This window comes from Paroedura picta, chromosome 7 (genome assembly GCF_049243985.1).
Source record: "Paroedura picta isolate Pp20150507F chromosome 7, Ppicta_v3.0, whole genome shotgun sequence".
Lineage (NCBI taxonomy): Eukaryota > Metazoa > Chordata > Lepidosauria > Squamata > Gekkonidae > Paroedura > Paroedura picta.
The window spans coordinates 70,804,938-71,329,147 of NC_135375.1; the positions used below are offsets into that span (position 1 = coordinate 70,804,938).

Sequence of the window (524,210 nt, forward strand, 5' to 3'; positions counted from 1 at the left end):
GATGTACTTTTGATGTTTGTCTAATTTATACGAATACATTTTAGCTTTTGGCACCTGAAGATGTGAACAGGATCCTTGGAGAGGTAAGGCCTACCACCTGTGTCCTTGATCCTTGATGTTCCTGCCTAATAAAAGCTACACCCAGTGCCTAACCAAAGTGGGGATACAAGGTACATCCTTCAAATGGCTGCAATATTTTCTCCAGTGCTGGGAACAAAAGATGATACTAAGGAAAGAATCTCTGAGTGGCATGCCCTGGTATGTGGGGTTCCACAGTGAGCTATTCTCTCCCTGGATGCAAATAATTATGTCACTGAGCCCAAGAGAAATAGAAATGGGCAGGTAGGAATTCAGAAGGCTATGTTTACACAGCCAAATTGTTGTAGGGTCGCCAGCCTCCGATTTCACAATTGAACAGGTGACAGATCAGCTGCTTTGGAAGGTGCACTCTAAGCCATTATACTTTATTATCATGTTGTTGTATTTATTAACCACTCCATAAGACTTAGGTCAGTTTACAATAGAGGTAACACATATAAAATTAGCATACAATATAAATTCCAATCAATATTACATTATAATATTAAAACAAATATCAAACAGCTCCCCCATCTCCTATCGTAGGAGAGAAATAGGGGGCTCATAAAGGCTGAGAAAGGCCGCTCGAAACTTTTCATTGTAGATTTTCCTGTTATTTTAAGACCGTGTCATGGCAGCTTATGGTAGATCCTCTGGCTGGCAAAGAATAATATGGTTTCTAATTGCTGCAGGCATTGGGCCATAAAAGCAAGAGAGATAATAAATCAATTAAACTGCATAGCAGCACTCCCCCCCCCCCAATGTCCTTATGGATCAGTGAGAATCCAAGTCCCTTTCTGATGTTTTGTTATGTACTGTACTCTTTTCCTGGGCCATTGAATATTCAGTTATCTATCACTGTTTCATCTGCAATGGGATTATAAATGACTATCACTGCAATCCTAAAAACACTTCCCTTGAAGTAAACCCCACTGATTAGACCTGAGTAGGATTATGAATAGACCTGTTAAGAACAGCATTGTATACCTCTGAAATAAATAAACATGTAGCTATTTTTTCTTTCAGTCTATAGGTTGACTCACTATCTGTACAAGCAAGGTTTGAGGGAAAATAGCAAAAGACACCCACATTGTAAGCAAAGTTGTACTCAAATGCAGGTAATATAAATCTGTTGACTAGGTAAGAAGCTCAGTTAAAGCAGCAACAGATGGTGTGTTAACATTTATTAATTTTCACACATATATATATTTACAAAAAAAAATTCTGTCTGCCTTTTCAGTAAAATATTCCCAAGGCAGATCATAATACTGACAGAAGACAGTGGTGAATACAATACATTGGTTAAGAGAGGCGGCTTCTAATTTGGTGAGCCAGGTTTGATTCCCCACTCCCCCAGATGTAGCCCACTGGGTAACCTTGGGCTCCCCACAGCACTGATAAAGCTGTTCTGACTGAGCAGTGATATCAGGGGTCTCTCAGCCTCAGCCACCTCACAGGATGTCTGTTGTGGGGATAGGAATGGGAAGGTGATTATAAGCTGCTTTGAGACTCCAAAGAAAGGGAAGGTGATTGTAAGACGCTTTGAGACTCCTGGTAGAGTCACCTTCCCTTTTCTCTGCTGCTCAATACAATGGGCAAGTGGAGAAAGAAAGGAAACTGATCACAGATATGGGGATTCTATTCCTCCTCACAGACTAAGGCCAGAAAAAGCCTTAAAGCTTTACAGGGAGCACAAAAAAGTGAAAAATAATGGTATTTCTTTTTGTACATCTTCTGTAGCACTTTCAGGAGGAGTCTGTATATCATCCCATAGAACAGTGGTTCTCAACCTTCCTAATGCCATGACCCTTTAATACTGTTCCTCATCAGAGGCAGCTGTGATGCAGTAACCACATAGCTCACAAAGTTCACCTAGATGCTGACTGCCAATTCGGTTCGGGGCCCAGACTGAATAGTCTCCCACCCCCCACCTGATGCATATAAGGATCCCACTATAAGTTAATACACCAACCAAGGACTGTGACCCTACCAGCCAACTGGGCAAGGGGGAGGGATGGTCCCATTATCAGTCAATGTTATACTCCCATGATGTGCTCAAACTGTGAGCCCAGTGAACCCTTCCTGTCAACTGGATGGGTGAGGGAATCACGCTGCCTCTAAAAGCCCCCCACAACAGAGCATGGCCTTGCCAAAAGATTGCTGGGTTTCAGGCAACAGCCAACTGTGGGTGCTGAGGACAGGCTGCCATAGTGTCTGCTAACAGTCAGTGCCACTTAAGCAGGGACTGGGTGCAGCTTCTTACATCCCCATTGCTTGTGACTGGCCATCTGATATTGGGCCCCGGCCAAACTCCCATCCCAAATGGTCACCAGGTTTCATGCCCTATTCCCTGCCAGGATCGCCCACACTGCTGGGGTTATGAAAATAAAAATGCCTGCTGCTAGCATGGCCCATCCACTGCTCCATGGCCTTGCAAACAGGATGCCCAGTCTGCAGAGAGGGTTACACATGTACACAAGAGGCCAGCTGTCCCAAGGCACCTATCACTGCACCTATCATTGCACTGACCATGCCAGCTGACCTCTGAGGGGAGGGGGTCCTTGGGCCCACATTACCACCCCAACTTCCCCTGTGCCTCAGTGCCCAGACCTAGCTGGCATCCCTCCTATGGGGAGCAGCTCTGGTGGAGAGTTGTGGGTGCCACCTAAGGTTAAGTGCCCCTGTAACCTACCTCCTGTGGTGGGATGTACCTCCCCCCAGCCATCCCCAGGGGATGGCCAATGAAGGGTGAAGGTATGATGCTTTTTGCTGGACCAGGCTTTTGGCCAATGCCGCCAAGCTTATCTGATGTTGGAGACAATTCTTCTTGGTGTCTGGCATGCAACCCATTCTCTGGGCTTTACTGGTCCTGATAAATGGAGGTGCTGGAAAGCAAACCAGGGTCCACTCCGAGCCAGTAGAGAAAAACTCTTCCTTGTGCTTCTTGACTTCCCTACTTAATGACTGTGGGCTTTGCACAGGAGCCCTTCCTTCTGCTCCAGGAGTGTAACCAGGCCCCAGCTAAGCACACTGCAAGCCCATGTTCAATCCTCAGGACCACTTCCCTTCTTCAGCAATGGCAACCACTGGAGGCATTGGGCTGTATATAAAAGGGGGGGCAAAGGCTATCACAACCTGGCAATATCATGACCCCCATCTTCAGGACATCATGGACATCTTCAGGGAAAGATATATTCAAAGGAGATTCACTTATACACCATAATTCTGTTAATCCATGAGGTTGCCCCCCAACTGCTGGCCAGGTCCGACCCCAGCTCAGATTCTGGGATCCCTTAGATTGTGCTGGTCTGAGCTGTACCAGGGGCCCCTGACCAGAATAAGCATGCAGACACTGCTTAGGAAGGATGCAGCAGAGACTCTGTGCTATTTGAACCTGCACTGACACTGACCGGTCCAGGCATGTCACAGCCTCGTAGCCGATGACACCCTGCCAGCTGTTCCTACCCCAAGCCTGGGCAAACTACTCCACAGGGACCACCATGTGCCAGGTCACCCAGCAAGTGAAGTTATGGCCAGGTGGTGTGTGTGTGTTCCCAAACAGCTGAGGAAGTCTGTTGAAAAGGGGATGGCAAATCCAAAGGTTTGTAAATCAAGATACATTCAGAAGTGGTTCACCATTTCCTGCCTCTACATAGCAACTCCAGACTTCCTTGGTGGTCTCCCATCCAAAATAGCAGAGCTGACCCACCTGGCCCCCCAAATGCTCTAGCCATGGAGCTCACTGAGCCTCCATTCCCCTGGTAAGACGTGAGGTGGGTGTGGGGTAAAGAGGCTTGCATCTCCGTGAGTTCCAACTGCCGCAGAGAGCAAGCTGCTCTTTGTAGCATCCTGGGCAAGAGGCCAGGACCCACACCTGTGGCACCTTTATAGGTGATGTGGGTCCCACCCTGCCAGCTGACTTAATGCAGCATGCTCCACAGACGGTCTCGGCTCCATCCAGCTGCTCTCCACTGCATCAACAGTCAGCCAAGGTGTATCTCAGTCATGTTTTCCCTTCCATTTAGATATTTGATACACTAACTAACCAGGGGGAAATTTTGTTGATTTGCTCCATCTACTGATAGGTATCCCAAGAATTTGGCTTGGATATCAAAAAGCACGGCCGAAATGGTCTTTTTTAAAGTTAACTCCCTGGTCCTCCTCTGTGTTAACCAATTCTAACAGAAAAAGGTAAAACAGCTGTTTGTCAACCTTCCTACTGTTTTATTATATATAGTCACTTTTTTCTCCAGTTGTCAAAATGTTTCACTTTAATTTCAAGTAATGAGTTGTTCTGTGGAAGAAAAAAACAACTCCTGTATGGCAATACACTGGGGGAATTGCCTGAGGAATCCAACAAAGTTCAATCAACAGAGCTGCTCGCTCTATAAATAGTCTCAGACCCAATGAATTCTTGTGTCAGAAAGCATTTCACGCCATTATTAATAATTGGTGTAGTTCACAGAACACTTAAAAAGCCAGCTAGGATAATTATCACCAAGGCTGAAAATAATATAAGCACGTAAATAAAGGAAATTAATCTTTTTACCTCAAGTGACAGATGGTGCTATCCTCCCCCCCCCCATGAACTGATTATCTCCACAGTTGACAAAACACTGGGGTTTTACTGTCGGAGTCAGTTTAAGGCATAGGGTGATTAGTCTTCATTTCCACACCTGCATCTCCATAGGCAGCAATGTCACAAGAGAGAGGGTCAGCCAAAGCCAATCACTCCAACCTGTGGCAGAAGCAACTCACCAGAAGTCTGCCAGCATTCCCTGCTCCTATCACCTGCACCTCTGCAACAAGTTCTGTTGGCTTAGCCTGTACCTTTCCCATTTTCAGAGAATGAAGAGGAGTCAAGTGGATTCATACGGGTTGAACTGCTGAATGAAGCCTGATAGTCCCAATGAAGAACAAACCAGCCAATTTGGTGAGTCTTTAATTTTTTTTTTTAAGGGAGAGAAAGTTGTCTGATCTGGTACTTCTGGACCTTTAATAATTAGCTTTTCAATAATCAGTATTTCAGCACTTGTAGCATTTCCAATAGCAGCTGCTCATTGGGTAGAGAATTCAAACATGTATACATTCCTGTTCATTAAATGGGAATTAAATGGGAATTTAAATTTTGTCTGGAGAGCTGGTGTAACATTTTTGTGGGTTTTCAAAACTGTCATGACGTGTCACTCGCACAGTATAATAAAGTGCATTTAGCACTGGAAATAAGTAACTTGTATGGGGGAAATAAGAAAATGGAAATGGGAGAGTTTCATTCAGTGTAGCTTCTTTTCAGTTTTGATGCAGTAGGAATGAAATAGCTGTAAAACTACCATGGGATATGATGTGCTTTTAAAAAGGCCCTGCAATTAATATGTGTAAAACAGTTTAAATTATTATTTTCAAATAATACAAAATATATTTGATAGGGTCATGCCAAAGGTATCTTCCAGTTGTATACGGATAAAAAAACATTTATAAATATTCAAACAAATAATCCAGTCACTTTTATACACTATCAAAAAGAAATTTGTCGACCTTGGAACAGTCTCTAAGTAAATGAATAGAACAATGAAGTATGGGTTCAGCTGCTGGCAGACTTACAGTGTAATTATGTCCTGTTTCCATCAGTTTCAATGAATGGGGTTACCCCAGACTAAATTTGCAAAGGGTTGCGCTGTATATATGGTATCACTGAGTGACTACATTTCACTTATGTGATGCATTGTTTTTGAAGAAACATAGTTCAACTCCTCTTGAAACTTTCTTGAAACAAAATATCTTTTGTGGGGCAATAATAAAGTTTTCATTTATAGGAAGCTTTCCCCCATAATTATTTAAACTTCTGATGAACGCCTATACATTTTTATTACTGAGCTATTTAAAGTCAACATCATGATCAAGTCAAAGATAATTTTTAGCATATAATGAATTTAAGAGAAAGTACTTTAAATTTCTGCACTCGCAATCAGTGGGATTCTTAAAGTAATGCCTAGTTTTGGTAGATTATACCCTAATAGTGCCACCCTAAGCAGATTCATCCTTTTCTAAGTCCATAAAGGGTTTGGAAGGGTACAACTCAGTCTAGGATTGCATTATTATTTTGAAATATTTAGATAGCATAACTGATTTTGTTCCTGGGAGTGTTGTTAGCTAACATGAAGATATTTAGTAGGAAATACATTGCTGAAAAGTTGTGCTAAAGTTATACTTGTACCTAGCTTGACCTGCTGCTTTATTTCATTTTAATGCAGGTAGAATATTCTGAAAATGTTTTTATTTCTTAGTCATTATCCTAGTGTTTCAAATTCAACCATTGTGAAAATGAGCTAGCAGGATATATATTTAGTTATATTATTGTAGATCAATAAAATACTTGATTATTGGTGGGAGTTGTCTCATGGAACAATTACAAAATAATCTTAGAATTAATCTTGAGAAACTATTAAATAGTTGTAAAAGAAATCATATACATTTGTTCACTTTTTCTTGGTGCATTTAATCCTACTGGAAAATATTGTATGCCCCTTTTCTATTAATTCTGTTGTAAAACTGGCTGTGTACCTTGCTACATACTCAGAACTATTAGGTGCTTTGAACTTTAAGGTTTGACTCTCTTTACTTTCCATATGAGTCTTACAATGAAAACTGCCTGTACTGAATTATGGTTGTGGTAAAAGTTTGTGATGGTCTTTGTCAGCACAAATGTGTTTTCGATTGTAATTTCATGCAGAAAGTAGAAAATGCTGATGGCTTTAACATAAATTGTATCTGCTCATTTCATCAGCTATTTACAGACTTTTGCCAAATATTTAGTAGCTGGAAACACTCTTATAACTATTGCTTTAGGTTCTTTGATAATCTCTGCAGCAATTCCTAGTGTTTAAACTTCAAGTGACAAGTAGCCAGCAGGAAGATAGCATGGGTAAGCAATAAACACTATCTCTGGAGAGATTATTCTTGGCCATATCACCATAATTTTGTTTCTTGGTGATCTATTAGTGAATTTTAAAAAATCTTTACTTTTTTTTGTATGATGTCATATATCCCCTGATATCCACTTTAGATTCCTGTATGCATTAGATTTGGAAAAACCCAGATCAGGTTCAGAATAAATGCATGTTAATGGTAAATTGCATTAAAACATGGCTCCCCAGTATTAATCAGAAGTTACATAAAGCCAATTTTTTCCTGACTTTTGTTTGATTCCCTAATTCCCTGTATCTATGATGAACAGTTATTTTAAGTATATTTATGTGCTGTTAGTCTTACTGACAGTTAACTAATTTAGTTTTGTTTACATCACAAACCTTATATTATAACCGACCGAAAACCAGAGCTGCTTAGAAACGTTAAAGTAATAAAATATATGACATCATGAAAAACATCACTTTCCCTTTTGACATCGTAGGCTCAGATTGGGAAAGGCACATACTGATCACAAAAACTGTGAGGGCTTTATCATGGACGTGAGTAGTTTCAGCAGTCGAGCAATGTGAATTAATAAGATTTATTCTTATTTTAAAACAGGAAAAGTTTTTCTTTCATGTTCTCTTCCATTCCATCAAATGTCCTTGAGCAGGTAAAGAACTCTTGACTGAAATATTTAGACAGTCATATTTAATTAAGCAGGCTTTTCCCGTCCTGGCCCCTACTTGGTGGAATGAGCTCCCGGAGGAGATCCAAGCCCTGACAGAACTGATACAGTTCTGTGGGGCTTGCAAGATGGAGCTCTTTCACCAAGCTTTTGGTAGAGGCCAGTGATCCAGTAACAACTAATGGGGCCCTCTTTAAAAAACATTCCCACAATAGACATATTCAAAGGGACCGCTCAACAATGCAACACAAAAAAGGGACAGCTCTGGGAATACTAACTGTAATTGAAATTGATGTTAGTTAAAGATGGTTTTAAAGACAGTTTTAAGGATGGTTTTATGTATTATGTTAACTGGGTAATGTTTTATTGATGTTGTACACCACCCTAAGCCGGTATACGTATGAGTAGTAAATAAATGGGATAAAAAAATAAAATAATAAATGTATACTTGAATGTGTGTAATAAAATATACTGCCAATTTTGGGGCTGAGATGTGGAAGGAATGTTTGGTGCACAGAAACATGTTTGGTGCACAGAAACAGGCCTTGGAAGGAAAAACATGGTTATTGTTGTCTCCTGACTACTTCCAGATATTCTTACAAACATAGTCTTCTTGCGCTCTGGTGCTATAGAAGACATTCTGCATATTTCCACACTGACTCATGTCTTCCCCAAAGAATGAGGGAAATTATTTTTATTCCATAGGGATTTTATTTTGTCCCTTTGTGGAACAATTAAATATAAGCAATGTAGCATAATTCTTAAGAATTTTCCAGAGTTGAGTCTTCACCAGTATTTTAAATAATGATGTGTTAAAAAAAATCACATCAAAATGCTAAATCTCTTTTCAATGAGGGACAAACTAAACATGATGTGGGGACCTATTCACCTGCCCTCACCCATCCATATATAAATGGGAACTTGCTTATTTTTCCCAAGGAGAAAATGGAGAGAAAGCCTGCCCCTCCCCTCCTCCATATTGTGTTAAGCATTTTCCCCCCAGCCTGCTTAATTTCTGATTAGGGCTGGGACAAAAATATTTAAGGCAAGACAAAAGAGCCCAATTCCCCAGGAATTTGCACGTGAATGGGCAAACACCTGAGTATGTGGACTCTCACCTTTCCCTTCAAGTCTAGTTTGATTCAAATGCCCTGTTTTCTTAAAATATGAATTATCCCGAAGGAGATTTTTTAATCCATCCTGTAGCACTATAATGTTTGCGGCAGTGTGGTTTGGAGGTAATTAACAGTATATATCTGATCTCCATTTGCTGTGTTCTGGGATTAGGTGACCACAGAGTGGCATTACAACCTAGGGAGATGATCTTTCCAGATCAAAATATTAACACCCACAGTGGCTTAGATGCAACCAATATTTTCATAAAGAAGTAATATGTTTCTTTCAATATGTTCAAAAAAAGATATTCAAATAAACATGCCAGCAGAAATAGTTGTTAAAATATTTTAAGGGAAAAAATATAAGTAATACAAATGAGAAAAAGGGTTACATATAACAAATCATATTACTCACAATACATTGGGTATATAAAACAAACAAGCAGGAAAATTCTCCCAACATCCTCGTCCTCATAATTTTTACAATAGTCCTTAACTTCAGATACTCTAATTTCTAAATCATATAATTAGCCTATTTTATCACTATATTATTAATTTTCATCATTACTACATTCCATATTATATACCTTATCACTTCTATATGTCAACTGTAACATATTAACTGTCAATTAATATATAAAACTCAAATACATTATATCACAATAAAAAAGACAAAAATAATAAAAATAGAATAATAGAATCATAAAGTTGGAAGGGAACTCCAGGATCATCTAGTACAACCCCCTGCAGAAAACAGGAAATTCACAATTACCTCAATTCCATGTGACCCCAATTCCATGTCCAGATGATGCCCTCCTTCAAAGAAGCCCTGAATCCTTGGTACATCTGGTCTGGAGGAAATTTGCCTTCTGACCCCAGTCAGCATGTATTCATTTATTTTAATCAATTTCTAGCCTGCCTTATTCCGAAGCTAAAGGCAGTTTACAGAAAAAGTCATTTCCCTTTATAAACCCCTCTCCTAAAACCAACACCCAAATAAAACATCAAGATAATGAAGTCCCTTCTCTCTCCCACAGTCAGCAATCAGGGAGTCCATTCAATGATATAGCATAGCCTGAGGGGGACCCAGTAATCTTAAGAGCCCAGCTGCCAACCAAAACTTGGTGGCAAAGCTCCATTTTACAGGTCTTGTGGAATGCTGATAGTTATTAGAGTCCTCAGCTCTCCCAGGAGATCATTCCAACAGGATGGGGCCAGGGTTGAAAAAGCCCTGGCTCGGGTTGAGGCCAGGAATATTTCTCTGGGGCCAGGGGCCTCTAATAGATTGGTACCCGCAGAACGAAAAGCCCTGCAGGGAGCAGATAGACAGGGTCCAAGCTGCAGACGGCCTTAAAGGTTAAAACCAAAACCCTGAACCTGACCTGAGTCAGAAGTGGTAACCAATGCAGCTGCCACAGCACTGACTGGATATGGGCCTCCAAGGTACACCACAGCATTCTGCCACAGCTGGAATTTCTGGGTCAACTCCACATAGAGTGAGTTACAGAAGTCCAGCCTCAGGCTGACTGTTGCATGGATCACTGTGGCCAGTCCGAGGACAGGTAGGGTGATAGTAGCTGTGTTTGTCGCAGGTGAAAGAATGCTGTGTGCACTACTGGGCCTCCATCACCTGGGCCTCCATCAACAGGGAGGCGCCCATCATTACCCACAAGTTCCTGGCCATGGGCAAGATGTCAAGCTGTGTCCTGGCAAAGATGGGGAGGTGTGCTTTCTGTCCTGCTCCTTTCCTGCTCAGCCACAGGACATCCGTCTTGGTGGGTGGTCCATGAGGAAATAGAGCTGGGAGTCAGAGCTACCCCAGCCTGTAGCTCTGGACCAGCTGAACTCGAGGGCTCCCTGGGCATGTAAGAAAGGGCCACAAGAGCCAAGCTCAGACACAGTCCCTTCTGCCCACCCACTTACAATCTGCCAAAATTGTCAGTATCAACATTTATGTCAAATGGCTATTGAGTATCTGCTTAAAAACTTCGAAAAATGGAGAATATACCACCTCCCAAGGAAGCCTGTTCTCTGAAGAACTGCTCTGTCAGGAACTTCTTCTGGATGTTAAGCAGAAAATTCTTTTGAATTAATTTCATCCCATTGGTTCTGGTCTGACACTTGGGAGCAACAGAAAACAACTTTTCTTCATCCTCTATGTGACAGCCCTTCAAGTACTTGAAGATGGCTATTATATAATCTCTTAGTAATCTTCTCTCCAGACTAAACAGGCCAAACTCCTTCAGCCTTTCCTCATACATCTTGGTCTCCAAACCCCTCATCATTTTGGTTGCCTTCCTCTGGATTTGCTGTAGTTTGTCTACGTCCTTCTTCAATTTTGGTGCCCAAAACTGAACCCTGTACTCTACATGAGGTCTTACCAGAGCAGAGTAAAGTAGAACCATCACCTCGCACAATCTGGACACTATTCTTCTTTTGATACAGCACCAAATCCCATTTGCCTTTTTAGCCACTGAGTCACACTGCTGACTCATGTTCAGTGTATGTTCTACTAAGACTCCTAGATCCTTTTCACACATGCTACTGCCAAGGCAGTTCTTCTCCATCTATAATGATGCATTTGATTTTTCCTAACTTCATGCAGAACATTTTTCTCTATTGAAATTCTTTCAATTCATTTTAGCCCAGTTTTCCAGCCTGCTAAGATCATCCTGTATCTTGATTCTGTCTTCTGTTGTTGGCTACCCATCCAACTTTAGTATCAATAGTAATAAATACTATTTTTCAAATTCTAATTCTTTATATATTTATGCTTTAACATTGTAATATATATTTAGGTCATGTTGAAATTGGTTTATTTTTCAGATATGACATTAATTTCACCATGGCCATTTTTTCTCCTGTGCCAAGAATATGTTTTTAGTTGAAATTTTCATACATTTCATAGGAGACTTCCATTCTGCTGCATAGATCAGTCTTGAAGTTCCAAGATTTCAGTTCTTTGTTTTGATTTCTCATTTTCTTGTTTCATTTTAATACTTCTGTTTAATCTTGTAGTTTTACTTTAATTGCTAACAGCCGGTATAATACATCTTGAGATGCTTCTTGAATGTTCTTTTGTGTCCTTCCTGCAGATTCTTGAATATCCCTCTGGATATTCTGAATATTCTTTTGAGTTCTTTCCTCAAATTGTTGCATTTGATTCACCACTACTCATTATAAGAATTTTACATTTTTTTATCTGTTTCAGCTTCTTCTATTTTCCTCTTATTCTTTTGTGGTATTCCGGTTGCCATTATTCATTTTTCTCTTCTATTTCCAAAAATATTATTCAGCAGGACTAGTTCTGACTTACTAGGGTATTTCTGAAACCAGGTCTGTAAAGGAAAACAAAAAATATGTAACTGTGATAGGTGACTAGGGAAAATGGGAGGCATGATAAGAAATCCTTCATAGAATCATAGAGTTGGAAGGGGCCATACAGGCCATCTAGTCCAACCCCCTGCTCAACGCAGGATCAGCCCTAAGCATCCTAAAGCATCCTTCACCAGATGATATTCCCTGTTTTATGTACTTTTGCACTACCTGGTCTACACTGTATCTGTTAAAATCACCTTTCTGGCTCAAATTCATAAACAGCTTTCAAAACATCTATTTTTTTGAGAAATTCACACAGAGATAAATTAATTTCAGTTTGATACAAGGCAGATGCTATTTAGATGTGTTACTTATCTCACCTTTTCCACTTGCAGCAGAAATATACACATAACTTAACAATTCAGAAAATATTAGTATTGTGTTTCTACAATAGATGTTTTGACTTTTTTGTTACTCTGAAATTATGGACAGTCATCAGTGTTTAGCTGTAAGCATATCTACCTACTCTCTCCTCGCAGCATTGCACCTGTTAGAATTTATTCTTCCTCTTCACACATGCCTTTCTATAACACATCTAGGCGTTAGACAAGAAAAGTGACATAGAAACAGAATTAATTGCAAAAACCTATCCCTTCAACTGTGGTGAATTTTCTAGCTGGTCCTGCATTTAACTATTTCCTGTGGTTGCCCATGCTTCAAGTTTCTCAACCGTAGGACAGGAGTCAAGAATTCTTTTTGCAGTTTTAACATCACTAGGGTTCAAATTAAAACAATGCTACAATACTGCACAGTTTAAGACTATCTACCTAGAACCTTCCACTATATGTACCTACGTTGCAGCAATGCTAGATTTGTTAGATGTCACAATCATTTGTGTTGGAGTTTGTATTGGCAAGCCATGCATTGAGAATAAATACAAAATTTAAAGATTAAATATTGGCAACTTTTTATATGTATGGGAAGTAGACAGGTAAAAGGTATGGCTTTCTGGTACTTTGGGATAAATGTGAATAGTCTATGAGGTGATAAAGAAATGGCAGTGCTTCTTTCTTAGATGCCTTATCTCTGGCCATCTTTAGTTCAGATTGCTGCAGACTTCACTCGGTTTTGACTGTGATTTGACAAAACTATACCTAAGCAGTGTTTCAGGATTCCTTAAAGGTTTCAGGTACTACTGTGGAATCTCTAGCTCAACCGCCCCCCCCTCCTAGGCCATGGAGAAGGAGGAAACTTGAACTTTAACAAAGCAGGGGAGTCTTTCACTCAGATCTTAGCATGCAGGTGCCACTCACCAGGCAGGGAATGATGGGAATAACAGGAATTACAGCTCATCTTCACATAAAGCAGTTCCCATCACCTCCTCTGGAGAAAAGGGATGTATTGCAGAGCTGCAGGAGAGAGCTGTGGCTGGCTAGCCGAACAATGCTTTGGTGCCAGCCTCCTGGTGAGATCTGGAGATCCACCAAACACCACCGCAGGCAGAGGGGAGGAGATGCTGCCTGCCTGTTATTGGTGGTGTTTGCGTATGTGTGGAATCTTTGCAACATACCAGGACTCTCTAGGGTTGTCAGGCATCCAGGGGGAACCTGGAGGCCCTCCAAACACCATAGCAGGGGGTGGTGCTGCCTGCCTGTTACTGGCAAGGGATGTGTGTGTGTGTGTGTGTGGGGAATCTGGCAGCACACCAGTATGCACAGAAAGATAAGCCTCAGAAATCAAGAGGGGTCATGCAACACGGACTCCTTCCTTCTCCTCCTCCTCAGCAGGATCAGCATGCACGCAACCCTCATCGTCCCAGTGGAGGAGCTCTTGGTGGCCTTAGCACTGAATCCATGCTTCTATCATCTCTCACTTCCATCCTCCCCCACACCTTCAAAGGACAGTCTAGAGGAAGACTAGCTGGTCTTTATGACCCCACTTTTCACTACCCAAAGGAGTCTCAAAGCAATTTGCACTTGCCTTCTCTTCCTCTCCCCAAAACAGATTCAAGTGGGTAGCCATGTTGGTCTGAAGTAGCACAACAAAAATTGAGTCCAATGGCACCTTTAAGACCAACAAAGATTTATTCAAAGGGTAAGCTTTTGAGTGCATGCACTCTTCCTCAGACTAAATGGAATAAGGATCACAAGTTTACAGATATTAGGCAAAAGTAAATTGTGGCAAATTCATAAATTGTGTCACAATATTGAAATTAAGCCATATTATGCATATAATAATTCTTTGTTAAAATAGCTAATCAGTCCTTTTGAGTTGAATGTAGTTCACAAAAATATTGGAGAAATAAAACTGTCCATGTTAGTAATTAATAGCAGACAATTTCCCAGTTGTGAAAAAAATAATTAAAAGAGATTAGTTGCTTGCCCCATCCATCTCCACCTGGCAGTCATGGGCATGTCAAAGCCCTTAGCATATATATCTACATTATGGCAGTGGACCGGCGGTGGCAGGGAGGGCAATCGCCTGGCCACGCATGCTATGCATGCGCGGCACTCCTGCGCGCATGTGTGTTTGCGCCATATGCGGCCGCAAACATGTATGTGCGGCTCTCTCCGCGCATGCATGTTTGCAGCCACGCATGGCGCAAACGTGCATGTGCGGGAGTGCTGCGAACGCGCGTTTGCGGCCACACATGGCGCAACCATGCATGCGCGGCCCTGCGGAGGCAGGGAGCTACAGCCCAATGCCAGGGTCTTCATGGCCCGGCACCAGGCTGCGGCCCGGTGGTTGGGGACCACCGCATTATGGTATATAACTGCTGGATTTATCATAGATAGTTGGAATAGGATTAAAAATATCTAAACATAAAATCTGTCTGGAACACAAACAAGATTCAGACACAACATTCCTGGCTATACTTTCCTTACTCCACCCCACTTGCAGAGCTTTCATGTGCAGCTCTGCTGTCACACCTGCTCCCCCCCCCTCCAAAAAAACTTGCAGATGCTCTTTGTGACTCCAGTACAGATGCCACATGCCAAGAATGGTTCTGCAAGTTCTGGGAGGGTGGTGGAGTGGACATGATGGTGGCATCTGTGAGCAGCAGAGCCACAAATGGGGGAAGTGACTGTGAAGCATGGCCCATTCTGGTTTAGGGGCAAAACTCTATCATACCAGAGTATCACCCCAATGTTTCTGATGTGCTGATCATGTTTGTGTGATCAGTATATTGGGAAGCTCCCGGGCAATGTCCCCAAATCCCCCATCCACCAGTCTGATTCCACCTGGCAACCTGATTTTAGAAAAGTGATTCTGAACAGACTTTTTCGTTGTTGTTCCTGTAGTCTAGTCATGTGTTGCAAGCAAGACTGGCTGGTCAGTGCTGACATGATATTTCTAGATTCCCAGCACATTGTTGAGAGCCAGACTGGTATAGCAGTTAAGAGTAGTGGCTTCTATTCTGGTGAGTTGGGTTTGATTCTCCACTCCTCCACATGCAGCCAGCTGGGTGACTTTGGACTAATCACAGCTCTCCTAGTGCTGTTGTCATAGAACAGTCCTGTTAGAAGATCTCTCAACCCCACCTAATTTACAGGCCGTCTGTTATAGGCAGAGGAGACCCCTTTGATTAGTGAAAAGTGGGGTATAAAAACAACTCTTGAACGAGATGCACTGGAAAATTAAGTCTTCACTTTAAAAAGGGTCCTTGGTCACACAATACCTTTCAGAATGTATTCTTTCCTTGAGTTTCTGTTGGTTCTCTTAGCTGCTGAGCTTATTTAAATGAGACCCTCTTTGTATAGCAACTGAGTTGGAAATGATGTGCAAATTAACAGTACATTTTTGAGTTTTGCTCTTCCTGCAGTCTCATCATTAACATTTATGGAGGAAATAATAGGTCAGAAATTGCTCAAAACCTTCATACTCTTCAAGAAAATTTCAGAGGCAGATGTTAACATGATATGTAGAATCAGAAATGTGTTAGAGTTGTTAAATGAAAACTGAGCTGTATATATTTGCATACAAATAAGTCAATAGAGCTTTCTTTGTGGGGGTGGGAACTAAATGTAAAGAATAGAAGAGTTTTGTATTCTATCTCTTCCATGTCCTTAATTTTTTCCTTCTGATTTTCATCAGGGGTTTTTGTGCCAGTATGTCTTTGCTGCCTGTGTTTTTTTCCATAGCAGTTTTATTTTTTCACTCGTCTTTCTTATTACTTAAACTATATCTTTGCTACTACTTCTAAGAGCAAAAAAACCCCCATTCTGCTTTAGACATGTAAAAGAATGGTAATAGCTCAGAAAAGGAGGTTATGCAAAAAATAGTGAGTGGCATCATGAAGACGATGCATGAAAATCAGGGAACAACAGTTTTAAATAAATACAAAGATGTTGATTGGGGGTGGAGGGAGAACCCAACTAACTTCCAGAACTTCCATTTAAAATTTCTAATTGGATTAATATGTCAATCCCAAAGAGTCCAAAATACTGGCTAGGATCAAAGAATGGGTTTAGATCAACCAGCTTTTCCCTTGGTGACAGCAAAACGGTTGCGCTCATATCATGGGACATGCATGAGAAAAAGACATGTAGGATGGAGGCTGCAGTAAGGAAAGTAATGAGGTGAAAAAGCCAGTTGGATCCTGCCCACAGAGTTGTTGCAAACACAAGCAAGATAATAATATGCGAGAGTGGTAGCATTTTGCTTCCTTCTGTATTCTGTAATCCTAATGCTAGCCGTGAGGTCCAATTTTAATATCAAGTGGAGTGACAAGGCACATGAAAAGTTGCACTATGGTCTATATCAGCGGTCCCCATCCTTTTTCAGGCTGGTGACCTGGGGGGGGGAGAGAGGGAGGCCCCGGGAATGGGAGAGAGAGGGAGGAGCGTGCCTGTGACCAATTGCTCCCAGTGCAGCAAGCGAGCACTGCAGGGGGGGGTAGGGAGGCATGCCTGCTGGTGCGCTGGTTCCCACACCTCCCTCCCCCCTGGCTGCAGCCCGGTATCGGGCTGCGGCCTGGTGGTTGGGGAGCATCAGCCTATATAGTAGCCTAGGGACCAGGGAACCTTCTTGAGTCTTAAGACTAGTGATTTTCCATCAGATAGAACAGAAAGGGCCTTCTGGTAGATCTATGATGGACTTGGGAAGAAGAGAGCAACTCTGAATTGATGTGAAAAGGAGAGTTGATTTTAGGATAGAAAAGTTCCAGGAACAGAAGAGACCTGAAATAAAAGACCAAGGAATACCCAGGAATTTCATTTACCTTGATTCAGTAGGTATTAAGACAATTCTTTTTTCTTCACTATATTCTTATCTTCTCTGTAATCAATCACAGCAAATACAAGAAAAGTTAATTATTTTCCTTTTATGATATTACTAGCTTTAAAATAAATGGTCTTTGAAAGAGGAGAAGTGGGAAGGGAAGGAGAAGCCCCCCCCCCCTCCAGCAGCTTACCTGATCGTGGCTGTCTTCGGCGGTGGAGAGGTAGGTGAACCCGGGAAGCCTCTTGCTGCAGTGAGGTTTTTCGGGGCCCAGGAGCAACCAGGAGGGTCCTCCCTGCCAGGTGTGCCGATGGAGAGTTGCCCCTGGGCTCAGGAGGCCTCCCCCCTGCAGCGCAGCTCTCATCACCAAGCACACATAAAGAGCTGCCACACCCGCACATTTGTGCCTGCACCTCCCCCCCGCCTTAGCACGGCACTCATTGGCGGGCGCAAATGCGTAGGCGTGGAGCTGCTGCGCCTGTGCGTTTGCGCCCATACCTCTCCCCAAAGCAGCCGATCACTCCCAGCACAGTGGGCACTGCACCGTGGTGGGGGAGGCGCGCCTGCTGGTGCACCAGCGCCCGCACCTCCCTCCCCCCTGCCATGGCCCGGTACCGAGGGCTTCGCGGCCTGGAGGTTGGGGAACACTGTAAACCAGGGGTAGTCAACCTGTGGTCCTCCAGTTGTTAATGAACTACAATTCCCATGAGCTCCTGCCAGCAAACGCTGGCAGAGGCTCATGGGAATTGTAGCCCATGAACATCTGGAGGACCACAGGTTGACTACCCCTGCTGTAAACTACAGGGCACTTAGTAAGGAGGATGGGAAGAAGACAGTCCCAGGATTCACCTGAGTTAGAGAGCCAGTTTCTCTGGTTCTGCCAAATCTGGTGACATGCTGGGTATGCTGGGGGAGGGGGGGCTTCAGCTGTTGATTTTGTGTCTTGTATACCCTCTGATATTTAACCTTCTGGATAGTCCAGCACATAACCTGTGCTGTGGGAAAGACACATGAATTCCAACAACACAAACAGTCCTAAACCAGGTACTTCCTGTACCCTTCTGGACATCTTTGAGGAATGAGACTGGGAAGCACCATTTTGTAGTGATTGGTACTGGGGACCTGGTGCTTAGTCTGCAATGCTCCTTATTTTTTGTGTCTAAGTGAAGTTGGTGGGAAAGGTCATATAGTTATTTGAGCTGAATTGCCACCAATATGCAGATGACAGAGCTTTATATTGTATGTCCAGCAGATCCCAGAGAGGCTGAGGAAACTACAAATGGCTGTCAGGAGGGAGTTTTGAAATGACTGAGAATCAGGAAGCTGAAAATTAAATGGAAGTGCTATGGATGGGGTGAAAGTCTGACCTGGAAATGGGGACATATCCTGTTCTGGATGGGGTTGCATTTCCTCTAAATAAAACAAAAGCAGGTTTGTAGATGGTGGGGGTCCTCCTAGATACTGGGCTTCTGTTTGTTAAACATGTGACAGGGAAGGACAGCTTTGGCTGGTGAGGCAGCTGCAGCAGTTCCCAAGCAGGAACAATCTTGTCATTATGACACTTGGCTTGGAAGTGACATCATGCTGCCATCCAATTGGTACTCTCCCATTTCCCAATCCTCTCTAGACTCATGCCAGTTGCCAGACTGAGAAAGTGAAAAAATCAGAGAAGAAAGTAGTTGACCCACTACAAAAATGATTGCGGTGGTATCAGCTGTCTTCTCTTTTGACACTTCTTGAAGGCTTCCCATTATATTACTATAGCAGCAATGGTGTGTGTGTGTGCTTAGGATTGCTATTATTAATGGAAATGCTACTCTTCCCTCCCCCTGCAATTTATCCTGTGCACCGAAATATGTTTTTGTTCCCTACAGATAGTCAGTTTCTTTTCTTTCTTGAGTGTGCCACTTCATTGTTTGGTGTAGTGGTTAGGAGTGTGGACTTCTAATCTGGCAAGCCAGGTTTGATTCTGCACTCCCCCACATGCAGCCAGCTGGGTGACCTTGGGCTCGCCACAGCACGGATAAAACTATTCTGACCGGGCAGTGATATCAGCGCTCTCTCAGCCTCGCCCACCCCACAGGGTGTCTGTTGTGGGGAGAGGAATGGGAAGGCGACTGTAAGCCGCTTTGAGCCTCCTTCGGGCAGGGAAAAGCGGCATATAAGAACCAACTCTTCTTCTTCTTCTTGTAGGGACAATTATTGATATAAAGGTAGTTCTGGTATCTCCAAAGTAGGATGAGGCACTTGAGGTGCAAGGAGTGTGTGTGTCCCCACTTAGAGGTATTCCTAGGTCAATGCTGCACAACATGGTAAATGAAGAATAAAGAACTTGCCCACTGGAAAAAAAAACACAAAAAAACTCCCACTGTGGTATCAGTAAATTCTATCCCTGTACTCCCTGCAGTACAACAACATTATTCTGAGATCATCCCCCTACTATGCCAGCCAACCCTGGTGTTCTAGGCTTCTGATGCTACCTTCTTAGCCTAACCAACATTGGCTTTCTGTGTCTTGGGCACTGGCTCAGTCCTTGTAAAAAAAGAGATGTCTGCCATCCTTAGCCACTATGGCAAGGCAGTGCACCCTCTTTGTACCACCAGTTTTCAGCCTTGAGCCTGATCCAGGACCAAGCCTAAAATTTTAGATGCCTTGCTTATGAAGCTTCTGTTGTTTTGATATAATGCTTGATTCTGTTAGATGAAAACTGGAGAATCCACATTGCAGGACACCATGGCTACTGATAGTCTGCATGCACTATATCCTTCCATTCACCTGGTGGTAGCAGTTGGATCTGGAAGCTCCCAAGTAATCATAGTTATGCCCAGTATGTCTGGCAGAGCAGTGGGAGTGGGGGGATTTTTGTAGGTAGCCTAGGGTGCCTGGTGAGGGGTAGTTCCTGGAGAGACCATAAGGAGATCTGGGGACTCCCTTCCTGGAGCTTAGATTATTTCTCTGTATTAGTTAGGGGATGGTGGGGGGAGGGTCCTTTTGGTTGGTGGGTGGTTAGGGAGGGGGTGGTTTAGTACAAATTAGGTTTAGACTAGGCTAAGCATTAGGTAAATGGCTCTTCCTTCTTGCAGAACATGTGAGGGGGGGTGTTAGAAGGAGGGGCCCAGAGGGGGTCAGGGATCCCAAGGATTATGGGCCAAGGGATATATAGCAGTATTCTCCCCAACACTGTTCCAACATCTTTGTGTCTTCTTTCACAACTGGTTTAGAGTTACGGGTTGGGTTGACATCAATATGTGGATGACACCCAGATCTATCTATTTTATGGATGGCCACCCAGACTCCCCCCAGATATATTTGCCAGATACTTGGAAGTGGTCACTGGGTGGTTGGAGCAAAGTCACCTGAAACTTAATGCCTCCAAGATGGAAGTGCTGTGGCTGGGCAGAAAGGTGGGTGGACAAGAACTGCATCTACTCACCTTGGCTGAGATGCAGCTCGGCACTGCTCCCTCAGCCAGGAATTCAGGAGTGATCTTGGATTTCCCCCTTTCAATTGAGGTCCAGGTGATAGGTGTAGCCTGCATGGCATTTTACCATCTTTACCAGGTGAGGCAACTAGCACCCTACCTGCCCTCAATCAGTCTGACTACAGTGATCCATGCAACAGTCACTTCTAGATTACACTTCTGTAACTTGCTCTACACAAGCCTGCCCTTGTCTTTGACCCAGAAATGGCAGCTCATGCAAAATGCAGCTGCTAGAGTCCTCACAGGAATACCTTGGAGAACCCACATCCAGCCTATGCTGAGGCAGCTGCTTTGGTTACCAGTCAAAGCCCAGATCAGATTCAAGGTGCTGGTATTAACCTTTAGAGCTATCTGCAACTTGGGCACTGCCTATCAGAGGGACTGCTTATCTCCTTATGCCCCCCCCCCCCCCCCCCGACAAGGCTCTTTGCTGTACAGGTGCTAATCTGCTTGTGGTCCCTGCCCCTAAAGAAGCACACCTGGCCTCGACCTGGGCTTTTCGGGTCCTGGCCCCAAGCTGGTGGAATGAGCCCCCAGAAGAGCTGAGGGCCCTGACAGAGCTGTATAAGTTCCACAGAGCCTGTAAAATGCAAGGTCTTTGGTTGAGGCTGGGATCAGGAAAAACAGGAGCCCTTCCCCCAGACAATGCATACCATAATGTGAATCCACCCTGTGGTGCTGTCTAAGGATGAGGATGGGGGAAAGTAGTCGAGGGATTATGCCGCCTTCTTGGGTTTGTTTTAAGGTGAGTGCTGATCAGTTTAATTGGGGGTTTTATCCTTTTTTATGTAACCCATCTCGAGTCAGCGGAAAGTGGCAGGATAGAAATTCAATTGATCAATAAATTAATACTTGCACTATTTTTGATGTTATATGCATATACACAGAGACAGTGACATAAGAAAAAGGGAAAACGCTGTCCTAAAGCTTACAAGCTACATTGGGAGCAAAAGTTCACATACTGGAAACTAAAGACAGAGTTAAGGGCAACAAGACAAGAATATTTATTTAATTTGTATTCCACCCTGTCTCAAATAATTCAGGGCAGATGCACCAACTTTGTTAACAGTTTCTCAATACCTTCTACTAGAGATTGCTTAATTAGAGATGCCAGGGGATGGACCTGGGATGTGCATAGCACAAAGAGGAGGCACATAATTGCTCTTATGATACTTCAGAGAGCCCTGGCCTTAAACAAATGACTCAATCATGTCCTGAAACTATGATACAAATTCCTATGAAAAAATATTGAGAAACAGGTTAAATGGTACCAAATTTTCACCGCTTATTTGTAAAAGATGAAGCACTTCATCATAAGGGATTTCCAGAATCTCTATGTTATTCTCACTGATTGATTCCCATTGGAGTATCTCTTGAGGCTGTATCTGAAACAAAATAACTGCTGAGATTTTAAAAATAAACAACCTTTAATTAAATCTCAGTACTTATAGTGTTCTTGACTGGGACAAGAAAGGCTACAAGAGATGAAAATTACAACTGCTTAAAATAGTAAATTATTCACAAGATTCAACAGTGATCTATCTCATAGCTATACCAACTAGGTGCTGCCTTCATTATCTTGACATATATTTACATTTGTAAACCCTCAAAAGAATCAGACTTTAGCTTTTCAAACTGTTCAAATAGTATGTTATAAAATGTGAACATGGTCAAGTCTGTAATAAAGCACAAGTTTAAAATGAATACATAATACATGTAATTACCTAAAAGTATACACGGAAGAATTGAGTATTACTAAGAATATACACAGAAGCATTGTAATTACCAAGAAAGAATGTTGCATAATAAAAGTAGCTGTTACTTTGCTGTAAAGTTTAAAATTATTTACTAAAGGAACAAATGTGCTTCTCTTTATGAAGTAAAGAATGAAAACATTATGGGTATGCATGCTTTTCTGGGTGAAGTAGGGCAGAGATGAAATAACAATAAATAATTACTCAAAATATTTGACAGCTACCAAAGTTCTCCCAAGTTGAGCTGTAAAATGGGATAAAATTCCTCACATTGGCAAATAAGAATTGCCTAAATTCATATAGAGTAGGACAAAAAAGGGCATTTTATATTCGCTATAAATACTAGGGGCAAAGCCCATTGAATTTGGGAATAAAACAGGTGCTAGATCGTGTGGAGTGGAAGAGCTCTGCAGAAGGCCTCTCCCTCCCCCCAGGACCTGGAAAGGCTGCAGCCTGCAGAGAATTCACTGGCAGGGGCAGCTCTCATGCGGCAGGGATCTGCAGCCTCTGAGCCTCAGAGAGAAGCGGAAGGAGGAGGGGGTGGTCAGGGGTGGTGGATGGAAGGCGATTGGCTAGTTGCTGGACAGACAAACTGGATGGAGGAAGAGGTACTCAGGGGCGGGACAGCTGCCCTGAGCGGGTAAGCACTGAGTGGCACTTAAGCCATGAGACCAACTCCTCATCCAACCCCTTACCAGAAATATTAAATAGAAGATATTAATTACAAATGTTTATTTTAGACCCCTTTGTTATCTGCAGTTACTTACCTGGAAAATTAATTGTATTAATTTACCTGGGACAGTTTTTCTTTATTATTAATGTACTCACAAAGTCTTCAATTAAATTTTAATATTAATTTTACACTCTCCTGTTTTCTGTCTGCAGTCCTTTCTGGACCCTGTTTCTTGAATTTCTACTGTTAGATAAATTGATAATTGGTTGACAGATCACACCCAAAGGGTGCTTGTTAATGGTTTGTCATCCTTTTGGAGAGGGGTGATGAGTGGAATGTCGCAGATTCCAATCTTTACTGCGCCCTGTGTTCTTCAACATATTCATAAATGATTTGGATGAAGTAATAGAGGGGGTGCTTTCCTGATGACACCAAACTGGGAGAGGTAGCAAACACACCAGAAGACAGAATCAGAATACAAGTTAATCTTGACAGGCTAGAAAACTGGGCTCAAATGAATTTCAATAGTGATAAATTTAAAGTTCTGCATTTAGGTAGGAAAAGCCATATGCATCACTACAGAACGGGCGAGACTTATCTTGGCAGTAGTATGTGTGAAAAGGATCCAGGGGTCTTAATAGACCAGACACTGAACATGAGCTAGCAGTGTGATTCTGTAGCTTACCACTTTACTCTGCTCTGGTAAGACCTCACTTGCAAACAAGAATTCTTCTGTTTAAAGTAACAAAACTTTATTCAAGCTGTTTCATGCTAAAGCCCAAAGACAGTTCTGAATAGGACAGAGCAAATGATACATTATAACAGTGGTCCCCAACCTGTGGGCCGCGGCTCGGTGCCGGGCCTCTCCCCACCCCACCCCCCGCAGTAAAAAACTTCCCAGGCCGCAAGCTTGCGGCCCGGGAAGCTTCTTACTGCGGGAGGACAAGGAGAGGGAATCAGGGCCGGGCCGCGATTCGGCCGCGCATGGCGCATTTGCGCATGCGCGGCCCGATGCCCTGCCGGTCCCCAGCCTCAGAAAGGTTGGGGACCACTGTATTATAAGACCCAAAAGACCCCCCCCCCCAATGATGCAGTCAGTACAGTGGAATCAAGTTCAAGACAAAACAAGAAACAACCCCAGGTGCAGAAACTGACCTTGTTCTACAGACAATAACATAAATCTGGAAAATTACAGAAGACAGGCAAAATGGCTGCAGTTAGGCTAACGAGCATAAAGCATGCAATCAATCCTGGCAGAACCAACAGGATTCTGACAGAGTAGTGTGTTCAGTTTTGGGAACCACAATTGAAGAAGGATGTAGAGAAACTGGATCATGTCTAGAGGAGGGCAACAAAAATGGTGAGGGGTTTGGAGACCAAGATGAAAGAAGAAAGGTTAAGAGAGCTTGGTCTGTTTAGCCTGGAGAGAAGATGACTAAGAAGTGATAAGACAGCCATCTTGAAGTACTTAAAGGGCTGTCACATAGAGGATGGAGAAGAGTTGTTTTCTGTTGCCCCAAAGGGTTGAACCAGAACCAATGAGATGAAATTGCTATTTTAATCAGAAACTTTAAAAAGTAGAAAACAAAGCCCTTTAAAGCGGGGGTAGTCAACCTGTGGTCCTCCAGATGTCCATGTTTACTTCCTTTCCAACAACAATCCTTTTTTGCTAGTTAAAAGACTGCTTTCTGCCTTGATTTTCTTGAAAACTGCTCCACTATTATCTTTAACATACTGGCTTCTTTTTCCTAAAGAAACTTTAAAGTTTTTATTAAAGTCATTATGGTATTTTTCTTGCTCTGCATAAACTGCCACATCTATTACATCGCTCTTCTTACACAGTTTGCCCTGTTCACAGGACAAATGTGAGCTCATTGAACATGCAGAGGAAGAACAAGGCTAATGATAGATTCAAATGAGTAGCCATGTTGGTCTGAAGGAGTACAATAAAATCAGAATCCAGTAGACTGACAAAGATTTATTCAAGGCATGAACGTTCGAGTGCAAGCACTCTTCCTCAGTCTGAATAAATCTTGAATAAATCTTTGTTGGTCTTAAAGGTGCTACTGGATTCTGATTTTATAAGGGTAATGATGATGTGCACTATGCAGAAGAAATGATTAATCTCTAGAGTTCTGGGACAGGATTCTACAATCCTCCCTCTTCCCTGGGGGTAGGGGGGTGTTATACAATATAGTTGGATTTGTTGAAGATATAAACAAAAAATATAAAACACAAAATATTTCCCTTGCATCCACTTTGTTATAATACTTAAGGTATTGTCTATAATATATACTAGTTCTTACTTCTATTGGGTTTCAATTATATTCCATGTTTTAAATGTAAATTTCAGACTTCATAATTTATCTATTAATCATTAGTTTCTTCATTACTATGAAACATCATTAGTTTCTTCATTACTATGTATTCAGTATTGCAGATTTCTGCCACATCTACATATTCATTAGAACCTACCAGATGAAAAATATTTTAGAGCCTATCAGATTAAAGATCTATTATATATCTCATATGAAGAGTCTCTTTGTATTCATGATTACATTTAAAATAGATTTTAATTCTACTTGTCTTCCATTACTATACATTTGTATAAAAATATTAGATTTCTTCTCATTCTTAGTTTGTCTCCTGCCACCATAGTACACATAATATTCATTCCATCTCTCAAATCTTGTAATAGACTGTTTCTCAAGTAGTCAGTTAATTTTGCCATTACTACATATTCAGCAAATTTATTTTCCCACTCTTCTAAATGTGGAAGGATGTCTAATTTCCATTTTGCAGCATAAGTAATTCCAACTGCTGTCACCATGTATTTTAAATATATCTTCTAAAATGTTAATTTGTTAGACTGAACATCTAATTTGCTTGGCTCATTCCTGTACTGTGATTACTTTTCTTCTTTTTGCAAGTATACCTCTATTGCAAATGGTATTAATGGTCTTATGGTTTCATGGTATTTTATAGGAAACCTGATTATTTAAATTGTAACTCCTCATAAGACAGCCTGGTTTAAAGTGGAAGGGAATAAATTGAAGTAATAAATAAAATAAAATATTTTCCAGCAATATTTTATTTGTTTTGGAAAATTTGTCTAAAAAAATTAAGTCTTTCCTCTTCTTATCACACTTGTTAAATCCTGAAAGATCTGCGCTTTTCTCCCGCTCCTTTTGTTTCTCATGTTTTATTACAGGTAAACTGAACCAGTATATCTCAAGGTGGCTTATTCTTGAATGCAAATCTTGAATTCACTCTAAAAAAAATGGTTAATATCAGGAAAGTCTTCTTCAACTTTCAAAGAATGTTGAGGTAAATCACAAAAGCTTTGCCCTCACAAATTTGGTCTCCCAAAGTCTTCTGGGATTCCTCTAAAATGCAAGTTATTAGATCTGCATTAAATTTCCAGGATTTCAGTTTTGTTTTATATTCTTGATTGAATAATCTTATTTTTCTAAATGTTTCTAAATTGTTATATCTTGCTTCTTTTTTATTTTTATAATTTCTTGGGATTGTTCTTGCAGTTCTAAAATTAATTTCTGATAGTCCAGCCAATATCTCTTGATACAATTCTTGAATATCCTTCTGGGTTCTTTCCTCAGATTCTTGAATGTTTCTCTGAATATTCCTTAGGGTTCTCTTTTCTGACAATTGAATGGACTTTTGTGTTCTTTCTTCAAACTGTTGCATTTGGTGCACTGGTGTTTATGATCATTTTTCCACCACAGTTATGTGGTATTCATTTCTTTCATATTTTTTTTCTTTTCCCTTTGATGTGTTCCAGTTGTCATTTCCATATATTATTTGCATATACTATTTTCGATGCAAGTATGATGAGTACAACAATCAAAGTTTATACTGTTAAAATAATTCAGAATGCGTATTCATTAAAATACATGAAATCAGTGCTCTGTGAGTACATAGTGATATTATCTACAGTTCTTATTTTTAAAAACCTAAATGTAGCAAGTAATGAATATTCTGAATGAATATAGTATAAATGAAAAGGTAGCTTATCTTCTAATCATTAGTTCACAAACCAACAGAATGAAATTTTTTCTATTAAGGTCCATCCACCTCCAAATCTCCAAAAAGTTCCCAATCTGGAGTTGGCAACCCTTTTCTGGTAGAAGTGAACATTCTTCCTCCCCCTCCATTTTGTTTCTGTCTGACACCTGTTTCTTCCTCGCACAGTGATAAAGCAGTTAAGATAGTGCGCAGGTTTGAGATGCTCAAAGAAGCTTAGCAGAGTTTTAAGAGGTTTCATTAAAAGACTGTATGAGTCGAAAGAACCAAAAGCTACAAAAGAGGTTAGTAACATTAATGAAAAGAAAGACTGCAGGAAGCTGAAAACCTGCAGTTGTTGGCCTGGAATCTAAACTACCTACTCTGTAAAGGAAACAGTGGGATTTTGGCAAAAGATAAACAAACACTGGTATGGGTTCAAGGTTGCCAAGCAAAATAAAACAATTATAGAGCCCCCTTACCTGGCCCTCAGTCTTCATTTGGAAAAGGTTGGTGTGTCCCATGTTCCCTAGCACAGGGGTTTCATTTCATTGCTTGTAGTCATCCAGGTGAATCTCAAACATTTCATAACAAGTCAGCAGGCCATTTCAATGCACAGACCATGTTTAATTTATTTTTTATTGTCACACAGGAAAAAACTGAATGTTAACTGCAGTACAATTCAGAATTCTAATAATGAAATATATATTTGATTGAAATGATTGGATGCCTGTAAAATGCAACATGATAAATTAAAATATGCAAACAGATGTATAACTGAGGGAAAGGCAGTAAAGGAGGATAGCATTAAATGAGAATTAACAGTATGGTTTAAATATGTGACTTTCTTTTACAAGGAATACTGACCTGGATCTTTCTATAGCTTGGCCAATGTTCTAAGCTACAGAAACATCCAAGTTTTGCCTTGGACAGAACATCAGAGATGTTGATTGACAGTGAGTTAAGTGGAAAGAAGCAGAATGTTCATTAGACTGTTGATAGCCATGATGTTTTAGGTAATTATGCTTGTAAGCACTGCAATGTGTATGCCAATTGTGTAAAAGCTTGAACTCCTAAGAGTCTGGAAATAGGGAATATAACTTCAGAGAATAATGGTGGCACGGCAAAAGTGATCAGCCAGCTTGCTGTGGTGGTTAAGAGCAGCGGCTTCTAATATGTCTAGCTAGGTTTGATTCCCTGTTCCTCCACAGGCAGTCAGCTGTGTGATCTTGGACTAGACACAGTCCTGATAGTACTATTGTCACAGAACAGTCCTGTCAGAGCTCTCTCAGCCCCATCCATCTTACAGGGTATGGGGAGAGGATGGGAAGGTGTTTGTAAGCTGCTTTGAGACATCTTCTAACTCTTCTTCAATATTTTTGTTTGGTCATGTTGTTTGATTGATATTGTTACAATGACTAGTAAAAATTCCAGTATTTATTTTTGGAATACAAAAGCCATGACAGAACTGGGAAAGCATAAGCACCTCTTGTGAAACATTTTGAGGAACTGAAGGATATTAATATATTTCAATGTACCTGTCTAATCCTAACTCAGAAGGAAATCCTGAAGTCTTTAAAAAAATCTTGCTCCTTGACTGTGCGTAAAGTGCCATTAAGTTGCTTTCAGGACAAGTGAGAATCAAAGATGGTTTGTATGGTCTTTCTTGGTGGTCTCCCTTCCACGTTCTGGCCCTGCTTAACTTCTGAAATCTAATGAGATTGGGCTATACCATGCCATCTTCCCTCCTTAGAAAGTGCAAATATTGCAGCAATAGATATATTGAGGTAAAGATATGATTGATAAATACACAAATAACCTTGTATTGAGGTATTACCTTGTATTGAGGTATTAATTAATCTAATGTGTCAAATTGGTTTTGGATATCTGAAGAAACATGTAGCTTGATATATTGTATCATATCAGCTTGCCTACAGGTTAGGGATGTTGCAAATTTCATGGTGTCGACAGCAAAACTTCATGCATTTTACTGCCCGGAGCACAGATCAGCTAGTCAACAGATCTGTTCAACAACAACTCCAATAGTTGTGAAGAGCAACTGCCCCTCAGACTTCTAGCTGAATCCCCATCTTGAAGCAGCCTAGGGAGAAGTCTGGAGGGATAGATCCAAATCAAACTCAGCTGACATCAGTTGAGCAGCTCCATCTGTTCTCTATCTGCTCCCAAGCTTCTCTGATTAGAAATTGGGAGAAGCTTGGGATAGAAAGACCTGTCGTGATTGGCCTCTTTTCCCTTCCACCCCAAACAGTCAGTTCGGGTAGACAAGCCAATTGGAATGGACTTGGGGAGAAGCAGGATCTCCATCCCCATGATGACAGCTCATGCTGCATAGAATAGAAGCAGGGGATGAAATAAATGCTTTTATCCCCTTCTCATAAGTGACACAATAACTTGAAGAGTATATAGTGAGCTGCTTCTTCTACCACTCCCTTCAAATTAAGAGCTTGGGCTACAAAGATTGGGATCAGATCATGCCTGTTCTTTACAGGCCAATGTTAATTTTGGATGGACAGTAGCAATAAATAGCATCTTCCATCTCCATACAGAGCTGACAGAATAAGCTGCAAAGAATACAGTGATCTGCTCCTATTCCCTGTAGCCCAAGCTGAGTGCTGGGGAGGGGGGGGGGTGAGAAGGAATCTGCTTCTTTCCCCACAAATCAGCACTTGGGCTGCAAATTGTTTCTATTCCCTTCTAGTCCATTCTGTCAGTTTTTGAGTGATGTGGGAAAACACACTTCTATCACCTCCATCCAAATTTGATGAATGGCTACCGAGAAAAGGAATATCTGCTTCTGTTCTCTGCACCATCTTGCAATCTGCTCCTCCATCTTAGCTATACTCTGTCAAGAGATTTCTTAATAAGTTGAAGTTGGTCCTTAAATATAAAAAACGTCCCTTGAAAAAGCTGTAGGCGAAACACGTCGGGACATGTGTGATATAAGAATAAAAGAATTACTGAAACTGAAGAGGGACGACTCTATATAAGTCCAATTTGGATATTTTTTATTGCCATATTGGTTTCCCAGTGCGTCTGTACTATTCTATAACAGAAAGAATGGCAACCCTAGATGACCTTCAGGGTATAAATATTTTATTTATTTACTATTTTATTAATTGGACTTTTATGTTGCTGCTGTCAGACTAGCTGGCCAGTAATGGGTCTGGAACACACATATGTTTCTTTGCCATGTGAAATCTTCATTTACTAGTTATGCGCTTAGGGAGCATTAAACCATGACGGAACTTTTCAGGACTCGGAATTGACGTTTCCATTTAAACAATAGACCACCATTTCTACATAGCAAATATACTTCTGTAATTGAGCATGACCTGATGCACTGATTTGTGTTAATGCACTGATTATAGTTGCAACTGTTGGTCATTCAGTAGTAATTACTTCTATCAGATCACATGAGTGGACAATGCTGCCAGAACATTTCCAGCAATATTTCTGGTGAGCCTCTAGCCATCCCACCTGCTGCTCTTTCCTATGCTGCATCTTTGCAGATAACAAAAGCTCAAGTTCTTCTTATTGTTTAATCTCACAAATCTTTTATATGCCCCTTAGGTGACATCTGTGTGTTGTATCAGTGTTTGCTGATTTTGCATAGTGCAGGGAAATATGGGTAGACAAAGCAACAGTGTTGGGTGTGCCACAATTCAAAAGGCAGCTGCCATTTCAGAGGTGACAAATGAAAAGCTTTCAAATGGTTTCCACAATGGCAAACTCAGTTTGTAAATTCAGAGAGCACATTAGAGGTTTATGTAATTCTGGATTAGTTCTTGGACATATTTGCATTTACTCTGCTCTAGTTCGGCCTCAGAGTTTTGGCCTCAGTGTTCAGTTTTGGGCACCACAGTTGAAGAGGGATGTAGACAAAATGGAGTGTGTCCAGAGTAGGGCAACAAAGATGGTGGGGGCGGGGCTTGAGACCCAAGATGTATGAGCAAAGGTTGGGGGAGCTTGGTCTGTTTAGCCTAGAGAGGAGACAACTGAGAGGGGATCTGATAACCATCTTCAAGTATTTAAAAGGCTGCCATAAAGAAGATGGAGCAGAGTTGTTCTCTCTTTTCCTGGAGGGACAGACCAGAACCAATGGGATGAAATTAATTTAAAAGAAATTCCGTCTAAACATCAGGAAGAAGTTCCTGACAGAGCGGTTTCTCAGTGGAAAAGGCTTCCTCGGGAGGTGGCGGGTTCTTCATCTTTGGAAATTTTTAAACAGAGACTGGGTAGCCATCTGACGGAGAGGCTGATTTTGTTAAGGCTCAAGGGGGCTGCAAGTTACAGTGGATGAGCAATAGGGTTGTGTGTGTCCTGCATAGTGCAGGGGTTGGACTAGATGACCCAGGATCTATGAAAGGGCCCTGAGCTGCCCCTCTCCTTCATCCCAAAGTCAAGGACTGAATTACAGATAATTGCCATCATCATCACTTTCTATATTTTTATCCCATGATCCTTCCAAAGAACTGAGGGTGGAGCATGCAGTTTCCTCCTTCTCCTGTTTGTCATCAATACAACCCTGGGAGGTGTTTTTAAAAAGCAATTGGCCTAAGGTCACCCTGTGAGTTTCATGACAAACAGGGATCTGAACAAACATCTCTCCAGGCTTACTTCAACAAAAGTATGCCACTCTAGCTCTCTTTATGGTATAAATAATTTTGCTTATGCTCTGCACTAACCTGAGAATGGTACAATGAGTCTAAGCCTTAGAAACAGTAGATAGCAATTACTAATGAGGACTATTTCCCCATAATAGTTAGAAATAATTGTATGGCTGAATATAGGGGGGAAAGGGGGATTCAAATAATTTTCCAGGGTGTCTCCTGTTCCTTTAAAAATTAACCTTTCAATTATATTTTGTACTACAATAATGATGCCCATTAGCTGTATTAGACATTGATTTTATATAAATTAGGCTAGATGAAAATTGATTTGCCACTTTTCTAATCTAAATCATTTGGCAATGAAGGCATAGCATTGAGAAGGAGCTAAGTATATAGAAGTATATAAAAGGCTTTAGACTTCAACATAATATTTGAACATACAGTCTATACATGATAAATCTGTGATGGGTAATAAAAATAAACACTTTCTGGGAAAGGTAGTTGAGATGGCCACCAGCTCCTGGCATTCCCGGAGGAAGTTTTGGTCCTTGACCCATACCAGTTGGGCTTCTGTCCTGGCCACAGGGTGGAGACCACACTAGTTGCCTTGATGGATGATCTCCAGCAGTTCGGCTATCCTTGTGCTTTTAGATCTGTTGGCCACATTTGATGTGGTCAACCATGAGTTGTTAGCACACTGTCTTGCTGGGATGGAGATTAGGAGGATGGCTTTAAGGTGGCTGCTCTCCTTCTTCCAGAACTGGACACAGAGGGTGGCAGCAGGGCTGGAGTTATCATGCCCCTTTGAGCTTCCTTGCGAGATGCTGCAGAGGGTGATACTCTCCCCCACATTATTCAACATCTATATGTGCCCTCTTGCCCAGCTGGTCCAGAGCTTCGGGCTGGGATGTCACTAGTATGTAGATGACACCCTGCTCTATCTCCTTATGGACAGCTGAGAGGGGGTACAGCTTATGGCTGTACCTTCTGCCAGGAATTTGGAGGTGAACTTTGATGCCTCTTTATCTATAGAGGCTCAGAACATGAGGATGGCCCAACTGGCACTTTAGCATCTCTGCCAAGTTAGGCTACTAGCACTCTACCTGTACCCAGAACACCTGGCCACTAAGCCAGGGTGGCGCCCCAGACTCACAAGAGGTGAATGAATCAACTGCCCTCCTTACCTGTTGGAGGGTTTGAGGTGCCTCCTCCGAGTGGCACGGCTGCAGGAGATGGGGGAGCAGAGGCGTCCGGTTTAGTTCAACTGTCATTATGCCTTGGATGGGTTGAGCGGCCTCCTCCCGTTGACCTATGTGTCAAGTCTGTGGACACTGGGCCGAAGGGGGTCGGTGATTGTGAGCGCCCCGGGGCGTCTGGCCAACATGGCAAGTGTCTCGCTCATGGAACTCCAACCTGGTGGAATGAGCTCCAGGAAGAGCTGAGGGCCCTGACAGAGCTATCACTGTTCCACAGGGCCTGTAAGACAGATCTCTTATGTCAGGCATTTGGCTGAGGCTGGGCCAGGTAGATCAGGTCCCTCCCTGTATAGGCCCTATATGTTGGTTATTTGGACAGAATAACCACCCCTGAGATGGCAGTGTGGGGTTGAATGTGCTTTGGTCGGGTATGAGTTGGAAGGGAGGAATGGTTTTTACACAGGGTTTTGCTGCCAATCTTGGATTGTAGTTTTTGTAATTGCATTTTATATTATTTTAAATTCTTGTAAACCGCTGTGAGCTAGCAGGGTCCATGAGTGGCGGTCTATAAATAATAATGAAAAATAAAAACTGTGAAATGATTGCCCATCTCTCCCTTAATACAGCTGGAAACATTAATGGCATAAGAAATTTGATCTTGACCTTTGTTTAAGTATTATCTGCAAACCTGAGTTCTGGCAACCAGCTAGTTAAAGATATCTGTAACAGCTTATGCTGTATAAAAATAAGCGTAAGGGGTAGGTGGGTGAAGAGTGGGCAAGGCCTGTCCAGACTTTGGGCCAATTGTGACATGATGCATCTATCCCAATTAGCCCAAAGTCCAGACAGGACCCAAGGGCAATCTGGCGACATCACAGGCAGTTTGTCCCTGGACGCTGATGGAGACAGAAGTATGTGGACCTCCTGGGGTGGCAATTGTTGCCAGTCTGCCCCTGACCACCGCTGGGAGAGGAGGTCAGTAGGGCTGCCAAGGGGGGGGGGAATGGAGGCTTGGAAAGGCCGCACCAGTTCTTTTCACCCCAGGGCTGTCCTAACTGTCACATCCAATAACTTCACTTTGCCTCAGACCACTAACAGAGCTGGCAGGTGGCTGGTGAGTGTGCTACCTCCCCACTCCCTTCAGGCCTGCTGTCAAGGAAGCCTCTAACAGCCCCTGCCATAGGAGAGGGAGGCGTTTCTGAGAGCAATGCAGGGGAGTCTGTGGGCGTACTTGTGCTTTCCTTTGGGGGGAGGCGGGAAAGCTTTCCCCTTCTGCCATGCAATTGGCTGACAAGGAGGCCACAGAAAAGCCCCTTCTCACTTAAAATATTGCTCTGGCCTGCCTGGCTGCTGGAGGGAAGAAACAGCCAAGCCATGTGTATTCCTTCTTTGCGCTTCTCTGCTGATTTGAGGCCTACTGCACAGGGTTGTTGTGCAGACGAAACTGGATGCTGTTGTGGAGATTCTTTTGCCTACTGTTTCATCTGTACAACAACCCACTCCCAGACCCAATGAATATTCCAAACCATAGGTTCTTGACACCCATATCTCCACACCCATGCCCTCATTTGTCACCACTCCACTACAACCTCCCACACAACACACACAGTCAACCCCATGCCCTTAAAGACTGGACAACTCCTCCTCTTCTTCTTCCCACCGCCAAGCTCTAGCGCCCGTTGTATTCCAGGATACAATGGGCTTTGCCCTAGTCTATAAATAACATCTTATACTATTGGCTTATTTGTGCAGTTTTCTGTTCATGATCTCAGGTGGGTTGCTCCCACATTACACTACTTAAGTGAATGCTTGTGTGAGCAGAGAATTGTAGAATTCTCTGGCTGGCTCACCGAAAATGACTCTTTCGCTTCATATCAGATTCCCACAAGATGTTCCCCTGTTGTTGGTTTTATTCTTCAGCATTAAATTGGAATTGTAGGAACCAATATGTCTGGAAAGGAGGACTGTACTCAGCATCCCCCTTTGTGAGTAGTACCATATGTAACTCTACATTCCTCTGGAGTACAGTCTGCACTACCCATGATTATAATTGCAATGTGATAGGGTGGCTGATCTGTATGTATGTATGCCATGTCAATAAAGCATGTCATTTAAAATATCATATTCACTTTTTCAGAATTTGTCACTCCAGCACAGAATATCTTTCTTCAAATAACCCTGTATATCATGTTATCCTAACATACATTTTGGGCCTGAAATAAAAGGTCCCTATAAAGTACATATGTAGTCCTGTATCGAGATATCCCAGATAATTATCTACCATCCATCCATTCTTCTTCCCAAGATCTTGGAGTCACATACATGGTTCTTCCTGCTTCCCCTCTAGCCTCACAACAAGGTAGGTTAGTCTGAGAGGTTTGGGGAGAATACATAGTCACTTCTTAGCCAGCTTGGTGTAGAGTGCGGACTTCTAATCTGATGAGCCAGGTTTAATTCTGTGCTCCCCCAAATGCAGCCAGCTGGGTGACCTTGGGCTCGCCACAGCACTGATAAAGCTATTTTGACGAGCAGTAATATCAGGGCTCTCTCAGCCTCACCTACCTCACAGGGTGTCTGTTGTGAGGGGAGGAAAAAGAATATGATTGTAAGCTGCTTTGAGACTCCTTCAGGTAGAGAAAGTGGCATATAAGAACTGTGGGCCTTTCCGCACAAGGACCAATGTTGCCAATTGGTTCCACAAAGCGGAAACGCTATTTTAAATAGTGGAATCTTGGCGTTCTGCATACCTGAATTTGTAGTGGAATTCAGTAGCGTTTCATTCGTTCCCCACAGGTTTCCGGTCTCGCAGGAATCGCTAGAAAAGAAGCGGTTTCTTCTGTGCTTGTTCCCACCCCTGGCCATCAATCAAATGAACAGCCAATGGGCAGTTGTTATCATGCTCCGGAAAAGCCCCTTTTCCTTTATGCGCAGGTTTAAAAACACACACACACATTGTAACGAATATGCGTTGATTTGTTGCAACGGAGAGACCCATCTAGCTGGCGTGTGAGCTGGCGATTCATCGTTACCATGCTCCCCAGAGTGAAAAAAAAATCCCCCCCCGCACGGGTGCAATTTTCGGCCGAAAATAAAAGGAACTTGCAAACAGGGGGCTGTGTTGTGCTTGGGGACTTAGGGGAGCTTTAAAGAACTTCTGTGGAGGGACTGTAGCCGCAGAAGCCTCGCTGGGTGAATGAAGCCTCGCTGGTTCGTTGCTTTCCCCGCTCGCTCTGAGGGGGAAAAAAATGGCGATCGCTTCGCTAGAAGTTCGGAGGAGAGAGCCAGGGGGAGGGACTTTGTTGCAGCCACTACACTGAGAGCGCACAGGTCTTTTTCGCTAGTGTTGCAGGTTGCTGGCAGGAGTGTAGCGATTTTCTGAGGGTGAATCCACTTTCCTGGATTCACCGGAAATCGCTACAACGAAGCGATTTTAGCGCTAGTGTAGCAGGACTGTTGCAGATTGTGTGCGAGGTCATGCGGAATGGCAAATTAGTAGCGTTTACCATTTGTAAGCCTTCTGCTACTTTGAACTCGTGCAGAATGGCCCTGACTCTTCCTCTTCTAGCAAGGATTTGAATATGGGCCTCTCCAGTGCAAGTGCATCATCCTAGCTCTTAGGTCACACTGGATCTCTCACTTGGACTATTTTGGCTAACTTACACCATAAATAAGTGTTTACACATCTTTAAATTGGTCCTGTGGAGTAGTAGGAATAAAGGAGTAAGGGCAAGTGGGGAGGAGTTAGGGCGGGCCCTGTCCGGGATAAAAACTCGGAGGGGCGAATCAGGAGCCATGAAGCGGCTCCTGATTCGCCCCTCCGAGTGGCAATCGAGGGCCAACTGGCCATTGGCTACTTGGCCCGTCCTCCGAGGAGCGCTCCGGGTAGTCCATCAGCAACCATCGTGGACGTCCTGCCGCAGGCCTCACCCGGGTGCGGGGGGCGGCCTTCTCCCAGCCCCAGGAAGAGCCTTACCACATCCCCACGCTGCCCCAGCTAGTGCCCACTGGATTCCATGACTCTGCCTGCCCCCACGGGAACCACACTCTGCCCACCCACTGTTCCGCCGCCTCTGCAGCCTGCCCCGGCCTTCTGATGCCTCGAGGCCGCACTGCTGACCATGGACTCTACTAACGGTGAGTGCTGCACCCGTTCCACCTCGCCTGGCCCCGCATCACCGCGGGGACGACTTCTGCCCCCCAGGGTGAGGGCATGGGTCGGGCTGTGTGGCTTCCCCTTCCCTTTCTCCCCTTTCAAAGCCCATTTTTATAAATGGGCTTTGAAACTAGTTCTAAATAATTCAGAAATACTATTTTGTTAAATATTGTGTCAAAAGTAACTTATAGCATTAAATAAAATATTCTTCTAGTTGTATCTTTTCAGAGACTACAGGTAGTGTTTTGTTCCTTAAACCTACCAAATACACAAATTGAACGGAGAGCTCATTAAATGCCCTAAAGCATCCTCTAAAAGGTTAGCAAAGAAACACGGACAATCCAAGGGAAGGTACAGAATGTACTTTACTCTAGCCTTTCTTGCTTCTTATGGAACAGTGACATTAGTGATCCCCATTCTTTTGTTCCTCTTTTATAGATAGCTGTACAATTTAAACAACCCAAGTTTAATACAAATAAAAATTGTGCTTGTGATTTAAGCAGTGTCATGTTTTTTCTCCTGTGTTATATCTATACTACTTTGAATGATGAAGATTTTTGAAAGCATGGTCTTATTTTGCTGCTGTTCTTTTAAAAAAAGTCACATCTAGCCTCATTCAGTTGTTTTACAGCACCTTTTCCTTACAATTTCCCCCCTGTTCTAGTAATATTTTTTTACTATAGAAATTTGACATAGACCAGGCATTCTAAGCTATATCAAACAGGACAGACAGCAGAGAAAACTTCTTATCAGTTTCTTTTCAATGAATCGTTCTCGATTGCTTTTGTGATTAATATTTTACCAACTTGCATTCTGAAATATTATTCTGGCAATTAGTTTCAGCCAGCAGAATCTGGAGTGTAAAAGACCCCTGAGGATTTATTCCTATTTTTAGTATAATCTTTCATGTTAGAAAATAACAGTGTTTTATAGCATGGATGAGCACCAATCATGATCCCCAGATAAATGGTCAATAATCTGTATGTGCACACTCCCAGCACTGATAGAATTAAATGTACTCAGGACAACTGAGACCAATGTTTTCATCTGAGGCCCAGGTTTTATAGTGTCTTTCTGATTTAGTCACATCCACACCTACATTTATCTTTCTGACCCATGAGGATATTTGAATATGCTGAAATATCAACTTTGTTTAAGCAGGAGGAGTTGAAAATGTGGCTGTACAGTTCAGAGTAAGGGTACAGCTACTGATTCAGAGCGCAGAGCAATGTCTTTTGTTCAGTGATCTATGAGTTGTGGCTGTAAACTGGGCATAATCTTTAAAACTCTCTGCCAGTCCAACATAGATTGGGCATCTGCCTTGAACAAACATCATTTTCTATCTGCAAACAACCACAACAAACAGAACAATTCAAGCCTTGTTCAGATATTATGGTTTTTGTGCTCTAACCTTGTATAATGGGAATGTTCCACTCACAATCCTTCCAGTATACTTAGTTACCATTTTGTATGAACATGGAAAAATGTATTTTACGACTTTGAGGCACACCCTCAAAAATTGGATCGCCAGTCAAGCACATCAAAGCTGGAAAATATGTGCATTTCCTTATTCCCACACAAAGCCAACTACATTTGCCTTGCACATGAAAAGATCTGATTTATTTGGTCTAGCAATGTCAGTATAGTATACTCAGATTGACAGTGGCAGATTGTTCCTATAGTAATGTAAGACCACAATTAAAATGTATAATAATAAGAAATAGATAAGTATAACAAGTATGATGTGCAAAAAATGTCACCTGTAATTAACACTATTTGTTTTTCATACTTAAGTTTCTATTCGCTCAGGAAGGTTCATCCACTTTTATTTTCAATATAGTTGTTTATAAACAGTTTCATTAATTTCTTGTACACTAGCAAGTCTATTGGGGAACAAAACTAATTATAAAAAACAAAATACTCCCAGCAACCTAACTGCCATCACATGAAAAATATCTTAACAAGTTTCATGCATACAGTATATTAAGTGAAGCCATAGAACATGAGTTTAAATGGGAAAGACTATAGCATTAAAAAGGTGTAACAGTTTTGACTTATGCTCAGCTAGCATTTTTGTACCACCTACACATTCTTTGTGCTTGAATGTTTGAAATGTTTTTGCAAATTTTATACAACCAAACACTTCCTACTCATGCACACATTAAAAAAAATTATACAGTGTAACATAGATATGCTAAAAGACTTGTTAAAAACATCTGTCGGAAAGGGTGTCTGTGTGGCAGAAATCCCTCGTTACTGCAAAATAATTGCTTCCCTGGAGCCAAGCCCCGTAGGTGGCTAAATAAAATAGTAGTTTAATCTGAGCAAACCCCTAATGGTGTATTTATAGGGAATATGCTTTGGTTCAACTCATAAAAATATAGTAAAAGTTTGGCAACTTGGCTGTTCAAAACATGACACCTAAAATAGTTGTCTGAATAAAATTTCTTTGTTTTATTGAAAAGCGAATTAAATTTACTTTTCGGATGCAGTAAAGTTTTTGTTTTGGTGATAAATACAATTTCTGGAGTCACTCTCTTAAGGGTAGGTGAAATTAGCAGTAAAGCAGTAAGGAAGCAGTAATATGGATGACAGAGAGTGAGGTGGCTGGATGGAGTCACTGAAGCAGTTGGTGCAAACTTAAATGGACTCTGGGGAATGGTAGAGGACAGGAAGGCCTGGAGGATCATTGTCCATGGGGTTGCAATGGGTCGGACATGACTTCACACCTAACAACAACAACAACGTAAAGTACTATTTAATTACATTGACAATGCAATCTCATATACATAATCACTCCAGTTGAAGACCATTGAAATCAAAAATCCAGCTGAGACATATCTTGGCTGAACATTGATGTGCAGAGGACTTGCTGGGAAAGAGAGGTGACCACCCAGAGGCCCTCTAGTGTGCATGCTGTCAGAACATAGTGTACACAGCGTTAAGGGCAGGGCAAGGCCTGTGACATCTATTTAAATCACCATGAGTGAAATTAGGTTGACACATGGTGGCCTCCCTGCACAGAGGTCGTTTCCCTTAGTGATAGACTTCAGTAGGCAAGGGGATCTGCTCTCCTGGCTGGGAATGGTGTGGGTCCCCAGGGCACCTCTGGACTCCATGGGTTCTTGGTGCAGTCTGCTGACTGCTAGGTCAGGCTCCCTCTCCCATGCTGTGCCAATCCTCCCATGGGGAGGTAAATAAAGCTGTGTCCTTGTTTATTCCAACATTGGTGTCGCATTTTATTCCAACACATAATGGCCTCCTACAAGTCAAAAACCTGGCTGAGACTTACCTTGGCTGAACATTGACGCAGCAGAGGGCTTGCTGGGAGGGAGAGGTGACTACCCAGAATCCCTCTTGTGTGCATGCTGCCAGAATGCAGCACGCACAGTGTAAAAGCAGGGTGGGACCCGTTGCAGCTATTTAAATCACCATGTGCGTGGGTCTTGCCCTCTTCACAAAAGATGCCATGGGAGCTGCTTCCCTCCCGCCCACCCTATGTTGTTGTATACAGAATTGTTCAAGGCTTTGAGGTGGATGTTTTGTTCAAAAATTGTCACAGCTCTGGGTTTTCATGGGATAGAGCCTGTTGGCAGGGAGTCCAATGTGCAATCAGACTCCCTGGGGTTTGGGCTCTTATCTTATTCCAGCACATAATGCCCTCTTGCAAGCTTAGTATTCAGTAACTCTACGTAGAATTGTACTGCTTGTCAAATTGAGTCTTACCTCTTTGTCAAAAGTTCCTTGTGCCATTTTTATATTTTAAAGATATGTGAACTTGTGAACTTTCTGATGTGTGACGATTGCTTTCTCAGATGTCCTTTCAAATTGACTTCTTTTGAACAACCATAAATCATCAAAATATAAATGAATGTATCCAAGACAAATCTATCATTGTTTGAATCTCCTAAAACATTAAAGCTAGTTGGACAACTAGACTAAGACTTAGGACTTGTTTGGTATTATATGTACTGATAGTGAGAATGCCTCAAAGGTCGAACAGATAAAATTTAAAAGATATAGTGTACACGCTAATGTAGTTAAAATCAGAAGACTTGAATATCAGGCTGTATTAAATGTGACCCAGAATCAGCTTTACATAGACTATCATTCCCCATACAAAGTTGACGATAAATATCAAATGACCAACTCTTTGTAATCTGGAAAGGAGATTATTTGTTTTATATCCATTACAGAAACTCTCAGGCTATATTCTGACATCATGTTCTGTAGATTGGAACCAAGAAACTACAGTTCCTAAGTGTAGTTACTAATTGCAATTTGTTATGATACTGGAAGTCACAAACCAAACTTGAACAGTACTAACCCTAGCATGTTCCTGACCAAAGATGCCAATATTGGGAGAACATGTTCCCTGCTGAGAGATGAAACAGACTAGACAGACATTATGAAACCAGGGCTGACAAACAATCTTGAATGTTTTACTTATGCCTGCATAACAAACCATAGCATAACTGAGTGCATTCACAAGAACAGCCTCTAGAGCAACAGCATAAACAACACTTAATATATAAAGGACTGAGGAGAAGACGTTTTATATTCTTCTCCCTAGAACCTTCATCAGTCATCAGTACCTGGAGTGCCTCCCAATGGCCATCGCTACTGTGGCCGTGTCTGGAATGGCTCTCGTTGGCTGCCGCCACTGCAGCCAGGTCTAGAATGGCTTCTGTCATCCACCTCCGCTGCAGCTGGGCCTGGAGCAGTTCCAGTGTCCACTGCTGCGGCTGGAGCAGCTGCCAATGGTCACCGCAGAATCAAGGTAAGTCATTGAGGGGGGTGTTATATATTTTTGTTATGATTTCAGATTTTTCTGCAAACCTGAGGACTCCTCATGCTTGCAGGAAAATCTGTTGTGTTAATATGGCTCCAATATGCAGATATATCCACAGATGGGGTCCACAATTTGCTATTATATAGATATCAAGAGACAATAAGTATATTAATCAAACATAAATTCATGATTCCTGCTCAGTGAGTAGATAATCATACATGTGGCAGTCTCTGCAAAACACTGGAAAGCCCTCCCCGGTAGGGGTGGGGGGAGCTGGGTTTCTATCTTCATAACTAGTTTAGTTGTTTAAAGGTGTTTTGGGTGAAATGGTGGTACTTACTTGAATTTGTGCAGAATTCAGTAGCAGGAAGGATACATCAACATACCTCTATCCTTATTGACGTAGACTAGAGCTCCTGTACTCCGCTCTGGTTTGGCCTCACTTGGAGTACTGTGTTCAGTTTTGGGCACCCCAGTTGAAGAGGGATGTAGACAAACTGGAGCGTGTCCAGAGGAGGGCAACAAAGATGGTGAGGGGTTTGGAGACCAAGACGTATGAAGAAAGGTTGGGGGAGCTTGGTCTGTTTAGCCTAGAGAGGAGGCGATTTGAGAGGGGATTTGATAACCATCAAATATTTAAAAGGGTGCCATATAGAGGATGGAACAGAATTGTTCTCTCTTGCCCCAGAGGGATGGGCCAGAACCAATGGGATGAAATTAATTCAAAAGAAATTCTGTCTAAACATCAGGAAAAAGTTCCTGACAATCAGAGTGGTTTCTCAGTGGAACAGGCTTCCTTGGTAGGTGGTTGGTTCTCCATCTTTGGAAATGTTTAAACAGAGGCTAGATAGCCATCTGACGGAGCGGCTGATTCTGTGAAAGCTCAAGGGGGTGGCAGGTTACATTAGATGAGCAATAGGGATGTGAGTGTCCTGTGTAGTGCAGGGGATTGGACTAGATCAGTGGTCCCCAACCTGCAGTCCGCAGCCCGGTGCCGGGCCGCGAAGGCCAGGGCGCCAGGCCGTGGTTCCCTCTCCCCGCCCCCCCTTGCAGTAAAAAACTTCGCAGGCCGCAAGCTTGCGGCCCGGGAAGCTTCTTACTGTGGGAGGGGGGAGAGGGAATCAGGGTTGCGCCGCGCATACGCGCTGTGCGGGTGGGGCAGTTGCCCTGCCGGTCCCCAGCCGAAAAAAGGTTGGGGAACACTGGACTAGATCACCCATGCAGTTCCTTCCAGTGCTTTATTCTTTTATTTATATCCTTTATCATAAAACTCAGACTACTGGAATTTTGTCTTGTTTCCCCTCAACTTCCCTTGCTGAATTTCCAAGTTCAATTTCCGTGTTAGAAATTGCACAGGGCATGAGCTAGTGAACACAATAGAGATCGCAAAATATTCCCTTTACTTGCCACCTCATAAGCATTTGTAAGTATCTTATAAAATGTTCTTGGAGATTCACCACAAATTTCCTGCAAAATGCACTCTAGCTGTCTCAGCTCCATTTTTCTTTCATGCAGTTCCTGGGTAAACCATTAAACTGGCTTAGGAGCAGAGAGGGAACTGGGAAGCAATCTCATTGATGGTTTCTTGAGGACCCAACCAATCAGAATGCCCATATCTTCATGTATTTTGCTACTGTGAGCACAAAACTAACTGTCAGGGGAGCACTGAAAGGTTTGGGACTATATTGCTGAATAAAAGCAGATATTGTGCTATTACCTTTGCATGAATGACCAGGAGTACCATATAAGTAACAAAATATCTCCCAAAATATGTAACAAAATATATATGCTGCTTCTCCAAATACTCCAAATCTCTAGACCTGCTGGGTTTCTCACAACCATACCAAAGTATAGTAAGAACATTATAGGGGCTGAACAAATTGGCTTTAAAAAAGGTTGTTCAACACTAGACCACTGCGCTGTTCTATCCTCCCTATGCGATTATATAAAGCCTCCAAGAGGTAAATTATTTGTAGCCTTCATAGATCTGAAGATGGCGTTTGACTCTATCCTTAGATCATCTCTATGGAGCAATGGAGATCTATGGAGATCATCTCTATGGAGCAATATTGCCAATCTCAATATTGACCCTTGCCTCCTATTTCTGCGAAAGAGTTTGCACTCCAGTAACTCTTGTCAAATAAAATTTACCCATCAGGGTAATACTCTAACAAACAAAATACCTATAAAGATCGGTGTTAAGCAGGGCTGTTTTTGGCACCTCAGTTATTTAACCTATTCCTACACGATCTCCCTGTGTACCTTGAAGAGATGAATGGTCATCCGCCTATGTGAGGGTCAAGACCTACTCCCCTACTTTTGTATGCCAATGAAATGGTGTTATTATCCAGAACAAGAATTGGTCTCAAGCGTTATCTCATCAAATTTATTGCGTACTGTCTGGAAAATAATCTAAAAATTAACTTTCAAAAGACCAAAATAATAGTTTTTTCAAAAAGGCATTATAAATATTCATGGGTAATTGGTGGAAACAACATTGAACAGGTCTATCAATTCAAATACCTCGGTATCATTTAAAATTTTAACAAAAACGGCTAATGCACAAGAGGAAATTTAAGAGTTCTATGAAAGGTCCATTGGCTCTGTTAACAGAATTTTATTTTCATGACCTCAATGCAGCGCTGAAAATATATATGGCCAAAATGGTCCCACAGATGCTTTATGGGATACTAATCTGGATTGAAGCATTTAATCATGATCTAGAAGCACTTCACGTGTCCTTCCTCGGGTCATTATTCGAAGTCCCTAGCAATGCGGCTAATGACACCTTAATTGCTGAACTAGGCCAACAGAGGCTCGAAACCAGAGCCTGGTCTCTTACCTTTAGATACTGGATCAGTTTTCATTTTAGGGCAGTCAAATAACCTTTTGGCTGCCCTGTTAAGTGATACCCACAACTCCAATTGGTCTCATAGACTTTCTAACAGACTCCTCTCATTGGGCTTAGATTTACACTCTTTGATGAATCTTGAGGAGAAAAGTATATATAAGTTCATAGTAAGGAGACTGGAGGACATTGAATATCAATCCTTACTGTCATTTACATCTTCATCTTGCTCTCCCCGTGTATGGAATATTATCCCGTTATATAAAGTTATCCCACCCTACCTTACCATTATTGAAGATTACTCCATCAGGAAAGCTTCATTCTTGCTCGGCTGAACTCTTTCCCTTCTAATGTTCTCTTAGGGAGGTTTAACTGCATTCATTTAGTGGAGAGACTATGTTTTCATGGTTGTATGGTTCCCAATCTTCTTCCTCATATTATTTTGTTTTGCCCCAAGTTTTCTTTATACAGCTATGTGATATCTGACATTCTATCCTCCCTTCAATTCCACTGTGACGAAACTGTAATAGTTAATAGGCTTGTGCAATTCGGCCGCCAAGGCAGCCATTCCCTCCGGGCGCAGCCAGTGCCGAGACACGGGGGGGAGGGCAGCACGGGCGGCGACGCAATGGTAGGCGCAACCACGCAGGCACGGAACTCAGGCCAAAAGGCCTCCTTAGCTCCTCCCCCCTTTCTAGCAGCCATTGTATTTAAAAGTACAATGGGCTTTAAATCTAGTCAACAGCATAATTAGATTATGACAATAAAATAGACCAATATGAATGCTAAAATAATTAACCATAGCCAAATCTATATTTTGAACAGCAGGTATCCATCTCCATTTCTGTTTAGCTATTTTATTTTATAAATGTTACCTTACTGCAAACAAGATTGACAGGAACACACCATTCCCAAAAGGTTATCTATGATGATACAGCCATGGGGGAAAAGGTGACTCAACATGCTTCTGCAGTGGAAAGGATTTGCTAAATGGTATATATCATTAAATTTTATTAAACTGAAACTGAAATTTTATTAAACTAAAACTGATGTTAAAAGCTTTCTACATTTTGCTCTAAATGAGGTGAGCAGCAGTATTTTGCAGTCTTTAAAGAAGACTTAGGATCCTATTCCCAAGGGTATCAGAATATGAACCATGGTAGGGGAGCATCCTGGACTGCTCCAGTTTGGGCTTCCAAAATTAAGTAAAAAAAGAAAGGAAATCACTCCTAGAATCTTATATAATCTAAGCTCTACTCCTGCCCCAAAATCTATTTTAAGTGCACGTGCTGTTTCTGAGATGTGGCAATGAGTGTTTCTCACTGTATAGGTAACTTTGGGCACAAGAGTATGCAAGAACCTCAGTGAGGTAGCAGCTTTAAGAGGAATTGGGTCTTCATACATCCTCAGCAGGGAAGTGTTGAGAACCACACATACTGAGGTTGGGTACAGGCAGCAGTTATTCATTTCTGTCCGTCCTTGGTTCAATATGCAGCAACCATAGGAGACTACTTGCTAAATAATGAGTGAACTTGGAATAAAGCTGAAGCATATTTTAATTCCAGTCTTTCTTTATTCCTTTCTCCTTCCTACTCCCTCTTTTGGCACAAGTTGCAAGACAGCAGCATAAAGCAAACTTGCCATGCTGAGAGGATCTGAGAGACTAGACTAAATCCTTGACAATAGCTGCTGCTCAGACGCTTAACATTTCCACATTGCTACTTCCTGATTAAAAAAAGATTCTCATACCCTTAATATGTGTGTGACAGAGAAAGTTTTGAGAAATCACAGCACAACATCAATGGGAACTACTTAGAGTTACCAACCTCAATTGCTGCTCCAGAATTTATTAGTAGATCCAGATGCAGTTATGGGTATTCTTTGGCATCAGTGGTAGCCATTTTGTATATGTTCTTCTGAAGAATAAGTTAGACATTCCATAATTTATACATTCCATAGATAATCCATTTTCACAACACATGCTTAACTAGTAGCATTTCATGAGTGATTTTGTTGTTGTTAAGGAAATACATGGTGACTGAAATTTTACAAATAGGATTTCACAATACACAGGATGAAAATATACAATTTGAACAGCTTGTGAATGCAAGCCATATGCATTTCTTTTCTTACACTAGGGTTACTGAGAATGATAGGTCCAGATTAGATGGGTTATACAAACAAACAGAAAACAACAATCCCCACTGGTAAATATTCTTTTTTGAGATATGATAGCCACTATTCAGTACACAGTAAAATAATTTGCTGTTTAGCCAGTTTCTAAACATTGGAATTACACTAGTATATAGATTTTCCACAACAAGTCTAAGATCCTAGAACAAAATTTAGGAACCAGAGGGAACACAAGCCAGGTTTTAAATTCAGGTAATCATAAAAGTCCAGTAGCACCCTAGAGATAAACAAGATTGGGGGGGGGCATAAGCTTTCAAGAGTCAAAGCTCCCTTTGTCAGATACCTTCATCAGAGCTTATCATAAAGATGCTGCTTACCAAAGGACAGGGCTATTACAAAATGTTAAAAAATGATCCTAGGGGGGCTTTGAGTTTCAACCATATAAGTATAGTGTGATTAGAAGTGTATTATTTAAGATGACTTCTAACTTAAAAGATCAGTTTGTTCACACGGTGTGAATTTCCAGGTAAGGTTACTCCAGTTTATCTGTAGGCCATTAGCTTTGTGAAGACTGTACTTTTTGCAAGCTTACTAGCAATATGAAAAGTTTCATTAAATCTTTATGATAATAACAAATAATGTTTTGTTTAAAATGCTACCACATTAAGTTCCAAATGGGTAATTTACATCATAAATGCCCTTATGATAAAATTCAAATTGACGAAACTTCAAGAAAACAAAAAATACACATTCCTGAACATAAAAGCAATATATTCATCATAAAAGAACAGGTGCCTCCTTACTTCACAGAACACAATCATGGTCCCACCAATTTCATATTTCACCATGCATACATCTGAAAACTGCTCAGAAGCTTCAGGTGGTTCAAAATGCTGTATATATGGCACTCAGAACGCTGAGAAAAGATAATGTGTACTAAGACAAAATAGCTGTTTTGGGAGATAGGACCAATCACAAAATGGCCACCATCTGTAAGAAAACTGCAGAATGTTGAGATGTTCTAAGCCAGGCTTTCTCAACCATGGTTTCTTGGAACCCTGGGATTTCTTGATGGCCATGGAAGGGTTTCCTGAATGGGTGGGATTTAATTATCTGTTCCACGTAATATATATCTGGTAAGGGCTTGGAGCATGTCTCATGGCTTAAGTGCCACTTAACACCCGCTTAGGGGAGCTGTCCCACCCCTGAGTACCTCCTCCTCCAACCAGCTTGCCTGTCTGTTCCCTACCCCTGACCACCCGCTCCTCCTTCCACTTCTCTTTGAGGCTTGGAGGCTGGAGGTCCATGCCCTGTGAGAGCTGCCCCTGCCGGTGAGTTCCATAACAGCTGCCTATAGTCTTTCTAGGGGAGGGGGAATCCATCTGCAGAGTTTTTCCACTCCACCTCCCTAATTTTGCACCCATTGTATTCCTGAGTGCAATGGACTTGGCCCCTAGTACTTTATATATATATATATTTAATTTGCTAAACATTTATCTATTTATATGACCACATGTGGTCCTGTCAACCCACTCAACCCCTTCTAAAATGGTCAGTAATGGACTTGGAGTAGGGTGGGAAGGGCAGGGTCCCTGGGTGAGCCTGCATATTCCCAACCATATTTTGCATGATTGTACCACTTCTGGGGTTTCTTGAAGCCTGAGGAATGTTTCAGGAGTTTCTTAATGGTAAAAAAGTTGACAAAGGCTCTTCTAAGCCAACCATCTTTCAGCAATTAGGGCAACTATTTCCCAATGGACACTCCCTGAAGAATCAAATTTACAGTAGGGCTTTGAAGTATCTCCTGCTCCAGTGTGAGAGACAAAATCCAGTGCTAGCTCTTTCCTTTAGGGAAGAAGCAAGTGTACTGCAGGGTACCCCACCTATACAAAACTGAGGATCACTGCCACGGATTTAATAGGCTGCTTGATTCTGCCCAACTAAAACATTTCAAATAAGGCCTTATTGTGTTTGGCCCCACTATGTGGTAGTTAGTTATCAAAGATTGCTGTAGCACTACACTTGTGTAACACCCTTTCCTTAATCTGTACGGCATTTAATTTGTGTTGTTTCCCATACAAGAACAAACCTGGGGGGCTTTCCGCACAAGGACCAAATTTGCTGAATGTTTTCAGTATGCAGAAATGCTATATTTAATAGTGAAATTTCGTCATTCCGCATACATTTAATTTTAGTGGAATATTGAAGTCCCAGTAGCGTTGTATTCGTTCCCCACAGGTTTCCGGTCTCGCTGGAATCGCAACAAAGGAAGCAATATTTTTCCACACTTCTTTCTGCCCCTGGCCGTCAATCCAACAGAACAGCAAATGAACTGTTGTGTTCGTGCTCCCCAAAAGCCCCTTTCCCTTAAAAAACTGTTTTTTAAAAAAGCTGAAAACACCAGTAGCAACGAATATGTGTTCATTCATTGTCTCAGAAAGACCTTTTTTGTTGGCATAGGAGCTGGTGCTTAAACGTTTACACGCTCTTCAAGTAAAAAAAAAAATCCCCCCCTCATGGCCGTGATTTGTGGCCGAAATTATGGCCAGTGTCGAACAGGGGGCTGTATTGTGCTTGGGAACTTTAAAGACACTAGTAGGGAGCTTTGTTTTACTGTTAATCACTTCTGTGGAGGGACTTTAGCTGGAGAAGCCTCGCTCTTTCATTGCTTTTGCCGGTCTAAGGGAAAAAAATGGCGATCGCGTCTCCGGAAGCTCGGGGGTGAGAGCGAGGGAGGGACATTCTTTCTACCGCTACATTGAGAACACACATGTCTTTTTCGGATGTGTTGCAGGTTGTTCTCAAGAGTCTAGCGGTTTTTTTAAGGGGGAATCCACTTTTCTGGATTTCCCGAAAAGTGCTACAATGAAGCGATTTTTGCGGGAGTGTTGCAGGAGTGTTGCAGATTGTGTACGCCATTATACGGAATGTTGAATTAATAGCGTTTACCAAAGGTAGGACTTCTGCTACATTTAAGTCATGCGGAATGGCCCTGAGTGTCCTCCTAGATTTTTTGGATTAGTTCTGGTTTCTTATGGGTTGCAAGAGTTTTTAATGTATTTATTTGTTGTGTTTATTTTTCCACTCCAGACCTTATAGTTGTTGTTACTTATGTTTTAATTTGTTTTTTATGTTTTATTGTATATTTATACGTTTTGTTTTTTGACATAGTTTTGCTTTTGCCCCTCCACCCATTCATGAAAGAGAAGGAATACACGTCTTTTAAATAAATAGTTAACAATGAATATTTGGAACACCTCAAACAGCTTTTCTCATGCAGCTATTCCAGCTATATTAAGAAAGATGTTTGTAAATATGGCAGTACACATGCACTTATCTTTCTGCCTCTGTTGGGAAGTACATATCTTTGTTTTCCAACAGAACAGCATTTGGCAGGCAGAACACACAATTGCTTTTTTTTAAAAAAATGCAAATAAGTCCGATAGCCAATAGGCGATTAAAGGAAATAATGCCAGGTTTAATGCACACCTGCAGCTTACACTGTTGACTTGAAAGCTGCACTGTTATTACATGTTGGCAGTCCTAATGTACTTTCCCTGTGGGTCAGAGCATCTATTCCCCACTTCATCCCTTCACCTACTTGACTCTGACATGTGCAAATAAGTTTTGAGTGGCATCCCGGCCCTCCCCACATTCTGCCTTCGGATGTACACGAGCTTTCCCCTTAGTTAACGCCTCGCTGTTGATGGGGAAAGCCTTCGTGAGCATGAAGGGTCCTGCGGCTCTTGCAGCCTGATCGCATGGAGTTCGGCGCGCCTTTCTGACCACAAGACCAGCAGAAAACTGCCTTGAAACGAGCGCTGCCCGTCTCCGTCCCTGCACGCCGGGCTTGAGGTTTCGTGCGCGGCTCTGACGCCTTCGTGTTACCTCCTCGCACCTGGACGAAGAGCGGCGGGAGGGAGGGAAGGAAGGAAGGAAGGGGGAGCGTCTCTCGCTAAACTAGCTGTCCTCCTCCCGCCCTGTCTCTTGGCAACATATAATTAAAAATAAAAAACCCCACCTCCCAAGCTCGGGCTGCTGTTGGTCTCGGGCGTGTGGCACCAAAGCCACACCTTGGGCTCGGCAGCCGGCTCTGAATCCCAGCGCCTTGGCCAGGGGAGAGGCGCGCCTCGCGAGGCGAGGGTAAGAAGGCTGGCGGAGGACAGCGCAGCTGTGGCGGCGAGGCGAGCCTCGTTGTGGGCGCCGCAGATGGGGAAGAAGTGGCGGAGTCCCAGCGAGGCGGAGAAAGACTCCCTGGACAAGGAGGAACTTGGCCGGCGGAGGAGCAGGAGCGCCAGCCGAGGGAGGTTTGCGGAGTCCTGGAAGAGGTTAAGTTCCCGGCGAGGCTCCGCCAAGCGCGCCGGGCTCCAGGCGCATCAGCCGGCGGTAAGTGTCTGGGGAGGGACGCCGCCCTCTCTCCCTCCCTCCGGAGCTCTGGCGGGAGCAAACAGGTGGAGCCGCCGGAGGAGCAGTAAGCAGAACAGTCCTCCAGCAGCCTCGGCTTCCGTGGCTCGCATTCTGCCCCGGGCTGGGGGCAAGGTCAAAACACGCCACAGGGAGGCCCAGCAGGAGGCGCGCTCCCGTAAGGGCGGCCGGTCTGCCCCACACAAGTGGAAGGGGCCACGGTGGTTGGGAAGTCCTGCAAACGGGCGTCACCACGATTCTCGTTCCCTTGGAATCTGTCGGTCCAAAGGGAACACTGCCCGGAATCCCCTCTGCACAACTTACCTCCGCGACAAGCGTCGTCGCAGGTGAGGAGGCGATTGGTCACCTTAACCCAACCACCTTCTTAGTAGTGAGTAGTCAGAAGATAACAAATGGCTTTCCTTGCCCTACTTTTGCCTGGCAAAGGCACTTCGATCCATTAGCTGGCGCTATGCTAGCACAACACATTTTCCCCAGTGTAAACTTCCAATCTGTTTGTTACCTCATGGCCCTAACACGTGTGGTTATTGGCAGTGCATTATAAAAGAGGTAAGCCATTTTAGTAGTTGGATGTGGTCAGTAGCATGTATATAATGGGAAGTAAAGAATGCCTGTCCTTGGAGAAGAATGTCTCCAGTGACTAGTATAATGGGTAGTGAAATCCACCTGTTGCTTGCATTTAAACACAATGTATCAATTTAACATTCCCACTAAAATTAAGCTAGTCTCTCTTTATTTTCTTTTGATGGCAATGTTTACATGAATAATAACAAGATATGCTAAAATCGCTTTTGGGTTTGCATTGTTATTATCACAACCTGAACTGTGTTCCATTTCCTTGAAGCTTGTTAAACTATGCATAATTATTTTCCATGTGATTTACCTCAAGTTTTTTGAGAACACTGGTTTTCACAGGTGTTAAGCTTTTATTGTTTTCAGCATGATGGTTGTTTTGGGAAGGTACTATTTGATTACCAAACCTGCAGAACATTTAGTCACTAATCCATTATTAAAAGCAACTGACTTAAAATAACATCTGTATAAAACACCTTTTGGATTGCACTTATTTGAGAAGTGTGTGAGAAACTTGAAGGGGATTAATACCAGTGGGTCAATAGCTTTGTAGGTTTTTATGTAATAAAAAGTACTTCCCCCTGAGGTACTTTAGTTCCTCAATAATGTTTGTAGGTGTGTTTTTGTTTCTGAAAACAATATTAGCTTATGGGGGGAAAGAATCATCAACAGGTTGCAACAGTATATTAGTGGGGAGAAAAAAGGGGGGGAATTGATGTAGCAAGGGTGCCATGACAACCATAATCTGGAAGGGCAACTTGGCTATGATTCTTATGATTCTATGAATCTTATAGACCTGAACTAATCTAAATCATAATATTTTAAAATATGTATTTCCCTCAAGTGCTTGTATCTTATCAACTGTTTAAACTGCACACCTGATCATTATAGAACATTACAGAACAGTAAAGTTTGCAGTACTCAGCACTGTTTGCTTCACATCATTATGTACTATGGGTATAATATTATGAAGAAATATTACCGTATTTCCCGGCGTATAAGACGACCCCCCCCAACATTTCCACTCAAAATATAGAGTTTGTTACATTACATTGCAGTACTATGGGCAGCTATGTCTATCCCAACTGAAGTGCACCCGGCGTATAGGACGACCCCCCCACTTGGAGGCATGTTTTTCAGGGGGGAAAAGTAGTCTTATACACCAGCAAATACTGTAGATGCTGGGGAAAAAAATAGATGGGCAATAGGCATGCATCTTTATATTTCCTGTCTGCTAACATCAAACTGGACAAGGGGGAAGATAATCCATTTATACTGTAGGAAAAGTTATGCTCAAAATATGTACCAAAGTTATATAAACAAAATATACATTTTTCTCAGCAGCTGAATAATCAGATTATAAGGTTTAGACTCAAGTAACTCTATAGGACTGTACTGTCAGTCACACAACTAAGGAGTAACAGTTTCTATGAAAAAATGCATAACAAGTGTTATTCAATAAGTGTTATTGAAGCATTAGGAAAGTAAAAGGAAAAAAGTACCGGTAGTCATATTGTAATTGTACCAGTTCAATCTCGAATTATCACCCCGTATTTTAAATTAATATTAAAGCATTATCTATATTAATTTGGACAATCTGTTATAATAACAGGGCTTAACAAAATATCAGGACTGGTAATTGTCTTAAAGTAGCCTTTCTCAGTTTTTTTACCATTGAGAAACCCTTGAAACATTCTTCAGGTTCCAAGAAACCCCAGAGGGTGGTGCAATCATGCAGAATATGGTTGGGAAGCATAGCAGTGTACATGTCCACCTGGGCCTCCTCCCCTCTCCAGGCCCATTGTTGTCCATTTGCGTGGTGGGTCAACATGACCATATATGGTCATATCTCCCAATAAATGTTTAAGACATTTAAAACATATATACAAAATTAACTCCTAACCATTTGGGAAACCCTTCCAGGGCTGTCACGTAACCCCAGTGTTTCATGAAACCCTGGTTAAGAATGCCTGCTCTAAAGGTAACATGTTTCTAATCCTCATTATTACAATGCAAACCATGATAAGCAGTGAGGCATCACAGTTATTGAGTGGCACATAATCTGCCACTGATTGCTTTGCATACTTCCATACCATAAAGGACATACCTTCCATACCATAAAGGACACTGACACAACGTTTGGCATTAAACTGGCCACAACTTTATTTATTGTAGCATTGGACAGCATGGGGGAATGGATCCAGCCTTCTTGTGGCTCCAGCCTTCTTATTTCTTTATCACTGTGATTTCTGTTTTTGATTATGATAGCGCTGTGTATCTTGTAAACAGCCCTTTTTATCTAGCAAGTGTCAGCATTCAGGCATGTCTAGAGTACATGTATTACTGTGTTTCCCCAAAAATAAGCCAATGTCTTATATTAATTTTAGGTTAAAAAATGCACTAGGTCTTATGTTCAGGTAGGTCTTATATTTATTGATGTCCAAAAAAAGTTACATTTATTCCAGTCCCCCCTTCCCTCGGAACCCCGTTAAATCATACCTTAAGTGCAGGGCGCAGCTTCTGTCAAACCGGGGGATTCTGGGATTGTAGGCAGAGCTGACAGAGGCTGAGTGAGCAGGGTCAGGGCTCTGCAGTGTGTATCGCTGCCGGCAGGGAGATGAACGGCACAGCACCACAGTGTCCACGTGTGCTGGCCAGGCACCCTGTATGACTGTGAACACTCCTACAAGAACAACCCGAAGGCCGGTCCTGGCTCTAAGGACCAATTAGAGGTAAGTCTTATTTTCGGGGGAGGGCTTATACTAGTGGTGCATGAAAAAGTACTGCTAGGTCTTACTTTCAGAGTAGGTCTTATTTTTGGGGAAACAGGGTAGCTTTTTTAAAGGTTTCCTGTTCGTCCTACATTTAAGTGCCTTTCTAGTGATTGCTGCCAGTTTACTAGTGGCAATAATTAACTGGATGGCTTATCTTTCCCACTAGATCTACAAGGACTAAGGCTGAAATCTCAGACACATTTACTAGGCAGTATACCTCAATAGACTCAGTGATGTTTTTATGGGTTTTTATGGTATTTTATTGTATTTTGTCATATTGTAAACTGCTCCAAGACCTTTGGAGAGCGGTGGTATAAAAATAAAAAAATGAATAAAATGAATAAATGTTGATTATGAGCAACCTTACTCCGGATTCTGGTGCTAAGACTGAAATCAGTGTACCTCATTTCCCAAAAAATACAGTCAGGATCAAAGTGTTGTATGTTATTGGTCCCACCCCTAGTTGTGTATTTAGTGCATATTTGATACAAAGCTAAGTACTTTGAAGTCTCATTCAGTGCCTAATAGTCTTCCAATGAAATAATGGGATTTTAAACTACTCATTTGGGGGGCTTTTCATGCCTCTTATTTCCATATGATGTTTTGGAAGCCAGTTTTCTGTCACTCAAGTTATATAGCTACCTGGTAGAGTGGAGTGCAAAGAATCTGATGGGTGGATTGCAAAAGATCTTGCCCTGCAGGCCAGATTAGTTTAGATGCATATGTAGTGATGATCAGTAATTATATGAAGGACGGTCCAACTGTGTTGAGACTGGAGCACTTCTGGAATATTGAGAGCAAGGGGGGGCACCAAAAACATGCATCCTTGGGAGAATAGAACCAATAACAAAATATTGAGAGGTTCTAAAAAAGTCACCGTGCTATGCGAGAGAAAGCTATTTCTGAATGGGTACTTCCTACAGGCAGAAAGGTGATAGAATGTTCCAAAGTGCAGTGGATTGCAGATAAGTTAGTTCTTTCCTTTTGGGAAGAAAAGAGGGAGTATCAGGATACACACTGTCAGGTACCATGGCATCCATAAACACCATGTAATATTACTGGTTTGAAGCTTCTTCTTACATTTATATGTAGCAGTTTAGAATTGACATTTAAAAAAGATATACATGTTTATTCCAACCTCCTGCTCCAATAGGCTTCAAAGTATAAAGCTGCTGGAGATTCCTTAAAGATTAATTTCTATTTTGTACTTTGTGGTCTCTGGCATTTCTTCCAGGCTGAAGAATAGTTGGTAGCCTCCTTATTAAGCTATTATATGAGAGCCAGTTTGGTGTAGTGGTTAGGATTGCGGACTTCTAATCTGGCATGCCGGGTTCGATTCTGCGTTCCCCCACATGCAGCCAGCTGGGTGACCTTGGGCTCACCACGGCACTGATAAAGCTGTTCTGACCGAGCAGTGATATCAGGGCTCTCTCAGCCTCACCCACCCCACAGGGTGTCTGTTGTGGGGAGAGGAATGGTAAGCCGCTTTGAGCCTCCTACGGGTAGGGAAAAGCGGCATATAAGAACCAACTCTTCTTCTTCTATTCATACAATACATCAACCAATCTCCTTAGGTGATGATGTATGGAGTTGCATTATGTATGTATGTATGCATTATGTATGTATGCATTATGTATGTATGTATGTATGGAGTTGCATTTACTAGCAAGAAAGCCCATTGCAACCAGGAATGCGATGGGGGCTAGGACCCAGGGGACACCGGCAGGCGCAGATCTCTCTCTCTCAGCAGGAGCCATAAGAGGTAATCAGGTCTCCTTCCAGGGAAGCAAGGCTCATTTGCAGTTTGGGGCTCGTTTGCAGTTTCTCTCTGTCTCTCCCTCCCTCGCAGCAGGAGTTATAGCAGGGAAGCAGGGCTGGTTTTCAGTTTGGCAGGGCTCTCTGTGTCTGTCTCTAAGGCGTCTGAGAGCAAAGTGGCTAGCGTCAAGGGAAGGAGGATGGGAGCTGTAGAGGGAGGGCCAATCAGGGTGGCCCTATTCCATCTTGGACAGCCAGGACACTCTCCACCCCCAGGGCTGTTTCACAAATATTAAGAGGAACAATAGATAAGGATTAGCAATGAACTTTATAAGTGACAAGATTGTTTTTTCTTATAGCATTCTCTATGACACTTCATTTATTAAAAGTTAAGTTAGCAGCTGTTGCTGTGTTGTCAGATTTGTATTTTTTAAAGAATTTTGGAATTCCCTATTCTCTACTTATTTTCAGTAATGCCAATTGTCTATTGAAAACAGAGTCGAATAACACCTTTAAGATCAACAAAGATTTATTCAAAGCGTAAATCTCTGTTCGTCTTAAATGTGCTATTCAACTCTTATTTTTGTTGTACTACTTCAGACCAATACGGCTACCCACTTGAAATTGTCTATTGAGTTAGTATAGTTCTGATGCATTTCACTTTTGAAACCTGAGTTAACAGCAGTTACGCTATGTTCCAATTTGTTTTAAACCCATAAAAATGTTTTGCTTGATAAGCTGAATGTGGTATTTAATTACTTGTACCTTTCTAAAGGATCCCTCAACTGTTCCTATAGTTTAGGGTCTGAGGGAAAAAAAACATGAATCTTAAGTAACTAACTGTGACACCAGTAAATGCCTACACAGGAGAGCCTGTACTCCATCTGTGAAATCCTGTTCCCTTGATAGCTTAATAAGGAGGCTACCAACTATCCTTCAGCCTGGAAGAAATGCCAGAGACCACAAAGTACAAAATAGAAATTAATCTTTAAGGAATCTCCAGCAGCTTTATACTTTGAAGCCTATTGGAGCAGGAGGTTGGAATAAACATGTATATCTTTTTTAAATGTCAGTTCTGAACTGATACTCATTGCTGCAAAAGTTTATGTTGATCCAGTTCTTTGATAGCTAAGCCATCCGTTCTACCAACTGTACTGCTGGTGCAACTTGCTATTGAAGACACTCTGTGGCTTTTCCCCCTATGTTTCAGACACTCCCTATATCATTCTAAATCACAGCATAGTTTCAAGAGAACTGGTGAACAGATCTCTAAAGTCTGGGCAATTGAGTCTGGACAACATCTCCTAGATCATCCTGAAACCATTTCTCAATAGTTCATTTATTCATAGGGGCATATGGTTCATTTATTTTTCCACTCATGTTTCAAAGAGCCATCCAGAGGATAGTTATTCCCCCTACCCTTTAATCAAGCTTACAGAAGATGGTGTGATGGATTTTACCCTCTCTATTACTCAGATATCTACATAACACTGTTTGAAATGGTAATTCCAATTGGATTGAAGTTCCATGACTCTAGGCATGACCTTATTTACCATATTCATGGTTTATTTCCTTTCTTTTACAATCTTTTTGAGTATTCGTCATCTATTCGTTGATTTCCGTTGATTGAGTCTTTTTCTTCCCTTTCTCAAGAGTGACTATGTCTCTGAACATTTGTGATTCAAGTCTTCCTGCTTGCTTATATTTGTTGCCTTTTCCAGATGAGATGTAGCAGATGTTTCCTTGGTTCTATCACAGCATAGATGATATTAGATACGTTCCCTTTTGAGTATCCTATAAATGACTTTATAATATGAGGACCCAGCCTGATATTCCAGCTTCACTAGGCACTGTAGAAAGTGATTTTATTATGGAAACTTGTATTTTCCTACTTTTTCGCTCTGTGTTTTTCTGGCCAGTTTTGCAAAGACTTCCTTATTTTTCATGTTTTTTTTTTTTGCCTGCTTATTTCATTGTTCTGGGCTTAGGTTCAGGTTATAGATAAAACATTCTGGAAATCTTTCTATAAGGGCAATTAAGCTCTCTCGTGGCTCAATGAATAATAGTGATGAATTTATCTTTTAATGAGGTTCTGAATAATTTTGTTCACGATGGAACCAGCTATGGTAAAAAGTGAGACACTATTTGCCCTCTGACAAAGGGTGCTATGTTTCTTGAAAACTCATACTATTAGCCATATATTTGTCCCAATCAGAAAAAAAAACAACCAATGAGGTTTCTGCAGTGAGCAGGAAAATTTTATTCAAACAAGCCTGAATTCCAAAGAACAAATGAAGTTACAAACTTTTTATAATAATACACAAACAACTTTGGGACATGTGCAGATGTCCATTCCCCTTTTTTTAAACATCACATATCTTTCTATCTCACATGTGGCTATCATCACAAAATCTTCATTTATGTTTTACTTGATTAATAATTTCTCTCTTGCATTCTTTTGGCGTTTCAATTACTACAACTGTTTATCTATATTTCCATTAATATTGTCTCTTTAGCTTTAATTTGCGTTTGATTTTTTGTATATCCTGATTTCTTATTTATTTTAGTCATTAATTTGATTTGTAGAGAACCTCTCTCTGGCAATAGTCTTATGGCAGTTAACAGCATGTAAAATCCCTTACATATATGGTTTTTAAAATAATAGGCATTTAAAATAAAATTGCATATTTAAAATATATAAAATGCTCAAACCATTCTTCTAAATATAATTTCTGAGTTTTGAGTCTTGAACACCCAGACTCCAATAATAGGGTGAAGTGCAGAAGACAGAAGGAAAACCTGTTCTGATGTTACCATGTACTTGTGTTGGCCTCAACCATATGTCTGGCAAAAGACCACCATCTTACAGGCCCTTCACAACTTTGGTAGCTCCATTAGGGCCTGAATCTCTGCTGGCACCTCATTCTACAAGGATGGAGCCAGGATGTGTTTTCTTGGGGCTAGGGACAATCAGTAGATTGGAATTAGCTGATCATAGCACTCTTTGGAGGACATATTCAGAGAGGTGGCCTCTCAGATACACAGGGCCCAGACTGCATAAGGATGCTTTTGTCAACTTTTTTCTCATTGAGAAACCCTGAAACATTCCTCAGGCTTAGAGAAACCTCAGAAGTGGCATGCTTGTGCAGAATATGGTTGGGAAGCATTGCTATGTACATAGTCACCTGGGGACCCTCCCCTTCTCTCCCCCTCCAGGCCCATCATTGGCCATTCTGGAAGGGGGGTTAGGTTGACATGACCATATATGGTCATATCACCCAATAAATGTTTTAACAAATTAAAAAAATATATATTTAAAAATAATCAATGCCCAACCTGGGATAACAGGCTGTAAGTGTCTCTAGTGCAGCTGGACTTAATTAGGAGGACCCTTGGACATGAGTACAGTTCACTGTCCAGTGGTGTCCTGAAGTCCTTTGTGCAGATCATATGCTGGATTGGTGATACACTTCCTAAAAGGATTGGACACCACAATAGGAAGCAGTGTGCTTCTGTATAATGGCTGAGAAAGGCAATAGGAGAAGGGGGCCTTTGTACCTCACTGGATTCTTGGAAACATCAGGTTGGCCTCTTTAAGAATGAGAAGCACAATGCTGTATCAAATGGACCTCTGAATTGATCCAGTATATTTTATATGCTAGTTCTAATAATTTTGAGACCTGTACCTTTGTTTAAATACCGTGACAGGAGGACTGACTCCTCTTTAAACAACAAATTGGCATCATCACTGCAATCTAATTGTATTGCTTAAAAGGGACAGTTTATGCTACCTCACAGTACTGGAAACCGATCATAGTAACTTGGATTGAAAAAGAATCCTCTGAGAAGTAAATCTAGAGATGGGTTTTGGTCCAGGCAAGAGAGTAACAATGATATGAAAGAACTCACTGGAGGATGGAAATCTGAATTTATTAAATGTTACCTTAGACTAGACTAAAGCACTAACAGATGCTGTAAATCCTTGTGCACACTGCTGGGAAATGATTTTTTTTAGGCCTTTGCTTTAAAGAAAACAAGCAGGTGTTTGCAACCCCAGCAAACTCCTTTACTTCTATTGTGTAGCAGTGCATAGGTACTGCCTCACACAAATTACACAGCATATTTTCACTGAGTGCGCATGAATTGTGAATGATTCCCACCCCCAGAGTCTGTAAAAGCCTATTTCTCAACATTAATTTAACCGAATTAAACTGTAAACCTGTTTCTTCATAATCCCTGGTATGCAGGTGACTGACAAAATACAACTAGCTGCAAATGATACTGATGCAGATATTTTTGGACTCTGAATTATGGGGAAGAATTTTGGAAAATAGCTGAAGATTGTTATGTGATTGATTATACATGCTTATCAACTATTATTTTTCCTAAATGATAATAACCTATTTACTGTTGATGTTTTTTCAAAGAGACCTAATATACAGGAAAGATATTAAGAATAGAATAGAAGAAGAGTTGGTTCTTATATGCTGCTTTTCTCTACCTGAAGGAGTCTCAAAGCGACTTACAATCGCCTTCCCTTTCCTCTCCCCACAACAGACACCCTGTGAGGGAGGTGAGGCTGAGAGAGCCCTGATATTACTGCTTGGTCAGAACAGTTTTATCAGTGCTGTGGTGAGCCCAAGGTCACCCAGCTGATTGCATGTGGGGGAGCGCGGAATCGAACCCAGCTAGCCAGATAAGAAGTCCGCACTCCTGACCGTTACACCAAGCTGTGAATGCCTCAATACACTTCTTCTTCATTTGCTCCAGGTAAGGTTGCCATATTCCAGTTATCCAAATACAAGCAGCTTCATTTGCATACTACACAATCATTTGTAATCATGCAAACAAAGCACATTATTTGTTGTACTGTCTACCAGTTGCTTTGTGCCGTTTCCTGGCAACTATCAAACCTGAGGGAAGATCAGAGGGACATTTTTATGCCTGACCATTTGCTCAGGCCAAGATTCATTAACGCTTTCTTCCCAGACAGCAGCAAAGCTTGCAAAGAAAAGCAGTGGAAAACTGCTGTGTCTTCCTCCTTCCAGGTCATGGCACCAGGAGTATGCATCTGTAACCTGTAGAGGTTACTGGTTTCTGTGTCCCTGTTTATAGTAGATCCATGGTTTGCCTCCCAGTGGGGAAGAAAAAAAGAATTTTATTTTATTATTCTGGGTTAGAAACTGTGAAATGCATATAGTTAAAGATTTAAGATATTGTTCTGTGCATATATACCACTGGGACTACATCCCATTGTTTTCAGAGAGATGTAATTCATTTCTGTAAGAATTAGGCATGGCCTGCACAAACAGCTGTGAGGCGAAATCATTAATAATCCCTTCAAATCAAATGTCTGAGCTAGTCTAGTCCTTTCTACTACCTCAGTATTGCATAGCAGGAGACCAATCTGAAATTACACAGAAGTATGTCATATGAATTGGAATAGGGCTTTCCCCCAAGCGATATGTATGGTACTGCAGCCCCTAAACACCTAGATCTCTTACACCTGCTGAACTACTTTGTACTAGTAGAAGGCATAGTTAAGATATGAGTTCTATAAGTTCACTCCCAATACTATAGAATATTGTATGAGAAACATTCTGCACTACCCAAATGTGAATCCAACGGCACCTTTAAGACCAACAAAGATTTATTCAAGGCATGAGCTTTCATGTGCATGCACACTTCCTCAGACTATGGAACAGGGATCATAAATGTCCAGATATAAGGAGAAAGTAAATTAGCAGCAAATTAGTAAACAGCATCATAAGTCCAAATATGCAGTATGATAATTCTTTGCTAGAAAAGCAGTCCTTTGGGTTCAGTTGTAATTCACAAAAACATTGGGACAATAAAAATGTCATTAGTGATTAATGACAGACACTTTCCCAGTTGTGAAAAGAAATAATTAGACCCATCCATCCAAGAATGGAGGAATCCCTACAAGTGACAAGCCATGCTAAGTTAGTTATTCTGTCCTGAGAACAGAGAGTTATATTCTATAGCATTGCATACATACTTCCATTACGTAACAGTCTCATAGTCTCAAATAAAATAAGAAGAGGGGATTGTAAGGAATGTGGATATGAGAGTTGAATGAGGTTAGCATACATAGTGAGATTAAGAAACCAATATCATTGTTGAATCCTGGGGATTCCATTATTTTGAATGTTGTAATAGCCTGCATTTCTGCAGTCTCCCTTTCTAGTATGTTCTTGATGTTTCTTTGCAATAAAACAGCTACTTTGAGGTCCCTAGAAGGTTGAAGTGTTCCCCTATAGGTTTCTCAGCCTGCAGTTAGTCAAAATGGCACTCTTAAGTCAAGGTACCAGTTAAAGCACTCTCAGCTTCACATCTAAAAGGAAATTCAAAAGCAAATTCTAGAGCACGGAGACAAGGGAATCAATCATGAATACAGCGTGCAAGATTAGGAACTATCAGACATATTGCTTCCACACAGCCACTCTCTTGTTTGCTGCTTTTACATATCAGGTTAAATACCTGCCAGCCACTTCAGTCCTGCTCCTGCAAACATTCATCTCATTGCTGATGTGGAGCCTATGTTGTGCTGGTAATCTGGCACTGTCCCTTCTTCCTGGCAGCTCCCCTCTATTCTTTCTTCCACGCTGTTCCAACAGCTCTGGTTACAGGCAAGGAGAACTTGATGACAAATGGCTCTCTGTTGCCAACTCAGGGCTAGGAAGCTGAGGGACCATTGTACTGGTATCTAACTGTGGATCCATGTCTGGTTCCTCAGAGACTGCCTCCTCCTGCAGTGTCTCTGTTCCTGTCTGTGGACTTAGGTCAGGTCTGTGGGCTGCCTCTTCCTCAGAGGAGTCATCTGTATCACTAGGTTTTGCTGGAGCTAGCTGGTCTATGACACCATACCTAATTATACATTATATCTGGATTTTTATTGTGAACATCCTTGACTGACTTTAGTCAGTATGGAACAGTTTTGTGTTTAAGTAGGTGAAGGCATGTGTGCATGCTTGCATGCAGTGACTTAATTTTTTAAATATCTGAGGACAGCAACTGTTGTGTCCTACAGGGTGTACTTTTAAGTGGTAGTTTATTACCAGCACTGTTTTGGTTTATTAATTCTGTTACTATAACTACTAAGTTTGTGACTCATTCACCTAATTTCTGTAGTCCCTCAGTAGAAGAATATACATCTGAGCTGTGTGCTTTATTTCTGGATAAGTCTGTTAGCATTAAATGTTCTAAAAGTTAAAGAACAGCGATACCTTATATACTCACCAATACATGTCAAATAAAAATTAGTATACTTATTTACACAGCGTAAAAGAATTCTTCACACAGGTTTCTGAGCACTTGAGAAATCAGCTTCCACTGAATGCAGAGATTAATGTAGTCTTTAATAATGGGAATAGATGTTTAAATGTACATTTAGGTCACCCGTGTGTGTGTGTTTTGGCTGGCAAATAAGAAAAGATTAACATTCTAAACATGCTCATGTTATTTTATGATATTTTCAAATTGATGGCATTAAACTATATGAGCAAGTTAAACTATGATGTAAAACTGAGTCTCTGCTTCAATTCTGTTGATGATGAAGATTGTACATTGATCATCCTATTTGTATGTTAGTGTCAGATGGTCTTTGTGTTGGTCTGCAGTGGAACAGCTAAATTTGGGGGATATGAGGAAGAGAGCTTTGACTCTCAAAGTTCCCCTCCCCATCTTGTTGGTGTCTAAGGTGCTGCTGGACTTGAATCTAGCTATACTATTTTTATATCAGAATTCAAGTCCAGAAGCGCCTTAAAGGCCAACAAAACTTTCAAGGGTATAAGCTATTATGAGTCAAAGTTCACTTCATCAGTCTCTGGCTACAGACCAAGCCTAAAATGCTCACTCAAAGAGGGCCACATAAAATTTACCCCAATGTCTGGCAGTAACCAGATTTTCAGAGTGCTAAATTTAGTTCAAGATTATTCCACGTGGGATGCTAATATAGAAAGACCCTGTGGAGTCATAAAACAAACACTTAATTAACAGTTGTGCTAATTTCTTATCACTGAGAGGCATTCTCTGGTTTGAGCCAAGGCATCTCCCTGTACCTCCAATACCATAGGCCCTAGGGGTATGAGGTTCCTTGGAGGTAAGAGTTCCATGTTTCTGCATAGAGGGCAGTATGGGAGTAACAACAGACAAAGGGGGAAAGTCAAAGCCTGGATCATGGACAGCAGATCAAGATAATAGGAAATATAAACCAAGCATTAGGAACCCTGCCATAGTGAGGAACAAGCCAAGGGCCAGAGTCATTGAGGAATTCTTTCAGTTGCTGAGTGACCTCATCATCCTGTGGCTCCTTTCATTGTGCACACAAAGGAACTTTACTCTCTATATATACTACCAACAGAATCTTTTATAAGCTTCTTTGTAGGACTCCATGTCCCAGAATGTGTATCTCTGTAATGTTCCTGCGGTCCCAACTCATGGGTTGAAGGCAACTTTTCTAAAACACTGTTTAAATTACTCTACATGTTTCCTTAGAAAAGTTAAAGCAAGCTGTGTAAACAATTGGTCAAATGAAAATGTATTCTAGGAATCCTAATCCTTTATAATTAACACCTTCTTTCTTCAGAATAGCGAAAGCTAGAGTTGCAACAGAACACAGGTCCACTGTAGAGTGTCCAAAATATATTTTGAAACTTGAAAAACTTCTTTTAAGAACTTAGGGCTTTGGTTGACAAGTCAATACTGAGAAGAATCTTGAAAGAGCACTAAATCAGTTCCAAAACCTTTTCACATGATAAAGTTATTGCATATAAAAATGATGTGTGACTTGTTTGGATTCCACCCAATACTATACGTGGTGTAAGCATCACCAAGCTAGATCCTGAAGTCATGGATAATACAAATTTGGGGTTATATATCTAATGGAGTGAAAATGTTGAAATCTAGGCCCATATCTCATAGAGTTCATTGGAATAAGAGGCCTGAATCAAGCTTAATGGTGTGATATATTGTGGCCACTGTTTTGCAACTGAGATTGACTTGATTTTCACAATTCCAGGTACTGAATTTTCAAGGAGTTTATAGATGTGTTTTTAGAAAATGTGTTTTTAGAAAAGAATTCAGGTATTCCATGTGGGCAGCTAGATTTTATTTTTAAAATATTCTAAAGCACCATAAAATCTAATCTTACCTGGACAGTAGACAAAAGATCTGGAAGCACTACTCCAACAAAATACCTACTACATCTTTTTGTGCCTTTAATTGTTTGGGGCTCACAAATATAATTCTAAGAGGGAAAACGTTTTTGTAGTGTTTGAATTAATTTGCACCAGAGTTGGCTTGCTTCTCTCAACTGTTGCTATTTTGATTCTTAGCTTGAAGATTTACTCTGGCATGCATCCAGTGTTTTACAAAATAGTTATTTTAAAAATGCCTTCTGGGTTTTGATCTATTAGACCTCAATCGTTGAGAAGTGTCATCTTGAGAACAAGATTCTCAACTTCTGTGATATCACAAGGTGATGCTTTTATGCTGGGGACTTTCAATAAATTCTTGATGGATATGGAAAAAGGCATGCTTTGTGAAAGGTCAGTAGCTCTGCAACTTCCTTCCTCCTGATTAAATAAATGATAAATGTAGTTACCTTTAATGGGTGTTGTAAGTTTGTTGCCCAGAGACTTCCTCGAAGGAAAAAAGAGATTAAATTTGAAACTATGGGTATGAAAACAAGAAAATATTGCACTATTATTATTAATATACTAGATTTAAAGCCCATTTTAATTGAAAATAAAATGGCTGCTTGATGCCATAGTACCCGGGCCCGACTCCCAAAGGCTTCTGCTTAGGCCTGGACTGGGTCCGTGGGGCGGCAGAAGCCTTAATCCTCCTCCCCCCAGCAGGGCTGGGGCTGGATTGGGGGAAAGCTGCCTACCTGTCTTCGGCGGCATCGGGCCCTCATGGGCCGGGAGCTGCGGGGACGCTGGTTACGGGTGGGCCTGAGGCAGCCGGCTAGATGGCACATCACGGGAGTGGCGGCCAAGGCAGCGGGCCCCGGCGGCGATGGCGAGGAGAAGGCGGCGGGCCCCAACGGCGACGGCGAGTTAGCGGCAGCCTTCTCCGGGCCGCTGGAGCGGCCTCGCTACGTCTGCGCCGCAGCGCGGCTACTCCAGTGGCCGAAAGAAGGCAGAGTTGGGCGGGTGTGCGGGTGGAAAGGAGGAGGGCCCTGCTCCTTTCCTCGCATCGAGGCAGAGGCAACGGCGGCCAAGAAGGCAATGGGGAGGCCCCCCATTGCCTCCTTGGTCCAGGACTGACACTCGGAGGAACGAATCAGGAGCTGCTTCGTGGCTCCTGATTTGCTCCTCCGAGTTTTTATCCCGGACAGAGCCCGCCCTAACGGCTCCCCACCAGCCCTTACTGCTTTATTTAGCCCGCGGTGCCGCGGGCGGTTTAAAGATGTTTCACATTCTCTAAAGTGCAAAATGTGGTAGTTGAGTTGGTTACCAAAGAACATAGAAATAATTTTTACCAAACTATATCTCTTGTATTCCTACCTGAACACAAAATCTATGCTGGAGAGGTAATGTTGTTAGAATATTATAATTAAAGGAGTTGTAGGTCTTGTTACTCAGAGTATTATTATTATTTTTATTATTATCATTCGATTTATTCCCCGCCACTCCCTTGCGGCTCGTAGCGGGTTACAACATCTTAAAACCCCATTTAATCCATTAAACAACAACTACAGTTTTAACATTATTAGTTAACTAACTAGCATGGCAAGATCGGTGAATCAACTTCGCCGATCATGAGTAGTTGTTGTCCATTTGGTATTTCTGTTCCTTTTGAGATGTTAAATTTAAATTGATTCAAGCCATATTATTATTATTATTATTATTATTATTATTATTATTATTATTATTATTATTATTATTATTATTATTATTATTATTATGATTAGATTTATAGCCCGCCACTCCCTTGCGGCTCGTGGCGGGTAACAATATCACAATCCCCATTAAAACCCCATAAAAACAATAATAATATTGCCAATATTGCCGGCATGGCAAGAATGGCAGCTCAACTTCCCCCCCCCCTACAGGAAGCCCACAGGTATGAAAAAAACTATCTGCTATTGTGATGGATCATTGAAGGTTAATGCCTTACAGTGTCTGAAAACCTTTGACTGGCAGGCTGTTTGTATGGAATTTTGTTGAGACTTACTTTATGGAATGTTAGTTGGGCATCGGCTGGGAGAGCAGTATAGAAATACAATAAATAAATAAAAGTCTCTGTTCTCATAGTTTTTAAAGGCCTTATAGAACAGCAGAAACACTTGTTAACAAATTACCTGGTGTTTATGTGACTCCAAAGCTATCTCAGTTTTATTATCTGTCCACCTCATACATCCTTTGCCTGATTCCACCTGACTGATTCTCCCAGTTAAATAAAACATTTTGTTTATCTTGAACTTTCAGCCCCCTTGTTAGCAGGCAGACACCTCCTCTCATTGCAGGACAGATTATAAATAGACGCCCATAAATGTCCTTCCTTTAATATTATGGTCAATATTATTTGCAACACACTGCCTGGCCAAAATCACTATAAATAAATTAAGCCAGTGCATAAGTTTAAATACAGTGTCTATCCCAAGAATTTAAATACAGTGTCTATCCCAAGAATTTGTAACTAATTTTGTCATATTCCCAATCTCAATTTCCTTGCAATTAGCAATTTTAACAACTTTCCCAAACATAATAGCTATGCCATTCTGTACTTAAAAGGTCATCAAGAATCAGTTTACGCCTGTAATTCATCTCAGGTGAAGCAATCATAGCCATTGTCTGTCTTGGAAACTGACTGAGGTGTCTCTTAGATCAGTGGTCCCCAACCTTTCTGAGGTTGGGGACCGGCAGGTTGGGCCCGCGCACGTGGGCCGCGCCCACATGGGCCACGCCCGTGCATCGGCCCGTGCCTGCACGGCCGTGCAGCCCAGCCCTGATTCCCTCTCCCCGCCCTCCCGCAGTAAGAAGTTTTTTACTGTGGGGGGGGGGGGGGCGGGGAGAGGGAGCTGCGGTCCGGCACCAGGCTGCGGCCCGCAGGTTGGGGACCACTGTCTTAGATCATTCTTCAGCTCCAGAACACTTATCAAATCATTGTTTTGGAGCTAACACATCAGTTTAGCCTTGGGTAGCATTTACCCTATATCAAGAAATTGCCTGGCCTAGTGTCTCTATGTGTCCTAGGCACAATACATACACCCCTACTTGTATGTGGGTCCCCCTTCTTTCATGAAATGAAGGTAATTATGCTGCTGAATCTACAAACTTTTCCCTATTATGACTGGTGAACCTTTCCTAAAATTACTCTCTCCTCTGTTGATCCTTATTTTCCTTGTTAACTTTGTCTGTGTTTTTTCAGTGTGTTTCATGTGTTTCTTATACCTCTTTAATTCCCCTTAATAAAAAGAATTCCAGTTTAACATATGACTAGTTATCCAAGTTTCTCTAAGTCAGGAACAGTAGACTTTTTGACAGGGCCAGTGGAACAGCAGTTGCATCCTCTCCTAGACACACAGAAATGGCAATAATTATTCATTCTCTGCTAATATCAAAGCTTGATGCAGTGAGTGAGGGTTAAAAATCCTTACTAGGCAGCAGACAGAGCTAGGGATACAGGAGCTTGTAATTGAACAGCAACAGCTGAGTGGGAGTTATACATGCTGTGGACTGGAAGGAAGGCAGTTCAATCTGAGACTGGTCTGACAGAGGTGTGATTCTGACCACAATTATCTAAAACATTCCTCTGAGTGAGTAAACAGAGTTTTCTATAGAGAGCTAAACCACACAGTGTCTGGATAACTAGAGCGGTAATTTGGCAGTGAGAATTTGAGAATTCAAAGTAAATGGTCACTCCTAAGAAAGAGAAGGAAGAATCCTGCCTACTTAGAAAGGGGAAATCAGGGGTGTATTTCCTTGGATATGAGTGTGTGAGGGAGAACTCTAGTTATGTTATAAGGTAGCAGACTACTAAAACAAACGTGTTAGTGTAAGGAAACTAACATCTGAAAGCAAAACCTGTAACTAAGTACTGGAAAATGAAATAAATGATTTGTTGACAGTAAATCAATTCCTTATTTCACCACCCCCTTTCCTTTTTGCAAATAAAATCATTAAGTTGTTTATTGGTAAAAATGCTTCAGTGCCATTCTGATTAGGAGTTTCTTTTGTTTATATAACATGGTTCTACACATTCCCAAAAGGTTCTAGAGCAGAATAAAGCCAAACAGATCTAAAAGAGTCAGGGTGGGACAACAAGCTTCATTTTTATAATAAGGAAAAGCATGCTACCAGGCTAACTCAATCACTTATTTTGAAGGGAAAATTGGGGAAGTGTGTAGTGTTATCCATCATAATCACCAAGCTGCTTAAAAGAATAAAATATTTTAAGAGAGAAACAAGTTTGCATAGAAAGAGGAGACGGTCTAACTGCTCTATTACGTTCATTTAGTCTGTTCTGGAGGCAAACAGGGAGGAATTGTGCTCAAAGGAGCAGGAAGTCTCCAATAACCCATTCAGAACACTGGAAGGGGTTATTTGAAAAATATCAGGAAGCTCCTATTCTAATCATGATTAAATATACATCTCCCTCAAGCCCTCTGCAGGATATTTTCCATTTGCTTAGGCAGGGGGATATTATTCACATCACAATAAGGAATCTAACAGCAAAAATTGGCATAACAAAAATTGCCACAGACACGCAGTAATGGGTTTAAACTACAAGTACAACGATATAGGCTAGATATCAGGGAAAACATTTTTCACAGTCGGAGTAGTTCAGCAGTGGAATAGGCTGCCTAAGGAGGTGGTGAGCTCCCCCTCACTGGCAGTCTTCAAGCAAAGGTTGGATGCACACTTTTATTGGATGCTTTAGGATGCTTAGGGCTGATCCTGCGTTGAGCAGGGGGTTGGACTAGATGTATGGCCCCTTCCAACTCTATGATTCACAGCTTTATTAAACCTGGAGCATGGCATTGCGTGGGAAGGACATCTGCTAACTAGCAGCCAGCTGGGTGTTCATGGTAGTCAGACAGCAGGCCACCGTCCCAGTTCTTCTTGTGAGCCCGCCAAGCACTTGGGACCCAACCAAGCCTGGTATCCTGCAGGAGGTGGCACCAAATGGAGCCTGGTGGGCATCAGCCTCTGTCGAGCTCCAAATCCTCCTGGAAATGTGAACCAGCTGTAAGTCCTCTCAACCAAGTGAGAATGCTGCATGGCTCCACATTCACGCAACCCCATATGGGGGCCCCCTCATCTTGGGGAGGCCAGCACGCAAGCCTTTGGCTATCTCCTAAACAGTCCTTCCCATGCCTAATACCGCAAGCTGTGACAATAAATGCAACCATCAAGTAACACTAACTCACAATATATAACTAAACATCAACCTAGAGAGGAGACAACTGAGAGGGGGTCTGATAACCATCTTCAAGTATTTAAAAGGCTGCCATATAGAGGATGGAGCACAGTTGTTCTCTCTTGCCCCAGAGGGACAGACCAGAATGAATGGAATGAAATTAATTCAAAAGAAATTCCATCTAAACATCCGGAAGAAGTTCCTGACAGAGCAGTTTCTCAGTGGAACAGGCTTCCTTGGGAGGTGGTGGGTTCTCCATCTTTGGAAATTTTTTAACAGAGGCTAGATAGCCATCTGATGGAGAGGCTGATTCTGTGAAGGCAAAGGGGTGGAAGGTTACAGTAGATGAGCGATTGGGATGTGAGTGTCCTGCATAGTGCAGGGGGTTGGACTAGATGACCCATGAGGTCCCTTCCAAATCTATTATTGTACTAGCGATCAAGCCCGCTGTAAAATAAATACAGTGGGCGCTAGGCAAGGGAGCCCCCGGCAGTCACGCGGCGCTCACTGCATCAGGCGGCCGGGCAGGGAGCCCCCGGCAGCCGCGCTCCATGCGACTGCCGGGGGCTCCCTCGGGCAGCGGCCTGACGTGGCGAGAGGCACTTCACGCCTCCTGCTGCGTCAGGCTGCTGGGCAGGGAGCCCCCGGCAGCCGTGCAGAGCGCGGCTGCCGGGGGCTCCCTTGCGTGCAGCCTGACGCATCGGAGGCGCTTTGCGATGCATCAGGCTGGCGGCAAAGGAGCAACTGCGAGCCGCGTGCAGAGCGGCTCACAGTTGCTGGGGCTGCGCGCCTGCCGATTGGTCCCTCCGATTGTCTGTCTGGAGGAAGGGTCCAATCAGGACCCTTCCTCATCCCACTCCAGAACCCCTTACCCTTTTATTCAGTCCGTGATGCCCGCGTCACCATGATGATTCTATGATCAAACCAAACATCAACAGTTTTGGGTGGGCGGGAGGGATTTTCAATGGCCAGGCAGCCAAAGGGGGAAGAGGCAGACTGTTACTAGGCGCTCCCTTATAAAGGGAAGTGCCTGATTCCACCACACGCGCTCCAGCACGTGTGTGAGCAGGAGTCCACTTCATGCTGTGAATCCCCCGCACCAGCAAAAGACGCCAAGGTGAGTCCTGGCTGCCCTTGTTTTTGAATCATGTATCCTACAGATATTGCATGTTCCAAGAGATGCAAGGTCTTTTACGTGGGGCTGTATTTGAAAATTCAGCCATCCAAAACACTGCAGCAAGGGTGCTGACAGGACAGGGATTTCACTCCTGTGAGGCAGAATAGCCCTTACAAGGGTCTTATTTTCTACAATGAGAGTGCAGAATTTTCTCACTTTCCACGCCTCCAAAATTTCTATACCTCAATGAAGAGGTCACCTTTCCAGGATTATTCTGTAACCACTGAACAGAAATAAGAACCTTTTATGATTGCCACTTTATGATTGCCATTAGTAGTATGTATGTTTAGACTCACTGGAAAATAAATAACTTCCTTTAGAGTGTAGATTCAGTACATAATAATTTATGAAAAAATCTTAACAAAATTTTCAGTGCAACTTCCATATAGTGCTAAATAACTAGATTTCCCTTTTCTTTGACAAGAAACATTTACAAATTTACCTGTACTCCAGAAGCAAGCTTGGGTATATTAATAGTAGAAATCTTTTCTTACGTCTCAAAACAAAGCAACACATTGCCCTTACAATTAGCTGTGGCAAAAATGTAACACCATCCCTTCACCTATATAGTCATTCATACTTGTACTTCACTCATACTATCATTCATAATGGGGAGGCAGCTCCAAAACTGTTGTGAGGAAAGCTTTCCGATGGGTTATAAAACTGTACTGTTTAAAGGAATAATATTTGAAGCTTTTCTAAAGGTGAGATACTTGCAAATTGTGATTATGTTCCTGAGATAAATTGTGTTTTTTAAAGTATTAGTACAAGCAACTGCTGCAGTCTTTTTCTTGCATTTCTGCAAAACACTGTAGGTCAGCCATCAGAGTTCCCAAAGCTCAGAGCAAACTGAGGTAGGTGAAAAGCAAATACAAGGTAAAAGAGGCAATACGACACTGTTGAGTGAAAATCAAGGAACTCTGACAGAGAAAAGGCAGAAAAGCTCACTGCTTATTTTGCCTAAGCTTTTTCCCTGAGGAAGAGAAAAGCTGTATCTAGAGATGGTTGTAGGCAACACATGGCATGCTGGTTGACATGGACAGAGAAGTTGTTCAGAGGCACCTGGCTGCATTGGATGAATACATATCCCGTAGGCCAGATGATGTGCACTCAAAGAACTTCCTAGAGTTTCCAGAGTCTTTGTCCATCATCTTCAAGACATCTTGGAGGATGGATGATGTGCCACAAGACTGGAGGTGGGTGAATGTTACCACAGTCTTCAAAAAAGGAGGAAAGATGACTGAGGAAACTACAGGCCAGTAAGTCACAGGAACAGGTGTTAAAATGGTTTATTTGCTAGCATCTAAGTGTCATCGTGGTGATGGGAGATGTTAGCATTGATGTATCTCAAAGAGATCCCACCTGACCAACCTTATTTCCCTCTTTGACTGAGCTTACCAGATCATGAGAATGACATTGACATTTTTTACCTGGATTTCAGTAAAGTTTTTGACAAGTTTCCTCTTGATGTTCTGATGAGTAAACTGGAGGACTGCAGACTGGACTCTAGGATAGTTAGGGAACTTGTTGGAGAACTGCACTCAAAGGGTAGTTGTCAGTGGCATTTCATCTGTTTGAACGAAGGTATCAGTTGGTTCCCCCTTCAAGGATTGCTGCCTTGTTGTGGCAAGGGGGCTTGCGTAGTTCAGTGAAGCTATGAGCTATACCGTGCAGGGCCACCCAAGACGGACAGGTCATAGCTGAGAGCTCTGACAAAAGGTGATCCACTGGAGAAGGAAATGGCAAACCACCCCAGTGCTACTGGGGATGAGCAGACGGCTAGTACGAGTAGCGCCAGAATGAATGAAGCGACTGGGCCAAAGCCGAAAGGACGCTCAGTTGTGGAAGTAACTGGTGGCGAAAAGACAGTCCGATGCTGTAAAGATTTTTGTTCCATAGGAACCTGGAACGTCAGATCCATGAATCAAGGTAAGCTGGATGTGGTCAAACAAGAAATGACAAGACTGAACATCGACATTTTAGGAATCAGTGAACTAAAATGGACAGGAATGGGTGAATTTAATTCAGATGACCATCAGGTATACTACTGTGGACAAGAATCTCGCAGAAGAAATGGAGTAGCCTTCATAATCAATAAGAGAGTAGGAAAAGCAGTCTTGGGATACAATCCCCAAAATGACAGAATGATCTCAGTTTGAATCCAAGGCAAACCATTCAACATCACAGTGATCCAGGTCTATGCCCCAACCACTGCTGCTGAAGAGGATGAAGTTGATCAGTTCTATGAAGCCCTACAACACCTTCTAGAAGCAACACCAAAAAATGATGTGCTTATCATCATGGGGGATTGGAATGCTAAAGTAGGAAGCCAAAAGATAACCGGGATAACAGGCAAGTTTGGCCTTGGAGTACAAAATGAAGCAGGGCACAGGCTGGTAGAATTTTGTCAAGAGAATACAATGGTCATAGCAAACACTCTTTTCCAACAACCCAAGAGACGACTCTACACATGGACATCACCAGACGGTCAACACAGAAATCAGATTGACTATGTGCTCTGCAGCCAAAGATGGAAAAGTTCTATCCAGTCAATAAAAACAAGACCAGGAGCTGATTGTGGTTCAGATCATGAGCTTCTTGTTGCAAAATTTAGGCTTAAATCGAAGAAAGTAGGTAAAAGCACTAGGCCACTCAGGTATGAACTAAATAATATCCTCGACGAATACACAGTAGAGGTGACAAATAGATTTAAGGAATTAGATCTGATAGACAGAGTGCCTGAAGAACTATGGACGGAGGTTCGCAACATTGTACAAGAGGTAGCAACTAAAACCATCCCAAAGAAAAAGAAATGCAAGAAATCAAAATGGCTGTCTAAGGAAGCTTTACAAATAGCTAAGGAGAGAAGGGAAGTGAAAGGCAAGGGAGAAAGAGAAAGATACACCCAACTGAATGCAGAATTCCAGAGAAAAGCTAGAAGAGATAAGAATGCCTTCTTAAATGAACAGTGCAAACAAATAGAAGAAAACAATAGAATGGGGAGGACCAGAGATCTTTTCAAGAAAATTGGAGATATGAAGAGAACGTTTCATGCAAAGTTGGGTATGATAAGGGACCAAAATGGTAGGGACCTCACAGAAGCAGAAGAGATTAAACAAAGGTGGCACAATTATACAGAACAACTATACAAGAGCGAGCTTAACATCCCTGATGACCACAGTGGGGTAGTTACTGACCTGGAGCCAGACATCCTGGAATGTGAAGTCAAATGGGCCTTAGGAAGTCTGAGCAATAATAAAGCTAGTGATGGTGACAGCATTCCAGTTGAACTATTCAAAATCTTAAAGGACGATGCAGTAAAAGTGCTACACTCAATATGCCAGCAAATTTGGAAAACTCAACAATGGCCACAGGATTGGAAAAGGTCAGTTTACATTCCAATCCCAAAGAAGGGCAATGCCAAAGAATGTTCAAACTACCGCACTATTGCACTAATTTCTCATGCTAGCAAAGTTATGCTCAAAATCCTACAAGCTAGGCTCCAGCAATATGTGGACCGAGAACTTCCAGAAGTACAGGCAGGATTTCGAAGAGGCAGAGGAACTAGAGATCAAATTGCCAACATACGCTGGATCATGGAGAAAGCTAGGGAGTTCCAGAAGAACGTCTACTTCTGCTTCATTGACTATGCTAAAGCCTTTGATTGTGTGGAGCACAACAAATTGTGGCAAGTTCTTAAAGAGATGGGAATACCAGAGCATCTTATTTGTCTCTTGAGAAATTTATATGCAGGTCAAGAAGCAACAGTGAGAACTGAACATGGAATCACTGACTGGTTCAAAATTGAGAAAGGAGTTCAGCAAGGCTGTATACTGTCGCCTTGCCTATTTAACTTGTATGCAGAGCACATCATGAGAAATGCGGGATTAGAGGAGTCACAAATTGGGATCAAGATTGCAAGGAGAAATATCAACAACCTCAGATATGCAGATGATACCACTCTAACGGCAGAAAGTGAAGAGGAACTAAAGAACCTGTTGATGCGGGTGAAGGAGGAGAGTGCAAAAGTTGGCTTGAAACTCAACATCAAGAAAACAAAGATCATGGCATCCGGCCCTCTCAATTCCTGGCAAATAGATGGGGAAGAAATGGAGATAGTGACAGATTTTATTTTCCTGGGCTCCAAGATCACTGCAGATGGGGACTGCAGCAAAGAAATTAAAAGACGCTTGCTCCTGGGGAGGAAAGCTATGGCAAATCTAGACAGCATCCTAAAAAGCAGAGACATCACCCTGCCAACAAAAGTGCGTTTAGTCAAGGCTATGGTCTTCCCAGTTGCAATGTATGGCTGCGAAAGTTGGACCATAAGGAAGGCTGAGCGTGAAAGAATTGAGGCTTTTGAACTCTGGTGCTGGAGAAGACTCTTGCGAGTCCCTTGGACTGCAAGGCGAACAAACCGGTCAGTCCTACAGGAGATCAACCCTGACTGCTCTTTAGAAGGCCAGATCCTGAAGATGAAACTCAAATACTTTGGCCACCTCATGAGAAGGAAGGACTCCCTGGAGAAGAGCCTAATGCTGGGAGCGATCGAGGGCAAAAGAAGAAGGGGACGACAGAGAATGTGGTGGCTGGATGGAGTCACTGAAGCAGTAGGTGCAAACTTAAATGGACTCCGGGGAATGGTAGAGGACAGGAAGGCCTGGAGGATCATTGTCCATGGGGTCGCGATGGGTCGGACACGACTTCGCACATAACAACAACAACAATCAGTTGGTGTGCCACAGGGCTTGATTCTGGGCCGAGTACTTTTCAGTATTTATATAAATGTTCTGGATGAGGGGATAAAGGGACGGCCTATTAAATTGGCAAGTAATACTAAATTGAGAGATGTAATGAACAGCCCAGAAGATAGAGATAGTATTCAGCAAGATCAGAACACACTGGAAAAGTGGGTTAATATGAATAAGATGTAATTCAACAAGTATAAGCACAGAACTCTACATTAGGGTAACAAAAATCAAAATGATGCATACTAAATGGGGGATGCAGCTTTGTGTGAACAAAATTGGGGGGGGGGTACAGGTAGATTTATAGCAGGGTTATAACATTTTGTGATCTGGATATTATACACCCCTATCTTTCCAATTGACTGCTGACATTTAGCTTATAATCATATTGGTCAGACCACACCTGGAGTATTGTGTGAAGTTCTAGAGGCCTTATTTAAAAAAGAATGTCCAGAATGGAATGAATGCAGGGAAGGAGGATTAAGTTATTCTGGTGCCTGGAGACCAAATACTAGGAGAAAAATCTGAGGGGAATGTTTGAAGAGAAGGTTGAAGGAGACATGATCGCTCTCTTTAGACCAGTGGTTCTCAACTTTTTATTTGCCGCAACCCCAACTTCAGCGCTGAAGCTCAGTGGGGACCCAGCCAGAGGAGCTGCCAGCTAGTGCTGTGGAGGAGCTTCCGCCAGCCCCCCCAGCCGTGGTTATGGGCAATCCCCCACAGGAGGTGACTGGAAGGGGGCAAGGGGGAGGGGGGCTGCTGCCGCCACTGCCACCACATCCACATTGCTTGCTGTCCCGCTCTGGGACAGGCTTGGGTGTGCAACTTGCTCCTTTGGCTCGCAGCTTCTCTCCTTTCTGCTTTCTTTTAATGGTGGGGGGGGGGGTCCGCAGCAACCCTGCTGTAGAGCATGCGCACAACAATCAAGGCGAGGTGGAGGCAGCCATTGTCGTGGCGCCTCCATTGTCAGTGGTGTTTCATCAGACTGGAGGGAGATGAGTAGTGGGGTACCTCAGGGCTCGGTGCTCGGTTCGGTACTTTTAAACATATTTATTGATGATCTAGATGAGGGGGTGGAGGGACTACTCATCAAGTTTGCAGATGACCAAAACAAGATCTGAACACAATGGAAATGAAAACAAGATGCAATTTAATAAAGATAAGTATAAAGTTCTGCATCTGGGTCAGAAAAATTTCAAGCATACCTACTGGATGGGGGATACACTTCTAGGTAACACTGTGTGTGAATGAGACCTTGGGGTACTTGTGGATTATAAACTAAACATGAGCAGGCAGTGTGATGCAGCGGTAAAAAAGGCAAATGCCATTTTCGGCTGTAAACAGGGGCATCACATCAAAATCACAAGATGTCATAGTCCCATTGTATACAGCACTAGTCAGACAACACCTGGAGTACTGTGTGCAGTTCTGGAGGCCTCACTTCAAGAAAGACGTAGATAAAATCGAAAGGGTACAGAGGAGAGCGACGAGGATGATCTGGGACCAAGCCCTATGAAGATAGGTTGAGGGACTTGGGAATGTTCAGCCTGGAGAAAAGGAGGTTGAGAGGGGACATGATAGCCCTCTTTAAATATTTGAAAGGTTGTGATTTGGAGGAGGGCAGGATGCTGTTCCCGTTGGCTGCAGAGGAGAGGAGACGCAGTAATGGATTTAAACTACAAGTACAACGATATTGGCTAGATCTCAGAAAATTTTTTTTCACAGTCAGAGTAGTTCAGCAGTGGACTAGGCTGCCTAAGGGGGTGGTGAGCTCCCCCTCTCTGGCAGTCTTCAAGCAAAGGTTGGATAAACACTTTTCTTGGATGCTTTAGGATGCTTTGGGCTGAACTTGCGTTGAGCAGGGGGTTGGACTAGATGGCCTGTATGGCCCCTTCCAACTCTATGATTCTATGATTCTAAAGTTTGGCGATGGAAAAGGGCAGTGTGTGATATAGGTCCATGTTTCCTTCCTCATTCAAAGTGAGTCTTTCTCTTAACTGGGCAGGTAACCGTAACAGTGGGCACGCTATTAATGCGCTATGCTTTCCATGTGCAATCTTAGGAAATCGCACAATGAAGTTAAAGCAATGGGGCAGGGGTATGTAGTGGCTGCAACTATGCTTTCCCCATCTATTTTAGGGCATGTATGGTGACTAATAAAAAAATCAGAAGTATCTCGACGTTGAGAATTTCAAATGCCATTCACAATTATAGGTCGTACTTTGGAAAAGCAGGATGATTTTGGTGTTTGCATTTCATTTTGTAATGTGATGAAGTGTAACATTAAAAATGAAAATGGTTATTTCCTTATTTCCCGAGCAAGGCGCAAGAAGGAATTAAGTTGGCTGTGTGTCAAGGGTACATGTCAAGGAAGGGCTGAAAGTGGCAGTAGGGAGCCATGTTAATAAAAAAGGATTAGTTAGTGAGCTGTGGAAGGGAGTAAGGAAGGTAGTAGGCAGAATATACATTAAGGGAAGGCAGTAAATGTGATGAGGGGTCACAGGAGTGAAAATTATATTGGCAGTCAGTTAACAGCTTTAATGAGAGTAGATTTCTACATTGTAGATTGTACACATGAGAAGCTACAGGCTTTTGTTGTTGACATTTAGCACTTATATAGTAACACAACGAGGAATGATTTTTTAAGGGGATATTTCTACAACCGGGGTGTGTGAGTGAGATGGTAAGTAGCATTTGCATCCAAGGTATGTGACAAAGGAGACCAGAAAATGGTGTCAAGGATTGATGTGGAGTAGTAGGACAATGGCCACAGGATTGGAAAAGGTCAGTTTACATTCCAATCCCAAAGAAGGGCAATGCCAAAGAATGTTCAAACTACCGCACCATTGCACTCATTTCTCATGCTAGCAAAGTTATGCTCAAAATTTTACAAGCTAGGCTCCAGCAATATGTGGACCGAGAACTTCCAGAAGTACAGGCAGGATTTCGAAGAGGCAGAGGAACTAGAGATCAAACTGCCAACATATGCTGGATCATGGAGAAAACTAGGGAGTTCCAGAAGAACATCTACTTCTGCTTCATTGACTATGCTAAAGTCTTTGATTGTGTGGAGCACAACCAATTGTGGCAAGTTCTTAAAGAGATGGGAATACCAGAGCATCTTATTTGTCTCTTGAGAAACTTATATGCTGGTCAAGAAGCAACACTGAGAACCAGGCATGGAATCACTGATTGGTTCAAAATTGAGAAAGGAGTTCAGCAAGGCTGTATACTGTCGCCTTGCCTATTGTATGCGGAGCACATCATGAGAAAGGCGGGATTAGAGGAGTCACAAATTGGGATCAAGATTGAAGGGAGAAATATCAACAACCTCAGATATGCAGATGATACCACTCTAATGGCAGAAAGTGAAGAGGAACTAAAGAGCCTGTTGATGCGGGTGAAGGAGGAGAGTGCAAAAGTTGGCTTGAAACTCAACATCAAGAAAACAAAGATCATGGCATCTGGCCTTCTCAATTCCTGGCAAATATGGAAGAAATGGAGATAGTGACAGATTTTATTTTCCTGGGCTCCAAGATCACTGCAGATGGGGACTGCAGCAAAGAAATTAAAAGACACTTGCTCCTGGGAAGGAAAGCTATGGCAAAACTAGACAGCATCCTAAAAAGCAGAGACATCACCCTGCCAACAAAAGTGCATTTAGTCAAGGTTATGGTATTCCCAGTTACAATATATGGCTGCGAAAGTTGGACTATAAGGAAGGCTGAGCGTCAAAGAATTGAGGCTTTTGAACTCTGATGCTGGACAAGACTCTTGCGAATGCCTTGGACTGCAAAGCGAAAAAACTGGTCAGTACTAGAGGAGATCAGCCCAGACTGCTCCTTAGAAGGCCAGATCCTGAAGATGAAACTCAAATACTTTGGCCACCTCATGAGAAGGAAGGACTCCCTGAAGAAAAGCCTAATGCTGGGAGCGATCGAGGGCAAAAGAAGAAGGGGACGACAGAGAATGAGGTGGCTTGATGGTGTCACTGAAGCAGTAGGTGCAAACTTAAATGGACTCCGGGGAATGGTAGACAGGAAGGCCTGGAGGATCATTGTCCATGGGGTTGCGATGGTTTGGACACGACTTCGCACCTAATAAAAAAAACATCTTATCTTAAATTTTAATTCTGTTCTATTACCAAAGCAAAATGAAATCTTAAAAGGTCAAAAATCACGATTCGACACTGCCTCCTTCCTAAGCACATGGGTCGCATTCCACCCAAGAAAAACTTGGGGGGGGGGGGGAAGCCATACTGCAGAATGCCTGACTCTGACTTGCAGTATACCATGGGGATCCAAAACAATGATAAAAAAGTAAGTCAGTAGTGCGGAAAAGGTCATACTGTGTTAAACTTTACAGTCATTTTCTGTGGAAGAAATGTAGACTCAAGGAACAATAGAACAAATGAATATTCAGTCTAAGGAGTTCATAACAATTATTTTCTACACAGATGTCTGTCTGAAACTATGGATTTGGGTAATGAGGTATATGTTGTCTCTTTGTTTAATGGCAATGGCTTCACCAGAGATAATTTCAGGACATAGCTGTGATGAAGGACAAGCAAAGTGTGCAGTCTTTATTCACTGGGAAGGCTTTATTTGCTTTGCCTTCTGTAGCCCTTTCAACACTGCTCGTTAACCCATCTCTTTATATTTTTTCTTGGATTAGCTATAAGCATTATGAAGAACTTGTCTGGGGATCGGACCTTTTTTTGACACAGATACATTGTTATGAGTTTGGTTACTTTGATCACTGTTGAATGAGTCTATTGCCAGGGAACTAATGAGTAAACAGAGACTTGACAAATAATGTGTTTCTTTATGGATGGAGATGTGGACTTTAATATCCTGGAGTTTGTCTTCAGGGTATGGAAGATGGTACCGTCATGCTAGTGGGAAAGAAAAAGCAATGTTTTGGAGAAGTAATAGAAACAACTTGACCTGAAGATAGCCAAAACTCATTTGCAGCCTCTTGGGACTAAGATAGTAGCTCTCCTTGGATATGGTACAAGATTAGCAGTTGTGCTGCCTGTGTTTTAGGATTATGCTTGTGCATTGAAAATAAACAGATAACACAAGGACACCATATGTTATTTCTCATACAAAGGAAACTGCATTCCTAAACCGTGCAGTTCTGAGCGGGTGGCATACAAATGTAATGAATATTATAAACTTTGCTGTATATATCTCTTGTGGAACTATCCTGAACTTCTCACTGGCCGGAATAGAAGGAAATTACAAAAAGAACAACATTATTAAACTTCTAGCATGCCTTAAAAGAATGACTTATTTTTAAAAAATATATTAGTCCGAAGAAGACTTTGCTTGGACTCACAAACAATAGATTGAGCCATATCTGGTTATGCTGTATTCAACATAAAATATTTTGAGCACTGTATTCATAGTAAGATGTCTTAGAAATTGTAATAATGGCTAACTGTGTAGACCAGGGGTAGTCAACCTGTGGTCCTCCAGATGTCCATGGACTACAATTCCCAGTTGCTGGCAGGGGCTCATGGGAATTGTAGTCCATGAACATCTGGAGGACCACAGGTTGACTACCCCTGGTGGAGACTACCTTATAGCTAAATGAAATCATTGTATCAAGAAAATGACAAGCATTGATCCTTGTATCCCCATCTCCCTTTTCTTACTTTTAATTCCTCAAGTGTTTATTTAATGGTACCATGAATTTTAAAAAATGCACTGTTCTGATAACACCACACAGTATAGGTGGCCAAACTATGGTTCTCCAGATGTCCACAGATTATAATTCCCATGAGCCCTTGCCAGCATGCATGGACAGGGGCTCATGTGAATTGTGGTCCATGGACAGTTTGGCCACCCCTGCCCTACAGCTTCATTTCTTTCTTTTCTTCCTCTTGCCTAAAAATTTCCATTTTTATCCCTCCACACACAATTTCATACTACCTCCAACCTTCTTTTTATTTTCTCTTCCCCTGTCTTTCCCTCCCCCATGCATTTTTTTCTGTCATGTTTTCTCACCCATATCTTCCTTTTCACCTTCTTCACCTCTATCCTATAAGTAACTCTGTCACTTCAGCCAATGCTGTTAAATTGCTTGAAGCTTGCTCTGCACTTGTATTACTTGAAGATATGCTTTCATACTGTAGATATTCAGGAGCTTGTGGCTTCATCTCTAAGAATGGGTATGTTTGGAATTATTAGTTGAAAATAATAGTAAGGTATCAATATTTTTAAATTGCATAAATATATCAAACAACATATCTTTATGTGCTAAGGTATGCATTACACCTTTTATGTTCTTGCATTCAAGCTTGCTTTTACTATAATTGCATATTACATTTTTAAGTACTCTATTAAAAAAATCTAGCAAAAACCTCTTCTTACTTCCCCATCACTGCAAATTTTGAGAAGCATTGCAGCTCCAATTCAAATGTTCTTCTGAAAAAAAAAATTCAGGCTCTGTTAGAGTCTTGTAAAGGGGAATCCCTCTTACTGTGCGGTAGCAAAATAACTTTTTGTCTCTTCCTACATTTTTCTAATTCTTTCCCACACATTCCATCTCCTTTGTTTTGTTCTCTTCCTTTAATGACTTTCCTTTTCTCACTTCTAATTTGTCTTTCCCCCTAGACTGTTTGCATCATGAGCCTCTCCTCCTTTTTATAATCACAAACAGCCTTGTGAGGTATTGCAGACTCACAGTGTGTGATGGAGCCAAGGTCACCCAGCAGCCTTCTGTGGCAGGAGTGGGATTTGAACCTTGGTTTCCCAGATCCTAATCCAGCACTTTAACAACTATACAAGTTGAATATTGTGGGACAGGGAGATATGGAGATAACCTGAACCAAGCTATTCCTTTCATTTCCATTCAATCTATTCCTTTCATCTTGACCCTGGAATTCCCAAGATTTTCCTCAATATGGTATGCAGTTTTGAGATTCTTAGTTCTATTTTCTGATGAGTTATGCCTGCCATGAAATCCGAACTTGTGCCCTAGAGAAAAAAGACTTTTAGTACAATCCAGTGCAAAGTAACTCAAATGTAAACCATGTTTTTAGTGTCCTGTAGTACAAACAGAAGTTGATCTAGAATTTCCATGTCAAGTTTTTCTGACCATGGGATTCTACCCAACATAACTTTAAGTTTGTTAAAATTTGCTCTCCTGAAGCCCAGCCTGTATGTGTGGTTACATACAGCTTTTCTCTTCCCCAAGATCATAAAGTCCAAAATCACCTGGTCACTACTTCCAAACACACCCACAACTTTTATCTCATCAGCCAGTCTAAAGCAGACCTCCTGGTTGTCCCTTCCACATTCTGGGAAATAAAGTTGACAGCATGACAAGTCAAGAATTTATTGGACTCATTTTTAGCAGAGCAGGTCTTCCAACAGATATCTGGATAATTGATATCTCCCATAACCACTAGGTCCTGTCTTTCTGAGAACTTTGTAATCTGGTCTAGGAGCATCTCATCCAAATCCTCTGCCTGGCCTGATGGTCTATAGCAGACTCCCTGCATAATACTGCTATTATTTCCTACTCCTTTTATTTTTACCCAAAGATTCTCAGCTGAACTCTTACGCTCAGACACATATATTTCTTCACAAGTATATATGTGTGTGTGTGTGTATCATACAGTGCTACTCTTCCCCCCTTTCTTTATTTGTCTATCTCTTTTAAATAAATTGTACCCTTCAATCCTATTATTCCAGTCGTGAGAGTTATCCCACCAGGTTTCTGTAATGCTTATTAGATCATAGTCCCCTTCCTTTATTAGGACTTCTAGTTCTTCTTGCTGCTTTCCCATACTCTCTGCATTAATGTAGAGACATCATAACACTTCATACGAGTCCCCCAGGCTTTTAGTTTTTGAACTTTCCTGTAATGCATATGTGCCATCCCCTTCAGATCAATGCTACAGCAATGGGCACCCTCTTAGGCCCACAATATGCTAACATCTTTATGGCTGACTTGGAGCAATTCTTTCTAAATGTCCTCCTACTCATACCTCTCTAATATGTATGATAACTTGTTGGCATTTTCATTGTTTGGACACATTATAAAGAAGCCCTGGACATATTCCACCAAACATTCAGTTACTTTCCCCCTACCATGAAACTGGCAATAAAACAATGTATGCAATAAATATATTTTCTGCACAATACTGTAAAATACACAAAGGGTGCATAGAGATCACCTAATGCCTGCACCAGTTTACAAATAATAACAACAATAATAATACTGGCAACCTACTGGCTGACAAACATACCTACATGCCTCCAGCTACCATCCTAAACATACCAGACGATCCATTGTATACAGCCAGGCTCTATACTACAGCTACATCTGCTCCAATCCTTGGGGAAGAGATTTTCATTTGGAGGATCTACAACAGACCTTTTTGGAACTAAAGTAATCACCTGATGAAGTCAAGAAACAGATCAACAAAGTCAGAATACTACCCAGAGAAAATCTATTAAAGGACAAGTCCAAAAGAGATAAAAGAGATCACAACTAGTGATCACATACAGCTCTCAACTCAAAGCAGTTTAGCACATCATCAACTTACTACCTCTACTGGATAATCACAGTTCTTTCACAAGTACCAAGGAGCGAACATTTTCTTGCACTCACACAGCTCTCCAATCTTAAACAACTCCTCTCCCTCAATAACACAACACAACATCTAATTTGAACATGGACACTGGTACTAAAGCTTGCAATAAACCCAAATGCGAACTTTTCTGCCACATACCCCCTATACAACACAAACACTGTACCTAACAACTTGGACGAAACAAACATGCTCATCTTCTAAAACTGTGTATGCCATTATATATCAACAATATTTTAATTGATTTGAATAAGTGTTGTTTTACTATGATGTAAACCATCCTGAGCTCCTTGAAAGGGTGGTATAAAAATGCAATAATAAAAAAATATATAAATAAATAACTCTGGCCTTTAGTTATCTATATTGTTACCTGAAATGTGTGTCAAGAGACACATGTTTGTAGGGAATAGCTAGCGAGAGGCAGGTGACTCTAATGGAGACTCTAATTTCCTATGTAATATGAGGTGATTGTGCCCTTAAGAACTCAAGGCAGACAACATGTATCAAATGAAATAAGTAAGCTTTACTATAGACAAAAAGTAAACAAAATGGACTTTAGACTAATATAGAACAAGCACACAAATACACTAACAAAAGGAAACAAGAAATGGGAATGAATAGAGTTGGGGAAATCGGTCAATGGAAAGAATATTTGCCAATCTTGAGGAGGCAGAGGCAGGATGACACAACCAATCATCAACGTGATGGGCGACCTGGATGGATTCGAAGGTCAGAGTGGCAATTTGGCTTGCCAGAAAGGGGATTTTTATATCCTGTTGAGGAGTAGTACAAGCTATGAACAGTATGTACACAGGATGGGCTGACCCAGAATAAAAGGATGATGGATCTAGTTGGGTGTGCTGATGACTTGGGTGGGACGGTGCTTGCTCCAGAGAAAGGCCATTTGAACATATTAGGAATCTTTCAGGGTCCCCTAGAGAAACTAGAGAAACTTCCCCTTGGCAGAGTGGCAAGAGTGAATCATGAGTAAAGAAAAAGTAACTAGGCAAGGAAGCAATTTATCAAAGGACTCTGTTGACCACTGATCAACAGTACAATGGGAGGGGTGAGCAGAATTGTCCTGTCAGGTGGAAGGTCCATTCATCTTTGTGGCAGATGTTCAGGTTACACCCAGTTGCTGGAACGTGAGATGGTGGTCTAACCAGGCAGAGTGTCTGGAGTGCATGGGGTCTGGCTTGCCTAAGCCTAGGCCAAGTGTGGGTGCCATGGGTAGTTGGGCAACAATATAGGGCAAACAGGTCAAACTCTTCAGCAAAGGATAAATGGACACAAATCTGACATCAAGAATAACATGACTGAGAAACCTGTTGAGCACTTAAACCTTCTTGGACATTCAGTGGGTGACCCCAAAGTACCTGTTTTATTTCAAAGGAACTTCAGGAACAGGCTAGAAAGGGAACTTGCTGAGTTGCAAGTTACTACAGCACTGAGAACAATAGAATCTCCAAGATTTTAATAGGGATATTTCTCTACATATGCTAAGCTCATTCAGCCTTTATATTCTCATGTCCATATGTCCTCTTTATTTTATTTTATTTGGAATAATAGATTATAACTAGGGACCAAGCCCATTGTACTTGTAAATACAACAGGTGCTAGGTGTGCTTTTGGGGACGGGGGAAGGCTTCCTTCCCCACCCCCAACTCCGGGCCCAGAAGCGTACCTGCGGCCTCCTAGAAGTCCCACTTCCAAAACTCGAGGAATATTTCCAACCCAGGGGTAGCCAACCTCCAGGTGGGGCCTGGAGAGCTCCTGGAATTACAACTCATATTTATAGTATAAAGATCAACCCCCCAGGCAGAAAGGGCTACTTTGGTCAGGGTTGTGGTAGAGAAGAAACATTTAAGGCCTCCTACACAGGTTGTTGTTGAATTGAAAGACTTGAGGCCTACTGCACAGGGTTGTGGTGCAGATGAAACAGGAGAGGCCGGGCGGTGGGCGGCCTGTGAAGTGGCGGCATGTCTCTGGAAGGGCAGGGAGGAACTTGCAGCGGGTGGGAGGCAGCTTGCGGACTCAGAGGGCAGGAGGCAGCCTGCGGGCTCGGCACAGCTCCTCCAGTGCGGGCGGGTGAGGTCTTGCTGTGCCGGGTGGTGGCAGCGGCCGCTCCTGACCGCGTGCGGCTTCTTGGAGGGGTCGCAAAGTGAGGCGTGGCGGCAGGCGGCGCTGGGGCGGCAGCCACAGGTGCTGGGGGCGGCTGGAGTCGCAGGCATCCGGCGACCTGCCTCGTGTCGGGTGAGCGACGGAATGGTGGCGGTGAGGCAGCTGCGAGCAAAGTTGATGGGGGGCGGATTGGGAGGCGCAAAGTGCCTCCCGATTCATCTGTCCGGCGGCAAGGGATCAATTGATTGCCGCTGGACTGACAATTGGAGGGCCTGATCGGCAGGCGCAAAGCGCCTGCCAATTGGGCCCTCCGATTGTCAGTCTGGGGGAAGAAGAAGAAGAAGAGTTGGTTCTTATATGCCGCTTTTCCCTACCCGAAGGAGGCTCAAAGCGGCTTACAGTCGCCTTCACATTCCTCTCCCCACAACAGACACCCTGTGGGGTGGGTGAGGCTGAGAGAGCCCTGATATCACTGCTCGGTCAGAACAATTTTATCAGTGCCGTGGCGAGCCCAAGGTCACCCAGCTGGATGCATGTGGGGGAGCGCAGAATCGAACCCGGCTCGCCAGATTAGAAGTCCGCACTCCTAACCACTACACCAAACTGGCTCTCTCTGGAAGGGGCCTATCAGCACTCTTCCTCATCACGGACAGGGCCCGCCCTTGGGGCCCTTAACCAATTATTTATCCACTCTGCAGGAGTGGTTAAAGATGCCTCCATGCCTGAGAGGAGATGGATGGAGTGTAATGGCATGGTCTTAGTTAATTACTCTCAGAATCCTGGAATTAAAGATACATCTGCCCATCTCTCTCCAGTTTTGACATATTTATTTCATTCACTATATTTTCCCTGGAATTAAATCCAAACAAATGGTAATCTTATCAAGTAAACTTGTTATTTCTGTTTGTTTTTGGATTTGATAAACATCTTTATTATGCTATATGCAAATTCACCCTCTGTCTGTATATAAGGACTAGTAATTTCTATTTCATTGTATCTGAAGAAGGGTGCATGTACACAAAAAGCTTTTACCTTGAATAAATGTCGTTGCTCTTAAAGGTGCCACTGGACTCAAACTTTGTTCCTCAATTTCTTAGTAATTCAAAAGATTTCCTGAAAGTCATGAAGGTTTATTGGGTAACATGCAGCTGACCCCTACTATTTTGTTGTCTCAAAACTGGTTTTCTAAGTTTATTTTGATTAATTCTAACTTTGAATACCAACTTGTTTGACTCATATTCGGTGTTTGAGCCTTTAATGTAGTTTGATTCTTATTACACTTCTTAACCTTCATCATAGTAATGGACACAGAACACATACCAGTCTAGTATCTTTAAAAACTATGCGTGTTCATGCAAAAGATGTGATGGCATGGTGGTAAAGAAAACAACTGCAACCTTCTGATTGATCATACAGTTATTAGAGATGGACTATAATTCTACATACTGGTCTGTCCTGGTTCAGGTCTTTGGTTCTTACCAGGCAGAGAAAAAAACAGCCTGCTCCTTTCTGGAATGTAGTTTTTGATAAACTCTGTCACAAAACCAAAGTTTATATTATAGCTGAGATAGTCCTTAAGGCTAGAGAAAAGGAGGTGTGTGTGTGACACACACACACAATTGGAGGTTAAGGGGGAAAGCATGTGAGTAGCTTTTTGGATCTGTCAGCAGTTCCTGGAAGGTGGGTATAAAGGCAGTAGGGTGTTCCTGGGAGGTGGAGTGGGGAGCTAGAGAATTCAGGCTATTGGCTCAACCTGCACGGACATCACTTTTCCCAGTCTCCATTTAACTCCATTTAACTGTAATCCTATTATTCTCTGTGCAGATTTGGGTACTCTGTGGGCCATTCCACACAGAAAATAAAGCCTTATGCCAGCGCAATGGCATAATGCTAAAAAACCCCGCACCTCCTGGAATTCCTCACCTGCTGGCTCCTCTGCTGCTGTCTTGTGCTTCCTGGCATTTCGCACGCCTGCTTGAAATGGCAGAAGAGGGGAACACGCTAGACACGCTCCTCTCTTTGGCCTGTCAATCAGGGGCAATAATCTTTCTCAGTCTTTTAAAGGCACAATGATGCCCGCTATTTTTTTAAAAATGACTTATTCGTTTAAAGCCATATGCGCTTATTCATGGATGCATAGGGCTCCTTTCAGTGCAATCCCTCTTGCAATCCCGAGCCTTGAAGTTTTACAGAAAAATGTGGGGGGGGGGATTTGTTTGTTTTGGTGGGGAAGAGCCATGCTTTATGGGCAAACTGGTGGGGAAAAGTTTCTTTTGTTCTCTACTTGGGCAATTGTGTGTCTATTGTTGCTCCAGGCGTTAAAAAAAAGAAAGCCCCATTCAGGGTTAAGAAAGAGGGAGGCGGACTCAAGGGTGGGCACTGGAGTTGGAAATCTCACTATAGCCACTTTGGTAATGCAAATGTCTTGTGCTGGCTGCTCTCAGCCTGCTAGTGCTACATAGCAGGGGTAATCCAGTTTTGTGGATTCCCCTGCAAGTGCTTTAAAATGGAGATTGTAGCTGCTGGTTTACAGATCTAATTCTGGATATTTATGACATCATGCAAAACACCAAAAATATGGCGTTTGTAAAAGGTAAGACACTCACTTTTTAAATCAGGTGCGGAATGGCCCTGTGTTTATATGTCTTCTACAGTAAAAATATATTAACTTTTTTTTAATAGTGTGATTAATTGGGGCTGCACCAAAGTACCCTAATTAGGCTGTTTGGTTGGCACATGAAGACAGGCTGGTGGTGTAAAAATGGCTTTTGGGAATATTACTAGGAAGTTTATTCTATTCCACTGTGGTGGAATTAATGTACCGTATATACTCACATATAAGCCGACCCGCATTACACCACAAAATGCTGGAAAAGCGTATTGACTCACATATAAGCCGAGGGTGATGTTTGGATACTGGCTTTTTCTCCTTTCCTCCCCTCCCCCTCTTTTGGACAGGATTCCCCCCCTTTTCTTCCCACCCTCCTCCTCCCTCCTCTTCCCCTCTGACCCTTCTTGCCTTTATTCCTTACTCTAGGGACGTTTCCTCCTTCTGCACTCTGTTCTCCCTCTGAGACAGAGGCTTCAGAGCTTCCTGCAGAGCTTCCTGCAGTACGTGCTTGCCTCATTAAGACAGGGAGGGGGGAGGCAGAGACCTCTCTTTCCCTCCGAGTCTTGTTGTGTCTCTGCTGTTCCTGCCTTTGCTTCTTCAGGCAACTGTACTTGTCTACCACCCCCACCCTCCAGTCTTGTCTGGAGGCTGTTTTTTTTAATACCCGCATATAAGTCGAGGGAGGCTTTTTCAGCTTAAAAAAAGGGCTGAAAAACTCTGCTTATATGCGAGTATATACAGTACCTTTGAAATTTGGAAAATGAAATTGTAAAGATAAATTGGTTTGGATCAAAACTAGAGCTTTTACTAATCAGCCACAGGATTGGTGACATGCTGAACCTTTTGTACATAAAAGCTCTGTTCTCTGATTATGTGTATGTGTGGGTCTTTTGCCACAGTTTTCATTTCTACTCTTTCCTTTTAAAACTACTGTCACATTATCTAATCCTCAAGTGCTGTTGACTGTCTGCATTGCTCATGAGCTTGACTACACAAGCCTGAGGATTTTGTACTTGTCGAATTTATATTTACACCGTAGCCTAATCTGTCATAAAAGTCAGCTATTCCTTCAACTAGCTGATTTTGTGACCTAAGGTAACTAGACTGAATCATGGGGTGTGTCCTCTTAACTGTGACAACTTGCAGAAACATTATGACTTGTGTACATTTATGCATGTGCATTTGTGTACTGTACAAGCACCTCATACCAGTAGATTTTAACGTTTAATTTACTAATACCAACCAAGTTAACAACATTAAAACCAAATGCTTACTAGATACATGCAAAAATTATGACATAAGAATTATACTCGATAGAATCATAGTGTTGGAAGGGGCCATACAGGCCATCTAGTCCAACCCCCTGCTCCAGCCCTAAGCATCCTAAAGCATCCAAGAAAAATGTGTATCCAACCTTTGCTTGAAGACTGCCAGTGAGGGGGAGTTCACCACCTCCTTAGGTAGCCTATTCCACTGCTGAACTACTCTGACTGTGAATTTTTTCCCCTGATACCTAGCCTATATCGTTGTACTTGAAGTTTAAACCCATTACTGCATGTTAAGAAAAACAATCATAGAAAGTTTAAACCCATTACTGTGTGTTAAGAAAAACAATCATAGAAAGAAATATCATTACAACAAAACCAAGCACGTTAAAATAGGGCAGGATAGAGGAAACACTGAAGGAACACAACAAAACAAAAGAAATAATCTCCTTTTGGTGGAAATTGAGAAATGAAGGGGCAGGCAAATCTTCCTTGGAAATAATTGTAGTGTTGTGGTGCCATAATTGAGAAGACTTTCTTCCAGCTGGCCACCCGTCTAACCTTAGAACAGACACTCAGACCAGAGCTTCAGGAGATGACCTCCAGTAGGGTTGCCAGCTCCAAGATGGGAAATTCTTGGAGATTTGGGGGTGGAGTCTTAAGAAGGAAAGGGATCTCAACATGGTATAATGCCACAGAATCCACCCTTCAAAGCAGCCATTTTTGGGGGGGAGGGGAGATTGATCTCTGTAGTCTGGTAAAGGTATCCCCTGTGCAAGCACCGAGTCATGTCTGACCCTTGGGGTGACGCCCTCCAGTGTTTTCATGGCAGACTCAATACGGGGTGGTTTGCCAGTGCCTTCCCCAGTCATGACCGTTTATGCCCCAGCAGCAAGCTGGGTACTCATTTTACCGACCTCGGAAGGATGGAAGGCTGTGTCAACCTTGAGCCGGCTGCTGGGATCGAACTCCCAACCTCATGAGCAAAGCTTTCAGGCGGCTGCCTTACCACTCTGCGCCACAAGAGTCTCTGTAGTCTGGAGATCATTGTAATTCCATCTGGAAGTTGACAACCCTATGTAGGTTCATAAGGGGGTAAATTGCAAATATTACCATGATTAAATTGCATTTGAGTTCTACAAATTACACTGTCCTTGAAGAAGAGAAGCAGAATATTATGAGTTTCTTTGATGTCTGGGATTGTTACAGAATAGATGCTGGATGAGCGACTTCATCTCCTCCCCTGGCAGTTTTCTTTCTCCCAACTTTGACACCTGTAGAGACTGTCCAGAACTATCAGTCTCAGAGACTGATTGTTCTGCTTCTCCTCCAAGCAAGACAGGGCCTTTGTCCCTGAATTCCATTCTGTCTGCCATGGCTGAAACATGTTGTTTGAAGAACTTCCCAAAGAAGGTGAGGAACCATTTTGGTATTGGTTCCAGTTCCAGGTTGGGAAATAACTGGAGATTTGGGGACTGGAGCTTGGGGTGGTGTTTGGGCAGGGCCAAACACCATCCCAGCAGGGTATTGTGCTACAGAGCCTATCCTATAAAGTAGCGATCCCCAACCTGTGGGCTGCGGACCACATGTGGTCCTTCAACTAATTGGAGGTGGGCCCCGAAGGATGCCTTCCCCCCCCCCCCGGCCCTTTACTTCATCCCCCCAGCCCTTTACAGCACACTTCATTGTTGTGGCGTGTCTGTATCTTATTTTGAAGGGATGTTTAAACATTACCATAGTGAGCAGAGAGCGCTGGGGCAGTGGTTGAAAGTAGAGGAGTAAACTACCCCCCCCCCCCACCGGGCCTCAGTAAAAGGCGTTGAGTGGTCCCCGGTGATAAAAAGGTTGGGGACCACTGCTTTAAAGCAGCCATTTTATCCAGGTGAACTGATCTCTCTGGAGATCAGTTGCAATTCTGGGACATCTCCAGGCCCCACCTACATATAGATCGCTATTTACAGTTTCAGGCTGTAAATATTTAGATCCAGTTTTGAAGGCACCATAAAACCTCATATTTAGAAAGGATTGGAGGACATCTAAATAGGCAATGGAGTGAATGTGACCAAGATGTCTTAGAAATCTTTTTGTTCTTGTACTGGTAATGTTTTGCTATATCTTGTGTGGAGTGGCTCATACCTACATTTATAAACCACCTTCTTCCACTACTAATCCATGGGGTAAGGTGGAGTGAAATATTTTAATAACTCAAGATGGACAAAGAGAATTGTGATATCGCATTGGAAGCCATGTAAAGGCATCTGGGTAAACCTCTGGGCAAGCATTAACTGTTATTCTCCTTTGTAGTTTTAACCAAGGCAAGGATTGTGATTGCACTATTAAGCTTGTCACTTTGTGAAGCCAATATGTGCGGAGTGCTATACATCGATGTGATTTGTGTTACCTGTACATGGTTGTGAATCAATCCTTTGTGGGCTTTGTGCAAGCATTCTGTTGTATACATTGATAAAGACATGAAGGGTTAGAACTGCATCGCAGACACATCCTATACATCAAGAAGAAGAATAGTGAAAATCTAGGCAGTTATTGTCAGGAATCAGGCTGAGCCCAGCCTGTGGAGCCCCAGGTGAAAGCGCATTCGAAATCCAACAGTCGGTTGCAAATTTCAAAAGTAGCTTTATTAGGCTAAGTCCACAGAACACTAAAGCATGCCAAGATCTTCCTAAGCAAAGATCTTGATAATAACAAAGTATGAGGGAAGCAAGTGGGGTAGTTATAGGGCGCACCAAATGAGGGAGGGGGCCGAAGGTATTTTGGCGGGAGAGCAGAAAAGGTGACAGGGGAGAATCGGTTCCCAAGACGCCAGATGGCCCGGAATCTTATCAAGCAATTGGCGCTTTGTTGAGACTTTGAGTTGTCTCCGCAAGGACACTTACAGTAAGATTGATACATTTGCATGGAACCTCTCCCGCTGGGAAAGGAAGGGAGTAAGAGGACCAGAGGACAGGTTTATTGCTTTATGGCCTTGGCCAGAGCTGGTCGGGAGGAACAGAGAAGTGTGAAGAATGCAGGAATGGAAGGAGCCCTGGATGGCATGAATCGGGGTTCATGACAGTTATTTCTCTTTGTTGCAATGTCTGGTGTACAAGAAACTGTAACACTTATGAAGGGGCCAATATATGGAAAGTTGTTAGGGATGGGGGACCACCTATATCTTCTTCCTAATGGCGAGTGTTATATCCTTGTGTAACACTATGAAATGCTATTTTCAGGCTTTTCCTTGACAGAACTCATCCTTCCTCTACTGTAGATAGCCCTCTCTTTTTCTCTTCAGCAATCATTGTTCCTAACTACATCTCTAGTTCCTCAAGAGAACCAGCTTGGTATAGTGGTTAAGAGTGGTGGCCTCTAATCTGGAGAGCTAAGTTTGCTTTTCCACTTTCCCTGTTCATGCAACCAGCTGGGTGACCTTGGGCCAGTCACAGTTCACAGAGCTCTCCCAGCCTCACCTACCACTTAGGGTGTCTATTGTGGGGAGAGGAAGGGTAAGTTACTTTGAGTCTCCTTCAGGGGATAAAAAGCAGTTTACAAAAAACCCTAGGTCTTCTTCTCAGTTAGTCTGTAGCACTGACATCGAATACTTAATCTTGACATGACATAGACATGATGATCTGCAACACACTTTATAATTGTACATAGTCTTTTTCAGTATATTTATCATAAATGCAGCTAGAGACATCTAGTGGTATGAATATAAAATAAGAAATTAGCATAGCATGTTTTTCGAAAACACTGCAGTCTGTATGTCATGTCAAATTGTTTTATAATTAAATAGTTGTCAATACAGGTAACATAGTATGTTTAACTCTCCAGAAAGAGACAAGTGTTATATAGCTATTTTCTGACAAATTAGAGTGCAACAACAAATTCACTACATTAAGTGACATAAGTATGACAATATTTTTCATGTTGAGAAAGTCTTTTTGGTTTTCCTCCATCTGTTGTTGTGATTTTGTTTTGCCAGGATTGTTTGAAAAAGCAGATAAGCACTACTATATCCTATATCTCTGTCCTTTAATCCCTCTGTTTATAGTGCTGTCTTGCTTTCTTCCACTTTTGAATCTGGCTGAATAGTCATCTTGAGGATATCTTCCTATGTTAACATAATATATATTTTAATTTGTAATATTAATTATAAATATTATTATAGGTTAATTTAAGCACAAAGCAGCATAAGTATCACATACAAAAATTTCCTTTATTATCTACAAATCAAGGGAGCTGCTTTTCTAACCCTACAGTAATTCTCAAATAACAAAGTTTAAATCAAGTGATACCTTTAAGACCAAGAAATTTGTATTCTGGGTATAACTTTTCATGTGCACGCAAACTTCTTCAGATACAACATATAACAACAGAAACAACCTATTAGAACTGCAACATTAAAACAAGCCAAAAACACACAAGATGTTGAAAATTCCTTACAAGAAGACATAACATTGAAGGCAGACCTTGAAGGTCAGTGAAACTAATGTTTTTTATATAGCTATATATCTATATAAATTTAAAATTTTTATTTTTATTTAAACTATGCCATTCTCCCCACTGGAAAACCAATGCAGCTTATCCTCAGAATAACCCTGTGAGGTAGGTTAGATAGAGAGTTTGTAGTTGTCCCAGGGTCGCCTAGTGAGCTTTCATGACACATGGGGCTTGCTGCTTAAGCCATCTGGATCTTCTATAGAAGTGTGTTTCCACAGGTTGCAAAAGAAAAAGCCTTGATCTTCTCAGTTCTGACTCTGACAAAAAAGTTGCACAAAACTGATTTCAGTTAATTATGGAAACCCTAAATTAGGGTTACCTGGCCAAACTTGGCAACCAGCTAGTGGATTGAGGCAGCAATTTTTATCTCTGCGGCTACTCAGAGCATGATTAGTTGGAGCTTTCTCACCATAGTTTGCCATAGCCTCACAAACCTATTATACGATGCTATTATGAGGTTTAAATATCACTATCTATTCAGACAAGGTTGCTTCTAGGGGTGGCCAAACATAATGACCTTATTAAGCCCACAAGCAACTATTTAATAATTTGAGACCTGCAAGGGCCACATGGGGGATTTTTGTTCTAATGTTCAATTTGATTACAGATATGATTACATGTACAATATTATGGATACCAACTCTCTCAATGTCAAAATACTAGTCCCTTTTAAGCAGAATTTTAGTATTAATTTGTACAATCTGTAAAAAGGCATGTGTAGGGAGAATGGAGAGCCCTGTAATTTAATGAAGTGAAGGATCAGAAATGTAGTAAAGCTGACTTAATATGACCCCACAGAGTTTTCAAGGCTAGAGATGTTCAGATGTGGTGCTATTGGCTGCCTGCTTGTGCATCACAACTGTGGTTTTCCTTGGAGTCCATCTAAATACTAGCCAAGACTGACCCTGCTTAGCTTCTGAGATCTATAATTTTTTAAGGACCAACCAAAAAGGTTTCTAGATATACTCCGTTTTCACAATTTTTCTTCTGTGGTTGATTCCTTATACTCTTATCAAGCAATTTTTATATATATAGATAGGCCACCGGCTCTGTAAAGTATTGTGGGGAATGTCAGTCAAAAAACATTCCCCTGAATCTCTGAATTTCCAGTGAAACTTAAGATCATCATCTCTCTCTCGCAGCTGGCTCTAGGAAAGCTTTTAAATAGAAATCAGTAGCAAATCTGTCTTCAGTTTAAACATATGGCTTCCGATTTCTTAACTGGTAGAAGATGTTGCACAGAAGCAAGATCAAAGCAGCATGTTTCCCTAGTGGTGTGAGTCTGGGGCAGAACAGGGAAATTGTGTGATGTCACTTCCAGGGAAAAGCTGGAAATGATGTCATGCCACTTTGGGAATCACCAGAAACTCTACTGTAAACTCATAACATATCTGGTGATGCCTAGAGCTGCATGATATCACTTCCGATTTTTCTCAGAAGTGATGTACTGTCATGGTGACAGGGATTTAAATTGTTTTTTTCCCTTCTGCCAACTAACATATGAGCAGGGATTGACAGCAGGAGGTTTGTGTTTTCTCTGTATCTTTCCACCACTTCTTTTGTTGGCTGAGGAGATATTGGGGGATGAAATAGGTATGTCAGGTCTCTTGTTATAGTGGAAAACCTTCTGTTACCATTCAGTAGGTAGCAGGAGGGGGATAAGGCAAGAATTGTAGTCATGTTACAATGGCAAGATAATATTTCTGGGAACACGTATCAAATGATTGACACAACAGGGTCCACCTGTCTCCCCAGTTCATTGAAGGGGGGTGGGGGAAGCAGCAAAGCCAACTTGTTTGAAAGAAAAGTGGCAGCCCATGGGTAGACTCAACAGAGTTTCTCACATTTTGTCTGAATAAAATTTAACATCATGTTACATTATCCTACTTTGTGTTAGTCATGCAACCTCTGAATTTACATTTGAGTGAATTTTAAGTGGGTGTTACACATTAGCAAGAAAGAACAACTTGTCTTATCACACAAATTGAATATAGGGCTTTGTAAAAAGACTTTACAACCAGGTATTAATTCTCTATTCTTAGGATATTTAAGAAAAAGAACACCTCCACAATTCTGAAATTCTACCAGGAATTTTGATTCCCCCTCCCCCTTGTAGGGGTTTTTCTTTGTATTTTTTCTTTATATTTAAGATCATTGCTTGGTAACAAATTGATGATAATTAGATAGTTATGTTATTAGCTCTGCATTTCAAACTGCAGCTAAGAAGCAGAGCTTCTGCACAGCATATAACTGTTTTTGCACCTGATAAACTACTGTATTTACAACTAGTTAGATAAAAATCCAACCTCTGAGTCTTGTGCTGAAATAATTAAAAGGTTTGTCCAGCTTAGCTGCAGTCTCCCATAGCTGAGGACAAAGCAAATGGCTCTGTTTGGATACAAAAATCTCAGTTACATTCAGTTGGCAACAAAAGTGGCTTCAAGTGGTTTGCTGCACTATATTTCTCCAAAAGATTACGAATGGCTTCCACCCATCCCATGATTATATTGTGTCAATGTGCCTAAATTGAAAAATATATTTTCTTCATACTGGGGATTGAACGGAGACTTTCAGTGGTCAATGCCTGTTGCCCAACTAGGTGAGCTATTGTAATTTCCACCTGCAGTAGGAAAGTGGATGAGTGTGCTATTTGGTGAATCATGAGGGCTCCTAGATTCATGCAAGAGAGCAGTCACCAGCCATTGACATCTAAGAAATGACCGTGAGACACATTTAGCAAAAAAACCAAACAAACTACTCTTTTGATAGACATCATGGGTTTGCACAATTTTTTTAAAAAACAAACAAATACATTTGAAATACAGTATGATGGTACAATGAAGGGAGGATATAACACACATCTTTGTTGCTAAAATGACAGTTCCCAGAGGAAAGGAAACAAAAAGATCTTCCTTCTGATTGCAATGCAAACTCCAGTCTGGAGGTAAGGGACAAGTGCAGTGTCCAACCCCCCCCCCCCATTAAAAAATATAGCTGGACCAGCAACAAAACCTGATTTTACTCAGGGAATGCCAAACATGTAATCTGCAAATCAATGGAACAAAACAGATAAAATACAGAGGTGCAGAGTGAATGCAAATCAAACAAATTAAGCTATTGAAAGTCCAATACAGGCAAAATCTGCAATTAACAGAAAAAGCCGTTGTCTGCTACAATAAATCTGAAGTTGTGGTACTGGTCTACTACGTTCCTAACAGTTTCTGATAGCCAGGATGAGACAATACCACAAGCTAAGGATCTGAGATGCATGGGTTGCAAAATTGTTATATACAACATGTAGGTCAACAGTTTTTATTCTGGAGTGTTTTTTTGTTTGTTTCTTTGTTTTGGTCTGAACTGTGAAAAGGCACTGTACCTAATAAGTTAGTATGCTCTTTTTGTAAGTATTTTTATAGCTTGCTAGCTTTTCAGATATAACCACTAGATGGTAATACAGCTGAATTTCATCCTTCTCTTTTATTGTGCTTTTTTTCCAGCCACTTGATGGCAGCCCTCTATTTCTTTCAAGGAATTTCCTTTTCTTAAAAAACTTGAAACTCTAATGCTTTGTTGCTTTTGACACATTTTTAGATTAAGCTATTTCTTTTTAGATCAAGTTCTTTCTGCAACAAGAAGGGAAGTTCTTGTGTTTTAGCTTTGTTTAGTGGTGTCTTCAAAAATCCTCTTCCTGATAGGACCCTTAGGGAATCATAAAAGTTGCATAATTATAGGAAAATCTGTGTTTCATTTTCATTATACAATGCACGAGAGATAAATATGAAAATACCTTTTAAAATTATTGTAATACATATAAAGTGGCTTCAAGTGGTTTGTTGCACTATATTTCTTAAGAATGGTAACATTTTAAAAGCAGTCTACTCACTTAGCTAGAATTTTCTAACATTGCAGAATACCATTTGGACAATGTGGGATGTCATAAACAGGCAGTTATGCAGTACCCATAACAAAATATGATAATCTATAGATAGACTAGTATCAAAGCCCATTTTAAAAATGGGCTTTGAAAAGAGCGGCAGGCAGGAGGGTGTGAGAGGGTGGGCACGGCTCTCTTTGGCCTGCAAAGTGGGCTAAAGGGAGTGGAAAGCCCCCCCTGCCAGCGACAACGGGTCCTTGCGGCCCGCAGGGAGGCTGAAAACTCCCCCCCCCCCAGCTTCCTCCCAGCAGGAGCATACCTGCAGGCCACAAAGCCCTGTCGCTGCCTCTCTCCTTGTGGGTGGCAATGAAGGCCGCAGCCACAAAGCTTCTAGCTGGCAAGGAGGGAGGGTGGGAGCTGGAGATGGAGGGCCAATCAGGTTGGACCTGGACAGGGCCCTGGACAGTCTCCTCCCAGGAGGCTGTTTCCCAAATATATAAGGGAGCAAAATAGTATGTATGTTTATATGCCTATTTCCAGTAACCTCTTGAAAAGAAACACATTACTGATGAACAGAATTTGGAATATGGTATATTTGTATTTATGCAATTCAGAATCACAAATGCTGAAGTTAATATGAGAAATATGATTCTGGGCTGTAAATGTTTTTAGATTTGGTTTTCAGTAGTACCTTTAAGACAAACAAAGATTTATTCAAGGTGTGAGCTTTTGAGTGCAAGCACTCTTTCTGCACTCAAAAGCTCACGCCTTGAATAAATCTTTGTTAGTCGTGAAGGTGCTACTGGACTCTGATTTTATTGTGCTACTTCAGACCAACATGGCTACTCATTTGAAAATATAAATTCTGTAATCAGCACAAAGATTCATAGCGTGTTTCCAAAGGCTGGACAGCTAACAGAATGGATCATGAATGGCATAAGTAAAGTTCCATTAAATCGCAGCTGACATGATGATCCCAGCAAGTAAGAAGCAGAGGTAATTTGCCATTAGAGTATTGTTTGGAGAACCCCGTTCCAAGTATTGACCCTGCTTAGCTTCTGAGATCTGACAAGATTAGTCTGTACCATGCCACCTTCCCCTCCCAGATAGCTTGATACAAAATGTGAAAATTCAAACGCTTTCTACACTGACTGCCAACTGTTGGCCCAATTTCTATTTTTGAAGGATCATTGCTTCTTTGACTGGCTCTCCTGTTTTGGAGCTATTCAGTAGCTATTTTCAGAGGTGAGGATGTGGAATGGAATAGTGTAGCAAGACCCATATCTCATCAGATCTTGGAAGCTGACTTGGATGGAAAACCAACAAGCAAGACTTTGCAGGGAAAGTCAGTAGTAAACCACCGCTACTTAGTCACTTGCCTTGAAAACTCTATGGCGTTGTCATAAATAGGCAACAACTTGATGGCACTTTACACTCACATTTCCAGAAGCAACTTTTTGCCATAGTTTTCAAAGTGCCATTCAGTATTAGCAAATTCAAATGAGTAGCTGTGTCGGTCTGAAGTATTAGCAAATGCAATTTAAATTCCTAGAAGACTTCTTTTCCTCTTCAAAGGAGCAGCCTATCATCATCATATCATCATCATTATAAATAAAAGCTTACCATCCTTCCAATGTCATGCTGAGCCTCTGATTGGCTCTCACTGGGGGACATCCTCCCAATAGGGTGATGGCAATCTCCCACTGAGAGCCAATCAGAGGCTCTTCCCTGCTGACCTGCTGCTGCTCCTCTTCCTCTATGCCACTTCCTGGCATTTGGCATTAGGAGAAGGGGCCAGCTGGGGGAAACTGTTCTGCCTCACTGGCCTCCTTGGCTGCCTTGGTGTAGTGGTTAGGAGTGTGGGCTTCTAATCTGGTGAGCCAGGTTCAATTCTGCACTCCCCCTCATGCAGCCAGCTGGGTGACCTTGGGCTCGCCACGGCACTGATAAAGCTGACTGAGCAATGATACCAGGGCTCTCTCAGCCTCACCCACCTCACAGGTATCTGTTGTGTGGAGAGGAAAGGGAAGGCAAATGTAAGCTGCTTTGAGACCCCTTTGGGTAGAGAAAAGTGGCATATGAGAACCAACTCCTCCTCCTCTTCCTCCTATGTGCACTACTCTATGACTGTCCTGTACTCCACAGCCTCCTTGCTGCCAGGGCACCCTCTGCCATGATCACCCTGCACTCCATGGCTTCCTTGTTGTGGAATGCCTGTCTAGGTACTCTCCACTGCATCCCCTCCATGCTTCTCAGCCTCTTGGCTGCCAGGAGACCTCAGTGGGGCCATCTGGCCCAGCTTGGCACCTCACCCTCCCTTCTCTGCAGGTGTGGGGACACGAGGATAGAGGGTGAAGGGCTGCAGGCCTCCTTCAGTGTGGTGGCCCAGCCAGTGAGCTCACCTGTCCTGCTCTGCAGGGGTCTTCCACCCTCTGCCTGCCCAACTCCTGTAGACTGTTTTTAAAACAGGCCTTTCTACTAGTATTTTATTTAAAATATATGCCTTTCCAGAAGCACCATTAGCTGGTTTTCTAGTTCCACAACACACAAAATACTAAAGTATGAGAGTAATGCCAGAAACTATTGAAATGGGATATTTTTACAGTCTTAACAAATTTGATATGAATCTCATACACACAACAACAACAGCTAGCAGAATCAAGGTATGCCATATCTTGAATGGAGTGCAGGATTATGGGAGTCCCGCCTTCTACACAGAGGAGGCTTGCAATTGTAGACCCGGATTTGAAATGGTAGGACATGTTCCCAGTATGATACAGAATGGAGTTGATGTTGAAGTTTCCTTCAACATCAACAAAGACTGACAGAAAGGAACAAATGTATGGCTGCCAAATGGAAGGCTGTATTTTCTAGCTGTATATAAATAGATTCAGTGCATTGACCCTGACTAAATGTATTGTTAAAAAAAAGGCAAGATACATTGGATTGGCAATCCTCTGTTCAAATACACATATAAAGAAATTCCCAGATGTCATAGTAAGTTTACAAAATTTACTTTAAAACCACTGTTTGTGTTAGCTTTCTTATTACAGTGGAAGGACAGCTGAATATCTTCCCTGTGGTATAAAGGTTTGTAAAATAAGAAGTAAAAGACCAGGTAAAAGACCAGGTCCAGTCCAAGGATTTTGGAGAACCTAGACACCAAAGAGACCTCCTGTCCTCTTTGCAACCCCCACCCCCACTTAAGACTCAGAGAGGTGTGAGTACAGTCAGTGGATCTTTAACTAACAGAATTCCAACAAATAAAGGAGTTAAACAGGATTGTGTATTGGCTCCCCTCCAATAAACCATTTGAGATCTTCCTATCTAGTCTATCTTTCAACTCATAGTCTCAGAGTAGCTTTTACCTCCATGCGATTTCAAACAATGCCAACAGTTGTACTGAGTGGACGATACCATAAAGCACCAAAAGATCAATGCTTCTGTATTTGTGGAGCTTTAGTCCTGGAGGATCTCCCACATTACATTCTCACTTGCCCATTGTATACACATCCTAGGGCCAAATTTCTAGCTGGCCTACTAGATGGGCTAAATGATAAAACCGACCAGGAAAAACTTGTGTTTTTGTTAGCAGATACTAATTCATTTGTTTCTAACAAAATGTCATTATTTGCCCTTGCAGCAAAGAAAATAAGGGCCAGAGTGGTGCTGCAGAGAGCAAGTACCTAGAGGAGCTTTAGGATAGGTGGACATATGTAGTCTGGAAATGTTTTTATGATGTTAAGTGATTGTTGTCTGAGATTGCACATTCTTTTTATTACTGATTTGAAATGTTTTAAATCCTTTTATATTTTCCTGTACAGTCAGTGACCTGTAGCCCCATCTCCTGCCACGTCACACACTGTGGCTAAGGGAGTCTGGAGGCAAAACTGTTGCACCCTGTCCTCACCTCCACCCACTACTTAGTGGGCGGTGAGGCTGCCTAATTTCCCCTTTTCTTTCCTTTCCCCTAACTGTGCTCAAGGAGGCAGGGTAGGAGCCTGTTACATGTTTCCCTAGGGGGTGGGAAGCAAGTCTGCCACTTGCATTCCTTGTCATCCTATGCATCAACCCAATGGGAAAATCTCTCCCCCTGTACATAGGAGGGAAGGGGAAAGAGGGCCTGCATAGAGCAAGAAGGAGCCATCCACTGAGGATAGGGGAACATCCTGGGTCTGTTGCTTGCTATAGTGAATGCTGCTGCTGTGGGCTTGCAGGAGGGCAGTGACAGGGCTGGTTGATATCCTTTCAGCTCTGGCGTCCCAGGCACTCACCTACCTGTGCCTGGTGGATGGACCAAAAGTCTTGTGGGATTTTGAATCAACACAATACTGACCTTACTTTTGTGCTAAACATTCTTCCCTTCCCAGTGTTTCATATTTGTGTTTTGATCTATACATACACTGTTTATGGAAACAAACCACAAAAAGTCCTATATGTGATGTGTTGGAATATGCATGATCTGTAGTATGCATGATTCAGCAGCATATAAAGCAAATTCTAGAAGTTGGTGCTTATATCCTGCTTTTCACTCCCAAAGAAGTCTCAAAGCAGCTTACAGTCCCTTCCTCTTCCCACATCAGACGTCCTGTGAGGTAGGTGAGGCTGAGAGAACTTCTGACAGGACTGCTCAGTCAGAACAGCACTATCAGGGCTGTGGTGAGCCCAAGGTCATGCAGCTGACTGCATGCAGCGGAGTGGGGAATCAAACCCGGCTTGCCAGATTAGAAACAACCACTCTTAACCACTACACCACACTGGCAGCATAGGGGGCATCATAGGAGATGTATAGTTAGCATATTGAAAACAGGAACATTGTCATGCAGGCCCTGTGGAACTCTTGAGCTCCAACAGGGCCCTGATCTCTCCCCAGAGCTTATCCCACCAAGCGGGATCCAGGGCAAAAAGGCCCTGCTTCTCATTGAGGCCACGTGTATTTCTTTAGGACCAAGGACTTCCAAATGGTTGGCATTTGCTGATCGGAGACCTCTTCAAGGGGTGTATTCAAATACAAACTGCCTAATCCATAAAGGATAAGACCAGTATCTTGAATAGGATCTGGAATTCAGCTGAAAGCCAAGGATCTTAAAATTGGCCAATTCCTTCAGCATGATTGTGGTAATTCCAGGGCCAAGAATTAAAGGAATCGGAATGTCATGACCCAAATTATCTACAGACACTATTTATGCTATTTGCAATGCAAGTTAGGCATAAAAAAATAATGCTACATGTTTGAAAGCTGGACACTAACCTCCAGATTATGGGAGTTGTACTGCCAAAAAATGAAGGGAATTGAAATACTATGAACCGGGCTATCTTCACAACAGGGAACATGCTTTTAAGCAACCTGTCACATGTCTCTAGTACTCAGATCTCCAGTCTGCCATGAAAGGTTGCTGTGAGACGTCGGGCCAGTCACACACACTCAGTCAGATGTACCTCAGAGAGCAGTAGTGAGGATAAAATGAAGCTGCTTTGGGTCCCCCTTAGGAAGAATGGTGTTTGTTATAAGTTAATTTCCATATAGTTCACCAAAAAAAGGATGATTACTCTTGCTGTTGCTTAATCAGGTATTGATACAGCTCTCTCAGCAGGAGGAAAACAGCTCATTCAGAATTCATGCTACTGTTAAATACTGCAAGTATAGCAATCAGGGACAGGCACCTAGTATCTGTCAAAGTCTTCATGATTGTATGAAAGAAACAGGAACAGCTTTCCACCCTCTTTACAGGCAAGATGTTCCTGCCAAAGATTCCCCCACATCTGTTCTGTTTACATAGCCTATGCTTCCCAAATTATGCTCTACAGCCATGTTTCTGATTTTTTGTGCTTTATATTTGTACATACATACCAATACAGGATATACATCTTCTATCTAATGCAGTGAAGTTGAATTCAGAAAAACTGGCACAGCAAATTTTTAGTAAGTAAATCAGTAGGAAATCAATTGCAGTTTATCCTTGTACCTATACAATTACCAGGCCCCAAAACTGGGAGAAATAGGAATGTGGACTTACCCACATGCAATGAAATAATTTGATCCAATTGATAATAAAATACAAGCCTTGGGTATAAAGCTGCTAATTTTACTTGCTCTAATGTTGTTAAACAACCTGATATAATGTTGTTAAACATATTAAACCTTTCCCAAAGAGATTTCAGGATGTTTTACTATATGTAGTTACTGTAGCCAGAATAATTTTCTACAGATATTGAAAAATCTGAGAAATCAAGAATGAACAGAAACATTAACATATTATGATTAAATTAACATATTTACAAAGGAGCTGTTTAACTGAGCTAGACTCCTCGTGATTACCTGTATAGAAAAAATAGGAGTTAACATATAATCATTGTCACTTCTTATACTAAACTGTGTTTTATGTTAACATTACACTTTTTTCTCTTTATGGTTTATCATTATTTGATTTATTTATTTAATCAATGCATTAAAATAATTGCTTTGAGATAATCTTAGTAATTAATGCCTGTCAGAAACCTTACTGCTGCAATTTCCAGTACATGCAGTTTCCAAACTGTCTTCAAACAGCTATAAAGCATACAAAACATTTAAATTATGCAAAGTATGAAATATTAAAGCACATTCCTTTCCAAATAATGCACAGATCAGAGGCCAGAGCTGTCTCATCCTCCAGGGTTCCTTTTTCTTGGACAGGTATCCCAGGAAGTTTCAGAACAGAACAAGAGGATGTTTTTTTTCTCTCTCTCTCTCCCAGTTTCCGTACACTGCTCTGTCATTAAACCATTGCTACCTTCCAAAAAATATCTGGCTCTTTCTGCCTGGCTGCTCCAGGATAAGCCTTTTTAATGAAGAAGAAGACAAGTTGTAAAGGGTCATTCACAAGTCTCAAGAGTGCTTCATGAGTTCTGTCCAAGAACTTTTCATCCTCCTTTATATGTTGCAGTGTATTCAAGCATTCCTCTAATACCCGTACCTTCTCCTCCAGCAGAGTCACTGGGCTGGTCCAGGAACCACTGGGCTAGCTTAATCTGGGCCATGGATGGGTTAAAAGACAGGTAGGGCTGGCAGCCTTCTGGTGGAGCCTGGAGTTCTCCTGGTGAAAATCTCATATTTATAAATTAGAGTATGTACCACTACTAAACTCAATCCCATCCTCAAATTCTACCTTTCCTGGAGTTTGTCCCCACATCTCCAGGAATTTACCTAGCCCAGACTTGGCAACCCTATGAGATGCACTTTAGGAGAGCTCACTCTAGCTCATATCTATAACCGCTTGGTGAGCAGTATCATATTTTGTTAAGGGCCTGATGGGTGGAGAATGGGCAGGGCCAGTCCAGGTGAGGGACCAATTTGAAGGCCCTTTGCACCTTCTGATTGGACCCTCACCTGGACAGGCCAGAGTTCTAGCCAGTTGAACACCCAGGTAGACTGGCTCAGCAGACAGCAGCTGCAGGAGGCAGAATGGAGCCTCAATCAATTGGTTTTCAAGAGCATTGTGTGTTACTTCGGCGCTCCAAGGATGGACCTTTATGCGTCACATCTGAATTTTAAAGTGGAGTCCTTCTGCACAAGGTTCTTCCATCCCAAGGCTGCCCTCATGGATGCTTTGACCGCAAGTTGGCCAAAGGGACTCCTGAATGCCTTCCCTCCGGTTCCGGTTCTACCGCGGTTCCTAGCCAGAGTAAAGATGCTAGGAGCAGAAGTGATTCTGGTGGCTCCCTGGTGGCCAAAACGTCCTTGGTTCTCGTCCATCATACAGATGTCGCAGGGGTCGTACCTCCCACTACCGATCATTCCAGATCTCCTAGTGCAGGGTCCACTATACCATCCTCGTCCAGAATGGTGGAACTTGACTGCCTGGAAGTTGAGAGGAGGGCCCTAAGCAGCAAGGGTTACAGTGCCGCAGTCACTAGTACCATCTTAGCTTCAAGGAGAGCCTCCACAGTCAGGCTCTATAATTGCACATGGAAGGCTTTCGTTCGCTGGTCTCGTAGGAAGTCGATTAATTCTAACAACCCTAAGATAAAGCAGATCCTGGAATTCCTCCAGGATGACATTTCCTCCGGCCTGCGTGCCGCACTCTACGTAGACAGGTGTCTCTTTCCACTGTGTTAGATCTGGAGGGTGGGGTTCCTCTCTTCTGTCACCCACAGATCATCAGGTTCCTCATGGGGGCAGCGCTATCAGAACCTCCCCCCAGGCATCACTTTCCCACCTGGAGGTTGAGTGTGATTCTCAGCGCCCTATCCAGAGAGCCCTTTGAACCCATTAGATCCATCCCACTGTCCAGACTGTCACTCAAGACTATTTTCCTCAAAGCTATCACCTCGGCTAGGAGGGTGTCAGAATTGGGAGCCCTATCCATTGAAAAGGACCTCTGTGTGTTCCAGAGATCCAGAGTGGTGTTAAGGACGGATTCCCTATTCAGGCCTAAGGTGGATTCACGTTTCCACCTATTCCAGGAGATTAATTTACCTTCCTTCTTCCCTAGACCAAATTCTGCTGAGGAGCAGAGATGGCATAAGCTAGATGTCCGCAGGGTCCTTAAGACTTACATCGGAAGAACTGCGGAGTTTAGGAAGACCAAGTCCCTTTTTGTGTCTGTCGTTCCTTCCAGAGCAGGGATGGCCATGTCTAAGGCTGTCATTAGCAAGAGTCTCAGAGCTTGCATAGTGGAGGCCTACAGGGCCGAGGGCAGGATGGTACCAGAGGGCATCACTGCACATTCCTTGCGGAGTGCAGCTGCCTCCGCTGCTCTCGCCAATAGGGCCTCTGTAGAGCCGATTTGCAGGGCCGCTACAACATGTGATGGACTCTGGTTGATTCCCTCCCTGGTTTGGGATTGCTCTTGTAAGTCCCACCAAGCTGTCCTCCTGTTCTAGAGGGAGAAAGATCCCTGGATACTCACCGAGAGGGGTCCTTCTCCTCGTAGATCAGGAGGACAGCTTGTCCCACCCAGTGGTTTACCAAAGTCCTTAAAAAAAAAAAAAAGGATGCGCACAGCGCCCGAGTACTTTAGAGTTCATGGAGACGCGTCCCGGTGCAGGGGTTAGTGTAGACTTCCTGTTTGGTCCTTCCTTGTATGTTTCTGTCAAATAACAGTTTGGTTCTAGAGTAAAAGACAGTTCCTTTGAGGCTCGGGAAGAATCCGACTGAGCAAGGAGGGCGTTTCCCATAAGGGAGACAGGAAGTTCTTCTTTGACCTGCCTCCCTCGAAGAGAGATGGGAAATCACTCACCAAGCTGTCCTCCTGATCTACGAGGAGAAGGACCCCTCTCGGTGAGTATCCAGGGGTCCTTTTCAAGCTTGGCCTGGCAAATAAAAACAGTATAATAAATCTTACTAAGGTCCAAACTGCTGTGCACAGAGAGACCTCCTCTTAAGGTTGCCAGCTTCCATGTGAGGGTCTCTCCCCCACCTCCCTCATGGGGAGTCTGCTATGGGGAGAAGGAGGCACCTGAGGCCTACTGGGTCACTGCGGCCCATTCCCAGTCTTCTCAGACCTCTCACACCCCCACATCCCTCATAGGTTGTCTGTTGTGGGGAGACAAAGGGAAGAGATGTTTGTAAACCGCTTTGAGACTTCTTTGGGTAATAAACAACAAGGTACAAATAAACCAGTTCTTCCACAATTTATTGTTGTGATACTGAGATAGTAGTCACAATAATGTTGTGATTAATTTCTCAGCACCTCACAAGAATAATTCTGTTCCCATTGACCAGTTCAAAAGGCCATATTTTGTATTTATCACTGTGGCCTAAGAACAAGTCTGTATTGTATTTATCTGGCTTCTTTGATTAAGATGCTTCAGGTGTGTGTGTGGGGGGAGATTAAAAGATATCAAGTACATAATAAGATTATGCAAGTGTTCTTTCACAGAAATTAAACCAAAACTGACCAATGGTGTGAAGATCTATTGTTCATGATTGTATATAAATTGTTTTTTTCCCTGGGGTTTCTCAGTTCAGTTCTGCCTCTTGTCCCACCATGCCAATCTCGCTCTTTTCCGCTGCTCCAGACAGACAACGCTATATCTCGATCTACCCCGCAAGGCTTTTTTGTGAATGGCGCTCCGTCCAGCCAAGCTGCTTGCCATTCCGTTACCCCTGTGAAAGGATCGTTCGACTCCCAAAGGGGTCCCAACCCCCAGGTTGAGAACCACTGCTTAATTATTAGTTTTAATTCTTTTACTCAAACCATAGAAACAAAATGTCTGCTTCTAAACCATGAACTGTCTTGACGTAAATGTTTCACTCCCTTCCTGTATACTGTACTCCTTCCACCATACTAAATGAAACTAAACCAGCTATCCAAAACCCTTTTGGGTAATGGCAGGCTAAAAAATAAAATCAAATAATAAATAATAAAATTTAAAAAATCCTTTATCCTATTTTCTTGTCTCTGCTCCTAATTCCCATTTAACAGAAGGAGGTTGGTTGCCCTTGAGATGAAGAACCAATTCTTTAACAATAGATAGAGATTTAGAAATAGTAATTTACCATAAACACCATAACAACACTTGTTCTGTAAATAAATACAACAGAGAAAACTGCTGACAACCCTAAAATAGCAGACTTGCTATTACAGACTTTTAACAACCTTTTGAAATGAATCTATTTTAAAGACTTTTCCTAATCATGTCATCACAGTTTGAGGTAGTGGTGCAGAATTACTGCACCTCATGTTAATATTTCAGCTTTGTTTTTACATATATTTCTTTGTTTAGGAGAATTTTTAAAAACAAAATATGGATTTACACATACTTTTAGATAACTGAAAACCTCATAACCTCTTATATTGTGGTCCTAAGTGCAAGGGGAGGTACCAGGGAGGAAACAAGAGGGGGCTCAGTAACATTCAGAGACCTGGGCAGACCCAGAGCCATGGTGGTGCAAAAAGGGATGGCATTCCATCAATAATTTGTCATGCCCCCCCCCATCAGCACTTGGGTTGCTGTGAAATCTATCATAGAATCATAGAATCATAGAATCATAGAGTTGGAAGGGGCCATACAGGCCATCTAGTCCAACCACCTGCTCAACGCAGGATTAGCCCTAAGCATCCTAAAGCATCCAAGAAAAGTGTGTATCCAACCTTTGCTTGAAGATTTCCAGTGAGGGGGCGCTCACCACCTCCTTAGGCAGCCTATTCCACTGCTGAACTACTCTGACTGTGAAAAACTTTTTCCTGATATCTAGCCTATATCGTTGTACTTGAAGTTTAAACCCATTACTGCGTGTCCTTTCCTCTGCAGCCAGCAGAAACAGCATCCTGCCCTCCTCCAAGTGACAACCTTTCAAATACTTAAAGAGGGCTATCATGTCCTCTCTCAACCTCCTTTTCTCCAGGCTGAACATTCCCAAGTCCCTCAACCTATCTTCATAGGGCTTGGTCCCTTGGCCCCAGATCATCTTTGTCGCTCTCCTCTGTACCCTTTCAATTTTATCGATGTCCTTCTTGAAGTGAGGCCTCCAGAACTGCACACAGTACTCCAGGTGTGGTCTGACCAGTGCCGTATACAATGGGACTATGACATCTTGTGATTTTGATGTGATGCCTCTGTTGATACAGCCCAAAATGGCATTTGCCTTTTTTACCGCTGCATCACACTGCCTGCTCATGTTTAGTTTACAATCCACAAGTACCCCAAGGTCTCGTTCACACACAGTGCTACCTAGAAGCGTATCCCCCATCCAGTAGGCATGCTTTTCATTTTTCTGACCCAGATGCAGAACTTTACACTTATCTTTATTAAATTGCATCTTGTTCTCATTTGCCCATTTTTCCATTGTGTTCAGATCTCGTTGAACTCTGTCTCTATCTTCCGGAGTATTTGCCAGTCCTCCCAATTTGGTGTCATCTGCAAACTTGATGAGTAGTCCCTCCACCCCCTCATCTAGATCATTAATAAATATGTTAAAAAGTACCGGGCCGAGCACCGAACCCTGAGGTACCCCGCTACTCACCTCTCTCCAGTCTGATGAAACACCATTGACAACAACTCTTTGAGTGCGGTTCTCTAACCAATTCCCTATCCACCTAACGATCTGAAAATCCAGATTGCAGTCCTTCAACTTATCCATCAGAACATCATGGGGAACCTTGTCAAAAGCTTTACTAAAATCCAAGTAAATGACATCAACCAAATTTCCCCGATCTAGCAAACCTGTTACTTGGTCAAAAAAGGAAACTAGGTTGGTCTGGCAGGACCTGTTGGAGACAAATCCATGCTGACTTCCTTGGATCACCAAATTGTCCTCCAGATGTTTGCAGATCGCTCCCTTTAATATCTGCTCCATTATCTTCCCCACAACAGAGGTCAGACTCACTGGTCTGTAGTTTCCCGGGTCATCCTTCCTCCCTTTTTTGAAGATCGGAATAACGTTTGCTCTTTTCCAGTCCTCCGGGACATCTCCAGTCCTTAAAGAGGTTCCGAAGATGATGGACAAGGGCTGTGCAAGTTCTCTGGAAAGTTCTTTGAGTACTCTCGGGTGCATTTCATCTGGACCAGGGGATTTGAACTCATCCAGTGCAGCTAAATGCCTCTCGACAACCTCTCTATCCATGTTAACCTGCCACCCAGACACTGTCCTTTGGCTACAGCCATCTCTAGACGTGCCTAAACACTTTGACCTGTGGGAAAAAACAGATGTAAAATAGGCACTAAGCCTTTCTGCTTTCTCTGCATCTTTCGTTAGAGTTTGTCCATCCGCACCCAACAGCGGGCCTATTGCCTCCTTTACTTTACGTTTGCTCCTCACGTAACTGAAAAATCTTTTCTTATTACAGTCTTTCTTTCTATCACAAGTCTTTCTTCTGCCAATGAGGGAAGGCACCTTCCTCAACACTCCCTCCTTCCTCTCCAGCTTTGCCAGTGAGGGAGGGAGCCTTATTCCCTCTTCCTCTTTCCTAGGCTTTCCCAGAGAGAGTCTGTAAGTCTCTCTCCCTCCTTCTGTCTTCCCCAGCTTTCCTGTTGCACTTTGCTTCCTGCACAAAACAGTTGCTCCTGCATGTTCTGAAGCACCAGACCCAGTCCCTTTCACACTTAGCTAGGATTGTGCATGCTGGCCATGAATGCCCCTTAGTAGCAGAACATAAAGTAGGACCTTTGGTGTGGACTTTTTTGTGTGTAGGGCAAGAAGAGTATTCAAAGGTGGCTGGAAACAGAGGGGATGGGTGGTAGTGTAGTTTGGTGTAGTGGTTAGGAGTGCGGACTTCTAAGCTGGCATGCTGGGTTTGATTCTGCACTCTTCCACATGCAGCCAGCTGGGTGACCTTGGGCTCGCCATGGCACTGATAAAACTGTTCTGACTGAGCAGTGATATCAGGTCTCCCTCAGCCTCACCCACCTCACAGGGTGTCTGTTGTGGGGAGAGGAAAGGGAAGGCAACTGTAAGCCGCTTTGAGACTCCTTCGGGTAGAGAAAAGCGACATATGAGAACCAATTCTTCTTCTTCTTCTTCTTCTTCTTCTTCTTCTTCTTCTTCTTCTTCTTCTTCTTCTTCTTCGTCTTCTTCGTCTTCGTCTTCGTCTTCGTCTTCGTCTTCGTCTTCGTCGTCTTCTTCTTCTTCTTCTTCTTCTTCTTCTTCTTCTATGTTCTGCTTTTCACAAGCAGACTTGTGAATGACCCTTTACATTGTGTACGGGCACCTGCTTAGGTGTTCTGAACCTTGAAAATGCTTGAGTGGAGTAAGAGTATGCATCACAAGCCCACAGTGAATCAGAGCATTGCAGCATTTTGAAATCACTGTAAAATTATGCATTGGTGCTGGCCACAAACTTTCCTTCTCTTTTAGCTGGGCTCAGCAGTATGGGAGGAAATAATTGTCTGTAGCTCTAGGGGTAACCCCCCCCAATCTGTCCTTTCCATCTATGTGAAGTACTAAAGCATGCCAGACAGGCTGCAGTTGTAAAGGAAAAAAATTGTGTGCATGTGTTTGTTAGGGTTTAGAACTCCATGTTGGAAAATTCCTGTAGATTTTGTGGGTGGAACTTGGGGAAATTGGGGGAGGGATATTAATTTGGTATAATGCCATAAAGTCTATCCTCTGAAGTAGCCATTTTCTCCAGAGGATGCTGGCAATCCAACTGAATTCCAGATTGTGTTCATGTAGCTACTCTTGAGTCTTCCTGTAACAAGTTATGTGGAACCAAACCAAAGTCCAGAGCAGGACTTTGGGCTTTTGATGGGGAATGAGTCCAGTGGAAGATGGTTTTGGGAATCAAGGGGCCCATCCAAGACAACACACACTTTTCTAAGTTCTGTGAGCAAAGCTTCATTTCATGCTCAGAGGCAAAAACAAACACTTTGGTATGTAGGAATTCCCATTTGGCACACTGCAAATCAGGAAAGTGGAACAAATAATATTGGGGTGGGGAAAAGTGATCTACATGCATCTCTGCTCATCATAAGTAGATAAAGGGACTCTACCAAAGGGAAAAGTTATAGCTCTTTGCTCAGAGCTCACAAAAACTGATAACCAGCTATGCTTTCAGGTGTAAATTTTCTATGTAAAAATGGAAGGAGATGAATCTAGAAAAGAAGCTAAATTAGCAGCTGGCAAAGCTAAAGACTTTTGTTTTTAACAGCCTGTGAATGCGGGGGATTAAGATCATGTTGGAATAAAACACAGAGAGAGATTAAGGAATGAAAGGGTAAAATGGTGTTGTAGTGATTCAGAATTCTTTACAGCATTGTTTTCAAAGGGGTCAGGACCCCTTTGGGGGTTGGAAAACCCTTTCATAGGGGTTGCACCAGGGCAAGCAGCTTGGCTGGGGGAGGGCCATCCACACAACAGCCTTGCGGGGTAGATTGAGATAGAACGTTCGTCTGTCTGGAGCAGTGGAAAAGAGCAAGATCTGCATGGTGGGACAAAAGGCAGAACTGAACTGAGAACCCTGAAAAAAATTATATACAATAATGAAGAATGGATCTTCACACCATTGGTCAGTTTTGGTTTAATTTCTGTGAAAGAACACTTGTACAATTGTATGGTTGGGGGTCACCACAACATGAGGAACTGTATTAAAGGGTCACGGTATTTTGGTTATGGTGGTTATTGTGTATTCATGGTGAGGTTTGTTAAGTCAGGCTTGAAATGAACAATGTATTTGGTAAAAATAGCATGACTGAAAGAGATTTTTTAAAATATTTGTGGGCGTTTGAATTTTGACACTAATATTTTACATAGTGCTTTAATTAGCACAATTTCCTACGCCCTGCTGTTCAAAAATGAATTTTTGCCTCATCTAAATAAAACAGAACATGGTATTTTAAACCAACCAAAATGAACAAAGACTGCATGGGTACCAAATTGCCCTTTCAAACATCCCCAACGAATTTTTAATTATGTCTTGACAAGAATTAAATTAAGAAGATAATGTTTGCTAATCTGCAATCTTAAAGAGTTTGAGGATTTTGTGGACTGGATTTGTTAACTATCTTGTAAATCAGAAGCAAATACTTGAATGAACTGATTCACATTTATACTAAAATATTAGCAGAAATCTTAAATATACCTTACATTTGTTGACAGTTTACTATGAAAGCAAAATATGATCAGAGTACTGAATAATTTTCTAGGCTATTCCTAAAATTATTAACACTGATGCATAAATGCATACTGTGTAAGGCTGCTCTGGTACAAAAAATTGTTAACTCTGAAGTTGTGTTGCTCTTATGCAGGGTATTATTTGTATATACGTTCTTGAACTTGGGCACACCAGTGTATACATTTACTTAATTCTTCATTAACACATGGTCTTGCATGAATTAACTTAAAAACAACTTTTAAAGAAAGTAAGTGGTTGAGACAAAATACCAATCTTCTCCAGCATTCTGGAGAAGGTTCAGCAGTGATAGTCTCCCCAGTTGCTTCTCTCAGACTGTTTATGTACTGGGAACTTCACTGCCCCAGCTTCCATGCAGGAACACAAATTGGGGGCAGATGAAATGCACTGGGCCAATGCTTCCCCATGTGAGTGCAGGAAGAGGTGGGGCAACCTGCCATGATTAAAACTCCAGCCTGCAGCCCGGTATGAAACCTCCAGTGCATAAACAGTCTGCCCCTGTTTGTATGTATCTTATGTGTATGTATCTTATATGTTGTCAAGTTGCTTCTGATTTAAGGCAGTCATATTTAATTAATGACCTATCATTAATTTGGATCTTACAAACCAAGGTTCATGGCTTCCTTGAGTCAATCCACCTCTTCTTTTTCTGTAGCCTTCAAATTTTCTGGCATTATTTTTCCATTGGCTCTTGTCTTCTTGTAATGTGACCAAAGTATAATAGCCCTGGCTTTGTCACTTTAATTTCTAGGGAGACTTCAGGCTTGTTTTGATCTAGAACACTCTGGATTTGTCTTTTTGGCAGTATCCATAAATCTCCCCTTCAGCACCACATTCCTGTCAGCTTTTTTCATTGTCCAATTTTAACACTCCTACATTTTTATATATTACTAGATTTTAAGCCTGTTGTACGTTGAAATACAATTGGTGCTAGAGAGGGTGGAATACAGAGTGTCCTTCGTGTAAGGTCGTTTGGGTCTCTACTTTCTCCCCCCCCTTTCTGCCTGTGAATGTGCCTCTCAGGCTCTGTGTCTGAATCTTGCGGTAGCAATCTGTGTTTGTATGTCTTCCTCTCCCTGCCCCTCGGTGGCTGAGTTTGTGGCATGGAAGGGTTTGAGAGGGCTTTCAAGGGGTGGCGGGAAGGCGTTTCCGGCCAGTGGGGATGGTGGCGGCAGTGTAAGGGGGGTGCAGAGGTGGCGTGGGCAGTCCACGGGGTGGGGGAGAGCCCCCCACAGGCTTTCCCAAAGTCAATCATAGTCTACTAGAGCCTCTTAAACCAGCTCCCACTCATCCGTAGTGGAAGAAGACTCTGCCCTCGTCTGATCCATCTGAACTGTCTGAATGAGGTGGGATGGATTATTTGTGTTTTTGACCACTTGCTTGTTTTATTGTAAATTGGGGTTTTATGGGGTTTTATTGTATTTTAATGTTGTAATCTGTGAACCGCTGCAGGTTCCTAGGAAATTTGGCAGTATATAAATTGAAATAATAAATAATAAATAAAATATGTAGTACAAAGCCCCAGCATGGTGGAAAACAGTCCTTACACAGAACGGGACACCTGCCATTGGGCAGCAGAAGGCTATGTCAGCACGTCACACCAGGTAGTCAAAGAGTGGCATACTTCTTAATGGGAGGGCCACCAGATCTTCCTAGACTGGCCTCAACCATAGATCTAGTGGAAGAGCTCTATCTTGCAGGCCCTGTGGAAGGCCAACAGCTCCCACATGGCCAGTAGTTCTCTTGAGAACTAATTCCACCAAAACCTTGAACCAGATCCAGGCTGCAACTGGCAAGCAGTGCAGGTGCCTTAGCACATGCTGGATATGGGCCTTCCAAGATGTTCCTGTGGGGAATATGAATTCTCTTGTTCTTGGTCACTAGTAACACATCCTTATGCAGTTCATGGCAGCTCCCTCAAAATCTCCTTTGGATTTCTTGGTTGCAATTTCCTTTTTGATTGTTGATGGAGCCAAGGAATAGGAAATCCAGTTTTTATTTATTTATTTTGATTTTTATACCACCCTTCCTAAGAGCCTCTTGTGGCGCAGAGTGGTAAGGCAGCCGCCTGAAAGCTTTGCCCATGAGGTTGGGAGTTCAATCCCAGCAGCCGGCTCAAGGTTGACTCAGCCTTCCATCCTTCCGAGGTTGGTAAAATGAGTACCCAGCTTGCTGGGGGGTAAATAGTACTGACTGGGGAAGGCACTGGCAAACCACCCCGTATTGAGTCTGCCCTGAAAACGCTAGAGGGCATCACCCCAAGGGTCAGACATGACTCGGTGCTTGCACAGGGGATACCTTTACCTTTACCTTTACCACCCTTCCAGCAGACAGGCTCAGGGTGGTGTTTCTTCACCATCAGCCTTAAAGTTGTGTAATTTGTAGACATTACTTTTGTTTATATTCATCTATAATCCTGATTAGGCAATTTCTATTTTAATCTTTGTCATGAATCATTTCAAATCTTGACTGTTTTCTGCTAGTAATTTGGTGTCAGCTCGGTATCTCAAACTGTTAATGTTCCTTCAACTAATTTTCACTCTTTTATCAAAATCTTATTAAATTTTTCTCGTGATACATTCTACATATAGATTGTAAAGATACATCCTTGTCTGAACTCTTCACCAATTGTAAGCCATTCTGTTTCTCCATATTCTGTCGTAACAGTAACTTCTTGGTGCTCCAGTAACCACTGTAATTTTGCAATATCATCTCTAGTTCCTCTTTCTTTTCTGAATCCAGCTTGAACAGTTCTTTTTCCTTGTATGGTAAGAATCTTTCTTATAAAATAGTGAGCATCACTTTGTTTACATGAGAAATTAATACAATAGTCCGGTAGTTGCTGCAATGTTTGATGTCTTCCTTTTTCAGGATTGGAATATAGATTGAGCGTTTCTCGTCTGTGGGCTACTGTTTATTTTTCATATTTGTTGGCATATTCTTGTTAAGATTTTAATGGAATCGGAAGGCGGAGCCATGGCACTTGGATAGCTCGAATACTTCGAGCTCCTGTTCCACTGAGGGTCAATCGCTGCTGTGATTGACAGAATCGGGTTTTGGGTACGCTAACCCACCTACAATCTTCTCAGAAATTCCTTGTGAATCTCTGGGGCCTCTCTGTTCCGCAGGGAAATTAATCTCCCACTGGAACGTAAGCTCAGTGTGCACAGGGTCCAGCAAGCGCCGTCCGCCATTTTAATATCTTTTCCTCCTTTTCCTCCTTTTTCAACTCTGCAATCTACAAAGCTTATTTTAATCTACAAAGCTAATTGGATACCTCCCAGCAAGATCTTCAACTCACCACAACTCCGGAGTGAAAACATCTGGCAGACATCAGATCGAGCCTACAAACAGTGAGTGGGGTTTCCCCCGGCACCCTCTTCTCTGGAATGAACTCTCGGCGTGGAGAGTTGCTTTCGCTAATCCAAACAAGCAAGAGTGACAGGAAGACGATTTATTACAACTGAGGGGGTCGACACTGCCAAATTCCAAAATATTGAGTCATTAATCAACGCAGAGATGCAAGTGCTCTTCCGCTTCTCCGTCTCTACTGTTTCCCCCGTTTCTGGCTCTGCTTGATTCCACCTCATTATGAGGCAGGCTAATTTTCTTTTCTAAGCAGAAGAAGGACATAAATTAACTCAAACTAATAAGTAACAGCTCTTATTGCATCTGTTTTTGTCTTCGGAGATAAGAGAGATTAGAGCCGTGAATCTCGCGAGAACTAAGCTCCAGAGACATTGCTTTATCAAAACTGACTGTTGCTTTCGTCAGGACTCTGTAGGACCTCTACTGGTTATTTGCAAAATTGCAAATATATTTTGGAAACAACATATGCATAATTGATTAAGTCTAACAAAATTCCAAGCCTGGAACATGTTTTCGCTTAAAAAATTTGCATATCTTCTAGAGAAACAAACACAAGACCTGAAAGAATCTATAAATGGCTCGCTTAAAAATATGCTCATGGAGTTTAAAGGCATTAAGGAAGAAGTTTCTAACAGGAATGATGAACCAATAGTAGTGGCTGATGATAGCTCTAAACAAGGTGGAAAATTACCAGCAGAAGAGGAATCTGAAATTATGGAGATGGAAAAGGGGATGTCAGAGTCTTGCAGCTCAGATAAGGACACCCTACCTGAGAAGATATACAGCCACTCCAAAGCAACAGTACACAAGAATCAATTAAAAGACATATGGATCTGCGGTGAAAGCAATCGATTGAAAGGAGCTTCTTGGAAAAACATCTGTACTGATATTGGAGTCCAGGAGGTACAACTGTTTCAAGATTTATCGATGTATACTCCGAGGGAAAGACTACAACTGTACTTTCCCAGCCAAAGACCAATAGGACAGTACATTAGTCAATGGGAGCCACAAGACGTAACAAGCCTCGATATGAGACCCCCTTAAGAAGCTTGGGGAATGGAAATGTAACACAGTGGTTGAAATTCTTTTCCTCTTTTCCCTCCTTTCCGTAGCTATATAGGCAATATAACTAGTTAAGAAGTTAATCTGGGGTCTAAGATCTTCTAAGTAAGCTGAATTTGTATTATTAAATCTAATTTCGTAGTGTCTACCAGCCCAAAATTAAAGCATAACTAAAAGGAGACACCTAATGGAATGGGCTTACATTATAGTGTGGGGTTTTAGATTTCCTATGATAGCTGAATTTGAATTATCTAACATATCTCTGTAGTGACTTTCAGCCTAAACTTAAAGGAGGTTCCTAACTGAGGAGGTGTAAATGTAACTAACGAAGAATTTATTCTACTAATTAATGAAGACTCCATTTTATTATTTCTGGTATTAACAATGTACACTTATATAACTTAATAACCTTAGCAACCCATAAACATATATTTGTTTCTCTTCTTTCCATACAACTAAGCAGGCTTGTTTTTTTCCTTTTTCCCTTTCCCTAGTGGAAATGTGGAGGGCTCTAGGACCACGTTAAGTATAAACTGTTTATGATTGTTAAAATTGTCAGAAACTATGCAAACAAATGCTGAAATGATGGTAACAAAGTAGACTTCTCTTTTTAAATGTGGTGCAAACGTGAAAAAGTCTATAAAAAGTCTATAAGCTTTGGGTAAAAGTCCATAATATTGTAGCCAGTCTTATAATCTTAAATGAAGAGAAGAGGGTTTTTAAGATTGAAACGGGGAACCAAAATGTTTTTCCGCAGTGCTTCCCAACCCACATACAGAGCTTCTTCTTCTACGCGACGACGGCAGCAAGACTAGAATTGGCCAAGAAATGGAAAACGCAAGAACTACCCTCGACAGAAGACTGGCTGAATAAACTAGCTGATTTTGCCAAGATGGCCAAACTGACACTAATAGTTAACGGAAGAATAGAAGAGGCCTTTCAAGAACAATGGGGCCCTTACCTGAACTATTTACAAAGGGGATTAAAATGGGGAACCAAGTGTATCAAATGAAGAGCATAACTCTCCTTTTCTGTATTAACAATGTAGATTGCATGTATCTCACTGTTTTCAACTCTGGAAAATAAAATAAAAACTCTCTATAAAAAAAAAAAGATTTTAATGGAATCCATTTCTGTGACTTGATATAGCTCGATATCCCATCTACTCCTTGTGATTTGTTTCTTCCATCTTCTTCAAGTTCATCTATCATATCTCTTTCTAAAACTGCATGCTCTTCTTCAGTGTATTCCCATCTTTTCTTTATTTTGTATTGTCCGGAATATATTTATGTGTTGATTTTCAGTATTCCTAGCTTTGGTTTAAACTTCGCTTGGATTTCATGCTGTTTTTGGAAAAGCTTGTTCTTACTCTTTCAGCTAGAACACTGCAATTAGACTTCTGGTTCTATTTCTGTCACCTTTTGATTCTTATCTATCCTTAGCAATTTTAAGAGTTTCATCTGTTATCCATCAAGGATTTTTATTTATTTTGGCTACAGGAATGATTTTTGTGCATTGTGTCTTTTGTTTCAACCTATAGTTCTTCCAGTTGATATTCACTTGAATTTTGTAATGCAGATCTATTATTTACATGGTCTTCAAATTGTACTAGAATGTTATTTAGGTTATATTTGATGCTATAAATGTGGTGCTATGAATGGTGTTTTTCTTATTTTTTAAAAAAAATTATATTAACAATCCATTGCCTGTGCCACAACCAGATTTTTTCCAGCTTTTATTTGGACGTATTCAGCAATACGTATAAGTTGACCCTTACACTATTTCTTTGAATTCCAAGTGGGAGGGAGTGAAAGAGATTGCTAAAAGCTAATGGCTCCACCTGTTAGCTGCTAAGTTTAAATGGCTGGCAGCCATTTAAACCCCTTCCCTTTCCCTTTCCCCTTTCAAAAGAGATGAAAGCAAAAGGAACCACTGGAATGGTTGAAGGTATTGCAGCCTTACAGCAGGAGGGTGCTTCTGCCTTGCTGTAAAGCTGTAAACCATTCCAGCAATTCTTTTCACTTCCCTCCTTTTCCTTTGCAGTCTAGTCTATTTTTTATTTTGCACTACAGCTCAGCTCTCTATTAGTGCAACATCATTTCTTCTGTGTGTGTTTTCCAAGTAAAATATTTTGTCATTTTATGACTGAAAATATCTTGTTTTGTATGAAATATTTGCTGTCTTGGGGATCCTGAGTTGTGTTAAAAAGCATATAAATAATTTAAATAATAAATGATAATCTATGTAGCAGAGAAGTGAGAATATAGACTACTTTATTGTAAGTAATTTAATGTTCAATAGGTATCACAGTTTCATTCTACTTGCCACCGGATATATTTCCCTTAGCCATACCTTCCGATTTTTAATTATACTTAGGTTAACTAACAATTAATCTGACTTTTAGTAATTTATTAATCTCTTTACTATTTAAGCCAGTTGTTGTCAGACTGTTCTGAGAAGTTTTATGGTTCTTTGGCAACTGAGCTAAGGTTTCTCAATGGGACTATTGCCAATGGTGGGCAAATACATATGAAAGTCAGCTTGGCTATCTTTACTAATTGTTACCAGTACTGCCCTTCAGCAGAAGAGTGTCTGTTTATTTTTGTTATATCCCACTTTAGGCTTAATGTGGCTAATAAAGCAGCAACACAGCCAGTCAAAAAGAACACACAAAAGAAAAACAGCACAGCCAAATCTACAAAAATGAAATGAAAATGTTTTAAATGCCTGACTGAATGTTGAAAATGAAGGGACCCTCTGCATCTGTTCTGATAAACCATTCCAATGGAATGGACGTATCACAGAAAAAGTGGTAAAATAGGTGACTGAATAGCATTGAGAGAGGTCACCACAATATGAAAGCTTTCTGGAAAGCGCAGCTAGAGCATGCGGGTATATAGTGGGAAATTTGCTTCAATAGGCCCTAGGCCATAAAGGGCTTTAGAACTAACAAACACTACTTCTAATTCATCCTAGAAGCAAAGAAATAACCAGTGCAGTTGATTGTGCACTCGAGAGATGGATTCCAAACAGTTGACATCAGACAGGAGTTCTGCTACTGGATTTCAGCCCAACTGAGGTATCTGAAATGTGTTCAAAGTCAGCCCCACACAGAACACATTATAATAGCCCAGACTGGGTCAGCATGGTTAGGTCAGCAGAATCTAAATTAGGAGCCCTCTTGCAAGTTATGTGCTATTCAAAGGAGGCACTGACTGGTTTATTCATTGACAATCCATGTCCAAGATCACACCAATTTGACCAACTAAAGAAAGCTTACAAGTCTGCCTACCAGTTCTTGCTCATATGAGGAAGAGAGGGAGGAAGCCAAAGAAAATTTTGTCAGATGTAGAGGTGAAGTCTCAGGCTGAAGTCAGCATATCACACCCTCAGTCAACTTTCTTTGAATCACTCTTTTCCATGAACCCCTAGAGCTGAGAGGAAAACCACCCACTCTAGCACCTTGCTTTAAACATGCAAGATTGAAAGCTGGCTGGAAAAAGCAGGCATAAAATGTGCATCATCTGGACATGCATCCACGCTGGCATCTAACTCAGAGAGGATTTGAGCTATTTTCTCTGCTAAATAAATTGTAAATTGATCACAATAGGCCATCGTGTGGTCAGAATACAAATCCTTCATGTAGAAATCACTGAGCCAGACACAACAGCTCAGCTAGATAATTATGTGTAGAAACAATGGTGGCAGAGAAATTCTGTCTTTCCATCATCATGAAAAGCCACAGAATATACTCTAATATGAGCTCTATGCCATGTTCAATCAGTCTCACTCTGAGTTTTCCACCAGCAGTGCTTTAGCCATAGGCCTTCCTGTTTCATTGCCATCAGTTCCCCAGTGAATTAGGGAGATTGATTGGCTGTATGCAGGAGGAGAGGGTGCTTAGTGGTAATAGTGTTAACAGCCCAGGCCATTCCTCTATTCCAGATAGTGGGAAGAGCGTTGATAGAATCATTGCAACCAAAGTGGAAAAAACCTCAAGCACAGATGGATACCTATTTGGATCTCTCCAGTGCTTGGGGCAAACCACCTTAATGGGTCCAGCACCTTCCAGAAACAAGAGGAGGCAGTAAGACTGAACTCTTATCAGGTAATGATACGTCCATGACAAAGGAATAAACTTTAACGCTCCCACCTGTAGATCACCCTCCCTAGCAGTGAAATAGCACAAATTCAGTGAGTGCCCTGCTAAATGTGTGGGGGCAGTAATTACTTGAAACAGGCCCATGGAGGTCATGAAATTGTGTGCCACTCCTGGCAGCCTCATCTCGGCATGGCCCACTAGTCTGAGACCAGATTGGCTATCTCAGGAAGAGAAACAATTGGGCATTGGGGTGGATGGTACACTAACAGAATCTTTTCCCTATCCAGTCACCTACCTTCAGGATCAAACACTCAAATTGCTGGATGGCAGATTGCTGGATGTGGCATCTCACTAGATGGGTGGGATCATGGTCGAGCACTACAACCCTCTCTCCCCTTCCCCCTGGCCTAGCCTGCTGCTGTACAGAAAAAATTGGATTATACACCCCATCCAGGTATCCATAATACATGCCAGGTCAGCCTGCTCATCCAGGATTAAATCGGAATAGCAGTAGTTTTTCCATTCATGACCTGGCATTCAGCAGCAGGATCTTAAAGTCACCTTAATGGCAATTGGGCATTAAATACAGTAAATCTATATATAACATTCTTCTGTTTATAACAAAAAGCTTTCCATATTCTAGTCTCACAACCTACATCTTGATATCATGAGCTGAGATGCTGAGCCCATGCTGACAGTACAGTGATTATAGGGAAAATTGTCTCTGCTTGTTTGATACTCTGTTATATTACCTTTGGTATTCTGCCTATTGAAGCATGTCTCCTAGCCAGTTCATGCTGAAAAAAAATCAGAGTTGTCTTATGCAACATTGAAAATATGCCCTGTCTGAACTGGGAATTTATATATTTATCTTTATACCGCCCGTGGCGCCACGGACTAAATAAAGCCGTAAGGGCTGTGTAGGAGGAGTTAGGGCGGGCTCGGTCCGGGATGAGGAAGGGTGCCGATTGGCCCCTTCCTCTTGACGGACCATCGGCCGAGCCAATCGGCAGGCGTGAAGCGCCTCCGACGTGTCAATCGGCAGGCGCAAAGCGCCTCCGACGTGTCAGCCTGCCGGCCAGGGAACCCCCAGCAGTCGTGCGAAGTGCGACTGCCGGGGGCTCCCTGTCCGGCGGCTTGGCGCGGCGAGAGGCGCGAAGCGCCTCTCGCCACGTCAAGCCACCGCTCAAGAAAGCAACTGCGAGCCGCGCAAAGCGCGGCTCGCAGTTGCTTCCTTGCTGGCGGGCTGACGCGACGGAGGCGCAAAGCGCCTCCGACGCATCAGCCCGCTGCCCAGGGAGCCCCTGGGGCTCCCTGCCCGGCGGCTTGGCGCAGCGAGAGGCGCAAAGCGCCTCTCGCCGCATCAAGCCGCCAATCAAGGAAGCTACTGCGAGCTGCGCGAAGGGTTCCCTGCCCGGCGGTTCCCTGCCCGCGTCAGCCCACCGCTGCCACAAAAACAGGACTCGAAAACAAGGACTCGGACAAAGACTGCGGACGCTCGCCAGCTTCCCGCCGCCGAAAAACCAGGACTCACAAGCCAGCACTCGGACAAAGGCTGCAGCCGCTCGACAGCCTCCCGCCGCCTCCTGCAATATCCACACACAGCCCTGCAGCCAGCCGCTGAACCCCTGGCCGCACTCGCATCCCGCCCCCTTCTCTGCCCACCACGGAGCCCTGCAGCCCGCCGCCGAAACGTGGAATTTACCGTTGGGTCCTCTTTGTGCTCCCTCTTCCGGGAGTGAGAGCCCACACATGCGCACGCACAACCCGCCGTCCAACATGGCCGCGCCGAAAACAAATGCCCCAATAAGCCGCTGCCTGCTCACAGTTCGCCGCCAACATCACCAGCACCGTTGAGCAGCCGCGCCAACTTCCTCGCTGGAATAATTAGCCCCAACGACCAGCCGCAATGGGAGCCCACATCCTGCTCGCCAACGCCACCAGAATGGCGCCGCGGAGCCGCACACCGGCCTCACAAATGGCCCCTCTGCACGGTAAGCTTCCTCGCCTCTCCCTTTCTGCCTAATTGTGCCCCACACCGCTAACTCAACCTGCCTGTCCGCTTCCACGGGCCCCTGCCAGCAACCACCCACAACCACGATAGCCTGCTAGCGCCCATTGTATTCATTCTACAATGGGCTTAGTTCCTAGTATTTATTATATGATTTATATCCCACCACTCCCATTCCAATGGCTCGTGGCGGGTCACAAAGTTCTCAATAAAACCCATTAACCCCCATTAAAAGGACATTCTAAATACAATAAACATGATAAAAAACATAGCAAACAAAGCAAGAAAATAACTCAATTCCCCCACCCAGTAATCTAATAATATACTATAGGGGAATAAAATCAGAGTCCAGTAGCACCTTTAAGACCAACAAAGTTTTATTCAAGGCGAGAGCTTTCAAGTGCAAGCACTCTTTGTCAGACTAAGAACTGACCATCACAACAGTAGGAGTATATAAGCAAAAGTTAATCTTGTTACATTAGTAAACTATCACAGCAACCAAACACATGAGAACTCTCTGCCAAACCAGCCAATCATACAATCAATTGAACGCTGCTGAGAGATCTAATAATATAAGCAGCGCTGATCCACCCCGGTCCAGCTGGCGACTCTGTGGCTTCAGGGCACAACAAGGATGGCCACATTGTCAGTGTTCAGCAATCCACAGGGCTGGGCTGCAGGGGGTGGGGGCTCTAGGGTGAGCAGCTGGATGCCTCTTCCCTCCTTCCAGGTTTGTGGGTCAGGTGGGCAGACCCGGAGACCTTACCTACCTCTAGTTTTTAAGGCAATGGGGACTGATTGGGTGGGGTAGTCCTCCCGTCTGACTCTTATGGCAGTTTAGGGATAAGATGGAACCTTTTTGTTAGGGGTGTAATGCCTGTGTGCCTGCATCCTGCAAATTGGAGAAGTCCCTTAAAGACTCTTTGTAAGCGACAATTCAGCAGCATGCCCAGCTTGGGGGGGGGGGGTGTCATCAGGGCTCTCAACACCAGGTGGCAAGGGAATCATGCAGCAGATGGTGTCCATGCAGCTTCCAGGGGGGTTCCAGGTACACCCCAGTGGGGGAACTGGGGTTTCATGGTTCATCAGATGACAACCAGGTCTCCTGATTCATGATTCATCTCAGTGTTATCCCAATTATCCTGTGGTGTAATCGGTAAAAGTTGTAACTACTTTATTTCTCCAAATCTGTGCGTTCAGTTTCATTTCCTCACCTGTGCCCCTCAATGCCCCCTGGGTCCATAGTTTGTTTTGCATAACTTTGATTCAGGTTAAAAAAATGTTGTCAAAGCATACCCATTAGTTCAAAAGAAACACATTTCTTACTTGAGCCATCTGTAGATTCAAGGAAGAACATATTTGATTTTCTAGCCAAAATGAAAGTAACTATTTTTTTTTATTCTGTTGCAATTCAGTCTACGTTTAATCCCTTGGATACTCCTTGCAGCAATACGTTTCATATTATCTGTAATGGCAAATTGATTTGAAATGAAATGGAGATTTCTTATGTGCTGGGAGGTGGTAATTATTGAATTAATAATTCAACAGGACTGCTGCTTACTCCTTTCAGCTGGAAGACATGAAATTCTTCTAGCAATGTATGTTGTAAAGATATTTTATGAGGCTTTCACAATGCTGACAATATCAATTTCTTTCAGATTATTGAAGGAATTTCATATAGGAGGAAATCCACTTTCAGAGTTTGTTTTGATAATGTGATAAATGGACCCAGTATGCAGTGGTCCCCAACCTTTTTATTACTGGGGACCGGTCAACGCTTGACAATTTTACTGAGGCCTGGGTGGGGGGAAGTCTTAAGGGACGGCTGTTCAGACCTTAATGGCTGCTTTTAGCAAATAGCCTGGAGCTGCGGCCTGGTACCAACTGATCCATGCACCGGTACCGGTCTATGGACCGGGGGTTGGGGATCGCTGCTCTAAGGTATACTAAGTCAAAATTTAATCAGATTTGGCCAAAAAGACAGAAGAGCTGTACTTTTAAGAAAATGTAAATACATAGGATAATGCAAACATCATAGAATCATAGAGTTGGAAGGGACCTCCAGGATCATCTAGTCCAACTCCCTGCAGAATGCACGAAATTAACTATTACCTGCCCACCGACAGTGACCCCAATTCCATGTCCAGATGTTCCTCTAGTATGGAGGCAATTCATCTTCTGACTCCAAAGTGGTGATCTGTATTTCCTTGGGCATGCAAGAACAGGACACAAGAAAAGGATGTTGATAAAGGAGTCTGTATCATCCATGTATATTTCATTAATCACATTCACAAAACTAGAATTTTTCATACATATACACCAAAAGTTTAAAAGTAACTTAACATTAAGGTTTAGTTTTGAATAATGCAAGTCTTTATTAGTGCAAAATTGTCTTGAATGCACAATGGATGCAACATCTTTTTTGATTTCAACTTAGAGAAAAAAGGAAAAAGTGAGTCACAAAGGAAGATTTGACATATTCTACATGTCAACAATTCCTTTGGCCAAATGTAAAGTGGAAAAATGACCTATATTGTTTGTTAACTATAAGTTTGCAGGAAATCATTTGTTCTTTTGACATTTTTGTGATATTAATAATGAGTTGTTTTTTAGTACATCTGAAGTTGTATATTTTTTATTTATTTTCTTCAGTAGAAGAAACATGTGAGATGCTTCCTTTTATTTTTCAGCAGCCCATCCTTTTCAGCGCCTCCCTCAAGCCAACAGTTGTTAAGTCAGGGTTGCTGTGGGATGGTGCCTGTCTGTGATGGACTTGGGTTGGGTGGTATTTGATCTACTGTTACATAGTCTTGTAGTTTCTGCATTTGAGATATCTTCTATATGGGAACTGGCAAATTATCTGCAATGATCACAGCAGAGAAGAAGACAAAGAAGAAATTTGTGGGAGAAATTTCCATGTGGATGTGAATAAAAAGGAAATTCGTTTTGCAAGGATAACCAAACCCAAAAACCTCAAACTTTTAACCAACCTTGAAAATAATGGGGAATTAATTTAGTACTGTTAGTAATCCAAGTTCACTGCTGCATCAAGACATTATTGATGTGCATCAAAAAATAATTTAATTTCAGTTGTATGTATTCAAGATGAATTTAAGGGGAAATTTCCAGAGTATTTTTCTAATTGCTACTCATTTTCCTTCTCAATAAAAAAAATTACATTATGACTATTTACATGTACCATTCAAGCAGCTGATGTCAGGTGAAAGAAGTTGACAAATTAAAAGTACTGTGCAAGAGTTATATTTTAAACTAGATGTTACCAAGTTCTGTTTAGTATTTTTTATTATTATTGGTGACACTTGTCTAAAATATTTATATGTTTGTATTGTCATTATAATTTAAGTTAATTCCAAGATAACACTGAACTGATGAAATTATGTTTGATATCCAGTGATTTAATGAAAGAAGGTTTTTATTTATACATATATATATATATTGGGGGGTGGGAACTATAATTGACATTGTAGCATTGACACTCTATACCTGGTTATCTGTATTCCATTTTAAGAATTTACAAACACTAAGAATTTACAAACACTTCTTAATATCCTGAAATTTACATTTCCATGACTCCTCTTGTAACCTCTCAGGACAGAAAGGGTACTTGCAAAACACCAAGTCTTTCCAAACATAGCTCAAAACCTTTGCTATAGGAAGGGGAGGGACCTCAGTGGAGATATGATGCCACTGAGTATGCCATTCATAGATTTCATTTACTCCAGGAGAAATTGATGTCTGTTGTTTGGAGATTAGTTGCAATTCAGGGGGAACTCCATGTCCCATCTGAAAGTTGGCAACTCTACCCTGCTTCTACAATGAGAACAAGACACAACTACCAATTAATTACCCGAAACCCCCAAAGGCCCCTAACCTCTTGTTGCTCAAAGACACCAGTACACCTTAACTTGCCAAGGCCAGTTCAGGCCTTTTTTCACTTAACAATGCAGTTCCCATAAGCCTCTTGTTCTGATGCTGCCCTGGATGACCTGACCCTCTAAACCAGCCTTTCTCAACTTTTTTACTGTTGAGGAAACCCCTGAAACATTCTTTAGGCTTCGAGAAACCCCAGAAATGGTGCCATCATACAGAATGTGGCTGGGAAGCATAACTGTGTACATGCCCACCTGCCCCCCACCTCCTCCAAGATAATCACTGGCCATTTTTATGGGGGGGGCAGGTCATTATGGTTTTATTACCCAATAAATGTTTAACAAAATTTAAAAAAAATATTAATAAATTGACTCCCACCCATTAAAGATCTCTTCCAGGGCCTTCAAGAAAGCCTGCTGTATACACCCCTTTTTCAGACACTATTTCTTGAACCACATATAAGAACAATAGAAGCCAGTGTTTTGAGGAGTCATGCATTAAAGCCAAAACTACAGAACGTGTATATAATTAAACAATTACAACTCCCCCTACTATTGCTACCATGAAAAAATAATTGTCTGTGTGTCTAATTAAGTAGCAATGGCTTTTTGGTATGTAGATTTCCACCAGATCTGCACAACAGCCATACCCAAGATAATGCTACTAAGAACATTAAACTGTGGGAGAAATAATAGCTACTATTTGCTCACAGATTTATTTTCTTGATGCCAAAGTTTTGAAGGCAAGCTGAGGAAAATAACTTATTAGCTAGAATATCACTTTTATTTTCAACATGGAAAGGCAATAAAATCAGCCAAGGGAATAAGCACATAAACTATAAATTTATGCTTCAGATAAGGACACCTCATCAATGTAAAAGCAAGGAAATTTAGCAAGTACTGTCACTTGTGGAATTACGTTGACAGAATGTGATTAGTCTATTTTTCCTTTGTTCTTTCTTGTTGGGGGACTGCTGCTCAGAACCTTTGCCTGACTGCATGTGTAGGGTAGAATCAAACCCGGTTTGCACGATTAGAAGTCCGCACTCCTAACCACTATACCAAGCTAAATGTCATTCCAAACTGGATGACGCTTAGCTCTAATTTGCACAACCAGCTAATCTGAGAGAGGCCTAGAAACCCTGAACCACTGCCCAGAGGCAATTTTGGAGTGGATGCAGGCTAACAAACAGAAGCTTAATCCTGACAAGATTGAAGTGCTACTGGTGGACAGAAGGTCTTCCTGGGATTTAAGGCGTCAGCTGTTCTGGTGAGAGTCCCCTTGACAGAATAGGTCCATAGTCTGAGGGTGCTCCTGGCCCCAGACCTACTACAGTTGGCAGCTGTGTCCAGGAGTACATTTTATGAACTTCAAATGGCTATAGGAAAGGTGCAGGGTGGGGAAGAACTTCTCAGTCTGTAGTGTTGTGGGTCTGATTAGGATTGGACCTCTGCAGCAACCTATAATTGCTTTAAAATCGCACTGTCCAGTACTGCTGGGAATTAGCATGCTCCTTCTACAGGCAGAAATTCACTGTGCCACCTAAAGCAGTGGTCCCCAACCCCCAGTTCGGAGACCGGTCCCGGTCCATGGATCAGTCGGTACCAGGCCATGGCTCCTCCTCGTCCTCCTCCCCACCTGCTGCCTCGGGGGCTGCCCTGCTACTCTGCCTCCAGCTCACTATTGGTGCTCTCCAGTGTCCGCCATGGCTGGGGCTCCCCCTCAGCATGGCACTGCGGAGCTATTGCTGGCAGTGCCCCCAGCGGGCAGTAGGATATCAGGGACACCAGCAGGAAAGCAAGTGGAGCAGGGACTCAGCGGCAACATCCCATGGCAAAAGACTACCCCTCCCAGGCCTCAGTAAAATTGTCAAGCGTTGACAGGTCCCCGGTGATAAAAAGGTTGGGGACCACTGACCTAAAGGGCCATCCACCATAGCCATGAAGTGTAGTCAATGCCTAGTGAGATGCTGAGGCTTTGATCTGCACAGGAATGTGCTCTCATTCTTCCTTGCATCTTAATTCTTAGGGTTTAGGGAGGAGTGTGTACAGTTGCTCAATGATAAAATAAATACAAGTTATATATACTCAAACATGTTAGTTCACCGTCTGCCACAGAACAAAACTCCTCCCTTAGTAGAAAGGAGTCAGTTCTTGTGCTATGACTGTAAAATGTGCTTCAGTCCCTCAAGGAAGAGAGAGGAAAGTTCCTTAAACCAAGCTCCTACGCATAATGAGATTATTTCACTATGTTACATTACAGTAGAAAATATTTCTCAGGAATATATCTGTGTTGTGACATCTGATTTTCTTTTTGTCTGATTATATTAAAAGCTTGAGAAATAGCAAGCTCTGTGCATGGAGGATCCCAGTAGTGCTTATGAATGCATTACCATGCTGTGATACATTCATAAGCAACATTTCCTGCATGGAATCCAAGAGGGAAAGTCGCATGGGGCTAGCCTGTAGAAAATAAATTCAGGTGTTTTTTGATGGGGCAACACATTTCTCAGAGGGTCAGTGAAGCAGCACAGAGTCTAAAAGGTGCAGTTTAATACACCTTGCCATGCTGCAGAGGAAGTAGCATAACAACAACTTAGAGAAACAAATCTTAAATTATAGCCACTTGAGACAGCTAAATGACATGGGCAAAATTCCAAACTAGTGATAACTTTACCAGAATAAAAGTGAATGTGGGAACTGAGCTTTGATTAGCAACTTGTTTTCTAGAGCTGTGCATATGTTGAGTGGTTGTACATAATTTAAACAAATGATTGAATTAATCAGTTAGGAATATTTTAGGTATGTTTCATGTATTCAGTGTCAGAAATGTCCACTTTTGATCTTTTTAAAACATTGGTATTTCAGATTTCTGTTATACATTTTTAGAAATATGAGTGTCTAATAGTTCTGCTATTCTGGTTGATGTTTCTGTTGTACATTCTTTGTATGTTTTCAGGAACTAAAAACGATAGCCCTAGACAATTGATTTATATCTTTGCCATGGATGCCTTAAGGTACCAAAGCATACTTTAGTGTAAATTATTAACACTTTGTTTTGAAAATTACACCTTTAGGCTACAAAAAGTGATTATATTAATTTGCAAAAAAGATGAAGAATCATTTACCATATATTTTTAAAATTTATTTTGGGGTAGCAAGTCTTGCAAAACGGGGAAGGATTTCATGTACAGTTGTGAGGTCCTACGTACTTGAACATTAGTTGTTTTATACAAACTGGTACGCATATTTTAAAAATTACATTTAGTAGATAGATTAGACATGGCAAAGCTATTTTTAAAAAAACAGAAAGTGCAAGAGATTCCTTTCTTACCATGGCTCTCCAAACTAATAATCATTTTTTCCAGTGTGAAGGAGGATAACATTGTGCAAAAGAGTAAGCAATATACCCATTGCAGTTCCAGTTCAGCTGAATAACTGATTTTTTTTTCTTTAAAGAAATAATCTAGCTATGCTTTATTCCTACCATGCAATTGTAAAAAAATGTACTGGATAGATAGACACTTAGATTTCCATTTTTAGTACAAAGGAGTATATAAGCTTTAGTAAACATTTGTCTGGGGGTAAATATTTTCTAAAACAGTGGTCCCCAATCTTTCTATCACCGGACCGGTCAATGCTTGACAATTTTACAGAAGCCCGGGGGGTAAGTCTTTTGCTGAGGGACATCACTGCCGCCTGAGCCCCTGCTCCACTTGCTTTCCCGCTGGCGCCCCGACATCCCGCTGCCCGCTGGGGGGGGCGCTGCCAGTAGCAGCTGTGCAGTGCCACATTGAGGGGGAGCCCCAGCCATGGCCGCTGCTGAAAGCACCAAAGGTGAGGCGGTGGCAGAGTAGCAGGGCAGCCCCAGAGGCAGCAGCCAGGGAGGAGGAGGAGGAGGAGCTGCGGCCCGGTACCGACTGATCTACGGACCGGTCCCGGTCCCCGGACTGGGGATTGGGGACCACTGTTCTAAACCACTGAAATTAGGTCATATTTTTTCTCAGATCAGAGATAATATGCAGAAATTATTCTGATTTATTTCTAGCATAAAGTTTCTGTCAAGGTAGGAGCTGCTCACATTCTGGGTTAAGTTGTACTGAACTGTTGTTCACAACTAATTATATTTTCCTTTCATTATGCAAATCCCTGAATATAGTAAAGAGGTTTCTTCCCCCCCCCCCCCCAAATTCGCTGGATAGTTCAACATGCCCTGTATGAATATTTCAACATGTGCAATATTGCTTGCCAGATCAGCAACTTACTGACATAGTGTTGTCCTCTGACTTCAGTGCATGAATAAGAATGTTACTTGTCAATAACAACCCCCTTGAGAAGGAGCTAAGTGTTCGTTTTCTATCCCGTACCATCACAAGAGTTCACTATCCAAGGCTGGTTAGCCTGTTTTGCTGCACCAAGCAGCATCTCAGTGGTTCACCTCAAACTCAGCTGGCATGGTGTAGGGCTGAGAGGTGATGATGGGGGTGATAACTGTTACCTCCATTTTTGGTGATGCCAGCAGCACCTCAGTACCCCAGGGGCTCACCTCATACCCAAGTGGCACAGGCTTGGAAGCAGTAGCAGTTATATCCATACCAGTTGTTTTTCCCCATGCTGTCACCAGTTTGGAGCTAAGCAAATCTCAGTGGCATGTCAGTACCACCTTAATCATGTGTCTCCGATGAGCCACTTAAGTAGGCAACCTGATAATGCCCTCCCCTTCCAAAGATAAGTCAGTATGGCATTTTGGGTATTTTACAGTTTGAAGGGTGTACCAAACAGAGGCTTTCATGAGCATAGATGGTTGGGGTTCCTATGGGTTGATGTAGGGGTTCTTATGGATGTAGTGATAGCTATAGAAATAAACTGCTTTAAAGGGGGATTAGATGGATAGAGGATAGGCCTATTAGTGGCTCCTTGCCACGATGACCGAGGGAAACCTCCATATTCAAAGGCAATAAACCCAGAGCTAAGAGGTAACATCAGGGGAAAGTCTTAGCCTCTATGACCTGTTATTGGCTCTCCAATGGAACAAGTTGACTACTGTGTGAGACAGAATGTTGGACTAGATGGATCCAACAGGGTTCTTCTTGTGTTCTTGTGGGTTGAACGTAAATCATTTGCAAAAGGAGGAGGTTCTGTGATTTGGGGTGGGCATGAACTGACTGATAAACTAAAGTTCATCACTAATTCTGGCTGGTTCATTGTGAAGTAATATATATGTGAAGAATCACCACAAACTTCCATGAATTGTAATGCAGTTCATGGCCTTTGATAAAAAGAACAAAAATAGTTCAGCCGTTTGGTTTAAATAGCTCAAAGCCATTTAAACAAAATAACCAAGTGGTTTGGAAACTTCTGTTTTCTTCTCTGCAGGAAAAGCCATGGACAGCAGAAACCAGGGTTTAAACTTTAAATAGCTCATGAACAAATACAAAGTAGTATCAGTTTGTGGCTCAGCCACATGCCCATCCCAATCTGTGATTTGTGTTATTGCTATTGGGGTTTTTCAGAAGCTTACCTGTAGTTTCTCAATTAGAAGTCAACAAGTTAGGATACACAAGAAGATTGCAGGAGGAACCATCCCATTCCCCACACCTTTGTTTCCACCCCTCTCCCCTACTTCTCTGTCTCTCATTCTTCATCTAACTGCCTCTCCTCTTGTTCTCCCTCCCTCATGCCTCTCTCTCCCACCTGCCCTATATTTTTTCTTTCTCCCACATGAATTGCTTTTTCTGTCTTTCTGCCTCCACCCATCATTTTCTCTTCCTGTCTCTCTACCCCAGCACTCTCTCTTTGTTACCCCACCTCTTCACACTCTTCCTCTCTTTTTCTGCCTCACCACATAACTATTTTTTTCCTATTTCTTCTGTCACAATTTCTTTTTGTCTCTTTCTGCCTCCCCATTCACTCTCTATCTTTTTGCCTCACATCACTCTCTTTCGGCTTCACCATCCCAGCACTCTCTCACTTTCTTACCCCCAACTGATCAGACTCTTGCTCTCTTTTTCTGCCTCCCCATATATCACTGTTTCTTTTTCTTTCTGCCTCCCATCCCATCACTGTTTCTCTTTGCATCTTTCTGTCTCACCACCCACATCATTCTCTTTCTCTGTTTCTCCCACCTATCCTACTCTGAACATTTCCTCTTCCTGTCAATATTCTGTTTGAATTTGTCTCTCATCTTTCGATTTCATATGCAATTTCCCCCATCTCCCTCCCCCTCTCCTCCTTACCTTGATCTTCTTTTGCACAGTGGAGGCTGCTCTTGTTCCCTCTTCTCTGGCCTGTGCTTGGCCACGGCAGTTGCAATGTCTGGTTTCAGATTTTCTGCAAACCTGGATGTGCTGCCAAGTTTATAGAACTGTTTTCTGTCAATGTGAGACTGATCCACAGATTTCGATACCAACAGATCAGCCCAAACATGGCATCTATGGCTTTATCATCTATATCTATATTTTACTGAAGGAGGGGCCTGACTGCAAGAGAGCTGTCTGTCACTTCTGACTATACTTTCCAGTATGCAGATGCAAAAGGTTAAACATGTTCTATACTACTCTGGCCAGTGCCTTATGAAAATTGATGTATTTCCTGAAATAGATCCCAGAGTCTTCTGAAATGCATGAATATTCCTTGGCAGTCATTCAAGACAGCAGATACATTGATTTTACCTTTGTGAAGGTAGAAAGTATAAAAGTCTCTGATCTATACCAATATGCAGAGTTTGTCATTTCTCTTTATTTCTCTCCCATTTCCCCCCACTATTTTATTCTGCAATAGATTTCAAAGGGAACCTTTGTACTGACAATTAGATTTTCAATATAGAAAACATCTTTGTTCTTATTTGACTTTGTAGTTATTTATAACAAGCCATGCTGACTTATTTTCAAAGTAAAAAAAAAAACAACTATACTATAATTTTGCCCTAACTTGTCAAACAAAACCAATCTAGAGCATCTTGCCTATAGTCAAAGCCTTTCAGATAAATCCTGGCCCATGTATTTCATACAATTACAAGAGGTATTATTTATTTCAATCAGCATAAATTTCTGATTTGGGGGGTATTGCATTTTTAACTGTAACATAATGGCTTCTCAGGCAATGGTAGTCATTCCATGGCTTATGGAGACCCACTGCGTATGCATGCGCAAATGCACACACTGTCACCAATATGTGCATGATGCTCAGCTCTATATCCTGATGGATGGTTGCCCAGACATCCTCTGGAAACATTTGCCAGATACTTGGAAGCCATAGCTGGATGGCTTGAGCATAGTCACCTGAAACTCAGTCACTCCAAGATGGAGTTCCTATGGCTGGGTAGAAGGGGGTCAGATCAGGAAGCACACTTACCCAGCCGGGGTGCAACTTAGCATCTCACTTTCTACCAGGACTCTGGTTGAACACTTGTCTAGCGATGGAGGTGCAATTAACGAGAGTAGCCAGTCTAGTATTTTTCTACCTATGCCAGGTGAGGCTATTAACACCCTATCTGTCCCCTGACCACCTATCCACTGTGATCCAAGTGACGGTCACTTCCAGGTTTGGTTTCTGTAACTTGTTCTGCATGGACGTTCCCTTTTCCTTGCTCTGGAAATTGCAGCTGGTGCAGAATGTTCCTCACTGGAACACTTTGGAGGGCCTAAATCCAGCCAGTGGTGAGACAGCTTCATTGGTTGTCAGTTGCATCCCAGATCAAGTTCAAGGTTTTGGTGTTAACCTTTAAGACCATCCGTAGTCTGAGTCCCACGTATCTGAGGGACCGTCTATCACATTATGCCCCCCACAGGGCTTTGTGTTCTACAGATGCAAATCATTTAGTGGTCCCTAGCCCACAAGAGGTATGCTTGACCTCAACCAGGGCCAGGACCTATTTGATCCTGACCTCAACATGATAGAATGAGCTCCTGGAAGAGATAAGGGCTCTGAGGGAGCTTGCAGAGTTCCACAGGGCCTGCAAGATGGAGCTCTTCCACCAGGCATTTGGTTGAGGCCATGGTAATTAAGATCAGGGGCTCCTTCTCAGCTTAGCTGGGACTGCAGGCTACATTCCCCATTAACATCCCCCTGAGGCACCAGGTGGGATGTTGTTGTGGGGGTAGAAGAGATTTTAGTGTTTGCTGTCTGGGAGGGTTAGGGGTATTAAGGTGGGGATTGTTTCTATTGCTTTACTAGGCACAAAGCCTGTTAAATTGAGGATTGCAACGGGCACTAGAGAAAGGCACAAAATGGCGGTATACCATTGGTCTGAGGAGGGCCGGTGGATGGCGGGCACCCTGAGGTTGGGACTAGAGTCTGGCGTCCACGGCAGGGGAGGCAGGCATGGCGAGGGCGGGGATGGCATGGTGAGGCCGGAGTGAGGGTAATGCCAGGCAGGGTGCTGCAGATGTACTTCCCCCTGCAGCCAGGCTTGTGCATGGCGAGGCCACTAGGGAGGGCAGGGCTTCCAAGGGTTGGCCCAATAAGGGCATGGCCAGCTTCAGTAGCCACACCCTGATTGGCCCGTGGAGGGTGACTGGGCTCCATTTCCGGCCTCAACAGAGCACCTACCATGGCTGTGGCGGGCCCTCCAGGAGATGGCCTAATCAGGATGCAGCTAACCTTGCTGTCCGTTCCCTGATTGGCTCACAGAGTGTGTCCAGCCAGCTGGAAATTGAGCCTAGACACACTCTGCTTCCGGGACATGCTCCCCAAATATTAGTGCTTCTAATAATAATGGTTAAGATTGTGGGATTTTACTGTTTGTAACTAGGCATGAAACAGTTTGCTGAGAGTGGTGGGTAAGAAATTAAATAAAATAAACAAACACACATAAACACAAACAAATAAATATTTCTACATTCAAAGCTACACCTGATGGTTACTGGCACAATCTCCTGTCTCACACAGGCAAGATAGTAAATCAGCTGTCATAGTCAAGTCAGTGCCTGATGCTTTTACTCTGCCAGGGAATTTCCAGGAGGCCCAGAAGCAATAGCAAGGTGACAAAGCAGTAATAAAATGCAGAATTAGCTAATCAGTCTACAACAGGTCCAGTAACTAGGTGCACCATCCAAGGAAACAGGGGGGCAGGAGCTCAAAGTCCACAAGCTAGGCAGATATCATGAAAGATGTCTCTTTGAAAAACAAACACAATTAGCAACAAAGTACAGACAATACTGTGCCCCACCAAGTATCTCAGAAGTCAGAGCTGTGGTTTGTGAAAGTTTTTTTTTCCACAAATGGCTCAGCCTGACTTGAAACCCAGGTGTTCTTCATTCTCTGAGTCCTTGGTCCTGCATCAACTCAGTGTTAGGAGTCAAGATCAAGTAGTGCTATCCTAATAGTCTGACACTCCAGAATCTTTGCTGAGCTGTAAACCTTTTGTTTGTGACATTGTGCTGTCTCAAGAGACCCGGGGATTGAGAGACAAACTGATTTCTGTCTCCTCCAGAAAGAACATCACTCGTCTTTTGAGGCTTTTTTAGTTGTTGGTTCTGCCTCTAAATCCAGCTGCTCAGACCAGCATTGTACTAGTCAGTTCCTGATTCCTCTACTCCCTCATCCTCAGAAGAGGCAGCTGGTTGACTTATGACAATATAACTACAAGCTTTGTAATTATTTTTCATCATGTAGGGCATAGTCTGAACTTAATTTATTCCATTGTCAATCCTGTTGAATTCAGATCGATTTGAACTTGAGTCTTCCTCTCCCCCCCCCCCATTGAAATAGGAAAGTGTGGTCAGGGAGGCTCAGAAGAGGGGGGGAGGCAAATGGAGACTCTATCTTTGTTTTCTTGAAGGGGGGGAGGATCGAAGAAGGCATAAAAATATCCAAGACCGACGGAAGTTGAGAGAAATTAGGGGCTTCTCCTTTAAGGCAAGTTTGTCACAGGACCACCTGTGGCTAATCATGGGTTCTCTACCAGGGAAGAGAGCCCAGATTCAAAACAATGCGATTTTAAAATATAAAAGCACTCTAAGATATCACACAATAAAGGTAGGGTCACTCCGGATCAATCCTTCTTGCTGCAGAAGGAAAATTTAAATCACCCCAAATCAAAACTGAAATTGCATTCCGTGTAGAGGGCAGGGACTGAATCGACCTGGGATTGGAATAAAAGCTCCGTGCAGTTTACACCTAGGTTTCTCTCTCTTACCAGCCTTTGTGTATGCAGAGTTAGGGGAAAGAGTTTGAAGTCAGACTTATAAGACAAAACAGTGTGGAAGCTTTCAGGTTCTCCATGATTTCTTATTAGACTAGATGTTAAAAATGCTTCCCTATGTTAAACATTATACTTAATTTGAACCCAAGCATTGTAGGACATAGGGTGGATACAACTATAGTAAGGTTTCTACTTTCAGAATGTTTTGTATGTGTGGTTTGCATTTAACAGTGATATGCCCTTCTCAACCATCTTATTTAGCTGTATATCTAGCTTCATACATAAAACCCCTATATCATGATGTCAATAGACTCTTCGTGGACAAGTTGTACTTTTAATCTGTTAGTTTTATCCAGGATGCATATTAATTATGAAATTATCTTAGTATCTAAAGAGCTCTTCTTGCCCTCACTTCCGTCATCTGGGATGGGGCCAGATTCATGAGAAGGTACCAAATTCAAAGCCAGTCCAACCCAGGGACCATGAAGACATTGTCACCCAATACATATTTACTCCAAAGTTAGCCATACTTTGTTCAGTGGGACTTACACACAGAAAAATTAAAAAGGATTGAAACTAAGACAAAGCAATTTGCAAATGTATGAGAATTTAGAGGATCTCTGAATCTCATAGTGTAACTAGCCTACACAGGGGCTTTCCGCACTCCTTCAAAATCGCACAATGGTTGCCAATTGAAAATGCTACTGATTTGCCATTATGCACAACGTCGTTGACAATCTGCCACACACCTGAAACCGATCCGCAAAATGCGCTTCCTTGTAGCACTTTCAGGGAAATCCCCAAAAGTGGATTCACCCTCCGGAAAGCGCTACACTCCTGGAACCAATCTGCAACACTAGCGGGAAAGTTCTGTGCGTTACCATTGTTGTGGTTTCTACAAAGTCCCTCCCCCTGGCTCTCTCCTCTGATCTTCCGGCGAAGCGATCGCCATTTTTTTTCTCCGAGCAAGCAGAGATCAAATCACCGGCAAGCCTTTGTTTACCCAGTGCGGCTTCCCCGGCTGCAGTCCCTCCCCAGAGCTCTTTACAGTCACTAAGCACAAACAACAGAGAAGCCCGTTTGCTGATGTATTTTCCCTTTATTTTTTACACTGTTTTCGGCCGAAAATCGGGCCCGTGAGGGGGGGGGTTCACTCGGGGGGAGCGTGGCAACGATGAAATGACAGCTCAAACACACCTGCCAACTGGATGGGTCTCTCCGTTGCAACGAATCAACGTATATTCGTTGCAACGGGTGTGTGTGTGTGTTTTTTTAAAAGCCTTTCTTAAAGGGAAAGGGGCTGTTTGGGAGCATGCTAATGGCCGCCCATTGGCTGCTTGACGGCCAGGGGCGGGACGAGCTCGGCAATAGCGCTTCCTTTCTAGCAATTTTTGCTGAGACCGGAAGCTTGTGGGAAACGATGGAAACGCAACTGGATTCCACTACAAAGTCAGGTATGCATAATGACGAATTCCACTATTTTAAATGGCGATTTTTCGTTCAGCAAACAATTTGCTACAAGGATCCCGGTGCGGAAAGCCCCTAAGAGTTCAGCAGATTGTAAAAGGGATGAACAAACTGCTTATCTTTTCCTTGCACAGCCTTCTCTGCTTCATACCGAGAAACAATTAAAAAGGCAATGGTGGAAGTAAAAAGTGCCCATGCTTTCCACTGCAGGAGTCTGCTTAGGCCAGACCATGAACTTTCCAAAGAGATGCTCCAAGCAGCTCAGGTGAGAATGAAATGGACAAGGTTACATTGTTTCATGCCAGGGAGACACCTGGAAAGCAACAAGAAAGGTAAAGTGCTCAGGCTTCCCACCCTGAAGCCTGTTCTGAGCCATCCTGCAGCACAGTGAATTCTCTTTTTGCAAGAACTCTGTGTGGCTTCTGCTTGCCTTTTTGCTCTCACTCTTCAGTTTAAGGCACTGCAACTCAAGTCAGAAAGGTGCCTGAAGGAGAGGAAGTCAGTAGTGCAGAACCCACTGTGGCCAATTTGCCCATGTGACTGCCATGATTCTTGGCATGGTTTTACACTCTCTCTTGCCAGCTTGTTCCTCTCACAGAATCTACTTGGGTGCCAGGGTGAGAGTGCAGAGGCTGCAGAGAAGGTGAAATGTTGTTAGATAGGGTCATTTACTTCTACTCCTGGCTGAGGTCTGCAGCTGCTATAAGCTGGCAAGGTGTCCATACTCTAGTCACTTCCTGAGCAACTGTTTCAGTGTAGCAACTATTTGTCAACCAGAAGCTCAAGTTCAGGCTTTGAGGAACACCCTGGGCTCCTTCCCTCCCTATCTCCTCCAGGCCCATCTTTGGCAACTTTGGGAGGGGGTGAGTCAGCATGACGATATAGGGTCATATTACCCAAAAAAGGTTAACAAAATTTAAAAATATATAACAACTAGCTTCAAAAACCATTCCTAAGAATGGGCCTTGAAAAGGCCCCCTCCCCTGGCTCTTGGCCAGGCAGCTTAAGGTGGCTTTGGGCTGCAGCTCACAGCTGGATCAAGTGGGGCAGGCGGGGGCTGGGCAGCTCGTCATCAGGGCCAGGACAAAGCTCCTTAGCAGGCAGCCAGCAGGCCGGGAGGCCCTCATCAGCAGGCCCAGCCTAGCAGGCCAAGGGGCCCTCATTAGCAAGGCCAGCCTAGCAGGCAGAGAGGCCCTCGTTAGCAAGCCCTCCACCACAACCTTTTGCCCAGGGCCTCTCCCCTCACCTGCTGCTGGCTCCAGGCACTGAGACGTCTGAGAGCAAAGAGGCTAGAGTCCAGGGACGGATGGCGGGAGCTGCAGGGGCAGAGCCAATCAGGGCAAAGCTGGGTGCACCCTGATTGGCCCTATTCTAACTTGGATAGCCGGACACGTCCCACCCCCTAGGCTGTTTCATAAATATATAGAGGAACAATAATGGATAAGGACTAATTCCTACCAATTCAGGAAACCCTTCCAGGGTTAACAAAAATCCCCAGGGTTTGAGAGAGCCTGCTTTAAGGAAAGTGTTTTTAAAATTGTACTAAGATTTAAAGTTACAGGATTTGGAGATTTAAAGTAAAAATTATTAAACCATGTAGTTTGCAATTATTTCCTGCTCATTTCAATGTACTGTATACTACTGCAGGATGATATGTACTTTAAAATCATTAAAATATTTTTACAATGTGAAAATAATTAACTATGTTGGAAGACTACTTAATCTTGTCATATTCTTTTAAAGTTATTTATGTAAGCTGTATAGAAACAACTATCTGGAGCTCCAAAAAATAAATCTGTGTTGTCATGGATGCAAACAGGAGGAAGTCTGGTTTGTAAATTAATTATGAGTCTGAAATTTATTTCAGCTGTTGTTTAAAAAGATAGCAAAATTTGTGTCAAATCTGGTAATCTCATTAAATTTAAACACTTTAAACAGAATCTAAAACACTCTAAAGCCATTAAACTCCCGTACCAAAATGTTTGATTAGGTGTGTATAAGGACTGTGATATACTGAGCTGGTTTCCACCCTGAGCTCCAATCATCATTGTTTAAATATTGTGCTTCAACAGCTGTTGCTTTTTCTAGCACCCCAGCAAGAAAATATACTTTGAGATTTTAACATTGTTCTTGCAATTTAAATTGTGTTGCAGGAGAGCAGATATAGAGGCCTACAAAGAGGACACACACACCGAGCTACTTTGGCATAAATAAGGCCACAGCAAGAAAATATATTTTGAGATTTTAAAAACCTTCAAGGCCTTATGAGATCTGGCCCCTGCATTAGGGAGAGGACTACCTCTCTGAAGACGTCACCCAGAGAGCTCTTTGATCTAGTAACACCAATCAGCTAAGGATCCCTGGCTCGAAGGAAATACGCCTGGCCTCAACTAGAGTCAGGGCCTTTTTGGCACTGGGTTCTGCCTGGTGAAACAAGCTCTTGAGAGAGATCAGGGCGTTGTTCAAACTTGCTGAATTCTGCAGGGCCTGTAAAATGGAGCTCTTCCACCAGGCTTATGGTTCAGGCCAGCCAGAAAAACATGCTGGGCCTCCTCTCCATCCGTCTTCCCTCTCCATTTCCCCCCTCTAACCCCCCCCCCCCACACACACACACAAACACATTCAACATCCTGCTGGTCAGAATCATTACAACCTCAGTAATCATTGTTGGTGCTAACACTGGGTCAATTGTGATTTTATAGTTATTGAATTCCTTTAATCTTATGTAGAATTGTACTTGTTTTATTGTTTTACCCAAACTGTTGTTCACCATCTCAAGAGGGCAGTGACTGAGAGGGGCAGTATAAAAATAGCTAAATAAATAACATTTAAATTATCACAACAAACGTCAAAGTACTATTAGAAGTAATATTGGAGCCATATTTTTCATAGTCATGGATTTGGATAGAAGGTATTACTGCATTAGTTCCCTCAGCATTTTGAATAGGTCTGAAGACACAATTTGATACAGTAGAAAATAGGATGTGGGAATGGTGTTTTGCATGGATAGAACTTTGTGCATATGTCGAAGTTCTTATCTTGTGACATGTTTTTCTGTGTTTGTATATATAAGGACAGTTTCTAGCCCAAGGGATATATCTGTATCATAAGTTATAATGTATCATAAGACAGCAGTATGACTCAGTGGCTAAAAAGGCAAATGGGATTTGGGGCTGTATCAAATGGAGTACCGTGTCCAGATCACAGGAGGTGATGGTTCCTCTTTACTTTGTTTTGGTTTAGCCTTCGTTGGAGTACTGTATTCAGTTTTGGCCACTACAGTTGAAGAGAGATATAGACAATCTGGAGCGTGTCCAGAGGAGGGCAACAAAGATAGTGAGGGGTTGGAAACTAAGATGTATGAGCAAAGGTTGGGGGAGCTTGGTCTGTTTAGCCTGGAGAGGAGACGACTGAGAGGGGATCTGATAACCATCTTCAAGTATTTAAAAGGCTGCCATATAGAGGATGGAACAGAGTTGTTCTCTCTTGCCCCAGAGGGACAGACCAGAACTAATGGGATTAAATTAATTCAAAAGAAATTCCATCTAAACATCTGGAATAAGTTCCTGACAGAGCGGTTTCTCAGTGGAACAGGCTTCCTCAGGAGGTGGTGGGTTCTTCATCTTTGGAAATTTTTAAACAGAGGCTAGATAGCCATCTGACGGAGAGGCTGATTCTGTGAAGGCTCAAGTGGGTTGCAGGTTACAGTGGATGAGTGTCCTGCATTGTGCAGGTGGCTAGACTAGATAAGGTTCCTTCCAGGTCTATGACCTGAGGAGGTAGAAGCTTCTGCCTCACTCCATGCTGTGTCTGAAACAACTAAAGGCTCTGTCCAAGATACAGGCACATCTTTATATTGCCAGTATCCACTCTTTCATATCTCTCATAACCTTTTTGGTTTTCTATTCTTTTTGATTTGTTTAAGTTTAACCTTTAACTACAAAATGTTCTTTTCTACTATTGCCCTGTAATTCAGTCCTTGTTTAAATTATCCACTTATCCCATCCTATGTTGCACTCCAACAGAGGGCACTCTTTTTTGAAATGCCCTCATTGGTCGCACATGAAACACGTCCCCATTCTGATGGGTTTTGGGCATAGTTGGGCTCCTTTCATCTAGTAGGGGTCTGGTTATAGGCACTCCTCACCCTACATGACTGGAAACCAGGGTTCTCTAATGAGATTCTAGTACCAGTTCCCAAGCCTGGCGTAGTAGTGTTTGAGCCTGTCCATGTTCTATACCTTCCAGAGTTTTTCCCAAAATACCACTCCTGAGGCTTTGGGAGAGTTCTCCTTCCCCTGCCTTGGATGTTCCCATGCTTATGCGGACAGAAGCTTTCCCAGAGGTCTATGCCTTCCTTCAATTTAGCTGGCTTCCAGCAAATGATCCAGCAAATGATCCAGCAAATGGAAGTAAGACCTGCAACAACTGTTCCAAGATTCATTCATATGTTGTATAAAAACTAAGTTCCATGTATTGTTTTTACATTCCATGTAAACCACCTTGAGACTCAGGGGAGGGCAGTATGTATGTATGTATGTATGTATGTATGTATGTATGTATGTATGTATGTATGTATGTATGTATGTATAAATAAATGAATGAATGAATGAATGAATGAATGAATAAATAAATAAATAAATAAATAAATAAATAAATAAATAAATAAATATTTGATCCATTATGTGCCTCCCATCCTCTATCAGGGCTTGGAGCACATGGCCATTTTCCTCAGAGGTGAAACCAGGGCTCAGGTCTGAAACAGCATGATCTGAAACTTTTTTCAGACAAAAGCTTTTTGTAATCTCATACTTTTTTGTAGTTAGCAGCGTTATTCTTCTCCAAGGTTCTTAACACACTGCCTCACCAGAAAGGTATATACTAAGGATGAAGTTCATTAGGCCCCTGACTGCCTCATTCAGATATCTTGCCGATGGCTTCTACTTCATTCACCAGCCCTAGCTTACTTAAGGGTAAATATGTGCCTCTACCAGGCCTGGACAGGGTTCCCACCCATCCTGGGGGTATTATGAGGGACCCAGGTAGCCTCAAGTGCTCGGCAGAGGTCCTGGCTCAGTGTTGCTTAGGTGTTGTATTGGTGCTGCATTACCTCTTGGTTTCAACCTACTGCCTGAACTGGGTGAGATCCATTTCCCTAGTGGCATGCCCTGGTTGACTCGTCACCCTTCATTGGTCAGACCCTCCCAGCTTGGGTAAGACAGAGAGTACTGATGGAGGAAGCACTGGGTAGCTGCTGACCCAACCAGCCGGTGCATTCTACAGTGGGGTTTCTGTCTGCATTCTCCCCTTAGTTTACACTGCCTTCCACTATCATCAGTCCACAATGGAGGGAAGCTTCACAGACTTCAGAGTTAGCTAGTGTGTTCTGACTATGCAGGGAATGAGAAAAGTTGCTAAATCATCAGGCATTTCCTTGTCAGGATATGAAAAGGAGAAATAAATGTCTACAGAAATAAACCTATTTCTTTAATAAAATTAAAATAGTATATCTCCCACATTCTAACTTACACTGTTTCATATGCATGAAATGAAATCCCATAATAGATAGCTGTTATATTGGGTGTACACACACAAACACACACACCTGTATATGTATGTGTGTGTGTGTATGTGTATGTATATATATGTGTGTGTGTGTGTTTATATATATGTATGTATATGTATGTATATATGTATATATATGTCTGTGTATATATGTATGTATGTAATTTTAAATATCAGTTTCCTGTGGCTAGCATGCATCAGGTAATTCTTGAGTAATACACCTTAGTGCTATTGCCACGGACTTCCCATGCAGCCGCAGAGGAAAAATTGTACTTCTATTTGAAATAAAATTGCTTGAAAACTGAAAGAAAAACTGAATTGTTGCTTTTCTTTCAAAGTGTGAGGTCAGGAATGGCCCTTTGCAATTCAGGTAGTGATTTTGATTTGGATATTAGTGTCCATAAGAGGAAGATTTCCTCACACTTCTAACTTGGCTTGAGAACGTTTACTAGGGGAGTGGTACTGCCTGGGCTAAAGGAACTGTGCGATGGACCTGCATATTACTTGCAAGCCCCTCTTCTAAAGGTTTCTGAGACATATATTTACTTCACGTGCCTTAATTTCATTTATCACCTCTTGCTTTCACCACCATCTCTGAGAAAAGGGAAAGAATTTGCTGATACCTTATCCTTGCTCTCCCGCCTTACACATCATGCATCAGAAACAATATTGAAGGCTCTTGTATATCACTGTGTATCAAGCTAATCAGTACCTTTTTGGAATCATTAGCTAATTATTTGTTTTTCCACACTGAAAATGTTCATCTTGTAGGATAGTAGGTGTGATTTTCTGTAGATAGTGCACTGTGCTAGCCTGATTATAAAGATCAGTGGTATGCAACCCAATTTCTCATTGACAAAGTGTTGAAAAGTTTAATATGTACATTTAGAAATCAGTGTTCTGTTTGTGTACTACTTATGTGGGAGTGCTCAGATAGCCCATTTAGAAAGTGTATACATGAATAAAGGTTTGCTGTTAGTGATGCTGCAGTACTTTGTCATTCCTTTGCCCTTATTTTATGTAATAAGTTTTTGAAGGTAAACCAGTTCTCCCTCTTTCAGTGAAATGAACATCACGGTGTTTCATTCCTAAAGCCGAGAACACACACACAGACACAGAGAGCGAGAGAGAGAGAGAATGCAAGGGAAACATCTCCTTTTCCTCTGCAGCAGGGCTACCCCAAATTAATTGCGTAAGCATGAAATGCATTTCTACTGGTGCAGGAGTGGAGTTAGCACAACCCACAACTGGTCTGTTTAAGATTAAAGCCAGGATTTCAAAACCAAAAATTAGTCTGGAGATGCCCTTTAAAGTACAGCATTGCCTGCTTTAAACAACCGATTGCTGTGTAAGGCTTGACATAGTTTCCTTCGAAAATTCACATCTAAAGGCACTCCAGTTTTATTTTTTCATAAAACTGGTGATGTGGTAGGAGACAGCCCTACTAATATTCTAATAATAAAATGCCCATGGTATTGTGGAGTATTACATTAGTTATAATTTAAAATCTTCAGACAGCATGTCAAAGGGTGCGTAGGTGACATTTTTAATGCTCCAGACCCTCTCTCTCACTGTGAATGTTAGCCCCTCCTCCCTTTTTGAAAGCTTTATCTCTTTTCTTGCAGTGCTCTGCAAGAGAATTCGGGACTACCCTTTTCCTTTGCTCGATTTGTACGTTCGTTCTATTGCCATCTCTCTGTGATAAAAAAGAGTAAAACAAATGGCTTGTACTCTGAAGGGAGAGAGGGAATGAGAACAGCACACAGCTCTTACTGCAGGCATTAAAAAAAATACGGGCTGTCCCTTTGCTTGTAACACAGTGCAGCCCTCCCCTGAGCAGAAGCAAGCAGTTTGATTGCTCCCGTTCAACCACATTTGGTATGCATGAGCACTACTGCTCCAAGCCGGGAGGGTGTTTTCTTAAGGAGGATCAGTAGCAAAGGCAAATTCACTTTGCCAGCCTTTCAGCCAAGTTAGAGGAGGCATCAGTCCACGGATTTGCAGGTGGGGACACCTAATGGATGTGGGATGTCAACAATGTGGAAGAGTGCTTGTTTTGTAGGCATTTGTCCAGTCTGTATTTCATTATTACACTGGAATTTTTGAGGTCATGAGTCAAAGTGATGCTCCCCGGCCACTAAATTGGACTATTCGGAAGCTTTGCCATGCTGCCTTTCTCCCATCTGTCAGACTTCTTAAGGTACCGTAAGAACATTGCCTTTGACTTTTGTGTGTATGTGAAATCCTCCATTTCTCATGTTGTGTAACTGAAATACATATCAACAATGACTTTTGATAACAGTTTAATATATGTATCTTTTCCTTGTCATTCTAGAAATTATATTACCTACATGCAGGCAGGAAAGTGTGTGTGCTTTTTAAAGCAATGAACAGTGTACTTAGCACTGGCACTATTGCCTGAGATGGATTTAATGCTAGATGTTAATGCTATAAATAAAGGATGTTTGATTCAGCCTTTGCTCTGCAAGCAAGAGAAACTGGTTCTAGGCTGTGTGGATAAATTGTGAAAAGTCTCAGTAGCTGTCTATTTCTGTTACTTGATAAGTCTCTAGAGCCACCTATGGGCATTGGGCACTGTACAGTACAATGTTCACCTCTGGCAGTGGCTGCTGATTTCTTAAGGCAGTTTATATAAATGGCTGGTTTAAATCTGTGCATGGTTATTTGAGGTCAGCCACTGAGTAGGGAGGGGACAGTATGAAGAAACTTTAGTTTTCAGAAACGTTCTTAAAAACAGACACTTTCTGTTGGCGTAAGTCATTTAATTTTCAGCGGGTCTTCTTCCAGGAGAATATGATGAGTGGTGAAGGTCTGTTTTGTTTTAAGGAAGCCAAGCGTGCAAGGTGCAGGTAATAATAATGTTGAGTTCATTTCTAAGAAGCAGAAATTAATCAGCAGACTATTTTAATTCTAGAATCTTCAGAAGTTTGCTTAGTTGGATTTACAAACCAGTCCTATGCGTATTAATGTGAAAGCAAGTCCCACTGGTGTTTGCAGTGAAGGAAACTCTTCTTGAAAGATACTCCCATAGTTGATTTTCTTGTCTTTTTAAAGAAAAGCAGCCTTGGTGGCTGCACTTGAAAGTAAGAAGAGCAGAATTCTCTCTCCTCAGTCTCACAAACTGCTTTACCACCAATAAGCAAATGGCAGAAATTGTCAAGGAAAAGCAGATCCCCCAGACTCATGCCCTCTACTCCTTATGTTCTCAGTTTCAACTTCTAAGGCTGCTTTTCAGTTTAAAATAAAACTGTGAGGGAAAAGAGCATTAATTGCATATCATGTATAGCTAGGGTTATCATCATAGCTAAGGTTATGAGTGCACACTATTCATTGTCGCTACAAACATACATTTTCTGAATATGTTCTGAGAAACTTCAGCCCATAGTGGCTCTTGGCCACATGCACTCATGGTCAAAAAGATATATGTAGCCAGCCACTTCAGACTTCACTATATCACATGTGCACACGTTTTACTTTGCGGATGCACAGTGTGTCATGTAGGTCGATAAAGCTATTTTGTTTGATGGGACCTTTAATCTTTTTAATGGATGGAACATATATTGAATATATGTGTTGCCTGTATTTAAATACGAAGCTTAGTGTAACCACTTCAGTCAAAATATGAAGAATATTGTAGACTGGAATATGCAACAATATGTAAATTGAGTCATTTTTAACTCCATAACTGGCTACTGTAATAACTTGTTTGAGTACACTACTGCAGTTATACCATAGCAGTTTTTAACTGAATACAAGAAACCAATTTTACTAAAAACAATTCTGCAACTTAAGTATCTAAGTGTTTTGATGCCAATAAAAGATAATGAATTCAGATTATGTAAATGAAAATGAAAATACAACAACAAATACAAGAATTCATGCGTAGTTTAAAGCATTAAAGCTTTTTCAGACTCTAACATATATAGGAACAATTCGCTCCTTAGGCTTTCAAATATTCCAGCTGGGAGCAAAACATAACATGTGAAGCTTTTTAAGTTCCATTTTTTAAAATTTTGTACAAACTTTACAATTAATTTTAATAACAAAAAATTGAAAATGTGAAACAGTTTGCTTGCAGCTTTTTGTGTTAGAGAAATAATAATTTCACCAATACACTCAACAGATGCAAGGAGAGGGTGTTCGTGAATAGATGGGGTGCTAGCAAAAAGTCTGAATCAGGGTTATGCAAGGTTTCTTCATTTCTCTGCATAGCTAAGAGCATACACCATCCCACAGAGAACAAAAAGGAGGCAGAGGTTTAGGTTTATACAGTTAGCCAGCCAAGCAAAAAAACAACAACATACATATGGCATAATAATAAAAATGATTCTCAACATTTATTTTAAGCAATGAGATCAGATTGTTATATTTCATGGAATATAACATACTGCCTTCTGTTTCTCTCACAGTAATCAGAGAATTGCCATTTTTTTAAGGACTACATCTGTTCATGCTCTCTCTCATGCTCTTTTTAGAGCTCATACCACAAGCCTAACAACCCTTTTATTGTGGCAAACTTGTCAGGGGAGTGAAATAGGAGTTTAGTTTCTATTTCCTCTAATGTGTTTCTCAGATTTTGGATGCAGGCATTGCTGTGTTGCAGTATCTACAAACTAGCTCTGCAAATTCAGTACATTACATGACAAGGACTTTTCTGGGGTGCAAAGGGAACAGGGAGATAGTGTACTGCTGTTGTGTCCCATTTGGTAATGCAGCCATGCCATCTAACAGTGGTATTTCCTCACTTTGAAAAAGAAGTACAGAGAAGTACGGAGCTGTCCAGCTCAGCTCAGCTCAGCTTCTGTTGCCTCATACAAGGCACCATAGCAGCTGATGTAGAGCAGGCTTCTGCTTTCATGTGATTATCTTTGATAGTGTAATACAACACATTGTTTTAGTACACTTGAAGCAAGCATTAAGGAATACAATAAATTGATTTTATTTATTTATTATTTTTATTTATTTTGTTACATTTATATACTGTCCTCCTCTGAGGCTTAGGGTGGTTTACATGGAACATAAAGAATTATATATTGAACTCAGTTTTGCCAATTAGCTAGAATAAAACAATGGGAACAATAATAGTAGTAATAGAAGGTAACATTTTAACGGAATACTAATCAAACAGGCCCCTGGACTAGATTTAGATACATGAATTCTAGGGAGGGAGGTTCAGGGGCCCAGTAGATGTTGTTGATTCCGGCCTACCTCAGACAAATGCCTGGTGGAGGAGCTCCCTTTTACAGGCCCTGCAGAACTGCTTTACCTCTGACAGGACCCTGATATCCTCTGGGAGCTCGTTCTACCTAGGGGGGGGGGGCAGGACAGAGAAGGCTCTGGCCCTGGTCAATGTAAAGCAGGCTTCTTTTGGGCCAGAGATCACTAGCCAGTTGGCAGTGGCAGAGTGGAAGGCTCTTTGAGGGATGAAGGCAGAAAGGTATTCCCTCAGGTACACTGGGTTCTGATCGTGTATGGCTTTGAAGGTGATTACCAAAACTTTTAGCCTGATCCGGAATTTGACTGGTAGCTATTGTAGTTGGTGGAGGATGGGCCAGATGTGGGACCTCCATGGTGTTGCTGGGAAGACCCTGGCTGCTGTGTTTTGGATCAACTGCAGTTTCTGGATCAAGGCTAAGGACAGGCCTGTGTAGAACAAGTTGCAGAAGTCCAGTCTAGAGGTGACTGTTTCAGGGATCACTGTGGCTAGGTTTTCTGGGGCCAAGTAGGGCGCTAGTAGTTTGGCTTGCGAAGGTAATAAAATGCCAGCCGTGCTACCCTCATGACCTGAGCTTCCATTGAGAGGGAAGCATCCAGGATCATGCCCAAGTCTCTGGCAAAATGAGCCACTGAGAGATGTACACCGAACATGGTAGGCAGGCGTGCTTCCTCACATGGTCCCTTTCTACCCAGCTACAGGACCTCCATCTTTGAAAAATTGAGCTTCAGATGACTCTGCTTGAGCTATCTCATCACTGTTTCCAAGCAGCTGGCTAATGCTTCTGGGGGACAGTCAGGGTGGTCATCCATCATGAGGAAGAGCTGGGCATCATCTGCATATTGATGGCAACCTAGCTCGAACTTCGGCACCAGTTGGGCAAGAGGGTACATGAAGATGTTGAACAGAATTGGATAGGGGACCGCTCCTTGTGGGACTCCACAAGAGAATTGTTCTCAGGTTGATGATCTCTCTCCTATTTCTACCCTCTGTCTGTGACCCCAGCAGAAGGAGATTAGCCACTGGAGGGCTGTCCCTTCTATTCCAGTCGGCAAGTGCTGTAACCTGGAGAAATCTGTAACCATTTCTGTATGCTCAGCTGCTTTTTAAAATTGGTTTTCTACCAACAGCAACTGGCCACATATCTTGGCAAAGAACTTTTGAAACCTGGGGGAGTGTTGACAGGTATTTGTAGGGCAGTATTGTAGGCAGGGCATCGTTCAAAGGGGGTAATGTCAAAAGTCTTTTTTTCCTCTAAAGGAGCTTTCCTCTGATAAATAGCACAACTCTAAACTATTGTAAAGGCAGATTCAGTTGGGTAATATCAGTGTGGCCTCCTAATACATTTTATTTTTCTCCTGTAATTGTAGTGTATGGTCAAACCTAATGTCAATTAATCTAAAATTCATTATATTTGTTCTAAATTTTAATTATTTCTAAAGGTACCATATTGACTGACAGACAGTATGTGAAATAGCATTTATCAGTTACAGGGCACTGGATTTAAGTAATTAAATTTATGAAACTCGGAGGGTCCTGACTAGGTAATCTCTATGGAACAGAGTTACACTCTTCTAAATCCATGGGATTAGAAATGTGTAACTGTTTAGAACTGCACTATTTATTCTCATATAGTATTAAACTACTCTCCTTGCATGAACTAACAGTGGATAACATACGGGACACAGTGGCCTGATTTTTATTTAGCTAAGCAAGGATCATTCACAGCTGCTGACAAGTTGGACATTCTCCAACTCTGTTTGTATGCTTTCATTCCAGGCAAATTTATCTGTTCTAACCTACTTCATTAATTAAAGCCATTAGAAATGGTTATATAATTATGTTTCTTCTAGTTTTTCATTTAATTAACAGGCAAAATATTAACTATAAGCACAAGGTATTGTTTCCAATAAACTAATTATCTCTCATTTAGAAGTATGTGAAAATGTGAAGACTGCACATCACACTACAATCACAATTTCTGAATAATGCCTATGCCATTCTCTTTATTTCCACTGTAATAGGCTTCCCAGGCCACATCTTTTTTCTGTTTCCTGAAGTTGATAAGGATGGAAACTTTAATTATAAAAGGAAGTATTCCTGTGCCCAGTGCATAGTTAAATTGTGATACTTGCTTCCTCAGGATATGGTGACAGCCTGGAAGGCTTTAAAAGGGTATTAGAAGGCAGGACTGTCAATGGCAACTAGTTATGATAGCTACTAGGCATAATGGATGACACTTTGATCATAAGAGGGTCAGTCTGATTGGTTATTTTGTTATTGAAGCAGATTACTTCAATTTAGTCGAGAAAGTTAACATGGAATAATATATATAATGGGACCTCTCAGCCTGTGGATAGTCACGTACACTATAAACATTTGTTCCATTCAGTAAGCAGGCATTTGCATGCTGCATCCAATGGTCTTCGGCTATTGAGGAGGCAACAGTCAAGCAGCCTGTTTCCCAAGAATTTCAGGAAAGGAGGGAAAATTTCTCTTAAGCAAGTTAAAGTACTATTTAATTACTATATTCCTTATTTAATATTTTTGAAACTCCATATATTAAGCCACATTTGGGCATTCAGTAAGTCAAAAGACCTAATAGTTGGTTTGATAGTGAGCACAAATTCCTAAAGAAGGCAATCCATGAATTTAAAAGGAAAAATAAATTTTAAGTTATAAGAGAACTTCTGACTTTTAAAGGCCAATGTAGGAAAACACTAAAAGAAAAATAAGAAAGGAAACATACAGGGGCCTCCGGATTTCTGTAATTAATAACAATTCCAGCCTTTTTTGATCACTGACTGCTAATTTTCATAGACCATTTGTCCCATCCTGTATCTCTGGCCCTGAATGGTTACTGTTCTTTAAGAAAACGTTGTTTTCTGATAATAGCACATCATGCAGCTTGACTTCTCCTCTAAGCATGTAAACACCAAGCTGGAAACTATTTCCAGATTAAGTGCTTACAATCAGGGAAAGCTCCAGATCTAGACTAAGTATCTAACAATTACTTTAAGGCTAATCCAACATGATGGGCTATGATCTTAGTTCCAATTTTTTTCCTGAGATCAACATTTTGATAAAGATTCCTCCTCTCCCCAATTTGGAAACAATTGTTCCAGTCTTCAGGAAAGGTTCCAACTCAAATCCAGCAAATTACCACCCTATCAGTCTTCTCCCATTAGTGGCAAAGCTGTATACTTCATATTTTGAATTAGAGGAATGGGTAAGCTTTAATCAAATCCTTGAGTGGGAAAAATTGGTTTTAGGAAGCTGACATATCTCTATTTGATCTTAGCCTATTTAGATCTCTATTTGATCTTAGCCTATTTAGCTGAAAAATACACCTCTTCACATAGAGGTAAACTTTTTGACATATTCATAGATCTCAAAAGAGCTTTTGACACTATACCTAGGAGTAGATTGTGGGGGAAACTGGAATGTTCCTCAGTTGACAAAAGATTGCTCTAGCTCAGTGGTCCCCAACCTTTTTATCACCGGGGACCACTCAATGCCGGGGATCACTCAACGCCTTTTACTGAGGCCCAGTGGGGGGGGGGGTAGTTTACTCCTATACTCTCAACCACTGCCCTAACGCTCTCTGATTGCTATGGTAATGTTTAAACATCCCTTCAAAATAAGATACAGACACGCCACAACAATGAAGTGTGTTGTAAAGGGCCATGGGGGATGAAGTAAAGGGCTGGGGGGGGAGAGGGCGTCCTTCGGGGCCCACCTCCAATTAGTTGAAGGACCACATGTGGTCTGCGGCCCACAGGTTGGGGATCGCTACTCTAGCTAATCCATAGTCATATTACATTAAAACAGAACAAATTTAGATAATTTTGTATCCAAGTTATTACAGTGAATTCTGAATAATACTGAATGAACAAGGATTGAATTACTACATAATTTCTTGTCTATTTCTTACATCCAGTGGGAATAAAACTGATCATGATTAAGTTTGTAAAGCAGACCATCTTAGAATGAACAAAAGTTCAGTAATATGAGCTCAGAGAGTTTTATTGCATCTTTCCATCTCCAACCTACCCAGACTATGTTAAATATTTAACAGTTCCTTGCTACTGTAGAGCATTCATGCTCAAACATCTGAATTCTGCCCCTTCAGCAGTTCTATATGGGAGATATTGTAATCTGCATTATTCAAATAGGCTTTGTCAATATGATTTTTAAAAGGTTGACACCTTATCTCATATGATACTGGAATGGCCTCATAATTTTTATTGCAAGCTATGGAGTGCCCTTATTTTAACAAAATCACCTTCTACTGCATCAAAAGTTAACATAGAGAGCCAAGGAATGCTGGTGGTGGCCAAATATCACTCCAACATATTTTCCTTAAAAGAAATAAAACCACCTTATTAATTGATCAAGATTATTGGATTAAAGGTACTTGAAAAAAAGAAAAGGATATCTACTTCCTCCAGTACCAGAGGTGGCATGCCTCTTTAAATCAGTTTCTGGAGAGCACAGGCAGGATATTGCTGTTGCAATCTTATTGTTTGTGAGCTTTCTAGAGAGAGCTGATTGGCAACTTTGTGAACAGAATAATGGACTAGATGGGACTGACTGTGGCATGGATCGTCTAATGTTCTTATGTACCTTCAAATTCTCAACTGAATTGGCAAAACACTGGCTAAATTCACACAGCTGTATGTAGCTATATTATAGAGAAAATGCTTTCAGGAACTATCTGCTCTCTTCTCAGTCTCCTGGAAAGAGTCAGTACTTTTTCTGTTGCCACAGCAACAGACAGTATTTGTTTGTTTAAACATTGATATCCCACCTTTCAATCAATGGGGTACTCTTGGCAGTTTACAATTTTAAAAATACAGTTTATTTTTATTTCTACAAAATACAAAGAAAAACAGAAAATGGAAAAAAGCCCATCAGTTGTAAATTATTTTCAAAACAATATCAAGTTATCCAATGAAATGTCCAGAATCCAATTCATAGTCACATTAAATTTAGATAATCTTGTGTCTAAACAAAAGATTGCCATACAAAATTAAATTATTTGTGACTCTCCCCCCCATTGATAAGCTCTGTAATTTTTGCTGTTCACACAATATTCCAGGATTTAGTAAACAAGAAATACAACAAAGAAGTTACACACTGCATAAACATTTTTCTATTAAAATTTTAGCTGAGGTTAATACATTCCAAACTAGCTCATAATGTTACTTCTGCGCTACTCTGGGTAATGGTCCAAGAAAAACATTTGAAGGATCTTTTGGTAACTAGCTATTAAATATCCCATAATGTGATTGCTAAAGCAGATGTACTTTACCAATAAGGATTCTTGCTTTTTCAAAAAAATTATATAGATGATCTATTCCTTATAACTCTGTGATCCTATGACTTTGACAATATGAACAGTGTGAAGGTATAGCCTTATGATTAAAGACATGTAGGCCTTTTTTGCTAACTCAATACTGGAGCATGTCATGGAGGCTTGACCCAGCAGCTGCACAGTCTGAGATGGCCATCTAGTTTAGTGAGTTAGTGGACATGCCTCAAAGTTATCTTCAAGTATATAGGGAACATGCAGCCATTTGATTGGCAAGCAGTATGTAGCTTCTGGACTATCTAAGCATGACACAAATTCTGAAAGCTTGAACTTCTGTACTTGTCTGCAGATGTATTTTCAGTTCCAGTTATTAATCCTAGGGATCCTGAAGAAGAGAAAAGTCTCCAGGGCAAATGTACTACATGTGTAACTGATTTCAGCTAATAATTTTAATACCCCATGAAGACAAGGCAGGGCCCACATGCAACACACACTGATTAGTAGTAAATTACAACTATGAGACACCTCTACTTTTCTTCTTCAAAACTGAAGAAGGCTCATAACACCCATCATTACTCTAGCATTGAGTTTGCAGAGAGCATGGAATTTTATTCTCAGAGTTCCAAGTCATCCTGAAGTGGGATTACATTACAGGAATGAAAATTCGAAAATACGGCAAGCCTCATATATAGAAAGCTTCTTCCTTCGCTTACTTTTAATGGTTGTATTTTCTGCAGCAGCCAAGGTTGTAAGCTGCCTCATAAGCATTTCCAACCCCAGTGGTTACTTTATTCAACAGCTTTAAATTATGTAATAAAGGAAGCCTCTAGCTTTTTCTTTGCTAAGTGTTCTGAACAATGCATAATGCATTTGATTATCTTATTATCCTGGAAAAGGAGAAGTTATCATGGCAAATAGGAGTGTTATTTGACCAACAACTGAAGATGTCATCTTCTTTTCCACTGTTGTTTCTCCTGCTTGTCATTTTCTCATATTTATACTCATTCAAAGAGTCACAAAGCTCTTATTCTCCTTAACCTATTTTCAGCTTTTCTTCTCTTTATCCTTCCCCCTCACATATTTCTCGCAGTTGTTTACAATCAACTGCACACGGTTTCTTCTTTATGACCTATATACAAGATAAATTTTAGAGACTAAAGAATTAAGAAGTATGCTCTAAGGTGAAATTGTTATGTTCAGCATAACAGGCTAAAATGCTGCTGAATAATGGAGGAAATTGGACTTTAAAAATGATAACATCTGAAGATATGAAGACAAGGGCCCTATAACAGTGCAAGGACAATAACCCTGGGGAAATGGTTTATTAATTTAGTTTTAAAGATATTGACTTCCTGAACCATTTGCTATTGAGCTCATCATCTCTGGTCATGCTACACTGTTAAGGAGAATAAGTTCAGATGTTATATAATGGTATGCTGTTTATGGGGGGAAAGTTTTGCTTTTCTCCTTGTAAAATAAACTTATTTCTTCAACCATATGATGTTGATGTATTGCTCAAGAACAATATTTCAACACTACCATAGTTATGTCAGTATAATAATATGTTACAAATGAAATTACAATGAGGAGGTATTTCAGGGGCTGTTATATTTTGAATAGTGCAGTTAGGCTACACTGCACAGGCATATAACAGGAATGGTATATTGGGGAGACCCAGGTTTAAATCCCCACTAACTGTCATGAAACTCACTGGATTACAATCAGGCAAGTGTATTTCAAAGCAGTGTTGTGGGGACCTGCCCTGAATTAGAGGACCTACCATGAGTTAGATATTCAGCAGAATGCATGGGAACAGCTATACTGGTCTGTTGCAACCAAAATAACACAGTCTTGTTGCATTTTAAAGACTAACAAGTATATTAAGGTATATATTTTTATGAGCTGTTGTGATGGCCTGCACTTTTTAAAAGCTTAGAAGTGCCATACAAACTGAGTGAAGGGCTGTGAATAGTTAATTCTTCACAAAAATAGAGAGTCATGAGTGACAGAATGGTCCAAGGAATCTGATCAGTTAGTATCAGCTGAACAGAGAGATTTGAGAGCTGCATGCCAAGGAGCCAGTCAGTCAGATTTCTTCCTTGACTGAAGAGGATCTGATGTTAGCCTTAGTTGAGTGTGGTATAACACAGAGAACTGGAGGGAAAGTTAACAAAGAAGTTTGGGGAATAGACAGAGATTCTCATTCAGGCTAAGGAAAGGGGATAGGACTTTGAGAGATAAAAGAAAATTCCTTAGTCAAACAGGAAGATATCTCTGTAAAGTACTGAGATCTCTCATCTGGCATACCTTTAGAGACCTTAAGACTTAGTTAAACACTCAAGAATAGTACTGGTGTTTCAAGAGAAGGGCAATGGGTACTATAAAGAGTGTACCAGCCTTCTGGAAACCAGAAGAATTAGAGAATACTCAGTGAAAGTGAAGTTTCAGTGTTTCAGTGCAAATTCAGCCTGGGTTTGAATCTTTGCAAGGCAGCACCTTTCTCTAAACAAATCAAGGTGCACATCTCCAAACTTTTTGTGGCACAACTCAGGATATCCAAATAGCCATCTATCTTGCCCCTTCCTGGCAGCTAAGCAAATTATCATTTCCATAAGGGAAAACTAATTTCTTCTTCATCTGAAATCTGAGGACTTTATTGTTCTGTTCCCTGGAAAGAATGTTTTTTGGGGGGTCAGAGCTTGAACTAGTTTCAGATTTCAAATACCTTGGAATAGTGCTGTTGACTCCAGATGACAGAGATTTGCTCACCTGGATGAAATTATAACTTTGTAGTGTGGATTGTATAGTATTATACCCTACTGAACCCCCTCCTCACCTCAAAATCTCCAGATATTTCCCAACCCAGAGCTGGCAACCATCACAATCAAGAGCATGAGATCCCAATATACCCTAGCTATCAATCCACTCTTAGGTGTTGGTTGTAAACTTTAAAGCCCTTCATGGCTTGGAAACCAGGGTATTTGAGGGAGTATCTAATCCCATATGTTCCTGTCTGGGAACTTAGATTATAGGGAGAGGTCCTCTTGATGGTCCCATCAATCAAAGAAGCTCTTTTGGTGAGTACACAAAAGAATGGTCACCCCAAAATTATGGAGCAACCTCCCCAGGGAGATGTGCCTCGCCCCCTCACTTTAATTCTTTAGGAAACAGCTGAAAATGGTTTTATTTAGGACTGCATTTAGGGATGCCATCTTTCAGGTGAGATCTGGGTATCCCCTGGGATAACTGATCATCTCCAGCCTACAGAGATAGGTTCACCTGGGGAAAAAAAGCATGCTTTGGAAGGTGGACTCTAGGCATTGCACACCACTGAATTTCCTGTCCTCCTCAGGCTCTATCCTCAAATCTCTGAATATGGCAACCTCACCCCCAGCAGTCCTAAGTGTGCTTCCCTTGCTTGTTGCTTGCTGGCTCCCATATGGGGTGCTATCAGCAGAGTCCCAATAACTTGCTAGAATTTCAACTGGATAAAAAAATATATCAGAAGCTTAGGTGAGGAAAAGCAAGCTGGGGTAAAGTTGCAGATTAGCAGTAAAACATCAACCTGAAATGTCAAAGTTCTGTGGTTAAATCTCTACATCTCTGGTTAAAAAGGAGCTAATATGTCATATGAAAGACCTTCTCTTGATGCCAGTCAGTTTCAGTTGACAATACTAATCTTGATGGATTAATCACCAGGTTCACAATAAGGCAGTTTCATATGATAGTTTATGATACTTTACTTGTGAAAACATGCTTTGCAAAATGAATTTTCACTAGCAAGAAAGCCCATTGCAACCAGGAATGCAATGGGCGCTAGGACCTAGGGGACACTGGCAGGCACAGATCTCTCTCTCCCAGCAGGAGCCATAGAAGGTAATCAGGGCTCCTTAGCAGGGAAGCAAGGGTTGTTTGCAGTTTGGGGCTCATTTGCAGTTTGTCTCTATCTGTCTCTCTTTCTCCTTGCAGCAGGAACCATAACAGGTAATCAGGGGTCGTTGGCAGTTTGGCAGGGCTTTCTGTGTATCTCTTTCAGGCATCTGAGAGCAAAGTGGCTAGCGTCCAGGGAAGGAGGGTGGGAGCTGGAGAGGGAGGGCCAATCAGCCCTATTCCATTTCAGACAGCCAAAACACTCTCCACCCCCAAGGCTGTTTCACAAATATTAAAAGGAATAATGGATAAGGATGAGTAAGGAAAAAAGAAGGCTAATACATGTAACGTTGGCAGTGGCTGCCGTAACATTTTCATATAGTAGGGACAGGTTTTTATTCTTGTCATTCAGGGAAATATTTACTACTGCAACACTGAAAATGTACCTCATATATTTACTTACACATCAAACAAACACTGTCTTTATAATGACCTTTGATACATCTAGCAGCAATAGTATGCAATTACACTAAAGGAAGATAAAATGCCTTCATCAGTGTTTGAAGAAACGGCTTCTTGCAGTGCAGTCCTATGCAGAGTTACTCCAATTGGCACTAGGCAAGACAGGGAAAGAATCAAAGCAAGTTGGTTGAAGCGATCTGAGATTCAGGATCTCTTTCTCTCTGTCATTGCTCTGTCTCTGTGGATCTGATTTTGACTATTGGATCTGTTACCTTTTACTACTAATCTTATGATATTCTGCAGTTGGAGAAGCTGCACATTAAATTTCATGGCAAACATGTCCAATAATTGAACATACCTTCTTTGACAGTCTTCATCTGTAAGCCCAGTGTTTGGTCCATTTGCCTGTCTGTTTACCAGCATAAATAGCAGTCTAGCAGTAGCTATGTTGGTAGAATTTCAATTCTATACTTAGTGGTGGTGGTGGGGTGTTGGTATTTTCATGTATGGTAGCTGGACTCATGGATGGTTGAGCCACTTTACTAAATTATTTTGCTTCCCATAATGCTGTGCAAAAATGTGCCTTGTCTTGCTAGTGAATGTTCCACTCTCTGATATGGACACCATCTTTGGCTTGGTTCCTTCAGTGTTCTTGCAGATGCAGGGTATAATTCCGAGAGGTCCAATACTAGATGTCCCAGTATGTAGCAATGTTTCCGAGGACTGAACAGCCCCCAGAATTGAGTGGGTGGTGCCACGTCCTGGATGGGTTACCTTCCTCTTCTGGGAGTGTTGACTTTTCCTCGCCTATATAGGAAATAGGCTTGCATAAGGGTTTTTATTCGTTGGCAGGAAGTCTGCTAACTCTGCCTCCTCCTCAAAATATGAATTGTCTCAGGTTGTGGGAGTCATGCAGTATGACAACATCAGTTTTTCTACAGGGTTTTTTTTTCAAATTCTGTTTACACTTATTCAGCAGAAATGCTCCCAAACCGTGGGATGAGATTTTGCAAGTTCAAGTATTCAGCGCTTTTAACAGTACAGCACCACATTCTTTCTTGTTTTAAACTTCTCTGGCCATAGCTAGATGCCCCTTCCTTATCTTGATGTATAATACAACATTCATATAGTCCATTTTGATAAAAAGTCATAAGAATGGAATTGATTTCAGACATAACTTCCTCAGTTAGTTGGTCAGATTTGCAAGCTGGTTTTCCAATTCGTCAAAATTTTAAAAAATATCAGAATTTTCCTTTTAAAATTGGAATTTCTCAGATCCAGTCTAATTTGCAAAGGCCCAACTTCTAATTGAAAGCAGTCACACTTCTGCATTACCATTCAGATGATATTTTCTCATTAATTTACTGATTAACTGAATAGTTCAGTTATTACCTGTAATCTACCTTGTGTCCCAGTGAGAAAGGCAAGCTAAAAATGAAAAAAATGTTTGACTCTTATTTTTCCCTCCTTGGGCAGAAAGCTAGTGAAAAATGTATCAGCACTGTAATGGTTTAACCCTTGTCTATGTGTGTGATGAATTTCTGCAATTTCTTCAACCACTTGGGTACTTGTCCAGCTGTTTGTTTCTGTTTAACTGAAATAGCCAGGAGTGGGAATGGGGGCTGTCTAATTGAAAAGTTCCCTTCATGACTGGAATGGTGTATGCAATTTACAACTATCAAGAGTCCTTTTATGAAGGTGCAGTTTTTCTCTATGGCACTGAAGCTTTTGGTAGAATAAGATATTGGCTTTTCTTTCTTATTCATGCCTCAGTATATTTCTTATATAGTGAAATATTGCATTTATGTCAACATTAACTGGAATTTAAAAGCATAGGTAAGCTAAGCCTGGAATATTCACGTGTTGTACTTTGTTCTTGGAAACTTCTCATGACCATTAGGGTTGTAAGTGTCCTGCATAGTGCAGGGGGTTGGACTAGATGACCCAGGTGGTCCCTTCCAACTCTGTTATTCTATGATTCTAAAACATTTCTTCTTTGTTGCCCAACATAGTAATTTTACTGTATTGACAAATGACAGCCCCACACTTAACTGAGACCACTTTGTGATGACAGGGTGAAGGACCAGGAAAACATTTCTTCGGCCATGGAATCAAGTTGGAGCCTCACTGGCGCAGTGGGAGGCTCCTTGGCAGAGTGAGGCCTGGGAGACTCCTCATTGAGCCGTCCAAACATTTTCAGGTTGGGGATTGCTTGGGGGGAGGGCTCAAGCAGACCTAGTCTTCAGTCTTGTTTGCTCCTTCCCTACAATGCTGGGCTTTCCTTGCTCAGATGGGTTTCAAACATTCCATCCCTCCTTTTCTGCATGGTTTTTTTGATTATTGTTCATTTCTCATCACAGGTTTATTGTGGTTTCAGTTACTGGGCCTGGATTCATTTTAGGGGAAGACTGTGCATATGTGCCCATCTGCCCTCTGTGGTGGTCCCCTTATGGGGTCTTGGGGGCTGCCACCCAGCTCCTCTTGTTGAAATGATGCCCAAGTCCCTATTAGGCTGGTTCTGTACTGTTAGCAGCTGTGGAAGTGACACAGTGATCCATGTGATGGTCACTTCCAGACTGGATTTCTGCAACTCTCTCTACACAGGCCTATCTTTATCCCTAACCTGGAAACTACACGAGATCCAGAATACCACAGCCAAAGTTCTCACAAGAACACCGTGGAGATCCCACATTCAGCCTCTGCTCAAACAGCTGCTGCACTGGTTACTAGTTGAATTTTGGATCAAGCTTAAGGTCCTGGTACTCACCATTAAAGTCTTATGCCCCTCTGTATAAACCCCACAAAGAGCTGTATGCTCTGCCACCTTCAACAAGCTGGTGACCCCTGGCCCCAAGGAAGCATGTTTGACCCCAACCAGGGCCAGAGCCTTCTCCATTCTGGCCCGCACCTGGTGGAACGAGCTCTCAGAAGTAGTCTGAGCCCTGCTGGAAATACCACTGTTATGCAGGCCTGCCAATTAGAGTTCTTCCACCAGACATCTGGTTGGGCCCCCAGAACCCCTCCTCGCACACAGATGTGCCCTTGAAACAAACAAAGGGCAATCTTGGACTGACCAACCTATGCAATCAGTTAGCTGGGAATGTTACTGTTAATGTTTCAATTAAGAAAAAATTGTTAACAGTGTTACTGTTACTACTGTTGTCATCCTGTCATCATTATTGAACCATGTTGTATCTGTATTATGGCGTCCAAGTGTTCTGTAAACTGCCATGCCTGAGCCATGAGGGGAGGGCACTAAATAAATACATTAAAATGGACAAATACTGATATATAATGACTTACAGAATAATACTGTGATCGATTCCTCTTGGTAGCACAAAATTGGTGCTGCCTCCTGCTTGCAAATGTGCAGTTGTAGACCACATGATGCAAGCCTTCGCCTGTGTTTTTCGTCTACCTTGTTGCAGCTTTTTGCCTCGCAATGAGGCGGCAAAGGAGAACAAGTTGGACTTCTGTCCCCTGCTCCTCAACTTGTGAATCACAGCAGTGATTGTCTCGGGGACTCAAACCTCTGTCTCCCCAAGCCCCGATTTTTTTTTTAAGTGCACTTCCATGTTGCTATGCAGTAACGCCACAACGTAAATTTATTTTTAATTTTAAAAATCAACACTTCCACGTTGCTATGGAGAAATGTCGCAATGATAAAGCATCTCCTCCCTTCTGGGGATTCATAGTGTTTCAGACTATGTTTGGGTAGAATTGTGAGAGGATGGACATGGCAACTGGACCCCAAAGTGTTTAAACAGTAGGCTTAAAAACAAAGAGCACAGACCGCTAGCCAGTTTGGTGTAGTGTTTAGGAGTACGGACTTCTAATCTGGTGTGCCAGGTTCGATTCTGCACTCCCTCACATGCAGTCAGCTGGGTGACCTTGGGCTCACCACAGCACTGTTAAAACTGTTCTGACCGAGCAGTGATATCCGGGCTCTCTCAGCCTCACCCACCTCACAGGGTCTCTGTTGTGGGGAGAGGAAAGGGAAGGCGACTGTAAGCCGCTTTGAGCCTCCTTCAGGTAGAGAAAAGTGGCATATAAGGACCACTTCTTCTTCCTCTTCTCAGGAGAGGGCTGCTTCATCACACACACACCCTTTCCCCATTCATTCACCTCCACCAGAAAACACAAATGGGATTGTGTTTTGCTGGCCCATCCCAAAAAGTCCATGGACACATTAGGGAAAATTTTATTTTAATTTAAGCAAAGTAGCTGTGTGGTCCCTCAGCAATGCAGGCAGTGCCATTAAAAAAAAAGTTATTGGAGCAGGAAATGGAGAGTTGAGGGCTGGTACAAGGGTGGGCAAAAGCAGCAAGGGTTGTCATGTGTTTCTCCCTCCACACAGGCTTGCCCCTGTTTGCTCCCTGGTGTGAAGTGATATAACGATTGTTTATGCACTGGGAACTTCACTGCCCCAGCTCCCATGCAGGAGCACAAGTTGGGGGCAGTTGAGGCGCACCAGGCCAAATGCTCCCCCATGTGGGTGCAGGAAGAGGTGGGGCAACCTGCCATGACTAAACAGCCTGCAGCCCAGCATGAAACCTCTAGTGCGTAAAAGTAGCAAATCCAGTTTTGGCGATTTCCCTCATCTCAAGGCAAATCTGTCCAAAACTCAAGAAAGTATTCATGTTCCCTTTTTTGCTGTGGTGGGCAATGGTGTCTATCCAGCCGCAGGCCTGTGAAGATATGGAAGAGGCTGCTCTCCCTCCTATGGAGGCCCAGAGGGGATAGACAATGCCCCACTCAGCTCTGTAGTGCTTCATGGCACTATGAGGGCTGAATGGGGCATTTTTTTTTGCAGGAAGGTTGGATTGTGTTCTCATTGAATCCCACCTTCCTGCAAACTCCAACCCCCCCCCCCAAACACACACACGGGGCAGATCTAGGGCAGACTGGATCCACTGCCGAAATGCATTCCCAGAACATGCAGCTCTGCTGCAACGCACTGCCGGCAGCCTGGAGTGGTACTGCTTGTGCAGAATTACCCAGTGAGAAATAGTTAGCTGTTCATCTGTTCACACTTTGCTACCATTAGACCTTCTATAATTATCTGGGGCTTATCATAAATATTCAGCAACAGCACAAACACATGATTTCAAATGCCCACAGGACTTTTCCTACTGTGAAAAGCAGTCTTCTCCACCTCTTCTCCTCTCACCTTACCAGTACTAATTTTTAAGATCCTGTGTGAGAAACAAAAATGATGCTGAATCTGTGGTGGTATTTATTTTAAGCAGAGGCTAAGGATCTTTTACAGTGGCCTTAACTGCCTTTCTATATTCTATACAAAACCAACACTGACCAACAGGCAAGAGTTGGTGGATGAGGTGAAGGAGGTGGGGACCCTAGGGGGAAGTGACCATGTCCTCATAGAATTCCTTTTGAGATGGGGAGCCAAGGAAGCTTGTAGCCAGACGCGGATGTTGGATTTTCGTAGGGCAAACTTTAATAAACTCAGAGACATGATGAGTGTCATACCATGGACGAGAATGCTGGAAGGGAAGGGAGCATGTGAAGGGTGGGCTCTACTCAAACAAGAGCTATTGCATGCTCAATCAATGACTATTCCAGAAATACGAAAACACTGCAGGAGCTCTAAGAAGCCTATTTGGATGAACAGAGAACTTCAAGAGGAACTAAGAAAGAAAAGGAAAATGTTCAGGAAATGGAGGGAAGGACAGAGCTCTAAAGAAGAGTACCTACAGGTTACTAGGCACTGTAGATCAATCATCAGAAAGGCCAAAGCTGAGAGTGAGCTAAGATTGGCCAGGGAAGCCCATTGTAACAAGAAAAGATTTTTCAGTTACGTGAGGAGCAAACGTAAAGTAAAGGAGGCAATAGGCCCGCTGTTGGGTGCGGATGGACAAACTCTAACGAAAGATGCAGAGAAAGCAGAAAGGCTTAGTGCCTATTTTACATGTTTTTTCCCACAGGTCAAAGTGTTTAGGCACATCTAGAGATGGCTGTAGCCAAAGGATAGTGTCTGGGTGGCAGGTTAACATGGATAGAGAGGTTGTCGAGAGGCATTTAGCTGTACTGGATAAGTTCAAATCCCCTGGTCCAGATGAAATGCACCCGAGAGTACAAGAACTTTCCAGAGAACTTGCACAGCCCTTGTCCATCATCTTCGGAACCTCTTTAAGGACTGGAGATGTCCCGGAGGACTGGAAAAGAGCAAACGTTATTCCGATCTTCAAAAAAGGGAGGAAGGATGACCCAGGAAACTACAGACCAGTGAGTCTGACCTCTGTTGTGGGGAAGATAATGGAGCAGATATTAAAGGGAGCGATCTGCAAACATCTGGAGGACAATTTGGTGATCCATGGAAGTCAGCATGGATTTGTCTCCAACAGGTCCTGCCAGACCAACCTAGTTTCCTTTTTTGACCAAGTAACAGGTTTGCTGGATCGGGGAAATTTGGTTGATGTCATTTACTTGGATTTTAGTAAAGCTTTTCACAAGGTTCTCCATGATGTTCTGATGGATAAGTTGAAGGACTGTAATCTGGATTTTCAGATCGTTAGGTGGATAGGGAATTGGTTAGAGAACCGCACTCAAAGAGTTGTTGTCAATGGTGTTTCATCAGACTGGAGAGAGGTGAGTAGCGGGGTACCTCAGGGTTCAGTGCTCGGCCCGGTACTTTTTAACATATTTATTAATGATCTAGATGAGGGGGTGGAGGGACTACTCATCAAGTTTGCAGATGACACCAAATTGGGAGGACTGGCAAATACTCCGGAAGATAGAGACAGAGTTCAACGAGATCTGAACACAATGGAAAAATGGGCAAATGAGAACAAATTGCAATTTAATAAAGATGAGTGTAAAGTTCTGCATCTGGGTCAGATAAATGAAAAGCATGCCTACTGGATGGGGGATACGCTTCTAGGTAGCACTGTGTGTGAACGAGACCTTGGGGTACTTGTGGATTGTAAACTAAACATGAGCAGGCAGTGTGATGCAGCGGTAAAAAAGGCAAATGCCATTTTGGGCTGTATCAACAGAGGCATCACATCAAAATCACAAGATGTCATAGTCCCATTGTATACGGCACTGGTCAGACCACACCTGGAGTACTGTGTGCAGTTCTGGAGGCCAAACTTCAAGAAGGACATCGATAAAATTGAAAGGGTACAGAGGAGAGCGACGAAGATGATCTGGGGCCAAGGGACCAAGCCCTATGAAGATAGGTTGAGGGACTTGGGAATGTTCAGCCTGGAGAAAAGGAGGTTGAGAGGGGACATGATAGCCCTCTTTAAGTATTTGAAAGGTTGTCACTTGGAGGTGGGCAGGATGCTGTTTCTGCTGGCTGCAGAGGAGAGGACACGCAGTAATGGGTTTAAACTTCAAGTACAACGATATAGGCTAGATATCAGGAAAAAGTTTTTCACAGTCAGAGTAGTTCAGCAGTGGAATAGGCTGCCTAAGGAGGTGGTGAGCGCCCCCTCACTGGAAGTCTTCAAAAAAGGTTGGATACACACTTTTTTTGGATGCTTTAGGATGCTGAGGGCTAATCCTGCGTTGAGCAGGGGGTTGGACTAGATGGCCTGTATGGCCCCTTCCAACTCTATGATTCTATGATTCTATGAACACTATAAGGGAAGACCAAGGAGTGGTCAATGATTTAGTTGTTCCCTAGTGATTCCTTTTTTTTTTTTAATGGCCTGCAAAGAGTAGCCTCTGTAGTGCTTTTTAGAGTGACTTTTCTCCATGGCAATCATTGCTATTCCAATGCAATATACCTGACTTATAGAAAATAGATCCTGGTTCTTCATCAGGTTGTCTTAAGGAGTTCTTATAATACTTCTCATTTAGCTGTACCACACTGATACAACCTAGAGAGAAACATGACAAGCTTTGGAAGTGGTTTTCTTTCCAATTTGTTCACACCTTGCTTTCATACAATCCTTTTCAGTCTTTAACTATTATTATAAATAGTTAAAGCTGGCAAATGGCACTCTGAATTTCCTCAAATCTACAAGATACTAAATTTAGTAACTAGCATTAAGTCTTGCATGACTGTTTTCACCTCAGTTCATAATGCTATGGGGGAAGAAGGGATAATCCAGATCATTATTTCATAAAAGAGTATAATCACTGGAAATAAAAAAATTATTCACTTTACAGTTTTGTCCCCCACTGAGTAAGATCTTTGATAGGAATACTATCATGTTTTTTTAGCACAATTTTTTTTGTATCAGTAGCACATTAACAAGAACAAATGCCAAGCCTGTTATGAAATGATCCACTATATTTGTCTTTTCCTTGGACCACTCTGTAAACCTTAATCTGAGACCAGTGGTTATCTTACTCCCACCATGGACTTCATAATTACAGTGTTCAACCTTGTGTCTGATACCGCTATACATGGCATTCTATTTGTTTTCCAGTTTTATTGCTAAACTGTCATCACTGGGGTTGTAAGCACATTCTGAGATGCATTTCTTTTGCCATGTTTCCTGTAGCAGACATACCTTTCGTGTACTGAAATCAGTTAATTGTTGTGGCTAATTTTGACATAGTTTTAGTACTTATCAATTGATTTAGGTTTTTCCAATATGCAAAATTCTATATACAAAATTCTGTAACTGGTCTCAAATGTCATCAGTCTGAGTTTTTGGCCCAGTTGTGCAGTGCCAGCCATTGGGCTGAGTCAAGTTGTGTAGTGCCAGCCGGATGAGGCATGATTGTGCAGTGGGGAGCCTGTAAGCATTTGTTGGGGCATCATTTTCCTATAAACCCCTACTCATTAAAATTCTGGGGACAATAATAGAAAATACTTTTTTTTGCCCTCCTTCTCTCCACGTTAATTGCAGTGCATATCATGCATACAATAGTCTTTGTACTATTCTACAGATACTTCAGCCAATTTGCAGATATCACTTTTTCATATACAAACTGGGAACTGTATTGTTTCCTTATATATGCAAACACAAATATAACAGCATCGTACAACTTTCAGACCATGTTCCTGCAGGTGACATGCCCATCCAGTAGCATTAATAAATATTAGTGTACTTTTATCAGGTTCCTGACCTGCACAGCAATATGTATGTCCATATAATAGTTTTGCTACATGCCTCTGGTGGTGAGAAATCTCAGAGGAAGTTGTCCACTGGCATTCCAGCATTGATGTAAACTGCCCTGAGCCTTCAGAGAGGATAGTATATAAATAAATAAATAAAACAATGGACTGACATCATTTCTGGAAAAAACCTGAAAGTGATGCCAATGCACTCTAGGAATGACTTACCACATAGTTTTTGGCAATACCTGAGAGGTCTTGCACTATTTCCAGTGGAAACCCACTGTGGAACATATGGGAGGCCCCCAACCCTTGATCTTCTAATGGCTGCCATTGCCAGGCAGACCGTGGCAACCTTAGCATTTAAAATTACCTATTAATGAGTGTTGCCGCTCAGCCTAACAGAAAAGCAGGTGATTAACATACAAGCAAAAAAAAAAAAAAAAGTTTAAAACTAGCTGATAAATCTCTAGTGGCAAATCCAACAAGGACATTTCAGAAATTTTCAGGTCCTAATCTAGCTCTCTTCTTGTACTTCTGTAAATCAATGTTGTAACATATATGTTCTTCCAGCCACATCTAGTACATTAAATGGAAATGCCAACAAAAAATGCCACTCCTATGTATGTATGCTGCCCTAGCTGGCCACACCCGGTAGCAGCTGCCTCGGTGAGGCCTGGGCGGCCAGCCCAGATGGAGATAAAGTTCAGTCCAAGTCACCGGGAGTTAATAAGGACAACATAGGGCAAGGCAAAGAGTAGTCAAAACAGTCCAAAGGTCTGAGCCCAGAAAATTCGAGAGTCAACCAAGCCAAAGCACTTTACCAAAAGCCATTGTCGTGTCCGAAGCCGGGGGGTCAAAGATTAAGCAGCAGGTCACGATAGCAGAGCCAGTCCAGGGGTTAGTCGCATAAATTGCTTCCATGCTGGCTAGCTGTTTCTGTCTCCCTAAATGCAGCCCATCTAATGAGCTGCACCTGCAGGATGACTCAGCCCTCCTCTCCCGGCGTGAGTCCAGCTGAACCCCATCGCTTCTGACAGCTTGCCTGCAATCTCTGACTCCTTCTGCGTTCTGTCAGCCCCACCCTTTGGCTTTGTCTGAGACGTACAGCCACTTCCTCTGAATCTGAGTCTGAGTTAGACTCCTGTTGAGGTCTGTTATCTGCCAGCTGCTGGGAACATCCCTCCCCTAGGTTCATCTCATCACTCAGATCTGGCTGGGTTGTTGACCCTGGTTGCTCCGGCAATCCTGGGGAGCCGGGAGGCAGCAGCGAGGGTGTGACAGTATGTTATTGCTATAGCTATCTGAAACATCAGATTGCTGTGGCAGTATTGCTTGGTTCCCCTTCCATTTCTCCTACTTGGTAAGTTGGTGCTTTAAGAAAAGAAAGCCCGTTATTCATACACAAGTGTATACTGCAAATTTCAACAATATAATTTTTCTTCTCAAAAAGCAGAAGGAAGTCATTTGTAAGATTGTTCCTTTGTTTCTACAGTAAGGTGACCAGATTGTCCCACTTTTGGAGGGACATCTGGGGGCACCTGGCAAATTTAACTTATGTTGAAATTAAAATATATATATATTACAATACTATTTTTGCATTCTATGCATTCTATGAAAATTTTTGTTGCTCCATATAGACCAAATTTTTAATCAAGAACCCCCCTGGTCAATGGTGTCCCGCTTTACCAATGTTAAAATCTGGTTACCTTATTCTACAGTGTTTAACTCACAACAGTCTATTCATAACTGTCTCATGAGTTGTGAACAATAAAATAGATTAAAATCAAAGCTCTTTAAATTAGACAACTGGTGTAGCATAGTGGTCAGTGGGAACAGGCCAGGAATCCTTGTAGACCACTCAGAATATAAATATATGGACTTTCTTGTTATGCTTCCTTTCAGCTTTCAGAAATGCAAGGTGGACCTTTAATAGTCCTGATAAAACAAGCCCATCTTCTCATGTTATTTCCCATATGACATCACACAGACTCATATCTCACAAATTCTGTGAACTACAGTGTTCTACATTCTTGTGCTTATTTAAAGAATAATTAAATTTATAAGATATTTTTCTTCTTCTGAGTATCTGGTATCATTTTGGAAGCAACATATATAAGAAATGGCATGAATCCTAAGAATTCTATAAATAAGGAGCCATACAAATTCAAATATTACATATGGACCTATTCATATTATTCTGATTCTGTTTTACTCTTCCTGAAAGGAGTAACAAGTGAGCAATCCAGGCCACAAGACTGTAAAGTGAAACAGTTATATTATTTTACCTGAATAACCAAATAGGCTTGGATACAATGCAGAGGAGAAGCCCTCAGGACTGAATGGAAATTTATGTCAAACTCTGTAATAAAGCATGAAATAAAGTCTCTTTATAGAAGATATACCCTTCTTATGAAATAAAATGATGACATAAAACAGTTGGACATTAATGGCTTTCAGCTCTGCCTATTTAACCTATAGTGAACAATATAGCTTAGAGCAGTATACTAATTGTTTAAAATTAGATTAGATATACATTTCAGTTATATTAATTCAGGAGAATATTTTATGTCTAAAATATTGGATGAAACTCATAATTTCTTTCTATCTTTGGTTTTATAACTTGGAGATAAAAAACCTAATTAATTAGGTATTCAATTTAAGAATATCCTTGGCAACCACGGGACAAGTACTGGATATTTTACAGAGGATAAATTGTCAATTTCTCATACTTTTCAGACTCGTCCCATGCTAATTATATCATGTGTCTCATTTCAATCAATGCACATAATATCCTAATAATAATGTCATGGCTGAATACAAATTGTCCCTTATAATAAATGAATGTTTATGCAAGAAAAATGAACATAACATTGAATAGTCATATGTACTTCTTTCATAATGATGATTTCACATGTGATCTCTCCATTGTTCAAAGAAATATGTATTGTACCACCAAACTAATTAATATGTTCTGCTTAACTGTTCAGTCATATATACATTCGAGGGACCTTCAAATGTACCAGCTGGCACACGTAACTCTAGTTGTAACTGTATAAGCATACCCCTACTGTTGCCTATGTATACAGCTAAGCATAAACCTTCCTTTCTACTCTTAGTACATTTGTTCACCCACAGAAGTTTATCCCTGTGAAAGAATATTTTATCGGTTGCCTCATTTAAACTATTAAATTATTTAAAAACATTATTATAGCAACAGTGCAAAAAGCAAAATGCATCTAAGAAATAGTGACATCTGTGTTCAAACATCAAAACAGTAGTGGCGAGAGTGGAATGATATTCCTTCCCTCTAATCCAGTGGTCCCCAACGTTTTTATCACCAGGGACTGATCAATGCTTGCCAATTTTACTGAGGCAGCCATTGCGCCTTCGGCCGTTCGCCCACCCAATATGAAGCTACTTCCGGTTTTCCCTTCCCAAAGATGGCGGATGAAGTGACCCGCCGGGTGGTGGCGGAGCTGCCGCTGTTGAAAAGCAATGCTGGCCCGAGGGACCAGGAGCTATAGCTTCAACAGCTTAAGAAAGAATACCAAGCCGTGGACCAGTACCGACTGATTCATGGACTGGTACCGATCTACAGACCGGGGGTTGGGGACCACTGCTCTAATCCGAAGACTGTTCCTCCTCTCAAAGTGGTTCATTGATGGATTCCTCTCCAGTGTTTCATACAAAGTTATCTTAGAGCTTGGCCAGTAGGTTGTGTTCAGAAGTGTCTGTGATAGACAAGTTAGGTTCCGTCTCTCCCTAAAATGGGAGCTGATGGAATGCTGGTAAGAAGGACAGCTGAAAAGAGCCATTAGATCAGTGGAGAGTAAGTCTGGATGAATGAAATTGTAGAAGAAGAGAAGCCTAACTCTGACTGAAATTTATAACAAATAATCTCAGATGTCTGAATAGGGAAATAGTTCAGAAGTTTTAAAAACCCTTGTAACTTCTACCTGCTTTTTCTACTGTTATGTTCAGACCATAAATAAAAGTTAACTCCTTGTTTGTTTAATCCTGTGAGCTTGGACGTATTTGGTCTTAGGGAAAGAAGAACACACACATATACAAGTTCAGATCTTGGCCTACGTATAAATATGTATATATTAGAAATAAATGGTGACAGTGTATGAATGAAGCAAAGGTTGAGTCCCAGCTCTGTGTGGTTTCTGAATGATGTGTGATTATTTAATGGGTGTGGACTACCCTGTCTGGTAATGTCTTTGTGTGCAAGAGGGAGAATCTGATATGTGAGATGGCCAAGGTAAGACAGATAGTGAACTATGACTGCCTGACCTACCTGTTACCCTAAACCTGTAGGACAGGAGGTGTAGAGGATGGCAGTGAAAAAGGGCATCATATCTGTAGGGTCAAGTCACACTGTAATCAACAATAATGGTTTATACCAAATTTAGCAAAAAATATTTTCCGTGGCAACTTCAGTATCTTTTGAGGTCAACATAATGCTGCATTATGTATGGAGGCATTCTGCTGTGCAATGCTGTGCAGGAGCAATCATGAAGAAGGAAGCCCAAGGTCAACAGCTGGTTGCATGTGGGTGAGCGCGGAATCAAACCCAGCTCACCAGATTAGAAGTCCGCATTCCTAACCACTACACCAAGCTGGGTCTCCAGTTGCCTTCCCTGCTCTGCAATTATACTTGGAATAACTTAAAATGTGATACACATATTCTTGGTATAATTTTGACCATAATGAAGTCCACCTTGGGTTCCCTTAACATAAAATCATGTGTAGTTTTTAAATGACATGCCCTTCTAGCATCCATATTAACTGTAAGATCTGACCCCCCCTTCTGGGCCATCTGCTGGTGGCTTAAGATATGCCTCTATGTCTACCCCCTGAGGTGATAGTAGGGGGCGTTTTAGTCGGCTTCTTTGCCGCGGTACATCTTGGACTCTTGTAGAGTATGTCATACTTTTAATAAATTTTTAGGGGTAATTTATTGGGGATTTTATGTATCTATATTTTGTAACCCACCACGAGCCTTGCAGGAATGGTGGGCTAGAAATCTAATAATAATAACAACTAGTCATTAGTTTGGTTCTGTTAGGTACTAAAGAATTTTAAATAATTTCTCTTTTATTTATTGCATTTTTATACTGCCACTCCCAATGTAGCTTGCTTGTGGTGGTTTACAAATCAATATATATATCTCATAAAACATCAAGGTCCCCTCTAAAATGTAAGTCCAAAAATGGTGGCGTTAAAAACAATCTCCTCCCCAACAGAGCGCAGCCTTGGCCCTCCACCAGTCATGCCATGTCTACATCACATAATATAACAATGGCAATAATAATACAGGGGAGTAGCTTACCCAGTTGGCCTGGGCAGAGCCCAATACGCTAGCCTAGAGATCCTGGGTGAGGTGACCTGTGGAACCCTGAGAGCTTTATTAGGGCATGCAGTTTTTTCATGGGATGGAGTACTCAAGTCAGGACCCGTAGCCTTATATGTGTTTTCTGGCACCTCACCAATAGCTTGGCACCTATTCTAAGTTGGAATAAATGAGAATAATTGCTTCCTCTCTATTACTTCTTTGTTCTCCTGCCTTCCATCTGTGGGCTAAACTGCTCTACCCAAGGCCTCAGTATGGAACGGGAAGGGAATTCCCAGTCCAATGAGATTATGGGCCCAGGTTGCCTTTCCCAGCCCAGCTGATTGCCATCAGCCAGCTGGGCTCCATCAGGTGTTTCCCATATGGCCAGTCTTGGCTCTACATATTCCACAATGGTCAATGAAGCAGGCCAGATGACCTCTGGGGCCTGCATGGCTACTGCTGCTGCCATCAAGACTTCCTTTGTTGTCAGTACTGCCAGTCACCTGGGAGGTAAGTTACATCCTTGAGCAGTCTTTCATTGAAAAAATGTTGGTCTGATCTGAAGGGTTTGCACTGTGTTTCGGAGGGTTCTGAACAAAATGATCTTCACAACCCCATGGGTTGGTACTTCATGTCATGTGGACACACGCCTAAAGAATTTGAATGTGAATTGAAATAACCTTCATCTCTAGACTTCCCTTCCATCCATGATTGCCTTCCATTGCCAGATGGGAGCAGTGTTCAACAGGAAAGATGCAAGTTAAGTATGGTGAAACTCCTTTGAACCTTATATTGCACACACAGATCCACAAGAGGTTAACAAATGCATGTGTTCTGGGAGGAACAGGTGGAAATACATCACATATTAAAACTTCTGGAAAGAATGTGGTATTTTAAAGCTTCGCCATAAGCTGAATAACCAAGGAAGATCAGGGTAAGGGGGGGGGGGAAGATTTTGGAAATACTACCTGCAGCTTGGTTATACTGTATTTCACAGTTGCTTTTTCCTGCTGCTTAAACCATTCTTAATGTACTGTGGAGTTTTAAAAAATAATGCGTTGAAGAAATGTATGTTTAGGTCTCATGGCTACTGTGTAATGGGTTTTAAGGGTCTGTGAGCTCTTTCATAACAACAAATAATAATGTCTTTCATAATAATCAATCTTGAATAGTTTAGATCTTATGGATATTTATGTATATGTAGAAGCACTTGGCTAATGTATCCCTTCATATGGTTTGACTGACAGTTATTTCATCTCAGTTCCTCAAATTGATTTATAACTGGAAACTTTTCTGAAGTAACCAAAATAAGACTTATTTTTGTGCATGATTTCTGGGTTCATCAATACATAATGTTGTCAGCATATAAAAAAATATACTTTCCTATGGATTTGAACTTATGTAGTATACATTGTATTGATTCAGGTTAGAATACGGTTTCTATGCACATTGGAAATAGAATACTGTCACTTTGGAAGGGGAGTGTTCAGAAGTCAGAAGGCTGCTGAGGATTCCAAAATATAAGATTGCTTTATCTTAGAATTTGAATATCAAACTTAGTTTTTCTGCCTTAATGAAAATCCCTTGCTTCACATTTTCTTTTTTACTTCCCCTTTTGTGAAAGAAAAAGAAAGAGTTGTCAAGTGTAAAAAAGAGAAATGGCTTGGATATCTTGTGCTTTTTAATTAAATATGAGAGATTGCTGGCTGTTACTAGACTGCATCTGTGTTATTACTAAGATAGAAAGAAACTGTATGAAACTCCAGCAGAACAGCTGCAAATGGTAACAGTTGCACAGGAGTGGGCTGGGAGGGATTCTTAAATGGCCCTGGAGCAAGCCAAGATTTGCAAGCCTTGCTGCACTAGAAACCAGTGCTGCATATCCACTCCGCAGCACCAGCAGTGATCATTGGCCCACTCATTGCCTCCTCCAACAAATTGGCAGCAGGATGTGCAGGAGGAGACAGCTGGTGAGCTGACACCAATGTCACTGCTGCTTAGAGTTCCCAACCTCCAGTTATGAGGAAAGGCTAAAGAGTTTGGGGCTTCTCAGTTTAGAAAAAAGACAATTAAGGGGTGGACATGATAGAGATTTATAAACGTATACATGACCTTTTCTGCACCAGTGATGCTGTGCCGAGCTGCTGCTGGGTGTTTTGGCTGGAGCAGGTTATCCACCCAGGACCTAGTCCACCCCAGTTTTGGGCCTCCAGATGAGGTGGCTGGAGCGGTGAGGTTCCACCCTACTTCAGGACGGCGCCATGATTTTAATACTTTCTTGTCCCTTACATGGCACCATAGTCAGGGGAGGAGTTGGGCCTGGGCAGCCCAACTCTTCCCTGCTGCACAGGCCCACCTCGAGATAGGCCTCGATGCGGAAGAATCCATGTTCCTTTGCCATGGGCAATGGGGGGCCTGAGTCAAGCCAGCCCTGGGATGGCACCGATTTCATCTGGAGATTTGGAAAACATGAAACTAGAACTTAAGAACATCAAATGTAGCTGATGGGCATTAGATTCAGTATAAACAAAAGAAGAAGAGTTGGTTCTTATATGTGGCTTTTCTTTACCCAAAGGATTCTCAAAGCAGCTTACAGTGGCCTTCCCTTTCCTCTCCCCACAACAGACATCCTTTGAGGTAGGTGAGGCTGAGAGAGCCCTGATATCACTGCTCGGTCAGAACAGCTTTATCAACGTTTGGTGAGGCCACGGTCATCCAGCTGGCTTCATGTGGGCGAGTGGGGATTGCCAGATTGGAAGTCCGCACTCCTAACCACACATTTCATGGAGAACAGGTGAGGTACCAGATGACTGGAGGCAGACAAATGTTGTCCCAATCTTCAATAAAAGGAGAAAAGAGAATTTGGGTAACTACCAACCCGTCAGCTTGACATCTGTAGCTGGCCAAATTTTGGAACAAATAATCAAACAGTCAGTCCTTGAGCAGCTGGAACAGATTTCTAAGACTTAGCACGGGTTTCACAAGAACAAGTCATGTCAGATCAACCTTATCTCTTTTTTCAAGAAAGTGACTACCTTGCTGGATCAGAGGAATGCTGTGGACACAGTTTATCTGGATTTCAGTAAAGCTTTTAACATTATATTGTTGACAAATTTGTCAAATGCCGCATGGATCCTAATTCTGTTATCTGGATTGATAACTGGTTGACAGATCATATCCAAAGGGTACTTGTAAATGGTTCAGCAAAATAGAGAGTTCAACGAGATCTGAACACAATGGAAAAATGGGCAAATGAGAACAAGGTGCAATTTAATAAAGATAAGTATAAAGTTGCGGGCCCTGCGGGACCTTTCAACATTCCACAGGGCCTGCAAGACGGAGCTCTTCCGCCAGGTCTATGGTTGAGGCTGGTGCTGCTGTGGTACATCGACTGCTCTCCCCCGGGCTTCTTCTGGAACACCGTTGACCTCCTTCTCCTCCACCCCCCCTTTTTTAGGAAGGGGGGTAGGAAGGGGATATTATTACTGTGCCGCCATGCTGTGATATTTTAAAGTCTTTTAATGGGCATTTTAATGGGGTTTTAAGACACTGTAACCTGCCACGAGCCATTTGGGAGTGGCGGGAAATAAATTGAAATAATAATAATAATAATAATAATAATAATAATAATAATAATAATAATAATAATAAAGTTCTGCATCTGGGTCAGAAAAATCAAAAGCATGCCTACTGGATGGGCGATACGCTTCTAGGTAACACTGTGTGTGAACGAGACCTTGGGGTACTTGTGGATTGTAAACTAAACATGAGCAGGCAGTGTGATGCAGCAATAAAAAAGGCAAATGCCATTTTGGGCTGTGTCAACAGGGGTATCACATCAAAATCACAAGATGCCATAGTCCCACTGTATACGGCACTGGTCAGACCACACCTGGAATATTGTGTGCAGTTCTGGAGGCCTCACTTCAAGAAGGACGCAGATAAAATTGAAAGGGTACAGAGGATAGCGACGAAGATGATCTGGGGCCAAGGAACCAAGCCCTATGAGGATAGGTTGAGGGACTTGGGAATGTTCAGCCTAGAGAAAAGGAGGTTGAGAGGGGACATGATAGCCCTATTTGAAAATTTGTCACTTGGAGGAGGGCAGGATGCTGTTTCCGTTGGCTGCAGAGGAAAGGACGCGCAGTAATGGGTTTAAACTTCAAGTACAATGATATAAGCTAGATATCATGAAAAATTTTTACAGTCAGAGTAGTTCAGCAGTGGAATAGGCTGCCTAAGGAGGTGGTGAGCTCCCTCTAACTGGCAGTCTTCAAGCAGTGATTGGATACACACTTTTCTTGGATGCTTTAGGATGCTTAGGGCTGATCCTGCATTGAGCAGGGGGTTGGACTAGATGGCCTGTATGGCCCCTTCCAACTCTATGATTCTATGATTCTATACATACATATACTCATACACACACACACACACCTCATACAGATTTCTTTTTTTATTACATATCCTTTTTAAGGAGGATTGTTTTAATTATATGAATAAAAAAATAGCAACTATTTCTCATACATTTGTTAAGTCTCCTATTTACCTCTTATGTCAGAAAGATTTCTTGCCAACATGTCTCTGTTAAGAAGTGATTTCAGTGTACTTCATGATAACAGAAAGATCCAGATGGATAATTAGGGGCACAGGCTTTATTTAAGCAACTGTGATACAAATGGAAATGTAGATTTAGGTCACAAGAAGCTTTAATAGGTTTTTGGTTCATTTTGTGGTGAGACTAAGAAATAATCAGAGAAACTCTAGATTCTAAATTCACTAACAGTGCAATCCAAAATAAGGTTATGCCCTCTAAGTGCAGTGGGCTTAGATGGGTATAACTCTTTTTAGGAATGAATTCTAAAATTACCACTAATTATGAAATCAGAATTCCTTTCTTCAGTCCTTTCTAAATAGCTGAGAGCTGAGACACAAGTTTTATTTATTTATTTATTGGATTTTTATATCGCCACTCCTAGCAAGCTGGATTGCGCCAGTAAAATATGACATAAAACAATATATCCAGTTATAAAACCACTTACAATATTCTCAATAGTAGTCCTAAAACAATTCCCCACAATCTATAACATGGTGGTAAAATATCTAAAAACCTCTCCCCATACCTCGGAGCCATTGGAGTCTGTCCAGATTATACCATATGACTGGTGATTGAAAAAAATCAGGGGTAGGTCATCCAGCAGCTCCAGGTGTAGTCTAACACTATGCCCAGGAACCAGGGGGTGGGAACCCGATCTCATACCCTGGGATCACCACCCTGCCTCACTCAAATGCCTGGCACAGTCTTGCCTTGAACCACTGACCTCTGGTTGGGAATTCCTGGTATAGATAAATGCCCATTTGATCTGCTTACACTAATAGGTAGTTGTTCATATTTATGGAAAATATAAGCAAAATATTAGTAATAATTTTTTTAAAAAAAATTTCAACATTATTCATACAAATTCTTCACACACGAAAACAGTGACTTTTTGCCAAATAAACATGTAATTCTACTGACTGGCAACAGATACCCTCAATAAATAGAAGAGCTTTGCTACTGAAACTGAGAGAATAATGTTTTTTTTTTTATTTAATTGAACTAATCAGTTCTGGAATTGAAGCAGCACAAGCCTTAATCTTTAACAGATGGTTACACATCCCACAGTAATCTGCTCGAATCAAGGAAATGGGAAGACGAGAAAATGACCTTTAAAGCCACAATTGTACTGTCAACAATTGTCCATAGCTTAAATTTCTCATTGGCTGCAAGCTTGGTTTGTAGGAGTGTAAGTTTTTACATTTCTGATGATGCATTTTGTCATTTTAACATTTCTTTCCTAACAAAGACTTATGCATCAGAAATATTTACTCTAATACCAAGGATAGACTCCATGCAGATTTTTTAAAAACCAACTCTTACAACAAAGTCCAACCCACATGAAGTCCAAGGACTTTGATACAGATTTCTGTAAAGCCAGGGGACCCCTGGAAAATGCAAATCGTTTAAAACTAGAGGTTGTTTTATTTTTGAGGAACAGTCATGGCAATGACTTTTCCCACAATAAAAACTGGAAATCAAAATGCATGCTGAAACCCAAAGTGCCATGCAAGCAAGGAGAATCTGCCTTCTCATATACACCTTTTCATCAGAAATAGAGGGAGAAGTTTGAATTAACAAGGGAGAAAAGGAAAACAAAAAACGGGACATGGGGGCCAGGAGGATATAATAAAATGTGATGGGTGCTTCCAATGACATGCTAACCCTCTGATTGACCCCAAGGGCCACTCAGAAAAACTGGCATGCTGTCAGGAAGCACCAGGGGCCTCTGATTAGCCCTCACTGGGAGGGGCCTTCCCCTGCTGAGGGCCAGAGACACTTCCCAGCCTCTGCGGGGGCCATGAGTCCTGGCAGCCTCCTCCCTTTTGGCTGGCCTCTCTGCCTCCACGTCAGTTTATCTCATCACCATTCATGAACATTCCTTTCTGTCGCTGGGCTAAAAACAAAAACAGTGACTATGCATACAGGAGAGCCGCATTTCTTGGACCGTGATGGAATTTGGACAGGATTAAATAAAGTCAATCCTTTCTTTCCAGGTAGTACAGCTGCCCTCTGTCAGAGTCACAGTGATTTTTGTAACGGTCCCTACTTTTTAGAATGGTCTGCCAGATGAGATATAAAGAGCACCTTCCCTAACAAGATTTAGCAAATTCTACAAAGTTGTTCTCTTCATGTGGGTTTTTTAAAGCTAAAACCAACTGATTATCATATCACATCAAAGCTGTGTGGCCATTCTGCTTTTTGATTTCCCAAGGTTGAAAATTAGTGTACTTTGGAACTTGAAGATCATGGCAAAAGTGTTGGCAGAGTTAAAATATGTAAAGGGATGAGGCACCAGCTGCTAAAAGAATAAATAAATTTATTCAGAAAAAAAGGAACTATGTAAAGAGAGAGGGGAAAGATAATCCAAAACAGTCTGAATGTGGTGTTCTTCTAGAGCTCTCAAAGGTGCAAGAAATCTACAATCAGGACACAGGAGGGGATTATTTGAAAAATATCAGGAAGTTTCTGATCTAAGTACACTAATGGGCAGCAGGACTCACCCGTGCTGCCATTTGAGGGGTGAAGGGCTGGGCGGGAAGAAAGCGCTCCAACGGCCCAGCCCTGGAATGATGGCTTGTACTGTGTGCATCAGCATGAGCCACGCGAGGGGCGGGGTTCAAGTGTCCGTCTGGGACGCTGCCTGCCTGCTCTGTCTCTTTGCAGCCAGGCAAGCAAGTGACCCACCCTCCCTCCCTATTCGCAAGTCGTATTTTGTAGTTATTTGTTGTCACAACAGGTATACACATAGGAATGAGCCTATTTAGGGGAGCCGGTGTGCAATTGGCCTCCCCAATGTGTATGGGGCCTCCTTAAAGGGGTGGTGGTAATGAACTGGGGCCTACTCAGCAGGGTAGGCCTTTCATAGTTCGTTCATAACCAGATGGCCTGAGGTAGCCAGGGAGGTTCACGACTTTTGACCTCCCTGGCTGGGTCATCTCCCATTTAGGGGAATCCAAAAAGGGTACATATTCCCAGAGGGGAATTTGACTTACTCCAAATAGGGATTCTGGGTTGCAGTTGGCGGACTGCTTAGGTCAGTCTCACACCTATGCTGCGCCAGCCCCTTCCAGGGGGAGGAGTTTGAATAAAGCTGTGGCCAGTTATAAGCATATTTCTTCTTGCCGAAAATGGCCTTCTACCAGCCAACTACACATCTCCCCTGTAGGATATTCTTCATATATGCTGTTGAATATACACGTACCATAGATCTTGCATATTCCAATAAAAAGTAGGGCAATTATTGTCCTGGGAGGGCCTATATTTTATGGCTTCTATGAACTATATTTTCTGTGATAATATAAGATTTTTATTACTTTTATTGGTTGGATGGGAATTTGCTGCTAGATGCTTCGTATGATAAAGCAGCAAAAAATTAAATTCCAGGCTAAAGTTCTGGATGCGATGCCACAATGAAATTTCTTCTAGATCAGTGGTCCCCAACCCTTTTCAGGCTGGGGACTGGGGGGGAGAGGGAGGCCCAGGGACCGGGGGAAGGGAGGTGCCGGCGCCGGCATGCCAGCACCCGCAAACCAGCAGGCGCACCTCCCTCCCCCCCCCGTGGTGTGGCGCTTTGTGCCGGGAGGCAGCCGATTGCTCCTGGTGCAGTGCACATGCGCTATGAGGGGGGGTAGGCACACAGGCCCCACTCCTTCCTCCCCCCCCCCGCCGCGGCATGGTACCGAGGCCTCCGAGGCCTGGTATCGGGCCACGGCCCGTGGTTGGGGAGCATTGTTCTAGATTACAGTGCTTAATAATTGGCTTTTTAATGCTGATATATGCTGGACTTTGCAAAAGGCCCTGTCTGTTCTAACTAGAGATGCCATGAAACTGCAAATATCTTCATGGTACACAGAAATTTTATTTCTTTTTAGATATAAGGAGCTATTTGTAGGTGGCATATATGTAGTAAGACCAAATTATTTTGGTCTTGTAGGTTATAACCAACTTTCATATAAGAAAATGCCCTCAAAAAGCTTAATTTTCTTTTAGCAAATACATACAGCAGGGGATCATTTCCAGACAATAAATCATTAATGCACTGCAGGAGTCCTGTAAATTACCTGTATAGATTTTAAAAAGGTAATTACATTTGATTTATGGAAAATTTACAATGTACATCCTTTGTAGAAAAAAGGTGTACAAATAGTGTATATTTCTTCATAGGCACTTGATTCCTGTACCTTAAAAGATTCCTGTGCCTTAAAAGAATTAAGTGACAGACCTTATTTGCTGTTTACTGTATGGACAGGTACATGTTCTAAATTCAAAGTGCAGCTCTGCAAATCTGTTATATTCATTAATGCCTAGAAAAACGACCCCAGGCTGAGCATCAGACTGACAGACTAGATAAGTGATAACATAGTAATATTTATTTATTATGCCCAGTTTTTGAAAGGCTACCTGCTAAGGAGAGTCATTGCCTTAATCTGATTAACTTCTTCAGACAGAATCATCTGTCTGCACAAGGAGCTTTTCTTATCTTGACTAGCAGTTTGTTAGAAGCATTCCCCAAGATTAGGATCTTCTTGGTTCCAGGCTTCCCCCGTACCCCTCAGTATTCAACTGGGTCCTAAGTTTGTCTTGATAGCCTTCAGCTCCTACCTAGAGACAACTTTAGTTTTTAAAAATACATGATATGAAGAACAAATATCTGTCACTTCCCTAAAAAAGAAGAGAAAAATTTACCTAAATACAGTGAAAATAATCGGTTACACATCACACTTCATATATGGGCAGACCTAAGCTTAACACACTTTTCCAAGTTATTAGTTCTTCTAGACTTAGACCTATGTACTGAATAGGTGCTAAGCCTTCATCCACTGATTCTTGCAGCAATGCCTCCTTAGATCCTTTGCAGAGGCATTGCTGCAGTAATCCCTCCTTGCTGAGGATTCTCTTTTGGGGACTTGTGCAGAGCCTGAGAGGCCACCCGTAGACTTTGGAACTGCTTCCCCCATGAGTCATGTTAGGCATCTTCACTACCAGCCATCTAACTGAAGGGGTTTCTTTGTGTTTTTTTTTTAAATTTCGGAAACCTTTTAGTTAGAAGTGTGTTCTCTATTCTTCAGAACTTTCACGGCTTCATCAGATATCCAGTTTCATCCAGTGGCTCTGGCACCATACTTTGTCCAGTAAAGAAGGAAATTTAATAAAACAACACAGTTTATTAGTCTGCCTTTCTCAGTAAGTCCAGTTTATTAGTCTGCCTTTCTCCCTAAGACCCAAGATAGATGGTGCAATTATTAAAATGCATACAAACAACGCACACCAGAAACCATGAACTGAACTGCATTTTTTCAGTTTGTGCCCACCCCTATTAGTGACCTACCATAATCATAGGAATAGATATAAATGTTATTTTTATTTCATCATAGAAGGTACCTAAGTATTCCCAGTTTTGAGCAGTCAAAAACACCTTTCCAGGACAGATATAGACAGAATATATTATAAAGGCAAAATTATTGTTTAAACAAAATAGCTATAAAGAGATCATTTATAGCCAAAAGGCATATAATGAATGGGCCACATGGTACAGGTAAAACTATTATAAACTGTGAGAGGCAAAAAGTAGCAATGAATATTTAATACTTTACTTTCCAAAAAGATAAACAGTCAGTACTAATAATCAAGAATGAGCCAAGATTTATACAAGATTTATACAAGATTAGCATTCCTGTTCCAAAATATGCATCGGAGCTGAAACAATCATTTTGAAAACTGAATTTTCACAAAAATTCCAAATGGAAAGTTTTCACGAGAATTCCAGTAGAACAGCATCTGGTATAAATTGTTTTCAAGATAACTCTTCATCAGAATCTGTTATTGTATCAGCTTCCAAGAGTACACAGAGAAACACAGTCCTTCCATAATTCTCAGAAATCTGTGAAAACTTTCCATCTGGAATTTTTGTGAAAATTAGAGTTTGAGAATGAATGCTTCAATTCTCATGCATATTTAGGAATAGGAATGATACTCTTGTATTAGTCTCTGCTAATTCTTGAGTATTATTTTTGACTCTGTTTCTCTTTTTATTAAATATTCATAATCACTGATAGCCAAAAGGCAGTGTGTTGTGATATTCAGTGCAGTAGATATTAAACAAACAAAACTACCCTTTCGCCTGCCTCCATATGGACCTACAGAGGCCTCAGAAAAAAGTAGTAAACCCTGGAAAGAAAATATCATTTGTAAACAAAGTTTCCAACAAACATGTGATGTCGGAAGAAAGAAAATCTTACTTTCCTTTATGCAGATTTTAGTGCCCCGTCTAGCTATATTCCAGCTAAATATGTTAACCGCACAGTGCCTTGTATGTCATTCATCTGTAAATGTTACTAGATTGGGCTCTTTAAATACCAGCTTGGCTTACTGAAATTAGCACAAGATGCAGATTTGCTTTTCTTAGGGCAATTATTTATAAGAGCAGAGTTAAAAACTGATTGCTCCCCAAGCCAATTAATTTTCTCATAGATTTTCTGAAGTGTCTCAGCTATCAAATGTTTCTGAAGCAAGAAGATTAATGAGTTCTGTCTGTTTAGGATCTATATATCTTGCTCCTGGCAAATTCAGATAGCAGGGGTCCAGTGCTGGACTTGGAATTAAGACAGGACATTTCCTTATCCTTCTCTTTATCCAGGACATTTTCTAGTTGTTCATCATGCTCATCATGTAAAGCCTGGAACCCCTTAGAGATTTTTACCCCAGTACCCCAATACAATAAAGATATCGTCTAGTTTACTCTGTTTAGTTAAGGGAGATTTTATAAGATCCAAAGGACAGCCTCTCTTCTTGCTCATAGTTGTTAACAAATAAGGCCAACTACCTTAATATGGTCACATTCCCACTTTTCCTTCCACTGTTCTTCTCATTCTTGAATGGTGGGGTATAAGAGAATGAGGTGTTTTGATCCCTCTCATCTCCTCCAACCACAGCTCAGCTATGATTGGCAAAGCCAAGACAGAGCCAAGCGGCTGTAATTTCCGTTGCTACATCAAATGGCAACCATAAGGGGGGGGGGGTTGGTGAGAGTGAGCATGTGGAGTGGTAGTTTTCTGATGAAGGGGCCAATAGGAGAAAGAAGGAGGAGGAAGGCAACTGGACTGTCTTGCATGTGCCACTCTGAGGGAAAAGCTGTCCCAGCCTTGGAAGCAAGTAGAAGAGTAAAGGGGGAAATGGGCACTGCTGTGGCTGCTGCTCATTTGAACAGCCACAGATCTGGGAGGCAGAGGGAATATTGGGGAGGGTGGTGTTATCCCAAAAGCTCTGAGAGTAATGGGAAATTGGCTTTTTGAAAAGGGGGATAACAAGCAACATAGTTTTACAAGGTGATTAACATTTTTAAGAATCCAATGATGAAAGGAACAAGTTGATTTCAAGGCTCAAAATAAGTTTAATAGACCTTTTAAAGCAACCAGTGCCAGAATAAGCCCCAGGTAAACCGCTCATTTTCAGAGAAGAAATTCTCTGAAATAAAACCCAACACACTTGTGTGATAGGAAGCCCTCAAGGACATGTGGAGGGGAACTTGCTTTCCCCTATATTCTCCTACTCACACTATTTCCTCTTTTCTCCCAACAATTTCCATATAATCTCCCCTTTCCTGGTCTCATTTTTCTCTGACATTCACCACCCTACCTTTTTTCTGCCTCCCATCTTCAACTGTATTTATTATTTATTTACTTCTGTTATATCCTTTTATACACAGTGGGGACCAAAGCAGCTCATTTTATTTTATTGTCCTTTCTTACTTTTTAGGCATACAAGAACCCAGTGAGGTAGGTTAGATTTAAAGTATGTTAGTGGTCCAAAATGTCCCGGTAATCTTCCAGACAAGGATGGGGGGTTTAAACTAGGGTCCCCCAGATCATACTCTGAACCTTAAAATTCAAACTGTGCAACATAAAGCAAGCCTAAAAGTACTGATAGGGTATTTGGGCTATATTATTTAGACTGGATACAGATCAGAGAATCTTATCAGCTACTGATATAACTGAGCCTGAATAAAGCTGATTTTTTTCAGGTATATATAGATATACTGAAGATAAACTGGAGTGGTGGGAATTGAGAGCTCCACACAACCTTGGCTGAGGCTCACTTGGCTTAGACCAAGCTGCAAGAGGAGCCAGCCCAGCATCAGCCAGGGCAGTGGGAGCTGAGAGCTCTCAGCCAGATCCATGTGCAGTGGGGAGAGATCTCCCCACCACACACATCCCTGGGGTCAGTTTCTCCTGCAGTAGTTTTGACCATTCTGCAGAAGAAGCCAACCCAGACTGCTTTTTTTTTTAATGTGTTTTTTCCCTCAGGTCTATTGAACCTCAAAACATTGGGATTTCTGAAAAATCTCATATCTGAATGCCATAGAGGCTTTAGGATCTGGGAATTTTTTTTTTTTTTTTGGAAATAACAAAAAGAAATGGGCCCAGTAGACCCAAACCAAAAAATACTGCTTTCTTTTTTTCTCACACCTAATACAAATGAATAACATACTGTAGAAAAGATGTTGAATGATAAGTTTGTGAAGGAAGACTTTGAGATGTACTGATTTTCAGAGGCTGTTGAATTTTGTTGAAAGTCTTAAAGCGTCTTCAGAGACATATTGAATGTAATGTTATACAGTATGCATATTGTGTTCAAGACAGATGTGAAATACATTTTCTGTCCTTCAGTGGCCTGCAGTGGTAACGAACAGAGCCACCTTCCTTGGGCAAATAATTTATGGGTTACTTGAGGCCTCCACAGCTACACACTGCCAAGATGTTGTTCCTATAGGCCTTCAACTTGGACTCTACCAAAGGAGTTATTCAACATGTATAGCTAGTTTTTTTTTTTCAAGTGGAAAATAAAAAGGTTTTGAAGTACAAAATATTAATTGCATTTTTGTTTTTTTAATTTTGTTTATCTTGACAAAAGCGAGACTCATAAGAACAATCTAATTACCTTTACAGGAGACAGCACCTCTGGAGTCTGTCACTTGCAGTGTCCCTGAAAGCAACATTAAAAGGACTTGTCAGAAAGAGCTAGCACCACAGATTACTTCGAAACACTTGGCTGCTTTGGAAAGGAGGGATTTTCTGTGTTGCCAGATCCCACCTCATCAATATTGCATTATTTTTCATTCTCTGTGGTTAACTTAAAAGTAGGCATAGTACATCTACTAATTTTGTTCTAGAAAACAGACGGTGTACCACAGCACGCTATGGTTTTTAATGCCATTATAGTAGCTACATGGATATAACACCAAAGAAAATGATGGTTCTTTTTTTCTGCTGCAGCTTTCCTGTATATCTGCAGTAACAATGAAAAATTCAGTTCGCAACTGCAATATTTAACTGTGGAAAACCTCATTCCATAGTATAAATTGAAAGGACTGAGAGAGGGGGAGCAGGTGCAGTTTAGAAGATATAATAGAAAGATAAAACTTCAGTATTTTGTAATCCCGTTTTCATTCTTTGTGAAAATTCTAATCTATCAATTTTAGACCATGTATTAATATTTACATATCTTTGTATGTTATAAGGCATGCAGAACCAACTTTCTAAAAATGCATGAGGGTTACATTTAATATTCTTTATGCACACTAAGCAAGCTGCTGTGTGTATAAAATTTTGCAACACATCAGCACATCACTGAGTTTTTAAAAATGCATTATAAAATAAAAAATCACATTTGTGTCTTAGTACTGTACTGAAGTAAACTCATTTCTGCTACAGTTCTGTATCTGTTACATTTTACTCCAACTTTCCTCAAAAGGTCAGAGTGGTAAGTGTAAGTCTTCCCTCTTTATGGTTCTTTTGAGAAGTATATTGTGGCTTTTTTAAAATCAGAAGTTACTTAGAGTAATGCCTGCCTTTTTTGTTTACTTAAAGGAGGTTAGTCATATACTGATGTCTATGGTCTCCTATGCACTTTCTCTACATTCCCACAGGTGGTGGGAATATGTCATCAAGTCACAGGTGACTTATGGAGACCTGGTATGGTTTTCAAGGCAAGAAATGTCCAGAAGTAGTTTCCATTGCCTTCCTCTGTGTCAGGACCAAGGTATTCCTTGAGGGTCTGCCATCCAAATTCTTTCCAGGGCTGGCAAAATCTGATGAGATCTGGCTACCCTGGGTTATCTAGGGCACAGATTTCCCCAGGAACAGGCTGTATGCTTATAATGTGCTTGGAGAAATACACAGAAACAAATACATACGTAAATGGACATACGTTCTAAAGAAATAATCTGTCACTTACATAAATACACTCTTCTTATATAACTAGGTCAGAGAACTCGCTGATAAAATTTCCAACACTGATGTGGTGTTTCCAAAATTGGAAGCCTCCTGAATTTAATTGGGGAAGTGAGCGAATTACGTAGATTTAGTGAGAGGAGGGTAACAACACCTATGTATATTGGGTTATTCCCTTAAGAAATGCTAAATAAACCAATTTGGGATAAACTGGAAGTTGCTTTATTAAACGAGAACTTAAAGTGTACACACACAAAACTTATATGACCATATACACATAAATTGCCTAAGGAAAAGCGGAGCTAAACGAGAATACCTTTGGGAAGAGGGGAAGCAATAATTACCATTGGGATAGGAATGAACCCCTGATAGTAACTTTGGCAGACGTGCTAGAAAGTGGGAGGGAGTGAAATTGATCCCTAAAATGGCTAGGAGCCAGTTAAAACCTCCATTTTTAAGCCCTCTTCCAAATGGAAGGAAACTAAACAGAGGTTTTAAATCATCATCATCATTTGTATACCTCCATTCCAGTTTTTTGGTACGGGTTCTGGGCAGTTCATAATTGTCAAATTAAAACATTACAAATACAAATTAACACATCATTAAAACATTAAAAGTAGTGGTGTGTAGTCAGCTGGCCAACCAGAGGGAATAGCCAGAGGGGCCAGTAATAGAATTTCAGCACCCAACATCAGTCAAAGGCCTGGTGGAACAACTCCAATTTTCTGGCCCTAAGGAACTGAAGCAAGTCCCATAGGACCCAGATCCCAATCGGGAGCCTGTTCCAGTAGGTTAGAAATAGAGCAGAAAAGGCTCTGATCCTGGTTAACGAGAGGTGCACCTGCCTCAGACCAGGGCCTACAAGTAGGTTTCCATTCTTGCAACACAACTCCCTCCTGGGGGTATAATGAGAGACACAGTCTCGCAAATATGATTGTCCCAAGCTGTTAAGGCCTTTAAAGGTCAATATCCAAACCTTGAACTGGCTCCCAGCCATTTAAAACCTTTGGCCAAAAGGTCCAGGAAATGTTCAGAGGAGACACCTCCTTCATACTGGCCAAATTTGTGACCATTTTAAAGTTATGAACTGGTTATGAACTAGTTACTATCACAGTGTCTAGAAGTCCATGGCTTCATGGAAATGAGAGAAGAGACTACATAGAAATAGGTGGTATATGCCTGGTACCAAAAGAATGGCACTGACTGGTGCGGGGCACACTACTTTTATGGGGAAATCGTATTGTTGGATTATGACTGATGTGATGGCCCTGTCAAACAAGGTACTGATATTATTTCATGTGTATAACAAAGAAACTGGAAGTCATGTGATAGGTTTGTCCAGAACCAACACGAAGGTTTCCCATGAAACAGGCAATAACCATGATTGCTTTACCAGGGCAGAGTTAAAGATGTTAATGATTTCTTGCTGAACCTTAGATTGCTGGACAAGAAACTGTCAAGGCGCAGCAGGCTGTTAGTGATCCCTAATTGAGTTCCATGGGTGTGAGGGGAAGTACAGATTGGGAACTGATGAGATTAGTACCATCGTTTTTTTTTTTTTTTTTTTTTTTGAGAAGCTAAGGAATCCTAAGATTCCTGTAAATGGTGGGGAGAGAAAGCCCATTAGTAAATGACCCTTCAATTCCACATAATCTTATCTAAGTGTCTGGGGATGTCCTGGAGATGTGACACCTGGATGGGATCCATGTTTCCTCCTTGGGAGCAGATAATGCTTTCTGACACCCTTAGATGTCCAGTGTTCATTCTTCCCAGAAAATTAATATTTATGTTATAGAAGGGCATTTATTATTGTACTAACTATAAACTATCCCTCAAGGCAAGGAGGGGCCTGGCTACTGACTGTGGAACAAGTGAAGCTCAGTTATGTTTCAAATTCTTCTATTTCTTTTATAAAAGGATTTCAGCACTGAAGAGGCATGTGGTGTGTCAAAATACTGATGAATTTAATGGGATATAAGCTTGTATGTGTCAATATCTACTTTATCAGAGGTGTGAAGAGTGAATCTAGACAGAGTATATAGGCACTTTGTATAAGCATTCTAAGCAAAATTGTATGTTCAAAAGGCACAAGGCAAAAAAGGACGCGGCTTTCCCAGTAGTTACAAATTGAGGCCAGGGAATCCAGTATTCCAAGACATCAGTGTGTGTGTGTTACATTATATTGCAGAGCAAAGATTAAAACAAGAGCCAGTCAAGAAAGTAAAATTTAGTCAAAAACGGACTGAAGACGTCCTAATTATTAATAATGGGAAAATTAAGTTTAGTAGTAGACTCTCTTGTGGCGCAGAGTGGCAAGGCAGCAGACATGCTGTCTGAAGCTCTGCCCATGAGACTGGAAGTTCAGTCCCAGCAGCCGGCTCAAGGTTGACTCAGCCTTCCATCCTTCCGAGGTCGGTAAAATGAGTGCCCATCTTGCTGGGGGGTAAACGGTAATGACTGGGGAAGGCACTGGCAAACCACCCTTTATTGAGTCTGTAATTTTGGCTTTGGAATCTCTTCCCCGAAAATGTCAAATTGATGTTTTAAACTAGCTATTGTTAGGACAGTATTTCTGAGATCACCAAGTTAATCCTTTAGAGAAGTTTAGACATAGGTGGTGTAACTGCAGCTAGTGGGCAAAGTACTGCTCCTTCAGAAAGCCTAAACATCATGCCAGTGTCAAAATGATCATTAGGCTCTGCTGCAGCATCTGTCCCCTGGAGCCTTTCAAGTTTGACCCTATGGTTCTTGCAAAATCTGCTACAGAATATATATAGTCATAAATGTATCAAAGGGGAGGAAGATTTTGTTTTTCTTACTCAAATGCATAGGATTAACTGGACTGAATATAATTATATTCACATCGATTCTGCACTCATGTTTCACAGAACAAAGAAACATATGAGCTATATGTAAATATATCTTAAATATTTGTTTTCTTTTTGTTTACAACCAAAAAGTTAACTTTGTTTTTAAATATATAATTGCTAGAATTATAGCAGTCTATGATGTTTTATTTAAGGAACTTTCATTTCCGGTTCTGTCTGACAGAGCCTTGGAACTCTGTGCAAATAATTACTAATTAAAGTGCAACACAATAAAACCAGCCACTTAGGACATGATATTAAGCTGTGTCCACAAAACAATAGGAAGCAAATGTAGTTACCGGAACATAAGTTCAATGCTTTCCCAACAATTTACCCTTACTGGAAAGTGAGCTGATTTTTTTCCCCCACAGTGGAAATACCTAAGTATTTGTCAAGGACAGCGTCCATTATATAATTTTATACTATTAAGGTAATTTTTGGGTTTTATTACAGTGAGAAGGGATGTCTGTTTATTACCAGGAGGTGTTGGTGCAGTGTGGCTTAAGAATCACCATATCTGAGGTTTCCAGTATATATAGAACTAAGTCCACATATCTGGATTATTTAGCAAATATGAGCACTGCATTCTACCAACTGTAGTTTTTCTGGGGGGAATGGTTGACCTAAGGACAGTCACTACTTCCTTACTTATATCCATACTGAACCATTAGAATACACTCTATATAACAGTTTTTAAGAGTGTCACACACAGAGAATATTTCAGTCAAGTGGAGCACATTAGTCCTATTTTATGCCTCTGGCTGCCTGTTCATTTCTGGGCACAGTTTCACTACAAACTACCAGTGAGCACAATACAGATGGCATGCACACTATGGGAGTTCAGATCCCCCACTACAGTGAGAAACCTCCCAGGAATTATCCCTAACAGCTTGCCTCAGGTTGCTCACTGCTTGCTCCCCGGTGGAACGCATGATTTAGAGTGGTAAATTCAGTTTTGCTGATTCCCCTAATTGCAATTTTAAAATGGCCAAAACTCGACCCAGCTGTCAACGTTCAAAGGCTGTCCAGGGGCAGATTTCTCATGTGGAAATGGTCCAGGGATGCTATGCAGAGGCAGGCAGTGGCAAACCACCTCTGAATGTTTCTTGTCCCATGGGATTGCCATATATCAGCTGTGTACACCTTGCTTTTCTTCTCAATGGGAATTCAAATTGTATCACTTTACAGCAGTGGTCCCCAACCCCCGGTCTGGGGACCGGTACCAGTCCGTAGATCAGACAGTACCGGGCCGTAGCTCCACCTTGTCCTCCGCCCCGACTACTGCCTCGGGGGCTGCCCTGCCACTCTGCCGCCGGCTCACATTTGGTGCTCTCCAGCAGCCACCATGGCTGGGGCTCCCCCTCAGCGTGGCACTGAGCAGTTGCTGCTGGCAGCACCCCCCAGCAGGTGGTGGGAAATCAGGGGTGCCAGCGGGTAAGCAAGTGGAGCAGGGGCTCAGGCGGTAGCAGTGACGTCCGTTGGCAAAAGACTACCCCCCCCCGGACCTCAGTAAAATTGTCAAGCGTTGACCAGTCCCCAGTGATAAAAAGGTTGGGGACCACTGCTTTACAGAGTAAAATAAACAAAACAGCAGTCAAGCTATGAGTGACAACAAAAGATAGCAAGGGGGCTAAAATGGTAAATCAACAGAGATTAAAGAAGTAAAATATGATGTTGACAAAGGATTTGTGCAAATAGAACAAATTTTGAGTCCAGTGGCACTTTTAAGACCAACAAAGTTTTATTCAAGGTATGAGCTTTAATGTGCACACGTATTTCCTCAGATAAAATGTCATGGAATAAGTTCATACTTATACGCAAAGTGTGAGAATATAAATTAACATAAAGCATAATGAAAATGGTTAATCACTTGCTGACAGCAGCTAGCTGAGACCTTGCCCGTATATATTTGCTCATTATTCTCCTGTGTAGACACTTTTATTGAATATAAAATGCTTCCCATGCAATTAAATCTCAAGTGAATACAAACAAATCCAAATTGCTGTTTTTTTCCTATTTATATCTGGAATCTGTTAACCATTTTCTTTATGCTATATGTTAATCTACTCTCATACTTTTCCTATAAGTATGATGACTTCCATTCCATGACATTTTATCTGAGGAAGTGTGCATGCAAACAAAAGCTCATTCCTTGGATAAAATTCGGTTGGTCTTAAAGCTGCCACTGGACTCAAAATTTGTTCTGATGCTATTTGTGAAAACAGAGAGATACATTTACACTTCCTGTATTTCAGTAGTAAGCTGGGACTAAAGAGTTAACCCAACAGATTTACAGAAGAGGTAGGGTTTGAATTTGGAATGAAAAAATAAATGTAGTTGAGAATTCTACTGGCTTACTACTGTGGTTCACATTTCTTCAATGGTATGACATTCAGTTACTACTGAATCATCCATCAGTAGTTGTAAAAAATGCTAAGACAGTGTTAGCAACAGGATTCAGAATAACTACTATCCACCCGCACAGAAATTGCTGGTTATAATCATGTTTTCACAAGTGACATCATTAATCATTTCATGCACTATATACTGCTGTATCACTATTTCCAACATGGTATATATAAGGCAGTAGGAGTACAATCCTACTCATTAAAAGGCCAGATCCTGAAGATGAAACTCAAATACTTTGGCCACCTCATGAGAAGGAAGGACTCCCTGGAGAAAAGCCTAATGCTGGAGCGATTGAGGGCAAAAGAAGAAGGGGGTGACAAAGAATGAGGTGGCTGGATGGAGTCACTGAAGCAACTGGTGCAAACTTAAATGGGCTTCGAGGAATGGTAGAGGACAGGAAGGCCTGGAGGATCATTGTCCATGGGGTCGCGATGGGTCGGACACGACTTTGCACCTAACAACACACAACAACAAGAAGTAAAATCACAATACAGTTACCACATGAGTCAAGAGTGGAATCTCCAGTTTAAAAATTGAGATTTGCAAACCTTTTTGTCCTAACATATTATGTGCCAGTAAATAAACCTTTAGGATTTAAGGAAGAGATATTATGTCTTACAGTGTAAATAGCACTGTGTCAATGGTATCAATGTGTTATCAATGGTACAGTGATGTGGCTTTCAGCCAGCATAGTGCAAATGTTAACAACTGGGGTGTCAGTTCTGTACTATCTTTAAACTGTACTATCTTTAAATAATTGAGTAAGAGCTGTCAGGGAGGAGTTAGGGCGGGACCTGTCTGGGATAAAAACTCGGAGGGCCCAATCAGGAGCCGTGAAGCGGCTCCTGATTGGGCCCTCCGACTGTCCTTCTAGGGACAAGCCGTCAATGGGGAGCCGCTCAAAGCGCGGCTCCCCATTGCCGGCTTGCCCCGGCCTTGCCCGGCTGCCAGAGGACTCATCGCCCCGAAGGACTAGCCGCCTTACAATGCTCATGGCGCCCTCCCCTCACCCTAGGGAAAGGAGCAGGGACGCTGCGTCGAAGTCCCTGCTCCTTTCCCACCCCGGGGACCGTGAGCATCGGACACATACCGCCACCCGCCGCCATAAAATGGCAGTCCGTCAGCCCCACCACCAACCTGACTCCTTGACGCTGGCCTGCGCCACCAGGAGTGGCCCGCACCGCCACCCACTGCCGCAAGACACCCTGGACTCACCGTCGCCACCGCCATTGCCCGCCACCACCACACCTACTTCAACGTCTGACGCAGCGACCTGTTGCTCCCGCCGCGCCCTTCAATGCTGCCAACAGCCTCCCCGCCCGCCCGGAGCCCACACTGCGCGCCGCCACCTCTTAGCTGCTGCTGCCGCCGCCTCCTGCCTCGCACAGGCAGGTAGGCCGCCCTCGGAAACGCCACCCCCTCCCCGCATCGGCAAAACGACAAGCGGCTGCGCTTCCCCTCCCCACAATGGCCCCGCGCCTCCCCGCACACACAACGCCCCGACCGAGCCGCGCGCCTCTCCGACCCCACTACAGCTCGCCATCCAACACTTACCCCACTACCCGCCTTCTCTCCTGGATTCCGCGCCGCCTGCCTTCTTCCCTGCGCCGCCTTCACCCACAAGCCTCAAGCCCTCCTGTTTGCACCTGCCCACTGGCCCTCACCCCTAGCGCCCATTTTATTCTGCACTAAAATGGACTTCCTTTCTAGTGATGAATGTATCAAATCATTTAGAGTATTTAAAATCTTCCTACCTCCATTCTTTGTGCATCCATATCCTTCTATTTCACTTCACATTTAAAATGTAATGCTCTTATCTTCAGCCTCAAGTAACAAATTCTCATGGTTTATCTTGCTAGAGATGTCTTTATTTTTATTTTGGTACTAATTAACATTCCATCTCCCCCCCCCCATATTTTTCAACAACTAGCTGAATGTGGACCCTATGGAGGTGGTTAATTCATCAGCTTGAAAACAAAAAAACCCATAAAAACGCACTTTTGGAGGGCTGCTTTAATTTTCAGCATCTCTACCATTCATCCTCCGAGATACGATGGATGTCCCTTTGGAATAAGTATGAATAGTTTCACAGATGCCAAGAAAGGCTTGACTGCACCTGTAATAAATATGTATACTATGTACTGGTTTTTAGAATAACTGATGCTAGGGAGATGTGATGCAGAATTTTCTCAGGAACTAATTGCAGTTTAAAATAAACAGGTGGAACAGAAGCTGGAAGCTGGTTTTACATGCAGAATCAAACATAATGTTAATACAAGACTGAAAACTTGAAATGCAATTTTCTCTTGCAAATGACACCCTGTCAGTCTTGAATTGAATATTCCAAACACAGCTGGAAGGCAAATAGAGTTTACTGTAGCAATTGTGTTTTTGAACAGATCAGCATCTGAAACTATCTCTACAGGAAAACATTTGGATCAGTATTATTCAAGCAATTGTTATCTATAAGTATTTGTATATTTATGTAGATATTCATACTCTGCTTTTTCCTTCAATGGAGACCAAAAGTAGTTTATATCATTCTCTTCTCCCCTTTTTGGTGGTGAAATACTAAGAACTGAAATTATATCTGTTGTGTACAGTCAGTTTCATATCTCCAGGTGGTTGTTCCCCCTCCCACTTTTTTAATTATTTAATTTGCTTCAGGACAGAGTAAAAATGGACTTAAGAATAATAAGTAAGTAACATTACTGAATTGCTGTATGTGAGATAACACAAATGTTGCAATACAATGTTCTGCTTGAAATTTGATAAGACTGATGATACTTAATGGCCCATTATGCATGGCTGCCGAAACGGCGATTTCGGGTCACATGGAAAACGCAGAGTGTGAAGAAGCGAAGCAAACCGCTTATGCACAGGACGGGACGCAATGGTGGCAAAACCCAGAGTAACCGATTATGTACCCGGCGACCCCGGCGCCGCTTCTGCACTTTCTTCCGCGTTTCGCTAACGTGGCTTTTTCGGCGGCATGCACCGTATCTGCGGCCGGTTGCAGCCGGCTCCATGCATTATCGGTTATTTTAGTCGTCGCATTTCCATCCCGAATGCGCGCTATCCCCCTGTGCATAATGGGCCAAAGTAAGGCAAAGCACCACTGTTTCCTCCTAAGGGTCAATGTGAATGCTAGCGGACTGGCTCCAGAGTACTGGTGTCCATAATTGGGCCTCTCTGTCTACACTATTCTTATCTCTCTCAAGGCCAGAATCCAGAATGTGACCATTAGTTCTTCTTGTGAACTTGTGGGCCACTGAATAGGAGGGGGGAAGCAGGAGCAGTGTTGTCATCTTCTAGAGGATTCCAGCAAGTGATTGAATCTAGAACATCTCTGATTGGATCTAGAACATGAGCTGATGCCAAATGGCTAGAGACTATAATTGAGCTATAGACCAGAGATAAACCATGCTAACTGTGTGATTTTGCCGGATAGAAACCTTGATTATGCTAAGCTTGCATTACAATAAACAGCTCTGTAATATATGACATTTAAGCTGCTGGCTTGGACTCTGAAACTTTAAGACTGTGTCTTCTTGTTTTTATGTTGCAAGAGATTTTGTTGCATAGCATTAAGTTTATTCTTTAAATATTTAATTAATTTATACATTTTACTAAGGTCTGGTTTATTGGGAACAAATAGCCTTGAGGACCCACAGATTCCAGGCTTTGGTTTTTGATACTTAGCTTTTAGTTTGCCTCAGGCAGAATCCATGTGTGCCAGTTAAAAGTACTTTTCAGTTCCATTTAAAATGAGTATATATCAGGTTTCTAAGTACAACCCTGCTCCCCAGTTTATTCTAGAGTTTTGGCCAACTGCTAGAGTGCTGCTTGTAAGACAATGACATCACTTCCATTTGCATTGGAAGTGACTTTATTGTGCTGCTTGCCACATCACAACATCACTTATGAAGGCACCCCTACTGGTCAGTCTTGTGCTGGTGTTTCAGTTGAATAGCAGTTTTGGAAAACAAATTGTTTATTTTATTTTACAAAACTTATTCTCTGCCCTTCTGATCTCATAAGAGCCACTGAGGTGATTATGCTTTAACAAATCAAAGCATGAACAGTAAAATCACATCTTAACTACCATAAAACCCAGCAAAAACACACCATTCAAACAATTAAAATACATGCAAACATATTAAAACAGTGATCAAAACATTGGGCGAGTAGGAATCACTGAGGGAATGCCAGACAAAACAACAGGAGATGACAACAGAAAAACACAGACAAGTCTCTGTTCATTTTTTAAATTATTTAGATTTATTACCTGCCTCTATCTGAGGAACAGTCTCACAGTGGCCCATTATGCACGGCCACCAAAACGGCGATTTTGGGTCACATGGAAAACGCGGAGGGGGAAGAAGTGAAGCAAACCGGTTATGCATGGGACGGGGCATGGCAGCGGCAAAACCCGGAGTGGTGGGTATTGAGGCATCGATGCGAGGCGTCCGGGGCTGCTGGCTTCTCTGGGAACGTGGGGGCGGTCCCGGTGCCCCTCGCGAGAGTCTGGCCCGGACGCCACGGGGTGTGGTAGGAATGGGCGGTAACAGGGCGCAGCTGGTCACTTATGACCATCCTGCGCACCTGGCAAGAGCGGCGTGCCGGGGTTCGCTGGCAGTGTTGGGCAGTGGAGCTATTTCTACTCCACTGCCTCTCCATGGGCCACGCACGCCGCTTGATGAACAGCCAGCTGGTCAATTGCTTCGATGTCTTCAGGGGGCGTCGGAGTATCTAGAAGCGGCCGGGTACTCCTGGACGCCCCGGGAATGCCGGGAAAAGTTTGCCCGGCTCCAGGAGACACCAGGCGGACACCCCGGGACTGCCTCCACCGCACGAGGATCTCCTGGATCTAATGTGGGCAGAGGCAGGAGTGCCCACATGGATGCTGCATCGGCAGCTGCGCAATCCCGGGCCGCTGGCCTGGGCGTGCGTCGGTGCCTTGCCGTCATGGCCCTCTAGGGACCCCAGCTCCAGCCATCACCCTCACAGACGTCCTGTCTTCCCCTCTTGCAGGGGATGCCTCGACGGACAGCGCGGATACCGGGCCGTCGTCTTCAGTGCCCACGTGAGCTCCCACCGCAGATGCTGCCTCCACAAGGCTGGACTTTGGGGGGATTTGTTTGGCCCATGTTTCCTCTTCCCCTTGGTTTACTCCCTGTTTGCCTCTCCCCTTCTTTCCTGGCCCAGTTCCTCTGCCCCATAGGTTTCCCCTTTCTATTGGTTCCCCTACGTTAAGCTTTGTATTGTATTTTATATTTGTGCTTTGTTCGTTGACACTGTTTTATAAAGTTTTTGCATTTTCTTAGAGACCTCGCCTCCGTTCTCGTTTGTGGTTGGGGTGTGTGTTTGGGAATGGGTGGGAGGTGGGTGGCTGGCCTCTCTGCCGTCCTTAGCTACGGCGATCCCCTTGCCCCCCTCCCCTGTGAGCTCTCCGACCGCCTTTCCGTCCTTGTTCCCTTGGGTTCCCCCCGGCCTGCGCCGCCGCTTGAGCGGTTGCGCCGCCTCCGACCCTCTGGCATCCCCAATTATGCACGCGGTCCACTCAGCGCCGCCTCTGGTTGCGCCCTGGTCGCCTGGGAAGCTGCGCTTTCTTCCGCGTTCCGCTAATGCGGCTTTTTCGGTGGCGTGCGTTATCTGTGATTTTAGTCGCCACCATTCCACCCCGAATGCGCGCTAAAACCCCCGTGCATAATGGGTCAGTGGGTTACAAAGATAAAAACATAAAAGCCCCACATAAAAGAGAAATATTAAAACACTAACTGGCATGGTGGTAAAAATAATTTAAAAAGCTAACCTCCCTGCCTCCCAGTGCCCCAGGGTAAAAAGTCCTGGGGTGCCTGCCATTCCCATTAAGATACTAGCTGGTATTAAATGTGGAGGGTCCTCTAGATCTTCCTTGCCCTGGCCTCAACCAAAGACCTGATGGAAGAGCTCCATCTTGCAAGTCCTGTGGAACTGCAAAAGCTTTGCAGATGAAGTTCCAGAGTTTTGGTTTTCCCACCCAGCCCTAGGTTGCCACCTGCCATCACAAAGGGCAGGGGCATTCAAAGTAGGACCTTACCTGGAAACATGCCTAGAATTGTGCCTGGAAGCACATTGTGAGCCAGTGTACATAGGCCAAGATTGGAGTGATATATTCCCTAAAACCCACACTAGTTGACATCCGGGCAGTAGCATTCTTAATCAGTTGAAGTTTCCAAACACTTCTCAAGGGTACTTACACATAGTGTACAAAAGAGGAGGAGCAGTTGCTTTGTTTTTTGTAGTACAATGCCACTGTTTATCACCTGAGAATAATTCACATACATCATTTTTTTATTTTACACAGAAGCACTACAACAAAGTTGGAGAATGTTCAAGCAAATCTAACCAATTAGGGAACTTGAAATATATGAACTGGCATTGAATTGGGATGGTTTTATTTTTCCCCTCATGAGCAGCCAGAAATATCCATCTGTGCTTGCAGAATGCTATTTACTAGTAAACAAACAAAATGAAGCATCGATAATATCTGTAGACATTACCTTCCTGGTGAAAGAGTAAAGTGGCTTCTACATGGGGTCCTTGCATGTCCTTCTGGAATCTGAACTCTGTTTGGAATCATGGTTTTACAGTAACATTTGGTTATTACTTGTACTATTAAACAGTATTTGTACACATCTATGAGTTTTTCATTCTAGTTTTTATTTAAGAAGCTTGGGGGATCGTCCACGGCCCCCCTTTTCATATGTGAACAACTCAGGATTTGGATATTTGGAAGCCATTAACATTCAGTAGTTATACTTGGAACCAAATGACCACCCAGCCAATAAAAATTAACAGAATTTTTTAACCCATGAGATTCTTTGTTTCTAATGTGATCTTTAAAATTATTTAAATAATTGACAGTGGTAGCAAGGGAAGGAAAGCATTTCTGCATATGTACCGACACAGCTGTACGTTTTTATTCAACTGTGTATAGATATAGATAGGCTTAGACCGGAGTAGTTTTACATAGGATGGTACTATTGGTGTCTTCCCCAAGGGTTGAAGTCTCCTGTTACCAAAATGTGCATAATTTGTTATTGTGGCTATTGATTGCATGGACCCTCTTCTCAAAAAAGATTATCCCATTTTAAATCTATCATAATCATTTTAAGATCAAGAAAAACTAATGAAAGAAATTTTTTTAAACTCTTCTTGTGTTTTCCTCAAAGCCCACTTTTTATAAAAAGTTATGACTGTGTTCATTTAAAACAACTTTGCAATGCAATAAGGTTACATTAGCCCAGTGGTCCCCAACCTTTTTAGCACCGGGGACCACTCAACGCCGGGGACCACTCAACGCCTTTTACTGAGGCCCAGTGGGGGGGTAGTTTACTCCTCTACTCTCAACCACTGCTCTAGTGCTCTCTGATCGCTATGGTAATGTTTAAACATCCCTTCAAAATAAGATACAGACACGCCACAACAATGAAGTGTGTTGTAAAGGGCCGGGGGGGGGTGAAGTAAAGGGCCGGGGGGGAGAGAGAAGTCGTCCTTCGGGGCCCACCTCCAGTTAGTCGAAGGACCACATGTGGTCCGCGGCCCACAGGTTGGGGATCGCTATTCTGGATGGTATTAAGTAGAACAAAAGAGAGAAGTTAAATAAGGGACCTTTGTTCCCTCCAAATTCCCTCTATACTGATAATAAACTGGTTTTCAGAGGTTGATCAGAAATGTTAAAATATCTTACTAGAGACCAACACATTTGTATTAAAGGTACAGCCTTCGTGTGCACGCGTACTTCCTCGGTTACAACGGTGGGTTTGCAATTTTGTGTAACTTTGGTCTATAACATGCCGATTTGTATTCTCCAAAATATGCCATGACAAAACATTTACAGCAGCCTTTTAAAACCAGCATAGGATTACTCATTTTATACACAGATTCTCTCAGGTGCTGGAACTTTTCGGGGTATGACATACTGACTAGCAGTACATGAAAATCCCAGAGCAGAAGCACAATGACCTAGAAAGCTAGAAATAAATTATTGATATGCTGAAAGCTTAACTTTCCCCCAGTTGCTGAGATTCCTTCACTACCTATTATTCAAACGTTATTTGAAATCTTGGATGGGGGTGGTATTCCCTGCAGCAAAGCTGATCTGTTAAAGAACTTCTATTCTAAGGTGCTTAGTAATGGCTCTTTCTCACTGTTTTTTCTTTGTAAAGGTAGAAATGCAGGTTATGCAGGCTAACTTGGACTCTGATCAGTTAAATAATGTTTATTCTAAGGTGCTTAGTAATGGTTCGTTTCTACTGCTTTTTCTTTGTAAAGGTAAAAATATAGGTTATGTTGGTAAATGTGTGTTTTCAAAATTTGTGAGTAATGCTAATATTATAATCCCCTGTCATATGATTACTTCAGGGAAAACAATAAGGTGGTTGTGGTGATAGGAGTTGTGGTAGTAGTAATATTAGTAGTAGCACTGATAACCATGGTGGAGTTGGTGGTGTAACTAGTATTAGTCTGGTCTCTGTCTATTTTATTAAATCATTTACCTTGTTTATACCATGCTTTCCTGACTTGGATATCTAAGGCTAACTTGAACTCTGATCAGTTAAAGAATTTTTATTCTAAGGTGCTTAGTAATGTTGGTAAATGTGTGTTTTCACAATTTGGGATGGGCAGGGTTATGTAATCCTTCTCTTGTCCACCAAGCCACCCTGGAAATGCATACTCAATATCATTTTTATCAAATCAATTTTTTCAAATCTCAGAATTTAAAAAAAGTAAAAATTACCAGAGAAAGGTCATTTGCAGGTGTGGATCAGCAACAAGCATGAAGTACTGGATATTCTTCTGAAAATCTCTCCCCATCATCATATGTTTTATAAGGTTTGGAAATCTCAGGTTGCTTTATAATACTTAAGATTCATCCTTAAGGGCCTAACCACCACCAACAAATCACATGTGATTTATGATTTCCCCAGAGGGAAACCTGTAGGTTCTCCATCAATACATATGGAACCCAACTCGGCCATGTAGAGGGAAAGAGGGAAAAAGAGGGGAAATGGCATGGGGAGAGCATAGGCATCTTTCCTCTGCAGACCATGGTATTCACAATTAATGTCTTATTGAAAGTCATCATAGTGGACCCAGATGAAATATGAGGGCTTTGTAACATGTGGTTAGGCCCAAAGCGTAGGGCCAGAATCTACAATCACCTGAGAAAAATAATATAATAATAGTTACTTGTGTATGAGTCGTCACAAGGGTGTTTGAGTGATCTTGGAGAAAATCAACATCTCATCCCAATCTACAATCTAGAGTTATTCTAAGAATCCAATTTGTACTCACAGCTGCAGCACCACTTTAAAAAATTCCTCATGACAGGGAGTGCCATAGCCGTGTCTCATTTAGAGCAAGGTTTAGCCATTAGCAGACACTTTTATGTCTTTAATAATTAATATCCTTTGGGCACTGGTGTTCAGCAAAATATAAAATGTTAGGTTAATGGAGCACTAAGGAGGAAAACAAGTTGTTTTTTTTACATAAATGAACAAAAAAAGATGACTTTTTGGAAATAAGATGATGAAAATACAGCCTTTAATTTTTGAGATGGACAGAAAACATGAGCAAAAAGTATGCTATGAAGTTGTATTACTTTGTGCTGCCTAATTCCAAGCATGTTTATTCAGGAATAACCCTCACTGTGTTATATAGAGTTTACAGCTTAATAACTGTGTAACAGGATTTTAGTCTGGGAAGAAAAGTCAATCTCCATTCAATAACATGATTTCTCTCTTGGGGGATTTGGTAATTTCAGTTTGATAATTATGGTCATATCTATTCTACATCCTTTAATTTAATCTGAGAAGATGATCATGTGATGATTTTTTCATTCCACTCAGTAGCTAGCTAAAACCAAGATCCAAAAAGAAGGCATGAGAGCTTTTAAAATAGCCCCTTGAGCAGTTGTTTCATTGGAAAGTAAAATCAAAGCTGCACTAATAAGTATGAGTGTCTCCCTTGCACACTTTCCCTACTAGAATCTTAGCTGAAGTGTGTATGGCCAAATACCCCAACTTCATCTTTTGAATTTATCGTCAGCACTGCATGAAGAATCAGAATTAGCATCTGATTGCCTGCTAACTGAAATCACCCCCTAAACTCCACACATGTTCATATTCTCAGCCTCCCGACTCGTCAGCTCGTCAGCTCGTCAGCCAAGGGGCTAATTGGCCCCTTGGGGGCAGAATGGCAAGCGGAGAGCCCAATCAGCAGGCATGTTGCGCCTGCCGATTGGGCCCTCCGCTTGCCATTTCGGGGGGAAGGGGCCAACGGGCCCTCTCCCGCAGAGCGGTTTAAGCTTATATGTGTATATATATAATGATTTATTTGACCAGTGATGAGGATCCTTTTGGCCAAAATGCATTTAGTCTATGGTCATACATTGTGCAATCATTGAGGTTATATGTGCAATACTGTACAGATTCTGACTTGTATATTTTAATGCTGTTTTAATCATGTTAATGTACACAAAATAATAAATATTTGTATTCTAATCTTAATATTTTTGTTTAGCAATCAAGCATATTGGATATTTTAAATTTTGTCATTCATAATTAACTGAACTCTCCATCCATGTCTTGTGCATGTGTGTTGGGGTAGGCTGTCCATGGCTACTGTACATGTTTCAGCCCATTTTCAGAACATGAAACAAGCCCTTACAATACAGCAACATGTTGTTGTTGGCTCTATGGGATATTGGATTTTTAAAGGTTCCTATGTTTTCATTGTAAACTGCCGCAAGCTGGCTGGACCGAGAGCAGTGGTATATAAATTTAATTAATATCAATCAATATTAATATCAATAATAATTCCTCAGGCTCCCAGGGTGAGCTAGACAGATTATTTTTTATTTTATTCTGCATATACAAAATGCTGCATCATAACCAGCATCCGTGATTGTGTTTGGAGTGGTCTTGGGAGGATCAGACATCCAAACTATTCCTTAACAGATGGCAAGCATACTTACATCTGAAAATATATATCATCCACTTGGGCATCTACAGATCCTGAGCTGACATTGCTAGCCATCTGTTTAGTAATTGTCAATACAGCTGCAAATCCATCTGTATACATTTTAAATTTGATTGTTAAATACAATATAGGCAAAGCTATGCTAAGTTACCAATATAAGCTTTGGATTTTTTTCAGTACATTTTAATGTCACCTTTTGCAAAAATCTATTTAACTGGTTGAGTATAAATAAAACAAGAGTATTTAAATTTTGTTATTTGGCAAATTGGAGCTCTTCCGCCAGGTTTTTGGTTGAGGCCGCCAAGGTTCAGAAGATCTAGGGCCTCTTCTACCTCTACATTTACATCTACATCTGAGAATATTCTTAAGAACAAATATATTCTGATAATCGGCACCCTGGGAGTTTGACCCTGAGGTGCTGGGGGAGGGGGAATGATATTGAATTTTTATATATCAACTTATTCTCGCTGTCAGATTATGTTGTGGTTTTAATGTTTTATCTTGGGGGATCTATTTTTATTTTGTAACCCGCTGTGAGACAACTTGTTTGATATTGGTAGGTAATAAACCAAACAAATAAATAAAATAATAGTATAATATCTGTTTTAAAACAGATAAAAAGTAAAAGTGCTACACTCAATATGCCAGCAAATTTGGAAAACTCAACAATGTCCACAGGATTGGAAAAGGTCAGTTTACATTCCAATCCCAAGGGAGGGCAATGCCAAAGAATGTTCAAACTACCGCACCATTGCACTCATTTGTTATGCTCAAAATTTAACAAGCTAGGCTCCAGCAATATGTGGACCGAGAACTTCCAGAAGTATAGACAGGATTTCAAAGAGGCAGAGGAACTAAAGATCAAATTGCCAACATACGTTGGATCATGGAGAAAGCTAGGGAGTTCCAGAAGAACATCTACTTCTGCTTCATTGACTATGCTAAAGCCTTTGATTGTGTGGAGCACAACAAATTGTGGCAAGTTCTTAAAGAGATGGGAATACCAGAGCATCTTATTTGTCTCTTGAGAAACTTATATGCAGGTCAAGAAGCAACATTGAGAACTGAACACGGAATCATTGATTGGTTCAAATTGAGAAAGGAGTTCGGCAAGGCTGTATACCTTGCTTATTTAACTTGTATGCAGAGCATATCATGAGAAAGGTGGGGTTCGATGACTCACAAATTGGGATCAAGATTGCAGGGAGAAATATCAACAGCCTCAGATATGCAGGTGATACCACTCTAATGGCAGAAAGTGAAGAGGAACTAAAGAGCCTGTTGATGCGGGTGAAGGAGGAGAGTGCAAAAGTTGGCTTGAAACTCAACATCAAGAAAACAAAGATCATGGCATCCAGCCCTCTCAATTCTTGGCAAATAGATGGGGAATAAATGGAGATAGTGACAGATTTTATTTTCCTGGGCTCCAAGATCACTGCAGATGGGGACTGCAGCAAAGAAATTAAAAGACGCTTGCTCCTGGGGAGGAAAGCTATGGCAAATCTAGACAGCCTCCTAAAAAGCAGAGACATCACCCTGCCCACAAAAGTGCGTTTAGTCAAGGCTATAGTATTCCCAGTTGCAATGTATGGCTGCGAAAGTTGGATCATAAGGAAGGCCGAGCGTCAAAGAATTGAGGCTTTTGAACTCTGGTGCTGGAGAAGACTCCTGCAAGTCCCTGGGACTGCAAGACGAACAAACCAGTCAGTCCTAGAGGAGATCAGCCCTGACTGCTCCTTAGAAAGCCAGATCCTGAAGATGAAACTCAAATACTTTGGCCTGTCATGAGAAAGAAGGATTCCCTGGAGAAGAGCCTAATTCTGGGAGCGATCAAGGGCAAAAGAAAAAGGGGATGACAGAGAACGAGGTGGCTGGATGGAGTCACTGAAGCAGTCGGTGCAAACTTAAATAGACTCCGGCTAGAGGACAGGAAGGCCTGGAGGATCATTGTCCATGGGGTCGCAATGGGTCAGACACGACTTCGCACCTAACAACAACAACAACATTCTGTTTTAAATTAATATAATCTAAACCATAATGGATGTTTCAGTATTTCCATAAGACATTGTTTCATATATTACGGTCATTCAGTTTGTGCGAACAGAGTTTTATTAATGTCAGAGATGTAATGGTTGTCTCACAATCTGTCTCTCTGTCTCTGTCTCTCTGTCTGTCATAGAGGAAACTCTCATGTATCTAAATCATCTTCTTGCTGTGCCACAGGCCACATCGGCAGAGAGATGATGCATATATTCAAACTTAGTCACAATGCAAAAAATCAGAAAGAGATCTTACTTCTAAAAATTCTTTATTTTCTATACAGATTTTTGTTCAATATATTCTTGGCCATATTTATCTAGTTTTCGTGATATACCAGACAAAAATGTCTTTTCTTTTTTTTTTTTTTGCATGTCAGCCTTATTGCTTATCAATAATTGTGCCCTTCATTTTAGAATTTTGATAATTAATATTGCTTGGTCTCTGAAATATAATGCCCTTGTTGAGCTCAACCCTTCCCAAAGTTCACTCTTCCCAGGCAAGCCTCCCCAAATACCCCATACTTTCCTGACCAGTGTGGATAACTCTAATTCTTCCTTTTGTTTTTAAAAGGGGATGGCTAAACCACAGAATAATAGTGCTGGAAGGGAGCATACTGGCCATCTAATCCAATCCCCTATTCAGTGCAGGATCAGCATCCCTGACAAGTGTTCTGAAATAGACATGTAAGAAAAATGAGGATTAATTTTGTTGTATAGGCTTAATTCTGAAAAAAAGGAGGATGTAAAGAAATAATACAATAGTTCATTGAGACTTTGGTAGCCATAAACATTCTTCAGCTGAGAGGGTTCATTATGAGCCTTAGGATTTTTTTCCATTCTATTTCTTCTCCCTGGGTAAGAGAAGAGATGCATAGGTTTTGCCAGAGAGCTCAGAGGGAGCTGAAAGGATGACTTCTTACCCAATTAACTAGTACATTACTGTGGGTGAGTGGTGTTGATTTTACTCCCTTGTCTCCATAGCCAGGTTACTCACATTTTCAGTCTTGCTCTCTCACGTAAACTACCATGACTCATGCTGAGAAGAGAGCAAGAAGAAAACGCTTCCTCTCACTGCAAACACCTAAGGCCAACTTTCTCAACCAAGGTTTCAAGAAAATCTTTTTTTTATGACTCTGATGGTTTCTTGAATGGGTAGGAGTTATTTTTTATAGATTTAAAAACTCTGTTAAATATTTATCTGGTGATATGACCATACTTGGCCATGTTGACTCACCCTCCCCTCCCAAAATGACCAATGATAGCCTGGAGGTGGTGGGAAGGGGAGGGACCCTGGGTGGGCATGTGCACAGCGATGTTTTCCAACCATATTCTGCATGATCATGCCACTTCTGGGGTGTCTCAAATCCTGAAGGATATTTCAGAGGTTTCCAATGGTAAACAAGCTGAGAAAGGCTGACCTAATGGCTGGCTAAGGTTCAGTAGAGAACTAGATGGAGATAATGCATGTTTAGAGGTAATTTGGCAAATAAAAAGAATATAGTTGTATGTTTCATATGAATAGTTTATAGCTAATATGTTTATGTTTAGTGGAGTGGCACACAGACATAGAGTAGTCATGTAGGTTGATAATTGTAAACGTGGCTGTCTGTGAACTGTGGAGTGTGTAACACTGAACTGGCTGGTGAGGACAGTCAGGAAGCATGCAGGAGGTGGCTGGGAAAAGTTGGTCGGGTACTGCCCTATTTGCTCTGTGGACCATTCTCCACTATGCAACGAGGCACGTAGTTCCAGGAGATAATAATAAACAATGACAGTCTTAGCTGGCATCTTATGAATCATCATTATACCAAATTCCATTTATTCATGGAGCCTTGTACAACACCTGCTCATCAGTCTGGAATATGAATGTTTGATATTAAACAATCTAAGGACAAAGTATGACTAAATTGTTCCGTATTTGATATCAAAATATTTAGTTCATCAGCCATCAGCCTATTCCAAATTAAAATAAACCCTTTAAAATTATATTTCGGTAAATTCCATTATAACAGAATTAAATATATACTTATATGCACTTTTAAAAGTTTTCTGAACTAATCTTTCTACTGGGGAATCTTTTAGAAACACAATCCATAGCAGAAGGTTTGTTGTGAATGTACAGAATCCCAGAACTGTGATATTTTGACCCAGTCAAAATGCATACTCAAAACCAATTCCTTTGAGGTAAGAAGGTCATTATCTGAAATTATCCAAACACACCTATTCATGAAGAGTATTTAACATCCTAATTAATATCTGTTAGATACTTTACAAAATAATAAACTGTTGTTTAAAGCTATTTAGCAAGACTTCAGTCCGTCTGTTAGGTTTACTAGGGTTCATAAGGAATAATAATGGGTTATTAGAAGAAGAGTTGGTTCTTATATGCTGCTTTTCTCTACCCGAAGGAGTCTCAAAGCAGCTTCCATTCTCCTTCCCCTTCTTCTCCCCACAACAGACACTTTGTGAAGTAGATAAGAGAGACCCCTGATATCACTGCTTGGTCAGAACACCTTTATCAGTGCTGTGGTGAGCCCAAGGTCACCCAGCTGGTTGCATGTGGGGGGAGTGCGGAATCAAAGCCAGCTTCCCAGATTAGAAGTCCGCACTCCTACCTACTACACCAAGCTGGCCCACACTCCTAACCACTACACAATTACTGGCAGAATGATTTAATTTTCCCTACCCAATCCCCTTAGCATTTTTCTAAATGTAATTATCTAGTAGTCATCACTACTAAATTCTGCTAATATGGTGTGGTAATTGTTACAATTCAAATTCACTACTTTCTGAACAGATATTTCTTGGTGAGTTTAAACTGGTTATATTCAGTGTATGTGTGACTATAAGATGTCTTTCTAAGTCATGCTAGTCTTTATTTTGTAATTAATATTTGTAAAGATGAATAGCATATTGTGGAAACAGGATCCACAGGATCTCCATTTTGACCAGTTAAGGAAAGTACCAGACTAGTTACCTGTCCTCAAAGAAACTTTTACCATATTCAGCCAAAGAGAATCTTTTTCAAGTTTCTTTTCCCACTGCCAGAAGTAAACAGAGAATGAGCTACTAAAACCCTACTTTAAGCACATTAAAATATTTTTAAAAAATTGTTTTTCAGGCTCTCCCCTAGTATTTCTGTTCAATTCCACTTAGCACTGGACACATTCAGGGAACAGAGACTTTCCTGGCAATTCAGTATCTAAACAGAGATTCCCTCATTGCCCTTAGCTTCTTGCTGGAATGATCAAATGAAACAAGATTTAATAGACTGGGTATTTAAGAAATAATGCCGACCACGAGCCTCTCCACTGCCATTGTCCCACACAAACCTCCCTGCCGTGGCTGATGCATCTGCGGCACCCCAACACTCCACCCAGCCGACGGCGGCAACAAGCAGGAGGAGCTGGTGATGGTACTGCCAGTGAGGAGGCGGCAGTGGTGGAGGCACCACCAAGGGGGCAGCTGTGCCAGAGACCACTGAGAGGAGATGGCGCTGACAGCACAGCACAGCCCATGATGGTGGCAGTGCAGGGGTGGCAGCAATGCAGGCTGGACCTGCAAGGTGCCACCAGTACCAGCGAGGAGGAGGTCAAGGCCATTGCTGCACTGCCTCACTGGTCAGGCATGAGGCAGTGGTGGTGGCAGCAGCAGCTGGCCCCCGGCCCACCCACTCTAAGGACGACACACACTCCACCTTGGGAGGGGGAGGTGGGCGAGGGGAAGATAGGCCACTCCAAAGCTGCCTCCTCCCCCACCTTTGTCCCACTAGCACCTGCTGCATTTAGGTCTGCAGCAGGCTTTCTCCCTAGTGTCTGTATAAAGAAAAAAGGGGCAAAAGAAAAGTATGGTAATATATGTACCCTTTCCCCTGAGCTCTTTAATTTACATTTAAGCCTACACTTGGAATTGCATAATTGTTTCCTTTAACTGAAGATTATCAAGTGGGTGAAAACCTATAGAATCTGCATCATACAGTTTTAGGATTCCCAACTTCAAGTTGAGAATTCGTAGGGATTTGGCAGTAGAACCTTGAGAGGGGAGGTTTGGGTCGGGGAGGATCCTCATTGAGTCATAATGCCTTAGAGTCCATCCAAAGCAACCATTTTCCCCCAGGGGAACTGATCTCTGTCATTTGGAATCAGTTGTAATTCTGGCACATCTCTAGTTCCCACCTGGAGGGAGGCAACTCTTGGTGTAAGCTGCACAGAGCTTTTATTGCAATTCCAGGTTGATTCAGTCCCTGCCGTCTACATGGAATACGATTTCCGTTTTGATTTTGGGCAATTTAAATTTTCCCTCTACAACAAACACAATTGATCCAGAGTGACCCTACCTTTTCTTCATGATTTCCTGGAGTGCCTTTAACCCTCGATATTTTTTAAAATAATTTTTTATTTTTCCAAAAAGATAGAAATAACATAGATATATATAATAAACATTAGTGAAGCAATTGTTTAGAATCTAAGCATATTAGAACCTGATCCTTTCCCTTCTGATTTACTTTTTTAGATAGTTCACATAAGGACCCCATTGTTCCTGGAAAGCTTCTTCTGATTTTCCATTAAACATTAATGTCAATTTAGCCATCTTGGCGAGATCTGCCAATTTGCTCAGCTAGTCTTCTATTGATGGTAGCTCATGCGTTTCCATTTTCTAGCCAGCACTAATTTTACCGCCGTCATCGCGTAGAAGAATAAATTTCTTGTGTGTGTTGGGAGGCACTGTGGTGGTAAACTTAGTAGCATATATTCAGGCTTCATAGGAAAATTTAGCTCCCACATTTTCTGCATTATTGTATGAACCTTAGCCCAGTACTTATATATTTTTTCACATTTCCACCACATGTGATAGAAAGAGCCTACTTTATCTGCACATTTCCAACACTTATTATCACAACTTTTTGCAATTGCAGCAATCACTTTTGGTGTTACATACCATCTATAAAACATTTTATACCAGTTTTCTCTAAGAATTTTACTGTTAGTAAGCTTTGGAATTCTAGTCCATATGTGTTCCCATTGTTCTAAGGTCACTTGGGTCTCTAAGTTTTGCATCCATTTGATCATGCATGGTTTTATCTGTTCCATCTCAGTTTCATATTTCAATAAGAGTATATATTAGTCCTTGTAAGTGTGGTTTTTCTTGTATTAATAGGTTTTCAAATTCTGGTATTGGAGCCTCTAAATTTAATGGATGCTGGAATAACCCTCAATATTTTTAAAATCGCATGACTAAAGGTGCAGCTCTCTGCTTTTTCCCTCAAACTAAAAGCTACCAAGATTCCAACTAAAAGCTGCCAAGCCTTCAAAGCCCTGATTGGTTAAGGCGTCAGTTCAAATGGTTACAAAACTTTCCTCCCAAGATTTATTGTTTCCCTCTGGAATCTGTGCTCCAGAACCAGCAGAGATTTGCCTCTTCTCTGAGAGGCTGCTTGCTTGCTTGCTTGCTTGCCGGCCGGCTGGCTCCCCCCTCCTCCCCTGATCCTTATCGCGGAGCCTCGTGCTGCTTCTCCACTGGCATCATCATGGAGCCTTGTGTTGCTTCTCCCCCGATCAAGTGCAGAGCACTTTCTGTTTCAAATCAGGGGAAAGTAATGAGGAACACCCGAGCTCAAATCCATCTGAATTCAACAGGAATAAACAAAGTAAATGCAGATTCAGCACTTGTCTCCCACCTCCTTCTGCAGAACAAACTTTTAATTAACCTTTCTTTTGCCTCTGATCAAAAAAATGTTTCCTAAAATTCCCTTGCCTTTGTAGTGTAATCATATCTCCCCCTCATCTGTTGGAATTTTACAGGATATTCCAGACATTTCTTGTTTAGTGGTCTATTCCCTCTCCTCCCCAAGTTCAATGGCAGGGTACAGGGTTCTTTGGTTGTTTGTTTTGCGATTGTTGCAGGAAGCTTTGGATGTGTTAGTGATGTCAAGGAGCTAATGTCGGAGTTTTGTAATAACAGTGAAAGATCTCTTTTAATTAGTGTTACATGTGTCTTGTGATACTTTTAATTAGTTATTTTAATTAATATTGCATATGTCTGGTGATTCTTGTATTGTTTCCACCGTATAGTTTTACTGTTGGGTTGTTGGATGCAGCCATGTTCAATAGGTGATCTATATAGTTAGTTTTAAATCGTGTATCTATGTTAATTATGATTACTACTCTTAAGATTGTTTATTGAATTGTACTTTGATGTAACCCACCCTGAACCTTGCTTGTGGAGAGATTGGTGGAGTATAAATGCATGCATGCATGCATGCATACATACCTGATCCAGCTATTTATCACCTACGACAGTGTCAGTTTCACCTCCTGAGCTGATGCAACAATGACTGCAAGACAAAGAAATTAAATTCCTCAACCACAGTTGCTGCACAATTTCAAAGCTTTCTTTTAAAGCTGTTCAACTTGTATAGCAGTGAACAAAATGAATCTGAGGTTTGGCTCAAGATTGACAGCAGCTGTTGAGTATGGCATGCTCATATGTCAGACCAGATGCCACAAAACACCCCTAGTTGCAAGTTGCAAGATAATGCCTTCGTTCTCCCCCGTCCTTCTCACACCAAGAATTAGTCAAATACTAACTCTTGTCACCTATGAATGCAAACACAAAGTTGGCATGGTATAGTGGTCGGATTCTAATCTGGCAAGCCAGTTTTTTTGTTGCTCCTCAAGGACTCTGAAATTGATACAACTAGTGAACTGGAGGCTACTTGGCCATCTTAGGGTCCAAATTTGGACTCCTTAGATCAGTGGTCTCCATCCTTTTTATCACCAGGGACCGGTCAATGCTTGACACTTTTACTGAGGCCCGGGGGGGTAGTCTTTTGCCGAGGGACATTGCTGCCGCCTGAGCCCCTGCTCCACTTGCTTTCCCGCTGGCGCCCCTGACTTCCCGCCACCCACTGGGGGGCACTGCCCGCAGCAGCTGCGCAGTGCCATGCCAAGGGGGAGCCCCAGCCATGACAGCACCAAAGGTGAGCCGGCGGCAGAGTGGCAGGGCAGCCCCTGAGGCAGTAACTGGGGAGAAAGATGAGGAGGAGCCGCAGCCCGGTACCGACTGATCCATGGACTGGTCCCAGTCCCTGGACCGGGGGTTGGGGACCACTGCCTTAGATGATGTGAGCAGAACTCTGAAAGCTGTTCAAGCCCACCACTTGCTTCCTGGATCCATGCCCTTCTTGGCTGGTGAAAGCCAGTGATGAAAAGGTCCAAGGGATATTTTCTGGGATATTTTCAACTTTTCCTTCTTGTCAGGGATCTCCCTGGAGACTTTGAAGGAAGAAGTGGTGAAGCCGCTTTTGAAGAAACCTATGCTGGATAACACTGACCCAGCCAACAATTGCTCCGGATGGTATTTGCCATACATGGGACAGGTGGCTGAGCAAGTTGTTGTGGAACAACAGAATTTTCTGGAAGGAACATTGACCTTTCCAATCAAACTTCAGGCTACAGTTATCCATTAAATGGTCACCTCCAGACCAGACTATTGCAACTCGCATTATGCAAGGCTACCCTTATATCTAATCCAAACGGCCCAATTGATCCAAAATGCCCGAGTCCTCACTGGAACCATGTGGAGAACATTTTTGACTAGATACACTGGCTCCAGGTGGAAGACTGAAACATGTTTATGGTACTTTAAATCCCTAAACAGTCTGGGACCTTGATATCTGCAGGACCATCTTCTTACCTGTGTATCTCAAAGGTATTTACACTCTAGTATGCAAAACCTACTAGAAATCCCTAACCCCAGAGAAATAAAACAGACCTCAGCCAGAGCCAGGCCTGAGCCATCCAGGTGGAAGATTCTCCCTGAGGAGATCATAAATTGTTCATCCAGGCTTATGGTTGAGGCCCAGCATCCAACAATGTACCTGGCCTCCCTATGTATTCAATAGACATCTTGCAACACCATACTTGAAACATCCAGTTTAGCACTTTCTCTCACCAACCACTGTGGGAAACCCTTTCTTAGGTTTTAGGTATTAGACCTACATAGAACCACTGTTTGAACCTTCCTTATTTTCTGTTTTCTTTTTACACCCCAGCTGTTCCATCTCACTGACTCCCCACTGCACTGGAGGCTGGGGAGTTTTTTCTAGTTGTACCATCTTGATGTATTACATTGGGTTTTGTGCTTTTTAGGATGTTTTATTGTTGTATGGTGGAGCCAGTTTACTGGGAGTGGTGGTATATATATATCAAATTATAAATAAATAAATTCAGGCCAGGCCAGGATATACTCTCGAATTTGCAAAAATATATGGAATTTTTTTGATGGAAGGGATGTCAACATATCAGTACAATACCAACTGCACCAGTCTTCACCCCTTAGAACCTCCTTGGGGAGGTGCTGCCTGGCAACCCTAATATGTATTTTATATTAAGAGTAGTTGTTGTGATGATGATATATAAATCTTGCTATGGTGAGACCTGGAAATTGAAAGGTCAGATTTTTCACTGCATTAATTACTTTCTGCTCAGTAACAGTAGGAAAGAAATGTCCCCATACATTTAGTATGTCATAGATTCAACAGCACTGCCTGTGGAAGATGATGCTTTTTTTTCACTTGAAGTTCTCTGAGTTCAGAGAGAAAATGGAAGCATAATTTACCAACACTGTACATAAATAATGGACACCAAAAACAAAAAAGCAAGAGTTATACTACAAATCTTTTTGTTGTTGTTGCAGCAATCCAAGGTAGTAACTTAAACCAGATGTTAGGCCTATTGTTTTGAATAATTTTCCGAGTTGTATTATAAAGTCTTAAAATACCAAATGTAATATCTTAAGTCTATGTAGTTCCATACAAAGCTAATCTTTTAGGCATGAATGGTATGATTGCAGACAACATGTGTTCTGGTACACTCCACCCTGTCTATCGCTACTATTCTTTTCAATCGTGCATCAAGTATATGTTAAATAATTTGGCATCCACAGCTGCTTCTTCATCGAATATGTAAAAGCTCCAATGTTTTATTTAAAATTTCAGTAACTCCTATACATGCAAAGATCCATCTGTTCTTCATTGGGCTTCAGAGATTGTGGATGTTTTCATTTGACAATTATTCATAATAATTTGTTTCTGCATCTGGAGATTGATTTAGAAACCATGCATATACGTATTCCTAGATCCCATTCTTCAGTCCCTCTTTTCCCCTACTCCTTTTATTAATTTCTCCCTTGCTGGTTTGTGACCACATTTATTGTTGTTCTACCTGTGATGTGATAAATAAGAATGAGTATACAAATTACGGATGAACATGAACTAGTTCAGAAGCCCAAAATTCAGTAGATATGTAGCCTGCTTCAGAGCCCCTGAACATCTACCAGGGTTTTGTCTAGTTCAGTATGGTTGTTTGAGCCATTTAAACCTGACAGCTGAGCAGCACGGGTTCACAGCGAGCCATTTCACTAATTTAAAAAGCAGTGAATCATTCCACTAGTCGGTTTCGCTTCCCCCCACTTCCAAGTGGGGAAAACTGAAATGGACTGCTGAAATGGCTCCCAGTCATTTCAGACTAATTGCTGATAGGTGAACCTGCCCCACTATTAGGCTGAAATGACAGCAAGCCATTTTAGTGGTTGGTTTCACTTGGAAGTGGGGGAATCAAAATGAATGGGTGAATTAGCTGTCAGACATTTCAGGCTGACAACTGAGGGTCACACTCGCCCTAGTAAAATGGTTGTGAGCCATTTTATGGGTTGATTTCAATTGGAAGCAGGGGGAAGCAAAAACAGCTATTTGAACCTAACAGTGGTGCATGTCTGCCTGTTAGCTGTGAAGTTTAAATGGATGTAAACCATTCAACACTTCCTGGCCAATCCCCTCCTTTCTCACAGACACAGCAAGCCAAAGCTGGGAGAAAGGGGGATCCTAACTGGCCAGTTCAGTTCAGGGCATTTTTGGTTCAGGGGCTGGCCCAAACTGAACCAGAATTTTTAGGTTTGTGCCCAACCCTTGTACAAATATCCCATGATACTTCTGGAGGTTTTTGCCCACAATCTGAATCTCAAAATATTTCTCACAACTCATCAAGCCTAGTAAGGTTGTAAGCTTTGCTATTCACAAGTGCATTTGTCTCAGAATTGGCAGGTTATCCCAATCAGGCCTTCAGGTTGACTCTATTTGATTCCTTCCTCCTTCCTTCCTTTAAAAAATAAGCCTCTCTCTGTTTCCTCACACTCATACTATAACATGAAAACTAGTTGCTTAACAACCCCCAAAGTGGCCACTGAGATTTCACCTCATAGTTTCATGATATATTGGTATCATTTTAGTAGCATTTTTAATTTAAGGCCTTTTAACCGTCACAAAATGGTTTCTTTCAAATAAATTTTTTCTGCAAATGGGAAACCTTTTCCAAGTTTGTACAAATATCTCCCTGTCTGTTTCTGGCCCCATCATATGGGTTTTATGATCCACACACAAGGGCTTAGTTCAGAATTCAATAAAGTCCATATACTCTAGATCAGGGGTAGTCAACCTGTGGTCCTCCAGATGTCCATGGACTACAATTCCCATGAGCCCCTGCCAGCGTTGACTAACCCTGCTGTAGATTAAAAGTTCCTTTTAAAATAAAACAATTGTAACTTCAGTAATTGTAAACATATAAATTGTACGATTAGTCATTTTCCCACTCACTGCCCACATTAGCCTCCAGATGACTAGCACCATCTTTTATGTTGGATTCATTGGTGTTATATAACTAAAATCATTTTTAGACAGCTGCCATGTGTTCAGTTTTAGCTATTTTGTGAGCTTGTTGATATTTGTGCTAACTAATGCCATAATTAAGAAAATAAAAATAAATCTATTTATTTGAATTTCCACAGCCATCTTAAAAATTCAAAGATTTTTAAAATGCCAAATAAATTTGTGATGAATATTTAAATTAAGAATACTGTATTTATTTAACTAAAATGTATATATATATTTATTTAGTAGCAAATTGCATTTCTACCAATCCTTCATTTGCCATCTGCCACATTTTCTCATTGGATCAAGAGCATAGACTATTAGCAGTTGTATTCAAATTCATAAGCCCAAGTGCCATTTCTGTTTTTTTTTTAAAACAAAAAAGCATGACTCTGGTTGCTATTGCTATTGTTCTTTTTGACAACATGCAAGACAATTGTTTGATTGATTTTTTTTTGCATTAACAGAAGTCGTATGTCCTAATTACTGCAAATTACTACTCTGTTATTCCAAAGTATTGTTAACATCAGAGGTATTAATGTAGAGTAAGTAGAATAAATTTCCAGACCTGGATAGTCCATGCTACCCTGGTCACATCAGATCCTGGAAGCTAAGCAAGGTCATCCCAGTTTTTGGAAGGATATGTGGAGGGAGAGAAAAGAAGCCACCACCACACTTTTTTCTAGTGGAAGCAGGGCAGGAGGGGGGCTAGATGCTCCTTCCAGCATTAAGCAAACAAGAGTTGTTTGAGGTGAATTTGCCTGATGTCTGCAAGTTGTATAGCAAACCATTTGACCTGGCACATGTCATGAATATCATTTACTTTGGTCCTCAAAGTTTCTATGTATTTCAATGCAAGTTCATTATAAGTTTCTATGCATATTTTTTTTTCTCAGACTAATGCTGGCACTTATTACTGGGATAACCTATTACTGGGGTAAGATTTACTTACTGTTCAGCATCTCAGCTTCCTTTATGTTTTATCTGAGACATGAATTGCTGCGTACAATTACTCTTTACTTTGCAGGTATAGCTAAGTCTTGATGTAGCAGGAATTAATAAGGCATACTTTTAATGAATGACGTCCCACCCCATTATTGCAAAATCTTGTATCAAGTGATAAATTTGTGGGGGGAGAGGATTAAATATCACTATGGTATTTGTATACCAGCGTTTTCAAAGAGAGTGAGGTAGGTTGTATAGACATTTTCTACAAACTAATCCAGATTATCAGCAGGAGAATTGACCTCAATGGCTGTTCTGTGCCATTGACTGACAACCATCCCCCATGAGAGTGTATTTCTCTACCACAGTATCCAGAAGTTGCATAAATGGCTTTCTTTTGCTAAAAGGCTGAATGATTAACTGTAGCAGGGAGTTGTCTTCAAGAGTCTGCTTTGACAGTGAGTGATTTGCCAATAACATTTCAGCTAAGAACAGTTTTCCTCCTCCCCACTGTCCAAACTGCTAGGATTGCAAGAAGCACCCAGCTACTAAACTATCACTGCAGTGCTTTATTCTTTGTCAAGTACCTTAGGGGTCCTGTTCATCTTTTAAAAGCTACATGGATTACCTTAGTCATAAAAGATAACATTCCACTCAACACACAATCAAGTTTCCATTTCAGTAGATACTACCTTTAGACCAGACCACTGTAGCTCTCCTTTTAAATAAAGAGTCAATAATTTAACACATGCCTTTTACTGAGTCTATCAAAGTTAGCATTGTAATGACTCTACAAGGGTCTCACAGAAAGTCCTTTGGCATGTTATGGCTTTTTAAAATGGAGATATTGTGGATTTAACCAGAAACCTTAGAATCAGAGAGTTGGCAAAGGCCATGCAGGCCACATAGACCCCCCCCCCCACACACACTCAATGCAGGACCAGGCTAAAACACCCCTGGCATGTGTTCACCTAGCCACTGCCTGAAGTTACCAGAGAGGGAGTTCACTACCTCTCTAGGCAGCTGATTTTAATGGTGAACTACTTGTGCCTCAAAAAAAAAATTTCCCTAATACTCAGCCAGTACCTTTCTGCCTATAATTTAAAACCATTATTGTGAGTTGTCCTCTGTTGCCAACAGGAAGAGCTCCCTGCCCTCCTCTAAGTGACAGTCTTTAAAGTCCTTAAAGAGCAATCATGTCTCCGCTCAACCTTCTCTTCTTCAGACTGAATAGTCCCTCAGCCTTTCCCCATATGGCTTGGTCCCACGGCCTCTGATCATCTTCATTGCCCTCCTGTGCACCTGTTCCATTCTGTCCACATTCTTTCTGAAGTGAGGCCTCTGGAACTGCAACAGTATTCCAGATGCCGAGTGACCAGTGCAGTGGACAGCATCCCACTGGAACCACCATCCAAACAGATGTAATGCCATAGGCAACTACTCTGGTGGATATACTGGGTCCAAAACTGAGATACTGGGCACCTCACTGGATAACTCAAGCCAGTCAGATGAAATGTCATGGACACCTTGTCCTAGGCAAGCCAGCCGCCTCCTCCTGTGAGGGTGAAGAAATGGAATAATCAGGCCCTGTACCAGTGGAATGCCAGCCTGAGAAACTGGCAGCAAAAGAAGTGACAGGAAACAAGAAGTACCAGGCTGATCATTCTGGCAGGAGACAAAAGAAATGGAACAGAGAGGATCTGAGTTTGGGGGTTGTTTCACTACCTAAAGTAGTCCCAAAGCAGTTTACAAACACCTTTCCCTTCCTGTTAGAGTGTAGATTTTTTAACTTAAACAAATGCACAAGTCTTATTTCATATAGTGGGGGAGACACATGATTAAAACAGGAATTTCATGTCAATACTCCATAGCTTCTCTTCCCTGCTTGAATGTTATATCCATTTAGGAGAACTAGGAAATAGATTCCTCTTCCAGCATATACACAGTCTATTATTAAGTAGAATTCCATATCAAGAACAAGGGATACAGTATGTTTGTTGGGATATATTATCAAGACCAAAAAGTGAACAATTAAGAGAGGCAAGATGTCAACACAGATTCAAGGGCAGTTTTTTTTAAAGCTTTAAATGGTATCAAATAATCTAGTTATATTGAAAATTGAGTGTCCCTTTGAACTTTTAAAAAAGAAAGACACCCTGCCCTCTCATCTCCAAGGTGCACTTACCTCATTTGGACAGACTGATGACAACAAGTCGAATGTTTTCTAAACAGCATCCATCTTGTATGTCAGTTTTTGTCAGAAATAGCAGGTGCTATTGACGGTTACTGTTCTATTCAGGCTCCTTAGGTAAATTCTTCCTATTAATTTCCTTGCAAATATTTGTCAAGGTCTCCTTGACTAGAGTAATTTAGAAGTGTCCTACTATGACACTTGGTGGCAAACATCTTGGGAGCAACTCATGCTCTAAATACAGTTGGTTTTATAAACCTTCAGAGAGAGAGAGAGAGAGAGAGAGAGAGAGAGAGAGTTGGGAGTTCGATCCCAGCAGCCGGCTCAAGGTTGACTCAGCCTTCCATCCTTCCGAGGTTGGTAAAATGAGTACCCAGCTTGCTGGGGGGTAAACGGTAATGACTGGGGAAGGCACTGGCAAACCACCCCGTATTGAGTCTGCCATGAAAACGCTAGAGTGTGTCACCCCAAGGGTTAGACTTGACTCGGTGTTTGCACAGGGGATACCTTTACCTTTCACCCATCAAATTCAATGGGTTTAGTAAAGTGCACCTCTGTTTAGGATAGGGATTATATAGTAAGGATAGAGGAGATTAATATAGGGATATATGGTATAGCATATGAATTCAGGGTGGCATATATGGTTCTCCCCCTTCTCCAGTATTATGTGTATTCTATGACAGGTCATGTAAAGCAAGGTGAGAAACAGCACCTTGAACTAGATCTAGAAGCCCACTGGTAGCCATAACAGCTTATTTGTAGTGCAATCCTTAGCAGAGTTACATCCTAACTGTGTGTTTATTTGGGGGATAATTTTAGTTTAATTTTAGCGTTATCAAGGCTATAAAGAGTCTTTATTGTCTAGAGGTGGTGCTCCCACCCCTGCGTTTACCTGCTCAACCCCTTATGAAACAGGCCCAGATAAGGAAGTCAGATATAGGGGATAGCACCTGGTGTGGTAGAAAAGGGAAGAGGAAGTCCCAGTCTATACTGCAAGAATTAGACACTCATATTTTGTTTGTTTGTTTGGGTAATATCTTGTTATCACTCCAGGTTATTTTAGTTGGCATGGCACTATTGAACTGAGTAATCAAGATCCTATATATTCCCAGCCATGAACAGCTAGTAAATTATAGCTACAACCGAGTCTGTTTTTCTTAATCAACTGATCATGAGATAGGAACATCTATGGTATTTTGTGATTGCATATGTTAATTCATTTAAATGTATTAAAAGTATATACTTGTTAATCAGGCTGAGTTGGGGTGTAAATCTAGATAGGTACCAAAAAGTTAGGATGGGTGGGTTATATTAACTGAAAGTGTTTCATCAGAACTTTTTTCTGATGAAAGACACATGATTTTAACCACCATTGTTTTAACATTTTCCTCCAAATACTTTAGATGCTCTTGGCATGTTTTCTTTCCTTTGTAAAAATGCATTTGAATCTACAAAAGTCTCTAGTACAGTGGTCCCCAACCTGCGGGTGCGGCCCGGCATCGGGCCGCAAAGGCCATGGTGCCGGGCCGCGGCTCCCTCTCCCCGCCCCCCCCCCCGCAGTAAAAAACTTCCCAGGCCGCAAGCTTGCGGCCCGGGAAGCTTCTTACTGCGGTAGGGCAGGGAGGTTGAATCAGATGCGCGGGCGCGGCTCGCGGGCATGGCCCGATGCGTGGGCTTGGCCCGCGCGGGCGCGGTTCCTGCGGGCGCGGCACGATGCCCTGCCGGTCCCCAGCCTCAGAAAGGTTGGGGACCACTGCTCTAGTAGACAAGACAGAATAATTAACTGTGCATACTAAGCCGAGTTACAGTGGAAGATAATGTAATTCATAAGCATGTATTCTAAACATGGTGCAATCTATGAATACTTAAATCCAGACATTGGAACCCTGAACCAAGAAGACAGGTATTCCTACAAACCTGAAAAATATCTAGGTTTGCAGAAAGCATTTAAATGGCCTAATTGTGGCCGGATTGCAAATTGCAACTCAGCCACCCTGATTCAGACAGTAGTAGTTCGACTTATATGAGTTGAAAATTACCCGAATCATTGCTGATTTGGGTAACTTTTAGCTTATCTGAGCCGAACTGCCCATGCCTATGGCAGCACCCATCAGGCTGTTTGCTGCAACCTTACTTGAATTAGTCACCCAGAACCAGCTGCTTATCCCTGTTCAAAAGCAGCCACCCCACAAAAGCCAGTGGGGTATAGTGATAAGAGTTTCAGATCAGGATCTGGGAGTCTCAGGTCCAAATCCCCACTCTGACATGGAAGCTCACTGTGTGACCTTGGGCCAGTCACACATTCATAGCCTAACCTACTTCACCGTGTTGTTATGGTGATAAAATGGAGGAGAGTTGAATGATGTAAGTTAGTTTGGGTCCCCATTGTGGAGAAAGATGGGGTATAACTGAAGTGCATAAATAATAAACATACAGTATGGGTATAAGACATACCCATAAAATAAGCCGTAGCAGGATTTTAAAGTATTTGCGTAATATAAGACATACCCCGAAAATAAGACATACACATAAAAAAAAACGTAGCAGGATTCCTAAGTGCTTGTACAATATACACCATAGAAATAAAGCTGTGGCTGCTGTTTTATTCAGCATTGTGGGTCTCTCTCCCCCAGCACCAACCAACAACAATCTGTGGTAGGGTTGGGGTGCGCCATGGCGCGGGGCTGGGAATCCGCCCTGACTTGGGGGTGTTTCTCTCTCCTCTCTTCAAAGAAGGGGGTGGAAAAGCCCAGCCAAGAGGAGACAAAGGGAAGAGCCGCCCTCCCTCCCGAGTGGCAGATTCCAGTGCGCGCCACCTCCTCCTTGGTGCAGCAGCATTAATCCCGGTTTGCTCCCAGCAGCTGGAGCAGGAGAGGCAAGGAGGGCGTTTTTGTAACCAGGGACGACTGGCAGCAACACACCAGCTAATGCTAAGCGGAAGACTTGGGCACCTGCAGTCAGCCAGGCATCCTCCCGAGCACCAGCCTCAAGCACACCCGGCACATTTCCACCCCACCCCACTTTTCTCCCCCGATCCCCTGCCGTGCACCCGCTTCCCTTCCCTGGTCCTTTTGGAGGTGCAGAGTCAGCACCAGCACACCAGCTGGCACCCGCCCATGGGTGCAGAGGTCTGTGCCTGCTGGAGCACCAGCATCAGCACTCCACCCCTCCACACCACGGCAGGGAACAATTTGAATATTCCATTCTCTAGGACGAAAGCAATGTTGCATGGCTTTATAACTTGTCAGAACCATTTTAACTTTGTAAGTTTCACAATAAAAAACTAGGCATCTCTGGCAGATTTATCAGAAATCGTCATTTCTAAATATTATACTGGATTTCCTAGTGAGAGAAACCAGAGACTTGCTCATACATTTTGAATATTTTTGCATTGAGAATCTAGTGCACACATTTAGAACAAGCCATGTTTTTCCATGTGGATTGAAAGAGGCAACCTAAATGTTTAAAGATGTCTTCCATATCAGACTAGCCTGAGGCCCACTTATGGAATGCTAACACTGGGCATGTAAACACTGAGTACATGTATACGGATACAAAACACCATTAATATGCATGTTGACCACCCATAAATTGCACACAAGACAATAGAAGACAAGCTTCTAAAACCAGTGGAACCAGATTCCTCCAAAAATAAATAGTCGCTCAGCCTTTCCATTGATGGAAACATAATGTATATAAAACAGGGCTATACTGAGATTTTTTTTTTTAGAGCCTCTTGTGGCGCAGAGTGGTAAGGCATCCATCTGAAAGCTTTGCCCATGAGGCTGGGAGTTCAATCCCAGCAGCCGGCTCAAGGTTGACTCAGCCTTCCATCCTTCTGAGGTCGGTAAAATGAGTACCCAGCTTGCTGGGGGGTAAACGGTCATGACTGGGGAAGGCACTGGCAAACCACCCCGTATTGAGTCTGCCATGAAAACGCTAGAGGGCGTCACCCCAAGGGTCAGACATGACTCGGTGCTTGCCCAGGGGATACCTTTACCTTTACCTTTATACTGAGATTTTAATATATAATTACAGGTTTTTATTTAAATATGAATATAATCGCTTTGATCCAGTGATAAATAGTAGAAATGCAAACTTTAAGTTGCTTAAGTTGCCAATGGCACCTTTAAGCAACAGTTTTATTCAAGTTATAAGTTTTCACATGGACAGCACACTTCATTAGATACTTAATTGAAATTACCAGACTACAAATATAATTAGAAAGTCAGTCATGGACTAGTACACAGCATAATGAAGATGTTTACCTGCTACACAGGTCTTACAGGAATAACAAACTAAGTTTATAAGGCCATCTTTTGTTTGGGTTCAACTGTGAATGAAAGAAACATTGTAAGGAAAATTAAAATTTCAATATTAAAGATTAATGGATGATATCCCTATTGAGTTCTGGGAATTCCTTTGTTTGAAGTGTTGTAATAATTTTCAACTCAGCAATTTTCCTTTCCAGTCTCTTCTTGAAGTTCCACTTTGAGATCTCCCGTTGAATGTCCTGGAAGGTTGTTCTACGGGTTTCTCAGTCTTGTGATTCTTGATATCAGATTTGTGTCCTTTTATTATTTAGTAGAGGGTTTAACCCATTTGCCCTATATAGAGAATGGAAGGGCATTGTTGGCATTTAACGAGATACATGATGTTAGAAGATGAGCATGTGACCAAGCTTGAGATGGTGTCGTTGATGTTACTAGGTCCAGTGTTTGTGTTGTATAGGGGGGTATGTGGCAACAAAGTTGGCACCTGGGCTTGTTGTCAGTTCTTGTACCAGTGTCCATATTCAAAGATGTTGTATTATTGTGGGCGAGGAGTTGTGTGAGATTGGGAGGGGGGGGGGCTGCCTGTGTGCAAGAAAAGGTTTGCTCCTCAGTGCTTGTGAAAAAGAACTGTAATTTCTGGTAGAGGTTTGTGCTGAGCTGTTTTGTGAGAGCTGTATGTGACCACAAGTAAGGTAAAGGTAAAGGTATCCCCTGTGCAAGCACCGAGTCATGTCTGACCCTTGGGGTGACGCCCTCCAGCGTTTTCTTGGCAGACTCAATACGGGGTGGTTTGCCAGTGCCTTCCCCAGTCATGACTGTTTACCCCCCAGCAAGCTGGGTACTCATTTTACCGACCTCGGAAGGATGGAAGGCTGAGTCAACCTTGAGCCGGCTGCTGGGATTGAACTCCCAGCCTCATGAGCAAAGTTTTCAGACGGCTGCCTTACCACTCTGCGCCACAAGAGGATCTTGTGACCACAAGTAGTGTTCTCTTATTATCTCTTTTGGGCCTGTCTTAGAATCATAGAATCATAGAATAATAGAGTTGGAAGGGGCCATACAGGCCATCTAGTCTTCTAACAGGTTTTCTCTGGATACTGTTATGACTTGGTTAATCTGTTTCTTGACTTCATCAGGTGGGTACTTTAGTTTCAAAAAGGTTGTTGTAAGATGGTACAGATAGTAATCTGTAGGCATCCACAATGTATTTTTACAGAGTACTTGTGCAAGATCTTCAACAGTCTAACCTTTCCCTTCTGCTATCTTGTTGTGATTAAAATGCGTTAAAATTAATGGAGAAGTGTTTCCATCAAAGTCCATTCTTCCTTCCTTCAGATCCTTTAAGTAGTGAAAAGACAATGATTATACAGCTTTTCCCAGAAGATGGATATCAGAGTATCATACCAAAAAGTGTATATTATCTGAGCTGTTTCATACAATTCTTCTGTGAAAAGAAGATGAAGAAATTAATTGATGCTTCAAAGGGAACATTTAAAACTTTTTTTTAATTCCCCCAGGTAATTGTCAATTGTTGAGTAACTAACTTCTCCGGAATACTGAATTCAACTCAGATATCTGTAGTGTACTTGTGACATGGAGGTTATCATCTCAGATAGGGAGTGGGTCACAGTTGGGAAATAAATGATGAAGACTGAGCAGAATCCTAAGAGGGATTCAGGGAATCCAGCAAAATAAGCTGTCCCTGGCAATAGCAGACACATGTATTAATGAGCAGATGATTAATCAGGAATAAATGCTAAAGCTGGCAAAGCTGTAGTGAAATAATAGAAGAGACTTCATATGAGATCAGAAAATGATGCTTTTAAAATTTATTTTTATCACCATTCTTCCTCCAAAGAAATGAGAGAGATTATATGGCTTCCTTGTACCCACTGTTTTATCTTCATAACGATCCCATTGCATAAAGATTGATGTAAGCATGGGAAATGGAATTTGTGAATATAAACTGGTTTGAAAAGTTTTCTCAGATTTACGTACATGCTTGTAATAATGCACCAAGATTAATATATTATAACGTATGGAAAATATGACACTGAAAACTTTGAGACAGATCTGAAAGCAAGTAATAAAACAAAATCTGTAATAGTACAATAAGAGATTATGATTATTATTACTACATATATTGGTGTACCTCTTCACAATATCCAGCCTTGAAGGTAGCTCATTCTTCATTCAATTTATTCTGTTTCTGTTTAGCCTGCCAACTCAAATGCCAATTAATGCCAATCATACTTATAGCTTGTTCGGATGTGAATGATGACTTACTAGGAAATAACAAATTAAGACCAATAGCTTATTTCAGATCTAAGGTTCCTGTTTCCCTTTCCACAGACTTTCAAAATCACAGACGCTTAGTATATAATTTATTATATGCATATCTGTTTAAAGAGAAAGACTATACAATAGAATATGCGAAAAGAAAAGAAATGATTAGAACCTGCAGAGCCAGGTTGGTACACTGGTTAAGGTTACAGTATTTGCTGGCGTATAAGACTACTTTTTCCCCCTGAAAAACATGCCTCCAAGTGGGGGGGTCGTCCTATACGCCGGGTGCACTTCAGTTGGGATAGACATAGTGGCCCATAGTACTGTAATGTAATGTAACAAGCTCTATATTTTGAGTGGAAATGTTGGGGGGTCGTCTTATACACCCAGTCGTCTTATACGCCGACAAATACGGGTAATTCTAATCTGATGAGTTGGGTTTGATTCCCTGCTCCCCACATGCAGCCAGCTGAGTGACCTTGGGCTGGCCACAGCACTGTTAGACCTGTTCTGACTGAGCAGTAATATCAGGGCTCCCTCATGGTGTCTGTTGTGGGAAGAGGAAAGGGAAGGTAAATGTAAGCCTGGTGGAACGAGGTCCCAGAGGAGATCAGGGCCCTGACGGAGCTTAAACAGTTCCACAGGGTTTGCAAAAAGGAGCTCCTCCACCAGGCATTTGGCTGAGACCAGACGTAATCAACAGCAACCAAAGGGCCCCTGCTCCCCCCCCGGCCCCCCCTCAGAATTCCATCAATAAGCCCTGGACCTGTTTGTAGTACTATATCGTTATACCATTATATTGTGCTGTTATTTTGGTTACAATTATTAGTGATCAGTTATACATGTTACAGACTGTTTTATGTATTGTTCTCTGTTATGATGTAAACCGCCCTGAGCCTCCGGGGAGGGCGGTATATAAGTATGATAAATAAATAAATAAATAAATAAATAAATAAATAAATAAATAAGCAAGCTGTTTTGAGACTCCTTCTGGTAGAGAAAAGTAGCATATAAGAACCAACTCTTCTGCCTCTTTTTCTTCAAATGAATTTTATTCAATAGCTTTCAAAATGCATTTTCTGTTTTCAATGGAAATTAAATAGACAATGCTTTTATTTTCAACTAAATTTTATAGGAATAAAGTGGAGTTACAAGTGCCATGTTTCCATGACTGTCTCCATTTGCCAAAGGACAATACCACAGACACAATTCTCCATGGATGTTCATAGTACTCTTTATACACAGTAGCCTCTGCAGCATATAAATCCAGTAACATGTAGCTCCTGATAACACATTATCAAGAAAGGCACAGTGCCATGTTCTGAAAGGTTTAAGATCTGCTCTTTGAAGATGTACTAAAATCAGGAGCTCTCCTTCCATTTTGCTGCAATCTTCCTGTGTCTCCCTGCCTCCTGCATGCTGTTTCCATCTCTATCAGACCATTTTTTCTCCTTCCATTCAACATCTCTTATTAAGAATATCCTCTCTTTTACATTTACCATCTTCTCATACTATCTTGATCTTAGCTACTGTTTATTATTTATTTATTACTATTTATTACTGTTTATTATTTATTGTATTACATTTTATACCGCCCTCCCCTACTTAGCTATTATTAGTGCCATACTCACTTGGGGCAGGTGGGAGGTGAGGGTTGGTGACAGGGTCGAGCAACCAGGGGGGTGGGAGGGCTTGATAATATATGAATTCAAGGTCCCCTGATGCACCTCTCTCCCCTGTCTTCTTCCATGGCCAGGAGAAGAAGCAAGCTGGCCAGGAGGGCTGGGGTCAGGCAGACAGTCATGGCAGCCATGGCTGATGCCCTGGTTGCCACACCCTACATACACCATTGGCCGTTATCTCAGCTACCTCTGTAGTAATCACATCAACCATACCACCATCTTCCAAAAATTCTAACTCACAACTTTGTCTTCCAAATTGACTCCTTTCCACTATTATGTCATTAGCTTCTACACTACTTAAGTGCACTGTTTTCTATTACTATATATTTTTCTCCATTCTAACTTATCTGTTGAGTGGTGGTAGGCTGTCAGATGTCAAGTCCACATCCAGTCTCTCCAAAATTATGTAGGGCACATTACACATGCCATTCAGTTCTCCATCTTGGCCCCGGGGCATTTTTATTCCAAACATATTTGCTTCACAAAATATGATCTTTCTAAACTGAAGTTATCATCGATGTCCATTGACTGTCCTACAGAATATCTGCAGCATCCTTGATGCAGCAGTCAGGGATAGCCTGCCACTGGCTGTTGGAAAGCAGTACGGGCTGAAGCAGGGCTCCCTTGTTCTGCAGAGACATTTTTCTGGACACACTGAGAAGATAAGACATTGGGCTGCTGAGGCTACTGGGCACCTCTGGCAAGACACTCCGTCCAAAAATTTTCTGACCACCTGTCTCTGCACTTCTTGTCCATGCATTTAAGTATCACTCAAATTTCATGTCTCCATGGAGTTCCACAGGATCCACAATCATTTTCAGAGCCCCGTGCAGCTGGAAGTAAATGAATATTTTTGAGAGCAGCAGAGAGGTGCTGGGTCCAAATAGCAAAGTGCTGGATAAGTGCCAGATAGCACTAGAACTTTTTTGTGGTTCAGTGCTATTTCTCTGCCATCTTCAGTGATTTTCTGTGCATCACTGACAAGGAAATTCCCCTGCCTATTCATGATTTGCATTTTCATATCTACCTGGGCATATTCTGCATTCCCCAATGAAAACCATTTTAAATTGCAACCCGATTTAAGCTGTTGTTTTTTAAAATGTTTGTGGTTCGGCATTCTGCAGGAAATTTTCAAATACAACGTCCCAAGCAGTTCTACATCACAGAAAATCTATGTCCTAGCCCCCCTCCCAATGGGTCTTCCAGTGTCTCCATGGTTTCTCATTCATTTTAGTACATCCCCCAAAGTTGCCATCTTCAGTTCCCACCCCTCCCTCACCTCTGGTGACCATCCCATATGGTTCTCCCACTGGCTGTCATTCCATTCTGTGCCCTGCCATTCCAGAGTAGTTTATCTGAGTATAATGGATAATCCATTCCATACTTTCTTTGCAACTGTTTTCCCACTATAATACATTTCAATGGAGCCCATGCAAGTCACATGGCATTTTTGCCACCCTTTATTTCCAACAGGTCTTCCAGCATCTCCCATAGTTTCCAGTGGGCATTCTTGTCATTCAAGACATTCTCATCTTGCAAGTAAGAAACCTTTCTAGATCAGTGAAAGCAAAAACATCCCTCCCACACACACACACACACACAGCAGGCAGAACATCGGACCAATATAATAGTGAAGTGAAATTAGTGACTGGGGGAATATACATTTTATGTTGTGCTATATTTCATTACAAAACACTTTCAACATTTTAGATTTGCTAACTTCTATTGTGACTTCCTGCCCTGTTACTCCAGGGTGGCCCTCCCTCTCACGGACTTACTAAAAACCAAGGGGAAAGGGAACGGTGCCCAGGGGCGTGGTTGGATTGGATACCGGAGTGTGGGCGGGCATCTGCAGAGCTGAAGAGGCTGAACATATCCTGGCCCATCCAGACCCAAACAAACCCTTCGTGATCCAAGTAGATGTCTCGAACTCGGCGGTAGATGGGGTCTTGACCCAGCGGGGGGAGGATGGGAAACTGCGGCCATGCGCTTACCTCTCCCGGAAATTCTCCCCGACCGAAAATAATTAGGCCACTTGGGAGAAGGAGGCGGTGGTGGCAAAAAACAGCCCTCACTGTTTGGAGGCACCAGTTAGAAAGATCCAAAGAGCCATTTGAGGTCTGGACGGACCACAAGTTAAAGATATAATTACTGTTTTAAGGCCAGCACTATAGAATTCTTTAGAACAGCTTTACTGAGTGATCAGAATATGATAGTGGCAGAAGTATTATTTGCAGTTAGGAGCTGACACAATTGGAAGGAGATGTTGGAAAATTGTTGATAACCATTGTTCTTAAAGATTTGCAATTTAGCCTGAATATCTATGCTGCTCTCCCATTTATGCTTACAGTCACACAGGAAATATAGATGTTCTCATTCTCCTCCTCTGATTTTCCTGTTTATGCCAGAACCGGGGCAAACCCCTATTCCATCTCCCCCCAGGGTGGATGGCTGTCTGTCTGCCACTAACCTGTTGTGATGCTGGATTTTATGTGCAGAGTTTTAATGGGATTTTTATGCACATGATTGTTACTCTCCATAAGTCACTTGCAAGAGTGGCAGACTAAAATTCATAAATAAATAAATAGTACTTGTCAGATTATGAATGAGTTTATAATTCATCATGAATAAACTGTGGCTAAACTCACTTGTTCCTTCCCCTGTTTCTGGGCTTCCAGAAAATTGCAGTTTGTGACATCCAAATTGGATGAACTGACTAACAGTGGTTTGTTCTCTTAACTATGCTGGAATTAAATCTCTAAGGAAAACCAGCTATAGTTTGTTGTTTTGTCCAATATAAATGAAAAGACAGACCACAGTTGGTCAATGAAACGTAAGGATCTCAATTAATATCTGGAGAAAGGGAATTGTGAGCCCAAGGACAAAGTTATTGTCAAATCTTTAATCCCTCTGAAATATGATGTACAACCAAAAGTATCAATTATTACTATAATCTCTAGTAGATTAATTCTAGTAATACCAAAACGTCTAGGATTTTAAGGATTAGGAAATCCAAGAATGGGCTTTCCTATGCAAACTAAGCCTAATCATGTAAACTCACAAGACATTTTTGGGAGTAAAGAAGTATCAGCTATCAGAAAAATTACTTCATTCCTCTTGTAATAATATTGGTGGTGGAACTGTGAAATTTCCTCCTAACCACATTTTGTGTTTTTGCCTTGTGAATTCCAGGTGAAAATGTTTGTGGATGACAGATTCATCAATAACAATGAACATCATGAAAAATCTTGAAATATGCCATGCTTGCTGCTGTGTATTATGGAAAAACAGAAAATATTAATATTTCCTCATATCATACAGTAGTTATTTGAAAGTTGGTTTTCCAGCAAATTGCAACACTGATACTCTAGTGCCACCTGCTGAAAAGTAACTAGGTCCCAGAAGAATGTTGGCAAATAATTTCACATTTCAGAGTCAGTATTTTAAGGAGACAATTATAAATTCTTTCAGTGTTGCTATGGCTTGAAATTGAGAGGGATCAGAGGAGAGCGACAAGAATGTTCTGGATCCTGAGGACCATGGCCTATGAAGAAAGGCTGATGGGAATGTTCATTCTGGAGAAAAGAATGTTAAGGGGGGACATGATTGCTGTCTTTAAGTATTTGAAAGGTTGTAACTTAGAGGAGGGCAGGGAAAGGTTCCTATTGGCAGCAGATGATAGGATCCACAGTAATGGGTTTAAACTTTGTATAGAATGGTATCAGCTAGATATCAGAAGGGAAAATCACAATCAAAGTAGTTCAGCTGTGGAAGTGATTGCCTAAGAAGGTAGTGAGCTCCCCTCACTGGCAGTCTTCAAGCAGCAGCTGGACAGATACTTGTCCTAGATGCTTTAGGCCAGGGGTAGTCAAAATGCGGCCCTCCAGATGTCCACGGACTACAATTCCCAGAAGCCCCTGCCAGCGAATGCTGACAGGGGTTTCTGGGAATTGTAGTCCATAGACATCTGGAGGGCTGCAGTTTGACTACCCCTGCTTTAGGCTTATCCTGCATTGGGCAGTGGGTTGGACTTGATGGACTTTATGGCCCATTCCGACCCTATGATTCTATTCTATGATTGTTTTGTTGTTTAGGTTGTAAATTACATGAGCATGAATCTGCTGATACAGCATAGAAATACCCTAAATAAATATATGAGAACTGGTGCAACTCCTCCCTCCAATACATCATTTAGATAATTTGCGCAATTTGCACCCTCACTGTTAAGCATGCCACATCACAATTTTTACAAGTGGGAGCAAGCATCAAAGCTGCCATACTCCCAAGTTTATCTTTTAGGTGGGGTGAAGTCATGTCATGGTTGCCTAAAATGTTTAGTCATGATCTGAGTAATCAAGAATAAAAAATGACCAGTCATCAAAATACCATTGGTGTGTGTGTTTAAGTAGATTAGGTGAAAAAAAGCCTTGTGAAAAGATAAAAGGTTCTTCACAGCCCTTTTTAGAACCATGAATAAACCATTTGCTGTGACTTTATGTCTAATAAAATCTCTGTATTATATGTAATCTGTTTATGTTATATCATGTCTATAGACTATACAGCTTGTGAAAGGAAAAGAAAATTATTGTTACTATGCTGGTATATTTTTGTGAATCCTTCATGATGCTCCTGTGCCATGTACATACAATGGCTATAATCTGTATAACCAAATGTGTCAGTCATTTTTCTCTGTAATAATCACAGGAGAATGAAGTCAGTCTGATGAATGGAGTTGCATTCAAATAATCAAAAGATAGATAAGAATGGAACTCAGCCGTGTTATAAACTGCATTCATGTCTTCCTCATTGTCAGTGACTGGAGACAGAAATACTACTTAAACAAAGACTTGTAAGCACGGGATTTTCCATGTAGGCCACTGACCAAAATATGATCTCACAGTAAGGCTAGCATCAGGTTTAGAATTTTAATGGCACAGAATTTTTTTTTTTTGCAGAAATCAAGATCTCTAGAGGGAACTCATTCATCTTTAAATGGAAAAAAGGAAATGGCAAGATGTGTTGATACAAAAGTTTGATCATTTAGACACTGTTGCTTATGTTGATGTTTTAACACAGTGGTCCCCAACCTTTCTGAGGCTGGGGACCGGCAGGGCATCGGGCCATGCCCGCGCATCGGGCCGTGCCCGCGGGCCGCACCCACGCCCGCTCATCGGGCCGTACCTGCACGGGCCGCGCATGCGCGATGAGCGGCCCGGCCCTGATTCCCTCTCCCCGCCCTCCCGCAGTAAGAAGCTTCCCGGGCCGCAAGCTTGCGGCCTGGGAAGTTTTTTACTGCGGGGGGGGGGCGGGGAGAGGGAGCCGCGGCCCGGCACCGGGCTGCAGCCCGCAGGTTGGGGACCACTGTTTTAACATAAATTTAGGAGTTTGAGACAAACTGTGTTGTGTATTCACCACTATACAGAAATTATATCTTCCTGCTCAAAGACCAAAAAGTCTGGGTTGGGCAGAAAGGAAGGACAAAGAAAACCAGACTATGTTGTGTTCCTCTTATTCATCTTCCTTTCTCCAATCCTTGTTTTGTAGTTGTTCCTAAGGTTCCTCTCATTCCTCTAAGAAATCTCAGAGACTTCCTGAGAGATTCATCCATACAATGTATATCAGCTTCTCTACCATAGTATAAGGTGACCAGATTGTGAGGGAGCTAAAGTGGGATAGCGGGGACAGGGGTAAGTGGGCGGCAGCTCCTGCTCAGCAGCGGCAGGGGCAGCAGCAGCTCCCGTTCGACGGGGGCAGCAAGGGTGCTCTCCTCATGGCCCCTCCACCCCAGCTTGCCCAACTGCTTCCTCTTCCGAGCCATGTGCACCGGCACGCACGAAAGCCCAGCCGACCGCAAGAGAGGAGCTCAGGCTCAGCGGGAAGAGGGAGCGCACACTGGCACATTTTGGCCTCAGCTGCGCTCGCCTTGTTTGCCTGCCGCTCAGCTTGTCTTTGCCTCTTTTCTGGCCAGCCGGCCGGAACAAAGCAGGGACGGGGTAGAGTGGTCCCAATGTGGATATGGAAATGCTTCTGCACAAGAACTTCCCCATTCCGAGTGGAAGGAACCACTGATACAACAGTCTGAAATAGAATAATATGAGCCAGGAGTTTCTCACGAATCACAAAGGCGAAAGTTGGAAATCCCCTCCTCACACAATCTCCCTGACCAGGATCTTGGAAATTGAAAAGGAAATTGATCCTCCCCACCTTGCCTTCCTTCTGCTGCTCTCAGCATTCCATTCCCTCAACAGATTTTGGTTAATGTACAAAATTTTATTTTACTCCATAATCAGTAAAATAGGTAGAGATCTCTGAATTGTCTGTAAGTGGCCTTGTTTTGCCACTTTTGTATTACACATATGGCCAATGTTACAATTAGTTATCCACATAAGTATTTTATTAATCCTTAATAATATCTTAAATAATATCTATTAGTATATAGTAAAGAAGATTATGAAAACTACATTGGCATCTTTTAACCACTATAATAATCTTAAATTAGGCAAATTGATAATCATCTTAACCTGGTACTTAATTTTCATCTCAAACTTGCTAGTGTATTAATATAGATCTGCATGTTTACTATGTTATTTATGTACTTTTATTTCCCCATAAACTTCCCCTACACTTCCATCTATCACAGTTTGCCCACTAATGAATTTATGGGAACAGTAAATGCAAGCGAGAATTTGCTTCAATACCCTCTTCCCCCTTTTCCCCCTCCCCCTCCCCCTCCCCCTCCATATGCCTTGGCGGGGCAGGGGGTTGCCCCTGCTGGCTCTGCGGCTCCACAGAGCCAACAGGGGCATGCGGTGTCCCTATAGGGGCCCACCTCAGCCCCTGCCACCACCCGACATATCCAGGAAGCTGTGGAAGTTCCTAGGTTTGCATAATACGGGTCTTCCGTAGCCCTGGGCTGGAACGCGGTGGCGAGCATTATTGGGGATTTCCCCCAAAGCCCTGCTGCCACCAGCACGAGCGTTCTGCCCCATGCGCAATGGGTCGAAGTGAGCCATAACTCATTTGAGTGTATTCTTTCTGCCTTGGTGCTCTGCCTAGGATTGACCAACGACTGCCAAGAATATCTGCTGCTGATAGTCCTGGGGCACCAGCAATTGGGGTTCAAAGTTAAACCTGCTATCCACTAACTAATACCACTCTCCCTCTCTGTATACTATTTGTGGGAACTATCACACCCTCTGGGAGTCAGTCACTTTCCCATCAGTTATCATCACAATCTTTTTAACCTCAGCTAATCTCGTATTGGCTTGTTGGTCAGTTGGGGGAGGTTTAGAGGACTCTGGACTTGTGGCCTGGAATCCTGGGAAGACCTGGACAGAGTCTGCACTTACTTTGTTTATTCCATTGTCAATCATGCTGAATTCAGATCAATTTGAATTCAAGTCTTCCTCTCCCCCCCTCCCCACTGAAACAGGAAAGTGTTCTCCACGTGGTTAAGGAGGCTCAGAAGAGGGGGGGAGGCAAATGGAGACTCTTTCTTTGTTTTCTTGAAGGGGGCAGGGGATCGAAGAAGTCAGAGGAGGGAGGAAAAAATCTTTTTTTCTTGAAGGGGGGGGAGAGGATCGAAGAAGGCAGAAAAAAAAATCCAAGACGGACAGAAGTTGAGAGAAATTAGGGGCTTCTCCTTTAAGGCAAGCTTGTCACATGACCACCTGTGGCCAATCACAGGTTCTCTACCACGGAGGAGAGCCCAGATTCAAAACAATGCAATTTTAAAATATATTGAGGATTAAAAGCACTCTAAGGCTGATTCTGCACTTACTTTGGGTTTTTTTCGGTGTGGATCCTGCTGAATTCAGATCGATTTGAACTCGGGTCTTCCTCCCCCCCCCATTGAAACAGAAAAGTGTTCTGCACTTGATTGGGAAAACTCAGAAGGGGAGGATGGAGCCAAGCCCAGACAGAGCCTATTTCTTTCTTTCTTTTCTTGAATGGGGGGGGGGCTTGAAGACAACAGAGAAGGGAGGGAAAGAAAACACGAGGCAAATCTCTATCCACAGAAGTAAGGGCTTCTGCAGCTTCTACAGAAAGAAAATTAGGGCTTCCTCTTTAAGAAAAGCAAACAGCCTTGGCTGGCTTCGCAGGTTTGGCCAATCAGAGCTTCTGTGTCACGGAGTCAGCTGGCCAATCAGAACTGCTCTACCACAGAGGGAGTGCTTTCTCATGCTTTCTGAACTGCAATATTCCAATATCGAGGATTAAAAGGACTCCTGGATATGGCGAAGAAATGGTAGGGTGACTCCGGATCAATCCTCCTTGGTGCAGAGGGAAAATTAAAATCGCCCAAAATCAAAACAGAAATAGCATTCTGTGTAGAGGGCAGGGACTGAATCGACCTGGGATTGGAATAAAAGCTCCGTGCTGTTTACACCTAAGATATCGCACAATAAAGGTAGGGTCACTCTGGATCAATCCTTCTTGCTGCAGAAGGAAAATTTAAATCGCCCCAAATCCAAACGGGAATCGCATTCTGTGTAGAGGGCAGGGACTGAATCGACCTGGGAGTGGAATAAAAGCTCCGTGCAGTTTACACCCTAGACAGCAAATGATATACCTTTAACTTAAAGTATTCAAATTAGTGTAGTTACCTAACTTTTTCACTGTGTTAGCTTGGAGAAACAGACATTGGTTATATTTGCTGCAGTAATATTCTTTTGCTATATCACTCATATAAAGTTGAGATGTAGTTTGATATGGATAGGGCATTTTGATGACTGGTCTGCTGTTGAAATTTCAAATTTAGGGTATATTGATAGAGCATACAAAGATCTTAAGAACTGCCATAAGGTATAATAAACAATGATATTTTATACAGGTAACAGCTTAAATTATTTCTCCCTTCTGTATTTGTGCACAACTGTGTGAATGTATATGTGTTTGAGAGTTTTTACTTAGTGACTTCACAAGCTCTGATTTATTCATTCATTTAGGAATAAAATACTTTGCTGTACTGATGGTTTGCATTGTAAGTGGTCTACCTTGGTAAATGAGGAAAATGTAACAGCAATAAAACTGAAAAAGATAAGGCAATGAACCAGATGAGGCAATATTGATTATGGTTGAAATCTGTTAACCAAATTATGTTTTAAATAATTATTATCTGTCCACAAACTGTGGAGTCAGAAGAACATAAATTTAAATACTCTAATTATTTGAAGTTGTATGTTTGATATTTAGTTAAGCATGCAGAATCATATAAAAGGAGACATAATGTCTAAAAAACCAGCCCCTGAAGAGAAAGGTAGATACTTAGTAGCAAACAGAAGTTAGTCCCATTTTATTCCTTGGGGCTTTTCCCAGGAAAGTGTTCTTAGTGCCTGAATTTCTGGAGTTGTATATTAGACTAGCAAAGATTATTTCTCCAACAATCAGACATACAATTAAAGCAAAGCTAGTTTTCCAACAGATATAAAACATTATTGAATCAATAATGTTATTAAGCATGCCTTAACATATTCATGAAAATGTATGAAGTAATGCAATTGCAACCATTAATATTGTTAGAGTTAGTGCATGAAACATTCTGAAATCTATGCCATAAGTAATTAAAGGAGTGTTCAAATAGCTATCTGTAGGGTTGATCTGTGCAAAATAGGTTGTGCAATTGTTCTTTGCTGCCATAATGTATTAGAAATGACATTGCTAAAATATAGACTCATCTTTCCAGTCCAATGGATCACTTAGGCATTCACATTTGTCATTCTGTGATTGCAAAATTGTTAGCATTACTTTTTCATTACATTGGCTGAGGAGAAAGAGACATAATGCTATGTCAAATGGAAGCTTTTAATATCTGATTCTGAAAAAAAGATCTTGACTGAATTATACAAGAAAAAAGATTTATTCTAGAGAAGACTATGATAAGTTGTAACCTGATATGACATAGGTATATCATATAAGACAATGCAAAAACATAACCTAAGCAGCAGTGATCACAGCCAATGGGCAACCACCACAACTAACCTGGCCCTTATGTTTGATGTGAATCCCGAACAATCCACATCCCTGACCCCCAAGAAAGCTGCCACAATGCTATCACTTGTGATATGTGGCTCAGGTGGCCAGCTACCAGTGGCAGTCATGGCTTATACTGACCTCACATGGGATTAGACTCCCTCTTGCTTAGTACCAGTGGGGGAGAATGAGGTGGGTTGTGATTATAGGGTCCCATTCTGGGCTTTTGCCCAGGGAAACAGAAAGGAAGGAAATACAAAAAAAAATTCAACCTGAAAAACAGGTGAAAACCAAGGAAGTTGAGGGACACAAAAGTATAAAAATATATTAAATAAAAAATTTATTAAACAGAGTTGTTTCATTAGTTAAGCATTGGATAAGGGAGATTTTCTTTGGAGGATTAAAGTGAAGGGGTAATTTAAGTGAGAAAGGGATGGCTGTCAAGCCAGCCCACCCCCACCCATAACAGGCAGCCATCCTCCCACCCAAGGACCACCATAAGCACAAAACCCTAACATGCCGCAATCTATAGTATCTTCATCAGAGGTCAATATCATACAATAACTTTCAGTTATAAATACAATATTTTTTCAACCAGGGGGTTGGAAAATCTTTAGTTAAATAGAATACCTTTACATTCCCTGGGTCTGCAATTTACAACTATTGGTTGCTATACACCAGGACCATTTTTCAACATACCTCTTGCACACAGAGAGAGACAGTTTAATCTACTTCCACCCCGGGGAGATTCCAGATAGATGTGAGGCATGCAATAGTAGAAATTGTAGCAGATGTGATGTTGAGGGAGCACTTTGCCATATTCACTCCATCTGCCAACATCAATCTCTTAGAGTATTCATCATGCAAGGCTGCCATCTGTCCTGACCTCTCTTGAATTGTCATGAGTCCTCTCTCTTGCCCTCACACCAATGTCCAGAGCGAGCAGGTATTCTCCCACTAGGGAGACAGTCTCAGCTCCCATCTGTCCCACCTGGATGCAGGCAGGATAAACCAATTGGACTTCTTCAAGGTCAACTTACCCCTGCTACTCCTCTCTGGACCTCACAGAGTAAGATCCAGATCTCCTATTTTTGAACTGCATGACCCCCCCCCCTCCTCCTTTGCTCTGGGTGATCCAACATGTGCCCTTGGTCCTTGGGTTGGGAGGATGGCTGCCTGATATGGGTGGGGAGGGAGCTGGCTTCATAGCCATCCCTTTCTCACTTAAATTACCCCTTTACTTTAATCCTCCAAAGAAAATCTCCCTCATCCAACAACTACCTAATGAAACAACATCTACCTCAGAACACACCCACCTCATGAAACAAAATCTACCTCAGAATACCTACCTAATGAAACAACATCTACCTCAGAACACAACTCTTGGAACATGCTCAGTAAACAAAAGTAGGCTGAGTCTTCTTACTAACTTTCAGTACACATTACCTTGGAAATCTCAATGTAAGGCTGTGATGGCATCTGTGGTATGCTCTAGCACAGCAATAAAGCACTTTTTCTATAGGAAAAGCGGGCAGAAACTTCTGGCAGCAATTACAGATTTTAATGCTAAGATACTGTCTCAGCTATTATATGGAGAAGCAATCTGGTTCCACAGTATAAATGTGACTATATGTCAACCGCAAATGCAGACCTTGTGTCAGATTTGTGAGATCCTGAAACGTGTTGCTGGTATTGCCCTTAGATTGAAACTTGGCCAGCATTCTGTTGAACCTAAGTCTGAATTTCAAAATAATGTTCTTTGAAATAATGGCTTATTCTAGTATATGAAACAAACAAGGTAATTTCTCCAGCCCATGGAATCAGGCTATAATAGAAAAGCTGAATATTATATGATGCTGAGAGAAAGTTGTTTTTGCACTAGGGTGTCCCTAGCCTATAAGACTCTTAAGCAGTTAATTATGAAGATTGATATGAATAGTGCTATCCGTTGGGCTAGGCATGTCTGTGCTTCTCTCCATATGGGAATCTGACCACTCTGTGCAATCCCAAAATACTTGTTCAGATTTACAGTTCCAAGATACAGGCAAGTAATTAAGCTCACAAGATTAAATGCTCTACCATCTGCAATCTCTGAAGGCTATATATTATGTATACCATTTTCAGATAGGTATCGCCATTGCAGCTTAGAGATCATAGAAACTGTGAAGAATGTTTTATTTGAATGGCCATGGTATAAGGAGGGTAGAGTAAAATAGATCAAGCCACTTATGTCCCAGTGAAATGAGCCTCCTCTAGACTTTTAGTTATTACAATCTTAATGGCTTACTAAAATATTAATGGATACACTTTTTAAAATAATTCCCTTGTTCCATTAGAATTCTGGCAACTTGTGAAAGACGTCTTCTGTAATGTAGCATAGCCTATCCTCTTTGCCTTGAATTCTTCTTTCTCCCTTTTATTCTTTGCTGGGATATATTAATATTACTCAAGACATGTAGGTCAGAGGAATAAAAAAAGAAAAGGAAGAAACAACCTCAGCCCAGGATAATGCTTCTGAGGGCAAGAGGAGAAGACTGCAGGCATCAGCACCAAAAGTAAGGAACAATGTCTAAAATGGGGATTGATTCAAGTGGGCAGCCCTGTTGGTCTGAGGCAGCAGAACAAAGGGAATAGAGTCCAGGGGCACCTTTAAGGCCAACGAAGTTTTATTCAAGGTATGAGCATTCGTGTGCACGCACACTTCTTCAGACAAGGCTGCTGAGGGCCACTGTGGACACCTTGAGAAAGATTAGATTTGATCCTATTTACCCTGTTCTAAACCAATATCAGGAAAAAATAGAACTTGGTTTGCTGGTACCATTACTCTATAACAACAAAAGGTCTGTGTGTCTGTCCATCCATCTATTTTTTACAGGCACCATTAATCAGAAAATAAAGCTAGTATAATAAAACTTTGTTGGACTTAAAGGTGCCACTGGACCTTAAATTTGTTAAAATGGAGGTTCTAAACCTATGTTGTGCCTATCTCCATACCTTTTTTAAATTTTATTTTTACAAGTTCATTTGTAAAAGGGCCTGGGATATGCATTGTGTTGTTCTTTGCTGCAATGGGAAAGTCATCGGTGAAAGTTCCTATTGAATGTATCATTGTCTAGAAGTAGGAAATGTGAGTGCTTAATATGTTTGTGTGCAACACAGAGGGCCATTCCACATAACCCTCTATGTAGCCAAATGTAAGCGCTATTGTAAAGCGCTACAATGAATAGCAGCAGGTCTTGATAACGCACACAGCCATTTCTACCGGGAAAAGGGATCTCCCACTAGTGCTGTTTTCATTACCCACAAGTTTCCAGTCTCACTGGAATTGCAACAAAGGAGATGATATTTTCCCACACTTCTTCCTGCCCCCCCGGCCGTCAATCAAACAGAACAGCCAATGAAATGTTGTGTTTGTGCTCCCGAAAAGCCTCTTTCCCTTTAAAAACTGTTTTTTAAAAACCTGAATGCACCAGTAGCAACGAATATTTGTTCATTCAATGTCTCAGAAAGACCTTTTTTGCTGGCGCTTAATCGCTCTTCAAGTAAAAAAAAAAAATTCCCTCCCATGGGTGCAATTTCTAGCCGAAATTACGGGCAGTGTCGAACAGGGGGCTGTATTGTACTCAGAAACGTTAAAGACAATTGCAGAAGGGAGCTTTGTTTTACTGTTAAGCACTTCAGAATTGCTTGTGGAGGGACTTCAGCTAAAGAAGCGTCGCTTATTTGTTGCTTTCTCTGGTTTAAGGGGGGGGGGGATGGTGATCGTGTCTCCGGAAGCTCAAGGGCGAGAGCTAGGGAGGGACATTCTTTCTACCAGTATATTGAGAATGCTATTGTCTTTTTCGGATGTGTTGCAGGTTGTTCCCAGGAGTGAAGCAGTATTTTAAGGGGGAATCCACTTTTGACAATTCCCCAAAAAGCACTACATCTAAGTGCTTTTTGTGGGAGTGTTGCAGGAGTGTTGCAGATTGTGTACAAAGTTGTGCATAATGTTAAATAAATAGCGTTACACAACTGTTAGACTTCAGCTACGTTAGCACTGTGTGGAATGGACCAGAGGATTTTACTATTGTTCTGCAATATGGCTCTTAAAGTGTCTCATTTGTAACATTTTGGCTGACGATGGGCATAATATAGAAAGGTCTTTCACAGCATTCTGAATGTGGTCTTGACTCTCTTAACATGTATAGCTAGCAGAATTAAAATCAAAATTCACTCTTGACTTTTCTGCTTGTTTCCATACTGACTTACTTCCACTGCTGCCTTCTCCAGCAAGAAGTAAAAGCACTGTGGCCAACATCTGAACCATTCAGAGGTTGTACTGTGTCCAGGGTGTAAACTGCACGGAGCTTTTATTCCAACCCCAGATCGATTCAGTCCCTGCCCTCTACACAGAATGCGATTTCCGTTTGGATTTTGGGCGATTTAAATTTTCTTTCTGCAGCAAAAAGGATTGATTCGGAGTGACCCTACCTTTATTGTGCGATATCTCAGGCTGCTTTTAATTCTGAATATCCATTTGGGAAAGAAAGCTCCGTGGTAGAGAACCTCTGATAGGCTACACCTGGTCATGTGACATGCTTGCCTTAAAGGAGAAGCCCCTAATTTCTCTCAACTTCTGTCGGTCCTGGATTTTTCCTCCCTCCTCTGCCTTTTTTGATCCTCTCCCCCTCCCATCCAAGAAAAGAAAGAGGCTCCCTGCCTGGCTCCTCTCCCCCCACCCTTCAAGAAAAGAAAGAAAGAGGCTTGCCTCCCTCCCCCCCCCCTTCTAAGCCTCCCTAACCACGTGCAGAAGACTTTCCTGTTTCAATGGGGAGGGGGGGGGAGAAGAAGACCCGAGTTCAAAGCGATCTGAATTCAACAGGATAGACAATGGAATAAACAAAGTAAGTGCAGACTCTGCCCAAGTCAGAGCTTGGAGCCCCCTATTTCTGTAGACAGGATGTTTATCCACAAAGTGTGACTTTCTTGCCTCCCTCCTCCTGCTGTAGCCACAAATGCTCCCTAAAAATCTGTTCTTCGAAACAGTATTTCAAGGAGCATCTGGGGCTGCAATGAGAAGGAAGAAGTGATAAAGTCATGGTCCAGAGGCAATCAATGGTCCATCAATGATCCAGCAATGAAAACACTTGACCAGGTGAGAGGGTAGATAGAGGGAATAAGGGAATATCAGCATATATTAATTTAACAATCATATAAAAAGAGAACTGACAGTGCCATGAATTTCCTTTCTATGCAGGTTTTCATTAGTGTTCCGAATAGTTCTCGTAGCCTGATGTTCCTTACTTTGTAGTGCATGTTATAAATCTTGTTAATGCACATGTTAGCAGTTGAGCAATGTTATTGGAAAGCAGCTGTGCAATTTTTCTTCTGTAGGTGTGTGTGTCCTAGACTACCTAGTGTGACAACAACAAGATAAATGAGTTAAGGAAAGATATGGCCTTAATATAATGTCTTAGAATTCCACAAATCTGTTTGCTTTCTCCTGAACTGTTTTGCTGGTGCAAACACTACAGGGAAACCAGGAAGGCAGGCACAGTAATACACTGTGTTTGGAACCTACAGCCTATTAATGCAATATGATAGTGAGTATACGTTTTAAAAATTCAGGGACTTCACTTGCTACTAGAAGGGTACAACCAGCGTATTAGCTGATATTGGCCTTCAGGAAAATATTATTCCATTACATCATGACTTCTATGGACTCTGAGTTTGTTTCTGGGCAGAATTTGAAGTTTGATTTTAACATTTAAGAGCTCAATGTCCTGTGAGAACTAGTTATCTTAAGTGACCCAGTCCCATACAACTTATCCACATATTAAGATCTGTGGTAGCAGCCTTTCTCCAAGTGTACCTGCCATCAGAAATTAGGTGGGTAATTACTGAAGAAAAAGCCTTTTCTGGGTTGGCACCCAGGTGTTTTGCTCAGTGTTTGCTTAGAACTATTATGGCTTTCCTTTGGATGTTAGTTGCCTGGGCTTTTGATAATAGCAAAGATATCTGCTGTGATTTGTTTTTAGTTTTAAGCAGTTCCATTATTCATATGTTAGATTATTTGTTTTGTCAAGAAAGTAGAGGTTTTACACTATATTCAGAACTTCATTTATGGAAAGATACAGGAAAAGTTTTCTTTGTGTAGTATTTGATATCAGTCAGCCAAGTACAGTTGGACTGCCAAAGCATGATGGTACCTCCACTCCCAACCCAGCCAGCCACTACAAAAGGATACCATGATTGATGGTATTGAAATACACTGATATGCCCAGGAGAATTGTTAATTCTAGTTAAAGATGAACTTCCCCTGTCATTTTCCAAGTGAAGGGTTATTAAGGATGTTTCTGTCTGAATTTGGACAAGGCTGCCTGAAGCTGACCAGGGCAGCTGAAGGTCACCATGGGACCCTGGAGAAAGATTTTTTTGTTCCCACTGACCCTGTTCCAAACCAATATCAAGAAAATCATATAACTTGGTTTGCGTGATTAATCAAAAAATAAAGCTAGTAGTCTCAGAAGAATGATCATGGCAGTTCTAGAGGCAGAAATGAAAGGAACTAGAATGTCCTAGTCCTGGTTGTAAACTGCACGGAGCTTTTATTCCAATCCCAAGTCAATTCAGTCCCTGCCGTCTACACAGAATGCGATTTCCGTTTTCATTTCGGGCGATTTAAATTTTCCTTCTGCAGCAAGAAGGATTGATCCGGAGTGACCCTACCTTTATTATGCAATATCTTAGAATGCTTTTAACACTCAAAATTTCAAATTGAGAAAGCAGGCTGTTTTGAATCTGGGCTTTGCTCCGTGGTAGAGAACACCTGATTGGCCAAAGCTGATCATGTGACCAGCTTGCCTTAAAGGAGAAGCCCCTAATTTCTCTCAACTTCTGTTGGTCTTAGATTTTTTTTCTCCCTCCTCTGCCTTCTTCGATCATCTCTCCCACCCCAACAGCCAAGAAAAGAAAGAGGCTCCCTGCTTGGCTCCCCTCCTCCCCCCTTCAAGAAAAGAAAGAGGCTTCGCTCTCACCCCCTTCTGAACTACCCTAACCACATGCAGAACACTTTTCTGTTTCAATGGGGAAGGGGGGAAGAGGAAGACCTGAGTTCAAATCGATATGAATTCAATAGGATTGACAGTGGAATAAACAAATTAAGTGCAGACTCTGCCTAGGTCATCTGTAGAACTCCTGTATAATTTGCAATGGAGCTAAGGTTCTCTGTTTCTGGAAGGCATAACTCATCAGAAAGTAAAGTTAGGGGTTTGGAAATTGGCTATCAACCCCAAGATAATTATTGTAGTTGCAGGGCCAAAAAAGAAGGAAATTGGACCATCCTGAACACGTTTATCTCCATGATAGGCAACATGTAACCTGTCATGTATTATATATTAACTAGGGGCCAAGCCCATTGGATTCAGGAATACAACAGATAGGGTGGGGGGGTGGAAGAACTCTGTGGATGGCCTTCCCCTCCCCTCAGGACCTGGAAAGGCTGCAGACAGCTGTTCTGGAACTCACTGGCAGGGGCAGATCTCACTCAGTAGAGATTTGCAACCTCCAAGCCTCAGAAGGAAGTGGAAGGATGACGGGGTGATCAGGGATGGGAACAGAAGGCGATTGGCTGGCTGAGTGGCACTTAAGCCATGAGACATGCTCCTCCTCCAAAGCCTTACCAGAAAGGTTAAGTGGAACAGATGCTTTCAATTTTTAAAAGTTATATGGTATTGCTGTAACTTTTTGTATTCTATTTCCTTCAAGGCTAAACACAATAGCACCATTGAAACTGTAGAGCCAAGCTATATTTGCTATGGAGAAGTGTGGTAGGTTCTCCCAGCATTTTTTTAAAGCAATCATGGCAACTTACCAGTTTGATTGACAGCATGTTTTGGGAGAAAAGAGCATTTAACTCTTTCTGCCTCTACTGTTTCTATTACTTAAATCACATGTATTAACAACTCAAAGCTTCCTATTGGGAAGGTAATGTTTTTTTGTACTCAAAGTGGGATCTGACATAATATTTTTTTCTATACCTGCAGTTTGCTAGTATAGTAAATGCAAGTCATTGGTGGGTTATTTTCACAGAAAACAGCTGTTGTTTTCCACATCACAGTATTCATAGTTTCTAAATACATGTTGCACAATGTGCTTGTTATACAATTAAGAAATCACACACGCTGTATATTTACCTGAGGGATCTTTCTTCTTTCTGAAAAAGTATTCTAAATTCTTCCTGGCAAAGGAAATATATTTCCAGCTGTTTAGGAAGCCTGTGCACTCTAATTTTAGACATTGTATTGATTTGTTTAATACATACTGACAAACCCAAGCCTATACTTCATCTGTCCTTCTAAACACTCCTATACCATGTTTAGAGACTATGCTATGTGCTCATTAATTACTTAGATAAAGCCAGTGCACAAATGAATTTGTGGACGATAACAAACCGTGAGTTTCAAATACTTCAGAAAATCTAGCTCACTGCCATGATCAAGGGGAGATGAGGAGATGCAAGAAGGAATATGGTGGTCATACTCTACACTGGCTCTTGCCCATGAGATTCTGTAATGATACCCATTGCATCATTTTTTGTCACTCTAGAAGGCTGAAAGTTGGGGACACCAAGGTAATCTGGAGGAGAGAATACTTCCCTTTGTTCTGGACATTTAAAGAGAGATAGATGGAGGCAAATCAGACACTTGGTGCCACATGCCATGTGGTGGTACAGCACTAAGAAAAACCGAGGCAAGGTCCAATTCCAGCAGTAGTGAGAACCACCACAGTTTAACCTTCCACAATGGTTTGGTGCCTGGTTGTCTGAATAGTGATCTGAAATTCAGATTCAGAAGGAAAGTAGACAGTCAAGGGCAGAGTCTGGAGACTTGGGAATTATATGGGTCATATCATAAAATTATGTCAACCCAATGACCTGTATGTTGAATCCTGAAATATTAAGGGCATTTCCGCAAATTGCAAAAAATAGCATTACACAAGCAGAATGGAGTAGCACCAAATATTATCACGTCTCCAGCCATTCCTCACCTTCTTGCCATCTCACTATAGTTTGTTGCCTTTTTGTGCTTCTTACACTCTGCCAGCACTGCTGGAAATGGTGGAATAGAGCAACACGATTTCTCCACAACTCTCTTTCGCCTGTCAATCAAATCAGGAAGCCAATCCCTTTTCTCCCGTGATGCCCACACATTTTTTTAAATTAATAGTTCTCCGTTGAACCACCTGTGCATCTAATCATAGACGCATAGTGCTTTTATAACACCACCCCATACGTAATAACAAGTCTGGAATAGTTTAAAAATTAATATCGTTCCTGATTTTTTTGGGGGGGGGACTGTAGAGAGGCATGTTTTGTGTGACAACTTTGGGGGAAAAATTCTTTTTGCTTTGCCTGCATACTTGTACACCTAGTCATTGCTCCAGGCCATTCGCTAAAAACAAAATCCCATTCCTGGGAGAAAGGAGAGGGAGCCGGGTCCAAGGGCAGGACATTGGAGGTGGAGACAGTGCTTCTTCACCTCCATACATTTCTTCAGTCTGTAGTCTGTTGGTTGTCCAATGGGGGAAACCACTTTTAGTTTTGGGAATCCCCTTTATGCAATTCCCCAGCTAGAGCTTTAAAATGGTGGATGTAGCAAGCAGTTTGGTGGTGAGACACGGGAGGTTGGCGACGTCATACAGATTGGCCAGAATATAGTGTCTTCACAAGGTAAGCATTTAACTATATTTATTATGTGCAGAAAAGCCCTAATATTTGGAAAAATATAGAACAACAATGCCACTTTCCTTGTTTTAACACTTGTAAACATTAGAGGACACAGTGGCTTGAATTAATCAAAGTCAAATGTTAAATAGTATCCATGGAATCCCCCTTCACCATATCTAGTTTAGCTTACAGTGATTGTTCTTTGTTTGATGTATGATTTGATAAGTGTTCTCTTTTTATTCTACAAGTTCTGACAATGAATGAGCTACTGCTTCCCTATCTCACTAGAATGCTTGCTAAATAATAAATACCTTTTATGCAGGATTCCAGTATATTTGGATTGAGCCAAGTGTGTAAACAAAGAATTAATAAAAGGAAATATTGCTTGTTCTCAGAGTTAAAAGAAATGTCTGAAATGTCATAAACTATGTCATCATGTCAAAAATATGTCAAAAATAACCAAGCTTGAGTGCCCCATTGGCCCTTCTATGACCTGGATCAGACATCACCCTGCCAACAAAAGTGTGTCTAGTCAAGGCTATGGTCTTCCCAGTTGCAATGTATGGCAGTGAAAGTTGGACTATAAGGAAGACCGAGCATCAAAGAATTGAGGCTTTTGAACTCTGGTGCTGGAGAAGACTCTTGCGAGTCCCTTGGACTGCAAGGCGAACACACTGGTCAATCCTAGAGGAGATCAGCCCTGACTGCTCTTTAGAAGGCCAGATCCTGAAGATGAAACTCAAATACTTTGGCCACCTCATGAGAAGGAAGGACTTCCTGGAGAAGAGCCTAATGCTGGGAGCGATTGAGGGCAAAAGAAGAAGGGGACAACAGAGAATGAGATGGCTGGATGGAGTCACTGAAGCAGTAGGTGCAAACTTAAATGGACTCCGGGGAATTGTACAGGACAGGAAGGCCTGGAGGATCATTGTCCATGGGGTCGCGATGGGTCGGACAGGACTTCGCACCTAACAACAACATGTCATCATGAAGCCAGAACCAGCCCCCTGTCCCTAGACTTCTGAACCCCAGCACACTGTCCAGTATTTCTGGATCCACAGATAAGAGTTTTTAAAAAATGAAGTGCAACAAAAATCTTAATATAGCAATCTCTAAGCCTTTTTCTCAAATTAAGGTCACGTCATTAGGGGTGCCAGGTCTTATGCTATAGAGATTTCTCAGAATGATGAGGGGGGATGGTGCACAGATAAGCATCATGTCAATGAGCTGATATCATTTCCACTGAAAACCTGAAGCAAGGTAATGGATGCTCTAGAGCAGGGGTAGTCAAACTGCGGCCCTCCAGATGTCCATGGACTACAATTCCCTGGAGCATGCTGGCAGGGGCTCCTGGGAATTGTAGTCCATGGACATCTGGAGGGCCGCAGTTTGACTACCCCTGCTCTAGAGTTTACAGAGTTTCCCATAGAAATTAACACGGATTCCAATAAACCTTAGTATACTTGTACATATAACGATACTTGTACATAAATGGACTCCGGGGAATGGTAGAGGACAGGAAGGCCTGGAGGATCATTGTCCATGGGGTCGCGATGGGTCGGACACGACTTCGCACATAACAACAACAACAACAACATATAACGAATGTTTCAATCAGCTTAATGGAACCAGGAGAAAAATCTTTAACCGCTCCTGGCGGAGCGGATGATATAATCCGTTAAGGGCACCTAAGGTGGGCCCTGTCCATGATGGGGAAAGGTGCCCATAGGCCCCTTTCCCTGGAGTGACAATTGGAGGGCCCAATTGGCAGGTGCAAAGCGCCTGCCGACTTTCCCCTACGATTGTCACTCAGCCGCCAAGGTCCCAATTGCGAGCCACGTGCAGCGCGGCTCGCAATTGGCCTCTTCATGCAGGACTGCCTAATCGGAGGCATGAAGCGCCTCCCGCCCCGCCCCCCTTCCTCCTCGCCCGCACCCGCACACACTCCGCCATCACTCGCCACCGCACCCACCCGCCGATGCCTCGCCTCCTTGCCAACGCCGCCCCAGGTAGCCAGTGCGCTGCGGAGGCCCGCCGAGCCCCCACGTGATGCGACGCAGCCACACACACTCACTGCTCCCCCACTCGACCGCTCCCCAACTCCATGCGGCCTGCCCGACCCGCACTGCGCCGCGCCATGGCCCCTTCGCCCTTGCACACTCCCACGGCTCCTCGTTGTGCTGCCGCCGGCGAACCAGGTAGCCAGTGTGCCTCGGGGGCCCGCCAAGCCGCCACGCGCCGCACCGTGGCCAAACACACTTGCCACTCTCCCACTTGGCCGCTTCCCAACTCCATGCGGCCCACCCGACCCGCGCTGTGCTGTGCTGCGCCGCAGCCCCATCGGCCTCACACACTCCCGCGCCCCAGGAGTGCCACCCCACGCTTGCGCCAGCTCCGCCGCCTCCGAGGACCCGCTAGCAGTGGGCTTATTCACTAGTATACAATAAGATGGAATTTTTAATCTTCCTGACATGACTGAAGATGGTAGCATATTAAATCTAGCCAGCATAGATGCATGGTGCTATCTTAAAACTATTAATATAGATGGGTAATGTGCATGTTGATGTGGAATCACTGGAGGTAATTTAAATAGTGAAGTATAGTAACAGGCTAGTAAATATTTTGTACGTTGTTTCGTTCCATGTATCCCCCTATGATGTTGTATGTAAACTAGCCTGAGCCATATGGAAGGGCGGTATAGAAATCAAATAAATAAATAAATAGCTAAACTAGCTTTACATAACCCCGTGGATTTTGTGGGCCAGGGGGAGGCCAGCAGTGGTCAATTTCTCATCCATCGAATTAAGCCAAGTTGGAGGCTGAAATGAAAATTGTGCTGATCACTGATGAACAAAAGTTGAATTTGAAATCTAAAGGCTACTAGCCAGATCAGATTTATAAGTGATATAAGGCCGGTTTCTGGTCTAAGGGTGTTCACCTAGGCACCAAAAGAATTGTTCACAAAAATTTTGATCTACCAGAAATACTCAGATGCCACGCTGATGAATTCCTGCAAGTCCCTCTTTGGACATGGAGTTAACCAGAAGGAAAATACAGTTCAGTAGCTGAGGTACCAGAGGCTGGTGGCAAAGATAAAATTATTTACTATTACCTCATCCTGAGTAAACGTCTACTGTTTCTATAAAATCCAATGTAAAAAGAGTTGAAATTAATTTTCGTGTAAAGAAATTGCTAACTCTGCTAATAATATTCCTTTAACTGAGCTACATGAATCCATTAGAGCCTTGGATGTGCAAAAGGCAATTTGGAACATCATGAAGTAGGAGGGACTGTATGGAAGGAAGATAGTCCTCAGCAAAAACTGCAGACACATTTGATTCCTATCAAATCAAATCGTTGTATGCTGAATAGCTGTCATGAAGCTCTTATTGGAATGGAAATACTTCAGTGTTTAAATGATAGGGACAATACAACTCTTAATATTATTTCATGGAATATTGTAGGATGGGAAACTCATAATTCTTAAATAATGACATAATTCTTCTGGATAAATTATAAATTATCAGCTTATCAATACGTCACTAGCCTCCAATTTTGCTTCAAATTAAATTCCAACTGTAAGAAAAATGAAGTAAGAAAAATGGTTGATATTCAGCAGGCTTAGCTGTTTTGAGATCTTCAATATCTTCACCTTATTAAATATCTTCTCTCTCTTTGCCATAGAAGCATATATAAAACTTGCATGTAATATTTAATTGATAATAAATGTTTATGAGAGCCAGTTTGGAGTAGTGATTAGGAGTGCGGACTTCTAATCTGGCATGCCGGGTTCGATTCTGCACTCCCCCATATGCAGCCAGCTGGGTGACCTTGGGCTCGCCACAGCACTGATAAAACTGTTCTGACTGAGCAGTGATATCAGGGCTCTCTCAGCCTCACCCACCTCACAGGGTGTCTGTTGTGGGGAGAGGAATGGGAAGGTGACTGTAAGCCGCTTTGAGCCGCCTTTGGGTAGGGAAAAGCGGCATATAAGAACCAACTCTTCTTGTTCTTCTTCTTCTTATAATCTTTCAGCTAAACAAGAGAAAAGAGGAAACACATTTTATTAGATCTCTCAGACTATGTCTTTGACTACCCAGACACTCAGGTAATTATTGGAAGGGATCTTAGACCAAACACCTCAAATAATGCTATTCAGAAATCTAGACTATGAGAAGGTCACCCCCACTAAATATTTGCCATTTCCTGTCTGAACTATATGATATGTTGTTACCAAGTCTGTCCTCAGGTCCATCAAACAGATGTGCACTAGAAGTTCCTGAGTAAAACATCATTCCCACTCATGTACAGCGGGGTTGTCAATTTCCAATACAAGAGGCCCCCTGAAATCCCCCAGCTGTGTGATACATAAGTTTCTTCAGCAGGGCAAATTGCTGCTGCCAGGGGCTGTTTCAGGCTAGGAAAAAAGGGCAGATTAAGCCTTCTCTTCCTGTGTGGCATAGCGCCATTCCTAATCAACCCTTGCACAGAGAATCTGTGTTCTGGACAGAAACTTCTTGAGTACATCTGTTGGACAAGGGCTGGAATAGACACAGCAGGACTGTATTGTACAGCTAGGCCAGCCTTTCTCAACCCTTTTACTACTGAGAACCCCCTGAAACAGGTTTCAGAAAACCCCAAAAATGGTGTAATTGTGCAAAATATGGTTGGGGAGCATAGCTGTATACATGCCCACTCAGGGCCCCTTCCCCTCCCATCCCCTCAGACCCATCATTGACCATTTTGGGAGGGTGTGGGTGGGGTAACATGAAAATATATGATCATAACAACTTTTAAAATATATATAAAATATTAATTAACTCCCACCCATTTAGAAAATCTTTCCATGGCCATCAAGAAACCCCAGGGTTTCACGAAACCCTGGCTGGGAAAGCCTGAGCTAGGCCTTCAGAAGTTGAACCTCTAGATTGGAACTGATGAGGTAATTCTGACAAGAGCATGTTCTGATTGGTTCATGGTCATGCCCTGGCTTAAGTAGGCCATGAAGTGAAATAATGGTTCATGTTTTTCTGCTTCTCTTTAACACTTTGGTTCAGGCTGCACATCGCAGAGAAGGCTGCAAGTATTTGCTCTCTAATTAAGGATCTACACCGGTGGCCTTGGAAGGCTAGCTCAGCCAGCCTAACACAGATAAGGTAACAATTTGCAGATGTCTCCCATTAACTGTTTTGAGAATTAGGCCTCTTGTTAGATCAAGTCAGCATTCTATCTCCTAACCTAGGATTACCATATATACTCATGTATAAGCCGAGTTTTTCAGCACAGCATTCACACTGAAAAAGTGATCCTCAGCTTATATGCGGGTGTATATGGTAATTGAAATAACAGCCTGCTCCTAGCCAGCCAATTGTTACATCTGCAAGCCTCCTGCAAGCTGAAGCTTTCTTGGTATGGCTGCTTGTAGGACAGCAACGGTTTGACTGAGGAACTCTGATCTTTTTTTTCCATTTGCCTTCCCTTCTTCCAAACTATTATTTTGGTTTCTGTGGGTGCGGTGGGCTTTGGGGGTGCTTTGGGATTTACTGTTTCTAATATTTATTTCTTCTTTTTTCTGAAGGGCAGCATTGTTTGCCTTTTCTTCTTATGGTTGTTTCTTTTAAAAGTTGATTTTTACAGTTCTTTCTTTCTTTCAGTGTTGAGTTTTACAGTTCTTTATTTCAGTGTTTTGTTCTGGGGGGGGCACTGTAGCTGTAGTTAGAGTAGTCCATTCTCCCAGTTTGGTAGCTGTTGTACTTGTTGTAGTAGGTTGCCAACTTTGGGTACTGTTGTTCTGCTCTGGCTTGCTGTCCCTCTTTTGCACTTACAGAGCCAGTTTGCTGTTTTTCTTTGAAATAAATATTCAAAAACACCTACTGGTGCCTCAATTAATGTAAATTTACCAGTAACTGCCTTGACTTCAGTAATTCTATTGGTTTATTAATTGGCAAATGAACCTGATTGGCTTTTGTGTTTAGAGTCCCTCATATGATTAATCCATAAGGGAATTCAATTTGTTATACTCTGTTGTCATTCCTATCTGTGCCTGCAACATGTACAGTATTTGCTGGCGTATAAGACTACTTGGAAATGTTGGGGGGTCGTCTTATACGCCGGCAAATATGGGTATGTGGTTTTACCATTCTGAACCGTTTGAAACTTTGCTTATGAACACTGCCATTCCTTCTTAAGTGAATATAATGTGTTAGTGATTCTTCACAGTGTTTTTATTTTCTGTATTGCTTATCAATTTACTTACGTACATCTTAATAGAATCAAAATATTTAAAACTATTGCCTGTTTCTTTGAACAAGCGAAGTGGTAAGCTGTTCTGTTTTGTGGTTTCCTAGAGACTTGTACTGGGACTAATACATATTGATAAACTGATATTTCCAAATTTCCTTTAATAAACGCTCAAGTGTTATTGCTGGCGATGCAAGTAAGTTTCTAAAGCTACCAAAAAATGCATTCTTTACTTAGCCTGGAATGCAGTACCGCAGTGATCTGACTATGTGGCTCCACACTATAGTTACCTCAAGGCTAGGCTATTATAATGCACTGTATGAAGGTCATAGAATCATAAAATTATAGAGTTGGAAGGGATCTTCAAGGCCATCTAGTCCAACCTCCTGCAGAATGCAGGGGATGGTCACAAGAGCCAAGCACCTACACAATCCCTTCTGTCCACCCACATACAATCTGCCTAAATTATCAGAATTAAAATTTCTGTCAGATGGCTTTCTAGCCTCTGCTTTAAAATGTCCAAAGAAGGAGAAGCACTACCTGGGGAAGCCTGTTCCACTGAGGAACTACTCTGTCAGGAACTTCTTCCGGATGTTTAGCCAAAAATTCTTTTGAATTAATTTCATCCCATTGGTTCTGGTATGACCCTCTGAGGCAATAGAAAACAACTCTGCTCCAACCTCCATGTAACAACTCTTAATCTTACTTGAAGATGGCTATCATATCACCTCTTAGTCGTCTTCTCTCTATACTAAACAGACCAAGCTCCCTCAACCTTTCTTCATATGTCTTGGTCTCCAAACCCCTCACAATTGTTGTTGCCCTTCGCTGGGTCTGCTTTTAGTGAACTCAGAAACTCCAGTCAGTACAGAAAGCCCTAGCTTAGTTACCATAGGGAGCTAGGTGGAGCATACACATCACACATTTCTGCAATCACTTCACTGGCTACCAGTCAGTTACCATGTTCAGTTCAGGGTACTGATTATCACATAAGAGCCTTAGACCCAAATCCCTGCAGGATACGCTCTCCTGCTATGCTCCATCATAACAGTTTCACTCGTCTAAGCAAAGCTTTTTGAGAGTGCTGCTCTGCAAACGGGTAAGACTAGAAACTGTCCATACATGTGCATTCATTTTTGTGGCTCTAACCATATGCTACAGCCTTTCTGAAGAGGTCATGATAGCTCTCACATTTCTATTCTACACAGTAGGCAAACAGGAATGTTCTGGGTGTCATTTCTTATAAGGCATTAAAACTGCAGCATAATGGCCATATTGTAGGTAGCATCTTGCATTTTATCTGATACTAGTAATCAAGCCCGCTGTATGAATAATACAGCGGGCCCTAGGCACTTACCGTCTCGTGAGGGGTCCGTCGGGCGGGTCCGTCGCTCTGCGCGACTGCCGGGGCTCCCTCGGGCGGCGGCATGCGCGCACGGGGCTGAGGGAGGCCCGTGGACTGGGCGTCCGCCTGCCCGCGCGCCGTGAGGGAGGCCGTGGCGGCGGGCGTGGGCCGGCATGGCGGCGGTTGTGCCGGAGGCGGGCGGGGCGGTGGCGGCGGTGCGAGCGTGTCGGGCGGTGCTGTGGGGCCGGGCGCGGGGCCTGTGCCGGTGTCTGCGGGCGCTGCAGGCGCGGCAGGTGGAGCGGCACATGCGGCAGCAGCCGGCGGGTCTGGCACGCGGTGTGGGGCGGCCCCCACTGGGCTCAGCGGCGCTGGGCTCGGAGCTCCGCCGCTTGGCCGCCAGCGCCTCCGCCCGCCTTCGCGCCGGCCGGCGCGGCTGCGACTCCGACACGACTGACAGCGCCTCCCCGCCCGCCTCCACGTGGCTGCCGGGGGGTCCCTTGCGGCCGGGCTGACGCGTCGGAGGCGCTTTGTTTGTTTGTTATTTGCCAAAGGGGAGCCCCAGCCATGGTGGCCGCTGGAGAGCATCAAAGGTGAGCCAGTGGCAGGGCAGCCTGCGAGGCAGCGGCCAGGGAGGAGGACGAGGAGGAGCAGCGGCCTGGTACCCACTGATCCACGGTCCAGTACCGGTCTCCGGCCTGGGGGTTGGGTACCACTGTTGTAAAGGACCAAGTATATAAGGTATATAATAGAATATACAGCCATATTTACTATTTCTAATTCAGTTGGGGAAAGTAATTAATTTGTTCAGCCTTTTTACTGTGAGGTGACATAAAATTAAACCAACTAATCTACTTCACTGATGGTATTTATTGAAGCACACAAGCTTCAATTAACCATGACTTAATAAAGGTACTAATCTGTATTAATGAAATCCTTCAACAAATCACACTGAAACAATGCAGAAGTAATAATCAGCAAGTTTAACTAAGAGGCTCACTGTGACAAATAGTTGGAATGCCTTGTATAATCAAATTCCACAAGATTTAAGCAAAACAAATATCAGAATGTCCAAGGCTTATAAATAAATTTTTCATCGCTGAATTAGTCACATCCTGTGTATTAAAAATGTTTTCTACACAAAAGCAGTTGCATTAGTAGATCAAATCAAGTCAAAACATGCTAGCTATGTTAAGCTTTTTTAATTCTTTTACTCCCATCGCAATCACTTTAAATATTTAGCACTATTTGCTAAATTCTCTTTTTGTAAGTTATCATTTGTATGTGAACATATTTTCCCTTTAATGCTCCAACTGCTAGTTCCTTTTTAGAAATTACTGTTATTCTTTTGTTGGCATTATGGAGTTAGATGCTATAAACATATTATGCATAGAATTCTTGAACATTTCTAGATGCTGCAAATAATAGAACTAACAAAGCAGAACACAAGTTACCCAAAGGCTTCAGATATGATAGGAAAGACACTCTAGCCTTTGTTATGGCCAGAGGTTCTTCCCTTCTTAAAGAACTGCTTACTCAACTGCCAAAATATCCAGGAGTTGCAGCTGTAGACATGAGGTAAAAACCTTTTTGTCTCATTAGTCAGAGCAGAAAGGTAGTTTTTATTGTTTAGTATTGTTGTTGTTATGTTGTTGGTGCTTGGATATCAGCTGATCAAAAGGCAGGCTTAGACTTTCAAATAAATAAGTAAATGTGATGTGAACATGGTTTGAAACAAAATAATATATGGGGCAAATAAATTTGGTGTGCTTTCATGTTCTAGCAGGGATTGATTAATACAACATGGGGCAAAGACTTCCTACACAGTCTGCCCCATTAGCACTTTGCTGCTGGGCTGTACATAATGGTGCACAAAGAGTTCCTGGCCACTTAAGAAGTACACTCTACATGTATAATCTTTACCCTGTAAGAATGCAAAATAATAGCATATGTTCTGTGAGGTTAGATGAAAATGTGAATGTCAAAGTCCAGCGTGAGAAGGCAGCAGGTTGAATCCTATCTAAATAATTACTATGTATATTCAGAGATCGGGGGGGAATACAATACACATGGCTTTTAAATTCAACAGAAAAATAGATATTGGGAAGGAGTTCCTAAATTGGATGCCATACTCAAAAAGGGTTTGTATCTTATCTCTGAACATGGCAGGACAGAAATAAGAGTCTCTCTGGTAAGGATTTTATCTGTCAGGTCCATTAGGTAACAGGTGGTTGCCAGGTAAACTCAACTTTTCAGCTCAGTAACATAGTAATGAATATATATGTAATGGTGATATGCACAGTGGAGCCATTAGCCATTCTATAATATTTTTTTGAAAACTGTTGGAGATTATTGAAGTTTATTCAGTCCTGGAGATATATGTGGCAGATCAGGTGTGGCCAAACTGGAGAGTGTGGCTTCTTGGAGAATTTATTATTAATTGATGGCATTTATTTTGGTAGTTTTCCATTGTAGCATGTTATTTTGCTAAGGAAAAAGTTGTATAATACTTATTTTCTCCTTTTCCCTCTCTTTCATAACCTCTTTTTATTTCAAGTTTAATTTAATTCCTTATCAGTTTATTAGATCCCACTGTGTGGAATATTTGGAAGTTTGATCTTTAAAAAACTAATTTTATGAAATATAGTTCTGGGGTATAGTTCCATTATACAAATCTCTGTGTGGCTGTTTCTTCTGTGAAAGAGTTGTTAATATGCACAGTTGCATATTAGAGCAGAAAATGAGCATCTTTGGCAGGCAGACCCAATCTGTGTCTAATAACCTTGAATAGCCTCAACAATGTCAAACTTGGCCAGCGTATCATACAGCAACTGTATAGGGTTATGGCTTTCCCTTCCTATTAATATTCAAAGCACATGTATAGAAAACCAAGAAACATGAATAAGCCAAAATATTTTCATAATATTTAATCTTAATATTGTATCCTTTCACTATGTGGATTATTGTATCACTATAAATATGTATTTATAATCACATATTGTTAGGATTAATTGCATATTGTGTCCCAATGGTAAAGGTGTATCTGGCGTTGATGCAAGATCTGTCTTGTTTGTTCTTGCTCATTACACTCATATGAGATGTCCTCGACCTTGTCAAGATTTGAAAAGTAAAACATATTGAGACACCAAAAGCGAGGGAAATTATCCTATACAGAAATGATTAGTGAGCCAAATCCATTTGTACTGAGGCCAGAGAAATAGGCATTACCTGAAAGCCCCTGGAAAGTCAGGTTGGACTTGGTTTGGGTATGGATGACTTTTATGGATCACTGTGATCTCTCTACAGTTACCGTCTATTACTAAGCACAAGATGGAGTAAAGACTGACACACAGGCTAATATTACACAAAATCCGGCTGAATCCTGGCATCTTACTTTAGGCCATTCAGTTGTCCACTAGTATTGAAATCTGAGCCATTCGAGTGTAATTATGGTTACATTGTTTCTTTGCATGCCATATGCCATAGGTTTTGCCATATGTCAGCCATGTCAGCCCCAAGTATAAGGAAAAATTATGACAACAACATAATGCTAAGCACAGTGGAACTGTTTCTTAGTGACTATCTTTAAAAATAATAAGAGGATAGGAATATACAAGAAGATATGATTAATAACATCTTATAAAGGGAAATCCTGAGATATTATGGCCTTTTGTTATTAAGAGATATATGGAACAAATTAACATGCAGATATCATAATCTCTATTAACTAGTAATATATTCATTTTATTACTATGAGTTAAATACTAATTTTTCCATTGGCCTTATCTTATTAATAAAAAGAAATTTTATATACTTAGTTATAATACACATGAGTGCCCTTTTATTTGAATGGCATTCAGCTGATACTCTGCTTGCTCAATAAAATCAGGGTCCAGTAGCACCTTTAAGACCAACAAAGATTTATTCAGGGTGTGCAAGCACTCTTCGTCAGACTAACACAGCTACCCATCTGAATCTATCCTCTGCTTGCTATTGCAGTTTTAGCACATGTGAATTCTCATAATACCTGCAGTATGGTTTCCATATGGCAGGGATGGCCAAATAGTGGCTCTTCAGATGTCCATGAACTGCAGTTACTATAAGCCCCTGCCAGCATGCTAGAAGGGGCTCATGGTAATTATAGTCCTTGGAAATCTGGAGAGCTGTTTGGCCACTCCTGCCCTTTGGGAACCATATTGCAGGTACAGGAAAACAGCACTGTATTTTTTTAGCACTTCTGCTGTTGCATTCTCTATCCACTTTCTGATTAACCTTCTTTGGTGGCTAGATATCCTGGGAACACTAGCTGCTGCCTTGGAAAAATTCCTGTGATTATTGATTTGCCAAATTACTTTTGTTGATTTGCTGAATAGAAAAGTGCGTGCACAAACACCCTTGCCAAGAAACATTACATATAAAGCCTTTCTACTTCCAATCCTTGTGCATTGGTTTTTATACCTACACCTCCAGGGCTTCCTAATGAAACCCAAGCATTTGTTCTGTTACTTGGAAGTAATGGAAAGTGCCATCAAGTTGCAGGCAATTTATAGAGATCCCATAAGGCAGGGGTAGTCAACCTGTGGTCCTCCAGATGTTCAGCAAATGCTGGCAGGGGCTCATGGGAATTGTAGTCCATGGACATCTGGAGGACCACAGGTTGACTACCCCTGCCATATGGCTTTTGAGTCTAGATTCATTCAAAGGTGGTTTGCGATTGGTTGCCTCTGCATTGTAACCCTGAACCTCCTTGATGGTCTGTCACCCAAATACTAAGCAAGGCTAACCCTGCATAACTTCTGTGATCTGATGAAATCAGCCTTGTCTGGGCCACCCAGGTCTCAGCATTCTGTAAATTACAGTGCCAGTTTCACATAGAGCATTGGAATAAGGGATCAAAGGTGATTTAAAAGTTGTGTGTGAGCCACAAGAGGAAAGGAAAGTCCACAGGCATGATACTGCTACTGAAAAAGCTTTGTTTCTGGTCTCTGCGCACCTCATCTCTGCAGCTTTTGAGGAGATCTTAACTGATGGACTTGGCTGCATAGCATTTTTATAGAATTGTGTGTGTACTTCAATTTGTGTGGGAAAGCTATTGTTTATCAGTCAGAATACAAGGGGAGGCATCCTCCATCTCTATAATCAAGACTGCTGTAGAAAATGACAATAACTTATCTGAATGCAGCTATGAATACAGTCTGATTAACAGTAAAGGTAAAGGTATCCCCTGTGCAAACTCCGAGTCATGTCTGACGCCATCTAGCATTTTCTTGGCAGACTCAATACAAGGTGGTTTGCCATTCCCTTCCCCAGTCATTGCCGTTTTACCCCCCCCCCCCCCCCGCAAGCTGGGTACTCATTTTACCAACCTCGGAAGGATGGAAGGCTGAGGGCCATTTCGCACGGCTTCAAAAGTAGCACAATGGTTGCTATTTGGAAATGCTACTAATTTGCCATAACCCACGACGTCGTAGACAATCTGCAACAATCCTGAAACCAATCAGCAAAAAGCGCTTCGTTGTGGCGCTTTCAGGGGAATCCAGAAAGTGGATTCACCCTCCGGATAGCGATACACTCCTGCAACCAATCTGCAACAGTAGCGCTAAAGACCTGTGCGTTACCATTGTTGCTGGTTCTTCAAAGTCCCTCCCCCTGGCTTTCTCCTCCAAACTTCCGGCGAAGCGATCGCCATTTTTTTTTCTCCGAGCGAGCGGGGATAAACGCACCGGCGAGCCTCTTTCTGTTTAGAGGCTTCCCTGGCTTCAGTCCTTCACCTTTAGTCACTAAGCACAAACCACATAAAAGCCCGTTTGCTGAAATAAAGTCCCTTTATTTTTTACACATTAATTCAGCCGAAAATCGGGCCCGTGAGAGGGGGGGGGATTTTTTTTTTATCACTCGAGGCAGCGTGCAAACGATCATACAATCAAACGACAGCTCACATTAGGCAGCTGGATGGGTCTCTCCGTAGCAACGAATCTACCTAGATTCGTTGCTATGGGTCGTTTTTTTTTTTAAAAAAACCTTTCTTAAAGGGAAAGGGGCTGTTTGGGAGCATGCTAACGGCTGCCCATTGGCTGCTTGACGGCCAGGGGCGGGACGAGCTTGGCAATAGCGCTTCCTTTCTAGCGATTTCTGCCGAGACCGGAAGCCTGTGGGAAACGCTAAAAAACGCAACTGATTCCACTACAAAGGCAGGTATGCATAACGACGAATTCCACTATTTTAAATGGCGATTTTTCATTCCGCAAACAATTTGCAACAAAGATCCCTGTGCGAAAAGGCCCAGAGTCAACCTTGAGCCGGCTTCTGGGATTGAACTCCCAGCCTCATGGTCAGAGCTTCAGACAGCATGTTGGCTGCTTTACCACCCTGCGCCACAAGAGCTCCTCTGATTAACAGTAGCCTTGTTTATATAGCTGTGTACCCATTACTGGTGCATAAATTCTCTTCCATTCATATTTCATAATATGATTGCCAAAACAAACAGCATTCTCAAGTACTGGAAAAGGCTTAGTTTTCATCTAAAGTTCTAAACCAGATCACAAATATTTTGCATGTATGAATACTTGCACTGCCATTTGGTAATTGCATTGTTTAGGCAACTGGATAATGTTTTACGGACATTGTCCATTGCAATGCTCTGCATCTTTGCATATGCTGCTATTGGAGCTTACCAGGCGTGCAGATCCTCAGGAAGGTAGGGGAAAGTGCAGCATCACTAGCACCATTGCAATGGTATCTGTGAGGTGGATGGTAGTCACTGATCAAAGGGGACACCTGTCACTGGCAATCAGTGCATTTTCTTACCGGTCTTCTTCCCAGCAGCCTGTATCAAGTAGTGAGTTCTATTTAAAAGTCAAAATGCAAGATCAGGCAAGGTTTGTAGCTGCTAAGAGCTTCAGTAATTAACTCTATTTGGTGTATACCAACAATAGCAACTATTGTAATCTAATGACTGCCTGCAGGCTTACAAGTAGCACATAAACTCAAAACATATCCCATTCTAATTGCAAACAGATTAGCCATTTGGTAATAGAAGCGATCAAATTAAAATGGCCCTAAAGATAAGGATAATTGGCATTTTTAACTTTGTGCCATCATGCTTACATGGACTGAACACAGAAGTTATCATATTGTGATAACTGTGGCTACCTGTGTTATCCTTCCACATAAAAATAAATTATTATTATTAAGTATCCCAGTGTGGAATGACTTAGCCATAATAATAGTAAGTGCTACCATGTGGCACTGACGGCCTCAAAGTAAAAAGAGTTAAGTTCAACCACTGAAATAAAATTGTAAGAGAAGTATTGTTTAAAATGGCAAACTCCTGTGAACTTCGTTTTATAGTGGCCTTAAATTACTCCCTCTTTGAAAGTTTATCATGTTCTTCATTCTAAAACTGAGCAGTGATAATAAAATATCATATTTCATTTCTTCCTGTTGTGCACTTCATTACAAAGGGCAATTGAAGAGTGTTCTTGGAAGTGCTCAGATGGTAACTTTTCCCCCTTTGTATCAGCTACAGAAGGAACAGAAAGTGCCAAGACCATGGGATAAGTGATGTAAAGCCTTTGTGCATGAAAGTGCTACAAAGCATACTAGGAACACTGACGTTTGCCTGCTTAGCATTATTTCATGTATTATCAGTGGGAGAAGGACAGAAATGTATCATAACTTTACAGAAAGTGTACAGTACTAACCTGATAAGTGTATTGCCAATGAATTAAAGCTGTATCCAATCAAAAAGTTCTAATTTTCTTCTTGGCAAAATTTGGCAGAATTGAATGAAAGCAGTCCATATCTGACCACTCATACATGTAGACAAATTTGGATGTATTTACACTGATAACCATGGAACTAAAGAATAAAAATATTTAAATTGGGGCTGCCAGCTCCAGGTTGGTAAATTTCTGTAAATATGAGGGTGGAGCTTCAGGAGGGAGGGGTTTGAGAAGGCAAAGGACTTCCACAGACTATGACGCCATAGAGTTCAACTGCCAAAGCATTTATTTTGTCTTGGGAAACTGATCTCTGTAATTCTGGGAGATCTCTAGGCCCTACCTAGAACCGGGCCACCATAGTTTAAATGTATATCCAACCAAAAATAGAACCTGTCTTTATTGAATTGCCTTGAATAGGATGTATATTGCAATATCCATCTGAATGTGTATCCACCTTCTTAAATAACAAGTTGTATAGTAATGTCATTTTAACATCAAATTGAGTTTGATTTGATTTCTACCCATTTGCCAGTTTGCTAGAGAGCTATGGATTTTAATGTAACTATGATAGTTTCAAACAGCAGAATTGATCAAAAAGAAAATCAGGTGTCAGCTCTGTCCTTATGCCTCAACAGACTTCTCAAGGCCATAATGCTCATGTTTCTTGTGTTAAGCCTAGTTTTTAACGTGAGTTCTCTCAATGGGTTCTGGTGCTGTTTTATGTTTACTGTTTATGTTAACTGTTCTTGGTTGTTGTTTTTAATTGATTATTGAGTTGTTAAGATTTTATTGTTTTTTTAACTGAATTGTATTTCTTTATGGAGTGACACAGTATCTCAAGGCAGAATAGCAACTTGCATGTTTTTATAAAGCTAAATTAAGTTGAAGAGATAGGAAACAGGAAAGTATATAGCATTCTTATCCATTTCCCAACTCTGCGGACAAAGCCATATAAGTGACTAATGGGATGTCAGCTAGTCACTTTTTAACTGTATCTCATAAGAAAGGGACTTTTGCATTAAATCACACAACTTTAGTGTTAAGAGGGTGTTATAATTTATTGGACGGGGTGGGTATATGGATGGCTAGACAGGCTTTATTTCCATTTATTATTGTTTTTAACAGTGTAAAATGAAATGACCATTTTCGTATGAGGGGGTCAAATGGGAGTTGCTTCCTGCTTGCAAATGTGGGGTGGTAAATCTTGCATTTGCAGCCCTACTCATGAGAGACCCCCTCTTGTGTTTTCCCTAAGCCCCATTGCGGAAAAGCAAAATGACTCCTCCCTGCACTCCTTGGCTTGTCAATAACAGCAAGCCACCTATCAGAGCAACAGAGTTCTCTCATGGACTGAAACTTTCTTCACACACACCCCGAGCCAATTTTTTTTAAAGGCACTTCTGTGTTTCAGTGCAGTAATGCCATAATACAGATGCATTTTTAATAAAAATCAATACTGCTGCGTTGCTATGGAGAAACACAAGAACTATACAGCATCCCCTCCTTTCTGAGATGCTGAACATGGTCCCTAGGGCAAAAAAAGCCATTTTGTGTAAATGGTTGGCTTAAAAACATAGTGTTCAGACCCCTCTATGAACAGGAGAAAGATGCTTGATCATACTCCTTTCCTAGCTCATTCTCCACCTCCAAAAAACAGAAAAAGTACTGTGTTGCCTGCCTGATTCCAAAAAGACTATGGACACTTTAAAGAAGATTGTATTTTATCTTTGACAATGTAAGTTTGAGGTCGTGCTGCAATGCGAATCACACCATTAAAAAATGGAGAGGTGATGGCAGGTGCGAGCTTGAGACAATGCTGCAAAGACTATCTTGCCTTTCCCCCTCCATACGGGCTTGCCCCTGGTTGCTCACCGATGGAACATGTGATTTAGGGTTGTAAATCCAGTTTCAGTGATTCCTCTAATCGCAATATTAAAATGGTCAAAAATCTACAGCGCTCCTTGACAGCCTCAGGATGCAGGCAGTGTCATGTGGCGAGGGCTCTAAAAGCCACCAACATTTGAAAGCTGTCCAGGGGCAGATTCCTTGTGTGAAAATGGTCAATGTGTATTCTATGTTTGCTGAATTGCTGTGGTCACAACACATTACAGCTGTCCCACTTAGGGAAGATAATAACTTTTAAACCTCAAAAGAATCTGTAGGAAAACTATAGATGTTTATTTTTAAACTGTCCCGAGGAAGGCTTTCTGAGACATTGTAATATTCACAATACTTTTGTATGTATTTTTATTTATATGCTTGGTTAGTCACTGTGTGAGATGGTGCTAGACTAGTTAGCTCACTGTTATGGTTTTTATACATTTTTATACATTTGGTTTTTATACATTTGAAATACCTAGTGAGTTTACCATGAACTGTGCAGTTTTATTATTGACTATGGTTTTGTATGGTTTTTTATTTATTTATTTTTTTTATATAATGATTTTTTTTATTTTCATAAAGATAGAAATATAATCATCATTTGAGAATATACGACCCCACATTGACTCCACAGTGATATAAACTTTTGCCCAAAACTCTAAGAGCCATGAGTCTAAGAGCCGTCCACATTTCCACTACATTTAAAAAAAAAAAAAAGGCCTGTTTAGATATACAAAAGAAAAGTTATTATTAGTCAACTTACTTGAGAGATCGTAGACCTCACATTAACTGCTTGATACAATCTAAGAGCTATCCTAGCAGATATTTCTAGGTTTGAGTTAGATGCTTAACATTAAACATTTCTTATAGCACAGTATGAGTTTTGGCCCTGTATCAATACCCTGATGAAGGGAGAGGAAAGTAGGGCTTTGCCTTAAAGATGTACAAAGAAAAAAAATTACAAAAGGATTTCATAATTTCTCCTTATCCTTAATACAGATACATCTACAAACCATTTATACTTGACCCATTCTAAGAGCCATCCTGACAGGTATAAGTTGAGAGCTTTGCATTTTCTACAGATCAATATGGGCTTTGGCCCTATAACAATACACCAATAATAAAAAAAAATAATAAGGGGGGAAAGCCCCATTTTATATTTCCAACGCTAACGATTATATTACCTATATGCCTACTAAGAAAAAGAAACAAGAGAGAGAAAAGGCACTGCTTCCCCTTTTTCATAAAAGTAGCAATGTAGAATACAGTATATGTTGTTAATACAGAGAATAATAAGATTTCCAGGTTTAGATTAAATGCTTAACATTAAACATAAAACAATATAAGCTTTCAGTCTTCTATAGCTTCTCCTTATCCTTGGTTCTGATACATCTACAAAACAATTTATGCTTGACCCATTCTAAGAACCATCCTAACAGATATATTTTCAGATTTAAGTTGAAAGCTTAACATTAAACATTTTCTACAAGTCAGTGTAGGCTTTAGTCCTAGGACAATACACTAATAGAAGAAAGAAAAAATAAGGGGGGGAGAACCCCATTTTACATTTTCAGCACTAATGATTATATTACCTATATGCCTACAAAAGAAAAGAGACAAAAAAAACAAGAGAGAAAGAGACACTGCTTCCCCTTTTTCATAAAAATGGAAATATAGAATACAGTATAACATTAAACATAAAACAATATGAGCTTTCGGTCTTCTTAAGGGGGTCTCATCTCGAGGCTTGCTACATCTTGTCATTCCCGTAAAATTATATTCTGTCCCATAGGCCTTTGGCGTAGAAAGTGCAGTTGTACTCTTTCCCGCAGAGTATGCATCGATAAATCTTGAGGCCGTTGCACCTCCTGGACTCCAGTATCAATACAATTTTTTCCCCAGAGAGATCCTTTAAATCGGTTACTTTCACTGCAGATCCATATTTCTTTTGATTGATTTTTGTACACTGTTGCTTTGAGATGGCTGTATGTCTTTTTAAAAAGGGTGTCCTTATCTGGGCTGCAGAACTCCGGCATCCCATTTTCCGTCTCCAGAATTTCAGATTTCTCTTCTACTGTTGGTTTTCCACCTTGTTTAGAGCTGTCATCAGCCACTGTTATTGATCCATTATTCCTGTTAAAGACGTCTTCCTTGGCATCTTGGATCTCCTTGAAGATATGAATTTCAGATTTCTCTTCTGCTGTTGGTTTTCCACCTTGTTTAAAGCTGTCATCAGTCACTGTTATTAATCCATCATTCCTATTGAAGACTTCTTCCTTGCCATCTTGAATCTCCTTGGAGATATTTTTGATCAATCCATCTAAGAATACTTTGTAATCTTGGGTTTGTATCTCTATTAGATGAGCCAATCTTTTTAACATAGACATGATTTTGACTTTAAAAAAACCCGGCCTCAAACAATTTTACAAGTGGCCAGTAGAGGTCCTCTGTTTTATCCTCTAATGTTCCGGCACAGGCATGTGACGTATTAAAGTCAGTTAAGGTACAGAGTTCTCGTGAGATTTTCCCATTCACAGCTCTTATCTTCTTATCTTCGAAAACCAAAACAATTACAATAAGAGCTTTTGCCAATTAATTCGAGTTGATTTGAGTCCTTCTTCTGCTTAGTTAGGAGAATTAGCCTGCCTCTTAACGAGGTGGCTTCAGGCAGAGCAGAGTAAGAGGAGGGGGGAAACAAAGGGCTTTGATGCAGGAAGAAAGACGAAGAAAAAAAAACGAGAGATACTTGCAGTAAATGATGTTTTGGAACTCAGCCGATGTCCTCCCCTCAGTTCAAAGCGTTCATTTGTGGTAAATCATCATGTAGGGTTGAAGCAGATACTTTAAGATTAAAGAAAGAAAAGAAAGTCCGAGGTAGAAAATGGCAGTCGTCCTCTGGACCTGGAACGCTGACAGCCTATAATCCAGGGAGATATACTCCCTAAAGGATTGGAGACGGCCCCAAGAACTTCCTGGGTAGAAGGGTGAGGTGGGGTTTGCGTACCCCTCCTCTTTTCTGCCAATTGCTTGCACAATTGACCCCTGTCAGGCTTCAGAGATAGCAGAGCAGATGCCCTGCCACCCTCTCAGGACGACATCTTTAGCCACACCTCTGGTTTTTTATTTTTGATTTGTTTTCTTTTTTAAAAGATCTTGATTGATCTTCATTATTATCAGTGCAAGTCTAAGTATTGAAGTCAATAGACATATAATGGTGTAACTCTGCTTAGGACTTCCATTTACATGTGTTAGAAACAAAGTTTTCTTTTTTTATATAAGATTTTTATTTTTATTTTCCAGAATTAAAGATAGTGAAATACATTGTTAGTACAGAAAAAAGAAAGGTTATGCTCTTCGTTTAATACATTTAGTTCCCCGTTTCAATCCCCTTTTGTATTATTTTCTTAAATAGTTCAGGTAAGGGCCCCATTGTTCTTGAAAGGCAGAAACAAAGTTTTCATTTGCATTAGTTTCCATTTTCAACTGTAATCTTTTCTCTATTCAAATGAGATAAAATCCTTGACCCAAGGAATCCCCCATATCAAACTTCAAGCATTAGGAAGCACCCTCCCTTTATAGGCACCAACGTTCAGCCATGGGCATAGGCAGTAAGGCAATCTAAGAACGTAGGTAGTGAGGCTACAATGCTATCAAGAGGCAGTCACATTTAACAGGTGTGTGGTGTCCTCTCTTCACTGGGCATTCAAGGAATGGGATTGTTTGAAGATGCAGTTTGCACTCCAGCCTGCCGGCCAGCTCTGAAACATTGGCCTATTTTGCACACACAGCTTACTCTCAATTTTCACTGAATTCAAATCAGAATAACTTTAATTTGAATTCTGTGCGTGCACTCCTTACTTTTCTTTCTCTCCAGTTTTTCTCCTAGGAATCACACAGTATATGCTCTGATGCATAGGTGAGAGTGGCTGGTAAAGTACTCCCCCAATTCTTTGGCCAAATGTCTGGGGGCCATGATGGAATGGCTCCAGAAAAGCTGTCTGAAGCTCAGTCTTCTGAAGACAGGGAAGGAAAGGGAAAGATGAGGAAGTGTGCCTCTTTTGTCTTGCCAGAGTGCAGCTACAGACTGCACCGAGTGTCAGGAACATTCGGTTAATAGCAAATTATCATGCCCAGTAGTACGAGTGGCAGGAGGCCCACAGTACTCAGCTGTGGGTGCATGCAGGCAGGTGTGTACAGGTGCATGCTGACATGTAGAACAGTAGAGCAAGCACCTTTCCTATAAAAGGAGAAATGCTGAGACAGGAGTAATAGCACATTTTGTGGCAAAGTATATCATTCACATCTCAGGATTTTGCAAGACTGTGACTTGCTAAAAAAAATTGATTCAGTGTGTGCACAGGGGCAGGGGTTCCCAACCTTTCTTGAGCCTGTGAGCAGCGGAATGTTGAGATGGACTGCAGCACTCAAAGCTGAATACCACAATGCTCAAGAGATACAGCCAAACATACACATGCCTATGTGCACCCTCCCTGGCATAATATTGTGGACTACCTGTTGTGCTTGCTACTGGGCTACTGTTTGCTATCAACCCAATGGCTTTTCCTGCCAGTGGGTCCTCCCTTAACAGTCTCAGTTAATATTCTGCATGCCTTTTTACTAGAATTAGTCTGATGTTTAAAAAACAAAAACAAAATTTAACAGATGGAAAACGGGAATAATGGTGCTTGTATATTGAAGGGTAGAGGAAGACAAAGTACAGGCTGAGAAGAACAATTTCAATGTGGGTGATGGAAGAGTGGCCTCTCTGGGGCGAGAAAAGGGAAGAGGGGGGCAACTCCAATGGATCCTTTATGCTTTTGAATTAACTTGCTTAGAAGCGCGGGGGGCGGGCTGTGGCAAACCTACTCCCAAAAATCCCAGAGAAAAAGAAAGCTAACTGAATGCTGAAGGAAGTTCAACATGCCAGTGTTTCTTATCACTGTAGTCAATAAAGTTGTGTCCAATTTTACTTCCAAAGACTGTATTATTGGGAGTGGGCCCCTTTGCCTTCACTGCCCTCTCTGCCTTTTAGGCACTGGGACCACAAGGAAAATCCAATGGGAGAATGCATGGTGAAAACAAAAGATAAAAGGCCATTGATGTCTGAGTTCTTTCTTCTCTTTCCCTTGAGGTAGAAACATACCTTCTGTGTAGTTTTGTGATCCTAATTGAAATTGGTTGGTTGTTTATTTGTTTTTACTTAATAGAACTGTGCCTGCTGGCTGTTTCAGTTTCTCTCTGTGTTACTGATTGCAGTGTATACACATCACTGAATTAGATGTTAGAGACCTGCTGGCATAAAAGTATACCATTCCCCCCTTCCCTTCTCTGCAGTCTGTTATCACTGCTTGTGAGCACAGGAATGCAAGTAGAACAATTACCTCTGACTTTCTTGTTCCTGTCACCAAAACAGAGTGACTGAGGGTGTTTAATTGACCTCACAGCATTTTGTTGTCTTTTACAAAGTGAGTATTTGTTGGACCAATTCAGATCAGCAATATGACAGGGAGGAAAAGTGTTTTTAAGCCTTCCCCTGGGAACAATTTCCCCACATGAAGTGGTCCTGTAGAGCTACTGCTTGCCTCAGTGGACAGATCTCTTGAGCTGTAGTGCCAGGGGTTCCTGCTATATAACAAAACAAAACAAAATCTGGGAATTTCAAGCAAAAAACTCTGATCATCACCTCTGGTTTGTACTTTAGTGACTGTTCTGTCCACAGTTCCTGATGTTTGTAATCTTTTATCTGAACTGCATAACTGAACATTCTATTCACATTCATGTAGAGGTAATTTTTAAAATATGTTTTATTTGGATTATCTGCATGTATGCACAGTATGCACAGAAGAACAGGCAAAAGGTGTGTTTCTTCAGCAGCATTTTTGCAGTTTTCTCATGAGGAAGTCTTCAAACAATCTTTTGCTGTAGAGATTACTGAGGTTATGACACCATTAGCTAATTCTGCCCTTCCCACAGTTCTTACTACTAAATACAAATGATGAGAAATGTTAATAGAGCACCCAGGAATTAGAGCACCCAGGAATTCAATGCCATGCTTATTAAGGTGGGAGTGAGTTGAACCACCCAGAAGGTCCATTCCCTTAATCACCAGCCAAGGATCACTGATTCATGGAAACAAAGTTTCCCAAGGAATTCCTGCTGCTGACTTTGCTCTGTTGGTCATTATGGCAGCTTAAAAATCAACATGAGAGGTTTGTGAATTAACAGTAAATATACTTTAAAAAATTGTTACTGAAACTTATAACAGTGTTTGCTGAAACTGATCTGCTTTTCCTTTTTACCAGACTGGTTGCTCAAATGGAAAAAATTCTAGTCAAATGCACTTTTTTAAAGAGGAGAAAATTCTAGTCAAATGCACTTTCTTTAAAGGGAGGATGTGTGCAACTACACTGCGCAAGTGGGTAAATTTGGCATTTCTGCTGAATTTCACAATACTTCTCTGGACTGGCTGCAGAGAAGTTGTATAAATTCATTGATCCTGGTGCTCTAATAGATTCTCATTCCATTTCAAGAGTTTGAGGTGCCAGCAGGACCTTGATTGTTTTTAAACTTCCCTTTCTAGAATCACTCCTTTGTTGTTAAACTCTGATGAAGGATATGGGGATTTAGCATGGAACCACACCTGTCTGGTGTTATTTTTTACCTTTAAAATAAAAAAAGGGAAAGCAGAGGATAAGTGGTAATGCTGGAGGAGGAAGACTGTTTAATTCTTCCTACCATATATTCTCTTAAATCTTGCCATTCTCCAAGTTCTTTTTCTTTCTGAGTTCTGCTGTGGGAAAGCACATTTTGTGCATGTCAATGGAATGTTAGTATTACTTTGCCATTACACATCTGAGCAAAGGCACTAAAACAAGGAGTGAGATTCGGTTCATATCGGTCCTTTAAGAACAAATTGACAGTATATGTTCTCAAACCTACCTTTAAACATTAAAATCTACAGGATGCTGCATTACTGACCTACATGTTTGACTCTCCCTGCTTCTTAAAGTGCACTCTCCCCCCAGACCTGCCTATGTTTTCCTCTTGGGGCCCATCTTGAGAACACAGGCATGGATCCATCCATCTACAGACTATTGATTGGAACTTTGATGCTTCCACCTCCTGCTGCAGCCCACTGAACTCTAAAAATTTTGTTCCTGAAGGCCAACAGGTCCTTAGGGAATGGAACAAGAGAAAGCATAGTTCTGATGCTTAGAAGGAATTGGCAGAAAACTCTGTCTACTCTTCTACTAAGAGAAACAGCTATTAGTTGTTTTATTCTCTTCAATCTGCTGGTTTTCTCTTCAATCTGCTGGTTTTTTAACTGCTGTTTGTTGGATTTTATAAACTGCCTTGAAGGCCACATACAATGAAGAGGGATGGCAAAAGTCTTCTGGATAATAATATAATTGGCATAGAATCTACATTACCAGTTTGGCCATTTTATGCTGCAATACTCCCATATTCCATGCCTGAAGATTAACAACCCACCCAGAATGTTTCTACTGTGACTCTATTATATACACCATTTGGAATCACTGTTGCATGCAATAGAAAGCTCTCTGGTTATTGGCATACAAAATTTTAGTGTTTGCAATGTATACTGATCTTCAACGTTAAACTCATAATAGTTTAGCAGTTCAGGCACAGAATGCTATCAAAGCTTACCCTAGTTGTTGCATGAATTTCACCATGTACATCCTGGAAATGTGGGAAAGTTCCTTGTGGGAGTGTCTGAACCTTGCTAATATTGGCTTATTAAATCTATTCAGAGGAAATTGCTTGGTTGGGTCCAGGGAGCTGCAAATATTTTCATGAAGGAAAGATTAGTGCCTTAAAAAGAGTGTGGAAGCTATAGTTTGTATTGGTATTCATGGGAAGTACCTTTGGATCCTTGAGTCCTGAGAAAAACTGCCATTGTCTATGAAACTAATTCTTCTAACCCCAGATGCCTGCCCCAGAACAGCTATTGGATTTCAATGACCAGAATGTGCATGTGTGTGACAGAGGAAATCATGGAAGTTAAGTAGCATGTGAGCAGAATGCATGGACTGTGAGGAAAGTTTTGCCCAAAAAGTCTCTCAAGGTTTAAGGTCCAAATTTTACAAAGTTATTCTAAGCATGCTCAGGTGAACAACTGCAGGGATTCTCTGGCATTCATCTCTCTTTTGCAAGGCAGTCTGTGCCTACCAAGGTTCAGAGCAGAAAGCTGATATAGGCTACTATAGCCAGTCCTTATTCCAGGGCTCCCATAGGGAGGGAGGGAGGAAGGAATTAAATCTGACATCAGAAAGTACGCACATCTCCTCCAAAAAGATGCTTACCAAAGATCTGTCTCCAAAGGATTAGCTTGGTTTTCCAATCAGCAGTTTTGGAGTTGCAGGTAGAGCTAGAAATAGGGTGCAGAGGTCTCTGTGCTTAGGACACTAGAGAACTCAGATACCTTTCCTTGACCTGGATTTTTTTAACTACTAACCTGAACAAATCTCATTTTGGGACAAGGTAATTGAGCATGTGGTAACTGATAGTTGTTGAAATCCTTGATCTTGGGTAGGACGCAGCTAACACCAAGACAGAATCAAGAAACCTGTGAGTCCTGGAGACACTTATATTCCCCCTAAAGATTCAGGTTCATAATCTGGGGACACTGTTCAATCAGATTTCATCTGTAGTGTCAGTTTCAAACAACAAGGTACATTTAGTGTACCAATAGTGATTTTTCTTAACATTTTGATTGAAGTACAATTCAAAGTGCTTGTTCTCACCTTTAAAATCCTGTTTTCTAGGATTAGGGTACTTAAAAGACCACTCTTTCCCATATGAACCTGCCCATCTTTAAACGTCCTGTGGCGCCCTGCGGGGCACCACGGACTAAATAAATAGTAAGGCCTTGTGGGGACCCGTCCGGGATAAAAACTCAGAGAGGGCCACTTGGGGGCCAACGCACGCCTCCCTATTGGCCACTTGGCCCGCCCCAGACTCCTTGCCCGCGCTCCGTCGCCATATGCTTCGCTGCCGGCAAAGGAGCAGGGCGGCCACATCAAAGACGCGGCCGCCCTGCTCCTTTGCCGGCAGCGAAGCATCGCCTCGCCCAGACATGCCCCCGCCGCCCTGCTGCCTCCACGGATGACAGGCACTCCGCCTGCTTACCACGCTGCTTGCCATCTCCGCGACCTCCGCCGCCCAGCTGACGCCACGCCGGTCGCTCCTGCCGCCCGCCAAACTGTTGGCACCCGCCGCCACGCCTGCCCGGAGCCGCCACTGCCCTCAGCCGACAAGCGACTGCTGCCGTCGCCCCTGCCGCCGCCCTACAACAGGTCTGCCACGACCCGACACGCCATCGCCATCCCGCACACGCTATCAGCCCACCGGAGGCCTTCAGCCTCCGAAGCCTTCCCACCCAGACTACCTTCTCTAGTGCCCATTTTATTTCAAGATAAAATGGGCTTTCTTTCTAGTTAATTATAATCTGGATTACTGCAATTTGATGTATGTAGGACTGCCCTTGACACTGCTTCAGAAGCTTCTGCTGGTCCAGAATGCAGTTGCACAGGTCTTTAGTGGGACCCCATGGAGAGCAAGTATTCAGCCTGTGCCCTCCTAGCTGCACTGGCTCCAGACTGAGGACCAAATCAGGTTCAAGGTTTTGGTATTTCCTTTAAAGCCCTAAATGGTATGGGATCTTCCCACCTGAGGTACCACCTCCTCCCCTGTTTCCTAAAGAAACTTAAGATCTAGTGAACAAAATTTGCTTAAGGTCTCTGGCCCCAAAGATGTTAAACTGGCCTCAGCTGGCCTGGTGGTATGCTTTCCCCACTGAGATAGGGGCCCTGCAGGACCTAGGACAGTTCCACAGGGTCTGCAAGACAGAGTTGTTCCACCAGGCCTACAGTTGAAGTCAGACACTAACAGAGATCTGGCCTCCTTGCCCAAAACACCAACCTGCCCTGAGTTGGTGTTAAGCGCTGAGTGGCACTTAAGCCATGAGACACGGCCCTCCTCCAAGGCCTTACCAGAAATATATAGTGGAACAGATGCTTTGGAAACCTATGTGCTGAAGGTCTGTGGGAGATAAACGGTTTAAATGAAAGTAACAAAATTTGAGGACCGTAAAGTACCAATTCTCCATTAATTGAACACAGTATAAAATCGGAACCATTAACAATGTTTGTAAATTGTTTGGCTGTATTCTAGACATAATCTAGACATAACAATAGCCACATAAATACTTACATGTGCAATGTACACACAGGTTTTCCATCAAGTGCTGATCTTAGGGATTTCTGCTAATGTTTTTAAGAGGTAGAAAAGATCAGTTGTGCATATAAACATTTGAATGTTAGTATAAAACTTATTACAACCACCATTGATAGCATGCTGTGGGATCATACACATAGTGTCACAATTAAAAAGTCAGAATGGCAAACTAATACAAATGATAAACTACCATCAGCTACCATTTTCTGAAGAATGGGTTGTATAGGAAATAGCCTTCTGATTTCTCTAGTTTATTCCAAATGTCTAATAATCTAACATTACCACTTTGTGGCCTAATTTGCACTCCAACAGACAAAAAATAAGTTTGCTTCCATGGATGACACATTTATTAGATGATCAACATTAGACTGAAAGATGCAAACCTTGGCCCTTTTGATAGGAACTGTGGTTGATGAATACTAATATATTTTTCAGTGTACTAAGAATTCCCAGCAGTTGCTGAATAAATACACTGGTTTCATTCTTTAGAGATTAAAAATATCTCATGTGCGTTCAGGTTCTTTCCAGCTTAGTACACTGTTTCATTTGAAGGATTTGCTTTCCTGAGTTGAACTTTCAGAACCCAGAACACCTTATCACACTTTCACAAGACCTTTTTGAAAAAAAATTAAAAGCTGCCTGTCAGGACTTGTGACTGTTAAGTCCAAGCTCTCAGGGGATTTGTTTTTCTTTTGGCGTCAGATTAGATGTTCAAATGAAGCTGTGTTTTGGAGCTGTTAGTGAATGTCTGTAGCACTCCTAATGAGGCTAATCCCATGGCAGCACATTCCAAGTAACTAATGGGCGCAAGTTCATTGCTTACTTTAACATCTCTTGGTTAAGAATGGAATGAATGACTTGTCTGGTAGGCGGTCATGAGTGTATTAGCAGAATGTCCAGCAGCAACAGAATGTTGACAACACAAATTTACCAGGGAGAACTTTAGAAAGACTGAAATGTGGATGCTCAGGTAAAAAAATGTTATTGTTGCTGTAAACTTTATAACAAAATCTGTATTTCACAAGGTTAAAGTAGGTTTAACTAGATCTAAAAATGTATGAAATATATGTGATGATAACTGTTTTCCTAAGTGCTGTTGGAACTTTAATGAAAAGCAAAAATCCAATGCATCTTAAACTAATCTAATTCATGCTGCACATTGTTATTCAGAATTTACAGCCTATTCATATCCCATAAAATTCTCCACACTTTTTAAATTTTGATATTTTGATTCAGCAATGTGTAGCAAGTGTTTTAATTAATGCAAATTAATGTCTATATACTTTAACTATATTGCTTGTTCAGCCCATAGAATGGGATAGTTTGTGGAAATGAAAATTATTAGCTCTGGACCAGCAATGTCCTTGAGGCAAAGGGATTAGTTGTCCCAGTTTTTGGAAGTGTTTTTGGCACTTTTATTTTATCTTTTAGTTGAAACTAAGAACAGACCTGTAATACATTGTACTTTACTTGGGTGTCTTTACCTTGTGAAATGGCACAGAAAACAAATAGCTAGTATTAGGATAACAATCCAAATAGCCCTTGATCATTGCTGGGGAGAAACAACAGAACTCTTAGCTTGAAAGCTTCCCAAAGGCATCCGACTGGTCACTGGTTTTTTTTTTAATTAATTAAAAAAAAAGTTTAACAATGATCTCATCCAGCAAGACATTTATTCTCTTTTTACTAATAAGTTCTGTAAGTTATATCTTAAGTTTAATGTGTTTAAATGTAATATTGTTAGTCCACTTACTGATCTTTTCCCCTTCCTGAACAACATTTTAGGGACAGCTTTCCACGAATATTTAATGGATAAAGTCTGCAAAGACTACATTAAATGGTTTTGTTCATTTCCATCAGGGTTTGTAACTGCATTGCCAATGAAATTTTAGAAAACCCTGCCAATTAATAGTTCCTCGTGGGCGTGTTTGTAAAAGGAACTTATTCAGACAGGAATATCCCAGGAAATCTAGCATATAAAGGCAATAATATACTTGATAGACAATAACCAGCATTCTAGACAACTAATATATACTAAGATATACTAAGGAAGCCTATGAATCTCCATACCGCAAGTATAGTTTAATATTCAATCATATATTTTTTAACTTTAAAAAAGTTTAACTTTTAAAAAGCCTGTTTTTTAACAGGACAATATATATTCTTCCTAAAATAGAAAACTGTACTATCTTCTATGCAATACTAATATATGATGATTTGCCAATTAATCTTTATTAATTAATCAAAAGTTCTTGAAATGTGATGCTTTCTTCAGGGGATTTGAAAATTTTTAACCTATCTAAACAAGAAATATTCTCTCTGAGTGGAATTGTACATACCTTTACTTGGGTATGTCCAAGTGAATCAATAGATAGGATGGGGCTTTCAGTAAATGTTGGGAGTTCACTTTAAATGTCACTGTAAGGTAAACAAACTATGGAGCAGACCCATATGAAACCTACTTATAAGTTGAAGCATCACTGGCCTATCATCATGTACACTGGAAGAATAGTAATGGATGTAGGCATTTATGGCATATAATAAGGATCGTGCATAGCTGCAGAGCAGTCCAAGGCTCAAAAATTAATAATGTTGCTACATACCACCTGCATGTGGTACCATGGAAATTCGATTAGAAATTATAGAGCAATCCAAGCCTCAAAAATTAATAATGTAACATATTTATGTTTAGAATTCAGGTATCACCTGCAATATTTTATGAAAAGGGGACTAGATTATAAAAAATTTAAAATAACATACAGATTTTGAAGAGGACCCAGCCAGATGCGAGTGGAATGGATAAATATTCAAAAGCAATGGCGTGATCTCTTATGTATATTTCAGTAGAATGTGTTAGTTTTTAACAGTTTATAGATAACAAACTAATTTATTTTGTCTTTAATTCTAATGAGTTCTGATTTCATATTGTATTTGATCATTTCTATGTATATATTTAATGGTTGGAATATTGCAAAAACATCTACTGGGGAGTTTTTTGTTCTTTGTTTTTTGCTGATTCCTCCATTTTTCAATAGACCCATGACTCTCCCCACATCGTGTTCCTAGAACAGCATAAGGGAGAGTACTTGGGGCTACACTGGGAGGGAAATAGTAAAGTTTCACTCTTCTGATTGCAATCCCTTCTATCCACAGTGCTGTGGTACAAGATCGTCCTAGAAATACAATTCTTTATTCTGATTAACAATTGTTTTTTCCTTGGGGTTTGCTAGATTAATTTCTAGCATGGTCGTATTGACTTAAAATATGTCTTTCATATACTATTTTAAAAACAGTAAAGATTCACCTTTTTTTGTCCACTCAGTATACAGATTTCTGTCTGGATGTATAACCGCTACATGATCACATACTGCCTATGCTGGCTGCTTATTAACAATTTTCTGATGAAATTCACTATGGGCAGAACCTGAAGCGCTCTCTTTATGCCACTAGATAAAACTCTTCAAACAGATCATATGGCTGCTTGTTTCATGATATGTTTTCTTCAAGAAAAAGAAGCAACAAATAAATAAATCACTCATGCCAATCAAGTTATTGCCACTTTTCATTTGCAATCAATAACAATGTGTACAAGATGTCTTGTATTTTCTTATCTCCAGGATTGTCAGTATTTCTAGAGTGCAATTGTGTTTTTATGTAGCAATATATCAGTTCTTTATTTATTCTTCAAATATATTTTTGAAGAAAAAAGGATGCAGATTTTAAAGACACTTTTTCTTCAGTTCTTACTGAAAACGATAAGCAATTGGATTTGCATGACAGGACATGTGCCTGAACTTGTTGTCACTGTCATGCAATCAACTTTCAGTAGTGATTAGAATACATCACACAGAAAAGTTTTCTCTCTAATTGTTTTAAATGTGTAGAGTGTTGTTTATCAGATGAGAAAATGTTGCAAGAATATTCCACATTTCCCAAACTTTACACCCAACCCAACTCACTGGTTTTTGTGGTTGCTCTTCTCATTTAACATTATTTTCTGCAACTTTCCCCCTAAACATTTAGCTTGTGATTTTCTGTTTTTGCATATTGCAGACCTGAAATTATGTTTCAAAAATCTACTTAATAAGGTTAACGACAATCTGATAGCCTAAAGCAGGGGTAGTCAAACTGTGGCCCTCCAGATGTCCATGGACTATAATTCCCATGAGCCCCTGCCAGCATTTGGTACTCTTCTTGTGAAATAGTATAAATTAGAAGGTTTTCATAAACAGTAATAAGAGGGAGGAAGTTGTTTTTCTCACCATTTGGACAGTCTTGATGCATAATCTGTTTCCATTCCTGTTTCTTTATTAACCATGTTAGTATTAATGAAATGTGCAATCCATCAAGCCAAGCATAAAATGCCAAGGATCCTAGCAAAGCACTCTGCTTCAACACATCCTGTGTTAAAATGCTTCCTGGTTCTTTAATATTTAAATAATGGAAAATTCATCTGTGGATTAATTTTGTATTCTTCTTCCTTTTTCAGGCTCAGAAGTCATGGATAGAAAGGGCATTTTACAAACGGGAATGTGTTCATATTATACCCAGCACCAAAGACCCCCATAGGTAATTGCAACGTTTTTTTTATATTGAATTTGCTTTGCATGTCAGATTTTGTTCAACCTGTTATATTACGCTACACATTAAAATTACTACACCATCACTTTCTCATGTATGTTAAAGATAAATGCGATTCTCTCCTAACAATTTCATAGATACCCACTCCTCTTATAGTTAAATAGATGTCTTTGATTCTGATATTCTTTATGTAATGAAATAGCTACAGGACAATCCTATTTGAAACTAAGACCCATTGAATAAAACAAGTCCTCTTAAGTCTATACCCTTTTGTATTACAAAGATAAATCCTACAGATACAATCCACAATAAAAAGCACAATACCTTTGTTTCAAGATAAATGCATTCAGAAATATAGCCCTTGAAAACAAGTTCAGGGAATTTGGAACTCACTTCTCTTGGGTTTTTTTCTGTTGAAAAATAACGTGATCACTTAAAATGTCATGAAAAAGGTTTTTTTTTTTAAAGGTATTAGCCCAATGTGGCAAAAAATATTTGCTGTGTCAATTACATCTTGAATAGTTGAAATCACTGTAGTAGAATGTTTTTATATCTTCTTAAAGTAGACCCTGTTCCTGACAGCTGTTCTGCACGCTGGAGTAGCTTTTTTGAATGTTTCTTTTGAGTGCTTACCAGAAATAATGTTTCAATTTTTTAAAGCTGCGATAGAAAAGGATTATTATTTCAAATTCTTTGGGAGCTAAAAAAAGGGAGAGTTTGTTGGCACTGGCATACAGCTGGGCTGGTAGAAGGCATCACACTAAAAACTTTGTGAAGATATCAGTCCATAGCAAAATGGAAACACAAAGGATGTGCAGTGTCACCAGATATATGCACCTTCACTTTAACATATAGGAGACAAACCAGATAAAACTCTGAGAATTCCATAATTAAATCATCCCAGAATATTTTAAGAAGCAGTTGAAGGTATGCAGGGCCCCTCATCAGACTGGAGCTACATGGAGAGATTTCACCCTGGTGAATTTTGTCTTTTAAAATTTCATTTAAAGTGCTAACAATAGTGAGGGAAGATCCATGGGAGATCAGAAGGATGAAGTGCTCTCTCTATGTCTCTGTCTCTCTTTCTGATCACAATTGAGACAGTCATCTGAAAGTTCTCATTAAAAGATGCAGGAAGATCTGTAATCTCTGTCTTATTTAATTTAAATTCAAGAGAGAACTTGAGCAAATTACCCTGGTGAAATGGAAAAATTGCATCAACTGAAATTCTCTTTTAAATGAACATTAAAATTACTGGCATCCAGTGCATTTTTGCATCTGAAGCACAGATTATAACTTTGTTATTCTTCAGTCTATTTATTGACAAGCAAAACTACACTGGGTTTGCTACAACCCAGGATATGCTACAAACTTTGCAATGAGTTAAGACAATTCTAACCTTTGCCTTTGATAAACCAAGAAATAATTTTTGTTTAATGCCCTGTAGGTGTTGCTGTGGACGCCTAATAGGCCAACATGTGGGACTTACGCCAAGTATCTCTGTTATTCAGAATGAGAAGAATGAAAGCCGACTTACTCGAAATGACCTCCAGTCAGAGAAATGGTCAATCAGCAAGCACACACAACTCAGCCCAACTGATGCCTTTGGAACAATTGAGTTCCAGGGAGGAGGTCACTCAAATAAAGCCATGGTAATGAAAAATCATAAATTGATAAAAATATGCTTCTGGCTTTCTGAAATGCTATATGTATAAGTAGAGCCTCTTGTGGCGCAGAGTGGTAAGGCAGCCGTCTGAAAGCTTTGCCCATGAGGCTGGGAGTTCGATCCCAGCAGCCAGCTCAAGGTCGACTCAGCCTTCCATCCTTCCGAGGTCGGTAAAATGAGTACCCAGCTTGCTGGGGGGTAAACGGTCATGACTGGGGAAGGCACTGGCAAACCACCCCGTATTGAGTCTGCCATGAAAACGCTAGAGGGCGTCACCCCAAGGGTCAGACATGACTCGGTGCTTGCACAGGGGATACCTTTACCTTTACCTTTACATGTATATATTTGCCTTTATTCCAAGAGATTATTCAGAAAATGTATCTTATGGAAATGGAAAGATAAAACTTTCCCTGCAAAGTCTGGAATGTTGACTGAAGGTCCATCTACCACATTTTGATTTTTGGTCTTAAAATTCCTTGTATTAGCTGTAACATGGGAAGAGTCATTACATGTCCCATTAGGATCTGCTGAGAACACAACAGTAGTTTAGTTATCATGTATAAACATAAAACCTTTCCTTTTCACTATTCTAATCATATGCAGGAACACTTGAATAACTAAAAATTAATGGCCAGAGTTTTACCATGTTTATTCCACAGATCAGATTCCAAATGGTTCAGAAAATGCATTCTACTGTTTCAGTTAAACATCTTCATGAGTTGGGGGGGATACTTTATAGGAATTAGTTGAAGTTCTAACATCTTTAAGGATCTTTATCAAAAATGTGGAAAAGGCCATCCAATGGCATCTAAAATATTTCAGATCGTATCAGATTTTTCAAGCCAATTCTGCAAGGGACTGTTGGTTTGTTTGTTTTTCTAATGGTTCTGCGTCCAGTAAATCCATATGTGATTTATGGAACAGTATGATGATTATAGTCCATCAGATATTGTCCATCAGATATGTTTCCAATGGGATTCATTCCAGCAGGTACAGTGGGCCATTCCACACCCAATAAATATAGTGAAATACTCATCTTATACAGACGCCATATTTTTGGCATTTTGCACAACATCGCCAACATCCAGCATCCAAGCAACAAACTGGTACCTACATGCAACATTTTAAAGCACTAGCTGGGGAATCGCATAAAGTAGATTCCCCCAACTAAAAAGCGCAAACTAGATGAGAGCAACCAGCTAGCCACATGCTAAGGAAATGTGTGGAGCTGAAGTAGTGCTATCTCTAATTTATCCCCCCCCCCCCAGTTAAAACACAAAGCATGCTTCTCTAAAGTTCCCTGCCAAAATTGGGAACAAGATTAATTTTAAAAAAATTCAAGACTCGTGATTCCATGAGGGATGGCACTGTGCATCTATGATTAGATGCATAGGGGTTTCAATGGAGAAGTTTTACTTTTTTAAAAAAGCTGCCATCACGGGCCCTTTAAGACAAGGAGAAAGGTGATTGGCTGCCTGGCTTGACTGACAGGCAGAGGAGAGTCATGTTTAATGTGCATTGCTCTCTTCGGCCATTTCAAGGAGGCATGCAGAGTGTTAAGTACAAGATGGCAGCAGACAAAAGCAAGAGAACCAGAAGGTGAGGAAGGGCTGGAGGCATGTTATTTTTTAGCGTCATGTCTTTTTGCTGGCTCAACTGAATGGGTTGAACAAGATCTGCATTCTTTTGGACACTGTGCTTTGTAAATATTTCTTAGGAGACCAAATAAAACAAAACACGTGACACTACAGAATTCTTGTTTCTCACTGAAATTCATGAAAAATGTACTTCCTAGCATTGCTAAATATGTTTAGGAAGATGTATCTTTACAATGGCCCGCTGTTCTGAGCTGTGTCCATGCATCTTCATGCATCCTTTGTTTTAGAAGAGTTCCATACAATTCATGAACGATTATAATGTGCCATGATTTTATATAATACTGTTCTTTGATAGAAAAAATGTTTATAATGCATACTGTAGGTAAGTCATGGGGAAGATGGATTAATGTCATTCTGTTTTCTTTATTTTGCAAATATGCCTATGGCCTTCATTCTTTAGTATGTGCGTGTGTCTTTTGACACTAAGCCTGATCTTCTTCTACACTTGATGACAAAGGAATGGCAACTTGAGCTTCCCAAACTTCTCATCTCCGTCCATGGAGGTCTCCAGAATTTTGAACTTCAGCCCAAGCTCAAGCAAGTTTTTGGGAAAGGTCTCATCAAAGCTGCTATGACTACTGGGGCATGGATATTTACTGGAGGAGTGAACACAGGTAACTGTAACTTGGTGTAGGAGGTCCTAGAACTGTCATGCCACAGAATTTCTAAATTACATTTTTGTTCATTGAAATGAACAAAAAAATCCCCTATGATAACACCTAATTGGTATTAGATATTTTATATAGTTATTACATTTCTGTCCTGATTTTTTTTTAAAGGGGATCTGAATGGCATATAAAACATTACCAGGTTGTCTTCAATCTGAGTACTAATTAGACTGATATCTGTTTCACTTTAGATCAAGTTTTCAGTCACCATGCTAAATAGATAGAAATGGCTAAATATAAAAGGAAAACAAGAGGTCACAAATGTTAGTGTTACTACACTAGTCTTCCGCACGACAGACTGCAATAATCGCTTGTTTGAGCACAGGTCTAAATCCCACTTTTGCACAGAATTGGGCCATGTCTGGGGTGGTCCCAGGCCTCGTCCAAGTCAGGCTCTCAGTTGTTCTGCAGCAGGAGAATGCAGAAAAATCTGTGTTCCCTTTTTTGCCGTGGGATACAACTGTGTGTATAAGGGGGAAAACTTGGGCTGTCCCCAGTTGGGCATTGCTCCCCCCCTCCCCAAGCATCACTTCTGTCACCTACTCTCACAACCTTTTTTAAAAAAGAAATGTTTGATCATTTTACAACACAATTCTAAAGTAACAGAATATTTTTTAAAAAACCCACCTGCAGCCACATTTTATTGGCAGCTTTCTTTCTCTTTTTACTTGGTTTAAATGAATGGGGGGGATGGCATGATAAAACAGTCCACTTTTAAATCCCCCAGTTTGTGTTGTAACAGCTTTGGATTACAACACAATAGTTGACTTTCTGCTGCTTGAAATCCTATAATGATCTCAAGTTGTACTTGAATTTCCCCATCTCGAAATCTGAAAAATTTGTCAGAGAATCCCAGACAAACTAAATACAATAAAGACAGTAATACTCCACTATTATTCTTTTAATTTCCTTGAAGTTTGTTTTTGGCCATATACAAGAGCATAGCGAAACAGGAGGTTATATTCCTGTTTTAAGGACTGTGGTAAAATATCTCTAAAATATTTTTGTTGAAAGTAGGAGATAGCAATGCTTAAAATAAATAAACTTCCCACACACATGATATATGTCTGTGTGCCTTTTCATTTTTAGGAGTTATTCGACATGTTGGTGATGCGCTGAAAGACCATGCCTCCAAATCTAGAGGGAAGATCTGCACAATTGGTATAGCTCCCTGGGGAATTGTAGAAAACCAAGAGGATCTAATTGGCAAAGATGTAAGTCACTGGCTTCTCTGTGGTTTAAAGTCTTGCCAGTATACTTTGAATTGTTTGAATTATTGCTCAGGTAGAAGTCACTGTGTTTACTTGTCTGCTTATATGTCACCTTCAAAGTTTAGAGAACAGCAAGACAGGTGTGTTTGTTTGTTTATTTAGAGAATTTCCCCTGCCCCATGGAACCTACAGGCTAAAGATTTTGTCAGAAGTTAATACAGGGTGGATTCAGGAGGGATTCAAAAACAGTGAACGAAGAGTTCTGAGAAGCGATTCCAGGCATAAGAACATAAGAAAGAAGGGGTTTGAAATATATATTTGAAAAAGAAGATCTTTGCATGATTAATACTGCTGTCTTAAACAGAGTTATTCTCTAAGCTTATTGATTCAGTAGAGTTGGAAAGATTTCTTCTGTTTTTTAGAAGCAAGGCAGAAATGCTCTGTTCCACTTGTGAAAGTGCCTTCTGCCAGTAGAAAATTACCTCTGAATCAGACTCACTGAGTGTGAAGCAAACTATTGAGTGTGAGACAACCCATTTCTCAGTAGAAAAGAGCAAGAATCTAGTAGTACGTTAAATATTTTAAAAAGCTGTGGCATGGTATGAGCTTTCATGAATCACTGCTCTCAGGTCTGCTCACAGAAGCCGTGATTAGTGACTCTCCAAAGCTCCTCCCGCGCCACAAACTTTGTTAGCCTTTAAAGTGCTACTGGACACTTGCTACAGACAGACTAATATGGCTGTTCATCTTGATCTAGTCTACTAAGTGTGAGACAGTGATGAAACTTAGAATTATAAGCCAAGAAATTTGGGGATAAAGGATTGGATGGAGAAAACGGAACGAGCTGGCTACCATTAGCATACATGTTCAGCTGTAAGTCATGGGATTTTATGTGGTCTTCAAAGAATAGTTGGGAAAGAAAGATAATTATTTGAGTTCAGAATCTTATAAACCCTACATTGTGATGGGACTCATCAACTATAACATCCCAGAGATAAAATAAAAGTTTCTGCCTTTATTCCTGAAATGTAAAGTGTTCCTTATGTGCTGATTGAGAGCAGAATATCACTATCCTAAGAAATGTTCATCTGAGCAGGTTGCATAAATGCAATGTTGTTCCAAGGACAGTGTTAATATTATTTAGGATCTATAGCAGTGTTAATATGATTTAGGATCTACAGTGTTAATATGATTTAGGATCTATAGTTCCAAGGCCAGTATTAATATGATTTAGGATCTATCTATATTTAGGATCTAGAGCACGAATAGGCTACCTTTGTCTGCACAACTGCCAAAAAATGCAGTGTTTGCCTGTGAAGCTGTTGGCATATAAGCAAACAAAATGTAGATTGTACCTGTAGAAAGTTAAGTCCTCTGCAGCTGCCAGCATCTCAATAATTCACCTAAGACTTTGTGGTTGGCTATATAGGTCTGGGAAGTGATCTGATGCAAAAGCCATGTCTGCTGCCTTCTCCTGCGCCATAGGCCCCAGAAATGCAACCAGTACCTCCACTGCTTGGGCACAGATCTGACCCTGGATGCTAAGCATAATTGCCTGGTGTTCCACTGTCAGCACATATGCCATGGGTGGTCTAATCCTGATCTGAGGTAATGACTCCCAAGTGGACATCGCAACCATTACACACCTGTGTTTGTGTGTCTCTTACTGACATTTGTATTCATTTACTTCATTTATATCTCACCTTTCTTCCTGATGAGAACTCATATAGTACCTTGTATCATTTTCTTATTCATTTTATTCTCATAGCAAGTTGTGAGGTAAACTAGACTGAGTGGCCTAAGACTGGCCTAAGGTCACCCTACAAGCTTCCATGACAGAGTAGGAATTCAGATTTGGATCTCTAACCACTGTACCACACAGTGGAACACTCACATAGTGTTCATTGAGAAAAGCCTTCACTCTGTTATGCTTTCAAATGATATCAGTGTATTTGGTGGGCTGGCACAATAAACTCACCAAAATATCTGTATCTCTAACTAAAGAATAACAGTGAATTTAATTTAATTTAATTATGCAATCTACATTGAAAATGGAACAAAATCTAGAGTCCATTCTGGTTCTTTCATTTATCATTAAAATAGAGATTGTACAAATATATTGTTAACTGATTTTGATAGCCTGGGACAGGTTCTCTCTTTTTTTCTGTTAGGATATTCATTCAGAACCGCCAATTTTTTCTTGTTGTAGTCTACGGATTCTATCAATTTTGCATAGATGCTGAGGTGGAACAACTGCCAGGGACCAGGACTTCTGGTGGGCCCAGTGTTGCTCACTCATCACCACTCTTGCCTGCATCCACACCCTTCCAGTGCCTGCTTGTGTTTTGTCCCTTGTGCTCTCAGCCATACATGCTGCCTCCAGAACTGCTAGAGAAAGGCATTTGAGTGGTGTACAAAGTATCAGCATTCCTGGTTGATATGGCACTGGCACTCCTAATTGCACCCCCACCCCAGCACCATTGGGAAAAGGCGTGCCGGCAGTTTTGACTTCAGTGACTGCCAGTGGTAGGAGAACTCGCAAGGCCAAAGGAAAGATGCACAAACAGTTGGGGGGCATGTGATTGGGTAAGCAAGGAGGGGGACCTAGCAGTCAACATAGTGAAGCCCTTAGGTATTCTTCACCCACAGTCTCCACAAACCTGGAACTGGCCCTGTTACTGGTGCATGAATAGAACAACAGCATAAAAGAGGCAAACAGCTATTGGATTAATAGGATGGAGTAGGTGGGGTGCAGGCAAGCATAACAAAAGTAAGCACTGGTTTAGCATGTGGACAGGCTTCTAATTATAATGCACATGTTTTGTCAGGCAATAAATTTGCAGTCTAAGAAATGCCTTAATCCCTAATCTGACCAGGATTGGTGTTTCTGTTTTATGCAGTCTTTATTTTGATGTGAAGTTGAATTGATGATCATGCACATGCACAAATGTAACTTCTGATTGTAATCTCTTCCTGTTTTATGAACCAAAATATAATATAGCATTATAAGTGGAGAACTGTGACAGTAGAAAAATGTTAATATTTTATATTAATATTAGAATACATATTAGAATGTTATGGGGTATAGGGGCACCATATGAGCTAGATCACTTGCCCTGCCCTGTATCCTTAGGTAGACTATCCAGAAGCCATAGCTCTCAAACTCACCTCCTGTATTAGCAAAGGGTAAAGAATTGCAGGGAAGAGGCAAGCAATTGAAATATATTTAATATTTATTTTAAAATTTCGTATTGGATGGTTCTTCTGGAAATTCTTGTATGGTCTGAATTCTTGCCTGTACAGTGACAAGCCAGTCGCCTTCCGTCCCCCACCCCTGACCACCCCCTCCTCTTTCCACTACCCTTGGAGGTTGCAGATCGCTGCTGCATGAGAGCTACCTCTGCCGGTCAATTTCCTATCAGCTACCTGCAGCCTTCCCAGGTCCTGGGCGGAGGGAAGAAACTCCGCAGAGTTTCTCCACTCTCTTCCCCCCCAATCTAGCACCAGTTGTATTTCTGAATGCAACGGCTTGGCCCCTAATGTAAAGTATAAGACTTTGTTGAAAAAAAGTTAGATGTCCCATTCTCTACATTTAACCTTCTCAGAAGTGCACTTGAGTTACATTTTTGAGAAATATTATATTGGGTGCATCATTTAGCCTAATAAAACAGACTCTCATAACTGAATTTTGAATGAGTACTAACTATTTGGTAAAAAAATATATATATCATTTTGTTTTTCACACCTAAAGCTTATAATACAGTGAGTGAAAACTTTGTTCTCAGACATAGAATGCATGCAGTATTGACTTGTGAGATGTATTTTCCCCAGACAGCAGTAATTAATTACTTAGGAATGAAATTGCTTCTGTCACAGTAGCATCATTTTGCAATTCTGGACAGTACAACTGCAGAGGTTTTACCAGTTACAGAATTGTTCTTTTCAGACCTGCTTATTTTCTCTGTCTATCAAATGCTTAAGTGAATTCTGCTGTGCTCTGTGTGACAGAATATGTAACAATAACAGGGAAAGAGAAGCTTTCATTTGTCTGTAAGGGGTATACAAAAGTGTAGTAAGTGCTGACACTAGAAGAACAGAAGGAAATTGCAGCTGGTGCAAAATACTGGAACACCATGGAGACCCCATATCCAGCTGGTGGTGAGGCAGCTGCATTGGTTACCAGTTGAATTCTGGATCAAGTTCAGGGTTTTGGTTTTGACCTTCAAGGCCATTTGTGGTCTGGGTCCAATATGTTTTCAGGACTGCTTAACCTTCTATGTCTCCACACAGAGCCTCGTGCTCTGCAGGGTCAAATAGGTTGGTGCCCCCTGGCCCTCGTGACGTGTGCCTGGCTTTGACCAGGGCCAGGACTTTTTTTGGCCCAGGTTCCCACTTATTAGAATTTGCTTGCAGATGAGCTGAGGGTTCTGACAGAGCTATTGGATTTCTGCAGGGCCTGTAAAATGGAGCTCTTCCACCAGGCATTTGGTTAAGCTTAGTTGTGAGAGATCTTCCACACCTCCGGTGCTCTGATGACCTACTTCATTCAGACCAGGACCATGGTGCACAGAGCAAATGGAAATAGCGCCTCCCCCTGCATTGATCTTGTGAACTGAAGGGGTTTTTGAGAGCTGCTGTTTGACCCATTTGGGAAAATTATTATTTACTGCATCAATACACAAAATGGAAAATGTGGCTGAGGGAAGGTCTAAGATTGTTCTCCCTGTCTACTGCCAGGATTTGTGCAGGTTTTGGAAGCACAGAACATCTCTCTTGACCTGATTTAGATATGTAATTTGTAGGCAGCCAAAATGTACAAAACTATGCCCATGTGTTAGACTGAGGTTTTCTTAATTCAAGTTGCTCTCTCTACAGCCCTGCCACAGCTGTGGGGGAGCACCCAGCACCCCAAAGCCTAAATTGTATTGGGAGTGTGATGCCATCAGTTGAATATCAAAGCAGCATACAGTTCCTAAAATGATAAGATCCTAGTGTTTGCCACTAGGAAAATGTTCCAGGTTATGGCATATGGTTGCAGCAATATATTTGAGTTTTTTCTCCTGTGCCGTGCTATAGAATCTGCAACCAGTCCATTGCTTCAGCCAGTAGGTCAGGACTCTCAGGTTTGTCATGGAGTACCACTCGCTTGGGAAGTGAGTTGCTCTAAACTGTCTTTATTTGCTCCTGGTATATACACTAAAAGAGCCAAAAGCATGGTGAGACCATGATGCTTAATGGCAAGCACAAGCATGGGTTCCAGCTCTTTGACTTTCTGTCACAAGGCTGTATTATATTATGATGAGATGTTTTGGCATTTGCTTGAGGTGTTTCTGTATACTGGGTGAAGGCTAAAATTGGATCTTACATCAGGGCCTTTGTCTGGAAAGGTTGAAGGCCACTGGGCTAAACTAACTTCTATCAGAAATTCCATGCTATTTCTCATTATTGTTACATTTCTTTTTTCCCCTTCTCTGATGCAGGTAGTCCGTCCATACCAAACGATGTCCAATCCAATGAGTAAACTGACCGTACTTAACAGCATGCACTCTCATTTTATTTTGGCTGACAATGGGACCACAGGAAAATATGGTGCAGAAGTGAAACTTCGCAGGCAGTTAGAAAAGCACATTTCACTTCAGAAGATAAATACAAGTAAGTAGATCACTCTGTTCATTTTCTTAACGACATAAATTTACAATGATACATTTAAAATATTCAGGTTGTAAGTGATATGAGGAGAAAATGTCAAAGGCCTTGTCTGTATCTACTACTATTACTACTACTACTACTATTACTACTACTACTACTACTACTACTACTACTACTACTACTACTACTACTACTATGCATGCCACTATACAGGTAAACAGCAGGTCCCAGTAATGATTTTACTATGATTTGTTCTTAAATGTATCTGGTGAACCCATATTCCAAATTCTGAATGAGCTAGAGACTAATGGGAGCAGAAATAGACTCGGGAGGGTGGGGAAGAAAGAAGAGGATACTATTTGTATGTAATGCCTGGAAGAAACTCAGTAGAGGAGTTTGCAGTGATCTAGAACAGGGTTAGTCAACCTGTGGTCCTCCAGATGTTCATGGACTACAATTCCCATGAACCACTGGCAGGGGCTCATGGGAATTGTAGTCTATGAACATCTGGAGGACCACAGGTTGACTACCTCTGATCTAGAAGACAGGCAGAATAGACTTTAAGACGCGTAATATACAGTACAATGAAAAAAACTCACTTATTCTTCAAAGAGAATTATGACTATGCAGAAACTTAAGTTTCTCTTATTGTCTCCTCCAACTGTAGCTTCTTCTACTACATCACAGGCCACCGTAGTCAGCTTTATAATGAAGTGACCTTCAGTGACTGACTCAGGTGCCAAATTTCAGAAGGCAATAATCTTCCCTCCTACACACTATCAATAGCCAGCTGCCTCCCCACCTGTCGGCTATCTCGTCTATCTGAGAAGTGGAGAGACTTCCCCAAGAGTCTTTAAAAGCAGCCGAACTAGCTGTACATGCCATTTCCAAAATTTTGTGCAATATTATTTTTTTTCCCCTCACAACAGTTCACCCACTATTTCTGGTTGTGCTTTGCCAGGGCAACCAAAATTATGGCCAAAATCTTGCTAGAAGAAGTAAACCTTGTTGGGCCTGCGTGGTCTGGCAGGGACAGTGCGGAGGTAAAAAGGGTTTATGTCTTCCAGCTTCTGGGAGGAGTGGCAGAAGTGATGAGGCACAGATGTAGGAGAGGCAAAAAAACATCTTGAGCAACTACTCAAGTTTCTTCCCCTACCCCCAAAAAATCTGGGAAACACTTTGTCATGATGAAACCAGAAGAGAGGCCTCCATAGTGTAAACATCCTCCATTGGATCCTGTTCAGTGAGTACTTAGCAGGCTACTGTGCTTAAAAGGAAGATGGCTAATAGTGTGAGTTATGATTATCTAATCAGTGACATGGAGAAAAGGGAAAGAAACCTTGAAGGGTCCAAGTAAAGCTAGCCTATCATGCTCAGGTTCGGCACCAAAGATAAGATGCTAAAATTCAGATTCTAATTTTCAGGCATAACTTTGTGGGCTTAAATAAAAACACAGCATTATAGTGAATAATGGGGTCATCACAACCCATCGCAACCATGGGGTCACGATGGGTCGGACACGACTTCGCACCTAACAACAACAATAGGTGAAACAACTGTAATAGACATCTGTGTCAAATTACTTCCTAACATTTTGACTGCACACACCTTGAGACAGGGTTGTTTTTTTAAGCAGTCTGGAAGGTTCTTTAAAAGGTAAATTGACATTTACTCATATAAGAAGCTCCAAATAAATAGAAGATGCTGTCAGCAAAAATATATATTTCTACTAATACATTTAGAGAAAATCAGCTGGACAGGGATTTCTGTATTTAAACAAAAGTGGACTAAAAGCAGTATATCATAATCCAAACAAGGGCCATGTCCCACACAATGAAATTTATATAGACTACTTAGTAAAAGTAATATCCTCTGTGGAACATATTTAGAAAAAAAAAACATTTAGGGAAAAGCTGTAGATTGTTTTGATTAACCCCCCCCCACACACACACACACACATTATGCTAATTCCCTTGTCCAACATCATTTGATCATGCTTGACATGCAGTGAACTTTATATTACACTCTTTCCGAGGTGCTTGCCTACTTGAAGAGGAATATGACAGAGCTTTGGAAGAAGAGGACAGGACCAGTTTTCTGTCCTTTTAGTTGTGACTATATCATTGCTATGTGCAAACAGGACTAAAAGGATTCCATTTGAACACACACAAAATACGGGGAGAACTTAACTTGCAGTGACTTTTTCTGCATCATATATGATATGTGAGTAAGACCATAAATATTTATTTACTAGGGACAAAGTGTGGTGCATCCAGTAATGCACCTGGTGCTAGGACGCAGTCTCGCAATGTGTCCTTCATGGGTGCTGGCCCTCCTCCCCCTGCTTGATCTTGAGACCCAGCATGATGAAGTAGATAAAGATTAGCAGACTCCAATAGCAAGAACCAGGTTGGATCCCCTACACACACCTCCCCCACGTGCAGCCAGCTGGTTTACCAACCTACAGGTAGAGAAAGGAAGGAAGGAGGGAGAAGAGGAAGAAAGGCAGACAGGCAGGCATACAGACAGACAAAATTTAAAAAACAGAAAGGAAAGGAAGAAGGATGAAAGAGGAAGAGAGTGAGGGACAAAGGAAGGGAGACTCTACCCCACCCCTCCCCCTTGTTTGGGTGCACAGAGAAGCGCCTCAAGGCCACCATGGGGCTTATGGGCCCTTTGGCCAGCCTTTACCCTTTAAATTGGCATTGACCATGGAGAGGCCTCAGCAGGCCCAGTTGGGGTGGCATGTTGCATTTGGGGAGCCTCCAAGGGTCACCCCACTGTACAGACGGCCTCAGAAAGGCCTGTGCACACTGGAGTGGACCCAGTCAGGGTGTGCAGCAATTCTGGGGACTTCCTGCTCCCCTAGACCCAGACGAGTGGTGCTGAGGCCAGCAAAGGCCATGGTGGGGCTGTTCGGGCTGGGGATAGGCATTTGCGGGCCTTCCACCCCCTCCAAAAGTCAGGCAGGACATGCAGCGGTGTCTCCAGGCTTCAGTGGGCCTTGTCCAACTGGTGAGCAGCTATTTCCTGGCCTTCTGCAGGATCGCTCACAGGCAGCCTTGGAGGCCTCGCTGGCCTGCAGCCCAGGCTCTCTCTCTATCCCCCCCCCCCCCCAGGAACCCTGCTTGGCCAGCTTACCTTTGGGAGGTGGACCAGTAGAGTGGCAGGCTCTTCCACCCAGAGGAAGGAGGAGGAGGGAGAGCTGGCCACAGGAGCAGGACATCCCTACCTGATTGGCCCTCCATAGTCGAATGAGGTGAGTAAGGACCAATAAGGTAGGGAGAGAGTTGTTCTTCTGTTAAGAACTTCAGTTTATTGTTTATAGATTTTGAAAATTTCTTCATAATTCTTGCTCAAGGCAGTTTACAAAGAAGAGCACAGATACTATGAAAGTCATTAATGGTTATGAGGAAAGCTGTTTTTTGTACCCCACTTTTTACTATGCAACGGAATCCCAAAGCAGCTTACAATCTCCTGCTCTTCCTCACCCCACAGCAGACACCCTGTGAGGCAGGTGAAGCTGAGAGAGCTCTGAGAGAAACTGTGACTGGCCCAAGATCACAGCTCGCTGCATGTGGAGGAATGGGGAATCGAACCTGATTCCCCAGATTAGAGGCCACCACTCTTAGCTACCACACCAGGTTGTCTCTTAATAAATTATTTAAAAATCAGCATTACAAACCAGCCAGAGCATTAAAGCATCATGAAACGTTTAGCAACTTAAAATAAGTTTCACATAGCAATTCTTGGTGCAGAAGCCAACTCCAAAACTTTGTTTAAAAGATCTAGCCCTTTATTTAAAAGCATGGGTAGGAAGCTTGGGTCCTAAAAGAAAGTAGACAGGTCAGTCTCAAGGGACAGGGCGTTCTACAGGTGAGGCACTGCTACTGAAAAAAACTTGTCTCTGATCACCTCCTGCCTCATCCTTGAAGACAGGCACAGGGAGTAAGTTTATCTGGTGGAATGGACGCTATAGGAAGAGGAAACCTTTTATGAGCCCTGGACCCAAGCCTTTTAGGGACGTAAATGTAAGAACAAGCACTCTGGACTGTGCCTGGTAACAGACAGGCAGCCAGAACAGTTCTTTCAGCTTTGTACAGCTACAGCATTACGAAGTACCTCTTTTATTATTTATATATTAGAAATTAGATTAGATTAGATACAGTCACAATTACATCATTGTCAATAGTCTGTGTTATCTTTCAATACTAATTCATGCTCCAGTGCCATTTACAAATCACAAGAGACATCAAGAGGTGCTTAGCAGCCTGATACACCACAGCACACAAAATTATTATACCATTTGTAGTTCATTTGTAGAGAGATCAGTGCCATTACAGTGTCTAATCTCCAGATGTTACTGTAAGCATATATTGCTTGACTAGACAAAAATGCTGTATGCTTTGAAGTGGAACATTCGGGTAAGATGCAGCTGGGACCCATTGCCAAGAGTGAACACAACAAAACTGCAGATTGTGTTCTGGCTTATACCACAGTATGACGGTGTTGATATATTATTCTCTTCTCAATCCTGAAGAAGCTTGGCTGAGTGTACCTTCCAAATATTGCATTCTTGAAAAAAAATGGTGATGCCATATATCTCTACATTTTCTAGCACAGCTTGCTATGACTAATTTCACAGACAATTTTGCAGCCGCATATCTGTGTCATCAACATACCAGCTGTGGGAAATTCTATGTGATAATTATGTACTGTCCTTATTACTAGTGCCTTTATGACTAGAATTTTCCTTTCAATTTCTGTTACATCTTTTCTAATACAGAACCTTCATATATTTTAATTTGCAGGTGATAGATAAGGTTTTAAACGAAACCTTTATTCTTGGGATGGGAAAATATTCAGACAATAAGTTTCTGTAAACATACGATTAAAATGGGTTGGCTCCACAGAGCTGTAAGCAGAATGAAAATAGCTGCTAGTGCTGTCCTACGAATGCTTGCTCAAAAGATCATGCAGTACTATAGTATCTTATTTAGTTGCTTATTTTAATTATATATACCCTGCTTTTCAGTCCAGTGATTTCCAGGAGCTTGTAATGAAATGCTAAGCAGAGTTACACCCTTCTAAGTCTGTTGACATCAATAGACTTAAAATGTTATCACCACTTAGTCTGGCACTGTAAAATAGTGCAAGAAGCATGGTTTCAGATATGCTTCTGGCTCATTTCTTGGCAACGGAGCAGGTGAGAAGCTCTGGTACCCTGTGGTGCTAAAACCATGCTGCTGTCTTTATAGGGACTGTAGTAAGCCTTATCTTCCAGGAAGTGTGCTGCTAAGAGAAGAAGGTACTATAGCATCTATTGTCCTTCCACATGTATGGAAGGATGCGCAAAAGGAATAACATTTGTGCATTTTGCATTTCAGTCATTCCATATGTTGAAAAGTACTTTTGGTCTAATCCAATATGTCTTCTAAATAGATTAGGAAACACCTTTTTAAAGTCAGACATGGAGTCATTATCACTTATTTTCTTCTCTGCAATGTACTTCAATCACTCCAAACCAAGAGCTGGTACACCCCTTTAAAGCTTTCCCAAAAATTTGGATTGTGGATGTCATATAAGCAGGTTGGGTGAATGTCTGAAGAGGCGTGGCAAGCTAGACACAGTCTGCAGGCTAGTCTTTCTCCATACAATACCATTCCAGAAAGCTGTAATTTAACAAATAAACATTAATTGTATTTATATGAATGTCTACAAGTACACATAGTCTGGTGAGAGCCAGTTTAATGTAATAGAATACTGGACTAAGGAGACTTGAGCTCAAGCACCCATCCTGCTACAAGGTTTATTGAATGGCCTTGGAATCAATGACCTTTTATCCTAACTTATTTCACATGGCTTCAGTATAGACAAAACAGAAGAGAGTCCTTTAAGAAAGAGAGGGATTTGAAATGTAATTGATTTTTCCAGATATGCATCAGTTCCTTCTGATTTATTGCTTTCTCAGTATTTTGACACCTGATAATTAGAGATGGATTAAATCAAACTAGTAAAACTTTGCTATAATCTCAATGAGATCAAATATGCATTTGCCACAATATTGAAAGTTCTTATGTATTCTTAGTACAGCTGAATATGCCCTGTGCAACTCACACTAGGGTTGCCATGGTTTTTTTTTGGGGGGGGGTATAGAGATTTGGGGGCATGGTCAGGAGCTCCCTGATGTGCTGATATCAGAGGAGATGTTCTGGCTTTTGGTCAAAAATCTAGGGTAGAGTTTTGCCCGCAAACCAATGTGAGCACCATGTCTTGCTTCTCCTCCTCCACTCAAAATTCACAGCGCTACCATTTATGGGACTGCCATACAAACTACAGTCGTATGCATCTGCTCCCCCTCTCTACATACACTAGAAACTTGCAGAGCAGGCAGCAGTGGTGGTTTGTGATTCTGCACGTTTCTGGTGGAGAGAGGAGCCAGGTCGTACGACAGTGGTCAGTGGAGCAGCAAACACAAGTTTTGGGTGGGAGGTTGTGGGGATTCCCCTGCTTTTTTAAACTTCTAAAGTGGGGCTTCCCACAACTCAAGGGGGAACTCATACTCACAATAATCAAGCCTGGGTTCTTATTGAGAGTCACAGCATTGGCTTAAAAGCTAAATATATCCAGAATAGGTTTAAGATTAGAACTGGATGTTTGAAAAATGTATTCCTAAGAAAAAGAAATATATGGAAAACACAATTAGTCATTTTATACTATCATCCCACTTGAGAATCCATCACTGGAAGAAAAAAAGAACCAAGCTCTGATAATCCCCTCAGTAAGGGTTTAAATTACTAGAGGAGGTAGTTTTAATGTTTTTAAATGCTTTAATAATTAATAAAACCTGTTGTTTCCCACCCTGAACTTATGGGGAAAGGTGTGATACAAGAATAAAGTTGTAGTATTAGTATTAGTATTCATGTTGATCCAACAAGCAAAGATTTTGTTACTCTGGACATAAGAGCAGTTATTTGTTCATAGGAACAATTTTTGTATCACTGGTCTGGTAACAAACCTTGTTCCTCTCAATTTTTGTTAGCAATATTCCCTTTTTTCTGAGCACAGGGTTCGAAAAGATTTATACTATGACATTTTAAATTACTACTCTGAAATACAAATTAGTCAATTTGGCTGATTTTTTGCATCTGTTTCTCACATAAGCTGTAAATAAATTTTAATAATTTGTATCCCTTCAATATTAAATTAATAATGAGGTTTGCAGACACTGAATTCAGTTTGTGCTTAGTAATAATTTACAGTAAAAAACTGTTAATGGAAGTATACTGACTATATTTTTGTCTTATTTGAATTGACTGAATATTGTCAACAAGGTATTTACATAATTTTAAAAACTGATCACTTAATTTAAAATGGTTTCTTTTATACAAGAGGACATTTTCTTGATTCTATACTCAAATCTTCATTTCTGTCAAAGTATGATTCTAGAACTGTCACACCAGCAAATAAATACTCGGGGAAACCAACTACATGAATCCATCAATGCAAAACTCTAATCTACGGCGACATGACTGCAAAGGCAGGCATGAGAGTTTCCTTGCGAACTGTAATTCACAGAGGCTGTTAAGTGGCTGTGAAAAAGTATGATGGCGCTGCTTCTTTAGGCTAAATGTGTGAACTTTAAGGAGGAGAATTCCAAGTATAAAGAAACAAAACATTCTTTCCCCACCATGGACACTTGAGGGGGGGGGGCAGGGATTTTCATAATACAGTCATGCAATTCCATTAGCCTATAGTTTAGGGATCATTGCAAATGTATTCCTCTGGCTTTCCTAATGCCCCCTAATGTACACCAAATTTGGATCCCAAGGAAAAAACTTGAAACTTTAGGCATAAGAAGCACAAACAGGGACTAATTCAGCTTCTGTGCATCTCATTGTTTGCTGTAAAAATAATGTCTCATGAATTTAGGATTTGATCTTCTGGGAGTCCGAAGTAGAAGAACAAATCTGAATTAGTTGCAAAATCCAATCTAATTGAATTATGCCATAAACTCTGATCCTAAAATTAGAGGCAGGATTTTTTCTGATTTGTTTTATGTGGTATGTAATGACATAGTTCAGCTATTCTAAAGTTATAGATTTTTGCAAAACAATTAAACTATGCCATCATATGTCTCCTGTTTAGTTTTTGAATGTCCATTCTGTCCTTTGTATATTTTCCAATTCCTCTGTTAATCTGTAGAAAGAAACAAGGATGGAACACATTTCATGCATGCTCAGTAGCTGTTGCTACTAGGGACCACAATGGGTATAAGTACATCAGTAGAGGGATTTGTTATACAGGGTCAATTCAAAGAATGTCAATGATTTCCTGATATGTAAGAAGAAACAAGATTTATGAGAAAATAGTGGATTTAGGAATTGAGGTATGTGGTTCTCAATATCACAAGGGGTGTAAATGCGGTCATTCTAAGCTGAGTTACAATCTTTGAAGCCCATTGATTTCAGTGGATTTAGAAAGGTGTAACTCTGGTTAGGATGTCACTGAAAACTGTGGCTCAACTCCAATTATTATATATCAAAACCTATGTAGTTTAACTGGGTGAAAGCAAAGCTAGCTATTGTGTTTCTCTTTAGAACAGCTGATGGAATACAGTATACCTGCTGAGAAAATGAAGAGGACAAACTGAACTCTTAAAAAGAACAGTGTTTCTTGAATATTTGGAGTAAAGAAAAATAAGGGGGAAAATAATATTGAAAATGCATTTGCAACAGTTAAAGCATTGTACAAAAACTCAAAACACTTTTGTCTGAAATTGGTTCCTATTGAACTACCCAATACATTCCTAGTTGGCTTTTACAAAATCTGGCACCAAACCTCCAAAATATTCACATGGACTTCAAAGGGTTAATTTACTTTTCTGAACTGATAGTCTGTTTCATAAGTAAAGCATCTGTGAGTGTCTATTTTATTTTTTTCTTGAAAAAAACATCAAAGAAAAGCAGTTTCACAACCTCTCAAAGTATCCCCTACTCCATTAACCCTCTTTTCAAAACTGAATGTTTTCATGGGTTGCATGTTTTCACAAAAAGACTTTGTGAAATATTGGTCATTTCTAATACAGCTGCATGCTGCCATTTCATAATCGGCAGACTTTAGAAATAATGGAATATGATGTTTGTAACTTGGGGTAACATAAGTTTCATGATTCCATAATCCACATCACAGAAATGCAGAATCTGGTACTGGGCACAAAACTCAACTATCTTAAAATTTTAACTTTCATAGATTTTAAAACTCTGAAGTGTGTTTTGGTGAAAGCCTGGTAAAGGCTGTCTTTCAAGACCACTACAGAAGTAGAATAACCTATGCAAACCAAGAAAATGTGCAGTTTGCTTTATCTGCATAATTCACGCAGGTCACATAAAATGTTTGTATTTGTGGAAAGGCTGGGTGGTTTTAGTGTAGATATTTTACCAGATACAGCCCTGACTATAAAATATCAACAGGAATTATTCTTGAAGGGCTTGTAGTAAAACATGACGTTATTCAGCTTGTGGCCAAAATTACTTCACTTTGTGCTTAAAAAGAATGGATTGGTTTAAGGATCAGGTCCAGCTATGCAACAATAGGAAATTAAAGCCTGTGTGGTCCCAGTAGGTGTCACTTGTGGTATTTTTCTCTCCTTCAGCTGTTTTTACCTTCTGAAATCACAATAAGAATGTTTACTTTTTAAAGAAAATAACAGTTCAATTTACTTCTCAAATCAAGTTATTGAGCAGGTATACTCCAGACTCCTGCACTGAGGCAAGCAGATAGCAGGAATGGTCAAGGTGCTATCTGGTTGACTAAGCAAGTTGTTTGTTTGTTTTGTTTGTTTGTTTATACTTCAATTTATATACCACCACTCCCTTTAAGAAAGGCTCAAGGTGGTTTACATAACAATAAAACCCATAAAACATTATAAAAATCTCAGTATTACCCCCTTGATGGTGAGAAACTCCCTCCCCACTCCTGCTCCACAGAATGTCTAAAACCAAATCTCCAGGGAGATCTTCCTAGCGGGGAGCCTGATGGCCTCGGTGAGGGGACCCAGATCTTCCTTATCCTGGCCTCAACCAAAATCCCGGCAGAAGAGCTCTGTCTTGCAGGCCCTGTGGAACTGTGAAAGCTCATTCCACCAGGTAGGGGCCAGGACCAAGAAGGACCTGGCCGAGGTCAAAGGAACCTTCCTCAGTCCAGGGACCTCCAACAGATTCATACCCACAGAGCACAAGGCCCTGCAGGGGGCATAAGGAGATAGGCGGTCCCGCAGATATGTAGTGCCCAGATCGCGGACAGCCTTACACCGTTTATGCACTGAAGGCTTCATGCCAGGCTGCAGGCTGGAGTTTTAGTTATGGCAGGTTGCCCCACCTCTTCCTGCACCCACATGGGGAAGCATTTGGTCTGGTGCGCCTCATTTACCCATGATCTGTGCTCCTGACAGGGGGGTGGAGGGCAGTGAAGTTCCCAGTGCATAAATGGTCTTAAAGGTTAACACAAAAACCTCGGGCTTGATCCACAACTTGCAACCAATGCAGTTGCCTCAGCACAGGCTGGATATGAGTCCTCCAAGATGTCCCAGTGAGGACCCTGGCAGCCACATTTTGCACCAGCTGCAATTTCCAGGTCAAGGACAAGGGTAGGCCCTTGTTTTATAGTTGACCTTTATGTCCTTAAAGTAAGTGATAGCAGTGCAATTCTAAGCACAGTTACACCCTTCAAACCTGTTGAATTAATTGGACTTTGAAGGGTATGACTCTGCTTAGGAGGACTGCACTATAAGTATATTTATATAAATGAGGGTTTTAGTTTACCAAAGGCAGGGGAATTTGATTGAAATGGTAATAGTCCTTTAAATAATAATGCCTTCAATGTTATTTTAGTATACATAACATTTTTAAGTTGAGTTAAAGTAATTATATGAAGCCAAATTTATTTTTCCAGCATGTGCACTGAAATGGAGTGGAGAAGAAAGTAGGGGAAATTCAAGTTGAGTGCGAAATCTGACACTGTAAAATGTCTGCAGTACCTGTTCATGTGACCCGTGGACTTCCCTTTGTCATCCTATGCCTGAGAATATATGAAGGGGGCTGGGAAGGCAAAGGGACGTTCAATTGTCATCATTAGCATCTTCTCTGACCATTACACCACCATCAAATGCATTGGAATGCTCATTTACTTATGTCCTGATCTTCCTTTCACATTCTATTTAGTAATTAATACATTTCTTTACCTTCTTTCTTGGTTGTGGCTGGGGACTAAATATGGACAAAAGAGCTGAACCGGAATCCAGAGACAACTGAAGCTAAGATAGATAGGTTGGTCTCTTGACAGATGAATAGATAGACTGGGCTTTGATATCTGTTTTCTGTGGGCCAAAATCAAATATCTAATTTTGCCAAACACTGAGCTTTTATATAATTACTAGTAATCAAGCCCACTGCAGGGGAATGCAGCGGGCGCTAGGTCCTACCTCAGTCGTTGGCGGTGGGCTGGTCGTCGGCGGGCTGGTCGTCGTCGGCGAGCTTGTTTGTTTGGCGGCGGGCTGATGCGGCGAGAGGCGCTTTGCGCCTCTCGCCGCGTCAGCCTGCCAGGCAGGGAACCCCCGGCATCCGCGATTCGCGCGACTGCCGGGGGCTCCCTGGGTCGGCGCCCTGACGCGGCGAGAGGTAAGGTGTCAGGCCGGGAGGAACTGCGAGCCGCGCTGCGCGCGGCTCACAGTTCCTGGAGCTGGGAATCGGGGGCTCCCTGGGTCGGCGGCCTGACGCGGCGAGAGGCCGGGAGGAACTGCGGGAGCGTCAGGCCGGGAGGAACTGCGAATCGTAGGGGCCAATCGGCAGGCGCTTTGCGCCTGCCGATTGGTCCCTCCGATTGTCTGTCGTGAGGAAGTGTCCAATCCGGACCCTTCCTCATCACGGACTAATCCCACCTCTACCCCCCTTACCGAATTATATAGTCCGTGGCGCCCGTGGCGCCACGGGCGGTTTAAAGATATCTGCGTATAAGGATAGTAAACATTGAAAAGTTTTAAAGTTTTAAGATAATTCAGGTCTGTTTCTTCCATAATGTTTTGGCCCATTCCTTTTTGTTCAAAACCATGCAAGTCCTCTTCAGGCTCTAACAAGCAAACAACTATAGATTCAAATGGGTAGCCATGTTGGTCTGAAATAGCACAATAGAATCAGAATCTGACGAAGAGTGCTTGCACTCGAAAGCTCACGCCCTGAATAAATCTTTGTTGGTCTTAAAGGTGCTACTGAATTCTGATTCTATTAAGCAAACAACTAGTCATTAAAAGCAAGCCTAGAGACCAAGTGGTTTCTGTTTCATTGCATGCCATTTCACAAAGCGTCCCAGAATTTCAGCCCCTCTAAAGGAACAGCAGGTTTGTTATTGGTCTAATGTTACACAAGTATGGATGTGCTGAATTTTTTGTGTGAGACTTTCAGGACTTCCTAATTTTAAGGCTTTGCAAACATCTTAGCCACAGTGTTTCTCTATGTCTTACTAGCGGGACAGTTCATCACAATTTGCTGCTGCAGGCAAATACAACAGATTCAGAGTGTAGAAATTCTTTCCCGTAAGCATTCTGATTCATATTGGAAACAGACCAGTGTAATCTATGAAAGAAGAACTACCTGAAGCTGGATATGTACATGTTTGTGCATCTCCTTTTTCTTTGCCAGTATCTTCTTGACATTTTATGCAGTTATGTAATAGCACTGTAGAGGAAGAGATTTCACTACAGAAATATAAATAGCTTCTGTTAAGATATGCAAGCACTAACCTTTTATGCCCATTCTGTCACTCTGGGTATTACCCAAGGAGCTAAATTGCCAAATATCCATTGGGGCAAAGTCCCAGCAAATGCTGCTGTCAACATTGCAATTAGTTTATACTGCAAAGGTGCACACTGAATACCTGAGAGATGAAGCAGGCAGGCTCACCAAAAGACTTAATTATGAATGACATCTGAATGGAGCAAGGGGAGCCTTATGTTCACATTAGTGTGCAAAGTCTAAAGCTCCTAATACAATGCATGCAAAGACAATTTCTGCTGAGATTAATAGGCAGGTCAAATAAGTTGAACCAAAGGTGAGAAGGGGCTTTGCTTAATACTGTTCCCTTTTGGGGAAGGGATAACTTTACTAAATGTGGAATGGCATTAAATGTTTCTGTCTCCAAGGGGTACTTTGAAAATTATATGAATAAAAGAAAGAGAAGCCACATTATGTAATGCTTTTATATAACAGGAAAATATTTTTGTTCATCTAGTGTTTCATATTGAGAAGCTCTTGCTTTGCTAATGTATTTCAAAGGAACAGGCATGCTCATCTATCTCTCACACTCCCCAACTCTGATACAGATAAATTGTAGTTTATTGTTCCAACCAGAAATTAAAAGACGCTTGCTCCTAGGGAGGAAAGCCATGCCGGCAGCCGTGCCTCCCTCTCCCGGCCCCTCCGGGCCGCCAGCAAATCGGCCGCCAAAGCGGGCGATTAGCTTGCGGCTCGGCAAGCTTCTCTTCCCCCTCCTCCTGAAACAAAGAAGCTTGCCGGGCCGCGAGCTAATCGCCCGCTTTGGCGGCCGATTTGCTCGCGGCCTGGCGAGTTTCTTGCTTCGGGGGGGGGGCGGGAAGAGGGAGCTGCGGCCCGGCGCCAAGGCCTTCGCGGCCCAGCACCAGGCCGCGGGCCGCGGGTTGGGGACCACTGTTCTACAGCACCAGAGTTCAAAAGCCTCAATTCTTTGACGCTCGGCCTTCCTTATGGTCCAACTTTCACAGCCATTACATTGCAACTGGGAAGACCATAGCCTTGACTACACATGCTTTAGTTGGCAGGGTGATGTCTCTGCTTTTTAGGATGCTGTCTAGATTTGCCATAGCTTTCCTTCCCAGGAGAAAGCGTCTTTTAATTTCTTTGCTGCAATCCCCATCTGTAGTGATCTTGGAGCCCAGGAAAATAAAATCTGTCACTACCTCCATTTCTTCCCCATCTATTTGCCAGGAATTGAGTGGGCCGGATGCCATGATCTCAGTTTTCTTGATGTTGAGTTTCATACCAACTTCTGCACTCTCCTCCTTCACCAAAAGGCTCTTTAGTTTCTCTTCACTTTCTGCCATTAGAGTGGTATCATCTGCATATCTGAGGTTGTTGATATTTCTCAATTTTGAACCAATCAGTGAATCCATGCCCGGTTCTCACTGTTGCTTCTTGACCTGCATATAGGTTTCTCAAGAGACAGATAAGATGCTTTCGTATTCCCATCTCTTTAAGAACTTGCCACAGCTTTTTGTGGTCCACACAATCAAAGGCTTTAGCATACTCAATGAAGCAGATGTTCTTCTGGAACTCAGCTTTCTCCATGATCCAGCATATGTTGGCAATTTGATCTCTGGTTCCTCTGCCTCTTCGAAAACCTGCCTGTACGTCTGGAAGTTCTCGGTCCACATATTGCTGGAGCCTAGCTTGTAGGAGGGCAATGGTGAGGTAGTTTGAACATTCTTTGGCATTGCCCTTCCTTGGGATTGGAATGTTCCAATCCTGTGGTCTCAGTTGAGTTTTCCAAATTTGCTGGCACATTGAGTATAGCACTTTTATTGCATCGTCTTTTAAGATTTTGAATAGTTCAACTGGAATGCTATCACCTCCACTAGCTTTATTGTTGCTCAGACTTCCTAAGGCCCATTTGACTTCACATTCCAGGATGTCTGTCTCCAGGTGACTTACCCCCTTGTTATCAGGGACGTTATCAGGGACTTCTCGCTATTCTCTGGAATTCAGAATTCAGTTGGGTGTGTCTTTCTCTTGATTTTGATTTTGACAGGCTAGAAAACTGGACTAAAATGAATAGTGATAAAGATAAAGTTCTTCATTAATGTAGGAAAAATCATATTCATCACTATAGGATGGGCAAGATTTGTCTTGGTAGTAGTACATGTGAAAAGGATCTGAGGATCTTAGTAGACCAGATACTGAACATGCATGAGCAGTGTTACTCGGTAGCTAATAAGGAAAGCAGGAATGTGGGATGTATTAATAGAAATAAAATATCCAGGTTACGTGAGGTTATATTACCACTTTACTCCACTTTGGTAAGACTTCACTTGGAGTACTGTGTTCAGTTTTGGGCACCACAACTAAAGAACGAGGTAGATAAACTGGAGCATGTCCAGAGGAGGTCTACAAAGATGGTGAGGGGTCTGGAGACCAAGTAGTATGAGGCAATGTTGAAGGAGCTTGGTCTGTTTAGCCTGGAGAGAAGACAACTAAGAGGTGATATAACTATCTTCAAATACTTGAATACTTGAATACAGAAGATGGAGCAGATTTGTTTTTTGTTGCCCTAGAGGCTCAGGCCAGAACCAGTGGGTTAAAATTAATTAAAATAAATTTTCGGCTAAATGTTTGGAAGATGTTCCTGACAGAACGGTTCCTCAGTGGAACAGGCTTCCTTGGGCGGTGGTGGGTTATCCTTCTTTGGAAGTTTTAAACAGAGGCTAGATAGTAATCTGACAGAAATTACTATTGTAAGTGGGCGGGCAGGAAGGGATGTGCCAGTGTTTGTCTCTTGTGGTCCTTCCTTGAGTACCCAGGGAACTGCTGATCACCACTGTGGAATGATAGGTGAATTTTCTCCAGGCCATTCTGGAATCTGGATATTTTTTTGATGGGGGGAATCACTTGGGCATGAAATTGGGATCACTGTGGGTAGGCAGGTAGTTGTGAGTTCCTGCAGTGTGTGGGGGTTGGACTAGATGAACCAGAGATACCTTCCAACTCTATGATTCTATGAAAAGGGGCTAAGGCAGATCAATGGGCAATAGATTTATCAATTGCCAAACCAGTTCTTCTGTCTGTGTTAAACTGCTCTTTGTCAGGGCTAAATTCCAAAACTATCAGTACTCAACTCTTGTCAGCCAGGGCTGAAATGAAATTGCATCTCGCTTCAGCATCCACTTCAGAAATCTTTCTCTGCACTGGTGCTAACCAGTCAGATCTTTTGTAACAGCCTTTCACTCAAGGCTCTGTGGCTCTGTGAAGAATTAACCCTTCACAGTTCTTTATCTGTTTACCCAATACTTCTAACATTTTAAAATGTAGTCCACCTTGCATACCGATTAACATTGTTATTAACTTTAAACATACTCTCCTCAACTTACAGTATTGCCACAAATTCTTGTCTGTTAGAGATATTGGTTGAACAAACAGCATGTCTGACAATTTGCTTTAGTTTTCAAATTTGCAAAACATGTATGAGTTTGACTGTTCTGAGCTATGTACTTGATGCTCTATCCTTGAAGGGGATACTTTGAATATATGGACTGATGCCCAGAAAACTCTCTGAACAAGTTGATCTAATAGTTGACAGTTTTGATACATATATATCTATGGGAAATTTCTTCTAAGCTTAGAGAAGAATGAACTTCATATCAACAGAAGTGACAAATTAGAAGGTTTTGTTATGGTTCACATAAATGAGGCTATATAAGAAAGCACTCCCAAAACATCCCTGAATCTCCAGATGTGGGTTGAATAAAATTATCTAATCTCTCTGAAAGCACTTTGATGAGAATCTCAGAAATGGTATTTTATGTTTTAACCTTTATATACAACTAGATTTCAAGCCCATTTTATACTGTCATAAAATGGGCGCTAGACAGCTCCCCCCGAGAACGGCGAATGACATTCTCTCACCCTCCGGAGCGTCCTCGCTGCAGCGAGGGGGCTCCGGAGGGCGAGAAAAGGCCGGCTCCCGCCCCCCCACCCTCCCCAAACGGCGAACAGCGTTCTCTCGGCCTCCGGAGCGCCCTCGCTGCAGCGAGGGCGCTCCGGAGGCCGAGAGAAGGCCGGCTCCCACCATCCCCACCCTCCCCAAACGGCAAACGGTGTTCTCTCGGCCTCCGGAGCACCCTCGCTGCAGCGAGGGCGCTCCGGAGGCCGAAAGAAGGCCGGCTCCCACCACCCCCACCCTCCCCAAACGGCGAACGGCCCCCGAAGCTCTCCCAAGCCTTCTCTCGGCCGGCGGAGCAGCCTCACGGCGTCTACAACGCCTCGAAGCCGCTCCGCCAGCCGAGAGAAGGCGGCCAGGCCCACCCGCCCCCCAAGGCTCTCCCAAGCCTTCTCTCGGCCGGCGGAGCAGCCTCACGGCGTCTACGACGCCTCGAAGCCGCTCCGCCGGCCGAGAGAAGGCGGCCAGGCCCACCTGCCCCCCAAGGCTCTCCCAAGCCTTCTCTCGGCCGCCGGAGCAGGCCAGGCCCACCCGCCCAGGCCCACCCGCCCCCGAGGCTGTCCAAAGCCTTCTCCTGGCCGCTCCCGGTGTTCTCTCGGCCTCCGGAGCGCCCTCGCTGCAGCTATATAAGGCTCTGGGTAGTAAGCAATAGGGTACAAAAATCCGTTCTTCTAAGGAGCAACCATGAAAGAAGCATAACATTTTACTAACAGTGAAAATATGGGAGACAGAAGGAACAGGGTGGACACCTGTGTACTGTGACTACCCTATGTGTATTAGGGCAGAGGGGCATTTAGGTGAATGTGGCCTAATTCACACAAGAAGGGAAATGACGCAGAACTGGGGATTGGTTGCCATGTAATCTTCCCAAGAAGAGTCTCCAGTCTGATTTTCTCTTCACATATCTGAGGACATGGCTCTGGAAAGCTCATCTGTAACCACTATGCCACAATTCCTAAAGGTCAGTCCTCTCCCACACTCAACAAACATTCCAAACCACAGGTTCTTGACACCCATATCTCCACAATACAATACAATACAATACCTTTGTAATTTGTCTCTCCACAATAGTCAACCTGTGAGGTATGTAGGGTTGTGAGAGATCTGAGAGAACTGGGAATGGGCCGCAGTGACCCAGCAGGCCTCAGGCGTCTCAAAGCATTTTCCAATTGTCTTCCCTTTCTCTCCCCATAGCAGACTCCCCATGAGGGAGGTGGGGTACCGAGCCTAACAGGGAAGCTGGCAACCCTAAGAGGAAGACTGTCTGTGCACAGCAGTCTTGACCTTAGTAAGGTTTTTAATACTGTTTTTTTATTTGCCAGGACAAGGTTATTTGCCAGTTACTATTTCAGTTACGATGTGTCTCCAGACATTTACTTGTTCTCTATTTAGTTTCAGGCTGTAAATATTTATTTAGATCTTCCTGCACTTTCCAGACTCACAGGACTGATGCTGGTCTGCCTGTCTGTGCCCCAGAATACAAATAGTTGCTGATAAGGGCTGGCCATAACCCATAGGACAGGAGGGACACTCCTGCACCACTCCCTACCAACTGCAGGCAAAAATGGCTCATTTGAAGGTTGGACTCTGAGGCATTGTACGATTTTGAAGTCCTACCTCCAAACCTCCAGGAATATTTCCAACCCAGGGGTAGCCAACCTACAGGTGTGGGCTGGAGAGCTCCAGGAATTACAGCTCACCTGCAGAGTATACAGATCAGCTCCCCAGGCAGAAAGGGCTACTTTGGACAGGGTTGTGGTAGAGAAGAAACATTTAAGGCCTCCCACCCAGGTTGTTGTTGAATTGAAAGACTTGAGGCCTACTGCACAGGGTTGTTGTGCAGATGAAACAGGAGACAAAAGAGCCAGTTTCGTCTGCAGAATAACGCTGTGCAGTGGCCTCAAATCTGCAGAGAGTTGCAAAGAAGAAAGACACATGGCTTGGCTGTGTCTAACCCCCGGCCAGAGCAGTATTTTAAGTGAGAAGGGGCTTTTCTGTGGCCTCCCTGTCAGGCAACTGTTTGGCAGAAGGGGAAAGTCCCCCCCCCCTCAAAAGGAAGGCCCTCAGGCTCCCCTGCGTTGCTCTTGGAAATACCTCCCTCCCCTCAGTCAGGGCCTGTCAGAGGCTCCTTCGCAGCAGACCTGAAGGGGGGGAGGGGAGCACTCTGCAGCCTCCTGCCAGCTCTGTCAGGGTTCTGAGGCAATTTACAGTTGGACATGGCAGTTAGGACAGCCTTGGGGTGAAATGGGCTGGCGCAGCCTGTCCAAGCCTCTGTTCTCATCCCCCTTGGCCCTACTGACCTCCTCTCCCTTTGGTGGTCAGGTGCAGACTGGCAGCCAGACTGGGCTGGGTGAATGGAATTTTGGTCTGTCCTGGTGAGAGGCCAATAGGAAGGCCCTTTGCGCACCTCCCCATTGGCTGCTTGGCCCTGGATGGACACTCGGAGGGCCCAATCAGGAGCCGCTTTGCGGCTCCTGATTGGGCCCTCTGAGTTTTTATCCTGGACAGGGCCCACCCTAACTCCTCCCCAGGTGGCCTTACTCTTTTATTTAATAGGACCCTGTCCTATTTAAAGATAAACCGGGTTACAGTATAACATAACAGTGTATATGGGCAAACCTACTGAAAGTTATTCTGGGCCTGAACTAAACATTAAATTGAAGCTAATTTTTAATCTGAAGAAAAAGAATTGGGTTTGTCTACCCCACTTTCTACTACCCCAGTGAGTCTTAAAGTGGCTTATCATCACTTACCCTTCCTCTCCCCACAACAGATATCCTGTGAGGGAGGTGAGGCTGAGTGCGCTCTAAGAACTTGACTGGCCCAAGGTCACCCAGCATGTGCAGGTACAAGGAATCAAACCCAGTTCTCCAGATTATAGGTTACCACTCTTAAGCTCTTTATCAAACTATTTGGTTTTGAAGTTTCAATAAACATTAGCTTAACCCAGCAACTTTTCTTGTGTTTTGATTTGTGGCATGCGATGGCACCAGTGTTACCCTAAACTGTCTCCTAGATTTTGAGTTCTGTCAAATAATACTCATGAACTATAGAATTCACAGTGGGGTCCATTCATAAATGCAAATTGTTTGCTTAGAAGTTAGCAGTGAGTTTTTTTCACTCTTTTCTCCCTTGTATGTAATGTTGAACTCCATTCGTATGTAACACCCCCTTTTCCTGTTTTCATACATAATAGTTTAAGGCAGATTTTTCATATATGCTGTATAATTGTGCTGCAGATATTAATGAGAGTAACTGTTATGGTGTCAGTTAAGAGAGATGACAACCTTGATCTGTAACTATATAGGTACTCAAAATGAGCCTCTTGTGGCGCAGAGTGGTAAGGCAGCCGTCTGACAGCTTTGCCCATGAGGCTGGGAGTTCAATCCCAGCAGCCGGCTCAAGGTTGACTCAGCCTTCCATCCTTCCGAGGTCGGTAAAATGAGTACCCAGCTTGCTGGGGGGTAAACGGTAATGACTGGGGAAGGCACTGGCAAACCACCCCGTATTGAGTCTGCCAAGAAAACGCTAGAGGGCGTCACCCCAAGGGTCAGACATGACTCGGTGCTTGCACAGGGGATACCTTTACCTTTTTAGGTACTCAAATGGAAAGCCATTATAAGCAGGATTTTCCATTGATTTCAACAGGAGAAAATGTACACACATTCATTTCTATGCCTGTTTAGAGCTGTTAATTCCATTGCAATAAATGGAAGAGCTGTTGTATGCATGGTATGTCCCTGTGCAAATAGAGACCGTGTATTAACTTGATGCTGACTTATATGACTGAAGGACAATGATAACCCTAAGCAAGAAAGATCAGCTTTTTTACTGTGATGTTATCATATGACTACCCTTCATTACCTCTTTTCAGCTATCACTTGCCTCTCCTCATTTAAAAAGGTTAGCCAGTATGAAAATTGCAATCTCTTTTCATACAATAGCTAGCTAGCAAATTATCTACCTTATAGGTGCAGTCTTTCTTGAAGCCTCATGAATTAACACATTCTTATTTCAACTGCAGAGAATCTCTTTTGAGTATTGCACATGGGTTAGGACTGCTGCTTTGGCTTAATAATTTTGATTTATTTCCTTCTTTTTGTTGTTTGATTTGCTGGCTTTGTTTTTGTTTTGTTTCTGTTTATTTCACTACAGGGATTGGGCAAGGGGTTCCAGTAGTGGCTCTCATTGTGGAAGGAGGACCCAATGTAATTTCTATTGTCCTAGAATACCTACGCGACACTCCCCCAGTTCCCGTTGTGGTCTGTGATGGCAGTGGCCGAGCATCTGACATTCTTGCATTTGGACACAAGTACTCTGAAGAAGGAGGGTGAGTCTTTTGCTGGACTATAGCGCCCACTGTTAGTTTTTACTGCTTCTATCCCTGAAAAAACAATGTTAGCATGAATAATTAGCCAATACATTAATCCTCATTAATTTTTTTAATGTAGTGCTTCATGGGTGCTTCAAAAGCTCATGGAGTTCAGTGATCCCTGTTCTTCATACCACAGCATTGAATAGATGATGAAAGCTATGTATGCTGTGTCACTATGTACAACAAAGGTACAGTGGGCAGCAAATAGAACTTCCTGCTAAAAAAGTTTGCTCTGGATATCTCCTTGCTTATAGGTTTGTATGCTGGATCTCTCTGCTACATAGCTTCCTAGGAAAGATTCCTTCCTAGGTAGCTATGTAGAGGAGGTAAAACGCTGGCTGTCCTGGAGGATGCTTGAAAACTCCACTCCATTTGTGGTAGCTATTGTAAGAAAGAGCTTCAGAATATAAGACAATATGAAATCTGTTTCCTTCCTGGGATGTAGAATTAAGTATAGCACTCAAAACAGGTACTCCTACTGGCTCAAGACATTTTTCAGACAGGAATTACTTAGCCAGTCTTGTCTCTTTACTGCCCCCTCCTCCCACAGTGCATTCCCAGGTGAGGGAAGAAATTATGGGTTAATTAATGGAGGCGGTGACAAGAGAAAAAAAAAACAAAAGTAGAGATGCCTTCAGCTCACTGGCCTCTACTTCCAAATAAGAGGGACAGCCAGTAGGCAAATAAAGAAGAAGAAAAAATCCAAACACATCTCCCGGACTCTATAACAGAAATAGTATTTAAAACAGAAGTGAGGTTTAATTCAACAAAGGAAAACCAGGACACCCATATACAGACTTAAACTTACAACACAACAGGGAGTTGGAACTAAACAATTTTTGTTATTTACTGACTTCATGGCTTTTGTATTCCTCTTGGACACACCACACTATCTGACAAAGGACATCCATAGTTATGGAGCTACACTTAGCTAAAGCGATGTGGGCCTCTAATATTTTCTGAAGAAAAGATTCATGCGACGACTTTATGGCTGCAAGGATGTGAACAGGAAGAGAAGAGGACAGAAAACTATATTTTATGGTTTTGCCCAACCTGATCAATAAAAGCCATCACTTAACAGTCACTTAGCACTGGCAGTAGCTGCTGCTTATCTTCAGCTGAAAAACTGAACTAATTTAGTGGCAACCCATTAAATAATTTAGAGTTGGCTATGGATCAGGTCCTGCATCTCATCTGCTCACTGCAGCCTGGAATGTTTTGCAGTTGAATGGCTACAGTGCGATTTATTACTGTGTATGTTATCCCCTTTGACACAGGGTATCATTTCAAAAGAGATTTCCATGTCAGACAGAAGGATGCCAAGATCCTGTCGTCTGCCTCTACTTGTTCTGCCGGAACAAAGAAAGGAACCATTCTGCTGGGATTTTTGTTTTTGACGTAGATAGGCTGCCAAATGAGAACATGAACTTGTTCAGGCATCAGTCCTGCAAACATTGTTGTTTGTGTTGGAAAATTACTTTCTCGGAACAACTTATTTCTAAGGAGTCTGTGCTTCAGCAAGTTGCAGCTATCACAAACTTCATTTCTCATGCTCCACGATTCTATTTCATCACAATATTTCTTAATTCACAAATCATAGCTGTGACAAACGTGTGATCAAGAGAATGTATCTATCCTTGTCATGGATATATCATTCATTTCAAACATATGTATGTCAAACTGCTCTGAGATTCAAAACACTTGTGTCTGATTTGATATCAATCATTGTGGGAGTCCTGTGCCTGATTTACCAGAAACACATGATGATCGCTATGTAGCTCTATGACAGGGGTAGTCAAACTGTGGCCCTCCAGATGTCCATGGACTACAATTCCCATGAGCCCCTGCCATCATTCCCTGGCAGAGGCTCATGGGAATTGTAGTCCATGGACATCTGAAGGGCCGCAGTTTGACTACCCCTTCTCTATGCCATGTGGGCCAGGTTAGCCTATAAGTCTTCTGCGGAGTGAGAATTATATAGATGGATTTATGGAATAGATGGAAAATCTGCTGTGATACAATTGCTGTTGTAATGTATTGAATGTTGTGCATATCACTCTATTTTGCACAGTGCTCAAAAAGTGCTTATTTTCCGAGTACTGTTGTTACCACTAAGGATAATTTTTCAGTATCTTGCATAAAAGGAGATTACTGCAAGCCTTAAATGGATTGCTACTAAAACTCTGAACAGCACAAAGAATTTGCAATATTCCAGTCTTCGAACTAAATGACTTGACAACTTATAAAAATGTACTGAGTTTTTTATATGATTTTTTAAAAAAGAACACGGGGCTATTTTCTGTCTATTCCTGGTTACAATTATTTCTAGTTTACTGAATCACTAAGACATTGAACTGGAAAATATCAAGTCTTGCTAGTGGCAAGAGGCATCACAATATATATTGAGCATTGAGCATCATTCATAAAGGCAAAAAACTAAGCTAAATGACAGCTCACATTTTGTTATTTAAATTACCTGCTTTTGAGATTTGATTCATCCCTCCTTTTGACCAATAAATCTTATTGACAGGTTTCTTCACTAGTCCAAGAGACGGTGGCTGGGGCAAAATAAAATTGATCTGGCAGAACTTGAGTCTCAGAAGAAAGAAATGTTGCAAGATGAAGAAAGTTGGATAATATGTAGGATTGCCAACAACCCAGAGGGAAAAATGTTCTGCCCCTTTAATAGAAGTTTAATATGGGGAAATGCGCACCTGAAGCTTTTCATGGCAAGGAGGTAACTACTTCAACCTGAAAAAATTATCTCCCATTTAACTTCTATCAAAAGAACAGGCCATTTTTTTCACCTGATTGTTGACAGTCTTCATATTTTTGAGAAACATGTTCCAACACTGCAAGTATACCAAAATAAGGGTCCCATTTTCCCGAACATATAATATACAGCGCAGAATTATTTGATTTTATGATCAAAAATAGCATGTCACATAGTGTGTCACAAGTTATTTCATATCCTTTCCTTCTTCAGCCAATCAGCTCTAAAATCCTAGTTTTTTTTCCTTAACTGACCATAATCAAAGCTTTGTTCTTTGGCACAGTATGAACTGACATGCAATGTGAGAAAAGATAGCTTTAATGGGACATTTCCTCCATCATAAAATACCAAGCCTAAGGAAAAATCTATCTGAATAATTTTAAAAAATGGTGTTCAGCATAATTATGTGTATGGAGGCAAGATATCCTCCTCTTCAAAATACAGTTTATTAACATTTAGATTTTTTTTCTTTGAGCAGTGTGTAACATGAACATACATACACATACAAGAATGCTGTGGAAATTTTTCTTTTTAAAACTACTACAACTGTCATCATGGAGTCCCTGAAGTGACCCTCCCACTAACATCTCAGTCTTTCCCAGCCACGTTACCTCCATCTGAGGGAGCACCTATCTGAATACATCCCTTGGAGAGCTCTCCAGTCAGTTAACACCAACTGATTGGAGGACCCCAGCCCCAAAGAAGTACGTTTTGCTTCAACCAGAGCCAAGACCTTCTCAGTCCTGGCTCTCACTTGGTAGGATGAGCTCCCAAGGGAGATCAAGGCCCTGATGGAACCCATGGAGTGCCACATGGCCTGTAAGACAGAGCTCTCCTGCCTACAATTGAGTCCAACGGGAAAAGACTGACAGAACATCTTATCTGGACCTCCCTCCGTGGTTTTTCCTTCCTCCACTCCTTCTCTCACTCCCTATCGGTCTAGCAGCTTTATTTTATTCAAATTGTTCTATGTCTATTGCTGTAAACTGCCCCAAGGCGATTAGTCATGAGGGAATGGTATAGAAGCTGAAAAATAAAATAAAAAATATCTTGGATGGATTCAGCTTTAGCCAGCTTCCCCTTAACCACTGGGATAGTCCAAGAGTTCTGCCAGCAGATGCCTGTGGCATGAGAAAGAGCTGCATGTTATCAGCATATTGATAGTACCGAACTCCAAACTTCATAATGATCTCTGCAAGAGGATCCATATATAATAAATAATATCAAAGATACAATTGAGCCCCATGGGTCCCCATAATTCAGGAAGGTCACATTAGGAAACCCTTTCTTTCCCTGTACCAATCCTCTGAGATTTTCCTGGAACAATAAGAACCATCTGAATGCAGAAGGGAGGCAACATGGTTGATCAGGATCAAATGGTCAGCTGTATCTAAGCAGATGATCAACAGCAGTGGCACATCTTTACCCAAATATAAACCAAAATCATCGGACAAGGTGACCAGAGTTGCCTTGAGCCTCCAGGGAGGGCGGTATATAAATATAATAATAAATAACTATGCCTAAAGCCTGACTGAAAGGGGTTGAAAGCAGATGTCTCATTCAGGAAGACCTGAAAGGGTATTGAAATACCATCTGCTTAAACATGGCATTTCAATAAGATTTCTTGGTATACCAGCTCTCAGATCAAGCAGCCATACACAAGTAAAATTTTGATAACGTGTTGAGCACTGGTCTGGTCTATCATTTATTTATGCCATCTGTTCAGAGTCTGTTGCCTTATCTATTTTCAGTAAAATACTATGCACATATTGATGAAATTCCACATTAAGATGCTGAGGCAGCTGCATGGGTTACCAGGTTTCGGTTTTAACCTTCAAGGGCCTGCGCGGTCTGGGACCCACATACCTGAGGGACCACCTATCACCCTATGTCCCCTGCAGAACCTTACGCTCTGTGAGTGACAATTTACTGGTCATTCCCAGCCCCAGGGAAGCAAGCTTGGCCTCAACCAGGGCCAGGGCCTTTTCGGTCCTGGCCCAGACCTGGTAGAATGAGCTCCCTGGTGAGCTGCGGCCCCTGTGGGTGCTGTCAGCATTCTGCAGGGCCTGCAAAATTGAGCTCTTCCACCAGGTCTATGGTTTGGGCCAGGGGCTGTGAGGAAGATCGATCCCCCCCCCCCGGTATTAAACAGCAATATTTGTGATCTTGCCCTTTTTCTTCCCTCCAGAGGCAGGGGTGGAGGGAGTTGGAGGTATTCCACTATGTATCTGTTATTGTGCTTCTGTGATTCATTTTGATGGGATTTTTATCGATGTTGTAATTCGCCACAAGCCAGCCTTGGGAGTGGCGGGAAATAATAATATATCATCTAAAGTACACATGCATGCTGCTTGGAAAAGGGAGGAAATGTAATATATTGTATAGTGAGCATTTTTAAAAAAATGTATATCGATATTTAAGTACAGGACTCCAATGGCTCCAGAATTCTGGTTGTCCCCCATTTCAGTCCATTTTCTCAGTCATGAAGTAGAAGGCTCCACAGAGAACTGGACTGAAGGAAGCAGACCAGTGCTTGATTACTCCAAACTGTTTCTTTAAAAAAAGTGTAATCTATGCAGACATCTCATTTGGCTGGACAAAAGTGTGTGGGGGGGGGGGGTTAAAGGTGGAGAATGCATTGAACTGGGTTGTCTGAAGGAGATTAATGACATGATAGATTCCTATGACATTGCAAGCAAGGTTTTTTTTTAAGCTTGTGAAAAACATCAGAAAATACTGCACTGTATGAAAAGATGTTACTTTGTGTTTTGATTGAGTGAAATGTTTAGATAGAGAATAGAGTAACTAAATATTCATTTAAAGCATAATGAAGCTGTGCAATAAAAATGTATCAAAGGTGCCACAATAAATGAACTAACTAATACATCCTGCTTACCTGCTGGCAGAACGATGTGTTCAGCACATTTTGGCAGCATAACGCCTACATCTGATACAGGCTTGTCAACTGCAAACAGAGTGCCTTAACATCCTATTTCCAAACTCTATTTCCAAGCCAAATAATGAACTGAAACCAAAATGAATCAAAAGAGCTTCGTTATACAAAAGGCCTGAAAAATCTTCTGCCTTTTCTTCATCTGAACATACTTGCTACATACTACATATGATACATTCTTATCTTGTAGGCGTGACTGAATGCATGCCAGGGGAAATGCAGGAAAAGTGCAAAATTTATGGAAAATTCAAAAGAGCAAGTTTCTTGCTTTATCACCAAGCAGATGGGTTTGAACCTACATGAGCAATTATTGCTAACATTTCTTTAGCAACAAGGAATGCTGAACACAAGATTGCCAGTGGCAATGAGGTTTCAGTGCTGCTCTGTCCCAGTCGCTGTGACTGGCCAAGACAAAGTAATAGCTGCAGGAAACATATACAAAATAGTAAAAATTATGAAAAAATTAACTTTTATATAGAATTCAGGATATTGACACAGAATTTCCTTGGCTCAGATAATTGATACCATCCATACATGCAACAGTCCTGCATATAAATCAGTCATTTCATGCTAGAATTTTGTATTAAAAACCTTCTCTGATTTTTTGAATTTCAGTCTTATCAATGAATCTCTAAGGGATCAGTTGCTTGTAACAATCCAGAAAACCTTCACGTACACCCGGACCCAAGCACAACATCTCTTCATAATCCTCATGGAGTGCATGAAGAAGAAGGAACTGGTAGGCATTGGCAAAGATGTTTCCTAAATATGAAATGAAAGAGGCCCCGAAATATATTTTCCCAATAGATGTGCAACATTTCCAGTTTTAGAGCCAAAGCAGACTTTATGTGTTTTGGCAAGTTAGGTCTGGGTTCCCTTGACCCAGATTGCTTTCCCTGCAACCCTACAGCGGCTGCTAGGAATGTCATTTTAAAGAACAGGGGGAGCCCTTGTTGACTTGCAACTGAGGGATGGGGGAATATGGGCTCCCGCTTTTTCCCTGCTCCATAGTTTTCAAGAGTTGGAATATCCCCACCAGATAATTATTTACATAATTTTGGAGCAGCAGATTTGAAGCCCATGTCTCTCCAAAGTAATGTTATTTACTCCCTGCCCAGTCTGTTTCTTCTTCTGAAAATCACATGGGGAGCAGGAGTCCCTCTTCCTCCAACACTGCAGTTCCAACGCGAAAAGAAATCTCTCTGATCATTAAGAACTGCTTTGTGGCTACAGGGAAAATAAGTTGGGCTAAGGAAACCTAGATCCAATGAGCCTCCCATCCCAAAATGTAATATTTAGTTTGTCTTTCACAGGCTGTTTTCGCACAAGTAATTTGGCCCACCTCATCGCTCATCTTCATCAGGCCAAATTCTCTCTTCCTCTCAATGTCGAGGCCAATTCAAGGTGGTCCCAGGCTTTGCACTATTCAGGCCCTCAGTTGCCCTGTGGCAGGGAAACAGCTCTTTTGCCACAGGCTTCAATAGTATATGTTGGGGCATTGTTCTTGCCCTCCCCTCTGAGTGTCACTTCCATCATCTACCCTTTTTCTTAAAGTGAGATCACATTACGATGTGATTCCAAATTAGCAAAATAACAACAACAAAACCCAGCAACCCACATTTGTAAATGAACAACGAGAAGTTTCTACTTCTTGTCCATCAGCTACCTGCTTTAGCGAAAATCTGGTGCAGACAGGGAAGCGGGACAAATACTACCCCATGTGGTTGTGGGAACACTCAGGGCAAACAGGTGCCAATGTAGTACAACACTTCCTGTGTGGTACGGAAAATATCAGTTAGATTCAATTTTGCTTTAGTGCTTATGTTAGCTGTGATCATGTTAGCTATGATCAAGGATACCCAGGTTTGCCATGGTCTAAAGTAGCGATCCCCAACCTGTGAGCCGCAGACCACATGTGGTCATTCAAATAATTGGAGGTGGGCCCCGAAGGACGCCTTCTCCCCCCCCCCCAGCCCTCTACAACACACTTTGTTGTTGTGGCGTGTCTGTATCTTATTTTGAAGGGATGTTTAAACATTACCAAAGCGATCAGAGAGCGCTAGGGCAGTGGTTGAGAGTAGAGGAGTAAACTACCCCCCCACCGGGCTTCAGTAAAAGGCGTTGAGTGGTCCCCGGTGAGTGGTCCCCGGCGTTGAGTGGTCCCTGGTGATAAAAAGGTTGGGGACCACTGGTCTATAGATTGGAAGAGTCTTCCATTTCCAGTTATTATTCTACTGTTCTCCTATGCCTTTCAGGGTCCATTTTTTTGTCTTCTATCTGTAACTTAGAATTTCATAATATTGTTAATGGAATATATAGTATATATAGTATTTGCTGGCGTATAAGACTACTTTTCCCCCCTGAAAAACATGCCTCCAAGTGGGGGGTCATCCTATACGCCGGGTGCACTTCAGTTGGGATAGACATAGCTGCTCATAGTGGCCTCCTGATGCACACCCGGTACCCATCCCGATGCCCGCCCGGTGCCCATAGTGGCCTCCCGATGCCCGCCCACCTCATTCTACATACCATCCAGTATTGCGCGTTATCCAGCGCAGCCGTGGCAGGTCATCAGCGTGGTCAATAACGCGGCAAGCATCAGCAACGAGACAGGGGTGCCAGCCTTTTCAGCGTGACCGGCCCATGCTGCTCGGCAGGAAGAAGTGGTGCTCCGGCCCGCCCCCTGTCTACGCAGAGCTCGCACATGCACATTTGTTCACTAGGGCCGTTCACAGGGAGATGCAGGGGCGGGCCGGTTATATAACAAACTCTATATTTTGACTGGAAATGTTGGGGGGGTCATCTTGTACGCCCAGTCGTCTTATACACCGGCAAATACGGTATATTTCTTTAAACCGCTTGGGGAGCAGTATACATAATTGGTTATTTATTTATTTGTTTGGTTGTTTGTATTTCTATACCACCTATTCTTTGCAGCTCTGTGGGCAGAGAGGGCTAAGTGGGCGGACAGTGGGCGGGGCCTGTCTGGGTGAGGGCCCAATCGGAAGGTGCGAAGTGCCTTCTGACTGGGCCCTCAACAGGATAGGACAGGACAGAGCTCTACCCAGTTGGGACGCACAAAGCGTCAGACATGTCACGCCCACTCAGGATTTTGGCCCAATCATTGGGCCAAAGTTCTGACAGGGCCCGCCCACTCAGCCCAGCTAGGGGCAATCTGGAGACATCACTGCCAGTCTGTCCCTGACCACCACAGGGAGAGGAGGTCAGTAGGGCTGCCAAGGGGGATGACAACAGAGGCTTGGACAGGCTGCGCAAACCCTTTTCACCCCAAGGCTGCCCTAACTGTCATGTCCAACTGTAACTTCCATCACTTTGCCTCAGAACCCTGACAGAGCTGGCAGGAGGCTGGTGAGTGCTCTTCCTCCCCCTCCCTCCAGGCCTGCTGGGAAGGAGCCTCTCACAGCTCCTGACTGAGGGGAGGGAGACTTTTCTGAGAGCAACACAGGTGAGTCTGAGGGCATGGGTCTTCCTTTTGGGGGGGGGGGAGCTTTTCCCTTCTGCCAAACAGCTGGCTGACAGGAAGGCCACAGAAAAGCCTCTTCTCACTTAAAATACTGCCATGGCCAGCCATGCTACTGGAGGGAAGAAACAGGCAAACAACTCTCTGCAGATTTGAGACCTACCACACAGGGTTGTTGTGCAGGTCTGAACTGGAAGCTGTTGCAGAGGTTCTTCTGCCTCCTGTTTCTTCTACATAACAACCCTGTGCTGTAGGCCTCAAGTGTTTCAACACAACAATCTGCATGGGAGGCCTTAAATGTTTCTTCTCCTCAACCCTGTCCAAACTCCATAGCAGCCCTTTCTGCCTGGGGAGCGGATCTTCATACTCTGCAGATGAGCTGTAATTCCAGGAGCTCTCCAGGTCCTACCTGGAGCTTGGCTACCCCTGGGTTGGGGATATTCTTGGAGATTTGGAGGAAGGCCTTAAAATCGTACAGTGCCTCAGAGTCCAGCCTCCAAAGTAGCCATTTTTGCCTGCAGAGCTGATCATTATAATCTAGAGATGAGCAGTGATCTAGAGAGGAAGGCAGAGGTTCACAGACTGTGGTTGGGGTGGAGTAGTTGCGGGTGTGTCCCTCCTGGGCTATGGACTTTGGCCAGCCCTTACCAGCAACTGTTTGAATTTTGGGTTGCAGAGAGACAGACAGAAAAATATCAGCCATGGAAAGTTCAGGAAGATCTAAATAAAGAATATTTACAGCCTGAAACTATACATAGTGAACAAGCAAATGGCTGGAGAGACATGGGAACCAAAGTGACTTTTTTTCAAGCTTGGCCTGGTAAATAAAAACTCTTATGAACTCAAAGGCCCAGAATTTCAAGTGTAGTTAGCTTTACAGGAAAGTAGACAGTATTGATACTTTGGGGGGAACTAGGTGATCCACTTTTATTAGGCAACGACTTGGCCTTGCAGACAACAACAGGGACTGCAGTTGCCAGCAGTAGGTCTGAGGCTTCAGAAGGGCAAGCAAGTGGATTCTGGGACCACGTGCATTCCTTTTGAAGGGATGCATGTGAGGGGAGAGAGCTTTCCCTTCAGCCTAACTGCCTAGAGATGAGCTGTACTTCCAGGGGATTCTTGGACCCTACTTGGAGGCTGGCATCCCTAAACCTCAGGGGGATACAATGCTACACAGTCACCCCTCCAAAGTAGCCATTTTTTCCTGCCGAGCTGATCTGTATAGTCTGGAGATGAGCAGGAATTCCAGATCCCACCTGGAGTCTGGCTGAACATATTCCTTGAAGTCTGAAAGTGGTGCCTCAAAAGTGTGTAATGCCCCCGCAGGTACATAGCACGCCCTGACCTATTTCAGGTCAAGAAAACATTGCAGAGAGGAGGTAAGGTTGCCAGATTGGTGTAGGCTCATCTTCTGGAATTCCACACTACCTAGGTGTGCAGAAACCTGACTAAGGTCAAGACTGTTGTGCACAGAGGGACATCCTCTTAGGGTTGCCATCTTCGAAGTGAAGTTCTCTACCCCACCTCCCTCACGGAGAGTCTGCTATGGGAAGTGGAACGGAAGACGACTGGAAACTGCTTTGAGACACCTGAGGCTTGCTGGGTGACTGCAGCCCATTCCCAGTTCTCTCAGACCTCCCACAGCCCCACATCCCTCACAAGTTGTCTGTTGTGGGGAGACGAAGGAAAAAGGTGTTTGTAAACCACTTTGAGACTCGTTTGGGTAGTAAACAGCAGGGTACAAAAATCCAGCTCTTCTTCTAAGGAGCAACCGTGAAAGAAGTGTTTGGGCACATTTTATCAACAGTAAAAAAATGGAGACAGAAGAAGCAAGGTAGACACCTGTGTACTGTGACTACCCCATTTGTATTAGGGCAGGGGGACAAGAAGGGAAATTATGTTGAATGCAGAACTGGGAGGAATTGGTTGCCATGTAATCTCCCCCTAAGAAGAGTTTCCAGTCTGCTTTTCCCTTCACATATCTGAAGACATGGCTCTGGAAAGATCATTTGTAACCACTATGCCACAATTCCTAAAGGTCAGTCCTTTCCCATATTCAACGAACATTCCAAACCACAGGGTCGTGACACCCATATCTCCACACTGTCTCCACGCCACCACAACGTCCCACACAACACACACATTCAACCCCATGCCTTTACAGACTGGACAACTCCTCCCCTTCCTCTTCCCACCGCCAAGTTCTAGTGCTCGTTGTATTCCTGGATACAGTGGGCTTTGCCCCTAGTATATATATATTCCATTAACAATGTTATGAAATTCTAAATTACAGATAGATTTTAGCTGTAGCATAACTCAACAAAGGAATTATGGTTTAAGCTTCTGTTTCAATTATTCATAGTGTCATAAATTCATAGAATCTTACAAATGATTATACCCCTTAGATTTCCCTGAAAGTATTTAGATACTGATCTAGATAGCTGGATCCTAAATGTACTTTCTAAGTACTGCTGTTGCTACTACAACTAACAATCATTCAGTGTCAGCATTGTGCTCAGATAAAATGTACATATGTATGTGTGGCAATGCATTTCCACACTAAATCTTTGGGGACCGTTTAATGCATTTTTATTACAATGTACTCTCTTCAGGAGTATTTGCTTTGTTGTATTGAATCTGTCACTAGTGTCTATGATTCTGGCTAAAAACAGAAATAAAAGACATTGTGCACACATACAGATTTTCATTTTGTATTGTTAGCAAGCTTTTTTTTAACCGTCAGTCATGATGCTGGTAACTGGCAGTTCAACTATGATTTTATCTAGTCAGTGAGGAGTTTGCCTATCACTTGTTAATAACTCAGATTTCAAATTCAATATAAAGGGTTGCCCTTCTGCTAATATTTAGCATTTATTTAATGTTAACAAAGTGCAGAGAAATAGCGATTAGGCATTAGGCAACAGTCACTGACATAATTAAACAGAACTGGTTCTTTTTTACAGTCTCTGAGGAAAATCCAGATGAACTCAACCTACTATTTTGATAATGAAATAATAATAATAATAATTATTATTATTATTAATTGTCACAGTCAGATATTTGACTGGTAGCTGATGTTCTGCAATTCGAGATGTAGCAAAGTTTTGCACGTGTATCTTCACAGAATTCTTGCTGTTCCAAGCAACCCTGTCTTTTGAAGTTGAGCTGGTATTATTTGTTCATTGCCCAGAATGTCCAGGTGTTTCTTGAGACTTCTAGGCACTACTCAAAGGACTCCAATGAGATTGGGCATGATGGCAACTGTCTTCTCCTAGAGGCTTCCTAACGCTATTCATAGGTCTTGGTATTTTGTGGCTTTCTCCTGGTCTTTCTTTTTTATTTTACTATCTCTTGGGATTGCAGTGCCTATGATCCAAATCCTATTTCTTGTTTTTTCTATAACTGTGATACCTGGGTTTTTATGCTTCAGGTGCTTATCTGTTTGGAAGTCTCAAAGAATGTTTCAACATTCTCCATGATCTTGTCTGGTTTGTGCTCCCACGAATTTCTGGTTGATGATAAGGCACACTTCTTGCAACAATTCCAGTCCAACAAAGCTGAAACTTTATCATGATATTCTTTATCATCAGTTTGAGAAATTTTTCTTCAAGTACTGACTGTGTGGTTGACTGTTTCACCTTTTGTTTTGCAAGTAGCATTTGCTGTCATCGCTGGTTTTCTGAATTTTTGCTTTCATACTTTTCATTTCAAGTTTCTGCTCTTCAGCAGCTAAAATGAGTCCTTCTGTTTCACTGTCTGTTTTGGAGCCATTTCCCGGCATATTTATTGTCAACTTTATTGTGTATTGCCCATGTAAGTGCTTCTGTATCCAATTTTCAAAATGACTTTTGATTTCAATCTTTTTGTAATCTTCTTTGGTTTCTGTAACCTTAAATAAGTCAGCAATGTATACTTCAATTAGAAGCTTCTCTCGGTGTAGTCATTCAGTGCTCAGTTTTCTTCTTCAACTGCTTGCTTAACTTTCAAGAGGCCTCTTCCACCTAATTTTCTTGGTAAGTTGATATGATCAACAGCACTTCTAGGGTATAGTAATGCATTGTCATTGTCTTGCAAGATTTGCTGTCAATTGATTCTAATTCTGCTTGTGTCCAATTTATTATGTCAGCTGTGTAACTTAGAACTGGGCCTGCCCTCATGTTACTTGCCTTTACCATGTTTACCAGTTAATTGTTTTGTACTATATTTTTAACTCTTTGGTTATATTTTTCTTTGAATTGTTATAATTTATACTGTCATCTTCCAAAATTCCAAGATATTTGTAGAGCCCAGTGTTTTGATGTTGTTGCTGTTTGGCATCTTGATTTATTATTATTATTATTATTATTATTATTATTATTATTATTTCATTGATAGCATTTCTCACTGAGACCCAAAGAAGATTTCAAGTATGATTTTTTAAAATTAAGTCAATCAGAAAGTATATATGATAGTATTTGATTCTAACAGCAAGGATTTGCAGTAAGACCAAATTTGTACCAGGGCCCATTCCGTACACATAGGATAATGCACTTTCAATGTGCTTTGGCAGCTTGATTTTCCTCTGCAGAACAGGAAAATCTACTTCTAAAGTGCCTTGAAAGTGCATTATCTATTGTGTGCAGAATAGGCCCTGGTCTGTGATTGTGGGGGGCAGGGAAACCAAATATAGCATGCAAACATATCTGTTTAAAGCAACAAGACCATCAGTGTAGGAAAGACTTTATCCCTTTAAAAAGTCAGCTTCTCCTGAGCAGTATTCCCTGTAAGCTTTATGCATGAACAGCTGCTCATTAACACAGGAAGCCCCACTCAGCAGCTATCTGGAGCCACACCGGTCTTGCACTGCCCATTTTAAGATTACAGCAGTTATATTCTGCTCTGGATGTGAACTGCTCCACTCAGTAGGCAGAAAATAGAGGGAACATTGCTCCTGAACTGAACCTTGACATCTTAGTTTTGTTCCTTCAAAAGGAAAGCCCGCCTGAGCAATTCTATTTTGTACGTTTCGCAAAATAATGGAAGCATGGGGGCCTTCCTAATAGCCTCAAGAAGGCCATTCCACAATGGAGGAGCCATAAAAGCTTGAACTGAACCGGGTTCTGGTAAGCAATGGAGTATCTGCAGAAAGGGAGAGATATGCAGATTCTGCTTGGTGCCCAAAACTAGCCAGGGCACCACATTCTGTACCAACTGTAATTTTGAAAGTTACCCTTTAAGAGAAGACATATGTACGGTGTATTGCAGTAGTCTAACCTCAAGTAACCATATGACCAGGTCAGCTGAGGCAAGGTAGGGATCTATCTTCTAAATGGAGTTGGTGGAATGCCTTTTTAAAAAGCTGCATCATCTTGCTTCTCCAACAAAAAATCTGGATTAGCTATCATCCTTAAACTCTCAAATTTATCCACAGGAATAAACTGGGCCTCCTTCGTAAGTGGTGAGCACCAGGTTCTTCAGTACCCTGGTCATCCTAACCAACCTTACCTCTATCTTGTCAGGATTCCATTTCAGTGTGTTTACCCTTGGCCATTTAACTACAGCTGTTAGACATTGATTCAGAGTCTCTACCACATCACCAGGTAAATTGAATAAAGAGTTATAGAGTTCAAGGTTGTCATCATATTATTGCCACTCTATACTAAAGCTACTAATGACTTCTCCTAAGACCTTGGCAGAGGGCTGAGACTGAGCTTTGTGAAACCCCAAAAAGTAGGTCCCACATGATTGAAAATTTGTCTCCAACAGCAACTTTTTTGAGTCCTGCCCTTAAGGAACAATTAGAACCTACAGATCATCCCTGCCAAAACATCCCATATCCATCTTGAAAAAATCTATGGATAATGTAAAGGTATCCCCTGTGCAAGCACCGGGTCATGTCTGACCCTTGGGGAGACACCCTCTAGCATTTTCATGGCAGACTCAATACGGGGTGGTTTGCCAGTGCCTTCCCCAGTCATTATTATTTTACCGACCTCGGAAGGATGGAAGGCCGAGTCAACCTTGAGCCGGCTGCTGGGATTGAACTCCCAGCCTCATGGGCAGAGCTTAAGACTGCCTTACCACTCTGCTCCACAAGAGGCTCTATGAATAGTGAGCAATAAACTGGTGCTACTAATTTGTTTTGTATTGTTTAATATTACATTCATTAATATTAATTTTATTATGTCTATTTTAACCACTGTTATTATTAATTGTTTTGCATACACCACCCTGAACCACCCTCAGGTGGGTGGTATAGAAATTCAATAATAATTAGTAATAGTAATCCAAAGCACATTCCCTAATTCTCCTGCCTCTAACTTTTCAATAGGATGGCATGACCCACTGTACCAAAGGCTGCTGACAAATATGGTCGGAGCAAGAGAGAGGCATTGTCTACATTTAGGGTAACATTATCCACCAGGACCACCAGTCCCATAGGCTGGCTTAAAACAATACTGAAAGGGATCCAGGGCAGACACTTTATCATGGAGTTGCTCTGCAACTGTTTTTCTATCATTTTGCCCAGTAAGGACAGCTTAGATAATGGAACACATAATTCTTCTCTAGCAATGACAGATTGCCTGTTTTAGGGCATAAAGAAAGATGCCTTGGGTTGGTGATTGATTTATAATGGGCATTATGGAATAATTGATTTTATCTTTATGTACTTTAAGCATCCAGAATGGACATAGGAGCTAGCGCACAAGTGGCAGCCTTCACAGATCCCAGGATCCTGTCAGCTCAACATACATCACAATAAGCAGATCAAAGTGTAGGCATAAAGGAAGGATTTTAATTAAAAAATATTAGTTAACATTGTAGATCTTTCAATTGCTACTGGTTATCATAATTCAGGGTCCTCAGCATGGTGTCCCTACACTGACATTTTTACTGGATGTTCCCAACTGTATTTAGAAAGTGGATAAGTCCAGGAGAGGATTTAGGTATCAGGGCTTCTGATCGGTCATTTGAGCTCTGATGGTCTGTGCAGGTGTTTAAAAATTGCTTTGTCAGCAGCTTCTATCACTGCACAAGGATATGCATTGCATAATTGAGAAAGAAAGTAGTATATATGCATGAAAGTGCATTTTTTAATGTTCATTTTAAAAGGCATCCTGTTAAGCCAAGCATCTGTCGGAAATGTTGGAAAGGTATTATTAGAGTTATACATGACCTCAAATTTAGTGGGTTGCTCTGTCTCCTGCCACAGCAGTTGTGCATACATCCACCACCCTGTGTCAGAATTTTCAAAGATGCCTGAAGGCTCAAAAAAGCTAAGGACTCTAGTTGTGATGTGCTTTTTGCCAAGCCTTGAGTACACAAACAGCACAGAACATTACATTTAAACCTAATAGCTGAGCGCAGACCCTGTGTGGTTCAGCTGTTAAGTTTAAATGGCTGACACTGAACAGCTGAATCAGCCAAAGTCCAGTAAATGTTTGGGGAAGGCTTCTCCGAACATTGGTTCCCAGGCTTTGAACCAACCCAAGTTGAACCAACCCAACAGGCTCATAAGCCTGTTTGTGTCCATCTCTATTGTGAGAGCTCTTTCGAAGGTTATGATAGAATCTGAATGGCCAAAGTGACCATTAACTAGCAAATCTCAGTAAATTTTACTAATGATAAATCAGATAAAAACTTGATTTCTTTTTATCTACTCGTTTTAAAAATCCCAATGAGCCAAGTTCAGTTGTAAAATTAACTTATCAAAGCTCATAAAAAGCTATATAAATGTGCTTTTGCTATATCCACATTAAAAGCTGCCATTGATAAAACAATAAACTTTGAATGGAAAATCTCATTCAGGATATGGTGACATTTGACGTTTCCACTAACATCAAGAAGTTCTACTTAGCTTGACCTGTCTCTATACAGCATTGCTGATTGATGGAGTGTTACCCCAGTGCTTACACTAGAGTAACTCTGCAGAGGATTGCACTGTAAAAATATCATGAACACTGGTAAAAGATATTGAGAACATTGCAATGGCTGAATAAAACCCCTTTGATTGAAATACTCAGTGTTACTCAGTACTATGATCTAGCCTGAGTTCATAGATTGTCGTTTTTCTCCTTCAGTTAGTTATGAACACATAAGGACAAGGATTTAGATGACCAATGCCTACTAGTCAGAGAAAGAGAGTTTTTCCTAGGAGCACATATTAAGGAAGTTCAGGAAAACATTTAATTAGTCTAGCTAAAGAGAAACAAGAAAATCCCATCTCTTTTGGCATGGATGACTGATGAAGATTTTTTCTCTCTTGCTTGATAGCTTTTCATTTACTTCCTTCTCTGACAACACAGACCTACATTTCTGTTCCTAATGCAATGTCATGATTTTACAGATTCATGTAATCTTGGTTGAAAAGGCTCAGCCTAAAATGAAAATGTAGTCACACATTCTAGCAGTTGTTTATGATGTCACTAGCTGGAATATAAAATAACAGTTAAAAGAGATAACCAATGTGCATTGTACTTTTAATTGCTGCTGTTATATCCTTATTGACATTTTGGAATCTGTCAGCTCAAACATTTCCAAAGCTCATCCACATGAAACTCTCCTATATTTGATCTTCTTATTGCAGAAAATTAGAATATGCAGGGTTTTAAAAAAAAACCTTTAAATTCATACCTCACACCAGTTTCTCCCAATACTTTGAATTGTATCCCCATCATCTCCTTCCTTATGTGAGAAAGCTGAAATGAAAACTGAACATAAATTGTTTACGCACTGGAAGTTTCATGCCAGGCTGCAGGCTGGAGTTTTAGTTGTGGCAGGTTGCCCCGTCTCTTCCTGCATCCACACGGGGGAGCATTCGGCCCGGTGCATCTCATCTGCCCCTGATTTGTGCTCCTGCACAGGAGCTGGGGCAGTGAAGTTCCCAGTGTGTAAACGGTCACTGAGCAGTTTCTGGGACCTTCCTTTAGGTTACATGGTCCAATAAGCTAGTGAATGTTAATTTTTTTTTGCATGATTATGGAATAAGGAAAGTAGCTTAGATTTAAACTATTTCTCCCATTTCCTTCTGTCCTTCACAATGACTCTATCAACAAAGCTTATCATGTTTGATTTTGGGGGGGATCAATACACCTGATGTTATCATATGCCAAGTAGCTTTCAGGGAATTCTTGAATAACCTTTACTCCCATGGACTGTTGTAAAGCAAAATTAATAAACTGTGATATAAAATAGAGAAAGCACTGAGGAATGGGAAAGGAGATCACATTTATTTTAATAGCTTGATAAAGCTTTCTCTTTGATGTGTTGGTAGTTTCCTTATGTTTGATCCTTATTTAGATGTCAACATTTTAAAAGTTTGCAAAGCAACTGGATATTATCAATTTATGATAATTTAAAAGCTAGTACTACATTTTTATGAACTAGAAAAATAAGTGTTTGTGAAGAGCCTATAATTAGGCAATAAAGAAAGAAAGAAAGCTGTTATTTTCTAGTCATTAGCTTATCTGGAAAATCAGACATACAAATAGTATGCCAAGATTGACATGATATTTTGGCAGCTGATCTAAGCACTAGAATTTTAAACAAGTGGCCACTGTGAACTCATGTAGGGATTTTTTAAGCAAACAGTGTTCATCAAAGCATTGTTGGTTCAAGCTTGTAGGAGCCACTGTTACTGAGTAAGGTACCATGGGACCCAGAACTCTTTATTCTGACAGGTAATAGCTTTTCAAAGCCTCAGGTCAAGTATTTTCCAACCCTGCTACCTATTTATTTTTAACCGAAGATGCCAGAAATTGACAATCTACAAGCATAAGTAATAATTATCTTGCACTGAACTTCCGCAAGCCTAAGAGCACTTGAAGAGTGGATACTGTGTGACCTGAAATGGGGCATCTGAGTTGTAAACCTGAAACTGTATAATGTTGTTCCTGATTGTGACAGGCTCCTTCTTGGATCCAAGGGAACCCACATAGACTCTTTTGATTTTGGGGAAGCAGGGCCCATTCTGCACATGTTGGATAATGCACTTTCAATGCACTTTAGAAGTAGATTATCCTGTTCTACACAGTAAAATCCAGCTGCAAAAGCAATTTCAAACTGCATTATCCAATGTGTGCAGAATAGGCCCAGGTTTGACTTAATCTGTGAACCTGCCCCTCAGTTACAAGATGTTCATTGGATGAGAATTGTAAAGGCTTTGAGTTCAGTTGGCATGAGCTAAGTTTTGTGGTGTGCAAGAAAAATACAGAGACCATGGAAGCAGGGGTTGTATGTAAATAACAAATTAAATTTATTTAATTACAGTTTGTTTTTAACAAGCAGATCAGTAGCATAAGTTTCCAGTCAAAGAAGAAACCTGGCTGAAGAACTTAAATTTCAGCCAGTTATGGCTTCAGAGTGTGGCTTGAATTCTGTTTAATGCTTACTGATGCAAATGGTTTATTCTTCAGCACTATGTCTCCTCAGGCTACAGGCATAGCTCAAAATTAAAATCCCTCTTACCTTTTCCTGCGTTTCACTAGCAGTTTCACAATGCTATGCTTAGCAGAGTTACACCCTTTTAAGCCCTTCTTGACTTCAGTAATGCTGTCATTTTTGGTAGATGACATGTATGAGACGGCATATTAGATCATCACCCACAGTCAAGCATTGGCTGTCAGTAGAAGTCCATTTGATTGTGTGGAGCACAACAAATTGTGGCAAGTTCTTAAAGAGATGGGAATATCAGAGTATCTTATTTGTCTCTTGAGAAACTTATATGCAGGTCAAGAAGCAACACTGAGAACCAGGCATGGAATCACTGATTGGTTCAAAATTGAGAAAGGAGTTCGGCAAAGCTGTATACTGTCGCCTTGCCTATTTAACTTGTATGCGGAGCACATCATGAGAAAGGCGGGGTTAGATGAGTCACAAACTGGGATCAAGATTTCAGGGAGAAATATCAACAACCTCAGATATGCAGATGATACCACTCTAATGGCAGAAAGTGAAGAGGAACTAAAGAGCCTGTTGATGGGGGTGAAGGAGGAGAGTGCAAAAGTTGGCTTGAAACTCAACTTCAAGAAAATGAAGATCATGGCATCCGTCCCTCTCAATTCCTGGCAAATAGATGGGGAAGAAATGGAGGTAGTGACAGATTTTATTTTCCTGGGCTCCAAGATCACTACAGATGGGGACTGCAGCAAAGAAATTAAAAGACGCTTGCTCCTAGGGAGGAAAGCTATGGCAAATCTAGACAGCATCCTAAAAAGCAGAGACATCACCCTGCCAACAAAAGTGTGTTTAGTCAAGGCTATGGTATTCCCAGTTGCAATGTATGGCTGTGAAATTTGGACCATAAGGAAGGCCGAGCGTCAAAGAATTGAGGCTTTTGAACTCTGGTGCTGGAGAAGACTCTTGCGAGTCGGACTGCAAGGCGAACAAACCGGTCAGTCCTAGAGGAGATCAGCCAGGACTGCTCCTTAGAAGGCCAGATCCTGAAGATGAAACTGAAATACTTTGGCCACCTCATGAGAAGGAAGGACTCCCTGGAGAAGAGCCTAATGCTGGGAGTGAACGAGGGCAAAAGAAGAAGGGGACCACAGAGAATAAGGTGACTGGATAGAGTCACTGAAACAGTAGGTGCAAATTTAAGTGGACTCCGGGGAATGGTAGAGGACAGGAAGGCCTGGAGGATCATTGTCCATGGGGTCGTGATGGGTCGGACACAACTTCACACCTAACAACAACAAAGAAGTCCATGGCTATATTTTATGTTTTGTTTGTTTGTTTATGCTTTGATTTATATACCACTCCTCCTTGGCCAGGTTGTTTCAGGGTGATGTACAAGTGCATGTAGCTACTATGCCCCCCTGTTTCTTTCTGTGAAAAAGGCAGATTTATAGACACATTCTTGCTTCCTCCACAGAATTGAAATGGAGCACATGAGTGGGAGAATTGTGTATATTACTCTGGAACTGGACAAATATATGCAAAGTATAATATAACATTAAGTTTTTTGTTTATTCAGTTTTTATACTGCTTTTCCAAAGGGCTCAAGATGGTTTATATTGTGACACAACATATTATAATCATCAGTAAAACATAGTCAAAATTTAACATAATAAGTCTAAAATTAAGCAATTAAGATTTCTTAAGATAAATTAAAACCATTCCTATAATTCTATCCCCTTTAGGCCTAGGAACAGCAGACTGTTCCCAACAGGTGGTGGGAGGGGCAGGAAATACTAAGCTTTGATATTTCAATAATCTTTCCTGTGCTGCATGATGTCTATAGTGCACATAAATGCATAAGGAGGCCAGGTTCATTGTGGGCCTCAACCATAAGCCCAGTGAAACAATTCTGTCATACCACATAGGCCCTGTGGAATTATTTAGGTGTGTTTTTAAGCAGAAAAAAGTTGTGTGGCTGTGCAAGTATTTACATTCAAGAATTCATCAAATGTATGACAAGTGTCTAAAAATGTGTCTCTTGGAATTCTTCTTGAATAATGTGTTAGCAGCAATTACAGGGGATTGTTTTTCTCCAGAATAAGCATTGCAATAGGTGTTCTCCAGAGAGCTAATAATCTGTAGTTTTTACCTTAAATTCTGGTTGACTTTCAAAGATAATGATCCAATGTTTTATTCAACATGCCACTCAGTTCCTATTTTGCTGTTAACCTATTTAAATCAGTTTTTGTTTTGGGTGGGCGAATGTGAAGGAAGCTTGATTCAACATGTTGTCAGGAAATCTAGGCAACCCTGCTTTTTTCAGTAACAGCCACTTGTTTTGCATTAAAAAAATCAGTGAGATTGCCATTCTTCACCTAATAAACACTGAAGCTTATCAATATTTACTGGTGAAAATGCGTGCAATTGATTTCTAGACTTTCTAGACTTGTTAAAGTTAATTGTCACAGGTAGTTTTAATTTTCTGTAAGAATCAATAGGTTTATATCCCAACTCAGAATTAAGTTCCATTGATTGCTCTCTTTATTCTGAGGGCATTTCCACACATTAGTAAAAATAGCATCAGGCCTGCAGAATGGCAGAGCGCGACAATATATCACCCCACCCTGGCCCTCTTCACCTTTTTGCTATCTCACCTTTGTCTGCCATCCTTTTGTATGTCTTACCTTCCTCACCTGCTGCTGGAAGAGGCAGAAGAAAGCAATGTGCATTATACGTATTGCATTTCCCTCAGACTCCCTTTGCCCAAACTTAGTATTGCAAAAGCCCTGGCTGTCCTACAATTACACTGATGCACTACACCTGAGCCTCAATTCCCTCATTTTTTTTTCATTGTTTCAAAGCATAAGCTCCACAACTATTTAAGGAGAAGGGACATTCTTACAATCTAGTAAGTATTCCCTGGCTCTCACCAAAAAAAAAGAGGTTTCTCCATTCATTGAATATAATTGCTACAGGTTCTTTTAGCTTGGATCTGTACCTGAGTTTTTAAAAGCTGCCTTTTTATTTCAGGAAATTCAGAAATACTTGTATTCAATGATATTTGAGTTGCCTGGTCCCATTTGGAGGATTCTTTAAAGCTCTATATCAGTGGTCCCCAACCTTTTTATCACCGGGGACCGGTCAACACTTAACAATTTTACTGAGGCCCGGGGGGGGGGGTAGTCTTTTGCCGAGGGACATCACCGTTACTGCCTGAGCCCCTGCTCCACTTGCTTTCCTCCCAGCACCCCTGACTTCCTGCTGCCCGCTGGGGGGCGCTGCCAGCAGCAGCTGCACAGTGCCACACTGAGGGGGAGCCCCAGCCATGGCGGCCGTTGGAGAGCACCAAAGGTGAGCCAGCGACAGAGTGGCAGGGCAGCCCCTGAAGCAGCAGCTGGGTGAGGAGGAGCCGTGGCCCGGTACCGACTGATCCACGGACCAGTACCGGTCTCCGGACCGGGGGTTGGGGACCACTGCTCTAGATTGTCTTACATAGAATTCATCATACTATACATCCTATACATTCTATACATACTATATATACTATAAATTCTATACATTCTGAGTGAAGTAGCACCTTTAAGACCAACAAAGATTTATTCAAGGCGTGAGCTTTCGAGTGCAAGCACCCTTCATCAGACTATGATCTTCTTACATGACAGGGAATAAATATATATATAAATATATATATATTCCCTGTATATATATATATTCCCTGTCATGTAAGAAGATCATAGTCTGATGAAGGGTGCTTGCACTCGAAAGCTCACGCCTTGAATAAATCTTTGTTGGTCTTAAAGGTGCTACTGGACTCTGATTTTGTTGTGCTACTTCAGATCAACACGGCTACTCATTTGAATCTATTCTGAGTGAAAAAAATCATATTTCAAAACTCATTTCACTCATTCCAACAAAAAAGTATTTCATAATTTTTTCTGTTGAATGCCCCAAATTACCATTTCTTCATTCTCGAATAATCCACAGAGGGAAAAACAATCCCCAAGTCTTTTCAGCTTTTTTCATATATGTGCATACCACATGACAAGTTTGTTCCCCTACAAAAGTCCAACATTCCATACCATTCAGTACCTCCTATATGTAGAATCAATATGACTTAGTGTCACCATTAGAAATGCTTTGTATTGAAGGACAAGCTTCAGCTTCACATAATTGGGACTGGAGGACAATCCTCAGCTTCATACAACTGAATACACTGGTTGAATTATTCAATTTACAAATGGAAACATCCCAGCCAAATCATAAGAGAGGTAATTCAGTATGTTAATTTCCTAGCTTCATTCAAAATCATGTTAATGTGCCAATTCAAAAGACTCTCAGCAAATTTTTGAACTTTACCTAAAACTATACAATTTTCAATATCCAGCGTTCCCATTGATTATTGGAACCCAGCGTAATAGTCACCTGGTTCCCCACATGTTGATCTATGGCCTTCACTTAACCACTTTTAGTCATAAGTGTATGACTCCCACATAAGCAATACATTTTTCAAGTGCAAGAATAGCCATGGCGAGGAGACAGTCAGCTGCCTGATTATTCATGATTTCAAGTACTCTATCTGACAGGTTCATGCATCTGGAATTGCTATTAGACACAGATATAATCAAATTCTTCTGGTGGAGAGATGCCAAATTGAAAACAGTTATCAAGGCAATAATCTCCAAAACAGCACTGATAAAGCTGTTCTGACCAAGCAGTAATATCAGGGCTCTCTCAGCCTCACCAACCTCACAGGATGTCTGTTGTGGGGAGTGGAAAGGGAAAGTAATTGTAAGCCACTTTGAGACTCCTTCTAATAGAGAAAAGCGGCATATAAGAACCAACTCATCTTCTATCAATAACACATCTACAGAACTGGGCCAAATTGCCTAGGCTACAGCAATAGTTTCTCCAGTCCTTCCAAAGCAAAATAACCAATTCAAGTAGCAGTGCTTGCATTGGTCGGGGGTTTCTTTTGTTCATGAATCACTATAACCAGTTAAGAAGTGTTCCTTTCAATTGGTTATGTCATCCAAAACTTGGTAGTTTACCAATTGCAGATTTGTTTCCTGCCCGGTATTGCCTAATATTGAAAATGGCATGGTTGTAGGTAAACAAATATTCTAATGCATCGTTGTGTAGTTGAATTTTAGAGTATTATATGAGGATTCTGTTGTTTTAATTGTTTTATGAGATGTATATTGATTTGTAAACCATCATGAGCCAGCTATGCTGGGCGTGGCAGTATAAACATGCAATACATAAATAAACTGCTGCCTGATTCTAATAAGCAGTTCCTGAATTTCAGACAAACTGAATTTGGATTGAATACTTTCTGAACCTCAAAGCATTTGATCTTGGCTCCATATGCAAGGGTAAGAGGGAGGATGGGTCAGTGACTCAGTATGTTAATCCAAGCATATATAAACTCTGGTTTATATATGGTTCATGTTCATAAATTTCCACTTTTCTCTCTCATAAAAAATTAAACTTTTCAGCACTTTCCTTGCACTTTTTACTGTTGAGAAACTGGCAAGTGCATATCTTCATAACCTCATTTTACCAAAATGCCTGCTTCCTTCATTTTTTTTCTTTCATATCTAAGCAGCTTGTCTTTCTCCGATATTTTTTGTTCCTTATTTTGCTATCAAGGGAACTTTACAGTAAAATATTCAAGCACATTGAGCTGAATTATAAATGCTAAGGTATATTGGAATAGAAGCTGCTGTTCTAGTAAAAGGACCATCATGTATTTATAACGCTGTATGCTGATGGAAGAGGCTGCCCTTCCATGAGCAGTTTATATTGCTTGTTCTAAATCAGGATACATTAATAAAATGCCTCCAACATATTCAACAGTAGCTAAGGAAAACATGAGCAATTAAAATTCTGGCCCAATATTTGCTCTCTCTCAACTCTTGCTGCCACTGAAGCAGTTTTGACACTTTCTTTCCCAAGAGGACTGACAACAATACCTTGGATATCATTTTGTACAGGGAGTATTGCTTCCTGATTACCATGGCTTCGGTAGCTTATCTTGCATCATATAATTTCTGTTTTGTTGACAGAAGAGTCCATCAATCTTTGTCAAGAACAAATTTCCTTCCTGTATCTTTTGAAACAGAATAAAATGTATTTTGGTGTAATAGTGTGCTTGATGCTGATAAGCTATCATTTCTCATGATTTCAAGATGACATTTGATAGAACTTGGAATGCAATTCATCCTTTTCCACTTTCTATCCGGGGTAAATGGCATGTATTGTACCACTGTGCTCAACACAGTCTGAAGCTTTCCTTCAGCCTAAGGAGCCTTTCTTCAACATGGGTAACTTTTTGCTGAGTCGAGCATGCCAGTATATACATTAAGATCCACCCAAAGTAGGAGAAAAGCCATTAATATACAGAACTCTTGGACACAAGGAAAGAGAGTTTTTGTTTTGTAAGTACTTCTTGGGGGACAGTGTTAATGAATACAGTGGGTTCTAGCAGAAGCTGCAGACAGCTTTTGTTATGAACATTAGTTTATTGATCTCCAGATTAATAACTTTTCCTGTTCCTTAAGCTTACCATGGCAACAGACTTTGATGTTTCATTTATCCTCACAACAGCCCATTTTATAGATTACTGTAAGTCCCACTTCAGACTGGTGGAACTGAAGCCAATTGTTTGTTTAAGGCCACCCTCTGAGTAGATATTTCCTTTTTTCTAGGTCCAAGTTCAACTCTACCCAAAGGAGAGGTAAACAGGACTTGATGAGCTTCTGCCTTTTCCTGTTCTCTACACAGTTACTGTGAAGAAACATCACTTTGTTTCTTCTGCTTCACAGTATTCACATGAATCAGTTTTCTGTTCAGATCTGTGGAATGCTGTTGCCCTCTTCAGATTGTGTTCTTCAAATTATTATACTGTGTGTTTTCTTTTTTCAGCTGTTCTGCATACATATTTACTGAGGAATGCATAGAAATAGAGACAAATGCATGCTTTGAGTCAGTCTTAAAAATTTAGGACATATAATTACAAATAAATTATGAATGCTCAATTTTAAAATGTCCTTGACTTGGACACAATGGCCTGCTGTTATTTGGTGATTTGGAAGAAAAAAATATCTGTAACCGCTCCGCGGTAATAATGAAAGAGTAAGCCCTCTGTTGGAGGAGTCGGTCTGGGATGAGGAAGCCCACCAAATGGGCTCTCGCCCCCGAAATGACAAGCGGAGGGCCTAATTGGCGCGAAGCACAAGCCGATTGGGCCCTCCGCTTGACAGCCCGCCTCCCGGACTGCCCACCCTCCACCGGAGCCTTCCTTCGCCTGCCGCCCGCTATTTCAAGCCTGGCAGCCGGCAAACCACGTCGCCGCCCGCCCACCCTACCACGCCGCAGCCTGACTTCATGTGCGGACCAGCAAGGCGGATAGGCAGGCCTCTGACTACCGACACAGCCACCCTCCACTGGAGCCTGCCTTCGCTTGCCACCCGCACATTCCAGCCTGCGCTCCGGCCCCACCATGCCCCGACTTCGCGTGCTGCCTGATGAGCCTGTGGCATAGCCGCCTGCCTCCCGAGCCCCTGACCCTCCACCGCACCCTCACTTAGCCTCCACGCTGCCATTCTATGCCTGCCAGCCGCCGAGGCACCTCACAGCCCGACCGCCCTAGCCTCGACGGCACCGCAACAACCGCCGCCCACGCAGCGGCCCGAATTCCACAGGGGATCAATTAGCCAGGTCGCCAGCCTGCCGCTTACCTCCGCCACGGCTCTCCACAATGCGATCTCCCCCCTTTCCAGCCCTCCCCATCTCCGCTCGCCTCCGCTGCCCCTTCCTGCGCCACTATGAGCGCCGCCCACACAGCGGCCTGAGTTCCACAGCCAGCCGATTAGCCAGGTCACCAGCTTGCCACTCGCCTCCGCCGCGGCTCCCCACAATGTGCTCTCACCCCCTTTCAAGCCCTCCCCATCTCCGCTCGCCCTCCATCCCTTCCTCCCTCCTTTCTGCCTTCCTCTCTGGATTTCTATCCCTCTCCCTTCATCTTTCTCTGTGCCTCCCTTTCTTTCTATCTTTCTTTCTCTCTATCTTCCTCCCTTCCTTTTGCCCCTCCAGCCACCCACCCCACTAGCGCCCGCTGCATTTTGCCTGCAGCGGGCTTTATTTCTAGTATATATATATATAAAACAGGTCACATCAGATTATGGGGATATGTGAGAACAGAGATAAGAGAAAGGGAGGGGGATAAATAGATAAACATAATTAATTGAATCATTTGTGCTAACATTTGAGAAGATTATGTGCTGTTTTTTATGAAACATGAAAAAGTCCCCAAGACTTACCTAAAGGGGCCATTGCTCCTGCAGGGAAGAAACGCCGACAGGGACCTCGCTGGTGGGAGAGAACTCCCAGATCCAGCATCCTCTGGGTGGCGCATGTGTTGGTATGGCAACAGGGGGCTTTGCTAAGCCAGGCATGCGTTAAAAGGATGGCCTGGTATTGCTCAGCCTCTTTTCCTCCTCTGGGCACCTGAAAATACGAAACCAACCCTCCCTCCCTTTTTATGAATAGTTGGACTGTTTGTTAGATGTTGGGTTGTATTATTCTTTAATTGTCGCAGCCAGTGGAAGTGGAGATGGGAAGGATCAATTTTGGGGAAGCCAAGCTTGCATGCTGGTCTCCCCTAGGTTTGAGGGGGGCCTTAAGTGACTGTGTGGATACAGAGCCTGATTGAAGGCTAGCATTTCTGGGGGAGCAGGAGAACCCAACAGAGGCGAACGGCCAGAAGGGATTAATCCATGTTGCCTCCCCCTTTTTCAGTCTGCCATTATGTCTGGGATGTTGGGATGGATAGCCAATGCAAACCCGTTGAGGGACAGGCTCCAGTGGGCTGCCTTGTGGTCGGCTGACCACAAGTTTTTGAAGAAGTAGTCGTTAATTTTGTCCACTGATTAATTCTTGGAAGAATGCGGATGAAAAATATTCAAATGAAAAACATAAATTCATAAAATCAGAAGATTTAGTGTATCCATCTAGTGTAATTCCATGTAAAAGAAATTAGTTCCATATGAACCAAATAAAATGGGCCAATCCATACATCTTCCACATTGTCCCTGTTCAGCTTACAAATCTGAAAGTATTTTGTTTTAAAACACACAAGACTTAAAACAATCAGCAAACTCCCTGAGAAATGCACTGGAACAACATACCCTCTACCACATGCTCTCTGTAATAATACTGTCAGTCAGTCAAACTTTATTACAGTTTTTCAGACCAAGTTATATGAAGTTAATACATAAAAGACCAAAAGAATATGGTCATTTAATATAATACAATTTAAAACAGATCATAAAATAGAACTTAAAATTATGCTACTTTAGAGCATCGATTTTTATGGTGGCGACACAAAACTTAGCCAGCTGAGTTGTCACCTGGGGACTCATCACTTAGCAGCCTCTTTGCTCGATCTACAACAGGGGTAGTCAAACTGTGGCCCTCCAGATGTCCATGGACCACAATTCCCAGAAGCCCCTGCCAGCATTCGCTGGCAGGGGCTTCTGGGAATTGTGGTACATGGACATCTGGAGGGCCACAGTTTGATTACCCCTGATCTACAACATGATATTCTGGCAACTTTTAAAGGAGTGATTCAATCAAGTTGCTGGCCACGGGGTTAAGATGGTGTTGGTGGCTTTGGTGGATGATCTCTGGCACCAGGTGAATCAGGGCAATTGGGCCATACTCATGATGCTTGATCTGGTGGCTGTGTTTGACGTGATTGACCATGAGTTGTTGGCCCACCATCTCATGGTGCCATAATTCATTTTGGTGCCAGTTTGGTGTAGTGTTAGGAGTGTGGACTTCTAATCTGGCCTGCTGGGTTCGATTCTGCACTCCCCCACATGCATCCAGCTGAGTGACCTTGGGCTCGCCACGGCACTGATAAAACTGTTCTGACCGAGCAGTGATATCAGGGCTCTGTCAGCCTCACCCACCTCACAGGGTGTCTGTTGTGGGGAGAGGAAACGCTTTGAGCCTCCTTCGGGTAGAGAAAAGCGGAGTAGAAGAACCAACTCTTCTTCAGGGGACAGCCATTCAGTGACTTTGCTCCTTTCTCCAGAACTGGACACAGAGGGTGGCTGTGGGGGACATCCTTGTGTGATCCCACAGGAAGCAGTACCCTACTAGCACTCTGCCTGCACCCTGACTGTCTGGCCATGGTCATCCATGCAATGGTCACCTCTAGACTAAGGTGAACATATTGTCCCACTTTTGGAGGGACATCTGGGGGTACCTGGTAAATTGTACTTATGTTGAAATTAAAAAATACAAATACTATTTTTGTGTTCTATGGGTTCTATGAAACTTTTTGTTGCTCCATATAAACCAAATTTTTAATCAAGAACCCCCCAGGTCAATAGTGTCCCGCTTTACCAATGTTAAAATCTGGTCACCTTACTCTAGACTGCACTTCTGTAATTCATTCTATGCTGGCCTACCACTGTCCTTGACCCGGAAAATCAAGCTGGTGCAGAATGCAGCCATGAGGGTCCTCTCTGGGACACCTTGGAGAGCCCATATTCAGCCTGTGCTGAATATGTCAGTCAGTTTCATAGGTTACCAGCTGCAGCCTGGATCAGGTTCAAGGTTTTGGTTTTGACCTTTAACCCCTTCCCCACCTTAGGCCCTACCTATCTGAGGGACTGCTTGTCTGCTTATGTCCTCCGCAGGGCACTTGACTCTGCAGGTGCTAATCTCCTGGAGGACCCTGGCCCTAAGGAAGTACACCTGGCCTCTACCTGAACCAGGGCCTTTTTCAGTCCTGACCCCAATCTGGTAGAATGAGCTCCTGGGACAGCTGAGGGCCTTCCACAGCTCCACGGGACCTGTAAGATAGAATTCTTTCATTAGGTCTTTGGTTGAGGCCAGGTCTAAGATCTACCACGCCCCTCCTCAGGATAAGTATTAACACCAAAAAATCCCCCTGGGGGGGTGCCTGGGAGGGAGGGAGTTACAGAGTTATAAGTTTTACATGGGTTTTATGGGGCAGGGGTTTTAATTTGGTTTTATACGGTCTGTAACTCAAGTCCATAAGAGTGGTGGGCTATAAATGTAAATAAATAAATAATAACACTTTTGACCTAAAACAGTATATCATTAATTGTTTGGTCACCTTTTCTATCATGTTTGTATGTTTAATTCAAGGATTTAATCAACATGAGGTGAGCCTCAGTTAAAGTCTAATTAAGGTGTCCTTAATTAGATGAGGGGAGCCTCAGTTAAGGTCTAATTAAGGTGTCCTATATAAACTCATAAGTATTACCACTGGGAATCTTTCAGGCCCTGATACCGTCTTCTCTAGTTATATTTTGTATGTGTTAAGTGCTGTCAGTTTGCTTCTGACTTACGGTCACCTATGCATTAATGATCTCCTAGCATCCTATCATTCACAGCCTTACTTGGGTCTTATAAACTGAGGGTTATGGCTTCCTTTATTCAGTTAATCCATCTCATGTTGAATCTTTCTCTTTTCCTACTGCCTTCAACTGTTCTGAGAACTGTTGTCTTTTTCTGTGAGTCTTCTCATGATGTATCCAAAGTACAATAGCTTCAGTTTGGTTTCCAGCAAAAGTACAGGCTTTATCAAATTCAGAACCCACTTATTTGTCTTTTGAAGGGCATTCCTCCAATACCACATTCCAAATGAATCAATTTTCTTTCTATCAGCTTTCTTCATTATTCAGCTTTTACATCCATACATAGTAAGGGTAATACCACTGTATAAATTATCTTGATACTGGTTGCCAGTGACATCCTTACACTTGTGTCTTTTCTAACTCCTTCATGGCTGCCCTTACCAGCCTCAATCTGCTTACCATTGGTTTCTGTAATTGTAAGAGCTGTCAGTGTTATTAAGAACAAAGTCTTGTGGAGTTGTAAAAACTACTGGATTAATTGTGGTATGAGCTTCCATGAAAAGAACGTGCTTAGGTTGAGTTCTACATTTCAGTTTTTATCATTTTATAAATGTGTTATATTATTGTTCTTTTGTATTCAGGATTGAGAATAAGTTTCAGAAGATGCCTTTGTTGAATAAATCTTCCATTTCAGTTTCATTGCACTAGAATAGATGAAAAGTGATGAATGACCTAAGTTTCACATTGCAAAAACTTATAGAAATTTAATTTAAAACTTATAGATGACCTTTCTACAGCAATTAGGTCATAGTCCTGTAAGTAGCATTATGCAACTGTGTAAACTGTTTACCCACTCAATGCTGTTGTTGTTGTTGTTAGGTATGAAGTCGTGTCCGACCCATCGCGACCCCATGGACAATGATCCTCCAGGCCTTCCTGTCTTCTACCATTACTCGAAGTCCATTTAAATTTGCACCAACTGCTTCAGGGACTCCATCCAGCCACCTCATTCTCTGTCGTCCCCTGCTTCTTTTTCCCTCAATCACTCCCAGCATTAGGCTCTTCTCCAGGGAGTCCTTCCTTCTCATGAGGTGGCCAAAGTATTTGAGTTTCATCTTCAGGATCTGGCCTCTAAGGAGCAGTCCCGGCTGATCTCCTCTAGGACTGACCGGTTTGTTCGCCTTGCAGTCCAAGGGACTCACAAGAATCTTTTCCAGCACCAGAGTTCAAAGGCCTCAATTCTTTGATGCTCAGCCTTCCTTATGGTCCAACTTTTACAGCCATACATTGCAACTGGGAAGGCCATAGCCTTGACTAGACGCACTTTTGTTGGCAGGATGATGTCTCTGCTTTTTAGGATGCTGTCTAGATTTGCCATAGCTTTCCTCCCCAGGAGCAAGCGTCTTTTAATTTCTTTGCTGCAGTCCCCATCTGCAGTGATCTTGGAGCCCAGGAAAATAAAATCTGTCACTACTTCCACCCAAAGTAGTCACCAAGGAAAGACGATTGCTGTAAATTTTATATATAATAATAAATTATGTATCATATATTCCATTCAAAAAACGTTCCTAATCTGAAGAGGAAGGTTTTGCTTTGATCCTTTAATATTGCTAATCATTTGCTAAGATATATATCCTCACCTGCTTAATCCTCAGACCTTCACATTCTAATTTGTATCAATGGTTTTCAGTTTTGTTTACCCACAATATCTCCCTGCCGAAGTTTATTTTGTTATGGTGGTAATGTGCTCATTTATGTGCCAGTTTTTTTAAAGATGAAAATTACTTTAATTATATTATTTTCCTCTATTTTCCTTTTAGATTACAGTGTTTCGCATGGGATCTGAAGGGCACCAGGACATTGATCTAGCTATCTTAACAGCTTTGCTAAAAGGTAATAAGAGTTTCCCTGCACAGCAAGCCCCTGACAAAGCCCTTTGTGATAGCAGCAGAACTGAATGCTGTTATCACAAATCATGCTATCCCTTCATTTGTAAAGAAATACAGAAATAACAGGAAGGTGCGAAAACTCAAAATCCAGATAACTCTCCCTTTTCACTTGCTTCTTTCATTCCAACAAAATGCAAAGCCACAATTTAATTTAATTATTGTAATGATAGTTCACACGTGGCTGTATCCCCAATTATGGTTAGGTAGTATCTATCAAACCAGGACCTGAAGCACAGTTTGAAGTTGAATCTAGTTTTGGACTGTACAAATGTACAATGTGTGGAAAATTCTGACAAGCCTCTGTTGTTTCCATGCTCCCTAGGTACAGCAATGGCTGGCCTTAATGAAGTCACTGGAGCCAGCATTTAACATGGCAAACCAGGATTTGTATGATCATTTCACAAACCAGCCAAAATTTAAATTGATCACAGTTTCATGGTATATATGAACTGAAGCAAAATAGGAGCCCATTTGCATTGTAAAGATTAACAGTACTTATTCTAGTATAGTTACCCAGCATTGTTAGTTTTAGAGATGCCACAGGCCTTTTGTTTTGTTTTGCTACGGTAGGCTAATACAGCCAGCTCACTGAAATTATTTGAACTGAGCCATTGTTAATCACACCGTACCATCTGTTTACCATTCTCAAACTTCTGTCTTTCTCCTCTTTTATTGCAATTGAATGGCAGAAGAAACATTTATATAAATAAAAATAATCTGAGCTTTTGGGAACATTATAAAATGCTGACTTTTTACTTGCACATAATATGTTCTTATCATTTCATAGAGGTGCAGTTGCTTTCAAAGCCTGAAATCATTTTTAGCGAACTAGCTGTAGAAATATAATCAGTGAACTATTGATAACATCTAACGTGCGCGTTCTGTGTACAGTTGTATACATGTGGAGGAATGGTTTCTGCCAATGGTTTTTCTATCAAATATTAAAAGAGACTATACATTCTACAATAAATTCCTGTTTCCTATGCAGATAGATTCAGGAGGATAGCCATGTTGGTCTTAAGCAGCATAACAAAGTTTGAGTCCACTAGCAACTTCAAGATCGACGAAGTTTTATTCTTATGCTTCATTTTCTGCTTACACACAAAAGCTTATACCTTGACTAAAACTTCTGTATGAGAAGAACATTTTCTGAACAATAAGCAACATTAAAAAGGCAGTAAAGAAGGAAACATTTGAACCAAAACAACAAATTAGAATGTGCAATCCTATTCCCCATCGAGTGCATTATTTCATTCATCAAACCAACAAAAGCCATTTTCAAATAGCCTAGATGCAGACTGTTGTCTGTTTTCACAGTACAATGAGCATGCACAGGTCAGAAGCAGTGCTCTTTCTCATGCCCGCCCAATCCAGTTTCCACTGAATTAAAAACCATGAGGTTGGAAGGAGCCATAAAGGCCATCTACACCTTCTCAATGCAGGATCAGCCTAAAGCATCCATGAAAAATGTTCCTTAATATTGCCAATTCTAGCTTTATGATTGTAGTCTTTCACATAAGCTATTTTATTTCTGTAGAGCTAATGAAGATAACCCATGTCTTCATTATGTGTTTTCACCCTTGGTTCACAGTGTTCTTTTGCTGTATATCAAGGCTTGTTATGGGCCAAGCCAGTCAACTTTAAAAATGGCCTATTGTTCCTGACCCAGTAAATGAAAGGCTTTATTGACTTAAAGGATGTAATAATTCCCATTAAATATCTTTTTTATTATCTCAAAAGGCTGCTAAATCCTCTGAGTGCCACCTCACAATTTCTAATCAATACAGTTCTGACCTACTTCAGCTGATGCATGCTGAGAACAACATTAATGTTTCTCCTGTCAAGAGCTCAAGCGCTGTACTTTGAATAGATTTATCTGGCATTTTGAAGGCCAAGTTTGCTCAATTTCCAGCTGCCAAGTAGCTAGAAGAAATATAGCTATATTTTGATTTGTTCGTATTCGAAAGAGCTCCCTTATCATCAGAACAGCCAGTCCACAGCAGCTGCCAAAAGGAAAGTTTTGCCAGGTCAGATATAGCCAGGAATTTTACTCAGCCTGTTCCTGTGCCTGGTTATTTCAATAACCACTAAAACAGTTCAATATCTAAACATTTTAGGGTTATCTTCATTTACTTTGGCAAGGCAGTAAAACTTCAAATCATATTGTCCATTCTTATTGTGTAGGCATGAATAGCCCTCTGCAGCCATACATATGCTGAAATCAATGCACATTGAGATCAGTCAGGCATGAGCATTGCTGGCCTTGTCCTCTAGGTACATAAAATCACCAAATCATGAGCATGCATGCGGGCCCCAGCCCTGTAGCTGAGAACATTTGAAATAATGTCAATCCTTATCATTGGGCTTGAATCTGTGTGTACATTTTGTACCCATGCAGATACTGCACTCGCAAACCAGCAATTTTTATGGGGTGCTCATTCCCAGTCCAGTTCTATATGCACTGATTTTGATGGGCATATATCATTATCAGAGGCCTTGTAAACACATATTGTTCATATTATTTTAAACCAGACAGCTCTATTATGCAAAGCAGCTCCTCCACACTACCTCCATCCCAGCTCACAGCCTACTGGCATGATCTTAATTTTAACAAATGGATAGTATGGGGCGGGGGGGGGGGGGCAACAGAACTCTGTGCATGGTGAAAAGTATTTCCTGGTTAATATAATACTCTGTATATCTTGGGAAGAGCCTCTTGTGGCGCAGAGTGGTAAGGCAGCTGTCTGAAAGCTTTGCCCATAAGGCTGGGAGTTCGATCCCAGCAGCCGGCTCAAGGTTGACTCAGCCTTCCATCCTTCCGAGGTCGGTAAAATGAGTACCCAGCTTGCTGGGGGGTAAACGGTAATGACTGGGGAAGGCACTGGCAAACCACCCCGTATTGAGTCTGCCAAGAAAACGCTGGAGGGCATCACCCCAAGGGTCAGACATGACTCGGTGCTTGCACAGGGGATACCTTTACCTTTTTATATCTTGGGAGAACACCAAGCCCAGCTGATTTGCAACCCATTTGAATTGCCATTCTGATAGCTGGCCAGGTTTTTCAGTCCTCTTCCCAACATAATTCACTGGGCTGCCCAAATCCTTGCAGTAACTGAATTGTTAAATGCTTAAAAGGAGGATACTGGATGATATATGTTCATTTCCGTTCTGGCTACCTAATCTGTTGTGCTGTTCACTGAAGCATATTGTTAAGCTAACCTGGGCCTGATGGATCTGCGTTCCTTCTAGCTTGTAAATGGGCTACAATGACTCATACTCAGACAGTATCCAAGCCATTCTACAGCTGCTGAACAATGCTGCTCACATCTTACCATCCTGTGACACAAAGGGCAGTGAATATCAACCATGAAATTATTGTATATCTGCTTTGAAACCAGAATGCAGGAAATTAATTTAGCATAAGTTCCAGTGCAAGAGTGACAGTTTGCTAACACATATTCTGCAAAACTTGCTTGTAACAGCAAAGACGATAGGACCTTTCTCCCTGCCCCCATTCCTTTGTGCACACATGCTCACCGTATAGTAACAAAAGAAGGGGGGGGGGGTTGGATCTGAGAAAAAGCTTGCTAACAGGCAGATTCCTTTCCCCGTCTCAATTACAAGCCAAATAGAATTTCCAGGTGGTTGCTGCACTGGCACATTATGTAAAACTTGTGTTTATATTCTTCATGCTTCATCCTAGGCAAAACTAATTTGGAACCAAAGTAAGTGGAATCCCCAGTACTACTGTGCATTCCTGGGTTTTGCAGAGGTGGGGATATCACAGGAATTTTGTTCACTATGCCTTTATTGTATTTGTTGATTGAGCCAGTGATCTTATAGTCCCTTTTCTCTTAGTGGGAACATTCAGCAGCAGAGATTTTTGCTTTGCTCTGATGTAACAGTGGCATGATGTAAACCCACCTGAGATTCACAGGGTAAAGAAGCAGCTTTCTAACATGGATAGACAAATGAAGGGGGTTTCCTAGCAACAACACAAAAACCACCTGATCACTCTCCAAGCAATTTTTCTGCCTTGATCAGGTTTCGTTCCCTTTGAAATCTAAAGGCACTATAAAACAGGAAATCAAAGAGGCTTCCGTTTGATTAATTTTAATGTGAAAATGCAAAATAATACAAACATGTCTAAAAATCCTGCTGAAGCTGCTCTAACCACCGTATCATGAATTCATCTGAATACACCAAATAATGTAAAGAGTCTATTTTTCCTCTACTTTAATGTGAGAAATGTCTTTGCCATCTCTTTAGTATTTCCTAAAAATACAGTCAATATAAATCTGTTGGACCTTGTTTAAGGTTATTTATTTCATGGAAGCAATCAGTTGCTTCCTGCACTAACAACAGCATTCTGAAAATGAAAGGATGAGAGAACATATAGCAACCTGATCAGGAGGAACATAGAAAAGTAATTCAGATTCAGGGTTTTCTTAGTTATAGTTCATTGCTTTCTTCCACTGCTGGGGTTACTCATAATATTTTTTCCTGTAATTTTTCTTTTTGGTTGAGTCTGTTATATGTGTGCAAATGAGAAAGAGATGTTTTTCCTTCTATAAAATCACAGCAGTCTCGTACTGTGCAAGGTAGCCCACGGAAGACAGATAATTGCTGTAGAAATGCTGAGTACTGGACATGGCCTCATTACAGCACAATGGCTGAGAATGCATCAACACTAGTCATCTCTCATTTATTTCATTTTTGAGTCTTTTATGGAATAAGTCCCATGCACAGGCTTCTGACTAACCCAGGAAATTCATTTTTAATAATACATGCTGAATGTATATAATTACACTTGGGCTTTTCTAACAAGATTTGTGCATTGTACTGATCTGTGGTCAGGAGCTTATAGTCATGAGGGTCAACATGTACGACTTCCAGGATCATGGCATAGTCAAATAAATAAATAAATAAAATTTGTGAGATTTCTAGATGCTCAGGTAGAATAATATGAAGTTCATTCTGGACCAGTTGCACATAAGATTACTTTAACTTTTTAAAAGGAGGATGTTTCTTTTTGTTATTTATTCATCTCTTTTATGCTCTGCATCATGGGAAGGGTTGGGCAGAAGGAAAAGGGTAAGATTGCCCAGTCTGGGTTAGGAAATATCTGAAGAGTTTGGGGGTGGAGCCTAAGGAGGGTGGGTTTTGGAGAGGGGAGGGACCTCAATGCCATAGAATCTACCTCACAAAGAGCCCACTTTCACTAGGTGATCTGATCTCTGTTGGCTGGAAATCAGTTGTAAAAGCGGGAGACCTCCAGCTAGAGGTTGGCAACTGTAGAAAGGGCCTTCTGAGAGTATTCAGGCCCACTCTGACTCTATTCAGCAATGAGCTGTGACTAGAACAAATCCTGCGCTAGGGTTCTAAGCTGCTGTTTGCACTGGCCTCCATTTGTGAGAAATGGCCCGATACCTTCCCAACTAAGCGTCCTGAAAGTGAAAAGACCCTTTAACCCAGCAAAAGTCTGAAAGTAAATGAGAATTAAGTTAGTCATAACTGGTTTCATGAACACTCACAGTATAATGCTTAGCAGAGTTACATCCTTCCAAATCTGTTGCACCACGGGGTTTAGAAGGAACTAACTCTGCTTAGGAATGCACAGTTAGTCATGACTTATCTTAGTTGAACTGAGGACAAAGAATGGGAAAGAAGGTATTCAGATCTGATTAAATAGTTGAGGCCAGGCAAACGATATACTAAAAGTGTGGAGTTGCTTAGTCTTCCAAAATACAGTCAGCATCAGACTAGGACCTGGAACAACAGAGTAAAATACCTACTCTGTTATGGAATCTCACAGAAGACCTTGTACCCATCCCAATCAAACTGTTGTGGTCATAAAGCAGAAGGAGAGCGATGTAATAGGTCTTGTTGGATCCACTTAACAGTGACAAGCAGCACATATATATAGATATAGATATAGATTCCTTTTTTATTCATACTTTGTTTTGTAGGAAATTAAGTTTCGAAGCCATTTAAAATTTGATAAAATCATACCACTATGAAATGGTTGCTCTCTCTAGCTCTGTCTCTCTTATGACTGACTTCTTTCCCCACCCATGAACATGTGCTTGACCAGTGATTATTGTATTTAGTAAAGAATGCTTATACTTTCCCCTTCTCTTTGTACAGGAGCGAATGCATCTGCGCCTGATCAACTGAGTCTAGCATTAGCCTGGAACAGGGTAGACATCGCTCGCAGCCAGATCTTTATTTATGGGCAACAGTGGCCGGTACAGTTTATACACCATTACTAATATACCTTACAATCTCTTCTGAAGAAAAACATTTTTGAAGAGGGTTTCCAAAGCACTGTCAGTAAACATTCTTGAAAAGTGGCCTTCTTCATCTACTTAAAGGAAATGTTGCCATCTAGAGGTCTTCTTAAAGTATAGCACAACTGGCAAGGAATCTGTCGTGTATTTGGTACTGAAGTCATACTGTGGTATGGTGATAGAGCAAGATAGCTAGCCATTTTAGTCGGTCTGTGGCAGCAGAAAAAAGCAAGAGTCAAGTAGCACCTTAAAGACTAACAACATTTTTTGTGAGGACTCTTTATTTCTTCAAATGCCACGTTGTGCTGTTGTGATAAAAATATCCACTTACTCAGGAAACAATCACTGACAGCCCCACTTCTGTAGGGGAATAAAAAAATGACAGTCAGACTGAGACTCAAAGCTCACAAGTGAGGTAGGCTGTGAAGATTCCTAAGAAAAGTTAGGAGCCTATAAGGAATAGACTGAGAAAGAATAGCCTGAATGGGCAGTTTATGGCTTGAGGAAAATGGTAGATGAGACGAGACTGAAGCAAGAAGCAAATAATCAGATAAAGGCTTCTGAAGAAACTTCATAGTCCTAAGGTCATGAAGTACTATGTTCTACCCTGGACCATAAAACTGATGGGAGTAAAATTTCATTAAGTTAATTAGAAGCAAGAACCAGAAGAATGTTGGTTAGATTGCTAGAAAACAAAGGAGTAGAAAGAGAAACTGAAGGGAGATTAGGGAAGAAGCTGTCTTGAAAATGGCAGATGATAGGTAGAAACGAATGTCTGAACCACTTGGGGAGAAAGAAAAAATATTCAGATATTTAAATAAAATATACTAGCAATAAGAAATGAAGTTCTGGAAAATTAAAAATTAAGTCACTGGTCTGCCAAGCATACCCCTAAGTATTCTTAAAGAACCCAAATGTGAACTTGAAGGAAAAGTTTGTTTTTTAAAAGGACCAATGATATCCAGTAAATCACATGCCTATTAGCCCTGAATAAATTAAAATTCTAGTAAAACCAAAATTACTAGCCATACTTAATACAAAGACTTACTGAGGAAGAATCGGCGTGTTGTCTGAAAAAGAATGCCTTCCTTTGCTAAACTTTTGGAATTATTTTGAAAATGTCAGTGCTGCTAGGGATGATCTTCCACAAATCTTTTGACTCAGTTCTTCTTTAAAAGCTCAAGGACAAATAAGAGGGCAGGAAGTAGAGGGTAAAAACAATTATCTCAATGGCTCAAAGTACTGCGACTCTGCCTTGTGACAAATGTCAATAATTTATTCAAAAGTGGTTTTGTGTTAAGCATGAGCATGAGTTTGCCAGTATCATCAAATAATTCAGGATAGTGAAAGTTCAGACAGACAACAAAATGTTCTAAAGGGTCACCCATACTGGGTGAATGAGCAGCAATATCTGCATGTGATTCATTGTTCAGTAGGTGTAAAGTGATGAGCAATGGGACAATAAAAAATCAGAAATATTTTACAGTGACAGGATGGGAAAAAGATAAGCAGGAAAAGTTGTAGGCGATGGTTTAATTTAAAGGTCAACTCAGTGAGTGGTAAGAGACTAAAGGGAAAATTCCATGTTGGGGCCATCAGGGGGGGAAGTCACCGTTCTAATGTGGGGGGGGGGGGTTTGTGTGTGTTGTGTACAGTTCTAAAAAGAAAATGTTAGAACTGAACAATGTGTAGAAAAAGGTAACCAAAACCATGATGGACGCTGGAGCACCTTCTCTATGATGAAAGAATAGAATACTTGGGAAAACATTTAGAAAATTATGCTTGCTGTGGAACCACCTTGGGTGGAGATTTTTCTCTCTCTTTTATATAATGCTCAGCAGCTTGAAAACTGATTAACATTAGATTCAAGACAGACAAAAGAAAGCATCTGTTTACATAAGAGAGAATTAGGGAATTAACTTCTACCAGCAGGTGGAATGGATACATAGGACATGTAGGCAGGAAAGGTTTACATGGCCTTAAAACAGGATTATGTGACTTGAAGAAGGCTTGGTTTACCACCCATTATAATTAATTCTAACCGCCAGAAGAGGCATAATATTTCTGAATACTGGTTGCTAGAAGTCATACAAGAAGACTCTTGACCACTTGCACAGCCTGCAGGCTTCCTGGGATTATTTGACAGGCCATAGATTAGATTGGTCTGATTCAGAAAATGTCAATACATTTTGTGTGTTGGATCCAGACTATATTTTTCAATGGTGGAATGGAAATTTTCTGCTTTTCCCCTCCACTGCAGCAGAAAGAAAAAGATCCAAACCTGTATTTATAACAGTTAGTTTCCACCCAAACAGCATTCCCATTTGCAGAAGCTGGGGACAATGATTTCCATACATTCCTTCTCTCACTACAGGCCCACAGTTTTGCCTGATGTGTTTCTAATGATCTGCTGACCCTGCCCCATCCACACCCCAATCAAAATTTCAGGACATTCAGCAGGCTGCAGATGGAGGAGGAAGTAGGAAATTCCCTCTCCGCAAAGTCCATGAATAGTTACATAGATGTCACTGTGATCACTCTGTGGTCATTTAGTCCTTTGTAACATGGCTAATTCCAGTTTAATAGGTCATCCTCAAGTGGATTGTTTTGAATAAAAACCGAGGATTGAGAACTTTTGCTGTAAGAACATATGTTAAAAATGTATGAGACAAAAGACTTAGATTCCTCTTTGATCCTGCCTGCAAGATTATCTTTAGGAAACTTCATTAAAGGAAGCCTATGCAAAGATAATATTTACATGTGCTATCTGCTCACAGGATTACATTAAACTGTCCTTACATGAATGAGGAATGTTATGCAAGAATCTGCATGTGAATAAATGCCATATAAATGCCTTATCTTTACTATGCTAAAGCCAGTAAATCCAGATGTTGACACCAAGGAAAACCTGAATGGATTATTTCCTTTGCAGGTGGGGTCCCTTGAACAAGCGATGCTGGATGCCCTGGTGTTGGACAGAGTGGATTTTGTGAAATTGCTCATAGAGAATGGAGTAAGCATGCATCGTTTTCTCACCATCTCCAGACTAGAAGAATTGTACAATACGGTAGGGCCAAGCTAAGCAAATTTTCTATCTGTTTGTTTGTTTCTCCTTCACACAGGATTAGAATGGGGCACACAAAACAATCCAAAAAACTTTTAACAAATGAATTAACCCTTGCAATAAGTCATAAGAGATCCCTGCCATTTTAGATTTGACACTTGTAATGAAAGCTCACTACAGCTCACCGGCTTGTTCTTCAACTACATCCTGTAACAGCCATTAAAATAGTGGCAAGCATTCTCTCTTACAATTTTATCAGTAGAAAAGAGAAAATGCTGCTATTGCTTAAAAAAAAAATCAGCCTTCTCTAATCCAAAATGTAACATTGCTTTTTGTAATTTATGTGTGAAACTGGTGCCTTTGAGATGACTGTTCTTTACGAAGACATTTGGAAGGTTACAGGGTTCTGGTTAACTGCAACACTTCCCACAGCACACCTGCCATCATTGTCAAAACTGCAAATTAGCCAAGAGAGCCGAAAAGAACCATGAGATGGTGTCAGAGGAAGGCCATGCTAGAGCTGCCACCTTTTTGCCCCTTGATCAAGGCTTTGCGCTTTAAGATACAAGTAACAATCTTAAGAGTTGCCATTTTCACCAGCATGGAAATGCAGGAAGGGGTGCCGCTTATTGAGTTGTTCTAACTTCCAGTCATTTGAAAGCAACGAGTTAAACATTGCAGTGGAGATGGAAGGTGCTAATCATAAGCCTGTTTCAGATGTTTGCTATGTGTTGGAGTATTGCATCATGTATGCTGAGGTATCATTTTTGCTTTCCAATGTGAAGGCTTGTATGTATACCTGTGACTGATTATGCACAGCAGTGCATAGTGGCGGGGTATCATGCCCTGCCGCGTCCCATGTATGCACGGAGGAAGACATCCCCTATCGCACATGGTCCACCCTGTGTGCATGTGCATCACAACTCTGAGGCGGGACAGGTCCACTGTGCCTCACAGTGGCTGTGGCAGCAGGGGGGCACAGCAATCCTATTGTGGGATGGTGGGATAGTGGCATGCTGCTGTCTCACCACCATGGAGGTGTAGAAATGCCCCATTTGGCTCCACAGCACCACAAAGCTCTACAGGGCATTTTGTGTCTCTGCAGAGACACCGTAGGTGTGTGGGAGGAGCTCGGCCTCAAAGGCCTGGCTCTTCCCTTAAGCACAGTCCTGCCTCAGCTGGGCATCTACTGCCTGCCACAGCAAGATAGAGAACATGGACGAATCCACATTCCCTTGCTGCGGGCCATTCAAGGCCCTGATTTGGGCTAGGATGGCAGCGATGTCTTGCATAAGTGTCTTAGCGCCGCTGCCCTGTTTCTGCCAGTCCCCAGACTTTCTGCCCCGTGCATAATCGGTCTGCCACATTCATATGATTTCCTTCTCTTACAAGGGAAGTATTGCGCAGATCAGATGGATGTACAGGTGGTATCCATGTGAAGCATTTATATGATGTTACTTGAGGTGCATGGTGTTGCTCTATTGTTATTGCATAAATGTCTGAAATTGGTCTTAGCCCTTTCAGTGAATCAAGTTACCTATCTTCAGGACGTACCAAAAGAAAGCTGATATGTGCAGTGCATTTTTTTCCAGCAACATATTGTGAATTAATGCTTCCTCTGTTACATCTGACTACAAATCTGATGGCTATTGTCTTTTTCACTGCTCAAGGACTTTACAAAACAATCTCGTTCTCCACTGTGAAAAACAGGCCAGATGGGCTCCTGACCTGATCAAGCAGAGTTCTCTCTATGCTGTTACTGCAGTGTTTACTGCTTTTAAAAAGTATATCAGATTTAGATTGTACAGATTTTCAGTCAAACATAGTTCTCATGTCCTTCCCTTACTTAATGAAAACATCTATTGCCACTTCCATGTTAGCAGAAGTTTAACTTTTTTTTAAGGATTTACTTTCTGTTTTGAATTGTTATCAGGTATGTGGGAATTACAAAGTCACTTAACATGGACAAAGTTACTACTTTTTAAGTGGTTGTGTTATTTATATTTTATTTTCAGAGTGGCCACATGCTATTCACTATGATTGTAATTATCATACAAAAACATGCTAGGACAGTTTTCTCCTTTAAAAATATATTGCAACCTAACAGCAGGAGAAAATACTTGTTTAAGCTATTGACTGTAATAAGAAAATAACAAAATATAGTCACAACTAAAAACAATGACTAAATAGCTCAAAATACATACAGGATAAGATACAGCTCAACCACTACCATCGCTGATTACAGTCTAGTACAGTGGTTCTCAACCTGGGGATTGGGACCCCTTTGGGGGTCAAACTATACTTTCACAGGGGTTGCGGCAGAGTGAGTGGCTTGGCCAGGGGGCACTGCCACTGTTGCTGCTCCTTCTGCAGCTCAGCCGCCAGCTGCTCTAGCAGTGCCTCCAGCACAGCGGTCTCCCGCCAGGCACTCTAGGTGGCAACGCAGCTCAGCAGGACAAGAGGCAGAACTGAACTGAGAAACCCTGAGAAAAAAAACAGTTTATATACTATCATGAAGAATGGATCTTCACACCATTGGTCAGTTTCAGTTTAATTTCTGTGAAAGAATAATTGCATAGTTTTATGGTTGGGGGTCACCACAACATGAGGAACTGTATTAAAGGGTTACGGCATTAGGAAGGTTGAGAACCTCTGTGTGAATTAAAATAGCAGAATGACATTTGAGTCTAGTGGCATCTTTAAGATCAATAAAGTTTTATTCAGGGTGTAAGCTGTTACGTGCATGTACACTTCTTCAAGATGCCAGTGAAACAAGACATTCTCAACCATTACCTATCAAGGGGAGGGTTAGTTGCCAGGAAGCACTAATTAGAGTTTAGGTGACCTGTGCATAGCAGCAAATTGGAATACAGCTGTGACACCATTAAGTGGCACTATTAAGATCAGCAAAGTTTAATCCTGGGTATAAGCAAGAACTTAGAGACTTAGCATGTGTAGTGAGAAGAAATCAATATTTCTGTTAAGGCCTGGGGGTTCCATTGTCCTGAGTATTGTAATAATTAAGTCATCTCTCATTCCAGTCTCCTTCTGAAATTCCTTTGCAAAAAAAAACAGCTACTTTTAGGTACCCCACTGAGTGCTCAGGAGACTGAAATGTTCTACAGGTTTATCAGTTTTGTGATTCTTCATGTCAAATTTGTGTCCATTTATCCTTAGGTATAGGGTTTGACCCTAACTCTACCTATACGTAACATTTGACAAAATCTGTTTAATTTGCATCTACATATACCAAGTCTCTCTGTTCTTGTTTATACCCAGAATTGGATTTTGTTGGCCTGGGGAGGTACCAGTGGACTCAAACTCAGTTCTCACATCTGTTTTGTTAACTCTTGTATTCACAGATCTTACCAACCACTTTAATCCCTTCACAGTTATAAACACTCAGTTAACCCAGTTAACGTATGCATCTTAACTATCCATTTCTGGCAACTCCCACACCCATATACAATGGTTGAAGTTGTCACTAAATGTGAAGAAGTGTGCATGCATATGAAAGCTTATACATTTAATAAAATTTTGTTGGTCTTAAAGGTGCCACTGGACTCAAAACTTTGTTCTGCTGCTTCAGACCAATACACCAGCTACCTGAATCAATGTTCAATAGGGGGTTTTTTTTGGTGAGGAGTATTGAAGCTTATTGAAGTAATCCAAATTAAACATGTTTTATATTGTGAATGTTCCAGTAAAATCTTCTGTAATAAAAATAATGTACATTGTAGCAGAGTCTAATGGAATAACTATATTTATGGACATTTTTCAGGAGACTGATATAATAGATAATTTTCATGTTGCCATTAGTTCTTAAGATGTTTAAGAAACAATACATAAATTTAGGGGTACTTTGATGCATCGCACTTTGTTTACAATAGTGCTCACTAAACAGATCAAAAATTTTTGATTCTATGTCGTTGATCGTTTTCAGAGACATGGACCATCCAATACATTGTATCATCTTGTCAGAGATGTCAAAAAGGTAAGAGTCCAACAGATGGACAGTAGCTTGAAGGTAATGCCATGGTTGCTTCTTGTCATTAGAAGTAGTTTCTGTTTTGCATGAGCTTTCAGTGAGAGCCCTTCCTCCTATATTCTGCCATTCCAACCATGCGATGTGTGTTTGTACTGTCTTAATTTCCTGTGTATAATGCAGTAAACTAATTATTGTGTTGTTGTCTTAAATGTTTTGGATACAGTGCTTTTGCTAGCTGGAATTATAGGTGTTTTTTCATGCCTGTTAGCTATATTTTTTTATACCCACCATTATTTTGGATGCTAATCTCCATGTTGTAGGACAAAGCTGGACCCTGCAAATATTTAATTGTGCTATATTTTTAACCACTGCAATATTTTCAATTCCATTGTGTATTATGTAATATGGAACCCTTCATCTCCTTTTTAAAAAAGAGTGCAGTTTAACAAGAAAGCAGAACTTGAGGAAATTTGTTGGAAATTTATAAGCCATTATCAGAATTTGAATGATGGAAATTTATAAACACCCAACAGATGAAAATTTAAAGTTTTGGAGTTTTTTGTTAAGAAAAAAATATTGTATAGTATTTTTATGAAAGTAAGAAGACTCTGCTGGATCAGATCAATTGTCCATGAGCCCAGTATTTTTTTCACATACTATCTGTCCAGATCTCCATGGAAGGCCAACAAGCCTGGCAGGGAGAATAAGGTCTCCCACTGTTGCTACTGCCTTCCACTAGGCAGGATTACGTAAATCATCATTTTAATTTGTGCACTGCTCCTCTATGGATTTATCTATTCCTTTTTAAAGCCATCTAAGTTAATGTCCATAACTATAACTTGTGGAAGTGACTGCCACTATTTAATGAAGTTCTTCTTGTGTGTTCCAAATCCACTGCTAATGAGCTTCACTGGGTGCCCCCAAATTATTGATTTGGACATTACAGAGACATTCTACATGGGTTGGATTGTGCCAGCAGGCACAATCCTCCTTCCCAGGACCATTTTAGGTCATGAAAACAGCATGGGGGAGAAGGCTGAAGCCTCTTCTTCATATGCCAAGGCCCTGGTCTCAGTCAGGCAATTCTCCTGAGAACTGAGAGAATCTTTGACTCCTATCTATGGACTACACAAGCTGGAAATCCTATACCCAACCTGTAGGGTTTTTGTATTGTCCTTTATTAAGTAATCAAAATTAACTACCAGTGTGGACCATCAAGTAGACAACCTTAAGTTTCTGCATTAGTTCAGGTATTCATTTGCAGAACTCCCTTCTATGTATTGTAGAGCCCAAATCAAAGCAAGAGGTCATCATTTAAGACATTCAACTTGTTTTGTAAGGTGCAAACAATAGGTTTTTAATGAAAATATATGACTATTTTTGTGCCATTCAATGTTTGAGTCCTCTTCCTCTTTCTTTGCCTCTATTTCTTATAAGAAGCACTAAGCCCCAGTGTTTCAATAGCACTTAATGAGACAGCTGAAATAAAATTAAACTAGGTTGCACTCAAGCATTTTCCCAACTAAGAACTTATTTCAGATCAAATTTAAGTAGCTTTTAAGAAAATATGCCAAGACCTGGAAACTGTAATGAGACTTGCTTTTTTTTAATGCCCAAGAAGCTGTGTAAGCTGTGGCTCGGGTCACGGAATGACTAATACAAAGAAGCTGAGAGCAATGTCCCATTGGCTTTAATCAGAAATCTATCCTATTAGGAGACACTTTTTCATTTTATAACTGATGAGACAGACTTGTACAGTGCTACAATATATTGGACTGTGATCCCATCCAGGAGCAATGGCATCCCTTCCTCTTCAGTCAATCCATCAGGGAGCCTGACACACATTTCAATGAAATAGCATTCTAGAAAATAGCCTCTTAATGGAATGTATCATTATTTTGACTGTCAAATGGTTCACTGTACATGGCAGAGACAGATGAATATTCTGAAGCAGGTTGTCTAGTTCCGATGTATGGATTTTGAAGCCTGGCAGTAACACTTTCAATTTTGCCTCTAATCTCTTGGGATCTAAAATAAATCAGGTTTAAAATGTGCCATGTTGAGGTATTACCCATGCAACAATCTACATCTGTTTGGGTTTAGTGAAGAACAGTTTAAATGTTTGGACTGTAAGGTAATTTAACCCTATACAACTTCAAGCTGTGTGCAAATTATGCAACCAAGTATGAGCACTACATAGAAAAATTAACAAAGCAAGCTTCAAGAATGGGGGGAAATTCAGCGAACCCAGAAAGCCTGCATGATTTTGCACTATAATCCTAAACAGAGTTATACCTTATGAAGTACATTGACTAGAGTGTAATTTTGTTCAGAGCTATATCTCAATAAGTCTGTATTGCATCAGTTAAAAGTATGATGCTTGCAGAAATCTACCTTATTTTCCACAAAGCATGCAAGTGCTAGTGATCCCAACACAAGCAAACGTAAGTGTTGTTTGTGACTGAAATATAACATTACTAGCTTCAAAGCCCGTTCCTAAGAACAGGCCTTAAAAGGATCCCCTCCCCTGGCCCCTGGCCAGGCAGCTTAAGGTGGCTTTGGGCTGCAGCTCGCAGCCAGATAGTGGGCCGGGTGGGGGCTGGGCAGCTCATTAGCATGGCCGGGACAGAGCTCCTTAGCAGTCAGCTCCTTAGCAGTCCTTAATGAGCAGTCAGCAGGCCGGGAGGCTCTCGTCAGCAGGTGCAGCCTAGGAGGCCAAGAGGCCCTCGTTAGGAGGCCCTCCACCACGATCCTTTGCCCAGGGCTTCTCCTCTTACCTGCTGCTGGCTCCAGGCACTGAGGCATCTGAAAGCAAAGAGGCTAGAGTCCAGGGACAGAGGGCGGGAACTGCAGGGGCAGGGCAAAGCTGGCTGCACCCTGATTGGCCCTATTCCAACTTGGACAGCCGGACACGTCCCACCCCTAGGCTGTTTCATAAATATATAGAGGAACAACAATGGATAAGGATTGTTGCAATAATCAAATCATATGTTTTACTCTGAAAGAGCCTACTTAACCTGAATGTAATTTATTCTTGATAATTCATTGAAACTTTCAGATAACTACACCCTCCTTAATTCTTATTCTTTCCACTCACGTCTCAGTTCAGTGTGAGCAGCAACAGCAAATGCTAGTGGACTTGCTGCTGTTTTTTTAAACACTCCTGTTTAAATGAGGCACACTCCTGTTTGGAGAATGAGTACAACTTTCATAGAAGTATTAAAAGGAAATCTTAAAAGCTTCCTGAGGCATTGCTGCACAGAGAGGAGGGGGCAGCCAAAGCTTCCCAGCATTGACATTTCTTCTTTATTTTAGAGGGCTTTGAGTGCTGGAAATAGGTGCCTCATGTGGCCCTTAAAATTTAACTGTTTTCTTTATATGAGATATTCTGTTCTGATTAGTTTGTGGGCAAGTGTAGCACTCATTAGACTTCTAAAGGTTAAATAAGAAATGGAAGGTATCTGATATCACTCGCCTCCAGTTAGTGTGTAAGTCCTACTTGACCTATCATGACTCGGGTTTAGTAAACAGCTTAGACTAACATGGGGAAATAATTGGGAGCTTGCAGACAAACAGTGCCACCTAATGTTCATTACATTAAAACCCACAGTTTCTTAATTTCCATTTTTCATGGGTACTGTTAGAAGAGAGATAATCTCCTGCTTGCTTGGTTTGGGTAGTCTCCATTTGTGAGTCTACAATGTTCACATTAAAAAGTTAGCATCTTCAGTGCTGGCTTCTGGTTGACCATAATTTTATCCCAAGTAAAAGTGTATCAGTGGAAGTGGCTTCCAAGTAAGCATCCTTCGGATTGCCAATGTTAGTGGAGGCTGTCGAAAAGTAGTTGTTTAAAAGGATTTCTGACAAAATTCTACTACTTTGAATATTGTATCATAGTGCTGAGCAATAATTCTTTCAATTTTTGTCCAAACTTGAAAAAAATCAATACCTGACAGAGTTGTTATTAAGAGAAGGAACTATATACATTACCATGTGTTTCATGAACGAAGAGCAACATAAAATGTGATAGGTTAATAGACAGATATTACTGAACAGATTTCAATAGTAGCAAAAATATGAACTTTCAGCCATTTTAATAACTGTCTTACATGCCCCATAACCTTAAAAGAAGATGGGTGGATGGTTTACATTAAAGATTTAAGTATAGATTGCTGTGTATAGCATACATGGGCCTACCACTGAATGCAGACTGAGTGCCTGTGTAAAATTTGGCAGGCATCAAAAGATTTGGAGTCTGGGATAGCCTATTCCCAGTATTTCATTAGGGAAGTGTGCCAAATCTTTTTAACATGCACTGTTAATGTCTAACATGAAACATGCCATATTCTCAGTTGCCTGTACAGGACAACAAATATAAAATGAGAAACAGTCTGATAATTGCCTTAAACTAGTTTTACACATTATGAATGTTCCAAGTAGATATTTTCTGATGGGTAACCAGGGCTGAATTTGCACAGAGCTTTTATTGCAATCCCAGGTCGGTTCAGTCCCTGCCAGCTACACAGAATGCGATTTCCGTTTTGATTTTGGGTGATTTAAATTTTTAATCTGCAACAAGCATGATTGATCCAGAGTGACCCTACCTTTTTCCCGCAATATCCAGGAGTGGTTTTAACCCTCGATATTTGAAAAATTGGCATGAGTAAAGGTGCAGCTGTCTGCTTTCCCGGAATAACTTGTTGCTGTCTCGTGGCTCCAACAGTGTAACAAGGAAATCTGTCCATGATTGGCTGGGCACCAGTTTCTTTTTAAAACTTTAATGTGACTGTGCTCCACAATCCATACTTCTTGCAGCAGAAATTTGCCTCATTCTGTGAGAGGCTGCTGCTTTCTCGTCTCTGAAGTAGTAGAACAAAGTTTGACACTTTAAAGTGGCACTTTAAAGACCAACAAAGTTTTATTTTGAGTATAAGATTTTGTGTTCATGCACACATTTTCAAATACCATTCTCCCCTTTACTGGTGTGTATCTGAAGAAATGTGCTTGTACACAAAAGCTTATCCTTATCCATTGTTCCTCTTAATATTTGTGAAACAGCCCTGGGGGTGGAGAGTGTCCTGGCTGTCCGAGTTGGAATAGAGCCAATCAGGGTGCAGCCAGCAAACTGGCCCTGCACCTACAGCTCCCTCCCTCCCTCCCTGGATGCTAGCCACTTTGCTTTCAGATGCTGCAGGAGCCAGCATGTGAGAGAGAGACACAGAGACACAGAGAGCCCTGTCAAACTGCAAACCAGCCCTGATTACCTGCTATGGCTCCTGCTGCGAGGGTTGGAGAGAGCCGCCCAAATGAGCCCTCATTCCCTGCTACAAACAGCCCTGGTTACCTCCTATGGATCCTGTCGTGATGGAGAGGGAGAGAGAGATGTGCTTCCCGGGGTCCCCTAGGTCCTAACGCCAATTGCATTCCAGATTGCAATGGGCTTTCTTGCTAGTACCCAGAATAAAACTTACTTGATCTTGGAAGTGCCACTGGACTCAAACATCTCAGTAAATGCCATAAGTTTTCTTTACTTTACTTTAGAGGGAAGAATTCTGATGATTTTTTTAAAGAATCCTTTTCTATATCAAGAAAATTCCTAGTCAACAGAGTAAGGTTTCAGAAGATACTCATGAGATAAAATCTGTATTTGGACCAATCACTGCTGTAATATTTGCATACTATATTGTCATGGTGGAATGTGCCATCATGTCACAGCTGATTTATGTCATGGGGGCCTCCACATCATGACCCTGGACTGCCTCTAGGGTTTCCCATCCAAGTACTAGCCATGGCTAAGAATGGGAGTGGAATTCTCCAGCCATAGAAACACCAATAGGGCCATTCCAAAGCTTAACAGGCTGCCAATAAGAGATTTCCCATTCTGCTCAATGTGCTCAACTCAGTGGGATCAGCTCAGCTCAACAACCCCACAGCCCCCCTGCTATTGGCTGTTGGCAGTTATACAGAAAGATACAGAACTTGTTAAAAGCCCAGCACATTCATAATTTATTATGGATACCAATACGTATGAGGAAAGGTTGGGGGAGCTTGGTCTGTTTAGCCTGGAGAGGAGACAACTGAGAGGGGAACTGAGTTTGGATCTTCAAGTATTTAAAAGGGTTCATATCAAGGATGGAGCAGAGTTGTTCTTTCTTGCCCCAGAGGGACAGACCAGAATGAATGGGATAAAATTAATTCAAAAGAAATTCCACTTAAACATCCGGAAGAAGTTCCTGACAGTTAGAGCGGTTTCTCAGTGGAACAGGCTTCCTCGGGAGGTGGTGGATTTTCCATCTCTGGAAAATTTTCAACAGAGGCTAGACAGCCATCTGATGGAGAGGCTGATTCTGTGAAGGTTCAAGGGGGCGGCAGGTTACAGTGGATGAGCGATAGGGTTGTGAGTTTCCTACATAGTGAAGGGGATTGAACTAGATGACCCAGGAGGTAACTTCCAACTCTATGATTCTATGATTCTATTACTTATTCAGAACACCTCTCATCTGCTGAGGTTTAGGTATGAGGTGGACTCAGATCTCTGAGCCACCCCATCTCTCTGCTCACATCGCGCAGTGGAGGCTCAGAATGCCTTGGACACCGATAAGAGGATAGGATAGGAGATTCATAACCATGCAAGAGAGGTTAGACCAGATTTTACAGCTTTGTGTTACTAGTACTCCAGGTGATTGATGTCCCACTGTTGAACCCTCTGTTGCTTGAACACTCAACCTCCTCTTCCAGCTGCTCGTTGAGGCAAAGGTACTGGGCTATTGCTCCTCCTCCTTCATTGAAGCTGATGTTGAATTCTTCTTTCCTGTTTGATATAGTCATGGGAGAGATGACATCCTGCACTGCATTTTTCTGCTTTACTAAATGCACAATCATAGCATAGGTGGAGTTCTTCATCCAGCTCTCCCTGCCTTTCATGCAACAGATGGACAGACTTGATGCTGCATGAGAATGTAGCCATAGATGATGCTGCCACTACTCACCCACTTGCTCAAGCTACTCTGTATCACAGCAACAGTGTTTTGCACAGTGTGGTTCTACATGTAGAGCAGAACCACTTTGTAGCCTGGTGGAAAGACTGTTCCCTCCTGGGGTCTGGGCTGTGCCCTGGCAGTGCTGCTGGCTGCTCCAGAAGTCTGCTGAGAAGTGTACGGTTCTTCCTTATGTTCTGGAGAACTTAATCTCACCCATTGCACCCTGAGTGCAGGGAGCTTTTCATGGAGGGGCATCCTGTTCCTCCTCTGCTCTTCTTCCTCCCTCTGGCCACCACTCTTTCCTTTGGCAGCAACATGGTTAGGTGCTCTCTTGCAGGTGCCTGCAAAGGATGGAGGACAAGTGCTAGGGGGTTGCATCTATCCAGATATGGGCATGGTACACCTGGTACTCTACCACACAGGGTTCACTTGGGATGGTGCAGGAATGTAGGCTGGAAACAGGGTCCAAGGATAGGAGAATATGGGATGCACAGCTGCTTTCTGGTGCTGGACTGGGAGGGACCACGAAGGAGGGCACTTGAGGCTCCTGCAGCAACAGCAAGTTGGGATGTGAAAGGGGAGGATGCCCCCTCCAACCCTCTGAATCACTGCTGTCAGTCCTCCTGTGCTGGTTGTCCCTGAGCAGTGCTAACAACTCTTTTGCCTCTGTGGAGAGCTCCAGGAACTGATACAGGGAAGGAAGCTGTCCAGTGTTGGGGGCCTGTGATATGCAGAGAGTGGAGAACTTCTTTCCCCTATGTTGAGCACCCTTTGCACACACTTTCACCCTCATGGCACACAAAGGTGTTCATACTAAGCAAGAGTGAGAAGATTAAAATGTGGTTTTCTAATTTCTGCCCATCCCTAGTAATATCTAGATTCGTACAATATAATAACATTAAAATAATGTGTTTTAATAATGTGGAACTGACTGAATACCTAGCTTTCATTTTTGGATTATAGATAGAGATATTGTCATATACATTTACTTAATTACATTAAACATAGAGACTCCCAAACAATGAGTGCTATTAATGATGCATAATTTCTACTTTAAAAAATCATCTTTCTATATGATCAGTCCTTTCAGTATTATATCAACTATCCCAGTTCCCAAATTTAGCTCCAAGTGTTATAGCAAGTTCAGTACCAATATTTTTGCATATTCCATGGGACGCTTCTTGTACTAAAAATCAATAAAAATTGTCTGTCGCCAATCAAAAGATTTCTGTGCACGTTTCCTCCAGATATTTTGCTTTAATCCTGAAAATTTATCCATAATAATTATGAACCACATTTTCCACAGCTGTATCCCCAAATCTGGCAATATACACTGTTTCTACCTCCTAGGAATCAACATGCTAGGTGCTATTCATAAATGCAAGGCTATTTACCTTACCATACATACATACCAATTGTTCAGTACCATAGCCCAAGAGGCACATCTGTGATGAAAGATGTATATTTTCCCTATGGTAACTTTTAATTTTATCCTTATTCTAATAATTTTTATGATAATGTATTCACACCAAATGGGGAGCTTTCATTTTAAAAAAATAGCATCTAGCCCAGACCCCAGGAGGGAATTGTTTCTGTATTGTTTCTGTTTTATGTGAACTGTCCTGAACCTTTGGGGAGAATAGTATATAAATATAATAAATAATAAATAAAATAAATAATGAAGGGTGCACCTTTCCCACTGTATCTCTTCAAAGGGAAGAATAAGATGAAACAAAGAGAATTAGGAGAATGTTTACAACATATAGTTATAATTTAAAATAATATAGCAATTCAGTTTTACTGATTTAAAAATATATATCCCCCAAAGCAGCAGGAAATGGTAGCTACGGTTGGTTGAAGATGAAGCACTATTTTTATACCCTGCCAAATCAGCTTACAAACACCTTTCCTTTCCTCTCTGTGCAACAGGCACACTGTGAGGTAGATGGGGCTGGGAGAGCTCTGAGCAAGCTGCTCTAGAAGAACAGCTCTAAGAGAATTGCGACTAGCCCAATGTCACCCAGGTGGCTGCATGTAGAGGAGAGGGGAATCCAACCCAGCTCTCTAGATTAGAAGCTTCTACTCTTTAACTACGACTTCAAGCTGGCTCTCAGCATCATTGAGAAGTAGGTGGAGAATTGTTTCCATGTGGAATTATCCTTAAAGTAACAGTCGTTTAAAGTAGAACAAATTGCTTCCCATGCAAATTCTCACAAGAGAATCATTTCTAGAAAAAAATCACTAGACTGATCTATGTGTCTCTGCATTCAAATTACAAAAACAACAAATGGGCTAAGTCACAAAACCATGCATTGCTCATCACCATTTTCTGAATATATAACTCCTATAAGACGTATGACTGCACAGCAAAAAAAATCAGTTGCCAGATGCTATACTGAAAGGCCCGTTTTGAAAGACATTTTTTTCTTTCACTGTCAGTTGCATGAATACTTGGTTTGCTAGTAACAGGAATGAGGGCTGTCTTTGCAGGAAGTGGCAGCTATGATTGGGGGGGGGGGAATAGGCAGGGGCATTATGGATCCTGATCCTGCAGACTGCCAAGGATTCTATATTGGATTTATGAGAGTGGGAAGCCTAAAATAATATGGTTGAAGTATCTAGGAGGTATATGCATTCATCTTCTCTCAGAATCTGTTCTGTGAAATGCAGTCATAACAATGTGAAATAAGCAGAGACATATATTCAATATTGTGGTAGGCAGTCCCAGGAAATACTCCTGAAAGATGAGAATCCAGCAAGAGCATTCTGGACAATGCTTTACCTTCATGCCTTTTTTGTTGTTGTTGTTGTTCTGCAGTGGTGTCTCCTGTTTTCCTTTTCAGAAGAGCCTGAGTCCTGTGTTCTGAAATTTATTATCTTCTGTTACTGCTACCTTTTACTGCAACTTCTTATTTAATTTATGTCTTCTTTCCAAGCGTGAATATCCAGGTTTCGGTTGGATCTATTTTAAGGTGAATTAATTAACCAGCATAATAGTACTATCTTTTTTCTTAACTTGTTTATTTAATTTTTTAAAACTCTCATAGTTATAGAAAAGTCTGTGGAACAGGCAAAATAATCAGCTTTTTCTACCCTTTGTCTATTTGTTTTTTCTTCCAATGAAATTATAGGGAAACCTACCTCCAGACTATAGGATAAGTCTGATTGATATTGGCCTGGTGATTGAATACCTGATGGGAGGAGCTTATCGCTGTAATTATACTCGAAAACGCTTCAGAACCCTCTATCACAACTTGTTTGGCCCCAAGAGAGTAAGAATTGTTGGGGAGGGGTCAACTCAGGGTTGAGGGGGTGGGATAAGAGGTACATTAGCCATGTGAACTGCAAGACAAGACAAATGTTGACTGAACTGTATTTCTGATGCAAAAATGGTATTTGCTTATAATCTAATATGTGTTCTACAAACACGACACATAGGGAGCCAGTTCCCCAGTAAAGAATTATGAGAATTGCTGATGATCCTCATGGATGAGCTAAGTTAATATTCTGCCATTTTCTTCACTGGGATAATGATGAACCACTCGGCATTCATCGTTAGCTTTTCTACACAACAACCTGTAGTTGTAGTTCCTCACTTTAGCATTCTGATGTGATGAGTCAATACTGATATAATGAGTCATGAAGCCATTTTGTAGAAATGCACAAGCAGTGAAAAAAGTTTGGCGGGAGAATGTCCATGTTTTGTGACACATGCAAGAAACATAAGATTGGTTTGAACTTTCCACAAGGCATCTTTCATGCCTTCCCCTTCTTTCTCCAGACCTTTGCATACAAATATCCAAACCCTGAAAAACCATTCCTGAAGTGCCTGTTCTTTTTCTTTCTTTTTTTTTCATTCTGGAAACCCTGTGGGATCCAACATGGCAACTTGTAGTGGACAGAAATACTCTGGCACTACCGTGCCACCACTTTCTCACCAAAGCAGGGGGGTGGGATTTCTGTCAGTTCCCCATTGCATGAACCTCCCTGCCCTGCAACTCCTGTGATCTAACCTAACAAAACCATATAGTCTTCTAATAGATATACTGGATTCCCATCACCAGAACAGTGTGTCTCGACATAGATATTAAAGGAGGTTTTATTGTTGATAATCTCTCTGCTTTAATGAGCACACTATAAATAATGGCTCTTTTCTTTTTCTGTCTACAGCCAAAAGCCCTGAAACTCCTGGGAATGGAGGTAACCAGCATGTAATAAATTTTGATGACTTCCCCCCTCTTTTTCATTATCAGAACCAAGCATATGTATTGCAACAGTGGATTGTACTTCATGGTGTAGTTACTAAATGGATGAGCTTTTACAAAAGAAAAGTGAATTCATAGAATCATAGAATCATAGAGTTGGAAAGGGCCATACAGGCCAACTAGTCCAACCCCCTGCTCAACGCAGGATCAGCCAAAGCATCCTAAAGCATCCAAGAAAAGTGTGTATCCAACCTTTGCTTGAAGACTGCCAGTGAGGGGGAGCTCACCACCTCCTTAGGCAACCTATTCCTCATGACTAATACAGTGAATCAGCAGTGGCATGTGATGGGAAGGAAGACATTCACTGACAATGCTGTACAGTTGCTGGAGGCAATAAGGGCATTATAAGGAGGACGGACTGTGGCTCAGTGGTAGAACATCTGCTTGGCCTGCAGGTGATCCCAGGGCTGATTCTGCACTTTGTTTATTCCATTGTGGATCCTGCTGAATTCATATCAATTTGAACTCAGGTCTTCCTCTATCCTCCCTCTCAATTGAAACAGAAAAATATTCTGCATGTGATTAGGGAAGCTCAGAAGGGGGGGGGGGAGCCAAGAACAGCAGGAGCCTCTTTCTTTTCTTGAAGGGGGGTATTGGAGACAGCAGAGGAGGGAGAATAAATCCAAGAGGCAAATCTCTGCCGAAGTTAGAGCTTCAGGAGCTTCTGCCAAGAGAAGTTAGAGCTTCCCCTTTAAGGGAAGCTTGCAATCTGGGAACGAGGAAGCCTTTGAACTGATCCCCTGGCCAATCAGGGCTTTTCTACAACATTGGAGGCTCGGCAGCAAGTTATTTCAGGGAAACCAGACAGCTGCATGCTTACTGATGGCGATTTTTCAAATATCGAGGGTTATATCCACTCCAGGATATTGTGGGGCGAAGGTAGAGTCACTCCGGATCAATCATGTTTGTTGCAGATAAAAAATTTAAATCGTCCAAAATAAAAATGGAAATCGCATTCACTGTAGATGGCAGAGATTGAATCGACCTGGGATTGGAATAAAAGCTCTATGCAGATTCAGCCCAGGTTCAGTCTCAGAACCTTCAGCTGAAAGGATCAGATAATCAGTGATGTAAAAGACCTCCTCTACCTGAGAGCCTAGAGACCTGCTGCTAGCTGAGTAGGCAGTACTGACCCTGATGGACCAGTGGTCTGGTCTGGTCTGGTGTAAAGCAGCTTCCTTTGTTTGTTACATACATGAAGGACAGCATCTAAGCGGCAGTCCATAGCTAGGTAAAAGTACTTTCACAAGCTTTCCAGCACCCTGTGGGAGGAAAAATCCATTCTTCTACCCACACACAGACACACAAGGCATGACTGCTGTGCAAAGCTGTTAAAAATCATTAGCAAAAACTCAGCCAATTCCACAATTCCACACACTAGCTTCCTCTTAATATATCATGAATATAGCTTTTATATACCCGCTTTTCATGCAAAATGTTTTCAGGTAGTTGCAGCTTGCAACAAAGTTTTGAATATGGTCAGCAAGGTATTCATAACAAAATGCATCTGCTCAGGGAAATTTGAGATCATGGAAATAACCTGTTTGCAACATGCTATACAAAAGGAATACAAGAAAATCTTTCAGCTTCATCAACAAGAAATCCAGTGACAAGTAACAGAATGGTAACTCTGATACCCTGTTATGGATAAGAATGAAGTGAAAGCAACCCCAAAATATATACAATGGCAGTGCTAGAATCATGTTGTTGTTGTCAGCTATTCAGTCATTTCCAGCTGTTGGTGACCCAATGGCTAAGGTGACCAGAATTTTGGGGCTGGATAGCGGGATGTGATGCCGCCACTGCCACGGCGAGGTGCGTGTGTTCGGTGGTGGCGTGTGCGGTGGCAGCGCAGTGTGTTTGGCGGCGGCAGCAGGGCAGCGGCTCCCTCCCTCTTTGGCCTCACCTTGCTTCCTGCACGCCTCTCCGTCAAGCCTCCCACACGCCTACGCGCCTTTTGTGCACCTGCGTGGCATCGGCTCTGGCTGGCGAGACAACCTGAGGCCCCGGGTGGGACCCGAGGCAAAGACCAAGGAAGCGGGTGTGTCCTGGGATTTTCAGGACAGATGGGCAGTTTACCAATGGCACAGCTGTCACCACAATCCGTGATCCTGCACCACCTCCCTCAGCTGCACAATGTTCTAGCCAGGGTCCATTTTGATTGTGTCTAACCACCATGTTTTTGTCAGACTGGTTTCTTTTTCCACTGACTAATCCTAGCATAATTGCTTTCTCCATTGAGTTGGATCGCATGGCCAAAGCAAGTGAGCCAGAGTTTTGTGATTTTGTCTACCAATAATGTGTCAGACTTTATGCACTGTAGTATTTCCTTGTTTGTGACTTTTTCTGTCCATGGAACCCGCAGAAGCCTTCTCCAACACCAAAGTTCAAATGAATAGATTCTTCTCTTGTTTGATACTTTCATCATCTAACTTTCATAGCCATAAGTGGCTAATGGAAATGTGATAGATCTAACTAATCTACATTTGGTATTCAGGCTTGTGTTCTTGCTTTTCCATGTTCGATTCAAACTCATCATTGCTGAGTGACCCAGAGCAATTTGACGTTTTATTTCCATACTACAGTCACCACTCACATCATATTGTGATCCAAGAAAAATGAATTCTTGAATTCATTCAATCACTTCACCATCAATTGTTATTGTGACAAGAACAGACTTTTTGCAGCGGTCATTATTTTTGTCTTTTTCATGTTTAAGAAAAGGCCAAATTTCTTTCTGACTTCATTGACCTTTGTAGTCAGCTGTTCAAGGCCTTCCTTAGTTTCTGACAGGAAAGTAGTGTCATCAGTATACCAAAGATTATTTATATCCCTTCCTCCAATCTTAATTGCAGTGTTTGATTCTTTGAGTTCAGTGTCTCTTTTAATGATCTCAGCATACAAGTTAAACAAGAAGGGGGAAATAATACAATATTGATGCACTTCTTCACTCTTTTGAACTGGTCAGTGTCACCAAATGGTGTCAGTACAATGGCTTCTTGGTTTGAATCACATAACAGAAGACAAAATAAAAAAGGGAAGGAGAAAATAAGACACTCAATATTTTTCCAGAAAAAAATAAAATGACAAAGGGTCAAAATTGCATGCAGTGATGATAGTTTTACAAAATGTAGTATACTGATGTGACTAGAGCTCTGATAGCATATTTACTAAAAATTCTAGTAGTTTCCACCAGATTTAAACAATATGCAGAGGCAGAAACTTGGAATGCTGTGTACCAGAATGGTGCTGTAGCCTGATCAATGCCAATGTCCCCCTGATGCCCCTTTTCCTCTTAGCACAACCCTAAGCAATCTCACTATCCCCAGAGGGCAGTACCATCCATTTTTGGAACAAATGTTAATGTTGTATAGAGTCCAAGTTGAACACGTGGCATTGGAGGAAAAGGTTTCAATTTTTTTAATCATGCCATTTTCCCAGTCTAAATCATCCCTTCCAAAAGCTGCTATAAAACACTGCTAAAAAAAGCTGTTCCCTCCACCATATCAATTTACTTCCTGGAGAAACACATTTCAGCTTCATGAAGGAATTTTTATGTTCCATGGTAGAGCAAATAGACCCCTGGGGTTCATTTAGCTTGAGATGTTAAGCACCCCATTGTCTAGGCCTTCCTGACTCTGCTACTTCAAGAAAAGTAGATGAGATCCAATGAAGGTTTGACCCTAATTTTGTACATAGGCTTGGGAGAGAACAGGTACAAGACTGTAGATATCCTTATGGGAAAATATGAATGCTGGATGAGTAACTGATTAAAGCAAACAAGGAAAGCAAGTTGGTAGGGCATATTTGTGTCACATGTGGCTGTAGCAAGGGAGCTATTTTCAAAACTGAAAAAGGAAAACTACAAATAACATAAATAAATGAAAATACAGCATAAGATGATTGACATGGTTTTGCTTTGTTTGTTTTTTCCTGCATTTAACAGGATGATGTTCCCATACGGAGGGGAAGAAAGACAACTAAAAAAAGAGAGGAAGAAGTGGATATTGACTTGGATGACCCAGAGATTAACCATTTCCCTTTCCCCTTCCACGAGCTGATGGTGTGGGCTGTTCTTATGAAGCGGCAAAAGATGGCCCTCTTTTTTTGGCAACATGGAGAGGAAGCCATGGCTAAGGCTTTAGTAGCCTGCAAGCTCTGCAAAGCCATGGCCCATGAAGCATCTGAGAATGATATGGTAGATGATATATCTCAAGAACTGAACCACAACTCCAGGTTGAGTAATTAGTTTAGTACTTAGTATTTACTTTAGTATTTATTAGTGTTTAGTATTTATTCCCATTAAAATTTATTAAAATTATGCCACTTCCCCTGAACTCTGTGCTGATACAAAGACCATACCAAGAAGTTTTACAATGCTCCCAAGTACTCAGACCTTGCCTTTGCACTCATAAACAGATTGTGTCCTGTAATGATGAAGTGGACATCAAAAATATTTGTCTGTGTACCTTTCCTGTTAGGACTTATTGTGCAGAAGGCATCCTTGGTTATTAAAGTTATAACAGCATATATAAGAGAGATTACAGTGCCTCAAGTATATAGGACCCAGACCATCTGGCTTTAAAAATGAGCACCTTAAATTATGCCTCTAAGACAGTAGATAGTCAGTGCAGATACCACTTAACTCAGATAATGTACTCTCAGTAACTCAAACCAATTAAGAATGTTGTTGCATGTTGTATCATCCTGGGCTGCCTGGTATAGTACCTTATAGTAGTCAAACCTAGAAGTTAGGAACAGATGGACATTGGTTTCTAGGTGAGCTTTGACCATACAGAGAGCCTGGGTGTACCCTCCTGTACCCGGTCAGTAGGAAGCCAGGGAACTGTAGTTTACAGAAAAGCATACATAGACATGCATAAACCCCTCCCACAAGTTTGGCCATTTGTTGTCGCTTACATCTTATGTTGTAAGAACCTCAGTGAGTTCATCTGCTATAAGTCCCTCAGAAATGTCTCTAGCTCAACTTTAAATAAATACCAAGTGCATAGACCTTCAGGTTGAATAAAAAGGACTGAGTGAAAAACTCCCTTAGGAACCTGAATAAGGAAGAACTAGTGAAAAATCACTTTAGAGAAGAAAGAAATGAGAAAGCGCTTCAGGTTCTTAGAAATTATGAATTAAGAAACTCAGCTAGGTATCTGACCTAAAACACCAACATTTGAAATGAGTGTCAGCAACTCAGTCAAGTCTATTGAAGTGTGATATAGCCCTTGCAACAGAAGCTGTTACCCATAGTTTACATTCCACAGAACAGATTGCATAAGCTAACAAAAACGCCCTGTGTTGCAGGGACTTTGGCCAGCTGGCAGTGGAGCTGCTGGACCAATCCTACAAGCAGGATGAGCAGCTGGCAATGAAACTACTGACCTATGAGCTGAAGAACTGGAGCAACGCCACATGCCTGCAACTTGCAGTGGCAGCAAAGCATCGAGATTTCATTGCCCACACTTGTAGCCAAATGCTGCTCACAGATATGTGGATGGGCAGGCTTCGGATGCGTAAAAATTCAAGTCTAAAGGTCAGGACTACTTTAAAATCAAATATTATCTTGAAGCTCAGCAGGAAATTATACAGAATTCTCCATAGGTGGTTTATTAATATGTAGAATTAATGGTGCCCTATCCTGTTACTTGCCAAAAAAATCAGTTTAAACTCTTAAAGGTAATGTCATTATGAGGCAGGACAGATGATGTAGCAAAAGGGACCTGCCCGTTCAAAAAATGTTTAGGATGACAAATCCTTAGGGAGCTCCATATGGCCAGTTGTTGCTCCTGACATCCCTCCCATGTTATGGCTGAACATTATGGCTGCACTAGCTGATGGTTTTGATAATCACATGCACTAAGTCAGATGCCTGAACTACCTAGAGCAGCGGTCCCCAACCTTTTTCCGGTTGAGGACCGCCTCGGGGGGGTGGGGGAGAGGCAGGCGTGGCTGCCGGTGGCCCGGTACCGAGGCCTTCGCGGCCCGGTACCAGGCGGCAGACTGGGGATTGACGACCCCTGACCTAGAGCATGTGTAAGCAACTGGCATAACCATAACCTGTTAATTGTGATGATTATTGTTATCATTATTATTGCTTTAGGTAATTCTAGGAATTCTACTTCCTCCTTCAATTCTCAGCTTGGAGTTCAAGAACAAAGATGACATGCCTTACATGTCTCAAGCCCAAGAAATCCAACTTCAAGAGAAAGAGCCAGAGGAACCAGAAAAACCAGTTAAAGAAAAAGAAGAGGAGGACATGGAACTCACAGTAAGCGAAACAACTTTGTCAAAGGTGGTCTACGTATTCATGGTTTACTTGCTAATGCCAGCTCTGTATGTTAAGGGTGTCTAATCCACTATTTCTCCAGGCATTCCCTACTAAATTTAATTATAACTTTGCTTAAGTAGTAATCCTGTAAACACCACAATTGGGTGCACAGGATGTGTATGTAGAGTGAGGAGCAAGATTATTCCCTTTTACTGTGTGCTGCTCTTGGACCTACATGTTGGCACAGAGACTACACACATCCTCGCTGCACTCATAGGCACCATTTATATGATTGGCAAGACATCTACATATGTAACCTCTACACACAAACATCATGCATACAGAATGAATGTTGAACAGGCTGCGCTCAGAAAAATTCCCTAACTTGAACAAACTGCTGTAAAAACAGTTCTGTTTTTGCTTTGACAAAACATAATTGAAAACTTTAAGAGGGTTACATACTTCTAAGCTTTTTAATGGATTCACAAAGATGTAAATGTATTTAAGATTGTACTGCATGCATTATTATAATGAATAACAATACATAGTTAAGGTGAATGAGAAAACTCACCATGGGTCACTTATCTAATTAAAATGTATGAGCACACAACAACATATCATGCTATTAGAAGCAACTCTATTACTTAGTGACCAGGCATGGAAGATTTACAGAAAGGATAGTTATGCCCCCAAATACAAACATTATTGACTATTATTACTGCAATACCTAAGTAAAATACAAACTCTAAAATATTTGGTTGTAGTGGGTTGGAACTTATGTATTATTTTTCTCACTCAAGTAGTATTTTGACTTACCCAGGATTTCCACTGATTTCTTCCTACCATGGCAATTGCTCAGGCCATCAAAATTGTTCTTCAGTCCACTGACCCCATCATCACACTGAGCAAAATTTCAGGGAGTACAGTGGGCTGAAGTAGGAATTGGAAACGTTCCAGCCTAAAACAATAACATTAATTTCTGAGCTCTCAGAAAGTTTCCACAGAAAAGTTTTTATGTTGTCATGTATCATTTAGATAGATCCAGGTTTAAATTTCAATAATGAAAAAGATTTTTTTTAAAAAAAAAGTCTGTTAAATTTATTATTCCATTATAACAGTGACGAGTAAACATTTAAAGCTTTCTTCAGTCTCTACTATGACCGAGTATTCCAGTCATCTTTTTAACCTGTCCCATCACTAGGGCTCAGACAGAATAACCCTGCCTAGTAAAATTAGGCTTAAGCAATATAAAATTCTCATATAAAGTCATTTTTTAAAGTAACTATGATGACAAAAAGCCAGACCAAATATAAAACTCTTGCTAAACTTTGGGCAACTGAGCAGGTTCAGACTTGTACAAGTGTCCGGAATGTATTTGCAATTAAACTAAAGAATATAAGGATATTTGAAATCATGAATGCATGTTAAACCTATAGTGATTTTAGGGGAGTGTGGAGTTTCTTTCTTTTTTAGAATATTCTGGTTCTGGCCTGTAAACTGGAATAGATAACCTCAGCAGTCATTCCATCTTTAAGAGTCCAGCAAGACTAGGGATTCTTGTGCTAATATACATTATAGTTTGCCTCCTTCTAGTGCCTCTAATAATTGTCATTTGCATACTTTCCCTCTGTTGATTACATTTCCTGCCATTTTATTTGCTTTTTTTGTTAAAACCCTGCAGTTTAAACAAGCTCCTCGGCAAATACTTCAAGAAAGGGATGTATCCATTGGAAGTAATTGTTTCCCTAAATGCTCCTGTGAGACTTTGGAACACTACTTTAAATGTGTATATTGTACACAAAAGGAATAATCAAGCCACTTCCATCTTTAAAAGTCCCCAAGCTGGTATAAGACCTCCCAAGATTTTTTTTATTTTGTGATTGTAGCTATGGATTGGTCTCTCAGTGCCCATAGTCTGTTGAGGAACAACAATTAAGTTTTGTTCAATTACGTTTTGTTAAAAATGAGGCTGTTTCCTACAGGGCACCAGCAAGAGCTGTCCCCAAGACCTTGCCTGCGGGCAAACAGAAGGCTCTCCCTACAAGACCCAAAATTCAGGGAAGCAGAAGACGCTAGGCACAAGATCAACCTACAGGAACCCTATGCAGGCAAGATCCTGGACACTGGAAAAAGAGGCAAAGATCAGAAACCAGCATAAGATTGACAGGTTACTCTCTCCTGAAATGAGCTCAGTCATCTTTAACTGTTGTTAATTATTGCTGGCTTCTGATCAATAAATGAAGTGCTTATTCATATCAAATAAGCACAGCTTGTTTCATGAGTTCAAATGTAGTCAATAGTAATTGTCCTCTCTCTGTGATGCTCCCGGTTCCTTTTCTCCAGTACTGTGTATCCCTGTAGTCTGTGAACTCCTTCCCTGCTGACATTACAGGAGCACAGTATGCTGAAATAGATTGCTTTGTTTCTACAGAAATAGTATAGTTTTGCACCTTACCTCCTCTCAACGATTTGACAAACCCTCTACCATTTTCCCCCTCTGACTGACATTAATCTTGATGATGTACAGCACTTACTTCTCTGAGGATAAGATTTTGCAATCAGATTTTGTTCAATCCACTGAAGAGGACTGATCTGACCTTAAACACGTTTGATTCTTCTGCTACTGTGAATCAAATATTTTCTGATCCAAAAGGTGTAAATGCTAGGCAAACTCAATGCTAAAAATGAAATAAAATGTTTAGTAAGAAAAAAAATTCTTGCACAAATTTTGCTGTTTTGCTTTAGCTGGGTTCTTTGTACATGCAGTAGTAAACCAATGGGTTGTTGAGCATCTTCATTGGATGGACAGCTGTTCTATTAAATATGCTTGCCTCCCCATCTCAAAAGGAATTCTATGAGGACATGGTCACTTCCCCCTAGGGTCCCCACCTCCTTCACCTCATCCACCAACTCTTGCCTGTTGGTCAGTATTAAGTCCAGTATGGCTGAACATCTTGTGGGTTCATCTACCATTTGATAAATGAAATTGTCAGCCAGGCAGGTCAGAAAGTTGCATGACTGAGAACGCTTTGCAGAGTTTGTTTCCCAGCACACATCTGGGAAATTGAAGTCACCCATGATGACAAGGTCCTGACGCTTGGATATTTTCTCAAACTGCTCACAAAGTGCAGCATCCATATCCTCTCGTTGGTCAGGCGGTCGGTAGCAGACACCAACCACCACACTGTTTGTAATCTCCTCGCTTATTTTCACCCAGATGCTTTCCACTGTAGATATACTCTCCTTCACTAGAATTTCCTGACAGGCAAGCCCTTTCCTCACATACAGTGCCACTCCTCCACCTCTTCGATCTATTCTGTTTTTTCTGAACAGTTCATATCCATCCACTATTACATTCCATTGAACAGTTCATATCCATCCACTATTACATTCCAGTTATTTTATTACTCAGGTTTAAAAAAAAAACTACTAAAAAGAATTCTGAACACGTTTGGTTGATAAAAGTCTCCTTCTGGGGAATCAACTTGTTTATCTTCTAAGAGCCCTACACTCTTCAACCTCCAACTAGTTTGTGATCCCTGGCTCCAAAGAAGCATGTCGGACCTCAACCAGGGCCAGAGCTTTCTCTGTCCTGGCCCGCACCTGGTGAAACGAGTTCCCTGAAAAGATCAGGGCCCTGCCTGAACCTCCTCAGGCCTGGAAAATGGAGTTCTTCCACCAGACATTTGGTTGAGGCCAACCAAAGCAACAGCACTTACTGGGCCCATTAAAAAAACCCTATCTGTATACTGAATCCCACACCAGTCTACCCATGGAGTCACTGTTCCATAGCTAACAAGTTGACTTGATGCTATACACACAGTTATCACAAATCAAACCCCTGTCACTATTGTCTATCCAAATTTATGAATGATGCTCTTCTTCTTCTTTGTTATATGTAAATCGCCATGAGCCTGAAGGTAGGGTGGTATAGAAATATAATTAATTAATTAAGTAATTAATTAATTATATTTATATTATATTATTTATTTATTAAATATATTAATTAATTAATTAATTACGTAATTAGAGTGCAGCAAAAAAGAGTAAAGGGTTTTCATCTTTTTAGCTGAATTTTTGGAAGACACAAAAGTTGATTCCCTAGAAGAAGCCTTTTATGGGCAGAATGTGTTCAGAATTCTTTTTAGTAGTTATTTTAAATTAAGTAATAAAATAACTTTACCTATTTTCCATAATTGCATGAGTGCACAGCCAAGATATGATATCAGTTTTTATAATAGGATTATATCTGTTAGATCATGTAGCAAAATGGACTCATTAAGCATTGTGATCTACAGTGGTGCAAGCCATTCTGTATTTTTGAAGCTAGTTATCATAAACATAGGGAGCTGTGGTTCTCTGTGCAGTGCTTGAATGAAATACTATGATAGTGTTACAGGATGGTCATAAAGATTATGGTTCCTTTAGTCATTAAAAGAATAAACAATAGAATCTTCATGAGTAGTCCAGTTTCTGAGAAAGATGTAAATAATAAATTTTATTTTGAAAACAAATCTTACATTCTAGGGGCAAGAGTTGTGAGGGAGGAAGCTGCAGGAAGAGGAGATACAGTGGCAAGGAAGGAACAGGAAATCTACAGGCAGGCATCATGGCTAAAGGAAGGGAACAGAGAAGACTAATAAATTAGGTAGATGAACAGAAGTGGAGATAAAGACCTAATGAAAATAGCAGAAGATATGACGAAACATGAAGCCAATGAAAGGGAAGACAATACAAAAGTTCCAACACATTAAACACAACATCATAAATATTAAATGGATAACACTGTAAATAATTCAAATGAAGAGAAGAATTCATTTTTATACCTTGATTTTTACTACCCAAAGGAGCCCCAAAGTGGCTTACAAACACCTTTCCCTTCCTCTCCCTACAACAACCACCCTGTGAGGTAGGTTGGGCTGAAAGAGCTCTAAGACATCTGCTCTATGAGAACAGACAACTGACTAGTCCAAGGTTACCCAGCTGGCTGCATGTAGAGGAGTGGGAAATCAAACCAAATTTTCCATATTGGAATCTACTGCTCTTAACTGCTATACCAAGCTCTTTGAAAAAACTGATTAGCTGAAATCTGTAGGACAGAATACCAGGATTATTATTATTACTAGGGGCAAAGCCCGTTGTCTCCAAGAATACAACGGGCGCTAGAGCTTGGCAGTGGGAAGAGGAAGGGGAGGAGTTGTCCAGTCTGTAAGGGCATGGGGTTGTCATGTGTGTTGTGTGGGAGGTTGTGGTGGCATGGTGGCAAATGAGGCCATGGGGGTGGAGATATGGGTGTCAAGAACCTGTGGTGTGGAATGTTCGTTGATTGTGGGAGAGGACTGACCTTTGGGAATTGTGGCATAGTGGTTACAGATGAGCTTTCCAGAGCCATGTCCTCAGATATGTGAAGGGAAAATCAGACTGGAGACTCTTCTTAGGGGAAGATTACATGGCAACCAATTCCCCCCAGTTCTGCATTTCCCTTCTTGTGTGAATTAGGCCACATTCACCAAAATGCCCCTCTGCCCTAATACACATGGGGTAGTCACAGTACACAGGTATCCATCCTGTTCCTTCTGTATCCCATATTTTCACTGTTGGTAAAATGTTATGTGCCCACATGCTTCTTTTATGGTTGCTCCTTAGAAGAACGGATTTTTGTACCCTATTGCTTACTACCCAAAGGAGTCTCAAAGCGGTTTACAAACACCTTTTCCATTTGTCTCTCCACAATAGTCAACCTGTGAGGTATGTAGGGTTGTGAGAGATCTGAGAGAACTGGGAATGGGCTGCAGTGACCCAGCAGGCCTCAGGTGTCTCAAAGCATTTTCCAATCGTCTTCCCCTTCTCTCCCCATAGCAGACTCCCCATGAGGGAGGTGGGGTAGCGAGCCTCACAGGGAAGGTGGCAACCCTAAGAGGAAGACTGTCTGTGCACAGCAGTCTTGACCTTAGTAAGGTTTTTAATACTGTTTTTTTTTATTTGCCAGGCCAAAGTTATTTGCCAGATACTATTTCAGTTACTATGTGTCTCCAGACATTTACTTGTTCTCTATTTAGTTTCAGGCTGTAAATATTTATTTAGATCTTCCTGCACTTTCCAGACTCACAGGACTGCTGCTGGTCTGCCTGTCTGCGCCCCAGAATACAAACAGTTGCTGGTAAGGGCTGGCCATAACCCATAGGCCAGGAGGGACACACCTGCACCACTCCCTACCAACTGCAGGCAAAAATGGCTCATTTGAAGGCTGGACACTGAGGCATTGTACGATTTTGAAGTCCCACCTCCAAACCTCCAGGAATATTTCCAACCCAGGGGTAGCCAACCTACAGGTGTGGGCTGGAGAGCTCCAGGAATTACAGCTCACCTGCAGAGTATAAAGATCAGCTCCCCAGGCAGAAAGGGCCACTTTGGACAGGGTTGTGGTAGAGAAGAAACATTTAAGGCTTCCCACACAGGTAGTTGTTGAATTGAAATACTTGAGGCCTACTGCACAGGGTTGTTGTGCAGATGAAACAGGAGACAAAAGAGCCAGCTTCCTCTGCAGAATAACGCTGTGCAGTGGCCTCAAATCTGCAGAGAGTTGCAAAGAAGAAAGACACATGGCTTGGCTGTGTCTAGCCCCCAGCCAGAGCAGTATTTTAAGTGAGAAGGGGCTTTTCTGTGGCCTCCCTGTCAGGCAACTGTTTGGCAGATGGGGAAAGTCCCCCCCCCCCTCAAAAGGAAGGCCCTCAGGCTCCCCTGCATTGCTCTTGGAAAGGCCTCCCTCCCCTCAGTCAGGGGCTGTCAGAGGCTCCTTCGCAGCAGGACTGAAAGGGGGGGGAGCACTCTGCAGCCTCCTGCCAGCTCTGTCAGGGTTCTGAGGCAATTTGCAGTTGGACATGGCAGTTAGGACAGCCTTGGGGCGAAAAGGGCTGGCCCAGCCTCTGTTCTCATCCCCCTTGGCAGCCCTACTGACCTCCTCTCCCTTTGGTGGTCAGGTGCAGACTGGCAGCCAGACTGGGCTGGGTGAATGGAATTTTGGTCTGTCCTGGTGAGGGGCCAATAGGAAGGCACTTTGCGTGCCTCCCCATTGGCTGCTTGGCCCTGGATGGACACTCGGAGGGCCCAATCAGGAGCCGCTTTGCGGCTCCTGATTGGGGCCTCTGGGTTTTTATCCTGGACAGGGCCCGCCCTAACTCCTCCCCAGGTGGCCTTACTCTTTTATTTAATAGGACCCTGTCCTATTTAAAGATTATTACTTTGATGTATAGCCCACCACTCCCCTAAGGCTCATGGCGGGTAACAACATATAAAACCCCTAATAATTGAAATAATCAGTGAAGAGGGCATAGAGAGATGTTTTTTTTCCACATTACCTGAAGACACATCTATGCTCATCAGGATCAGTATGCTTCAACTTATGACAGTTCCAGAAACCCTAAACATTTCCAAGGCATGCAACTGAAAAGCACTTACTCAGGATGAATCATAGTAAAGCTGTAGTCCTTTTTAAAAAAAATCAGAATCCACCTACATATATATATCGGAATTCTAGCAAATTATATCCTCTTCCCATGCCTTCTACCTTCTCACATTGAGAACAGCTTGTCAGCTCACTGCAAACTATTTGCTGTCTTTGGCTCTTGCTGCAACATTGTGAATAATGAGATTTTTCAGAATCTGATGCTGTAGTCCTGAACATCTGCCCATCTTCTCATTTGGAGAGTGCTCAGTGGCCCAAGGTTGTTGCAGTGAAATTATAGCATAATTGAACATTCTCAACAAGGAAGGAAATAAAACCATAAAAAGGACCAGAGGCACATATTTAACCACTATTTCAAAGAATATGATTGTTATAACAGTTTTCATTAATTTACCCTGACGAAAAATTAAACTCTGGCAATTACATTTCAAATTTTATTTATTTATTTATTTATGAGGTTCCTTAGCCACCATGGACTATGAACAAGGAGGAATTTCTGCTTGAGTGGTTTGAACCTAGGCCCCCTTTTATCAATTAAAGCCTCTTCCCCATTCATGCATATTGCACTTCATTCACACTAGCTGCTGCAGGGACTAACTCTTATGGAGGTGAAAGAATCAACTGCTGCCCTTCATCCTACTATTCCTTGATAAGCATGACTGATTGGTGCTTAACAGACATCTACCAGAGTGCATTGAAAATATAAACTTGATAAAGATAGTCACAGACATCACAAACAGGCACAATAAACTGAACAAGGACAAAAGAAAAGGTGATATAACCCCAGTCTTCTGACCCTAACTCTTTACATAGCCTAAAGGATGAAAACTTAGGATAGACTATTGATCCTGATATATCACTGGAAGGCAAAATCACAAAACTCCAACTCACTTACTTTGGTCATATCATGCGGTCCAACTCTGTGGAGAGAGCAATTATGTTAGGACTGGTTAGTGGTAAAAAGCCAGGCTGGCAAAGAATGCGGTGGTTAGATGTGATCAAATTGGCCACTGGCCAGAGCATCACACAACTAAAAGAAGCAATGCAATATTTTCCGCATGGAGGACATAGCGCTAGGCTGCTTCTGGGTGTTTGGGCCAGGGCAGGTTGCTCCACCTCTTCCCACTCCTGCACAGGGAACCAGTTGGCACACTGCACCCTGTCCACTACGGATTTGTGCTCCTGCACAGCAGTGGGGGCGGCAAAGTTCTGCCACACTGCAGGACATCATGGGCCCTTTTTAATGACTATTTTAAAGACCATGAAATTGTGTACCAACACAATACCACACTCTTAAAAAAATTAAATGCCACAGGTGGCTCTACTGTAGAGCCACCTGGAACATTTTTGTCCCTTGTGGGATGTTGTGCTTAGGTGTGGGCGGGGAGGAGCCAAGCTAGGATGGCCTGACTCTTCCACAGATGCACAACCCAGGCCTGACATAGGCCCTGTTGACATCTGAGGCAAAAAAGCAAACACGGATCCACTTTCCCTTGCCACTAAACAACTGAGGGCCTGAGTCGGGCCAGGCTTGGGACTGCCCCAGATTGGTGCCAATGACATGCAGAAATGGGAGTTAGCCATTTGACTGGACAAGCAGTGAGTCAGCCTGAATTTAAGTTGCGGAAACAATAGAGGTCAACCTAACCATGAGCTTAGATGAGAATAGAAATGCCAATATTCCTGACCATCTCTTAAAGAGAAACGAGACACCTATTGTTTCCTCTCTTTCCATCCCTGTTCCTACTTCTCTCCTAAACCTCCCCAATAATTTTCCCCCCAGAATGTTCAGAGCTTTTTTCTTTCAAGTCATTTTAGGTAACCCCAAGCCAATCTGAAACAGCTAATTTTAAAATATAATTTCAGCTCGTATGCCCCAAGGCAGATTCCTAGTAATAAGTTTAGACTATGAAGTCATGAAATCAGTAGCTGAAGGATAAAAGTTTTTGTCTGCATAGGAATCCACCAGCAAAGATAAGTGTGAAAAGCTGAAGCAAATGCCACAAACGATGGGAGTTAGTAACAACAATGTTTTATTTATTACCCTACTCTGTAGTGACTCAAGCCGGGTTACAACTATGAAAAGCTGCAATCTGTATCTTTAAAGAAGAGCTTTAGCAGGTTGTTGTTGGAGTTTTTTTGTTTGTTTTGTTTTAGGAAATCAGTGGGGATACAGAAAAGAGAATGGACAGAAAAAAGGGTGTTACATAACATAATGGTGTTTGTCAAGAAAAATCATGCAACACAAAGGGTGTTTTGTAAAAATCATTTTGTAAAAATCATGCAACACAAAAAGACAGAAGATATTTTCCCTTACACACCTTTCATTATCGTTTTTAAAATATTATCTATAAAATGCAGTAGTTCTTATGTTGGGATACAACTGAATTCCACATTTTATGTTTTTTTCAAAATGTCACCATGTATTTGAATTTCTCTTCTAAAATACTTAGTAATTTGTTTAGTCTAACACCTAATAGCATACTCTTGGTTTCCACTGGGAATTTAAACTTCAACATGTTCTACATTTTGATTGTTTTCAATATTCTTTTGCTTTTTTACAGTTCTCCCCCATATGAAAGAAGGTTCTATTTGTGCCTTGACATTCACAACATATTCCTTTGTAGTTTTACCAGATTTCTCATTATCCTTTAAACATATATTATCCACCATTTTGTACCAATTTTTTAAATGTCTGGCTGACTATACATTTGAAATCTTTTTCCTATAATCATTTCCATTGTTGTAAAGATATCTGTTTTTTAAAGTTTTACATTAATCATACTTTTTTCACTTGTTCATCTTCTGTTTCTAGCTGGAGTAAAATCTTGTATATTCATAATAGTAAATGCTTTTTTTGGTTTTATAATCAACTGTTCAAATTCAGTCACATCTGTTAGAGGCCTACCTTCATTGCTCTCTCCTTTAATCTTGAGGCTGATTGATAATAAAGCAGCCATTGAATGTTTACACCTTCATTCTTGATATCTTGTCAAGACATGATTTCCCCCTGGACATTTATCATCATACCATGTGTTAAAATATTCTTAATTCTTGTGTTCCTATCATGGGCGTCTTATGCACGGGCCAGAATGCCCGCACTGGTGGCAGGAGCGCTTCGGTTAAAATCACCAATAACGCTCACTGCCGCCGCCAGCATGAGCACCTCCCAGCCCAGGGCTATGGAAGGCCCACGGTAAGTGACCGCGAGATCTTCCGCAGCTTCCTGGGTAAGCCGGGGCTGCGGCGGGCCAGCACTGTGCGTAATTGCCAGTGCCAGGCTTGTCGGCCCACCCAGCCTCGACCCTATGGTAGGGACACCAACCCTGTAGGGACACTGCGTGCCCCTGCGGACTCTGCAGAGCCCCGGAGTTGGCAGGGGCAACCCCCTGCCCCCACTTGGGTTTGCGGAGGGGGCCTGGGCACCCCACTCCCTCCCTGAGCTGTCCAAACCTCCCCCTGTCCCTGCCCCTGCCCCACCGGCTTACCTTCTGGCCCCGGCGTTCAACTACGCCAGGGCAGCCAAGCATGCTCCACCCCCGTGCATACACAGGGAACAGCAGGGCATCCTGGCCCAATGCAACGGGACAGCGGCAGTGCGCAGTAGCTGACACCGTGCATAAGAGGCCATGGTTAGCATCTATTGGGGACATAAGCAAAGAGTTTGAGGGATTCAATAAATTCTGACATGTAAACCATATTTTCAAAAGTCCATCTCTGATTATATGTTATGATCTTTTTAGCCAATTTCTTAATCCATAAGTAATTGTGTAAACCTTCAAGGTCTACTGATTCTAATTTAACTATTCTTTGTCTTGAGTTTTTAATCCAGTCTATAATCCAGATCATACGACCCACTCTGCACACAGTTGATAATACTCTTTCAATGCACTTTTGTTTGTTTGTTTGTTTATTTGGTGATTTATTCCCCGCCCCTCCCCGAAGGCTCGTGGCAGGTTACAAATGTCAGATAAAATATTTTAAAACCCCATTAAACCCCCTGGCATAAAAACCATAAAAGACAACAATATCAACAGTATAGAATAAAGATACAGTGGAAACACCGTCCCATTCCTAACATCCCCAGCAATACCTCTAGGAAGGAGGAGAAGGGTGAGGAGGGGACAGATAGAACTCACAAGCTGTCACTCCTGTACGGGGGGCATAATCGTCCTTGCCGCCCAGGCTCAACTATAGACCTGTTTTGCACAGAAAAATCCAGCTGCAAAAGCACACTGAAAGTACATTATCTAGTGTGCAGAATGGGTCCCTGCCCTCAGCAATGTCTGGGGATGAACCATGTCATGTGGATAACTTTTCATTTTGAACTCTGAACCATCCTCTTTTATTCTATTATCTTATTTGATCTTTGTAGCTAAAAATCTCTGTTGATAATAGAATAATAAAGGGGATAAAGGACATCCTGGACATGTTGCTTTTTCAGTTACCTCTATTAGTTTCCCATTAATTAAAATATTTTCTTGTTAGTTCAAGTACATTCCATTAATCCAGTTCCAGAATGCTGATGTAGTGCAAAGTGTATGTAAATGATGTTAAGTCTCCATGATTAAGGAGCATATATCTTTCTGGATTGTGGCTAGTTATCAATATGAAGGAAGTATTTTTATCTTGTGTCTCCTGAACATATGAAAAATTCACTGTTAAGATTTTACAGGATGTGGAAATTGTTAAATCAAAGTTTAGATTAGCATTTTTACCATTGAGAAACCCCTGAAACATCCTCAGGTTTCAAGAAACCCTAGAAGTGGCACAATCATGCAAAATATGATTGGAAAGCATATCTGCACACACTCTCGCTTGGGGCCCCTCCCCTTCTCACCCCCTCCAGGCCCATCATTGGCCATTGGGGGGGGCAGGTCAGCATGATCATATATGGTCATATTACTCAAACTTTTAACCAATTAAAAATATGCAAAATTGGTTAATTCCCACCCATTCAGGAAAACCTTCCAGGGCCATTGAGAACCTCCAGGTTTCATGAAAGGGTTGAGAAAGGCTGGATTTAGAGAATTCAGATGTACTGCAGATGTATATTTGTATGGGGGAGGAATACTTCAGTAATCTGATCATTTTGTTTATTTATTTCTTTTTAACCTGGGGTAGGGGGCATCTCTAAGGCAGCCAGTATAGTTAGCTAGTTAGAATCATAGAATGGAATCATAGAATCATAGAGTTGGAAGGGGCCATACAGGCCATCTAGTCCAACCCCCTGCTCAACACAGGATTAGCCCAAAGCATCCTAAAGCATCCAAGAAAAGTGTGTATCCAACCTATGCTTGAAGACTGCCAGTGAGGGGGAGCTCACCACCTCCTTAGGCAGCCTGTTCCACTGCTGAACTACTCTGACTGTGAAAACTTTTTTCCTGATATCTAGCCTATATCGTTATACTTGTAGTTTAAACCCATTACTGCGTGTCCTCTCCTCTGCAGCCAACAGAAACAGCATCCTGCCCTCCTCCAAGTGACAACCTTTCAAATCCTTAAAGAGGGCTATCATGTCCCCTCTCAACCTCCTTTTCTCCAGGCTGAACATTCCCAAGTCCCTCAACCTATCTTCATAGGGCTTGGTCCCTTGGCCCCAGATCGTCTAGGTGACTAGACTAGTTGGTAATTGTGTAATAGCTTTGAGTTTTAATCCCAAATAGAAAGGTAATGGTTCTAAAAGACTGTTAATATCTCCTCAATGAGTCTAATTGGCCCTGGAGGCGACCACTACCATGACTGAATTAGGAGTGCAGGTGTGATCTGTGTGACAAGGTAGCACACTTTGAGATATTAGAGAAAACAAAGAGAGAAGCAGAGAGTAACTGATGTGAGTTGGCTGAAACTTGTTTGCCAACCCCCTACCCCACATGGAAGTGAGGGTCCCCTCACTGCCAGGCCCCACCCCTGCCACCAATCAGCTGGCCTGTGGGGTGACTTACCAGAAGAAAGAGGAACGCTCAGGCTACATAATCAGCATTGTACAGGAAGCGATGTCATCACACCAGTGACACCCAGGCGACACTCTGTTCTTTAAGCAAAACCTCTGTTTTTTCCAATACTCACACCCTATTCTACACTAGACAGATCTCATGCAGAATACTTTTCTGCACTTTATGAAAGATACATAGTAGATAGACAAATTGAAGCAGGCAACAAAGATTGAAAACAAACCCTAAAAGGAATAGTTGAAGGAACTGAATATGCTTAGCCTGGAGAATAAAAGTGTAAGAAGAAGAAGAGTTGGTTCTTATATGCCGCTTTTCCCTACCCGAAGGAGGCTCAAAGCGGCTTACAGCTGCCTTCCCATTCCTCTCCCCACAACAGACACCCTGTGGGGTGGGTGAGGCTGAGAGAGCCCTGATATTCCTGCTCAGTCAGAACAGTTTTATCAGTGCCATGGCGAGCCCAAGGTCACCCAGCTGGTTGCATGTGGGGGAGCGCAGAATCGAACCTGGCATGTCAGATTAGAAGTCTGCACTCCTAACCACTACACCAAACTGGCTCTCAAGGGCAAGTATGGTCATGTTAATCAAATACATAAAGATGCAAGAAGGCAAAGACTTATTCTCTCTATTGCAGAAGGCAAGACTAAATCTAATAGCTTTACATTACAGCAGGGAAGATTTCAACTGAACACTAGGAGAAACTTTCCATGAGAGCTGTTCAACAACAGAACCAATTTCTGGGGAAGAGGGGCATCTCCCTTGCTGTAGTCCTTAATTTGCACCCATCTGTCAAAGAAGCCCTAACTCTGTTTCCAGGGTTGATCAGGGGGGTTGCATTGGATAGGTCATAAGGCTTTCAGCTTATTGATTCCATATTTGTCATTGTTGGATCCAATTAAACTGAAATGGCAATTTGCAATTAATCAACTATACCAGCTTATATTCTTTTTCACTTTAGGCAATGCTGGGACGTGGCAATGGAGAGTCATCACGAAAGAAGGAGGAAGAGGAAGTTCACAGCAGGCATAGATTGATTCCCTTCGGACGGAAGATCTATGAATTCTACAATGCTCCAATAGTTAAATTTTGGTTTTACACTGTAAGGGGGAAACTATTATTTTGTAATATGTTTACATTGATAAGCCATGTGATGTTTGAATGTCTAATTTAAATGGATAAATGTTGGCAGTTTACAGAGGAATTAGAGCCCCTCTGAAAGTTACTAGGTAGTCATGAGGAAGTGGTGGGATGCTGATAATATGTTTACTCCAGTTCCAGGCAACATAATGAGAGGGAAAAAAAGAATAGTTCAACAAACTGGGCCATTCCGCACAGCATTAATGTTGCTGAAGTGTTACCATACTAACGCTAATAGCATTGTGTAACGCTATTAATTCTTCGTTATTCACGACAGCATACACAATCTGCAACACTCCTGCAACATTCCCGCAAAAATCTCTTCGTTGTAGCAATTTTCGGGGAATCCACAAAAGTGGATTCCCCCTTAAAAAAACCACTAGACTCTTGAGAACAACCTGCAACACATCCGAAAAAGACATGTGCGTTCTCAATACAGCAGTAGCAAGCATGTCCCTCCCTAATCTCTCGCACCTGAGCTTCTGGTGTCACGATCGCCATTTTTTCCCCCTTAAACTGGCCAAAGCAACGAATAAGCGATGCTTCCTTGGCTGAAATCCCTCCACAAGCAATTGTCCATAAAGTTTCCGAGCACAATACGGCCCCCTGTTCAACACTGCACGTAATTTCAGCCAGAAATAGCCCTGGGGGGGAGGGGATTTTTTTTTAACTTTCAGAGCGTGTAAACGAGTAAGCACCAGCTCCTAAGCCAGTGAAAAAGGTCTTTCTGATACATCGAATGAACGGATATGCGTTTCTACTGGTGTTTTCGTGTTTTTAAAAAACAGTTTTCAAAGGGAAACACGAACACAACAGTTAATTGGCTGCTCTCTTTGAGGGGAAGGAGGAAACGTGGAAAGAGGAAACGTGGAAAAATATCGCCTCCCTTGTTTCGATTTCGGCAAGACTGGAAACTTGTGCGTTGCGAGAGCAGTGCTAGTGGGAGAGCCTTTTTTTCGATTGAACTGGCTGTGTGTGTTACCGAGACCTGCCACTTTTGCTTCCAGTGCTTTTCAATAGCGCTCAGACTTAGCGAAATTGCCCGTTGTGCGGAATTGCCCAGTGACTTCCCTGTTTGTAACTCTAGGGAAAAATCAGCTCCAAAATTTGTACTCTATATGCACTTTGTCAGAAGTCCAAGTCAAATTACCTGTTGATTATCACTTCAGTGGATGGCAGATGTACAAGATCCAAAAAGTATCTTCTTCTATGTTAGAGTTAATTATGGAATGGAGGAATGTGCACTTGGGTGGGGATTATGTTTTTCTAATTTGGATTTTGTGAATGGTTTCCATAGCAGTGTTCTTGATTATACAAATCTCTGGTACAATTTAGGGATCTGGATTGGGGGGGGATTCTTTAAAAAAAAAGGTTTTATTATTGGGAAGATTCTTTATGGAAAACTAGAGTGGTTCTTTTTCAAGAAAATGATATTGAAATTGTAAGACGACTAGACCTATATGTTCCCTAAGGAACCCCCAAAGTTTTGACTAAATGAAGGGCCCCCAACATTCGGCTTTCCTCCATTGATTGGGGGGGGGTCTATGCTTTCTCCAGGGCAAAGAAGCCAATAGCCAAACATATAAGAGAAACCACTGGCCAAAAGCCTCCTGCTGCAAACAGAACCAACAAGCTCAACAGAGCCAAACCAGTAGATCCCAGCAGGACAACAAGCCAATGTGGCAAGCCGACCACAACCAATCTCAAACCAGCAAACACAAGCCAAAGCAAGTTAAGCATTGCAAGTCCAACAGAACCAATGTCATTTCACAGAAGCCAAGCGGTACCAAGTGCCAATGCGGCAAGTCCAATGCAACAAATTGCAAATCAGAAAATCTAAAATAATACAACTTGTCAAGCATCCAGCAACACCTGAAAAGATCTTCATACAGACAAATACACACAGAGTAAAAGAAGGCCTCAGAAAGCAGGAGGAAGAGGTTACCCAAGTTCTCCTGTCTCTGCATTCTTCTGTAACCTATAATATCATTGCTTCACAGGATAACCCTGTAGCCTGTAATATCACTGCTTCACAGGAGGAGCCTCAGGAGCTGCACCTGTCCATAACTGGTGCTCCTGCATGAGCTTCATTTTAGGCACTTTTGTGGGATCAGCTCATTTTAATTGAGATATGAATGTATTTTCTCATAATATCTCTTTGTTCAAATTATATGAGTTTTAGTCTTTGAGTTTTATTCTTGACAGTGGCAAGAACATTTGTGCCACCATATTTATTTCCTCCACTGAATTGGGCTGAAAGGTACTGAGCCCCACAACAACCCTCTCTTTTGTACAGCAACAAGGGTTCAGTTGAGGGCTGGCTTGTAAAAAAAAAATTAATAACCCAGTTTGTAATGTGTCTTTTACCTAGTATCAAATTGGATAACTTCCCTGTTGTTTCTTTTTATTACTCACTCTGCATGCTCCTTGAGGGACATGGGAGGAGCTCCTGAGTCACAAGAGAGAGTAGCTCAAGGGCTCAGTGGCAGATGACTCATAGGACTCAGATAGGTTGTCCCTTACCATTGCATTTGCAGAAGCTTGGCTTGTGTGCCTCATGTTCCATTGGCACCAGCTTTTTTTTTAATGGCCTCCATCACCATGGCTATCCCAGGAATGGCTATGGGGAATACTCTGCTCAGAAAGATGGGAGTGGAGAAAGCAACAGATCTGTTTCCCCCTTCCTCCTCATCTCCTGGAGGCAGCTTGCCCCTGTTGGCTGCACCCACAGAAAGAGCTGGCCCAACATGCTTTACAAGGCTGCCTTTGATATATGAGTCACACAGTAATTGCAGGAAGGCAACACCAGCAGCAGAATTAATCAAGGCAGAGACAGGATAGAGCAGCAGAAGCATGTAGCACTCCCCCCCCCCAAAAAAAAAGAAAGAAAAATCCGGCCCTGAAATGGAATCAAACTGCAGCCGGACCAGCTTTTTCTCCTCTTTGCCCATGCTCAGACAGCTGTGGAGGACTGGGCAGAGAGTTCTAGTGCTCCCCCAAATGTTTTATCCCATTGCCTGGGAGAGCTGCCTCCTTTCCTCTTCCTCTCATTGGGCTGGAAACCTGTTAAATGGAAATATTCAGGAGCTAATTATCATTATTCTGAGAATCCCAAAGATCACTCTGGATACCGCAATATATGTATTTGGACCTGATGTATCTGAGTGCACATCTTAGGAGGCTGCATCAGAACTCTCACTCCACATAGAACTGACAGCCCAAAATGTTGATTTTCTGCATAAAATTGTAGGTTTTGATGCAAATTATTTGACTAGATTTGGAAAAGCTGTTATATGACCAGCAGAAAACAGAGTTTATTTCTTTGCAGATGGCATACATTGGTTACCTGATGCTGTTCAACTATATTGTGTTGGTGAAGATGGATCGCTGGCCTTCCACACAGGAGTGGATCGTGATCTCATATATTTTTACAATGGGGATAGAGAAGATGAGAGAGGTAATATTATTGTGAAAAGCCTGGGAATAGAAATGTTTTTTTGTGTTCTATTTTTCCCCAAGGATTAATCTGTTGTTTTAAATTTATCAAAAAAAAATCTTAAAAAAAAATTCACATAAGAGTAAAAATTTTATGCTGTATATTCAAGCTCTGTTTTTTAAAAGTGATATCCCCCTTTTCCGCATTAAAATATTTGGCTTTTCCACAACCAAGTACAAAAAGTGCCGGATTGCTGTAATGGCAGGTTTTCATCCTTTGTCAGCTTGATTTGACATCTAAATTCATGCACTGTTTCATGCCCACAAATTGGGACGTTAAATCAGGATTAAACCATGGTTTAGAACCGCAATTTACAATTATGAAATAAACCCCGATTCGTTAGGCTTGCAAATCCAATCAAAGACTTACTGAACTTGGAACTCTTCAGTCTCTGCTTCATGTACAAAAAGGAGAGGGAGGTGTAAGAGGAATTGACCAAGCTCAAGAATAAACCAAGTTTTATTTTAGGAGGGTTGCTCAAGGATATAGGAAGTGAGCTGTATGTATACAGTAATGAAAACAATATTCACAACAACCACAAGGGGGCTCCTTATCATTGATTTAAAAAGGTTTTGAGGAATGTTGCCTAAAAAGATTTCTAGAAATCTGGATGTTACATTTTCCAAAGAAGATTTTTCAGCTAAGTTGTTGTGTCTTTGTTGCATTCCCACTTATACATATTTTTGATAAATTGTTTATTGAACTATAAAATTGTTATAGGCTAAAGAGCAGTCACAGAAAATGACTCCAAAATTTATATTGCAGTATTTCTTCAGGCTAGTTTGTCTTCTTATAATCCAGCTATCATGTGGCTCCAGTAAAACAACCTCCAAAAAGTTGCAGGCCAAGTTAATGCTAATTATTATTAAATGATAAAAGCAAACTAGAGAGTTAATAGAAACAGTTTGTCCCCAGGGTGATCTACAAACAGAACAGAGACTTAATTAATACAATAATATCTTTTCAAGGTTCAGAGTACAGATGTTAATAGCAATGTTTAAGTACCAAATCACTCTCTAAAATAAATTCAAAACTAAATTCTGACCCACTTTTTAAAGTACCTTATGTATATTGTAGGGGGAAAAGGTCACTTGGCTAGAGTAGAAAGCAATCAGACATCAATGCAGATTATTATAACATTGTCCAGCCCTGCAAAAGTCATGCAAAGGGTGTGGTATGAAATACGCAAGTACACAGTAAATTTCAAGAGCAGTCAAGTATACTGCAGGTTGTCAAGAGCAGGATGTGTCTGCCTTGATACAATTTGCATGGGCAATGTATGCACAGAACCTCTTGCTGGGATAGAAATAAAGAACTATGTCATGACCATGTGACTTTATAGATGGCTCCAGCAGTTGAAGCATTACTTTAGGCAGAGCAAGTAAGCCTCACTTGGACCCAATCTGGACAGCAGCCACCACACCAGGCTGCCACTGGCTCCTTACAATGGGGAAGTTTGCACTGCCGCCTCCTGTGTCCCCATAGGGGGGCTGTTTTTGCCAGCATACCCTATCTGCCCCAGATTTATTCCTCCAGACAAGACAGTAGGGGCAGGAAGTTTCCACCATGCAGGGGGGTGTCAGGGGGCATTTTTTTCTGTTTAGGAATGTGGTAGCAATACCACACCCTTAAACAGACAAAAATGTTCCAGATGGCTCGACGGCACTGCGCATCACCGCAGAGCCACCTAGGGCATTTTGTGTCCCTCCCAGGACACCGTAGTCAGCCCTGGGCGGGGGGAGAAGACAGGCCTAGGAGGCCCAACTTTTCCCTGCCAGACAGGCCTTGGCCAACGGGCCGTGATAGCTCCTGCAGCAGGGAAGGGAACGCTGGAAGAATCCACATTCCTTGCCGTGGGCCAAATGAGGGCCTGATTTGGGCCAGGCCCAGGCCAGCACTGATGCCATCTGGAAATGGGGATTAGCCCCACTGCCAGATCGGCACCAGCCTGGCCTTTTCCCCACGTGTGGAAAAGTCAGAGTTTGCTTTTTGAGGTAGAAGGGCAAGAACATATCAGCCGTCATGTCAATGATGAGCGAACAGTGAAACATCTTATGGGCTGGGAAGAAGCAGAAAGGATTTTTCAAGACAAGTGTTATTCATGGCCCTTCCTATTCTTCCCAGGTTCAGAAACAGACCTCCCTCTATGGGCTCTAATAGGTGCGCCATATATGGTAAAATATATTGAAAGCCAGGGGATGGCTATGCAATTGTGCTTCCCATGTGCAAATGCTGGATCATGCTAGCAATGTCTTAAATTTGGTTTTGGCTTATCTAGTATATAAATGCCTGCCATGTTCCCCCCTTTGGAGGTTAAAGTAAAATAGCAAGTCTATCCCTGCATCCTCTTTCATGTTCTCTAGATATTAATGTCAGAACCTGGGAAGCTGCTGCAGAAGGTGAAAGTGTGGCTTCAGGAGTACTGGAACGTTACCGATCTCATTGCCATTCTCCTGTTCTCTGTGGGTATGATACTTCGCCTCCAGGACCTGCCAATCAGGAGTGATGGCCGCGTGATATACTGTGTCAACATCATTTACTGGTATATCCGATTGCTAGACATCTTCGGGGTGAACAAGTATTTGGGGCCATATGTAATGATGATTGGGAAAATGGTAAGAAAAGTGTCCCATCCTTCCTGTTTGTATTGCATGTTAAAACTGAAGCAATAGGTGTTGCTAACTTCATGCAACCTCAGGGATTAACAGTAAACCTGCCTCTAGGCAGTGCAAAATCCTTACAGCTAGGCACCAGAAGAAGAAATGAGCATCCTCCAAGTTTTCCTCCTTCCTATCTGTCTTCATTTTCTTTTAGCAAGACGGGAAGGGGTGCCTCAAGCATCTGCAGAGAGATATTTTCAACAGCAAATCTTTTGTACTGCTTCCCTAACATGTTATTGGTTATTTATTTAGATATATATCAGATTCCCTTGCATTGCAGTATAAAAGCTGTAGGCTACATATTTTTGAATACATTTTTGAGAATTGTTAAAGCCCAACAAAAGTTTGAAGAAAAGGCTTCTCAGAAGAGTGATTACTAACCTTGTGCCCACTGATTGGTTTCTTGATGCCCACTTACTTTTCCCCCAGAGCATTTCTTTCTCAAACCACAGAGTGAGATCTGGCTTTCCTCCCCTTTGTTGTAGTAGGAGCAGCTTCTGAAGAACCCAAAAGGCATCACCTTTATTTCAGCACGGAGAGGACCCATTTTGGAACAGCTGCTTCCATCTCAGGAAGATGCTTGACTTGGCACCTACAGACATTCTGTAAAAACTCCCTATATTTTCTGATTGGTCCAACCCATAGACAGCCATTTTGTGACTGGTGCTTCCACATACATAGCAGTCATTTTGTTATGGCGCTGGCTACCTAGTTCCAAAATTCTAAAACTTCCCACAGGTTCAACAAAATTAAGGACTCTTGACTTAGTGAAATGAGAATAGGTGGAAGCTGATTGAAGCAGCCCGGATGAGTCTAGAAGGTTGCTCCACTGAATTCACAATGTCTTAAGGGATTTTATACTTTAGCTTGTTATCCATCCTTAGCTTTGGTATGGGTCGAGAAGAAAAAACTTTGCAGAGTCATACCATTTTAAATCAATTGAATGCAGTAACTGCATAGGATTGTTCTGTAAATGAAGCAAATCTATAGCTGTCATCCACTGATAGAAAAGGGGCACTTTACATGATCCCATAACTTGATGTGTAAATACACCATGTGAACAGACTATTGTATTTGAATCTCCCAACTGCTTTAGTGTGATGAATTCCTATCAAAATTGCTTCAAAATCATAAGCAATTTAGGGGATTTCATCTTCAAAATATACTTCAACATGCATGTGCACTTCTTAATTTCACAAAATATGATTACTCAACATCTTACCTTATAAATCTACCTTATAATAAATCAGTCCACTGGTTTATCTGGTTTAGTATTATCTTCTCCAACTGGTCCTTTGTGTGGCAGCAGCATTTCAGTGTCCTGAACAAAGAAAGATCTTTCCAAACATCTGCTGGGGGTACCAGCAATTAAATTGGAGACAAGTTGCATGTGAAGTATGTGCTCTACAACAAATCCATATCCTCTGTTCAGCGAATAAATCGTAGCTGAATGTATGAATTGTTTCCATTTAAAAAAACAACGCTGGATGTTGATATGAGTGAAAATCTATGATATTAGTAATAAAATGGTTTCTTCACATGATATGTCATCACTTGATATATGAACTGGCCTTGTATATATCAAGGGGAAATATCATGCTGTTCTTTTCTTTGGATTGGCACTAACCTAAGTACAAGAATGGAACTCAAAAGTGGCTGATTCATTCGGCTGAATGTCTCTGAACATAACATAGGTTAAAATAATCAAACCAGTATATTTCCAGTTCTTATGTCCAAATAATTTCAGCTGCTGACTTCATAAAAAAGTAATAATAGGGGACATTAACTGTCCATAGGATTTCCTTGGAAGAAGTATTTGATACAGCTTGCAGCTTCCATTGTTCTCTTTAAGATATATGTAATGTTAATTGTGAGATAAAAGGCCTCTGTTAACCTATGTAGGATCCTGCAAAATTGTTACTTCTATTGAGTCTCAGTGAGAAAGGAGGACTATGAGCGTAAGCAATGTAAATAAATAAACTGCATTCTTATGAGAGGGATTGCAGGAATAAAAGATTTCCCAACTGTTATACAGGAAGACATCAGAAGAGCTATTAGGATCATGGAAAGGACAACAGCAAACCTGGTCCAGATTCAAGTATGCAGTAGGTGTTTGAGAGAAAATAACCACAGCAAGCCAAGTTACTTGTTTACATAACTGCAGCAATAGCAATTCACTAAGACCAGGATTCTGGATAATCTTTACAAACATTTTCATTAACTTTGCAAGACAAAAGAGCCAAAAATATTTCTCTTTTTTCCCTTTCAGATGATAGACATGATGTATTTTGTCATTATTATGCTAGTGGTTCTGATGAGCTTTGGTGTTGCGAGGCAGGCAATACTTTTCCCCAATGAAGAACCTTCATGGAAATTGGCAAAGAACATTTTTTACATGCCCTACTGGATGATCTATGGGGAAGTGTTTGCAGACCAGATAGACCGTAAGCAAGTTTATGATTCTCATACTCCAAAGTCAGGTATCAACTTTTGATCAGGTGATGTCTTAAAAGATCATTTTAAACACTCTCAATAAATGGCTCGGGATAGAGGACTCAAATAATACAGGAAAGTATAAACAAAAATCTGCTACTGGTATTAAATTGTTCATTTTGGAAAATAACATCAACATTTGCAAATAAACATAGCTAAACTATTCATTTTACTTTTTAGCATGGATAAATCACACTGAAAGCAACCAATGTATTATTTTAATCATGAGGCAATGTCTTAAGTATTTGTGGTATGCTAAACGGGACATAGTAGACTTAAGGTATATCCACACAACAAACACATCCATTTTCTAACCAATGTAATTGTTGTGTTATCCCTCAAGGAATTCTGGGAATTGTAGTTTGATAAGTGCTCCTATGCATTCTGTTAGAGATTCCTAGCCCCCTGCACAGAACTGCAGTTCCACAGAAAGAGAATGACATTTAAACCAGTTTAAATCTATAGTGTCTATACCATTTTTCCATCTATTAGTTCAATTTTGAAATATACACATCAAACATAATTTGCTATTAAGTATTCAGCACTGAAAGCCACTTGACCAGATCTTTGGCTGGTGCTATTCCCTCAGTCAGTAGCATTCACAGATCTCTTTTTCGTGATTCATTTCCTACTACTGGCACATCCTGCAACAATCAGTATTATTTTGCCAAAGATTATGATTGGTTTTGTCCAACCGTTAAGCAGGAAAAGTAGGTCACAGTGTGTTTGAATCTAAAAGCTATCTCCATGTTTGTTTTCCTGAGAATTCATTTGCCAGGCCATTTGCAAAAACCAGAGCTTTATTTTAATGAATGTTCTTGGTGCCACCTGGTGCAACATGCCAGTGCAGATCAGTGGTAACATGAAATGATGTAGCCATAAGAAAATAATGAACAATGAGATGCAGACAGGCATGCAGATGAAGATTAGCTAGCTCACCTTTCTGCATAGATGTCCATGGGTGGCACTGCAAATCAAGAAGTTGCTTCAACAGAAACCCCTCCATCTGTGTTTGTAGGGCCATTATAATACAAACACATTATAAAGCATCCTTACCAGCCTGTACTTCTTAGTACAATTCATGTTTATACAGAATTCAGGAATATGAAATGACTATCCAATCTGAATAATATTATTTCATCTGTATTAGCAGTCACCTTAATTGCCCACCTTCACAGTATTTGCTAGAACACTCATTACGAGTACTTTTTCTTCTTAAAACTTATAAGAGTACATGCTATCCTTACAAAGGGAATTCTTGTTAAAATATTTCTGAGTTTATATTTCTGCATAGTTCCATCTTCTCTTCTATATCAATTTAACTTCTTGGAATATTACACCCTACTAAAACCATTTAGGATTGCACTGCAAGCCTGTAATATCTGGAAAGAAAGAGGGGGGAGGGGAGGGGCAGGGGAGTCACAAACTCTGCTGTTTCCTTTCACAATGGTGTTTCCTCTACAAGTGGCCATTTATTGATGTTGTACTAAGAAACCAGCATAGTGCAACAAGTGCCGCAATCTGGCTTGGGGAGGGGAGGTGTTCTTTCTTTCAGTGGTGTGCTGATTATAGTTTAGAACCACACAAATGGAGAAGGAAAAGGACAAGTGTCTCAACATGAGCATAGTGTAGCTGTAGATGTCTTTTGACAGGCTAGCAGATGCTGAGGCTGTACACAGAGATTCAGCATCAGTCTGTGAAGTGATTCCTGTCCCTGATGCTTGATCTCTGCATGGTGATGTAAAAAAAAAAAAGATTGCAGCATCAGGTAATGTATATCATCTCCAGCTAGTCATACTATGAAAGAACTTGGACTGTACTTCCCTTGGAGGACTTATTCTAATGCTCATTTATCAGGGATTACTGAGTTCTTACTTTAGCACTCAAAGAAGGAGAACAGCATGGCCCATTTTTGCATTGTGTTAATGTATCTTCTCCTCTTCATAGGTCCAGTCAGATCACTAAGGTTTGAGACTAATTACTTGCAAGTAATGTCTTGTGTTAATCAGATAGGTTTCTACACCAAAGTCCAAAATTAAGGATAAAGAAGAAATGTTGAATAATCACATTCTAATGGTGATTTTATGCAATAAGTTATACTCACAAATTTAAAACTGATTTCATGTCTGAATTTGCCCTAGCAGAGGAGAAGCTTGGCCTGGAATAATGTGTTTTTCAAGGATATCCCCTTTAGTTCCTTCAGCCTCTGAAAATGAAGTTATCCTGGGTCTTCAAGTCTTGTACTATCTACAAAAAAAATCTGATTTCTCATACACAACATGGTAATAGATTGCCTCATATATGTTAATCTGTAGCATAGGCAAAAAAAAATTCAGTTTAAATGTTTGTTACTGGGTATTAACTTTTGGCACTGTTTATTTTTTCCCACTATTTAAAAAGAAACATGCAGCCATATAATCTCCACTCTGGTCTAAGCTAAATCAGCAACAAGGAGAACTCTGGAGTGTTTGTACTTTCTCAAATGTCAACTAGCCTGCTCTAACAACTCAGCATTCTATGTTAACCACAATCGAACCTCAACAGTATCTTTTTGCTCTCCCCAACCTTGAATTTTGCCCTGCTTCTGGCTGGCGATGATGCTGAAACTTATCCGATAGCTTTAGCTTTCCCAATATACATGGGACTGAATTTTAGATAATATGTTCTTGAATTTGAGAAACATACAAATACAATTCTAAAATAGCTTTGGCTTTTTGCTTCTGTTTGTTAAGCATGATAGAAGGCTGACCGAGTTAACCGTCCACCTCATCAACTGGCAGCCTCTCCATCCCATAGATGTGTTTCCATGATTGTATTAAAGCCCTCAAAACAACACATCTAGTGGCTTTCAATCTTGTGCATGTTCTTGGTAATTTTGGTGGTAAACAATTACCTGAATACTTTTTCATGGAGGGGAAATTGAATGTGCATGGATATTCTAAAGACTGTACAGTGGGCATTTACAGAGAGGAAGTTCTAAGACTAACTAATGATTTAAAATTTGACTGTTCTTACATATCTATATATGAACCAAGAAACAACTACATTTTTATATGCTATGGGTATACGTTTTTAATTAGGAAGACAGCAGGGATACAGAAAAGAGAACAGAAAGAAAAAAGGAGGCTATACAACCTAATTGTGTTTGTCAGGGACAATCATGCAGTACAAAATATATGACAGCAAATATTTTCCCTTATATTCCCTTCATTATAATTTTAAGCTATTATCTAGAAAATACATACTTATTATTATTAAAGTTTAAGTTTCAAGTTTCATAACTAACCTATTTTTACTGCATCATTAGTTTCCACATTCCTACATATTAAATATTACATATTTTTGCTACTTCTAAGTATTCATTAAAACTTTTTAACAGATAAGTAATATATCAAGATGCAAAGGAAGGTCTATTATATATCTCATATCAAGAACCCATTTGTATTCAAGATATTACATTTTAAATTTTTTAAATTCTATTTCTATTTCATTACTATACATTTATATACAATATTTTAAACTGCTTCTGATTCTAAGTTAGTCTTCTGCTAGCACTGAACACATAATACACACTCCATCTTGCCTCAGATTTCATTATAGGTAGATTGCTATTTTTTTCATTACTGCATATTCAGCAAGTTTATTTTTCCATTCTTCTAAACATGGACAAATATCTAGTTTCCATTTTGCTGCATAAATAGTTCTATTCACTATCACTGTGTATTTGAATATCTCTTTTAAAATTCTTGGTAAGTTGTTAGACATAACACCTAATAGCATGTTCTTGGCTTCCATTGGGAATTTAAACTTTAATATGTTTTAGAGAGTTGGTGTATTTCTTTTCAATATCTTTTTGCTTTTTTACACTACATATGATATGTCTAGATATTTCTAGCATTTCTCTTTGTAGTTTTTACCTGCTTTTTCAATACTCTTCAGAGTTAGTAAAGAAATGAGGAAATGTAATAAATTAGTGGGAGGGAGAAGGGGGTGGGAGAAAGGGAGCAGGGACAAGGCAATAGAGAGGAAAAAACAAGGCAGAGTGGCATTTTTGCTTTGATCTCCAGTCCATTGATTCGTCTAAGTTCTTCAGAAGAAAATAAATAAATAAATAAATTAGTATGAATTAATCTAATGTCTTCTTGTTGCTTTCTATTTGGGGGGATTTTAAGGAAGGTTTCCCAGTATATTTACATTGAGCAGTGTTTTGGAGAAATGGCCAGTCTGTGACCTGTCCCCCCCCCCTTTTGTGCCACATCTCAGCTGAAACTGATAGGAAAGGTAGGAAACATTTTTAAAAATTATATATTCCATAAAGAAAGTTGTAGACAAGTAGGTTTTATGCAGTATTTTTGCTCTAATTATTGAAGCTGAAAATTTCTTGGAAAGCAACCAAGTGCAGTTCATTTCAGGCCTTAAACTGGCCACATAAATCTCTTGTTAGCTATAGTTAAAGATCAGAATCCTTGCTCAATGAAGGCCATACATTTACAAAAAGATTCCACTTCTGTATTCAGACGCTGACTTAGAACACTGCTGGTAGTCTGCCAATCTTTCCAAATATGATTAGAGTTCTGGGAGGCCAAAATATGGCAAAGATTGATAAAAAGAATAAGAGGAATAGGAGCAGGGATCAACTGGAATCAACTGATGGTGTCAGCAAAAATCCTATTCGGGCATGTGCAGTTAGATTTGTGTTGTTTTTAATATGTTTGTAATGTATATTAGTGTACTTGGTTTAATAAATTTTTGCAATTTTTTAAATATTGCTTTTGCAGCTAAACTTTTGGGTTCCTGTTAGCAAAAACCCCTCCGTGTCTCTGCTGTCCTTGATATTTTCAGAACCCCATGGAAGCCTGATAAATCAAGCTCCTCCATGGGTTCACCTGTCAGTTTGGACTCCCCCCGTGGAAGAGAGAGAAGGACACAGAAATAAATTTCCTCCTTCTCTGGCACTGTTTGCCCCACAGTGAGATAGAGCTAGAGCCTTTAAAGTGCCCCTTTTCAGATGGCCATGTTCTATAGAAGTTGCTAGGGGTATACTTGGAATCTGGTTCCTCAGTGTTTGACCCAGGGGTGCACTAGAGCGGTGCTTCCCAACCACCGGGCCGTAGCCCGGTACCGGGCTGTGGAGACCTCAGTACTGGGCAGCGGCGGGGGGAAGGGAGGCACTGGCGCCAGTAGGCATGCCTCCCTACCCCCTACCCCGATGGCGCGCACTCGCTGCACCGGGAGTGATTTGTCGCCTCCTGGTGCAGCGAGCACCACGCTGTGGGGCAGAGGTGTTGGTGCTGGCGGGCCAGCAGGCATTTGTGGGCGCCAGCGGACTGGCACCTGTGCCCACACCTCCCCCACCCCCACAGCACGCTCCCGGCACAGTGAGCGCCGCGCCGCGGGGGGAGGGAGGTGCACCTGCTGGTTTGCCTTCCTCTCCCCACTGGTCCCTGGGCCTCCCTCTCCACCCCCCCGGTCCCCAGCCTGGAAAAGGTTGGGGACCACTGCACTAGAGGACAATTTTCTCTGACTAGGCTTCCAGGACACAATTTCTCTGATTAAGAAGCCAGGCCTTTATCCTTATCCCTCTCATTACTGCTACATCAGCACCTCATACATGTAGTATGATAAGGACCACTGTATACTAGGGGTGTACAAAATAATTTTTTTTCATTTTGTCCACAGAAGAAGCTGTCCCCAAGATCTGTGTACAACAGGAAGACCTGAAAGGATGAGCTATCGTGGTCGGAAGTCAGAGCTCTGTGCCACCCCAAGCAATACTAGGCTGGCTCCTTTTGCAGCTCAGTTGAGGTGGCATGAAGCTCTTAGCTCCCATCACACCAAATGATCAGTATAGCTGAATATCTCCAGATACAAGCAAAAAAATGCTTTTATTTGGCTTCAACTATACTGGTAGTAGATCAGAGAATCTATAATCAGATAAATTATATTCCCCAAAATATCAGTATTTTTCTGGTATTTATTGGCTTGTTTTAGCCAACTGTATACCTCGACTGCATACAATGGAAGTAGTCAAGACATGGAAGAAACTAATATCAGCTTGAATTTGTTTCAACATGTGCTGTGCTACAATTCATTATCCCAGCTGATGAAGAGAGCTGATCTAGGGCATGTTTAATGTGACTCTGCAGTTTCTTCCTGGAGCTTGTCTGGTGTTCTTTCTTTATTAGGCACTTCTTAAGCCCTAAAGTTCTAGTTATTTTGATATTTTAATATTTGCTGTGAAGTCATTTTCCTTCTTTAGTCTGTGAAGTATTGGAAGGAACAGAAGAAAGTATTTGTCCTAGATGTTCTCCGTCACAAGCTCATTTTAGTATCATGGCTTTGCTTGAAATGCAGAAGTCTTTTCAGTTTTGACAGGAAATGTTTTTTCTCTAGGAAATGCTTGTGCTGCCAAAGGATAGAAGACATCCTTCTTAATTGTACTAGCTTCTCTTTTTCTTCAGTACACATTCCAGAGCAGTGATGTACACTTGCACTTAATAATCACATGCAAGGTACATTAAAAGAATTAACAATGTGTGTGTCATTGGGCCTAAAGGGCCTAAATAGGGTTGCAAATTCTATACTGGAATTGAAGATTTTAGACTGCTGCTTGGGGAAGGGAGAGTTTTGGGAAGTGGTGAAGTTCAGGGGGCATATAATGCTGACGTTTCTCTCAGGGGAAGAGTTCTCTGTAGTATGGAAGTCAGTAGTAATTCCAAGAGAACTCCACCTGGAGGCTGGCATTTTTAGGCCTGAATGTAAATCTTGTCAAAATACTAGGCTCACTGAATGCTGTAGGCCTGAAGTTGGTATAAATGTAGGTTACCGCCTTTGGCTCTCACTAGTTGACTAGGGAAGATGAAGAGACACAGTGATCAGGCAGAAAATCAGTCAGGAAACCACAAAAAAACCCAAGAGAACGTGGGAAATGCACATGATGTAAGACAAGTACGAAACCTTTAATGGCATCCAAGGTATTAAAAAAACATGCAAAATTATTTTGGTAGCAAGAACAATAAAAATTGCAGATGACTAGTAAACAATAGGTTCAAAAGTCTCAAAAAGCCAGTACCCTTTACTACGGGTTTAGCCTATGGGCCATAACTATGGATAAAAACTTGGCTACCAGCTCAGTCTCTTAAGTCTCTTAAGCATTTATCAGCTAGCAGCAAATTAAGAGACCGTACATCTGCAACATTAGGGGAAGGTAAAAGCAGGAAAATCAGATCATGACATTGTTGGTTATATACATTACATCGCAAAATGATATGACAGGTTGAGTCTGGTTCTGTATGCCAATATCTGCAAGTTCCTTCTTTGTGGCTAATTCTATATCTGCTTCAACCACTGCAGAAGGAAATACATTTAGTCTAGCTATCATACTCTGTGACACAATGGTATTATCAGGTTGGAAAAATAAAGTGCCATAGAGTTTGGGATATAGGAAAAACCAAGAGATCATGGAGAACACAATCCACCTGCACCAGGATAAATTACCTGTAGGTCAATATCCTGAATGCTTCTTTAGATGTTTTAGAATCTACGGTCCTCTCCAGAGTTGGCTAAGGAATCTAAGTCAATACCTATAGATTTAATTTTAAATGCAATGGCCTGAGATCATTTCAAAGTATAGTGGTCAGATGGTAAAAGTGCAAGGAGGCTATTTAAAGGAGGACTAAAAATTAGGAGACAGTATTTAATGGATATAGTCCAAGCTCAAGATTCTATAATTTGTAGGCCCATCTTGGCACATGGATTAGAGTAGATTACAGAATTAGGTAAACCTAAAATCCTGAAATAGAAGACTGCAGCCATAGCCTCTTTATTAAGAGACTGGATCACATGATGCAAGACACACACCCATAAGAAAAAAGATACAGGCATCTGCATTTTTACAGAAAATAATGGAAATTACACCAATGTGAACAGAACAGCACAGAAACAAAGTTTGTGTTTACTCTCATCTTTTAAATAGCTGTTTATCCAATTATTACTATTTTGATTGATTACAAAATAATTCAGGGCATGGAATTAACTTTCACATAAAATTTGCTCAATGCATGTGATTTTGTCCTGGGACTCCATGCTGTACATGGATAACATTCTGTTATGGTTTGGAAAGGGGAAGTTGTCATAGCTGTACTCAGATGTACTATTGAGTTGAATCTCTGGAACAACTCAGTAGCATATCTAAAGTTTTTTTTCCCTTGGACTTCAGAACCTCTGCCATTGGAAAGCAATTTCCCATGTATCTATAATAGGATTCCTGTCCTATTATATACACATGGGGGACATTGAAGTGTGCATGTGTGCTTCTTTCCCATAGACACACCATAGGGTTAAAGAAAACAAGAAGTTAATTTTTATTTATGGTATGAACATAACACTGAAGAAAGTAAGGTATAAGTAACAACATTCCATTTCTACTGAACTTTTGAACTGAGGTCCTATTCCTGAAACTGGGGTCCTTTAATTACAAATTGACTATTTTTAGCCTGCTCTATGCAGGTCTTCTGCACAGTTGAACTCAGTCGGACATCCTCCTTTTCCTTCTCAATTCTGTAAGTGCCAGCTCCCAACTGCTAGGTTAACTGCACTTTTCCATCATTTCATCAGCTCTCATTGGTTACTCTTGGGGAGAGGCAGAACCTACCCTGTCTGCCACCAGGGCATTACAATACTGGCTGATTTATTTTTGTCTCTTTCCTAATAATCCCCAAAATACATTATTTACCATTATTTACCACTGCCATTATTTACCACATGCCATCAACATTTTCATCTAGTCATCTATTACAGCCCCTACATCTCTTCCTTATCAATGTCAGCCAGTTCAAACCCCATCAGCATATGTTTAACATTAGTATTTTTTTTTCAATGTGCACTACCTTCATTTTCCACATTGTTGCCCACTCATCCAATTTACAGAGATCCTCCAGGAGCTCTTTACAATCCACTCTGATTGTAAAGCTGGCAGTGACCGTGGTGAACAAAGCTTCTTTCTTTGCTTTCCTTTTGTCCTGTGCAATTATTTTGATTTGTACATAGCCCAGGAAAGGTTTGGTTGAATTTAGATGTTGTATTAGTCATGACACTTTTGCTAAATCCTGTGCAGATAAAAGTTCTTTCATCCAGTTGTTCACACAAATCAAGACATATAGGTGTCAGAAGCAGTCAGGACATGTTTATATATATAATATTGCATTGGTCTCTCTGATGGATGCTGACAGGATGATGAGAAATGTAAAGGCCTTTTCCATCAAGATTGATCCATACCCACTGGTGGTTAGGAAAATCATGCATGGAGAGCTGGAGGGCACCTATGCCTCAGATTATTAACAGTGCTTAGGTAGAGGATCACTTCCAAAATTTCTAAAGGAAGCCATTATTAGACCATTGTTGAGTAAGCTGTCTTTGCCAGTGATTGATCCAGTGAATTATAGGGCTTTTTCTAAATTATCCATTGTGGGAAAGGTCATTGAGCAGGCCTTGGCCTATCAGTTCCAAGAATTCCTGGATAACTCATAACCACCCTTTCCAATCTTGTTTTAGCCTGGCTTTGAAATGGGACATCATCAATAGCTTTGGTGAACAATCTACATGTACAGGAAGATAGAGTGCTTGTTTTATTAGATCTTCAGTGCTCATTTTATTGGATCTCTCAACATTTAATAAAACCATATTTTCGCAACATCTAGTGCAGGGGTGGCAAACCAACTACAATTTCCATGAACTCTGCAACCCCCGATCTAGTGTATTAGGCATGTATCAAAGAACTGGCCCTGAAATAGTTTCATTTTTTTCTCTGTGAGAGAGTGGTAAAGAGAAATGCAGAATCAATTCCCTGGGAGTTGGCATGTGGGGTGCTAGGAATTCTGTATTCTCTCCTATGTTGTTCAGTACTAATGTGAGATAACTCAACTAAGACCATGCACTGGTGATTTATATGCTAATAATATCCACCCACATAGGTATCTTTGACCAAAGACTCAGGACTGCTGCCTTGATACAGGAACATTGCATGTATGTTGCAGCCAGGTAGCTAAGTGAGAACTACCTTAAATTAAATCCAGTCAACATGAGGTGATGATGAAGAACAGATTCCAGACAGTGTGATTCTGCCATCATTAGAACAAGATCTCAATGTCTTTGATCCATGGTTCTGTAGACCTCAAACCTAGATTATTGTATTGTGGTGCATGTGAGACAGCCCCTGAAGTCAACTTGGAACTTTCAGTGCAGAATGCAGCTGCCTAGCTATTAGCAGGAGTTAGTAAATTCAACAATACTACACTAGCAGACACTTTGTTTCTGCATTCAGATCAAAGGGATGGTTTTGACCTTTAAAGAACTTAATAGCTTGAGTACTTGTTGGACTGCCCCCCCCAGCATGAGCCCTCAAGAACACTACAGTCACTGCAGCAAGAACTGCTGGTAATCCCAAAGCCAAGGACAGTGAGGAATGTTTCTGTTAAACTTGGACCTTTCCATTGGCTGCCCCAGTCCTTTGGAATGGAATGTTGTAATAAATGTGAACAGCACCATCTGTACAGTGTTTAGAGAACACTGCAAGGATGACCTTGTTGGAAATGTTTTAGAAATTCAGTGAAGTTGATAGTTGGGTTGTGGGGAGGATAATCACAGGCTAACAGGAGACACACTCATCATAATATGTTGGCTTGAACAAAGCCTTTATTATTTCTTTGGAGTGTTGGAATGGCAGGGGGGCTTTTTATATACTGCCTTCCCAACCTACAACCCCCCCTGCTTTGGGGGGCCTGCACCACTTCCCAGTCAAGGATGCAGGTCCCCTAAGCTGCTATAGTCCCTACCAAGAGAGCCAGTTTGGTGTAGTGGTTAGGAGTGCGGACTTCTAATCTGGCAAGCGAGGTTCGATTCTGTGCTCCCCCACATGCAACCAGCTGTGTGACCTTGGGCTCGCCACGGCACTGATAAAACTGTTCTGACCGAGCAGTGATATCAGGGCTCTCTCAGCCTCACCCGCCCCACAGGGTGTCTGTTGTGGGGAGAGGAATGGGAAGGCGACTGTAAGCCGCTTTGAGCCTCCTTCGGGTGGGGAAAAGTGGCATATAAGAACCAACTCTTCTTCTTCAAGGCCAGGTACAAACCTCCTCTAGTCCCATCACAGGACACTCAGCCCTGCAAGCCCCAATTTCCCCCACACACACACAGTCAGGGGGGGGGCAGCTGCTCACAGGCCTACTGCCTCTTATGGAAACCTCTTATTTGGGGGAGTTTGCATTGAAGGACGAACTCCCTCCAAAATCAGCTCTGACCCCTGCCAACCTGCAAGTTGTGACAGTTGAACCAAACAGCTTACAGCCATAATAACACAAACTCCTAAGCTGTGCTATATAACATAACCAGCCAACCCCATCAACCATAACCTAACAGGGTGGGAAGTTGCTCTCTGGCTCGCCCAGCGAAAAGAGGTCAGGCCAAGCACATGGTGCTTTACAAGCATCGCTGATGCCTCCCCCTCCCTTCCAGGGCATCATGATGCATGGCACGCCTGATGAGCATGCCCCAAGCCCAAACGGCCAATGTATTTTCTTTCCTGCCCACTTCCTCTGCCACATCAACAGCGGCTCCGAGTAAGTCCCCACTCCTATTTATTTTTGTTAGCTGACCCTAGCAATAGTGGTTTCTGTTATTCCGTGTATTTTGTTGGTACAGTGGTTTTGATGTCCCTTGGGTATCTCTAACTAAGATTATGCATAGAAACCTCTTTGAGACCAATTCTGCATGGCAGCAGCCATGCTGTGCCACCGCCAGAGTGCTGCCAAGTTGCATGCTCTGCAACAGTCTGTGTTCCCCTGGGAAACAAAACAGTGGTGGATTAGTTCCACCACATGAGGGGGGCCACGGGGGTTCTTTATTTTGCAGGAGGATGAGATTGTGTTCCACACAATTGTACCTTCCTACAAAATAAAAATGAATACCTCAGTCTGCTCCGCAGCCATTCTTTGCCCCTCTGGGCCACTGTAGGGTAGGGAGGAGCCAGACCTGTTGGCCCCTGCAGCTGCTGAGGGAATGTGGATTCTTCTGTGTTCGTTTAGCCCGGGCCAACTGAGGGTCTGATCTGCAAATCCAGCAGATTTGCCCCGCATCCATATGACCACCCTCTCAGCCCCTGCAGAATCGGCCTCAGTGATTACTGTTTTCAGAAAAGTAGTATTACAAATTTAAAGTAAATATCAAAGTCCTATCTTTTCTAGAAGGCCTTTGCAAATGCATTTTGTCCCTTTTTTGTCTTGTTTAGCTGTTCTTGTCTTGCTGTGATTTTTTGGCTCTCGTTTTGTTTTTTTCTTACCATTCGGTTCTTTGGAAAGGAAAAATGATGCAGAAGTTTGCAAAATACTTCCACTCAAGTAGCGTGATAATTAATATGGGCTTTTTATTAATAAAAGTAGCCATGGAAATGAATTACAAATACAAAAAAGTGCAAGATTTTAAATTGCATTGCAATTCTTATAATTCAGTGGCATATTGTAGTTGTTAAAGAATTATAGTAGTCAACTCAATATGAAAAGCTAATAGTCCTTTAAGACTCAAAATATATTTATTTATTATGTTTTTATCCTATCCTTCCTCAATCATGACACTCGGCACAGCATACAAAAGGCTAAAGGGGATTTCCCAGGCAGTCACTGACTAGTCCCAGGCGTACTTAACCAAACTTGCATTATCCTGTACCTTCCAAACATAGATGAAAATCTCTTACAGAAATGATGGGGACAGATTCAAGTAGCTGGGGAGGGGCTTATGTATTAACAGTTTTTGAGAGGATTGGAAAATTATTCTAATGTTCTATGCTCATCAAAGAATATGAATTAATTTCATTTTAAATTCTCTGTGAAATCAGTTTAAAAAGAAACTGAAGATATCGTCCATGGCTATCAGTCTTTTAAAGCTAATTTTTAAAATTAGAAATCCTTTATTTTAAAATACTGTAAAAGATGGACATAGCCAAGGTTTTCACTATGCTCCATTTCTTGCTTTTCACAAATTTTCCAGAGTTTTAATTGTAAATTAACAATGCTGTGGATTCAGCCAAATTACTATATTCATTGCTTTATGACTGCTGTGAAATCCTCAAACAACCTAATTCAATCAATTCCAAACTGTGTGCTGGCCACAAGAGAACACCTAGTGTGCCATGAGACATAAATTACTTTGAAAAGCAATGATTCCAGTGAGTCCAACAAGTGCCCACCCACGAAGCAGTCTTCAGCCCACTGTCTTTGTGTGATTTCCTGTATTGGCCTTGCATCCCTCCATTCAGCCCATGCCAAGAGGCAGGGATATTGCTGTATCAGGAATGCTTAGATCTTTTCATCGCTCTGATAACAGATATGTGGTACAGGAAGCACAGAAAATGGGCCTCCGTGATGGCAGATGCTTCTTGTCCTCTCACACTTGAAAAGAAAACTTTCTAGGGACTGAAGAAAAACAATTGTGTCTTGGCTATCAGATATTTGGGGGACATTTGCTGAATCTTTTCTTGTGCTACTGCAAGACTTGGTTGGATTTTTAAAGTCCCGTTTGTCTACATAGTTTAAGGGACTGAGAAGCTCCTGCCATGGTTTACTTATGATAATGAACAGGTCTGGAACACTAAAGCCAAGCTTAAACAGGCAGCTAATTGACCAAGTATGCAGATAGAACATTCCTTAAATTTATTACACAGATAAAAGAATGTTGCCCTCATTTGGAAGGTCATTAATCAATAGCTAGTACATAGTGCACCCATACCACACTGATATGTACAATTAATGCAGAAAGGAAACTTTATTGTAGTACTAAGATGTGGCACCCCCTTCAAGGATCGCTGCCTTGTTGTGGCAAGGGGGCTTGCGTAGTTCAGTGAAGCTATGAGCTATGCCGTGCAGGGTCACCCAAGACGGACAGGTCATAGCTGAGAGCTCTGACAAAAGGTGATCCACTGGAGAAGGAAATGGCAAACCACTCCAGTATTTTTGCCATGAAAACTCTATGGACAGTTCCAATAGGCATAACGATATGACGCTGGAAGATGAGCCCCTCAGGTCGGAAGGTGTCCAATATGCTACTGGGGATGAGCAGACGGCTAGTACGAGTAGCGCCAGAATGAATGAAGCGGCTGGGCCAAAGCCGAAAGGACGCTCAGTTGTGGAAGTAACTGGTGGCGAAAAGACAGTCCGATGCTGTAAAGATTTTTATTCCATAGGAACCTGGAACGTCAGATCCATGAATCAAGGCAAGCTGGACGTGGTCAAACAAGAAATGACAAGACTGAACATCGACATTTTAGGAATCAGTGAACTAAAATGGACAGGAATGGGTGAATTTAATTCAGATGACCATCAGGTATACTACTGTGGACAAGAATCTCGCAGAAGAAATGGAGTAGCCTTCATAATCAATAAGAGAGTAGGAAAAGCAGTCTTGGGATACAATCCCCAAAATGACAGAATGATCTCAGTTCGAATCCAAGGCAAACCATTCAACATCACAGTGATCCAGGTCTATGCCCCAACCACTGCTGCTGAAGAGGATGAAGTTGATCAGTTCTATGAAGCCCTACAACACCTTCTAGAAGCAACGCCAAAAAATGATGTGCTTATCATCATGGGGGATTGGAATGCTAAAGTAGGAAGCCAAAAGATAACTGGGATAACAGGCAAGTTTGGCCTTGGAGTACAAAATGAAGCAGGGCACAGGCTGGTAGAATTTTGTCAAGAGAATACAATGGTCATAGCAAACACTCTTTTCCAACAACCCAAGAGACGACTCTACACATGGACATCACCAGACGGTCAACACAGAAATCAGATTGACTATGTGCTCTGCAGCCAAAGATGGAAAAGTTCTATCCAGTCAATAAAAACAAGACCAGGAGCTGATTGTGGTTCAGATCATGAGCTTCTTGTTGCAAAATTTAGGCTTAAATTGAAGAAAGTAGGGAAAAGCACTAGGCCACTCAGGTATGAACTAAATCATATCCCCGACGAATACACAGTAGAGGTGACAAATAGATTTAAGGAATTAGATCTGATAGACAGAGTGCCTGAAGAACTATGGACGGAGGTTCGCAACATTGTACAAGAGGTAGCAACTAAAACCATCCCAAAGAAAAAGAAATGCAAGAAATCAAAATGGCTGTCTGAGGAAGCTTTACAAATAGCTAAGGAGAGAAGGGAAGTGAAAGGCAAGGGAGAAAGAGAAAGATACACCCAATTGAATGCAGAATTCCAGAGAAAAGCTAGAAGAGATAAGAATGCCTTCTTAAATGAACAGTGCAAACAAATAGAAGAAAACAATAGAATGGGGAGGACCAGAGATCTTTTCAAGAAAATTGGAGATATGAAGAGAACGTTTCATGCAAAGTTGGGTATGATAAGGGACCAAAATGGTAGGGACCTCACAGAAGCAGAAGAGATTAAACAAAGGTGGCAAAATTATACAGAACAACTATACAAGAGCGAGCTTAACATCCCTGATGACCACAGTGGGGTAGTTACTGACCTGGAGCCAGACATCCTGGAATGTGAAGTCAAATGGGCCTTAGAAAGTCTGAGCAACAATAAAGCTAGTGGTGGTGACAGCATTCCAGTTGAACTATTCAAAATCTTAAAAGACGATGCAGTAAAAGTGCTACACTCAATATGCCAGCAAATTTGGAAAACTCAACAATGGCCACAGGATTGGAAAAGGTCAGTTTACATTCCAATCCCAAAGAAGGGCAATGCCAAAGAATGTTCAAACTACCGCACCATTGCACTCATTTCTCATGCTAGCAAAGTTATGCTCAAAATCCTACAAGCTAGGCTCCAGCAATATGTGGACCAAGAACTTCCAGAAGTACAGGCAGGATTTCGAAGAAGCAGAGGAACTAGAGATCAAATTGCCAACATACGCTGGATCATGGAGAAAGCTAGGGAGTACCAGAAGAACGTCTACTTCTGCTTCATTGACTATGCTAAAGCCTTTGATTGTGTGGAGCACAACAAACTGTGGCAAGTTCTTAAAGAGATGGGAATACCAGAGCATCTTATTTGTCTTTTGAGAAATTTATATGCAGGTCAAGAAGCAACAGTGAGAACTGAACATGGAATCACTGATTGGTTCAAAATTGAGAAAGGAGTTCGGCAAGGCTGTATACTGTCGCCTTGCCTATTTAACTTGTATGCAGAGCACATCATGAGAAATGCGGGATTAGAGGAGTCACAAATTGGGATCAAGATTGCAGGGAGAAATATCAACAACCTCAGATATGCAGATGATACCACTCTAATGGCAGAAAGTGAAGAGGAACTAAAGAGCCTGTTGATGCGGGTGAAGGAGGAGAGTGCAAAGGTTGGCTTGAAACTCAACATCAAGAAAACAAAGATCATGGCATCCGGCCCTCTCAATTCCTGGCAAATAGATGGGGAAGAAATGGAGATAGTGACAGATTTTATTTTCCTGGGCTCCAAGATCACTGCAGATGGGGACTGCAGCAAAGAAATTAAAAGACGCTTGCTCTTGGGGAGGAAAGCTATGGCAAATCTAGACAGCATCCTAAAAAGCAGAGACATCACCCTGCCAACAAAAGTGCGTTTAGTCAAGGCTATGGTCTTCCCAGTTGCAATGTATGGCTGCGAAAGTTGGACCATAAGGAAGGCCGAGCGTCAAAGAATTGAGGCTTTTGAACTCTGGTGCTGGAGAAGACTCTTGCGAGTCCCTTGGACTGCAAGGCGAACAAACCGGTCAGTCCTAGAGGAGATCAACCCTGACTGCTCTTTAGAAGGCCAGATCCTGAAGATGAAACTCAAATACTTTGGCCACCTCATGAGAAGGAAGGACTCCCTGGAGAAGAGCCTAATGCTGGGAGCGATCGAGGGCAAAAGAAGAAGGGGACGACAGAGAATGAGGTGGCTGGATGGAGTCACTGAAGCAGTAGGTACAAACTTAAATGGACTCCGAGGAATGGTGGAGGACAGGAAGGCCTGGAGGATCATTGTCCATGGGGTCGCGATGGGTCGGACACGACTTCGCACATAACAACATAACAAAGATGTGGCATCATGTGGACCAATGCTCTCTCTTACCCGCTGTAGTTCATCTCTGGGTGCATAGTGTTATGCTTCTGTTATCCCACGCCTGAAAGTGGATTTCTGGGCCTGTTTTATAACAACCTGCAAAGAGTTGCCTTCACCCAAACCAAAAATCACACCTAAAAGAGAGGAGGAGATAGTTTGCTAAAATGAGTCAGGGAACTGCATACCTTTTCCCACCTCAAAATGAATGGCAATGATCCAAAGTGAAAGCAACTGTCCGCTATGAACACAGGCCAGAGACATTCAGCACTGGCTCATCTCTCTCCCTCCCCAGCCTACCACCACCAGTTTGTTTCTAGGAATGATGTCAAAAGTCATGAGTGGAATTAAAATAATGTGTCATTATGGAGGGGGGAGGGGAACCCAACAACAACATTGTGCTTCTGTGTACCTTTATTCCTGCATATTTCACTGGTTAAATGATTTCTTGCTTTTATTGTTGTTTGGGGAATACTATTGTCCCATCTAATTTTTAGCAAAAGGCCATGTTTGTGTGTTACCGAGCAGACTTATGAAGAATATAATAAGAAGCTAGGAAGTGTTAGGGGAAAAAACAGCTCCAACTGAAGTCAATAAGTCTGAACATTTCTTGTTTCTCTTTAAAAATCCATTTGAATAATAAGGCTTAAAAGTACAGGTATTCTTTCTGCGATACATTTTCAAAGTAATTGATAATAATTAAGTCTCTTATTGTAAAGAGGTAGGACCAGTGGAATCCTCTTCCAGGGGTTTGTGAGGTTTTGAAATACATTCTGTTTTTCAGTATTTAATAGCTTTGGTTAAAGGTTTTGAAAATTAAGATTCATTTTCATTCTCCTTCTTCTGTTTCTTCTCAGCTCCTTGTGGTCAAAATGAAACACGAGAGGATGGTAAAATAATTCAGCTGCCACCCTGCAAAACAGGAGCATGGATTGTCCCTGCCATCATGGCTTGCTACCTCTTAGTTGCAAACATACTTCTGGTGAATCTACTCATTGCTGTCTTTAAGTGAGTTTCACAGTCCTGTGTTGCTTTTTTAATTTTCAGCAACTTGTAGTAAACATTGTGCATATGAGCATTGAATGTGCAATGCTATTCTTTTCCATGCCACTGAAGTAACATGAGAAATGCCAACCCATACAGGAGGAGTCTGTGCTACCACTCTGTAATAGCCTATGATAATCTCTGTTGTATAAGAAACAGTAGATCTGGTGTTAGAAAGAAATCTCCCAACAAGGAACATCTACATAAGGGGCGAGAATCCATGGCCACGGCACCAGAGCAGCGAAGCCCAGCTCTGAGGCCCGCTTGTTGCTCTGGCACTGCAGCCATTGGCGAGTGTCTTCCAAGGCCGCTCCTGCTTCTTGGATTAAAAATTACAATTAAGAAATATCATTAAAGCATATATTCATATTTATAGCTGTTGCAGTTAATAGTTACACATGTTATGACCAATGATCAAACACATTTCAATTCAAATAATACACAAAAACTCTTTCAACATCCAAAATAAAATATTAAAAATGCCAGGCAGGTAGTGTTGAACGAAGCCCCAAATAATAAATGCTAGGCAGGTAGTGTTTGTTTTTGGCTCTGCACATGAGAACACACCAAGAACGTTACTTCAGCCCAGGACAGAAGGCTGGTTCTCAGCCAATATGATTTATGACTGTGAGCACCATATTCTCTGAGAATTGAATTACATATACTGTTTGGAGCTTTCCTTTTTATGACTCAAACATTATTTGCCTGGCTTTTATTATGTTTTATATTGAAATATTGAAAAAAAAATTGCATGTGTATTATTTATTTGGCCACTGAAAAAGAACCTCTGGGTCAAAATGTATTTGATCATCTATCTTAAATAATTTTAAAATGTGATGAGTGCTTCCTATGTCATGCTGGCCTCCTAACTGGCCCAGGGGGGAAGGCCCTCCTACTGAGAGCCAATCAGGGGGCTGGCATGCTTCAGACGTGACACTCATCTCCTCGCCACCACTGGAGGATCGTAAGACTGCCTGCCTTCTCTGTGGAGGCTGTGCCACTGCCGCCAGCCCCCTTGCCACTAACGGCCTGGGAAGCCCACCTGCCTCCTCCATGGAGGCTACACCACTGTTGCCTGCCCCCTCCCTAGGCTGAGAAACCTACCTGCCTACTCCACAGAGACCATGCTGCTGCCACCCACCCCTACACTGCATGTGTTGGCTGTGAGTCCAGCCTGGCCTTGCCAGTCCTCAGCAGTTGTGAGGGGGCAGCAGAGCTCAACAGGGCTTCTGCAAAAAGGATGCCCACCCTTCCCATCCCCCAGCAGCCCCAGTGCTCTCACCCCACTCCTGCCCACCGATGGGTTTAGTGGAGGCTGGGCGAGAATGCTCCGAACCACCTCTGTCACTATTATCCCCCTGCTCCTGGCTGTTGAAGGGGCTAGCAAGCACCGACCATGCACACTGTGAGCCTCCTGCACTGCTCTCACCCCACTCCTGGCCACCCCACTCCTGGCTCAGCAGGCATGCTCTGACCCCGTGACACTGTTCTCATCCTGCTCCTGACCACTGCCGGGGCCAGCAAAGGCTGAGCAGGCATCCTCTGTTCTGGCTTTGCTGTTCTCACTCCGCTCCCTGCCCCCACCAGCAGCGGTGAGGGCTTAGCACACTGCCACAAGAGACAGCAGAGACCATGCAGGTGCTCCTAAACCACCCCACCACTCTCCTTGATCTCCTAGCCACAGTAGGGGGAGATGCTGAAGGGGCACCCCCCCCCCTGTTCTCATTGACATCCTAGATGCCAAGAGAGTTCAGGGGCCCACCAAGGCCCCCCCCCCAGCCTGTTTTTAAAATGGGTTTCCCTGTTAGTTGGTCATAAAATGTGTAACTGTTAATGTTATTCTTGGGAATTGTACATATAACAATTCATAGGTTGCTGTAAATTTAGATTTATGTTTTTAATGATATTTTTGTTTGTCATTTTTAATCCTGCTTTTGTGCACTAGATAATAAATCATTATGTTTTATTCTAATTTTCAGTTTGTTCAAGCTTTGGGTGCCTTGGTAGAAAATGGGTCCATCTAGGGTGCTCAGAGTTCTCAAGTTACACTAACAGCAGAGGAAAGAGAAATGTTCCTTCCTAACATGCAATTTCAGAATGGTCAAAGTTGACAAAAATAACAAATTTGGATTGTACAGGAATTGTACTTAAGAAAGGTTATGAATACTTTTTAAAATTTTGTTTCGAGTTCTCATGCCATGTTCTGATGACCAAATGTTAAATTTTTACAGATATACCCCTAAGATTTTTAAAGTGTAAAATTAAAAATGTAATGTGTAAATGTGACCAGGTATTTTAAAACACCTACATTAGGTGGACATTTTTATCAGAGAGCCAAGAATGGCTATAATGCCAAGTGCAGTATAAGCTCATCTGTTTCCAGGTGCTCTGCTAGGCTAAACTGGCAATTGCCACTCATTCTCGCTTCCCTGTCATTCCTCAGGGTCTCCTATCCCCCAGAAACAACGTTTTGTGGATGTCAGTTGGAGGGAGGAGGGAGGAAAGTTCCAATCTGTCATAGAAAAATTAAGTTTGGATCAATCCCATTGTGTGGATTGTTACCACATTAAATTTTTAGAAGATTCAGCTGCTCATCAGAGATCAAGTTCTTCTTTTTTTCTTGTTTTAGCAACACATTTTTTGAAGTCAAATCCATATCAAACCAAGTATGGAAGTTTCAGAGGTATCAGCTTATTATGACATTCCATGAAAGACCAGTCTTGCCCCCTCCTCTGATTATCTTCAGTCACATGACTATGATATGTCAACATATATGCTGCAGGTGGCGGAAACATGAAGGTGACCCAGATGAGACAGACTATGGGTTGAGTAAGTTGCATTCTATTTCTTCTTTGCAGATGTGTAAAAATGAGTAAGACTTATTCAGATTAACTTTGTTATCTATAAGTTCATAGACCATCATAGCCCCAGGTTTTCTAAGGTTTCATTCATCACAGTCACAGATTTTCTACATTAGGTTGTTGGAATGGTAGCACCATCATCACAAAATCCACATATGTTTTTACATAGTTATTTTCTTGTATGTAGTAATTCTCAGGAAGATAGGTGGGCAAAGAAAAAGCTTCAAAGAGAGAAAGATTAGAAAACATGGATGGGAGAGAAAAGTCTGGAAAAAGATGTGGGGAAGAAAATGCAGGCAGCAGAGGTAGTGTTAGAAAATGCTACCACGTCACAGCTGACTTTGAGCGACCCCATAGGGTTTTCAAGGCAAGTGAGAATTAGAAGTGGTTTATCATTGCTTATCTCTGACCGATTATGCAAAGGGTGAAAAGGCTGTGCTGGTGGTGGCAGGTCGGGAGGGCTAATCCCTGATTGTGCCTGACGCTGCCTCCATCCCGGCCACCTCCCAGCCCTGGTCTGACTCAGCATGCTGGATGGCCTGTGGTAAGTGAACATGGATACATCCGCGTTTGCTGTGATGCCGCGGTCACCATCTGTGGCCCTGCCAGGACAGCCCTGCACATAACAGAAGAGTTGGGCCTTTTGGCCCAGCTCCTTACCCAACCTATGGTGTCCCTGCAGGGACACCCAACGCCCATGTTGGCTTTGTGGAGCCCCTGAGCTGTATGGGCATTCTCCTATCCCCACGATGGCAGAAGAGTGGCATGCCTCTCTCCTGTCATTGTGCAGTGAGGCCCCCATACCTCCCACTCTCCCCACCACCGCCACACAGTGCAGTAGGCTCTTCCAGCCCCGGCATTGTGCATGCATGTGTCCTGCATCGGGGCAGTCCACATTCACCGGGGGATTCCATCCCCCATGTGTACTCCAGAAGCGGCGGGGGATGCCATCCCACCATAAGGACCCATCAACAGCCGCATCAGGCTGCTGTCGTGTATAATCAGTCTATGTGTAGTAACCCTGCATTTCCTTGGTGGTCTCCCACCTAAGCCAACCCAGCTTAGCTTCTGAGATCCAACAAGATCAGACTAGGCAAGGTCAAAGAGAGGACTTATGAAAAGTGTGGAGGGATGGGGATGAAAAAAGCCTGCAAAGAAAGAGAGTGGATACCTGGAGACAGGGGCTAGGAAAAAGGAGGAAAGCAGAGGGGAAGCCTGAAAAGAAAGCAGCAGAGACCAGTGTGGAGGAACACAATATTCCTACCCTGTGAATTTTGAGGGTCCCCTGCTTATACTATCCAACTCTGATGATATAATGCTGCTGTTCAGATCTGGCATTACTCTGCAAGCCATAAGTTCTTATATAAAGTCTCTTTAAGTTACTAATTAGAAAATACTTGAAATTTTAAAAAATCATCAAATCGGCAGCACCTTGTGAAGTGTTATAATGAAGGTTAATTAATTTCTTTTAAATACTGGTTTATTATTACCTCCTGTGTCTTGTATAGAACTTTTTATAACCGATGATGAACTGAAGAAAGTTCATGACTTTGAGGAACAATGCATAGAAGAATATTTCAGAGAGAAAGAGGATAGATTCAATTCTTCTAATGATGAAAGAATCCGTGTTACATCTGAAAGGTACCTTGCTTTTCATTTTCTATATAGTCTATAGCTTGTCATTTGTCACTTTCAGCATTTCCTGTTCTTTGGAAAGGAAAAGGCTTTATAATGCATAATTATTATGAAAATAATCAACAAGACTTATTTCTCTTTGCCTCTCCATAAATGAAATAAAAAACAATGACATTGCTGAAGTTGCTATATCACTTTTGGGTATAATTTTGGTGTGACATAGGGCAACTCTAGGAATAACTGGAAACCATGGTTTTAGCACATATTCCTGGAACTACCCTTTGTCACCTACAGATTTTACCCAGAAGTGACATAGCAACTTTGGTGACATCACTGATGTCACACCCCTCCCTCGATGTCCCTGACCCCAGCCCTCCCACCAATATCCATGCTCAATTTGGCAATCTTAAGTGATAATAATGCACATGTGCATACACTGGCAAGATACGATACACACATGTGGACATATCCAGACTGAGCAATAAAATAACAGTATTTACAGAAACAATCATCATCATTACAAAACAATACAGATTGAAACAGAGAACATGTTGATAAATATAATAAATTACAAAATGCATATATCCAATAAGGACAACTATAAATACAATATGAGCCTCTTGTGGCACAGAGTGGTAAGCGGCAGAAAAGCTGTCTAAAGCTGCCTATTCACGAGGTTGGGAGTTCAATCCCAACAGCCGGCTCAAGGTTGACTCAGCCTTCCATCCTTCCGAGGTCGGTAAAATGAGTACCCAGCTTGCTGGGGGGTAAAATGGTAATGACTGGGGAAGGGAATGGCAAACCACCCTGTATTGAGTCTGCCAAGAAAACGCTAGAGGGCGTCACCCCAAGGGTCAGACATGACTCGGTACTTGCACAGGGGATACCTTTACCTTTATAAATACAATGTATTAATACTTAATTACATCTAACTATCAAGCAAACTACAGATAAAACATATATGGAAAAAGTCAAAAGACAACTCTGTGTGTGTGTGTGTGTGTGTGTGAGAGAGAGAGAGAGAGAGAGAGAGAGAGAGAGAGAGAGAGAAATCTTATAGCCATGGTGAAATTGCATATCTCAAAACTTCTGAGTATACATTTTCTGATGATCAGAAAATGGATCACTGAAAATATAACAATACTTTTAGTATTACAAGGAGTTTAGGTTGGTATACTTTTTACAAATATTTCTCTGTGCAAGGTATAAACAGAAGTTTGGCTGAATGTCATTAATTACTAGATGAAAATATACCAAAACCTGATTAGTCTGATTCCTTTTCTCTCAGCTGCGCCATATGCAGGATGATCTACTAAGGTGTTTAAAAACTAATCATAAGCCTAGATCCAGAACAACTTCTACAGGTGGGATTGAAAAAAGTTAAGTTCTTGGTCAATTAGTGCCTCATTGATATTGAAATCCTGAGTGAGTTGGCAATTCTACCAAAGCCATACTGTACCCTAAAACCCTGGGCTGGAATTTCAGCTGCCCGTTATTTATCAACCATCAGTTTTGCTAGAAAAAATGCAATCATATTTTTACCACTTCCCTAAATCAGATAATTACTTTCCATATGTCTAGTTACAGTTAACAGTTGTAGAATTTAGCCAATAATAAATGGTAAATTAAATCGCACACCACCAGTATTCTGGATGCCTCCTTGACTATGGAGGCCCAAGTCACTAGAGTAGCCCAGTTGGCATTTTTTCATCTATGCCAGGCATAGCACCCTATCTGTAACAGGAATATCTGGCCACAGTGATCCACACGACGGTCACCTCCAGACTAGATTTCTGTAATTCACTGTTCTTGACTCGGAAAATGCAGCTCATACAAAGTGCAGCTGCCAGGGTTCTCACTGGAACACCATGGAGAGCCCATATCCACCCAGTGCTGAAGAAGCTGCATTGCTTACTAATTGAATACTTGGTCACATTCAAGGTTTTTAGTCTTGGCCATTCGCAGTCTGGGCCCTGTGTATTTGCAGGACCATTTAACCTTCTATGCCCCCTGCAGAGCTTTGCGCTCTGCGGGGACAAATAGTTGGTGATCTCAGGCCTTTTGAGGAGCACCTGGATTAGATGAAGGCCCTGACTGAGCTATCATAGTTCCGCAAACACTGCAAAATGGAGCTCTTCCATCAAGCATTTGGTTGAGGCTGGGCCAAGAGAAATATTTCCCCCATCCAGTGTTCCAATAGCTGATTCCATCTTCCCTGGTTACAGAGAGCAGCTGATTGGAAACTTGACGGGGTTAGGAATAGGGGGTTGGGTGGAGGGGCCTTCTGGAGTGGTTGGGGAGGGTGAGAGGAGGTTCTTTGTGTTTTATTGATTTTATCGTATTTTGATTGATGTTATTATTATTATTATTATTATTATTATTATTATTATTATTATTAGATTTATATCCCGCCACTCCCTTGTTGTGAGTCACTGTGAGCTAGCTGCATAGGAGCTGTAGCATAGAAATTTAATTAATAAATAAATAAACAAATAAATTGTGTTGCATGTATCTAAAGCCTTCAAAAGTAGATATATATTAATTTAAATTTACAGCTTAATAAAATTAAATATTTTAAATTCATTAATAATGTTATCAAAACCAAGAAATTCTGATGCCTATAATGGTTTCATAAGCAAGTATCAGTACTCTGTTTTGTTAACATCAATTGACATTTAATATATCTTACAAAATATTTCCCACTTTCTTTATGTATTCTTTCATTCATTTATGTGTCATATTTATAGGCCGCTACTCCCAGCCAGCCAGCTCATAGCAGCTAACAACAGATAAAAAGTAATAAGATAATACCCTGAAAATGCTACCCTTCCAACACTAGTCAGACCCACCCTCTCCTGCCCCCCCCCCAGTTGTACAATAATAATGGTGGACTGAGAATGATGAATGTAAGAGGCTCCAGGCAGATGGACCCATTTGCTGGGAATGCTTGAGGAGGGGCAGATCTCCATGATCCACCCAGCCTCAACCAAAGGCCTGGTGGAAGAGCTCCATTTTAAGGGCCCTGCAAAACCTAGCTCCCACAGGGCCTTCAGATCTTGTGGGAGCTCATTCCACCAGGCCTGGGCCTGGGCCAGGTGAATCTCACAGGGACCAGGGATCTCCAATCTGTTGGCCATTGGGAAACACAATGCCCTGTGTGGGGCATGAAGAGACAATGTAAATGTTTATGGGGCATAATGCAGATATTTGTGGTACAAAAATGTAGTATAATGGACCATAGGCTGCAAAATATATTATTTTTAACTAAGACAGTGCTAGTAATTATGAGCAAAATCCTAAAAAAAATTGTCTCAAACAGTTGTTACACATTAACTGAAATACTTGCAGTGGACAGAGTTAGTATTCCAGAAGATGAAATATGAAATATGGTTTATTTAAGATGAAATATGAAATATCCATATATGATTATCTGTATAAGCCAACTGAAGCAATAGGTGCACTGAAGCAGTTGGTGCAAACTTAAATGGACTCCGGGGAATGGTAGAGGACAGGAAGGCCTGGAGGATCATTGTCCATGGGGTCGCGATGGGTCGGACACGACTTCGCACCTAACAACAACAACATAAGCCAGCAGTCCTTCAACTTGTTATATCTGCAGTAACTTTTGGAGTCCTTAGAAAAGGAAATGGGTATCACTATACAATGGTTGGCACAGGGAGTGGGGCAGTAACAAAATGTTGGGAAGTTTCACAGAGTTTTAAGAGGTTACGAACACTGTATTGTCTTATGACTGAGGTAGCTCCTTTCAAATGGGCACTGCCTGCAGATGAAACCTCCTGGATGATTCTGAAGTACCTCTTTTCAAAGGAGACTAAACAAAACTTGAACTGCCTCTCCTTCAGGGAGAGGTTTTCACAAATAGCCATCTCCCAAGGTAGCCCAGGCTGGCTGACTGGGTGCTCACTTGGCTGCAGATACAGCAGGAAAAAGTGAAAGGGAATTTTATCAGAACCTAGAAGTGATGCATGATTGTCTAAGAACCCCCAAAGAAAGGGATTCCCAGAGGAATGCTGTTCCCTCCCCTTTCTTTCACCACAACAGCAAGCAAGCCCTGAACCACCTGGCTCGTGGGTAACTTGGGACATGGCTGAGTCAGCTGGCTGGGAGAGTGCTTGGGACACCCTAAGTCATTCAAAGCCCTTGGAATGGATTTTTTATTTCAGTTTCCAAATAGATTGGAGAGTTTGCTCCCTGCAAAGCCATAACTACAGTTATAAGAATATCTCAGCTTATGGCTAAACCAAGAGCACACAGCTGTGATGCCCCTTCCCTGAGGTGAACCCCTAACTCCCTATAGCCAGCTAGATGTAGTGGTTAAGAGCAGCAGCCTGTAATCTCTCAGAGCTCTCTCAGCCTCACTTGCCTCACAAGGTGTCTGTTGTGGGGAGAGCAAGGGTAAGCAATTATAAATTGCTTTGAGACTCTTTGGGGTACTAAAAAGCAGGGTTCAAAAGAACAGCTCTTCTTCATTTATTTTGTTTTATTTTCCTGTTCCATTCTAAACAATTCAGATTTTATCCTCAAAGTTAAAAAAGCAAATGGCAAAATAAGCACAGGAAACATAGGCACCATTCTGGGGTCAGTAGTATAGGACCTGAAGACTAAGTATCTTGAGTAAGGAACTACTTGTCTTGTTCAAAAGTAACTGCTCTCTCTCTCTCTCTCTCTCTCTCTCTCTCTCTCTCTCTCTTACTCTCTCTCTCTCTCTCTCTTACTCTCTCTCCCCCCCCCCCCCAGGGTAGAGAATATGGCTATGCGACTGGAAGAAGTGAATGAACGAGAGCATTGCATGAAGGCTTCACTTCAGACTGTAGACATCCGACTGGCTCAGCTGGAAGATATGATTGGGCGAATGGCTACAGCGTTAGATAAGCTGACTGGCACGGAGAGGGGAGAAACCACTAAGATACGGTCCCGAACATCCTCTGACTGTACTGACGCAGCCTACATTGTCAGACAGAGCAGTTTCAACAGCCAGGAAGGGAACACTTATAAACTTCAAGAGAGTATTGATCCCCCTGGAGAAGAGTCTATGTCACCAACCTCTCCGACAGTAATGCCCCGCTTACGAAGTCACTCCTTCTATGCAGTGAATATGAAGGACAAGTGCGGGTTGGAGAAGTTTGAAAGTATTTTTAAAGAAAGAGCAGTGAGCCTTCATCGTGCTAGTAGCTCTCACTCAGTGTCAAAAGAGCAAAAAGTACCTTTAGTGCCTACAAGCACACTGTCAATTGCTCCAGACTCCAGAAGGCCTTCCTCCTGCATAGACATTTATGTCTCTGCCATGGATGAACTGCAGTCTGCTATAGAACCTCTAGACAGTTCAATGAACATACTTGGAACTGGAGACCCAGCTCTCCAAGCTCAGATAGCTTCTAGCGTTCTCTCAAGTAGCGCCTATGTAAGTGGTACTCCTGGTGACAAAATTTCAGGAAGGAGTATTGATTATGAAGACCCCTCTTCAATGGAAACAAGAGTTTTTTCTTCAGACTATTCACAAATCACAGACAGTCAAAACCCCTGGGACTCTGACCCTCCCTTGTATCATACTTTAGAGCGATCTAAAAGCAGCAGATACCTGGCTACTTCCCCATTTCTTCTGGAGGAGCCACCTATAGTCAAATCCCAGAGTTTCATGTTCTCTCCTTCTAGAAGCTACTTTAGCAGCCTTGGAGTGCCAGTCAAAACAGCAGAGTACACAAGCATTACAGACTGCATAGACACCAGGTGTGTCAGTGCTCCTCAAACCATTGCAGAAAGGTCCAGCTTTCCTGGAACTCATGGAGACAAAATAGATGACTTAGGATGCTGCCACCCAGAGAGAGAAGCAGAACTAAGTCACCCGAGCTCTGATAATGAGGATACTGAAGCCAAAGAAAAAAGAGCAGTTTCCTTGTCGCCTCAAGATAGTAGCAATACATCAAGAACACTGTCCAATAATATACTGCTTCCAAAAATAGAGCGGGCCAACAGTTACTCTGCAGATGAATCCAACTTGTTATATGCACACACGAGGAAAAGCTACTCCATCAGCGACAAACTTGATAGGCAGCGCAATGCAACAAGCCTCCGAAATACGTTCCAGAGGAGCAGGTCATCGAAACCGGAGAGCAGGGGGGACACCTTGTCTATGAGAAGACTCTCAAGAACAGGCGCCTTCCATAGCTTTGAGAGCAAGCACAGTTAGGGGTAACACGTGTGTAACTAGAAGAATTGCCTGAGAATATTGTCTGCTATCCAGTTTGTTTCTTTAGCAGAATATATGTCAGCAACAGCTGGCATCTGCCACCAGTCAAGTTAGCACTTTGGCAATCTCAGTGCCAAGCACTGAGGTTCTAGATCTTGACTTCATTGGCATTTGCACTTAATGGGGGGGGGGGGGATTATAAAGACTATTTTTAAAAACCTTTATGACATCATGCATAAATGGGTGAATAATTTCAGAAATCTGCCTTTTGAAAATGGAATATATTGGTTAAACCAGGCTTTCTCAACCAGGGTTTCATGAAACCCTGGGGTTTCCTGACATCCCTAGAAAGGTTTCCCAAATAGGTGGGACTTAGTTAATTTTTAATATATTTTTACAATTTGTTAAACATTTATCAGGTGATATGACCATATATTGTCATGCCCACCTCCCCCCCCTCATGGCCAGTGATGGGCTTGGATGGGGTGGGAAGGGGAGGGGCCCCAGGTGGGTGTGTACACAGCTATGCTTCCTAACCATATTCTGCACAATTGTGCCACTTCTGGGGCTTCTGAACGCCTGAAGAATGTTTCAGGGTTTCTCAACAGTAAAAAAGTTGAGAAAGGCTGGGTTAAACAAACAAAAACAAAACAACATGTATGCTAAAGGGTAATATTTTCATTTGGACATACATCAGAAACATCATTGTGATGGCTCATGAAGGGCATCTTTGTACTATTCTATAGAAACCGAAGGCAAATCCAACTTTAAATTCCCCTGGTCTTCTCACATCCCTATATTTCTATCTAATCAATGTAAAGTGGAGCAAGTTACCAATCACCCAGAGTTCACTTGTCTCTTTTTTTGTATTACCTGCTAGTGCCACAGATCTTTATATTTTGAAGAAGGGAAGAAATGCCTTTTGTATAGCAGCATGAAGGAAAGGGAAGAATTTCTGTTTAAATAACTAGTCATGTGATTTCCTGTATTAAACAGGCATTTTAGCACAGTTGAGCAAGCTCAGGATGAATGTAATTAAGTGGAAGAGTAAATATTTATTTTTTTTAATTATCACTTGTCCTCAGTTTAGAAAGTACTTCATGGAACCTTGTGCTAAACTGGTGGAAATAAGAGCAGGACTGATTCCATGTTCTCCCTGTTCTGTGCAACATTTCCATATTTTTATTCATTGTGACTTGAGGGGAGGGAGTTGTTGCCATGTTGTTCTAATCTAACTTTTCCACCATTGAGTTCCCAACAGTTCTTGTCAAGGCACAGCTGTAACAACCTTTCAATAATTATAGTCCTGTATGGAAGCTTATCACATGGTGAGCACAGAACAACTGGAGATGTTGAATGATGTTCTTTTCTGACTGAACAAAGACTTTTAGAGGTTAGTTAGAGCACCAAAGTGAAATTAAGATTTTGGATAACTGCGAAAGCCATTCCTTTAATATATGCTTCCATTGTACAGAAAGGCAAAATAGCAAAAGAGTACACCCCTCCCTGGAAGGCAAGAGCCACTCCCCCACCCCCTCCCTCAGGCCTCTCTTCGAAGAGCATCCACTCCAACAGTAATCCACTGAGATTAGAGGTGCTAAATTACTGCTGATAACACAGGTTCATACAGCAATGAGATCACGGTGCCCTCCAGAAAATGACACTGTAATTATGAAACACATTTAAGGAAATAGTGCAATAATTATGTAGTGCAATGCTACGTCTCATACAAACTTTTTTCTCTGCTTCATTGCTGATTAATATATCAATTGGGTTTTAAAATATGCTTTGCTCAGCATTCTAAATGGCATTGCCTCAATTCCTTTTAGCATTTTTAATAATCTCCATCTCCAACTTAAATAGTTTGTGTATCAGCTCTCTTCCAAAGGATTCCCGTGTCATAAAGTATAAGCATTCAATTGTGGATGTCTACATTTGTGTAGTCCAGCAAGGGATGAAAGATGGGGATGAAAGGAGACATTATAAGCAGCCAGTCTTTGAACATAGTTGCATGCTGATTTAAAATACAAAAACAACAGCAACTTCCCCTGCTGACTGGAGTCTTTCATTAATCTCACAGTCCTATTATAGTTACCCGATTTATTTGCAGTGTGCTGTTCTGAAATCTTTTGTCATAGGTCAAGAGAAGTATTTGTGCCTGGCCTGAGTGCGTGACAACCATCACTTAGGATGTGCTGATTGATAAAGCCCAAGGACAAAGCAATGCATTTTCTGTGATAAATGGCCTGAAATTTGCCAACTTTTACAGAGAACTAAGTAGACATTACACCCAAGAAGGTGGGTTATAGCCCTGATGCCAAGTTTTTGCTTAATAAAAGCAACTTCAGCAAGGGGGTCACTTAACCCTCTGTCATCTACTGTTTCCCCAGTTTAAATCACACCCAAAGAACTTCCTTTTCCCTGAGATTTCAAATGCTTTTTTTTTTGCCAGCGCTGGCTTTAAAATAAAAAAGTCAGCACTCTGGTGCATGTCTCTTGTACAATGCATAAGTTTGGTCACCATATCTTAAATTTTGTACTAAAAAGTTAGTGTTCCAATGCTTTTTATCTTTAATTACTCTTTTACCCAGCCACTTTCATGCTCACTGTAGTCATTCCAAATTAATCTGCTTAATAGTAGAACTTCCCATAATTTTGACAATATCTGGTGAATTAGTAATTAGTGGGATTATTAGAATGTAACCCCATTCTGCTTCAATTATGCATTGGGGCAGCCCAGAACTGTATTGAATGTATGTAAATACATTCATTGTTTTACAGCCACTCTGTTTCCATTGTGCAATGGAAGGGCACTTTTGCTAACCTGGAAGATGGTAAAGTTATCTTCAGCTTCTTGCCAGTGCTGCATTGCAATCTATTTCCAACAGTCCCCTATCATTTACAAAGATCTTCAAGAAGACAAAGAGGCAAATACCCATTCTGGGAACCTGTGTAGAATCTGCACTGGGCTTTTTATCCTCAGTGATCCTGAATTAAAGAAAGTCATCTACACATTATTCGATTTCCATGTTGATATTTAGCGCTTTAAATTTTTCCTTGGCAATGTCTATGACTAATCAGCAGTGACACTACTTTTCTCCCACAAAATCCAGGAGTGGATATAGCTCGCTACATTTGAGGAATCTGATCTGAGAGCCCCAGTATTAAGTGTAGATCTCTGCATTTTGCTGGATTAACTTCCTCCCTGGTGCCCCCAATGCTGACATAGCAAAGCAGTCTGTTGCTGATTGGTCAGGGCATAAGTTAAAAGACTGCCTGGTTCCCAGTTGCCATTCTGTCACAAGACTTATTTTTGCCTGCATTATGGGATCTGTTTTAAAGTGACTACACTCCAAAAGGCCACACTTCTATGAACAGAGATTTGCCTCTTGGATTTACTTTCCCTTCCTTGTTCTCTGTGAAGCTGCTACCTCCCCTCCACTCCCCCCCCTGCTCCCCTCTGCAAGCAGCCTCGTGCTCCACTTGCCCTCCCCCGGGTTGCTCTGGATGTAGACTCAGGACTAGTCAAAAGGCAGGAAATAAAGTACTCTCCAGCCTTGTGCTCCTTCAATGCCAGCTGGAGCTTCACCCACCCCCCACCCCCATCAAGCAGGAAGGAGACTGAAAATTGGGACAGTACCAATGCAAAAGGGCAACGTGTTTAAAATCGGGGGAAAGGAAGGCTGTAGATATGGGTTCAAATCGACCAGAATTTGGCAAGATTTACCGTGGAAAAAATGTAAGTGCATATTGTAACTAGCTTGGTGACAGTAATGGTTCACATATTGACTCAGGAGCTGGAGACACTTCAGTATGCCATAAGACTTACTGGATGATCATGGGCACTCACTCTTGCTCAAAGTAACCTACCTCATAGAGTAGAGGTGAGAATAAAATGGTAGTAAAGTGACTTATATATGAACTCCCTAAAAAAATGCCAAGATAAAAATGGATTGAATAAATAGTTCCATTTGTGGTTCTCTAGAGCCAAGTACCATGAATACTCTTAAATGTCAGCATTCATAAAAAGCTTCTTAAAGACCTCTTCAAATGTTTCAGTTTTCTACATTAAACTTACTTAGGTAGGAATATTTAGGTAGCTGTTAGTTGTACTACTTTTATTGAGCTGTAAAGGAGAGTCCTTCATTCAGCTAGCTAGCTCTATCATTTCCAGCACAGTGGCTAGTAGAGTTGTGCACTTCAGCATCCGAAGTGGCCATTCCAGGCCAAAGCAGCAAGCACCGTGGCGCAGGGGAGAAGGGAAGGTGCCGGTGGCAGTACGCAACCCAGCACCTGCACACAGGTGCAGAGCTCTGCACATGCATGTGTGTGCTGAGTGGCATGCCGGCACCACCCCTCCCCCCCCCCCATACCACAGAACTGGCTGCTTCAGCCTGGAACAGCCGCTTTGGATGCCGAAGCGCCCAAACCTAGTGGCTAGTTGGTAAAGAGGGCTGCTGAGTATAATGTTTGTGACAATACCTTTTGACTCTAGATTAGTATTCCTTCCCTCCCTCATACACTTTATTCAGCAAAACTGCAATAAATATTCCATCATTCACTTTGTATCTTCTTTCTGAAGTAAAATATACATGGATATTGATAGATAATTCAGAATTACCTTACAATTGTGTTCTTTCCAAGCCAATATGTTGTATAAATAATTAAAATAAAATTGAAATCCCTGGTACAAGGAATGAATAATCTTTGGGTGTGATCATAACCATGTTCTCAAATAGTAAGCTTACTTGAACTAGGGATATGCACAAACCAAACCATGAGAACTGAACTAAAATTTGTGCAAATTTTTGCGTTATTCATGGTTCATAAACCAAAATTCATGACAACTTTCCACAAACTTTTAATGCAGTTCACAGCAGATCCAGCTTGATGTAGTTGCTAGGAGCACTAATTTCTAATCTGGCAAGCCAGGTTTGATTCTCTGCTCCCCCACATGTAGCCAGCTGGGTGACCTTGGGCTCATCACAACACAGAAAGACCTGTTCTGACCAAGCAGTAATATCAGGGCTCTCTCAGGCCCATTATGCACGGCCGCCGAAACGGCAATTTCGGGTCACGTGGAAAACGCGGAGGGGGAAGACGCGACACATACCGGTTATGCACGGGGCGGGGCGCAACGGCGGCAAAACCCAGAGTAACCGATTATGCACGCGCCGATCCGGGCGCCGCTTCTGGTTGCGCCCCGCTCACCCGGAAGCTGCGCTTTCTTCCGCGTTTCACTGACGCGGCTTTTTCGGCGGCATGCACCGAAGCTGCAGCCAGTTGCAGCCGGCTCCGTGCGTTATCCGTGATTTTAGTCGCCGCCATTCCACCCCGAATGTGCGCTAAAACCCCCGTGCATAATGGGTCTCAGCCTCACCTGCCTCACTGAATTCTGTTGTGGGGAGAGGAAAGGGAAGGTGATTGTAAGCCTATTTGAGACTCCTTCTGGTAGAGAAAAGCGGCATATAAGAACCAACTTGTCTTTTTTCTTCTTTTGTATAGAACAGAACAAAGGGTTTAAAGGGACTCTGAATCCCTTTACACTCCGGCTTTCTGTTTCCTATAAAAGCTGCAAAAACAGCTAGTCAACTATTTTGGGCTGTCTAGTGCAATGGGAGTACACATGGAAAGACCACAACAGATGAGCAGTAGGGTGCAATCACTTGCCACCATTCAACTGTTTTTCAGGCTTTAAGGGACTGCACAAAATAGCCCTGTTTAAAAGGACTGAACCATAAACTAACCCTCTGGTTCAGTTCGATGTGTGGTTCAGTTCATGAACTGCATTTTTCTGGTTCATGCCTACCCCTAACTTGAATGGTAAAGTATACTAGTGAAATATTTACATGCTGCCACTTTAATGATCAAGGGCCCATTCACACATTACAAAATTCGCATGATCAAGGTCCCATTCACACATCACAAAATTCACACATGATCTAGGAGTTTAAAATTAAAGTCATATTTTACAACAAACCAAAGTTTGTTGCTTTCTCTGAATTTAACAAACTATAGTTGGTTCCTTACCCTCTGGAACCAATTGTAATTTGTAGTTTAATCCTTTTTGGAAAGGAAAAAGAATGAGCCATAGCTTGCTGTGAAAGTCTAGGCCTAAGAGAGAAGGGGGGGGGGAAGGGAAGGAACAGAAGAGCCACAAAATCTACCATGCTTGTTCATGTAACAACAAAAATATGGTTTATTGTTATATCATAACCATGCCATTGTGAAGTAAACTGAAGTGAAATGTTTTACTGCAGGAATAAGCTACTATATTTGGGGACATAGCTGTGGTACAATCTTACTTTTTTTCTTTTAAAGATGTCAAGGTGAATATGTAAAAGGTAAAGGTAAAGGTATCCCCTGTGCAAGCACCGAGTCATGTCTGACCCTTGGGGTGACGCCCTCCAGCGTTTTCATGGCAGACTCAATACGGGGTGGTTTGCCAGTGCCTTCCCCAGTCATTACCGCTTACCCCCCAGCAAGCTGGGTACTCATTTTACCGACCTCGGAAGGATGGAAGGCTGAGTCAACCTTGAGCCGGCTGCTGGGATTGAACCCCCAGCCTCATGGGCAAAGCTTTCAGACAGCTGCCTTACCACTCTGCGCCACAAGAGGCTCTGGTGAATATGTAGGGCAGTATATAAAAGATGTATTGAACAAACTTTTCCCAGTTATTCCTAAATAGCCTCTTCTGATGGCTACTCTAAATATGTCCTGTAAATACAGAGGTTTTGTGGTATCAGTACCCCGGCCTGTAATTTACCATGTTGATTTGCTCGGCCTGGACCCTTCCTCCAAAGAAAAGAGTCCTCTTTTTTCCGTCCAGCATTAGATTCTCTTCTGTTCATGCCAACTGCCACACTTAGCTGAGTGAACACATACGCACACATTTTAATATCCTATACAATCTGCTTTATTGCCTTCTGGGTGGGAGAGGAGGAATGAGTACGGCATTGTTTATTCAAACAATTGAGGATGGGAGGAGATATTGAAAGACTAAACAAACATAAAAATGCAGGTATTTCAAATTCAAAAAATTCCCCAAAAATTAAATTTAAAAAACCAAAAATTCTAACATTCAAATGAAGAAGAAAGCCACATTGTCATGAGGTTACCTGAGAGGCCAACTGGTCTGGATAATCAGATGTTCCAACTGTTTTATGTAGTAAATGCTATATGATGAAATATTTCTATCCCATGTAGAATCCAATGTGATGGTGACATGTTGTCATGTTAGTGAATGCTATAGGACTGCATTTGACTTGGCACTGTACTGTCAGATGTTTGTTAGCCTGTAACATTCAGTAATACCACACATGTTGTATTAAACATAAGTTCTGCTAGCCAGCATTGCCAGCGTTATATAATATGCATTTGTTGGGGAGTCACAATCTGTAGCTGCTGTGTGTTTCACTTTCTTCTGTATAAGCTCCACAGTCAATGTCTATGAGCTGATGTATAATTCTCTAATGAGCCACTGTGAGCTGTGATAGAGCGTTGTGATTGCGTGAGAGAACAAACCGGCATGTTATGCAAAAGATATAACTAATTTTAAAATAATATTTTACAACTCAGTTGAGTTAGCTGTTTATTTACATACGCTGGGCAATTAAGGAAGCAGTGTATAGTATTTTTAAAATATTTTCGTATAGTGATTCATTCTGTTGTTTCCAGTTTAAGTGATGCTATTCTATAGTTGGGTATACACGTGTCCTAGATATTGAATTATAGCACATGATTCTTTCACAATAATAGTGTGATAATGACTGAAATAGTTTCTTCCTTAAATTTCAGTCTTCTTTTGTGCCGATGAAAATGCATGCATTGTTCCATTATTCCTTTGGACTGCTGTTCAGTTTAATATTTCAATATTGCCTGCCTGTAATAATGAATCCAGTTGCAATTAATGAATAATTTTGGACTTTTACCGTATTTTACAATGTATTATTTTTAAGGAAATTGATTTTAACAGCAGTTTAATATTACATGAAATGAAGTATTGAACCATGTAGGTATTAAACCTACAGCATTTCTGATTGAAATAATATGTTTGGGGAAAATTTGATAACTAGATTTAGCATCAATCATGTAGCAGCAAAGTGCAAATTACTAAAAAGAAACAATTGTCAGAAAAAAATTAAAACCCATAAATCTACCTGTTAAACTCACTGAACATTCCATTTCACATATATTTATGAATTAAGTTTGGAGGAAAATATATGTTTGTATGTCTTTGTGTAGGATATGTGCTTCTTTCTCAGGGTTTAGGTGGATCAAGAAACATAATGATTGTGTGAAAAGGCAGTTTAATATAATAAATTTTACAATGTCCAGCACTTGATCAATGTAAAAATGAAACTTATTCAGTTTTGTAAGCCAATGTTCATATAGAACAGTCAGGGCTTGGGCTGCAAGCAGCCTTACATCCCAATTCTAAAAGTCTGCAGCTCCAGCCAAAACTTGGCCATTGTAGAACTAGTTTTGCAAGGGCTTGCACTTTTGCAAATATTTAGGATGAAGCAAGAATCTTCAAACTAATGGCTTCAAAGGAACACCAGTGATGTCAGAGGAAGCTTTCTAGAATGAATGGTTTAAACATAAAAGTATCTAATTGTTTTGTTTGAAGAGATGAATGGCCAGGTTGTTGGGGGGGTTGCTTTGTTTTGGTTCCTCACCAAATTAAATATGAGTAGTTCAACAAGAGGAATTGAGCCTAGGGAGAATGGATAAAATATTGCTGTAAAATTATTAATAGTTTAAAGAAATAGCTTTGTTCCATATTCTCAGGTTGTTTATTTCGTGGATTTAGGAATCAGTTGAAGGAAATTACAAGTTCTTGGATTCCAGTTGTCAAGAAACCGAGATTTGTACAAAATTAAGCATTTTTGAAGTTACTGATATTTTTAAACGGCATATTTACACAGATGTGCCTATTTAAGAAGAGAAATGTATATTTTCAACTTTTATAGGTCAACAAAATTAGTCCCTTTAAAAGTAACCATATTGGGATCATTTTCCTGGTCTATTTCTTGTACAATTGTAAAAAATCCTTTACTTCAAAGGATTGTCAAGATTCCAAAATATCACAACTCATAGAAAACTCAAAAAATCCCAGAGCTGGGCTTCATGACAACCCAAATTCTACATCTTTAATGGTCTACAATGGAGAAAAATGAAAGAAAATACCTGTGTAGGTTTCAACTGTCCTTTATGCCTTCTTTAGATCCAAATCATTTGTACCTGAAAAGCACGATCATATTTAGGCCTATGTTTGTGGTTATGTTTTTGAATTATATACAGTCATCAGTGCATGCTGGCATTTGGTCAGAGCCCATCTTTTACTTTTTAATGGATACAGTTGCTTCATTTCAGGTGTAAATTGAAGTCTTTAGTGGACACCTGCCCTGATCCAGTACCCTATCTGCTGTTGTGTATCAGCTGTCTACCATGAAATGAACTGGAAAACTCTTTTGGGTGGAGAAGCTTTAAATGCTTATTAGGGTACTCTTGCACTTGAGCAATTCACTGGTAATGGGCAATAATTTGGATGTGCCACAGAATAGCTGCAAACACTTTTGGGACTTGACTGTTCAGCTCTGCACTGCCTTACTGGTTTGAAAATGGTAGCTTAAAGGTAGATGAAGTGAATCAGTGAAGGCACCCTAGCCATTGGATTAGATCAGCCTTATTGCAGCTGAAATTGGCATAAGAAGCTTAGTTATTTCCCTCCTTTTTAAAAACATAATCATTCCCTTCATCCAATATACAAGAAAATAACACATTATTCTTGCTCCTTTATATATTTTGTACATGATATCTGGGAAATAGTGGCCTGATATATCTTGTTGCAAGACAGGAACATTATGGATATTAAAACAATAACTGAAATGTCTGTGATTATGAGATATATTAAAGGGATATTTTTCTTTGATCACCATGACTGTCCAGTAGGAAGGGAGTGTCTATGCTGCTATTGCTGTCTGGAACAGTGTTTGCAACCTACCCTATCAACAAATAGATTATATATTAGTAAGATTATGATTTGCAAATATTACACAGGAATAATTTATTTAAAATAACCAATGAAAATGTAATTTTTAAATTATTTCTTAGAGAATTTTATTTGTTTAACTATATAATATATGTATCTAGGAGAATGGTCCTTTTAAAGTTCTACTGGATTCACAATGCACTTTTAGGCTGTATATTTAGATATGAAATAAAAAGAAGCTGGCAGTTGCTGCAGTAGAACTTTTGAAATTTCTGTAACAAATGTTTTGCAATAAAAAAGGGATGTAGTTCAAAACAAGATAAAAGCTCTCCAGTCCTTTATTTGTGGTCAATTTCCAACATCCAGATCAAATAATGGAACTTTCTTGTGCCATTCCTATCACACTGTCAATTTATTTTCACCCATATTCGGTATGCCTGGCTCCCATATTTAGTAATTAACGTGAATATGCAAAACTGACACCATCATTTCATATCACTGTTCCTTTTCCAATGTTATTTGTGAGCACTGAAGTATCAGAGCTTTTGTTCCGGTTGGATGTTCAAGCAAAGTATACAAAAAGATAAATATAGATCACTTTTAAGTGAGGGCATGGAATTCACTGATGGTTTTCTTCTGCTTCTCAAATAATTGACTAAAGTGAGGGCAACACCAGAACCTTACTAACACTGCTGGGATAGGGTACAGTCTGTTACAACATTCATAAGTGTATCTGAGTGGTTTTAGAAATCACTCACTTCTTGAAGTAATCCCATGGTAATTCTGAACTTCCAGGCTTTGAAGAATTTCAGACATTATAGGTAGAGGACATGCAACTGACTACATTGGCTCATTCATGGCTGACCTTACTTCCCAAGCAATGCCTGGTTGGAGGGGAACTGACCTCAGGAGATAAACTGCAGCTGATAGTATATAGAAGGCGTAGGTAGGGCTGAAAACCATTAATTGCCCTGTAGGAGAGCTACTCCAGGAAATGACACAAGTAATGTGCTGTTTAGTATTACGGTTGTTTACCCAACCTGAATGTGTATCAATGATAAACAAAAAATATCTAATTTGATCAAAATATATTTATGATGGCAAAGTCATCACATCTAATGTCCTTTGCAGATAAATAATTATATTGTGCCACAAGAAGACAAAACCCCAAAAGCTTTTGATATACCATGGAAATGTTGTAAGAAAAGAAAAAACAGAAAACTCATGATGAAGCTGCAAGAACAGCTGATAAGATTATGAAACAGCCATAAAGCCCACAAAAAGGGATCACTTGCAGCATCTATTGCCTCTGCTAGTTCACATCCAGCACAATTATTCAAAACAATGCAGCTCCTGAGTTCCTTAACAAAATATCAGACAAAATTACACAACTGGATATTAGTGATGAGGCTTTTGCACGCTTTTTTGCGGATAAGATCTTGTCGTTCCTTGACAACCTATCTATCAATTTCAATACAGTAAAGGAACTGGAGGCTCCTTGGCCATCTCAAGATCCTATTTTGGAATACTTCAGTCCACTCTCCTTGGCCAATGGGTCTCATTCCGGATGCCTCCTTATCTTTGGAGGCTCAGATCACAAACATCAACTGCCAGGTGTTCTACCATCTGTCCCAGGCACTACTTGTACCCTACCTCTCAGCATCTGATCTAGCCACTGTGATCCATGCAACAATCACCTCCAGACTAGATTAAAGTAACTCACTTTATGCAGGGCTGCCCTTGACATTGCTGCAGAAACTCCAACTGGTCAAGAATGCAATTGCTCAAGTCCTTACTAGGACCCAATGGAAAGTATATATTTGAACTGTGCTCTTCCAGCTACACTGAACCCAGATAGGAGAGCAGGGCTGAATCTGCACGGAGCTTTTATTCCAATCCCAGGTCGATTCAATCCCTGCCATCTACACTGAATGCGATTTCCATTTTGATTTGGGGCTATTTAAATTTTTTATCTGCAACAAGCATGATTTCTCTGGAGTAACCCTACTTTTCCCTGCAAAATCCTAGAATTGATATAACCCTCCATATTTGAAAAATCAGCATGACTAAGCATGCAGCTTTCTGCTTTCCCTAAAATAACTTGTTGCTGCCTTGTGGTTCCAACGTCATAACAAGACAGTCAGTCCCTGATTGGCTGGGCGCCAGTTCAAAGAATTCCTGGTTCCTGGTTGCAAGTTTTATTTTTTTTACGGTTTAAGGTGACTGCGCTCCAGAATCTACACTTCTCGTAGCGGAGATTTGCCTCATTCTGTGAGAGGCTGCTGCTGTCTTGTCTCTGCTCATCTCAGCTCCCCCCCCCCAATGCCTGACCCCCCCACACACACACACTTGCCAGTGTAGGTCCTTACTCATCTACTGTAACCTGCCACCCGTTTGCTTTCACAGAATCAGCCTCTCCAGCAGATGGCTATCTAGTCTCTGTTTAAAAATTTCCAAAGATGGAGAACCCACCACCTCCTGAGGAAGCCTGTTCCACTGAGAAACCGCTCTAACTGTCAGGAACTTTTTCCAGGTGTTTAGATGGAATTTCTTTTGAATTAATTTCATCCCATTCATTCTGGTCTGTCCCTCTGGGGCAAGAGAGAACAATTCTGCTCCATCCTCCATATGGCACTCTTTTAAATACTTGAAGATGATTATCAGATCCCCTCTCAGTCGTCTCCTCTCTAGGCTAAACAGACCAAGCTCCCCCAACCTTTCTTCATATGTCTTGGTCTCCAAACCCCTCACCATCTTAGTTACCCTCCTCTGGACAGTTTGTCAACATCCCTCTTCAACTGGGGTGCCCAAAACTGAACACAGTACTCTAAGTGAGGCCGAACCAGAGCAGAATAAAGTGGTACCATTACCTCCCGTGATCTGGACACGATACTCCATTTGATACAGCCCAAAATCCCATTTGCCTTTTTAGCCACTGAGTCACACTGCTGACTCATGATCAATGTATGGTCTACTAAGACTCCTAGATCCTTTTCGCACATGCTACTGCCAAGACAAGTCTCCCCCATCTTATATTGGTGTATTTGGTTTTTTCTACCTAAATGCAGAACTTTACATTTGTTCCTATTGAACTTAATTTTATTAAGTTTAGCCCACTTCTTGAGCCTATCAAGACCATCCTGTATTCTGTTGCTGTCTTCAGTTGTGTTTGCTACCCCTTCCAGTTTAGTATCATCTGCAAATTTAATGTATCCCCTCTAATCCCTCAACCAAATCATTTATAAATATGTTGAACAACACAGACCCCAGGACAGATCCTTGGGGTACTCCCCTTGTCACTCTTTTCCAAGAAGATGCTGAACCATTAACAAGTACCCTCTGGGTACAATTTGTCAACCAGTTATTGATCCACCTGACAGAATTAGGATCCATACCGCATTTTCCCAACTTGTGAACAAGAATATCATGTGGAACCTTATCAAAAGCTTTACTGAAATCCAGATAACTATGTCCACAGCATTCCCCTGATCCAGCAAGATAGTAACTTTCTTGAAAAAAGAGATAAGGTTGGTCTGACATGACTTATTCTTGCGAAACCCGTGCTGAGTCTTAGAAATCACAGCTCTCAGTTCCAGCTGCTCAAGGACCAAGTATTTGTTTATTTGTTGCAAAATTTTGCCAGCTGTCAAGCTGACGGGTCGATAATTACCCAGATCCTCCTTTTTGCCTTTCTTGAAAATGGGGACAACATTTGCCTGCCTCCAATCGTCTGGCACCTCACCTGTCCTCCAAGAGAACAGTGGAACAGGCTTCCTCGGGAGGTGCTGGTTCTCCTTCTTTGAAAGTTTTTAAGCAGAGGCTAGATAGACACCTCACAGAAATGCAGATTCTGTAAATTCAGACAGATTGTAAGTGGCTGGGCAAAAGGAATTGTGCCAGTCTTTGGCTCTTGCAGCACTTTCAGGGAAATGCCGATTGCCACTTCTGAGTCAGAAGGCAAATTTCCTCTGGGCCAAAATGGACATAGATTCTGGGTTTCTTGGGGGGGGGTGGCATCATCTGGACATGGAATTGCAGTCTCTATGGGTAGGCAAGTAGTTGTGAATTTCCTGCATTCTGCAGGGGGTTGGACTAGATGATCCTGGAGATCCCTTCTGATTCTATGAACTGTCTGTTCCAATATACTCCCCCCCCACCCATAATTAAATCTGTCAGAACTTTCTCAGGGTCCCTGGCCTCAAAGAGGTGAAATTGGGCTCAACCAGGGCCAGAGCCATTTCAGCCTGGTGGAATGCTCTGCCTGATGAGATCAGGGCCCCTCCAGACTTTAATCAGGTTTGCAGGGCCTGTAAAACAATGCTGTTCTCCCAGCCCTATGGTTGAGGTCTAAAAATAACTGAGATGTTGGCCTCCCTGCTCAAATGTCCACCGCTAAACAAATTTTCTAAGAACTTAGATGCCCTCTCAGTTCTGCAACCATCTAAGCTTCTTATAAAGATGAGGCAGTTTGTAGTTTGAATAAATAGAGTCGATTACAATTTTAATTATGAATTTTAGAATTTTCAAGCCTATTTAATACTGGTGTATTTTTTTTAATTGTAAGCCGCCCTGAACCTCTAGGGAAGGATATTAATGTAAAAATAAATAAGGCACCTAGGCACTTATGTAGGACACATGAGGCGAATTCCCAGGAAGAGCCTTCTCCAGCAGCATTAGTAGGATATATGAAACCCATCCCAACATAGTTTAAAGCAGAATATCCACATTATAAAAAGATAAAAAGAAGGGGGGATGCTTCAAGTTTTGATCTTCAACCATTAGCTTCACAAGCTGAAAAATGTCTCACCAGATCGTTTGTCTCTTGCCTGGAAAGGTACTTGTTTCTATGCTCTTACCTTCTTTCCTTTTTTAAAATCACTTTCTCAGCTATTCTGTAGCTGTCTCCACCCCAAGTACCCATTCTGCTGGCTATTTTCTCACATCTTTTCATGCATCACACGTATGAGGCATTGTACCTGCTCAGCAAGTAGAGCTGCATTAGCATGCTTCTGTTGTGGAAAAGAACAGAGCCAATTTGATGGCCAGAGTGAGGGATGACACTGTCAGGACTTCTGGCAACTCCCACAGAAAAGAAGAGTTGTGGATTAACAGAAAAGTAATTTTTAAAGAAAACTGTCAATAATCAACAACGTTCCTTTAAAAATTAGGACTAGCTTGCATACACATGGTGTTTACAGCACCTTTCTTTCTATAAAACTACAATAGTTAAATTTACCTTTATCATTTGTGGCATTCGGTTAACTTCCTTCAGACAGAGGCTTACCAGTTCAACATTGAGGGAACTGAGCATAGAAGAAGAAGAGTTGGTTCTTATATGCCACTTTTCCCTACCCTATAGGAAACAGCGCTAGAGAGACACGTTTTTTGGGGCTGGATAGCCAATGCAGCTCATTGAGGGGCAGGCTCCTGTGGGCTGTCTTGTAGTTGGCTGACCACAAGAGGGCAAATTTCTCTTCCCATGCTTGCCACGCTCAAAGTAGAATAAAAGGCTGAGGCCAAATATTTTATGCCAAATTATGGTTGTCAGTGTTCTCATTAGGTAATCAATATCCCTCTGCAAGGCAAATGTCTGTAGTTGGTGTGTGTGTGTGCGTGTATGCGCGCGTGCACATGCGTGCATGCATCAATTTGCAACCAATTTATGGCAGCCCCATATGGTTTTTTGAGGCAAGTGATTAAGCAAAGGTGGTTTGCCATGGCTTTCCTTGGTGGCCTTCCTTCCAAGTACTAACCCTGCTTAGTGTCTGAAAACTGACAAGATCAGGCTATGCTGTGCCATTTCACATCCATCTGTATCTGTTACCCACACCATAAAAAACCTTTATAGCTTATTTCTTAGCATTTGTAATGTTCTAAGTACTAACCCAGTGTTCTGGTGTAACTTAGTTTGTTGGGTATCCCTAAATTCCTCAAAGTGGTGTTAAAAGCAGTTTGTGCAATGATTTTCAGAACAAAAATATCATGAATGAAAAAAGTTTTTTTTTTAAGTTCCTTTACCAGCATCTCTCCCCTCAAATTACAGTCCGCTCCCAGCTGTATATCTATGTGAGCCTGTGTATTAAAAGATTCCGGAAGTTCCATATAAAGTGTTCCAAGCTGCCTCAGGCAGACAATATAAAAGGTAATAAATACATCTAAATAAATAATTCTTCCTTTAAGTCCCCCTCCAATAGTAAAAATTTCTGCATACTATGTTATTATATGAGGCTGACCACATGATGTCACTATTTCCTCTGTTAATGTGTGCTGAGCTCTGAGGCAAAAACACTAGTCTTTCCAAGCTAGTTGAAATGGAACTCAACCTAACAACCCTGATCACTCTAGCAGGCGTCATGACCCATACTAGTGATTTCCTTGCCTCAACAGCAGGACACTAATAAAAATATAGACGCAGATTAGCAGTTTTTATATTCCCCTTAGGACAAACTAAACAAAGAACACCATGTAGGTAGGCAGGTAGGTAGGTAGGTAGGTGGGTGGGTAGGTAAATGATTAAAATAAGTACTTCAGACTCAGGCTTCTATGTTAAAGAGCTTTCTAAACACATACATTTTGTCTAACACATTAAATATTTCACTTTTCCTCATTCGTTTAGCTCCATGTAGGACACTGTTTGCCTCTGATGCGGCAGGCTGTTCTTTCAGTTGTAGTCTACTTCAGTGATCAATCAGACTGAAATCCTCCCTCATTCTTCTAACACTAACATTCGGGCTTATCAACTAGGCCTCCGGTGAAGCTACTTCTGCTGCTCCATGGAGATAAAACCTTCTGTCCTTTTCAGGCTGGAATCTTCAGCCACTGAAGGACAGAAGTGTGCCTCACAGGCTTGCATCTTTTTTTCCCCATATATGGTAACCCATTCATGCACATAAGCCATCCAAGCACTAACAGAACAATTTAATGTCCTTTGAGTTTCAGTATTTTTAAGCAGGGGGGCTACACAGTGATTATCTGGACCACAGCTGCATGAACCAAATTCCCTTTGGGCTTGTACATAACAGTAATTTGGGGGTCATCATAATAAAATAACAGAAAGAAGTGATCTCTGGTGGGCTACGCACTCTTGAAGACCCTATTAAACAAGCCTGTAGATGCATTTCTCATCCATTAACAGGAAAAGGCAATCATAGTAACATGCAGATGAGAAACTGTCTGCAGTTTTGCAAGGGAAGTGGAAAAAATGTGTCTCAGGAAACATCATTTTCTACCATGCAGCTCCCAAGATTATTTCAGTTATCCCACAGAATTCACACTGGGATGGGAAATTAGGTCTGTCTCAAGTGACTTGCAGTATAGAATGTTCCCCAGCTGCTGTAGAATAAAGGAAGTGTTCTCAACTGGTCAGTAGGGCTTATGCTTGACTCCTCAGTGGTTTGACAATGAAATTGGATTCCCTGCCTCAGTCCTGCAGGAACGTACACATACACATTCTCTAGTCTTTGAGGGAAGAGAAAGTTCTCTTTCAATTACTCCCTGTCACCCATACGTGCATACACAAGAGCTCCTGGCAGCTGGCCTGGAGATAGAAGAAAGTAGGGGCTGAGGGAGTGGAAGTACCAGTGTTGTTGTTGTTTTTAAATACACTTCATACCCTTAATGCTCTTAAATTCTGAACAGAAAAATAATGCATCCTGACTTTGCACCCAACCTTCCTGCTAATAAAATGCTAATGCCAAGAGAAAACAAAGATGAGTTCTGAATAACCATAGGGTACAGGTGTATTAGTAACTGAATCTCAAACAGGAGATGGCCAGACTGCAAAAACAGGGCATACCCATCAACCACAGTGAGCCCATTTCACATGTAACACAAAAGCAGGTTATAATTACATTAACCATAATTAATTGATCATCAGAACTCATGACACCATGTTAATTACAGTAATCTAAGATGCCCCAAACCATGATCTATACTCCAAGATATGAAGCTGGGTTATCAACCAGCTAGTCTCAACTATAGTTTTGCATTGTTGGTATCCTGGTTTGTTTCCTGACAACTCTGCACACCCACCAGGCAAAAACAACTCCAAAACAAAACCATTCTTCCTTCAGCCAGTTCTTATTAGGGCCAGGCCCCGCCTTTAGCTGCAAGTCCACCTAGTAACAGACTCTTCTCGCCAAACTTAACTCTGCTCTCTAATTTGTTTATTTATTTACTTATTTGAAATGCAGAACGTTGTTCCCATAGGAGAAGAGGCAGTGTCGATCTTAATTCTCTCATAATAATGTTGCTGCAACAGAAAGAAAGCAGTTTCACAGGCACCCTTACAACTCTGAATCATGAACATGAAGAGACATTCCGCACAGCGTCATTGTTGCTGTACATTGTGAACCGCCGCGAGCCGGTTTCCGAGAGCGGCGGTCATACAAATCAAATCAAATAAATAAATAAATAAATAAATAAATAGTCATACCTTTGTGTAATGCTATTTATTTATCGTTATGCACCACGTCGTACACAATTCGCAGCACTCCTGCAGCACTGTCGCCAAAAGCGCTTCAATATAGCGATTTTCAGGTAATCGACAAAAGTGGATTCACCCTAGAAAAACCGCTTGACTGCTCAGAACAACCTGCAACACATCCGAAAAAGGAATGTGCGTTCTCAATGTTGCGTTAGGAAGAAGGTTTTTTCTCTCGCTCTGCCCCCAAGCTTCCGGGAGACTGGGAAGGGGTTTTTTTTTAATTTGAACCTTCAGGAGTAACGAAGATGCAAGCATGCGGCTTCTTTACCAAAGGTTCCCGAACAAGTAATGGAGTGGCGGCAAACAATAAGCACCCATTTGGAAATTTATTAATGTATCCAATGTCACAAACCTTGTTTCAAAATATATTATATACTGCCATGGTCCCGGGAGACGGGAAAGGTTTTTTTTTAATTTAAATCTCCAGGGGTAACAAAAACGCAAGCAAGAGGCTTTTTAAACTAAGGTTATCGAACAAATAAAGGAATTTAATCCACTTTCTGACAATGGCGTTGGAATGGGGATTATTGCTTCGTGCAATAAGTCTCTTCATGGGTCTGTGTTTAAGAAGTTTGTTCCCATAACTAACAAGATGTCAACCCCCCCATGGGTAGGCAGAAGTGTTCACACTTCTATCAAAGGGTATGAAATGGACTTTGGTCTTCAGAGAATGCCTCTGATTAAAATTAGAATTGATGTTGTTATTAAAATCTTGATTTGTCTTCCATTTGATCCAAGAAGTTGGCAACATCTCGAATAATTGAAGTTGTGTAAAGCCAGGATTTCTCCATGACAGTATGTGCAAAGGGAGAGGAGATAGGAGCATGGCACATATGCAAACATGACAACAAGGCAACTTTGTGCACAATGCTGGATTACTGACTGTTTAACATGACATCTGAATGCATCCTCATGATCTGGCAGGATTGTTTTCTAGTGGAGGGAGATGCTAAAGATGTTGGTTCAGCTAATGGCTGATAATAATCTTATTCATGAGTTCTTTCTCAACTTTTGAGTTGCATTGTTTGTTTCTCAGAACACAGCCCAGAAGTAGTTGGCCCAATGGCTTGATTCAACATAGTCTGGCTTTATTTTTAAAAAACTTGAAGTCCAGGTGGGTTGGCCTGAGTTTCAGATGTGAACATCAACCAGCATCTCATGAGTTTCTAACAGTGTCATTTTAAAGCAGTGTAGATTCTAAATCCATTAAAGTTAATGGGGCTTAGAAAGGTATGAATTCCCTTTAGGATTGCACTGTAGTCCCTGATCATCATATTGTGACACCTACACTTATTGATGGGAACTAGTGTAGAATTCCTTCTTCTTCAGTCCTATTACACAAGTTATGGGTTTAAAACATGAGGTAGACAGCAGACACTAGAAGTTTGAAATTTAAGGTTTTAGTTATTTGCAGTCTTGCTAACCAGGCACCTTCATTTCACAAGAGGCAACCCTCTTATCAGTTGTCAGCAGTTGCTTGGGTGACATCAGCTTGTTATCACCATAGCGACAGTCAAACTGAAAGTGTGTTTTTGATATGACTTATCTTTGATCAGGGATGGGCTCCAGCAAAGCAGGCAACAACACCTTCTAAACAGCTGCGCTGATTGTCAGCGATAGGGTGATACTGCCAAGGGTAGTCAACAACCAGTACAACCATGTTAAAATCACTTGGAAATTATATGTGACATTCTGTTGCTAGGTGATGTCAGAATGAAACTGCATTGTTGGTAAAAGTTCAGGAAACAAAGCTCGTTCAGACATTTGGACCAGATGTATGGGAAAGTTAGTTGCACTTCACCCTTTTAGCCCTTGTCCAATGAACTTAAATCAGAAGATGGATTATTCTCTTCAGTATAATGTCACATTAAGTACTTCATAGAAACAACAGTTTTCTGGTGGATTTATGAAGACGTTCAAAAACACAAATGTCAAGAATATACTCCATTCGTAATTGACTCAGGCGGAATATTTACCTTAAGATTTAACAAAAGACAAATATATTCACAAAAATGGCTGGCGGGAGAAATAATTTGGAAGCATCAATTAACTCAATGAACTTTTAAAATTAAACCACAGGAATTTCAACAGCCTACAGATGATACATCAACTGCAATTACATGATGAGGGAACTGACAGGTCAAAACATGTAGCCAGCAAATGAATCTGACATAGTAGATAGGATTTTATCATTTTGCCAAAGTTTTAAAGAAGTTTGTACAACTTAAGCTTCCTTATAGTGGGAGAAATCATATCTCCAAAGAACTGAATTATAAATTCTTACACTGTTTCTGCACAACTGATTAGGTTCTGATTTCAATTTGTTTCTGTCTGTTTTTTCCCCTTTTCACACAGAAGGTGGGGTCCCAGGACTGTCCTGACTTGCCCTCTCAGTTGCCCCACATCACAGGAACACTGAGATATACGCGTTCCATTGTTTGCTGTGGGATCCAATGAAGTGTATGTCAGAGCTGAACCATGTGGAAGCGGAAAACGTTGGGCCATCCCCAGTCGTGCTTTCCCAGCCATTGCTCCCAACCCACCCCCGAGTATCATTTCCATAATCTACCCTTGCAACCTTCTAAAACATTAAAACACTTCAATTCTGTACTACTTCATCTCAATTAAGATGATCTCATTTTTTTCATTCTGATCACTATAAGTTAAAATATAAACCTCCCAGTTCAAATGCCTGTTTGCTTAAGAGGCTTACTGGGTGTCCTCCTCAAGAAAGTCATGGTCAGTTTGGTGTAGTGGTTAGGAGTGAGGACTTCTAATCTGGCATGCCAGGTTCAATTCTGCGCTCCCCCACATGCAACCAGCTGGGTGACCTTGGGCTCGCCACGGCACTGATAAAACTGTTCTGAACAAGCAGTGATATCAGGGCTCTCTCAGCCTCACCCACCTCACAGGGTATCTGTTGTGGGGAGAGGAATGGGAAGGCGACTGTAAGCCGCTTTGAGCCTCCTTCGGGTAGGGAAAAGCGGCATATAAGAACCAACTCTTCTTCTTCTTCTCCTCCTTCTTCATTCAAGCGTTGTATTTTTTTAAAATTTATTTATTTATTTATTTGACTTTGAATACTATTGAACGCATCAGCTTGTGGCAGGTTAGAACATAAAAAATCCCCGCAAGATAAAACATTAAAACCCTAACATAATCTGACTGCAAAAATAATAAATAGTAAGAAATCCATCCCTCTCCTTCCCCCCTTCTCCCCCCCAGCACCTTAGAAATAACTCTCAGGGTGCTAACTAGTATAGAATACAGTACAGTAGAGAGGTCCCTAGATCTTCCACGCCCTGGCCTCAACCAAAGATCTGGTGGAAGAGCTCCATCTTGCAGGCCCTGCAGAACCATGAAAGCTCCTGCAGGGTTCTCAGCTCTTCTGAGGAACTCCCCCACTGCAACCCTATGTGGCTGGTTCCATAGGAAGGAGAGCAGCCACTGAAGGGCTGGCTCACATACCTCATTTCTGTTGAGGAAGTGGGCCAGGAGTTCATGGTGACCACATCAAATGTAGCCGACAGATCTAACATGATGAGAATGGCTGAATCGCCCCTATTGAACTGGCACTGGAGTTCATCCACCAAGATGACCAGCACAGTCTCCACCTGGTGGGCAGGATGGACATCTGACTGGTATGGGCCAGAGCTGAACCATTTGTCCCAACAATATTCTGCCTATGACCATGTATCACCTATGTTTTCAGTTATTCTCCATCATTTCCTTCCTTGCCCTTTCCTATAATCCATTTTCACATTTAATCCTTCCCCACCAATCTACATATATCAACTTACCCCAGAACCCCTTTACATTTTCTCTTCTAAGATATTGTGCTGACAATTCTTAAAAGAAAACCTTTGATAAACCCAGCATAGCTGACTAGTTGGCCCTGTACATCAAACAGGCAGCAATTCTTAGAGGGCTGTTTTGGTGATTTTTGCCTGGTGACTTACATTCCCCTTCCAGGACCACATGACCACACTTTCCCAATATAGTTGGTGTTGACATGCACCATGAAGGTTGGCTTCTCACCCACACACCAGTCTATCTGAACAGTGCATGATGTCCCCAACCTTCTACAAGAAGGTTGTCCATTATGTAACCTATCTGGATCCCAAGGTCTGGCACACATTTCTGAGATAGTTGCCACGACACTAGTTAAACTTAAGCAATACAGGCATTACTTGCTAAACCTTTGGTAACCTGCCAGTGTGTGAATAGGACTCCTCTGGTGAGCAGATCTGCTAACAGAGCCACAAGACAAAGAGCAAACATCAACAAACAGTAAAGACAGGTATCACCTTTCCCCCCTCCCAAATAAAAGTTATTGAGCCAAAAAGGTGTGGGAGTCATTAAAGAAGCTATGCTACAGAGCAGAACTATTCTACTGAATAAATAGAGACATACAGCTGGCAGGCAGTGCTCTTAGTATTGTTGTATTTACCGGTTCAAAATTTTCCTAAAGATTCTACCATGCTTCAAGTTTGTAACTATGGAAATAAATGGTACAAAAAAGCTAATATTCAGGTGTACAGCAGAGCTGAGCACATTATCATCACAGCCAGGGCATTTAAATTAAAATGACTAATGACTGTTAAAACTAATAATCAAAAGCCAGAGAATCATGCATGCACACCCACAAATATGAATTCATGCAGTAAAATTGTACAGATAATGCCCACCCCAAAATGATGTCACTTCATAAAGCCTGAAATAGAACAGAAATGTCATTCAATAAGTAGGTTAACAAGCCCAAAGAACTATTGATGATGGACGATCTAAGACTGATATATAACACACATTCCATTCTCATCAGAATTTATAAGCTAAGTAGTATTGGTACTGGGATGGGGAACCACCAAGGAAGAGACTGCAGAGAAAGTCAATGGCAACCTTTGCTTCTCTCTTGCCTCAAAAGCCCCTTGCTAGGGTCGCCACCAGTCAATGGCAACTTGATAAGACATGCAAACATACCTATCTCGAAAGCAATGTGGAGTGCATAAAATCCAAAAGTCTTTTAAAATAATCAGACAAAACTGACTGTGTTCCAAACATGGGAGCCATTAGAAATGAGTGAGGAAGTTACACCCACCTTGCAAACATTTTCCCTTGCAGGGAAAAGCAGCTTAGAAATATCTTGGAGCAGACTGCTGGAGGAAAGGGATGAGCACCTAGGCATCATCACTTCTCTGTTGCTTGAAGCTGCTTTTATTTGGGAAAGGCCTCTGTTGGGATCTTCCATATGACTTGAGATCCAGAGTGGTCTAGTGGTTAAGAGAGGTGGACTCTAATCTGGAGAACTATGGTGATTCCCCACCCCTCCACATGCAGCCAGCGGGGGATTTTGGGCTAGTCACAGTTCTCTTAGGGCTGTTCTCACATAACTGTTCTCACATAGGGCTGTTAGAGCTCTCTCAGCCTCATGTTCCTCACAGGGTGCCTGTTATGGAGGGAGAAAGGGAAAGGTGTTTGAAAGCTACTTCAGGACTCCTTTGCAGGTTATTAAAAAAAAGCAGCTCTTCTTCGGAGGCATCACATGGAAATGTCATAGTCTTTCTGTATATTGCACTGTAATGTTGTGTGCTGTTTTGGAGGCCTCACTCCAAAAAGGATGTGGACAATATAGAGAGGATGCAGAGGAGAATGACGAGGATGAGCTGGAATCAGGAGACCAAGACCCAGGAGGAAAGGGAGTTGGGAATTTAATTATAGCTGAGGGAGTTGGGAATGTTCAGCCAGGAGAAGAGAACATTGAGGGGGACATAATTGATCTCTTTAAGTATTTTAAAAATTGTCACTGGAAGGGGGGCAGGGAAAGGTTTCTGTTGGCAGCAGAGGATAGAACCTGCAATGATGGATTTAAACTGTGTAGAACTATGTGTAGAATGGTATCAGCTAGATAGCAGGAGGGGAAATTTCACAGTCAGAGTAGTTCAGCAGTAGAATCAGCTTCCTAAGGAGGTGATGTTCTCCCCCTCGCTGGCAGTCTTCAAGCAGTGGCTGAACAGATTCTTATCAGGGATGCTTTAAACTGATCCTGCACTGAGCAGGGGGTTGGACTAGATAGCCTACATGGCCTCTTCCAACGCTTTCTATGATTCTTCTTTGTCTTCTTCATATCACAACTGATTCTGCCCCTATGCAACTCTTTTTGGCTATTGGATGTATATAAGGATGGGAATTGCACAGAGGTGCTAAGATTCTTAATCAAATGAGTTGTCAGAACCTGTATATAATTCACAATGCAATCATAAACAGAGTTGTGTCCTTTAAAATCCATTAAAATCAATGACCTTACAAAGGTGTACATTTCGGGAGGGTTGTACTGCCAGCATACTAGCAGATCCTAGACACCTTTTGGGATTAAATGTAATTGCCTCTTTTTGCAAGCTTCACAATTAGCAATAAATTCTTTAATTGCTAACACTTATTTATCAAGAAACTTTATTTCCTTGTCATAACTTGAATCCAAAATGTTCTGGTCAGCTCCAGGCCCCAGGATCATCGACCAAAGTTGTTACTATGGTTTGCAGTTTTGCTGCCAGCTTCTCTGCCTTTTTGTTATGTTTTGCAACTTTCCCCTGTGAACCACTACTTAAATCCTTTTTAATGCAGTGCTATTGGAATGTCTTTTTGCTTCCAACATGATGTAAAATGTGCTGGATTCCCATGGTATAATGTGGCAATGGAGTACAGGAGCCAAGTGGGGAAATCTACCACCAAGTTCTTACAAGGTTTGTATTGACATGATGTGGACAATTCAGAAGAAGGATAATGACAAGCCATCGTCATTGTGATGAAACCAAAATAAACCAAAGAATCCCATTTTGCTGCTTTTGCACTTAAATATGGCTCAGGAAGAAGATGACCTTTCCCCCTCCATACTCACTCATGAATTCAAGCTTATTTTAAAAATTCCAGTTCTGAAAAGGAATTATACGATCCAGTAGAGAAATAAGGGAAAGAAAACAAATTGGTGATTCTCAGCTCTGCCTGGTACCAAGATAGCAACAAGCCAACCTCATGATTCCATTTCTGTAAATCCACTAGGCTACATTAACAGTCCCCCCACCCCCGCCTTTAGGCATTCTTGCTTATATTTGGAATGTGTGTTCCTGTTTTAGTCAAAACAGGAAGGGGAGGGGAACCCTAAATGGTTCAAATGAAAACCCAATCTTTGTCATTTTTAGCAAAAGAACTCTCACCCTCACTCTTCCCTGTAACTGTGTGGTTCCTGAGACACAGTGGGCTGGAGAAGTTCAGCCTCAGTTCACAGAAGAGAACATTCTGTTCTCTGCACAACAGGCAGGGCTGCTGTAAAACAAGATCAACAACATGAGCTCAGCAGCAGCCCCACAATAGAGACGCTCTCAATCCGTGAGCTAGTCAAAGGATTTCTCCATCTGCATTAGAAAAATACACACATGGGCAAGCATGGATGTGAGATCAAGGTCAATGAATTAGCTGACTTTCTGCCCTAAGAGCTGAATTGTTCTCTGCTGGAAAGGGGTTTTTTCTCCTCCTCTGCCAATTTAATTATAGCTAAAGCAAGTCCAAGGAAACAATATCCCTCCCAGTCACATGCATTTTAAACATGCGTCTGATTAAAGTATTTTAATATTTTTGTGTCTGCGTGCTGCTTTTCAAGAAAGATCTTTTTGCTGTCTTAATCCCATTGATTTCAGTGAGATTGCAAAGGATAATTCAGGATGGAATTTACTCAGCATTGGATTGTTTGGATTAAAACTAACAAAAGCCTGCCACCTTTCATAAAAGAGAGTTTTGCATTGTTCCTTCTGTACACCAAATAAATGAGCTTTCACCTCTTCACCTTTATTGTTCAGAGTGATCCAATGTCACTAGTATGACACTGCCAAAGGTCAAATGGAAAGTTTAACTTTATAAATGCCCTGCAGCTTCAGAAAACATCTGTCTGCCTAAGGTACAGACAGATATTACGTACAGGAAGAGTTACTAGCTGGTTTATCTCACACAGTTGGGCACATAAGCGGCCCAACTCTGTCAAACAATTGTGAGGATGCACATTTCACCATGAAACAGATGTCTGTCACCGTGCCTGTGTGTTGATTCTGTCAAATGCAGGGCTGAATAATTACACACAAGGTAGTCCCATACAGGAAAAAATATGGCAAAGGTGTCTCCCCCCCCTTTGAATGAACAGTAGTGTGCTGTGATTGGCTAGCTGCCTATGTACACAATATGGTCACACAGCAAAAAACTTGACTGTGAAATCAAGTCATATTAAGAGATTCATATTCCTTTCTTTTCTTTTCCAATTTTCAAGGCAATATCAATAGGATACAACAATCCCCCCCCCGACATTTTATATTGCTATTGAATGTATCCACATCAACTTTCCCACATAAGGAAGGAGATTGTTTCTGTAATTAATAAGACATAATTCGCACACACTTGCAATCATAGCATTTTCTTCTTTAAATTGATAGAAAAGGGGACCAAAAGTGATGCCTTCCAAGGATTTGTTTTATTATTTAATATTATTAGAAGTTATTGCTGCCCAATAGCTACTCTCACATCTTCTTAGACTCTGTTGTTTTATCAGAAGCGTATGGTGATTCTTGCACATGTACATAGCTCAATCTACCACTGCTCAGAGAACTACTTCATGAAAACTCTTCAACCAATCACTGTTAGGGTGAACTATCCAATACTTCATTCCCATATCCAATAAACTCCTTCCTTTATTAATTATGGATTGTAGCATTATGGCAGTATATCACTACAGTGCATGCGTACACATAAAAGTTTTAAGAGGGTTGGTCCTATAATGCCACTGGTGGCTACTATGATGCCACGTGTCATTATTTTGACATGTCTGGAAGAAATAAACCAACTCCACACCTGAAATAATGCTGAGAGAACGCAGACTTGTAGAATAACCATGCCCAAGCCATTAGGAAGCTAAGAAAACCCATATGTTGAACATGCATGAAACCCCATTGTATCCAATGCAATTCTGGATACAAAAACAATAGGCAGGGGGATCTAACAGAACAATTATTATTAAAATAATCATAACACTGTATAAAAGTTTGATTTGAAGATGTCACCAAGTCATTCATCAGTCAGCATCATAAAGCAATCTTCTACACACATAACTCAGTAAAGAACAACTCGTATGCAAATGCTCGCCTTCTTATTCTAGTTTTCTTTTACTTTACTGCCTCCAACCATAGCCAGATACTGAGCAAGCATGATGGCCACACAAAATGGGCAGCATGAAATGGATCTAAACTTGAGATTTCTGCATGCTGTCATATAAAAATATTCATGTTGAAAAAGAGAGAGGAGAAAGCAGGAGGGAAATTATAACTTCATAAGAAAAAACTGTGGAATGATTGAGGACAAACACCAATCTTTGGGACACTCCCCACTTGCAGTGCCAGTACCTGATGATTAAATAAATCTAAGATTGCTAAAATATCTAGTAGGAACCTTGGGATGTAATTTGGCCTCAGTATAAAATTGATCATCACCAGTATTAAACCAGCATTGCTTTTGGCTTTGTCTGACATTTTTAATGCTGTACTCATACTAGTAACTGCAGAAAGTGCCAAAGGGACAGGCATGGTGTGCCAGTGCATTCCACTGCATTGCATCCTTGCACTTCCTTAGCAGTCTCCCATCCAAAAACTAACCAAGGTGAACCATGTTTAGATTCAAAGCCTGGGCTTGGGATAACCTCAGCTCAATATGCCATGCCGTTCCTTTCCTCTCAACTTATCATGATCCCATTGCTCCTCCCCTACTCCCCCCCCCGCCCAATTGTCTCAGGAGACCCAGGTGGGATCCAGTTTTGGACAAGCCATAGGAAGTATATGCTTAGTTGAACATGATGGTTTCTAGTAGGAATTATCACAGTTGTTTATCGATTTTTTATTGACTAGTTTCCATGATTATCATATATATGATTTATTAATGTTGATATATTGGCCAATTTTATTGGATTGATTTACATGTATTTTATTGGATTGATTTACATCTACTCTCTTTCTTTATTTTTTTTTCTTTCTACATATATAATAAATATCAAATCTTGTTCGATTCAAGGTCTTACTCTTTTTTTTCTTTCTCTCTGTCCATTAAATTTTTACCCCAAATATCACTATCCAGATGGTGCCAAACTTTGGATCCCTTGCATTTGGGTCAGGAGTTGTCCATGTAAAGGCCACACAGGTATATAAGTGCTGTTCAGTTGCACCTGAATTATAGGGACCCTGGCAAGGGTTATTCAAGGAAAATGAGAAGCAGAGGTGGTTTGTCAGTGCCTTCCACCATACAGCCTTCCTTGGTGAGCTCCCATCCAAGTACCATCCCTACTTAGCTTCTGAGATCTGATATGATCAGGCTGTACCATGCTACCTTCCCTCCTCTACACTCATGTAGCAGATCCTAATTGGTCACATAGACCTGTCTCATCATGTCATGGAACTTTATTGCACTTCATTCCTATAACTGTATGGTTTTATCTGTGATGGAGTCAACTTGTACCCCAGTGTACCTGAGGGACCGCCTCCCTGCCTATGCCCCCAAAAGAGCTCTGCGCTCCACCCCCACCAACCGGCCAATAGTCCCTGGCCCTAAAGAAGTCCACCTGGCTTCTCTGTCCTGGCCCCCACCTGGTGGAATGAGCTCCCAGAGGAGATCAGGGCCCTGACGGAACTTAAACAGTTCCGCAGGGCCTGCAAAAAGGAGCTCTTCCACCAGACATTTGGTTGAGACCAGGCATAACTAACAGCGAATGAAGGGCCCCTGCTCCCCCCCCTAGAACTCCACCAGAGCGCTCTGGACCTGTTGTGCCATTGCACTGTTGCATTGTTGTGCTGTTATATTGTATCGTTGTGCTGTTACAAGTTCAGCAGTGGGATAGGCTGCCTAAGGAGGTGGTGAGCTCCCCCTCACTGGCAGTCTTCAAGCAAAGGTAGGATACACACTTTTCTTGGATGCTTTAGGATGCTTAGGGCTGATCCTGCGTTGAGCAGGGGGTTGGACTAGATGGACTGTATGGCCCCTTCCAACTCTATGATTCTATGATTCTATGATTCTACAACTTTATTTGTTGTATTCTTTAATTGTCACAACGACTGTTGTTAATATTATTGTATGATTATTAGTGCAGATTGTTTCATGTATGGTTCATAAGTTCAATGTAAACTGCCCTGAGCCTCCGGGGAGGACAGCATATAAATAAATAAATAAATAAATAAATAAATAAATAAATAAATAAATAAATAAATAAATAAATAAATAAATAAATAAATAAATAAATAAATAAATAAATAAATAAATAAATAAATAAACCCGTACCTCTGCCTGAATAGTTCCTGTGAGTGTAGGGAGCTTTGAGGGCAACAGTCACTCCATTCAATGATTAAACACTCCTACAACATGGTAAAAATATAATATAATATCCCAGATAGCAGCAACACATGTAAATACAAACATTGACGGAACTCGAACAGTTCCGCAGGGCCTGCAAAAAGAAGCTCCTCCACCAGACATTTGGTCGACCCAAACCATCACTTCCCATTGGCCCCCAAAGCCTCCCTCCTACAACAACCATTACAAATTTGCCCAACCCACTGGGACTCAGTATGAGTTGAATTCAATGCTCTTCGCAGTATTCCACCATTCTATAATGTTATTGTTATTACTATGTTAATCTGATTATTATAACCACGCTATTACAAATGGAGTTACCTGTATTGTTCTTGTTTCATGTAAACTGCCCTGAGCATTCGGGAAGGGTGGTATATAAATACAAAGAATAAATAAATAAAAATATCTGCCACTCTGACCGTCAATCAGGACTGACTTCAGGGTCTGAGGGCCCTCAGAAAGAGGCGTAGAGGAGCCCCATGTGCCCAATAAATATGTATCTCCTCCCTCTTTTCTACCTTCTACACAGAAGTCAAGAATTAGCTCTTGCCTCATCAATCACCCATGGACATCCTGTGATTTCTTCTATTTCTACTCTATTTCTCTGGGTGGCAGCAGTAGCTGCCCCTAGCACCCAATGCTGCTTACTTGGGCAGACAAATGAGCAAGAATGAGCAGGGGACAAACATGGCCATTGGCACTAGCTGTACATAGTCTAGCAGAGGGTTAGAGATAGAAGGAAAAGAAATCTGGTGTCATTGTTCACCAACTGTGACACCAGACATTTCCTCTTCCTGTCTTTGAGCCCAACAAAAAATAGAGGGACGGGCTACACCTACCACAAATGATGCCCAGAATAAGAGGGGCAACCACAGACCAATTGCAGTTCCTGCTAATTGCCACTGCTTCCTACTCACTCACACATAAGCAACTGCACTTAGGACTGGCCACCCCACTGCTATACACGTAACCCATTCTTTCATCTTCCTTGGGACACTAATGGCTGGACTTACCTTTTTGTCCGTTTTTATGAGTAAGTGTGTGTGAAAGCACAGCAGGCTACAGACACCACTTTCTGAGAGGGGAGCAGAGGAACAGAACCATCATGTGCCACTGATGTCACAGGCAGAGATGCACGTACACCAAGAGAGAATAAAGGTCCAGGTAAGAGAAGAAGGTCCAATTTCTTTGAGAGCCCAGTCTAGCCACTGCTACTACTGTCATGGACTCTGGCAACAATACCAAGCCCAGGAGCCTATGATTTCAATATATGGCGTCATATATATAGACTAGAAAGGAAGACATTGCTTAGAAAAAATTCTGGGGGGAAGAGTTGAGGCTGTTGCCACTCCCCCAAAGAACTTCCGCCTGAGCTCTCAAATCTCTTATTGGTGTGGCTATATTAGAAATCAGCCTCTCTGTGAAAAATGGAGCATCATTCCTTCCCCTATATTCTTATGATGAAACAGGAGCTGTTGAGATTAGTTTAATCCTGATGGGAGGAGCATCTGATATGACACCAGAGGACAACAGCAGAGTGGTCCTGTGCTCTCTTCACTGCTCCCTAACACCTCTCTCACCAGGAAAGAGGAGCTCATGTATCTCCATGGGAAATCCACCAGAGTGGACCAAGGGACAAATTACAGAAGCACCCCCTAAAAACCTGCAAGTACCTGAGTGCAGCCCTTTTGATATGTACATCTACAAAGAAAATATTCTTACATTTTATGTTAAAATAACAGTTTGTTTTGATTTCCACAATACTACATCATATTTTTTGCAGCTCATCTGGCGGAAATCCTTATAATTTCCATATATTCATCACACTTTTAATCTGAACTCATCATGTTTAATAGCGTCATCGTCTTTACCTCACTGACTGTCAACTCTCTCCACCAGTTCCTGCAAATCCCCAGGAAGGCTTTGATCACTGGAAGATGGGGATGCGGGAAATTCTTCCCTCACCACACTCCATGCGCTCTTCCTCATGTGAATGGATTAACTTCTGCATGCATACTGTCACTGCATTTGTATCCAATTATTCATAATTAATCTCTGGGTGTATCCATGTTTTGATTTGGGCTTCAAAGGAATTATTTCAAAAGTGTTCTCTTTTTTATTGAGTGTATAATAAACAGCCCAGTTCTAGAGTTGTTTTGCTGAAGCATAGCACTGTCCCAAAGTAGGTATGCAGGCAGAAAACACAAAGCATAATCCAGTCAAAGCTAAGTGTAAAGTCTGTCTGATTGTTACAGGGGAGAATTAATCAATGGGAGTTGTAATTGCCTCACTTTGTCTCTGGCCCATTCCCACAATGCATACTCAAAGAAAACATTCTTTCTTGGGCCACCCTGGATTGTCTTTATTCACACACACTTTAACAGGCCAATATTTACCCAACCTTAACATATGTTTCTATGTGTCCTTTGTAACTGTGCAGCGAAAGGAATTTGCTAGGGATTTGCCAATAACACACAGTAAAGTCTGCAAGCCTGCTAGGAGTGATAACTGATTTCTCAGGGAAGCAACAAATAATTGGGCTTTGCCTTTCCTGTTTTCCAAGTTCATGAATTCTACCAGTCCTAAAACAATATTTCCCAGTACCATAAGACATTTTCGTCCAAAGATAGTAGCATTTCTCAAGCCATATATAATAAAATTATTCCACTCTTTAGAAATTGGTAGGCTCTGAAGTGAGGCACAAAGAAGAGAACTGATAGCATGGAGTGAAGACAAGAATAAAATAACTGAAATTCTTTGAAGGATTCAAAGGAAGATTAATCAGGAAGACCTAAGTAGAAAGATGAGGCTATGTATAGTGAGAGCCTTGAGTATTGGCAACAATAGGCTTTTTGATGATTTTGTAACCCTCCATGCGTCCCACTTTCCAAGCAATGCAAAGCTAAGGGAAACCCCCTAAAGTTGCATATGATGAGCCAAAGAGCAATCTCCCAAGTTGCTTCAGGTGGGGAAAATGCCTCTCCACAATGCAGTCCATGCTTCTGTTCTAAATGGAGTACTATGGGCATGGTAAATGAAGGAGAAACACATTGAACTGTTGCATAAGATCCAGTCTGTGTAGTCTGTAATAGGTGTGTGCATTGTTTAAAATACACTTTCAGAAGCAGACAGTACAATTTATAATCCTACATCAAGCCTCCAAAAAAAGCCAGCTCACAATTCCCATTGCTTCTCTAAATATAAATTGCAACCTGCCCAGACTGGCTGTTCCTTGTGCCCATATATTTGCAGTGAATGGGGCCCAGATCTCTAAAAGATTAATTGTCCATTCAAGATAAAACTTCCACAGTTATGCAGAACCATTGAATGTTTTTATCAAGCCTGCCCATCACACAGACTGCTGGCAAAAAGATAGTGATAGACCATATTCAAGATGGCCAAATCCCCAACAATATGTTTTAAGCTAACATTGTTTCAGAGCCTCTTGTGGCGCAGAGTGGTAAGGCAGCAGACATGCAGTCTGAAAGCTCTGCCCATGAGGCTGGGAGTTCAATCCCAGCAGCCGGCTCAAGGTTGACTCAGCCTTCCATCCTTCCGAGGTTGATAAAATGAATACCCAGCTTGCTGGAGGGTAAACGGTAATGACTGGGGAAGGCACTGGCAAACCACTCCGTATTGAGTCTGCTATGAAAACGCTAGAGGGCATCACCCCAAGGGTCAGACATGACCCAGTGCTTGCACAGGGGATACCTTTATCTTTTTAACATTGTTTCAACAGCCAGGGATACTTCAGTCTCTCATTTGTATCCCAATGAGCTTTGCTTAGGCACATTCTCCTAATAGACACCATTCCATTGTGTTTCTATATTGGTTGTGTATGGAGGTCTTATGTATTCTTATTTCTTGATGGATTGTGGCTCAAACACTAAAAAACACAAAAATTGTCTTGGCACTGTGAAAGTGAGTTCATGGACTACCAAACCAACCTATAGCCATCTAATACCTGCAATACATATACAGAATTAGTCCAGTAGCACAAGTCAAACAAGATCTTAAGTCTCAGTAAAACCCAGTAGACACAATGTGTTTTGTTTAATAAGTATGGCAAAGCTCAACAGTTTTGCACATTTTCTATTGTTAGAGGACCTCAGTTAAAATACTGAGGTCTGGATAAATTAAAAACAGTCAGTGGGAAACACAATGTATGCCCTTTACTATAAGAAAATGGACCACTTCAAGTAACATAGTTTAGTAACTGTGGTCGAAACGAAGTTATGAGGGGTCGTGTTTGCCTATTTGTTGGTGTACATATCTTATACAATTGCTATTACAGCTATATCAACACAAGTACATTTTTGGAACCCATAATTGTGCAAAAACTATGGATCACCTCCCATAGATACATGGCAGCACTAATAGCAGATCCATAGAATCTAAGCCAGTGGTATTGAATACCTGATATCTCATAGCATGGTTAAAAACAGAGAGGGGGGGGGATCCAATTTGCTAATATTAAAATGTTTCTCCTTTTTGTAAAGCAATGTTTAACATGTTTCCTGTGTCTCTAATACAGCTTGTACTAAGTGCAAAAACAAAGCCATTGCCAGTAAAATCTACAGACAGTTCTAAGGCCCTAAAACTTCCAACCGTCTATGCTCTGTTCCTAGCTATTGACACAGGAGCAAGCTAGGAGGGTGACAGATTATCCAAGAAGGTCTAAAGTTCACAGGACAATGGCACATAGCATTCATGCTGAAGAGACTAGATGGATTTTTCCACATATGAACTGGATGTGGTCAAGTAATGCATTTATTGTTATTCCTAGACAGGAAATGTTATTCTCTGTTTGTGACAGCTAAAAATAAATGATGTCATGTGACCATTGCATAGTGTTGGAAAAGATGGATTGAAAATAGAAAATAGGAATTCCTGGTATGTAAAATTTAATCTAAAAATCTGAACACCCCCAAGCTATAAATCTTTATAGATCATTTTAATGATATTTGCTCCATGAAAAACAAGTACAAAACAACAATGCAAACTTACCAAGTGATCAAGACTACTGGCTGAAAAACAAAGGGCTTTTAGAAGTGCTCTTAATAAGAAAAAGTGTTTTACAAGGTATATATTTAGAAAACGAACAGTGTGACAGTTGTTATTGCTATAGTTACCATTTCTTTTCACACACACACTCAGGAACTGGTTAGAGAATTCATTCACCTTAAAAAGCATATGGTTAATCCATGGGAAGTCAGCATGGCTTAATGGTCAGAATCCTGAACGAAGACCTGGGAAACTCAGGTTCAAATGCCTACTCTGCCATAGAAATTCACTGGATGACTCTAGGCCAAATCTAGGGTTGACAGACGTTCCCCCACAACCACCAGGGTCCTTCACTGCTAGGCCTTGTCCCCCTCCCCACCACCAATCGACCGGCTAGCAGGTGGACTTAACATCAGAAAGAAGGCCCACGCCACTATGCTCCTATTGCACAGGAAGTGATATCATCACACCAGCAATGTCTGGGTGATGATCTGATATTTGGGCAAAATCCTTATGGTAAAGCCAGCTTAAATCGTAGAGTTTTTGCCCAGATATCATACTGTCCCCCCAGAAATCATTGGCATCATGCCATCACTTCTTGTGCAATGCCAGCAATGTGGCCTAGGTCTTCTTTCTACAGGCAAATCTTCCCATCTCCCACTGGTGGCCAGGACAAACCTGGCCATCCTTGCTAAATCACTCCTTCTCATCCTAATCTACCACACCATGTTGTTGTGAGAGTCAACTAGAAAGGGGAAGAATGATAATGTATGACCATCTGGGTCCCCATCAGAGATAAAAGCAAGGTTTAAATAGCCACATTAATAGAATATATAAAATTCATCTTGATTGGTCTGGTTTTGAAGATATTGTTTGATACATTTCCTACTATGAGTGTTATGAGCTGCCTCAGTTTTTTTTTTAATGTACTCTCCTTCTCTGAGCAGTAGTATGTTCTAGGGCAGCTGTATACAGCAGGTTCCCCATTGGAGGAAGTGTACTAAAACATGTGGTGCTTTTATAACATCTACTAGTGGTAAAGCCCGTTGTACACAGGAATGTGACGAGTGCTAGGCTGCTGTTCTGGGCGAGGTCACTGAAGTGATGTTCTCTGGGCAAAAGCCAACTTGACAGGGAACTGATAGTGGTGGAAGGATTGACATCAGCATGGCCAGGTCTGAGCCAGAGGTGTGTGAGAGACCCCCTAAACAGGACCCTCGGCATGGGCAGCAGAGGCGGGTATATGGAGGCAGGGATTGATGTGTAATCTAGAAGGAGAGACCCTTGAATTAGACCTAAGATCTTCAGAGTCAGAAGACACTGCATCCAGAAGACAATGAGTGGGTGGGACGATGGAATAGGGGAGAGCGCACGGTCTTCCTGTGGGCACCACCACTGCAACTCCAAGGTCTTGACAAAAGTCTCCAGGTAGCAGGCACCTGAGTCCTGGCAACCCACTCATGCTGTATGGAGGTTGGCAGAGGGCATCAGAGAGACACACAGAGAGGTGCATACATATCTATCAACCTTACCTCCTCTCTGCAATTTTTTATTGACCTGAAATAGGTCAAAGGCACTATGTGGCTGGTCGGGTGGCTGTGGAGGCATTATACCCTTTTGAGGCCCCACTTTCAAAAACTCATGGAATATATCCAGGGGTAGCCAACCTCCAGGTGAGAACTGGAGATCTCCTGAAATTACTGCTCATAAAAAAGGAAAAAGGCAGAGAGCCAGTTGGGGGGGGAGCGTTCTGCCTAAAACTGGTGAGCTTGCAAAGGAAGGTGTGAGGAGGGTGGCTGGTGGGGGAGGGGGAGGCTGGTGGCTGGTGGGGGAGGGGGAGCCCATAGCCCTTCTCCCTGTTCTCTCTCCTGTTGCATGCCCGAATAGCAAGTAAGAAAGTAGGGAGTCCTACCTGAAAGCTAGCATTCCTGACCCTGTGTGGGGCACAATGCCAGAGTCACCCTCCAAAGCAGCCATTTTATCCAGGGGAACTGATCTTTGTCATCTGGAGATGAGCAGTAATTCCAGGGTCCCACCTGGGGGCTGGCATCCCTAGCCGAGAGCTACTACACCTGGTTCCAGTGCAAGGACTGTGCACAGCCAACAGAAAGATTCCTTTCTTCCCAGGTTCCCCTTTGCCCTGGCAGCACAAAAAATGAAACTAACTTCTTATTTAACAAGCATGTTATTTTATTAGTGATGCTATGCACACTGGTACTTTCAATTCACAGGGATTGAGGTTCCCAGGCCTCTGCCTGTGTCACCAGAATTGACATATCTATTAGACCCACCCTACTCCTGCCTACATTTGTCTTTCATACATGGCTAGAGATGCCAACCTCTGGGAGTTGGGGGCTGGGGGGCTGGCAATCTCAAAGAAGTACAAACTGATCTCCTATGCTTTGTGAACAGAACAACACCTGCACTCCTGTACCATATTGAAGTCCCCCCAAGGAATATTTCTAACCCAAGGGTAGACAATGTCCAGGTGGGGTATAGAGAGCTCCTGGAATTACAGCTCATCCTTCACAGCAGGCCCGAAGGGAGGGGAGAGTTAGCTGCCAGGAGCGGCTAACTCACCAGGCAATGGACCACGACAAACTGAAAGAACTGTGAGGACATGGTCAGGAGCAGGACATGCATGCTGATTGGGTGGCCACTGGGCAGACAGCCAATCAGGCTGGAGGAAGACACAGCCAGGAGGCATACAGGTGACCTGGTTGGTCAGTAAAAGGTGAGGCCCAATTTCTCTCATCACCCCTTACCATTTTATTTATATGGTACATATGATTTATTTACAGATATAGAGATTGATCAGGGAAGACGCAACAGTCATACTTGCTTCAAAGTATGTTCTGCATGCCAGAACTCTGGAGGAGTTACGGGTCTTGCGAGAACTTTCAGAGTTCCGCAGGGCCTGCAAAACAGAGCTCTTTCGCCAGGTCATTGGATGAGGCTGGGCCGCAAGGAAGATCTGGCCCCCTTTACAGCAGCAGTAACGAAGACCAATCTGTGTCCCCTGTACCCCTCCCCTCTAGAACATGTTATCTAGGGGTAGTACAGATAAGGCTTGAGTTTCTTTTTCGCTGCATCTTGTTTTATTGTGCTTAGTATTTGTGTGTATTGTTGTTTTATGGGTTTTATTATGTGGTTTTATTGGGGTTTTATATGTTGTAACTCGCCTCAAGCCTCCAGGGACAGGTGAGTAATAAATTTAATAATAAATTTAGTAATAAATTTAATTAATAATAAACGTTTCTTCCACTGCCTTTTTCTAGCCTGCTTCAAAATTCAAGAGTATTTTATCTTTTTCTTTGGCCAAATTCCAGCCTACTTTCTCCCCTGACCTCTTGCTCACACCTCACATTCAAACTGTGCAAACTACTTCCAGGATCTTCTCAGTGATTGTAGTGGTCTTGTTTGATTGGCCATAAATTAGCATTCACAATAGATTGCTAAATTGCTGCAAAAAAGAGACACATACCACCAGTTTGAGCAGATTTTAAACAATCTGGAGTAGAAGTGTGCAGCTCCTCTACTCTTAGCATATCAAATCTGCTCATTTCATAGCAGCAAAATCCCAACCATCTATTTTCATCACTACCTCTGAAGTGGGTTGCTGGTGAATCAGCATATTGGTGGTACGACATTTTCAGCAATCAAGTGTTCTTCAGACAGCAGTTAGAATAGAGGTGAAATTTCAGCAAATAAAGCAATGTTAATCAATAGGACTGTTCATATTTTAAGATAGGCTGAACACTTTGTAGGGAAGATGTCTGAGGGATGAATGAATAAATGAATTAGTCAACCTAATTAATTACTAATGCTTACACTGAATATGTTTAAAATGTTAAGACACCCCCCCCAAAAAAAAAAAACTGTTTCCATTTATATCTCACCTTGTACCATCAGCCATGGTGCTTGGTTGAGTTTCGGCTTATAAGGCACAGAATTTTTATAGCTGGTGATAACTCCACTCAGAAATATATCATGGAAAGAATTCAAAGAATCATTTGGGCACAGATAAGTTCATGCCTATGATCATAGTGGTTTCCACCCCCACCCCACCCCCATCATTAACTATATGTGTTATATCAGAAGCCACTCCTAAAGACCTCCTGAGGTTGAGAATAACTTATTTGGGACAAGGGGCAAAGGTGGAAACTGGTTTTGAGGGGAAGTCCTATTGCATACCTCAAAGCTTCCTAAATGGCTTTTGGTATCTAGTTTTTGTTGTTGTTGTTGTTGTTAAAAAAACCGCAGTAGGTTTAAAAAAGATTATATCTGCATGCACTTTTTACTTTTTTAAATAAGAGGAATTGGTTTAAAGAATCAGGGCACATGGGAAGTCATCAGCATGTGGCAATCACCAACCAGAAGCCAGAGTTGTGATATCTGCTTTTTAAGGTTTCTATCCATATATACCCCCTTCAAGGATCGCTGCATTGTTGTGGCAAGGGGGCTTGCGTAGTTCAGTGAAGCTATGAGCTATGCCGTGCAGGGCCACCCAAGACGGACAGGTCATAGCTGAGAGCTCTGACAAAAGGTGATCCACTGGAGAAGGAAATGGCAAACCACTCCAGTATCTTTGCCATGAAAACTCTATGGACAGTTCCAATAGGCATAACGATATGACGCTGGAAGATGAGCCCCTCAGGTCGGAAGGTGTCCAATATGCTACTGGGGATGAGCAGACGGCTAGTACGAGTAGCGCCAGAATGAATGAAGCGGCTGGGCCAAAGCCGAAAGGACGCTCAGTTGTGGAAGTAACTGGTGGCGAAAAGACAGTCCGATGCTGTAAAGATTTTTATTCCATAGGAACCTGGAACGTCAGATCCATGAATCAAGGCAAGCTGGACATGGTTAAACAAGAAATGAGAAGACTGAACATCGACATTTTAGGAATCAGTGAACTAAAATGGACAGGAATGGGTGAATTTAATTCAGATGACCATCAGGTATACTACTGTGGACAAGAATCTCGCAGAAGAAATGGAGTAGCATTCATAATCAATAAGAGAGTAGGAAAAGCAGTCTTGGGATACAATCCCCAAAATGACAGAATGATCTCAGTTCGAATCCAAGGCAAACCATTCAACATCACAGTGATCCAGGTCTACGCCCCAACCACTGCTGCTGAAGAAGATGAAGTTGATCAGTTCTATGAAGCCCTACAACACCTTCTAGAAGCAACGCCCAAAAATGATGTACTTATCATCATGGGGGATTGGAATGCTAAAGTAGGAAGCCAAAAGATAACCGGGATAACAGGCAAGTTTGGCCTTGGAGTACAAAATGAAGCAGGGCACAGGCTGGTAGAATTTTGTCAAGAGAATACAATGGTCATAGCAAACACTCTTTTCCAGCAACCCAAGAGACGACTCTACACATGGACATCACCAGACGGTCAACACAGAAATCAGATTGACTATGTGCTCTGCAGCCAAAGATGGAAAAGTTCTATCCAGTCAATAAAAACAAGACCAGGAGCTGATTGTGGTTCAGATCATGAGCTTCTTGTTGCAAAATTTAGGCTTAAATTGAAGAAAGTAGGGAAAAGCACTAGGCCACTCAGGTATGAACTAAATCATATCCCTGACGAATACACAGTGGAGGTGACAAATAGATTTAAGGAATTAGATCTGATAGACAGAGTGCCTGAAGAACTATGGACGGAGGTTCGCAACATTGTACAAGAGGTAGCAACTAAAACCATCCCAAAGAAAAAGAAATGCAAGAAATCAAAATGGCTGTCTGAGGAAGCTTTACAAATAGCTAAGGAGAGAAGGGAAGTGAAAGGCAAGGGAGAAAGAGAAAGATACACCCAATTGAATGCAGAATTCCAGAGAAAAGCTAGAAGAGATAAGAATGCCTTCTTAAATGAACAGTGCAAACAAATAGAAGAAAACAATAGAATGGGGAGGACCAGAGATCTTTTCAAGAAAATTGGAGATATGAAGAGAACGTTTCATGCAAAGATGGGTATGATAAGGGACCAAAATGGTAGGGACCTCACAGAAGCAGAAGAGATCAAACAAAGGTGGCAAAATTATACAGAAGAACTATACAAGAGCGAGCTTAACATCCCTGATGACCACAATGGGGTAGTTACTGACCTGGAGCCAGACATCCTGGAATGTGAAGTCAAATGGGCCTTAGGAAGTCTGAGCAACAATAAAGCTAGTGGTAGTGACAGCATTCCAGTTGAACTATTCAAAATCTTAAAGGACGATGCAGTAAAAGTGCTACACTCAATATGCCAGCAAATTTGGAAAACTCAACAATGGCCACAGGATTGGAAAAGGTCAGTTTACATTCCAATCCCAAAGAAGGGCAGTGCCAAAGAATGTTCAAACTACCGCACCATCGCACTAATTTCTCATGCTAGCAAAGTTATGCTCAAAATCCTACAAGCTAGGCTCCAGCAATATGTGGACCGAGAACTTCCAGAAGTACAGGCAGGATTTCGAAGAGGCAGAGGAACTAGAGATCAAATTGCCAACATACGCTGGATCATGGAGAAAGCTAGGGAGTACCAGAAGAACGTCTACTTCTGCTTCATTGACTATGCTAAAGCCTTTGATTGTGTGGAGCACAACAAATTGTGGCAAGTTCTTAAAGAGATGGGAATACCAGAGCATCTTATTTGTCTCTTGAGAAATTTATATGCAGGTCAAGAAGCAACAGTGAGAACTGAACATGGAATCACTGACTGGTTCAAAATTGAGAAAGGAGTTCGGCAAGGCTGTATACTGTCGCCTTGCCTATTTAACTTGTATGCAGAGCACATCATGAGAAATGCGGGATTAGAGGAGTCACAAATTGGGATCAAGATTGCAGGGAGAAATATCAACAACCTCAGATATGCAGATGATACCACTCTAATGGCAGAAAGTGAAGAGGAACTAAAGAGCCTGTTGATGCGGGTGAAGGAGGAGAGTGCCAAAGTTGGCTTGAAACTCAACATCAAGAAAACAAAGATCATGGCATCCGGCCCTCTCAATTCCTGGCAAATAGAAGGGGAAGAAATGGAGATAGTGACAGATTTTATTTTCCTGGGCTCCAAGATCACTGCAGATGGGGACTGCAGCAAAGAAATTAAAAGACGTTTGCTTCTGGGGAGGAAAGCTATGGCAAATCTAGACAGCATCCTAAAAAGCAGAGACATCACCCTGCCAACAAAAGTGCGTTTAGTCAAGGCTATGGTCTTCCCAGTTGCAATGTATGGCTGCGAAAGTTGGACCATAAGGAAGGCCGAGCGTCAAAGAATTGAGGCTTTTGAACTCTGGTGCTGGAGAAGACTCTTGCGAGTCCCTTGGACTGCAAGGCGAACAAACCAGTCAGTCCTAGAGGAGATCAGCCCTGACTGCTCCTTAGAAGGCCAGATCCTGAAGATGAAACTCAAATATTTTGGCCACCTCATGAGAAGGAAGGACTCCCTGGAGAAGAGCCTAATGCTGGGAGAGATCGAGGGCAAAAGAAGAAGGGGACGACAGAGAATGAGGTGGATGGATGGAGTCACTGAAGCAGTAGGTGCAAACTTAAATGGACTCCGGGGAATGGTAGAGGACAGGAAGGCCTGGAGGATCATTGTCCATGGGGTCGCGATGGGTCGGACACGACTTCGCACATAACAACAACAACAACAATCCATATATAAGAACCTCTTGTGGTGCAGAGTGGTAAGGCAGCAGACATGCAGTCTGAAAGCTCTGCCCATGGGGCTGGGAGTTCAATCCCAGCAGCCAGCTCAAGGATGACTCAGCCTTCCATCCTCCCAAGGTTGGTAAAATGAGTATCCAGCTTGCTGGGGGGTAAACGGTAATGACTGGGGAAGGCACTGGCAAACCACCCCGTATTGAGTCTGCCATGAAAACGCTAGAGGGCATAACCCCAAGGGTCAGACATGACTCGGTGCTTGCACAGGGGATACCTTTACCTTTATCCATATATATTTTGTCTCAGCAAGCATATTTTCAGCTCACTGTAGCAGCATTATCACACACCTACCCAGTCCTAGTTACGTGCACTGCAGATGACACAGGCCTGGTATGCACTGCAGTTCACATTTAAGTGCATTTTTAATCTCCCCTTCCTTAAAGACTGTGCATAGTGCTGCTCACCTCCTCCTCCTCCTCCTAACAGCCCTTATTTGCTTGTCTTTTTCTTTTATTTCATGCTGGTTGTTTTGGAGGGTTTTTAAAAGTATAATGTGTCACTGCCCAGACTTTAGAGCCACCCTATTTTCATTTCAACAGGACCAGCAAACAATAATTGGTGCTTCTGTCTTTCTCACCTAAAATGCATTCCCAAACAATCAACTCGTCCTAACCTGAAGAAGAGCTAGGGTTCACATTTAAATACCATTTTTCATAGGTGTTATTATATTTCTACTTACTTACTGTTGATGCCTTTAAAAAATAAAAACAAGGACCAGGGGGGATTGCTTCAAGTATTCTCAAGTTATGTTCTAAGAGTTTAATCCTGAATTCTCATGTTCTGAGAGTTTAATCCACACCTGTTGACTTCAATGGATTTAAAAAATGTAATTCGGATTAGAGATGTACTGTTAAAGAATCAAGTCAAAACAAAGCAATTGTTATCTGCCAGATTTTGACTATGATTAAAATACTAAATACTATTATCTCTGAATACTATTTCTGCAGTGTAAAGAACAGGACAGATATGTTGTCCTCATGACCTGCTTGTGGACTTCCAGAAAGCATCTGGCTGATTCCTGTTAGAAACAGGTGATTGGACTAGATGGGACTTTGAAGTTGATCCTTCTGAACTCTTCTCATGACAAGTGGTAATCATTTTTACCCTGAACTAAGCAGGACAAAGAAGCAAGGAAGGATGAAGGTAGTGGCAGGTTGTCCAAGAAAGAGCACCAGAGAAACAAAAAGGACATTAAAAACAGAGGATGGGCAGTGACCTTGCCACTGTCAGACCAAACAAACAGTACAACATTTGCATGGCATACTGGCTCCTGTCATGACCAATCCAGCATCTTGACACCATCAGAAAACACTACAGGTAGGAGAAAACATCTGCCTCTTCCTATCTGTGGCCTACAAACCTCAAGAAGGCCTTTTACAAACTTTGGGAACAATGAACTTAGTCAATCTCAGAGGTTTTCAACCAAGGGCACGTGGAAACCCGGGGGTCCATGGGAGCTTGAGAGAAGGTCCGCAGCCTTTCCCTTCCTACCTAAATGGATGTAGCCACAAGCTAGGGAACTGGCTGCTTCCAGCCGAAGGGCTTGGTGGGTAGGCCATCAGTGTAAAAATGGGAGGTCTGGGCTGTCTTCTCAGCTCCTACCCTTCTTTCTGGCCTACATGAGGCAAAGCCACTGTAGTAGTAGTAAAAGTGTGTGGGGGGGGAGGAAGCGAAAGAAGGGTGATGTGGTTGGATGGTTGTGCCACTTCTGGGGGGGAGGGCGTAGCTGGGAGATGTGGCTAGCTGACATCACTTCCAGGAGTCCTCAAAGCCTGAAAAATTATTGCAGGGATTCCTCCATGGGCATAAAGTTGAAAATGGCTAGTTTACCTGCTGACAATCCTTGCTGATACTTGTCATCTCACCTTCCTGGCAACCCAGCATGGCTGGATTTGGCTGCAGTTGTTTTTTTGGTTGCAGTTGTTTTTTTAAAGACACACTGACCTAATTAAGACTGTTAAAGTGCAATGAGATTCCAGTTACCAAAGACCTATAGGAGGATAGATTAGGCTCCACCATTTCACTGCTGACTAATTAACAGGGCATCATAATAGCCAGTGAATTTAATATATAGGTAACATACAAAAGAACAAGGTTTTCTGCTAACTAGAAAGGAAGAAGAATTAATTAATAAAATTTTCTAAGAGGATAAGATGCTGCAGAGCTGTCAAACCAGCAGTACAGCACAATACACCCAAGTAGCAATTACTGTTAATTTGTCCCACTTGATTAATGCGTTCTCTTAGAAGCTAAACAATGTTTATAGCTTAGGGGACTGTCAGAGGGGTAGGGAGTATTACAATGGTAGTGTGTTATGCTCTCAATCTCATCCAGCATCAAAAAAGTGAATGAATTGGGCATGCTGCACACAGGTGGAAGTATGCTATTCTCCAGCTTGTATTAATAGTCTGAAATCCCAAATTTTGTTCCTCTGTAAGGCGCTTCAGCTGCACGACTCTGCCTATGCAACTGCAAGAATTCAGCTGAAATTTGAAAGATCTTTTGCAAATCCCAGTTGGGCAGAAATGTTGCATGGAAGAAGCTATTTGCAATGCTACCCTAGGCAGAATTATACCCATCCATTCAATAAATGGGTTTAGAAGGCTGTAACTCTGATTGGGAGTTAAGAAACGACATGTAGAGATGACACAGGATAAGAGTTGCCATCTCTGAGTTGGAAAGTTTAAGGGTGAACCTGGGGAAGGCAGGTTCTAGGAAGCTAAGGGACCTCAGGCACAGAGCCCACTCTCCAAAGCAGCCATTTTCTCCATGGGGAATTGATCGTTGTAGTTGGGAGAACAATTGTAATTCCAGGAGAACTCCAGACCCCACCTGGAGGTTGAAAACCCTACCTAGGGTGCTGTACTTTATAAACTATTTTCCAGCAGCCATTGTTATTGTTTATTTTGCAAGTTATGTATCCCTCCTTGCCTCCAAGATGCCCAGATTAGCATGGAGTTATCTCATTTTATTTTCATAACAACATTGTGATTTGGGCTGTGCTGAGAAATAGTGACTTTCCCACAGCTGCCCAGTGAGATTCATAGTCAAGTTTGGATTTGATCCTGGATTTCCCACACCAAAATCCACCCACTGTACCATACTGTTGCTAAAGCTGTTGATCATGAGATGTTGTCATCATGGTGAGTATTTGTAGGATTGCTCTTGGAACAGTTTTACTCATCTGTTGGTGGAAAATTCTGAACATTGGTGGTGCGTTATTGTTTGTAGTCTGTGACACCTTTTAGTTTCAACAGCGTCGTTTATTGTTCCTTTTGTCCAATACACATATGCAACAGTCACTGGACAAGATGTGGACATGTGGTGACATTAATGTGTTAATATCTAGCAGTATCTTACACTTGTATCAAATAGATCACCTGGGAATGATCAGGGAATAGAAGGCTTACAAGCAGCTAATAAATAATCATTGTCAATAGAAGGCACAGATATCTCACAAGTGGAAAAAAACTGAGTTGTTCGTTCAGGCTTATAGCATTGGTTGTTTCTGTGTCCAACTGTCAATCATTCTAACATTTTAGAATATGGTGGCCACAAGAGTATTTTTGACTGTATCTATCGATTATGAAAACTGTAATTTTTTCTGTCTGATCCAGATTTATACCACCCATCATTTTCCTTATAACACAGAGGCTGGAGAAATATGTGGATGTGGAGGTCTTTCAGTACCTTGACCTATGGCTTCATGGAATGGAAAATTGCCTGAGAGAAGTACAGACAATGCATAGTTGACATTTCAGAACTAAGGAGTAGGACCTGCAACTTGCAGAACTAGTCTGTGGCACTGACTAGAAAGATACTAGATACGCATTTATAACCTACTCCACAGTGATCACAGACCAAAATCTGGGCTAGGGAAGGATATCTTCTGCTGTTCTCACCTTCTATTTCTGTTGTGCAAACTCCTTTTAGAATTGGGAGGACCTCACTGTTTAAAGTCTAAAATGGACTAGCCCAAGGGTGTGAAACATATGGTAGGGTGGGGGGGAATAGGAGCAATCTATTCAGGACTCTTATTTGGCCCACGAGCAACTGGTATGGCAGCAGGCAGGCAGGAGGCTGCTCGGGGACACGAGCACATACAATGAGGTGTATGCAGTCAAAGTTGTCAAGAAATCAAAAGCAAATTCCTTGGGATCCGTATTATGAATCTGAGGTAAAATTGTGGGGGGTGGGAATGGCAGCAAAGGCAGAGAAAGATGAGATGTGGTGGGTTTTTCCTGCCCATCTCCTCCAAATGAAGTTCAATGAGGAATGGTGAAGCCACTACATGGGAGGGTGGCCAAAGGGCCAGTGCTGTCACAACTGCGACATACGGTGACTGTGCGGGAGGTTGACAAGAGCAGGTGTATGGAGCAGTAATCTGCCAACAAAGGGACAGAGCACCCAGGGGAGAGAGGAGGGCCAGTGGATTGGGAGTCTCTGAGAGGAAAGACATTGATGCCTTTGAAGCAAGTGTAGGAAGGGGCACCACTGTTGTTTCTGCACATCAGAACACCTGGGAAGCAGGGGGAGGGAAAGAGACACAAACTCCTTTCTCTTCCACAACTGCTCTCAGCCCATGAAGGAAAAGAGGTCCTGGGAGAACAAGAAGCACCCCATGGAGGTTCCAGAAACAACCATTCCATTAAACATTCACCTCAGGCCTGCTGCTTACATGGGAAATGCAGGAGGGATGAGAACTGACAGTGGGAGAACCAGGTTCTGGCCTTCTCTCCTCCTGAGCAAAGGCCCTGTCATCAAGGTTAAAGAGCTGGTCACTCAGCCTGGACCACCTCACAGGCTTGTTGGTGGCGGGGGGGATGGGATGGTGGAGGTAGAAGTTTGGTGTGTCTCCTTGAGATCTTCAGAGGTAGGACAGGGCAAGAACAAAAACAAAAAGTGTGAGATGGATCATAGCTGTGCTTGGCTGCTGAGGCTAGGTGGGTGGGAGGTGCTAAAAAAATTATCTTAATTATTTACAAGGAAGATGATGTCTCCTAAATGTGTTATATGTATAAAAAGTTATTAATTTGTATGGAGATGTAAGATATTCCCTCTCTCTTATGCTATCCCTTGGAGGAAAAACTATTCTTGCATAGTCTTCCCCAGTAAATCAATTGTTTTCACTCCTAGGAATCAATTATTTTTCTTTGTATTTTGAGTAATATCATCCTGGCAGGTGCAGGGCTACAGATGCAGCCATCAGACAATTATATTTCATTACTTAGTTAATATTCCCAAAATGTTCCCTACACATTTCGCCAACAGGCTTCTTATATTTTGAGTAAAAATAATATTGTTGATTGGATTTGCTTGTATTATTTATAAAGTTTATATCTCCAATACCTGGCATTATATTTTATGTCACACATGGGCCAGCCCAACAAAGTAACATTTATGTCAGATTGTAACAAATGAATTTGACACCTCCAGCCTAGCCTATTTCATTCTTACACTATTTAAGATACCCAATGAAATTCCTCATGACTATACTAAACCCTGGTGAGAGATGAGTATATCAACATGTGTTCCAGAGACAGTGAACTATTTTCCATTGGAAACCTGTTGCTTTGAACATGAGTAAACTCTGAAGAAGTTTCAACATCTCCTAATTTGAATTTGCCTTCTGTAGTGCAGGTATTGTCAGGTATTTTGTTTGGTAGGTTTTAAGAGGAGATTTATATCCTTGTTTGGAATGTTTGTTTTATACACAAAAATTACCTCCCAAAATATAATTTTATTTAGACTTCAATAATTCTCTTTTAACTGCACAAAATTTCAATTCCCACCAGCCCATGAGTATATGTAAACAAGCAACACAACAGATGCATCTTGCTGCATGCCCAGAAGGTTAGCTTGGGGAACAGCTCAGGAGCGCCCCCAATAACTACCGCCTCTGTCAGTTACAGCCCTGGCGGATTGGGCAGCAGCAAAAGGCTCAGCGATATCTTTTACAGAAATTTCAAATATAAGGGACACTAGCACCGAACAGAGTGTTCTGGAGAATGCTTTCTACGTGGCTGAGGTATAACCCTTATGTTCTATGCAGCTTTGATGTCCTGGAACGAGGGACATTCCTCTAGGAAGGGAACTCTGGCAGCTTTAAAGCGATGCTACCCCCTGGGAGGTCCCTAGCTGACGAGATTTTAGCTAGGGGAGGGGGATGCAATTGCGCGTGAGAAGCGGGGAAGAGGAGCAGGAACCTTGTGCGACAGAAGAAATTCCCACCAAGCACGGCTGTGTAATCTGAAGCCCCCTGGACTTCACACAGCGCTGGCGCAACCAGACTCACGTTTTAAAAGGGCGGCGAGCGGGGAAGGGGGGGGGGGGGAGACTCTACGGCGTAAACACCCTTTCCAGGGAAATCTCATGACTGCGAATGTTTGGCGAAGGGGCTGCCCAGAGAGCGAGAGAGAAAGTAAACAGCAGGGACTGCAATGCCAGCTCCGAGGAGGGAGCAACAGCTGCTCGAGCTCCTCCCTTTCTCTCCCTCCTCTGCTCGCGGGAGGGAGAGAAGCAAATAGCTAAATAGCAGAGCCCCGGGGCACACCCTCGCCCGAGCTCCCCGGGAGCTGCAGGCGGAAAGGGTCGCCTCTGGAAGTGTCAAGCGCACAATAGTTCAGCGGGCGGCGAAGGTGGTGCTGGCCAGGGCGGCGGCTGCCTCTGCCGAGCACTAGACCGTGCTCGCGGGGTGGAAGCGGGTGCGGTGGGGCGAGGGGGCGACCAAGAGATCCCTCCCCCCCCCCCCCGCTTTTAGGAGCCTAAACAAGCTCTCTGTGTTCCTGCTCGTGATAATAAGAATGCGGGGGCGGCCGAGCGGGGGGGGGGGCGAGTGAGGCAGGCAGGCAGGCAGGCTGCAGAGCGAGCGCTTTCGATGTGTACAACATGGAGGAAGGAGGGAGCCTGCGAAGCGAAGGGCGGGGGGCTGGCGAAGGAGAGGAACGGCGGGTTATTTGAGGTGAAACGGGGAGGAGACGGAGAGAGGCAGGCGGGAGGGAGGAGGAGGAAAGGGAGGCCGCTGCTGCTTCTGCTGGGCGGGAGCGGAGGCGACGGGGGGGATGGCTGTGACAGGCGGGAAAGGATGTGGGTGGGCGAGGAGGGTAGGAAGTGAAGCGGCGGGGGAGGGGAGGCATGCGAGTGGGTGTGGGGTTCATCGGGAGGGGGAGGAAGAGTTGGGGGCGGGCGGGCGGGCGGGCGGGCGGGGGGGAAAGGTTATTAGGTGCGAGGGGGGGAGTTGATGTCATGCCGCGCGAGGAGGGCATTTCTGTGTGGATGTGGTGCGTGCGCCAAATGTCTCTTCTCGCAAGGCTTATTATTTGACAGAATGACCCGTATTCCAGAACACGACATGCCCACAGAAATTATTCATCTGAAAAGATATGCAATATCTGTGTCCCGGCTGTTCTTTCCTTTGGAGTGAGTGCCCTCTGAGCAGCCTAGACCAAGTCACAAGACCCAGACCTCGCATGGGGGTGGGGGGGCTGCGGGCGGGATTTTGATCTGACAGGTTTAGGTCACCTCCAGAGAGAAGGGAAGGATGGAGTGAAAGGGAATGGGGGGACCTGGTGACTCATGTAAGATAAACCTCCCTGATGCTGGATGAAGGCATCTTTAGCAGCGGCTGGTGGTCAGCCTTGTGGCATATTCAGACAACAAGGTGGCCAGGAGGCGGGAGGGCGAGGATAGAGAGAGAAAGGGAGAAGAAGGGGGCGGGGAGGAGGAGGATGGAACAAACGGGTGGGGGGGAACCACCAGCTACAGGAAACGCATCAATCTGACTCACAGGGTGAAGCTACAGAAATGGGGGGGGGGGAGTACAGCTTAAATGTGTCATTTACGTACATGCATGCTACAGCTTAAAGGGATGGGGGGGCTTGGAGTGGTGGCTTTTTTTTAGAGGAGGGGCCTGTGGCGCCCCCAGCGTGTACTGCTCTGTCTCAGCGGTCTATTAATAAATATGTACCAGCCTGGGTTCATTTATTTAAATATTTATTTGTTGAACCAGCGTGGGTGGTGTATCATGATGCTTCCCACCGCCACCCACACGTGTGTGTGTGTGCGCGCGCGCGCATAAAGGGGGTGATGTAGTGTTCTTCCTTCAGAATACCTTGTTGCACGCCATCAGCTTCTCAAGCATATGCGCTCCATAATAGCTGTATCATATTGAGGGTGAAGGCGGGTGTGGGTGGTGCTATCGCAACCCTTCACGGAACTCATTCTGATGTTACAAGCTTTTGGCTCCGTAGTTGCCATTAAAATGCACAAGTAGCATCCTCAAGTATTGAAAGAGTCGGAAAGAGGGTTCATCACGCGCTGAATACCAGGGTCTGACATGAGCTCTCCCCTTCTCCAAGTGACACGGTGATCTAGCGTTTACATTGAATGACATTAACACTGATGATGGCCCGAGGCCAGAAGTCACGCAGCAACCTTAGCTGTCAGTGAAGCCAGCACTTGTTTCTCTCCCTCCCTGCCTCCCCTTCCAAATTCTCCCCCTCCTTTTTTTCTATCTGTTTCTGTCTGTCTCTGAGGTGTAGGTGCTAATTTCAGTGCAGCTCACGTGGGTCTGGGCGCCCTGAGCTTCATGCACGAGCTGGGGGCGGGCTCACCAGCCCCCAATCTAGGGCAGTTTGTTCAACTGCAGTAAAGGGAGCTCGATGTTCCAGCAGCGAAGGGATTTCTGAGAACTGGGACTGTGTCCTCAGATGAACTTCACTCCTTCTCCTCCTCCTCCCTTCTGCTGCCTGCAGAACAGCTTTAAAAGGGCGATGTCTGTACTTTTGCCTGAACAGCGTGTGGCTTCGGTGCACGTACATCTGCAGCCTGCAGTGCAGTCTGTTAGTACGGCCCCACCAATATTCGCTCTGCATAGAATGAGAGAATGTTGCTGAAGTTCTGTAAACAGTACTGTGGGGGACTCAGGGAGCACTGGGAAGGCTAAACTTGCATGTGAAAACTTATAGAGGTGGCCATTTTCCTATTCTGACAAACAGCAGTGTGCTTGTTTGCTTTTCTAATAAGAATTCTTACCTCATGGGAAAAAATACCTTCAGCTTCAAAAATCTCTTAAATGGTGTTTATTACTTCTTCAGATTTCCTCTACTTCCTAAAATGCTATTACATATTCACAGGAATACCACAAGCTGCTAGGGCAATTCTAAAGAAACAATCCTGTCTCTTTTGAATCCTGCTTTGCTTCATGGAGGACATTGACATCAATCCCTTCTTTGTCTCTCCTTCACATTCTTCTGGTCTAGCCCACCCACCCAATGCTTGGAATGTTCTTCCAATAATTATGTACAGGCCTCACCCACTTTTTAAAATGTTTCTGACTAAAGACGTAGCATTCAGAACATCTTGAGGAAAAGTTGGAGGGATAACAGGTTTCAGTCTCTTAAGCATTTCCTTGTGGTACATCTGTGTTAGAAAACATATATTTAGTGCATCTTAGAGATTTCCTAGAGTTGTTGTGGAGCATTTGACAGAATATTGTTGAACCCAGCTACTGGCTGATGGTAAGCCTTGCCCTCTCAACTTCAGGTTTTAGTTTGTAAAGCAAGAATATTACAAATCACAAGGCTAATGTGAAAGACTGTAAAGCAGTGGTCCCCAACCCCCGGTCCAGGGACCGGTCCCGGTTCGTGGATCAGTCAGTACCGGACCGCGGCTCCTCCTCATTCTCCTCCCCGGCTGCTGCCTTGGGGGCTGCCCTGCCACTCTGCCACTGGCTCACCTTTGGTGTTCTCCAGCGGCCGCTATGGTTGGGGTTTCTCCTTGGCGTGGCACTGCACAGCTGCTGCTGGCAGCGCCCCCAGTGGGTGGCGGGAAGTCAGGGGTGCCAACGGGAAAGCAAGTGGAGCAAGGGCTCAGGTGGCAGCAACGTCCCTCCGCAAAAGACTACCCCCCACCCGGCCTCAGTAAAATTGTCAAGCGTTGACTGGTCCCCAGTGATAAAAAGGTTGGGGACCACTGCTGTAAAGCACTTTGCACAGTAAAGTATGTACAAATATGAGAAACAATCCAGCCAAAGTTATTTGATACCATGTATAATTGTTCTACAAAATCAAACTAGACATTTTATCTGTTTTTATACCTCCACTATGTTTTTATACCTCCACTATTTTCTCCAGCCACCCATGGTGGCTTGCAACATTTTATCTTCCTTCATTTTATCTCTGCAACAACCCTGTGGGGTAGGTTAGGTTGAGAGAGAATAACTAGCCCAAGGTCACTCAGCATGTTTCCAGAATATAGTAGAAATTTGAAACTGGATCCAGTCCAGCATGCCCTAGGGCATGAGTGATAGAGAAGTGCCAACAAGTCCAGTTGACCACCCCTTCCCACCCCTACTTTTAGGATCTGCTGTGGCAAGCAATCACTCAAAGAGGTGATTACCCCAATGGGTAGCTGAGGGGATCTTGCTCTTTCCCTCTCTCCATTAGGAGCATGGGCCTGCCCTGACACTCTACTTCCTTCATTTTCCTTGCCACCATACTGTGCCTCAACAGGGGGCAAAAAGATGGGCAGAGGCTTCCTGCCACGCCTCTCTACGACGTTGTGGTGTGAGGAGGCCATGAAGAGTGGATGTTAGCTTCTTCATGGTGTCCCATACCTTGCTGCCCTGATTGGGTCTCCGGATTCTAGTCTGTCCTTATAACCACTACTCCATGCTGGTTCTGAAAGTACTTATTGGCTGGATTGTGCTGTAGTTTTACAGGTAGTTACATTCTTTAAAACACTGCAAATTCAATAAGATTTTTTAAAAAATGTGTGGAAGTTTAAATGATACACTGCCTTTTACACACAAGCACCAAGAATGTGACTGATAATTACTAAAAACTGGAAGACCAAATTATGGTACAATAAGAGACAATGTACCTGCAATGTACTATGACAAATATAATGCAAAAATGAGCTGGTGCATAACAACCAAAAGGATTCATAGTAAAACTGGAGATGTCAACAATGCAATAGACCTGTAGACTGTTCAGGGATGTCTGGACTAGACCACTAGGTGTGCAAGACAGAGCTATGCCAACAGGCCTATGGTTGAGGCCAGACAGGACATTAAAAAGAGGCCAAAAATAGAAGGAATACCTGCTTCTCCAAGAAAGATCTGGAATTCCCCCTTCCAAGCGTACTGAGTAGGACTGATGTAAATACATAGATGTTTTAATATTTATAACTGGTTTTTAAGAAATTGTTTTATGTTGTTACCCACCCTGTGCTATCTAGAAAGGATGGGATACAAAAAAAAGATTAGTATTCTTACTTTTATTATAGATTACATGTGTTTTCATATTCTTGTGCTTCTGCACCATTTTATAACCTGGCATTTTGATCCTAATATGGGAACAGACTTGTACATGAATTGAGACCTGAATCAAGTCTGAAGAGTCTATCTTGATGTGTGTAGTATTGATCCAAGTGTGGCTACTTCAACACATATTTACAAAATCATGGTTTTGTGACTCACTCATGAAGCTCATTTGATGATCATTTATTTCAGATGCATTGCAAACAATGTCATGTGGGACTGCCACTGGAATATATGAATTTCTGCTAAAGAACCAAGAAAATTTTATCTTCAGAAAGCACATTAGAATGTAATCTGTCATATTTAGGATCAGAAAGGAATGTGAGATTGATAGGTGACCTAGGTAAGGGAAAAAGGAACTTAAAGAAAAAAATAAGGTCATCTTTGCTATACTATGTATCATGACATTCTCAAGCAATACACCCTCTTGGAATTTTGAACCTTGGTATCCCTGCAACCTCCCTTGCTAATAACCATCCCAAGAAAAATAGTGCTCTGAGACAGTTTTGTGACCTGAAACAGTATGCTTGTGACTACGAATGACTGTTGTGGTACCGTGGTTAAGAGTGGTGACCTCTAATATGGAGTACTGGGTTTGATTCCACACTCCTCCTCCACATGCAGCCAGCTGGGTGACCCTGGATCAGTTACAGCTCTCCCAGAGCAATCTCAGCCCCACCTACCTCACAGGCTGTCTGTTATGGCAGAAGAAGGGAAGGTGATTGTAAGACAGTGAAACTCCTTTGAGTAGAGAAAAGTAAGGTATAAAAAACAACTTTTCTTCTTCTATTTCTGAAAATTTGCCATAATTACCTGTAGCCAAGATTCAACCCACAGTTCACTAAGTTTACAGTTTTCAAATGTCATAAGAATCACTTGAGAAAGCCACTCTGCTGAGTTGATTTGGTTGAAGCCCAAAAAGAACACCAAGAAAATGCTGGCCTTAGCGCCTTGAGAATCCATCTGCCAAATAACCCCCCTGACTAGCCCCCTCAGCAAGATTTTAACTGGCAGATTTTAAACTGCCAGCGAATGCTAGCAGGGGCTCATGGGAAGTGTAGTCCATGGACATCTGGAGGGTCACAGTTTGACTACCCCTGCTTTAGAACCTGAAAGGCTCATCATAAATCATCTGTGACTGGACTGCACTGTCTACCATATAGTAGAAAGCCAGAGGAAGGTAGTCTAATTATTTAGGTTTTTATTTTAAACTGTTCGCTGTTTTTTACCAGTAAGTGTGCTAGCTGAACTAGTTCTGTATTATTTTCATCTCACCTGAATCCTACCAAATTTAACTTAACTTCTGCCAGACTGGTGGTTCAAAAAAAGCATAACAAACAGAAAGCATCTTTCTTTTCTGATTAATAATAAATACAGTACAGAACATTTATAGTTAAATAATTTAAATGTCATGCAAGGGGAGAATCGCCAAGCCCCTACAAAACACAGAACCAGGTAGTAAAATCTTGAGAATTTCAATTTGAAATCTTGCTTCTAAAGTAATAAGGACTTGCAACTTTGGCAGAGGATACAGACCATACAATTCACCCACCTATCCAAAAGGCAGGGAAGTCTACTGTGATCATGCTATTCTGGCATCACGTTTAGCATACTTCAAATATTAATGCTAATTTTGTAAAAATTCTGAACACAAGCACAGCATAGTCTTCACATTTCAGTATCATTCAATCTTCAGTATGAAAGAAATTTTAACCCAGTATTAATTTTATCCTGTGATTCATCAAATAAATCAAGAGCCTGTTGTCATAGTATTAAACATATTTTTAATATCCTCCAAGAGAACTGAGTAAAATTGTCTCTTTTTCATTGAATGTTCCCCATCTTGAGAAGCCTGAAGTAGATTTCCCAAGAAAAAGCACGCAAATAACATAGCTTCTTGTATCCTGTATGGAAAAATCCATGAATTTCTTCCATCCCTGGGGTCTCCATTGCAGGGGCTAAAAGGAAAAAGATGAAGGCTTGCATTACACATCACTTTGCTTTCCTGCCTCTCTGAATCCAGACATATCTAGCTCAAAAACAGATTAGGAAGCCTGACCTAAAATTCCACTCAGCTGTGGACTGACTGGGCACATCAGAGTATTCTAACCTCCGAAGTTCGATCTGTAGCATGAAAACAACCATGGTGTTGTGAAGATATATAGGAAACAGAAATGCATCCATTGCAAGGTCTATCTATAAATCTAAATGAATGGAAGAAACTGTTAATTCTGCCCTGATTCACATGTATCTGGATCTTGCTTATTCTCCATAACAAAAAGGGATAGTGATTCTTACTCTTTCCCTTGTGCTAATCACCACAATAGTTTTTCTCCCACTATTTAAGAATGGCTCACTGGTTCTGACCTGAATCCCATTCCATTCTTCATTCATTCAATCTGAGGTCACCATGTTCCTCTTTTACATCCTTCCATTGGAGGCAGCTTAAGATACTAGTCTCTTCTTCCTGGGCAAAAGGACAAGATGACATCTCAAACTCTTTTCAGCTTCATGACCTTGACCCTGACTTGAATGGGGTAGGTTCTCTTGAGCAAAAGCTGCCAGTTGTACTCAGCGTCTGCTCTGTATGATTGTCCTACAATGTGAACACCTGTCCATAAGTTGACTGACAATGCAATCCTGTGCAGAGGTACTCCATTCTAAACTCACAGATGTCAATGGACTCAGACTGGAGAAACCCTGCATAGAATTCCACTGTGATTCTACGAATAAACATCAAATTAGATTTGACCTCTTTTTAGTGTGTGTGTGTGTGTGTGTGGGGAGGAGAGATCCCACTTCTTTGTGTACATGTTCTGGCTGCTGAGTTTTTGTAATATTTATATCTGAACTGAATTTAAGTTGCCTTAACTCTTAATTATAATTTAAATATTTGCATTGCTTTGAAGAGGGCAATAAAGCACATCAGAAATACTTTTGAAAGGCAATAATTCATTGTGTGTTGTGACAACTATGTTTACAGCATTATTAAACTATGTGTACATCGTTTATCAAAGTGAAAAGCTAAATAAACATTATTATCACCACCAAGAAAAGAAGGTAGCAAATGATTTTACACAGCATATAAAAAACAACCAACTGTAAAAACCTTGGTAGTAATTTGGGACCATTTTCAGGAGTACAGGGAAACGTCTCTCTGCTCACATACACCTCTTCAAATGTGTATCACTTTGGCATCTAAAGTATTTTGAGGCCTGCTTAAATTATTAAATGCAGGCCTTCATAATTGGGGTCCAGCAAAATTTGGTATATAAATGAACAGCATTATTTAAGATTCAAAGCTGTAAACATTTTAAAAAGCAAATAGTTTTATGTTGCAAAAAGCCCATCTCAGTTGATAGTGTACCTTATCTCACACTTACGGTATATAATAGAATTAACTGAGCACAAGGAATTGTCCAGTGCCTGCTTTTTCTTATTTGCATGAGTAGGGCTCCAATAATTCTCTTCAGAAACCCTGTGACTGAACTACTACCCTTAAGGTCAAGCATACCACAGCAAGTGCTTGCTCAGGGCCAAAAGTCACATAATATTAAATTGTGGGTGTTTATTATAGTTGTTGTTGCCCAATATTCTTTATCTTTATAAAATGCAGCCAACAAAGAAATAATAGGAAAGGGATGAATGGAAACAAGCTTCTCTTTTGATAGGTTTTCTGCTAACACCCCCCCCCCCAATGCACACAATGGCGGGGGTGCAAACGCGCATGTGCGACAGCTCCACATGCACGAAACTGCCACGCACGTTTGTGCCCCAGCGGGCGCAAATGCAAACGCACATGCACAGCAGCTCCGTGCGGGTGCATTTGCGCCCGCCGGCATGCCAGCGGCCATGCTTCCCATGACTTGAATAATACAAAGAGCTGCCAGCCTTCAGGTGAGGCCAAGAGCGCTCTGGGAATTACAACTGATCTCCAGACTACGAAGATCAGTTTCCCTGGAGAAAATGGCAGCTTTAGGAGACATACATTGTTGTATGCCACAGATACTGGGTTAAATCCCTATTGTCAATCAATGGCTGTAAATGAATGAATGAATGAATCAATCAATCAAAAAATCAATCAATCAATGAAATCCCTTTCCAAATCTTAAATCTTAAACAATCTTAAAACTGAATATGAAAGTCTGCATGGGGTATAAGGACAGAGTTCTCAACTATCTACACATCTAAGGTATCAACATTTTTAATATCTAAGAAAACCAAACTTGAATTATGAGCAGGCAATGCATCTCTCTGCTATGCAACAGTTTGTGGAGAGAAGTTGGATTCTCTTTGCCTTCATAGATGTCACTCTTTGCAGTACCAAAAGCTTGTATGTTGAATTGTGTGTTTAAAATGCTGTCAAATTGCAACCAACTTATGGCAGCCCCAGCAAGAGGCTTTCAAAGGCAAATGAGAAGCAGAAGTGGTTTGCCTTGTCTTCTTCTGCAGAGTCTATCCTGGAGGTCTCCCTCCCAAGTACTGACTGCTCAGTTTTCAGGAACTGACAAGATCCAGCTATACCATACACCCTTCCCTCCCTGTATTTGTTCATACCAGTCAAAAGCACATATGACGAACACTGAATCCAAAGGGACATACTGGAATAATTAAGAATAAAGAGCTAGACATCTGAATGAAATTCATTTGAAACATCTGGATTACAAAAATACATCAATAAGGTCAAGAAGAGTTTGCTCAACCTTCATGCCTGAAGCACCACAAGCTAAGTTTAGCTATTGTATGACCTTATACGCTATCAAGAGATTTCTTAATAAGTTGAAGTTGGTCCTTAAATATAAAAACCGTCCCTTGAAAAAGCTGTTAGGCGAAATGCATCAGGACTTGTGTGAAATAAGAATAAAAGAATTACTGAAGAGAGACAACTCTATATAAGTCCAATTTGGATATTTTATTGCCATATTGGTTTCCCAGTGCGTCTGTATTTTTCTATATTTGTTTCTTCACAGGTACGCACCCGTCCCAGTTCATTATTTTTGCTTCAACCTTCATGTTTGGCATTATCCTATCAGTTTGCATCCCAATGTATTTTGTGATTTAACATATCCTAAATATAGACACATCTTTATGTTGGCATGTGCTAACACTTTATCATCTGCAGTCTTGTCAGGTAAATAAAAACCTTGTCAGATTGGTATGGAAACCAACTTCTTCTAGATACTCTGGTATTCCATAATCAGACAGAACACGCAATTGCGACCTTAATCGCATTGAATCTACTGACCACATACTTTTAAGCCACCTTGAATTTTAAAGACAGAAGCTGATTTCTTCCCTACTTAGTAAGGATTCTGCTTCTCCAACTGTTGAGGCTTCTAAGCTTCTAAGCAATGTAAATGGATGGGTTACCAGTCAGTCAGTCAGTCAGTTAGTAATCCTTTATTGGCATAAAATATGTATGAGACATATAAAAATAGGGTTTAAAATTTCAACAAAATAATAAAATAGGCCATGGGGTTACATAACCAAACAGATCTTTAAATGATTAAATAAACTATAAAAGATAAAATACAAGGTAGGCAGCATATTATAAAAGCATCTTAGTTAAAACTCTGGCAACTAAAATGGTTACCTCTGGGTCTTTGTCAGAGAGCTGAAATTGCAAGGTCATAGATTTACTTACAGAAGGCTTGTTTCCCAGCAAAGCAACAAAGCTGTCATCCCGACACTGCTCATATAAGGGGCAATCTAACAAAATGTGTGAGACAGAGTCAGGGCAGCCAGAACCACACGGACAGAGTCTCGCATGGTATGGGATACGGTGGAATCTTCCCTCTAAGACCTTTGAGGGGAAAGCATTCATTCGTGCCAGGAGAAAAGCTCTTCTTAGGGGTGGGACATCAAGAAGATGCAAATATGTAGGCATAATATTTCTCTGCATAGTGATGCCAAAGAATGCTGGTGAGCAGACTCGAGGCTGGGTAGGTATGAGTTCCTGCTGCTCATGGTCTAATATTCTCTGTTTAATAATCCGGAAGATACATTTTTCTTCCAGAGGTAGTAGGGAGTTCAGATCGATGCCAATGGAGGCTAATTTTTGTTCAATAGCCTGGAACCATCAAAATTTAAGAGGGTCACTTTTTAGACAAGTTAAAAGGCTGCCAGTTTCTATTCTAAAAAATAGTCTGACCCAAAATTTAAAAGTAGCTATCCAGGCCCTTGTCTCTACCCTATGGATGGGTTACATATAGCCAGCTTGGTGTAGTGATTAGGAGTGCTGATTTCTAAGCTGGTGAGCTGGGTTTGATACCCCGCTCCTCCACATGCAGCCAGCTGGGTGATTCTGGGCTTGCCACAGCACTGATATAGCTGTTCTGACTGAGCAGTAATATCAGGGCTCTCCCAGCTTCCCCTATCTCACAGGGTGTCTGTTGTGGAGAGAGGAAAGGGAAGGCGAATGGAAGCCGCTTTGAGACTCCTTCGGGTGAAGAAAAGTGGTATATAAGATCCTCCTCTTCCTTCTTCTTCTTCATAGGGTCTCTAGCTTTTTGGCTGCCATTGTAAAAATATAGAGACATTCTAAAACAATTGCATAAACCCTATCATGTGAGTAGCTTTCCAGTAATTGCCTAAACATAAACTCCTAGTGGCTGTTTGAGACCACTGGGTCAAAGGAACAGTAATAGAAAAAGAAAAGAATAAAGAAGCAGTGTAGCCAAATATGGATGAGAGGGTGTCGGCCAAGGGCAGATTATGAATGACTGCTTCATCATGCTGTCAATTAGACCATCATGCATTTTAAAGGCAAGATTTGGGATAAGGTAGTTCTTATTATGGAGCAGGGTACATAACACAATTTATAGAAAAATCCGCAAGAGCTAAACTGGGATAAATTACTTTGAACAACTGTCAAAAGAAGCTTTCCTTTTTGACGGCTGAGTAACTTATTCCTACAATTTAAAGAAACAAGTAAATTTTAATGATATATGAACAAGGACTTGCTTTTGTCCTTATGAAAACTAATGTTCAAAATCTGAACACACCAGAAACTAGTGGTACATATTTCCAAATATCTGGTTACAGCATTTCAAATATTAGATTACAAGTAGGGGACACCCCATTTAACTCTTTCCCTTCCCTAGTAGCCTCCACAGCATCCCTTCTTTTCCTGCTTCCTTCTCTTCCTCCCACCAACCAGTCAACATAACTTTGCCCTCCTTTCTTCAGCCTTTCTTCCCACTCCAGGCATCCTTTGACTAGATAAACTTTGATTAAGTTTTGTGATGCTGGTTGAACTGGGCCCTCAGCTCCCTCCCCACACACACTATTTCCTCTTTCCTTTTCCCCAGCAGTCCCCATATCTCACTTTCCCACACTTCCTCCTCTCCTTCCCACATGACTTTAGATCTTTTTTTGAGAGGAAAATGTGGCATGTTTACGCAATAAATTAAATACCCTGTTTTTTGTTCCTGCGTTGACAGAAGGTTGGTTAGTAGCCTCCATAATTCTCTCTGTCATGGGCTTGTCATTTTTGGGACCTTCTTTTGCTGCCTTCTTTGTGATTAAATATGCACTGTTATTATTTAATCAGATGGTTCCTGGTTTTATTACTGACTCTTAGTTGCATGTTTTTCATCTACCGCAGTTTTACATGTCATGTTTTTGTTTCCATTTTTCTGTTTCCTTTTCAATATAATCACTGTTGCTGTATCAAACTTGCTGTTTATATATATTAAAATAAATAAAATGTATTAAATATGTATGTCATAAGCCATTAAATGTCAAAGCATTATATAAGTTTCCTCAATAAAAATGAACCAATACAAAGTAAATCACTAACCTAATTAAGCAACCTTGACTATCATGTCTAATTTGGTTTATTTCACAAACTCTGCAATATTCTTAACTTCTCTGTTGACATTAGTCGGCTGCAGTGCAAGAAGTCCAGTGGCAGTCGAAAGACCTACTGGACTACTGGAATAAGTTTTGTTGCGTCTTTTTAAGGTTTCACTGGACTACTAATCTAGTTCTGTAGTTCACAGCGATGTCCCTGAACACTATTAACCAAAACCAGGCAGGCCGTGATTTGATCAACGATCAAGGAATACAAAACCTGAGTTAACAGGAGAATTACGATTTAAGATTACACAGGCATCCAGTCTCCGGCTATTACTGCAGTAGCATAATCACCTTTCACTCCACCACCATCCCAATTCCCAAAGTTTACATTTCACTCCTAAAAACTCTCCATTCCAACTCGTCTTCGCAGCTCTCTAGGTTTACAAGTGAGAACTGCTCGGAATGTATTTTTGATTGGCGGAGCCAAAGTTAGTGACATCAGCCAAATCACTTTCGATTGGCTGGCTGGTTGCTGGGACTATCAGGGATTCTAGTGAAGCGCTTAACCCGATCTCTGCCAAGGGCCAAAGTTGTCGCCCTGGCGAGGGGAGCGCGAGAGAGGTCGCCCAGGAGGGCCAGCAAGGGGGCGGGAGGGCGCTGAAGCGGCCCTGCCGCGCCGACGCCCTCCTAAGCCCGCCTCCCGACCCCTCGGCCCTTCCCCAGACAGGGCGCCGCCGAGCCGCCTTCTCCAGCCTGCTCGAATTGCCCTTTTAAATAGGGGCGGCGAGACTCCGAGAGCAGCACGAGGCATTGGGAGGGCACCGTGGGATTGGCCGAGCCTTTGGTTGATAGACACACCTCCCGTGCAAAAAAAGGCCCTTCTGAGTGGAAGGGGGGAAGGTAAACAGAGTTGAATCACTCTCCCGGCCGGCCAATTGGGGGTGTGGGCTGGGGGGCGCTCTGGAACCTTTGCGTGATGGGCTTCTGCGAAGCTGGTCCTGAGCGAGACGGTGCCGGAAGAGACAGGAGCCGCGGGCGCGGAGGGAGGGAGTCGCGCGCTGGGCGAAAGTCCCTCCGGAGAGCCCTCGCGCTCGGGCTGGGGCTGCCACGCCGCCTTGCCTTATGAGCGGCTGAAGGCGCCGGGAAGCCCAAGGAAGAAGGAAGGACGGACCCCGGCGGGAGAGGGCTGGGGCGCGACCCGCTGAGTTCCTCCGGTGCTTTTCCCCCCCTGCGGGGTGGGGGTGGGGAGGAGAAGAGGGAAAACACCCCTCGGTGCTACTTGAATTACTTGAAGCCGCCACTTGTGACACTGTTTTCCGGAGAGAGCCTTATCTTCGCCACCCTCGGGCGTGCTCGGGAGCGCCCGCGAAGCTGGAGTTGGCCGGCGCCTGGGGGGCAGGGGGCGCGAGGCGGCGGCGGCGGCGGAGGCGCTGCTGCTGCTGCTGACGGAGGTCAAAAGGTAGGCTGGGGGCCGTTCTCCCGCTCGGGGGAGGGTCACGGATGGTCGCGGTGATGTAAAACGCTCAGCCGCCCCAGCGGATCCCTTGCCTGGCTGGCGAAGGTACCCCACCCCGCCTCCGCCCGTGCTCTGCAGCCGGAAGGCAAGACAACCAGCAGCCTGCTGATTGCAACACCCCCACCTACCCACCCACCCACCCACCCCCCGCCGAGAGGGAGCGGGCGACGCCAGGCAGGCAGGCAAGCAGCGCGCAAGTTTTCGCAATTGGGCTCGCCTCCCTTTGGGGGAGGGAAGGGTGGCTGATCGTCGCCAGCAGGATGTCGGCAGTGGCTTACATGGACTTCGTGGCTGCCCAGTGCCTGGTGTCCATCTCCAACCGCTCCGTGGCACAGCCAGACGTGACCCGGGAAGCGGAGCTCCTGAAGATGCCCGAGGAGGAAGAGGAGGAAGCGGCCGCAGTCGTGACCAAGGAAATGAGCGACCCCAGGGACGCCTGGAAGGATTATTGCACTTTGGTGACCATTGCCAAAAGCTTGTTGGACCTGAACAAATACAGACCCCTCCCAACCCCGTCCATCTGCAGTGACAGTGTGGAAAGCCCCGACGAGGATGCGGGATCAGACAGCGACGTGACCACCGAATCTGGGTCGAGCCCTTCCCACAGCCCGGCGGAGGGGCAGGAGGCTGGCGGCGTGCCCGACCCCCTCTCCCTCCTGCACAGCGGAGTGCCTGCCAAGGGGAAACTGGCCACTGAAAAAAGACATAAGTGCCCCTACAGTGGATGTGGCAAAGTCTATGGCAAATCGTCCCATCTTAAAGCCCATTACAGAGTGCATACAGGTTAGCGGGGGCGCTCTCTTGCCGGGAGGCGGGGGAGGGGAGGCGGGGCGGGGGCTCACGCGATGGGCAGGCGGTGACCGTGCAGCTTTGCCTGCCGGAGAGCAATGCCTTCAGTGGATTACCGGCAAACGGCAGTCAGTGAGTTGGTTGGGTTTTTGGGAGGGGGTGTTCCTTCCCTCCCCCCCCCCCTCCAAGCGGTTGTCCCGGCATGAACCCTTCGGAAAGATACTGTGGTTATTTTAGCCCTTCTTGCCTCCTGTGATCAGCGTCTATATCCAAGTCCTTCCCTCGGCACTTCTAAGCAGTCATTAGGACAGGCTGCCTACATTTGGGCACAAGGGTGTTAATGCAAATGACATGGCAAGAGTGTGGCTGGACAGGAGAGCAAAGGGTGTTTCACTGGCTTGTCATGCTGCTGGAGCCTGTTTTCTTCTCCTGCATCTGTATCTTACTAAGGTGTGCTTACACTGAGGAGATCAGACCAGTAGAGGAGCTGTTTAGTCCAAAAAATGTTTTTTTTTTCAGATGGAAGGAATTGAGGGGGGGGAGCTGTGTGGATGCTTAAGGATGTGCATGCATTAGAGCCATATAGAGGTTGCCATCTTCTGAGTTTGGTTTCATGGTGGCTCTTTTTTTTCCATACCAGAGCAGTGCAAAGTTCTCCCAGCAGACTTCATAGACTATTGCCTGGCATTATATTTGAATAAAGCAGTGGATAGAAAACTTAACTTGGCTCCTCTTCAGCTTCTTCCTAAAGTAGTATTTCAGAGTATTTAGGCTAGCCTCAATGGAAGATACTGGCTCCATAAACGTCATTGGGCGTGGCCACATCTTGGCAGTCGTGGACTAATGACGCGTTTTCCGAATTCCCATAAAGAAACACGTGCATGCTCATAATATCCAAAGGCACTGGAGTAATATGAATTGTCTAGTAACTGATGTAAATTAGTTGAGGAGCAAAAAATGGTTAAGGAATGCAAGATATAGTGAAATCCCTGCCTTTGGGAGGCTTCCTGTTTATTTATGTTGAACATTCCCTATATAATATGAAAAATAATATGAAAAAAATTATATGAAAAAAAAAGCCACCTGCTCTTTGGGGAAGAGTTTATTTTCATTCAAACATTTGATAACATGGCGACCAACTTTATTCTTCCCATTCATGTTGTGATACATTGCCCAGCAACCTCATCCTTTAGGTTTTGGGAGCAGATGTTGACTATGCCCTCAATAAGCTGATGTTTCTGTCTAAGGGAATGCTTGTTGTTGATTCCTAGTTTAAAACTCAACCATTTGTGAAAGGTCACATGCACTGCTACTGAGCATGTCTGGTACTTCACTGCAGTCACTGGAATGCATCCTTAGAATTTGGTGGATATAAAGATGAAAGATTATTTGAGCCTGTTGCGGGAGTGCTTTTGTGGAAGAGTCAATGGTTAATGATTTCTTCATTTTCTAACAAAGTATGTTGCAGCTTTATGAGGAAAGCTGCTAAATTTTACGGTATGGTACTAGAAAAACTTTGCTATCTTCTTGTGAGTTTTTGATGATTAATGTGATGGTTATATACTGCTGGAGGAAAGACTGTGTGGTATAGACAGATCTTGTCAAATCTCTGAAGCTAAGAAGGGTCGATACTCGAATGGGAGTCACCAAGGAAGGCTCTGCAGAGAAAGGTAGTGGCAAACCACCTCTACTTGTCACTTCCTTTGATAGCCTTGCTCAGTTGGCACTTTTGTACGTACCTATTGAAGGTCATGCACTAAGAAAGCCTATGCCTATGTTTTTTCTTGGTCACATAATGATAAGCAACATGCGATGAAGGTTGTGCTGAGCTGATACTTCCCTTTACAATCCTTGTAAAGAAATGATTCAACCATAGAATGGTTGTAATACTCCTCCTTCTCCAGGGATGGACTTTTTTGGGCAGACATGATGCGGCAAGAATTTTCAGTACCATCACTCCATGTGGCAAATGAAAAGCTTTCCTCTTCTGCCGAAATTGATTTTTCCAGAATTGCTACATTAATTTATTTGGAAAGCTGAATTACTAGAATCCCATTTTCCCATAAAGTAGGATGTTCTATACCCTCACCTACCTCTTGTGTGTTAGATAATAGAGCCATTTGGCCAAAAGTTGCATAGTAATATTAAAATATGTCTGTCCTAGCAAATCAAATTCTTAGTCTACTATCATGATTTAGGTTGCATGCGTTTTATTGAAAAAAAATACTGTGTGACACATAACAACTTGCGTAGTTCTCTGCATACGTAAGCTAGAGTCTTAGGGCAAGAGCCAGGCCAAGGAGAAACTGATATTACTCAATATTTGTTTTTCTTTCGGAGAGGGGGGGGCGGATTGTTTTATTTCCTTTTGATTGATTCAGCTGAAAGAGGAAGGGAGCCAATGCAAGAAGGTACTCCAACAAGAAACCCCCAACATAATTATGTACACTAAACAGCATCTTCCTTACCCAGGAGGGTGTGGCAAAGGGTAGATTTGGGTTGACCCCCCCTGAGGTGCCTTTCCCAGTGGCCTAGTTCTGGCTACCATGTGAGGAGACGTGGGCGTGAGCCCCACTGCTTCTCATCTGCTCACAGTGCTGGCATCACATGTAGTGCAGGAGGGAAAATGAACCGGAAAAGAGGTGTTGTAAGTCACTCAGCACTAATTCCTGTAGCTAAAACTTAGAACAAGGAAGGAAAGGCATGTGAAAGTTATAATCCACTTTTTTTGCTGTGTCAGAAGTACAGGATATTGCTGAGAATGTCACATTGACATTTTTTCCAGATTAAAAAAATGAACCAATAATATTTGTTTACATCAGAGTTGGCTTCTTTTTATTAATAAATATAGGAATATAGATAGGTGTTTCAGAGAAATCTTGGTAAAGTGACAGATGTAAATGTAATTTTATCGAATAAGGATTTCAACCTAATATCATCAACTTAAATGGAATGAAGTTTTGTTTAGCAGAGTAACCTTTTAAAAATGGAAAGGATGCAGTTCTGCTTACTATGAAACACTCCTCCTTTTATGCCACTCATTCTACAGACAACTGTTCATTGAGGCCTTGTGTAAGGAAAATAATTGACCTACCATGTTTGCATATAAGCTCACCTGCATTCGGTTTTTGAGGCTACAGGCTCTTTCCATCAGGAAACTTATTCAGTGAATTATCACCTTAGCAACTTCATATCTTTTACTATCTGGAAGAACATTCTGGGTTAACACAAACTATATTTTCTGTTTTGAAATCTATTCAAGCAGCTTTGTTATTTAATTAGAGCTTCTAATGATTAAATATTTCCTAAACCAAATACAACACTGTAACTGTGACTGAGTGATCCCAGTGTATTTTCATGATGACCAGATTTAACTGCCACTGTAGTAAAAACATAACACAATGGCATTTATAAGAAAACTGAGGAAGCCATATATAGACTTTTGTTCAAAACCTTATTCTGTAGATTAGCTGTAAGATGGCTGTCACTGAGATAAGTCTCTGTCCTCAGCAAATAATACACTTAAACTTCACAGTAGTGTTAATGCTTGCTTGCCAGATTTAAAACCCATGAATCCCATTCCATTCATTGTGCATTCCACAGCTACACTGTGGAATTTCCTGAGTAAACCTTCTCCTCCATCAGATGTGGGATCTGTGCTCAATGTTTTTTTCATTCTTTAAAAAAATATTCTTCCATATCTCCAGGTGCTAAGTCCTACATGGTATGGTTTCAAGATAGTCCTTTATATTATCCATGTACCTTTAGCTAACCTCTTAGCTAAAGATTTGTTTTGAAGAAGAATTCCTGTCATGGCACCCATTCATTCTCTGTTCTAGTGATACATTTTTTCCATTGAGCCTTGATTACTGGAAATGGTGTAAGACTGCAGATGCATGGGTAGCTTGATATTCCTAAAGAGCCGGTGCCTAGACATGTAATGCCCAAGCCCTCTCCAGCAACTGGGACAACTAGGCCTGTTGCTCTGATGAAATGATCCTTCTCTGATTGAAAAAATGGTGGAGCGCCTTGTCCTACCAGAGCAGGGAAGGTCCATCGGATTTGCAAGGGAACCATCCTTTGCCCAGAACTTGGAGGTACTGCTGAAAATTAGGCTGAAAATCTTTCAGTTTCACCACCCAGGTGGTAGTTGGAGATCTGGGATTACAACTGATCTCCAGGCAGCAGAAATCAATTCACCTGGGGAAAAGGCCACTTTGAAAGGTGGACACTATGGTATAATACCCCATTGAACTCCATCTCCTCCACAAACCCTGCCCTCCTCAGGCTGCACCTCCAAAACCTACAGGTATTTCACAAAGTCAGAGCTGGCAACACTATTGCCAGTAGAAATTGGAGGGGATGGGTTTTGCATCACAAATTTTTTTTGTGTCTAGTAGGATCAGCCTCATTTTTCAGTTTACAAGTTGGAAGTTAGCATCGGCCAGAAGAAAAAGAATAGTTGGTTAGTATACTTTGCTTTTCACTGCTGGAAGGAGTCTCCCAGTGGTTTACAGTTGCTTTCCCTTCTCCCCACAACAGACATCCTGTGAGGTAGGTGGAGTTGAGGGAATCCTTCAGGGGTAGTCAACCTGTGGTCCTCCAGATGTTCATAGACTATGATTCCCATGAGCCCTTACCAGCAGATGCTGGCAGGGGCTCATGGGAATTGTAGTCCATGGACATCTGGAGGATCACAGGTTGACTACCCCTGCCTTATATTACTGCTCTGCGGGAACAGCCCTATCAGGACTGCCCAAGAACACCCAGCTGGACGCATGTGAAGGAACAGGAAATCAAACCTGGCTGTTTAGAAACCCCCACTCTTAACAACTACACCAAGCTCCATGGAAGAAGAGGGTTTTTTTCTATGCAAAAGACATATAAAGCAATAGTGTATATGATTGTACTGCTGTATGGCCAAAGGTATCCATGGAGCTTTTGGTTTCCAGTATAAATGACAAAAATTATTGATTCCTAGAAGAATTCTCTGACCCAGAGGATAATATGATAGTGATTGCATTATGGTCTCATTGTATGCCTAATACATTTTATTTCTCCACAAATCCCAACTCTACACAATTATGTATGCACAAAGAAAACTGACTCCAGTCAGGAATAACTGGTGAATATTGTGACTACTGAGGTGAAGGCAAAATTTTTTCTTTCAAGAGCCTTTCTGAATGTTCATGTTAATCTACATATAATAAAATAAATTATACAGCACACATAGATACAAAACCTGTTGAAAAGGCAATACTGGACAAAATTGACAGGTTTTAATAAAGTACTCACCGCCATTGTTTTCTGGTGATCACTTCTTCATCTGAAGTGTGAAGAACCAAATGTTCCAGTCCAAAAAAAGAAAGAAAATAGAATACACATTTAAGGAAGAAGCTTTGAGCAGCAGAGAGGTGCTTACTCATCAACTTAATCCCTGCACTCCAAGACTAGTAATTCTGGTTGCCAGTAATGGACATATTGAAAATGCCAGGATGAATTAATTATTGCACCAAGTTCTGCTTAGAGCACATGTTGATTTTATATTCTAATTTATATTTCTGCATGCTTCCTAGAAAAATCTTTTGGGGCAATTGCATTCACTGCTTCCCTGCTTGGATCAAGGTGGCTATTTCAGAATATTTAAGTCCTATGGGACCAATCAACATCTTTTGTCCCAGTGAGAAAAATATAAGGGAAAATAATAGGGTTGCTGTGTACCTGCAGAGAACAGGAGAACTCTTGCCACCATTCAGCTGGACAATTGGGGGAAAACTGGGTGGAATGCCAGCATCCCGCCATACTGATATAATGATAATACTCTAGTAACTATTTAAAACTCTATGATTAAGCCACATTTTGGGCTAATGCCAGAACATCACCAGCAACATTGGCGAAGACTCACTGAGGTAGTAGTAGGTGAGTCTTCCAAGGTTGGCAACCATAGCTCCTGGGGATTGCCAGCTGAGCACTGACATTCAATTCTGATAATGAATTACATAGATCAAACAATGGGATACCCATGTGTAACTAGACCGAGAGTACCTCAGCTTAAAGACAAATTTAGTTTGTTTTAAAGCTGACATAAAACTCCTTTTGTCTTGCCTACATACTGAAGCCCTAGCTTAATCTCTATTATTTAGACACGTTTTAGTATCTAGGAGGTAGAATGCCTGTACTAACAGAACTTTGCACACCTTATGTCTGAATGCATATTCTTTCTTACCAGCACTGGTATCTTTGCAGCCTCTGTATGTGTGTGTTTTAGTACACTGATTTCTGCAATCACATATAAGAAGGGAAATAATGCTTTGTAGGCCTGCTGCCAGCTGGCTTGAGTGAAGTATCCAGATGTTTATGAACATCTGGATTAAATGACAATATAATTCTAAATTCTGGGCGTTCAGACTGGATTGCCCAGCCCATAATCATTTGCTTGGGATAATTAATGCCAGAAGAAGAATGAAAAAACAAGCTGTAATCTGTTTTTAAAGCTCCACGGTAACACCAGCCATCTTGAAACAAGAAGAAAAACCAATCTGAGTTGCCACTCATGAAAATTTAGAGCTTCTGGGCGGGTTCTGAAATATCTATTGCTGAAAAGAACATGCCTGAAGATGGAGGTGACAAGTACCACATTGTCTAATTCTAATGCAGAAGAGTGGATCTGTGCTTAGAGGATGCCAGTCCTTATCAAGACCCTAAACTCTCTAGGAAGAAAGATGAAGGGTGAAAATTCCAGAGGACTTTGGAGACAAAGAGGAATGTAAGGTATGTTAGACTACTTTGTTTGTATTGTTCTATGAGGATTGGATTTTTCTGGGGACTATGGGAACATTCTTCATCTGTCCCTCAAGTTATGGGATGGATGAAAGTATAGAGGACTAGATAGTTGTGTTTTTCCTAGGATTTGTGTGTTTTTTAACAGTATACATTGTCTTGCTCTCTATACTTTTAAGACCAATTCCCACTGTCTGTTAAAATCTGATGTAATCCGGAACAGCTTTCTATTCCTTAGTTGTACAGATAAACTAAGAATATATTTAATAAGCAAAACTTTAAAATTTCAGTCACTGTGGAAATGCTTGAGAACATTGTTCTCTCATTCTCTTTGAAACAATCAACCAATTTTAGCAAGAGCATTCCAAGATAAGTAGGAATGCCAGCTCAAGGGACAGTTGAATAGCGTACTCTGTTTCTAGGAGTGGTTAACCAGAGACTCTGGGAAGCCCTCACACAGGACATGAAGCGGTAGCTCCGTCTTGTTAGCTCCCACCATCTGGTTGCTCCAGCAACATTTATTCTAAGCTTTTTTCCACACTGCAAAAGGATCCAGTACCACCTCATCCCTCCCAGGCACAAATACATACTAGAATTTTCACTAACCCCCTTCCCCAGGGAAGATGTCAAAGGGAGGAACAAAACCTGACAATGAAAACCAGTGTTCAACTTTCTTTTTTTGTGTGTATCTGTTTTTATGAAACAACCAGTCTCCTTATTAAGCTCCATAGGCTCAGTTATGCAAATTGGTAATGCAATCCTAAAAAAAAAAAAATTCCACTAGGAATGATCTCCATTGAATAGGATTATGAATGGACCTACTTGGATTGCATTGTTAGCTCATTGTCTGGTCTCTTCTCCCATCATGTACAATATGTCTAACTGCACATCAGATAAATTTGGACCTATAATGAGACTGCTGGGGAACATGAAGATAAGCTGTCAAGGCCAGCAGTTACTTCTGGCTGGGAGGTCAGTCCTGAACCTGTCTGTCAATGTCATTTGGTAAGCTCAAGTTCTAGTGGTATGGGGGAGAGATCAATATTATTTACAATATGAGGTCTTTTAGTCATCCAAACTCTTGATAATATTTAGTTTCCTGTTATTGGTTCCATTCACTGCTCAATTATAATTTTTGCTCCATCTCAAAGGAACAAAAACAAAAAAAACCCAAACTGTATTCCAAGTTTGACCGAGCCATAGATTCCTATAATGATCCTCTGATGTATAGCTCCTACTGTGAAAACTGCGGCCTGGGGTGGAATCCAGTGGAGCACACTCTAGTGTGTATCATCTGCCTCCTGTTTATCCTGTTGCCCTGAACTGATTTGTCCAAGCTCAAGCCATAGTTTAAATGCACAAACTTCACGGGGGGAATTCTGTATTTCTCCTTTGAGCACCCGTTGTGCTTGATTCTTACACTCTTCAGTTCACTTAGGACCCCCCTGGGAAGCCACCTGAATGGGAAACTTGGGGCAGGGGAAGGGGGAGAGAACATGTTCAGGTTGTTTGCATCTTCTCCCTAGCTTTTCTCCACTGTGTAAATTAACCTGTGATCAGGGGTGGGATGTACCTTGAAGTTTCTGGGTTTAGTTGGATTCTTAGCTCTGGAGTTTGCGTATGAAAAGGCATATTGTTTGATATCCTTCCCCCTGGGCAACCATTGCACCGGTGTGATTGCCATCTGTATATATCTCACAATGGAGCAGCTGACAACACCAGTCTCCCCTCCTTTGTTTTATCCTCCCAACAACCTTGTTATGTAGACCAGGCTAAGAGAGTGACTGTCCTATGGTCACCCAGCAAGCTTCCATGACAGACTGGGGATTTGAGCCTGAGTTTCCCAGATCCATTCTAACCACTACACTCCAACTGGCAGGCACTCTTACCTTAAAGTTGTGGAGAGGAGGTGAAGTCTGCACTAAATCCCCTCGACAACAGAGGAGAGCAGGGCCCTTTGTAAGCCAGTCCCAGGTATACCTGAAACTGCTCAACTGTAATAAATTAATGAAAGGAGAATTCCCTTTTGGAGCGAACCTCTAAATATAATTGCTCTTGGAGTTTCAGTAAACTACATCAGATAGTTTTGAAATGTAATTGTTTATTGTTTAGTTTAACTTTTGAATTCATTTCTTTGCGTCTTTATAAGAAAAACAGTATACAGAGTGATAATAGATTGAAACTACTAGTCATAGCTCTATTGTACATTTTTTTAAATGATCATTTTGTGTAAGCAATGAACAGCAGCAAGAAAGATGGGTTTGATGTAACAGCCACACTCTTTCTGGTCTTATCTGAAGCTTTGTGCATAGCCTTTTGGAAGGAACTACACTGTAATAAAATAAATGTTGCGGAGTATACTTATGCAGCAGGTGCATTATATCATTTCTCAGGCCTGGATATCTGTCTGCCATAATGTTTCTTTCTAATGCTCTACTTTAGTATTAACTGGTGTATTAAAATTGTTAAGTGGGTAGATTCAAGGCCAACCAGCAAGTACAGGGCAGCAAGGTAGCCATGTTCTTAACTGTACTTTGCCTTGTAGAGTAGTCTATGCAAAGTTTTTAATAAAGACACTGCTTAGTTTTATAACCCAACATATCTGAAATAGTGTTCTTTTTTGCCTTGGCCCTGAAGACCATCTTCCAGGTCCCATTTTCATCCAACATATAAATATACGTCTTTCTTTACTTCACCCAGGATAGATTCAAGTGAGTAGCCGTGTTGGTCTGAAGTAGCACAATAAAATCAGAATCCAGTAGCACCTTTAAGACCAACAAAGATTTATTCAAGGCATGAGCTGTTGAAGACTGCTTGCACTCGAAAGCTTACACCTTGAATAAATCTTAGTTGGTCTTAAAGGTGCTACAGGATTCTGATTTTACTTCACCCATTCATTCTGGTTTTCAACTGATCAGTTAAAGCATTTATCGAGTCTGTTTTTCCTCCACAAAATTAAATTGATTTTACATCCCCCACCACACCCCATTTACTAAGTTGTTTCACAAGATGACTCTGAATACAGGGGGACACAATCGTTGTGTTGTATAGGCTTCTTGCTACTCTGCCTGCACTATTAATCATGTTAACTGCCTCTGTTTCTCATTCCAGAAATAACCATCACCTCCACTTGAGAAGGCAAAGGTGCCTGGCACAGCAAGAAGTGGAGGGTTAGCTTTAATGGCTGAAGACCTGAGAAAGTTCAATGGAAGGAAACTGAAAATCTCATTCTTAACCTTGACAGGAATACTTCAATAGAATGCTAAGTTCCTGAAGGCAACTAGACAAACCTACTTCTTAAAAAAACAATTTAAGGCAAAAAAGAGCATAAATATTGTAAAATCGACCCAAATTGATGTCTAAAAAAGGCCTCCATGATGAGTTTCATAGGAATTTAGTGAAAATTAATGGAACAGGATAGACTGTTTTCTCTCTTCCCATTAATGTCTTATTCGCTATTCCTTAAACACTTGGGTATAGGATGAGGACAACTGTTTGTTGGATTGATTTATCTCTTGAAGCTTGTTGCCTTCTTGTACATTCCCACCTCTACTATAGAGCAGAGAATTAATTCCCCCAAATTTGTCTTCTGGGTCCTCATGGTGTGGTAGCATTTGCTTCATTTTGGGCCTGGGCTTGTATTATGTGATTGTTTCTAAAATAAAGATTTGCATATATTTTGAATTGTCCATCATTGTCAATCTGTTTCACATTTTAAAGTACTTGCAGGGAATCACCACCACTTACTTTCTTAATTTACTAACAGCCTTCTGAATGTGAAGCTCTCTCCTATTTCAAATGAAATCTCAATTGTTGAAGAAATTTAATGTCCCTCCATATTAATGCCCATGTCCTCAGAGTGTTAGCCTTAAGCATCCTATCCACTATCTATTCCACATAATATATTTCTGGTAAGGGCTTGGAGGAGGAGTGTGTCTCATGGCTTAAGTACCACTCAGCGCTTAACAGCCACTCAGGGCAGCTGTCCCACCCCTGAGTGCCTCCTCCTCCAACCAGGTTGCCTGTCTGTCCAGCAGCCAGCCTATCACCTTCTCCCCCCCCCCCACACACACACCTGGCCACCCTGTCCTCTTTCCACTTCCCTCAGAGGCTGCAGATCCCTGCAGCATGAAAACTGCCACTGCTGGTGAGTTCCCTAACAGTTGCCTGCAACCTTTCCGGGTCCTGGGGGGGGAGACCATCTGGAGAGTTCTTCCACCCCACCCCAATCTAGCGCCCATTGTATTCCTGAATGCAACAGGCTTGGTTCCTAGTTGATATATAATGAAAATGTGCATACCCATAATGTCCCACTTAATTGGACTTTACAGGAAGGGGGTTGTGGTTAAGTGCTAATGCATCTGCTTTACATTCAGAAGGTTCTGGGTTCAATCCCTGTCATCTCAGTTCAAAGGCTTAGGTGATATGAAAGACAGCTGTTGCCAGTCAGTTTATGCAATGGAATAAAGCAGCTTCATATGCTCATGAAAAATTACATTTCTAAATCATACATTCACTACATTGTTTTTGGTACATGATCAGTTTGTCAAATGGTTTAATTCACAAATGCAGAGAATTCAATAAGTACATGGGATCTTTTGTACATTCAGTTGCTTTCAAGACTTATCAAATATCTTTAATTAATTTATTTATTTTTGCAAATGGTGTGGAATAGATAAGATGAGAAAAGAGGGCAGTTGGGTTGGGAACTGAAGCTAGCTGAGAAAGATAGTGAATTTTTGGGGAACAATAACATTTTCATGGTCTTCCCAGATGAAACCTTTCACATCATTAGGTTTACACAAAATGTACCCACAGTATCCATTGGTGTTAACTGTGGAATATTTTTTTAACTGGTTGCCAGTAAAAGCTTCTGGACTATCAAAGTGTTAGTTTTTTAATGCCAGAGATAATCTCTTCAGATATATGTAAAAAAATAACACATGAAAAGAGAAGGATTCTGGCAATTTTGTTTCCCCAGCTACTCAAGGATGCAGATATGACATGCTGGTTAACCATCACAACAGAGTCAGTACTTTTTCTTTTATCTGGAAGGTGGTTAATAAATTTATGCAGTAACCATTAGTCCTTTAATTGCCCCTGTATATTCTGGGATATACTAGCCCCAGTCCACTTCATGATTTCCAGAGCATTTGCCACTTTGGCTTTTTATTCCAAATGCATATTGTTCTGTTATCCATTCCATACCCTAACAGTGTAAATCTCTTTTGGTTTTTTCTCAAGACAACAAACATTTGCTGCTTTCCTTTGCCAGGACACTAACTCTGATTGAGTTATATAGTTAAATAGTCTAATACAGGGGTAGTCAAACTGCAGCCCTCCAGATGTCCATGGACTACAGCGTTCGCTGGCGGGGTCTCATGGGTATTGTAGTCCATGGAAATCTGGAGGGCCGCAGTTTGACTACCCCTGGTCTAATACTTCATTCTTGGGTTGCATTCTCCAGAAGTATAAAAATGTCTCTTTCCTATAGAATGTTGAGCTCCAAGAACTCAAGGGATGGCCATGTGTATTTAGTTCTCTCTTAGCTGTGGTATAAATCAGACCATCAGGTCCAAATCCAATAGCTTTATTTGAATTTCACAAAGAGCTAAATGCATAGTCCTAACAGGATTCAACTTCAAGGAACGCTGTGGATTCAAGCTACACTTTCCATTTGTGTGTGTGTGTGTTCGTCTCCCACAATGAAGACAGCTATGGGCATTGTTCTTCTCACTGTTATAACTTAACTATATTTGGGGGCACTCACCAACTGAATTTAGGGAACATCTTCCAAAGATCCCTGAGTATGATGCTATTTGAGAACATGCTGTCCATACAGTAACAATCATTCGTCAGGCACATTACGAGGTGCCATGAAATGCAGAGATACTCCAATAGCAGTCCATTTACTTCCATAGGTATTGACTAGAGTGATTGCATACACTTGCACTGTAAGTTTTCTGGTTTATGTCTCAGATCCTCCTTATATATTTTTCAGTCATGGGAGGATAATTCCCATATCTTTAGACATGGAAAAATGACTCAAGGGAGCATGCTTTAGATCATACAGGATCTTTGCATTTTGATCTTTGCATTTGCCTGTTCATGTGGCTATCCATTCCATTTGGTGTTTAGTAAATTCTTACCACTCATTAGAAGCCTAATAGCCCAGCTTAACCTTATCTTGTCAGAGCTTAGAAGCTAAGCATGGTTGGCCACAGTCCATACTTGGATGGGATGCCTCCAAGGAAGGGGGAGTGTTGCTACATAGAGGAAAGCAATGGCAAACAAACCATCTCTAGCTTTGAAAACCCTATGAGGTAGAAACCATCATGAGCTGTTTGCGACTTGATGGCATGCAATTATTATATCAATCCTGAGTATAAAAGTTGTTTGAACTCTCATTTATGTCGCATAATATAATTTTCAGTTATAAGCAGGTGTTATATCCCGTTTTACGTTTAAACAGACAATAAAAAATATCTTGCATTTCTTCTAATATATGACGATTTCATTGGGTCTGTATTCTGACTAGGTCCAAGGATGACTAGCCTTTTGGCTTCTACTAACCTTGCCAGGAATCTGTTGCACAGTTTATATCTGTTTACTAGTTAAGTTTATTTATACCTCCTTTTGGGGGGACATCAGGTATCCATCAGTATCCATCTACACTGGCATAACTGACAATATTCCTCAAGTCTAGAATTTTATTTAGAGCATGGTGGTTGATGCAGTCATGATCTTTTGAGTCATGGCTTTCGTTCTGTGGCTTGTTTTTAGAAAAATACATAGCTATCCCTTAGGGGTGCATTTGTGCACATGGAAAGCTTCCTTTCACTGTCAGATAATGTCATTTCCTTTGCATGTACAAACTGTTCTTTCTCTTGATATGAATAGGTAAGCAGAAACTTTATGTATATTAATACACACATGGGGCTCTGGAAAGGAGGAGGGAACTGCAACACATTATAGTGTTCAAAGGTCCAGTGCACTCTGTGCTTTGCAAGATTCCTTTGCCCTTCATATAGATCAGTTTTTACTTCCCTGTACATATAATCCTGTCAAAATTCTCTATGTGCTCAAATATCAATTTAACTAAAAATACACATGATTGATATGCTCTGACCATAGTGTGGAATTCCTTAATGCAGATCCTGCCTTGCTACAGTGTTTTGCTACTTCAGGCACTATGAGCAATCCTCTGTTTCTGCCCACCCCAAGGACTGGAATTTTTTTTTAAAAATGCATTGTTCAGTCTAGTGGGCTTGAAAGAATTGGGTATGAATATCGGGCAGGGTATGTCATCTTCCCAGATCAGTAATGTGGATGTTGGTCACTTGGAGAATAGTCTGTAGGAGGAAAAACTATTCCTAATGGTTGTTTGCTCAGGGTAAATGGCTATGTCATTAGTTATATGCATTTTGCTTTGAGATGACAGGTTTTGACACATTATATCAGATCAGGTCTCATTGATGTATCCTAGGGTAATTGGCCGGGAGAGGGACGGAGTTCAATTTACTTAATCCAATCAGCCAAAGTAGCAGGTACGGCAGATTTATTTTTCTCTATTTGTTTGGAATGTGGATCATTTTTAGTCTTGTTCCTCACAGCTACAGTTGACTGTATTAAGATGCCATGTGTGAGAGAGTGCGAATGAGCAGACTCGTACATACAAAATAATTAATCACGTCCTACAAGCTGCTCGTGCACATGAAAGAGGAGAGGGGGAAAAAACTGACACAGGTTTGTAAAGATGATTCATAGAAAACCAAGCTGACCTTGTACACAATCTTTGGCTCTTACTACATTGGCTACCACCCAGGTGAAATGTTCTGAAGATCTTACAGTAAATGATGTTCTGACCAACATTCCATTTCAATCTGAGTTTAACAATAGAAGGCATTCATCATTGGCAGTCATTGAAGGAAACATCTCTGTCTGTTTGGGAAAGCGCTGAAGCCATAAAAGTCAGTGAGACATAGAAGGACTCAGATGGTTGACTTTCAGAGCAGTAGCCATACATACATGTGCGTTGAATAACTATCCTTGTATCCCAAGCAAACTCTGTTTAACAGAAGACATTCTGTGATGCATCCTCCAGCTATACTTATTTTTATGTCATCATTGGGTTGCACCACAATCCAGTGTACAGTTTGAAATTTTAAGTTATATTGGAATGACAGGGAACCTAATTGGTCCATGACTCTGCTGAATAAGAGGCCTGTGTGATGAGGTTAGTGGACAATATTGAGCCGGTAAGCAGTGTTGGGGCATGTTGCCAGCTAGACTATTTGGTGTGTCTCACGCAGGTTTCTTGAGAATTGGATCTAGTGACTTTACTGGTGCAAACTGAATTTTGAAATGGTTAAAATATTTCTAATAGGGATTGATAGACTGTGTAATAATAACACCATAGAAATCAATGGCAACTAAACATTGGATTTGATTTTGATTTATTGGATTTATAAACCGTCCCTCTTGGCACTGCCATCTCAGGGTGGTATACAACAAAATAAAACCAGTAATACAATAAAACCATAAGTAAGCTTGCTTAAAATTGTTACAGAATAGCTATCAATATCCTCTTGATTTTCTAGGCCTGATCCAATGGAAACATTTATTAAGGTGTTATTGGGGGAAGGGGTCTTCTAGATGTTCCACATGGCCTGGCCTCAACCGAATACTCGGCAAAAAAGCTCCTTCTTGTAGGCCCTGAGGAACTCAATGAGTTCTGACAGGACCAGCGCTTCTTCTGAGTGCTCATTCCACCATATTGTTCTGTTGTTATTTTACTGTTATTTATGGTTACTGATTACTCTGTACTGTTCCTGTTCCCCTTTGTTTCATGGGAACTGCCCTGAGCCTTAGGGGAGGGGCGTTATATAAATGTAATAATAAAATAAATAAAAATAAATATGGAGGCTAGAACCGAGAAGGCCTTGGCCCTGGTCAAGGCCAAGCAAACGTATCTTGGGCCAGGGACCACAAGTCTGTTCGAACTGGCAGAGCATATTGCTCTTTGGGGGGTATATTTGGAGAGTTGGTCCCTCAGGTATGCTGGGCCCAGACTGCGAATGGTCTTAAAGGACAAAACCAGCATCTTGAACCATAATCCAGTACTCCACTGGGGGTCAGCTGCCTGAGCACAGGGTAAATATGAGCCCTCCACAGTGTTCTGGTGAAGACTCTGGCAGCTGCATTTTGGACCAGTTGTAACTTCTGCAGGGACATGGGAGGGCCCACATGAAGCAAGCTATGGAAGTCTAGTCTGGGAGTTACTGTTGCATGGATAACTGTTGCATGGATAACTATAGCTAAGTTATTTGGGGCCAGGTAGGGCATTAGTAGCTTGGCCTGGTGCAGATGAGAAAATGTCTGCTGAGCTACTCTAGTGACTTGAGCCCCCATGACAAGGGAGGCATCAACTATCACTCCCAGATTCCAGGCCGGGGGCGGAGTCCGGCTGGCTGCTAATCAGGAAGTAGAGCTTGGTGTCACTCAAACCCAGACTTTCAGACCAGCTAGGCAAAAGGGAGCATGAAGATGTTAAATAACATTTGGGGAAAGGACCAGCACCTGTGAGACTCTACACTGGAGTGTCATACTCTTAAAATGGTAATTGTAGTGACAGATGAGGGTCTGCCAAGACTAAGTTATGAGTGACCTATTTTTCTTCTCTGAGTTTAATAAAATGACAAAATGTACATGAAAATGTTGTGTGATCATAGTTCTGTCTTTGATGTTCTGCTTATATACCCCCCTAGTCCTTACAAGGTCCATGATCATCCAAATTAAAAGGGGACAACCTTTTGATATTTCATAACACTGGAAATTTCTGTAGTATTCAGCTGCAGCTAGGGCTAAAAAATGTAATAAACATGACATTTATTCTATACAGATTAAGGCTATGTATCTTAGTATAGATGAGAATGGCCATGTCTCTGTGGTGAAGCTCATGCATTTAACATCTGATATGCCAAGGTCAAACTCCCAGCTTCTTAATGGTAGGAAAATCTCTCCATTAGGATTGTAGAGAGGTAGTTCTGGTGCCTATTGCTAGAACTGGGCTGTTTGTTCTGAGCAACCTGTTCCACAGCATTTGGGCAGTAGGAGGTACTTCTGTGTCACAACAAATTTTAATCAAGGCTGTTCCTAATGATGGATCTAGAGACAGAGTGAAAATTATTTTGTAATATTTTTTGAGTCCTCTGGGCTGTACAGAATGAACAGAGATTAATTCTGGATATAAGCTATCACATGCATGCTAATACCCAGAATTAAACTTTGTTGATCTTAAAGGTGCCCTAGACTTAAACTTTGTTCTACTTCTTCAGGTAATCACAGCTACTCACCTGAATCTGGGCTGTATAGTTAATAAAACCAGCCTCAACTATTGTGTTTCTGTTTCCTTTAACTCTCTCATTTGATGTTTACCTTCCCACAGGTGAACGACCATTCCCTTGCACATGGCCAGATTGCCTTAAAAAGTTCTCCCGCTCTGATGAGTTAACACGGCACTACCGAACCCACACCGGCGAGAAGCAGTTTCGATGTCCACTTTGTGAGAAGCGGTTCATGAGGAGTGACCACCTGACAAAGCACGCCCGTCGTCACACTGAGTTCCACCCTAGCATGATCAAGCGCTCTAAAAAGGCCACCTCTGCCTCCTTTTGAATGATAGACTAGAATTCGGGGTTGGGTGGGAGGGGACAACCATTGTTCCAAAAGGCATAACTGATCAGCACAAATCTGTCCGCCACTGTACAGTAATTCCCCCTACTTGCATTTTGAAAGCACATGTAGCTGGAAGTTTAACATTTTGTCCCGTCCACCCTGCTATGCTACCAACAACAGTCTTAAACCCGTGGCTGCTGGGTGGGAGTGGGGAGGGGGGGCAGCGTGGGAATCCGCAGAAATAATGCAAATTTTTGTAGTTTCAAGAATCAACACTGGTGTATATATGTCTGACTGGGTGGTTTGACCTGTGACAACACAATAGTGATTCCAAGCTCTTTGTGATTGCTGTGTCATGGACATGTTTTGTTGACTAATGTAATGCTGCTTGTATTTAAAACAAAAACAAAAAAAGTTTAGTAAAACCACTTTCCAACTCACTCAGATATTTCTGAATTAAAACTCCATAGCACATGTTCAGAAGAAGATTCCCTTCTCTCCCAATGACCCATCCTGTTCAAGACTGTTATGGGAAAAGTACCCATTACATCTGGTTTTAATATTTGCTGGTCGTCTTTTTTTAAAAAGAAAGAAATAAGCTGAAATTTATACTGATGAGGACGGACCTGTTTGTTACACAATCCAGGTTTTTAATTTCTTTCTTTCTTTTGAATATAAGCTGTTCTTTTTTTCCCACTGAAAACATGCTGACATCAATCCAATTCAATAAGAAAAAGGGAAAACAAGACATCAGCTCAGATTGCTTCTGATGTCACATGTATTTTGGCTCCATTATTCTGTTGCCATTTTCAAACAAGAGCAACACCACAAGTCATTCTAAAGAATGCGGCAGGAGCTGGAGACCAGGTTTCCTCCCCCACCCAATTGCTCCTGTGATTTCATCTGAAAACCATATACTGTACTGTACTATATAAATACCACTAACAGTGCTTTATTCTGCTGTATTTCGTTGGAATGAATGCATAACAGCAGCTACCATCTTGATAAGCTACCACTTTTGTAAAGGTTTTTCCTTGTGATGATCTCTCTCTCTCTCAAAGGTGCATCCTCTACATCCACTTGCCAGATTCCTATGACAGCCAATGGGAACTGTGTGTGTTTATGGAAGCTTTTCCCCTCCTACAAACCATTCCCTGTGCTAATGGAGACAAGTAAAACTTTTTTTTAAAAGAAAAGTACTTTTCAAGAGACTTATACCTTTTTCACAAATTGCAGCTGTTGTACAAAGTATGGGAAAAACAACAATACCACAACCACAAAAAATGAGGTCATAAATATCTAATATGCAGGAGGTGTGTCGTTAGTATGTCTTGTGGCATGCCACTGTGTACCTTACAATCTTTACCCTGTGTGTCAGACTTGAACAGTCAATGATATGGCAATATTTCATCTGTTGAAAAAAAATGAAGGGTTGCTCTTTAAAAGAAGAGCCAAGGCGTCACTGGAGGGAACCTATTACATCTAGCCAAGTACTCATCTTTGTTAATGTTAAAAGCATGAACCTTGCAAAGGTTGTTATCATGGACTTCCCCCACCCCTCCCCAAATCTCTTGTAATGGTGGAGAACTATGTTTACAGACTTTCCCCCTCAGAAACATTCTACTGGTCTGCAGTTCTTTACTCCTCCTTCACAGAAAAGGCAGGAATGGTGCAAATGTCATATCCAAGGCTTAATTCATCCCTGAGGTAATCACATTGCAGCCAGTGGGGTTATACAGTTTAACCCATCTTTGTAAAGAATCTGTACATACAAATCTTGTGAAGTACTCCTGCAGTAACAGTATCTTCTTGTTTCACCTGATGAAAAGCTTGCTTCCTAGAAAAGAAAATAAAACATCTCAGAGAGTAGAGTATTCTACAATCGTCCGTGGCTTCCAACACTAGAACTCAGTATGCATCTAGCATTTTTACCTGTGTGGTTCATTATAAAAATTGTGTCTATGCGAAGAAAATGGCTTCTAAATAGAGGTGTTAGGGGCACTGAACAATCTGTGGGATTTCAAACACAAAAAAGGGATGAGTTTTCTTCAGTGAAGACATGTCAGGAAACCAAGCACACTTTCTACCTCCGTTTCAGCTTTGTGAAACGTTTGTTTTATGATAAACCAAAATTAATTTCTGGTGTCCAAAATAAATTGTAGGGACATTTGTTCTTCCTTATACAAACAAGTCGCCTGGCTATTTCTATTGCTCTAGTGTAATAAGTATTCTGCTTTACCAGTACTGTTAATGCTGCCTTGTTTGATTAGGGGTCAGGACCGTGTGGTAGGCCAGCAACTCACAACAATAATATTGTTCTAACTGTCCTCCCCTTCTGCACAAGACCAATGATTAAGAGTATAAACTCTAATGTGAGTCCTACGAATCCAACAGTTGTTCAAACTTTACTGTTGCTCTGACGTAGGGCAAGTGCAGTATTAGCAAGGTAAAGGCTGGATGCCGAATGCTGTTATTTCACCTTGAAGTCCAACCCAAGTCACAGGCACATCCTTGACAAATAATTGGATCACATGGGCACAAGATGCAAAAACATGGTGGGATGGTGGTTAGGGGATCTGCCTACTTTCCTAGTGGTTGTTGGGATCATGCCTTACTTGATATCATGCTGCATGGTCACCTTCAGTCCACATGTAAATTATGTGATTGTTTCCACTGGGAAGTCCAAGATGAGCAGATACCATGCTGGCTTCATTGCTCCTTTGCATAATACAGGCTATAGATATGGGGATGCCTTAATCACGCCACCAAACAACTTGGAGTAATATTTTGATGTGCCCCTGAAAATGCATTTCTGCACACAGCTTAGGCATTCAGGCTTGAACACTGTAAGCAGAGTATATTTTGAAACAAAAAACGTGAATTGTTCCTCTTTTAACATTCTCATGTGCAAAACTTACCGTAGAATGTATAAACTTGTATTTAGGTTTATCTCTAAGGACTGTACCATTTATTAAAATATCCCCCAAATAGAATTTGCAATACTTTGACATTGTAGAGAAGTGCACAGGACCATCCTGTTTAGGGTAATTGCTTGTTCTTGCTGAGTTGGTTTTCAGCCTTGGAGATAAATGTTTCTGTATGGCACTGCGAATCTCTTTAATAGTGGATGCTCAACAGTAACATGCAAAAGGTTCTACTAAAGTTAAATCGATTAGAAAACTCATTCATTACAAGCAACCTTTATGGCAGGGGACAGTAGCTATTGTGACACCAGAAGCAGGGTGATTCTGTGCACCTGGGCCTGAGACACAGATTGACACTGGATTGCTTCCTCTATTACTTTAATAGATATGGGCGTGTATAACCAAGTCTGAATGTTTGGCAACCATCATGGGGCTGCGATACCTGAATGTCACATCACTACAAGGTGGCCCAGTAGCAGGAGGAGGTGCCAGGGGTGAAGGCGTGGAGGGGAGATACATAACCCTTCCTGTAGCCATCACTTTCGTTGAACAGAGTCAAGAGGAAGGAAAACTGCTGAGGTAGACTCTCGGGGGGGGGGGAGTGGTCAGGGAGAACTTAGTTCTACTCCTGTTTCTCCTTTGCAAATGTTCCCTTTTCCTGTTGCTCTGCAGTGGCAATGGTTCCCAGCCCCATTTGCTGAATAGACTCCAATATATATGAAAATGTGATATGGAAAAGGGCATTACTTACTCATGCCCCAGAATATACGCATTTCGGCCAAACCTCCAGGAGGTCATGAAGTAGAAGACTGTTTCTTTAGCTATGAGCCTCAACATGCTTACTTGAAAGTAAGTTTCATTGAAATGAATGGAACTTGTTTCCAAATAAATACAATTAGTATTGGGTTATATGTCATGCTTCTTAGGAGTCTTCCAAAATTAAGCTACCCAGGTTCTTAACCAATAACAACAACAACAACAAAAATGGGGGAAAGTTTGTCACTTTTAGAGTAAAAGATAGTGAATTTCATGTGCAAATTTTACAATGTAGTAAAATCAGTTGTATTTTCCAACAAAAGGGAATTTGGAAAGGGACTGTTGCAAGTGTTGAGAAGAAAATAAAGTTCTCCGAGAACCTATTTGCCACGTTACTCTGGATATTCTTAAGAGTGCTGACGTTTAGACGGCTCCTCTCCTCAGTTCAGAAAGACCTTCCTAGAGAAGCCATGGCTTTAAACTATAGCTATACAACATCTTTTGTGAACAATTTTGACGACTTCGATACAGGTCTCTTTTCCATTTGCCGATGGACTTAGCCCAGTATGCACCAGATCGGACATACTCTTCAAATGCTGTTTTACTACAGATTAACCATCTGTAACACTGTAAAATACCAACCTTTACAAGTTTAATCCATTTTATTTTTGTACAGTATTCGTATTCTTTCTAAGTTATTTTGCTGTCCTGTTTTGTAAATCACATGAAATTGTAAAAAACAAAAACAAAAAGTAGGCATAGGTGTTTTTGTACATATGTATATAAATTGTCCAAATAATAAAAAAATAAATAAAAAGAAACTTGTTGCTTGGGATGATTTGAGTCAGTCTATGATTGCACTAAAGGGCACTTTGAGACTGTGAACTACAGCAGGAAACACTTCATTATACGCTAAGTGTGTATTATCCACTCCGCTAATTTACCCAGACCATATCGTTTTCACTAAAATTAATATGAACTGCTAGATTTCAATGAAATTTACAAAATCAGTTAAAATTCCTATTCAACAAATGCTGCAAAAGTTTCCTATTGTCAATAAAGTAAAATCTTTACTCAAATGGTACATGTCAGGGATTTTTCTTTTTATAAGCAGTCATGGCAATCCTGCCAGGAATGACTGGGATTATATCCTTCATCTTTCTTCATGAAATGAAGATTTTGTGGGCAGCAAGCACAGAGGGGAAAAGTCATTGCATTTTTAGCTGGTGGCCTACAGCTTGAGATCTGCAGGAGGCAGTTTGGTGGGCAGACCAGTCCAGATCTACTTGACTTTCCTTTGTTTAAATGGCATTATTTGGAATTTGATCTGTCTGGGGGCCCTTCTGGGAGAAAACTGGCATACAAGTGCACCAATCAACAAGATGTCTACGTGCTCACCATTTTCAGTTCATTTTCAGTGACTTGCATACATGCCACAAATCTACCACGCAGCGTACCAAGCTACAGATGATTTAATGTAGGGCTCAGATGGAGCATATATACTGAGAACACCTGGAGATTAGCTTGTGTGCTATTTGGAAGCAGCATTTATACCACACAAATTGTGTTACTTGAATAGAGCTGTCCTTAACTGTTGTGTGCACTGAAGCAAACTAGCCCAGCTGAATCAAAGAAATGGTCTATCTCTGCCTTTTCCAACCTTTTGACCATGGAAGAGTCCCTCAAATAATTTTTCAGGCGTCAAAGAGCCCCAGAAGTGATGTCCTCTGGCCACACACACCCCTGCCACCCCCCCCCCCCATAAGTTACATGTCACCAGATGTGACATCACCATCCACATTAACAGTCAGGCTCGTGGAGGACGGGGGGGGGGGCAGGACATGTTTGAAGGCTCTGCAGGCTCTGCCCCCTCCCAGGCACAGAAACAAGATGACTCATGCTAAGGATGGGGAAATGGCCAGTTTCGTAACTTATGGCTGCTGATTCTATTAAGACAGGAAGGGAAATATTGTGGACCCCCTTCAGAGCTCCCATGGACCCCTGGTTGGGAATCCCTGGTTATCTTATCCTGCATCCAGTTTCACAGAGTGACCAACAAAATGTCCTTGGAAAGCCAAGAAGCAGGAAGACGTTAACCTTTACAGCCTCTGCTGCCCTGCATTTGGAAACATTCAGAGGATTAGTGTCTCTGAACATGGAGGTTCCATCTCACTATCTTGGCTAATTTTGCCTAATCCCTTTTTAAAATTATCTGTTAGAGGCAATCACTGCATCCTGTGTCTGTGAATTTCCACAAGTTAATGAATTAAAAACATCTGAATCTATTAGCACATCAGGTTGAGATTCTCCATTCCTTGCCATTTCCTCTCTTAGCTTTACACATTCTGTGTTGTACAAAGAAGTGACTGTATGCCAAGATACATCTTTTCCGTCTGAAGTCAGGGCTGAGTTATTATTCAGTTTTATGCAGTTTTGCATATCAGCAGTAGTTTGTACAACTATTGTATTTCGATATGAAGTATATGGACCATGGCACAAGCAACTTTAAGTCCCTTATTTAATTCAGCAACCAAGCAGGGTAGGCAAGGAAGTATACCAACAAAGCCTGAACACAGTCATGTTGACAGGTCACACTCCATGGGAAAATCTGAATTTGCCCGTTGTTAAATACAAATGGATACATGAAACCCAGGTTGAAAAAGTCTGATTTAGACAAACTCTTAAAAGGTTTTGATCCATGTTTTCCATTGCAATTAAACATATCTTTAGTTTTACCTTTACAAGCTTCACTTTGAAGACCAACCGCCCCAAAAACAAATGGCCAATATTGATGTCACGAAGTAGTCAATTTTTCATTGGTTTGTAATTTCTCATTACAGTATCAGGTTTGAAACCATACTTCTAACTTCCCTTAACCAAATATTGCTCAGCAAACAGAAAACATGAACTACATAGAAGCACAGAATAATAGAATTAGTAGGGACCTCCTGGGTCATCTAGTCCAGCCCCCTGCACTATCCAGGACACTCACAGCCCTATTGCTCATCCACTCTAACCAACCTTCACAGAATCAGACTCTCCATCAGATGGCTTTCCAGCCTGTTTAAAAATCTCCAAAGATGGAGAATCCACCACTTCCTGAGGAAGCCTGTTCCACTGAGAAACCGCTCTGTCAGGAATTTCTTCTGGATGTTTAGACGGAATTTCTTTTGAAGTAATTTCATCCTCTTGGTTCTGGTCCATTCCTCTGGGGCAAGAGAGAACAACTCAGCTCCATCCTCTATATGGCAGCCTTTTAAATACTTGATGGTTATCAGATCCCATCTCAGTCATCTCCTCTCCAGGCTAAACAGACCAAGCTCCCCCAACCTTTCCTCATATATCTTGGTCTCCAAACCCGTCACCATCTTTGTTGCCCTCCTCTGGACATGCTCTAGTTTGTCTTCATCCCTCTTCAACTGTGGTGACCAAAACTGAACACAGTAGCCGAACCAGAGCAGATTAAAGTGGTAACATCACCTCCTGTGATCTGGACACAATACTCCATTTGATACAGCCCAAAACCCCATGTGCCTTCTTAGCCACTGAGTCACACTACTAATATTCCTAGATCCTTTTCACACATACTAGCGCCAGAACAAGTCTCCCCCCATCCTATAAAATGTCATTTTATTCAGCTTAGCCCAGTTCTCGAGCCTAACAAGATCATCCTGTATTCTGATTCTGTCTTCTGTTGTGTTTGCTACCCCTCCCAGTTTAGTATCGTCTGCAAATTTAATAAATACCGTCTCTAATCCCTCCTCCAAATAATTTATAAATATATAAAAAATACAGGCCCCAGGACAGATCCCTAGAGCACTCCACTTGTCACTCTTGTCAAAAAGGATGCTGAAGCATTAACAAGTATCCTTGGGGTATGTTCTGTCAACCGGTTATTGATCCACTGGACAGAATTAGGACCCTTACTGCATTTTACCAACTTGTCAATAAGAATATCATGTGGAACCTTAACAAAAGCTTTACTGAAATCCAGATAAACTATGTCCACAGAATTCCCCTGTTCCAGCAAGGTAGTCACTTTCTCAAAGAGATAAGATTGGTCTGACATGATTTGTTCTTGCAAAACCCATGCTGAGTCTTAGAAATCACAGCTCTCTGTTCCAGCTGTTCAAGGACTGACTGATTTGTTCCAAAATTTTATACATAAATTTTATAAATATATATAAAAAACACAGTTTTTTTTAAACTTCTATTTTACTTCTAACCTGCACTCCACAGCAAGGAACGCCAGTTTCCACTTCATAAACACTGCTGTGGATTCCAGCAGCTGATTATTAGTATAAAGTGTTCGGGGTGTTGTTGGGCAATGACAAGGTGAAGCTTTGTGCCTTATATGTAGGCTTTCTGAGAACATCTGATTGGACTCTGTGAAAAACAGGCTGTGAACTAGATAACTGTTTTGTCTGATTCCCGAGACTTCTTATGTTATTAGATCTTTACATACACATATGATTGTGTAGCTATAGGGCCCATTTTAATAAGGATAATCCTTTTGTTATATATAGTGTGCAATGGAGGAGATGAAGCTCTTCTCCAAAGCAAATATCTGGAACATAGTGATTACTAACTTTCATACACAGGAAGGAAACTTAATAAGCTTTTTCAAAGATTGTCTTCAGCCACTTTGTATGCCCTAGGAATACTAAAAAGAATCTTGAAGACTAACATGTTTATCTTTGTAACAGCACACATTTTATTGAACTAAAACTATACACATTTGCCAGATGAGGAATGTTATCCTCAGCTGGAAAATGTATAAATGCTTCATGCATCTGAAGTAGAGGACTCTTGTATACAAAAACTTGTCACAGTAAAATCTGCTAGTTTTTAAAGTACCACAAAATTGCTGTTTTTCTGCATGACAACACCTCTCACTACCCATCTGAAATATCCAAAACAAAGAGCATATCATAGCACAATACCCTGGATCAACACAATTTCCTGCCTTTTTTCTAAATGAAATGTGTGATTCCAGGAAACAGAAATTTGAGTTAGCAACATCAACCACAGACCAGTAGATGATTTTGCTCCTTGGAAGAAAAATATGAGAGAGGTATTTCATACTTGCATATTCATTGCCGAAGGATGATAGCATCAAGTGATTATGATGCAATACAGTATAGCAGGTTGTAGCTCCTGTAGAAAACATCCAGAAATCTTTGTCAAGTCAAGTGCTTTCCTGATCACAAAAGAACCCCTTTGGATCCAATCCACAGTATCCATCACATTGCCTAAACCCTCTTGAAACTCTAATGCCTATGTTCTATATATTTCACACTGGAAAGCCTAAAAAACAGCTAACCAGTGGGGATGAGCTCACTGACATTCAGCTGTTTTTGCAGCTTTGAGTCCCTTTAAGCCCCTGCTTTCTGCTCTGTCCAAGACCTACCTTAAAAGTTCATGGACATTCATGACAGAAAGTTCATAAACTACAATCAGGGCAAAATTTGTAATTAATTTTGCTTTGTGGTTCCATTTGTACTCATCCCTAATCACTACCTGTTACACAGCTGGAAGTCACATCATAGCCTCAAGCAACATCATTTCACCTGGTCAGCCCCGTCTCTTCTTCTCATGGGCAAGGGATTGCCTGAAATTGCTACTGGGGAAAAAATAAGCATGGCAATCTCTTCTTAAAAGGAACAATTTCATAGTTTCACAACCCAGAGTAGAAATGTACTCCACAGCCTCCGGTCAAAAGATAAAATGTATTCATTTAGTTTACTTATACCCTGCTTTTCTCTCAGACCCCCCCCCACCCAAAGCAACTTACAAGATTGTTCCCTTCTCTATTTTACCTTCACAACAACTCTTTGAGGTACATTAGGATGGAAGTGACTGGCTCAGGGTCAACCAGGAATTTTCCATGGTAGTGGGGATTCGAATCCAAGTCTCCCAGATCCTAACACGATACTATAGCCCAGCCTTTCTCTCACCACTAATTAATCTATCACTAATGAATTATTTGTATAGCATCACCAATTGATAGGCAACCCATCCTAAAATTTTACTATGCTTGCTAATTTGTGTTCAGGTAGCACATTTACTAACATCAAGCAAAAGAAAGCATGTCTGTCAGTCTCGTCTCCCTCCCCACAGACACACACACACAACCAGGTTCAGATTCTGAAGGAAGCCCGCTTCTCTACCTTCAGCTTATCAGTGTTCATTCTGACAACACTGTCTCTCCAGCCCCAACAGCAACATCTTTTTCCTGGCTCAAGCATATGCCACCTTTCTCCCACAATCACTCATGTGAATAATCACTTAAATAATTTACTAGTAACATTTCTCCCTTGTGCAGCTCAACACAGCTTACAATATAAATGAATCGACAATTAAAAAGCACAATTTTAAAACACCACAATTAGGATTGCCAATAATAAAAGCTAACTCAATCAAAATGCAGTCCTAGATAGTCACCTCCTGAATATCAACATTGAAGGGCCAGATACAGCTCCCTGAGGAAGGTGTTCCATAATCGTGGGACTGCCTCTGAATGCTACAGTTCAGCCAATGATCTTTCAGCTGAATGGTATTTCCACACAGCCGAAAGTTTTGAAAACAAGCGCTTCATTTCAACTGAATTTATTCTCTGTATTCCACAACTTCATTGCACTTTCTCATTGCCAGCAATTAGTACCACAGTGGCCTCTGGTGGCTGACATGGGTAACTGGAGCCGAAGTACAGGATGTTATTTGGCTAATGATTCAGCTTCAGTAGAGTAGTAGAACATCTTTCTGACTGATGAGGTCTATAGTTGAATGAAGCACACATTGTGCTCTGCAAAGAGCCAGCACTGCATCTCCGAGTACAGAAGGTATTAACAAATGCTTGAAGACTGCAGAAGTGAAGACAGCAACAATTCATTGATTCACCATTAGTAGAAAGTCCCTCAACATTAGAAAAACATGACCCCCTTTGAATGTCCTCTGCCTGGCTTGCATAATAAAAACCCACAGATATAAAGTTACCCTTAGCTAATAACTTGGAATTAAATGGGCTCTGAAGGGTGTAAGTCTCCTTTGGGTGGCACTGCAAGTGACTGAACCTGCAACTTAGCCCTTCTGAGGAGACTAAATCTTCCCTTTGCTGTGGCCTAATGGACAACACCGGGATCTTTAGTCATAAGGTTGGCATTATAATAGGTTTATCAGATGCACAGGAATATAGGAATAGATAGTGGGTGAAGGAAGGTTATTGACTTCCATATAAGTAAATCTATTGTTATTGTGATCTTAACATATTGGTATAAAATAACACTAACTAGCCCTAAAGACCTAATTGAATGAAACATGATTTGGTGTCTCATTCAATTAGACTGGTCATTTTTGCTGGCAAAAGGGGGAAGAGTTACCCCTTTGACTATCCAAAGAAACCACTCTGGGCAACATGGGTCCCCTGAGGGCTCAAGCTATGCAGGGCAAGAGCAGAAATGGGGTATGGAACAAAATCAAGTGCACAAACCAGAAGAATCCAACCTAATGATTTAAAAAAAAACTGAAATGAAATTTAAAAAAATAGCTTAAAATTTTACATATTTATTCACATGATAACCAGAAACTTGAAAAACATTCCCAAAAAAGCCAGCTTTCTTTGGGCAAGAAATTGTTGTATATATTTCACTTTTAGCAAACAACAGCATAACCAGAGATGGCTGTTTCTTAAATTAATTGACCAAAACTGCCTGTTGTGTCCTTGCTTTTGGTTTTCTGAAGGATGTTAAGCCACCCAAAGGTTGTCTGTATATGTTACAGATTATTTATTTTTTTATTATAATACGGCCTGTGTGTAGCACAGCCAAGAGGTCCTAGGATTGTCTGGCAGCCAGCCAAGAGACATTCAAAGGTGGTTTGTCATTGCCTCCATTCCAAATACTAGCCAGGGTTGACCCTGTGTAGCTTCTGAGATCTAATAAGATCAGGCTTGCCGGGGCTGTCCAGACAAACCACAGAAAATCAACACTCTTTTAGGGAGGATTCACTTGTAGAGGGAAAAC

The 524,210-nt window shown here is 41.8% G+C and overlaps 2 protein-coding genes and 1 long non-coding RNA gene across 15 annotated transcripts; 2 read left to right on the top strand and 1 right to left on the bottom strand.

Moving 5' to 3' along the window:
* Nucleotides 1–4,876: 4,876 nt before the first annotated feature.
* TRPM3 (transient receptor potential cation channel subfamily M member 3) lies at nt 4,877–432,063 on the top strand. 13 transcript variants are annotated; one of them, XM_077344811.1, is made up of 27 exons: nt 4,877–5,011; nt 41,807–42,013; nt 283,116–283,195; nt 284,655–284,859; nt 286,932–287,145; nt 288,289–288,413; nt 293,891–294,062; nt 314,955–315,129; nt 321,516–321,639; nt 347,975–348,047; nt 354,251–354,351; nt 357,326–357,460; nt 361,401–361,451; nt 371,362–371,397; nt 371,557–371,697; nt 372,596–372,625; nt 376,637–376,926; nt 378,004–378,232; nt 378,800–378,967; nt 393,342–393,482; nt 396,849–396,977; nt 399,380–399,631; nt 401,946–402,120; nt 420,108–420,258; nt 422,924–423,123; nt 424,664–424,796; nt 429,549–432,063. In XM_077344811.1, exons 1-27 carry the CDS (start codon nt 4,988–4,990, stop codon nt 430,996–430,998), a joined length of 5,211 nt encoding a protein of 1,736 aa, XP_077200926.1. In that variant the 5' UTR covers nt 4,877–4,987; the 3' UTR covers nt 430,999–432,063. The 13 variants fall into 13 exon arrangements, with proteins under 13 accessions (XP_077200926.1, XP_077200929.1, XP_077200930.1 ...); XM_077344814.1 differs by having other exon boundaries at nt 357,326–357,406; XM_077344815.1 differs by having other exon boundaries at nt 315,027–315,129.
* A 54,620-nt stretch (nt 432,064–486,683) lies between these two features.
* On the bottom strand, nt 486,684–494,668 carry LOC143841089 (uncharacterized). Its single transcript, XR_013232556.1, has 3 exons — nt 494,542–494,668; nt 487,315–487,414; nt 486,684–486,905 (listed from the first exon to the last, which is right to left on the bottom strand). It is a non-coding gene; the product is annotated as an uncharacterized LOC143841089 (long non-coding RNA).
* On the top strand, nt 493,654–517,010 carry KLF9 (KLF transcription factor 9). Its single transcript, XM_077344826.1, has 2 exons — nt 493,654–495,046; nt 512,280–517,010. Exons 1-2 carry the CDS (start codon nt 494,524–494,526, stop codon nt 512,507–512,509), a joined length of 753 nt encoding a protein of 250 aa, XP_077200941.1. The 5' UTR covers nt 493,654–494,523; the 3' UTR covers nt 512,510–517,010.
* The last annotated feature ends 7,200 nt before the right edge of the window (nt 517,011–524,210 follow it).

Coding starts and splice junctions, on each gene's coding strand:
- KLF9 (XM_077344826.1), top strand. CDS start 494,524: ATGTCGGCAGTGGCTTACATGGACTTCGTGGCTGCCCAGTGCCTGGTG. Junction 495,047..512,279: donor CCATTACAGAGTGCATACAG/GTTAGCGGGGGC, acceptor ACCTTCCCACAG/GTGAACGACCATTCCCTTGC.
- TRPM3 (XM_077344811.1), top strand. CDS start 4,988: ATGAAGAACAAACCAGCCAATTTG. Junction 371,698..372,595: donor ACTTGTTTGGCCCCAAGAGA/GTAAGAATTGTT, acceptor TTCTGTCTACAG/CCAAAAGCCCTGAAACTCCT. Junction 393,483..396,848: donor TTAAATTTTGGTTTTACACT/GTAAGGGGGAAA, acceptor ATTTCTTTGCAG/ATGGCATACATTGGTTACCT.